This window comes from Cervus elaphus, chromosome 5 (genome assembly GCF_910594005.1).
Source record: "Cervus elaphus chromosome 5, mCerEla1.1, whole genome shotgun sequence".
In the NCBI taxonomy this organism is placed as follows: Eukaryota; Metazoa; Chordata; class Mammalia; order Artiodactyla; family Cervidae; genus Cervus; species Cervus elaphus.
This window is the reverse complement of record NC_057819.1, coordinates 121,712,473-122,278,514: the sequence shown is the minus strand read 5'-3', so window position 1 is coordinate 122,278,514 and position 566,042 is coordinate 121,712,473. Positions and strand designations below refer to the sequence as shown.

Below are 566,042 nucleotides of genomic sequence, written 5' to 3'. Positions count from 1 at the left end.
GAGACGGGTCAGGACACAGAATCTCGTGTAGCCCCTTAAACCTGACACCAACCTAAAACCACCTTGGATGCTCCCAGCCCCTCTTCCACTCTTGCATTTTGAGGCTTGGCATTTGGGGACACTTGGTCCACTCTCCAGATTTGCTTTTATCCACAAAAAGAGTCTTCCTGTGGAACTCGTGAGTTACAGTCCAGAAGCTAACTTTGACTTCCTCTGAAACAAATGCTCATCTCAGGCTTTGGCATCCAGTAAAACTGACATTTGGGCTTCCCAGATGTGCAGTGGTAAAGAACCTGCCTGCCAATGCAGGACACACAAGAGATGAGGGTTCAATCCCTGGGTCAGGAAGATCCTCTGGAGTAGGAAATAGCAACCAATTCCAAATAGTCTTTCCTGGGAAATTCCATGGACAGACTCAGACATGACTGAGCAACTAACACTTTCACTTGTCATAATGACATGTAGCTACCATTAGGTACTACACAGAGGATGAGATGGTTCGATAGTATCACCAACTCAGTGGATATGAATTTGAGCAAACTCAGGAGATAGTGGAGGACAGAAGAGCCTGGCGGGTTACAATCCATGCGGTTACAAAGAGTCAGATACGACTTAGCGACTGAACAACAAAAAGTAGCTTCACTGCTTGAAAAATCCTCTGTGTTCCATCTATTCATCCCTCCTTCCCCCCAACTCCTGACAACCACTGATCTTTTTACTGTGTCCAGAGTTTTGCCTTTTCCAGATCTATGGAGTTGGTACCCTTTGGTTTTGAATTCAGTGTCTCTGATTTTTTTCCCCCCCACTTCAGGGGTAATTGGGCAGAAGGGCCTGAAGCAAAGGGAACTGTGGATGTAATCGCTTCCAGGAGCTGGGGGCCACTGGTGACCAGCCCCAGTCCTGACTCCAGGATACTCTGGGTGAAACAAGGAGAATGAAATGGGGAGGGACAATCTCAGGACCCAGACCCCTGTGACTGGTGCTGCTGTCTGCTGCTTCCCTTAATTTTCTAGACTTGCTTCTATTCCTAATTTATCGTCAGAAGGACAGCCTTCTTTTCTCACATATGTACAACATCTGTAGTTGAAGAAGAAAGAAGTCACCTGAGAGACACGTGTTCTTGTGCACACACATGTATCTGCTTTTACATATGTGGAATCAGGTTAGATAACCCATTACTTGATTCACTCTTCTCTCCCTCTGTACTGTACGTACTAGGGTGAATGTTTTTGTTTTTTAGTCGCTAAGACATGTCTGACTCTTTGAAATCCCATGTACTGTAGCCCACCAGGCTCTTCTGTCCATGGGATTTCCCTTGCAAGAATATTGGAGTGGGTTGCCATTTCCTTCTCTAGGCGATCTTCCCGACTCAGGGATCGAACTCACATCTCCTGCATTGGCAGGCAGATTCTTTACCACTGAGCCAACAGGGAAGGCTGCAAGGTGGCCCCAAAACACATGTCCACCCAGAACCTATGAAGGTGAGCCTCACTTGGAAACAGAGCCTTTGCAGTCATAAATAAAGAGGAGGTCGTATTAGAGCAGCGTGGGCCCCAATCTAATGTGACTGGCTTTCTTATAAGAAGAGACAAATCTATAAGAAAGAGACACAGGAAGAGGCCAGGAGCTGACAGAGGCACAGGCTGGAGGGATGTGGCCACAAGCCAAGGGACACCAGAGCCACCAGAAGCTGGAAGAGACAAGGAAGGATGTTTCCCTGCAGCTGTGCTGACACCTTGATTTTGAATCCGGCCTCCAAACTGGAGGAGGGCAAACTTTGCTTCTTATGATCCCTTGTTTGTGGTCCTTGGTCACGGCTGCCCCAGGACACTCACACTGTCCCCTCCCTCTTTCCCCAGACCTCAGCTTTCCCCTCACTGGAATGATCAGGCACAAACCCCAGACACTGGAGGGAGTGTTCTGCGGTCATGTTCTGTCCATTTCTCTGCGACTGGTTCTCACTTTGTAGTGTGTTGCTGGTGAGGTCTGCCTCCCAGGATCCTGAAAGCTTGACTTCAGTGGCTGCAAGGATTCCCTTTGTCTTAGCTTGTGAGCAGCCCAGGCCCCTTGGCTCCCAGCTCTGCCTCTTCCTGGTGACACCTGGGGCTGTGGAGGGGCTGACCAGCTCATCCTGGTTCTGGCCCCTCGGGTTTCCACATTGTCACTGCCTTTGCAAACCCTTCGCTCATCCTCCTGGGACTGTCTGTCTTCTCCTTAAAAGGTTATAAGACTTTCACCCCTTAAAGAAACAAACTGCCTTCCAGGCTAAGTACGTTTCCATCACCATTTCTCCCTGGATAGTCTTTGGATAAAGACTCCAAGTATTTATGTTGTCCTGTCTGTCTTTTCCTGGAAGGCTTCAGGGTTTTGTTTTAAAGTAGTTTTTGTTGTTTGTTTAAAGTATCCTTTTTAAAAGGCTTCCCAGATGGTGGAATATCCATCATGGTCAAGTTTTGTCTGTTTTTATGCTCAAATCTTGAATATTCCTCAAGGTCTCTTTGCAAGCGGCATGTCACAGATCTAATTTTGTTTCCTTTCCAGGAGGACAAGTGGTGCCTGGGGCACTGAAGAGTGAAGCTCCCTGTCCCCCTGGCCAAGGCACCCCCACCATCTGGGGCTCTTCAGGCTCTGCCAGGCCACGTGGTACAGTTACTTTGCTGCCCATCGTGCGTTTTCACCCCTGGGAAGGCAGGTTCTCTCTGTGGATGTTTATCTTTCCTTTGACATTCGGTTTACAGAAGAACATTAACACAGTTTTAATCAATTTATTTCTTTTTTTTTTAAGAACAAAGAATTTGGTGATTGAGTGAAGAGAGACAGCTGCCCTGATCCTGCCACAACCTGCTCAGCATAATGCAAGAGAGGCTGAGATTTCACAGGTGGACACAATCTAGTAGCTGCCTTTCAGTAATTGCCAGGATGGGGCATAAATAGCTCATCACTATTACTTGCTGCTGAGAACCTCATGTGATGGAAGGTTCTAGAAAGAGGTGTTGCAACTTCCTGTGCTGGGGCTTTTCCTGGCACTTCAGGTAAAATCTGCTCAATTCTTTTTCTGAGTATTTTTTACAAAATAACTTCTTAAATTGGAAGTTTCTCATACACAGACTGGTGCCCAGTGACCCATAGGGCCCAAAGGCATCCTTGCTGGTGGTGGACAGCGACTCCTGGCCCCCTAGCCAGAGCCCTCGGGGCTGCCTGGAGGGAGACCCTTGCCCAGGGGTGTCCTACCCTGAGCCTGCCTGAGCAGGCAGGAGATTCATCTTGTGTGCTCTTCTCTGGCCACTGATCTGTCCTGGAGGAAGCCTTGGGCAGGAACCCGAGAGTTTCCAGTCTCCTCAAGATCTCCCCTTGGGCCCCAGCCACTCTGCTGCTTCCACTGACCTCGGAACAGCCTTTGGCTCCCCTGTTTCCCACCGAACATAGGCCTTGGTGTCCCATCGACGGAGAGGCAGGCCATGTCTCCCCAGGCTGAGGAATACCTTCCCAGGGAGGCCTGCCCACTGGCCCCCAAAGCTGGAGCAGGCAGGTGTCCTCAGGGTCACATGGAGGGTTCACCCCCCCAGGGAACCAAAGGAAGAGTGCCACCTAAGCCTGTGCCCTGAGAGCAGTGATCCCTCACTGTGTGAGAGGCAGAGCCTCCTGCTGGTGACCTGGCATCATCACTGAATGCTCAGTGCGACCAGGAGACTTAGTGGAAAGGGCAGGTGTGTTCTTTCTGGGAGGGAGCTAGCCAGGGGTCTATAGTATCCAGAAGGAACCTCACCCCCTCAAAACCTTTCCTCATCACATTTCCCGGGAGCTCAGCGCTACATCTCCATCAACCCAGCCCCTATTTGAGTGTGGTCCTACACCAGGACCCTCGGCCCCCACCCCTCCAGCTCTCACCTGCGACCAGGTAACCAGCTCCTCCTCCACGCCCGCAGCTGCAGCCTGTCTGTGCACTGGTCTGAGCGGCTGGACTAAACCTGAATGATGATCCCAGGGCGGAGCCAGGAAAGGAGGAGGCGGGGATGATTCAGAATCCAAGCACGTGGGGTCTGACACCCAGGTCCTATATTCAGGAAGGAAACTTCAAGTTATGGAAAGACACTCGAGTTTCCTATAAAACCAGAGACATTACGTTGCCAACAAAGGTCCACCTAGTCAAGGCTATGGTTTTTGCAGTAGTCATGTATGGATGTGAGAGTTGGACTATAAAGATAGCTGAGCGCAGAAGAATTGATGCTTTTGAACTGTGGTGTTGGAGAAGACTCTTGAGAGTCCCTTGGACTGCAAGGATCCAACCAGTCCATCCTAAAGGAGATCAGTCCTGGGTGTTCATTGGAGGGACTGATGGTGAAGTTGAAACTCCAATACTTTGGCCACCAGATGCAGAGAACTGACTCATTTGAAAAGACTCTGATGCTGGTAAAGATTGAGGGCAGGAGGAGAAGGGGACGACAGAGAATGAGATGGTTGGATGGCATCACTGACACAATGGAGATTGGTTTTGGTGGACTCAGGGAGTTTTTGATGGACAGGGAGGCCTGGCGACTGTGGTTCATGGGGTCGCAAAGAGTCAGACATGACTGAGCGACTGAACTGGACTGAACTGAACTGAACTGGAGTTTTAGGAACTGCCCTGAGTTCAGGGGAAAAGATCATTTTCTTGATAGTGAATTCCTTATTATATTTTTATTAGACGCAGGGGATTAGATGATCCTTCGAAAGAAGACAGTAGGTGGCAGTTTTCCAGGAGAGCCAGTTCCTGGAGTTCTCCACTTTCAAGCTTCCTCTGAACAGATCCTTATTTGGGGAGCTGGGTGTACTCACGCCCCTGCATGGATCTGGGGAGCTGCCAGACCCCTGCTGTGTGCATCACCCCCATACACAGACACTGGGCAGAGCCCTGCCCACTGAGAATCCTCAGAGCCTGATTGCAACTTGTCAGAAATGCAAGTTGGGGCCACCTGGATAGAAGTCATGCTGGGGGCACAGGCAGGGATAAGGAGAGAGAGTGAATAGGAGCAAGTGGTAAAGAGCTTAAAATTGTCCTTCATTAGCCCTTGAGCAGAAGGAGCCCCTCTTCCCGGCTCCCTCCCCACGGAGGGTCCTAGCAGGGTGGGTGTGGAGACTCTCTGTGGCCAAAACAGGTGACCCCGGGACAGACCTGAGTGGGGTCATTCCCAGAGGGTGGAGTCCAGTAGGCGCTGACCTCAGAGCAGCGCTGAGAGCTGGGAGTTTCCTTACGGGGTGTGCACGCTTCTCAGGTACAAATGGTTTGGTGCCTATAAAAATCACGAAGATAGAAGTTTCTCTTTGAGATGCTGAAAGTGGGGAATGAGGGAAATGTGTGAGAGTCACAAGGGTGGGGAAGGCCAGAGGTGTTTGAATCATTCTTTGTTCGACTTCAGGCTCCGTTTTTTCCAATTGCTGGAGGCAAGCGGCTGCTGTTGACTTGAATCCGGAGTCCTTGGTCCATGTCCAGCCTTGCTAGCCTCTGGGCTCTCGCCAGCCGGGCCCAGATTTCCTGCAGACCAGGAGGAGGGCTGCTGTTGTCACTCCCCGCTGGCCTACCTGCCTGCTCACACCCTCCAGGCTTCACCTTCTTGTGGCAGAGGGGCCGGTGTGCAGCCGCTGCTGCGGGCAGCCCGTGTCCCGTGAGCTCACACCTGGGGCGGTGGAGTCTTGAGTCAAGGGTGGCCAGAGACAAAGGGGCATGTGCAGGGCTGGGCCTGGCTCTGCCCACCCTCACCCCCAAGGAGAGAGGCTCGGAGAGAGAGACCCAGCAGGGATGCTGTGGCAGGGTTGTGGGGCAGGAGAAAGAGGATGTTTCTGTTCCATGTAGGACGTCCCTCATCAGACCTGCACTTCCAATAAAGGCCCCTGGAAGGCAGGAGTGGGGTGGGGGCAGTGAGTCTGAAGGTGCTTCCATGGGGGTGCAGAAGCCTGGAAGGTGTATGGAGAAGGGAGACCCCAGAGTTATTGGTGGTTTGGAGGTGGGGTAAGGAAGCCCAGAGTCCTCAGTGCCAACTGAGTGGCATGTGGACGGTCCCCTTCCACTAGAACCCAAAATGACCTGCTGGCAGGGTGTAGAGCAGAGTAAGGGGCAAAGAGGTGTCTCTGGGCCGCCAGGGGAGAGGCTGTGGACTCAGGCTGAGCAAGTGCTCATCAGGTGGGCAGAGAGAGTTGCTGGTATGGGGGGGATCTTTGTGCAGCAGCCATCACCCATCCTACTCTGACATGTGCAGACTTCTATTCTCTCATTCTGGTTGAGCAACTTCCCCAAGCATGTGGCCACGTTCATGATCACATGTGCTGGCATCTCAGACACTCGGCACCCCCACCTCACGGCAGGCCTCTAGTGCTGACCCTCCAAGGGCTCATGGGCCTCAGAGTGTGTTTAAACAGGGCTTTGTGTCCGTGAGCTTTGAGGCTGGGGTCACAGCCCCAGAATCCTGGCTTCTCGTTTCCTCGCTATTTCGAAAGCTCTGGTACAGTTCGCCTTGTATCCTGAGCAGCTGAGGCAGAATCCGACTGTTCTCACTCCTGTATACGGCAGCCTTTGGGGAGACGGAAGCTCCTCTTCTCTGGTGAGGAGCGCTGTGCTCTGCCCAGCTGCTAAGTCATGCTCCGTGTTCTGCGACCCTGTGGACTGTAGCTCACCGGGCTCTTCTGTCCATGGGATTCTCCTGGCAAGAATACTGGAGTAGCTTGCCATTTCCTTGTCCAGGGGATCTTCCTGACCCAGGCATTGAACCCGTGCCTCCTGCATCTCCTGCTTTGTCAGGCAGATTCTCTACCACTGAGCCCCCTGGAAGCCCTTGGTGAGGCGGGGGGAGTGTTTTCCTTACTTCCTCTGCCTAGTGCCTATATCCCCTTTCAAACCAAAATCCTTCACTTTGTTTTCTTGTTTTTTCTAAATGCCAAGAAATGCACATCCTTCCTCTTCATTTTCAGTGATCTCCCTAGGGCTCCTGCGGTCCGGATGTCAGCATTCACATCCCGGTCATTTCACTCTCACGGTCCAGAATGTTTTCAGCCAAGCTGGCCGAGTCACGTGACTTGTGGGATCTCAATTCCTTAGCTAGGGATTGGACCCAGGCCACGGCAGTGAAAGTGCAAAATCCTCATCACTAGAGACCATGGAACTTTCGTGTTTTAGACACATCTAAGTTTTAAAATGTAAGACTAAACTTCTTTTTTTTTTTTCCAGGTAATGTAAAACATTATTATTTATTTATTTATTTACAAATAATGTAAAACATTATTTGGACATCCTTTAGCCCAGTCAGGTTGACACATTGCAATGGCCTATGTAGAAAACCCAAGAAAGTGAGTTCACATCTTTTTATAGAGTTCAGCAATCTTGGTATAAAATCATCACAGAAAAATCAATATTATCTCTTTATCCTGACAATACTTATAAAATGTGATTTTTTAATTTTTTTTTTTCATTTATCTTTACCAGTTGGAGGCTAATTACTTTACAATACTGTAGTGGGTCTTGTCAAACATTGACTTGAATCAGCCATGGAGTTACATGTATTCCCCATCCCGATCCCCCCTCCCACCTCCCTCTCCACCCGATTCCTCTACGTCTTCCCAGTGCACCAGGCCCGAGCACTTGTCTCATGCATCCAACCTGGGCTGGTGATCTGTTTCACTATAGATAATATACATGTTTCTGTGCTGTTCTCTCGAAACATCCCACCCTTGCCTTCTCCCACAGAGTCCAAAAGTCTGTTCTGTACTTCTGTGTCTCTTTTTCTGTTTTGCATATAGGGTTATCATTACCATCTTTCTAAATTCCATATATATGTGTTAGTATGCTGTAATGTTCTTTGTATTTCTGGCTTACTTCACTCTGTATAATGGGCTCCAGTTTCATCCATCTCATTAGAACTGATTCAAATGAATTCTTTTTAAGGGCTGAGTAATATTCCATGGTGTATATGTACCACAGCTTCCTTATCCATTCGTCTGCTGATGGGCATCTAGGTTGCTTCCATGTCCTGGCTATTATAAAAGTGCTGCAATGAACTTTGGGGTGCACGTGTCTCTTTCGGATCTGGTTTCCTTGGTGTGTATGCCCAGAAGTGGTATTGCTGGGTCATATGGCAGTTCTATTTCCAGTTTTTTAAGAAATCTCCACACTGTTCTCCGTAGTGGCTGTACTAGTTTACATTCCCACCAACAGTGTAAGAGGGTTCCCTTTTCTCCACACCCTCTCCAGCATTTATTGCTTGTAGACTTTTGGATAGCAGCCATCCTGACTGGCGTGTAATGGTACCTCATTGTGGTTTTGATTTGCATTTCTCTGATAATGAGTGATGTTGAGCATCTTTTCATGTGTTTGTTAGCCATCTGTATGTCTTCTTTGGAGAAATGTCTGTTTAGTTCTTTGGCCCATTTTTTGATTGGGTCATTTATTTTCTCATACCCTCAAGATGAGAAAGGGGTGCTGAATGTGACCTTGGGACTAAACTTCTTAACCGATTAATATTTCTCTTTCTGATGGAGACACCCAGAAGCATGATGTTTGCTTTCTGAAATGGCTGCATTCCTCAAACATCTGGTTATTTTGTCCCAAGCTGCCCCAGCCTTCTGTGCTCTTGGGAATTATTAGTCTTTACACTGCATTTTTGAAAGAATCACATTTTCAGTATTAATCCTTCCTCAACTAAGACCCAGATATGCCTTTCCATTTATCTGAACCTTCTTTTAATTTCTTCAACATAGTATAACATTTTATTTATGGAAGTGCTTATTAGCTGGGGTGTTTTGTAGCTGCTTCAGGGAACATGAGGTAGGTCAGGCTTTGGCTCCGCCCCCGACGTGCACTGAGTAACTCGATCCTGAGGGTCTAACTCCTGCTCTGGCCCCCTCAGAGTCAGGGCAGAGTCGGGGATCCGCCAGTCTCGCTGAACTACATGGTCCCCACAGCTCCCTCCAGGGTTCCTGATGATCCAGGCTGCCCAGACCCTGGTGCGCAGGCCACCGCTGATTGGACACTCTCCTCTCCTCTCTGGGGAGGAGCCCTGTCAGTATACCTTGAAGTCACCTTGCTGATGGGGCAACAGAAACGGAGATTCAGTGGCCACAGTAGCCAGGGGGAGGCAGCTCTGCCTGGAAGGGGAAGGTTTCACTAGGTGATTCAAACATTAGATCACTGTTTCCCCCTTATCATGACAACGTGTTCATTGCACAGCATTTACAAAAGCTGTTCTTGTTGGGTTGCTAAGTTGTGTCTGACTCTGTGACCTCATGGGCAGCAGCATGCCAGGCTCCCCTGTCCTTCCCTATCTTCCAGAGTTTGCTCAGATTTGTGTCCCTTGAGTCAGTGATGCTGTCCAACTACCTCCTCTGCTGCCTCCTTCTCCTTTTGACTTCAGTCTTACCCAGGATCAGGGTCTTTGCCAGTGAGTCAGGTGGCCAATGTATTGAAGCTTCAGCTCAGCATTAGTCCTTCCAGTGAATATTCAGGATTGATTTCCTTTAGGATTGGCTGGTTTGATCTCCTTGCAGTCCAAGGGACTCTCAGGAGTCTTCTCCAGCACCACCACTCAGAAGCAACCATTCTTCGGCACTCATTTTTTATGGTCCAAGTCTCACATCTGTCCATGACTACTGAAGAAACCATAGCTTTGACTATATGGAGCTTTGTCAGCAAAGTGATGTTTCTGCTTTTTAACATGCTGTCTAGGTTTGTCATAGCTTTCCTTCCTTATGAAAGAAGCAAGTGTCTTTTTTTTTTTTTTTCCTTCCAAAAATAATTTATTTCACACATTTCCTGGTAGGTTCTTCCACCCACCATTCCTGCGTCACAGCTAGTCATTTTTGTGTCGTCCCTCCCAAACCCTCAGGGACTCCCCAACACGGAAAGAATTCGGTTCCCAAAGCTGCATGGACTCTTACCCACCCCCATCAGTCTCGGGACACGACAAAGGCTGATTTCTCTTTCTCCCACCCCTCACTGCACCCACACCATCTACACTGGCCAGCGCTGTCATCATTGGCCGATGGCCTCAGACACGCAAGTGTCTTTTAATTTCATGGCTGCAGTCACCATCCACAGTGATTTTGGAGCCCAAGAAAAGAAAATTTGTCACTGCTTCCATTTTTCCCCTTTGTTTGCCTTGAAGTGATGGGATCAGGTGCTAAGATCTTAGTTTTATGAATGTTGAGTTTTAAGGGAGCTTTTTCACTCTCCTCTTTCACCTTCATCAGGAGGCTCTTTAGTTCCTCTTCACTTTCTGCCATTTAGAGTGGTATCGTCTGCATCTATGAGGTTGTTGATATTTCTCTCAGCAGTTTGATTCCAGCTTGTGCTTCATCCAGCCCAGTATTTTGCATGACGTACTCTGCATAGAAGTTAAATAAGAGGTCAACATAAAGTAAATCTCCTGGGATAGTATCCCTAGAGGGAATCCTCTGGTGTGCTTACAAGCACTGTGGTTTATGTACACGATGCACAGTGCAATGAGGCGGTTGGTGGCCCCATCCCTCGGTGGGCCCTGAGTGAGGCTCCTCCTGCCCCCTTTCCTCAGGTAAACACCCATCCTGCTACTGTCCCCCTGCATCCACACGGGCTTACCAGCCTCCGCTTCCCCCTGGTCCCCAAACAGCAAGTGCCCCCTTGTCCTAGTGCCTCTGATTTCAGAGTGGGTGTCCTGCCCCCTGGGGGGCCCAGTCGGGTGTTTACCTTGGAAGGCAGGTCCTGTGCAAGCATGACGAGCTCCTTGGCATCACCCTGGGGCGTTGCAGACAAGTCTTGGGTGGGGCTGCAGGCACAGGAGCTGGGATAACAGACGAGAGTCCCTGAGCCGTCTCAGACCTTCCTGGGGGGCTGGCCTGGCTATTCTGGGCCCTGGGGGAGCACCTATGGAAGCTGCCAGGGTGCCAGATGACTTGGGGTGTTCAAACCTGCTCCCCACAGAATCCTCACCTGTAAGATGAGAGGCATCCCTGGCTCAGGAACTTTGGGGGGCAGGATAATTCCATCGTTGTGTTGATTTGTTTATTTTGTGTTGTGTTTTATTGATTTGCTTAAAGTACTCTGTTCTAACAATGTGAATTCTTTCCCAGATCAATTCTTGTTTATTCAACAAACATTTGTGGAGGGCTGAGTGGGAACCAGCGCCAGGAAGGGTGAAGCTTATGCCCCAATCCTGGGAAGTACCTGGACCAGCAGGCCCAGGAGGGACAAAATTGCAAAACATCCATAAAAGTTAGAGCCCTTCAGAAAGGCTCCCCTTCATCCCACTGAGCGTGAGAGTGGCCCGCACGTCCTGGCTTCCTGCTCTCTCTTGCCCCAGTCACCCTGCATGACCCCCAGAGAAGGTGGTGGAGGAACCTTCACACACACAGTCTGCTCTCTGCTTTCAGCTTTCTGCTTCCATTCCCAGAATTACCCGAGAATCAAGATGCTTCTCTGGGAAGACTCTAACCCCAGAGCAATGAGAGGGCATGCCAGGGCCCGGATGCAGCTTCTTCTGATCCCGGGAGATGCCCTCCCTCCGTGGGAGTTTCCAAGAGGCATCTCAGAAAGAGTGCTGCAGACAAAGCGAGACTCCTCAGCTGTTTCTGGGCGAGGAAGGAGCTGGGAAAGACCTTCTTCAGGGGCTACTTGAAATGGTCGTCATGCGGGGAGGGCCCATGGGGTCTGTTGTGTGGCAGAGAGGGGCCCAGCTACTGGAAGTGCCACTGACCTGGAGGAGCCAGTGCTCCTGGGACCACCCACGGGTCTGCGGGGAAGCAGAGGATCTGATTGGGGGTGCTCCTGTGACAGTAGCTGCATCAGTTACAGGTTCCATACACAGCTCCTGTGTGTGACGTGTCTGGGTGGACTGAGGGGCTGCGGTGAAGCCTGGCACATCTGACAGTACTGTCGGGGCATCAGCAGAACCAGGCAGCCTAAACCCCCAACTCTGCAGACAGCATCGTCCCAATTTCCCTTTGAACGCGTACGGGCATACATGCCAAGTCCTTTCAATCGTGTCTGATTCTTTGGGACCCACGGGAGTGCAGCCCACCAGGCTCCCTTCCATGGGATTTCCCAGGCAAGAATTCTGAAGTGGGTTGCCATGCGATCCTCCAGGAGATTTTCCCGATCAAGAGATCGAGCCTGCATGTGCTTTTATCTCCTGAATTGGCAGGCAGGGTCTTTAGCACGAGTACCACCTGGGAAGCCCCTTCCTTTTGAATCCATAGAAACATATACTTCCAGAGAAGCTAGAAGAACATAAAATGTCATCAGGAATGAAGTCTGAGTCTGGGAACAACAGGTTTTTACAATTTCTTCAGCCTTTTTCCTCCAGAATTTCTACAGTGATCCTGTGCTCAAGTAGTCAGAGAATACTGTGTTCTTTAAGAATAAACAACAATTTTTATTAGATTAAAGAGAGCGGGGTTGATGGGAGAAGAAGGGACAGTAGGATGACCCCCCACATAGCTATCTTGGGCCCTCCCCAAGGTCCCGGGTCAGTGGGTGGAAGGGGTGGGGCCAGGCTGAAATGCCCATGGGCTCTAAGTGCAAAACCATGGGTCCTTTGAAGGCCATCACCTCACACTTCTGACCCATCCCTGGTCTTTCCAGGGGAGGGGCTGTGGGACCCTGGCACCACCATGCTGCCTTTCCTGGGTGGAAGGTCACCCCAAGACCATCTGGAAGGAGTGGGAGCTCCCAGAAACCCCTGGACGGTCACCAAGGCTGAGGGGCCATTCCTGAGTGACTCTGCTGAGGGTTGCAGCCTGGTGGGCTTGACCCTGCACACAAAAGAGGAGCAAAGAGTGTCTTGCTCACTGTCCAGTTCTGCAACGATTGATCCTCTGCAGCCGCTGACCCACAGTGCACTTCTGTGCTCAGACAGGAATTAGAGACGTTACTGGACACTGTGTACTCTGGACAAGCAGCCCCTTAGGTGGTTAGATGCGAGCCTCAGGAAGAACTAAGGTGACCCAGCTGGTTGCATTTTCCCACACAAAGAAGAGCACCATCATCCTTAACTTGAGATACGTCTGTTCTGTGTGGCAAGCAGTAGAGTCACCTTTGCCCAGACATATCCTTGACCGTCTGTGCATGCCAAGTCGTTTCACTCATGTCCGAGTCTGTGACCCTATGGCCTGTAGCTGGCCAGGCTCCTCTGTCCATGGGATTCTCCAGGCAAGAAGACTGGGGTGGGTTGCCATGCCCTCCTCCAGGGGATCTTCCTAACCAGGGATTGAACCAGGTCTCACGTTTCCTGCTTTGGAAGGCAGGTTCTTTACAACTAGTCCCACCATGGAAGTCCACCTGTATTCCTGGCCAGAAGCCCCACACCAGCTGGCCTCTCCCAGCTCTTGGAATGGAGTCTCTCACTGCACTCATAGCTCCCTCACTGAGTGGTTTTCTTTCAGTCAACTGCATCCCCCCCAGAACATGCCCCCCAACCCCACCCTTTTCAGAGGCTCACTCAGCCATGAGTAGGTGTCAGGTATTTCAAGGGTCTTCCCACCTTTCTGCCCTGAGAAGATTGGCCCTCAGCTCCAGGACACTTCAGGAGCAAAGATGCCCCTCCTTTCCTCCCACTCCCACCCCAACCCCGAGGCAGTTCTTTCTTCCTCCACATCCTCATTTGAACTCTGACCTCCTCTCCTGGTAGAGGCTTCCGGGCCCAGGGCTGGAATATACAGGCCAGAGGCCACCAGGTCTGAGACTGACTGAGGGTCAAAGTTTACAAGTGGGTGTTTTCCCACAAGGGGCCCTGGGGATGGTCCGGGTGCCCGGCCCTCAGCTGGTCAGCACACATCTGAGGGTTCAGCTCCCACCTTCTGGAATGTGCCAGAGTCAGCCTGAGGGGGAGGTCCATAGGCTGAGAGCAGAGCCGAGCCAGCTGCTCAGGCTTCATGGGAGCCCCAGGGGCCGGTCCACACTGAGGCTGGGCCCCTGGGGTCGGGGTGAGGGGGGCAGAGAGAGTGCACGTTTCCTTCTTCGAGGGGTCAGTAAACAAGGGTGTTTTGTTCTGATGAGGTCCCTCTCTTCCAGCGGGGTGAAGGTCCTCCATTCTGAGCACAGCGGGTTCTCCGTGAATGGTGCTCAACAGCCATGGGTGTCCCTGGGACGGAGGAACAAGTGTTTTCAGAGCCGGCCCCGCAGGCCCTCCCCACTTTGGAGGTGGCTGCTGCTGTTTTATTCGCTGAGTTGCGTCCAACTCTTTTACCATCCCATTGACTGTAGACCATCAGGCTCCTCTGTCCCCAAGATTTCCCAGGCAAGAATCCTGGAGTGTGTTGCCATTCCCTTCTCCAGGGGATCTTCCCCACCCAGGGACCAAACTTGCCTCTCCTGCTAGGTAGACAGATTGTTTACCTCTGAGTCATCTGGGAAGATTTTGGAGGCAGACTGCTAAATAAAGGAGGTTAGTGTGGTTTTTGGAAAACTCTGAGTCCCACCTCAGAGTCCCATGTATTATGCCTCATAATACATGCATACTATTCACAAAACCCGGTTTGTTGTTTTTTGGCACAGAATCTCGGGACTTGACTGGTGGCATGTGAATGGAGGCCGCACACTCCTTCACTCCATCGTTTTTGCACATGGAGTATCTGCCACCGAGTTTCCATTTTACTGTTGCATTTTCACTGGCTCAGCTGATAAAGCGTTCAAAAAAGTATTCAGAGGTTAAAAGAATGTGGGGATTGTTTACTACTAAAGGATCAGATGGGATTCCCTGATGGCTCAGACGGTAAAGAATCTGCCTGCAATGTAGGAGACTCAGTTTCCATCCCTGGGTCTGGAAGAACCCCTGGAAGAGGGAATGGCAACCCACTCCAGTATTCTTGCCTGGAGAACTCCATGGGCAGAGAAGCCTGGCGGGCTACACAGTCCATGGTGTCACTAAGAGTTGGACATGACTGAGTGACTCACACACACACAAAGGAGCACATGGACCTGGAACCAATGAAGTGGCCTTGGGCCTGGAATTCCTCATCAGTCCTGCACACCTCTGGCTTGCACTCTGCTGGGGGGAGGGGAGATGGGTGGGGAAGGCACTTGTCTGGAGCGGGAGGTCATCCTGTCTCAGAAGCCAGACTAGGGACTAGACAGAGGCCTTGATGGAATGGCCAGCACATGGACAGCCCAGCCTCTTGCCTCTGTGTGCCCATGACGGCTATCCTGCCAGAAATCTCAGACATCTGGGAGGCAGGCGAGAAGATGTGTCAGGGTGGGGTGGTGGTGAGTTGAGTTCTTTCCTCACTTTTTACAATTGGTCCATGTTTCCTTGTAGAGCCGAGCCTCAGCAGCGTCTGCACAGAAGAGATGAGTCAGCCACACAGCCTCTGCCTGCCATCCCACGGGCTCAGCATGCTGCCCTGAACTGTGCCCGCTGTTCTGGGAACTGGTGCTTTTCTGACAGGCTGTCTGTGGCCTCTCCCTAAAATCAGAAGAAGCTGGAAATGTGGGCCCCTGCTCAAGGATGCAGAAGCTGGGTGTTCAAGCTGTGAGCCCAGACGGGGACCAGGCTCATGGAGGGAGGCCTCTACCACCCAGGCAGGCCTTCTCAGGATCAGTTCCATCACTCAGTCGTGTCTGACTCTGTGACCCCATGGACTGCGGCATGCCAGGCTTCCCTGTCCATCACCAAATCCCAGAGCTTGCTCAAGCTCATTTCCATTGAGTCGGTGATGCCATCCAACCATCTCATCCTCTATTGTCCCTTTCTCCTCCTGCCTTCAGTCTTTCCCAGCAAAGAACTGACTCTTCGCATCAAGGGGCCAAAGTTTTGGAGCTTCAACTGCAGCATCAGTCCTTCCAATGAATATTCAGGACTGATTTCCTTTAGGATGGACTGGATGGATCTCCTTGCAGTGCAAGGGACTCTCAAGAGTCTTCTCCAACATCACAGTTCAAAAGCATCAATTCTTCAGTGCTCAGCTTTCTTACGATCCAACTCTCACATCCATACATGACTACTAGAAAAAGCATTGCTTTGACTAGATGGACCTTTGTTGGCAAAGTAATGTCTCTGTTTTTTAATATGCTGTCTAGGCTGGTCATAGCTTTTCTTTCAAGGAGCCGCTGTCTTTTAATTACATGGCTGCAGTCACCATCTACAGTGATTTGAGAGACCAAGAAAATAAAGTCTGTCACTGTTTCCATTGTTTCCCCATCGTTTGCCATGAGTGATGGGACTAGTGACTGCAGCCTTGAAATTAAAAGATGTTTACTCCTTGAAAGAAAAGTTATGACCAACCTATACAGCATATTAAAAAGCAGAGATGTTATTTTGCCAACAAAGGTCTGTCTAGTCAAGGCTATGGTTTTTGCAGTAGTCATGTATGGATGTGAGAGTTGGACTATAAAGAAAGCTGAGGCTCAAAGAATTGATGCTTTTGAACTGTGATGTTGGAGAAGACTCTTGAGAGTCCCTTGGATTGCAAGGAGATCCAACCAGTCCATGCTAAAGGAGATCAGTCCTGGGTGTTCACTGGAAGGACTGATGTTGAAGCTGAAACTCCAATACTTTGGCCACCTGATGCGAAGAGCTGACTCATTTGAAAAGACCCTGATGCTGGGAAAGATTGAGAGCAGGAGGAGAAGGGGATGACAGAGGATGAGATGGTTGGATGGCATCACCAACTCAATGGACATGAGTTTGAGTAATCTCTGGGAGTTGGCGATGGACAGGGTGTCCTGGCATGCTGCAGTCCATGGGGTGACAAAGAGTCAGACACGACTGAGCCACTAAACTGAACTGAACTGATGGGACCGGGTGCCATGATCTTGGTTTTTTGTATGTCGTGTTTTAAGTCAGCTTTTTCACTCTCTTCTTTCACTTTCATCAAGAGGCTCTTTAGTTCCCGTTGGCTTTCTGCCATAAGGGTGGTGTCATCTGCATATCTGAGGTTATTGATATTTCTCCTGGAAATCTTGATTCCAGCTTGTGTTTCAACCAGCCCAGCATTTTGCATGATGTGCTCTGCATATAAGTTAAATAAGCAGGGTAACAATATACAGCCTTGACGTACTGCTTTCCCAATTTGGAACTGGCCCATTGTTTCATGTCTGGCTCTAACTGGACAAGCCTTCTAGGCAGCTGCTATCGGGGTTGGGGGAATACCATTCTGAACTGGGCCCCATATTGGCAGGTCTGAGTCAGCATGCCTGGGGGGCCTGGTCTGAGGGCCTGCTCACGGTGAGGGAGACTGGTGTGCGGGTGATCCCCTGTGAACATATGCACCTGACCTGGTCTCCCCTCGAATGCCCGAGCCCTCTGTTGGAAGAGGGACCTCCTGGTGCTGGTCTGCGGTGGGGGATCTGTGGAAGCAGGGGCCTCCACCCCTTCCCTGGGAGCCTGTGCAGGGGGCCTGTGCCACACGGTCATTCAGGGGTCCAGGCAGCTGGAGCCCCTCCACCTGTGACACTGTCGCCGTCAGAATCACACTTGGGCCTGCCCTGGCTGCGTGTCACTGTCACTGTTGCGGGGCAGTTCATGGAGGATTGGGAACGCCCTGGGTCACGTTTGCCCGTGTCTCCTTCCAACCCAGATCTACACCTTTTTCTCAAAACAGACTTCGACACAACTTGCATGTATATTTTTCTTTTTTGTCTTTTGTTTAATCCTTACTTAGACAGCTTTGAGACTCTGCAGAGCGACTTGACCTTGGAGCTCAGCGTGGCTAGAGCCCCTCATGCCACAGGAGGTTGCCCCAAAGCACCCTGTGTGATCCTGCCGGGCTCACCGTGCACTTCCGTTAGCCCAGCTGCCCCGTGACGGTGGCCACTGCCCTAGGGCTCGACTTGGCCCACAGCCGGTGCTCTCACAGGCACGGGCTCACGTATGTTCACGTGGGGGCATGCCATGGAGCCACGGGGCTGGGAGCAATCTCTGCTATCCTGGTGTCAGACAATGAATAAAGCTCCATGACAAGTTTAGGGTTAAAAATTGTCAGGAGAAATTTTAATTTTAGAATTAAGCACTGCTGAAGAGGAGAGGGCAGTACACTGCTCATAAACACACAGGAGACCACATCAGATCTCAGGACAGTGCCTGGTGTGAACGACCGTGCCTCCTGCCTGTGCGTATCTCGAGCACCGGATCACGTGGAAGCTTTGGTTCCGCAGGTCTGGACAGCTGCCATGCTGTGTGCTGCTCACCAGCTGCTGCTGATCCTGGACCCCACGGGGAGAGGGGTCCAGGAGCCACGCCACATGCTGGCCCACACCTCACAAACCTGGTGGCCACAGATTTGCTTCAGGTGGGTCCAACCCAGCTCCACAGGCAGGCACCGTGGCCAGCCCTCTCAGGGGCAAAACCTTCCCCTGTGGCTGGAGCCCAGAGGGAGAGGGGTCCCTAGCTTCACGGGCTGATCAGTGGCCAGAGCTCTCTCTATCACCCTGCAGGACACACAGTCAGGGCAGATCACAGCACAGCACTGGGCCAATGAATGCCAGAGACGCCAACGGACTCGCGTTTTTCTTTCATTAGAGCTAAAGCCTTCTGACTTTCTGATTCATGTTCCTTTGAGGGGCTTCATTTTAACCTGTCCTCATGGTGGAAAAGTGGGATTTGGGCTTCTGTTTCAGTTCTGAGTCCCAGTAGTTGGAGGGATGGAAGATACTAAAGCCTCAGGACACACAAAAGGGACCCAGGACTGGAGGGACGTGCCCCCACCTGTTGGGCAGAGGAAAGGGGTCATCAGGGCTGAGGCCCCTCCATAAGGTGTCCTGCGATTCCTCGGGCTGGCTGCTAAACCCTTCCTGCCCTGGCCATCACCTCACAACCTTTCTTCATCTCTCTCTTCTCCTCCAACTCACCCATCCCGACACCTGATGCACATTTCTAAAGGTATCTGCTCATTGTAGTTTAGCAAACCAACCCCTCTATATTTTAAAGTAAAAAATAAAACAAAACAAAAACCACTGGTCCGTTTGGAGCTACTGCACAAGTGAAATAAGTGTAAATTATATTTCTTGTGCTTATTCAGAAACCTGGCCCTGAGCTGGAATTGAAGAGTCACTAATATCACAGGCCGGCCCTCCAGCCAAAGCATTTTTGCTCCCCATAGTCCTCCAGGAGTCATTGACAGAGATGCAGAAGTGCACACAGGGACCTCAGCACAAAAGCTGATCTTCATGCTTGTGACACGGGCTGAATGCGGGTGTACCCCCAATCCATGTGTGAAATCCTGATCACCCCACCACCACTGTGACCACGTTAGGAGATGGGGCCTTTGGGAGGTGACCAGGTCAGGAGGCGGAGCCACACAAAAGGGAAAGGGATTCATGTCCGCAGAAAAGAGACCCAAGAGCTCCCTCTGGGCTTTCCAGGTGGCTCAGTGGTAGAGGATCCGCCTGCCAATGCAGGAGACACAGGTTCCATCTCTGTGTCGGAAAGATACCCTGGAGAAGGGCATGGCAACCCACTCCAGGATTCTTGCCCGAGAAATCCCATGGACAGAGGAGTCTGGTGGGTTACAGTCCATGGGGTCCCAGAAGAGTCGGGACACAACTTAGTGACTGAACAACAACAAACAGCAAGAGTTACCTCTCTGTGTCATTACGTGAGGACACAGTGAGAAAGAGCTGCTAGGAACCAGGAAGAGGGCCCTCACCAGATACCGAATCTGCTGGCACCCTGATCTTGGGTATCCAACCTCCAGACTGTGAGAAATAAATATCTGTTGGTTATAAGCTGCCCAGCCTGGGGTGCTCTATTGTAACAGCCCAAGCAGATTAAGACACACTATGTGAACAAACAAACAAAATCCAGTTTTAAAAAAACGCCAAACGTTCATTATGGAAATGTTGGCAGATTCAAAGCACTGTGCGTGACGATATAAAATCCTCAAAATCTCAACATGCAGAGGTAGAGTTTCCGTTCATTCATTAAGTCGCAAAACAGTCTTGAGCATAGTCATGCACGGAGCTTGATGGATGATTTGACGGTGTTCATTCTGGTCTTTCCATGCCAGGTTTTATTTTGAGAATTTCCTTTGACCAGTTTCCTTAGGGGAGCCTGGAAAGCACACCTGTCCCCCATGGGTGAGGGCATGATGAACCTGTAAGTTGCTGAGCCACCCCGCAGAGGGCGCCAACTGCACAGGTGTGGAAGGGCTTCCAGCGAAAGGGAGGCGTAGGATGAGGGTCTTCATTGGTATCACGGTGGGAAGTCAAGATCACAGGGAAGAAATGTGGAACTTGGCAGCCTATTGCAAAAGCAGCAAGTTCCTTCTTCTTCAAACACAAGTGACCAGAAAAAGGGCAGCAATGGCCCAGCCCCCTTTTTGCCATTTCTACCCCATCTCTCCTGTTTCCTCCAGCAGTGGCTTGGAAGCCAAGCCTGGGGAGGCAGCAATGGCTTTAATTAGTGAATGATTCTATTACCTCCTCCACCGCATTCCTGGCTCTCTCAGTTTTGGTTTCCTAACACTTGGGCAATGTGCTTCCTTTTCTCATTTGCCGGAGCTTAGATTGGAGACCACATATATGGTTTAAAAGCTTCTTTCTTAGAGGTTTTCCTAATTATAAGACTGTTGCAAAAGGGGAGACATCTGCTAAGACCCACAAATACTGTTTCCCCAAGCCATTGATATAAAAGACTTTTCAACTTCTTCTATTACTGAGAGAATGGCATTTAAATTGACAGAGAATTCCTGTGTCGTCTGAGTATATGAGTACATTTTAGCCCAAATGTCCTGAGAGTCCAACATCTAGAGTCTTGCTTTCCAAAAAGGAGCAGAATTTGCAGCTTTAACCAAGGGCCGGGCGTGGGGTGGCTGGGACAAGGCTCGTTTCCTCCTCCCCAGACAGGCCCCATCCCACCACAGGGACAGCATGTCACTCTGCCCGTTACTCGGCCTGTTCGAAAAGCTTGGATGTGAAGAGATTGTGTTAGGGTGTGACCTCCATCCACCAGGCCGATTACCCAGCCCACTCCCGAGTCACTGCTATAGTGACCTCCTTTCTACTGCGGCAAGGACAAGCCGGGGTACTGAAGACTGTGCTGCTAGAAGCCGGAGTGTTCCGAGGACTTGCTCCTACAGTTTCTCTTTCTGCAGAATCAGGAAAGAATGCAAAGGAATTGCCACCAAATCCCAAGAAGCGAAGTCCACCAAAAGAGCACTCACCAGCCACTGATTCTGCTAAGCTATTTGACAACCACCTAGAAGAATCTCCAGCATCATGATAATGGCACATACACCTTCTTAGCCCCTTAATGGATCACAGCCTTTTCGTGGTGATACTAATAGCTCCAGAAAGAATGAAGAGACTTAGCCAAAGTGGAAACGACGCTCAGTCGTGGGTGTTTCTGCTGGTGAACTTAAAGTTACAGCAGGGAGGGTCATTTTCAGGGCCAGATGCCCAGGGTGTGAACCAGTCAACGCCAGACCCTGAACAGGCTGCAGAGAAGTTTCTCCGCATGGGAGTGACCTTTGGCAGAGGATTCAGGACCCTGGGTTCTGACACGGCACCTTCTGTTTCTCCAGTTCTCAGGGGGCCTGACCCAGGCTAGAGTCCAGCTGAGGGGCCACACCCAGCTGTGGGGGCCCTGAGCCCCACCAGTCTGGCATGAACTTGGCTGTTTTGAAGTTTCTCGGCACTGGCCTCACACTGTCTTGGGGTTGGATGCCCTGTGTTAAGCACACACATGTCACATGCGGCCTGGCACAGGATGAACCCCAGACAAGCATGACTGTTCCTGGAGTCTTATTACAGAGATGAGCTCCAGGACCCAATTTGGAAACCACCCCTGCCGCAGTATCACTTGCTCCCAGCATCGCAGGGAGTGTTTGTGGGCACCTATACTGCCAGCACAGTCTGTTGAGATTGCAGAGAATCGCAATTGTCACCGAAAGAGGTAAAATGGTCCTCAAGGATGGTGCCACATCACATCTGGCTGGGTGACCTCAGATCCACACCATCCCCTCACCATTTTGCTGAAAGTTTTACTTTTGTTTTTGGTTCGAAGGATTCATTAACAAAAGAAACCACTTGTCACACAATAAACACTTTCAATATTTACTAGAAGATAATTTGGCTTAATTTCAATATACAGCCATTAAAAGAAGAGAAATAGAAACAATAGAGAAAAGTAACAGCACACACATCACCACATGGGGTCGACAAACATCCAGTCTTAAGCAGAGCTGGCAAGTCCCTCAGTAATAGCCATATGGAGTCCCAATTGGGAAAAGGGCCACATCACGCAGGTGAGACTTCAAATTGCAGTTTTGGAGGCTCCTGCTTATAATCCCAGGATGAAGCTGATATCATCATCAGTGGGTGTGCAAAAATGCAGCTCTGGTTTTTCTTTAACTTTTACAATGTTGTTTGTTTCACCTTGTGGGTCACAAGATTTTCCAGACCCCAGGGAGTTGGCCAGAACTCCAGGGGCTCAAGAAAATCCAAGCCCCAGTCCCTTTCTTATTCAAAGTGCCACTTGGCTTGCTGGTAACAATTTGTGTGTTTGCAAGCAGGCACATAGTCCAGGCAAGATCTGCTCTCCTGCTTCTGAAACCTGAACAAGACTTCCTCCATTTTAATTTCCCTAACACCGCCCCCTGCCCCTTTGGTGTCAAACCCAGCACATTACATAGGACCCACACACCCGCACCCCACTCACAGGCTTCTGCATGGCCTGGGTTTTCCATCTGCAGGGGAAAGCTGGATGGGTCGCCCCTTTGTCCTTCTTGATGCTTCTCTGTGTCTCTGCTTCACCCAGACTGTGGATATAGGCTACACACTAGGTGAGAATGTTACAGTTGTGTGTTTTCTTATTTCCACAGTAGTTCATGTTCATTTTAGAAGCCTTGGGAAACACAGATAAGCAGAAAATCCTTCCCAAAAGTGGCCTTGGCCAACATCTGGTTCTCAGTCCTCTAAGTTTGTGGTTCCTGCCTTCAGGGTCCAGCCCTTTGCATCTCAAGGTCCTATGGTTCTTAATTAAGTCTTCTATCGACTTTAATTCACTAGACCTGGCCTAGGCAGGGGGGATCTAGGAACCAAGGTACCTGCTCCAAGGGCCCCGGGAACACACCCAACAACAGGGGCACATGCATGCACACTTAGACACTGCACACCCGCACTCACAGACAAGCACACAAGTGCACACTCATAGCAGGTCTCGGGGCTGGTGTGGCAACAGGGCTGGACTGGGGGACGGCTTCCACATGCCCCCAACCCACCAGACAGGGCTCCACCGGGAGAGAACAACGGACCCTGAGGATGCCATATCAACATCCTGATTCCACAGATCAGACAATAGAGGCCAGAGCAGATCAGAGTCGGGAGATCTTCGACGTTTTAAAGGACAGGCTCTTAGTTTCAGTTCTGATGAGAGCCAGGCCAGCATTGGGCTGGGGCTCCTTTCATGAGGCTGCGGTTTGGGGTGGGGACACACCAGTCCATGCAGCCTGAAGTCATCACCAGGGATGCCATTGGCAAACAGTAAGTCAGGACCAGATTCCCAGGCCTGAGAGCCGAAGCTGCCACCCCAGGGCTGCTCCCCAGTGTCATTGGGATCCCCAGGAACTTGAGGCGCCTGCCACAGGCCAGTGGGGCAGGTCAAGGGTTCCTGGAAGCCCCCAGTTTCCATAATCTTTTTACCACCCAAAGATTTATGGGTATGATTCAGTCTTGTGTTTACGTGCTGGTGTTGTTTAGTCGTGGGTATTTAAACAAAAGTGCAACACACAGCAGGAACAGGGGCACCTGAGAAGGGTCTTTGTCACATCTATGTTCCTGCTGCCAGGCAAGATCCTCATTTGGCCAGGGGTGGGCATGTTCTTCCCACCTGGAGCTGGGAGCTGAGTCATTAGGTAAAGTAGAAGGCGTGGCTATGCCTCCGTGGGACAGTTTGTGTGCCTATCAATGTCCCCTCATGGCACACCCCCTGATATCCCCTCTGAGAGTCCTCTCAGTGTTCCCCTCAAGTTCCCCACATGGCTGTTCCCCTTGATATTCTCCTCATGGCATCTCCTCAGGATGTTCCCTCCTGGCTTCCCTGGATGATGTTTCTTTCCTCACGGTGTCTCCTCCTTATTATCCCCTCATGGAGTCCCCTGATCCTGTTCCTCTCATAGTGTACCCAATGGTTTCCCTCATGGCGTCTCCTCATGATGTTCCCTTCATGGCTGCCCTCATGGTATCCTCTCATGACATCCCCTGATGATGTTTCCCTCATGGTGTCTCCTTGTGGCATTCTCTCATGATTATCCCTTCATAGTGTCTCCTCTTTGGGTCCCCTCCTGATTCCCCTCAGGATGTCCCCTCGTGGCATCCCCCACCGTGTCCAGCAGTGGGGTCCGTGGCAGTGACGAGAGCTGCCCACGTATATCCTGTGGTTTCTCCAGTGCACGATAGTCTACAGCCTATGGGCAGGATCATCTTGGAGTGAAAGCTGAGTGAGTGTGACCTGTGCCTGTTTCAAATGTCTGAAACTCTCAGCTCATTCTCCATACTAGTTTGGTTTTTCTCTGACTTCAAAACAAATAAACTGAAATAAATCTTAGAAATTCTTTTTAACTGAAAAGTGTGTTATTCATTAAGTGCCTCAACCATCCACTCAGATGACAGACAGTGACGAGCCCGGTCTCCATGAGGGCAGGCCTCCAGTCACTGAGGCCGCATTGCTATGGTTTTCCCAGAATGTTTAATCTTCAGCATTTTCTGTTAACTTCCTAGAATGTGTGTTTTGAAGGAGATGATATTTTTACAGGGTGGTGAGAGGAAAAAAAATAAAGTCTACCAGAAGCTTCCCAGGTTTACATCTTTCGTGTTTGGTGTATTTAAGCGAGGTCTATGGCTGATGGGTTCCGTATCTGTGGGGCCACCTCTCCGTTTGTCAGGTGGGGCCAGAGTGGGAGGTTTCATCCAGATCAGCATCACTTAGGCCTTTAGGATCAGAGACTTTCCTTAATCCATGCAATCCAGAAGCATGAATCCTAAGTCCCCTCGGTGGCCTGGTAGGGAGGGGCGGGAGTAGCTGGGCCCAGGTCACGGAGCTCAGGCCCTGCTCTGGGCCTCAAGGGAACCAGGGGAACCCCAGCCTGGGTCACAGGGCAGCATCTGTTCCTGCAGGTGGTGGCAGGGCGGACATGCGGAGACCTGAATGCCAGGATAGAAGGTGTACCTCCCCCACCACCTGTGCACTGGGGAGGCAGCGAGGCAGGAGTCAGAGGGAATCTGAGCTGAGGTGTGGTGCTGCCTTCCCTCCTTGGGAACTTTCCAGCAGGGGAACCTGTGGCCCCAACTCCAAAGGTACTCCAACTTCCACATGTCTCTAGGCAGCTGGGCGGGGAGCACCGGCAGGGCCATGCCCAGGGGCACACTCGGCTGGTGGCAGAGGTAACGGCCTGACTCTTGCTGGAAGTGACAAGACTGAGCTTTCTTCCAGTGGTGGGAGAAGGGAGCCATCGAAGGCAAGCAACTCTCAGTGACAGTGGTGACAGCCACCCAGTCCCTTCTGCCCCCTCACTTGCCACCCCCCACCCAACCTGCAGTGACCTTGCCTGCCTCAGGCACCCATGAGACAAGGGGCATGAACCCACAGCCACTCTCTTCCTACGTGGGGAGATGGGCACGCTGACCATGAACTGGTAGGGCAAGTGGTCTGAAACCAGAACCCTTTGCAAGAATAGGTGGCTTTCAGCCATGATGGGGAGATGGACATTTTGAGATATCTGGTTTTAGCTGCTAGCTGCCCACATAAACTTTATGAAAGAAAAAAAAAATGATATTGCTATATTCCATGGAATTAAATACAGTAAGCCCAGCTTGTCTGTGTGGCCATGGGATGTGACTGGGAACCCCAAACACTGGAGGAGTGTCAGCCAGATGCAAAGGCATTTTCGAGGGACACTCTGTGGCTTCCCTGGTGGCTCATGGGGGCTATGGTAAAAAATCCACCCTCAATGCAGGAGAATCGGGTTTGATCCCTGGGTCGGGAAGTTCCCCTGGAAATTGGAAAAGGGAATGGATACCCTCTCCAGTATTCTTGCCTGGAGAATTCCACGGACAGAAGAACTTGGCAGGTTACAGTCCATAGGGTCGCAAAGAGTCGGACACGACTGAGCACACACACACCTTTGCTTCCATTTTTCCCACACAGGGTCACCCTCAGGTTTCCTAACCATCACTAATCTAGAAGCTATAGATTCTTAGCCATCCTGTACAACTGTGACTCATGAAGTAGGGGCTGCTAGGATTGATTTGTCCCTGAGAGGGAGAGGACAAAGAGAACCAACAAAGATTTTCTGGGGAAGAGCTCTGAACAACAGTTCGTTGCAATCTCTATGACTTTATTTAGTTTTAAAATGACACACAAAGAGACAGAAACTAAATAGTCAAGCCACATAAAATAGCCAATCTTTGAAACAAGGTCTCTCACACTGCCGAGTCCTCAGTGCTGATAACCGGGTCCTGTGGAGCCCAGAGCCCACTGACTAAAGACAAGCACATATCCCTGTGGTCCCGAATCCACCACCATGTTCCCGGGAGTGAGTTACACTTCAGACATTCCTCCCCAGGGAAGGGCTGTTACCCAGATCAATTCCCTATTCCCTTCTTCACATATCGCACAGCATCCATTCACCCACAACATCCTGAATAGCTCAGATTCCTAACACCATGACATCTGACAGAGAACTTCCCTCCCAGTTACAGGTATTTGTGTCCCTTGCCCCTGATGCTGCGGTGGGCCCCCATTTCTCAGTCTCTGGGCCACTCACCATTCTTCCTCTCCAGACCCAAGTCCTCATTCATTGTTAATGGCTACCGGGGCTGCTATGAAGAGGTCAGTCCTCCCCAGCCTCTGGTGTTGTAGGGAGGCCAGGACAATGGTGACCACGTGGGCCTCAGTCCGTCAGTTCTGGAACCCTTGGTTGAGGGGCTGGAAATGTGGCAGCTCTCCCAGGGCCGAGGCTCCCACAGCATCCAGGTTCTCCCCAGGTGTTCTGGGCCCACTGGTGCCGGCATCCCATTCTTGGGTGGAGGACTGTGGCCTAAAGGCTGAGTCCCCCTCCTCTGCCTCCCTCTTGGCCCAGGGTGAAAAAGAGAGGATGGTGAGTCCCCTCTTAAGCAGGACTGAGTCCACAGGCACCAGATCTACATTCTGCTCCAGAGAAGAGGATTCCAGAATGCTTAGTTTCCAGTGGTGCAGGTCTTGCATCTGGGGTACATCTTGGAGTCTTACCACCCACCACTCATCAGGCTCCAGCAGTAGTTTCCAACATTGGCCTGGGGTCCTCCAGGCCCTTCTTGGCTTCATCTTCTGGAGGTAGATGACATCACAGCAGCCTACCAGGGAGAGAACTTGCAGGTCCAGTAACCAGGTCTTAGTCTCAGCAGGGTCCACGTTCCGGGTGGTGCCCAGCTCCAGTACCATGGGTTCCCCCAGGGGCAGGTCCACTTTGAAAAACCCCCGCCATGGAGGAAGGGGGCTTGGCCAGTGGGAGCAGATAGGGAGCCCCTCAAGTCTCCAGGGAAGGCCCTGGGTCCAGTCAGCATCTTCAGCACCCAGGTCCAGGGGTACCGCATCCTGAGGCTGCAGTTCGGTGGGCACAATGTGATTGTGCAAGCCCTCATCTTCTGACTGCACAGGGCCTGATGCCAGGGTGCCTGACCCCCAGCCCACAGCCCCACCCTGTGCAGGCTGCCCTTGGCCCTGCCCCCAGCTTGGCCCCATCCCTGGGGATGACCCCTGCTCAGACCACGCCTCGGAATCGTCCATCAGCTCAGAGTCCCAATCTTCATCTTCCCAATCTTCTGACTCCAGCATCCGTTTAAAGTCCAGAAAGGCAACCTTGAAGCAAGCGAAGCAGAGCCTTAGCTGGCTGCCATGTTGAAGCTGATACATCCAGGACATGTAGAGGTAGGACAGGCCCTCTGCCACATACCGCTTGCTGACTGGAGGGCACATGGCCAAGCTGCCTGCCTCCTGAGAGAGAGACAGCAGGAGCAGGATTGGCTGTGATCTTAGGGGGTCTGGCCCACAGGTGGGGGCACAGTAAGGTGCAAGGGGCAGGGAGGAGGGGCAAGAGAACAGAGGAGAAAGATGAGGATCACCAGGAGAAGAATTTGGGGTCGGGGTGGATGAACTGGGTCAAAATAGAGGTTGGGAGGGAAGAAACTCTGGAATTAACTTCAGCTGATGCAAGTGTTCTGTCCTCTGGGAGCTGCAAAGAAAAGCAGTGAGGTTAGGCCCCCGCCAGCAGCCAGGTGGGCGCAGGTGCCCTGCAGGGAGGAGCAGGGCACAGGGGGGCCTTGGGCTCAGACCTGGCCCTTTTACTCTGTCTCTGCTCAGTTTAGCTGACCTGGGGCCTGTGGACCACACAGCCTCCTCTCACCCCTCCAACTCCCCACCCCACCCCCATCTCAGGGATCCTGACACCCCGTCAGCCTCACCTGGGGGAAACTAAGGGAACCTGACAGAATCTGACTTACCCTGAGAGAATCTGTCAGAAACTGAGGGAACTTATCAGAATCTTACCAAACGGTTAACCTGACTTAACCAGATGGAGCGTAACAGAACCACCAGCACCTGAGCTGGCCCGTCTGGCCTGAGGCCACACTGAAACCTCGGGCTTTTCAGCCTCCTAGCCCCACACTCTGCCAGCTTGTAGGCCCCAGACACACTTCTTACTCAGAAGGGCTCTCACCCTCCCTGGTGCCTCCCTCCTGTGGGTAACCCTGAGGGGAAAGGAGGGATCAGAGCCAGCCTGGGCATTTAAAGGGCCATTTCCCATGGTGCTCTGGGCTCATTTGCCTATTTCCCATGAGCCTCAGCCCACCAGGAAATGAAACTGCTGAGTCATCCTCCCTCCCCACCCCCATCCCAGAAGAGTCTGTCCTGCCCCCAGGGAGGGCAGTCTTATTCCCCTAACCCTGTCCCCAAGGTGATTGTGTCTGTGATATTCTCTCCTTGAGGGGTGAGAAGACTATCCACATCACTCTTTCTATCCACAGGTTTCTGAAATTGTGCGGGTGAGCGTCTCCCTTATGGTCATTGTCCCGTCCCGGGTCCTGGGTGACCTGCTTGGTCAAGCAAGGGCCCTGTCCTTCAGTGGTTGAAATGGATTCCTCGTTTGTATCTCTTGGTTAAATTTTTTTCTTTTTAATGAATATCAGAAATGGATTGCCAGTTATTTACGTTTTAAGCACTGAGAAATGGAATATTTTCTGGGATATCAATAAACAAGGATATCACTGTCATCAGTGGATTGCAGCCCTCCAATATGAGCCAGTGAACCCTGAGGGAACTCAGGGAGGAGAAGAATACCTGCCATCTGGACTGTAGCCAACTCCCTACCAGTGAGTCCTGAGGAAAGAAAGCTCAGGGTGTGAAAACAAAGGAAACTGGCCCCACAGAGTTGAGGTGCATATCAAAGGAATGATTTCCGGGAGTCCAGGAGGTTACATCTTCCCATATACAGAAACAGGCTAAATTCCTTAACTTGGGTTATCTAGTTTTCTTTAATTTACAAAAAAACTTTTGACATCCAGGCTACCTATACTTTGTTGCAAAAGTTCTACATAACCTGCTCCCCCACCTCTGCCTCCTTGGAACAAACAGTTCTCTCATGCTTGTTTCAGATGCTATCTCCTGGGCTTAAGGCCTAAAAATTTCTGCTGAATAAAACATAACTTTCAACCTTTAGGTTGCGTGTATTTATTCAATTGACAGCATATTTCTGTCTCTTTAGGTCTTCTCAGAGCTAAACACTTTTAAAATAAAGTGTTCTTTAAACAAAGACTTCTTTTGAAAATACATTTTAACCACATTTTACACTTTTGTGGTTCACTGTTTCATTTTGTTCAAAGTCTTTAGTTATGGTGAAATGTGTCCATCTGTTTTCAAGAAAATATTTTCTTGGTCTTTGTAAAGAACATCTTCAGTTCCCCAAGAACAAAATGTTGGTTTCTTGTAGCTTCATATTAATGCTTTCACATTTTTTATTTCCTTTGCTTCTTAATTTTTAACTTAATTTAAATGTAAGTAAGTTGCTTTTGTAAAAAAAGAAAATTATAATACAAGAGAATACATACAGGTATAGAATCCCATGGATGGAGGAGCCTGGTAGGCTACAGTCCACGGGGTCGCAAAGAGTCGGACACGACTGAGCGACTTCCCTTTCTATCCCCCGCTTTGCAAAAGTTCCCTTGATGCCACTTCTTTCTTATGAAAAGTGAAAGTGAAAATTGCTCAGTTGTGTTCGACTCTTTGCGACCCCATGGACTAGCCTTTCCCTTCTCCAGGGGATCTTCCCAACCCAAGGATTGAACCCAGGTCTCCCACATTACAGCCAGATTCTTTACCAGTTGAGCCACAAAGTCCTACGTTAATATCCATTTCTGAAATCCCAGGCTGTTTCAGCTTTTGAAAGGTTTCATAGGTAGTCTTTGCTTGAATAATGAGGGAAACCTGAGAATGGCTTTTAAAATAATTTGCTAAATTAATCACATCATCTAGCCCTTCCTTCCAAACTTCCAACCAGTACATCCAGCTGCATCTGCATCATCTCCCCAAGGATATCTGATGAGTGTCCGCAAGTGAACGAGTTTTCATCTAGGCTCCTGGTCAAAACACATGGGTCTGCCAGAAGACCCACCCACCTTTGGAATTAGATGACAATAAAATTCCTTGGATCAGTTGTTTCCCAATTTTGCTGCATGTTAAAATTGTCTTGGGACCTTGAGAAATCCCACATCATAGCATGTGGCAGACAATCTGAGGTGACCCCCTAGGTAGTCATGACCTCCTTCTGATTGGAGGGGAAAATGTGAGTTGCTTCTAACCAAGGAAGTGGCAAGGTAATGGATGCCATCTCCTTGATTACATTATTTTATAAATACATACATACTGCATATATTGTATATGACACATTATTTTCTATACATACGTATACTATCAGATATTTATATCTTTATGCATATACACATCACCTACATGTACATACACATGTGTACATGTGCACACTCTCGCTTTGTCTCCCATGTACTTAAGGAAGGAAAGCTCCATGCTGTGAACTGTGGCTGGAGGCTGGAGGTCTGGGGCCCCTGACTCTCATCTGCTGGGAAGGCACCACGAGGGATAGGTGGCTGCTTCAGGTGGTTTGGAAGAGCTGTGGACTTGGAGGCTAGGAACATTGTGTGACCTATAGGGACACCCCCTCCAAGCCTGGGACACTAATGAATAGCAACGGCCCTCAGGGTGAGTTTTCACTCGTTGAGCCCAGTGAGCCATCACCTCCCCAGCACTAGTCTGTCTTCTCTACACATCTTTATCTTATCCTCCTTGTCAGCCACCCAGTGGAGAAGGCAATGGCAACCTACTCCAGTGTTTTTGCCTGGAGAATCCCAGGGACGGGGGAGCCTGGTAGGCTGCCGTCTATGGGGTCACACAGAGTCGGACACAACTGAAGCGACTTAGCAACAGCAGCAGCAGCCACCCAGAGTAGATGACTTACTTTGACTCAGGTCTCTAACATAGAGAAGAAACTCAGAACACAAAACTCAATCATTGGGGGAATCATTCTCCCATCCCTTTCTCAATGCCCATGGTTGTCAGGCTTCAACTCCACCTGGGACATCTTTATGGCAGAGTCTGTGCCCCCAGCCACTTACCTGACCCCAGCTGCCCTTTCCAGCAGATGAACAGTGCTGAAGCCTGGGGGGCGATGCCCCCACAGCAAGGAGGCCAAGCGCGGGCATCTGAACCCTGGCCTGTTGGAACTTCCTCTCGAGCGCCCAGGCCCCTTCTGCCATCTGATGCTGGGGCTCACAATGGAGGGGTCTACCCTCAACCATGATTTCTCATGGACTCCAGCATTCAAGGTGACAGCCTTGGCTCCTGGACCCTGGGTCTGAGTAGGGATGGCCACCTACCTGGCTTCCTGGCTGTGTGTGTGTGTTGCATAGGGGAGAGCAAAGGCACTTAGACTCCCAGTGAGGGCAGCCCCCCCCCCCCATCTTCCCATTCCCCTTCCCCTCCTGGCAACTCTAGATCAGAATAGAGGATTAGAGGACCGTCGCCTCTCTTCCTATGAATCCGGTCATTGGTGTTTCATTGATCTATTTACATATCTGTTCAACAGGCACCAACAACCCCTGACCCAGGCTGAGCGCTCACCCCTGCAGGATGCCCAATTATCAGAAGAGGGGCCGGAACAAAGGGTCAGCATGGTGCCAGGACAACAGAAACAAGGCTCTGCAGCAGCTTCACACACTGGGGGCTGGCACGGCTTCTGGAGCAGTTCCCAAGCTGGGAGGGATGGCAACTCAGTGTCATGGAGTCCTGGGCACAGGCTTCCCAACATCCACGCACCCTTCAGAATGCTCAAGAGAGTCCATGGGAGGGATGATCTAGAACTTAGGACACCCTGGGGAGCCTCAAACCCATGGATTCTCCTCTCAGGTCTCTTCAGAAACCAAAGGCAGTGGCTGAGGGTGAAGACAGTTATGAACACGAGAGAGACAGAAGGAAATGATCCCGCACTACAAAAAGACTACAACTCATTTCCACAAGATGTCAGCAAAGACACTGATGTTTACAGGAATAAGTTTAAAACTGCAAAACTGGACATCCATTTTGTAACGATGTCAGGAGTGGAAATCGGGAAACAAGACCAGTGTCCACCGGTAGGAATGCTTGTGATACAGCCACACCATGGAACATGAACAGCTACAGACAACAAGCTTCAAGGAAGATATACTGTGAAGTGATCAGCATCTGTTCAGTGAAAAGAAAAGATCAGGTTTTAAGTTATGTACATAGTATTGCTTTGATTTTTTAAAAGAAAAAAATCTGTGGCCACCTGTGCAAGTGTCAGATGTGATGTGTGCAAGTGGATTCTTGTCTATCTGCACATGTAAGTGTCACAGGTCTGAGAGACTCTGTGCCGTGTACACACATGTTGGGTATCACATGTCTTTGAGGATGTTCAGTTCAGTTCAGTCACTCAGTCATGTCTGACTCTATGTGACCCCATGGACTGCAGCACGCCAGGCCTCCCAGTCCATCACCAACTCCTGGAGTTTACTCAAACTCATGTCCGTTGAGTCAGTGATGCCATCCAACCATCTCATCCTCTGTCGTACACTTTTCCTGCCTTCAATCTTTCCCAGCATCAGGGTCTTTTCAAATGAGTCAGCTCTTCCCATCAGGTGGCCAAAGTATTGGAGTTCAGCTTCAGCATCAGTCCTTCCAATGAATATTCAGAACTGATTTCCTTTAGGATGGACTGGTTGGATCTCCTTGCAGTCCAAGGGACTCTCAAGAGTCTTCTCCAACACCACAGTTCAAAAGCATCAATTCTTCAGCACTCAGCTTTCTTTATAGTCCAACTCTCACATCCATACATGACTATTGGAAAAACCATAGCTTTGACTAGATAAAGTAATGCCTCTGCTTTTTAATATGCTGTCTAGATTGGTCATAGCTTTTCTTCCAAGGAGCAAGCATCTTTTAACTTCATGGCTGCAGTCACCATCTGCAGTGATTTTGGAGCCCCCAAAAATAAAGTCTCTCACTGTTGCAACTGTTTCCCCATCTATTTGCCATGAAGTGCTGGGACCAGATCTCATGATCTTAGCTTTCTGAATGTTGAGCTTTAAGCCAACTTTTTCACTCTCCTCTTTCACTTTCATCAAGAGGCTCTTTAGTTCTTCTTCCCTTTCTGCCATAAGGGTGGTGTCATCTGCATATCTGAGGTTACTGATATTTCTCCTGGGAATCTTGATTCCAGCTTGTGCTTCATCCTGCCCAGTATTTCTCATGATATACTCTGCATATAAGTTAAATAAGCAGGGTGACAATATACTGCCTTGACATACTCCTTTCCCGATTTGGAATCAGTCTGCTGTTCCATGTCCAGTTCTAACTGTTGCTTCCTGATTTGCATACAGATTTCTCAAGAGGCAGGTCAGGTGGTCTGGTATTCCCATCTCTTTCAGAATTTTCCACAGCTTATTGTGGTCCACAAAGTCAAAGGATTTGGCATAGTCAATAAAGCAGAAGTAGATGTTTTCCTGGAATTCTCTTGCTTTTTCGATGATCCAACAGATGTTGGCAATTTGATCTCTGGCTCCTCTGCCTTTTCTAAGTTCAGCTTGAACATCTGGAAGTTCACAGTTTATGTTCTGTTGAAGGCTGGCTTGGAGAATCTTGAGCATTACTTTACTAGCATGTGAGATGAGTGCAATTGTGCAGTAGTTTGAGCATTCTCTGGCATTGCCTTTCTTTGGGATTGGAATGAAAACTGACCTTTTCCAGTTCTGTGGCCACTGCTGAGTTTTCCAAATTTGCTGGCATATTGAGTGCAGCACTTTCACAGGATCATCTTTCAGGATTTGAAATAGCTCAACTGGAATTCCATCACCTCCACTAGCTTTGTTTGTAGTGATACTTTCTAAGGCCCACTTGACTTCACATTCCAGGATGTCTGGCTCTAGGTGAGTGATCACACCATCGTGATTATCTGGGTCGTGAAGATATACCCATTCAAATGGGTATATCCTTTTCTCCTTTGCCTTTCAGTTCTCTTCTATTCACAGCTATTTGTAAGGCCTCCTCAGACAACCATTTTGCCTTTTTGCAATTCTTTTCCCTGGGAGTGGTCTTGATCCCTGCCTCCTGTACAATGTCACAGACCTCTGTCCATAGTTCTTCAGGCATCTGCCTATCAGATTTAATCCCTTGAGCATGTAAAGAATGGAAACACCAATTATCAGCGTGATTACCTCTGAGTGTGGTATTGTTAGGGGAAGCCCACTGAATGAAACTGCCCACCCTGGTCAGGTCCTTTAGTAACCATTCACATGAGTTGTTTTATGACAGGAGATCCTGGTAAGGACTACAGAACTAATAAGCCACCACCAACCAGAAGAATTCGGGAAAGGTCAAAAGGAGACACCACGTGTCTGTCCACTTCCCAGAATCCCTCGCGCTAGCATCCATCTTGGCTGAGCGATGCCTGCGCCACCAGGAAAGACTCTGAATTAGAATGATTCGCCAAAGACCACCCGGAAACTAATCCCATCACCATAAAACCCGAGACTGCCAGCCACGTGGCAGAGCAGTTCTCCTGGGTTCCCTCACCCTCCTGCTCTCCACCGGGTGCCCTTCCCAATAAAATCTCTTGCTTTGTCAGCACATGCGTCTCCTTGGACAATTCATTTCCAAGTGTTAGACAAGAGCCCAGTTTTGGGCCCTGGAAGGGGTCCCCCTTCCTGCAACAGTATTGTGAGTTATTGAATTTTCTTCATTGATTCCATATTTGCCTACTTTTCTAGAATAAGTATGTGCTATGATTGCACCTCTGGCAGCCACTGAAAGCCCTTGAAAGTGCTTCAAGGGCAGTGGTGAGTTCTACACCAGCCCCTTCTGGTTGGAGTCCTGAGCACGGCTCTTTCCACTGCCTGCCCCCCGCCAGGCACCCTCCAGGGCCTGCCTGTCAGGCTGTCAAGGACTGTGAACCCTCACACTCCCAAACTCCACTGAGGGACTGGCACTCAGTGAATGGACAAGACAGTAGGGTGAGCACTGTCTCCAAAGGGCCATGACAGGGCTGGGATCTCCAACCCAGGGGCCTTCCAGTGCCCAGAGCCCTTGGAGGGATGACTCTAGAGCCTCTGGAACCATCCTTAGGTTCTTTCATGTCAACCCTTATGTCTGAAGTTCCACAGCAGCCATAGCCACCACATCCATTCAGACTGTGCGGCTGCTCACACATCCATCAGCTAGGCCGTTGACATGGTTACCTCTAGGCATTGGAGGTTCCAGCAGTTGTGGTCACCATAAGAAGAGCGAGATTCAGGGTGAACATCCCCCCAGCAAGTGATCATCACGTCCTCCCCATGTTCCCACAAGCAGTGATCATCAGCCCAACCCAGCCCTGTTCATGCACTGCTGGGAGGCACGTATCCCCTTGACACTGTCCTTGACACAGCTGTCTCTACTTCAGGAAGAGATTCGAAAATGGGGCATCTCGATGTCCCCTATGCCAGAGCCCCCTCAGAACCATCCAGGGAGAAACACGTTCATCCTATGAGTTTGCAGTGGCTACCAAATCATCACCACTCAGCAGCTTGAAGCCACATAATTTCTTCTCTTGAGTCTGTAGGTCTGGCATCTGCAGTGGGCCCAGGGCTGGCTCTTTCTGGAGGCTCCCAGGGAGAACCCCTCCCTCCCTGTTCCAGCTTCCAGAGGAGCCACATCCCTTGGCTTGCAGCTCCTTCCTCTGTCTCCGGGTCAGCAGTATAACATCATCTCCTGTGATCTCTGCTTCCGTCCTCACACCTTCTCTCTCTGACTCTGCCCTCTGTCCCCACTCTTGTAAGGATGGTGATGATGCCATTGGTTCCAGGCTATCCACCCACACCATGGCAAGGTTCCTAATTTAATCACACCTGCAAAGCCTCCACTGTGTGTAGTGACATAGTCGTAGGTCCTGGGATTAGTGGACATCTTCGGGGACACTGTCCAGCTGTCTGCTGACCCATCCTATGCTCTCACTGATTCCTGTCCAGTTCTGAAATTCCGGAGAGATCTTATCTCTCAGGACTCATGGGAAGTGCCCTGACTTTCAGGAGCTGACTTCTTCCACAGGACCAAACTGGACACTCACATGTGTCATAAGTGGGGGCTCAAGGCCACCCTCTGCTCCAAGTTCTGGGACAACTTGTCACAAGCGTCTTCCCAAGGGGCTGAGAAAAGCTAGGATCTCGGAGCACACACCTCCTTTCCCTTCTGCTTTGGCCCTTCTCATGCCCCACGGCCGACAGAACTATCTTGTTGTTCAGTCACTAAGTCATGTCTGACTCTTTGATACCCCATGGACTGCATCACGCCAGGCTTCCCTGTCTCTCAGTATTTCTCGGAGTTTGCCCAGAAGATAGAAAAATCTGAAATGATGATAAAAAATCTCCTTTCAGTGTCAGATATGAAGAGGGTTCTACTGCCCAGAAGTCCCCAAAATGACATCTCTGCACAAACCATCCATGTTTCTAAAGGGCATCTGGACAACCCTTGAGAAGAGAAGGAATTCATCCAATTATAGTCAGTTGGGGCCACAAGACCCAAAAGGTGCATTTGCTGTGAGAAGCAGTAGTAGAAAAGAAAATGAAGAATTAAATGGATTCCCTGCCTCTGCCTGGCCAGAGGCTCAAGTTGAGTCTCAAGTCTCCAACGCTCATTCCCCTCCTGCACACATCCTCTTCCTAGTTGGGATCCTGGGATCGTAACGTCAACTCCCGTGGTGGCCCCACTGTGTCTGAGGTGCCCCTTTCCTAGAAACTCTGTATCCCAAGTTCCTGCTATAAGACATGGCCTATTAGCATCATACAACAAAATCATTTACCTCATTCTGGTAAACCCTGGTGGCTCAGATGGTAAAGAATCTCCCTGCAGTGCAGGAGACTCAGGTTCGATCCTTGGGTGGGGAAGATACCCTGGAAAAGGTGAACAGCTACCCACTCCAGAATTCTTGCCTAGAAAATTTCATGGACAGAACCTGGTGGGCTACAGTCCATGGGGTCACAAAAAGTTGGACATGACTAAAGGACCAACACTTGCACATTTTTTCAGCCCCATATCTGAGTCTGGCAGGTTTGTATGGAGGGCTGGGCATGTCTCGCCGCACATGAAGGTCCAGCTGCAGTGACATAGTGTGACTGAATTCTAGAGCCCATTGGGACCCCTCCCGTTGGGACTGACAACCCACCTGCCCAGCTGTGGGACAGTACATGCTGAGGGCCTGTCCTGGGTGGGGGAACTCAAGGGTTAAAAGAAAAGGACAGGTCGTATGGGTAGTTCCATGTTTAGTTTTTAAAGGAAACTCCATGAGATTCTCCATAGTAACTTATCAGTTTACATTTCCACCAACAGTGCAAGAGGGTTCCCTTTTCTCCACACCCTCTCCAGCATTTATTATTTGTAGATTTTTTGATGATGGCCATTCTGACCAGTGTGAGGTGATATCTCATTGCAATTTTGATTTGCTTCTGATGAACCCATTTCCAAAGCAGGAATAGAGAGACACACATTGAGGGTGGACCTGTGGACACAGGGAGGGGAGGGAAGGATGGGACGAACTGGGGGATTAGGGTTGACATATGCCCACTACCATGTATGAAATAGACAGCTAGGGGAACCTGCTATAAAGCACAGAGGCTCAGCTCAGTGCTCTGTGATGACCTAGAGCGGAGGGATGGGGAGAGGGGGAGGGGAGTCCAGAAGGGAGGGGAAGTACGTATGCATATAACTGATTCACTTCATCGTACAGCAGAAACTAACACAATATTATAAAGTAACTATATTCCAATTAAAAGAAATTTTTTTAATGAAAACAAACAAAAGGGCTATTTCTTGCTCTGCAGGTTCCATTTTAATGAGGTATGTGTGTATGCTAAGTTTCTTCATTCATGTCCAACTCTTTGTGACCCCATAGACTGCAGCCCTCCAGGCTTCTCTGTCCGTGGGATTCTCCAGGCAAGAATACTGGAGTGGGTTGCCATTTCCTCCTCCAGGTATCTTGCCAACCTAGGGATTGAACCTATATCTCTTATATCCCTGCATTGGCAGGTGTGCTCTTTACCACCAGTGCCACCTGTGAAGCCCTTTAGTGAGGGGGTCTAACAATCATCTCCTCAGCAGAGAAACACCTTAATTTCAGATGGTAAAAGTCCAGGTTGATGTTAAGGAGAGTGTGACCATGCATGGGGCATGTCCCTGCAGTGTGTAGCACGTGAAGAGGAATGCATAAGGAGGCACAATCTGCATTATATTATCCCCAGGAAGTCCCTGAAGCTTGTGCTGCCCAGAGACTGGAAAGGCACAAGGCCTGCTTGAGGGGAAGGTGTCCTTTGAGGTCAAACCTCTAATTGGAAGCAGCTAGAAGCAGAAAGGATGATGGGGCCATGCCTGGATGTAAAACTGGCCAACAAAGACCAGTCAGGGCAGAAGGGGAACAGACGCAGCTGAACTCTTTAATTGCATTAACTTCTAATTGTAAGAGGGAAACAAGTAAAAATGACTTATGCCTAGGTGCATACAATATGAAAATGAAAATCCAAGACTCTTGATATTTCTTCACATTTATCACAGCATTCAAAATTTAATGTCCCTATAGAAGCATGTGCCTCTAAGGGAAATTGGAGCATGATGCTGGAGGCCCCCACTAGTGTGTGACCCCCATTTTACTCCCAAGGGATGCAGAGACAGAAACCAGTGGCTCTGTACATTATTTTTCAGAAAGCTCATGAGCCTTATTCATTTTTATGGCTGACTTTGAGTCCTACTGGTATAAATCGGTCAGAGAATTCTTATGTGTCCTTATCTTTATGGCTTCCTGTTCCTTTTAGAAATACAACTCTAATTTTATCAGTAAAATCAGTTTAAAAAGAAAGAAAGAAAATCAACTGTCAGGCAAACTTTGCGGAGCACATATATTCTCCACAGCAATGATGGTGTCTCACATCCTCTGGGCCTCGCTGGGTGCCTGCTCCCTGTTGAAGCAGAGATTTTCCTTTTCATCAACAGGCAGTATTCCTCTGAAGAGCTCTCTGTAGTGAACTCATGCAAGAAAGTATTAAACCTCATGCAAGAAAGTATTAAACCGTTCATCTTCTTTATTGCCTGAGAGGAGGAATGAGAGGGGAAAGCCAATAAAAATCTAGTGAAATGCTTGGAGCAAATGATCCCTGGTTGGGCTTCCCTGGTGGCTCAGATGGCAAAGAATCTACAATTGTAAAGTAATTAGCCTCCAACTAATAAAAATAACGGGAAAAAAAAAAAAAAAGAATCTGCCTGCAATGCAGGAGGCCAAGGTTCCATCTCTGGGTCAGGAAGATTCCCTAGAGAAGCAAATGGCAACCCACTCCAGTATTCTTGCCTGGAGAATTCCATGGGCAGAGGAGTCTGACAGGCTACAGTTCATGGGGTCTCAAAGAGTCGGACACAACTGAGTGACTAACACTTGCTGTAAATATGGAGACCGGAAGTGAGAGCTGGACTCTGCTTTATAATACAAGAGCAACGATGTAAATGTTTAAGATTCAAGTACTTGGACTTCACTGGAATAGGCAGTGATCCCTTCCTCAGTTTGATTATTACAATACTTTTCAAGAAGGTTCTATTTGGTGAGTCATTTGATTGTCTAAACACACTTTTCTTTCTTGTCAGGGCTTGACTCCAGCTGGGTCACTTGCCCACAGATCCAAGCCCACAGGAGTTTGACGGCTTCGTGGGTTGGGTGGTTTCTCTGGGCATGACTGGCCGTCTTGAGATCAGATTCCCGGACACGCTGGCAGAGGCTATGTCTGGGAAAGGCACTGGCCCACACTGGCTCTGAACCAGTCTGGGGAGACAGGGGCCATGCCCGGGAATACAGCGGGTCAGGAACAGTGTGACAACTGGCTATCCTGAGGATGGAGGTCACCAAGCCAGAGAAGGAGCAGGAATGTGTCCACCCCACAAACATCTCTGGAATGTTCTGAGCCTCAGGAACTGTGGAAGGCTGAATGGGTGAAACCAGTAACTTCTGCTGCAGCACAAAGGTGCAGGTGATCCGGCAACACATGGTGGGGCTTCGGTCTTCTTCCTTAGGAGAGTCTTAGCCAGTGTTTGCGCTCAGCTCCCCCTGCCATGGGGCCCTGAGCTGGACCAGGGCAGTCATCCTGGTGCCTTTCTGGCCTGTCAGCCCTGCTGACCATCATCTTCTCTCTCACCCTTCTCCATTATGAAAACTCCTGTGTCCGGGGTTCATGGGGCTGGTCTTTGAGTCATGGGCAGGGTCTAGGTGTCCTGCAGGTTCTGGGCCCTGCTGGCTTCTGGACCATGACTCTGGCTGCATGAAGGCCACGTGAGTCAGAAACTCAAGAGAGGTCCAATTATTTAGTTTGTGGCAGGTCACAGTGGGTTATCTGAGTCACGAGGGGCCCATTGGTCATTGATGGGCCATGGCTATTGAGGGTCCTGTGAAGACTGGCTTGGGTATCGACTGAACTCAGACCAGGTTTACTAACAAGAGAGGAGGGATCAAAGGACCCAATATATGGGAAAAGTTCTAACATCACCCAGTGGTCTAAGTACTGGTTCTTTAACTGGACAGCACTTTGGAAGCACCTGCAGAGATTGAAAAGACATCAATGCCTGTGTCTCATGTAAGAATTCTGATGTCACTGGTAAGGGGTGAATGTAAATTATCTTTTGCTTTGTAGCATATTACCAAACTTAGTGGTTTACCAAATAGCACACATTTCTTTTTTAAGTTTCCATGGGTTAGGAGTTGGGACATGCTCTGGCTGGCCCCCTGCTCAAAGTCTCAACCAAGGTGTTGGCCGTGCTGTGTTCTCTGCTGGCAGAATTCACTTCCTTGTGGTTTTAGGGCCGATGGCTTTGGCTTTCCTGGCTGTCAGCTGGTCCCAGAGGCACCCCACAGTTCACAGACAGCACAGCTCTTCTCCCTCTTCAAGGCCTCCAGGAGAGAGCAAAAGCTGGGTAAGAGTCTTAATCTTAGAGTAATATCATTGCAGAAGGGACACTTTGTCCCATAATATAACCTCCTCATTGCAGGAGGGACATTTTTCCACATAATGTAACCTCATCAAGGCAGAGACACCCACCACCTTTACCACTGCTCTTGGTTGGAAGCAAGTCACAAGCTCCACCACTAATCACAGTGAGGGTGTAACTGACTGTAACTGAGGGTGTAACACACCTCAGGTGTGTCTGCCGCATGCTATGATATGGCCATTGGGACTCTTCAAAGCTCCCAAGAAAATTTTAACCTGGAGCAAAATCTGGAAACCACCGGGAGTTGAAGAACCTTTAAGTTGCCTGATTCTAGAGGTGGTCTTTTCTCCTTCCTGCAGGCACTGCCTAATCCAGGCCCAGAGGCCGACTACAGATTCCTTCATCCTGGGATGTGCCACAAACATCTCGGGGGAGACACTGCTGGTGTGCTTGAATATATCTGTTGAAATTTGGAAAGAAGGATTGATTTACACAATTAAATTGGCAAATCGTTGTAAAAGCTGTCTATCTACATTCTTAACAGTGTTAATAAAAGCAACTCCCATTTAAATTGCATTTTGTATACAAACGAAAGAGAAGTACTGTAGACTAAATAGGTCCCTCCAAAATTCATATGTTGAAGCCCTAATCCTCACTAGAACTACATTTGGAATAAGATCTTTAGCAGATAATTGGTGGTAGTGGTTCAGTCGCGAAATCGTGTCTGACTATTTGCAACCCCATGGACTATAGCCCGCCAGGCTCCTCTGTCCATGGGATTTTCCAGGCAAGAACACTGGAGTGGGTTGTCATTTCCTTTTCCAGGGGATCTTCCTGACCCAGGGTCAATCCCGGGTCTCCTGCATTGGCATGTGGATTCTTTACCACTAAGTCACCTTGGGAAGCAGGAGATAATTAGGGTTAAATAAAGCCATAAGAGTGGGGCCCTAATCAGATAGGATTGTGGCCTTATAAGGAAAGAGAGCTAGATCTCCCTCTCTCTATTATGTGATGACACAGCAAGAAGGTAGCGATCTGCATAGTCAGGAAGAGGGTTCTCACCAGAACCCAACCATCCTGCACCCTGATCTAGGATTTACAGACTCCAGAACTGTGAGAAAAGTTTTTGCTGTTTAAGCTCCTTAGTCTGGTATTTTCTTATGGCAGCTCTAGCTGACTAATACAAGAAGCAAACTAACAAAAGAATTCCAGAATAAGAATTAGATGAAGGAAAGTAACATCATGGCCTTGGAATTGTGGGATATAATTAAAAGCCAAAAAAATTTCCAAAGAAATGTTTAACATTTATCAGACTCTAAACAAGTCTTTGTTTTAATGTGTCTTTTACCTACATAAATATAGTCCACTCATCTTTGACAAAGAGGCAAAGGCAATACAGTAGAGAAAAGATAGTCTATTTAAAAAATGGTGCTGGAAATAGTGGACATCCACATACAAGTATATGAATCTATTCACAGATCTTGCACAAAAAACTAACACAAAGTAGATCATAGGCCTAAATATAAAGTACAAACTGTGAAACTCCTAGTAGATAATAGGATAAAATCTAAATGACTTTGAATATGGCAATGACTTTTTAGATGTAGCATCAAAGAGATAGAATCAGCTGGATTTAACTAAAAATAAAAACTTCTGCTCTGCAAAAGACACTCATGAGAATGAGAAGACAAACCACAGACTAGGAAAAAATATTTGCAAAAGACATGCATGCATGCTAAACCGTGCGTGTCGTGTCCAACTCTTTGTGACCCTAGGGACTGTAGCCTGCCATGCTCCTCTGTCCATGGGATTCTCCAGGAAAGAATAATGGAGTGGGTTGCCATGCCCTCCTCCAGGGGATCTTCCCCACCCAAGGATCGAACCCACATCTCTTACATCTCCTGCATTGGCAGGCAGGTTCTTTACCATCGTGCCACATGGGAAGCCCTTGCAAAACACACATCTGATAAAGAACTGTTGTCCAAAATATACAAAGAACTCTTAAAACTTACCAATAAGAAAATAAACAACCTGATTTAAAACTAGGCAAACAACCTAAACAGAAACCTACCGAAGAAGGTATACAGATGGCAGATAGCACATGAAAAGATGCTCCACATTATATGTCATTATGGAATTGCAAATTAAAACAATATAAGATACCATTACATACCTATCAGAATGGTCAAAATCCAGAATACAGACAACACCAAACGCTGGCCAGGATGTAGAGCAACAGGAACTCTCAGTCACTGCTGGTGGGAATGCAAAATAGTGCAGCCACTTTGGAAGACTGGGGATTTCTTAAGAAACTAAACATACCCTTATCAAGTGATCCAGAAATCCCACTCCTTGGTATTTGCCTAATGAGTTCAAAACTTTTGTCACACAAAAACTTGCATGTAATTTTTTTTTTTGCACATGATGTTTATAGCAGCTTCGTTATAATTGCCAAAACTTGGAAGCAGGCAAGAAGTCCCTCAGTAAGTGAGTAGATACATAAACTATGGTCCATCCAATCAATAGAATATTCAGTGCTGAAAAGAAGTGAGTTGTTAAGCCATAAAAGACATGGAGGAAACTTAACTGCATATTACAAAGTGAAGGAAGTCAATCTGAAAAGGCTACCTATTGTATGATTCCAACTATCCGGCATTCAGGAAAAGGCAAAACTATGGAGACAAAAAAATATCAGTGGTTGCCAGGGGTGGGGATAGGTAGAGTTAAATGGGGAGAACAGGGACAGTAAAACTACCACATATGTATGTCATTAAACTTTTGTCTAAATCCATAGTTTGAACAGCACTGAAAGTAAACCCTAATGCAAACTGTTCACATTGAGTGATAATAGTGTATCGCTATAGGTTCATTGATGGTTACAAATGTACCATGTGGTGTAGAGTTTGATAGTGAGGCTGTGTTGTGTGGGGCAGGGGTAGTTATAAGAATTCTCTCTAACTTCTCCTCAGTTTTGCCATGAAGACACAACTGTTCTAAAAGCAGTGCTTAATTTTTTAAGTGTTCATTTAAAGAGTCTTTATTTTATTTTAAAATTTGATTGAAGTATTAGTTGATTTACAATGTTGTGTTAATCTCTGCTGTACAGCAAAGTGATTCTGTTATATATATATATACAGGCTTCCCTGGTGGCTCAGATGGTAAAGAATTTGCTCACAATATGGGAGACCTGGGTTCAATCCCTGGGTTGGAAGATCCCCTGGAGGAGGGCATGGCAACCCATGCCAGTATTTTTGCCTGGAGAAACCCCATGGACAGAGGGGACTGATGGGCTACAGTCCATGGGGGTCACAAAGAGTCAGACACAACTGAGTGACTAAGCACACACACACACATATATATACACTCTTTTTCATATTCTTTTCCATTATGGCTTATCACTGGATATTGAATATAGTTCTCTGTGCTATCCAGTGGGTTTCCCTGGTGGTTCAGATGGCAAAGAATCCGCCTGCAATGCAGGAGACCACTATTTGATCCTTGCATCAGGAAGATCCCCTGGAGAAGGAAATGGCAACCCACTCCAGTATTCTTGCCAGGGAAATCCCATGGACAGAAGAGCCTGGCAGACTACAGTCATGGGCTTGCACCGCCGTACATGACTAGGAGTCTTTCACTTTCACTGCTATACAGTATGACATTGTTTACCCATTCTCTGTATAATAGTTTGCATCTGTTAATCCCGAACACTCAATCCTTCTCTCCTACATCCCCCATCTCTCTTGGCAACCACAAGTCTGTTTCCTATGTCTGTGAGAGTGTTTCTGTTTGTGTTGTATTTTAGAGTCCACATATAATACCATATGGTATTTGTCTTTCTCTTTCGGACTTCCCTTAGTATGATAACCTTTAGGTCCATCTATGTTGCTGTCAATGGCAATGTTTCATTCTTTTTTTATGACCAAATAATAATCCATCGTGTATATATATATGGATTATTATATATATATGCTAAGTTGCTTCAGTCATGTCTGACTCTTTGCGACCCCATGGACTATAGCCTGCAAGGCTCATCCATCCACAGGATTCTCCAGGCAAAGATCCTGGAGTGGGTTGCCATTTTCTACTCCAGAGGATCTTCCCTACCCAGGGATTGAAACTCTACCTCTTGTACCTCCTGCATTGGCAGGTGGATTCTTAACCACTAGGGCCACCTGGGATACATCTTCTTTATCCATTTGCCTGTCAATGGACATTTAGGTTGTTTCCATGCCTTAGCTATTGTGAATAGTGCTTCTATGAACATTGGGGTGCATGTTTCTTTTCAAATTACAGTCTTCTCTGGATACATGTCCAGGAGTGGGATTACTGGATCATATGACAACTCTATTTTTAGTTTTTTGAGAAAACTTCATCCTGTTCTCCATACTTGCAGTACCAATTTACATTCCCACCAAAAATGTTCTCTTTTTCTCCACACCCTCTCCAGCAATTATTTATTATTTATAGGTAAAAGAGCCTTTATTTTAAAAGTGAAAAGTCAGAGGGACAGAAATATGCCTAAATTGTAAATAACTGGCAATTGATCAGTTTCTGGAATTCATAAAGAAACTTTCATCAAGAGATACAAGAAAGAATCCATTTTAACCACAGAAAGACAAGCTCTGTGATCAGGCAGTCACCCAAGGGACCCACAAAGCAACAATAACCATAAGACAGAGGATCACCCACACAATTTCAGAAACCTGCAGAATGAAAAGAACAATGGGAACAGTTTTCTCAGCCCTCAGAGCAGCAACTATCACAGGAACAATCACCCTGGTGACAGGGTTAGAGGAACAAGACTGCCCTCTCTGGGGGCTACACAGACTCTCCTGGGATGGAGGGAAGTGAGGATGACTCAGCAGTTTCATTTCCTGGTGGGCTGAGGCTCATGGGAAATATGGAGCCCAGAGCACCATGGGAAATGGCTCTTTATATGCTCAGTCAGGATCCCTTCCCTCCTTTCCCCACGTGTACCCACAGGAGGGCGGTACCAAGCTGGGTGAGAACCCCCTGAAGTAAAAGAGTGAGGCCTACAGACTAACAGTGTGAGGCTTGGAGCCTGCAGTGCCAATGTGGTCCAGCGTGGCCTCAGGCCAAACACGCTAGCTCAGGTGGGGGTAGTTCAGTTAGGCTCTTTCAGATTTTATAAGGTTCAGGTTCTGACAGATATCTCATGTTCTGTCAGTTTCCATCAGTTTCTGACACATTCTGTCAGGTTCCCTCAGGTTCTGACAGCTCTATCAGATTCCAAGAGGTTCTAACAAGTTCTGTCAGGTTCTGTTAGATTTGGTCAGGTTCTGACCAGCTCCCTTGGGTTCTGATATTCTCTCAGGTTCCAATAGGTCCCTTCAGGTTTTTTCAGGCTCTATCAGGTTCTGTTAGTTTTCCTCAGGTCTTCTCATTCTCTGGCAGGTTCTATTGGATTTGGTGAGATCTGACAGGACCCTCATGTTCTGACTGATTCTCTGGTTCTGTCAGGTTCTGACAGGTTCCATCAGGTTCTGTCAGCTTTAGTCAGGTTCTGTCAGATTGGACAGATTTGGTCAGGTCTGACAGGATCCCTCAGGTTCTGACTGATTCTGTCAGATTCTGTCAGGTTCAGTCAGGTTCAGTCAGGTTTTGTCAGATTTGTTCAGGTTCTGGCAGATTCCCTCAAGTTCTCACAGATTCTCACAGGTTCTAACAGGTATTATCAGATTTGGTCAGGTTCTGACCAGCTCCCTCAGGTTCTGACATTCTCTCAGGTTCCAACACTTTCTTTCAGGTTTTGTCAGTCTCTGGCAGGTTCTATCAGATTTGGTGAGATCTGACAGGACCCTCAGGTTCTGACTGATTCTCTTGTTCTGTCAGGTTCCATCAGGTTCTGTCAGATTTGTTCAGGTTCTGTCAGACTGGACAGATTTGGTCAGGTCTGACAGGATCCCTTAGGTTCTGACTAATTCTCTCAGATTCTGTCAGGTTCAGTCAGGTTTTGTCAGATTTGTTCAGGTTCTGACAGATTCCCTCAGGTTCTCACAGATTCTAACAGGTATTATCAGATTTGGTCAGGTTCTGACCAGCTCCCTCAGGTTCTGACATTCTCTCAGGTTCCAACACTTTCCTTCAGGTTTTGTTAGTCTCTGGCAGGTTCTATCAGATTTGGTAAGATCTGCCAGGACCCTCACGTTCTGACCAGTTCTCTGGTTCTGTCAGGTTCTCTCAGGTTCTGTCAGATTCAGTCAGATTTGGTCAGGTCTGACAGGATCCCTCAGGTTCGGACTGATTCTCTCTGTCGGGTTTTGACAGATTTCCTTAGGTTCTGATAGATTCCCTCAGGTTCTGACCAATTCTCTCAGATTCTGTCAGGTTCAGGCAGGTTTTGTCAGATTTGGTCAGGATCTGACAGGCTCCCTCAGGTTTTCACACATTCTCACAGGTTCCAATAGGTTTTGTCAGACTTGGTCAGGTTCTGTCACATTTGGTCAGATTTGTTCAGGTGCTCACAGTTTCCCTCAGTTTCTGACAGATTTTGACAGATTCTCTCAGGGTCTGATCAATTCTATTTGTCAGGTCCTGACAGGTTTCCTTTGATTCTGACAGATTCTCTGAGGTTCTGACATGTTCTCTCAGGTTTTGTCAGATTTGGTGCGATTCTGACAGGACCCTAAGGTTTTGATTGATTGTCTCTGATTCTATTAGGTTCTGATAGGTTTCCTTAGGATCTAATAGACTCTCTCAGGTTCTGAAAGTTTCCCTCAGGTTTTATCAGATTCGGTCAGATTTTGTCAGGTTCTGACGGATTCCTTTAGGTTCTGACCGATTCTCTCGGGTTCTGTCAGATTTGGTCAGATTCTGACAGGACCCTCAGATTCTGAGTGATTCTTTCTGGTTCTGTCAGGTCCTGAGAGGTTCCCTCAGGTTTTGTCAGATGTGGTCCGATTCTCCTCCCTGTGTGACTTGCTCCCTCCTGCCTGCTGGGGGCGCCCTAACCTCACTACTTTTCTTTTGCAGCTCCCAGAGGACCGAGCCCTGGCATCAGCAGAAGTTATTTCCAGAGTTTCTTCGCTCCCAACCTCTACAGGCCCCTGTTGGATTGGGACCCAGCTCATCCACCCCCACCCCAAATTCTTCTCCTGGTGATCTTAACTTTCTCTTCTCTGTTCTCTTGCCCCTCCTCTTTGACCCTTGCTCTTCTGTGCCCCCTTCTGTGGGCCAGACCATCTAAGATCACAGCTAGTCCTGCTCCTGCTGTCTCTCTCTCAGGAGGCAGGCAGCTTGGCCATGTGCCCTCCAGTCAGCAAGCGGTATGGGGCAGAGGGCATGTCCTATCTCCATGCATCCTGGATGTATCAGCTTCAACATGGCAGCCAGCTAAGGATCTGCTTTGCTTGTTACAAGGCTGCCTTTCTGGACCTTAAGCAGCAGCTAGAGTCAGAAGACTGGGAAGATGGAGATTGGGACCCTGAGCTTATGGATAACTCAGAGACAGAGTCTGAGCAAGGGTCATCCCCAGGGATGGGGCCAAACTGGGCGCAGGGCCTATGGCAGCCTGCACAGGGCGAGTCTGTGGGCTGGGGATTGGACACCCTGGCATCAGGCCCTGTGGAGTCAGAAGACATGGACCTAGATGATCACTTTGTGCCCACTGAGCTGCAGCCTCAGGATGCGGCACCCCTGGGCCTGGATGCTGAAGATGCTGACTGGACCCAGGGCCTTCCCTGGAGATTTGGGGGAATCCCTACCTGTTCCCACTGGCCAAGCCCCTCTGTTCCATGGGAGGGGTTTTTCAAAGTGGACTTGCCTCCAGGAGAGCCCATGGTTTTGGAGCTGGGCACCACCCAGGACATGGACCCTGTTGAGGCTGAAGCCTATTTACTGGACCTGCAGATCCTCTCCCTAGTGGGCTGCTATGATGCTGTCTACCTCCAGAAGATGAAGCCAAAAAGGGTCCGAATGACCCCAGGCCAGTGTTGGAAACTGCTGCTGGAGCCTGAGGAGGTGTGGGTGGTGAGACTCCAAGATGCACCCCAGAAGCAGGAACTGCACCACTGGAAGCTGAGCATTCTGGAATCCTCTCTTCCAGGGCAGACTGAAGAGCTGGTGCCTGCAGATTCAGCCCTGCTTAAGAGGGGATTCACCATCCTTTCTTATTCACCCTGGGCCAAGAGGAAGTCTGAGGAGGGGGACTCAGCCTCTAGGCCACAGTCCTCCTCCCAAGGAGTGGATGCCAGCACCAGTGGGCCCAGAGAGCCTGGGGAGAACCTGGCTGCTGTGGGAGCCTCGGCCCTGGGAGAGCTGCCACGTTTCCAGCCCCTCAACCCAGGGTCCCAGAACTGAGGGACTGAGGCCCACATGGTCACCATGTCCTGGCTTCCCCAGAACATCAGAGGCTAGAAGGACTGACCACTCCACAGCAGCCTGGGTAGCCATTAGCAATGGATGGGGACTTGGGCCTGGGGAGGAAGAATGGTGAGTGGCCAGAGGTTAAGAAATGGGATCTACCACAGCCTAACAAGGAAACAACACAAATATCAGTATTGAGGAGAGAAGCCACCTATCATGGAGTTAGGATCATGAAGCTGACAAGGATGTGCTGGTGTGAACAACTGCTGTAGAATGTGGCATGAAGAGCAGGGTGCAGAGCCGTGCCCTTGACTTGTAGAGAAATGTCATGGGTGGGATACATACTCTCAGTCTTGGGTGACAGGGTCACCAGGTGGTCTCTGGGTCTCCACAGGACCCTGTCAGCAGCACTGGACATTCTGGTCTGTAGTGAGAGAAGGCCCGGTTTTAAATGTTGGCCTTTTAATGCAGTTTGACAATTTAGTTCTTGTTTTTTAAAATTTAATAAAGTATTAAGAGTTGTGCATCAAAGCCCTGTCTTGATTCATCCTCAGCTAGTCCTTACTGTCTAAGTGTCCCGGTCAAGTCACCTTTACAGATTTAAGTCCCCTGGAAGCAGGGGACAGAGAGGGGAGCAGCACAGGCCAGATGAGGATTCTGGTCAGTTTTTTGGCTCCTAGTGCTTACAGGTATTTATCACATTATTTATAAACAACAAATACATACACACATGCTTAAAATAACAAAGGGCCATACTTTGAACAATGAGACTGTGTCATCAAATGCAGATTTTAGTCAATCTAAATTTGTGCCCCTGATATTTAAAAACAAACAAACAAAAAAACTAGAGGTAGAACCATGCACAAAATTTGCTAATCATGTTCATGACACGGGGGATGGAAATGGGGGACCATGTGCATCAGCCTCTCCATTCTTTGCACAGACTTACAGGAGAAGGAAGCTTTGGAGGTCTTGTCCAAGTGCTAGGAAGAAGCTCTTAATTGGCGACTTCTTTTCCTTATAAACAACCAATCTAGAGGGTTCCACAATCCTCCGCTGGGAGTTTCTGGTTGGCAGAGCCTCCAGTGATCCAAAGATGAGCTGTGTCCCTTTCAGTGAAAGATGCCAGTCTAAGGGCCCACTCTAGGTGTGGGAGTTGGGGAATTGCTGCTATGTTAGGTATTGACATAGCAGTAAGATCCTTTCATTGACATTTGGAAACAGTCTTCTTCTCTCATATCTTTCAGATGTGAATCTCCAGGCAGGTCTTAAAGACATCTGATGCTAATTAGATGGAGGGAAGGCATTGATGCAGCAGTCACTCAAAACACTTCATTTCAACATGATCTCATAACTCTGTAGGCATTTATCGACTTGGAGTCTGTATTTGAACACACATCTGGCTCTTCTTCCAAATAAAGAGTGTGGTCTTGCCTTCACCCCCTCCTTTCTCTGTCCCTCCAGGTTAAACAGTCCATTTATTCATGGCTCCAGCAAACCCTTGTTTGAGGCAGGCTATCTTTTTTTTTAATGACCCAGCTGCTTTGCAGTACTGCGGTGATGCTGGGGTCAGGAGGAGGCAGCCCTGAAATAGCGCCCAAGCAAGAGTCCCAGCTCTTTGCCAAGAGGCTACAGCTAGTTCCTCAGCTCTTCTCATCTGAAAATGGGGAAAACATCAATTCACAAGGTAATGGCGAAGATGAAATAAGATCAGGTGTATCCTAAAAAAAATTAAACATATAATTTCCATATGACCCAGCAATTCTACTCCTAGGTATATACCCAAATAATTTAATAACATATACCCGCATGCTTATAACAGCATTATTCACAATAGCCAAAAGGTGGAAACAACCCAAAAGTTCATCGACTGACAAATGGAGAAACAAACTGTGATCTAGCCATACAGTGGGGTATTATTATTCAGCCATAAAAAGAATGAGGCTTCCCTGTTGGCTGAGTGGTAAAGAATCCACCTGCCAATGCAGGAGACACAGATTCGATCCCTGGGTTGGGGAGATCCCCTAGAGAAGGAAATGGCTACCCACTCCAGCATTCTTGCCTGGGAAATCCCATGGACAGAAGAACCTGGAGGGCTACAGTCCACAGGGTTGCAAAAGAGTAGGACAGGACTGAAGTGACTAAAGCAAAAACGAAAAGGAGTAACGTTCTGATGCTGCAACATGGATAAATCTTGAAAAGTGTGATAAGTGAATGGAGTTGCCACAAAAGAGTTTGCATTGTATAATTTCACTTATGTGAAATATTCAGAATAGGCAAATCCATGGAAACAATAGCAACGAATGGTTGCCAGAGACTGAGGGAAAGGGGGAGGAGGAAATAATTGCTTAGTGGGTATAGGGTCTCCTTCTGAGGTGATGAAAATATTCTGGAACTAGATGGAGGTAATAGCTGCACAATATTGTGAAAGTACTACAAGCCACTGAATAGTTAACTATGTTATGTGAATTTCACTGCAATTAAAAAAAAAATCAAAAGTAAAATATGTAGAACATTGGCCCAGAGTAGGAATAATTATCTGTTCTCTTTTTGGAGGACCTGTGAAGAACAGTGCCAACAATCCCCCCAGCCCCTTCATACAGCTCCAATGTGAATTAATCCACTCTTTCCATTAAAACAGCAACAGTCAACTTTGGCCTTTAGTGGAGACTCTGGCCTTCCCACTGTATACAATTACATGGTGATTTTCTCTCAAATCCAGAGCAGCAGCACAAATAATTATGCTTATTGCTTTCACAGCCTGGGTGTCTGTGGAGGGATATTCCTGTCAGGTGTCCCAAACAGCATTAAAAGTAATTTGTCATTGATCAGCAATTCAAATTTAACTGGATTCTGTACTTTATCAGTCGATGGTGCGCCGGCCCCAGAAGGTCAGACCTGGTGTGAGACTCCATGAGGAACTAGGCCAAGAGCACTGGAAAAAACACAGGACAGATAGGGTGGGGTCCAAAGGGAGGGGAGAGGGCACGGGCATGTGGCATCCCACCGTCTGTGGAGCAGGCCCCTTCCAGAAACATCTGCTGCAGGGCTGGCAGCATTCCCGGCCCTGGGAAGGGCCACAGAGAGGGTTGTACAATGTACGCCATGGTTTTTCCAAACCACCCTGAGAGCAGCTGCCCATCAAGTGAGGTGGGGGTGGGGACCTATGATCCCAGAGCTTCTGGTATTTCTGAGGGAAGCAGGAGGACAGGACTGGCCAGATCTCCTGCTATTCTGTTCAGGGAAGGAGCTTGATGGACACGATCAAGATGTGTGTCCATGTTGCTGACCACAACCAGGCCTGGGGCTCCTCCCACCTCTGAGGGACCTGCTCCAGTCCAAGCCAACCCCTGCCCCTGGGGCCTGGGGGCATCTTTGTGTTGCAGGAGCCTCTGTTTCTGTGGTGGTCCATGGTCTCCAGTGCCCAGACCCTGGGCCCTTGGTGGAAACACTGCAGGAAGGACGAAGCGTCTCCACAAATTGTCCTGCCACAGCAACGATTTCTGTGTTGGGGGCAACATGGGTGAAGCGCGTGCTTTCAGGAAAGGGGTCCCTGCCCCAACCTACAGACAGAAATCTGCTAACGTTTCTGGGGCTTCTTTAGAAGTATCTGTGTTAGGCAGGGAAGACAACTACGGACTGAGACTTCCCTACCCCAACCTCAGGCACCCCCTCACCAGCTGAGGGCTGGGCTACAGTCACTGTTAGTACCTGAGGAGGTGACATGGGGTCCAGATGTGGCCTGTTCCCGTGGGGGCCCTAGCATGGTATGAAGGAGGCATGCACCCCCTCACCTGCAGCCTGACCCTCTGAAGACCCAGGTCTTGGGGCCTCTGGGCCTTGTGCTATGGCTGCTGATGGGCCACACCCTGACCTGCACAGGCCACAGTAGCACAGGGCAGATGTCCAGGCACCCAGGACCTCACTGCACCAGGGGACGTTTGACCACTCCTTGGCTTGAGCTGAGACTGTGGCCTGTTCCAGCTTTAATCTCTGTCTTCTGGGGGCTTCAGCCTTGTGCCTGGCACGGACCCCTAAGATTTAGGAGAATCACTTCCCCCTGCCACGTCCTAGCAGTCCCACAGCACAGAGAGCCCCCTCCTCCAGGCCCCCTCCAGACCAGCCCCCCTCTGTGGTTAGAGGCGATATCTGTCTCTTCTCCTCACTAAGCCAGGAGCCAAACACAGCCCAGATGCAGCTGCCTTTCTGTCTTGGGAAGCCACATGAAAGGTGATCGTGGCTCCTCTCCTCACTAGACCGAACATTTCTTAAAGGCAGGGACCGTGGCGTCACCTTCATCTTCATCGCCATCCTTGTCTTGACCACCAGTGGTTACTGAGAGCCACCAGCACTAACAAGCATAAACTCCTTTAAATCTCTCAACACTCGGATGAGATAAGGTCTACTTTTAGTCACATTTTACAGATGAGGAAACTGAGACACAGAGAGATGGTAGTTCCCCTGAGGCCATGCAGCTGCCCAGGGAAGGCACCCAGATCCACACTGAGGCAGCTGGTGTCCAGATGTCCTTGGCCATTTCCGTATCTGGTCCAGGGCTCTCTGCCTGACTCTGGTCAACATCTAGCCCTAGGAAAGGCCAGATTAGTTGATGTGTGTGGCGTGGAGCACCACAGAGCCTTTCAGAGGGCGAGTGAGCTCATATCTGTCAGGTTAAGAGAAAAAATAAAAGTGCAAAAAGATAGGTACAGTATGTTCCATTTACAAAAATGTTAAAGCACATTATGAATTGCACATGGAAAAGACATGATCAAAAACAAAGTCTGGGAGTCACCACAAAGTCAGGACAGCGGTGCCTCTGGGGAGAGAGGAGAATGGGAACTTGGAGGGCTGGGGATGCATAATTTCCTTAAACAACCATTGGAAGCAAATATGGAAAAATACCATCACTTGAGCTAGACGGAGGCACCCAGGTGTGTGTTATGTACTGAGTGAAGGTAAAAATACTGCCACTGCTGATCGTGGTGCTGCTGCTGCTGCTGATGGTGATGGAGGTGGTGGTAAAGTTGATGGTGATGATGGTCCTGGAGACTTTTAAACCTAAAGTCTATCTGAATGTGCACTTAAATACTCCAGGAGAGACCTATAGGAACAGGGACCCCCTATCTTGGATTCTGGCTGCAGCAGAGGTACCTCCATTAGTTTAGAGGCCCAGGCACCCCACTCCACTGCTATTTTCAGGGGTGCGGCTAAAGGGCCTCAGAAGGTGGGTCCCTGACCTTCTGATTTCCCAAGGAAGCAGGAAGAAGTGTGATGGCAATGCTGAGGGGAGCGGTGCCTCTGTACTCTGCTACCTGGACAGAATCAGGAGTTAGAGCCCATGGAGAATGTGAGGACGTGGCCTTGGCTGTCCTGCTTTCAGGACAGAACTGGAGGCCCTGGGGTTTCTACCCCATCTCCTGCACCAACTCCCACTTTGCCATCCCCAGAAGGGCTCTTGGGGCCTCTTCCTCCAGCCTTTTCACTCAGAATACACAGTTTCATGGATTCTGAATTGGGGCCCTTTTCCACAGGCTACCCAGCCTGTATGGCCCGCTGGGACCTGGGAGGCAGCAGCGTTGGACCTGCAGCACCTCTCCTCTAGGCAAAAGGGCCACAGGGCTCCTCCAGGGGCCCCAATGTCAATAATGAGAGAGACAGTGTTGTGTGTACTTGACATTTCTCCTCCCTCTCCCAGCATCCAGCTTTCCTGAACCCGGATATTTACAGTTGGGACCTCTCTGAACTCTCATGCACTTCAGTCACATGGATTGCTCAGAAGCTGGAGGCTCTCTGCTAGTCTATAGGGGCCCGCCTCCAGCTGGAGACCTGGACAGGTTTTAATTGGTTTGATTGCAATACTCATTCCTCCAGCTGGGTCTCAGATCTTGAGTATATGAGACAAGGATTGGGGAAATTGTTTCTGAAATTGAAATCAAGTAACAACATTAGCAACAGCATCAAGGGAAAAATCTCCTAGAAAACACAGTTAGCTACTGACTGCAGAAGGGCCCTGGGCTGGGGGAGGGGTGGCCAAGCAGGTGTGTCCCTTCTGGGACCTCCTTCTGGGGCAGGGGCCCCCCGTTGGGCCTCAGAAAGTCTCTGTCAGTGACTGGTGAGGCTATGTGGGCCATGTCTGCCCAACTCTGGACTCCTTCCAGTCTTTGCTCTCCTGCAAGGAGCTGACTTAGACTCTTACAGGTGCATTGAGGCCTGTTTTCCCTCCACCCCCAGTCCTACTCCCTCCCCTTTCTCTTTCCAAGGCATTTTTCTTAGGGGCTGGGGGGACAGGACAGTGACAAGACGTGCCTCTGACAAGTCTGTGGTCAGGCTGGGTGGGCACCTGTGAAGAGACCCCATGAAGCCAGATTCAGCCTATGGCATCTCATTTTCCACCTAATTTAGTAATCCAGTTGGAAAAGAGTTCTTGCAGAAAAATGATCATTTCAAAATATAATGAACACATTATATGAAGAGCAAAGCTTTAAAGTCACATTTGGGGAAAGTGGGAGCTTTATGATTATGATTTATGATTTAATGGTCCATAAAAATGAATCAGAGACAGGCTCAGTCATGCAACTCTTTGTGACCCCATAGACTGTAACTCGCCAGGCTCCTCTGTCCAGGGAATTCACCAGGCAAGAATACTGGAGTGGGTAGCCATTCCCTTCTCCAGGACATCTTCCCTACCCAGGGATCAAACCTGGGTCTCCTGCATTGCAGGACAATTTCTTACCATTTGAGCCACCAGGGAAACCCCATTACATGCAGAGCAAAGCTTTAAAGTCACATTTGTGGAAAGTGGGAGCTTTATGATTATGATTTAATGGTCCATAAAGTGAATCAGAGACAGGCAGAGTTAAGTTTGCAAAGAGCACAGTAGATCTTAAGAGATGTAGTCCACTAACCTGAGGACAGCAGCACCAGCTCCCTGCAGGATCCTGGCCCTCTCTCCTCAAGCCCCAAGCCCCACCATTGCAGGCATTCAGGTCCTCTCAGGTCCAGGCTAAGGACACAGTGCAATAGAGGAAGAGTTTCAGATAATCTCCCCGATGACGTCCCTTGAGAGGACATATCAGCCACCATCACCTTCAGGTTTCACAATATTTCCCCCTCCTTCGATTGGCTCCTGTCATTCACACTCAGGAGAGCCCAGCCCCTCCCCTGCCGTCCATGGGGTCTGTCTGACATGCACGATGGATGGGTGTTTGTCCTTCCCTCGTGGTGCAAACAGAGAGGAGGCCATGGGCTGTGTGGCCTGTGTCTCTGCAGGACATCATGACCAGGAGATGAGACCAAGGCTGCTCTGAGATGGGCAGGGAGCTGACCAACACCTAAACAGATGCTGTCCTTGATCATCCATATTTCCCAGCCTGCAGCCCTGAGGGCCTATGTCAAGCCAGGCTGCTCAGTGACCCCAGCAGCTAACCCTGGCTGTGTTCCTGGAAGCTTCTCTCTGTGACCTGGGCTTGCCCTTGGTCACAGGGTGCTTGGACCAAAGGCAGCAGGTGAGCCTGAACACCATGAGGCCGACCAGCCTGAATCACCTGTCCACAGGGCAGGAGGATGAGAAGAAGACCTGCCTATGAGTCCACCTGTCCGAGAGTAGCAGTGGGGTGACTCAGGCACACCCCCATACCAGCAGCCTCCAGGCTGAGGGTCAATGAGGAGTGGACAGCAGTGCTCCCTGAAAACGGAGTCATCTGGAAAAGATCTGACAACTAAGGACGGTTAGGATTTTTCAAAGAAATAAAGAAAGGACCATGATGCATAAAAGGAACAGAAAATTATAAATCAAAATATTCATAGCAGCACTAGCCACCATCACCAAAAGAATCCATCAGGGATGAAGGGAAAAACAAAGTGGTTTATCTTCAATCAGAAGATACTCTTCAGTCTTCACAGAATACTCTTCAATCTTGAAAAGGATGGAAACTCTGACCCTTGCTACAACATGAAGGAAGCTTGAAGACATCGTGGCAAGTTAAAGAAGCCAGACGCTAAGGGACAAATGTATGGTCCCACTCACAGGGGGTCCTTAAAGTAGTGGAATCCATGGAGACCAAAGGAGAATGGTGGTTGTCAGGGTCTGGGGGAGTGGGATGTGGAGTTGTCAAATGGGGACTATAAAAGGTTTGCCTTGATAAAAGGTTTTGGAAATACTGACGAGTGCAGATTATGAATGTCTTTAATGACACTGGGTCCTGGCCTCGCATGGGTCTCTCAGAACCACCCTCCACCCAGTGCGTCCCCACCAGGTGCAGGGGAGGGTCCAGGGCTTGACTGACAATCTAAATCCGAGTCCCAGGCTCAGTGTCCGAGAAACTGAGGGGTGGTGGAGTGCTGAGGGCGAAGGGAAGCAGAGACGCTCCGTGGTGGGGCCAACCAGGCTGGACTGAACTTCACCCCACGTATGCGTCTGGGGTCCCAGCTGCGACCGTGATCTGCCCTCTCGCTTTGCCACCCCCCCGCTACCGCCCCTGCTGCCCTCCCTTCCCCGGGCCTCCGTGGCTCCCCCCACCGCAGCGCATCCTCGCCCCCTCTCCAGCCGCCCCCCTCCCCCGGGTTATTAATATCCGGGCCGGGCGCTGGGCCGCCGCGCATTCCCAGCTGGCAGTCGGGCAGGTGGCGGCGACGACAGGGGCCTGGGCGCGGAGCGCGGCTCTCCGGGCGAGACCGGCGGGCGGGCTCCCCTCCACCACGCGCCCCTGGAAGCCCCCACGTCCTCTGCGCGCCTCTACCGGGCAGAGCCCTCGGAAAGGTTTCCGTGCCGCGCTGAGCGTTTGGAGACGCTTGGCGACGAAGCGCCAGTCCAGAGCACGACCCCGGGGGGCTCGGCGACCACACCTGACTGCCCGGTGACGGAGGTGGGCGTAGGCACTGCGAGGGTGCGGGGCGGGAGCAGGGGCAGGGACCCGGGGCGCGGGGCGCCCTCCCCGCCGGCCCGCGCCGTCCCCGGCAGGATCTCTCGGCCACAAAGCCCTCCCAGCGCCCCCTGGGGAGATGCGCGGCGCTTCGGAGGGTGGCGAGCGAGCGTGGAGGTGTACGCGGTGGGCTCGGCGGCTGTTTCGCGTCCCTCCTGGGAGGTCCTCCGCCAGGTTCGCGGCAGCCCCTGCGGGAGGGCTCTGGAACCCCGACCACTGGGGACTGCGGCCGTGGACGGCGCCTCGAGCCGGTAGGAAGGACCCCAGCTCCCCTCGCCAGGCCCGACGCTGGGCCAGGTCCCACGGGCAGGGGGCCTAGGACAGCGTCTCTGCACCCAGGTTGCCCATCTGCACCGAAGGCTCAGACCACGCCACGCCGGTTGGACAACCCGAGTTTATCCATGTTAGTGCGAACGCTGTACCTGTAGAGGGAAAAAACCGGGAGCCAGTTTTATCCCGCCACATTATCCCTGGATGTGGGGAGATCGGGAGATAAAGGGGCCTCTCCTCTCATTCAAGTATTCAAGATTTAGCTTTTTTTTTTTTTTCTTATGAGGGTAATTTTCAACAGTAAGCACGGGTCATGGGTATGCAACTCCAGGAGTTTTTACATGTCTGTGCTTAGTCGCTCAGTCCTGTCTGACTCCTGGGGTCCCCATGGACTGCATAGCCCGCCAGACTCCCCTGTCCATGGGGAGAATACTGGAGTGGAGGAAAATGCCCTCCTCCAGAGGATCTTCCCAACCCACGGATCAAACTCAGGTCTCCCGCATTGCAGGCGGATTCTTTACTATCTGAGCCACAGGACACCTGTGTAACCAGCGCCACATGAGGACATAGCAAATGTCCATTCCCTGGAGTGCTCTCTGGTGCCCCCTACCAGTTGGCACCCTCTTCAACCACTGGTAGAGATGTTGCCTTTTCCCCAGCTTCAGGGAAAGGGAATTACAGTGTGTACTCTTCCTGTGTGCTTCGTTTCTTCCCCAACCCCCCAACTCAACTGAGCATATTTGAGTTTCATCAAGTTGTTGGCTGTTCAATAATCTCATTTTCTTCATCGCCTTGGAGCATTTTTATGGGGGGGGGGGGTGGTGTCACAGTTTCTTTATCCACACTACCATTCATGGATGTTTGGGTGGTTTCCAGATTCTGACTGCTATGAACGTTCTCACTCTTGCTTTTTGCAGCCATTTGCACTTATTTTTCTTGGCATAAACCTAAGAGTAGAACTGCTGGATGAGAGGACAGACGCGTGTCCAACTTTACCGAGGGTGCCAGTGTTTGCCACAGGCAGCTGCACTGCTCTCGTCCTCCACTAGCAGTTCAGGAGTTCATTTCCTTCATGTCCTCCCAGCAGTTTTATGAATTTCCTGTTCAAATTTTGTCTTTTTTTTTCTTTCAGTTGAGTCATTGGTCTTTATTGATTTGTAGTTCTTTCACGTATTTTGATTACTAGTTCTTTGTCTGATATGTGTCTTCGGATTATCTTTCCCAGTCCATGGTTTACATCTTTTACTCTCTCAGTGAAGTTCTTAATTTTCATGAAATCCAATTGGTGGGTCTTTTACTACAAGCACTTTATGCTCTTTTTTTTTTTTTTTTTTGAGAAATTTTTCTTTACCCACGGTAGTGCAGATATTCTCCTACATTTCTTCCAGAGCTTGATTAATTAATTGATTTAATCTATTACATACGGGTACACAGTCCACCTTGAATTGTTTTCTTGTGTGGTGGGAGATAGGAGTCAGGTTTATTTCCCCCATGTGAATAAAGGAAAATTATGAGGGCTTTCCCCTCTTTATCTAACATATTTTCCTATTTGAAATTTAAAGTTGGCAGATATTACTTTTGCAATCTGAACAAAATGTACTTTTTTAAAAACATGCAGGAGAACTAAATGGGGAGGAAGACACAGGGGTCAGCCCGGCTTCTCTGCCCTTCACGGATGAGGAAGTGAAGAGGCCTAGTGAGGACTCCTGGTTCATCCAGGAGTGAACCATCCTGGATTATGCCTGCTGTGCCCTGATTTTCAGGAAAGGCCAGCCAGCTGAGAGGCCTTTGAACTTGCATTGTGGTCAAGGGTGGGAGTGCTACTGGGGCATGCATGGGGGCAACTGGTCTGGGTGGTTCTCTGGTCTCCCTGGATAGCTGGGGAACTGAGGCAGAGTGTTAGAGTTCTGCACCGGAGAGTCCCCAAAGGGGCGTCACAGTTGGTGAGCCCTGTCCCTCTGCAGGCCTCCCCAGCCCGGTGGGAACTGTGGCCTCTTATGGCCTCTTGGGAGTGGGAAGGGGTGCCTGACCTGCATCTTTAATGAGCATCCTCTCCCGCAGGACAAGCTTGTTACCCACAGATGCCCCCTCTCTGCCTAAAGGAGCAGCCGGCCCCAGCCCCAAGCCCAGTGTGAGGTGGCAGAGATGGCACTGAGCCCAGAGCCATCGAGCAGGTTCCCGGTGCCGGCTACGATGGGCAGCGCCATGCCCGAGCTGCCTGGTGCCCCCAATGCGTCCTTCAACAGCTCGTTGGCCAGCCCAACGGAGCCCAACTCCCTGGAGGACCTGGTGGCCACGGGCACCATCGGGGTGGTGCTCTCGGCCATGGGCGTAGTGGGCATGGCAGGCAATGTGTACACGCTGACGGTCATGTGCCGCTTCCTGCACGCTTCGGCCTCCATGTACGTCTACGTCATCAACCTGGCGCTGGCGGACCTCCTCTACCTGCTCAGCATCCCCTTCATTGTAGCTACCTACGTCACCAAGAGGTGGAACTTCGGCGACGTGGGCTGCCGCATCCTCTTCAGCCTGGACTTCCTGACCATGCACGCCAGCATCTTCACCCTGACCCTCATGAGCAGGGAGCGCTACGCCGCCGTGGTGAGGCCGCTGGACATGGTGCAGCGTTCCAAGGGCTACCGCAAGGTCCTGGCGCTGGGCACGTGGCTGCTGGCACTGCTGCTGGCACTGCCCATGATGCTGGCCATCCGGCTGGTCCGCAGGGGCCACAAGAGCCTCTGCCTGCCAGCCTGGGGCCAGCGCACCCACCGCGCCTATCTGACGCTGCTCTTCGGGACCAGCATCGTGGGGCCCGGCGTGGTCATCGGGCTGCTCTATGTCCGCCTGGCCCGGGCCTACTGGCTGTCGCAGCGGGCCTCCTTCACGCAGACGCGGCGGCTGCCCAACCCCAGGGTGCTCTATCTCATCCTGGGCATCGTGCTGCTCTACTGGGCCTGCTTCCTGCCCTTCTGGCTGTGGCAGCTCCTTGCCCAGTACCGCGGGGCCCCACCGCTCGCTCCCCGCTCTGCCCGCATTGTCAACTACCTGACCACCTGCCTCACCTATGGCAACAGCTGTGTGAACCCCTTCCTCTACACGCTGCTCACCAAGAACTATCGTGACTACCGCCAACGCTCGCTCCACAGCAGGGGCACCGGTGGGCCTGTGGGCGTCCGCAGCCTCCCGCAGGGCCACACCCGCTGCCAGCGCGGCTCGGGTCGCTCCGTGTCCTCCAGCAGCCAGCAGGCCACTGAGACCATCGCGCTGTCCCAGGCGGCCCGTGGGAGTCTCTGCGTCTGAGCAGCCCCAGCCTCCCTGTGGGCCCTGGGGGTAGGCCGTGGGGAGTGGCCCCCCGGAGCCCAGTTCCTTCCTGGACCACCCTCCCCACTGTCTGCCGCCCTCCCCCAGTCCTCTTCCAGAAAGCTCCGGGCTCTCCCTCACCCCTCACTCACTTCAGCTCCATCAGCGCAGCCACTTTCCTCAGAACGCCCAGAAGTGCCCCCTGCCCTGTCCATCTGTGAGGGTCTGCAGGAGGCTCGGGCCCAGGGCCAGCTCCTGAAGACCGTGGTGAGTGGAGTCTTCAGCGGCCCCCTGCAGACCTGAGTGCGTACCTGACGTGGGACCGGCTACACTGTGGCAGGTGACACCATGTCCCCACACGAGCTGCCTGCCTGGGACGCCCCTCCTGGCACGAGCGCGGCCGCAGTGGCACCCGTTCCTCCCAACTGCCATGCGGTTCCATCCCTCACAGCTTCAGCACCTGGAACAATAAACGCCGAGCTCCCTGAGCCTTGTCTGCCGCAGCAGTGTGGGTGGGCTGTCAAGGGAGGCAGGACCCCCAGGACGACCTCCTGCACTTGGAGGAGCCCGTCTGCCTGACCGGGGAGGGGACACGTCTGGCCGTTCGGCCTTCCTGACGTGGTGGACGGGTGCCGTCTGGCCTGAGCCAGGCCCTGGCTGTGGGGCCTGAGACGCTGGGGCGACTGAGGCGGGGAGCCACCGGCCTCAACCTGCTTAGGGAGGACGGGCGGCTGGGACAGCACTCCAGGGCAGGAACTTGGAGCCCAAACTGAAACCACGAGCCAGAATTACTCTCCTATTTGCAGCTCACCTCCCTCTCCCTCCCCAGACCTTGGGGGGACGGTGGGGGGTGGATCATATACAAGGCACATAGGGGTTTAATCTCATGCCTCCTGTGTACAGCATCCCGGTTGGACCTCCTGTGGACACCAAGACCATCAGGCCCTGCCCACAGAGAGCCAAACCCACGGGGAAAGGTTTTGGACCTACCCCAACCCCTATCCCACTCTCTGGCAACCAGTTCACTCCACACATGCCCCTAATTCACATCCCACACCTGGGCCCCAGCCAAGGCTGCACGCACACCAGACTCAAGGCCTTGGCTGGACCCTAATGTGTGGGCAGGAGGAGATCTGGCCCCTAAGTATGGAGTGTGAGGGGCCCCACTTGGGACCCCCAATGTTTTGGGAAGAAAACAGCCCAAAGTTTTCACCTTGATCAAGACCCCAGGTCTCTGCTTCCTGAATCCTGACTCCAGGATTTACCCAGAAGGCCTCAAACTTGGAAAACAGAGACCCTTCCCCACCCAAGTGTCCCTGCAGTCCCCATTCATCTGCACATGTGAAGGTGTTCTTTGCACTATTTCTTGGCGTGATGCTGAAGAACTTACATTTTTGGCCCCAAATTTAAGACCTGAGTACCCTGATTAGCGCTCCTGGGTGGGCCGGCCAAGCTTCCACTGCCAGGCCTGGGACAGCTGCGGGAGCTGTCTTCCCACCTCCCACTTAGAAGTGCCCCCCACCATCCTGCCAGCCTCTGGGGAGCCTCATGATAACAGCCTGAGTGTTTCAGAGTGCTTAAAAATGTCCAGCAGGCTCTCATGCCTGTGTACTCACTCACACAGCCACGTGGAGACTCCTGGCCTACTACATCTTGGCCGACCTCTCTGGATCCACCGCCCACAGCCCCTCCCTCTCCCCTCACCACAGGCCCCCAGGACCCACCAGTCAGGGACCGGTGATTTATGGAGGCTTAGTCTGGCTCAAGACCCACAGTCATCCGCCCATCAGGCATGGTGCCTGGCCCTTGGCAAGCCGGACAGCAGAGAGCCCTGGGGTGAGGGGCCAACCAGGGCGAGCTTGTGTGTGGCTAGAATAGGGCTCTAGAATAGCAGGTCAGGGCTCCTGTTCAAATGCTACAGCTTTATTGGGGCAGTTTCACACCATAAAACTCACCCACTGAAAGTACAAGTAATGATTTTCAGTGAAAGGACAGAGTCATGTAACCAACATCACAATTCAGTCTCCAGGCATCTGTCAGGCCAGGTGTGCGGGCACAGTTGTGTCTGACTCTTTGTGACCCCATTGGACTGTAGAGCCCGCCAGGCTCCCCTGTCCTGTCAGGCAGGAAGCTCCAAAGAAATCAACCAATAAGACAGATGTATAAATATTAAAACGTTCTTTGAAGGAATAGGCATAGTGATTAAGGGACTGGCATGTCTGGGATCCATTGGCAGGTGGGGCAGCAGGCCTGCGGGCTGGAAACTCAGGCAGAAGACACTGCAGCCTTGGGGCAGAATTCCTTCTTTCCCAGAAATCTCAGTTTTTACTGGAAGACCTTTAAGTGCCTGGAGGAGCCCCACCCACCATGTTCCGGGAACAGACGCCCTTTTGTAGCGTGGGCAGAGCTGAATGTGCCCCCGTGGATGAACACGTGTTGGTTGTGGGCATTTGAGGTACTTCCACCTTTTCCCTAAGTGAACAGGGCCACTGTGACCACCCGTGTGGCCATGCGTCTGGTGCCCCTCCAGTCGCCCTGCGTGAGGGCTCCTGGCCTCTTGGTTTCATCCTGCCCACCCTGCCCTCGCTCTGGGCAGGCACCGTTTTATGACAAAAGAGCAGCTGTTCTGGGTAAACTCGGATTAGAAACAGGTGGCCCTGTGATGGTGACCGTCTCTCAGAGTCACGCATCTGCAGGGCTGGGGCCCTAGGCCTTGCTCGATGGGTGGTGGCAGGCTGGTGGGGGGAAGGGGCACCCTCCTTCCCATCCGTATCACCTTGGCTCCCAACAGGGGTGAGTCCAGGCTTCCTTACCTCCAGCTCTGTCCCAGGAACCTGGAGTGTCCCCACCTGGTAACACGTACCGAGGGAGGGGCAGGCAGCAGGACCCCTCAGGAGAAGGGGACATCATCATGGCCACCTTCACTGTGGATCGTCTTGGTTCTACGGGTCGTCTGAACCCTTATGACCAGTTTCCCATGTCCCCAGAAAGGCACTGGACAGGTCACTACCCCACATCCCCACAACCTGGGGAAGGCCATGACCAGGTCTCCTGTCCCCTGTCCCCAGGAAGACACTGACCAGGCACATCCACAGGCCTCACATCCTGCTGGGAGGCTGGGGCTTCTCCAAGGGCCGAGTATTTCCCAACAGTTCAAAGGCAGGGAGGAGGGCTTTGAACCCGGGGTTCGCTCTGCAAATTGACTTGTGTTTTCTGGAGCTTAAGACCACAGGGCTTTGCTGGAGATCTGGCAGTGTGGACACCATGGGAGGCAGTGTGGATGCCATGGGAGCAGGTCATAGGGAACAGAGCCAGGGAAGCCCCAAAGGGATGTTCACCCCTGGGCGCTGGGGCCCTCTGACCTTAACCCCCACACACCCCAACCACAGTTGGGGCCTGATAAACCCTGGGGCCTGTGGTGAGGGGCCTTGTCCTACAGAGCCCTCCCTGGGGTGGGCTGCTCCCCGCCTGCCTCCTGTCCCTTCCCTGCCTGCCCCAGAATCTCAGGCCCCCACAGGTGCCACTGGGCCTGGGCCTCTGCTCAGGCATCCTTCCCGCATTGTCAGGGTCCCCAGTGACCCAACAGTCTGTACTGGACGTCCTGGATGACAGCCTCTGCTCCTCCTGAGCAGGAGACCACCAGGCTTTACATGCAACTGGGGAGGGAGGGAGCGGGACATGGGCCACCACTCCAGAAAATGGTGACAGTGTCCCTGTCCACTCCACAAGCATCAGACCCAAACTGAGCTGCTGAAACCAGGTGGAGGTCTCACCTGGGGCCACCGCCTTGCTGGGCAGAGGGGCCAGTAGGGAGTGTGGAAAAGGGAGGAGGGAGGGAGGAGGAAAGGGAGGGATGGGGGAAGAGAGGAGGAGGACGGGATGGTAAGTGAGTAGGGAGGATGGGAGGTGCAGCGGGTGCTCCTCTGCAACAGCACAGGATGTCAGGGCCTAAGAGGACCTGCTGTCTGAGTCCAGCCCAGGCCTCCAGGGCCGTGGTGGTTAGCAGTGGGGATGAGCAGGCTGTCGACTATCTGATGGATGAGCATTCAGGCTGAAGGTCACCCAGGGTGATGGATGAGGTCTCGGCATTTAAATGCCAGCCACCCAACCTCCAGACTTGCAGATGAGGAGCCAAGACGCCAAGGCCAGGCTCAGTGCTGGCCACAATGCTCCTGACAGCTTACAAAGCACCACTGCACTGACTTGGGTCCCTGACCACTGCCCAGGGCCACTGCCAGCCCGCACCCTGCATTGGGGGAATGAATTTCTTTTCATAGATTGCCGGGATCCCTCTGTGAGACACTAACTGTGCTCCAATGGAATGTTTTGTGAATATGGATTTTGTTCCAGCAGGGCTGCCGTGAATCTGGGTTAATAGGGTACAGGCTGGATGGGGAGGTCTTTGCTAGGGTTGGTACGTGAAGCTCCTCTGGAAGACCTTGGGCACAGGGCCATGGGGACTAGGTGCCCAACTGCATCAGTGCCAGGCCTATGGGCATGTCTCCCCATCACATCCTCAGCTCCTGCACCCTCTTCCCTGAGTTTTCCCACCCCACTCCCCTTAGTTTCTATAGCGAAAACAAGGAGTGGGGACAGTGATCAGGCAGGCTGTGGGGTCTGTGACTAGGACAGTGGTGGCCGGCACCCACTGGGGAATGAATGAATGAATGTATGAGTGGACAAACTATGTCCCTCTACGAGGGACCTGCTGCCCTCTCATATTCTGTCGTCTGTCCTCCTGGAGATGGTGGAGGGGGGAAGGAACCAGGGGCGGATGAGTTCACAGCCGAGTTCACAGCCAAGCTCGCAGGAGGCAGGGGCATCCAGGAGCCTAGTGGTGGAGGCTCTGGTGATGGATTTACCAGGTGCAGGCACATTCCTGCCCCGCAGGCCGGACAGTTTCCAAGAGGCTCAACCTTGGCCAGGATTTGGTTGCTGACCCCGCGGGCTTTTTCAGACAGGAGAGTGGCCTGTCCCAGTCCACAAACTTGTGCTGGGAGTCCCTCCCTCCCATCTTCCTTGGGTCCCCAGGGGTGAGAGGCAAAGAGAGCCCAGCTCTCGCATCAGCACACACAGTGCTCAGAGTCACCGGGCTACACGCCCGAGACTGCCGCACTTGGTGTAAATTTCTCATCAACAAAGAAACACACACAGGCCAAGTTTCTGCTACCCCTAATTTTTTCAGGAACTCATTCTTTGGGAATTGGATTGCACCTACAACCAGTAGACACCGCTGTTTACCTGCCCAGGGAGTTCTCTCTGCTTTTGTAGACCATCCTTTTCAAATAGAGCTCGGGGGGTGGGCAGTACCAGCGACAGGGGCCCTCCCTGGTAGGGTGGCCCAGCCAGTTGGCAGAGACCTGAACTCTCACCTGATTCCACACCTGAACACGCCCACCTGAAGGGCCAGGCTTGGGGGCAGGATGCTGGGGTTCCTTTCCAGCCTGGAGAAAACCCTTAGCTCACAGGCACCTCCACTTACATACCCACCAGGCAAGAGAGAGGAGGGAGCTCAGCCAGCAGAAGGTGGGAGCCCCCACCCCACATAGGGGGTGGGGATGGCTAGAGTCTAGCCTGGGCTCTATACATCCACAGACCACCAAACTGGGAATATGAGAGCCCCGGGGCCACCTGCAGGAGCAGGTTTTTCCATTGGAATTCCAGACGGATGACGCTCTGAGCAGGAAGACCGAGAGGTTGCCAACGGCCAGCAGCCAAGAGCACCAGACTCCTGCCTTTCCCAGGCTGGCCGAGGGCCCAACCCTATGCAGGGGGTGGGGTGGGGGGTTCTCCTGGGGCCAAGCGAGGAGAGCCCCATCCCCTGAGCTGCACAGGGCGGGCCCCCAGGCTGGATGGCTCTGTCCTGCCACCGTTCCCCTCCCGGAGCTGTGGAGACGGAGGCCTGGCGGGCCTGAGTGCTGAGCGGGATCAGAGCCAGGAGGCAGCTGGGTGTTCGGTGGCCCAGGAACTCCAGTCCACCTCCTCTGCCCTTCCTCCATGTGCAAATTCCCTGGCCCCCCAGGAGGGCCCCTCAGCGAGCTCACCATTGGGTCATCTTTTTTTTTTTTTTTTTTTTTACAAAATTCTGTTTATTCTCACTTCACAGCTGACGAACCAGGCCACGCGGGACCCACAGGAGCCAGGAGCACCCATCCTCAGCTCAATGGGTCCACCCCCTTTGCCCTTCATGGCCTGGGGCACCCCGCAGTGTGATTGAAAGCCCAGAGCCTGGTCTCAACCCAAAACTGTGTGTCAGTGTGAAATACCGAGGCTGCCTGGGCATCAGAGTTGACTGCCCCATGCCAAGATTCTTCCCCAGGGCCACGACAAGTCGAGGCCAGGTCTGGGGCCTGATGGGGGATGGGGAACCTCCATTTCTGCCCTTGGTCTCCCAATGTTCCCCACTCCTCTCCTCATCCTGTGCCCTCCCCAAGCTGCAGCAGATGGGCAGCGCTACGATGGACCGTGTGTGCCCCATGATATGCCAGGCTGAGCCGTGGGCAGCTGAAGCCCAGGAGACGTGGCCAGGAGGTGGTCCTGGTGCATGAATGATTACAGGGAGGGGGGAGGAGCTGAAGGAGTAATGTAAGCCCACGTGCCCACCTGTAAGGGATGTGGGAGGGCTGCCTGAGCTGACAGTGAAGTTGGGGTGCCAGCTGGCGTCTCCTGGGCAGGTCCTGAACCCGGCTGAGGGGTCCGGATCCCCCTCTGAGGGGTCTGTGCCTGAAGCCCAGCTCCAGGAGGCAAGACCCACGCACCCTGGATGCAAGGCCTCAGCGAGGGTTCTGAGGAGCTGGTAGGCATGGAGGGCGGGGGTCCCCAGGAAATAGAGACCCCACCCCAACCCTGCACTGTCCTCATAGAGACACAGGCACAGGAGGACACCTGATAGGGCCCACACGGGGTCTCACTGATAAGATGGCTCGTTATGTCGACCTTGCAAACAAAGAATAAATCACAGTGATCCATGAGACTGGCCAAATTGCCCAAACGGCATCCTGTTATCTCACTGGCGCCTATCTTCTCAAAGCTGCGAGATCACCAGATTCCAGACCTCCAGGTACATGACCATCCCTTCAGAGAATTTTTCATTGGTGGGGTATAAGTAGGACTCCGTCAGAAATGGAGAACGCTGGTTCTCCTTAAGAGCCAGTCACCTTCTCTTTTCCCTCAATAAATTTCCTTTTCTTGCCTGACTACCCTGCTCACTCTCTTTTTCTCTGCACTCACCTTACAATACCCACTGCTCGGCCCCTACCTCCCTGCCACATCCCCCTCACCCCACAAACCTTGCTAGTGCCTCGGAGTCCCTCCAGGGCAGGGAGAGGGGGAGGTTTGGCTACGTGGGGTGGGCAGGGAGGGCGTTGAGGGGCCGGGGACTCTGGGAGCGGGCAGCAGGTATAAGCACATGGCCCGCTTTTACCTGGGAAGGAGGTCTTAGTCCAGGACCCACCCTGGGTGTGCAGAGACCCTGGACAGCGTCCACCCACCTCCCCTTCCTTTCTCCTCCCTCCTCCTCCTCCTCCCTGTTCACCAGAATTTTTCAGGAATAAGGTCCTTCCTGAGTGCCCCCCAGCTCTCTGTTCTTTATCAAGGGGAATGGGAGGAGATGCATAAGTGCCCCCATGTCTGGGAAACCTAGGAACAGTTGGCAGGGGCAAGGGGCTCAAGCTGGGCACCCGGCCAGGTGTGTGGCCACAGCAAGATTCCAAGCCCCCGCCTTCTGGGTTCACTGGGATGGAGGGTAGTAGCCACGACTCCCAAGCTGCAGGGGGGAGTGGTGTCCCTGATGGCCTCAGGAAGGGGCGCTGACCTGCACCCCCAGCCCCACTGGGATCTGCTTGGCCTCAAAGGTGCTGAGATGGAAGGAACATCAAGGTGGGGCCACAGATCTGCAGGAGACAGAGCACGGCCATCCACCCTGGTCCAGACCCTTCCCACTACTCTGCAGGGCATGGTGCGCTGGCCAGCAGGGGTGGTTCAGGCCCCCAGGGGTCAACAGTTACAGAGGGGTAACTGGGGGGCGGGGGGCGCTGGGATGCTAGAAGCCTGAAGGGTCTCTTCCGGGGAGGAATGGGGGCTCTACACTTCTCCTGAAACTCAAGATCAAGATAAGAAACTGGTATTTACATGTCAGTGCATCTGAGGAGACCCTGAGATGGGTTGGATGAGGACTGAGGATGTCTCCCTCTTCCCCGGGGCCACCAGGAGTCTCCAGCCTGAAGTCTGACTGATGTCTGGTTCACTGGTATTCTCCCCTGCTTGGCCTCAGCCTGCTATTCCATCTCATCTGCTTTACTGGTTTGTAATTTGTCGACATGTCTCAGATTGTACACATGCTAGGGGATAAAATCTTGCTGCCCCCACCTGCTGCCCATCCCCCTCCACCCCAGACCCTCCTTTCCAGGCTGAGCACTGCTAGGGCCCAGAGTTTGGTGTGACTGGCTTGGTTTCTGGAAAATGCTGCGTCACTGCAGACTCACGTCACTGGAGTCTTAGGTCCTTTGTCCCCTAGTCTCAGGGATGAGCAGAAGTGTCCCCACACTCCTCCTCCCTGTGAAAACCTCTGGAAGGTGTGGGAGGCCCTGAGATGCCAAAGGCAAATGAGTCAGTACCCAGCTGGCAGGGCAGAGATGCCACCAATTAGGGGGCTGGCAGTGAGGACCACTTCCCTAGACTGCATGAGAAAACCCTCAGTGCAAGCCAACAAGGTGCCTGGAAGTTGGTGCTGCCTGGGGGCTGAGGGCTGGTGGGGACTGGGGTGGCTTGGTCCCAATTCTCATGTGAAGACCGTGTTGGAGGGGAGAACACGGAAGCGAAGTGGATCCAGGATTAGAAGATCCACCTGAGAACCAGCATGGATCCCAAGACCCTTCAAGGCGCTACCAGTTGTAACTTGAAGGGGAACAAACAGACTGGTGTTTCGCTCTGAATCAGCCCTGAGATGGGGTGGACAGCTGTGGAGATTTCTGTAAATCCCGTATCCCTCCAGTAAAGCCCTGTGGCCCCTGCAACAACCCCCTGAAGCCACCGCCCCCTGCTCTGCGGCCCCTTCCCATGGGCCTCATGCAAATCATGGGGATGGCACAGCCACGTCCTTCCTGCCTGCTCGTGCTGACGCCTGGCCCTGCCATCTGTTGCTGCTGAGCACCTTCCAAGCCTCCCCAAACCCCAAGACCCTCCTCCTCCCAGGCTGCCCTGAGGCCCGGGCAGCACTGTGCTGGGCGAGGCATCAGCTGTACCTGCCCACCCGGTAAGAAGGCAGAGGCCTGGCAGAGCAGAGGCGCCAGGCTGTGACCGGCAAAGCCAGCCTCAAGGTGGACACAAGCAACGCCACCCTCCCTGCACTGGCCGAGCCCAACTCTCGCACAGTTGGTGGGGCCACACCTGCCCTGGACGCCCTCCCTGGCACACTGCGGCCACTTCTGCAATCTCTTGCCCTTTTCTCCTGTGCAGGGCAGGAAAGGTAACTTTCAGCATGAGGGAGGAAGCCAGCTCAGGTCCCATCCCACTGGGTCAGCTCCTGACCTGATGTTTTGGCTTCAGCTCTCATGGAGGCTCGGCCGTGTTCAGGCCTGGCCCTGGTGGCTGGCTCGCCAAGAGAGCCAGAGTGGCAAGGCCCACTTTCCAGCAGTGAGACCAATGCTCACATTCTTTGATCCAGATGCTAACACTTTTTAATAGGAAATAAGTCACTCAGCAGAGGGTATGTCGGGACCCCCACTTCTCCCTGGAACAGACCACATCCACCCTCGGTCAGGGCCTCCCCGCAGGACTGAGGAGCTCACGAGGCCCCAGGTGAGCACTGCTGGGGGCTGCCCAGCACATGCACATACATCTCCGGGGCTTACACATTTTTTCTTTAAATGAAGGACATTCTTGTTTTCACCCAAATCTTTATTTCTTTGTCCAAGAACCTCTGTGATAAGTATGAATAGGATAAGTAGCAAAGACTGTCAATTAAAACCAGTATCTTAGTTATTTCCAAAATACTTCAACCACAACTAAACCATCAGACCCACGGCCGCCCCGCCACCACCACCCCGAGATGTAGCAAGTCGCCATGTGGGCCATGGAACACCCAGGGATGTCTGCCCATCCTCAAATTGAGGGTACAGCGTCACTCAGATAACTCAAAAGTTACAGAACTAAGAGAGGCCCACACTGGGCTTTCCTATCAGAGTTCACAGCGTCCCATTCCAAGACCAGAGCAACCAACCTCTGAAAAGCCAAAACGGGAGAAGTCAGAGGACAACCCGGATGAGAGGAGATAGCTTTTCCTGCACAGACTGAGGCTGCTGGTCCAACCTAGAGACAGTGCGTCCAAGCATCATGACCCTAAGGTCACCCCGGTCTGCCACCCACAGCCTGAACTTCATCCTTCCCAGATCTGCCCAAAGTCCTTTCAAAACAGGAACCACAATCCAGGCTCCTGTGGGGGTGGAGGCCCCACCTCCCCACAACCTGCCGTCATGATCCAGAGGGGAGCACACCCCATGTCATCGTCTGCATGTGGAAGCTTGGCCCACTCACCGCCCGTGGGCAGGAGGGACCCCCAGAAGACCGAGGTGCAGACCCAGGGGTCCCAGCTTCCAGACACCCACTGAAGCCTTACAGGCCTTGCAAGGGTTCATCCCAGGGTCCAGAAACTCTGCCCCTCCCTGTAGGAGCCTGATGGCTGTAGAGCTTGGGGAAACTGTGGGGCTGTGGTGGCCAAGGGTGCAGCCTTCTCTAGCATAGGGGGCAAGTGTCCACACTGGGTGGGCGGAGGAGAAGGTGCTGTGGTTCCTCCCCGGTCAGGGTGGCCCGGAGATTCCTGCCCCCACAGCCATTTCTGGGGCTCTCTTTGTATTCAAGGCGGGTGGGGCAGGATGACTAACTCCCAGCAGGCACCCAAACCCCAGGCCAGATGCTTTGTGGGGTGGCCCTGGAACCTTGCCCAACCCTGGTAGAAGCCAACTGATGACCACAATCCTCCCCCTGGGCTGTGCTGCCCAGGCCTCCCCCATGGCTGGTCTATTTACCATGCCTGGCTCCCCCGACCATTACTTTTACATAATAGGCAAGGATGGCTCTGAGACGAGGAGGGGGTTGTAAAGACCTGAACTTGTGCAGACAGACCCTCAGCTGGACAGGGGGCCCCAGGTGAGCTGAGGATGGCCACAATGGGAACACACTCCAGGCTTGTGTCGGGGACCCTGGCTGGTGATGGAGCAGAGCCCAGCCTGGCATGAACACAGTGTCAGGGCCCCTGACTCTGAGGGGCCGGCAGCATTGGGGTGCTCTGCACAGAGCTACCAGAATATCAGATGCTCACCTCCACCCAGAATCCAGCGCCATCAGCCCTCCCAGGCCCCCTATTGCTGCCCCTGGAGCTGCCTTCCCTCCAGAACCTTCTCCAAGGTGTCATGATCACTGATTCTGCTTCCCCGAGTGGAGGCTGCTGGCCCTACTTGGCTTCGTCTGCACTTAAGTCGGTCTCCAGTGGCCAGGGAATGACCCTCTGTCTGCTGACAAATGGGGACTCCACCCTGGGCACAGGATTCCTTCCTGAGAAAGGAGGGCGTGGCTGCCCTGCCAGTTCCCCGGCCCCACGTCAGCACAGCACAGTCAACACTGATCCTTGTGAGGGGAAGCTGGTCCCCTCCATTTACTCAGAGTTGAAAAATGATCAAACATTAGCAAATCAAAATTCGGGATGATTCATAAGGCACGTTGTTCATGTGGAAATGGTAGAAATGAGCTGAGCGGGAGGGAAGGGGTGCATGTCCACCATGGCTGCTTCCGGGCAGGGCTGCTGGGCAGGCCGCCTGGGGCTACGTGAGTGTTGGGTCCGAGATGCCATGGTCGGGGTTGCAGGTGAAGGCAATGGTGATGGCGTAGCGGGTGCCCCAGTGGACCTTCTCTACCCGATGCAGGTTCTCAGACCCAGAGGTAAAGAAGGATACCCGACCTGGGAGAGGGGAGAACAAAGCATGACCTCGGAGTCACACACATAGCCGGGCCTCAGAGGACCTGCATTCAGGCTGACGCAGGGACACAAGGAACCTGGTGGGCTGGAGAAACCACTGATGCAGGAAGGTGGGGCTTGGAGTCAAACCTGCAGAATGAAGGATGCCCCAGGCCTGGGCACAGCCCCTCTGTGGGTCAGCCTAGAATTGCAGTGAGGCCCTACCACCCATCCCAGGGGCCCCTACAAGCCATGTGACCTCCCCAGACCCACCTGAGGATCTTATTTCTAATCACACGTGGAACAAAACCAAACCCTGGAGGATGATGACAATGTTTTAACAGAGAATTAGGAAAAACAGATCAAGGCACACACCCAGCACCTATAGCTCCCTCCCAGGGCAGCTAAAGACAGGACACAGGAGGGGGTTTCTGAAGGTCCTGGAGTGGGCGGGTCCTCCAGCCATCTGTGTTCAGAGGACCCAGTGTCTATGTGCGTCAATATTTAACTGGCCTCACATACACCACTGTAGATTTTTTTTTTTAGGACAAATGGAGTTGACCCTAATGGAGTCCTTAGGGAGGAGCCCTGGGATCCCACAGATGCTATGTTCCTACCACATGGCCCAGCACCAAATGTTCCATGACAGGGACTTCCCTGGTGATCCAGTGGTTAGAAATCCACCCTGCAATGCAGGGGACATGGGTTCAATCCCTGGTAAGGGAACTAAGGTCCCACCTGAAACTAAGCCTGCAGGCCGCAATGAAAGATCCCACATGCCACTACTAACACCAGATGCAGCCAAATAAACAAACAAATTAATTAATTTAAAAAAATTCCCATGACAACTTCATTTCCCTTCAAAGGTCACTGCCAGGAACTTGACTGCTAAATCTTTGAAAGAGGAGAAAAGTCTACCCCAGAGTCCACTGTTTTCTGGTTGTAAACAAAAGAACCAGTGCTCTGCCCAAAAACAGCAGAACAAAAGGAAACATGTAACACACAGAAACCTCTGCATGGGGGCCTGGGGACACTCAGAACTCAGACCCTCCTCTGGACCAGCCAGGCTGCTCCTGACCTGAAGGAAGCACTCTTTCCCAGAGCAATCTAGAGTCACACCACTTCCTGAGGCCCACGTTGTTAAAGGACATTTTGTCCTTTGTTTCTCTGGTTTCAATCACACCTGAGACATCAGACAAGCAGCCAGGCCAGTCTGCACAGTGGGCTCAATGGCCTCCTTGCCCATCCACGCCATCTGTGCACCCCCACCCCTGCAGACACGGTTATCAAATATCACTGACTTGTAGCAAGAGTGGGGGGTCTCTAGGGGCCCCCAGTGTTTCTGCACACTTCACAAACAGAGGCACCAAAGAACAGAGAAGAAAAGACTGAGGAAAAGTCAATCTCCTCATGGCCTGTGGGACATCAGGAAACCGTCCACCCCTCATGTTGGAGCTCTGGAGGGAAGAGAAGCTCATACTGGTGCAGAAAAAGGTGATTTGAAGAAATAATGACCAACACTTTCCCTACTGTGATGAAAACTTTGACTTTTAACCCAATAAGCTTGGTAGGATAAATACTTCAAGTGGGATAAAAAAAAATTCACACTGAGGCACATCATAGTCAAACTGATGAAACCAGAGACTAGAGAGCAGCTTGCAGGTGGAGAGCAAAGAGGCAGCTTCTACAGGGAAGTGACAGTGGTGATGGCAACAAGGGAGCCAGAGGAAAAGGAAAATGGCTTTTTTTTAAAAAAAGAAAAAAACCCACCAATCCAGAATTTCACCTCCAGTGAAAATATCCTTTAGAAAAAAGCTGAAAATAAGAATATTTTCAGAAAATCATCACCAGAAGACCAGCACACCATGAAATGCTGAGGCAGAAGAGGAATGTACCTGTTGGAACTTGGATGCACAGGAGGGTATGGAGGGGGCTGGAAAGTGAATAGGTGGGAAAACTGAAAACACTTGGCATATCTCCCTGTTAATTTTCATAGGAGATAATCAACTGTAAACTCAGCATCCCAGGAAAGGCCACAGTCAAGCACCCCAGAGTCCACCTGTGAGTCCTACCTGCTCTCGGCTCCACCGTCTTGTTGGCCCCCTCCTCCATGAACACAAACCGCCCCCCACCAAAGTCATCCAGGTAGTCGGAAAGGTACAGTAGCGATGTGTAGTCAAAGGAACCATAGGTCACCTGTGGGCAAAGCATGAGGGTATGTCACCATCTGCTTGTGGGAGGACTTGGTTCTCAGGAAAGGACAGAACCCAGGCCTCACACTGCCCTCCCAATTGCAGAAAACCCTCTGCTGAGCACCAGCCTGCCAAGGTGACCAAGACCCTGTCACCTTCTGGTGAATTCAGTACCACACTGTCTGTGGAGCTGGACTTTCTACATTGACCTGGGCTCCCGCCACATCCCCCACCAAGACCCCATTTGGGGGTCCCTTTTCTGGTATCAGGGCACCAAACAAATATCAGAGTGACTTAAACCTGAGAATAGCTCAGGGCAGCACCCTTGAGTTGCTTCAGCAGTGAACCTCACATCCACTAAGCTGCACAGAACCTAAAAGAGACCGGGATGGGGGGTGTCCAGTAGCCTCACCCTCTCCTACCCACCCAGCTCAGATACTGCAAAGGAACCACCCCAAACTCATGTGAGCACAGTGACCTGGCAGGTTCTGGCAGGTGGCGGGGATGGCAGAGGCTGGTGGGGTCTGAGCTGTCCTGAGTCAGAGGCTGAAGAGCTCCACAGCCAGGAGCAGATGCTTCACTCCTGGAGTCCCCTCATGGGAGGACATCTTTTTGCCACATCCATGCATGAGTGACCCCTTGGCTATGACAAGCACCCAGGTCCTGTACAACCTGTCACAAGACCTCCTAGCTCTAACACGTCTGAGGCCACCCTGCTCATCACTATTGACTTGCTTTCCCTGCCTGAAGAATATTTTCCTTATCTTTCTTCCTTCGAAGTTGGATCACAGAACCAGGCTACCTTCAGTGTTGTCTCTCTTAAACCCACCCTTCCCAGTATGTGGAAGGCTGCTCTTTCTTCACGCAGGGAAATTCTCCCAGACTCCGTCCCAACTCTAGGTTCCCTTCCCCATTTGCTGCATGAACCTGTCTGTCCTCTGCACTGCTGTCTTTGCCCTCAATCCCATAGAACCTTGTTTTCCCCTCTGCAATGTCTATGATGATCTTACACTGAAGGTCTCAGCCCTGGTTTCCTAATGAAATAATGCATCTAGACAATGGTTATTCAATGAGTCGGTGGCTGCTAAATCTGTGAGGTGACAGCAAACAGGAAGATTGATGGTGGCTGGATGAGTTTGAACCCAGTGATCAACTGTAAGCCCACAGGAGCACCCACGGAAGTTTGGGGTGATGCCCAAACTTCCAACCTGAGTCCCCTAGAACCCCCTGAGCTACACTGGCTCAGATGAGCCACTGGCCACATACAGCTGCTTCAGTTTAGCTTAATTAAATACTGGGTTCCTCAGTCTCACTAACCACATGGAAGTGCTCCTTCCTCCGTCAAGCTCAGACAGTCGAGATTAAATAAACACATGAATGTCTGACCGAATTTCAGGCAGAAGCCCAATCTGCGAGCTTCTGCCCAAACCCTCAGCTTATTTTTCACTTCACTTCCTTTGTTCCAGCATCAAGCAATGCAGAGATTATCTGGGTCACCTGAGCACACTCGCAGCTGGGGTGACCGCCAACAGCCCTCAGACGTTTCTGTGGCCAACTCTCCCCTGGCGCCACGCTGGGCATGCTGGCCGAGGAGGTCAGGGTGGGGCTGAGGGGCAGACGGGAGAGGGCTTCAATTGTGGCTGATGAAGACCATTGATAGATTAAGTGTCACCGTGTCTAGGGAACAACAGGAGGTCAAAGAAGAGGAATCCACAGAATCCAGAGTGGTCAAGAGATCTCCCCCTCAAAAAAAGGGGGAAAAGGGAGCCTCCTGGGCAGTGGGGGGACGCATGTCCAAGGGGAGACCACCCAACAGAAAGGCTGAATCAAGGCCGGGTCAAGTGACACTTGATGAAGCTCACGGCTCGGGCAGAGACAGCTCTGCATCTGGGAACAAGTAGCAAAGGATGGTCCCCACCAGGCCCTCCCTGTTCCATAACATGCGTTTCACCATCTTCTCTCATCTCACCACACGAGAAACAAGTCTTATTTCCTCGACAGCATCACCAGAGAGGAAACGTCTAAAACCCCAACTACGTGAACAGACAGCACTTCAGTGGACAGGCCCCAGGTGCACTCACCTTGTCCACGTGCGCGTGCCAATATTCGTCGTGAGCCGTCCGGGCCTCCGTGCTGTTGATGCGGGAAAAGAAGGTGGGCTTTGTCAGGTGCAGTGAAGACGCACTGATGCCAAACGCCTGGGCGATCGCCAGCTGGACCTTCTGCCGCACATCCCTGCCGAGAGGACACACGTGTCACTCGGAGCAGCTGGAAGAGGAGTCTCCACGGGTCCATGGGACCCATATCAAACTACACCACAAAAAGACGTGAACTGGAGAAGGAGGACAGGTGAGCAAATACACCCGTGGGTTCACACACATGTGACAGGGTATCATGTGCAAAACCAGAAACCTGAGTGCCAGTTCTCTGCAGGACTCACCCCAGCACTCCCAGGCCCCCACTACCTTCCCCACCTCTGACCCGGGTGTTCCTTCCCTCACCGGTACAACTGGAAGTCCTCTTCTGAGAAGATAGTTTGTATTTTATCCCCAAAGTATCTGTGAAAAGAATAAGCAGTATTAACAAATGAGACATTTTATTAATGTTTCCTTATTTCCTTTGGGTCTTCCCTGGTGGCTCAGATGGTAAAGAATCTGCCTGCCATGCAGGAGACTCAGGTTCAATCCCTGGGTTGGGAAGATCCCCTGGAGAAGAGAATGGCTACCCACTCCAGTATTCTTGGCCTGGAGAATTAAATGGACAGAGAAGCCTGGTTATGGTCCGTGGGGTTGCAAAGAGTCAGACATGACTGAGCGACTAACACATTTCCTTTAAATTCAGTCTTTCCTCCAGTTAACCAGCAAGTCCTTGAGAATCAGCTGGTCCTTCTTATCTTGCAGCTGCAATAACCATGTGAGAAAAGGGAGGGGGGTGGGAGGGTGGTACCTGGCAAGTGAAACTGTTACTTGCTCAGTTATGTCCAATGCTTACTGACCCCATGGACTGTAGTCCTTCAGGTTCCTCTGTCCATGAGATCTCCAGGCAAGAATACTGGAGTGAATAGCCATTCCTTTCTCCAGGGGATCTTCCCGACCCAGGGAAGATCCCAGGATCGAACCCAGGTCTCCTGCACTGCAGGCAGATTCTTTACTGTATGAGCCACCAGGCAGGGTGACATTTATTAAGGTTGGGAGATCTCTTGCTTCTCCTGGCCCTCAGGAGGCAGCTCTTAGGAGCCTGGCCTGCCACTCACCTCTCCCTCCGACCCCATCCCTAAGCCCCTTCCCTACCTAGACTGTTTCATAAAGCAAGGTGAGCGAGTACCCAGCCCCTCAGAAGAGCTTAATCTCCCAGTCCTATCTTGGCCTCAGTCTGATGGCAAATGTCGAGGTTTTCCCAAGACTTGAAGCCCTTCTGATTCATACACACAAGTCTCACTCAGGTGTCCCCGGATAAAAAACGGGCAGACCCTCCCACCCCAGGTTCTCACCTGTACAGATTTACAAAGTGCTTCCCAACAGACAAGGCCCCTGAGTGCAGGTCCAGGATGGACGCCTGGAAAAGACATTGGCAGAGTGGTGTGAGGGCTGCCTGGCAGGTGACTGAGCTCTGAAAGCCACCAACATTAAACATGAGTTCCTGAGACCTGTCCTTGCACACCCAGGTCAGGGCGACAATGCACACAGGCTGGGTTTCAAGACATTTGGACAAAGGTGTGTGAGGTGCTGGTTAGTTTCTAGAACAGGAGGCCCTGGAGTCATGCAGGTGCACTCGCTTTCAGCCTAGCTCCTCCCTGTGACTAACTCACCGGGAAACAGACATGTGGGCTGCTCCCAGTTCAGCTGCAAATAAGGCACTGATGGACAATGTTTTTATCATGGGAGATGCTCTCGTTCTCCTGGGTAAATGCCCAGGAGCGGAATAATTGGATCATCACTCTTTAATGAACCACCAGTGTTTCCAACCCCTGCCCATCCTGCCTCCAGGAGGCTTTCCTCATGTCTTAAGTGGAAAGTGGGCATGAGCACAGACCCACCTCTGCCTGAGTGTCTTTTCTCACTGATGCAACGACCATCCCAGAGGGTTTGTTTCAACACAATCTGGGCTTAAAAAATGTTAATTGCCCTTAAAGATATCAAACCTGGATGATTCCCTGCAAGACAACTTTTCACATAAATGCTGAGCAGAGAGTCAAAGATGAGTCCACACACAAGTAGGTTTTAATAAATATTCCCCTTGAACTGAATCAAAATAAAAGGAGAAGCTTAATTTTTAGAACTCAAAAAGAAAGAGTCTGCAGGATAAGAGTCATAGAGATAATGACTGAACTATCCAGAGGAGAGCAGATGTTCCCCCAGGACCTACACACTGGGCAAGGAGATCCCCATTGGGACCATGTGGGAACTCCAATGTAAGGTGCTCTCACATATGGACTCTCAAGGCTACCCAGGAAGCAGATGAGTTGCAGAGCTGCACTGGCCTGTCTGAGTTCCCTGTAGTTGCTGTAAATGGCAGGCTTAAAACAGCAAGAATTCACTGTCTCAAGGTCTGGAGGCCAGAAGGCTGAGATCCAGGTGTCAGCAGGGTCCCACTCCTTCTGAAGGCACCAGGGGAGAATCCTTCCTTGAATCTTTGGGCTTTTGGTGGTGCCGGGGGTTTGACACGATTTGTGGCATGTCACTCCACTCTGCTCCATCTTCACATGGCCCCTTCTTCAGTCTCAAACCTCCCTCTGCCTTCCTCTTACAAGGACTCTTTTAATTGGATCTAGGGCCGCCTTGGGAGAAGGCAATGGCAACCCACTCCAGTACTCTTGCCTGGAAAATCCTATGGATGGAGGAGCCTGGTAGGCTATAGTTCATGGGGTCGCTAGGAGTCGGACACGACTGAGCAACTTCACTTTCACTTTTTACTTTCATGCATTGGAGAAGGAAATGGCAACCCACTCCAGTGTTCTTGCCTGGAGAATCCCAGGCACAGCGGAGCCTGGTGGGCTGCTGTCTACGGGGTCGCACAGAGTCGGACACGACTGAAGTGACTTAGAAGCGGCAGCAGCAGGGCCACCTTGATAATCCAGGGTGATCTCATCTTGAGACCCTTAACTTAATGACATCTGCAAAATACCCTTTTCCCAGATAAGGTCCCATCACAGTTCTGGGTGGGTGCATTTTTCAGGGGTCACTGCTGGACCCCCTGCAGTCTCACTCAGTGGACAACAGTCCGTACACTGCATCTGTGGGGGCCTGAACATCCTGTACCCTCATTTCCCCTTGGAGGGAAAGCAGAGCCAAAAGGGTAAGAAGAAAACTGAAGCAGGAACGACACACAACTCACCCCTCCATCGGATCCTCCCAGGGACAACCCCTTCTCGGCTATGCTGTAGGAGAAGATCTTATGTCAGAATTCAGTTAACAGCATCATCTATGATACCTCTAGACACACGCCAATCACACAGCTAACACAAAGTTAACAGACCGTTTAATGTTTATGACAGAATCACATGCTTAGACCAAAGTACTCGACTTTCAAGTTAAGTAAATATTAATATTTTGTCACCATCTCCCTAACATCCTATGACCCAGTTTGGGGACAAGTGGGCTTACTTTCCATCTTTAGTTCAGAGACCTGGTGCTGAGTTGAATGGGTTCCTCTGGGCTGGAAAGTCTCTCTCCTGTCATCACAGGCTGGAAGGCAGACTTTGTAATTACCAGCTCAGGAGGCAGAGGCCATGTGGTACCCTGGGCAGGACCTCACAGGACCACCTGCATCAGTGAAGACGCAGGGGCTTCTGATGCCTCTGACAGATGCTTCATGGCCACCCTGGAAACTGATTAGGGGCTGGATTCAGCCCTCATACCAGTGACCCCCCCATACCCAACTGGCCCCTACAAGGTTATCTAGAAACAGGAGGAGTCTCCCCTTGGGACTCAGCTCAACACACAGACTAGACACTGCTCCACTAGGCACATGCTTGTGTCTGAATTCCATGTTGGAAAAATCAAAGCATCAAGATCTGCTTTTGAAAGACAAGGAAGAATCCAATGCCAACTACTTATAAGTAAGACTTCCTGCCTGGTCATGAGTTATGGAGAGCTGGTGGGAGGGCTGATCCCAATCAGTTTTGGACAGGAGACTGAAATATTGTCTAGGGACTGCCTGGGGCCGCTGGGTAAACCCGCTGTCTCTACACAAATGTCCACTGGGCCCCTCAATGGCTGATGGGAGAGCATCCCCCCCACCTCACCAATGGGCCAAAACAGAGCACTCTCCCCACCTCCCCTGCTGCCCCTGGAGAGGGCCTGGACCTCCAGAAGGTTCCATCAGCAACCACATCACTGAGGGCAACAGCCTTTCCTCCTGGAAATCAGAGAAGCCCATCTTGGCCTTGGAAGTATGCAGGGGAATTCTTAAGGAATTCTAAATGAATCTCTTGAAATCTTCCTTTTAGTAGTAATTCTCTGCTCCCCACCCCAGCCTCACTCTCCCACTCGTTCAGGACAGAAGCTCGGAGCTGTGTGTACCTGCGAATCCTCCGGGCTTCGTCCCTCGTGATGACGGCATCGCTGACGCCCCGGCCACACTTCCTCGGGGAGCAGCCTGGAAAGAGTCAAATCAGGATGTCACACAGCCTCCGCCAAACCCCGACAACAGAGTAGCATGCCATTGTCAAGCATTCACCTGCGGGCCCCCCTTCTCAGGGACAACAGAATTTTGTGGGATGGGGCCTTGCCTTTCACAGGATTAGGGGCCCAGGTTTGGAAATTACAGGCCATGTGGTCAGAGTGAATTTCAGATAAGCAACGGTGACTTTCCAGTTCATGCATATCCCCTACATCAAATTTCACTGTGAAATTTCCCCTACAAATTTCACGCCAGGCAGGCCACTCTGGAAGCACCAGGCACTCTGCCCAGAGGAGGCATCCACGACATTCTTGAACCATCACTGACCACAGATCCAGACCTTTGGCAAGTCCCTCCTGGATGACCAAAGCTGTGCCTGCAATTGTAGCTGCTATCCTTTTGCAGAGCTGTTCCAAGGTGCTCCCCACCCACTCCACCCTGCCTCCCTCTGTCCCTGCAGCCAAGACTGAGCTGCTTAGAGGGAGGAGGATGGGGGACCTTGGATGGGGATGGGGCCAGAGTTGGGGTGAAAGTAGTCAGGGTTGGGAGAATGGGCCATGGTTGGGGTGAAAAGGCAAAGTGGGATCAGGGTCAGGGTGGACAGGATCAGGGCCAGCAGGGGGACACAGCCAGGGTCAGCATGACAGGCCCAGGGGTAAAGTGGCCAGGGTCAGGGTGGACAGGGCCAGGGTCAGATGGATGGGCCCAAGATGAGGCAGAGCACCAGAGATGGATGAGCTCAGCAAGTGCCTTGTGTCTTGGTGCAAAGGACAGGCTGACTGTCTCGAGCTGGGTGGACCATAGGATATGTGGCCAATGGAACACTCTCAGGACACGCTGGGCTGGCTGACCTTTAGCTTTCATCCTCCTTCTCCTCTTCCTGCCTGGAACGTGCCTGGAGGTGTCCTGGGACCACATAAACCACACGCTGAGGGGGAGAGCTGGGGGCTCAGCGCAAAGGGCTCATAGGGAGCCAGGCTGACCTGGGGTGACTTTCTCTGGGTCTCATCATGTGGAAAAAATAAACTTCTACTAGGGGGTTATTAGAGAAGGGGTGCCTCAGTTCCATGGAGCTAAATACAACCCTACTAATACAAGATCTTGGGTTCTATTAAAACACAAAAATGCTTTTTATGAGAGTTACTCCCTAAAGGTTGACGATAAAGGCAAAAACAACAATAACCAAACAGCAGCTTGGGGAGTGATACCATACAAACAAATACACGTAAAGACAAAAGAATTATGAGAGGGGAAGAGACTGATAATAGGAACGATTCACCAGGAAGATGCAGGGGCAACAGAAGCACCAAATGACATCAGTTCAAACACGTGAGGTGGCCACCAGACCCACCACTGAGGTGGAGACCCCGCCTCGCAGTTTCCGATAACTGAACAAGACAAGACGTCCAAGAAGACAATTTGCCCACAGGAGTGTAGACTAGGAGACACTCAGAGCTTCACAACAACTGTTCAAAAACACACATTTTTTCAGGTATATGTGCAACATTAACAAAAACATATTAGCCCAACAGGAAAGTCGGTTCTCTCCCATACAGGTTATGGTCTCCAGCTACCAGGCAATTAGAGAGAATTCAAACTCTGTCAACCCTGAAATCTGAAAATCCAGCAGCAACACAACATGCTGACTATGAATGAGCGTTAAGAGTATCATTTGGACGAGAAAGTGAGTTGTGAGTGGCTGATGATGTCCGTGCATATACACAAGGGCACAGGACACAACCATGCAGATGTGCCTACCAGACACACAGGTCCAGGGCAGGCAGAGCCCCTGTCAGCTATGGGAGGCGAGAAGGGTGAGAGAGGGGGGAGTCCAGAGACTTTGATGCTGTGTTTTTCTGGTAAAAAAAAATATATATATAAAACCCCCAATTTACCATTTTAGCCAGCTCCGGGGCATTAACTACATTCACATTGTTGTGTGACCGTCACCACCACCATCTCCCGAACTTTCTCACCTTCCCAACTGAAATCCCATCTCCATCTATACCAACTCCTCCTCTGCCTCATTCCAACTGTTTTTAATGTTGAGAAATTATTAAAGGGGTACGAGAAATAATGGCTCGGCGGTAAAGAATCCGCCTGCAATGCAGGAGCCGCGGGAGACACAGGTTCAATTCCTGGGGTAGGAGAGATCCCCTGGAGGAGGGTATGGCAACCCACTCCAGTATTCTTGCCTGGAGAATCCCATGGACAGAGGAGCCTGCCGGGCTTACAGTCCACAGGGTCACAAAGAGTCGGACACAACTGAAGCGACTTAGCACAGGAAAAATATACTGTGTCAAAAGCTGGGACTTTACAGGGAAAAAGCTCACCAAGACAGAGACAGCATGCCCACAACAGAACCTGTCCACTCCTGACCCCAGAGGGGAAAGGGAACCCCAGTTCCTCGGCATGTCCATTTCTGCCAAGGGGCCCATACACCTCTGTTCACTTTAACCCAACTAGTGTGCATCACAACAGCGCCCCTTGGTGGAAGGACTCAGCAATCTTTTTCTTGGTTCAAGTCCAAAGCATTGCTCTGAATAGAAAAATAAACTAAATTCTGCCTCTAAGACCCACTCACTCTGGCTAGGCTTTTAAAACTGTTGCCCTCCACAGAGCAGGCAGGCGCCAGGATGGGACACACGCCACAGGGAACAGACTCTGGTATCACATTTCCTGTTGCAACATTTTCTAATGTAACAATCCCCTAAGACAGAAAATGCCTTTTCTCAGTTCAACTTGCTCACTGATATCTTCCCAATTCTGTTACATCCTTCCAGGCAAACCACCTCTTCCACCAGATGGAATCCACACTGAGGTGGGGGGCACCTCAGTAAAACACTGGCCATAGCCTGGGCAGTGAAGCCTGGCCTGCCCCTACACAGGTGGGGCCTGAAACACTCACACTTCCCAGAACAGGTGTGAGCTAACCAATGTTGGGGGGTGGGGGGGGGGGCGACGTCACCTGCCCCACCCCATACCACACTACTTTCAACCTGATTCCCACCAATTCATCGAAATAAAAAAAGACGCATTTTGAACACAGTGAATTCCATGTTAACATGCTGCTTTTTCCTGAATCACCTCAGCACCGCGCACCTTCAAACCTTCGGTGACTGTCATAGTCCTCAGAGCAGGGCACCTCGATGAACCTGCCTGGCAGGATCTCGCTGCGGTGAGCCAGGACCTCAGTGATGCCGTCATCACCCCCCAGGCTGCCCCAGAACAGGCAGGCGGCGAGCGCAGTGCAGGACCCCAGGACAGCGACTCTCAACCACTTCTTGCGCACATCCCGAGGCGCCCGGATACTCTTGGTGCTGAGAACAGAAAACAGCTGTGGTCACCCGAAGGCAACTGCGTGTGCTGAAAACGCAGACCACAATGACCAGAGGCCACACCCACACTTAGTTACAGCCTTAAACGGTTCCCACACTGGTCATCATCAGAGCTACTCTCCATCAATCCACAGGCACTTGCCAGCATAGGAGGACATGGTGGGAAATGTGCCCCTTGCTCCATGTGACCAGACAGGGCTCACTATGCCCCTGAGGACAAGATGAACTGCCAGTCGGGGTCCCTTCCAGCCTGGCCATGTCCATGGAGAAACATCTGGGAGATCCTGACAGAGCCTGTGGCATCAATCACATTGCCTGCATCTGAAAATGACTGACACAACCCCATGCATTGGCCCTAGAGTACACACTCACACACAATGCGAACTAAGGTAGTGAAAGTCACTCAGTCGCGTCCATCTCTTCCAACCCCATGGACTATACAGTCCATGGAATTCTCCAGGCCAAAATACTGGAGTGGGTAGCCTTTCCCTTCTCCAGGGGATTTTCCCAACCCAGGGATCAAACACAAGTCTCCCACATTGCAGGCGGATTCTTTACCAGCTGAGCTACCAGCGTGAACTAAGGTAAACATGAACCAAACTCATTTCACTGAAATCACCAGCCAGCCGGGAAGGGAATGCAAGTACAAGAGAAATGATTCAACACTAAGGCACTTTCTGCATCACCTGGGTTAACTGTTGGATTCACACCACCTATGCAGAAGTTGCAGGCGTGTGTGTGTGTGTGTGTGTGTGTGTGTGCATGCACACATGTATCTATGTGTGTTTGGATGGTGTCTGTGTTTTCTCATATGTGTAACTGAGCAGCCGTGTACTCTGTTAACTGAGAAAAATGTAAAAAAAAAAAAAAGAAAAAGAAAAATGTGTAGGGCTTGAAGGACTGGCAGAAATGAGAAAACCAATCCGGACATTCTTTCAGGAGGTGCACCTCGCATCTTCAAGTATATGATTAATTCCTGAAAAGCAGGGAGTCTGCCTTCTATTTTTATATGTCCCTCCACATTTCAAATTGCTTTATATATAAAACATATGCGGGCTTCCCTGCTGGCTCAGAGGGTAAAGAATCCGCCTGCAATGGAGGAGACCAGGGTTTGATCCCTGGGTTGGGAAGATCCCCTGTAGAAGGGATGGCTACCCACTCCAGTGTTCTTGCCTGGAGTATTCCACGGACAGAAAAGCCTGGAGGGTACAAAGAGTCGGACATAACTGAGCGACTAACACTTTCACACTTTTACTTTATAACACACAAATTCCGATTAAATAAGTCTCAATGTGGGCACAGCTGAGTGAGACCATATTGGGTGGATACATGGTCATTTTATTTTGCCTATTCACTAGTAAGACTTGATTTATTTTTTTCATTTATTTTTATCAGTTTGAGGCTAATTACTTTACAATATTGTAGTGGTTTTTGCCATACGTTGACATGAAAAAAATATGGAACGCTTCACGAATTTGCGTGTCATCCTTGCATAGGGGCCATGCTAATCTTCTCTGTATCGTTCCAATTTTAGTATATGTGCTGCCGAAGCAAGCACTACACGGTCATTTTAAACAGGGAGCATAAATAGCCAAGTCACAAAGACCCCCCCACCCTCACCCCTAGAACTGCTGTCTAGCCTCTAGCCCACCTTGTCTCCTCTAACTACACAAGGGTGGACCCCTAACTCCAGTGGGGCCAATATTTCTCCTCCCCAATAGGGCAGGGAGACTGCCAGCCCAACTCAGCAGCAGGGGCTGAAATCCTACTGTGGGCACAAAGCTGTTGACACCTTCGCCTGGGACACCCCGGGTGCTGAAACAGAAAGCGACGGAGAGAGAGGTAGAGACTAGAGGGAAAAAACAGCGTCCTGGGCCAGATTTGGAAGCAATACTTCCTTGAGGTGTCCTCAAAATAAGCACCCCTGTTCAGGGTAAGCTGGCCCAAATGCACACTGAGAATCTTGCCAAAACAGAAGTGGGTTTGGAGCAAGGTCCATGGCCCATGGGGCAAGCACGACGAGAAGGTAATTTATCCTGGAGTGAATACACTCCGGCTCTGAAAGCTTCAGGCAGAATCCCCTCAAAGGCTACCTTATGAGATCATTTATTCATTCGTCGGGACCCCCAACGGAGAACCATCACGTGCACAGCCCTGAGAAAAGCACACGGAGACCAGACGAAGCGGACCTCTGAGTCTCGGCAGAAAGCCCTCGGTACACACTGGGGAAGAGGTCAGGGAAGGTTTCCCGACCGCCAGCTCCGCCCAACCCCGCCCAACCCCTTCCTGCGCGGTCCGGGCTGGATTCTGCAAGCTACGCCCTCCGGACGACCACGCCCCTCTAGGCGCCCGATTACGGCCAGGCCACACCCACACTGCAGTGCCTTTCCTGGAAAGGCCCTGCCGGCACCAGATCCACCCTTTTCTGACCGGGCCACGCCCACAGCCACACCACACCACGCCCCTGTTAGGCCCCGCCCCTCGTCCAGGCCCCGCCTATACCACCGTACGCGCGCTCCCGGCGCTATCTGGTACCTTCTCTGGCGCCGGCGCTCCGCCGCCCCGCTGCCCTCGGGGGCCTTGGAAGCACCCCTCCGCTGAGGTGCCATTAGCCACGCCGCCGCGAAGCTAAGCCGAATGCGGGAGCTGCCACAAGCCCGCGACAAGTGCTGCGAGAGGTAGCGCGAGGCCGGCGCGGCCGGGCACACGAAGCGACACCCTCAGCCTTCAACCTCCGGGCTGGTGACCAGGCCTGAGCAATCGGAGGTCGAGCGCCGAGCGGGGCAGGGCGGGGACCCGAGCGCGGACCTGGCTTGCTCCCCGCGGCGCACCTGCCTTGGCCGTACCCCGCCTCCCCCGACCTCCACGGAACCTGACGAGCCTCCGAACCTTCTACTGAAGTGTGTCCTTGCCCCGCCGTGCGTGCTCTATCGGGGTTTCCAGTTCCTCCTAGAGTCTCGAAGCCTTCTCCCCGCGGTGTCCAAGCCCTCCTCCCAGGGTCTCCGCACCCTCTCCTGTGGGATTTCCAACGCTCCTCTCCCTGGGCCCATGCCACACCTGAGGGCACTGGGTCCTGTTGGTGCTCAGTATCTGTGAGGCCTGCTGTTTAGTTTACAACATTCAGTTTCCTGTCCAGTGGGCAAGAAGTAAGATCTTAACCAGTCCTGTCAAGATACCTAAGATTCTGAATGAGTGGGATTAGCAGTGAGGTTCATTCATAAGGATTAAGTCTAAAGAAGGTGAGTAATTTATTGATACAGAGGGGGGGAAAAAAAACCTGGACTCATTGAACAAGAAAAGAGATCTGCCCAACAGTCTCCAAACGGGAAATCAGATGCCATCGCCTGGCAACTTACCTAGAAGCCCAAGAGACTAGGACAATTGCAGACCTACCTACCAGGTTGTCTGATAACAATAGTGACAATTGATCCAAGTCTGAAATAATCATATTTCTATAGACCTTGTGCAGGAGGGAATCAAAGTAAAGAACTACACACTTGCAAGAGGGAATACTAACTTCTCTCTCTCCTTTCCCTTTAGATTTTGCAGCAATTTACTTTGGTAAACAACTCTGAATGTGTCTGAATCAGGTAAGATGTCGATGTTCATTCCTGCCGTAGGGCTATAGGAAAAGTAAGAAGATTTCTCTCTAAACACAAGGAAGCACACCCAGGACTAATACAGACTTCTTAGCTCAAAAATTTTTCTTTTAACTCTATTCTCTAGAAAATACATTTGGGTTATTGGGGGCAGGGGGGTTGTTAGAGTTTTCTTTTTTATTATTTATTTTTTCAAAACGTAAAGCAACTCAGCTTTGAGACATTTCAGTTTTTCAAAATGCTTTGTCTTAAACTCATCCACTTCTCAGATAGCAGTTTAGGTAATTGCCTTAAGAACTTTGTCATTGAGATTGTTTTGAATATAATTTATTTTTTTCAATCAAATTGGTTGATTTCTATGTGCATTATGTTATTGTCTCTGCTATATTATAAAGTCCCTAAGGTCAGGGATTTATGAATCTGCACAGAATGAGTAGTTTGAATTGTGGAGCTGAATATATGACCAATATACAGAGATTTTCTTTTCTTTTCTTGTCTAATTCTGTGTGTTTTATGCTTCATCCAGATACCTCCTCTAGTTTAACATAAACTAGTCAGCACTGATAAGCTTGTGACTTACCTGTTTTTAAATTATCAATGGCCTATTTTAAATCCTAGACAGTTTTCTCTGACCTAGGATAAATTTTTACAGTTTCTCCCTCCCTGCAACCAAGCTGACTCAAACTCTAAAAATGCAAATTATTTTTAATACTATTTAAAGTAGAATAAAATTGAGGATCAGTTTTCTACAGAAGCATCATATTGTGGGGCCTGAAAAATGTTTAAGAGATATTTGCCTGTTTTCACTGGCATAGTATATATAGGATAAGATAGTCTTTAAAACAGGAGATTATTTTGCAGTCATTTGTATTATTGTAGATTACAGCCATCTTATAAGGAAACCAGTGCTGTATGACAAGGGTTCTTGTATTTGAACATGAGTTTTCTCCTAGTTCATATCAGAATTGAAACAGACATTGGAAGGACATAACCCTGAATTTCTGCACTAGGAAGAAGTGCCCAGAAAAGAGATTTTTTAGTTATATGACTTCTCAAAAAATAGTGAGATGTCAGGTTCCTCACCATTTAAGATGCGACTAGTTCATCTGGACCTGAAAGGAGCCCCGCCAAAGGTCTGCTACCTCTCGGAGGTAAGAGCTCCCCTTCTTCTCTAGAGAATCACTTTGCCTTGGGTTTGGTTATGAAGTTGTGAACAGCGTTCTGTAGATACATTCTTGGAACACAACCATGGGTTCTGAGTTGAGGCGTGGTGGCAGCAGCATAGATCTTGTATTTCCCCCATATCCCCTCACAAAGCAGATAGCAACCAGGATAGCAAAAGGAAAAACAGAAAAGACAAAAACCCACAACCTCTGTTGTGAACCAAATCGTGTCTCCTAAAAAGATATGTTTAAATCCTAACCCCGCGGACCTATTAATGTGACCTGTGATTTAAAGATAGGGTCTTTGCAGATGTCTCTGACATTAGATGAGGTCATGTGGGAACAAGGTGAGCTCTAATCCAATAAGTGGTGTTTGTATAAGGAGAGGGGACAATAGACACAGAGGGAAGATGACATGAGAACATAGAAAAGGTACCACATGAGGACAGAGGCAGAGACTAGAATCGATGCATATGCAAGCCCAAGAGGGTTCAGGAAGCCAGAAACTCACAGAATCTGGAAGAGACAGGGAGGATGCCCCTTACAGCCTGGGAGGGAGCATGGCCCTGCTGACACCTAGATTTTGGGCTTCATCCTCCCAAGCTGTGAGAGAATACATTCTTACTATTTCAAGCCCCCCGGTTTGTGATGACTTGTTATGGCAGCCACAGGAAAAGCATGTACTCTAAAACAAATGTAAGTTATCAGGGTTTCCCTGTGAATGCCAAAATGCAAGGGGCGGGGCCAAACCACGGACAGCTCAACACTCCTGTGGGGTTAGCAGCTGGGCAAGGGATGGTAGAGAAAAGATAAAAAAGAATTTAGGATCTTCCCTGGTGGTTCAGTGGCTAAGACGCCAAGCTCCCAATGCTTGGGGGAGAGGGGGGCCCAAGTGCGATCCCCAGTCAGGAAACTAAATCCCACATGATGCAAATAAGAGTCTGCATGCCACAACGAAGATCAAAGATCCCACGTACCACAACTAAGACCCAGTGCAGCCAAATAAATAAAAATAAATATTAAAAAAAAAAAAATTCAGATGACTCCAAGACCAGGGAACCCACAAAATAGCCCAACAAGTAAAGTCAGAAACTGGATGAGATGTCACTGGCTCCAAATTGAGGATGAGTGCTCAAGACCTCAAGGCATTCCAAAATACTCTCCAGAAACTTCTTCCAGAAGGACAGAATCCCACACTCAAAATGCAATGTTGGGAAAAGACTCCATCTTGAACTGGGGAGTAACACTAAGGTAAAGGAGAGAGAAGTTTTCAAATGCTGGAGGAACAGGATCCAGAGGGAGTGAAGACTGAGTGCTATGAAAGTAGCTGCACAAAGTCTGTAACTGCTAATCCTTTATGTAACAGCTGCAGAGGGAGCCCAGCTCCATCCCAAACATTAGAACCTGCTCTCCAAAATAGAAGAAAACACATCTCATTGTAAAATGGGCAATTAGAAAGGAGTGTGGTTGTGCCATACAAAAATACTGCCAGAAAATAGAGGACAATGATTTGAGTAACCGTGAAGGCGCACCAGGACCACGTGACTACAAAGCAGATGACACAGTTCTTTAATATTTCAGAACAAGATCAGAGATACTAAGAAAGTGATAGAAGCTATGGAAGAACAGCGTAAGTTAGAATTAGAAAAGCCCAGTCCCACATGCTGCAACTAACGACCCCCCTTGCTGCAATGAGGATCGAAGATTCCCCCATACCGCTCTTAGAACCCACGGTAGCCAAATAAATATTTTAAAAAGTCCAGAAAGCAACAGCGAGACAAAAGTAGATTGTGAAAAGATTGCCTCCAGACTCAGGGATGAATTATAAGGGAAAAAAATCAGAAATAGAGACTAAACTAGAAAAAGGACAAAAGTGAATAGACACCATGGGAACCAGTATTGAGAAAGCAACGGCAGAAAAGAAAAAAAAGTCAAACATGAAAAGAGAAAAGCACGGTGACAAATGGATAGATGTGAAAGACAGGCAAAGAAGACCTACTTTATGTGTAGCTGGAGCCCCCTGCTGCTGCCAACGGACAGAGTCAGGTTCAGACAACAATTTCTTATTCCTCCTGTTTCCGACGATTTGCTGAGTGGCTCCCTCAGGCTAAGCTTAGCAGCCTGTCAGCCACCCAGAGCACCAAGGATCTCTACCAGCCCCAATAGAAATGCCAAAGAGGCCATCCAATGGTCAGATGGCCAAAGCCTGCAAGGGATACCAGGAGCAAAAACACTACAGAAAATATGGAAATGCTGTAACCATTATGTTCCATTTGTGCAAGTGACTGACCTGGGTTAGTCTGACTCCTTTCCACAATCAGCCTCTTATAATTTGCAGTCAGTTATTGATGACCCATTTTATAAATGATCCTAGTGAATTATTGGTCCCAAGCTGATTTCCTTCTTCTATCCAGCATGTTTAAGAATGTTCCCATACTCTTGGGGAAAGAAAACTTTGAAAGCAACATCAGAGAGTGCTACAAATTGTGTAAAACCTGTAGTGGCCCTTGTCTGGGGGTGGTTTTATATTCTAAATACGTGAAGGAGCCCCCACCCCTGCCTGTGATGCCAGGCTAGAAGAAAATCTCAGTGCTGTGTACAGTAGATACAGCCCTAAAAGTCTTGGAGGATAGGAGTCCATGTTCTCTAGATAAAGGTGGAGAAAGAAGTGGGAGAGAACCAGGGCAGGAACCCCGTGAGCACAGAGGGACAACCTCTTTCCTCCTTCGTCTCCCTTCTCTAGGTTTCTTCCAGGCGCTCACCACTAACCCTCCAGAGCCCTGTAGGCTCCCATCGCCCCAGCCTGCCCCTTCCCTGTGTTCTAGGAGGCCCCCACGCTGCAAGTCTTATCCAGATGAGGTGCCATCTAACCCTGCTTGCCCAGCCCTCCCTCCCCAGCTAAGCCACCAGGAAGCTGCTATTCTATAGCATGCAGAAACCCCGTCCCTTGTGTCAAGTGAACATGTCACTGCATTTGTGTTTAGTTGGCATAACACAGAGTACACATATCAGGTGGAAAGTTTCCAGGAGAATTATCAATCCAAAGATCAGCTATAATCCATGTCCATCAGCTGAAAGAATGAGTCTGTGACCTGCATGTGTGTCATTTTCCATTCAAATAGTCATTTTTTCGTGATGTTTCTGTCTCCTCCCCAGATTTTCCCCCTGTTCCGTGCCCTGGGTGCAAATGGCGTCCTCATTGAGTATGAAGACATGTTTCCCTATGAGGGCCACCTGAGGCTGCTGAGGGCCAAGCATGCGTACAGGTACCTGAGCTGCCAAGCAGGGCGATGCCTCTGTAGAGAAAATGGGATGTGCAGGGGAGCAACATGGAGGGGAGGGGAGGGGAGATAAGAATTGTTAAACACATGTTTTTAATCATAAAAATAAAGCATGTTCACTGAAGAGAATTTGGAAACATTTAAAAGAAAATAAGCATCCTTATAGTCAAAGCTGTGGATTTTCCAGTAGTCATGTACAGATGTGAGAGTTGGACCATAATGAAGGCTGAGTGCCAAAGAATTGATGCTTTTGAACTGTGGTGTTGGAGAAGACTCTTGAGAGTCCCTTGGACTGCAGAGAGATCAAACCAGTCAACTGTAAAGGAAATCAACTCTGAATATTCATTGGAAAGACTAAAGCTGAAGCTCCAATACTTTGGCCACCTGATGTGAAGAGCTGATACATTAGAAAAGGCCCTGATGCTGGGAAAGATTGAGGGCAGGAGGAGAAGTGGGCAACAGAGGATGAGGTGGTTGGAAGACATCACTGACTCAACCGACAAAGTTTGAGCAAGCTTTAGGAGATAGTGATGGTCAGGGAAGCCTAACATGCTGCAGTCCGTGGGGTCACAAAGAATCAGACATGACTTAGCGACTGAGCAACAACGACCACAAATGATCCCCCAGAAGGAAGCACTGTGATATGTTTCAGTCTTGTCTATGGATGTGAAATGCATGGGGGACACTTTGACAGGTGTCCATGCAGGAGAAGGAGGGAGGGTCTTTAAGGCCCCAGGTGGGATCTTCACCAGAAAAGTGAGGATTAACGGGGAAAGGATCAGAATCAGGAAGGTCAGATAGCATGGTCGTGGGCATACCGCACTTGGCTTTAAAATTATGGGTATCCATGTAAATCAATAACAAATAGCCCAAAGGAAAATTGGACAAAGAACATTTTGATCCCCCCCAAAAGAAAGAAGTATATGATAATAATAGAACAATGAAATGCCGTTTTGGCCACCAAATTGGAGAAGCTTTTAAAACAAAATGATAGTGCTCTGTGTCCACGAGGGTGAGCAAAAACTAGCCTCCCACTGGTGGGCTGTAGAGCAGCCTAACCATTCTGGAGGACGCCTGGCTCCATGTGACAGAACTGCCAACACACTTCCCATTCCTGTGAATGGGAAACAGGAAAGGCGTGATCCAGAGCATTAATGTGGTATGATGGCAGAGGTATTCGTGTTTCTTCGTACAACAAATGTGTTCTGTTCCTTTGTTTTTAAAAGTGAAAAAGGTACCAGGGTTCCAGTGAAGCTTGAAAAAGGTATATTTAAAGATAGAACCTTATATAATCAGTTCATTTATAAAACTGGTTAACTTTAGAGATGGTTCAAACATGGAAATTGAGATGAATTTATAAGTGACAACTCAAGAGTAGAGTGGTCAGGGGCCCTTCCGGGATGGCATCCTCAGTAGTCTCAGTGGCAGGATGTTGACCTGGACGAACACTCAGGCGTGCTGACAGTGACTTCCTTCCAAGGGTTTTATCCATTTATAGATGGATAAACAAATGCATGCGTGCTCAGTCATGTCTGACTCCTTGCAATCCCATGGACTATAATCTGCTAGGCTCCTCTGTCCATGGAAATTTTCCAGGCAAGAATACTGAAGTGGGTTGCAATTTCCTACTCCAGGTGATCTTCCCAACCTGGGGACTGAACCCACGTCTCTTGCATTTCCTGCATTGGCAGGCAGATTCTTTACCACTGAGCTACCTGGAAAGCCCCAGTAAATGGGGTTACTAACCGCCTCAGATGAGCCACTCCACCTAGTCTTGGAACTCTATTAAAGGGGTCACCAGTCTTTTCTGTAAAGGGCCAGACAGTAGATATTTCAGTCTGTGCAGCCCATCTCATCTCTGTTACAACTGTTTGTGGGGTAAAAGCAGCCACAGGTGATAATAATGATTAGGCATGGCAATAAAACCCTATTTGTGGACACTGAAGGATGAATTCCATACAATTTTTGTTCTTTTGTCACTCAGTGATGTCCGACTCTTTGCCACCCCATGGACTGTAGCCCGCCAGGCTCTCTAGTCCATGGGGTTTCCCAGGCAAGAATACTGGAGTGGGTTGCCATTTCCAGGAGATCTTCCCAACCCAGGGATCGAATCCGTGTCTCCTGCATTGGCAGGTGGATTCTTTACCGCTGAGCCATCAGGGAAGCCCTCCCATACAATTTTTACAGGTCACAAAATGTTTTTCTTCTCTTGATCATTCTCAACAATTTTTAAATGTTGAAACCATTCTTAGGTCACGGACTGTACAGAAACAAGCGGTGAATTTACCCTCAGGCCCTGTCTTCCCACCGTTGTTCTAGACTATGATTCCTTGTGTGGCCCAGTTTCTGGTAAAATGACTTTAGCTTCTTGTAGCGTTTGAGTCAGAATAGTTGGTAAGAAGTAAACTGTTACTTGATGACATAACAGAGCATCGTTTTCCTGAACTGTAGCATGGAAGTCTTCTCTGAAAACTTAAGAATACCTGTTGGGCTTTTCAGAGTTAGTGATCCTACTGGTTTCCTCAGTAAAGTCCCCCAGGAACCTGACAAGCGAGGATTGGGAGCCTAAATGGAGGCTGGCCTGCACCTCTTAGGGTGGTCTTTGTCTCTCTAGCCCTTCCGAAATCAAAGAGATCCTGCACCTGGCCACACTGAATGAGCTGGAGGTCATTCCCTTGGTGCAGACATTTGGGCACATGGAGGTAAGTGGGAAGAAGGGAAGTTACCTCGCACCCGGGTGTGGGGTTGAGGGGTGCACGGGCAGGGCCAGCCACCTGCAGGGAGCAGCTCAGTGCTGCATAGAGAGGCTCTGTGAACAGCTAAGGTGCTGTTGTCTGATAAATACAGCATCTAGGCCCTCTCAACGTCAGTTTCCATAGACTTGTTTTTCCTTTGAGTGTCCATCCCACTTTCCAGTTATTTGCATGTCTCAATTTTTGGTTGAGAACTATATATTTCAGATCATATGTTATAATGAATCTGACTTCTTCCCCCATGGGTAGTTGTAAATTGCCTGATTTAATCTGTCTCCCCAGCTGTGTGTGGCCGCAGATGCCTCTGTTGGGTTTTTATTCTTTTTATTTTTTGCTCTTAGGGGGTTACTCTTCTGTCTTGACAGCTGGTGATTCCATGCAGTTTGGGCAGTAGTTGTGCCCAAGCCCGTAAGGCTCCACGTTGTGCCCCAGGGGCTGGGGTGCCACACTTAAGAGCTCAGCCAGTGCTCAATCTGCCATGGCTCTGCTTTCCACCCAGCCCTCTCGGGCCCGTGTGTGTGTGTGTGTGTGTGTGTAGCTGCAGAGTCTCTGTTTTTACCCAAAGTTGTGGCAGTCTTTCATGAACAAACATTTCCCAATTTGTTGTTCACCTTTGGTTGGTTTCTGGAGGCCTGAAATTGTTGTTTTTGACAAATGGTTCCACTTTGTACGTGTGTGTGTGTGTGTGTGTTCGGCAGTGTGGTGGGGAGTGGGTAGTTTGCCAGCCTCTTCACTTGAGCAAGAAGTCCACCCAGATGTAATTCTGCTGTGAAGGGAGACTGTCTTGTCCACTTTCTTACTCAGCCCAGTTAGAGGTGGAAAGGAGAAGGGCTGTTGACCAAGCAGCCAGGTTGCTCAGAGCCCTGGCTCTCATGCCCAGGGCAGCCCCGCTGGCCCCTCTGGGAACTCTAATGGACACGAGGCTGGTAGGGTGCAGGGGCAGGAGCCCAACTGCGGGGAGCTCGGGCGCAAGCTTCTCCCCAGGGTTGCCAGCTTTCCTATTGTCTCCCCGCAGTTTGTGCTGAAGCATGAGGCTCTTGCTCACCTCCGGGAAGTGGCACGTTTCCCCAATACCCTGAACCCCCACAAAGAGGAGTCCCTGGCACTGGTCAGAACCATGATCGACCAGGTAATGGAGCTGCACCCGGGCGCCCGGTGGCTCCACGTCGGCTGTGACGAGGTGAGTGCCTCCCCTTGCCAGCAGGCAGCTCCCCCAAGTCTGCGGCAGCCCCTTCTCTTCGCCTCAAGGTCACCTGCTCCCACCTCGTGGGGTCTTCTCTTAAACAGAAAAGTAGCTCCAGGGATAAAGAAAGGCTGGTTGAGGAGATGTGCCCCAGTGAGGGCCTTGGTCCCAGCTGACAAATGATCTCCTGTGGGCAAACCTACTGAGCCAAGCAGGGTGCAGTGGGGTTCAGGCACCCACGGGACAGCAGAGCAGCCCCTAGTTTACCGCACATTCATGTCCTTGGGGCCAAGGTGGCCATGAGTTTGAGCCGGTTAGTTTTCTCTACCTGAAGCAGTGCAGTTTCAGACAGTGAGAGAAAGGAAATACCACTTTAGGGTCATGGAGTACTGGCTGGAAAGGCAGTTCCCAGGGGTGCCCCCTCTTGTCTTCAAGAAACACAGGGTCTTAGGAAGATTACGAGCCACCGAGCAGTGACCCAAAGACCTCTGCTTGTCTGAGCTCAGGCATCTGAGCTGGGACAGTGGTTTGTGGACATTTTATTCCAGAGTTTGATCCTCTTCTTCAAAAAAAACTTTTTTTTTTAAATAAAATACACGTAATATAGAATTTACCACTGAAAGCAATTGAAAGTGAACAATCCAGTAACTTTTTAGTCATTCTCAGTGTTGTGCAGCCCTCATCCCTGCCTAGTGCAGGGCCTCTCATCTCCCCACCCCCTCGCCCTCTGCCCCTGCAGCCATATCTCCTTTCCATCTCTGCATTATCCCCCCACCCCAGCACCCCATAAATGAAATGCTGCTCCATGCGTGCATTCACCTTCTCCAGCTTCATTCATCTACGTGGCAGCTGAGTGATATTCTAGAGTGTGGACAGGCCACACTCTGTTTGTCCATCTTGTATTGCTGGACATCTGGTCATTTTTACCTTCTAGCTCCTGTGGTGCTCCTGTGCCCAGGCTCAAGGGAGTCTTTGAGCTGAGTTGGGGTGTCAGTGCAGAAGTCAGGGCACCCTTCACTGCCCCCTCCCCATGGGCAGCTGCCCTGAGATTCTCCCAGGCCACAGCATGAACCCATGGGTGAGAATGTATGGTCCTGGGGCCAACCCACCTGTGTCTCCTCCTAGGTCTACTACCTTGGAGAGGGTGAGACCTCAAGACAGTGGTTGCAGCAGGAGCCCAACAGCAAAGCAGGGCTGTGTCTGTCCCACATGGAGGCGGTGGCCAGCCATGTGCGGGCCCGGTACCCCACCACAACACCCCTGATGTGGGACGACATGCTGCGGGACATCCCTGAGGACCAGCTCTCAGGTTGGTGGAGCGCGGCCCTGGCGGGCGGGGGGTGGTGGTGGTGCAGGTCACACTCAGCAGTGGGGCTTCCTGGTGCCACGAGGGGTGGATGCCGAGTGCTCCGAGCCCCCAGCTGCTCAGGAGAGACCTAGACCCTGTCATAGAGCTGCACTGAAGCTTCTAGTTCCAGACCACTCCGTTATTAGGACCACTTTCACGTGTTTCTCATATGACAGTGCTGTTTCCCTAAAAGGTCTTGCAGGAGGGTGGTTGTGAGAGACCTGACCTGGAGGGTAGCATGAGGCCCTGGGGGGGCATCGACCGTCAGGAGCAGGGGATGGGTTGCGGAGCAGCGGCCAGGGGATGAGTTGCGGAGCAGCGGCCCCCAGCAGACCATGAGAGCATCCAGTGCTTCTAGGGCCCTCAGCCCCACACGCCTGCATGGCCAGCCCTGTAGGGGCCTCCACTGAGGTTCACACTGGCTGGTGGAGGGACGCAGAGGCCCCCACCAAGCCCAGCAAGGCCCAGCCTGAGGCTCTGGGGTGAGACGGGGAGATTGCCACGAACGCTTCTGCAAGGTCCAGGTGTCCTGGCTGCAGCCATTACCACATGTGGCCACTTAGGTTTTAATTCACTATAAATAAGTCCGCTTAGCAGTGCATTCCTGCTGCACCTGGGCCTGCCCCGCGTGCAGACAGTGCAGCTCCCTCTCTTGAGGGAGCTCTGGGGCCGCTGGCCTGGGGCTCGGCCCTAGCAGCTCCAGCAGTGTCCAGTCACTTCCAGAGCTGACTGGCCTGGCGGCTGCAGTGTTTATAACCAAACGCTTAGCGTAGTACTGAGTCTGTACTTAAATCCATTTTAATGCAAGAAAGGAGGGCTGAAGGGACCCACCCTCATGGCCTCTCTCCACTCCCAGGGTCGAGGGTGCCGCAGCTGGTGGAGCCTGTGCTCTGGGACTATGGGGCTGACCTGGACATCCACGGCAAAGGTCAGTACCAGAACGGAGCCTGCCGGTCATGGGCTCCTCTTGGTTTTCCACCCAGACAAGCGAGTGTCTCAGGCTTCGCAGCTACACCTCCTCAGGGCCTGCCACTCACACTTCTTACTTGCTCACCCAGCGCTCCTTGTGGAGAAGTACCAGAAGAGTGGCTTCTCCTGGCTCTGGGCCGCAAGCGCCTTCAAGGGGGCCACAGGAGTGAACCAGAGCCTGACCCCCATCGAGCACCACCTCAGAAACCACCTGCAGTGGCTGCAGGTGGCGGGCAGCATGCCAGCGGACACACTGCGGGGCATCATCCTGACTGGCTGGCAGAGGTGAGGCCACGTGGGCCCCAGGGATGCCCTATAAGTGGCTCCCGTCACTCAGGACACATGGCCCTCCTCAGCCCATCCAGTCTGGGCCTCAGTTCTTCTCTCCTTCTGTCAAGGGGAAGCAGCCAGCACTCTGAGGAGGGTGTGGGAGGACCAGCCGCTCAAAACAAGCCCCTTGAAGTCAAGCCCCTCACACCACACTGCTGAGGGGATGCGGCTCAGGGTGTTAGCGCTCCGGGGCACTGGCCCTCCTGGTGCACGCTCTGTCTGCACCATGCGTGTCTCTGTGTGTTCACACCACCCCGGCCACTTTGGGAGAGGCGTGAAGACAGACCTCAGCTCATTCAGAATTTCACACCATCTGAAAAGTAGAGTTACAAGTTAACCCCTGGTCCCAGGCAAGTCCTGGCCTCAGGTCCCATGCTGAGGGGGAGGCCAGGTGACCCCAACACCAAGAGCAGGAGGCCCTGACCCCACGGGAGGCAGCTGGAGGCGGGGCTGACTGCTGACCCTCAGCCCGCCCTCACAGGGCTGAGTCAGAGATGAACTCCCAAGAATTTCAAGGTGGCAGCTACAGAGCATCAAGCCCAGGCAGGTCCCTCAGGGTGGGATCCGAGTGTGACTGCCCACACACCCACAAAACCAAGGAAGCTCAGGAAGCAGCAGAAGCTTCTCAATCCCTGTCCTGTCTCGTGGTGGCTCATGCCCGAGCATCCGCTGAGTCCCTCTCCCGCGGACTTAGGTATGACCACTTCTCCGTGCTGTGCGAGCTGCTGCCCGTGGGAATCCCGTCCCTGGCCGTCTGTCTGCAGGCGCTGCTGCACGGTATGGTCCCCTGCTCCTCCCAGGAAGCCAAGTCCCGGGGCCTCCGACTACCACCTCCATTGGCTGGACTGTGGTCTTCCAACCCTTGAGGGCGAGGGGAACACACCATGGCCCTGATTCACCTGCCCACCCACCCCAGTACAGCCTGGGTCTTCAAGCCTAAACCCAAGACAGAGGCCAGGAAGGTAGGGGGACGGGCCCCGCAGGCAGAGGGAGCCCACAAGAAAGCTTATCATAGACAGGGTGCAGGAAAGGGCCCGTCCTCACTGGGTAAATATCCTGAGTGCCCAGTCAGTGGGTGTGGCCCCCAGCGAGGGCAGCTCCCTCACTTCTGGTTCTCGTGGGAGCAGCCAGGTGCAGGCAGAGATGCTTAGAGATGGAAGAAACCAGCAGACATGCTTGATGGCGAAGCCCTGGTTATATAAACTCCCATTCGAGACGAGGTGGGAATTTAATTGATGATGTATGTGGTGTTGGAGCAGAAAGATGTTAAGGTGGTTGAAGAAAGTGTGGACTGAATAATGAACACACTTAGGATTGTGCTGAGCCACAAGGATGTGGAAGGACAGATACCAGGACTCTACCCTTTTCTAACCTTCCCGCCTTGGGCTCGTCCATCCCTGAGGTTGGCATGTATGTGGCTGGACGTGGCCAGCGGTCCTTCTCAACTACTTTGCCCACCACCCACGCCCAAAGGCCGGGAGGTCCAGCCAGCACAGGGTCCAGGCCACCTCCTCCAGAGGCCCTTCTGACCTCCATCTATGGCTGGTTTCAGGAGACTTTGCTGAACATGTCAAAGCAAGAGTGGAGAACTTTCTTGGGGTTTCAAGCCTGGAGGAAATGGATTTTAGGAGGTAACACCCTCACCCCCTGCCCTGCCTCTCCCCTCACATTTGGGCCCTTCCTTAGTACGTCGGCTCCCTGTGCAGTGAGGGCGCCAGCTCCTTCCCTGGCAGCGACATCCTGGCCCTCGTCATACAAGTCAGCCTCCATCTGTGCAGCTCCGTGGACGCGCTGCTGGAGAGGGACAGGTGAGCAGGCGGGGGCGTGACCCCCACCACCTCCTGGCAAGGCAAGGGCCAGCTAATACTGCAGGGAAGCTTCCTGGGTGGAAAACAACTTTTAAAAGTCTCTACCAGCTTTTCAAAGGTCTTATTTTACAACCACTGAGGCTGCCTTATGAGCCACAGTGCACCCACCTATGTGTGTCGATTTGCCCCCTGCCCCCTGGCCCCCACTCCACTGCAGGTACGTGACCGGCTGGTTCAGCGCCTACCATCGCAGGAGGAAGCTCATCCATCCCGTCATGATCGAGCACATCCAGCCCCAGGCACTCAGGTAGCCCACGGCCCGCCCTGCTGTGTCCACCCCCGGGGCTGCCCACCCTCCACTGCGCACTGGTAGCCTTCTGGACGAGGTGACTAGGTATCACAGCCACCGACTCCTGGGTGACCTGACTGAATCAGCTGTGCCCTTAGGTGTTAAGAGAAGCTGGGGCATTCCTGCCTGAGAGGGTTGAGGGTCACCAGACGCCCTGAGCCAGGTCCAGGGCTCCTGGTAGGACCAGACTGCCTAGGGCTGTGGCCGCATGTGTCACCATGGGGACAGGGTCCCAGCCGGCCCTCCCCACCGCTCCCCCAGCTGTGAGCAGAGGCCAACACAGACTGTCCCCACTGAGTATAAGATGCCTTCAACTGTCACGGCAGGTTCAGGCACCAAGAAAAACCCTGCCAGCCAGTTGTGAGGTGCCTGCTAGTTTCAGAGGTCAAACTGACAGTCACTCATTGATTCCCAACAACCTTATGAGGCTGGTGCAAAGGGCCCAGTTCCATGGATGAGTAAACTGAAGCCCAGGATGTCCTGACCTGTGGGGTTCTGGAGGCCATGAGGTACGCCCCAGGGCCCTCACTGGGCAGGCTCACTGTCTCACTGGTCCTCAGTCTCCTGGCCAGGTGGGACGCCCTCGCAGGGGAGCTGGAGGCTGCCCTGCAGCGTGTCTTCTACCCGGACACGGTGGAGGAGTGGCTGGAGGAGAACGTGCACCCCAGCCTGCGGCGGCTGCAGGCTCTGCTACAGGATCTGGGTGAGGCGGCCGGCCCCAGGCAGGACTCAGGTCAGGACCCCTGAGGGGAGAGGCCAAGAACAGGCTTTCAGCAGCCCAGCACCCTTGTCTGGCTGCACCCGGCCCCATGTGCCCCTCCTGAGTCCTGGACAGCCATGCCAGCGGGCAGCAGCCACAGAGTAAATATGGAAGGAAAAGGCCCCTGGGCCTATGCAGCGATGAGCATTAGAACTTTCTTTTGAAATAAAAAGGAGAGTGGAATCCAGAAATCATGCTACTAGGAATTCAAAAGGCTTCATTACTACTCTGGCCCGGGCTGCTTACAGTGGGGCCCTCACAATGCTCTGGAGACCCTTCTCGCCCAACCCAGCTCCCAAGGAGAAGAGTCAGCCAAATACTCTCCCTCTGGTCCTGGAGCCTCCTCCAGCCCTGGGATGAACATACCAGAAACCAGTGTACAGCTTGTCACACCTTTTAAGAGAAAAGCACTCCAGACTTAACCATTTGGAAACCTAACTTTGGCATGTTTAAGTGACTGTGTCCCCATAGGTCTGGCTGGCAGCCATTACTTAGAAAGGAGAGGCTCTCCTTTCTCTGGAGTTCCCTCAAGTTGCTCTCACCCAGGCAGCCTCAGAACCCTGGGTCTATGGGTCTACCAGGCCATTCCCAGTGCAAGCCTTGTGGATTCCCCCAGAGATGCTCTTGGCACGTGCTATACCTTGGAGGAACCTAGGTTCAGAGAAAGCAAAAAACCAACAGCGCAGGTGAGGGTCAGTGTGACTGGCACCCAGATTCCATGGGGGTGGCTGCAGCCAGCTGCCCAGGCCCTGCTGAAGGGCAGTCATGAGCCTGGCCCATTCTGGCCACATACAAACAGGCCCAACCACCAGGGTTTGAGAGAAGCTGGGAATATGGGTTCCAAAGGATGGGCGCAAGTCTTTAAATGACTCGATGGACATGAATTTGAGTAAACTCCAGGAGTTGGTGATGGGACAGGGAGGCCTGGCGTGCTGTGATTCATGGGGCCTCAAAGAGTCGGACACGACTGAGCAACTGAACTGAAGAGAAAACCTCTGCCTACACTTGGGGCAGGGGCAGGAGGTTATCCTCCCTGTGAGAGCCCAGCTGCAATCCTGATTGTGATCTGGGTGAGGCAGCAGTGAGCGGTGGTATGAAGTGAGATCTTAATTCCCTTAATACCCAGGAATTGAACCTGGGTATCCTGGATGAGAACCAGCAATCCTGGCCACCAGACCAGCAAGGGCTAAAAGGCTAGAAGCTGGTTTTCCCTTGATCTTTGCCCCTGGTGAAAAATGCATTTATCACGGAGGCAAAAACTGTTAATGCAGGTACAACGTTTATTGAGACGTAACAAGCGGAAGAGCACATAGAACTGGTTTGTTAGGAGAGAAGCAAGGCAGAGACGCACACCCAGAGAGAAAGTGTGCGGGCGTCCCCCTCAGGAGGAGGAACGCTGTAAAGAGGCGGTTAAGTCATGTATATAGGTCAGTTCTTCGGGTCTTTACCTTCAGCCAGTTATCTGGTTTCTTTTCCACACCTGGCCCACCCTGAGACACTCCCCTGGGTGTGCCTGCACCTCTCAGCCAAGATGGATCTCCAACTGAAGGCTTCTGGGAGGAGCAAGACTCATTATGGCCTGGCATTATCACCTGACTTTCGACCCCCAAGGAACCTTTCTGCATATGTGCAGTGTCTCCCTTGTCCCCAAAGGAAATGGAAGGAGTGGACATCCCTTAATCCTTTACTCAAAACAGGGTTTTGCCCCTCTTTGTCCTTGCATAACTATTACCTTAAGGTGTTTTAAGAGACAAACACTGGCTATTTACCCTGTTTCTGTTGTTATTGCCATTGTGGAGAGCAAACAGGAGGCTAGTTGTACCTATACATCCTGAAGCCCATTTCTTTCTGCCCCACAAAATGGCTCTGCACCTGGGAAAGTTAAATGCCTTACTTGGAGCCCACCTATCTCTTGTCTCAGGAAATACAAGTTCCTAGTTGTAGGTATACATCCTGAAGCCCATCTTCCTGCCCCATGAAATGCAAACAGGAGGCCAGTTGTGAATGTCTAACCTGGAGCCCACTATCTGATTCCTGCCTCAGTTGGACTCGAGATGAGCCATCTGGGGTTGTAGAGGCCTCACTATGGCAACAGCACACCAATCAAATGGGCTCCTTGGCATCCACCCTGATCACCAGGACCTCGCGGGTGAGCACCTCACTTCCGACCACTGAGGATGTCTAGCTGGTGGGAGGGATGAACATGGGGAGCAGGGCGGGAACTGGGATCCGCAGGACCGCAGGCCGCAGGAACAACAGGCAGAGAGCATCCTCAGGCTGACCCAGTCAGGAGCCACACCCGCCTGCCGAAACCTTGTTGCAACCTGCAGGACCGAGTCCTGGCCAAGACCCTGACCCAGAGAGCTCAGCCCGACACTTCGTGCCCTGGGATCCTGGGTGTCCGTCCCATTTCAGAGACCTTGAGCCCCACATGGCTAGCAGGTCTGGCCTATCCACATCAGGCTACTACGCCAGCGGGCTGTCTGATTCCAGGAAGAGGCCGATCAGCCTGCAGAGAAGGTCCCACTGTGGTTTCGCTTGGAGGACAGAAGCAAGCAGCAGGAATGGCTGAGGGTCCTGCCCTGGGGCCGCCAGGGACACAGCCAAGAGTCGAGGAGGAGGACTCGCAGGCGGCCCAACAGTCCTGCTGGGGCTCCGTCAGAACCCTGCTGAGGGGCACCATGGAGGTCAGCTCTGGTCTCCCGGACCGTCGGCCTCACTGTCACTGCTCTGAGACAGCTCCACAGGACTCTCCAGGCGGTGCAGCTCCAGGAAAGTAGTGATAAGCTTGGCAACGGCTTCCACATCGCTGGTCCAGGCCGGCACCAGGAGGGAGGACAGGTCACCGTGGCAGAGGTCCTGGCCTCCCAGCAGGAGCCAGAAGACCACGCCAGTCTCCTCACAGGCATCACCCTCTAGGGTTCCCCGCCAGGACTGCACACCTTACGTCCTGGTCCCCACCCTCACCTGACCTTAACCCCGGCCTCTATGCCACTGGGCACCCCTGATGTGCCCCTCCCCTCTCTATCCCTGTAGGGACCCCTGATACTCCCTAGTAGGTGGTACCATGCCTGTCTCCCCAAGCCCCACCTCCTCCATGTTCCTGAATCCTCTCTCTGTCCTGCCACAGTCCCTTATGAGGGCCACTATGCCTGGGGGCAAGGGCATAGTGGGCAGCCCTGGCCCATCGCCTCCTGTCTTTGGCTTACCTGCGGTGGCCCATGACAGCACTCTGGGTGAGGGGGTGGGAGAAGCCTGTGGCGAACCGAAGCACCACCACGTAGCCCTTCCCGAAGTACCGGACCTTCTCCTCCTCCACGTTCACGTCCCGGATGTCACTGAGCAGGACCACCACTGTGGGTGGGGCCAGGTCAGCGGCCATGTCCCCCGCCCACCCTGCCCCTCTCTCCTGGATGCTGGCACAGTGGCTTTGGGGACACAGTGCAGAGGATTAGAGCCTGTTTGTCATGAAGGAGCGCATGTCACTCCAGGTCGGAGGCCCAGAGGATGCTGGGACCCAGCCTTAGATGTCACAGGAAGTGACCCCGGCACAGGGTCGTGTGACTGCCAGTTAACATCCAGTCGGAGTGAGAGGGAACATCCGGCAGGCCTACTGCCTTGAAAAGCCCACCTGTTCTCTCAGTCTAACATGTCAGGGGGTGGCTAAGCATGGTACTGCCCAGCTTTCTGCCTCATTTTCCTTAACTGCTGGAAAATGCCCTCCTGGTCTCTAGTGGCCAGTCACTGAGCTGGGGACTGCCCAGCAATTTTCTTTGGTCCAGGGCACATCTGGGTATACACAGCATCCACGAGGCAGGACACAGCTCTGGTCACCGAGCAGCCAGCTTCCCCTTCCCAGGTCACACAGACTCTCACTGCCTTCCGTCCACCCCAGAGTAACCCATATCCTGTTCACTCCCCACACCTTACCTTGGTCATGGCCTGCTCTGCAGAGAGTCAGCAGCTTCCTATACAAGCTGAACGTCTTCAGCACTACCTTCCCGGTGCTCTTGTTGAAGACCGCTTCCTAGAACACCAGCCACAGGGGGGTCATCTGGCTGCTGGCCTGTGCGCCAGTCCAATACACGCAAACTCGCCAACTCTGTCCCCACCCTCCCCAGAGCAGACACTCAAGGAGGCAGCCCTCTTCCTTCCCATCCCAGTCAGAACCCCAGACCCCTGCAGCCAGACCCCTCCAGGATCTCGGGTGTAAAGAAAAGCAGGTACTTCTCCTCTCCACAGTTGAGAGAGGTGAGCACCGAGGTTAAGGTCATCAAATGAGGGAACAGGTCAGAGAGCAATACTGGGGCCAAGCAACCCAAAGGACACATGAGGAAGGACAGAAGGGAGGTGAGGGAGGTGGCCTCGCCCTTCTAGAACATCTAGGAGAGCAGCTTCAGAGGATTCTGTGGCCTACAAATGGTCACAAATAGGCAATGTCCAGGGACCAAGTCTAGCTGGCCAGAAACCACTGGGCTCACATTTCAGGATTGGGGTGGAGGGCATTAGGCCCCTAGAGTCTTTCTTCCTTTGACATGCCCTGCAGGGAAACCCAGGAGCCCCAAAGCCTGGGTACCCTTCCTGCATCAGCCTCACCTCCCAGTCCTCCAGGTTCTGCACGGCCACAAACAGACAGCCCGTGACATAGAAGAGCTTCCAGCCCAGACTATCTGGGGAGCAAACACAGGAGACGCGATGGGTAGGTGGCAGAGGGGCAAAAGTCAAAGTGCCTGCAGGGGGTGCCTCCTCCCAGAATAGGTGCTTCCCAGACACTGGGCAGGAGTGGCCCCTGGGGGCCCAGCTAACTGCCCATGCCTCCAAGGACACCCCACCCCTGTCAAGGCCACTACTGTGGGCCCTATCACTCAGGACAGGACATGGTCTACCAGCTCTGCCCTCAGCTCTCCACCTAGGTGACTCCTCGAGGTGACGATCATGGCACCGTGTGTGACAGCAGAAAGGGGGGCTACTTCCAGGGAGCTGCTGACAGCACAGACTACACCTGCCACAAGACCTGAAGCAGACATCAGAGTGCCTTTCTGAATATTTTATGACATGAAAATGCTGATGTAAATGAATGCAAGCTGTGGGGGAAACACCAGCACATGAAGGTGAGACCATGCCTGCAAACCATTTAGAGGCAGAAAGTGAATGTGTCAGTTGCTCAGTCATGTCCAGCTCCTTATGACCCCATGGACTATAGCCTGCCAGGTTCCTCTGTCCATGGGGTTTCCTAGGCAAGAGCGGGTAGCCATTCCCTTCTCCAGGGGATCTTCCCAACCCAGGGATAGAAACCAGGTCTCCCACAATGCAGGCAGATTCTTTACCATCTAAGCCACCAGGGAAGCCCCATTTAGAGGCAGGGGCAATCCCCAAAACCATGCCTGTCAGATTACAAATGACAGGGTTTCCTTTTTTTCTCTATTTTCCAATCAGCTAAGGAAGCTTCTAGGGGCAGGGCAGAGCAGATGACATTCCTCACCTCCACTGTAGTAGGCAGCAGCCAGGCCGATCGACAAGATTCCTGTGGGGAGAAAACAGGTACCTTCCCATTGGGCCACCACTAGCCCAGAGACCACCTCCTCCCAGGACCCGCAGACCCAGGTAAGCAGCCCCTTCCCGTTGCCAGGGATGGCTAAGAACAGGGAGTAAGGGGGCAAGAAAACCACCAGGCTCAGAAGTTGTGGAAACAACCAGGAAGTCTGTTTACATGAATGTTCTACATCAGTCACAGTATTCACTGGTCACATGTCTATGTTGAGGTTCCAGAGCTGACAGGGGAACCAGAAAGAGGAACCTGATGTGGGTTTCATCCACTGACAGCACATTGTGTGGAATGAAGACAAGACTGCAGGTAAAGTATCACGACCCTGCACGAGACAAAACAGGAGAAGTCCCGGGAAAGAAGGCCCAGAGCCAGGCTGCCAAAGGTGCAGCAGCACCTCCCCTCACACCCCAGTTCCAATCAACACGTGTAGCTGCCCAGGGAGTGCAGGGCAATGGGGATTGACAGGGATAGAGGACAAGGGGCCTCCCAACCCTTACTCCTCACTGTCTCCATCACACAGGCCCTGACTTAAATCATATACGGGAGACTGGGTGTATGAAAGCAAGCAAAAAATGAAATACAGGGACCTCACAGGAGCATGGAGACTATTAACCAAAGGATGTTAAATGGTGAAAAAACACAAGACTGACCATCCGTAAAAGCACTTGAAAAGGGTAAAAGCTGGAAAGACATAATAGTTGCTATTTCTTGGGGTAGCAGAACCAAGGAAAATTTTAATCTTCATCCTTTTTTAAAGTTGGATTTTTAACTTGAGAAATATGAACATCCTTACCAACCAGCAGGGACCAGGATCTGATGCCTGGAGCCCTCTTCAGATGGAGGCGGGAGCTGGTGCGCGACTCTACCTGCATATACATCCCTGGAATGTGCTGCCACCACCTTCAACAGGAGACCAGGACGCCTGGGGAAGGACACAAAGAGACAGCTGCAGCCCTAGGGCCACTGCTAACAGACAAGAACCGAGCTCCTCTCCAGGACAGGATGCCCAGCTGCCCACTAACAAGGCCCACACAGGTTCAGGAACCAGTCAGCCTGTGCTGACTGCAGTCTCTATGGTCAGGCAAGTCAACCCCCCAGGGACCCATGTCCTCTGTAAGGAAGGTTCTTTGCGCAGATGTAATGGTTGCACTGGGGCTATGTTCCCTGCTCTGGCTCACAAAGCATCAACACTTGATCATCACCTGTCCACTTCCTACCCGGAAACCTCAGTCTCTTGGAAACCGTTAGCCCCTAACAGCCTTCAAACTTCTGGCACCCTATCAGAACGTACCAGAACACCCTCATTTCCCTGTACAGGCCTATGAAAAAGAGAACTGAAAGTCTCATCATGGTTTGATGAGAGGCACTGACTGAAAAAGTCAGCTCCTGCAGCTGCGGAGACAACAGTCCTCACCCAGCGGAGGGTTTGGACGGTCTGACCACCAGCTTAATGAACGAGTCAGCAAAGGGGATTGATCTTCCACACGTGGAGAATTCTGCCCTGCACGATGCAATACGTTCAAAATGCTGGCTCCAGGGTCCCCGTTCTGGGTCGCTTTTCAGGTATTCTCTGTAAAGTTAAGTCAAATCTGACAACAAAGAGTGGATTCAGTTCACACAAACGAAGCCAAGATCCTGCGATATCCCTGGCTCCCTCCCCTTGACTGGCTTCGCCTGTCTCCACGCGCGACTCAGCCGCCCGCGGGGCGAGATCACTCCTGTCACCTGCACGGGCCACTTAGGACACTCTTCACTGACCCTTGCAGCCACACTGTGCACACCCCTCGCCTCGAGCGCTACCAGGCCCCCGGGGCATCGACCCGGGCCGGGTCCCAAGACCGCGCTCCAGGAAGGACCCCGGCTGCGGGAGCCGCCCCCCAGCACGCCCCGCACCCCCCACCCGCAAACGTGGCACAGCCCAGATGCTCACCGCCGACACAAACCTGCAGGCGCGGAGGCGGGACGGCGGGACCTCGGGACTTCAAAACCCGCCGGCCGCCAACTTCCGGAGCTGGGGGAGGGACCAGCTGACTTCCGGACCCGCGGGGGCGGATGGGACAGTAGGCTTCCGGACTCGGGGGCGGGGCGGGGCGCGCTGCTCCTGACTTCCGGGGCCTCGATTCAGCCCGCGAGAGGAGAGGACTGGCGAGGCTCTAGAAAGAGGTTGGCTACAAATAGTGGAGATTGCGGAGGCTGCCATGGGTTTTGCGGGCCCCGGCGCTCAACACAGAGCGCCTGGGGTTGCAAGCTTTAGAAGATTTGCAGAGGTAGGTGAAGTTGTAAGCAGGAGACAGCCATTTAAGATGGTAAGAAAACGTGAAGTATGTATTTAAGCTCACAACGGATACGTACAAACATTATGGTAGATTCTGTAAAAACTTTAATGGGAAACATTAAAATAGAACTAAAATAGTTGTTCATGGTTCGGAAAATTATTGTAAAAATGTGAATTCTCCCAACTTGCTCTGCAGATTTAATTGCGAACCCAGTAAGAGTATCAACAGGTTGAAAAATCTGCACAGCGCTGCAAGGCACTGTGGAGGAGGGTAGGGGAGATCTAGAGATCCTTGACCCCCAAAAAACTCAGTGTAGCTGGGAAGTTCACATTTTCGTGAGGGCAGTTTTTCTGCTCCTCCTAAACTTGCCCCAGTGTTGGGGAAGGAGGATTGTAGTAAGAGACAGTTTTTCAGGAAAACCTTGAAATGGCCGCTTAGGCGCCCTCCCTGCTCCACTCTCCACCAAAATGCTCATAATGTACCACCACGGCCCCTAGATGAGGCCCCAAGCAGGACTCTGATTTGCCTATTTCCCAACAGAGAAGGACCCTACCTGAAACAGGAGAGCCTCAACCACACAGCCACTGCCTCCAGACTGGGATGGTCAAGATGATCTATGGAGTGCTGGAAGAACATACTAGAGCTTGTATTCCTACTTTTTATGTCTATTCTCATGTGTCCTATAATTTACATAAGATAGATACACAGTGTATAAAGAAATATACACACATAGGTATGCATAACCCTAGATGTTTTACCAATATAGGCACGATGTCAAAACTTGGAGATGACTTTATTTCACCAGTCTCTATGTACTCTCCACCTGTGGTTCAGAATCACCTGGTGGGGCTCTTGAAACACAGACCATTGAACCTGTTCCAGCAATGAATGGGGCTTGAAATGTATGCATGCTGGTGCCCGCTGCTCTGGGAACCACACCCAGAGAACTTATGCTCTGAGCTGTAAGCTGTAACAAAAGTGGGTTCTGCCTGAATGTGGCAGGTTCCCTGACCTGATGCCTCATCTCACATTCCGTTTCCTTGAAATGCCATCTGTGGTAAGATCACATGCCATCTTTTTTTTTTTTTTTTAATATTTATTTGTTTATCTGGCTGTGCTGGATCTTAGTTGAGGCATGCAGACATGTGGGATCTTAGTTCCCCAACCAGGGATCGAACCTGTCTCCCCTGCACTGCAAAGCAGATTGTTAACCACTGGACCACTAGGGAAGTCCCATCACATGCCATCTTGAAGGTCCATTTGAATTGCTTAGCATCTCCTTTAAGTCCTCCTGCTTGTGATCTTAATTCCTTAGAATTTAGGGAGAACTGAATTGATATCCAGAAAATTCCACTTTGCATTACAGTCCTTGACATAACTTAACCTTTTGTACCAGAGTACAAGCCATTTAAAAATGAAGCCTACACTGGCTTTCTGTTAATGTTAAATGAGAGAACAAATGATGTCTGATTTGATTAAAATCCTGCTGAATATAGCTAAGAGCAAAAGACTGGAAATAAATACAAAATCCATAAATAGGGGACTGAGTGAATAAAATCTATACATTTTACCAGTTATCAATACATCTTTGTTTTAAATTCAAACTGCATTGCCTGTTCTATGAAAATGCATCTGAGCCCCCCCTTTTTTTTTCTGTGCTCTCTGGCATGATGTTAAGGTTTGTCAATGGAAGGTGCGGGAGACACTTCAAGAGGAAGAGTTTCTCTTCTCGGTCTGGTTCTGTTGTCCTGGATCCACAGTGCACAGGGTTTCTCCAGTGTTCAGCTCTTACAGTACACACTGGCCAGCTGCACCCAGTATCCCCCACCTTTCCCGGCAACCCATTAAGTGGTTTTGTAGTAAAGTGCCTCCAGTGATATTGAGGTCAGGTCTAAAGTAGAAATGTACAAGGAAATGTATTGAAAAGGAAAGAAACTATTAGTGTTGTCAGAAGAATTCAACAGAATAACCAAATAGTGAGTAAGATAAATTTCTCATTATGGAAGCAGTCCTGCTAAGAAATGAAGAAATGGTAGGATTAAAACATCAACTTAATGAAACCAGGCCATCTCATCAATGGTTGCAAATTAACATCACAAAAGGACAGGCACTAGAACTGCCTGAGGGATTTCACACCACCACCTAGGAAGTAGTCTTTCCCTGGGATTTCCCTGGCAGTCCAATGGTTGAGACTCTGCGCTCCCAATAAAGGTGATACAAGTTTGATCCTGGTCCAGGAACTAAGATCCTGCTATGCTTTACTGAAAATTCAGAACAAGAGTATGAAAAATAAATAAATAAATAAATAAAGAGTATGCTAAAGAACTCCACATGGATGCAGTCAGCAATTGCTGAAAACCCTGCAGTCAAACAATTTGAGAAGTGAAATTGCTCAATCGTGTAGACTTTGTGATCCCATGGACTGTAGCCTACCAGGCTCCTCCGTCCATGGAGCAACCTGATTTTTTAACAATGATATGCAAGGAGAGAGAGGGGTATGTGAATGGAACCTGAAGATTTAACAAACAAACCCCCAAAACTTTAGAACTGGGAACTCCCTATATAATATTTAACTAAGTGAGACTAATTTTATTTTTAGAAACAAAATTTTTGTAAGAGAAAGAAACACACAAACCAATTGAAATACAGACTAATGAAACAATGAACCTTATTCAGATCCAGATTGAAACTAAAATGAACAGACCTTTGGGGAAACCTGGACACTAACTACACACAGCCCACCAGGCTTCTCTGTTCATGGAACAGATAGCTCAGTTGGTAAAGAATCTGCGTGCAATGTAGGAGACCCCGGTTCGATTCCTGGGTCAGGAAGATCTGCTGGATAAGGGAAAGGCTACCCACTCCAGTATTTTGGCCTGGAGACTCCCATGGATTGTGTATAATCCATGGTGTCACAAAGAGTCGGACAAGACTGATTGACTTTCACTTTGTTCCCCTTCTCCAGGGGATCCTGCCAACCCAGTGATAGAACCCTGGGGTCTCCTGCATAGCAGGTGGATTCTTTACCATCTGAGCCACCTGGGAAACCCCTTGATGAAATTAAAGAATTGTAACTTGCCTTTTCCACACATAATGATTTTGCATTATACTTTTAGAACATTTACAAAATATAAGTGACAACCTGAATTCTTTTAAGTTGCTAATTGAAAATGTTTTCTTTTTTAAGTAATTAATTTGGCTGCCTTGGGTATTAGTTGTGGCATCCAGGATCTTTCCTTGAGTCACACAGACTTACCAGTTGTGGTGCATGGGCTTCAGTAGTTGGGGCACTTGGGCTTAGTTCCCTGACCAAGGATGGAGCCAGCACCCACTGCACTACAAGACAGATTCTTAACCACCCGAACCACCATGGAAGTCCCTTGAAAATGTTTTCCAAGAGGAGGTGCTGACATATTTGAATAATGTATTAATCTGGCAGCCAGCTAGGACCTCCTGAATTTAACTGACAGCAAGTTGTAAAAGAGTGGTATGCACCAAAAACTATAATTAAAAAAAAAAAAAAGTTTTAAAGGGAAGTATTTTAAGGTTTGGGGACTTGGAATACCCTCGAATGTTTTGCTGACCTGTGACCACCCCCCCACCCCCAGGTGAGGAGAAAGAAATGCCCATTCCTGAGATTCCCGTTAACTTCTTGGTTTTTGATGGACACACCCTAGTGCTTTATTTTCCAGGCGCAGTTCTCATTTCCGATGGTGCTGGGATGACCATGCACTAACTACATAAAATGTTGCCAGGGGACAAAGGTTAACGTCATCATTTGGTCCCGTATCCACCTTGATTTGCTAGCGGCAGCGGAAGGACGCAGGTTCGGCGACCTACGCTTCACACCTTCCTCGCGCTCCCGACGGCGCCACCCGCTCCCGACGGCGCCACGTGCTCCCGATCCGCCGCGCGTGCGCACTGCCTCCGCGCCGGACATACGTGACGCGCCTCGGGGCGGAAATGGCGGCGGACCAGGGCGGCGCCGTCTCTACCAGTCTAAACCTGGAAGGTGGCGCGGGTCTGGCGCTGAGCTGACGCACCAGAACGTCCTGGTAACGATCTCGGCCCGCCCCCTTAGGGTCCGTCAGCTAGGCCACTCAGAGCCACAGCCAGATTCACACGCCGCGGAAACCCAAGGGAGAATCGGCCACGGCCTCCGCAAGGTCCCGACGGGGCGGGCCAAGCTCCACCCCTGCGCGCTCCGACTGGCTCTAGGTCCCGATTTGCCCCTTTCCCTCGTTCTCATTGGCCTAGGCATAGCCCAGTAGCGTGGAGCCGCACCGCTCTCTCTGCGCTCCTATTGGTTCAGGGTTGTAGCGCATCCGCTCCCAGAGCTTTCATTGGTCGAGCCGAGCCACTAGGGGTAGGGCAGCACTGGAGCGACGACAACAAAGGGCGGCAGGCGGCGGTGACCGCGTCTCCCGGTGCTCTCCTCAGGCTGCGCACCCAGACCTGCCCGCCTGGCTCCAGATGAAGTGTGAGCACTGCACGCGGAAGGTGGGCTCCGCCCTTTTGGTCCGGGGCCGGGTTGGGGGCAGGGCCCGGGGAGCGGAGGAGCCTGAGCTCGCGGAGCCCGGAGCCTCGGGGGTGTCGGGAGCTTGGCAGCTCCGAGCGCCTCTGCCTCCCTGTCAGAACCTCTGGGCGCTGGCCCGCAGCTCGAGTTTTCCGGGGGTGGCGGCAGCTGAGGGTGGGCCACCAACGCGTCCGGTTCCTGTTCCCGTGTCCCGGAGGCGGCCGTGATGTCGGGGCGCAGATATACCCTTTCAAAGTACCTTAGAAGCCAAAAGCTGCCACAAAAGCCTAGCAACATCAGCTACCAGTCCGCAGTCGTTGCAGACACCGTCCTTGGTGTGAATGAGGGACACGGTGATCAAAAGTAATTTTAAGGGATTTTATGCCACCAAAAAACTTTCATGTTTGACAGTAACGAAAACGATACAGAAGTGCAAAAAGGAAACGGAGGCTGGACCTCCTGCCACCTGAGTAACCATAGTAACTGTGAAAGCCTTATCCACTTGTTTCTACGCTGTAATGCACAGGGACTTCTCTGTTTTTTTCAAAATTCGATCCTATCATAAATATTGTTCGATCACTTTCTCTTTCTTTCACTTAGTATTATACAAGAGATACATTTTTTGAGCAGTACACACAGTCCTAATTTGTTGTATTTTAAATATAGACGCGTCCAGGTGGTCGGGCACCAATTTACCTGTCATGAGAGACCACATTGCTTCTAGTTTCCATTTCCTGCAAACAGTGCAGATAGAGATGTGTATGGGTGTGTTTGTGTGTCCGCAATTATAAGTGCTTCTATTTCTGTAGAAAAGGTTTCTAGATATGAAATGAATTCATCAGCTAGTATATACAGTTTTCTTAATTAGATTAAAAGTTGTTCTTTTATATGTGCCTTTGCCTTTTCAAGGAATGTAGTAAAAAAACAAAAACCGATGACCAAGAGAATGCATCAGTCGATGTACCAAGTCCAGCCCAGGAGAATGGAGAGGCAAGTAGTTTTTCAGTTTTTGTGTCAACCTGGAGTAAACAGCTACTGCTGTTTTTCTCCTCTTTGGGGGCTCATGTTACCAGGTACATCATTGCTTCAAGAAAAAAAATAATCAAGAAATGAAGGGGCTAAAAAAACCATGCCAGAGGCCAAACATGCAGGTCAGTTGGAGGCACACAATCTTCAAGGTAAGAACATGTCTTCTCAGAATACACCAAGCCAAAGCATACCATGTTAGGAACAAGTCAAAATGTCATCCTTGGCTGTTTTTTTAGAAATAGTTTTGTAACATTTAAACTGCTGGGTTTTGGTTTTGGTTTTTGTTTTTTAGTGAAAAGATAGGGCTTTAGGTAGGAATTTATAAAATAATTTGGGTTTCATGATTCTGTAAGTTTTATTTTTCTAATGGTTTCTTCTCTCAGTTCTTGAGTTAAGTTTTTCTTAGCTAGTAGTGATGGTTTACATTTATTGGATACATATCCTGAGCTAGGCAGTCGAGAAAGTGCTTTATACATGTGATCTCATGCTGTGCCTAGAATGAGCATTTCAGGTAAGCCCTACAGTTGTCTTCATTTTATAGAGGAGGACGCAGTGCTGGGAGGTTAAGGTTCCTTCTTCCCTTAAAAAGTTCTGGTCCCAGTTTTAGAAAAGGAGAATTGGCAACATTGGAGAAGCAAGCAGCAGGTGTCTCCTTGAGTCTAGTAGTCCTAATGCAACATTGAGTCAGACAGGCGTTGGTCTGGTCCTCTCCTGTACCAGCTCTGCTCTGTGCTCTGGTGACTAGGGCTTGGTGAGCAGCAGGGGATAAGACAAGCACCCGGGACACTGAGGCAGAAGAGAGGCAGGAAGCACCGAGGGCTCTGCCGCCCCAGAGCAGCCGGCCCAGGGCCTCCCATGCCTGCCCTTTGTCCGCACTGCCTTGGACAGACATCTCACCCTGGGAGCCTCAATTTCCTTATCAGTGACATGGGGAGTTGGGTTACTTCTCTCCAAGAGCCATGGTGGCTGGGAGATAATGTGTGTTCATAGCTTAAGTGGGCACTCCTCCAGCACAGTGGGCGGATGCCCTGATAGGATGAACAGATCAGGAAGGTGGCTACTGGAGTGGGTCCTAAGGGGTGGTGAGACCTGAGGGGGGTGGGTGCAGGAATGGGGTGAAGGCTCACCAGGCACAGGGAAGGTGTGAAATGTAAGGAGACAAATAGGACTCATGTCTTAGGGCTGGTGGCTTAAGCTGGCTAGAGTAGGAGAAGAATAGGAAGGAAGCTACTTGGGGAGGCTGAGGGTGGTGGGCCTGGATGGACCAGCCAGAGTGGCAGAAGCAGGAAAGAGGTGCAGCACAGGGAGAAGAGTGCAGTTTGAGCTGCGTGGACATGAGCTTTGCAGGATATCAGACTGGATATTGAGAGGGAGAGAATTCCCTAGAGGCAGAGATTGGAGGGGTTGAGTGGGGGCCTGATAACTGCTCTGAGAAGTGTGGCTAACTGGAGAGATGGACAGGCTTCCGTAGAAAATGCCATGATTAGGATGGAACAAGAGAAAGAGGAAGGACTGTGACAGGTGGGAAGGAACCAGACCTGGCCCATGAGGGGCTCTAGGAGGATGAGCATGGCATGTGGCTAGTAGGCTGAGAGGAAGCCCTGCTTCCCCTGGCAGCTCAGAGTGTTGTCCTGGGCACCTCTACAGGGGCAGCGGAGGCAGAACTCTCAGTGCAGCTCAACCGCATCTATTAGACGCCGGCTGTGTGCCAGGCCACGTGCTTCAGACCCTTGGAGCAGCTGCTCTGGCCCCTCCTCAGGGCTTGTTAGAAGGGCAGACTCTTGCCTCCCATCCATACCTCATGAATTAGCATCTGCAGCATAACAAGGTCCCAGAATGAGCACTGCACAGTGACACAGGCACCTGGGGAGGAGGGAGGTGACAGCGTGCACTCCTGTTTGGCGCTGCTGTGGACAGGAGGGCCACCCTACCCCCCAAGTCCTCGCTTACCAAATCATGTTTGAAAGAGCAGTGTACAACCAACCGTCAGGAGACTTCATTAATTTGTTGCAAGGGCTCTAATAGGCTTCAGAATATTCGTATGTTCATCCACCACATATTTATTGACACCTTCTGTATACAGGGGATGTCAGAGAACAGAAGGGCATGAGACAAGGTTCTTTCCTCAGAGCTTGCGTTTCAGGGAAAAGAGCCACCTCATAGGTGCCAGGGGTTGCTCAGAGCTGTTCTGGCAGGTGTCCATGAGGGTCTGAGGAGCGAACCAGGCTCTCTAGGGAGTGTTTCCCTCAGGGAGACTCAGAGCAAGGAGGGCCGGGGTGACTGGAAGTTAGAGTGGGGAGAGTGATGGGGAAGGGGATCTCTAGCAGCAGAGGTGTGGCTTGTCTTCTAGTGGACCTCAGCCTGGGGAGTGGGCTGCAGGGAGTGAGTGGGCACAGGTGCAGCCAGGAGAAGACGACGCAGCCGAGGCTTGTCATCTTGGTGTCCAGGGGAACAGAGTCACTGAGATGTGAGTTTGAATGTCCCAGCTCAGACTTGGATGGCGTGACGACCCTGATGCCTACAGGTCAGCAGTGAGTTATGCCAGTTCTAAGCCTGTCAGGGAGGCTTCTGAGGAGAGTCCAAGGACTAGGCAAGCTCATCGGGGCGTACAGAGCAGACCCACGCAGGAGCCCCCAGAGGCAGCAGGGAAAGATATGGGGGCAGGAGAAGCTGCATTTGATGGTGCCAGTCCAATCCCCACACATTGCCATCTATGGGACCCTTGGAGAATTTGTGGCAGTTTTCTGTATTATGCTTGTGCTGTTACTTTTCCTAAAGAAGCAAGTATTAAAGAGTTTCTGTTGAAGAATCAAGCCATAACATCATCTTTTTTTTCACAGAAGGGAGAATTCCATAAATTGGCTGACGCCAAGATATTTCTGAGTGACTGCCTGGCCTGTGACAGCTGTGTGTCTGCAGAGGAAGGAATCCAGGTTTCCCAGCAGAACGCCAAGGACTTCTTCCAAGTTCTGAACCTTAACAAGGTATGGCCTCCCGGGCACTCACTGGCACCAGAGGTGGGTGGACGTCAAGGTGAGGCTTTAAGCCTCTCCTGGGACTTGGGGAGTGCATCTTGGCCCTGGCTTGTGTCCCCTGTGATAGCTGACCCTCTCCGCAGCCTCTCCCTGCCAATAAAACCCCACCCACAGTCACACTCCCTCACTGATGTGGGCAGCAGCTGTGGCTGGCACCACCAGCCAGGCTCCCCTAGCTTGGGGGAGGCCTCCGCATGCTTGGTCATGGGATGGCGTGGTGGCCGAGCTGCTGCTCCTCTGTCTCTGGGGCTTTCTCAGAGGTTAGGGCCACAGTCCATTAGCTCATTCCTGCAGACCCCTGTACAGATGGAACTACCCGAAGTCACTCAGGAAGACAGATGAAAGGGAAAGATGGAGAAACGGAGGCAGATGAGGCCGAAAAGCATGTCTTGGTTTGCCCTCAGTGTGACCTGGTGAGCAGCCCTCACAGCTGCTTTCCAGGAAGTGTTTGTACGGGCTCTGAACACAGTGCTGGGTGCTCTGGCCCACGTGGCAGTGCAGGTACCACATGAGGCCCGGGTTGCTTTCTGGGTGTACTGACTGCAAATCACAAATTTCTTTCTTTCCAATCTGTATACATTTTATTTTTTCTGGTGGTATGGTCTGGGACCTTTAAATCAACCTGAAATTACATTGGTGGTAGAAATACTACTAACATCTTGTTTCTGATTTCACTGGGAATGCTGGTGAAGTTTTATCATTAAGTAGATTTTTACAGTCTTTTACTATTAAAGAGATGTAGATGCTCACACCAATCAGCATATCAGCTATAGAAAATGGGTACCCAAGTTAAACTAGCCTAAAAAGGAAATTCTTAGTTATTTTATGAAACTGAAAGCTTAGGAATGGAAGAGGTTCTGGGTTTGGCTGAGTCAGTCACTCAGGGCTGCCACAGGAAAAAGCAGTTCCTATTTCTCTGCTGGTCCTGGGGCTCTGGGGTTCCTGAGCTCTGGGGCTCAGGCTGATTCCTGCTTGGTCACAGATCAGCTCCCTTAGAGGAGGTGAAATTTAAGTGAGAATGAAGTGAGGGGTGAGCCCTTGAAATTCCCTGGACAGGGTGTCATACAGAAGTACTTCAATTGCCAAGTCTGACTGCTGAAGCTGGGGACAGACCACCCTCTTCATTAGCATTTGAAACTTGTACTCTCTCGTTCCTGCTTCCAAATTTACGTTAGGATGCTCTTGGTCACAAACCACAGAAACCGCGCCTGGCTGACTTGGGCATCATAGGAGCTTGTCAGGGAGCCGGAGGTCAGTGTGTACCAGGTTGGTGCCCTGATGCCCTGTCAGGTGTGGGCTTCCCAGGAATCACGTGAAGGTGGGGTCCCATCCAGAGGGGACAGGCAGACTCAGCATTGTCTCACCTGAGCTGCTAGGCAGGGGCAGGGGGACAGGACCAGACTGTCCTGTCTGTGGCCAGTCCACAGGTAGACAGCAGTGGATGGTGGCCACTGAACACTGCTGTCCCAGTCTCCACTTCTCCTAATGTGCAGGTGGTGTCTGACCTGAACAGCCTCCGTCATGATAATCCTGTATCTTCTCTCTGACCCCAGGTCAGGGGATCCCACTGCTGACTTTCTAATGCCCGACATGCTCGCTCACACTGCTCCCCAAGGTTGCATCCTGCCTGTCTGTGATGAGTCAGAACGCCTCTGAACTCAGTTTGTTCATATTTTTCTAGGGATTTCTTGAACTGCCAGCATCTGGTTTTGGTTTCAGGGTGTTGATAGGCTGGTTTCACATTTGTTTGTTTGGTATTTATTAGAAGAGTTCATAGAAGATGAGAATTATCTAGGAATTAAAATTTTGCTAAAATTTACCACTAAGTGATCTGGGCTTGAGGCCTCTTGGGGACAGACCCTGGGGCCCCATTTTCATTTAACGTCATTGTTATGGATCGTTTCAGTTATTTATGTGTATGTAATTTTTATTTTTCCTTTTAAATGTGTCTATTTTATCAAGATATTTGCCTTTATATGTAATATTGATGTATATATTCAATATTTTTGATTTAATATTGTTCTTAAAAGTGAAAAAATCTCTTGGGATGTCTCATCTTTCATTCTGATTTTTTTTTCTCCTTTTATCCTTAATTATGCTTGCCAGTATCTTGTGTATTTTATTAGTCTTTCCACTGGGCATCTGTTACAGTCTGTCTGTTCTAGACTTTTCATAAAAGTGTCTTACTTTCGCTCCTTTTGTAATGACCACATACACAATGTTCTTCTCTGTTTCTCCTAGAAATGTGACACCTCAAAGCACAAGGTGCTGGCAGTGTCAGTGTGTCCTCAGTCTTTGCCTTATTTTGCTGCTAAATTCAGCCTCAGTGTGACTGATGCATCCAGAAGGCTCTGTGGTTTCCTCAAAAGTCTCGGTGAGCTGCCTTTTGAAATTATTTATAGCAAGTAGATTTGGTATAATTCAAATTTATAACTTGAGTTTTTATCTGCCCTTTTTATCTCTAGAGTTCAATTTTCAAGGGCACAGGATAGATAAGAACTTCTTTGAGAGTCTTGTGGAACGTAAGAGGACCATGCCTCTGACCCACACATGGTAGGCAGGTGTCACTTACCCCCTTGCCATGCAGATGGGGTATTGTCTTAGGGCTGGTGCTGGCCCCTCTGGGGACAGCAAATGACCATCTTAAGGCATGTAGCTGGGGACACGTGGGACCCACACTTGCCCAGCAGTGTCGAGTTGCTTGGCTCACAGGGGTTACAGTTACCAGATGGAGGATCACGTCTGCAATGATTGGCATCTGGTTTGCCAGGAAACTCTGAAGAGCAGAGCAGGAAGGGAATGGACTGTGTCCTTTGTGTGAAGAGAGAAAGCTAGTCATTTCAGTACCTGAGGACTCAAATGTGAACGAGTACTAGAGTAATACTGCCTCATAAAGGGCGGTAAGAATGCTTCTGGCTAGTCTGTCAGGTCACACTCTCACTTCCCCCTGACTTAAAGTGTCCTGAAGGTAGGCTCTGAAGAGGAAAACTTAAGCCGTTTGCCAAGTAAGAGTTTTTGTTGTTCCTCAATGGCTTTTTAAAGATGTAAACACATCGGGATTAGCAATAAAGTGACACATAGACTAAATGTCCTCGCACCAGCCTGCCTGCCTCGCTGCTGCATGTTGCTTTCCGTGCAGAGCTGTTTGTTGGTGCACAGCGTGCCACAACCAAAACTGAAGCTGCAGCTGCAGACGAGGACTCCTTAAGTCATCCTTCATGCTTTTACTCTTAAAAAGCCTAAGCTTAGCTGAATGTTACCAGAGATCAAAGTTTTAAAATGCTCTGTCTTCTCATAGTGAAAGGCCCTATTTTGGAGAGGGTGGGGGATTTTTTAAGACTAGTTGGATGTTATATGTTAATAAAATGTATCCAGAGTGAAACTGATTTTTTTTAAGGTAACTCTTTAACTTGATATAATATTTCTTTTTAAGAATGACTGCTATCAAGGTTTAGACTGGTTGCAGATATTAAAATTATTTGCTCTGTTTATTTTACTGTAATTATTTAAAGTATATTTTTTGTCTTAGGCTTATTTTCCAATATTTAGAACTTATTTGTAGCAACATAAATGGACTTGGTGGGTATGATACCAAATGAAATAAGTCGGACAGACAAAGACAAATACCGTATAATATCTGTTACATGTAGAATCTAAAGAAAAATACAACAAACTCGTGAATATAACAAAACAGAAAAAGACAGATGTAGAGTACAAAGTAGTGGTTACCAGTGGGCAGAGTGGAGGGATGTGATAGAGGTGGTAGATTAAGAGGTACAAGCTTTTAGGTATAAAATAAGCTACAGGGATATATTGTACAACACAGGGATTATAGCAAAAAAAAACAAATTTTTGGGGGGCCATGCCATGAGACCTGCAGAATCTTATTCCCTGACAAAGGATTAAACCTGGGCAACAGCAGTGAAAACGCCAAGCCCTAACCACTGGACCACCAGGGAATTCCCTACAGCAAATATTTTATAATAAACTATAACTGTAGCATAACTTTAAAAAATTGTGAACCGAGCAGCGACTCTGGCCTGGGCTCAGCAGCAGCGCGAGGAGGTTGTGGCGTCTGTTTCGTCCAGGCTATTTGAGCCAGGATGATCGAGGTTGTTTGCAACGACTGTTTGGGGAAGAAGGTGCGCGTTAAGTGCAATACGGATGACACCATCGGGGACCTTAAGAAGCTGATCACAGCCCAAACTGGCACCTGTTGGAACAAGATCATATTGAAGAAGTGGTACACGGTTTTTAAGGACCATGTGTCTCTGGGGGACTATGAAATCCACGATGGGATGAACCTGGAGCTCTATTACCAATAGAGCAGAATTCCCTCTTCCTGCCCTTCCCCCTTCTCCCACCCTCACTCCCCACACTAATATGGATGCTTGTTTTTGGAAACTCATGTTAATAAAAACTTAGAGGCTGAAAAAAAAAAATTGCGAACCACTACTTTGCCCATCTGTACCTTATACTGTATATCAACTGTAGTTTAAAAACCAAGAAGCATACATTTATTAAAAAGAAGACAAGTTAGGGATTTCCCTGGTGGTCCAGTGGTTAAGAATCCGCCTTGCAATGCAGGGGACTCAGGATCGATCCCTGGTCAGGGAATTAAGACCCCATGTGCCTCAGAGTAACTAAGCCCATGTGCTGCAACTGCTGAAGCCCATGTGCCCTGGAGCCCTCGATCAGCAACTACTCAGCTGGTGCAGCACAACTAGCAAGTCCATGCGCTGCCACAGAAAAATCCGGCATGACACTGAAGGCATGACACAGCCAAATCAATAAATATTAAAAAAAAAAAAAAAAAGAAAGACAAGTTAAAAATCAACATAGTAATTAATTAAGACCATTATAAAGCTATGCTCAGCCAGTTTACTCATTTTATTTAGAGCTATCAAAGACTGTTACAGACTGGAGTTTAATTTAGCCAGTGAATTGGAAGAATAATACCCTGTAAAATTACATTCATTTGTATATGGAATATGGCAAGGTGTTTATGTAAATATAGATGTAAAGGGAAAAGAAGCAGCAGGAAAATATATGCTTTATTGTGAAAAGTGATACGTGCTGTTGTTTGAGAGAGCAAAGGGCACAGTCCTGCACTTGGGCATCTAGCAGTGTCTGTGGAGTCTGCCCTTTCAGTTTGTCTTCGAGGCGAACTGAGGGTCCATCTCACATTCTGTGATGTGGAGCCCAACGCGCCTCTCTTCCCCACAGGGGTGCATTATGTCTTCGATACAACCATTGCTGCAGATTTCAGCATCCTGGAGAGTCAGAAAGAGTTTGTGCGTCGATTCCGCCAGCACAATGAGGAAGAGCCCGCGTTACCTATGCTGACTTCTGCCTGTCCCGGTGAGCACGGGGCTGCTGCCAGGCCTGCAAGGCCTGACGCGCCCTTTCACATCAGTCTGTGTCTGGGCGCAGGCCTAGGCAGTGGGCAAGGTCAGGGGCAGTGGGTCTCGAAGAGGAGTTTGGGCCTTGAGTAGTTTTATGTCGACCAACATATTTATTAATTCTGGGTGATTTAATGGGGAAACCTAACAGCTGAGTATTAATTGCTTATCTTCATTTGTCCATATTTCTGAAGTTTGAGACAGGCATATCCTGTTTAAGAATAAATCTCTTTTCAAAGTATGATGCATTTCAAACATCCAAACAGTTATAGGTAATATGATGAACACCCATAAGTAGAAATTACATGATAAAAAATATTACTTAAAAAAATTTATTTTACATTAATACTAGATTCCATCTTGGAGCACTTTTTAAACAAATCTTTAGTTATAATATAGAGCCTGATATCTGAAGTAGAGAAATTTTATCACAGGTTTTTTTAATTCTGAAAAAATAGAAGGTTTTGGAATAAGAAAATTCTAAAGATGATGCATAAGGGAAGGAAGGCAGTGCTATACTGGTGACATTAAGTGACATTTAGTGAAAAATTACTTCTAAATCAGGTCTATGAGAGTTGTGGTCTACTTAATCTTGGGTTTTTGTTCACAGTTCTCATCTCAGTTTATCCCTCCTGGTTCCAAATTTTTCTAGCATTTTATATGTCACTCATCAGTCACTGGGGTCATGAGTTAATAAGATGGAATGTTGATGTATGGTTGCTTAGAATTTGGAAATACTTTCCATTCACTTGTAAAACCATGGAGAGGAAACTTGCCATCTGTCTAAGAGGCACATGGATCGACTCATTAACTGAGCATGTTTTTCAGTGGCCCACAGGCTGGCAGGAGGTGCTCAGCATCAGGTGGGGCTTATCCTTCTGGAAAGATAACCCCCAGGGGGATGCTCCCAGTTCTCCAGGCATGTCAGGCAGTGACTGTATCCAGTCACATAAACTGACTAAATGCACACTTTGCTGGGCCATGGTGTTCACCTTTGTGTTTATGTCCTTGTAGATGTTTGCACAGCTGCTTAAGAGTAGGTTTGCACAGCTGAGGCCTCGGGAAACCACCCAGCTCCCTAGAGGCCTTGCAGTGGAACCCCTGCCTCTGGGGTTCCAGCACCGGCTTCTTGCAGGGCCCTCACTCAGTGGCACACTCAGCTGGCTCAGTCCCTCCCACCCAAGAAAGAGGCAGCATAAAATGACCCAAGCTCAGCCTGTGCCCCTGGAGCAGTGGTTCCAGAGTTCCCATCCACCTTCCAGTCAGCAGGATCACAGGGATTCCTATGCTGTCCTGACACCGTCCCAGCAGATAGTGATGGATCCCTTTTGTGGGGAGCCCTGTTGGATGGAGCCTAAACGGACGCCTCCACTCCTGGCAGGAACTAGCACCACTGATGTGGGTAGTAGGCAGGTGGTGGATTCTTGCAGAAAGCACGTGCCCTCTATCCAAGGAGTGAGGGCAGCGTGGTGGAGACGTGGGCCACCTGTTGCTGCTGCACACCAATTGTCCCTCCTCCACCAGCCTGGCATTTGCTTTCAGTGGCCTCCTTGAGCTCTTCAGGACTCTCAGATGATAAGGCTTTCTCTTCCAGGAGCTCTTCATAGCTAAGCCAGTCAAAGCTGTAACTGTTCAGGTTACAGCTGTTCAGGGGGCCCGAGGCCCCCTCTCAAATTCAGGGAGATGAGGTGAGATCTGCTTCGAAACTAACCCTTTTCTAGGATTTGGCGCTGACATTTTGCTTTCCTATGACAACTTAGAGAAATTAAAGCAGCATCAAGGTCAGATGATCTGACCTGGTGTGCAGAATCAGACTGTGGGTGGCCCTGGACTGACTCACCAGCTTCCGCACGCAGGGTCCCTGTGTCCCAGCAATGCTTCCTCAGACTGCTTGGAGGGCAGCGCATCCTGGCTGGAACAGGGACATCTGGGTGGGCCCTTGCTGCCCACAAGCCAATGGAGTGCCACCTCACCAGTGCACCTTTGCCTGGTGGGAGTGGGTGGGCAAGGGCATATTGAGCTGCTCAGCAGTGGACGTGCTCAAGGGCTTTGGGCTTTGTGAGAACCTGCCAGGAGCACTCATTGAACTGGAGTGTGGGAAGTAATCTCTCCAATCCAAGGAGAATAGAGTGGGCACCTTGCACTAGGTACTTCTTGGAGCAGGTTTCTTCTCTGCCTTCAGAGAGGGTCCCTGAGAAGAGGTGGGTGGTCTGACAGAGCAGGACATGGGTGCCCTGTCCACCCCACGCTGCCACAAAGCTGGGCAGCCAGCAGGGCTGACCAGGCCCCCGGCTGGTGCTGGTAGCAAGTTCTGATCAGGGGTACCATTGGGAAAGTGCTTGCCACTCCGGTCTCGTGCCAGGTGCTGTGGATCCTGTGACCTGGTTCTCCCTCCTCATCCCTGTTTGGTCGTCTTCTCTTGCAAGCCAGGAGGTCCCCCAGGGCCCTTGCCTCTACCAGCCTGTGTTCTGCCTGACCTTGTGCCAGGCCTTCGCGGCACACAACCTGCAGCTGGGGTCTGCCCGAGAGCCGCGTGTGCAGGCGCTGAGACCAGGGTACACAGGCCCTGACAAAGCCAGACCTGTGGTGGGAGGGGCCTCGGGCCCCCAAATGCTCCACGGCCTTTGATCGTTTTTCTTTTTCCTTTTATTTATTTATTTTGGCCATCCCACACAGTTCCCTGTCCAGGGATTGAACTGAGGGCCCTGGCAGTCAGAGCAGGGAGCTCTAACCACTGGACAGCTGGGGAATTCCCTAGTCTTCTGTTTTAACATGAACCATTCCATGCACACATGCAGAGGCTGGGAACAAGGGGAGCCATCCTGCAGCAGCATCTCTCTGTGGGGCTTCTGCTGGTGACCATGGACATGCCCTGCGTGTGCCCAGGCCGGCGAGCGGGTGATGGCTGTGGTTTCAGTTCAGATGAGGTTGTCTGGCTGGTGCCTGCTGCTCCTCCATACAGGAGTGGGCATGGGGAGGTGGACTGCCCTGGGCATCTTGTGGGCAACTTGTCTCTAGGTTTCCTCACCTTCCCCACCCCTCTCATGATGCTGTGGTATACATGCCACTCTGTCACCAGACACTCATTACCGTACCCAGAGGGAGAAGGGGGCAAGCTCTAGCCCCTGCAGGTTGAGCTGCTGGCTCTGGTCCACTGGCCTCTCCATCCTGCGTCCCCTCTGGGAACCGTGGCAGCAGTGGTGCACTCAGAGGGCATGGTGGGAGTCAGCGGCTCAGGGGAGATGCTCCGCACCACGCTGGGCATGCCGTGGGCACACTGCAGGTGATGCTGTTTATTGTGTTGCTTGAGGGGGTGTGGGTTTCTCGTATTTCATTGTCCTAAAAGTGGGCAGTTACTGGGCTGTTAAATAAGCTTGTGGGCCTGGTGGCTGTGGGCCCCTGTCTGAGCTGCAGCCACCCATCCCGGCTGTGAGAGCGGCTCAGCAGCTGGCAGGGGGTATCTGGAGCCAAGCTGCCCACGACAGTGCCTTGTAGCTGCTCCTCCAAGCTTGTTCTCAATTTTGGGGAGCCTGCTACCCCCACTCCTCCCTTTCTCCTGCTCTGTCCTCTCTGATCTGGGGCCGAGGGAGGCACCCATCCCCAGCACCCTCCAGTCTTGTGACACGTGCCCCTGGGGTTCCCATGGCCAAGCCTCTGAAGAGAGGTGGCTTGATGGAGGGAGCCTGGCATGCACGCCTGGGGCTGCCGGAAGATGAGGTGTCCTGGCTTTACTCCGGTGGGGCAGCTGTGAGGAGCTGACATGGGCCCCTTCCCTCCTCAGGCTGGGTCCGCTATGCTGAGCGGGTGCTGGGTCACCCCGTCACCCCCCACCTCTGCACTGCCAAGTCTCCCCAGCAGATCATGGGGTCCCTGGTGAAGGACTACTTTGCCAGACGGCAGGTAAGCTGGCCTTTTCCCCAGGGGCAGCGTTCAGTTCAGGTGACAAGCTTCCGTGTGAGGACCGGTGCTGATGGAGCTCAGGGAGCCAGGGAGGGTGGAGGAGGCTCCCCCAGGCATGTGCACGGGCGTCTCGGGCCCACGCCCTGATGAGAGAGGGGGTGCCCAGACACCTGGCTCCAAGACGGTCACTCAGCTGCCGGCTCCTAGTGGTGCCAGCGATTCTGGCTTAGCCGGGCACATGGAGAGGGGCAGCCTGGTTGCATGGGAAGCATCTGGAAAGTGTGGGGAGATGGCTGTGCATTCATTTACAGCCCAGCAGCAGCTTGTGGTCACCATGTTTGTTTGATCATCGTACCCTTGGTTCAGGGGACACAGGTGGCGAGCCTCTCCCTGTGAGTGTCTGGGCAGTGGTTCTGCAGCACGGTGACACTGTGGGTAGACTTCGGGGCATCACGGCTCAGGAATTTGGTCTGTGGGGGTGGAGCTTGGACCCAGGAAAGCACCAGGCCCGCTCCGTTCTGGCTGCCTTCTCCCTTCTGCACGGCCCCCATCATGGGTTTGCTCTTTCTACACAGAATCTGTCCCCAGACAAGATTTTCCATGTCATTGTGGCACCGTGCTACGACAAGAAGCTGGAGGCCCTTCAGGAAGACGTCCCCATGGCCTCTCGGGGTTCCCGGGGCACTGACTGCGTGCTGACCTCAGGTGAGGGCGGGCCTCGGGAAAGGCCGCTGGGAGGCAGGCCAGTGCACTGGCTGCTGTGTGTCCAGGATGAGGGCCTGACAGCCACACCCACCCTGGAGACACAGCGAAGCTTCCTCCTTCAGGGCAAAGCAGAAGGCGCACGTGTCCCCAGGGACATTGCTGGCGTCTTAATGTTCCTTCTTTGCTTGTAGGTGAAATAGCTCAGATGATGGAGCAGAGTGACGTCTCGGTGAGAGATGCTGCCCTGGACACTCTGTAAGTGCTTCTGCAGGGAGGGGCACTTTTGCCCCTTGGGGGCTTCCAGTATGACCTTGTGATCTGTACCAGGGTCTCATCCCAGGACCTTCCTCCTTTATAATGAGGCCACCTGCCCTGCTGAGGCATAGGTGTGGTATGGCCCCTGGCGTGGCGAGCTACCTTGTCGCCCCTCTACAGCCCCTTGGCTCTGAATAGGACATGGCCAGTACCATGCTGAGTGGATGCCATTCAGCCTGTGGTCTGGTGTGGACACCAACACCCTCCTTTCTGAACTTCACATGTTCCTGACATCACACCTGGACCTGCCGAGGGATAGAGGCAGAATCTCACGGGGGATGGAGGCGGCACCCCCACACAGTGGCTCCCTGAGGTCCATTTGCCCAAGAGCAACAGCCTGGGTTTCTGCCATCAGTGGTCGCCCCAACCACCAACCACACTCCTGCTGCATCCTGTGCCTCAGGGCAGGTCCTCCAAGCAGTGATGTCAGGACCACATGTGGCCCTGGTGTGGAAGTCAGACTGAAGTCCTTAGAACAAGCAGCTGGTGTCCTTACAGCCAGAGCCCATGCTTGGGCCTAAGCAGACCCAGAGGCCACCTCCTGGCTGGCCACAGATGGCGGCATGCTCTCTTGTGTGGCCCTCAGATGCCCAGTTCTCATGCCCCGAGTTGTGAGGTTCTCAGGGTCGAGCCTTGATGCCTGCGCACTCAGAGGAGTCACTTGGGCAGTGGTGGGCACACCTGCAGGCTTCACGTTGGCCAGTGAACTCCAGCACAGAGGAGGTTTTTGCCCTAAGTCTAAGTACTTACAAAGGGTTTTACGACCTTGGATCACAAAACTTGGAGAGTCGGATTTAACTTTTGCCCTCTTTTCCTGCCTGGTGAGGTTTGGTGACGTGAAGGAGGAGGAGCTGAGGCGCCATGATGGAGCCGGCTCTGACGGGTACCTGGCACACATCTTCAGACATGCGGCCAAGGAGCTGTTCAACGAGGACGTGGGGGAGGTCACCTACCGGGCCCTGAGGTGTGTGGGGCTGGGGCGGCCTCTGTCCGTCTGCCTGTGTGGTCAGCACTGCCTGTCAGGTGTAAACTCTATAATAGGACCCCCCGCCCGCTACAGCCAGCTACAGGTCTGAGAGGGGAGATCCTATTTATAGAGTTCACACCAGTCAAGATGGAAAGGTCTTTGATGTGTTACTCAGAGACTTAATTTTGCTAACATCCCTAACTTAGAAATAGTTCTCTGACCACAGAGGAAGGACCCTGTGGGTCATAGTTTGTATTGTTGATTTCATAGGAACAAAGACTTCCAGGAGGTCACCCTTGAGAAGAGCGGAGAGGTCCTCTTGCGCTTTGCTGCAGCTTATGGCTTTCGAAACATCCAGAACGTGGTCCTAAAGCTGAAGAAGGGCAAGTTCCCGTACCACTTTGTGGAAGTTCTCGCCTGTGCTGGTGGTAAGACTCAAGAGGCCAGGCTGAGCTGGGCCCCTCTGAGCCCTGTAGGAAATGAGGAGTGAGATGTGAGGGCCAGAGGGTAACCATTGGGTGCTGCCAAGGGGTAAGAGTAGGGAGGTTGGGAAATTTGCTGCAAGTTCTTTTAAATGAATTTTTATCTTAGAAATCACATCATCTACGTGTTTGAGGATAAGTAGCACAGGTGGCGCTAGTGGTAAAGAACCCACCTGCCAGTGCAGGAGACGTGAGAGACTCGGGTTCAATCCCTGGGTCAGGAAGATCCTCCTGGAGGAGGGCATGGCACCCCACTCCAGTGTTCTTGCCTAGAGAATCCCATGGACAGAGGAGCCTGGTGGGGTACAGACCATAGTGTGACAAAGAGTTGGACATGACTGAAGCGACTTAGCACACATGCACACACGTACAGCACTAGTGTGTAGAAGGCATGTTCTTCATTCAGTCCGAGGTGTTTGGGTTTGGGTTTGGACTCCTGTGTGGTTCATGGATCCCCAGCCCCCGTCTCTCCCTGATGCAGCCCACATGTGGACTCACACACTAAGGCTTTATGCAGACACCAGTGATTTAGCTGTTCATTAATACTTTCTGTGCTCTCCTGGTTTTGATGAATTCTAAGAGAAACTGGAAATCCAGATGGGCATGCATAGCCATCCAGTTCTAAAAGGTTGCCAAATAATTTCAACTTTAGGTAAAAACATTTCCTGGGTAGTATAAAGAGGAGAGAATAGGAAGCACCTGGGGTTGTGAGCCTGTGCCCAGGGTCTTGGGGCCCAAGCTTTGGCCACAAGACACTGCACACTGCCATCATCGCTCTGCTATTCCAGAACCTTCTCCCCTTTAAGATGAAAGCAGGGGAAGAGTAAGCACCCTGTGTTTTTCAGGATGCCTTAATGGCAGAGGCCAAGCCCAGACCGCAGATGGGCGCACAGACAAGGCCTTGTTGCAGAAGATGAAAGGCATCTACGCTGACATCCCCGTGCAGCTCCCAGAGGCCAGCACCCACGTGCAGGAGTTGTACCAGGAGTGGCTGGATGGCACCGACTCCCCCCGTGTCCAGGAAGCCCTGCACACTGCGTACCAGGGCCCAGGGCAGCCCACTGACAGCCGAGACATCAAGTGGTGAAGATCGAGGAGACTGGGAGGCGGGCCTATCAGCTGCCTGAGGACGGAGGAGCTACCCTGTGTGGGTATCAGAGACACTTGAAGAAAACAGCTCAGCTTTCCTTTTACCACTTTGGTTTTTCAGAATCCTCTGCTACCCCCATTTGTCAGCAGCCCCCTCCCTCAGTTCGATGTGGTGCTATCTTCGTAATATGTGTGTAATTGGAATATTTTAACAGGAGAGAAGGGTTGCCCCAATTTGAGTTTCCTTTAAGACTAAAATATTCCAAAGAACAAGAATGGAGACAGACTACTGTCTTTCAGGCTTAAAAAAAAAAAATCCAAAAAGTGTCCTATGAAGAGTTAAGACCCCAGAAGTTGTGATTCACATGCCCCAGAGAGATTTGATGTGGCAATGACAGGAAGCAGGCAGGCTGCGGGGGTTGTGGGCCATGGTCTGTGGTCTTCCCAGTTGGCTGTTGTTTTTACAAACCATGTTTTTTATTCCTGAGAATGGTTTTGCCAGAATGTGAATAAACTGCATCCTTTTGGAATTGGGGGGCTCATATGAATCTGGGTTTTCAGTTTCTCTAGAGAAAAAGTTCTAGCAACAGTGGGCCGTGTTTCTCGCTGCCGCAGTGGCCGGAGTGCAGTGGCAGCTGCCTCCTGGGACCAGCCCGTCTAACTGTGGGCCCGGCAGGCTCTGGCCGCTTATACCCCAAACTCATGCTTTCACATTCAGTCTTTAGGTGAACTCACCTCGAGGCAGAGGGAGGCCTGCGAAGGGTGACAGGTGTAACATACGGAAGGACGGGAGAGGCAGCTGACCTGCTCAGGCCAGACTCTGTGGTCAGGAGTCCGCCTGCTTCGTTCTTCTCTGGGTGGGATCAGACAGGTGACAGCCATTCTGTCCCCAACCTCAGATGAGGCAGCTTCTCGATGGTCTTGCCTCTCCCCACCCGCCCCCGCCATCATCCTCACATACTGTGGGCCTGGCTTATCCACATGGCTCCTGACGGGACCCCCCCAACCTGGCATGTAGTGCTCGTGTGAGCTCGCCTTAAAGATAAATGGAAGAGAACAGTTTTCCTATAAACAGAAAGGGCTAGCAAAGAATTGGAAATTACAGAATCACAAAACTCCATATCAGGGCTCATCCTGTGAAACGAAAGACATCTGTGGACAGGCCTCCAGTTGGTTCTTCAAAGCACTTGAATTCTGTTAACATGGATGGCAGCGACGTTCTTGGATTCCTCAGTGCTTATAAAGCCTGAACTGTTAGATTTCCTTCATTGACTCTATGTTGTATTGTACCTGTATGCCTATTGGGGTTGAAAAACTGGATATATTGTGTGAAATTGTATATTTTTTGCTTTCAACCTATGTACAATTGGGTTTCTCTCCTCTGCAGTAACTGATTATGGAATAAACACTTGAGGAGTGTCTGAGTGTGGAGAGTGTGTGAACCAGACACTTACTCCCCAGTCTGGGGCTGTGTGTGCCCTCCCTCACCAGCACCCCCCAGGCGACCTCCCTCATGCTTTCGGAGCCAGCACAGCCCCAGAGGGCCATCTTTGCCTGAAGCCTTCTGTGGGCGGGGGATGCCAGGAGTCGGAGTGGGCTCTTCTTGCCTCAAAAGCCACCTCTTCGGGCTAAAACGAAGGCACTCCTTGGCCAGGGGACCGGGTATTCTCACATGTGGTCTTAACCGCAGGACCACCTTTGGTTATGGCTGTGTGAGAGGAAAGTAGGACAAGGGTTTGTTTTCCTTCATTATAACTCAAATTATACGAGCAGTCAGAGGCAGCCCCACAGTCGGGCTAGGGTGGGGTGCAGGGGCTGTCTGCTAGTGAGCAATGCTGTGCTGGCATGAGGAGGGGGATAGACTAGGTCCAGATTTGCACCACACGCAGCAGCTGCCCTCCAGGAGTGCTGTTGCCTGAATTCTGGTGTCACAGGTAGCTGTGTGTGTGTGTGTTGGCCATCCTGGTAAGTAGCTGCTGTCTGGTGCTCTTGCCCTGGACCAACTTCTCAGAATCCAGATTTCTCAGTTCCATTTCTGCCTCGCCTCTGAGCTTGGGCCAGCTGTAACCTGGGTACATGCTGGGTCCTTCCTTCGCAGCTCTGCTGGAGTGAGGATTGGAGTTCATGCACTGCTCACACATCAGTTTGCTGCTGGCCTTGGGTGTGGAGCAAGGGCACTGCCTGTCTAGAGGCTCTTAAGCTCTGCCACTGACTTAAAGGTGTTCTGTGGCCTCACCTGCTGGCCCAAAGCTGAGCAACAAAAGCCTCTGGACACACCGCCTGCAGTGAGACCTCAGGTCTTCACTCACAGTCTAGTCAGATGCATTAGGCGAGGGGACTGCCGCTCAGGCAGGCAATGCACAGGCCACTTGGCCATCAAATGTGGGCTCCCACCTCGGGCCCAACCTTGGCACTTAACACGCCACCTCCTTCCACACAGGCACTGGCCTTGCTCCTGATCAGTAACAGCAAGCATAGAGTCCGTCTAAAGCAAGTGAACCCTCAACTCTGATGTTCAGGAAAGTAAAGGACCTGGCCTCAAATTTGGGCAGAGGCCCCTGGACTTTATGAATAAGGATAAATCATGTGTTTTGGGATTTTTTTTTTTTTTTGTCTTTGGTGTTTTTGAGTCATAGGTGTACTGTATTGGATAAAGAACCAGGCACTCATTGAAGGCTACTACTTAACGAAGCTATGAAAAGCCTGGCTTTTTAATTGAGAAAACAGTATCTTCTTTTCCATGTCCCTGTAAAAAGTGTTCCACATTAGTTTTATGTGATCGTTTCCAAAACCTTGATGAAAGAACTTTGTAAGCACAGTTCTAAGGGTGAAGGGTAGTTACTCTTAGTGAGTCATGCAAGTAGTGAATTGTATGAGACATACTAGTATTTCTAAAGCTACACTGAAGCTGCAAAAAACCTGGATTTATTCAAGGAAAAACTATCTTCCTGTCTCCTTGTAAAGACTTGCTTTTAAATCAGATCTATATAGACATTTCTTACATGCTTCATGAAAAGTTCTAGGCATGATGTTCTTCCCTATGACAGTAGCCACCCAGGTGCCAAGTGGGCAGTACCTGAAAGGACCCTTTTCTGTGTTTGTACGAAGAGTAAACAGCCTGCACTGAAAGCTCGCCAGTGGAGAAGGTTAAGTAATTGTCCTGACGTGGGATTCCAGAGGTTAAAGGGTGCATGATGAGCCATCTCAGGACAAGAGTATTAGCTCCTTTGGTCTCTTATTTTACTTTTTACTTTTTGGCCACATGGCACGACCTGTGGGATCCTAGTTCCCTAACCAGGGAATCAAACCTGGGCCCTTGGCAGTGAAAATGCAGAGTCCCAGCAGTTGGACTTCTGGGGAATTCCCCTGGTCCTTTAAAAAAAAAGAAAAAGTCAAATTGGGCAGGGAGGACATTAAAAAGAACAAAGACATCCCTAATGTGGCTTCTGGGAGAAGGGGAGCACTGGTGATCAGATAGACCAGGGTCTCAGAGTTGCTGCCTGTCCTGTGCCAAACATTGTCCCCGTGTCCCACTGCCTGGGACACAAGAGGGGAAGACAAAAATGGCCACAGGCAAAACAGGTTCTACCGAGATTTGAACTCGGATCGCTGGATTCAAAGTCCAGAGTGCTAACCATTACACCATAGAACCATATATCATCATGTCCCCTTGCAGGCCACTCTTGGCCTAAGTGCCCCTGGGATGGGACAAGAGAGTTACACAGGTTCCACTACGACTTTGACATATCTCTGGATTCAGAGTCCAGAGTGCTGATGGTGACGCCATAGAACTAGCTGTCACCCCTGGACACCAGGGTACACAGCCCAACCTTGTCCCACAGCTGGGGACCCAAAAGCCATATAGCAGGCAAAAACATGGGCTTATAGCAGAGGATGGTTTCGATCCATCGACCTCTGGGTTATGGGCCCAGCACGCTCCCGCTGCGCCACTCTGCTGTAATGTACTCCTTTCCTGAGTCTGCCTCTGACTACCCCAAGCTTCCCTGGGCGCAGGCCAGCAGACAAAACTGGACTCAGGGAAGGACCCTCCTGCCAGTGCCCATTTTCATAAAAAGGATTTTTGCTCTCCCTCCCTCAACTGCTTATCAAGAGAAATTTCTGCCCTTTTCTACTATTTAGTAAATGTCAAGCATCACAGTCTTTACCCAGAGTGTTCTTGGACGATGGTAGCAGGATTTGTATTGCAGTGATGCTGGCTGGATTTCAGAAAAGAGCAAAAGCAGCATTTCTCTCCATCATTTGAAAGATTCCTAATCTGTCCAATTGTCAGTAACTTTCCTTTTAATCCAGTTTCTTCTCTTGACCTACTTCTTCCCCCATAGCCAAGGAAGCTGTTTCTTTCATATGAAACTGCTTAAAGTGTTACAAAATCTTGCTGTTCAGCTTTCTAATTCAAAGCAAAACATTAAAAATAACTTTGCATTTCAAAGAGGTAAAAACTGTTCTCCCAAGAATATTCTGAATATAAATACTTTGTGGGGGGAATCTTTGAATTTGTGTTGAAACTTTTCATGTAAGAACTGTCCATGAAGCTTACTGTTGCAGATAGTAAGCTGTCTCCTTTCTTACACCAACAGAAGCAACAGGAAAAAGAAATACAGAGACTGAAACTACTGGAATTCTATGGCCAGACTCTCAGCACCACACCAATCAAAGGATTGGAACTACTTTTTTTAACTTCTTATTTTATGTTGGAGTATAGTGTATACCTCAAAGTGATTCTTTTATACATAGTCATGTATCTATCCTTTTCCAAATTCTTTTCTCATTTAGATTGTTACATAATATTGAGCAGAGTTCCTGAGCTATATATACAGTAGTAGGTTCTTGCTGGTTATCCCTTTTAAATATAGCAGTGTGTACATGTCAATCCCTAACTCCCTAAGAATCCCTCCCCCCCTTCTCCTCTGTTAACCATAAATTCATTCATTCATTCTACCTCTGTGAGTCTGTGTCTGTCTTGTAAATAAGTTCATTTGTATCATTTTTTAGCTTCCAAAGGGATATCACGCCCAAAGCAGCTAGGATATTGCTTGAGCCTGATAAATCTAACTACATAGGTACATCGGAGGGAAAAAGGTAGCCACTGGGAGAAGACAAGGGGAACGCCTCTGGGCCGCACATCTCATCAATGGCCGGGGCAGGGCTCAGACAAAACCAGACTGGAGGATTGGGGTCAAACAGCTTTCTGATGACATGTGCGGAGGGACTTCTCCGAATGGGTGCAGAATTTGAGAAGATTCATGTTCCACGCGAAACCTCTTCCAAAGGTCTCTACTGTGGGAAAGGCTGACCCAGGTTGCCTAGCTAGTCTGCAGATGTCTGTCAGACTCTTTTCAGCCATCCTGCTGATGTTTCACCGTTGGACTGAACTAGCTGTGGCGACAGGGAAGGAGACAACAGGGAGTTTCCCACCAAGCTTGCCTTGGCTGATCCCCACGTACAAGTTTTAGTGACCAAGCCTCCATTCCAATATTGGCTGCGGATAGAGCGGGCAGCCTAAGAGCTAGGCCACGTTGGAACAGACCCTAAGTCCGCACCTGGACTTAATCTGCTTTCCCTTCGGGACCCCCACTGTCTTCACCACACCCTACACAACACCGCTCCCGGCAAACCAGGGGGCTTTACAGTGACAGGATTCTGCTCTTGGGAAAGGATTTCCCTTTTCAGTACCTCACCGCCCAGAGGCAGTACCCTAGAAAGGCGTGACAGCGCTTGTGTATTTCCTCAGCACACCCGAGAAGTGAGAGCGCAGCAGCAAAGCGAAAGAGCTCGGGAGGAGGCCGCCTCGCTTTCGGCCTAAAGCCCTGTCGACCCGTGACCCTGGGCCCACGGCCAAGCCCGGCATCCGCTCCACTTGTCGGCGACTGAAGCAGCGGACTGCGTGCGCCCGCCCACGGAGTCAGCCGGGATCGCGCCGGGTCTCGACAGAACCAGGTTTCTCCCTCACGGCGGCGCCGGCGGTCATGTGGGCGCGGTCACGTGGTTGGGCAGTCACGTGTCCTGAGGACGTCTGCGTGCGTCGCCGCGCTCCCGCGCTCCCTCGCGGGACGTGCGCGTTTGGCAGCTTGCGGCGTGGGTAAAGGTATCCTGCGTGCCGCAAGTTAGACAGCTTGCCGTCCGGAGCTGCCCCTCCGGGGGACGCGCTGATGGACGCCCGGGCCGTGTAGACCCTGCGGGCTCCGGGTCGGGGTCCAGGTGTCCCGCTGGAGTGTCCAGCGTGTCGGGGTCCAGGTGTCCCGATGGGTGGAGTCTCCAGTTAGTGCGGTTTGGAGCTCCCTTTTTTAAGAAGAATGCGAAATTAGATACGAAGGTGAATGTTGATTAGAATAAGAAAAGTCAATTATACACAGCTGATTAATATCACAAACTTCAAACAAAGCACAAAGCTTTTCTCTAACTGCCTAACACGCCTCATTTTTTTTTTCTTCAATTTTTAAAATGCAGACCTTAATTACGCCGTCATATGAAAATGATTTGGTAATACTGTTTGTACAGGATAAACAGAAAGATAATTCACTTTTGAGCGGGGTTAATCAAATTTTGCTCTTAGTAGTAGTTTGGAAAAGATTGTTAGTCTTGCATTCCTTTGGTAATGTTACTATTCTTTTAGGGTTGCCCTCAGATTTGGCCAAACCTATCGGTGGCTCAGACGGTAAAGTGTCTGCCCGCAGTGCTGGAGACCCAGGTTCGATTCCTGGGTTGGGAAGATCCCCTGGAGAAGGAAATAGCAACCCACTCCAGTACTCTTGCCTGGAAAATTCCACGCACTGAGGAGCCTGGCAGGCTACAGTCCCTGGGGTGGCAAAGAGTCGGACACGACTGAGCGACTTCACTTTTACTTTCATCCTATGTCTAATCCGTGGTGGCCTCACAGTGGCTTGTTAGGAGCTTTGTGTCATGTATTTCATGATCTATATTTCATGTCAGATCAGGAAGAGATGGAAAATGCTTTCCATGTTTGCTTTACTCATCTAAACTAATTGGATCAGGTGTGTTTCTGCCCTCCTTGGAGAAGGAGCCTACTCTGTTCTTAATGTGATTGGTGTGTGGCCAAACATGGATTTCCAAGGTGGCTCAGTGATAAAGAATCTGCCTGCCAATCCAGGAGACAACAGGAGAGGAGGGTTTGATCCCTGGATGGGGAAGATCTCCTAGAGGAAGAAATGGCAACCCACTGCAGTACTCTTGCCTGAAAAATTCCATGGTCAGAGGAGCCTGACTAGCTGCAGTTCATGGGGTTGCAGAGTCAGACACAATATTCAAGTAAGCATGCTTATACGCTGTGTGCAGTCCGTGAGTTTTGACAGTTCTAAAGATATTCACTAAAATGAAAGTCTGATGTGATATCTGTCTTGTTGAAAACTGTAATGCAAAACAATACAGGCAATGTTTAGTCTTGGAATAGGCTAGCCAATATCATGTAACAGATTTCCTGTTAAAAAATAACTCTTTCAAAATGTTTCAAGAAGTATCTTTTTTTGTCCATTGTACCTTGATTCTTTGTAAATCGGATTACAAATTTTGAACAAACAGATTTTTCATTAAACAGAGTTGAGGGAATTATTGTTCATTCTAACAGGTTTAGTGAAGCATCACAATGATCAATGAAGTATATAATCAGTGGGTGGGGCCACCTGGTGTGTCCTGCTGACTGGAGGGTTGTGGTTTTCCTTTCTGTTACCATCATCTTCCTTCTGCTTTTTTTTTCCTTGTTTTTTTTTTTTTTTTTTTTTGCTTCCTGTTAAGAAGTGTTCTGACTCTCATAATACCTTTCATCTCTGTGTTGTCATTTTTATTACCCATATTTTCTTGGCTATCATGATTCTTCCATGATTTTTATCATTACAGTTTTTAGTTTCCATTGTGGTATACTTTTTGATATTTTGAAGTTTCTGCTAGACTTTTTCTTTTGGTTTTTCCCCCCTTTTTTCCTTCTTTCCAGTAAGATACTTTCTTCTGTTTGAATTTTGATATGATCAGTAATTCTTTAAAAGTATACTAAGTTAATCTGAACTTAAGGCAACTATAAGTGCAACTCAAATACATTTCTTATTGCCCCTACAAGTACTGAGCTTCATGACTATGTAATGAAATAATCATATACCACATCCAGTGATTTAGTGGTGAATGAGTAAGGAGTTCCACCACAGAAAAATGAATTTCTTCAGGCCCTTTTGCTGTGTCATATGAAGGTTGAAATGAGTTCTTATGATGTTTCCAGCTCTAGTCCGGAAACACGTGGTTTCCTCCAGCCCCTCCTTAACTTCTCTGTAGCTCACTATCCAACGTAAGAAATCTTCTTCGCCCACTTTTAACAATTGTGGTATTTGATTTGTTAGAGGCAGGGTTTGTGTCTCATCTTTTTATTTCCTAAATGAAGCATAGTGTCTCCTGTGGATGCAGCTCTGCATTGATGTTGAATTGACATGTTTAACTTTGATTTTTGCCATCTGAATTCTCTACAAAAGAGTTGCATCAGCTTCCACGCTCATGTTCTGACTGCCTGCTTCCTCTCAATTTCTCATCCCTAACCTAGGGCCAGCAGGATGAGGCAAGGTTTTCATCTTGGTCCTCTGTGTTTCAATCCAAAGGCTCAGAGAAGTTTTCTGCCTGGGCCAATGGACAGTAACTGACTGGAATATAATCATTCACTCATTATGTCACTTTCCAAAACTTACTCTGCATCAGGCCAGTGCTAATCAGGAGCTCCACCTCCAAGTTCAGAATCTGTTGGGATTCTGTACATAATGACTGTCCCAGACTGCAAGCTGAGAACCAGGTAGGTATGAAGCAGGTCCAAGGGAGGAGCAGTTCTCACTGTGTGGCAGGTGGCTGGGGTAGCTGATGGAGGCGCCATGGGAGCTGGGTCTTCCATTCGGGTAGCTTGGTTAGCAAGTGAGGGGAGGGGAACCGGGGGAGGGGGCTGACCATGTGTGAGGGAATTTGGGTTGCTGGTCCAGGTGAGGAGTGCTGAATCAAGGCTGCCTCCCTTTCCTGGACTGATGAAGGCAGGGCCTGTGTCCCCTTTGCTCCCTGTGGGCCAGGGCATCCAGCACTGGGCCCAGCATGAGGAATGTTTGATGAGTGAACAAGCTAGTGAATGAATGAATGAAAAAGTGAATGCATGAGTGGGCAATGAGTAGCCCATGAATCAAAGTTTGCCCAGAGGTTTAGAACTCAGGCAATGAGAGGACCAGGGATGCTTAGACAAACACTGAGAAGCTACAGCCCAGGTGGAGTGGGGCTGGAGCTGGGGCCCCTGAGTCAAGGCAATAGAAGCTCCTTTATTCAGAAACAGCCTTTAGCTATTGAATTTTCTGTCCTACTGTGTTTTGCACATTTCCATGTTTCTGTGTTTTGGGGGACACTAACGTCCTTGACTGGAGAAGGCAATGGCAACCCACTCCAGTACTCTTGCCTGGAAAATCCCATGGATGGAGGAGCCTGGTAGGCTGCAGTCCATGGGGTTGCGAAGAGTTGGACACAACTGAGCAGCTTCACTTTCACTTTTCACTTTCATGCATTGGAGAAGGAAATGGCAACCCACTCCAGTGTTCTTGCCTGAAGAATCCCAGGGACAGGGGAGCCTGGTGGGCTGCCGTCTATGGGGTCGCACAAAGCCGGACACGACTGAAGTGACTTAGCAGCAGCAGCAGCAGCAACGTCCTTGACTGGAGATGATGCTAAGGGCAACTGACCTGGCTGGCCCTGGGACACTGGTCACTACAAGGGGCATGAGCCTCATACCTTCATCTCCTGCTTCCAGGCCATCCTTTGTGTTTTTCTCAAACTTTGGTAAATATGGCTTAGAGGCATATTTACACAGAGGCACAGGGGACAGCCTGTGCAGGGCCACCTACCCCAGGGCACATTCTGAGGGCTGCCTTTCCAGAACCATTGCCTTAATCCAGGAGGTAAGTACTGTACACATAGCCAAATATGTAAGGTTTCTATGATATGTGTGAAGAATTACATAGGGACACACCCATAGACCTGCTTTCTGCCCTCAGGCGTACAGAGTGATCATACCTTCCCCAGTTTCCAAATCACCTAAGGGAGGTCTTTGGAGAAGAGATTTTGGTGGAGGAGGATTAGAAACACACTTTCAGGTCCAGTTAATACCAATAAATTTAAGGGTATTTTCAGAATTTTCTGTTTTAAATTGGTATTATAAGATTTATCTCTGAAGCTCTCATTTTGTTTTAAAGAATGCAATTCAACTAGGAATGTGCTTATTTTTCACCTATAAAATTCAATTTCCAAAAATCAGATGGGGTTTAAAACCTTTTACCAATTTTTAGGTGCTCTAATGAAAATGTAATTTTAAGTTGCAGTTACATTAGTGAGACATGTGAGACTTCTCTAGTGGTCCAGTGGTTAAGACTCTGAGCTTCCAATGCGGGGGTTGTGGGTTCAATCCCTGGTTGGTAAACTAAGATCCCACATGCCGTGCAATGTGGCAAAAAAAAGTTTAAAAAAGTGAGACATATTCTTTTTTATTAGGGAAAAGGGCAGAATCCTAATAAGCGGAAGTAGCTCATGTGAGCAGCTGAGTGAGGGTTGTTCTGGGCCTTTCCTGGTGAGCAGGTGGTAGATCAGCCCTGACTGTGGGGTACACACATCCCCATTACCACACCTGGGCAGAGTCACCCCTTCATTTCTTTAATGTGTGGGTGTCCTAGTATATTCAGCTGGCTGCCACTGATGTACATTACAGAACTGTGTCGATTTCCATTTTGAACCCTGCAGGAACCAACCAAGCACAACTGTGCTGGTAACTTGTAAATTCCTGCACCTGGAACGTCCGGGTCTGAAGATACCACGCTCCCAGCTTTGCCCTATTTGAATGACCTTTCTGTGGAAACTCAAAACACTTTCCACAAAGTGCTGGTACGAGGAAGCACAAAAGGGCTCAAGAGAGCCTGCACCACCTCCCTGGAATCCGGGAGGCACCCCTGTCCCGCTGTGCTCACCCCCTCCATTTGTTTCTTACTTGCCTGTTGAAGGCGCTTGTGTTGTTTCAGCCTTTGGTTGTTATGAATAGAGCTGTTATGGACATTCTTAAATAAGCAATTTTGCAGGCATCTGCTTTCTTCTCTCTTGGGTAAATACCTAGGGATGGAATGGCTAGAGCTACACTTATGTGGTAGGGGTCTGTGGTGTGTGTGTGTAGGACTTTATGTATTAATAAGGATTAATAATTAATACATAAAGTATTAATACATCCCCAACCAGTTTCCAGATCACCTAAGGGAGGTCTTTGGAGAAGAGTGTTTGGTGGTGAGGATTAGAAACATACTTTCTGTCCCAGTTAATATCAGTAAATTTAAGGGTATTTTCAGTATTTTCTTTTTTAAATTGGTATTATAAGATTTATCTCTGAAGCTTTTGATAATGAATGAAATTCAACTAGCAATGTATCATTCACCTATAAAACTCGTTCTTTCCAAAAATCAAATGGGAGTTTAAAACATTTTGCCAGTTTTCAAGTGATCTACTTATGTTTTCCAACCTTAATTGTATTTTAAAATTGCAATTATGAAAGTGAAACATGTGGGACTTCCCTAGTGGTCCAGTGGTTAAGACTCTGAGCTTCCAATGCAGGGGACACAGGCACTTTATCATTCTTTATCATTCATTCTCTTCCCTAGTGGCTCAGACGGTAAAGAATGTGCCTGCAATGCAGGAGACCTGGGTTCAATCCTGGGTGTGACAAAAAAAAAGTTAAAAAGGTGAGACATGTTTATTATTCTTTTTTATAATGGAAAAGGGCAGAATCCTAGTAAGTGGGAGTAACTCATGTGAGCAGCTGAGTGAGTGTTGTTCTGGGCCTTTCCTGTTGATCAGGAGGGAGGATCAGGTCAGGAATATCCCCTGGAGAAGGGAATGGCAACCCACTCTAGTATTCTTGCTTGGAGAAGAATTCCATGGACAGCCCACAGGATCATAAAGAGTCAGATACAACTGAGTGACTAACATTTTCCTCTTCACTTTATATTTCTTTATGGTTCATTCTCTAATTAATTAATCAATACTTTATGTAATAATAAGGAAAATGATCAGGGTTGATCTTCCACCTACTCACCAGGAAAGGCCCAGAACAATACTCCCTATGTTCACATGAGCTACTCCCACTTAGGATTCTGCCCTTTACCATAATAAAAAAGAGTAATAAGCATGTCTCATTTTTAAAAAACTTGTTTATAGGCCACTCCCTGTGGCATGTGGGATCTTAGTTTCTAACCAGGGATTGAATCCATGCTGCTTGCATTGGAAACTCAGAGTCTTAATGTAATAAGAAGCTGCCAGAGTATTTTGCAGTGATGATACCACCTTATATTATCACTGACAGTGTAGGAGAGTTTGCATTGCTTCACATCATTGCCTACACTTGGTAAGGTTGGTTTTATTAATTTTAGCCATTTTTCCAGTATTCTTGTGGTTTGAATTTGCATTTCCCTGATGACTAGTGATATCAAACATCTCTCCTTGAGTATATGGATCATTCACATATCTTCTCTTGTGAAGTAGCTGTTCAAGACTCTTGCCTATTTATTTTTTCATAACTTTTATCAATTTTTTTCCTTTTATGGTTTTCACTTTTGGGGTCCTGTGACCCAAAAGACACAAGGATAGTTTCCTGTTTCTTTTTCAGAAGCTGGATAGTTTCAGCTTTTACATACAGCTCTATGATCTATCCAAATTAATTTTTCTGTGTGGTGAAAGATCAGATCAGATTTCTCATTTGTGATTATGATGATTATTTAGATATCTAGTTGTTCCAGCAGTTTATTGAGTAGACTTCCTAAAGAAAAACTTTCTCTACACACAACACTTCTGACACCAGATGTGTGGATTTTCCATACCAAGCAATTTCCAGTTCTCTGTGGACGCCAGGTGCTGCTGCTGCTGCTGCTAAGTCACTTCAATCATGTCTGACTCTGTGCAACCCCACAGACGGCAGCCCACCAGGCTCCCCCATCCCTGGGATTCTCCAGGCAAGAAAACTGGAGTGGGTTGCCATTTCCTTCTCCAATGCATGAAAGTGAAAAGTGAAAGTGAAGTTGCTCAGTCGTGTCCGACCCTTAGCGACCCCATGGACTACAGCCTACCAGGCTCCTCCGTCCATGGGATTTTCCAGGCAAGAGTACTGGAGTGGGTTGCCATTGCCTTCTCCAGGATGCCAGGTGGGCCACCTACAGTTTAATTCAGTTCTCACAGGAACTACCTGGAGTTACTGCAGACCCCCATCCCACAAGACTGTCCCCACTTCAGACACCAATTGTTAAGTAGTAGGCCCACAGGGTACCCGTACTTAAACACTTCTATCCCACGTGGCTACAAACAGGCGTTCCCACGACCCTCTCAGGTTCAGTAATTTGATAAAATGGCTCACAAAACCCAGGGAAATAGTCATGTTAATGGACTTATTATTATAGGGACATTCTAAAGGATACAGCTTAACAGCCAGATGAGGAGATACAAGGGATATAGCCCAGAAGGGTCTTCAATGGAGCTTCTGCCTGTGTGGGATCAGAGTACCACTCTCCTGGCACATACATGTATTCACTGACCTGGGAGCTCTCTGAATCCCATAATTTAGAGACTTTTATGGAAGTTTCATCATATAGTCATCTTTGGTTAACAATCTTCAGTCCCTCTCCCGGAGGATAGTGGTGGGGCTAAAACTTCTGTGTCTAACACTGGCTTGGTCTTTCTGGTGACCGGCCCCCATCCATGAGCTCATCCAGAGTTGCTTCATTACAACAAAAGATGCTCCTATACCCAGGAAATTCCAAGGGATTTAAGAGCTCTGTGTCAGGAACCAGGGGCAGAGACCAAGTATATATTTATTATATCACATTGCCCTTTCCCTACAGAGTAACTTTGGCACCTCTGTTAAAATCAATTGATTTTATATGTGGAGGTCTATTTCTGGACTTTTTATTGTGTTCCACTGGTCTATCTACTCTTACACCAATGCCACACAATTTTGATTAGTATAGCTTTATGTTGATTTGAAAACTATAGCTACACTATATTAGCTTTTTGTTAAAAGCTGAATTAGAAAAGGCATGTCATATTCACTTTGTTACTATAGCTTTAATTTGTATTAGTATAGCCATAAGTCCTTCAAACTTAGTTCTTCTTTTTCAAGATCATCTTGATCCTTTGCACTTCTATATGAATATCAGAATCAGCTTGTCAGTTCCTACAAGCAAGCCAACTAGGGATTTGAGTGGGATAATATTGATTCTATAGACCAATTGGGTCTATAGACCAATAACAAACTTAGCAGATCAATATTAAAGAATACATTACTTTTGTTTAGTGATCTGTACCAATACAGTTAACTAAACCAATCAGGATGAACTTCAAGTTGGCAGGTTCTTCTCTGCATATAGGGGCTTCCCTGATAGCTCAGCTAGTAAAGAAACTGCCTGCAATGCAAGAGACCCCGGTTCGATCCCTGGGTCAGGAAGATCCCCTGAAGAAGGGATAGGCTACCCAATCTAGTATTCTTAGGTTTCCCTGGTGGCTCAGCTGGTAAAGAATTCATCTGCCATGGGGGAGACCTGAGTCCGATCTCTGGGTGGGGAAGATCCCCTGGAGAAGGGATAGGCTACCCATTCCAGTATTCTTAGGTTTCCCTGGTGGCTCAGTTGGTAAAGAATCCCTCTGCAATGCGGGAGACCTGGGTTCAATCCCTGGATTGGGAAGATCCCCATCCCATGGACTGTAGAGCCCATGGGGTCACAAAGAGTAACTGAGTGACTTTCACTTTCTTTTTCTTTTCTCTGCATATAGCATGGCAGTGAAAAAAACAGTATTCATAATCATGATGATAGGCACCATGAGATCATGAAATGCCTCCTGAATTGTCAAGAAAATACATGTAAGGTGTTAATGTCAGGTTGTTGTGATTGTGTCACAATTATTTGAAACTTCATAGTCATATGATACCTGTGTCTTATTTTACTGAAGTATAGTTGATTTACAACATTGTGTTAATTTCTGCTGTGCAGCTTAGTAATTCAGTTATATAGAGATATACATTCTTTTTCCTGTTCTTTTCCATTATGGTTTATTACAGGGTATTGAATATAGTTCCCCAGACTGTACAGTAGGACCTTGTTGTTTATCCATCCTATATATAATAGTTTGAAAAAAAAAATAGTTTGCATCTGCTAATCACAAACTCCTAGTCCTTCCCTCCCCACCCTCCCTCTTCCTTGGCAGCCACAAGTCTGTTTTCTGTGTCTGTGACTGCTTCACAGATAAGTTCATTTGTGTCATATATTAGATTCCACATATAAGTGATATCATCATATGATAAATTTCCATCTCTCAGCTCTATGGTTTGACAAATATATGGAATACCTACTACCTGCTTGCTACTGTGATGCTGAGATAGGAACATAAGAACAGTCATATTCCTGCCTCAGAGTCAAGGATGTTTGATCAAATGGAATATTTTAAAAACTTATTTATTTATTTGGCTGTGCTGGGTCTTAGTTGTGGCACATGGGATCTAGTTCCCTGACTGGGGATGGAACCCAGGCCCCCAGCATTGGGAGCACAGAGTCTTAACCACTGGACCACCAGGGAAGTCCCCAAATAGATTATTTCATTCATCTCAGAATCCTGGGTAGCAAAAAGTTTATGGTAATATGAAATTTACTCCATAGTATTTGTATTTTTTATAAAGAAGACAGTGAGAAATGTGAAAAATAACATTTATTCAAGGTAACACCTTTTGAATTTCCAGTGCTGATTATCAGCAGGGACATATTTTAATGAACATACCTTATATTTCCTCTAAAAGCTTGGCCAAAAGAAGAGTATTTGTCTCCTCTCTGTAGAGTACATTTTTTCCATGCAATTCAAAGTGCTGTTTCTATCTTGTCGAGATGGACAGGCTACCCCCAGTCAAGGACAGAGATGAAAGTGGCGCCTGGCAGCCCAGTCAGATGGATGGAGTGGCCTGATTTCCTGAGGCAGCTTCGTGCTGAGTGTCCATCACTGGGAGTGAGTCAGACATACAGCTCAAGGTCTGCAGTAACAGAGTCAGGGAGACAAGGCATATACCACAAACTCATGAGAAGTAACAGTACAGAAACGAAGTAACAATGCAAGGGAGGCAGTATGTTATTAAGTGTCACAGAACACACAAGTTAGGAAGTCTGGGGCCCTGGAGAGCCTAGCAGAGATGCCTCAGCACTGGAATACTTTGTGCAAGAAGCAGGAATTGGATAGGTTGGGGGATGGTGCTGGGTACAGGCAGCTGATGAACAAAGGCGGAATGCAGGGATCAACAGGCAAGTCGCGGTTAGGATAGAGCCGGGTGCAGGCAGTGCCAAGGGGCTGGTGGGCACAGGTCCTCCAGGCCACTTGGGAGTAGTGGGAAGAATTGGGAAAGTTGGGCAGGAGCTGGACAGGGAGGAAACAGACTGCTGGGTCTGGCTTCCCTCTGGTGTCTAACCGTGAGCTTCTGAAGGTTTTTTGGTAGGAAAAGTTATGAAATCCGGTGTTACATTCTCAAGATCACAGGACTTCTCATCACAAATTGTTCATATTATTCTGTTAAATGAAACCAGGTCCAGTGCTGGTGATTACTCTGAATTTTTGTTTCTTAAAGAGTATCAAAGTTCATGATGATTTTATTGTCAATACGCACCCTCTCTATTGTGAAGGGCACACAGGAAGCCTTGTTTTTATTTCTCTGGTGATGTAATGAAGGGCAGACTGGCTCTGCTGGCATGGGCAAGTTAGTCAACCTCTCTGTGCCTCCTAGGAGTAATATGTGGGCAGTCAGAGCTTCTGTCAGTCAGAGGTGTATCACGAGGATGGCCGGAGCCAGTATCGAGACAGTCCTTAGAGAAGTACCTGGCATGCAGAGAATGCTGCAGGGAGGGTTTATTAACCTAATCACAGACAATTCTGATAGCACTTTCCCCCGTCAGGGTAGCTCGGATATAAACACTTGGAAGTGTCAGGCCTTGTTTGAATCTTTTCTTCTAGAAAGAGGGTTTTCAAGAAGGGAAGCCCCCAGAGCCTCCTCAGAATGGAGGGTTTGAGCTGGAAGAGGCTTCTGAGAGCAGCCAGTTCGGGGCCCTTGTTGCAGGTAAGGAAACTGAGAATGTGACCTTGTGGAGCAGCAGCCTCTGAACGGCTCCCTGGCTGTCTCTCCCCTCATGCAGGGGCCTCCTCCCACCTCTGGGCTGCTGCCCTTGATCTTTGCCCAGAGGTCACTACAGCCCTGGCTCACATCCCTCAGGCCTCAGGGCAGAGGTGTCCACCTCCCCTGACCCTCCTGCCTGCCTCTTAGTCCGCTCACGCTGCTCTATGTGATGCTCCCTGGCTGTGCCTGTAAGTGCTCACACGTGCACTGTGGGTCCTCCATATGCCTCACCAAGCAGGGGTCCTGTGGTCGTGCTCTCTTCCCGCACTTGTGTCCGGCATGGACACAGCCCCTGGATGAAAGAACAAAGCTTTGTAAGCCCTGGGTCAGGTATGTCTCCTTCACATCTCTGCCTTCTGTGGCTCAATGTAAAGAGCGGCAATGCTGCCAAACCCTGAGAGCATCTCCTGGGTGCTGCTCCTCCATCTCAATGGGTGTTAGGTGCTGCTTCCTTTTGAGCCTTCTTTCACACAGGCTGGAACGTGGCAGCCGGGGCCTGCTTACTGTTCTCTGTCCAACCCTGTCCTATGCCTGGTACCCAGCAGGTGTTCACTGAGCATTCAGAATGGATGGAAGAGCTGGTGCAGGCCCGCTCTGATCTGGAGCCACTGTCAGTAATCGCTTTCCTTCTCAGAACTGTGTGGTAGTTACCATTTCCACTTGCCAGGCATTGTCCATCTTTTCATCAAGGAGCTTTATGTCTACATAGTAGGGACATCCTTGAGACACATCAATGCAATGGGACAAGCTCACCCTCTTCATACCTTCCGGCTTGGGTTCCCTGCACGTGGTGCATACTCTGTGTTGATGAAAAAAAAAATGTGAAAAGCAAGTGAACGTTTCTAGTGAGCGGCCTTACATAAGTTCAACAGCACACAGCACAGGCTCCAAACTCAGGTCAGTTACTTTATACTTGACGGGATGCTCTTTCTTTGGATTAACTGTGCTTTGTGAATGAAAGGTTTCCCCCCTTATTATTTCCATTCTTGTCTCATCACCACCTAAAATCTCTCCCACGTATGAGACTTCAACGAAAACTACATTTCTTCTGTCTAGGATACTTTGCCACACTTATGGCTCAAAGCAGTGTGAACTCCCAGAGGTTTGTACTATAACCACAAACACATCTAGGGCAAATGAGACAGGCGATGTCGCATTCAGAGGAATACGTTAATTTCCATTTCTTTAGAATGGGTTGTTACACAGAGAACCCCAAGCGCCCGGCTCTGTGAGAGGAGCCCGATCTGCGGCCCTCGAGGCTTCCCGCTCCCACCGCGCCCTTGGCATCCCGGATGCTGGCCTTGCACCCCTCCCCGTACCCCTCCCCGCGTCCCCGTGGACCCTCTCCGAGGATCCTCCCCCCGCCCCCGTGGACCCTCCCCACCCTCCTCCCTGCGGACCCTCACCCCTCCCCCTCCCCACCACTCCGCAGACACTCACGCTGGGGTCTCACAGCCACTGCAACCGTGGAAACGCCTGGATTTCAGCTGCCAGCACGCGGCAGGCTCCGACCAAGCCTGAGTGTGCACGCGTGACAGCAGCTGCAAAGCGCTGGGCCAGGTGAGGCGCGTGCGGGCCCCTGCCGCTTGCCCGCGCCGACCTTGACCCCAGCCCCGCTCCCGCCCTCGCCCCACGCGCGGCACTGCGCGCCGCGGTGCCGCGCGTCGGCTCCGCGGCCTCCCCGCTCCATCCCGGGTTTTCCAGGCCGCCCGGAGCCGCGCCTGCGTCGGGCGCCGCGGCCGACGTGCAAGCGCAAGGCCGGCGTGCCTCGCTATTGGTCGGCCGCCGGTAGCCCCACTGCCGTGCACCGCCCCTATAGGCGGGCGCGGCCGTCAGTCACCGGCCCGGCGCCGGCCCGCGGCGCGCCGCGCGTGTCCCGCCCCTCGCCGCCGCTCGTCGCTCGCCGGCCGGCGGCCTCGCTCGGCCCTCAGCTCCGTGGCGGCGGCGGAAGGCGGCCCGGGCCCTCGCAGGCCCATGGCGGCGGCCGCGGCGCTCCCGGGCGCGGGGGGGCCTCCCGCGGGCGGCGGGGCCGGGGGCGGCGGGGGCGCGGGCGGCGGGTCGCCGCCGGGCGGCTGGGCCGTGGCGCGCCTCGAGGGCCGCGAGTTCGAGTACCTGATGAAGAAGCGCTCGGTGACCATCGGGCGCAACTCGTCGCAGGGCTCGGTGGACGTGAGCATGGGCCACTCGAGCTTCATCTCGCGGCGCCACCTCGAGATCTTCACGCCCCCGGGCGGCGGCGGCCATGGCGGGGCGGCCCCGGAGCCGTCGGCGCAGCCCGGGCCCGACGCGGGCGGCGACTTCTACCTGCGCTGCCTCGGCAAGAACGGCGTGTTCGTGGACGGGGTGTTCCAAAGGCGCGGGGCGCCGCCGCTGCAGCTGCCGCGCGTGTGAGTGGGGCCAGGGCCAGGGCCTGGGGGCGCAGGCGGGGGTGCGGCCTGGCCAGCGGGACTCGGACCCCGACCACCGACTCTCAATCCACTCTGACCCACGATCCTCTACCCCGACCCACTACCAGGAGGGACCCAGCCCCCCCCCCCCCCCCCCCCCCCCCCGCCAACGAACCTCTCCTGGTCCTAGCCACGAGTAGGGCACAGTCAGAACCTAGAGACTCTAAACCTCATTCCGACCCAGAGCCCTTGTCCATCCTTTCCACAACCAGGACCTAGATCTCGGCATCTGGCCTCGTTCTTCCCTACGATCAGACCAAGACCCTGGCTCCATCATCCTGGCAGGATCCCAGTCCATGACCCCAATGTCCCGGCTTCATCCTTAGTACCCACGACCAAAGCGCAGACTACAATCCCAGCCCGGGACCCCCCACCCTCGCCTTCCCAAAGCTGGAGGCTCAGGCAGCTGTCCACGTGGGCTGAGGTTTTCTGGGGTTCTCTGTGCAGTTCTGAGAGTATGCACAATATTTTTCATAACTAGCATGTAGGTAGTGTGGATTAGAAACGTTGGTCTGGCTGGTGGAACTGCCCCAAACAAAATTCTGTATATTTTTGACTGATGATGGCTTATCTGTTATGTTCTTTTTGTTTTACCTGATTTCAGTAGTGTATTATTTCAAGCCTGTGTTTCTTAAGGTGCCAAGGACTTCTTTTTCTTACTGTGTTTTTTGTAGCCTAGAAAGTGAAAGCTCTTGAAGAAGCATGATGAATTTTAAAATCTGTGCTCTGAACCCTAAATTTTTGGGAAAACTAGGTACTTTCAGCATAACTTTTTTGAAAATCATTTAATTATTTAAAGATTATTATAAGGTCATATAGAGTGTAATTAAGTGAGCTTCGTGGGGAACTATCAGTCCCACTACAGAGCATTTCAGCTTGGTTCTCTGGTTTTGTGAGGTTAGCCTTTAGTCTACTTGAAAAACAAACTTGCTGTCTAGGAAATGGTAATTATTCTTCAGAGACCTCTAGACTGTTTCTAAGTAGAACCTTCTTCCACAAACTGAAATTTTTGACTGCTTTCGGTTGTTGGAGATGGGGTAAGATTTGTTGCTTTCTTTATTCTTTGACTTTTGTTCACGTGTGCTGTGTTATTGCTTAGCCTGGAAAGCTGTACCAGCTAATTCTTTAAACCTTGATGGGAGCATTTCAAAGAATGTTATTTTTCAAACCAGAATGCTGTTTGTGTGTATTTATACTATAGAACACCTGAAATCAATGATAGGGACGTGACAGCTGCTTCTTCATTAGGCAGTTTGTTATTTGCAAATAACTTGGTGTCATAACAAAGGGTATTATTATATTTTTACTCTGAGAAGTTTGAGATTTTTAAAGAAAATTGTATTTTTGCCATTCAGCCAGAACCATTTGTTTGTGTTGACATAACAAACATGGAAATAAATGGACTTTCTGTGAGGAGGCAGAATTCAGACTTTTGAGGGGTGGAGTGAGCCTTTAGAAGAGATGATTAAGAAAGGTAGTGGGGTAGAGGCCAGGCCTTTGGCCTTCATCTCCTGCTCTTGCACAGGGAAGAGTCCATGGGCCACCGAGGCTGCCACCCGCCCTGGACTTCTTATGGCCCTGGGAACCTCTGCCCATACTGACAGAGGGGAGTGGGTTTTTTCCTGAAAGGGGTTTTGGCATTTTTATAGTGTGAGATGAGTAGATAACTGTTAGGATTTAGCAGCACCTCTCTTTTTGTAAGGCATTATTTCTAAATTGTTGGTGTAAGGGATAACATGCAAGTTAATAGAAGAAACTGTAAAGATGATTGGTGCTAGCCAAATGCAGACAAATTTTAGAAAAAAAATTTTTTTTTAAATTAAACTCAGTTTTATGTTCTAAGTTCTTTTTAACACTGGAAAATCAAATTGTATTCATTTGAAAGCACCTGTAACTTAGAGTGACTAGGTATGCAGTGGTCTTAGTTTCCCCTGAGCAGGGGTCGAACCCGTGCCCCCTGCATTGGAAATGTGGAGTGTTAACCACTGAATCACTAGGGAAGTCCCCAGAGGTTGAAATATTCTTATTGCTTATTTCAGACTTGCTTACTGAATTGAAAAATCGCTGAGGAGTTTTAAAAATCTGGATGATCTCTTATTTGAATAATAATTTTATTCCATCTTTAAAATGAATTTGCACTTTATGGTATTTAAAGTTTATATACATAGAATTTGGAAGAGTACATAAGGAGTTTAGACTTGAAGTATGGTTCACTATTTTATTAAAATACTAAATATTAATTTGGGAGGAACAGAGGAAGATGAGGCCTGTGATCCTGTGTGTTGGCTGTCATTTTAAATGGTTTGGATAAGATTTAAGTACAAGCACCTTCTCCATGGTGCTTGTAAGTTCCATACATAGCGTGGACCGGTGTGTGAGTGGGTGTATTGGGGGTAGGGGGAGTAAGCTGAACACGTGAAGAGTTGCAAGCGTGTGGTTTTCCAGAAAACAAATAATTTCCAAAAATCCTTGATTTGCAACCAAGTATGCAGGGTTGGGTATTCAGAAATGCAATTTTTTCCTCCCCAGGAGCATCTGACTTGTTGGAAGTTCAGCTGTTATTGGAACTGGGAGAGGGAATTGTCTGTGGAGCTCTGGGCCAGGTTCCTGAAGTGGGCAGATGGAGTGGCCTTGCAGGTGTGACTGGGGCCAGCTGCCTGGTGCTGGAGAGGTAGAACTCAGGCTGGAAAGGATTTGGGGGACAGGTTTGTGGAATGTGAGGTTGCCTAGGCCTGGTGGGGGAGCATTTTCACACTGGTCAGCGAGAGAAGGAAGAATTTTTTTTTTTTTATTTTGGAGGAACAGGGTCCCTGTTTGTCTAAGGACCTGGTCTGGCACCTTAGTGAGCAATAAAGTGTTGTAGGAAGATCTGTTGGACAGGAAAGTCTGGGTTTGCTGTTGTTGCTCTTCTTGTGGTCATGGTAGCAAACTGAGTAGAACTGATAAATAAAAATAAGCAACTCTTTAACATTTGTGTGTACTTTGAAATGTCAAGTGAATTTGATGTATTTTTTCATCAGTAAGATCCTAAATATCTAATAGCCAGACTTATACATAGAGCAAGTTGAATTTACTATTGCCCAAAAATATTTAACATGCAGAATTGCCATTGTACCTATTTAGAAAAGTGACCCTGTTTCTATGCTGCGTTAACTGCCTATTAATTGGTGATATAACACCACCTCCTCTTTCTTATGTGGTATGTTTTAACTTGCAGATAAAGTTTGGTAATGTCACATTTGAAGATTTTCTCATTAAATCACAGAGAGCTTCCTCTTAGGTGAGGATGGGAGAGACCTGAATAAACAGTGGCTTCTGGAGCTTTGTAGTTGAAGACTCCCAAGAAAAGAACTGAAGGATCTCACAGCGACTCGGTCCTGCTTAGATGATAGGGATTGGGCAGAATGAAAGTTCCTAGAGAATAACAGTACCTGAAAGAGGGAAATAGGAAGGGAGTGCCGAGAGAGGAGAGATGTGGGAAAGGGACAGTGACTTGCAATGTCACCCTCCATGGGAAGCCATGGGCTTGGTGATTAGAGTGTTTGGTGGGTGAGGAAGGAGACAGGGTGTGGGACTCCTGGGGGAAAGAGAGGGAGAGAGTGGAGGTGTAAGAAATGGTTGTGGGGAGGAGATGGATATTATAAGAAGGACAGAGGTGAGATTAGGGTTAGAAGGAGGGTAAACTATATGGATCGCTAGGGTGAAGTGGGTGGGGGAAACTGCTGAGGGATGTAGCCAAGGTCCAAAGACTGGACAGATGACGTGTGGAGAATATAGAGTTCCCAGCAGGAGACGATAAAAGGAGGGTGTCTTCTTTGGAGATCTAAGCAGAGCCATTAGTGAGGTCTGGCATGATTTCTTGTCTCAGGGCTGCCAGATTGGCTGAAACACCTTCATTTTATCCCCTGAGCCTCTGATCAGCTTGTGGGTAGAGCTAAGAGCTGGGGCCCCGGATTGCTGGAGTCCCCAGAAGTGGGCAACATGTAATGGCAAATCCTTAGCAGACAGGCAGAGCTGCTTTGCACTTTAGAAAGTGCTCAGTGTACAAATTAGTTGCTTTTAAGAGCCACTATGTATTTTTTTTAAAGCTACAATGTTTATTCATTTGGCAAATTGAGATACATTTTTATTATCCCTGATTTGTAGACATTGGGAACATAGTGCAGCTTTTTTAGCATAAAACTTACTTTACTATGTTAAAAATAACCCAATAACCAGCTTACTTGTACTTTACTAGTGCTTAGTAATTCTTGTAGTGGTAGAACTCTCTTCATTTTAAATGTTTACTTAAGGAGTAGCTTTAGATTTTTAAATAGTTTTAATTTCTAGCACATTTTGAGAAACAGGGCTACCTGATGGGACCTGTCACCTGTAGTGGTTATTAGTGTGCAACTAATTGTATCAGGAGAAAGCAAGAATGGGCACTGGGGCTGGACAGACTGGAGTCAGATTCCAGCCCAGCTACTTAATCTGAGTTGAGTTTTAGTTCCCTCACTTTTAAGAGGGGTAATAACTGACCTTGTGTGGCATAATTAGCACCAGGCCTGTGCCCTTGCCCTTGCTAGACATCAGGGGCTGCTTGTATTTTATCACAGTGTTCTGGTGTGGAGGGGCCTGTGGAGAACTAATGTCACAGGAAATGTGACATGGTGAAAATGTCCTCAAGGGGCCAGCACTCTCCAGCTTGCTCGTGGCTCCACACATGTGCATGCAGTAGATTAATCAAAGGCCTCTGGGAGTAGTGAGCAAAGTCTGAAGTTTCTTTAGCCAAGAGAAGTTGTCTTTTCCCCACCAGGACCTGAGGATAAAGCCAGGCCATGGGATGTGATTGCTGCCATCAAGCAGGCCGAGTCAGGAGAGGTCTGTTTCAGGGTGCCCTCTCTCCTAGAGCCTCCGTTTTGGTTCTGCCCCACTCCAGTATGTCAACTTCACCACAACCTTCCCTGTTTCAGGGGGAAATAAAAAGTGCCTCTGCCTTGGGGCAAAGTCAGGAAAGGGAACTGGGTAAAAGTCATGTCCTGTTTGTGGTCTGATTTGAAGAATTCTTATTCCTTAATGCCATTGGCCAAACTGTTATTTTGTTAATGAAGAGTGGCTTCTCTGGCCAATCAAAGAACTTTGCAATTTACTGTTTTTCTTTTTAAAATTGCCTTTTTATTGAAGTGTAACAAACTATATATACTTTTGAAATTTGGGCCATGGCCTCTTTATTTCTTGTTTATTTATATTTTTGGCTGTGCTGGGTCTTCATTGCTGCCAGGGCTTTCTCTCGTTATGGTGAGTGGGGGCTACCCTTTAGTTGCCCTGTGCCGGCTTGTCATTGCGGTGGCTTCTCTTGTTACAGAGCACAGGCCCTCGGTGCTTGGGCTCAGTAGTTGCAGAACACAGGCTTAGTTGCTCTGCAGCATGTGAAAATTTCCCAGACCAGGGATCAAACCCATGTCCCTTGCATTGGAAGGCAGATTCTCAACCACTGGACCACCAGGAAAGTCCATGTTCTCTTTCTTAAAGGCAGAGAGGACCTGAAGCTGGGCTTCCCTGCAGGCCTCGAATGGCAGCTCTGTGCTTTTCAGACATTCAGAAGTGCTGTGGACCCACTAGAAGTGGTAGGTCAAGGAGCCCATTCTGGAGGGTAAGGTGAAATATTAATGTTAAATGTTAATGTTCCCTCCTCATCACCGTGTGCTACAACTTGTCTTCTTGCTTGCCTTTCTCCCTTGTTGCTCCTCCAGGGTAGGGACCAGGTCCTGCTTGTGTTTGTATCCTCTGGTAATGGCACATAACCATCATTACTTGGTACATATATATGTGTGCTTGTTGGCTACTGATTTAGGACATAACCGTTGTTTTAATACTCTCAGATGTTGATCATTTAGTGACAGGATTCTAGTTAGATGTGGTTCCCTCACTTATGGTCCCCTGTTCATCAACAGGTCTCATCTAGATCCACAGTTGCAGAAGCACAGTATAGCTTCATAATTGGTGGAAATATTCCAGAAGATGAGACTATAGAGTAACAGGAAATTTTTCCGTTGTGAAAATTCAGCAATTCTTGTTTTGCTAAGGAAAAACTTTTTTTTTTTTAATGGAAAAAAGTTTCTAAAATAAGGAAGCTTTTAAAAATATTTATTATTATTATTATTTTTTTTAATTTTGGGATGTTGAGTCTTCATTGCAGTACATGGGCTTAGTTTTTGCTCTGCAGCATGTGGGATCTTAGTTCCCCAATCAGGGATCAAACATGCATCCCTTGCATTGGAAGGTGGACTCTTAACCACCAGAAAGTCCCTAAAATAAGGAAGCTTTTAATCAAAGCTGTTAGCATGTTGGATGGTATTCTTATCTGTTTAACATTTTTGTGTAGCTCATGCTTTCTTTTATGTTTGGATTTTGGAGAAGTTTGTGCTCAGTCACTTGGTTGTGTCCGATTCTTTGCGACCCCATGGACTGTAGCCCCAGACTCCTTTGTTCCTTGGGTTATCCTGGCAAGAATACTGGGGTGGGTTGCTGTTTCCTCCTGCAGAGGAGCTTCCTGACTCAGGGATCGAATCTGCGGCTCCTGCATTGGCAGGTAGATTCTTTACCACTGAGCCACCTGGGAAGCCCTAGGAGCAGTTTACAATAGCTTAAATGATAATACAGTAAGTCATCTCCCACTTCTGGTCCCAGTTTTTAATGAGGATTGTTTGAATTTGCTAATGAAACACAATACAGCAGGACAGGTTGAAGGCACATATTGCCATTTCTGTGATTCGAAGCAGCTTGAGCACCATGACAAGGTGTTACTGCCGTCATCCCAGGAAGCGGCTGTGGGGAGATTAGAAGGCACCTCATAGGAAGCTGATTTTCCTAGCATGCCTCAGTTTCTGGAGTATATGCTTGGTGCTGTGCTGAGAATTCCATAGGGACATTAGACATTGTTTGGCCTTTGCTGCAGTTTGTTACCTGCAGAATGCTTCTGGATCTTACCCAGTGAGAGAGATCAGAATACAACAGTGACGCTCACTGGAGTACCCTTCCCTTCCCCAGGATATTTGGCAACATGTTAGGCTGGTGCAACTGGGCGGGGATGCAGCTGGCACCTAGTGGGCTGGGGCCAGGGATGCTGTAAAAATCCTGTGATTTTGAAGGATAGTCCCCCTTCCACAGAATAATACCACCCCAAGCATCAGTGATAGGATGGTGGAGACCCTGGACCACAGTGATTACAGCAGTCAGTAACAGTGGGATGTTACTCCTAGCCCCATAGACAGTGAGTTTTAATAACTTACAAATGGTACCTGTTTAAAACCTTTAAGGTACCATAGCATTTGTTTCTAATTCATTGACAGTGCCTTTCTGAAACGAAGCTTGAAGTGGAGAGGCCTGGCATAGAATTGCTCCCTTTGCAACTTTGGAAGGACACTCCGAGGAGGCAGTCCCAAATCTTACTTGGGTTGTAAGGAGATCAGTCTTAGTACTCGGGAGTAGACTGATGTTCTCACCGTGGAATGTGTATGCTCACGTGTATCCAGTTTCTTTAATTAGGTTGATCAAATTACTGAACAAACATTTATGGTTAATGCGAAAAACATTGAGCTGTTCTAGTGGAGTTGTTCCAGTTTTTTGTGGTCTTGGTTCTCCTGGAAAATGAACTGTTGGTGTGAGGGAATGTGAATTAGTGTCACTACAACCACACTGAAAGACTGCTGTCAGATGGATGCTGTTTTCTCATGGTATTTATTTAGTCTTCCACAATCAGCAGTATGAAACTTGTCTTTTGACTCTTAAACAGACAGGATACAGAAAACCCTAAAGAAGTAGATCGGAGACTGACTTTGTGTTTTTCTGGTCTTTTTCAGACTGTAATAGCATTTTGAGTGCAAAAGTGATATATTAAAAATGCTATGTTTTTGCTATTTCTAAACTTTTGGAGGATGTTAGGATTATGAGCATTAGTTTTACAGCTGTTTGAGCTGAGTGGAAGAAGATTGGTTTAAATGTGAGCTGTCCATTCTGGTTCCTCCTTGAGTCTTGTGTTCCCACTTTGCCTAGTCTCCCCCTGGACTTGCCCACATGTGTTTTAAACATTGCACATACCCTGTGCCTGGGCACTCCAATGCCCTGTGGGCTGGGCCCATTCACCCTTAGGTTGTACACTTACTGGAAATGTAGCCTGTGACCTTCAGTGACCTTGTGTAGTGCCAGGACAGTGATAGGCCTCAAGTGTCTGTTGGTGACTTTGTTTATAGGCTTTGAGGTTTGTATTTGGAGATACTGCACCAAAGGAAACAGTTTAGAACAGTTAAAATTAAATTCTTTCTTTGATTCTACAATTCACTACATTGTCTTCTTGTTTAAATTGACCATCCTAAGTGGCCTTTTTGTTTTTGCATTATGTGTTTATAAGTTGATTGATACATGGAGGGGGATTGATACGTAGAGGGGAAGCCTGGATACATGTGAACAGAAGTTCCTGTAGTTAAATAAAAATGTCCTTGATGATGTGCATTGATCATGTAATTGTTGTCATGCGGCATGGTAACCTATACATCTGTGCTAGGAGCAAGTCAGACCATGTAGTTTTTTGTTCTTCAGTGTTGCTCCACACTAGACTAGTTGGAACTGGTCGTACCTACGTCCCTGCAAATATGTCTTGACTTCTCCCACAGAGTAGGCACTCAGATGCTGACTCCTGTGGCCTCATGCCTTGGGCTGGAGGAGGGCCAGGCTGCTGGTGGTTCTTGCAGCTGAGGACTTTTGTAGAGGCCTGGAAGACCCTTCTGGGATTGCCTGATGCAGAGCACATCCTTTCCTGATGAAGTGGTCCAACCCCCACTCCTGCCCTACCTCTGAAAGTTGTATTTTATTTTCCACCGATCTTTTATTTTATTCTCTCTTAAAAGTTGTTTTTCAGAGTGTCCATGTTCTTGTTGATGCAAACTTATGTTAGTTACAGTTTTGAAAAATGTCTGTTTCTTTATAACACCTGTGAGTTCTAGTAACTAGGCGTTCAATGTTTAGGCTTTCTTTTCCTGCGTATCTCTAATGGGAAGAACTTTGTCTTTATAAGTAAATTTTTTAAATGATTTTAGTATTTTGGGAATGGCAATTTGACCACTTTTGTTAAAGGACTGGCTTCTATACTTAAAGCCATGGTTTGTTAAAGTAGTGCACCAAGCCTTGGTTATATTAATAGTTGTTGGAGGCCACCTCAGACCATTGGGATGGCATCCTGTGTAGGAGTCTGACCAAACCTCTGTGAGCCATTGCATTGTCTATAGGTGGGGGTGGAGCTCTACTCAGAAGGTTGGTTGAGTGTCCTCAGCTCCTGGTGTCCAGAAGGCACTGGCTCAGCCTGGGTCTTCTCTCTGTTCTGTGGAGGGCAGCTTCCCGGGGGCTTCACAGTAAGAATCACATCCCAGAGGCTGGTTGTTACTCCCCTCTGTGTTGTTCTCCATAGACCTCTCCTTGTAGGAAAGGTTTGGGGGGGCTGAGAAGGACCAATGCAGGGCACTGTATGCTCATCAGGCCACTGGAACAGTGTCATAGCACCACTTTGGATGAGGGAAGGCACGAGCCCTTACCCCGGTGTCTGAGCTGTCTAATCTCTTAACCTCACCGTCCTCTTCTATAAACATGGATTTTATTGAATCAACTTCATGGAGATGTATGGATTGCCCTTGGCTGATGCAGGAGAGTTGCTGAATGAATATTAATGTTTGTTCTCTGAAGAAAACATCTTAAGTTTCTTGTCTGAAGTATTTTGATTGGAGAGTTTAATCCATTTACATTTAAAGTAATTATTGATAGGGAAGGACTGCCATTTTGCTATTTGTTTTCTTTTCTCTGTCTTAGAGATTTTTTTGGTCCCTCATTTCCTCCCCAGTTGCCTTCTTTTATGTTGATTTTTTTGTAGTCAACTGTTTTGATTAGTTTCTCCTTTCCTTTTGTGTCTATTTTTTAAACTTGATTTATTTATTATTGACTTCACTGGGTCTAGCTTGCCACACTCAGGCTTTCTCTGGTTTTGGCTCTTGGGGGCTACTCTCTCGTTGTGGTGCTGAGCTTCTCATTGCGGTGGCTTCTCTTGTTGTGGAGCACAGGCTCTAGGCACACGGGCTTTAGTAGCTAAGTATAATAGTCATGACACAGAGATTTAGTTGCCCCATGGTATGTGGGATCTTCTGGAACTGGGGGTCAGGCTGTGTACCCTGCATTGGCAGGTGGATTCTTCACCGCTATACCCCCAGGGAAGTCCCATACCCTGTTAACTTTTGAAGGTCCTAACTTCCCAGAAGACCTCTCCCCACCTTTTGCCTTAGGCTGTGTATTGTGTATTTGGACCGTAATTTATTCGCCACAGGCTCTGACTCAAATTTCACTTTCAGTGTTTTCGAGCTTTTTCAACTAGAGTTCTGAGGTAGGAAAATACAGAGAGGTGCCTGCATCACCCTTCAGGTAGCCCCCAGATGGGTTGGAACAGAAATATGCAATAAATTGGGAATGAGATAGGTTCTGCTCCCTAGAACCAGAGACATGGGGAACTGAGATCCCACATGCTGTGGAGCAACTAAGCCAAAGCACTGCAAAACTGAGCCCACACTATTAGCCCACATGCTGCTGTCAGAGAGTCTGCACACTCCAGGGAGTCAGGACTGCTGGGAGAAATATCAGTAACCTCAGACATGCAGATGACACCACCCTTACAGCAGAAAGCGAAGAAGAACTTAAGAGCCTCTTGATGAAAGTGAATAAGGAGATTGAAAAAGTTGGCTTAAAGCTCAATATTCAGAAAACTAAGATCTTGGCATCTCGTCCCATCACTTCATGGCAAATAGATGGGGAAACAATGGAAACAGTGACAGACTTTATTTTTTTGGTCTCCCAAATCACTGCAGATGGTGACTGCAGCTGTGAAATTAAAAGACACTTACTCTGTGGAAGAAAGGTTATGACCAACCTAGAAAGCATATTAAAAAGCAGAGACATTACTTTGCCAACAAAGGTCCGTCTAGTCAAGGCTATGATTTTTCCAGTAGTCATGTGTGGATGTGAGAGTTGGACTATAAAGAAAGCTGAGCGCTGAAGAATTGATGCTTTTGAACTGTGGTGTCGGAGAAGACTCTCGAGAGTCCTGTGGACTGCAAGGAGATCCAACCTGTCCATCCTAAAGGAAATCGGTCCTGAATATTCATTGGAAGGACTGATGCAGAAGCTGACACTCCAGTACTTTGGCCACCTGATGGGAAGAGCTGACTCATTTGAAAAGACCCTGATGCTGGGAAAGATTGAAGGCGGGAGGAGAGGGGACAACAGAGGATGAGATGGTTGGATGGCATCACCGACTTGATGGACATGAGTTTGAGTAAACTCTGAGAGTTGATGATGGACAAGGAGTCCTGGCGTGCTGCAGTCCATGGGGTCACAAAGAGTCGAACACAACTGAGTGACTGAACTGAACACTCCAAGGAAAGATTCCCCATGATTAAGATAGATCCCATGTGCTGCAACGAAGACCCGACACAGCCAAATAATAGGTGAATATTACAGACTTGAGTCAGATGCTGGTAGGTCAGGCCTGAAGTCTGCAGTCCTGCTGTTTCTCTCTGCTCAAGTGTCCTCCTTTCCTCCTGTGAGCTGAAGTCCATCTAGGACCAGGGCGCACCCTCTCCACAGTCTGCTCTGGTTTGCTGAACTCGTACAATTATTTATCCGTCCCCTTCATTCCACTTGGACATTTCTCAGATCTGTCCCTCACCCTTCCTGTTGCATAGCTCTTGCCTTAGGTATTTTTCACCTGGCCTTCTGGAGCACTTTCTTAGTTGGTCTCTAGTCACCCTCAACAATTTGTTTATATTTTTGTTTTTAGTATAATCTACAATATAGATCCTAAGTATAAAGCTTAATGAGAACCCACAGTGTAACCTGCCCTGAGTTAAGAAACACTGCATTGTCAACACCCAGAATCCTGCCATGTGTTCTTCCCAGCCACAGAACCACTATCCTGAGTTCTAAATTGTAGTGTTTGTTTTCTTTTGACTTCATGTACATGGAGTTATACAGAATGGAGTTCAGAAGGTGGTGTTGGCTTTTCACTGAATAAAATATTTTTGAGATTAGCCCACATTTTTGTACTTAGCTGTGGATCATTCATCGTCATTGCTATGTTTAATAATGTGAATATACGCCAATTTGATATTCTGCCATGGGTGGACATTTAGGTAGCTTTATTTTAGACTGTTATAATGGATAATTGCTATGAGTCTTTTAAGTAGGAAGACTTTTTTGGTTGAACTCTTGATTGAGATTCTGGTAGCTGTGTTTTGACAAGCACGGGCACGTGTCTGTGGGCTGGGCTCCAGTGGCTCACCATCAATGTACGTGTGTTCAGCTTTCATAGGTACAACCACTTTGGGAAAGCGCTTTCTTTATTTACACCTCTTTGACACCGAGTGAGATAGAGTTCAGGTGTCTTCACAGCTTCATCAGCATTGGTATTTTCTCTTTTTCATTTTAGGTTTTCAGTGAGTATGTTGTGGTGTATTGTATTGTGGTTTTAATTTGCATTTCTCTGGTGATTAATGATTTGATCTTTTCATGTGCATATTGGCCATTCAGCAGAGTATTTTGAGAAGACTTTCCTACCGACTGAGTGAATGCATACCTCCTGTGTGCAGCTCACCTGATAAGACTAAGTGCACCTGCAGGTATTCACCATCGGCAGTATCAGAACTGTGGATTCAGAGCACACACCTTATGGATTATGCCTTTGTTTTTATACCCATAAAGTAAAAGTTATCATTTTATAAAGTGCCCTTAAGAATGGAATGCCTTACTCCAGTGTTGAACGTATGTAAAAACTCTCCATTTAATAAGGAACTTGATCCAGTCATGCCTCTTATTGCTGTGTAATTGGCAGCTTTATCAGTGATTTATAAAACATAGAATGGAGGAAGTGGGTTAAGGAGGATTGGGGTCAACATTACAAACTTCTAGCTGTAAGATAAATAGGTCCTGGGGGTATAATGTGCAACATGGTACCTCTGTAGGTAATAATGCTATTCGTAAATTTGAAAGTTGCTAAGACAGTAAATTTTTTTTTTAAGACAGTAAATTTTTTTTTTTTTGAAGTTTTGAAAACTTTTATTTTATATACAAAGAGCTAGTATTATTTCCGTCTAGGGGTGATGTGCTGGATGAGCCATCTAAGGAAGTTCAGTTAGTCCAACTTAATGAAGCCGATGTCCTTCGCATACTGGCAGAAACACTGGCGGCACATATTGAGGCCGTATTTCCGGATCAGACCGTGCCGGTTTGTGCAGACCCGGCAAGAGCGAGAACCCTGGCCAGATTTTCTCGGATGGCTCCAGTAGAGCTGCTGGTCACCCATGTTGCTTTCTCGGTTGCACCGAGGTAAAAGGCAAGATAGTAAATTTTAAAAGTTCTCAACACACACACAAACTGTAACTATAATGAGTTGATGGATACTAGCTAACCTTTCTATGCTAATCTTCCTGCACTGTATGCATTTATCGTTACATCATACACCTTAAACCTAAACCATGTTATATCTCAATATAGCAAAAAGAAAATCTCTCCATTCTAGACATTGTATTCCTTTTGTTTGGAACCTCACAGGTAAAACAAAAGCAATGTTTTCTTTAGTACATTAGTCTCTAGAATATGTGTGTGTGTGTACATACTCCAGAAGGAGATCAAGAAGATCTTTTAGAGTTTGGAAGAAGATATATTTCTGATTGTTTTTCTCATCCTGTTTTAGTTGCTATTTTTGTGTTTTTTAGTGTGTAATACAGTAATATAATTTATACATATGTGAATGTATTATTGCCATTTTAATTTTTTCTTTTAAAAAACATTTTTGAGATATACTTTGCATAGAGAAAAACAAAACTTTTTTTTTTTTTTTAAACAAAACTCTTTTAAGGGTACCTTTCAAAGAGTTTTGATGGGTGCATATTATCTGTGTAATGGAAACCCCAGTTCAAGGTAAGAGAAGGTTTCTGTCTCCCAGAATCTCTCCCCTGCCCTTTTGCCCTTCTTCTGAGACTGAAAGCCCTGCTTTTCATCACTGTAGACTAGTTTAATCTTTCCTAGGATTTCTTAAGAAATCATGCAGTGTATACTCCTCAGTTTGGCCTTTTTTTTTTTATTAACATGTTTTTGAGATTCATCCATGTTGCTTGTTTGGGCAGTTTTTTTTCCTTTGTGATTGTTGATTGATATTTGAGAAGTATTCTCTTGTATGGACTTAACATCATTGGTTGATTCATTCACCTGTTGCTGGACACCTGGGTCTTTTCTAGGTTGGACTGTTAGGCATGTTATGGCTGTGAACATTTGTGAAAGAGTCTGTGTGGACAGAGGGTCTCATTTCTCTTGGTCAAACACCTAAGGGTGAAGTGACTTTACTAAGAAGCTGACAGACTTTCCCAAAGCAGTCCCACCATTGTATATTCCCACCAGCAGTGTGGGAGAGTTGCTCTGTAACCTTGCCAGCCCTTGATGTTGTCAGTTTTTTAATACTGGCCATTCTGTGGATGTGCAGTGATATCATGCATCTCTTTGGCTTGCATTTCACTGATTACCAATGGTGTTGAACATCTCTTGATGTGCTTGTTACCCATTCCTGTATCTTCTTTAGTGAATTTCTCTTTGATCATTTTTAATGGGTTTGTGTTTTTATTTTAAGAATTCTTTATATATCCTAGATGCAAGTCAGCTGTAAATTGTGTGTATTAGGAATATTTCTCTGATTCTGTCCATTGCCTTTTCATTTCTTGATAATATATTATTCATATTTTGACTCTTGCTTAATTTTTCACTTAGAAGCGTACAGTCAAAAATATTTGGAGGCTGTTGCCCTTCTGCATTGGCAGAAGAAATTGCTGTGAACTGGGGAGAGGAAGGAGGGAGCCCAGGCCCTGCGCTTGGCTCTGCTTATGAGTTTTGTCTTAGTGAGGTGTCTGTTGGAGAGCCTGCTCTGGTTTCATGTGAATGTTATTTGGGCAAGTTTGGGGTAATCTCAGTAGTCCTATCTCAGAGGAGTAATCGCTTCTCTGAGTACCTGCCGTATGCTTGGGGTGCCAGTCTGCTGCTACTGTCAGTGACATGGCCGGAGGGCCTGCTTAGCCATCTGTACTCAGAGCGTGGGTGTGGTGATTTGTGATCCAGGTGAGAGCAGGCTCGTGGGATTATTTCTACACTAGTGAAAATCGTTGTTAGCCTAGAACATGTTTTGAATGACTGGAAATTAAAGTAGAATTTGTACTGTTTGTTTGTTTGTTTGTTTTTGTAAAACTGCTGGTAGCACAAAGCTTCACATTGGCTACACTGATATGTAATACCACCATCACCCTCAGCCTGGCATCAGGATTTTAAATGGATGTGCTCCTGAGTCAGCCTCCCCCAAACAGCAAATTGCCACACAGAATAGTAGATAAGGCAGTTCTTTCCAGTACCTTCATTAATGGAATCACAGTGCAACAAATGGCCAACAGACAAAATTTTTCTCCAAGCCAAAGAAAAACTCGGAAGCAATTGTGAAGCTGCTCGTCACATGTGTTGCTGGAAAACCCAACACCAGTCCTCTAAATTGGGTCAGGAATGCTTCTGGAATCAAGGCTTCCTGGTCTGTGGGTACAAAGGCAGATCTACCTGTGGAAAGGTACCATTTCCTAGTATACTAGTACCTTAGGATACAGGCCCAGCTTCATACTATGTGGGGTCCAGCGCAAAATGAAAATGTGGTTTAAGAATGCTGTAAAAATCTATAAGGATGTATTATACAGCAGAGGGAATATAACCAATATTTTATAATTGTAAATGGAACATATCTTTAAAAATTCAAGTGTGTCATTCACTTGAAACTTAAAATAATATTGTATATCAGCTATACCTCAATTTTTTTTAAAAAGCTGCAAAAGCTTTTGATTTCTTCTGTAGTTTCTCTCAACCTGCCGTGGTATTTTTGTTATTTGATACCAAGCTTTTTTAGGTGGAAGGGTACTCAGTGGGGCAAGTGCAGACTCTCCCAGGTGTCCAGGGTGCCCCTGTCCAGGACTTTTCCTGGACAGTGGGTGTTCGTGGAGGGGAAGGGATTGCAAGAGGCAAGATGTGTGTGAGCTGAGCTTCCAAGCCCAAGGCTGTGGTCCATTGACCTGTTGGGCCTCAGTTACATAAAACAGACTCAGGTAATGGTTTAGGAGATTACAAGGTGCTGGCTACAAAATTCAGCCTTAGCTGTGGGCCCTTCTGAGCACAGCTCCTGTTTGACTCACTAACTGCCCGCATGCCCACAGTGGCCCTATCTACTCAGGTGCTGTGTAGTTTCTAAGTCACCTCAAGGCTAAACATGGAGTGAAAGTTCTTTACTCAGAGGTGAAACTGACAGGCCAGGACCTGAGCTCAGGTTGCAGGTGTCTTACAGAATCAGGCTTTTGAGGCTCCGGTTAGAAACTCATGCTAAACCCAACAAAACCTACAACAGTGTGACTCCCTTTAATAAACACCATTGTGTTTCATGAATTTTCATAGAATGTTTTCATGTTTTCTTACACCTTCGGGTAAGAAGTCAAGCTGAGGTAATAGGTATTGCTTGAGGTTTACTGCTGAGGAGCAGCAAAGAAAAGCATGGACTGTTTAGGGTTTCAGGTTCTTCCCAGTATGGTCTTCATTATCCTAACCCATTTTTTTTTTTCCTAACCCATTTTAAACTGGATCAGATTCTTGACCTGTGACTTACTCTCTTTGATGGGTGGACACTAGCCTCCCAAAGCCACTTCCTCTGAGGTAAGCCCTCTCATGGGCTGGTGAGCTGCCACTCCATACACCCTCTTCTGAGATGAAGGGAGCGCCTGCGGGGCTCTGGGTGGTCCATTCAGACCCATGTGGCGGCAGCTTAGGGTGACCGGTGGGCAGGACTGACTGGTGGTGTGGACATGTTGCTCCTGGAGCCACAGAAAAGGCAGCCTGGGGTGGGGAGTGGTTTATCAGTCACTGACAAATATGACTGTTAAGGGCCACAGTCTATTAAAGGTTGTAGTAAAAGTTTCAATATTTCTGTTATAAATTAGAGGAAACTAGTAGAAGAGAATGATGAAAATGGATATCTAGGTCCATTTAAAGTGCCTCTTTGGCTAAGCCTCCTTAGGGTTTGGAAAGAAGAGAAATTTTTCTTCCATTTTTGCAAAAGATAAAGAGGCATGGCTTGTCGTTGTAGCTCAGTTAGGACTGGAGCACATCATTAAAACTCCTGTGATAGTGTTCCTCCTTCAAGGTGATGCTCGCTTGAGTCCTGAAGGCCATTCTCTAATACCAGACTTGCGGGCTGAATTTTTTAGGCTCCTTCTGTGATGTGGCGAATGTACCCTCTTAACCACTGAGGACACCAAGTGTGTCTCTGTCTAGGTTCAGGAAGGGCTGGTTGGATGCCCCCTCTGGGATTATGGGGAATGGGCACCTCAAAGGCCGTGTGTCCACGTAGGCATTGCACCCCGTGGCCTGTTCCTCATCCACCCCATCCATCTGCATCTCAGTAATTGACCAACATTCCCTCAGTCACAGAAGCCAGACGTGAAGCTAGTCATCCTGCGGTCTTCTCCCCTCTGTGCCCGCACATATGGGTGTGTCAGCAGGGCCATTTCTATTTCCATTTCCCAAACTAATCAGACCTCATCTCTCTCTGTCCTCACAGACCCTTGCAGTGTGAACACTGCACACCTTGGCTCCTTGGGAACCTCCTCACTCATTTCCTTATTTCCCCCCACCTCCCGATCCACTCTTGGATATAACTGATCCTGTTGCCCTCCTCCTTGGCAGTCACTGCTGCCCACCCCAAGTCATTGATGGCTCCAGAGCTCTGTCCACCCTGTGTGACACGTTATTTTTATTATCACAGTCTTTTCCTTTGCCAGTCCTGAGATTATAGGATCAGATTCTCTTCCTCTTCATAGTAGATTATCATTGTCAGCTGTCATAGGTTGAATGACAGAGTAACTGCTCTTACTTCTTCCCTTGGAGAGCAGCTCAGTAGCTGAGCTGCTGTCTCTGTGGCCTGTTGCATAGCTGAAAGGACTTGAAATGACCTTTTCCAGATGTCTCTTGGGATTGCTAACACTAAGGAGGTGATGTTGTGTGGGGAGGGCCCTCGCTGGGGGCCCTCCTGCCCATTGACTGCAGGCGTGGCCACAGGACTCATTTATTCTGTCTGGAAACCATCGGTGTCCTCAGTGGGGTCATTGCATCAGCCTGGACCCCAGAGTGAGGGAAAAGTGGTGCAGAGCAACCGTGTTTATGGGGTGGATGGATGGCAGAAGCTGGACCCAGCCCTTTGGTGTGAGCAACAGAGAGCTAGGGCCGTTTGCAGCACAGTTGGGCCTGTTCTGGATGTTAGGACATTCGGTGCTATGCTCTGGGAACATGGTTTGGACATAGTCTTCTGTGTGAATATTGATACATGTGTGATGGGACAGATACTCTTCCCAGGAGAGAAGAAATACAAATTATAGAATATGCTATTACCACAAACCACAGCTTCTTGGGTCACAGTCTGGAAGCCCAGTGACGGGATAGCATGTAGATTTAACAGACATCAACTGTGCTGGGTGACTGTGAGGGCACAGAAGTCAGGGTCAGTTGTGTAGATATGGCCATGACTCTGTTCTGTGTACTGCAGAACTGGGGTTGTACTCCCCTGCTTAGTTCAAGGCTGACTGTCAGGGACACACAGGCTCTGGGGGAGGGATGAGAACTGCAGTGAGGTGATGCTTCGTAACTGTCAGGTGTCCCACAAGATTATTCTTGGGATTTGATGGGATTCTGAACTGCATAGAAGAGAGCTAATGATGGGGGTACATCCCAGAACAGGGCTCACAGACAGACCGTGGAGAAGGTCCAGTCTGACAGTTAGAAGAATGGGTGGTTTCCAGACTCTTTATGTCTGTGCTCACCTCGTCACTGTGCTCACAGTTCCTAGCCTGGCACAGGCCCAGTGACACCTGGGGTGATCTGTCAAGCTTTGCATTAGATGCCGTGAACGTTTCCAAATTTTTTATTTTTCTTTGAAATTACTCAGATTTATAGAAAAGTTGCAAAATAGAACAAATATTCTCATTTTTCCAGATTCCCCAAATACTAACATTGACCACATTTGCTTCATCGCTGTATTTTTTCCCTGAAATTTTTGAGAATAAGCTGCATATATAATGCATTTTTACCTCTGAAATATTTCCATGTCTAATTGCTAAAAAATTCTCCATAACTGTAGCCCAGGTACTAACACTACTTAGCATTGATACAACACTTGATCTTAACTGGACTTAGCAGTTGTTTACCGACGCCCATTTTCTAGAGTCAGGTCACCTATGCTTTGAACTTTCCTCTCATTTGTGACTGTTCCTCAGCCTGTGTCTTCTGTGACATTTATGTTTTAGAAGAGGGCAGGCCAGTTGTTTTGTAGAATACTTGTCTGATGTTTCCTCTTGGTGAGGTCCAGATTTGTTATTTTGGCAGGAAATCCAGAGGTGAGGCTCTGTCTTCTCAGCACCCTATGGCAGGGGCACTCTTCCTGCTTTGTGCCATGACCATGGGGGTGGCATCTGTAGGCCTTCTCCCATTAAGCTTCCTAACACACTCTAAAAACTGAGGGACTCCAGAGTTATCCTCATAATGACTGTCTGAATTGCATTCAGACATTTTTTTTTTTTCGGAGTAGCTAGAAATGGAACCTTCTTGTAGGGAGATTTTTTTCCCAACTTAGAATGTGTGTGTATCTGAGTAGTTAATCTTTGCCACGACAAAGGATGACAGGAGGCTGGGGGACATGGTGGCTGTCTCCCCCAGGGCTTGCAGTCACTTAGTTAGCGTCAAGGTGGAAGCCTGCTCTGCTGTGATCCTTTCCAAGTGGCGCTCTGGGGCCGGATCACTGCTCCTGCCTGTCTTATCGTTTGTGGGGGTGAAGAGCATGGGAACCAACTTCTACCTGAGGCCAGCTCCACCTCTGAAATGGCCCAACTGGACTTGGTTGTAGGGAATAGTTTGCCTGATTGGTTAATTGTTTAAACTTGCTTTGCATAGAGATATCACTCAATTTGACTTTCCATTTGGTTGGAGATTTCAATATGGCTAATTTCTGCCTAGCTATATGATGTTAGTATTAAGTATTTGCAGCAAGGCCTGGCTTTGTGCATAAAGAACAGATTTTCAGAATCCTTAGAGCTTCTTTGTGAATCAGGAAATTCAGATCTCTGGACCCAAGCCATTGTCTTGTATGTCTCATTTGTAAGAGTTTCCACTCCAAGAAAGATGCCTGTCACCACATACAGGAGACTAAAAGAGAGATGGCGAGAAAGGTGTTTGCAGCTCTGAATCCCTATTAAAATTATTAATGTTTATTCAAGTAAAAGAAACTTAGTTCTTATCAGGGTCCTTGCCTAAGTTTGAAACCATCAGCTGTTGTGTTGCTTCAGTTTTGATTTGTGACTCGAGGTTTGTGACTTTTCAGTATCTGGTCAGATTTTGCTCATTGCCTGCTCAGTTTTTGCTTAGGGGGTTGTGGTTCTGCTTTCTGCTATCTGGCTTTTCTTATTGTTCATTTTAAAATCTTTCCCTGAGACTTCCCTGGTGGTCCTGCCTTCCAATGCAGGGAACCCAGGCTCCATCCCTGGTTTGGGGAACTGAGATGCCACATGCCCACAGGGCAGCTTTATTACAAATCTTTTAGGATCAATTACAGTGTTTTTAAAGAGCACACAGTGTTAGGTATTGTGATGGTACAAAGCAGCGTGAGACACGGACAGCATGCTCTTAATTTTCCAAATCAGTATAGTATCTTACAGGCTCTTAAACCCTTAGATGACCTGAAGTGCTTCATGGGAACAAGGACCAGCATGCCCAGACATAAATAACCTCTTGGTGGTGGTATGGGGCAGACAGCGTTCTGATACTCACCTTGTTTTGTCTGCTGTTTTAATGTTTTGCTGCTCTTTTTCCTTTTGTGACACAATTTAAAAATTATCCCATTGTTTTTTATTTCTGACTTAGAAAAGTCAAACAGTGGCTTTTCGCATCCCCTAAAGGGGACCAAGGATGTCTTCACTAACTGAACCCCAAAGAGAACTCAAAAAACATTTTGAAGTACTTGGCTTTGAATGTAACAAACAGAAAAATCAGTTATAACGTGGGTACGCATAGTAATCACAATCCTGGTAAAGAAATAGGCCATTGTTAACTCAAAATGGACTGTGAACCCCGACATTATCAACATTTTACCAGTCTCTGTATCCATCTACAGAAGGCTTTTTTTTTTTTAATTTTTAAAGAAAATCTCTTTATTGAAGTACACTGCATGTACAGAAAAGTGTATGCTTCATCCGTGTATAGTATAACTCAATGAATTTTCACTAATAGGAACTCACTCGTGTAATCAGAACCCAGATTAAAAAATAGAAAGTTACCAGACTACCTGGGTAGCTTTTAATTGTGATTCATGGCTTACACACATATGAGAAAGAGTTCATGTTTATATGTAAACAGAAATGCCATTTTCACCTGTCAGGTGGGGTTGGGGTTGATGGCGGCGTCCCCTGCTGGCTAGGATACTCTCACTTGCTGTTCGTCAGAGGTTGCCGGCAGGTGGCCTGATGGTGCTTTGTGTCACTTTAGATGCCCTGTGTGTCCTTGGAGCCTGAGGTTTACAGATGATGCCCATGCTGAGGAGACGATTGTTGTCTTTAACTGGGGACTTTGAGAATAGGATACAAAGGAAGGAAGTCCTCCGTGTGATGGTGCTTGCCCTGAAGGCAGCACTCAGTCCGTCTGTGCATCGGACCCTATGGGTGGTGACACTGAGGGAACACAAACGCCAAGGACCAGCATGGAGTGTGTGGTCCTATTTGTGGTCCTATTTGTGAAAAGCAGAAATAAACCCCTAGAGACATGCAGGTGCCCCTTGGGGAAGAAGGAGTCCCATTCTTACATTCCTGTGTTGGAATTATGCACAGGGCTGTGTTGCTTCCACTGCATGTGGAGGACAGGCGGGTGCATGTGCTGCTCCTCTGGTCCAGGCTGGGCCTCTGTGAGCTCCTGGGCGACAGTGAAACAAACAGCACAGTGGATGGTGAATGTCCAACTGTAGGAAAAGCAAGTATTGATATCTTACAGTGAGGCTGAAAGTAGTTTGGTTTTTTTGTTTTGATAAACATTCGAATGTGAGAAGTATCTGACTTAATCCTCATGGCACTCGCGGAGGGAGATGCTGTCATCTGTTCTGTGGCTGAGGGAACAAGCACAGCCAGGTAACTGCTCTGTAGGATCGGAAGCCCTCGTGCTGGTAAAAATGCTTGTTCTAACAGCCTGGCCTTCTTGGTGAACAGGGACCATCGCCTGAGGGTGGGGCTCAGGAGCTACATAGGGGAGGAAAGGGAGGAAACTTCCTTACTCTCATCATCATTATGTATGTTGTGTTAGAAGTTAAGGCCAGTGAGAGTCTTAATGCCCTTCTTTTCTAGGCCTGGAGTTGATTATTCTAATCTTATGTTAGCAACAAAGAGGCAATTGTGGGCTTACCATTTGTTCATTTATTCCTGTGGTTTGCTTATTTTAATTACATTTCTAATGTATAAAATGGGACACTTTTTCACTAATTCAACAAGTGTGTACCGAGGCCCATCTCTGCATTTATCAGGGTCTCTTCTGGTCTCTGGATTATAGCGCGGAACCCTGAAGGCAAGGACTTTGTTCCAGTGGAGCTTGTATCCTATTGGGTGACAACAAGCAGAAATGGGGTAACATAGAGTCATGTGGCCAGAGTGAAATGAACAAGGCAGCAAGGGGAGGGTGCAGGGCGATCAGGAAACCCTTGGATAGGTGACTGAGGGGTTGCAGGGGGCCCCTGGGTAGTGAACAAGGGGAAGAACAGATAAGAGGCTGTGATGTGGGGGCTGACCCAGAGTGGGGTGGGGTCCCTGGAGCACTGAAGTGGAGGAAGGGCAGCACCCATGGGACCTCATGTGAGGAGGACCTCAAGAGAGACAGGGCTGTGCCTGAGGGCAGGAGAGTCAGAGGCTGGCTTTTTTCTGTCTTTGAACACCACATGCAGATCATGCTGTTTTAGAAACATCCTGGCTCCTGGCTGCAGACAGACCAGGGTGGGAACCTAAGAGAAGGGCTGGGCAGGAGATGTCCTCGGAGGTCGGCAGCAGGTGAAAGGCGGACCTGGGGCTGCTCCTCCTCGTGATGAGGCCATCCATGCCCTGTGGGTTAGCAGCATTCCTGCCTGGCCTTCCCCACTCCAAGCCTGGGGCTTGTCTCCCAATCCTGAGTCTGTCTCAGACCCTGCCTGGTGCAGGTTAAGTGGTATTTGAGTCTTTTTTGAATCTGCTCTACCATTTTTTTCCCCTGTTGGGCTGATCTAAATGAGGTTTTTGCTTACTAGTGTTTTTAACTCATGAGACGACATCTCCTTTGTGGTATCACACGTTAAGCAACTTGTAACACTTGAGATGAGGTTGAAGTGGGCTTCTCGCTGACTCTTCAACACAAGTCAAGGCTCCAGTATGTCTGGGGACACGTGGGCTCTGTCCCCTGCTGTGGGTCCTGCCGCTCGGCAGTCAGGTGCTGACAGTTGGCTTTTCTTTTTTAGGTGCACGTTCAGGTTTCCGAGCACAAACATCAAGATCACGTTCACTGCCCTGTCCAGCGAGAAGAGGGAGAAACAGGAGGCACCCGAGTCCCCGGTGAAGCCTGTGCAGGCTCACATCTCGCCGCTGACCATCAACATTCCAGACACCATGGCCCACCTCATCAGCCCCCTCCCCTCCCCCACAGGAACCATCAGGTATACAGCAGCTCCCATAGGGCATGGGAGTCACCGTAGCGTCAGGGTGTACGTGTGGACACAACACTGTCCAAGTTTCAGTCCTTGCCTCTTTCTTTGGGACATTCAGAAGCCATTGTGCATCACAGTAGTGGGCAGCAGTGCATAGTGATGATGCCTTCCTTCCCAGGTACTGAGCTGCATGGAGAGAGAGATGTTGAGGACACTTAAAATGTTGTTCAGTTTCTGAACACTGTTTGCTCTCGCTTTCTTGCATGTGAAACACAGTTCCCAAATGTTCCTGGTTTTCACTTGTGGATTCTTTTATTTGAGTAAGTTTAGGCATAGATGATTTGTGGTATTGGTCTAAAGTGTGAGTCATGTTTTCAGTTGCATTTTGGTTTGATATCAAGAGTATCTTGGTTTGTTACAACTTAATGTGAATTCTGATCACTTACAGTTTGGATTTCTGAGTTTGACCTCAGTAAGGTGACAAACTTGTGTCTGTCCTGATGTCCCAAGAGTGTCAGGAAGTAGAGAATGGTGCCTTCAGGGCCTGCTCTTCACCACGGAATCCAGTGCAAGATGGTTACGGTTGTGCTGAGCTTTCAGGGGCAGCAGCTGAGGGTCAGGTCAGGAATCGCCCAGGACCTGCAGATGAGACCCTGAGGTAAGGCTCAGATGGTCAGTCCTCTTTTGTTCAGTCAGAAGAGTGGAGTATGTATGCAGACATCTTCTTTAGTGTGAGTAGTGTTAGACTTAGGTGCAGATGAACACACTTGCTTCTCTTGCAAGCCTAGCTCCTGCTGTCCACAGGGCCTGGCTGGGAGGCAGAGAAGACATTGTTTGCCTTGTCCACTGTGGCTGACCCCACATGTAGCTGAGTGAGGAGGGCACAGGGGGAATACTGCAGCTCTGGCTTATAGCTTTCAGTCAGACACTTCTGTTTCTTATCTTAAAAACCAGCATGGACAGAAAGGTATCCCTCTGGAAAGGCCTCTGGAGGGAGTGTCAGGTAGACTGGCTGGTCGGCTCCGTGTGAGTGCAGCTGCTATTGGTCGGGCCCCTTCTCTGCCCCCTGCCATGGCCACTCTGCCGAAGAAGCTGCCTCTGTCTCACCCACTTGGTTGAATTTGTCTCTGTGTGACTAGATGGATCAGGTAGTAAGTGTGGCAGTGAGTAGGCAAAAATCAGCAGCTGCATGGCCAGATTTTTCTTCAGCACTGCATGAAAAGTGTGCAGAATTCACAGAGGAAGAGGAGAACGCCCCTGTTTACCCACATGGGATAGCGCCCCCCAGTGGGAACAGTACTTGGGGGTCAAGCCACTGACGCATTGCCCGTGGGTGCTCAAGGAACCGGGTGCTCCTGACCCAACCTCTCCTCACCTCCTGGCATGTCTTCATCCTGTATTCCTTGCTCATCTTCACCCCACGGCCCTGCACCATTGTTGAGCAGCACAGTGTCTCTGCTGCTGAGATGACTCGTGGGGGAACCCACCACCACCCAGCCACCTGCCCCGCGTCGGGCCTTCTGAATCGTTAGCTGGTTTTAAAGTCAGAGCGAGAGCTCATGCCTGTGGTTCTGGGGTCTGTCTTGTCCCTCTCTCTCCCGTGCTTTGAGTTGTTCCTGGCACGCAGTAAACTCTTGTTTCGAGGGTGAGTGCATATACTGATGGTGCCTTTTCTTGGTAGAGAGTCCAGTGGTGCTTCAGAGGGTACCAGGTAATAGAGTGTTGCTCCACCTTCTGGCCCGTTCCTTTCTAGTTCAGTTTTCAGAGGTAACTACTGTTTCTTAAGTATTTTTTCCAGAAACTTTTTAAATGTTTTCAATACTTATTTTTTATCCAAAATACAAATGGGATCTAACCATATATACTGTTCTATAACTTACTGGATTTTTAAAGCAATCTTTTCTTGGCATCTTTCCATTTCAGTAGCTTTTGCTGTTCTGTAAAGTATAATACTGTACAGAAAGGGGAGCATAAATTAAATACGTAACTTGGTGAATTTACAAATAAAGTGTCTTCTAATCAGCAAAGATCAAAAATCAAAACATTCTCAGTGTCATGGACCAGCCCTACCTCATGGGAAAAAAAAGTGCATATTTAAAAGTGGGTTTCTGTTTCTGATTTCTGTGTGTTTCCTGTGAGCCCCTCACAGCCTACCTGCATGTGTATCTGTTTCTACCGCCTCCTTCCCTCTGTGTGTCCTGTCTTCAGCCTGGCTGCTGTTCCCTTCTCTCCAAATTTCCCTTGACCTTTCTGGTATAGCTTGGAAGCCATTGTCCTTCGTTGCTGCCTGTCCTCAACTCCTTGGTGGAGGGGGACGAGCAGAGTGGTGCTCTTTGCTCCTCTTCCAGGCTGAGCTCAAGAGCCGTCATGTATGGCTCTGTGTCCTTGGTAAGTTCCTAAGGCGATACGTGTGGAAGCAAATACCTGATTCCTTGGAGTGATCTTAAATTTCACAAAGATTAATGAGTCCATTTTTCCAGTGAATACGCTAAAGTTCTCTTACTTTTAAAATTTGTTTTCCTTGAAATAAGAGCAAATTACTGAAATACAGTATGAGGTATGTTCTATAATAGACTGATAGGAACAACCTTTTCTCGTCCACAGTGCTGCGAACTCCTGTCCTTCTAGCCCCCGGGGAGCAGGGTCTTCAGGGTACAAAATGGGCCGTGTGATACCATCTGACCTCAATTTAATGGCCGACAACTCACAGCCAGAAAACGAGAAGGAAGCTTCGGGTGGAGACAGCCCAAAGGTAAATAAATGTTTTATAGCTTTGAAACAGAACCCAGGGCCTGTTGGGTAGCAGCTATCTTCACCTGCATGTCAAGGAACACCCTCCCTCCTCCAGGGCCTTTTGAGAAGTGCCCGTCTATGTGGATGCGGGATGATTGCTGAGCATGTTCTCGGTGCTGGGCTCTCAGAGGTGGATTCTTTTGATCATTCAGCCCTGGGCGCTTCTCGGTGGCAGCTGTGGGCCCAGATGCTAAGAGCTTGAACCCTTGGTCCTCATGGGGTCAAGTGCCTGGTGTCCTAGGAGACTGTTCTTGGAGTTCAGTATTGCTGTCCCAAATGCTGAAGGTTGCACATGTGCATGTCTGAACATGTGCACACATATGTACATGTACACACATATGCACACAAACACACACCTTGGGGAGGGAGGACACATCAGTCCCTTTTGGATGATAATTATTGGATGACCTATAGTAGGACCCTGCCTGTTTCTATTCTTTGACCCAGTAATGCCCCTTCTAGGACTTCATTTAAGGGAAATGGACAAAAATCTCAAACTAAAGTTCAAACAAAACAGAAAATTGAAAACAATGTAAGTGCCCCTAAAAGAAGGAAGGTTAATTAAGTAAGGGGATCTTGCATGATACAGATACTGATATGAAAGTGCTCTTGATAGAACGCTAAGTGAAAAAAGAGAATAAAACCAGACATAGTGTTACTTTAAGTATGCATTTATATAAAATGTGGTATATTCATGTAGTAGGACACGTGACACCCTGGGAATGGACAGGTCGTGGCTGTGCACCATCTACGGCAGCCAGGAGCCTCTTGCCCAGGGTGCTGGGCAGGCGCAGACACAGGGGCACTCTCTGTAGGATTCCATTCTTGTCCATTTCCTGGTTTAAAATCAGGCAAAACTAAATTGTATTGTTTTCAGATGCATTCTTAGATGGTAAAACTTAAGTCACAGCTGGATTCTGATTCTGATTAGTACAGAATGTCAGGAAAAGTGGCCTTTCTGGGAGGTTGAAAGTGGGTGGGGGGGCAGGGCATGAGGAAGCTTCTGGGATGTAGGCTGTGTTCTCTCTTGACCTAGCATTGGTTGTACTGTTGGTCATTTTATAGAAATTTGTCTTTGGCTTATACGAATATATTGTGGGCTTTCCTGTCTATTACGGTTTTTTTTTTTTTTAAATGGAAATGTATAGAAGAAAGATAAAAAAAAGAAATCCACACAGCAGCATAAGCACAGTGAGGAAGGCTTTATGCTTTTCCCTGGTAGGACTCCAGCTTTGTTGCTCCACCATCCCTGTCCTATAACTCAGGGTGAGCTCATTCAGTGGTCACATAGGGCAGTGCCTAACCCAAGTGCTCAGGAAATGTCAGCTGTTTGAAAGTGAGGTGCTGGGTGATTCAGTCTCTCTGTGCAGAGAACATGCTCCAGCCAGCTATAAGGACTAAGCTTAGCTTGTGCCAGTGAAGCCTGTGTTCCCTTTGGCTTTTTACCTACCTTCTTTGCCCATGCCACAGTCCTCTGCCTGTGTCTGCCTTTATTGTGTTTATCTCTAAACAATATCTAAATTGTTCATTTCTTAACCTCATATAAGGAGTATCGTCTTGAATGTATTGTTTTGCAGTTTACTGTTAGCATTCAACGTTATGTTTTGTTGATAAGTGTAGTTCACAGCTGGAGAGAGGTGCACCCTCTTCCCAGTGGGCTTGTGCATGTGTATGCGGTTCGGAGTCATCTCAGTGGCAGAGCCCCGGTGTGTTTGGGTACGCTGGGACCAGGAGTGCCAGCATCCTGCACTATGCATGGCAGCCCTCCACACCTGAGCAGTGCCTGCCTGAATGCCTTGGACCCTGGTGTGGGAACCCCGAGTCTGGCTCCTGGTACTCTCGTTTGCTTGGGTTTTCTTACAAGAGGAGCTCCTTGTGGACTCTTGGAGGTTCTGAGTGGACATCACTCTCCTGCTTTGGTGTTCAGCGTTCTTGCCCCGTCTCCTTGTGTGCATGAGAACCCCCACCAGGGCCTGGGAGATATGCCAGCTCACCCCACCCCTTGCCACCACTGGTATGGATCAGCATGTGTGCTCTGCACTCTACTGAGGTCCAGAAATTCTACTGAGTTTTTCTCATTTTCTTGTTCTTTTTGTTTTTGCCCTTTGGACTTTTTCCTTATGTGGTTTTAATGTTCTTTTTTATACTGTTCTATATGTCTTCATTTGTTTCCTCCAAATTTTCCAAGTGCTTTCCCATCATATTATATCCACCCCCTCCCCCCAACCCCCCACACACAGCCAAACTCAGTCCCTGGGCAGTGACAATACAGAGTCCTAGCCACTGGACAGCCAGGGAATTCTCCCCATCATACATTACTTTTATAGGAAGGAAGACAAGTATTATGGTAGAAATGCTTAAAAATGTCAAGAATCCTGAACTTCGGTAAGTTTAGTAAAAATTTTGTTTACTTCAATACTCTTTTTTTTTTAACTTTAATACAGGATGACTCAAAGCCACCTTATTCCTATGCACAATTAATCGTACAAGCGATTACAATGGCTCCTGATAAACAACTCACCCTAAATGGAATTTATACGCACATCACAAAAAACTATCCCTACTACAGGACTGCAGACAAGGGCTGGCAGGTAAATCCTTTTCCGTTTGTTATTAAATGTTTCTATTACATGTCCTGAAGGTGCTGGTTGACAACTGAGAGGGGCATGGAGTGGCTGTGTATGTAGCTGGGGCATAGGTAACATGAGATGAATGAGGGTCTCTTGTGCTGAGGGAGGAGGAGTGTCAGAGGCCTGCTGCTGCCACGCTTTTTCTAACCTCCTTATTAGCTCATAGTAGAAGGAATAGTGGTTCTGGAAGAAACCTCAGCCCTGTTTCTTACTGTCATGGTCTTCATGGATGGGAGAGACATGGGTCGTTTGAGATGTTTCTCTTCGACCAGTGAAGGAGGGAGAGTTAAAAATCCTGCCCATCCTTTACTTTGGAGTTCTTCTGTCTTCCTCATTGACTTCTGATGACATACATAGCTTTTTGAAGTTTGCACAGAGATGGTTTTCAAACTGTTACTGAGGAACCCTTTCTTCAAAAGATGCCTCCTCTAGGTGTCCAGTATACAAAACATGAACACAGTGCTACTCAACTGGGGAGCCTACCTACTTGTTGACTTGTACTTACAGCCTATTTTTAGGCTGTCTGTGAATCTGGGTCTCCTCAGAGGACATTTGGAAATCGGTACATAGTATTTCCATTGTTTAGCTTTTTAATTTAGTTTTTCAACCTCTGCATTGTATATGTTTTTCCTCCTTGTGCGTGTGTGGGTGTGGGTGTGTGTAGACATTTACTAGGCAGTTAGTAGAACCTCACTAATTCAGACAGTATGAGAAAGGGTAAGTTTGAAGTGTGGAACGGTAAAAGCATATCAAAAGAGAGAAGAAATATACATTTACAAATTTTGAATTCATTAGGTAATCAGGAATGGCCATAGAATTCCTTTGAGTCTTAATGAGTACATGATTCTTTGACAAGTACATTTGTTGAACCATAACCACAATCAAGTAATACAGTCAGGGGGTGGGGGGGTAAGCCATTTTCTGTTTAATGGAGGGTGAAGACTTTTTTCTTCCATCTGCAGATGTATGAACATGTTATGATAAAAATCCTGACTACTTCCTTTGTAAAGGGTCTTTAGTCTGTAAAGGCTACAGGTACAAAATGAGACCCAGCCTACTCCTGGGCTGGAGCATCTGTGCCCTGCCCGCCTTCTTGTTCACAGCCGGGTGGCATTTCCTAGTTGGCCATGAAGGAAGTGCTGGCTTGGGAAAAACACTTCCGTATTCAGCTACCTGGCAGGTCCCTTAAGATGATGTACAGAATCTGTAACAGTGAGGTTGTGCTTCTAAGAAAATGTCAAACAAAGCAGAGGCAGACAACAGTCCGTGTCCATGGAACACAGCTTCCTGTGCACGGCAGGTGAGGTCTCTCATAGTGTCCTGTCCAGGAGCTCAGTAGAGTTCCTCGCAGCTCACTGTGTGTAGAATTTTGATAATTTGAAATGCCAGTGAGCTGGACTGTAATGGGAGTATTTCTGAAAAACCTGGCCAGACTTTCAACATTGTATTTCCCTTCTGGTTGTATTTCCTGTGCTTTGTAGCATCCATTTATGCGAGAACTGACACTGTGCATCACAAGGTTTTCTTGTTAAAGGCTGAAGGGCAACCTCTTCCTGGCCTTAGTCTCCTGGGGAGTGAGTCAGGTCAGGAGGGGCTGTGATCACAGAGAGGTGAGGCCCACTGAGGTGACCCCTAAGCACAGATTGCTGCTGGCTCCTAAATTGACTTCACTGCCTGCTTAGAACTGAGAGTTACAAACTGTCATTAACACTTTTTATTGAAACATCTTCTTTTCTGTCCAGATAAAGGTTTATAAGGATGACTGTGCCTCTTGCCTATGAAAGGCTGCTCCTGAGACATTGAGCACCTGCTCCAGTTATTTTAGCGGGAAATGACTTTTCCTGCTCCAGCCTTCTTTAGTTTATGGACGTGCACTCAGATTTCTGTCCTCAGCAGTCCTTGCTCTCCCCAGCAGGCCTGCTTCTTGTGTCCTTTTCTGTGTCGTTGGACTCTCTGAGCTGCCCATCCTGAGGGACTGCACTTGGAGTCTCTACATGGAAGGTTCATTCCTGTTCCCTCTCTCCTGGCTGAAAGCAAAAGGAGTTTTGCAACCTTGTTTCATAAAAGACCCAGATCCTTTTTCATTTAAGGAAAAAAACCACCCAACTGTCAACCAAAACAGCGCATTTTTCAAGTTGGGGTTTGCAGACTGCATCCTGCCGCGCCCCAGGGGTCCGAGGAGGCGGCCGTGCGGTGCTTCTTGGAGCTTCAATCCCTCCCTCCACCTCAGTTTCTAAGATGACGTGTGTGGACTCTTCCCACTATACCAATTCTGAGCACTTAGTGGAAGTCCATAGCTCCTTACTTTATGTATTTTGCAGTCTACCTATGGCAAAGTTTTTCAATTAATCTGGAGCAAATTTGACAGTAGAGCCCCTCAAAGGATCGGAGCTGGTTTCTGAGAGTAGAGGGAGTGACTTGTGCTCACCTGCATCCTACACATTGGACTCTCCTTTAGAAAGTTCTTCCCGTAAATTTCTTTACAAGTTCTTACTACGCAGAATGCACACTGGCAAGTGCTCAGTGCTGAGTGGGGCTAACAGACACAAACTGCATTCTGGGCAGGAAGGCTAGAAGCGCTCAGGGAGGGCAGTAAAGCAGGCACAAGTGACCAGCTCTCCGCCTTTCCCCTTCCTCAGCTGGGTTCTGGGAAGCAGTCTCTACTGGGGAGAATTTGGAGAAAAGAGAATGTGCAAAGTATTGCAGACCCTTTCCTTCACATTTAGTTTTAAATAATAACCCACCTTTTCTCTGAATACTTCATAATAATCTGAGTCACTGGAATCGAATTAGTGTGGTTTTAATGTGTGTAGCTTGGTTTGATCAAATTACGAAGGCCTTTAATTACCTTAGAAATACAATTTCTGTATATGCGTCAAATATTTCTTAATACCTCTTCATATTTTCTAGAGTCTTGTTGGCTGGAGAATCACAGGTGACCATTAATTGGGCTCATTTGTCTGTGTGATTGTTGTCAGAGTGGAGGAGAATATACGCCCTCTTTTGATGGTGCAGACTGGGTTCAGAACAGAAAATAACAACTCCTTGACCTAAGAACTGACCATACAGCTTGTGGTGGTGTGGGGGGTAACAGCCGCCGTGTTGCTGACCCTGGTCCTGACCTTTGTCAGTGAGTAGAAGCCCTAGCGCCCCAGTCCCCTGAAGTAGCATTTCCTGCCTTCAGATTCCCACTGTGCTAACCTCCCTTTCTCCTCCTAACAACATGAACGTGAACCTACTTCACCCCAGTCAGTGCAGTTCCAGCCTTCACGTGGAGATCAGCACCGCCCTTGTCATGTGTCGCCCAGCACTGCGGCTAGGCAGTCACTTCTGAGCTCCTGTCTGAGTGCCGGCTCCCTGTGGTGCAGTCCAGAACTCTGGACCCTCAAAGCCAGTTCACAGTGCGAGTGTCCTCCACTGTCATTTTCTGGGCTGGCTTTTCTCAGACTTTTTTCTTAGGATCTGCCTTCTACTCCATACTCGAAAGTGTCTGAGTGCAGATAGAGGATCGCCTTCTCTGTCTTGATGGGGACACCAATAATAAGATTCGATTTTCTGGAGGGATTGGTTGGTAGGTCTTGGCTGATTATCAGCCAGACCCTGTGATAAAATATCATAGCAAGTATCTTTGGTTATGGAAATATTCTAAATCTAATATAATACATCTCCTTATAAACAGTCTCACAAATCAAACACAGCCTAACCTGTCCCTTCATCTTGCCAATGAGATGACTGATGTCCATAGGCATTGGTGGTTTGCTGTGGCCTGTGACTGGTGTGGTTCTTGAATAGTCCCTTAGATTGGTTGCAAAGTAGTAATTGACTTATTTGGATTTCTGAACCACCTCTGGCAATTCAGAATTTCAGGTTATGGCTGGCAGTTCTATTAGAAAGTTAATTGGAGAACTTAGAAATAATTTTTTGATAACCCAGAATTTTAGTTTGAATTGAAATTATAATAATTTATTTTTAATTTAAACACTACTGTAAGTGCGCAAAATGATCTGAATGCATGACTTCCATCCAGCTTTTCCTGAGCTTTTGGAGGTCTCCAATTTGGGTGCAGCAGGGAGGTCTCCTCAAGTCATGCATAAACTGTGAGCTGAGTTTTTGTAATAGAAAGAAGAATGGACTTAGGAATTGAGAAAGTTTCTCCATGTGCTTCACAAGATTATTTTGAGGATCAAATATATGGAAGTTCTTTGACTGGAAGATGGTGTCAATAATATTTCTCAAACTTTGGCTTATTTTTTTTCTCCTTTGCTGGTTTGCCAAATATCTTATAGCGGATTAATTCATTTTAAAAGCTCTGATGGATTCTATAAATTAATTTTATACTGATAAAAAAATATTTTAAAGGGGTAGCTGTTCTCAACACTGTTCGTTTCCAAAAGGAGAGAGGTCACAGTGATAGCCCTTGATTTCCTACCTGGTAAAAAGGTAGAAGTTGATGCTTTTCCCATTGGAAGTAACCTCTTTTCGTGTGGTATAGATTTCTCACCCCTTCTCCATGCCCCAGTTCCCTTCCTTGCCTCCCGGTGCCCACCCTGCCGTGCCGTTCACAGTGCCCCATGTCCTTGTCCGTTCCTCTGTAGAAGCCACCTGGCAGCCTCTGAGTGGTCATGCCCCGCAGTTCCTCCTGCACTTTGGGGAGGGCCGGTTTCTTCCAGCACAGAGCTACAGGGCCTTTTCAGGGCACTAAAACTGGGGCACATTTTTATTTCTCAGCAAAGAAATATATGAATTCTACGTATTTTTTTATGTTTCATAGAATTCAATTCGCCACAATCTCTCTCTGAATCGTTATTTCATCAAAGTACCACGTTCCCAGGAAGAACCAGGCAAAGGCTCATTCTGGAGGATAGATCCTGCCTCTGAAAGCAAATTAATAGAGCAGGCTTTTAGGAAAAGACGGCCTAGGGGCGTGCCTTGCTTTAGAACCCCTCTGGGACCGCTCTCGTCTAGGTAAGGAAAAAAGACAAACAAAAAGACCTCACTTAATGGTCAGTGAATTTACCTTTGATGTATTGGTAAATTTTCCTTTTGAAAATGAAGGAATTACCAAATGCATTATGATTAAATGTTGGGCTGGGGATTTGGGAAAAAAAGAAGTGTTGGATACCTCTCATGTATTTTTGTTTCTAGTGCTAAAACAATTCAGATTATTAAGTTTTATTTAAATTGTATTCCTATGTAGCATTGTTGCTTCATTGAATGCATATTGTCAGTATGATGAGTCGGCAGTATGACGATGCCATGTTGATAGTTTCTTCCTTTTCCTTGGCATGTGAGAAGCTCTTGAAAGCTACATCTTTGCTGTTTCATTTTTAGCTTCATTAATAGTTACTCTGCGTTTTTAAATGAAAAAAGACATGACCATAATGTAAGTCTTGAGACCCAGCCAGCTCCACTTGCAGGCTGCCGGCTCCTGCTGCCTGGCTGTGGGAGGGAGCTGCTTAGGGAGGCAGCCAGTCCCGCCCCACACTGTGTGGCCCATGCTGGGTGTGGAGCAGCAGCGTCCTACACACGGTGGCTCTGTTCCAGCCGTGCCAGCCTTTTTGAGTGTCTGTCTCGGGTCACAGGCGTCACACAGAAAGTAAGACTTAAGAACTTTAGTCGGTTGGCAGAAGACAAATGACACCCCTTTTTGCAATATACGCTTACTAAAAACAACAGGGCAGCTTTATGAATGCTTTATCGTAAAAATCCACTGTTTTTTTTTTGGTCATACAGAAGTGCTCCAGCCTCTCCCAATCATGCTGGAGTGCTGTCTGCTCACTCCAGTGGTGCCCAGACCCCTGAGAGCCTGTCCCGGGAAGGTTCACCAGCCCCTCTGGAGCCTGAGCCTGGTGCCCCACAGCCCAAACTTGCTGTCATCCAGGAGGCGCGGTTTGCCCAGAGTGCACCAGGTAAGATGTGCAGAGGGCAGGTGTGGTGGGAGAGGGATGGGTCAGATGAACGTGTGAGCCAGAGGCCTTGGAGCCTTTGAACCTTGTGCCTGATAGGTTCTGAAAAGCTAACTGTACTGTGTTCTATTTTTTTTTCTAATCAGTTAACATTCTTTTATGACTCTTACGTGTAGGTGCCTGAAAAATTTTAGAATTAACCTGTCTCTCAATTGCGTCATCATTCATAAGTCTATGAAAAAGAATTCCCTCAAAAAGAACATAAATTAGACAAAGTAGACACTGTCAGGAAATAAATGTCTATTTAGTAGATAGGTGAATATTTCCTAGTGTACATACAAAGTCGTAATGTGGAATAAAAATGTGTGCCCTGGGAAATTTTTTTTTAAAAAGTAGTGTGAAAATGTGTCCAAAGTAATTCTGTTATGGTTCCTACTTGGTTGGCAAAATGTGCATTTTGATATTTTAGAGTTCCTGGCCATGCTGACAATAACCCTTGCCAGCCCCCATCTGTAGTTCCTGTTGCTGAAGCCCAAATGTCCAAACCAGAAAGAGCAGAGGCTGGCAGACAGCTCTGTCTCCATGCTTCCTGCTTCTCCACACCTGTCATAAGATGGAGACTTCAATACCAGGGAGCATGGCCCCCTCCTTCAGGCCTCATTGGGCAGCTCCTTCCCATATTCTGTGTTGATGTTTTCTCTATCATGAGGAGAGAACTGTGGGAAGAGGTGTTGTAAGAAATCTGAACAGGAACATCCGTGGCGGTCCAGGGGTTAAGATTCCACACTTCCACTGCAGGGAGCATGGGTTTGATCACTGATTGGAGAGCTTAAGATCCCTCATGCCATAAGGTGTGGCCAAAAAAAAAAATCTGAACAAAGCAGAGATTGCATTTTTAGCAGTTAGATATACATTAACTGTCCGCATTAAATATGTCATTTCTTTCATTGTGAACAACTTCATTATTACCAGATGAAAGGGGCCACCTCCTATTTTCTTAAATCAGCCTGTAGGTTGCAACTGAGGGGTCAGTTAGTTGGTTTGAGATACCTGAGCCTCACCTCTGCTCCCGTCCTCGGCAGGCTCACCTCTGTCTAGTCAACCCGTCTTAATCGCCGTGCAGCGACCACTGCCACCGACGATCAAGCCTGTCACCTACACTGTCACCGCCCCTGTGACCACCTCGACTTCTCAGCAGCCCGTGGTGCAGACGGTTCATGTCGTCCACCAGATCCCAGCGGTGTCCGTCACCAGCGTGGCTGGACTGGCCCCAGCAAACACATACACCGTCGCAGGGCAGGCCGTGGTCACTCAGGCAGCTGTGCTGGCCCCCCCGAAGGCGGAGCCACAAGAGAATGGAGACCACAGAGAAGTAAAAGGTAAGCAGCAGAAGCAGTCACTTTGGGCAGTTTTTCAAGCTTTTAAAAACCTTCCAGCCTTGTTCACCTGACCCTTTGCTAACATGTTATGTAACATTGTGCTGGAGCAGGGCTGTTTGCCACATGGTTTGTTTTACTTTAAATTAGTGAGAGTTCTGTAAGCTACCCAGTAATGTTAGTTGGTGTCATTTTTTTCTCTTCTTTGAATTTAGTGAAAGTAGAACCTATTCCTGCGATTAGCCATGCCACATTAGGTGCTGCTGGCCGGATCATTCAGACGTCACAGACCACCCCTGTCCAGACGGTCACCATAGTGCAGCAGGCACCTCTAGGTCAGCACCAGCTTCCAATAAAAACTGTAACACAAAATGGGACTCACGTGGTGCCAATCCCCGCCGCTGTCCACGGCCAGGTGAACAATGGTAAGCACTGTCTCCATGGGTAACTGGGTGCTGATAACATGAGTGAAGGTCCTCTACTTTCCTTTTATGAAGCATGGTGTTCAAGGTTTTTGTTCTATTACAATTCTCATTTTTATTTTTTCTGAAGAAATGTTTGCATTTCTAAACTATTGAAAACAGAATAGGAAGTAGCTGGGAAGTAGCTGTGGGAATTGGCTCCCATGTAATTCCCATTGGAGGAGCTATCTGAAGAGGAAAGCATTTCTAAGTACCTTGAGAGATGAAAATACTCCCACCTTTTGCAGACATCTAGGTGTGGCCTAGAAACAGCCTGGCAGCTGGATGGTGGAACCTGACTTCTGTAATGTCCCCTGGGGGCTGTCCCAGCTGATCTGTCCAGAGGCAGTGCCCTCCCCTGGGGCAGGGGGCTGCTTGAGAGTATCTGATGGTGGAAGATGGTCTGCTGTGCTCTTTGCTCTGAAGGCCCTCGGGAGCCTGTTGACATGGCTCCCCATGGATGTTCTGACATAGATGAGCCTAAGGGAGCTTGGCTTTTAAATCAGAAAACAGAGACCCTCCTTCCATCCATTTCCACGGAGCAGTGTGAAGAGTAGGAGTCCGGCAGGCTATTGAGTCAACTCAAGATTTTTGGGTCCTTGGAGCTTGTGTTCAGACTTCTTAGCTGTGGGTTTTCACTCAGGTATGTGAAATGCATGCTGTCCACAGTGTGGGCTGTTGTGATTCAGCTGCAGGACCTCAAGCAGTAGAATCAGAAGCTTTTGGCTCAAACTAGCTCTCTGTGCCCAGAGATAGTTTCTTTGAAAGAGGTTGGGGAACAGAAGGCTTGATTGTGTTGACTTCTGAATCCTTACTGAGCTATTAAGGGGTGGAGACCTGGGACACCTTGTGTGATTCCACTTTCCCCCACTCCTCCCCGAATTTAATAGAGGGACAAGATCTGTAATGTTTTCTAGGGAAGATTAACCAGAGAGTTTTTTGTTTTTAAATAATAGGTAACATGCCACCTGTGGATAAATTGGGAAATTTGCAACCAGTTGCCCATTTAAAATGCTTTTTTCCTCAAGCCATGTGTCTCCTAAGTAAGAATTAGTCAGGCCTCATTTCTTTTCTCTATGAGTGACTTCGTTGTCACAAGTGGTCCAGATGTGGCAAACCTGGTGATCCTTGGCGTGGCTGGAAGCAGATGGTGTTGAGCTGGATGGTCCATTTCTGGTCTGAGCTGTTCCTGTCTGTCTTAAGTCATGAAGACATGGTGTGGGCCAGTGATTCCCAGATATCATGTGAATCATGTGACTTAGAATCACTCAAGGGCTCTGTCCCAGAGTCCATAAATAATTGAGCAGGTCTGGCCTGGGGCTCAAGAATGTACACTTCTCACGTGTTCCAGACCTTCTAAGAAGCACTGTGCATGTCAGGAACCTTTTATGTCTACCTATCTAAGGAGTTTAAAAAACTGAGTGTCCCTTTCACATACTTAAATTGGTATCTAAAATTTTTCTTCATAAATTTAATAGGCAAGGAATTAAATTTTCCACTATTAAGAATATTGATGTTTAATTTTTATTACTACTATTTTTTGCTGCACATTGCAGCTTGCAGGAGCTTAGTTCCCTGATCAGAGATTGAACCCTCTCCCTTAGCAGTGAAAGCACAAAGTTGTAACCACTGGACAACCAGGGAATTCCCATTACTGATGTTTTAAAATAACACATCATTCTTTTAAATTTGCTCCTCTGAATACTGTCCTGATTTGATACCCACTTTCCCATGTGGCTCAGCTGGTAAAGAATCCACCTGCAATGTGGGAGACCTGAATTCAATCCCTGGGTTGAGAAGATCCCCTGGAGAAGGGAAAGGCTACCCACTCCAGTATTCTGGCCAGGAGAATTCCATGGACTGTATAGCCCATGGGGTCGCAAAGAATTGGACACGACTGAACGACTTTCACTTTTCACTTCACCCATATATCAGTACACAGATAGGCAGGCTCACCCATCCTCATGGCTAAGTCCCATGCCCTCCACAGATTTTGTGCTAATGCCATATACTTTATGATTGAATGTCATTTACTGAGTACGTCTTTTCTCTGCAACAGCAAAATGTAGAAATATTAAAGATTTAATTATCTGTGACTATAAGGATTCACTTATCAATTGTTGTAACTGAGGAATTGATCAAAACCAAAATTCAGTTCAGTTCAGTTGCTCAGTTGTGTTCAATTCTTGGTGACCCCATGGACTGCAGCATGCCAAGCCTCCATGTCCATCACCGACTCCCGGAGTTTACTCAGACTCATGTCCTTCTCCTCCCGCCTTCAATCTTTCCCAGCATCAGGGTCTTTTCAAATGTCAGTTCTTTGCATCAGGTTGCCAAAATACTGGAGTTTCAGCTTCAGCATCAGTCCTTCCAAAACCAAAATTTTAATTCTTTTAAAAATTATGTTTGGGAATTCCCTTGCAGTTTAGTGGCTAGGACTCCAAGCTTTCAGTGCTGAGGGAGCAGGCCCAGTCCCTGGTCAGGGAACTAAGATTCTGTAAGCCGCACAGCATGGTCAAATAAATCAATGTATTCATTCATTCACTTTTAGGAAAAAGATGCATTTCTCAATACATCTGGGCTTTAAAGAAAACCACACAATTATTATACTGATGGTCACTGCTGGCAACAGTAAGCAAAGTGCTGGGTCAGCCCTCAGAGTCCTTGTTCCTACTTAGAAGAAGGAAGGATAGAAGAAATGCTGAAACTCCTTCCAGTTTTAGTCATCTTTTAGCAAAAACTATTTTAAGTTATCTGTTAGTGGGAAATGTTATTGGTTCTCCTTCAGTTTAGTTTCAGTCTTTTACTTAGAAATCACTTGGTCCAGAAGAGGATTTGCTACCTAGTCAGTAGTAATTCAGGTTCCCAGTGCCAGCGTTGTCACTCTTCCTTTGTTTCAGGCTCCATCTTGACATTTTCATTCCCAGAACCAGCACAGTTGGATGGCTTTAGAGAGGGGCTGTTTAGAAAGGGGAGGAGGGTGGAGGTGGCAGATCAGCTTTAGGAAGATTGTGTGGGCAAGTGGAGATGGTGTTTTTCCTGAAAACTGGTGTTGGGTGGATGCTGTATGACCCAGCTGTGGCCTCTTTTACCCTTGAAAATCACTCTTGAGAAAGGGAAGTAGTGCCTGTTACTAATGAATTTTGAAGATCAGAAGATTTGATATTTCAGCTTTTTATTGTGGAAAATGACAGACTTTCTGGAAATCAGGTCATAGCCAACCTTGTTCACGTTCCCCACCTGCCCTGTCTGCTCCCACCCACGTATGTCATTCCCTGTTTGAGCATGCATCTCTAAAAGATAAGAACTCTTTTAATACGTAAGCACAATACCAGTATTATAGTTTTAAAAATAAACAAGTTCTTTTATACCCAGTGTCTCCTTAGGATTCAAATCATATATACTTTTTAAAAATTGTGATAAAATATACATGCAAAATTTACCATTTTAAAGTATGCAGTTCAGTGACATTAAGTACATTGACAGTATTTTGAAGACATCACCTCTAACTAGCTGAAAAGCATTTTCATCACCCCAAAAGGAAACTTCATACCTGTTAAGCAGTTACTCCTCATTCCCCACTCACCTTAGTCCCTGGTAACCACTAATCTACTTTGTGGATTTACCTGTGCTGGATATTTCCTATAAATGGGATCATATGAATTGTGGCTGCTGTTAACTGGCCTCCTTAATGTTTTGCGGTTCACCCACGTTACAGTGGGCATCAGCACATCACTTCTTAGCTGAGTGTGTTCCCTTTTCATTTGCTCATCAGTTCGTGGGCGTTTGGATTATTTCCACCTTCTGGCTGTTTGGAATAATGCTGTGACACTCGTGTAGCGTATTGGTTTGAATCCTTGTTCTCATTTCTTTTGGGTGTATACCTAGGAGTGAAATTGCTGAGTTGTATGGTAAATCTATGTTTAATTTATTGAGTAGCCATCAAAATGATTTCCGCAACAGGCACAGCAATGTAACATTCCATCCTCAATGATGTATAAGGGTTCTATTTTTCATCCTGACTTGATATTTTCTCCTTTTATTTTTGATCATGGTCATCTTAATTGTGGTTTTGATTTGCATTTCCCTTGTGACTAATGATGTTGAGCATCTTTTCATGTGCTTGTTGGTTATTTTATAGCATCTTTGAAGAAATGTCTAAATCCTTAACACTATTTTTTTCTAAAGTGGGTTATTTGTCTTTGTTGTTGAGTTATAGGAACTCTATATATTCTAGATACTAGGTCCTGATCAGATACAGGTATCCCCTGCTATTTAAAAGTAGAGAGTTCCCATGAAACCTGAGAACATGTCTAGCTGTTGGATGTACAAAATGAGTCAAGATAGAGCACAAATGCTCACAGACACAGTTCAAAGTTCTGCTGTCTTGATGCTGAGATGGAGTGTGGTTCCTGGGGAGGAGTTTGGCGGTGCCACTCACTGCTTGGGGTGCTGCTGCCTTTAAGGGCTTGCTGCAAAACGAGTGGTAAGCATTATTTTTGCTTTCCCCCTTTCTCCATAGAAGTGAAAATCCTCTTTAGATTTCTTTCCATTAGCGAAAATGGGTAGTGATGTAGTTATTTCATAAAAGCAAAGTGGCATAAAGGAAACTTTTACAAAAGGGCGTAGGGAGATACTTGTATATGATTTGCAAATATTTCCTTCCATTCAGTGAGTTTATCTTTTCACTTTCCTGATAGTATCTTTAATGCACAAAAGTTTTTAAGTTTGATTAAGTCCAGTTTATTTTCCCTTTTGTTACTTGTGCATTTGGTGAGAAGAATTCATTGCCAGACCTTAGGTCATGAAGACTTACACCTTCCCCTGTGTTTTCTTCTAAGGGTTTTATAGTTTAGCTCTTGCATTCAGATCTTTGATCTATCTTGAGTTAATTCTTGTATCTCATGCAAGCGCCTTTCTTCATATTTTGCATGTGGAGATCCAGTTTTCCCAGGACCACTTGTTGTAGAGACTGTTGTTTCCCCATTAAATGGTCTTGTCTCCGCTGCTGAAAATCAGTTGACCTCAGCTGTGTGAGTTTCTCTCGGTTCTGTTTCATTGATTCTCGTGTCTGTCCTTATGCCATAATCACACTGCTTTGACTAGTCTAGCTTGGTAGAAAGTTTTGGAGTCAGGAATTATGAATTTTAAGATCAGCTTTTCCAGTTCTGGGGGGAAATATTGGAATTTTGATAGGATTGCATTAAATCTGTAGATTGCTTTGGGTAGTATTGCCACCTTAACAGTATTAAGTTCCCTCATCCTTGAGCATGAAATATCTGTCCATTTATTTAGGTCTTTTTTAATTTCTTCAACAGTGTTTTATAGTTTTCACTATAGAAGTCCTACAGCATTTAAGTCTTGGTTAAAATTCTTCCTATTTCTTTTGAATGTTTTTCTAAATGGAATTGTCTTCATAATTTTATTTTGAGATTGTTCATTGCTACTGTATAGAAATACAACTGACTTTTTTGCATGTTGATCTTGTACCTTGCACATTTGCCTTATATGAGTTTTTTATTTGGGGGTTTCTTTATGTGGACTTGTTAGGGTTTTCTATATATAAAGATTACATCATCTGCCAGTAGAGGTAGTTTTACTTCCTTTCCCATTTGGATGCCTTTTATTTCCCTTTCCTGCCCAGCTGCCCATAGGACTTCCAGTAAAGTGTGGATTAGTGTTGGCAAACGAGCATCCTTGATTTTGAGAGAAGCATCCAGTCTCAGCATTGACACTGACTAACTGTGGGTTATCATATGTGTTATATTGTCCTTTAGTCTATCAAAACGGTGTATTCTGTTAGTTGATTTTATATGTTGAACCACCCTTTGATTTCTGGAGTAAATCTCACTTGGTGATGGTGTGTGATCATTTTAATATGCTGTTGAATTCAGTTTGCTAGTATTTAGTTTGAGGATATTTACATCAGTATTCATCAGGGATATTGGTTTGAGTTTTCTCATATGGTCTTTGGCTGGCTTTGGTATCTGGGTAGTGCTGGCCTCGTAGGTGAATTTGGAAGTCAGGCTCAGGCCATTGTGTATTGAAATCTCTTCTTGGCACTTTCTGGGGCTGCTCATACTGCTCCCCAAGAAACCCAACATGCTCTGGTCACTTCTCAGCCTCTTCTGCACTGGACCACAATTCTGGTCATAGATATTTAGTCCATCTTTGTGGAGATTCTGCTGCCCTTGACCTCCAACTTATGGGGTGTGGTTTTGGGAAGAAAGGAGTCTTTACCCTGCTGACAGTGTTCCCCTGTGACCAGCATTTCACTTGTCAACCTGAAGAGCCTCTGCTATGCTCACAGGTACTGTTCCCATCTCCCTGTCTCACAAAAACTGGCCCTGGCCGGCCTCCAGCCTGTGCTGCGCTGGGTCCAGGTCCTGGTGCTGAGGAGGCAAAAGGGTTTTATGGAAACCTGGGCTGTCTGCCCAGTGGTGTGCTCTTTTAACTCCCCCCGGCCTTCTCCGGGAACCACGTGTTAGGTTGTGGATGCAGCAGGCAGGGCGCCCACTGGACCAGCATGGCCTTCTGCTGGCGTGTGGGCAAGAACTGCTTGGACTTGGGGGCGCAGCCAGGTTAGCACTGAGGCAGCATTGCCTCCAGGGCAATATTCTGCCTCTGCACCTGCGGCACCCGCCCTGGGTGAAGCTGTTGCTTGGCGGGACTCCTGGGAGGCGGTTCCACACACACACTTGAGCCTCCGTACTTGGATGCCATATTTGCAGATTTCTTGCAGATCACTGAAATTTACTTATAACTCCCAAGTCAACACTGTGTGCTTTCACAGTCCTTTGCGGGCTTGTGCAGAGCAGCAAGGTGTTTTGAGTTCAGCATGCTGGCTCCCAGCAGAGCAGGATGTGGTAACACCCATCTCCTGTTTCAGCTCCCACTGTGAACATGTGTCTTTCTCACTGTTTCTTTCTTTTTTTTAATTATTTTATCTTTGGCTGTGTTGGGTCTTTGTTGCTGCATCGGCTTCTCTCTAGTTACTATGAATGGCGACCGCTCTCTAGTTATGGTGTGCTGGCTTCTCTCTGCTGTGGTGTCTTGTTGCAGAGCACGGGCTCCAGGGCCTGGGTTTCAGTAATAGTGGTGCACAGGCTTAGCTGCCTCACAGCATGTGGGATCTTCCCGAAGCAGGGATTGAACTGGTGTCCTCTGCATTGCCAGGCAGGTTCTTAACTAACTGGACCATCAGGGAAGCCTCCCACTGTTGCTGAGGGCCATGTGTTTCATGTTTTTTGCTTCTTTGTGATGGTTTTGCTATTTAAAGTGGGCTCTGAGCCTGGTTCTGAGAAGGCCTGGAGTGTTCTAGGCACGAAGGTTGTGATGTGCCTTATGGGGAAAATACAGGCATGAGTTCCATGTTAATGAATAAACAGTATAGGTTAAGTTGCCTTTAATCAAAAAACACATAAGACAGGGTATGTGTTGATCAGCTGGTAAGCCCTACCCTGTGTTCCCCTAAGACAGTGGCTCAGTAGCCGCCAGCCTGATGTCCCGTCTGGTCTGGCTCAGCTCGGGGCTCTGACTGAGTCACAGCTGTGTCAGGCACCTCTGAGGGGCAGTGGTGCTGTGCTGTAGCAGGAAGCATGTCCCTGAGTTACACTCAGACAGGAGTGGGGTCTCTGCCTGTGTGGGGAGGGCATCCCAGGACACTGACCGGGAGACCTGCAGGGCCAGGGCCTGCTGGTGCGGGAAGCAGGCAAGCTGGGGGGCCAGTGACGAAGATGGGTGTTTTGGGAGCATTCACAGCCACAACAAGGCTGCAGAGGATCGGTCTGGACGCTGTGCCACCACCCAGGTTGTAGCTGCTGGCCTCTGCCTGTATGTGGACTATGCTCATGGATGGGTGGGGAGTATGGGGGCTCAGGACGGTCCTGGCGTCCCCTTGAAAGGTGGCCCTGGAGTTGAGTCCCCATCCTGCTGAGGCACCACGTGACTGAGGGCCAGGCACCCCAACAGGAACACAGTGCTCCTCCTGCTTGGTGGGCGCCTGTGAGACCTCACAGGGGAGAGTCCCAGTGTAGCGTATCATCACAGCCACCCTTCCAACCCTTAGAAAAGGAAGCCTGTCTTTCCAGGCGGGTGCCTTGAGCTCTGGTTATTGCCATGGGCGCAGGGAGGGCACATTTTGATGCTCGGTGCTCATGGAGGGCTGGAGAGGTGGGATGAGCCTGCCTGTGAGGCAGGCTTTCCACCCAGACCTCAGCCCCAGGCCCACACCTGCCGTTTACTAGTGTGGTTATGGTTGTGCTATTTCTTCAGCGACTCACTTGGGTTGGATGTGGAGTCCTGGGGCAACACTGCGTATTTAGGTGACATCCCACCTGCTCACTGTGGCCTAAGTGCCCCTTTGCCGTCTTTCTTCTGAGACTTCTCTGCCCCTCTCAGGCTCCCTCACTGCCCAGGTCCTTTCCTTTCACCTTTCCTAAGGGTTTACAGATCAGTTAGTGGAAGACCCTGCTCAGCATGGCCTAGGAACCACACCATGCCTGCTTGAGAATCCGGGACCCAGGCCCCACCTACAGCCTTGCCTCCCATAGAGCAGGCCCTGCTGCCCTGCCCCACCACACCAGCCTGTTTTTCCAGCCACATGATTTTCCAGGCTTTGACCATTTGTCCTGATCTACCGTTAACTCCATTCTGCTCTGATTCATTGCTACATCCTCCTGAAATAGCATTTTTATTCAAGCCAGAATTTTGTGGGACGTCTTCCAAACTCGCCAGGGCTCTCTCTGTGTCTCCACCATGGACTACAGCAGTGAACTGTGTGTCCTGCTGGAAGAACCCAGACTTCATTGCAGTGCTGCCCCCGCATCACACAGGTCCTTATCCATGAAGGTGACACAGCAGTCATTCTCAAGAGATGACGGTGGAGATGGCAGAGGCCCCATGGTAACCAGGGTCCAGCTGCCAGTCCCCTTGTTCCCTAAAGACATGATCGTATGAATTTTCCTATACAAAAGCCTACTGGGAATTTAATTGGAATGGTGTTGAATCTGGAGATGAGGGTGGGGCAGTGTTGGAACTCCCCTTTCTTTGACCTCAGTGTGTGTTCTGTGGCTTCCCATCTGTTTCAGTTTGCAAACTGCCCGCTACCCCATCTCTTCACTTAGCTTCAAGTTCCATTTCTTGGAAGGAAATTCTGTAGTCCCCCTGTGCTAGCTAAAGTGATATATTAGAATATCTAGAGTTGTAAAGCTTGGTGTAAAGCCCTTATGCTTATAGCTCTTATGCAGCATGTAAAGCAAACTGTCATGAGCTACTGCAGCATTAACCTCAAGTTACTAACATCAGGGAAGCAAGACAGCACACACGTCACTGCCGGGACTCAGGCATGCTCGTGAGATGAGGTCGCTGTTCCAGGGTCTTTGGATGCACATCTTTCTCCATCTGGCCGCCTGCTGCCATGGTCCTGAACCTCCCTTGGGGCCCGAAGGGACTGGGTAGGGGGGCAGGGGTCTTCCTGGACAGGATGCTGCCTCTCCAGGTCGCTCCTCCAGCACACACCCTGCCCTACCCCCACCCCCGCTGTGGTAAATAGCCCAGGCCCAGTCTGCCTTTCCACTTGAAGGAAGAGCACTTCTAGGTGTGGGACGACCTTCTTCGGTTCATCTGTTGCAGTTTGCCTGGTTATGCAGAGCGTGAGGCAGGTGTGATCAGAGGTGATGGAGGCCCTTGTGCCAGTGGGAGTCCGGGAGGAGGAAGGGCCTCTCCATGATGAAGACCAGAGAGAGGACGGGCTTGGGTGGAGGGGTGTGGGGAAGCCAGCCTAGGGCTCGCTGGAGCTCCCTCCCCTGACAGGCTTGGAGCAGGTATGTGGCTCAGATGCAGGCTTAGCTTGCTACACCCCAGTCCCCTCCTGGGCTTGGGGGCCCTGCGTCGAGGAGAAGCCAGTAGCGGCCCCTTGGCCAAAACAGTAAAGCCATCTGCCCTGTGTCCTACCTCTGCCTCAGTCCTCTGCCCTCCACCCTCCCCCCTTCAGCAAGGCAACCCACCATTGGAAGCAATAAACAGATGCTGTGCATTCATAGACTCACTGTTCACACCGTTAACATGTGGTGGGGTTTCTGATCCCCAGGGGCCTCTGGCAGGGACAAGCGTCCACCCAGACGCACTGCTCTGACTCCCTGTCTCTCTGCAGCAGCAGCGAGTCCCCTGCACATGCTGGCGACACATGCCTCGGCCTCCGCCTCCCTGCCCACCAAGCGCCAGAACGGCGACCCCGCGGAGCAGCCGGAGCTGAAGCGAGTCAAGACGGAAGACGGCGAGGGTCTCGTCATCGCCCTGAGCGTGGACGCGCCGCCGGCTGCCATGCGGGAGAAGGGCGTCCAGAACTAGCGGCCGGGAGAGCATTTCTCACTTTAATGTCAACTCTGTGGTGCCAAAAGGAGACACTGCCTCTCACCGACGCTCGGAGCGTGTTCCCTCGGTGGGTAGAGGGCCCTGCGGTTGGACTTCACCTCAGCACTGGAAACACAAACCCAGGTGGCCTTAAAACTCCTTAAGTTAAAAGACTGAAGTCGCCCCTGAACACCAGAACCACAAACAGCAAAGCCGGGCTCCGGCAGTGTCTCCCCGCCCAGTGCTCAGCTCAGCTCCCAGTAGAGGCTCACGGTCCTTCCCAGGGAGGACACGCCCGGTGCGAGCAGACCTGCTGGGCCTGGGCTGGAGCCACCCCACCGCCCGCTGCCAGTAGACAAGACAGTATTTTGTTGTTCACATGTGGAATTAGAATATTTTGAGGTGTACTTTCTTTCTTTACAAAATAATGGGGTCTTTGACATTTCAGATCACTCCATTTCTACTCTGGAAATTTTGGAATCACACAGGACGTTTTGTGTGGATTTCATTTGGGGAGAAGAAACAATGTAGTTTTGTTTGTTTTTGTTGTTTGTTTTCAGCCTATGGAATGATTTACTTTTGTCTGTCCTGTTTAAGTCAGATGGAGCTACTTGACATCTGCAAATTTCCCGTGTTAGAGCAGTTACCTGATGAATTTAATCCTCCTCCATTTCCATGTGTAGGACGGACATACAGACGGACACCCGCGGGCCACTTGTAACCCTGACGGAAAGAGCTGCCAGGCTCCTGGAGCTGCACTTACCCATTTCTCTTTCTTGCTACTTTTTGTTGTTTGTTTCTTTGTGTTGACTTTGTCCCTGGCATAATTTTCCACTCTAAGTAAAACAAGTCTCCTACGTATTGTGTATGTTTAAAAACAACAGAACTGTTACTTCTTCATTTGGAAAAAAAAGATTCAATCTTTTATCACACACCTTTTTCAAACAAAGGTCACAGATTTCTCCGTGACACGTTCGCTATTTTAGGTGCCGTCACCAGCTCTCGGCATCGTCCAGCCAGCCAGCCGCCCCGTGATGTTGTGGTTTGCCCCCACACGGCAGGAGCGGCTGCTGGGGTGGGGCAGAAGCTGCCTGTTAACACGAGGGTCTTGGAAGCAGGCGCCCTCCATCCGGTAAGCGTTGGAAATACCTAGGTTACTTTCTGATTTGTAATAGGAAATTCCCCTCAACCTTTTAGAACTGAATCTAATACTAAGGCTGACTTCTCTCCTATAAAAAATAAAAGTGAGAGAAAAGGAAACAAAGGTGAGAGAATGAAAACTCGGAGGCCCACTCGGCCTCAGCCCGCGTTCCTCTGGAAGAAAGCCACTCACCTTTCCAGAGGTTTCTGGGGTCAGAGCTGAGCAGCATGCAAACAGAAAGAGGGCTCTGGCCTTATTGTGCATTTTTAAATGTCATCATCATAACGTTATTTATTTAAATGTAGTTATTTTGGTATTTAATTTTTTTTAAAGAGAGGGAAAAAAAAAAAAAAAACCCTGTATTTTCCTGGTGGAATGAAATGGCTCAGAATGGTATATTTAGGCAATTTTAAAACATTTAGTATTTACCTAAAGACCAAATATGATAAATCTGTTCTAAGTATTGTGTGTCAATCCACGGTATGGAGCTGTCACAATGTTATTACAGATAATGCATATTAAAATTATGAAATTACTGCACACTAGCTGGATTTATAACTCAGCCATTTAAAAAATAAAAACAAAACCATCATGTGAATGAGACCACGTGTGTGACAGTAGCAAAATCTAACTTGCAGACTGAAGCACGGACGGATCAGAGCACCTCAGGGCAGCAATCTACATCTCCCAGGCACTTTACAGATACCTTGGAATGTATATTTTTATTTGTCTTTTTACACAGAAGGTTTGCAATTTGAAAAGTAATTCAGATGTGCTGTGTCCTGTTTGTGGGGTTGGGTCACTCTGCTGAGTGCTCCAGACCTGTCAGTCATGGGCCACTGCAGCCCCCTGACCGTGAGCTCTGGGGAGGTGAGTGGACAAGACCACCTTGGTAGGGAGACGACTCAGGCGACGCGTATCCACCACCATCCCGAAAGACCCTGGTAGACTTTCCCTGTGTAGGCCCAGTCTATCAGTTGATTATTTCTGAGCCTAAGATGTAGACTTTTGGGGTTTGGAGGGATTTCTGCTGGGTTTATAGGCAAGAAAAGTACCCTGTTCTCAAATCTAAAGGGAGAAGGATAGTTTTGCTGCCGGGAGCTAGAGCATGTCTTTTTCAAAGGCGAGGCGTTCTCTTTCCTTTTTCCTGCTGTCTTGGCTCATTCATTGGCACATAGATATTTAAGAATATCAAGGAGAAGGCAGGGGGATAAAACATAGATTAACAAACTGCCACGTCCTGGGCAGTTTTTAAAATGTTTGAATTTAGCTGTGAATTCCGTTCAACACCTGGGAGTCACTGAGCTTGTGTCCTTGTGGCCCCACTTGATGCCTGGTGCTACATCAACAGTCACATTGCACTTAACTCCTGCCCAGCAGTCCACTGGTGGTTCCTAAATGTCATTTCAGAAAGTCTCTGCTTTGACCTTTGCCAAACTTCTGAGCTCCCTCAGGGACTAGAAACTTCATTTCAGCAGCTTCACCCTGAACCAGACAAAAATACAAAAGGGAAACTCACATGTGATCCAAGTGATGTGGCGTATCCCAAGGTGTCCGTGCATGATTTAGGGTTGATCTTCCTCTCGTGTCTAGTAGAGTCTCCACTCAGACAGTTGAGCTCCTTAAATGCATCACCCCTCACATCGTCCTCTCCTAGAACAACAGAGTAGGCGAGGCCACGGTCGGAAGTGGGTGGGGCGTGTCAGGACTTGGGATTTCTGTGCTATGCGACTACAAGGAGACAAGTGACAATCTTCAAGTCCTAACCTCCACTATTCTAGAAAGTATAGTGGTGATTTGTGTGCAAAGGTTTGAAATTTTAAAAGTACCAAGTTCCTGAAATTCAATAAAATATTTTTATTAATTTTAATTGAATACAGAGTATCATTGTCGTTTTGATAAGCTTAAGCAGGCACTGCTTTTTTATGTGCTCTTTTCCGAGCACGCCAAAGCCTAGGTAGCACTGGAGCGCGTGTCCAGGACACTGCTGTGACAGCATCAGTACAGGCTCCTTGACCCACCAGGAGAACGGGGGCACTGAGTGTCTGTGTGGGAAGAGGGAGTTGGGTCACAGGCCGTGATGACAAAGTCTTGCTGGCTGTTATCCATCCTGTTGGAGTTTTAAAACGAACTTTGAGGCTATGGTCGTAGCTGCCATTTCTTCTGATTTGTTCCTGAGCCTGAGATACATTCTCCCGTGAGATGAAAATTGTGTCTAAATGTAGAGGCACATAGGTACTCCAGTCCCCAAGTCACTGTTAACACTTAGATTGTCCAGCTACTGAAAAGTCTGTGGCACAGATTGCTGATGTCCTAAGGGGTAGTAGGAGAAAGGAGGAATACTGAAATGACGCCACAGAGGCCTCTTTGGGAGATAATTGAAGCTCAAGGACAGAGTTCACAGGGAGTTTTGTTCTTGACATTCATGTCCTAATGTAAAAACAGTTCATCTTAGCATAAAAGAACTGCTCCTCGTGTACTGAGACTGTCTTTCCTAACAGAAGCATCCCTAAATATTTTTTCAAATCTGTTGTCCATGCTGTATTAATAGATGCTTTAGGATGTGTTAGGTCTTACCTCCCCCTTCTCACTCAGGAAAAACTACGGTAGTTACTAGGATCACCTTGTTGAAGTTAAACTGAGTCAAATAAGAAGGGACAGGTATCTTAGAGAATAACCTACCTTTACCCAAGGAAAAGTTGTAAGGGACTTACCTGGTAGTCAACTGGCTAAGACTCCCAATGCAGGGGGCCTGGCTTCTATTTCTGGTTTGGTCCCACATGGCATAACTAAGTTCGCATGCCACAACTAAGACCCGGCGCAGCCAAATTAAATACTTTTTAAGAAAGATGTTGAAGGAAGCCTTTAGGTATAGGAAACAATTCAGTTAACTGATAAAGAGTTTCTTCATGTAGCAAAAGCCAAGCTATTGTGAGAAGGCCCACATTTAGGCCATATTTTGTGTGTAAGGAAGACATTTGGGGGGCATTCCCTGGCATCCAGTGTTTAGGGCTCCACGCTTCCACTGCCAGGGGCACAGGTTCAATCTCTGGTCACTGAACCGAGATCCCGCATGCAGTGTGGTACAGCCAAGGCAGGAGAAGAAAGGAAGGTATTGGGGCATGTCATGAATCTCTGTGTAGTCACCACATAGTAAGTTGAGGCCTAAACATGGGAGGTGAAGGAATCCGTAGTATGGAGCGGTGTGAATGGTGGCCTGCGGGCCAGCACTCACTGCAGGCCTTTGTGGAAAACTGTGCTGACTTGTCCCTTGTGACCTCTCCCTCCACGTTTACGTGCACAGCAGTACAAAATTAGATTTTAACATGGGTCTCAGGTGACCTCTGATGAGATGACTGAAGCTGCGGGCACAAAATTTCTGATTCTAGAAATGTCCTGAGGTCCCACACTCTGCCCTATGTCTCAACCATTGGCTGAATAAATAAAGCATCTATCACAGTTCTCTGAAAAAAGAAATAGGAGCAGGAGTATTAAAACTGTAAGAACAACCAGTGTGGTGACCATTTTCTTGAATTTTTCTTCCCTCTTGTGTCTCCTAGTGTAGACTCCAGGACAGCCTGAATGTAGGAGCTGCATCTTAGGAATGAACAGAATACCCAAGAGAAGCCCTCTCCCCATGAGGAAAGGGGGGACCCCTGTGGGACATGGGGAGGGGAGTCACAAACCTATACTTCTCAGCAGTAGTCCTGGAGACAGGACTCAAAAGAGGAACTAGGCAAGGGGACTTCTTTCTAGTCCAAAGAAGGTCAGGGAGCGCAGAGGGCAGAAATACTTTTCTTTGGCCCCAAGAAGTGTACAACATCACGCAGAGGCTAAAAGCCTGAACTTTTTAGCCAAAGGCCAGAAAAGGGGGTACCAGGGAGACAGGACATTAGAGAAAAACTCCCTAGGGCTAGGTATGGTATTCTGGGCTCACCCTCAGCCGCACATGCCTGGAATTGATCTTGAGGAAGGAAGGCAAAGGCTTTATTAATTGAACAAACTCCCATAAAGACTGGCCCCAGATAGCACTGCAGAGCTTGGCAAACAACAAACCCCAGACTACAGCCTACAGAGGGCAGGTCAGCATATTTAGTCTAAATCTAGCTAGGTTATTTGCCTGCTTAAAAAAAAAAAAGATTCTACATTCACTAGAGGATTTAAACAGGACTCAGGTTCATAAAATGAACAATGTCCAGAATGCACAAAATCTCTTCGTGCCAGGAAACTCTCTTAAGGGGAAAGAAAGTTAACATGTCAGTTGAAGTATGTTGGAATAATTGGAAAAGGACATTACCTTTCTATGACTTTCATTATTGTAACCAAACTCCATGAAGTAAAGGCAGATGCTCTTGAAATGAATCAAGAGCTATAGAACTTAAAAATAACAAAATAATAATAACGAATGAAAAAACAAGTGGATCAACAGATAATTGGAAACAAACCTTAGGCTCAGGGACCTGTGAGATAATATAAAAAGATCTAATATACACTGGCTTAGTGAGTAAGAGGAGGAAGACATCAGTGTTTAAAACAAATATTTTTTAAATTGATGCCTGAAAATGTCCCAGATTTAATTGTAAAGATTCACAGTTTCAAATAGGATAAACCCAAAGAAAAACCATGTCAAGGCATTACCACTGGCTATGAAACAAGACATTTTATCTGGAAAGCAGCCAAAGAAAAGTAACTCATTGCATACAGAGTAACGATAATCTGAATACAAATTTCTCATTAGAAACCATCCAGGCCATATGCCTAGAAAATTTTCAAAGGGCTGAAAGTAACTGTCAATCTAGAATATTATATCCATAGAACATATCAGGAGTGCAGATTAAAGGGTTCTTAGATGGAAAAAAATTGAGAGAATTCCTAACCAGTAGAGATGCTCAAAAAGAAATGCTAAAGGACATTCTTCAGGCAAAAAGTGAGTAATAGCAGAGAGAAACTTTGGAATGAAGGAAGAGATCAACAGAAATGGTAAATATTTGGGGAAATACAATAACTAGTTTTTCCTTTTAAATTCTTTAAAATATCCTAACTTTCCAATGTAAAAGTTTTAATATTGTCAGGGTTTTCAGTGTATATACATAATATGTATTGACAAAAGTACAGTATAAAGGAGGAAGGCAAAGGTCTGTAGGTCTCTACATTTCTATATTGAAATGGTAAAACATTCTGAAGTAGACCGAAAAGCTGGCTTTGTGCGGAACAAAGATAAAGGAAAAATCCAATAGGCAAATTAAAACGGAATGCTAAATTTTTCTTGAAATAACACAAAAGAAGGCAGAGAACAGGAAACCAAGGCAGAGGGGACAAGCAAAAAAAAACAATATGGTAGGATCTTATCAATAATTACATTGAATATAAACAGTCTAAGCATACCAATTAATAGAGTGTCAGTTGGATCAAAAAGACCCAACTTACTTTAAATAATATGGATGGGTTAAAAGGATATAAGAAATAAATCCTGGAAACATTCAAAAGAAAGTTGGACTATATTAATGTCAAAGTAGACCTTAGGAAAATTACCACACCTAAAGGACACTGCATAATGGTACAAGGTCACCTTGCCAAGATGTCCAACAGCCCTAAGGTTCCAGGCACCCTACAACTATCTCAAATGAAGCAGGGACTTTGGTTTCTGGATCCATGGAACTGGGAAGTCGTCACTCCATCCATCCTACCACGTAAATAGCACAACAGCCTGAGAATCAACAACTAATCTTGGATCTAATGGAGGTGAGGATGCAGGGCAAACCACTACCCCCAAGACTGGGAAGACAGAAGGGAAAATACAAGAGTGGGGACTGAGAGTCCGCGTGCTGCAACAAAAGAACCAGCATGACACGAGAGACCCAAAGTACCCAGATAAGTAAGTAAAATTTTTTAAAATTACAAGCATTAACTAAAAGGAAAACAATTCATACAGATGGAGCAAGCATCAGAACCAGCATGACACGAGAGACCCAAAGTACCCAGATAAGTAAGTAAAATTTTTTTAAATTACAAGCATTAACTAAAAGGAAAACAATTCATACAGATGGAGCAAGCATCAGAACCAGACATGACAGGGTGTGGTGTTAGCCGATGGGATTGAAAACAAGGATTAATATGCTGAGGACTAATGGGGAAAGTAGACAGCATGCAAGGACAGATAGGTGATGTAAGCACAAAGATGGAAATCCTTAAGAACTATGAAGAACACTGTAACAGAAATAAATGTCTTTGATGGGCTTGCTAGTAGACTGGACACGACTGAGGAGAGAATCTGCACTTCAAGAGGTATCAGTAGAAACGTTCACAACTAAAAAGGTAACAGAAGAAAAACTAGGGGGGGAAAAAAACCCTGAATATCCAGGGACCATGGGGCAGCTACATAAGGTATATAACCTATGTGTAACAGGAGTGCCAGAGAAAATGGAAAGGAACAGAAGAAGTATTTGAAACAAGAATGAGTAAGAATTTCCCCCAGTTCCAGGAAGCTCAGAGAATGCCAATCAAGATAAATGCAAAAACAAAAACAAAAAAAGCCACAACCAACTACCTTAGGCGTAACATTTTCAAAGAACAAGGACAACAGTGCAAGACAGTAATAGATGTAGTAGATACTAATCCAACTATATCAGTAATCACTTTGAACATCAATGGCCTAAATACACCAATAAAAAACACAGATTTTGTAAAAAAAAAAAAAAAACTGTCAGAGTGGATCAAAAAACACGACTGTATGTTGTCTACAAGAAACTAAATATGAAGACATTTCATATAGATTAAAAGTAAATAAACAGGAAAAGATAACCATGCTAACACTAATCAAAAGAAAGCAAGAGTAATTTTTCTGTTTTGGCTACACCACGTGGCTTATGAGGTCTTAGTTCCCCAAAGAGGGATTGAACTCTCAGCAAAGCACAGAGTCCTAACCACTGGACTGCCAGGGAATTCCCAGGAGTCGTTATTTTATTTTCAGACAGAGCAGACTTCAAACCAAGGAAAGTTATCACCAATAAAGAAGGGCACTGCATGCATCATGATAAAAGGAGCAATTCTTCAAAACAACGTTAACTAAATGAAGCAAAAGCTGACAGAACTAAAACAGATAAATCCACATTACATTTTGACGCTTCAACACTCAACTCTAGGTGACTGATAAAAAATAAGTAGAAAGCAAGTCTATAAGCCCTGAGCAACCCAAGTCAATGTAATTGTGATTTATGGAGCGTTCTGCTCAACAGAATACACATTCTTTTCACATGCACATGGAACATTTCACCAATATATACCAAATCTTGGGTAATAAATCTTTATAAGCCTTAAAGAAATAAAACTGTACATAGTATGTATGCTTTTTGACAATTAGGGAAATCAAAGTAGAAATCAATAATAAAGGTATTTTTAAAGTTCTCAAATGTTTGGATACTGGAAAAAACTTTTTTTATTTTTGATCTGCACGGCACACAGCATGTGGGATCTTAGGTCCCCAGACCAGGGATTAAACCCGTGTAGTCTTAACCACTGGACCACCAGGGAAGTCCCATAGACAACAGATTTTGAGATAATCCATGATTCAAAGAGGAATTAGAAATTACAAAAAGTTTTAGAAATTAGAAAACTGTCGCAGAATGAACATGAAAATATATCAACTTTGTGAAAACAGCTAAAAGAGTTCATAGGGAATTTTATAGCACGAAATCCTTATAGAAGAGAAAACCTAAAATTCAGTCATCTACAATTCTACCTTAAACTAGAAAAGAATGAACTAAACCCCCAGCAAACAGTCAATATAATTGAAAAAGGAGATAAGAAAAATATCAATGAAATAAAAACTGATTCTTTGAAAAGAAAAAAAATTAGATTAACTCCATCTGGAATGACCAAGGAAAAAGGACACAAATGACCACTGAGGAAGGAGAGAAGGGCCGTTGTGAAGAGCCCAGTGATAGCAGCATTACTGGTGATCGCCCAGATCTGGAAACACTGCAAACATCCTTCAGGAGGTGAAGGAATAAACAAGCTATGCTAAGTGGAGCCCCACTTGGAGATCAAGGAAGAAGCTACTGAAACAACAGGTATTTCCCATGGAATGAAGACTCCAGACTCAAGATGCAGACTGCATGCTGGGGGTTGAACTGTACCCTCTTCCCCACTAAATATGCTCAAGGCCTAACCCTGGTTGAGACAAATCAGTGGAGACAGGAAGGATGTTTGTGTTTGCCAGAGGCTGGAGGTTGGGAGAATGGGCAGTGACTGCCATTGGGAATGGGGCTTCAGTACTGGATGATGGAAGGTTCTGGAACTAGGGAGACTGCACAACACTGTGAACGTATGTCCTCAGTGCCATGAACTGTACTCTGTAAAATGATTTAAATGGTCTATTTTATGCATACTGTAGAAAGTGGGGGTGAAAAATATGATTTACATGATGAGCTTACAAATCTGACCCAACACAGAAGCCGAGCAAAACAAGGGGTTGAAGGGTTCAGGGGCTGGAGTGTAGAGTAGAGCTTAACCCCTGGTCTGCCCAGGATCCCTGGGGGATTTGCTAAGGGAAGAAGCAAATTCATCCGCTCAGCGCCGGCCCCGGAGGTGGCTGCTGCATCTGACCGAGTCAGGCACACCCACACCGTGAAATGACTGCAGAAACCGGGCTGCAGAGGCTGTGTGTGTCTGCCCTGCACCACATCACAGCTGAAAGCGCCTTGAAGCGGAATTTCACAGAAAAGGTCTCCAGCTGATCTTCTTTGGAGCCTCAATCAAAACAGACTAGACGCTGGCCATTGTGTACAGAGCAGATTCGGGAGACTGCCTGGCCTCTTACAGACGTCCTGCCCCTGCCCCTAGCCTTGATGCCGACTGGGCTGCGATGGAATTAATCTCCCTGAAGCTGTGAGGTTGCTTGGGGCGGACTCAGCCCTCAGGTGCCTGACAGCCGTTCCATCCTCCCTTGTGGACCATTTTCCGAAGGCTTTGAATGGTGTCTTTCAAGACACAGGCTGACCTTCAAAAGAGGAGATGTTACAATGATTTTAACATGAAGAACTCTTCAATGGAGCAACAGGAGACAACTCTTCTTGGAATTAGAAAAGCAATTTGATTGGTGGGTCTTATTCATGCTCATAGTGTTAAGATGGTCTGACTGTTCTGGGCTGGACTGGTAGCGGGTGTCCATCTGCAACCTCAAGGCCAGGTGCAGCAGGCACTGGGAAGGCAGGCACTGTCAGCAGAGACGCTGTCCCCTGGACATGAGAGTCCCAAGTCCAGCCCCTCTAGTATGTGTCAGAACAGCAGGAGTCACTGTGATTTCCCGGAGTCACACGTCTGCTCTGGAGATCAAGACGTCTTCTTCCATGGTATCTGCCCAGGAAAGTAACTGGTCCTTTGAGGTAACTAGCCCTCATCAGTTCACACACCCCAGAAGACAAACTCACTGTCATGCAGGTTGTACTTGATGACAGAGCTCTGACTGGTGGCCAGGATGAGGACTCTATACAGAGTCTATGATATTCCGCCAGCATCTGTGGGCAGCACAGTCAGAACAGATGCCTAGGTGAAAACAGCCTTTATGCATGGTGACATTTCTCATAGATAAAACTATATATATATACACATACATATATAAATTTCACTAGGTGTTGCTGCAGATCTTTTTTGTAAAAATCCACGGTATGTTTCTATTTTGGTGGCTGTGGTATAAATAATTTTTAAATGGATGCCAAAACTATAAAATTACTAACCCGAAATCCATGCCAAAATGTGGCAAGGACTTTATAAGAAAATTACAGATGAGTATTTCTAACACACATATACACACACAAATCCTTAAATATACAGCAAGTCAGATTTGGCAATAACTAATAATAACTGAATAAGAAGAGAAGGACAACACACCACGACCAAGTGGGGTTTATCTCAGGATTGCAGAGTTGGTTGAACACTCAGAAATCAATGTGATTCACCACAGGAACAGAGGAGGAAACCATCTTACAAAACCACGTACCCATTTGCAGTGGCATGAAGCTAAGTGCTCACACCTCCTCCACCTTGGTGCTCTCAGCAGCTCATCTGCCCGCCTCGTCTTGACCCACCCAACTGCACCCCAGGGCAGACTGTTCAGGTGGGTCCAGAGCCCTTCAATGCTTAAAGTGAAAAAACCCTGCATTCTGCAGAGAAACGTAACAGAATCCACAACATACATGCCATTTCCAACATCCAAGATACAACCCCACAGTACTAGGACACGCAGGTTAATATGACTCGTACACAGAATAAAAGAAAATCAATGAAGACTTGCTCTGAGAAGATCCAAATGTGAGAATGACCAAAGATTTTAACTCCTGTACTATACATATGCACAAGGATGTAAAGATTGTTCACGTACATGAACAAATGAAAAAACTTAGTTAAGAATTAGAAACTAATTTTAGAACTGACAGATTCATCTAAAGTTTATATTGTAAAGTCTTTAAAGAAGAGTGGGCAGTAGTAGGTCATTTAGTGGTATTCAATGACATGATCCTATTTTTTTAAACAGGAAAAAATACTTTAAAAACTGTTATGAACAGCCTTAATAATCAGTGAGTGAGATAATATAAGGTCTTATATATGTGTACTTGAATCCGAACAGGAAAGAGACAACAGCAGCAGATTTGAGGGAATGGCTAGGAAATTCCACAAATTTGATGAAAGACATATATCTAGATTCAAGAAGCTTAGCAAGCCCCATGCATGATAAACACAAAGAAAACCAAATGTAAACATATCATAGTTTCCAAGTTGTAATTCCATAAAATAATTCTTATCCTCTTGAAACAGAGGACATGGGAAGGACAAAAGGAAGACTCACAGCTTCTTTCCACACAAGTTGAATAGCTTTGCCATTAAAACAAGCAAACATGAATGACAGTGCACTTATGGTGTCCTCTGTGATATTAATTACTGATGGGGAGAAAATACTTATCACATCCTGATACATTCTGTCCCTCAGCTCTTCAGAAACAATCATTTCTGAGTTTTTGGAATTCCACTAAAATTTTATTTTTAGCTATTATTCCATTTGCTTTCATCTGGGAAAAAAAATGCTTAAGATCAGCAGAGCCCTGTAATCAGAACATAGTTCTTCCTGAAGCAGTACAGTAAGTCCCTGGGTAATAAATGAATCAGTTGATAGATGGAACTCTAGTAGGGCAACCGCGTAATTTTCATCCAAAGTAGAAAAGAAGGTTAAGGTGGATGAGACCCTACAACCTGGGGCAGGAGGCGGAATGGGATTGAGTCACAATTGGCTTGAGCACTGCCTGACCATCTGGTGCAGAAAGATGAGGCCCTGTCCTCATTCATTACATGCTGGGAAATCAGGCCCAGACCGAATGATGAAAATAAGACCCGTACGTCGAACCCAGTGAAAAGCGTTTTGTTTTAATCATGAGCCAATACTAGAAACCATAAAGGAAAAAGGCTGATCAATCAGACTAGGTAAAAATTCAAGATACACAGCAAAGTAAAACCCCTCAAACTGAAGCAAACACAAAGTGAAAAAAATGACATGGGGTGATTATTTTTAAAGTCCTTATAAACAAAATACACCAACAGAAAAATAAGCAAAGGCACGAGTAAGCAATATACAAAATAATTTCACATGGCCAGTAAATGTATTCCAAAATGCTCAACCTGGCTAAAAATTGGAAATCTTTTTTCTCCATCAAAGATTAAAAACCTTGTGCTCAGAACCTTCTGGTGAGGATGAGATGTCGGTTATTGAAGTTGACACAATCATGGCAGGCATGATAAATCTTACACATACAGATCCTCTGGCCTGGCAATTCCAGTTCTATTATCCAAAGAAATAGATGGACAAGTGTGTAAACATGTATGCACAAGGATTTCCATTTCCAAATGTTTATAAAGGCAAAAACTACAAGTAGGCATCTTTGGGCAATTATAGTATGTCCTGAAATGTTCTTGAATTGTGAAACATTAAAAGAATGGTCCCAATAATGCGATTGAAAATCACAGACTTCACCCCCAAAGGCATGGGGGTTCTAAAGGTCATTGTCTCTGGAGGCAACTCAGGGTGATGTTGATTCCCACTTCATATTCTTCTATATGTTCACCTTACAGTGAACATGTTGTATTGTGATTAGTATTTTATGATCCATTTTGAAGACCAAAATTTTAGCACAAGTTCCAAAAGTACTAAAATTGATGAAATACCTTTTACAGACAGAAAAGAGGCCAGGGACCAAGTTGTGTGAAATCACCTACAAGTTTGGTTTGGTTGCAGAAAGGAAATGCAAACATGAGAAGCTTTGGTCTCACAAGCTGCAAAGTAAGGAGGGGAGTGGGCCACACCCTCCCAGGCCATGGTGAGGACTGAAGACTAACGGGACAGACGGGGGCGTGGGCGGGGGCGAGGCTGCAGGGCACGGAGGGCTCTGTCCCCACCGGACACACTGGAGCCCTCCCTCCAGCCCCCACCGTCCGACCACAGCCTGGAGAGCAGGCAGGAGAGCCCAGTGCGTGGGGCCCCAAGAGATGGCTCCCAAATGTTCACACGGACACTTGGGGGACACACGAATCAGGCTGATCCAGCCCAGCCACTAAGTGGGGCTTGGGGGAGCCATGGACACGAGACTCTCACGCCAACCCCTCCGCACCCACGTTCAGGGGCTGGCAGGATTCAGCCAAGAGGGGAAGTAGAGGTGGCCCTGGCTGAGAACAACATGCTTTCCCTACATTAGGCAACAAATCAGTGGTTATCAGTTTGAGAAACCAAGTCTGCTGCTGTCCTTAAATGAACCGAGGAAGGTTCACACAACAGCCCACGGGCCAGGGACAGCTCTTCCCGCCACCTCGGCCTTCCAGACCTCAGCCTGCCCTCCAGGAGCCTCATCCAGGGCACTTCCCAGGTAAGACTCGGTGTTGTCACCACCCCGAGGGGAAACCCCCGAGGAGACAAACAGAGCCTCTCGATGGGGGTCACTCACACACCACCCAGGTGTCCCTGTCCTGTCACTTTACAAAGCATGCAAGGCTGTGCCTGGGGTGGCAAAGCCTGCACCTGCTCCCACACTGTGGAGTCTTAATGACGTGCCAGAACATCCTGGATATGGAATGTTCCTGGGCATGGCCTCTCCCAGGGCCAGTGAGCTGGTTCCTCACTCAGCCCAGCTTACCTCACCAGCTTGCAGCATCTCCACTCACCATGACACCAACCTTTGCAAAACTCTTTTCCTACTTGAATGTGTATTTGGATACACTAAAGGCATCGTACTGGGGAAAATATAAACTAGTGATCATACAGATGTGAAATACCCCCTCTCACTCCTGGGCCCAAAGTTAAGGCTGTTGTTAGAGACACCGATGGGCGGCCCAACACCACGCTTTCCCCCAGAGAGACCTCAGGCAGAGCCTCCTGACCAGAGACGACGGACACTGCTAGGGAACACCACTCTCCTCCTCTCTGCTCCCGGAGCTGGGCTGCCACAGGCCCCCGGCCCCCACACGGCCGCGGATGGTTCAGGCCATGAAGCACACCGGGCCGTTCCTGCAGCCTGCAGTCCACAGTCCAACAAAACGGGCTGTGGTTTTATAACATACAATTCTCTTCCCTTGATGGGTACAGAATACAACAAAATTAGCCACGTTTATTTAAAAGAAACGTTACAAATAAGTGTGCAAAATTAAATTTCATGATTAAATACACATAAAAGTAACATGCATACTTTACATTGAAATCCACAGACAAAGTTAGTTGATTACATGACAGTAAAAGAACTGGCAAACTGAGAGCTTGCAGCTGCAGATTTAATGTTTGCAACCTGAAATCAAAACAAAATTAAGTTTAAAGGGAATTTAAGAAAATTAAATATATACCTCAAGTAGTACTAACAATATAGAGCCCATAACCTATTTTAGTTATCAAATGTTAAAAAAAAGTATGTGCCTCTCATTCCCAGAATGTTAGTGTGCAGCTATTCTTAAAAACAGGGAGAGAAGACGGTGAGAGAGGGAAGTGGAAGCGGCCGGCCGAAGCCCACAGGACCGGGCGCTGCTTTGTTGAGACGCCGGTTTCCCTTCGTATCCTCCGAATTAAGCGATGCGTTCTTCTATGACTCAGTTTTAAAGTCTACGCGTTACTCTGTTCCCTACGAGTAAAGGGGAACTCCCTTTGACCCAGAGTGTTGCCAGGAGGCCACAGGTGTGGTTCACGGGGTAGGCCTGGCGCTGCCTCAACTCCAATGGCGCCAACAAGAGGGGGACATGTGACATGTGGCTCCTGAGGGAGACACCAAGCCTGTGAACTCTAAACTTTCTTCAGTTTAGACGGGAGAAGGGCTTCCTCCCTCCTCCTCCTAAGGCTGCCGGTGTGATAATCCCACTTATATCTGGTGAGAAAGAACCAAGATTGCACGTGTGTTCACCTCTCCATCACAAACTCAGCAAAAAGGATGGAATCTGGCGCCACAAATGAATTTCACGTTGTCCCTCCTTTTCTCAACGTGCCCCCAGTTTGTCCGGAGCCCTGGCTGCAGGTGGCGGATACGGCAGAACCACTGAAGCGAATGGTGAAGCCGGCGGTCAGGTGGGAGTGTCCCCGTGCCCCATTGATTCTTCCTTTAACATTGGACTCAGGAGGCCTGGCTTCGGAAAACAGCCATGAGTGGCTTCATGACAAGGTCCCGGGCCATCCCTCCGGCCCATCGTCACCAGCCCCAGGAGCTCGAGGGGCCGCTGGGCGCCCAGGGGCCGCGGTGCTCGTGCTCCCGGTGAAGGGTCAAAGCTTGTCGTCCGTCATCTCCAGGAACTGCGCATACACGTCCCGGACACACTCTCCCTTGGGGTTGAACAGGAACTTGTAGTAGCTGCCATCCGCACAGATCGCTGGGCAGAGGAGACCGTGTCACTCAGCGTGAAAAGCAAGCAGCCCGCACTGAGCGCACCGCCCAGCCTGAGCGGAGGCTGAGCCGCCCTCGGGATCTGCACGTGGTGGGGGCACGCTCGGCCGAGAACCCACCGTTCTGGGGGGAAGCGCTGCATCCACTCAGCTAGTGCAGCAACGGGAGAACCCTCTCAGGTCGTTGGTTCCAAGACCAAATGATCTGCCCTACCAACTTCCCAGGAACCCCCAGACGGCAGGGAGCTGCGTGAACCCCGAGAGGGATATACGGGACCCCCAGGAGAGAGGAAGGAACACCAGCGAGGCTGGCGTGGCACTGATCACACCCGGGGCCACTCTCCCCCCCAGAAGGACCACTTACCAATGACAGCGTTTGGCTCTGTTCCAAAGGCACAAATGCATGGAGAGCCTGAGGGGACCTGAAACTTGGAGAAACTCCACTTGGAACTGAAGTATTTTGGAAGGAAACTGGCCGATGCCAAACTGTGAGGACAAGGAAGCAAAGAAAGGAGGTTATGGTCACATGACAAAGTTAGAGACACAGCTCTCCTTACTGTCGGCTTAGCCTTAATGATTTAAATTCTATTTTTGCTTTTAATTATTATTTTTCACACAAAAATAAACTGTTACAAATGGCTCTATTAGAAACCCAGAAACCATCACCACCAGACAGGACACAGGGTTCTACTGCCACCAAATCGACAGTCTGAACGGCAAACACGAGGATGACTGTTGGAGCTCAGGACCAAGCTCTGCCTCCCTAGAAGGTGCCTGGAACCTCATGAGATTTCCTAAGGAGCTAATGGCAGGGCGAGTCGTGATGCCAGTCTTAGCATCAAGTAATCTGCACTGGTTTTTAGAAAATCAAATGAATGACCAACGAGAAGCATCCTGCCTGTGATTCAGACCCAGTGGGCCAGCACTCAGGCAACTGGGAAACCTACCTTGATTGTTTATTCCTTTTTGGATCTTCGGCTGCAAAAATGTGCACCGTGCCGTGGTCACTGGACACACAGATGAGGGAAGCGTCCTGATTGAAGTTAATGCTGCAGATAAAGCAGTTGAAGCTCAGGTCTCGGTCTTGTGTGGACACAGGAGCGAGTCCTGACCTCAGCTCCCCTGCTCCAACACCCCCATGGTCAGGACAGTCATTTTACCACAGTCAAAACCAGGGCACAGCCCCTCCTCAGGTGCCAACAGCAGACCACCTTGCTACCCCAGGGGCCCTGAGGCCACCCCAACAAGCTGCCCGGGAAAGAAAAACTCCCCTCCAATGATCTGGCCCCCGAGATGGGGGGCGTCACTTGGACTGGCTGGATGGGCCCCAGAGCAGACAGATGGGAGAGTCAGTTGCATGACAGGCCCCGCTGACGCTACATGCAGATACTGCCTACATTTTTATCACTTAAGCCCAAGTGCAGCTCCACACACTTGCTGAAGTGACTAGAGACAGGCTAACAAGGCCTCCAGTGTCTGCCTGAAGACACTACCAAAAAAATAAGCTGGAGGGACAGTGGAGAGATGAAATAAAACAGGCAAATTCTGACAAATGCAGGATGACAGGTCCATGGTTAACTGTAACATTCTACTTCTGTGTATATTCCCAAGATAAAGAGTTAAGTCAGCAATAATAAAGTGAACTAAAAACCCAGCCCCTTCCAGTACAGCAGCCCCCGCCTGCCTCATGTGGGTGGTCCTGCCTCTCCCACCAGATCACATAGGGCCCCTTCTCTAGGGTGAAACAACGTGCTTTCTTACCAATAAATATTAGCTGCTTGAGATCCTCTTCGTAGTTCCTGGATTAAATGCCCTGATGAAGTATCAAATATTCGTATAAGGGTCCCCTTTGAAAAACAGTGAAGTGTTTCATTATCAAAGATTCACAACTTTTTAATTTTTTTTGAAATGATTTTTATTCACAAACCCATGAACCCATCGGAGTCTTTCCCAAACTCGCCCACATAACCTAAAACTCAACTTTCCCCCTGTTGTCACTGAGAACAAACCAAAATCTCTTTGGTCTGACAGCAGCCAGCAGGTGCTGAGAGAGGGTCAGGGAGCCCAGGGCCCAAGCCCACACACGGCCCTCTCGGAGTCCCATGAACACGCTCCACTGGCAGACACCCTAGGCTGTCCGAGGCCCCGAGAGCTGTCAGTTCACTCACCACCCAGGGAAATGGCATCTTAATTCTAGCTCCCACAGCCAGTCAGAAAGAGAAACACTAATTCCACTGCCAAACAGATGGAGCACAACTGAACAAAATGACTTTTGGACCCTCTTTGTCAGCTATGACTTGCTTTCTGAGCAAAGGTGGCTAAGAATCTCAGGGAGCTGGGATCTCCAGGGAAGGGCTAGTTTGCCAGGAACCCACATCCTGTAGCAGGCGAGGTCACTCTAGAGGCACGACCTCCGGTGGGACAGGCACACCTACTTACTTTCTCAGAGGCGGTTGCAATTCTTGTTCCCTGCAGGTTGAGAGCAATGCAGCTCAGGACGCCCTCGTGGGCAGGAATGTCCACCGGTGGCTTCTCGGTGCTGGCCAGGTCCACGAGCTGCACGTGGCCCGTGTGCGTGCCCGGGAAGGCCAGGAGCGAGTTGTTACTGTTGGGGCACAGGACACAGAGACCTAAAGAGAGACAAGAAACTTGTCAAGGACTCAGGACCATCTCGATGTTTCTGCTTTTACACAACCACACCTACTCTCTGCCTTCCAGGTCTCACAGAAAAGTAAGATTTAGTCACAAAATCCTTTCCCAGTAAAGGAAAGCAGGGAACCAAGCAGAGTTTGCTCCCTCGAGATGGCTTCATAATTGGAAACATTTGCTGAAATTATTAAATATACTTTATCAAATGTCTGTCTTTTGGGAGAATGCAAAATTGTAAAATCTAAAAATGAATCCGTTAACAAACACATTAAAAAATCCCGAAACTCAACAATAAATTTAACGATAGATGGAAAACACTGTAACACACTGCAAAGGAAAACCAAAGACCTGGTGAGTGGAAAGCTGTCCTATGACCTCAGGCTGGAACCTACCTTCATCCATCTACTGAGTAAGTGCAATCACAGTAAAAATCTCTGCAGGCTTTTCTGAAGAAAGAGACAAGCTGTCACCAAGTTACAAGGAAAGTAAAAGGTCCTAGAATAGCTCCTTCAATTCTTATACCACAGGAACAAGATCAGAGGACTTATTCTACCCAATATCAAGAATTATCTTAAAGTTCCAGAAATCAAGGTGGCCTGATACTGGCATAAGAACAGAAACACAGACCACTGGAGCAGAATAGAGTCCAGAAAAATCTTACACTTACTTTAAAAAAAAAAAAAAAAAAGGTATCAAAGTAATCCAATGCAGAAAAAATAGCTTTTAAAAATGGTAAAGGCACTTCTCTAAGCAAAAAAGAAAAGGTCACAAGCAGAAACATGAGAACGGTTAAAGGATAAAGCTCACTGGTTAAGGCAAATATAGAGCAGTAGTACCCACGAAGCCGGTTAAAAGACAAAAGCAGTAAAATCATCTACATCCGCAAGGAGTAAAGGATGCACAGAAAGAGGTAAAACACAATGCCAAAACCAGAAATCGTGCAGAGAGGGAAGTAAAACGTAGGGCCATTAAAACACATTTGAAATTAAGAGGTCAGCCATTTAAAATAATCACACACATACACACTGACTGCTATATATAAACTTCATAGTAACCACAAACCAATAATCTACAATAGATACACAAAGAAGAGAAAGGAATCCAAACGGAACACTAAAGAAGAAAACAACAGAAGGAATGAAAAAGACCTACCAAAACAACCTCAAACAACGTGTGGCAATAAGTACACAGCTATCAATAATTACTTTAAATGTACGTGGACTAGATGCTCCAATCAAACACAAAGAGTGGATAGACACCTGATGGAATGCAACACAGCCATAAAAAAAGAATGAAATCCTGCCATCTGCAACAGCATGGATGACATGGAGGGTGTTTTGCTAAGTCAGAGAAAGACAGATACTGTATGTTAACACAATGTGGAATCTAAAGAATAATTATAATATGACCCAGCAATTGTACTCCTCAGTATATATGCAAGAGAAATGAAAAAAAAAAAATCCACATAAAGACCTGCATGTAAACATACATAGCAGCTTCTATCCCTAACAGCCAAAAAATCTGGTGTGGATCAACAGCTGTGGTCATCCATATGATAGTATGTTACTCAGCAATAAAAATGAACAAAATAATAACAAACACACACACAAAAATAAAGGAATCTAAAACATATTAAGCTAAGAGAAAGATAGCAAAGCTATCTGAAAAGGCAAAACCTGAGGGTCAGGTGGGAAACGTGCAGACTGGGAAGCCTCTGGGGTGATGGGCTGTTCTGCTCTTACTGTGGCAGTGGCTGAAGTTTACCACACGAGACACTTAAAACGAGTGAGTTTTATGTAAAGTATACCTCAATAAAGCTAGAAGAAAAAACCAAAAACTTTAAAAGCAAAGTAAAGATGACACAATGAATAAGAAAGCCACATGTGAAGACGAAAACAAGAAGGAAATCTCAGAACTTAATAAAACCAAGGATTCCAGGCTCACCACGGAGCTTCTGAATGGCTGACAGTCACTGTGAAAAGTCCCAAGAGAGACCCAGAAGCTTATGGTAAGAGACGGGGTCTCAGTTCCACAGTGAGGAGGCTGGGCTGTGACCCAGGGCAAGTTCACAGCGGGGTGGGGGGAGCTCACACCTCTCAGACCTTTCCCCAGCACCCCAGATGCTCCAGGACCCACCACGAGGGTGACGTCACTCCAAGACCACCTGCAGGAGAGGCGCCCAGCAAGGGTCTGCATTCCACCTGGTCTGGACTTATGAAGCCCATTTCCACCATCCATCCTCCTCTGGATTCTTACCTTTAGGGTTATAGCAGGTTTCAAAGACGTGTAACTGATGGGGATTATGTGTGAATGTAAACACTTTGATCATAGAGTCCAAAACCACCACAATTCTGGAAAGAAGAAAACACCATCAGAATGTTCTCTCCCCCAAAGTGAAACTCAAACATTTTGTGGCTCAAACATTTTATTATTTGGAAACAGAAACACTCCAACAACCACATACAAGAGGATCATTCCCATTCCTGACCCCAGGAGCGGGGCAGCAAGGTCTGCAGAGCAGGTTGGCAGGGAGCCGGAGGGCAGAGGCTGACCCTAGGCCTGAGCCCTTCCCACCCGGGAAGAGGCAGGTACAGCCCAAGGTGTGGTGGGGTGTGGGGTGTGGGGGGGGCGGCATTCTCATCAACCATTCTATCTATAGCATAAGAACCAAGTAGGACACAAAGTCAGAAATTCTATCTTAACACACTTTTAGACATGTCTTGACAATTCAGAAATGTGAGAAAGTAGATCCTTCATTTGGCTCCAGGATTTGCATTATTACAAGCCCGAAATGTTGACATTCCTGGAAGATACAAGTCTACCTACAAGTGCAGGATGACAGACTCCATTCACACCCCATGCCACAAAACAAACCCAAGCTTTGCCCCACTGCGATCAAAATATTAGGAAAAACTCCTGTGTTCTACTAAACACGAGGGGCAATGTCTGCGAGAGACTGGCTACCTTCAACAGGTGAGATTCAATAACACTCTCCGTGAGCAGTTCCTGAGTTCTCCTTTACCTTCAAACTGAAACATTTATGAGGCATGATGTGGACAAGCGTGGGCTAAAAGGGAGGCAATTCAGGGGTCAAAACTCACGTCCTCTGTCTGCACCTGGCGGGTAGGACGGTTGCCCTGGAGGACTGAGAGCTGGAGGGCGGGGCCAGCCCAGGGCAAGTGCACGGAGGCGCACCCACACCCACTGACTGCCCACTGTGAAAGGATCCCAGGAGGCAAACGAAACTCACTGCCTTCCCTATGTTCTTGAGTCAAAAACTAGAGCCTTATTTTTTATACATCATTTTCCCAAACACATCTCTTCCTTCAATATAAAATTATTTCAGCCAACTTCAGAGAAGGTGACTACTCTACCTTGAAAAATAAGACACCAAACCTACCTATCTCGCCGTAATTTGGCAGCCTTGACTTCGGTAGAAAATTCTATTTCAATCACAGTTTTCTTCTTCAGGTCATCCCAGATCATCACTGAAACAAGAAAGAATTTATGAACACGACAACGAACAGGCCAGAGGCTGGCTAGCTAGAGGCACTCCTGAGGGAGTCTTCACATCAGGAACATCTGATAGGGGTGAGGGGCAGTTATCCTCTTCATCTGTATATAAAGAAACTGAGGCCGAGAGAAGGTAACCTGCCCAAGGTCACACAGCAAGCTGACAAAGGGCAGAGGAGGACTGGGATCTAAACAGTGTGGGCCCAGAGTCTTTTACCACCAGCCACACGGTCTTTCTCTAAGAAATAAAAATTACAGACCATCTTACAAAATTAACTCCTAGATATAAAGCTCTCCCAGGTCCTGCTGCTCCCTCCCGCCCTCCCACTTCACTCTGCAGCATGCCTGCTCACACCTCAGGTACCCAACCTCTGCCTCTCAACACATACACACACTCGAACCTCCTCCCTAGTTTTCAGGCAAACTTCTCTCCACCTCTCTCTCCTTGGTTCCGTTAGACTGAGCCGAAAAGCAAGCCCAATCACAGGTACCAGGTGCTGGAGATAAACCTGGACCAAGAAAAGAAAGGTCTGTTTCTTTTTCTTTTTTTATTTTTGAAAGGGTTGTTTCATGAGGAAATCAGACACATAAAAACCCAGGTCAGGGTTCTTCGGCCCTGACTGTTCTCACTCTGCTTCAAGCTGGAGAATGCCTTCTGCTCACACCACAAGCTTCCATCAGGATGGATCAGCAGTTTACGTCCCAAGGGCTGAGACGACTTCAGACAACCCTGGAGGATCAGGAGTGTGTGTCCAGACCTCTTCTTTCCTCCACTTGAAAAGCTGGGTGTGAGGCACGTGTGGTGAGGGAAATAAGCTCCCTCCGCAGCCAGGTCACAGATGACTGAGCATGGAAAGGAAAGAATGTTTCCCTCAAGGTCTCAACACGTGACCAACAACAGTCCAGGGGGTGGGATTCAGGGTCAGTTTTGTTAGAATGGGTAAGTGTCATCTAAGTTTCAAATCAAGAAAGAACTGAATACCAGCCTACCAGAACTGCCAAAATTATTAACATAGAACATATTTACTATTGAAGAGGTTAGTTATAATTCATAACCACTCAAAAATGAAGCAGAGAATTATCCTCTTGCTCCTTGAAACACCATCTATGATATACTTCTCCCGTCAGCTTCTCCTTATAGGGCACCAACATGTCAGTGAGTAAACGGTTACCTTATTGAAAATAACATCATTCCAAAACCAAATGGCCACAACTTTTCTGGGCAAAGGACACTCTACTCATGAACACAAAAGGCGATTCAATGAACTTCCTCTGGCCCTGCAACCTAACACCAGAAAGTCTGTAATTCAACATGAACCGGCTCAAACCAGACAGAAGCCCAGACAGAAGGATGTCAAGGGTGTCATAAAAACAGGTGAACCCCATTTTCAGAAACGTTTGGAAACAGTATGATTAAACGCCAGATGCAGCAGCATGAATTTTCACTCACAAAACAAAAGTGACTGGACACGATGACTTGGGTAGTGAGAAAAATCCAAGGACTCCAGTTAATGCCAACTCCCTGTGGCCTCTGAAAGTTGTAAGCTGCTTTGCTGCAGGGAACTGGAAATTTAAAATGTACTGGGCGGGATTCTGTCTTTTAATAATATAGTTGTTAATATCAAAATCAGTATTTCAAAATTCTGGACTCCCTTCTAAAAAGGAAAGGGCCTCTCTGCTCCCGGAACAGCACCCTGTCTGGACCCAGCTGGTCACCATGACAACCAGTCTCCTCCAGTCCTGTTTTATTCTGTGCTCACAAACCAAAGAAGTATATTCTTTACACTGTAACACCACGTATCCTAACTGGCAATTATGAAAACATTTACAAGTAATTTTGCCATTACTGAAAACACCTACTTTTAACCTTACGTAAGTTTAATAAAGACCAAGTTCTTTTCTTAAAAATCACCTTTAGCACACTACAAAAAGCTTACATTTTACTCAAAATGTTCAGTTAGAAAATTGCTTTCTTCTAAATCTGTAAAATTCCTGAGACTCTCTTACTTCAGAATTTTTTTTTTTTACTGAGACTAAGATGCTACAGGTGAGAGATCCCAGATTATCCAACTCACTGCTTCCTTGGGGGTGGGGAGCAGTGACCCCCCCTCCCCCAACAGTGCCACAGGTGGGGCCAGGCTCCTGACTCCTCACCAGTGATCGATGAAATTCTTCATATGAAAAAGGCTGATTTAGCAGCAGGATCTGTGCCTATTCCCACGGAGCCCAGGTCAGGTAATTCCTGTTCTACTGCGAGACCTGACCTTGGCCCCAGCACAGCTGCAGGACTGCCACTTCTGGGGGGCCTCTTCCAGGACGCACAGCCACAGTCCTGCCCATCCACGCCACGCTGGCAATGACCTGGACAGCAGCCAGGCTTCCTGCCCTTCAGCCCATGTTATCAGGGCGAACCCTCACCTGAGAGTGGGTTCCCTTCCCCACATCACATCCACACAACCCGCCAGGCTGCACTGAGAAACTGCCAGTCAGGCCCAAACAGAACTCTGTGCATTTCCGTGCCCGCCCTTTCTTTACTTTATGGTCTCAGGCAGATCTTCAGCTCACCCCCAACCTTTATTCTCTGTAGGGAGACCTCCCTTGCTATACTCCTTTCCTTTCCCACCAAGCTTTGAAAGAGAGTGGTCTCGTGGCCCCTGACATGGTGGAGCTTGTCACCAGTGGGCTCCAACTCAACAGTCCCCTAGGGCGGCAGTGGTCACCCAGGCCTCCTGCCGCCTCTAGCATCTGCCTGATGCCCACACTCACTTTCCTCTCTTGCCTCTTCTGTGAACACAGCTCCCCTTTCTTTTCTGCCAACTGCCGCGTCTGCTGAGCTTATTCTTAACTGTGTCCTGAGACTGTTCCTGAGAACTGCGGGCGTTGCTTTCCCAACCACACCCTCACCTGGCACCTGAAGCCCCGGGGTCTGCCCCCACCTTCTCCCCGTCCACCTCTTCCCCTGCTCTACCCTCCTTCACTGGGTTTCTTCCTTGTGCCCCGAACGACACCTACCTTTACAGACACGTGACAGTCAGCTGAACTAGTAAAGTTTGTGTTTCTCCCTTACTTTCAAAGAGCCACACCCTTGACACTGCCGTCTCTTTGAACACAGGCTCACACATGCATACCAGGAACAACACTCTTCAACCCAGAGCCCAGCTGTTCTCGGTTCTATGCGTTTCCATGAGTCCATGGCTCTCTGCAGAAGTCGCCTCCCCACACCTGGCTTTCAACGAAACTCACAGCACAGAACACCCACCGCAGAAGAACAGCCAGGACAAAATGTGGGTGGAGGCCCCCATCCAGTCAACCCGAGTGAAAAGCAGGTGCTCTCTCTCCACGGAGAAAAGTGACTCTGGTCACATGTGTCTTCTGGGAACAGCAGAGGGCACAGCACTCTTTCTGCATGCTTCTGTCCCTTCAGGAGTCACAGGGCCACCAGGGGAGATCCAGTGTGGCCAGAGACACAAAGATACTCTATAAAGTTCAAGATGGGACTACACGTGAGACGCATTATCAAATGCAGGATTATTTTACCTACCTTTGTTCGGAGGGTATTTTGGCTTTTTCCCACCACCAACTAAAGCTAAATAGTTGCAGCGAAACAACATTTCAATATGGCCAACTCCTCCTTCTAGAAATTCTGAAATGATAAAAAGAAGTCAGTATGTATATTTTACATTTAAAAAAAAAAGGTAAAAACAGTCAGCATTTGATTTTTAATCAGCAATCTGTATCTATGATCAGAAATGAAAATAGTGACCAGCTAGGAAAATAATTAGCTTCAAACCTCTCAGCATCAACAACTGTATTTTCATGTATAAACACTGATCACCTAAGAAGCCAATATAGCAAAATGTATGAAATATCTGAATTCATAATTTAAAGTGCAGCAAAGTAAGTAAGATCTGAGAAAGCATCTCAAATGGTCTGATGCAAAAGCTGGAATTCCTTTTCACCACTTTTAAACACTTCTTCCTCTGGAAGTCCAAAATGTTCACCAATGTTCACAAATTATGTGAAGGGGAGTATGTCAGCAGATTTTCAGGTGTGCTCCATGACAGAAGGAAGCCCAGTACTCAGGGGAACAACAGAACCCCCACGAGGAGTGTGGGGAGTCAGAGGAGCACACTGCTCTCTGAATGGTCCATGTCACAGCTGGGCGCCCCCCCGGCCCCTCAGCCCCACTCTGGTCTGTCCCAGGCTCCCGGGACAGTGAGGGCACAGCAGAGGGCAAGCGAGGAGCCCAAACCTTAGAGAATCAGCAGTTAACCTAAGAACTGACTCCTACCTGTCTAGTGGGAGGCACACCAGATGGACCCAAAGTCCACAGGCTCACTTGAGAAGTTTCCAACTCAAGGCCTAGTAGAAACCCTAGAAAGGACTCTGTACTTGATACTATCCACAAGGAACACAGCTCTCCTTACAAACAATGTACTGTCCTGTGACACACAGCCACCTCAAGCAATTCTGGCTCTAACAGAATGTGGCCACAGCCCAAACTCAAAGGACGACGACGCTTCAGTCCTTAAACCGCTCCCTGCTGGTACGTGGCCTCAGACCCGTGACAGCCCAGGGATCCTCCACCCCCCAGGCCAGGACACGCCTCCACCACCAGGGGCCTCACCTGGTTCCCCGGCGCTCACCAGGTACGGGAAGATGTGCGGTGTGCTCAGCTGCTCAGTCATGTTTGACTCTTTGCAACCTTACGGAATTTTCTAGGCAAGAATACTGGAGTGGGTTGCCATTTCCCACTCCAGGGGATCTTCCTGACCCATGGATCGAACCCAGCTCTCCTACATCTCCTGCACTGGCAGGCAGATGACAAAGCGGGCAAGAAAATACAATGGAGAAAAGACAATCTCTTCAATAAACAGTGCTGGGAAAACTGGACCACTACATAAAGAGGGGCTTCCCTGGTGGCTCAGCAGTAAAGAATCCACCTGCCAATGCAGGAGACTCGGGTTCAATCCCTGGGTCAGGGAGATCTCCTGGAAAAGGAAATGGCAACTCACTCAGTATTTCTGCCTGGAAAATCACATGGATGAGGAGCCTGGTGGGCTACAGTCCATGGGGTTACAAAGAGTTGGATACGACTACATGACTGAACAACAACAACTAAAAGGAGGAAATCAGAACACTCTCTAAAACCATATACAAAAATAAAACTCAAAAAAAAAAAAAAAGAAAAAAGAAACCTCAAAATGGATTAAAAATCTCAATGTAGGACTTTCCTGGTGGCCCAGTGGTTAAGACGCCACACTTCCACTGCAGGGGGCACGGGCTCAATCCCTGGTTGAGGAACTAAGACCCCACTTGCTGTATGGCATGGCCAAAAAACCCAGTAAAAACCAAACCAAAAGAAGAAACAAACAAACACCCAAATGTAAGACGAGATACTATAAAACTCCTAGAAGAAAACATAGGCAGAACACTTTCTGACATAAATCACAACCATACTTTTTTGGATCCATCTCCTGAAGTAATGGAAATAAAAACAAAACTAAACAAATGGGACCTAATTAAATTTAAAAGCTTTTGTACAGCAAAGGAAACCATATAAACAAAACAAAAAGACAACTTACATTCTGGAAGAAAACATTTGCAAACAATGCTACCAAGAAGGGATTAATTTCCAAAATATACAAACAACTCATAAAACTCAATAATGACAAAAACAAACAACCCAAACAAAAGATGGGCAGAAGACCTAAAGAGATATTTCTCCAAAGAAGACATACTAATGGCCAACAAGCACATGAAAAGATGTTCAATACTGCTAGTTATTAGAGAAATGCAAATCAAAAACTACACTGAGGCACCACCTCACACCAGTCAGAATGGCCATCATCAAAGAGTCCACAAATGCTAAATGCTGGAGGGACTTCCCTGGTGGTCCAGTGGTTAAGAACCCACCTCCCAAGGCAGAGGATCCCTGATGGGGAACTAAAATCCCATATGCTGTGGAGCAACTAAGCTCCGCAACTTCAGAAGCCTGCATGCCGCAACAAACAGCCTGTGCCAATATGCAAGATCCTGGGTGCTGCAACTAAGACCAAATAAGGATTATTTTTTTACATGCTAGAGAGGGTGTGGAGAAAAGGGAACTCTCCTACACTGTGAGTGGGAATACCAACTGGTATAGCCACTATGGAGAACAGTATGAAGGTTCCTTTAAAAACTAAAGATAGAGTCACCACATTAACCTGCAATCCCACTCCTGGGCATATAACCAGAGAAAATTCTAATTTGAAAAGATACATGCACCCCAATGCTCACAGCAGCACTATTTACAATAGCTAAGACACGGAAGCAACCTAACTGTTCACCAACATACAGATGGATAAAGAAGACATGATAGACACACACAATGGAATATTACTCTGCCATTAAAAAGAACAAAATAATGTCATTTGTAGCAACATGGATGAACCCAGAGATTATCATACCAAGGGAAGGAAGTCAAAGACAAGTATCATACAATATCACTCGTATGTCACCACAATCATTAATTAGGCCACCATCAAAACAAAACAAAACAGAAAATAACAAATGTTGGCAAGGATGTGAAGAAACAGGAACTCTGACTCACTGCTGGTGCAGGTGCTACAGGAGACTGTATGGTTGTTCCTCAAAAAACTAAAAGCAGACTACCACACGCCCCAGCAATCCCTCTTGGTGGTATATATTCAAAAGAACGAAATCAAGGTTGCAAAGAAACATTTTCACATGCATGTTTACAGAAGCATTATTCACAACAGCCAAGAGGTAGAAGCAACCTCTATGTTTATGTAATATTATGTTACATGAAATAAGCCAGTCACAAAAGGACAAATACTGCATGAGTCTACTTATATGAGGTCCCTAGACTAGACAAATTCATGAAGATAGGAAGTAGGATGATGGTGGCTGGGGGTGGGCAGTCAGTATCTAATGGGGACAGAGTTCTGCAAGATGAAGAATTCTGGGGGTCTGTTAGGAATGCAATTATTTCCTCAGTGCAGTTTCTAAGTTCTAGAATCAAATATATCAGGAGAAACCTGTAAATGATGCCAAGGGGTAACTAATACATTTTTAAAATACTATCCAACCAAGGGAGAATGTTTTAAGACTAATATCAACAACACTACATGAGCACTGAGACTTCAAACTTATTAATGTTGGATTTGTCAGTCCTAAGTCTTCTCAAGCTCTAAAACCAGTGAGGCACTTTCAAGATCTGACCAAGCTAACGGGAGAATAAAGAAATGCCAGGAGGCACAACAGCCTCAGAAATGTGACCTGGGCACAGTGAACCAATCGGAAAAAAACAAAAACTGATGTACTTCACACGAAGAAATCACCAAAAATTTCTGTTAAAAGGAAATTACATTCTGTTTCAAAGGTGTTTTTTTTTTTTAATTTTAATTTAAATGATAGAGGTTGTGACTTTTCTCTAAGCCTCTTTCTAACAACAAAAACAGTGTTACATGAAATCAGAATTATTTTGTATTACCTGGATGCCTAATTTATGGCTTATATTTTGATTTTTTTTTTTAAATTAATGTCAAGGTTACAAAGATGTTAAGGGTTAAGGATTAAGACAGAGAAGCAGTTTTAACAACTGGAAACAGTCATGGTATCTGGGATTTAACTTTGGAAAGAGAGAAGAGCAGATTCTTCAGCATCAACCAGTGAGGTGGGGAAAGAGAAACGAGAGGCTTTCCTGGGAAGAGCAGAAGCAATCAAGGGCAAGACTCCTAACTCCAGGAGAATCAGAGGACTTTTAGCTCCCCCAAACCAAGGGCCACAGCCCACAAGTAGTTGGAGAGGAGGGGGCCCTCCTGAAAGGAAGCCCAAGGTTGCCACTAGAGCCCCCGAGCCCCAGGCCCCAAGGGCTGGTCCTGAAAGATCCACAGGGGTCACCAATTGGCGGAAAAAGCAGAGACGCACCCATGTCTCTAAAAGCAGCCAGGCCCAGTGGCTGGCTGTGCAGCAGACTAAAATTATGGAGAGATGGAGAACACAAGACAGGCTCCCAGGAAACTTTGACCAATGAAAGTTTCAGGCACAAATCAATACCTGACATGTCCCACTCTTCCAAGAGGATCTGCCTCAAAAAATGATAAACTGGAGGGATTCCCTGGTGGTTCAGTGGTTAGGACTCCGAGCTCTCAACTGCCAAGGCCTTGGGTTCAATCCCTGGCTGGGACCTAAGATCCCACAAGCAGCTTGGCCAAAATAAACACACACACACACACACACAGAAACTGAAAGAAAATGGGGGAGAGGGACATCCTGAGTGTTGGCTTAACCTCCACTCCACTGATGATGGGGCAGAACTCAGCCCTCCAGCATGACACTAGCCTCCAGCCTCTTCACACGGCATCTGCCCTGCAACCCTCACGTGCTTCTTTCCTATTTCCCAGGCGTTTTCTTTTAATAGAAATAGCTTAATTATTTCACATCCTACAAATCACATATTATCACTATAAAAATAAAACAACACAGAAAGGCATAAAGTAGGAACAGCTGTGAAGGAGATCATGTGTGTACTACTGAACTCAAACCAATGGCACCATCATACTATTTTCCAACTCATCCGCTCTTACAGTGCGTCACAGCTGTACCCTCACGTCACATGTACCACAGCATCTACTGTCTTTTTCCCAATTTTTTCCTTCAGATAAAATCCTTTAAGTGTGATTGTTGGATCAGAGTATGCGTGTATGTGCGCAAATATAAAAAATGAAACATCTTTATTCTACAAAAAGGTTCTACCAATTTAAACTTGTACCATCAAGGCTAGGAATGTGCCTTTCCACACCCTCCCCAGAGCCATCGCAAACTTGGACACAACCCCATTCCCCCTACACCCCCAATCAGCTCAGCCCCCTCCACCTCACATGCTTCCCCCTTCTTTCTCGTTCCGTCACTGACCACGTGCTGGACTGACTGACCACACAGGGCATGGAGCCCACACGACCTGCTCTGAAATTGGAGGATGACGGGCCATGGGTAAGACCCTGAAAGACTGGCAGGTCAGGCAGGTGCTGAACTGGGCAGCATCATGGACCGTGTGCAGACAGGTCACCTGTTATTTCCAGTCACTGGGTGGTCTCACCAAGGACCCTGCCCACATTACTCATCACTGCATCCTCCAGCCCAGCTTAGTGGGCTCAGAAACAAGTGGCCTCAGCTGCTGTCCCGTCTGTCACGAGTCATCCCATCCAGGCCTCCGTGTGCCCTCTGCTCCCCACACACGGCTGCCCACGTTACACGTGTGAGCGCTGGCGGTGTGTAAGAGGAGTCAGGCAGCGCCGAAGACAAGGGTCTTAAGGACCTTGCAAGTTCATTGAGCGTGGGTTACAGAAGTTCTAGTCACCTTTGGAATGTGGGAGGGTTGTGTTTCTAAATGTAGACTGGAGTTAACTTTTTCAGTACTCCTTTTATTTTTATAACCACTTAGATATAATTTTATCCAAATGTATTACTCCTGACACATCTTTATTCAAATTATGACTTGAACCTTCTTGCCAGGATATGCTTGGATGTGTGTGTGATGTACATGAATCAGAGTCCTACACTCTGGCCCTGCAGCACCCTAGTGAGAACGCCACACAGGCTGTGCTCCCAGGGCGCCCACTCCTCCTGAGGGAGCCACTCGGCTCTGTGCAGGGGACCCAGGATGCCCAAGACAGCTTCCTGGCACTGCCAGCTCCATCCAGCAGTGGGTGTGACTGCAAGATGCCGGCGGATCACAGCCTGTCGTGCAGTCCCCCTACGCAGAGCCATGGTCACAGCGCAGACAAACCTGAAAGCCCAGATCTGGGAATGACCCTCCAATGCAGGCACACTTCCTTTCTCATACAGGAAAGCAAATCTCGACGATAAAATAGGAACAAGGTCAAGTCTTCTGCCTGTTTTGAGTTCGCTGCCAGAAATAAAGCAGCGGACCAGCCTGCAGGCATATGTAGGTGGAGTCCTTAAAGACGCCATCAGTAAGCACCACATGGCCCTGCTGGATCCCTGGCAAGTGCAAAATTCACCACAAGCGAAGCTCAGAGACAGTATGACCCAGACACAGTGCAGCTGAGCAGGGACGGGGAACAGACACAGCACTGCGACATGACCATAGCAAGCCTTCCTGAGGGCTGAGATACTTCTTGTTTTAACTTACTGTTATAAGAAATCCTAGAGTCACTGTAAACATTTCATTACTTAGGAAGCAACTTTTAATATGCCGCTAATGATTCAACTTTGACACTGGAGTCTAGTTCCTAAGCTTCTAGGTCAATTTAGGTAAAAAGCATCTGGAAATTCGCAAGGCAAGCTGTTTCAAAATACTTTGGAACTATTTTTCTGTATAAAACAGAGCTGTCTTAATTTACGATGCAACCTAACCAAATTAAATAGAAGTCAGAAGCACAGAAGACCGAGAGGAAACTCCCACCATCGCCTATAACCCTCATTAATTCCAAAGACCCACTCTTTAAAGGTCACACTGCTGGACCAATGACGAGCAAATAAGCTTACAAAGCACTTTCAGTGTGTGTGCTGCCACTAGCCCGTGTGTCTCCCTCATCCTAATTCATCCATCTTTACAATAAACTTAGGAGGTAGGCAGTTAACATTTTCACTTTTACACAAAAAGAAACTGAGGCCAAGAGAAGGTGAGTAACCTGCCCAAGGGTACTCTTGCCCCATATCACGCAGCCACCTGATATGGAGAAGAGCAGGACTGGGATCTAAACAGTGTGGGTCCAGAGTCTGAGCCTTTTACCACCTGGCTACCCTGGTCTTTCTCTAATAAATAAAAATTACAGACTTCAGCATCAGACATTGAGTCTGAGTAAGCTCCGGGATTGGTAATGGACACAGAAGCCTGGCGTGCTGCAGTCGGGATGACTGAGGGACTGAACTGAACAGACTTCAGCTTACAAAATAAACTTCTAGAAATAAAGTATCACTTGCTGTTTTACATACCAGGGTTGTATAGAAGATTTTACTTGACAAAGAGGTTTCACTGCTGAAAAAAAAAAATTTCTGAAAATCCCTGATGTGACTATTAGTTGTCAAAACAGAAGGGGGCTGATAGGGGAGCATAAGAATGCAGTGACTTCCTCTTACAGGTGAGAAATGGTTCTTGCATCAGAAAATATAACTTGCACACTGAATAAATACCAAAACCATAACTGCAGGAAGAAAAAGGAGGTTTCTCGCTGTTTATGGTTTATCTGAGATTTGTTCATCTGTTGGCAGGTAAGGACCAGGAGTCACTTAAGGAAAAAAAAAAAAAAAGGACCAGGAGTCACTTAAGAAAAATATGTAGGAAAGAAGCAAATGGGAAAATTCTACCCGTTAAATTACACATTTTTCCTGACAAATGGGAAAAGGACCACCATTATTTTATTTTACCAAAAGAATTCCTGATTTCAGCTTGTGAAAACTTGTATTCCATGAAAACATAATTTAAGACACTGAAATTTAAAAAAAAAAAAAAAAAAGACACTGAAATAAGAAAACAAAAGCAAGTATAATTTATTGCCACAATAGTATTTTTGAAGAAAGAGTTATTTTAAGAGTCAAAGTCCTACCTGCTATATCTAAAGCCCTCACTTCAGCTCCCTACAGCTTCACGTTGGACAGGAAGCACGAAGAGGCCAGCACAACCACACCTGACTCTCTCAGCAGGGCCAGCAGGTGCTGGGTTCACCAGTCACCAGTACCCACTGAATCATACTGCGCCCAGTCCACAGAGCCCAGCACTCACAGAAGCTCAGCACGAGGAAGAGCAGAGCTGCATCCAGGCTGACAGGGCCATGAACAACCACCTCTCACAGCCCACTCCGCTCCAGTCTGAGAGACAGTACCTAGATCCTGAGGACTGGAGACGGGCAGAAACCAAGAAATGTGTCACTCTCACCTTGCTTCTCTTTCTCCTTCAGTGGATCGGTGTTATAGACTCGGAATCCATTTTCCATCCCACACGCAAAGCATCCTAAAGTGTGAGAGAGACAAATTAATCACCTCACTGGGGTCTCAGCTGAAGACCCCAGGCCTGGAGCAGCACATGCAAGGGGTCCAGAGACAGTGGCCTCTCTGAGGAACTCTCGTGGATGCTCAGGCCACACGGATGTGGTCTGCATGTGTCACGATGACTTGCCTCATGGACTGCTATCAGAGGGTTTGCACGTTACTCCACTTACCTCCGCAGGGCCCTTCTGGCATCCCATGGACCAGGCTCTCTGCTCCAACACTTAACTCCTGCAAGAGGGGCTCACCAGCTACCGAACCAGCCACTCTGCCACCCCACATGTCCCTCAACTCCAGCCTCTAATGCCCACCACTGGCCTCCCCGTTCCCAACACACCTCTCCAGGGCTGTATCAGGCCCTAAGCCCAAGAGAGTCCAAGAGGACAGCCACAAAGCAGGCCACCTCAGCAGGCAGGGACACATCCAGTTGGAGAAGGGGTGGAAGTGCTAGCATGGACAGTCTTTTAGTTAGAAGGCAGCTTGAGGTCTCCATGACCTCATTCCCACCTGGAACTAATCCTAACTCCCTAAATCCATCTCAGTCACCATCCCCAAGTCACACACCAGACTGTTAACGGTCCAGCTGAAAATGCTGTGAGGAAGTGAAGGAAGCACTCAAGTTTTAAGATGACCCTGTGATCTGGACTTCACTTGCCTAAGTGTAATCAAGACCACATTAATCTCTGTCAACACCACCAAGTTCGACTGCTGGCTCATATGAAACTTGTGACCAGAAAGAAACACCAAACTTTCCATTTCTTTTCCCAAGACAAGCTGCAGTGGCTGGACCCTCAGCTCAACACATCACTGACCTGAAAGCCAAAGCCATCCTCAGAGTCTCTTCTGGTTTTGATCCGTGTTCCAGCACTGGAATGACATTATTCTATTCTATCAACCACTCCATCCCCACAATGTGAAAAGCATGCTTCTATTTTTTGTCCAAGTGAGGCAGAAAACTACAAGGACCTTAACAGCTTTCCCAGAAGTTGGAATCTGTTCTGTAATTAACTCTCAGGCTCTGAAATGAACTTTATCTGGGCCTGGAGTCTGACACTCACTTGAAAGTGCAATGTTACTTATTATCTCTTATTCTGGGCTGTAACTCCCTCTTTGTGTTACTGGAATCATGTAATCTGGACAGAAGAATCAGAGCTTGGCTTTCTGGAAAATATGGAAATAATACCAAAGTCGAAAGTTTTCCTTTTGTTTCTCAACTATTACACCTTCCACAAGTTTTAAGCCTACACCAATCTTACTTGTCTTCGCCAGAACACACATATTTCTGACAAGACTTGTATAAAATACACAAACAATCCCTATAAATCCATTAAGAAAAAGGCAAACAACCCAACAGAAAAATGAGCAAAAGATCTGGACACTTCACAAAAGAGAATATCCAAATGCTTAATAAACCTGAAGAATCAGGGAAATGCAAATACAATCTCACACATACACCACAATGAAATCTACTAAACATCCACCAAAATGGCCAAAAAGGCCAAAATGAGTGTGCAGAGAGGCATGGGAAGGACGGCAAGCCAGGACAACCACTGCGGAAAACTGTCTGCATGACGGCCACTGTCGATTCTACTCCTAGGTGTACAAGCCTTGTAAAAATGACAACACACATTCACTAAGACAGGTAACAGAATGGTCCCAGCAGCATCCGCATGCTCGAAATGGCCCCAAACTGGGAACCTACCCAAATGCCTACCAAAGGTTGAACGGACAAACCAACTGGGATGTAGTCACACAAAGAAATAGTGCACCAATGAGGATGACCTACAATTATACTCAACAGTACAGGAAAAAAGCTCTTGCAAGCACGATACTGAATAAAAAAGCCAGGAACAAAATACAGTACAGACAGGCAAAACTAATCTATGTCGCTAGAAGTCAGACTGGGCGAGTGGCCGGAAGGAGCACAGGGTGCCAAGGTATTTGGTTTCTTAACCTGGGTGCTGTGGAAGGTGTGTTCAGTTTGGAAAATTCACCAAGCTGAATACTTAGGATACATGCACTTTTCTGTAAGAGGAATGCACATTAGTAAAAAGCTAGAAAAAAAGTCCTACAAACACAAGACTGGAAACCACTCTCTAAGAAGGCTAGGCATTATCCTTGCTATTTTGCAGGGTGGGAGAAATAAATTAGCTGATTTTAGTTGGTTATCACACAACAGTTGGCATGAACCTTCCCGTCCTTGCTATCTTAATGAAACTTTTCCCCACAGAGAAGTCCTCAAGCCAACAGCGAGTGATCAAGCACAGTGCAGAGAAAGCCGACTGGCAACAGGGCATCAGAATCACTGAAGGGCCTTCTTCTACACACAAACCACGTGCACGCCATACACAAGTGTTCTTCACCTACACTCCAGATCCACAGCCAAGTGAGCCAGCGAAGTCAGTCTGTGGCCTCAGACTAGGTCCCAGCAAGACAATCTAGTCTACAGAAGTGTATCCACTCAAACCTTCTGTTTCCCACAGGAAGAGAAAGAAAAACGGCAGCCAGATTATAGAAAACGCACACATATCAACACTTCAGAATCTCGAAACTGTAATACAATTTATCTTTGGGAGAAGATAAGTCAAAAGTTTGAACAATTTAAAGTTATGAGCAAAGGTTTCTAAAGCTAAAGTTTCAATGAGAGTACTAAAAATGCTGAGTAAAAATTAAAAGTCAATATAAAAACAAAATGTAATGAACTCCACAACCTGGCATACATTTACATTATAGGGAATTAAGCTAAGGGTAAGCAGAAGGTTAAGTATAAATGCATTTTTTTTCAGCAACACTGTAAGTTTTCCTTTTAACTATTACAACCAAATGAGGTGGTTTTACAAAAGTGAGAGTGTATTTTTCAGAAAACTGAAATATATCCACTTAAAAGCCAGAGCTGTATTTTCTAAATAATCTTTGATGAAACCTTTATAAAAACATTATAAACTTCACTGGTTTCTAAAATAATTAACTTTATTGTGAGCCTCAATTATTACACCAAAACCTACTACAAGGATTCCTCATCTGGCCCTAAGACGTACGTGTGCTTAGTCGCTCAGTCGTGTGGGTATAGATCTTGGATTTAAAGGCCACAGAGTCAGTAAGCTTTGTGTTTCCGTGTTTGTTTTTTAGGACTGCCTCTCCCTGCCCTTAATATTTAATCAGTCACTTCTTTCCATTGAAAGCACATTTCTTAAGAAGTTGCTAAACTCCTTAATGAGTTTTCAACTATCAGAACCTTTTAAGAAACCTACTACTGGCCCTCCTCTGGAAATACAAATCCAAAGCGTTCAGCCACACACTGCTTGATCCCCAACTTCTGGCCCCCAAAGCGGACCCCACAACCCCTGCGGTCCCCAGCTCAGCCGCCCGCATCCCACATTTTCCCCCTCGTCCAACTCCACCCCTCCAAGAACTCTTCCCGCCCTTAAGGGCTCCTCCCTGAAGGAAATCCCGGCCTACCCTCGGTTCCCAGAACACACTTTACTCTCCCGGGGCCCTACAGTCAGAACCTTGGAGCCACCACCCCACGCGCCCACGCGCTGACACAGCTGGGTGACCCCTGCCCGGCCTACGTAACTCTACCCCAAACTGGCTCCAGAGACACAGATCCTGCAGTTCCTGCTTCTGGATCCTCTTCAAACTGGCTTCCAAAGCGAACCCTCAGAACCGACGCGGGTCCCCCTCCCTGGGTTGGAGTGGGGCGCAGTCCCGCATCACGCAAGATTTCAGAAAGGCGAAAAAGGCCATCTCCCCAAAAGCCGGGCTGAAGAGTCCGGTTGCCACCCAACAAAAGAAAAAACGTGTGAGTCCGGCGGCATATTCTACGACAATCAGCAGAAACGGTGAGGACCTTCGCGGACGAGGTCCTGGGCCTGCAGGGGCATTCCCACCTCGATGCGACCCCATCCTGGCCGCTGGGGACCCTAAACCGGCAAGAAAGAACCGACGCCACCCCGGAAAATCCCATCACTGTCCGACCTGGATGGGGGTGGGGGGTCAGGGCGGCGGGGAAGCGGCCTGGGCCGGGGGAGAGGGGAGGCCTGGGGGAGGAGGGCGGCTTCAGGGGCAGGGGAGAGAACGCTGGGGGCAGGGGAAGAGGCCTGAACCCGGTGAGGACGCCACCGCAGGGCTGAGGGCGGGATCCCGCTCGGAGGGGAAACGGCGGCAGGGGGGGGCCGGGGCCACTGACGGGCTCTCCTCACCATGGTCCTGGTTGAAGCCGGCGTAGAGCAGCCCGTTGCCGTGCGGGTTGCAGGGCAGGAGGTTCATGGCGCCGCGGGATCCACCGCGCCTCAGCGCCGCATGCCGCTCCGGGAGGTCGACCGCTGGGATCCGTCCGGCCAGCGCCGACGCTGCCGCGGCCGGAAGCGAAAGGCCCACCGCCTGCGCGCGCAGCCAGGGAACCGCGGAGCGCCGAGCAATCCACCCGCGGCCTGCCGGGCGGGGAGGGAACGCCGAGAGCATCACGTCTACGGGGGGGCGGGGCCGCGTCCGAAGAGGGAGGGTCGACTCAGCTTGGGGGCGGGGCCTGACCTGAGAGGCGGGGTCGCATCTCTGGAGCGCGGGGCTGAGGGCGGGAACCACCTGACTGGGTACCCTAGCCTTTCCCCTCAAACCTCAGGAGCAGGCAGGACCCAGACTCTCACACTAACTCAAGCTAAGAGATTTTCTTATTTTTAATTGATAAAAGGATAAGTATCTCAGTATAAATAACAATGCTTTGTGGAGTTTTTAACAGGTATGCTAGTAAAATGTTCGCGAAAAGAGCAAAATGGGTGGAAGTGAGGAAATGGAAGCACAAATGACCCTTGAACAATGCGGGGCCACTTAACATGCAGATTTTTTTTTTTTTCAAGAGTATACGTCTCGGGCCTACCTACCTACACGACCCTGGTTGGTTAGATCCACAGCTGCAGAACCGTAGATATCATGGATAAGAGGGAAGACTATAAATTAGACGCAGATGTTTTTACTGTGTGAAAGGCGGCCGTCCCTAACCCCTGGTTGTTCAAGAGTCAAGTGTAAATGAATGTCTAGACTCTCTCACCCCACCCTCCACCTCCCCATTGAGAGACCCCCGCCACAGGGACACAGACTGCCCCCCAGCCCAGGACCCAGAGCTACCCACAGACACACAGCTGACACAGATGCCCCAAGGCACAGAGCCCCCTTCAGGACACGCAGAAGCTCCTGCAGGGACACAGGGCCCCCCAGGACACAAAGCCCCCCCAAGAGGCACTAATCTGTTCTGTATTAAAACCCAGCTTTCTATTTGTAAGAGGGAAAACACCCTCTAACATTTTACAGCGTAGGCCCCACTTCTCAGAATGCGTTTGGAATGCTGTCAGTGTCCCTGTGACCAAGTGTGTCTCCACTGGGGGCTGGGCATCCAGTGAGCTGTCTGTCTACTGTGGGGTTATTAAAGAGTTTCTTTTAAAAGATAAAAAGTACTGAGCAAGGGCAGGGAATTTAGCTACCCATGGAAAAGAGTTGCACTCCATCTCCATCTACCCTTCAATGGACAGATACGCAGCACCAGAGAGGCAAGAAGGGAACACTAGAGCCCCTTATGTCCACATGGATGAACATCAAATGAAGAGAGTCAATTCCTAGGCAGGTTGATAAGAAGTCTGAAGTCCCCGAGGAGGAGAAGGGTCTGGAGCCCTTGAGAAAGAGGAAGGGGTCTGGGGCTCTCAAGGAGGAGGAAAGGACCACCTTTTTTTTTTTTCCCTATATTGCTTTGTATCAGTCAATATAACAAAGTGTCTTGCTTGTGGGCATGTTTCTCCTTAACAAGAACCTTCTAACTAATCTTGTTATCTTAAGAAGTATGTTGTGGGAGTGGGTCTGGTAAGACCTTTCTATTGTTAATTCTAATCTTGTTAATTTAAGGTGTATGTTGTGGGAGTGGGTCTGGTTAAAGTATATAAGGCCTTGATAAGATGTGGGTGGGGGCCCCCTTCTGAAGTCTCTGTCAGAAGCTTTCTCTTTTTTTTTGGCACCAAAGGCACATCCTAGCTTTATTAAAGGGCCCACGCTGCAGTCAATATAAAAACACAAAAAGTCTCATCAGTTTAATAATAATAAAAAACCCCAAAAATGGAAAACTGAGGGCGCAGGGAAGAGGACCCTGGGCCAGGGCCATGGGGAGCCCTGCTCGTGGCACCAGGCCTGGCCGCGGGGACCCCTGGTATTGCTGTTGCTATGAAGTCCGGGGGCAGCGATTATCCTGTGGAGCCACCGTTCAGCTGGGTCGAGGACCCTTACTTCTTCTGGGGTGTGCTCAGCTTCTGCATGCCCCGGATCTTGTCCAGCAGGCCACAGATGAAGGCCTCAGTGGGTTTGTAACAGTCAACCAGTTGCTCCTTGATCCTGGCAGCCCGGGTATCATCGCCTTCTGTGTCCAGGAGTTCATCCACATCGATTTCCAGCTCCAGGATCTCCTCTCCTGGCAGTCGTAGAGGCGAGTGAGCTGCTCTAGGATCCACTCCTCCAGGTTGAGGCACTTCTGTAGCTCCTTGCGGTCGTACTTGACCGTGACCTTACCTTGGCACCTCACTGGGCCCTCGTCGCAGCCCTTGTCTGCAGCCCCAGGGGGGCTCTGAAAGTAGACACCCCGGGCCCTGGGCCGCCATTCCCCGGTCTGTTGGCCGGGGCCTCCAATGCTGCGCTCCCCATGGGGCCGCTGTCAGCCATGGCAGCCGCTGGGGCCAAGTCAGGCCCTTCCCTGACGCCCGCCCGCTAGCTCCGGGCCACTTAGCATGCGGAGCCCCTGGGCAGAAGCTTTCTGTCCATTTAATAAAAGGACACAAAAGCTCTTTTCTGCTACACAAAAGCTCTTGAGTGATCAAGCCTGGTCCCTGGTCCAGGGAGGCTAAATCTTCCGAGATCACAAATCCCACATCATTCACTGTAAGCTATCAACATGTTGAGCAAAGAAAGCAAGTTGCAAAGCAGACCCACGTGCAGTTCACTCTGCACAAAGCTCAAAGCAGGCAGACTCAGGAACCCGCTGTTCAGGGATGCATACTGAGGTGGATGCAGACAAGTAAAGAAAACAACACAGAATTGGCTATGCTGTTGTGCTTAGTCGCTCAGTCAGTCTGACTCTGTGACCCCATAGACTGTAGCCCACCAGGCTCCTCCATCCGGGGGGTTTCCCAGTCAAGAATACTGGAGAGGGTTGCCATGCACTCTTCCAGGGGATCTTCCCCACTCAGGGATCAAATCTGCATCTCCCATGTCTTCTGCATTGCAGGCGGATTCTTTACCTGCTGAACCATCAGAACTGGAGATGGTGGTTTCTCCTGGAGCAGGGTTGTCATCTGCAAGAGGGGAGGGGTCTGTGTGGTCAGCTGAAAAACTACCCACAAGCTTGTAAATGTGTCCCCTTGTATGGCTGAAGCAACTTTGCAGATGTGATTATTGACCTTGAGATGGGGAGGGGCGGGGGAGATTGGGCTCTAAATGCCATCCCTTGGTAAGAGGAAGACAGGGTGTCAATGTGACCCTGGAGGCAGAGATTAGAGTGGTGCGGCCATGAGCCAGGGAACAATGGCAGCTTCTAGAAGCTGGAAGAGGCCTGGAACTGATTTTCTTCTGGAGTCTCCAGAAGGAAGAACCAGCCCTGCCCCAGCCCTGCCCACACCTTGATCTCAAGACTACAGGCTTCTGACCTCTAGAGCCGTGAGAGAATAAATATATATTGTTGTAAATCACCACAGCCAATGATTCAGTACCTCATGTAGCAGCCTGAAGACTGGCCCTCAAAGATATCAGGTCCTCATCCCTGGAACCTGCAAATATTACCTTGTTTTGGAAAAAGAATCTTGGCAGCTGTGATTAAATTAAGGACCTGAGATGGGGAGATGACCCTGGGTTATCCAGATATGCCCTGAGTGCCATCACATGTGTCCTTAGAAGAGGAAAGCAGAGAGAGGTTTGATACACTTAGGAAGAAGGCCATGTGAACACGGACACAGAGGTCAGAATGATGCAGCCACAAGCCAAAGGACACCCGAGGTCACGGAAGCTGGAAGAGGCAGGAAAGATCCTTCTGGAGCCTTCAGAGAGGTCACAGCCCTGCCCACACCTTCACATCAGCCCAGTGGTACCCATTTTGGACTTGTGGCCTCTAGAACTGTGGAAGAATACATTTCTACTGTTGGTAAATTTGTTACAGCAGCCACAGAAAACTTAGAATATAAGAGCATATTACAATATGCAGAGGGCTTTGGAAATAAAGTTGTTTCATATGATACAGTGTTTCACTAGTAAAACAATCTAGAGAAACTTCAAAAAGCTACCATCGTTACCCCTGATTTCTGAAGTGGACCAAGGAGCAAAGATAAAATTGGGGTGGGGGCAAGGTATCAAGAAACCAGCAGACAATGCTGGCTGGCTTTCAGCTACACAAGCCACTGTCCTCCAGTAGAAGTAGGAAGTCAGCTTCTACCAGGGCAGACAGGCGTTTTCTAGACCTGAGTACCAAGTCCACTCCTGGCCGAGAGAGTCACCTTCCTGTCATCTCATCAGGCACAGAAAGAGCACCGGAGATTCTGATATACCCAGTCTGGCCATAGCGGGCTCTGTAGGATATGACAGCTGCCTGGACAAGGCCACTCTGGCTTATAGGCACAGCATAAAAGCAAGACCTTGCATGAACACAGTCCAGAATGGAGCAGTGTCTGAGCCAGCAAAGACCAGACCCCATCATGGAGTCGGAGCTGCTGCTGCTCTTGGCAGAGACAGCTTTAACCTGGCTCAGTCTTCACACCTTCTAGGTAAGAGTTACTAAAACAGTGATCCCAGAATCACCCCTGCTCCCTGAGAGTGTTGAACACAGCAAAGTGTTCTAGCACAAATTAGTCTGAATCCTTTCCAGCAGCCTCTGCAAATGCCCATGTTTCTCGACCTTGCGCAGTCTCTCTCACTGTGATGAGTCAGCTGAGTTCCTGATGACCTGTGATTGACAGCAGTGAGAGCACCTCTGGGCTGCCTTGCCTAGGACAGATAAAGGCTGGAGCAACAGCCTTTGGACCGAAGTGGACTTTGGAACTCTTCCTTGTCTCTGTCTTCCTCTCCGCAGTGACTCAGAGGCCTCTGTGCCTGGGCTGGCTCCACTGTTCTCGTGGGAAAGTAGAGTGAAAGAAGCAATATTCCACACTTGATTTTTAGACTGAGGCAGGAAAGGGATGGTAGGATTTAAAGCCAAAACTTGATGGGCAGGAACCAGCCTTTTTTGAGAACAATATGTGAGATTTCAGAGATCTGAAGAAGGAGGGTGCAGACCTAAATATTCCATCAAAGCTGGAACAGATGGAGCCAGACCCTGACTGTTGAGTTTAGGCTGGTTGAGGAGCAAAGGTTGGGGATCAATGGTCAGAGGTGAGGAGGGACAGGGCCAGCCTGACCCTCGCCAGGGCAGGGATCCCTATTGGGCACCCACTGCCTATGTGAGAGGTGGCTCCCATTGCTACCATCAACCCATCTGCCTGCTGCCAGCAGGAGCATCTGCAACAACAACCGCCCTGTTCTGAGGCTTTGTCAGCCTCAACCACTAGGTCAGCATATTGACAACACCCCTGGTGAAGGTTGGGGCCCCAAGGGAAGAGAGGTCTGAGAGCACATAGGGAGTAGGGAGTGAACACGGGGTTCCACCCTCCCAGTGTGTTAGGACACATCCCCTGCCCCCCATGACAGCTTGGCTACTTCCCTCCAGTTCCCTGATACATGCAGCTTCATGCTTGCTTTTCAAATTCACATTTACTTTGATGACACACTTCTCCGCAAAGGGAAACGTCTCTATCTTCCTCTCTTTGGCAAAACAAATATTATCAAGCCCGTAATTGACATTTTTTGCAGATTCAATATTTGCCTGGATCATTCCTCATCAAAGTTGTAAACTGTCTAGGAAATTATTCTGCATTGCAGTAATTTTCACAGGGCAATTGAAGACATAATTGTACATAATGCATTTTGAATCTAGACGCTTGAAAAGACAATTACAAACAGCTGGGACACAATTTGGTGTTCTTGTTTATACTGGGGGGTGGATTTTGCCAGCAGAGAAGCCACAGGAGAAAATGGTGAAGTTTGAGAACAGTTTCTCCAGGGTTCAATTTACATTTCAGTTATGATTTCTGGGTTCTCACCACCAGAACATGCATACTTGTACGTAATACATTTTATATCACATGAGCTGTCACTTCAATCATCTCCGACTCTTTGTGATCCTGTGGACTATACCCACCAGGCTCCTCTGTCTATTGGGATTCTCTAGGCAAGAATACTGGAGTGGGTTGCCATGCCCTCCTCCAGGCACTTTTCCTGGCCCAGGGATCATTGGTAGACAGGTTCTTTACCACTAACACCACTGTATTAGGGTTTATTTTTATTTCACAGGAGTGCTACTTTGATAGCACTTTCTACTATGAAGCATAACTTATTTTCTCATGTGAGCCCTGGGGCTGCTATAACAGATCGCCACAAACTAGGGGGCTTAAAACAATAGAAATCTGCCTCTCACAGTTCTGGAGACCAGAGTCTGAATCCAGGTGTGGGCAGAGCTCTCTTCTGCCTCTTCCTAGCTTCTGGTGGCCCCAGGGGTCCTTCAGTTAAACAATGAAAAGGGAAAGAAGGGGCCTGGTTTAGCCTTGCGACCAGGTATCTCTCCCCAGCCTCCTCCCCTCTACCTGGGGAACCTGCACCTTGTACTTCTTTGTACCCTTCAAGGGTGGGGAGAGGGGCTTGCGTTCAGGATGGACTCCTCCTCTTTTCTGCTGGTCGCGGTCAGGGAAGTGACACCCCACCTCAGCTGTCTGGCTTCGTGGTCAGCAGGTCAGCTCTTCACTCTCCTTTCTTCATCCACTGCCCAACAGAGAGAAGGATGCGACAGTCCGCCAGCAAGTCCTCCCAGGCCCGAAGCCCCTTGCAGAGAGACCGTCCCCTCCAGGCTTTACCTGCTATGTCCTCACCTGCTCCCCTGTGGACATTTGTCCCCTTCATGCCCAGGGGGCTGGGTGACCAGCAGCAGCTAAGCTCATTCCTCCTCTCCAGGCCACAGCTCCACCATCTCTGAAGGTGTCGCTTTCTTTAAATTTCTAAAAACCTATAAATCAGGGACTTCCCTGGTGGTCCAGTGGTTAAGACTCCACACTTCCACTGCCAGGGGTGTGGGTTCAATCCTTGGCTGGAGAATGAAGATCCCACATGCCAGGTGGTACAGCCCAAAGAGCAAACAAAAACTATAAATTACTAACAGAAACCAAGGACATCTGGGTGTTTTCTCTTCTCTGAAAGTTATTTTTTTAATCTATTGTTGCATCTTCCGTCTGCCACAGAGAGCCAAGTCACAGAACCAGGAAGGAGGCCCTGCCGGGAGTGTTGGCAGAGTCAGCTCCAATCTTGACGTCACTCGTGCTGGGCAGTGATGCCCCATGCATTGGGGCCAGAGTACCTCCCATTCGTCCTGTACAGACACAGGCCAGACAGCTGCCCCTTCAGGCCCCACTGTCTGCCTCTGCGTTCTTTTCAGGAAAAGGCATCCTTTCACTCCGTGGTTCAGGTCAGGGACACAGCCCTGTTGCCAATGCCAGGTACTAGCACTGACTCTGGTGACTAAAACAGGCAATAAAGCAAATGGGATCAAGGGCGATGGAAGTACACAAAACCAGAAAGAAGCAGCCAACGAGTCTACCAAGAAACAAGTATACTTTTTATTGTCAAGAAACATCGATTCTTAAACAACAGTGTTCGCTTCACTCTTAGCTGAAAACGGCTCTGAGTGACATTCTCTTGCCAGTCTGGACGTGGTGTAACCATGCTGCAGTGTATTCACTGTAACTAGAAATATCTTTGGCATTTTCTTCCCTTAGCGTCATAACTCGTAAAACATTTGTACAAAAAAATGTAGATTTACAGAAAATATGCATATAAATCACTTATCCTAAAACGTAGTAAATAACGTAGCAAAAACTTGATCAAATCCGTTTCATACACAAGCTGGACAGATTGGCTGTGCATAATCTCTAACTTATCTATGGTGTTTTATAAATTAGTGCTTTGACATTAAAAAGGAGGTTTATAAAAAGACCCCTCATAGTGTCGAAAATTCTTAATTTCTCTCTCCATTCCCACTTTTTGTAGTCCCTAGAATTTACACTCATCACAAACATATCACCATTCTTATAAAAAGTAGTTACTTTAAGAAAAAAGTTGCACTGCAATCATGATACGTTACATTCAAAATTCCATGTTATCCAGAGTTCTTCCCTTTATAAACACATGTCTGAAATAAGAGCCCATGCCCATCCATGCAGAAGTATCTGGTAAGCAGGGTACCAGCCTCAGTTTCATTGCTCGGGGCCACGTGGTCACCATGACACTGGCGGGCGTCTGGATCCAGAGCGGCCTCCCCCTCCCGTCTGTGCCCCTCCTCTGCCTTGTACCCTCCTCAAGAGACTTTGCAGTTGTTTCTGGAGCAGCGTCTGGGGGGGCTCTGGGGGAGGTGGGTGCCCTTTGCTTTTCGGAGGCTGGTCCTCTTGTGGCCAGAGCTGGTGGCAAGGGAGCAGGGGCGGCCATGCAGCATCCTGGCGTTCAGGCCGGTGGCCATCGAGAAGGACTTGAGGTGGCTCCTGAGGGCCGTGGGCAGCGGCAGCCTGTCCACCAAGTGCACAGGCGTGCAGGACACCACCGCCCTGCAGCACAGGTCCTGCAAACTCAGTACTTGGGAGAGAAAAGAAAACCTGGTCCATTTGTGTTGTCCTGGGCATGGGGGCAACACCGGGGCAGCAGGACGCCTGTCCACCCTTCTCTCTGGGGCTCTGGGGCAAGGTGTCAAGTCCCAGTCTCCCACCCTGTGCCTACATGTGGCGATTAGAAATGGGTGGTCCTGCTTCCGTCTCCTTAAACCCAGTTTGCCTCCAAACTTGAGACCACCACTGTCTCTCCCACTGGGTCTGAGAGATGAGTCCTGCCCGGTGATGGCCAATGAGGTCTCAGGATTAATGCAACCAGCTTTTGGGGCTTGAGGCCAAGGGCTTCAGGAAATGTGCTTCCCAACTGAGTAGCTGACCCAAAAAGTGTGTGTTATCAGCTTTATAAAGACATACTGGAGAATACACCAGAAAAGCAAATGCTGTCACTTATATTTCACCTACATCATTCGTTTTATAACGGAGTCAGAGTCCCTGCTCAGATAAAGCAGGGCTTCCAAGGGGCCTGCTGGGAACAGAGACTGTGTCTCACCCTTGGTGCGGTCAGGGCACTCCTCAACCCCTGGAGGATCAGACAGAAGAAACACAACCCAGGGCTTTGGCTCCTTTTAGAATCAAGGTCCTAATAATTTTCAGAACAGTGCTGCTCAACTAGGGGCGATTTTGACTCCCTAGGTCATTCAGCAAAGTCTAGAGACATTGACGGTTTTCACAAATGGGGGCAGGGAGACCAAGGATGCAGCTCACCCACAGCATAGGAGATGCCCCCACCAGAGGACACTCCATCCCAAGAGGCTCTAATGCCAAGGGGCAGAAGCTCCGATTTATGAGAATGGAGACAGCGACCTGGGGGCAGGTCCTGGGAGGCTGAGCGCTGGGGGGCTGCCGGGCAGCCTGGAGGAGCACCTACCCTTGCTCGGCCTCCAGAGCCGGTCCATCCCGTGCCGCAGCAGCACGATCCTGGCCAGCTCCATGAAGGACTCAGTGATGTTGAAATTGCACAGCGGGCTGACCTCGAAGAACGTCACACCCAGGCGCTCCGCGTAGGCCTGGGCCTGCTCTGTGGGGACCTGCCGCTTGAAGGCCAGGTGCAGGCGGTTCCCCACCAGGATCTTAGGGACCCCCGGGGCATGCTAAAGGGTGACAAAGAGGCAAGGAAAGTGGGTCAGGTGCAAGCTTTGTTGTTGGTATGACAGGTGTCCTGGGGTGATATCCACCTAGAACTTCAGAGTATGTCCTTTTTTGAAAGTAGGGGCTTTGCAGATGGAATTAGTTAAGATGAGGTCTTGGGGTGGACCCGATATCCCATTACTGTGTCCTTTTAAGAAGGGGAGAGGACACAGGACGCCAGAGCAGAGATGGATTGAGGCGTCCACAGGTCAAGGACCAGGGACAGTCAGTAACACCAGAAGCTGGAGGAGGCAGGAAGGATCCTCCTCTCAAACAAAGGGAGCCAACACCTTGATTTTGGACTTTGACCCCAGAACTCAGAGAATGAGTTTCCTTTGTGTTCAGCCGTACGGTCTGTGGTGAGCTGTTACAGCCACCCCAGGACACTCACAACAGTGGGTGGGACTGACCACTCGAAGTCCCCATTGGCAGCTGGGCTGCTCAGGGTGCCAGCAGGTAGCAGCCTAGTCACCACTGGTCAACCCACCTGACTGTGTGCAGGGCCTCATCCTGTGCTAGGAGGCGACATGTCCTCCCTGCTGTGGCTGGAGCCTCGTGCCCTGGCTCCCCTGCCCACCCCTCCGTGGGCCCACAGGGAGGGAGCCCTGCCCCTGTTGTACCTCATTGATCTCCTTAATCCACCGGTCGATGCCATCAAAGGACCAGCGGTTTGCGATGTCGTACACCAGGATCACACCCTAGGGAGGCAACAGGCCTCTCAGTGGCCAGCACGCAGGCCACTCAGGCACACACTCACAATGAGCTAAACAGTCATTCTACTTATTTTAACGCAAAACACATTTTTTAAAATATATGTGCCAAATGTAGCAGCTATATGATCATTTCCAATGATAATTTCATAAGCTCATGGAGAAACCCTCAAATGTGAAGGTGGGTTGGGTACTGGAGCTCAGTTCCCCACATTCATGAGCTGGTCCAGGGACATGGAATGTGGGGGAACTGCAGAGCCCACCCACCTGGACAGAGAGTTCCCACACACGTGCAGACACACACACATGTGAATGTGGTGCACACACAACCCACATGCCTGCATATTTATGTATGCACATGCATAAATGCACGTGAATACACACCACTCATGCACACGTATGTACAAATGCAACACATGCAACCACACCCCCCTGATGCTGAAGGCTTGGGAGTCACCAAACAGTCCACAGCACAACTTTAGATTCTGGCATCAACTTATATGTAAGCTAATTGCCTTGTCCTCCAAGTATCCATTAAAGAGCATTCTGAAAGTCATTATTAAAGTCAGTTTGACCTCCCAGTTCAAGGGATGTTACCTGTGCGCCACGAGAGTAAGAGCGGAATATGGTACAAAATCTTCCCTGACCCGATGTGTCCCTGGAAAAGATATTAGAGGCCTGTAAGAAGAAATCACTGCTTCTTGACAACAAGGTTTTTGAACTTGGGAGCCAGAGCAAGTACATTTTATAATTATCAGTCAGTGGCCATCCCAAAGGAAAGTCCAAGCTCCCAAGAGAACGCTGGACACATTTTCCCTGGAGAGATCCAGACCTTGAGATGTCCTTCTGGGCCCTTTCTCTTTTCTAATTATTTGAAAAGTCAACTAGAGAAAGTAGTAATGGGTTGAAATGTGATGTGTTAGCTGCTCAGTCGTGTCCGACTCTTTGCGACCCCATGGACTACAGCCCGCCAGACTCTGCTGTCCATGGGATTTCCCAGGCAAGAATACTGGAGTGGGTTGCCATTTCCCTTCTCCAGAGTAATGGGTTTCCACATAATAATTCTGACATTTCAATAAATCTAATTTAGGTTTTTTAAAAGTTGTTTAATTTGGAGATAAAGCTATGTAGTAAGGAATGTGAGTCTACACTGAGGGAAAAAGAGGCCAAAGGATTTGGTGGGGTCACTCCACTTCAGTTAACTCAAAAAACATCATGGGAATTCCCTGATATCCAGTGCTCAGCATTCCTTGCTTTCACTGCCAATGGCGTAGGTTCAATCCCTGGTCGGGGAACTAAGATCTGGCAAGAAAAGATCACAAGAAGCCAGCCCTGTGAATACACCCCTCTGTTCCTCAATAAGAGGAAATGATCCTGGGATGCATTCATCAGGATAAAGAAGAATAGCACTTTGGGACAGACTCCACCCTGTCTCAGGGCATTCACTGAGGTGGACTGACCACCCCAACCAGGCACATTGGCTCCATTTCAGATGCCAAAGAAACAGGAGCAGCTGTTACAAAAGACTTCTGAGTCCAGGAAAAGTTTGGATTGAGAGGGGAGCCCTCAGGAGGTCTCTGGGGAGGAAGGAAGGGAAAAGAGATTTGAGAGTCAGCAGGGACAGGGACATCGAGGGGACATCATGGAGAGAGGCTTCCCGGGTCAGCCTTAGAGGCTTACTGCTGCTGGTTAGGGGTGGGTGGGGGTGGGAGAAGGGGCTCTGGGCCCACTGGAGACACTTGTGGCCTTGAGAGAGATCTGGCATGGTCAGGTGGGAGAACGGAACCATGCAGGTGGCCCAAGAGAGGGGATGGCACAGGAGCTAGTGATGGTGGTCAGGAAAGCCACATGGCGTGGGGGCAACCCAGGGATTAGTCACAGCAGGAAAACCCTAGTCACCCACCCCTGGAGCTGGAGGGCCAGGGGTATCACACCAGAGCATCAGAACGAAGGCTGCCGGGAGTGGGGACCAAGAAAGAGACCCAATCCAGAGCTGGGCGACACCCTGGCCTCTTACACTCCCATCCCCGTCCACCCCCCGCCCTGTTGAGCTTGGTCACAGCATATGGCCCCTCTGGGCACCAGCGAGGCAGAAGAAGGCCACATGCTCTGGACTGACTCCGAGGCCCATGCAGATCTCAACTCCCTCGGGAGCCATTGGGTTAGGCTGGGGTCGAAGCAGTGGATCTTCCCTCAGATGGCATCAGAGTCCCCAAGGGGCAGGAGAGCTCCCCCCACCCCATGTTCAGGGGTCAGGAGGGACCTCTGACTCACCAGAGCTGCAGCTTCACCCGCCGGCCGTCCAGCAGGATGGTGGTGGTCTTGTAGTCGATGCCTGTGAAAGAGGGTCGAGGCAGCTTAAGTGCCAAGCACTTCCACAAAGTCTTGTTCTGGTAAAAGGTGCAGGTCAGAGAGACAATCTCACGCTGGGGGAGAAAGGACTTCCCACTGGTGGGATCCAGCGCTCACAGGGCAGCTGAACTGGGCCCCACTTGGACCCTGGCCCCCCAGCCTCACCTACCTTCTATCTGAAGCAGTCTCCAACCTCTACTCCTCCCTTACCTCCACCGCCTCCAGCTCAGTGCCCAGGCCCTTGCCACGACCTGAGAGGTGGGCAGCAGGAGCCCCCAGAACCATTCTGCCACTGGCTCTACACACGGCCTGCTGGCCCCAGGTTTGCTGAGAGACTGTGGGCAGCCCAGTCACACACCCTTGTCTCTGCTGGACTCAGGGCTAGAACATGGCGCTCCTCTCCTCCCAAGTTATCCCACTGAGAATGTAAGGTAAAAGTGTGTAGCAAATGAAATTAGTAATGAAGTATTATCTCACCTATGCAAAGATGAAACATGTACCTACGTGCACAAGGGTGATAAAGTAAAGTTCCTGTACTATAGCAAGACAAGAAAAATGACATAGATCATTTTTCCGCCCACATGGACTGCCTCCCTCCTCTGCCTTGTGTATCGGACATCTGCATTGACCACACCTCCCTAGGAGACAACGTGTGTGCCTGCTAAGTCGCTTCAGTTGTGTCCAACTCCTTGTGACCCTATGGACTGTAGCCCACCAGGCTCCTCTGTCCATGGGATTCTCCAGGCCAGAATACTGAAGTGGGTTGCCATGCCCCCCTCCAGGGGATCATCCCGACCGAGGGATCCAACCTGCATCTCCTGCATTGCAGGCAGGTTCTTTGTCACTGAGCCACCAGGGAAGCCCATAGGAGAGAACATTCCTTCTTAATTTTGTAAACCATCAGGATGGCCTGGTCAGCACTTGATAACTCCTCAGGAGATAACCTTCTTTCCTAATGTTGTGAGGGATCATGATGACCTGGATTTGCTTTGGATGAGCAGACCTAGATTATGTAAACCGTCAACATGCCTTTTGATGTATATCCCTTTGTCTCAAAAACGTTTATAACTCTGCTTTGACCTGTGACAGGCAGAGCAGTCCTCAGAGCTTTCCAAAAGACAGTCTCCCAGGTTATAATTCACAGGTTGGTACAAATAAAATTTTCCATTTCTTTCTTGAAAAATGTTAGTCTCTCAGTCATGTCCAACTCTTTGCAACCCCACGGACTAGGGCCCACCAGGCTTCTCTGTTCATGGAATTCTCCAGGCAAGAATAACGGAGTGGGTTGTCATCTCCTACCCTAGGGGATTTTCCAAACCCAGGGGTTGAAACTGGGCCTCCTGCATTGCAGGCAGATTCTTTACCATCTGAGCCACCAGGGAAACCCTTCATTTTCTTTCTTAGACTAATTGATTAATTTTTCATTGACACTCATGGTGTAGTTGACAGGATATCAGAGACACCGACCGGAGGACACCAGGGGTCTACCCTGAATGGGCGCTCAGTATCAGCCTTTTGAGCCCCTCCGGCTTCTCTGTACTCCTCAGGTGTTTTGGTGAGCTCTCCTGATATCCAGATCTCACTGTTTAAGTGATGATCCTACAACTTTTATTTAAGGTCTTCTGTACTTGACTTGGAGTCTTAAGGGGCACTGGTGAATTTCCTTGGTAGAGTCGTAGGGAAGTCTGGGCAGGACGCTCAAAGAAACATAGGCAGCTGGGGTTTTGTTAAATTTGGCTTCAATTAAGAAGAAAGAAAAAAAAAAAAAAACAAGTCGATACATGGTCTGACCAGTTTGCCAATGACACAAGCCAGCCTGCTCAGCCCCAAGAACAAGGGACATCAGCTCCTTCCCGCCACAAGGTGTCCCCAGGTGACTGAGAACCTAAGGGAGGTGTCCGGGGATCAATCCTGCAGATGAGCAGCAGTGCTAACAGCAGGTCCCACTGTTCTTCTGGGGACACACGAGATAAAAGCTGATCACCCAGTACTCCGAGCACCCATAGTGGTTTTAGACTGTCAGAGGGTGAAACTAAGATACGTAAAAAAGTCGAGCCAATCCTGGGGGTAACTCCCTGGAGAGCTAGACTCAGAAGCAGCACAAAGCTCATCAGCCACACTGTCCTCAGGAAGTTGTTCAGATCATATCTCACCTCTGAATTAGGCAACCAAATCGATAATGGGAAACTGTGCTTCAGAGGCCAAACAGCTCACGGATGGACAGCCACCTATGGGGACACAAGCTGGGTTTATATAGAACTGATGTTTGCAAGTGCTTACTTAATTGGGAATTAAAAGAAACCCTGCCTTGAAATGACCAAGTTGGGATTCTTTTTTTAGCATTCCAGAACTGATTTTTGTGTGAACACTCAGAGGAAGCCAGCAGAGGATAATTGCTTACTATGTCAGTCAGTCTCTGACTGACCCTGCTGGCAGGGTCTCCTGGAAACTAGAGTAATAAAAAGCTTTTCTTTTTTCTAAAGTTGGATTGTGTACATGCATACTAAGTCGCTTCAGTCGTGTCTAACTCTGCAATCCTATGGACCGAAGCCCGCCAGGCTCCTCCATCCATGGGATTCTCTAGGCAAGAATACTGAAGTGGGTTGCCATGCCCTCCTCTAGGGGATCTTCCCGACCCAGGGATCGAACCTGCATCTCTATGTCTCCTGCATTGGCAGGCAGGTTCTTTACCACTAGTGCTACCTGGGAAGCCTTAAAATTGGGTTAGCAGCAGAAAATATTTGTGGGGCTAGTTTCTTGGATCTTTTGAATTGGAAAGGCTCCTAATTGTTAAAATTTCAAAAAACTCATCTTAAACTATTTTACCTGTTTTAATCTGTATGCAAAAGCCCCAAGGCGGGGGACTTCCCTGGATGTCTAGTGGTTAAGAATGCAGATTGCAATAGAGGGGATGCGAGTTCTACTCCTGGTCAGGATAGATCCCACATGTTGCCGAGCAACTAAGCCCATGTGCAACTACTGAACCCACAACGAAAATCCCGCCTGCCTGCCTGCTGCAATGAAGACCCGACACAACCAAAAAAAGAAGTCTTCTTCATAAGTCTCCTGTCTTAAAGTAGGTTAAGGGCAATGCCACGTGTCTGGTGGGGATGGCAGAATATTCAGCCTCACGTTCTGAGGACACATCATCCAAGTGTTTAGGACACAGTATAGATGCCAGAGAGTGTTTAGGTCAGTAGTTTCAGATCTGGGTAATTGCATCTTTTAAAAATAATTTTTTATTTATTTAATTTTATTTATTTTTGGCTGTACTGACTCTTCACTGCTGCACTCAGGCTTTCTCTATTTGTGACAAGTGAGCTTACTGTGGTGGCTTCTCTTGTTGCAGAGCACAGGTTCTAGAGTTAGAAGGCTCAGTAGTTGCGGTGTGTAGGCTTAGTTGCTCAGCAGCAATGTGGAATCTTCCCAGACCAGGGATCAAACCTGTATTCCATGAATTGGCGGGAGAATTCTTAAACACTAGACTACCAGGGAAGTCCTGAAATTATATCTTATAGCAACTACCAAGGACCTCTTTACAGTCCTTTAAATCCCTTCGAATGCTTATATCCTTCCTTTAGCAATAGTCAGCACTGGGGCAAATGTAGCATGACACACCCACACACATACACAATAAATAAATAGAATATATACACATTTAATAAGTAGAGTGTATATATGCATAATAAATAGGTATGAATGCATATAATATATACACATAATAAATACAATGATAATTACATTATATATTTCATATAAACTGTACATAATTTAGAGATATCAAGGGAACATTTCATGCAAAGATGGGCACCATAAAGGACAGAAATGGTATGGACCTAACAGAAACAGAAGATATTGAGAAGAGGTGGCAAGAATACACAGAAGAACTGTACAAAAAAGATCTTCACAACCCAGATAATCACGTTGGTGTGATCACTCACCTAGAGCCAGACATCCTGGGGTGTGAAGTCAAGTAGGCCTTAGGAAGCATCACTAGGAACAAAGCTAGTGGAGGTGATGGAACTCCAGTTGAGCTATTTCAAATCCTAAAAGATGATACTGTGAAAGTGCTACACTCAATATGCCAGAAAATTTGGAAAACTCAGCAGTGGCCACAGAACTGGAAAAGGTCAGTTTTCATTCCAATCCCAAAGAAAGGCAATGTCAAAGAATGCTCAAACTACCACATAATTGCACTCATCTCACATGTTAGCAAAGTAATGCTCAAAATTCTCCAAGCCAGTCTTTAACAATAAGTGAACTGTGAAATTCCAGATGTTCAAGCTGGTTTTAGAAAAGGCAGAGGAACCAGAGATCAAATTGCCAACATCCACTGTATCATCAAAAAAGCAAGAGAGTTCCAGAAAAACATCTATTTCTGCTTTATTGACTATGCCAAAGCCTTTGACTGTGTGGATCACAATAAACTGTGGAAAATTCTGAAAGAGATGGGAATACCAGACCACCTGACCTGCCTCTTGAGAAATCTGTATGCAGGTCAGGAAGCAACAGATAGAACTGGACATGGAACAACAGACTGGTTCCAAATAGGAAAAGGAGTAAGTCAAGGCTGTATACTGTCACCCTGCTTATTTAACTTATATGCAGAGTACATCATGATAAACGCTGGGCTGGATGAAGCACAAGCTGGAATCAAGATTGCCAGGAGAAATATCAGTAACTTCAGATATGCAGATGACACCACCCTTATGGCAGAAAGTGAAGAAGAACTAAAGAGCCTCCTGATGAAAGTGAAAGAGGAGAGTGAAAAAGTTGACTTAAAGCACAACATTCAGGAAACTAAGATCATGGCATCCAGTCCCATCACTTCATGGCAAATAGATGGGGAAACAGTGGAAACAGTGACAGACTTTATTTTTTTGGGCTCCCAAATCACTGCAGATGGTGACTGCAGCCATGAAATTAAAAGACATTTACTCCTTGGAAGAAAAGTTGTGACCAACCTAGACAGCATATTAAAAAGCAGAGCCCTGCCCCAGCGCTCTGGCCCTGCACACACACCTTCTCTCACTACCATGGAGTTCGACCTGTCGGCAGCCGTGGAGTCCACCTCCAAGAAGCCCCAGGGGGCAGGCAAGGTGGGAGACCCCAAGCACAGCCCCCCCAAAGTTCAGGGCGGGTCTGCTGATAACCTAAAGCATCACCACGGCCATGGCCACGGCCAAGGGAGCGCCTCAGATTCCAGCAGCAGCTCCAGTGATTCGGAAAATGAGGTGAAGCCCGGCTCGGAGCCGCACAAGAGCGCCCCGGGCAAGGTCAAGAAGCCCAAGGTGAAAAAAGAGAAGAAAAAGAAGGAAGAAGGGAAGAAGAAGGCTTCCCATTGATGGGCCTGGGCGGGGCTCATTAAACCTTTGCACGGCCAAAAAAAAAAAAAAAAAGCAGAAACATTCATTACTTTGCCAACAAATGTCCGTCTAGTCAAGGCTATGTTTTTTCCAGTAGTGATGTATGAATGTGAGAGCTGGATCATAAAGAAAGCTGAGTGCTGAAGAATTGATGCCTTTGAACTGTGGTGTTGGAGAAGACTCTTGAAAGTCCCTTGGACTGCAAGGAGATCCAACCAGTCCATCCTAAAGGAGATCATTCCTGAGTGTTTATTGGAAGGACTGATGTTCAAGGTGAAAGTTCAATACTTTGGCCACCTGATGCAAAGAACTGACTCATTTGAAAAGACCCTGATGTTGGAAAAGATAGAAGGCAGGAGGAGAAGGGGACGACAGAGGATTCGATGATTGGATGGGGGCTCAATGAACATGAGTTTGAGTAAACTCCAGGAGTTGGTGATGGACAGGGAGGCCTGGCGTGCTGCAGTCTATGGGGTTGCAAAGAGTCGGACACAACTGAGCAACTGAACTGAACTGATACATATTTATATAGAGAGAATAGAGAAGTATATATTTATGGTTCAGTGGTAAAGACTCCACTTTCAATACAGGAGACATGGGTTTGATCCCTGATGGAGTAGATCCCCTGGAGCAGGAAATGGCAACCCACTCCAGTATTCTTGACTGGGGAATCCCATGGACAGAGTAGTCTGGTGGGCTACAGTCCATGGGGTCACAAGAGTGGGACATGACTTAGCAACTAAACCACCACCATCATACATAAAAGTTAACTTTGAAGTTGCTCAGACGGTAAAGCATCTGCCCACAATGCAAGAGACCTGGGTTCGATTCCTGGGTTGGGAAGATCCCATGGAGAAGAGAATGCCTACCCACTACAGTATTCTTGCCCAGAGAATTCCATGGACAGAGATTACAGTCCTTGGGGTCACAAAGAGTTGGACATGACTGAGGGACTAATGCTTTTTTTTTTGCATACACACACACACACACACACAGATACAAATATTTAGTTTTTCCCTTGGAATGCTTAAAGGTTTTTCACTGTCTGCCTGAAGCAATACATAAGTACACTTGGGTATCTATTTTTGCATCTGGAGATAACGTGGGCTTTGGCACATCTGTTTCCAGACAATGAGAGAAGACGCTTGCTATTCACAGGCTAGAGGGCTGTTTCACTTTTATCCTAAAGGAAGTTAATCTACCGCATGAGCTGGGCTGGCTCCTTTGATTTAGAAAGTCTCCTGCTGCTGCTGCTGCTGCTGCTAAGTCGCTTCAGTCGTGTCTGACTCTGTGCGACCCCATAGACGGCAGCCCACCAGGCTCCCCTGTCCCTGGGATTCTCCAGGCAAGAACACTGGAGTGGGTTGCCATTTCCTTCTCTGATGCATGAAAGTGAAAATTGGAAGTGAAATTGCTCAGTCATGTCTGACTCTTCCCGACCCCATGGGCTGCAGCCCACCAGGCTCCTCCGTCCGTGGGATTTTCCATGCAAGAGTACTGGAGTGGGGTGCCATTGCCTTCTCCGAGAAAGTCTCCTAGTGTACTTATATTTTAGGTCCACAATAAAAAAAGTTTCCGTAAATGTAAAAGAATTCATTCCTGACGGTCTTCTTAAGCATACTTTTAAAATGAGTTTTTAAAACTATATTTGGTTTTTGTTTTCATGAGTTGTGGACACACATGGTTTCAGGGGTCACATCATTGTCTAGGGCTTAGTGTGGAAAATGTACCACACCTGTGTTCCACTCTCCATTTTATTTATTTATTTAGATTCACTGCACAGCTCGTAGGATATTAGTTCCCTGACCAGGGATTGAACCATGGGCCCATGCCAGTGAAAGCATCAATCCTAACCAATTTTCCATTACAGAAGGTGAAAATATAGTTCTGTTTCACTGCCCTACCCCCCGCCTCTATCTCTAACACACATTCTCTCTCTCATTTATACATGCACACACTAACAGAGTCTAGTTATGTTGCTGTTTTAGCTAAATCAATATTCAATTTTACATCAATATGACCAAGTGAACACTGTCCAGAACTGACCCATGTGGTGTACTGTGTTTATCTGTTTTTCATGTACAATTTGTTTTTGTTTTGGGTACACTGTGTGACAGGTGGGATCTTAGTTCACCAACCAGGGATCCAACCTGTGTCCCCTACATTGCAAGACAGAGTCTTAGTTGGATTGCCAGGGAAGTCCCTGAGTTTTTTTGTTTGTTTCTTCCAGAGTTAAAGATTGCCTTTTGGTTTACTTGCTTAGTTTTCTCGAAATTATCACTAACTCCTCCCTATAATCTCCCTAGTCATCTAAATCTCTAGATGTGGGCCTATCTAAACTCAATGAAGAGTGACTGCCCTAGACACAACATAAATAAATGTCTAGGCTGCCCTTACTCCTCATTGAGTTTAGATAGGCCCACAGCTGAGGTAGGAAATAATTTTCCTTCAGAAATGCAATCTGACCTTTCCTCTGGCAAGGTATGAGGGGATTTTCTCCTTGACACTGGTGTTTTGCAGTTCCAAGCCTTATTATGGGGCATCTTTAATCTTCATTGTTTTGCTGACTGCTCAACGGGCTCTTTCAATCTGGAGATGCAAATCTTTCAATTTGGGGAAACTTTTTTTTTCATATTTAGCTATTTGGCTGCATCGTGTCTTAGTTGCGGCACCCGACCTCTCTAGCTGTGGTACATGGGCCAAGCTTCTCCGCAGTATATGAGATCTTAGTTCCCAGACTAGGGATCAAACATTCATCCCTTGCATTAGAAGGCAATTTCTTAACCACTGGACCACCAGGGAAGTCCCTGGGGAAACTTTCTTGAATGATGCTTTCTTCCTCTGGGGTGTTATTAATAAGATGTTGCCTTTCTTTGGAAATTTTATTTCTGCCATCACATTTGCAATTTCCAAGATCTTTGTTAATTTTTGATTTCTCCCTTCTGACATTCTGCCTCTGGTCACAGCCGCAAAGCTCCTACTGGACCAGCCCTCCTGCAGATAACAACTCTCAATGGTGGACATGATATAAAAACCAGTGAGCTGACAACCCTGGAGAGTGACTGACTAAGCAAGTGGGAGAGAGAGTGTCTTCATTGTTTTCTCCACATTGGCATCATAGCTTGCAACAATCGTATAGCTTGGAATTGTCTGGGGCCAGCTTCCTCCCCAGGTGGAAATTAACCTAACACAGAAGAAGCAGGGATGGGGCATGGGCAGGGAGCAGCTTTGAGGAGAAGGAATAGTGGAGAGTCCAGAATGGCTGAAGTCAGGCACACCCCTCAACCTGTCAGTTACAGGAGGCCACACACTTCTCTTTGCTTAAGCTTCTTTGAGTGGACACTGCACCAGAAAATGCTCTGTCTGACAGAAAACCCATGAAGCACAGTGACTGGAGAGAAAGACAGAGAAAACTTGACACACAAATCTTGGAAAAGCTACAGAAGTACCTTTTAACATCTTCCCAAAGCAGAGCACAATGCCCTCCACACCCCGGAGTTTCACTAACAGTAAAAATGTATTTGGGCTTCCCAGGCAGTGCTAGTGGTAAAGAACCCGCCTGCCAGTGCAGGAGACCCAAGAGACATGGGTTCGATCCCTGGATCAGGAAGATACTCTGGAATAGGAAATGGCAACCCACTCCAGCTTTCTTGCCTGGAAAATTCCATGGACAGAGGAGCCTGGAAGGCTACAGTTCGTGGGGTCACAAAGAGTCGGACATGACTTAGCAACTGACCACCAAACATGTATGTAAAAGAAAATCTAGGGACTTCACTGGTGGTCCAGTGGCTAAGACTCCACACTCCCAAAGCAGGGGGCCCAGCTTCGAATCCTAGTTGCAGAACTAGATCCCACATGTCACAACTAAGAGCTCACATGCCGCAACTAAGACGTGGTACAGCCCAATAAATAAATAAAAATAAATAAATTTTAAAAATCTAACTCAGCTATAATGATGTAACTATTAATGTTGGGACCCAAACTGAACCCTGACTCTGGTGGTAGTTCTCATCAGGGCCAACCCCTGCCGGCTCCCCCGTGCTCGGCACACCAACCGTGATGCCTGGGACCGTCGGGCACCTTCCCCGAGCCATGTGTGCTCTGGAGACCCAGGCCCACATGGTCTCCATCAGTATTAATGTCCTTTAGAGCTGAGACCCATCCTTCTTCCTGCACAGACCCATCTGTGCAGCTGAGTGACCCACTCCCATGGCAGGCACCTCCTTCATCCCCGTAGCTGAGAATTTGGGACAGGGAAGGTTGAGGGGGAGGGTTGGGGGGGATGGGAAATAAAGCTTGAGAAAACATTCCTCCCCTTTGATCTGTAGGGTGGAAAGTGGGAGCAAAGATGGGCTAGCCCACCGGGGACCCCACAGGTTTCCCATATAGGACTGTGAAGACCCTGCAAGGAGAAGCTCTGTGGCACCTGAGAAAATCCCGTTCCTGATGACCAGCAGTTCCCTCCCTTTTCTTTTCTTTTTTTAATTAACTTATTTTTTATTGAAGGATAGTTGCTTTACAGAATTTTGCTGTTTTCTGTCAAACCTCAACATGAATCAGCCATAGGTATACATATATTCCCCTCCCTTTTGAAATTCCCTCCCATCTCCCTCCCCATCCCACCCCTCTAGGTTGATACAGATCCCCTGTTTGAGTTTCCATACAGCAAATACCCATTGGCTATTTATTTTATATACGGTAATGTAAGTTTCCATGTTACTCTTTCCATACATCTCACCCTCTCCTCCCCTCTCCCCATGTCCATAAGTCTATTCTCTATGTCTGTTTCTCCATTGTTGCCCTGTAAATTAATTCTTCAGTACCATTTTTCTAGATTCTGTATATATGTGTTAGAATACGGTATTTATCTTTCTCTTTCTCCCTCCCTCTTCCTGTGCCTCAGTTTCCCAGATGGCTCATGTCTGAGACCTGCCACCAGCAGTGGCCTCAGATCAGCACAAGCTTCATTCTTCCCCAGGCCTCTGGGTCCCAGAAAATAAACCCTCCATCAAGGCTGTGCCCACCACGAAGAAGCCCCCAAGTCCCACCTAGTCATGCCAGGTTCAAAGCCTCATTGTGAGAAGGGTCTCTTTTTTCATCCACTTATTTATTGAATCGTTTTTTGTTTTTCTTTTTAATGTTCCTCCATTTATGTGTTTGCTATGTGCCTATTTATTGTACTTCCTCTTCTCTGACTGTTACTTTTTGGTTCCTAGTTTTGACAGCAGTAGTGTCCATGTTAGGCTCAGAAGGTGTAACACACATTCGGTGCACTCAGCCAATTCACCAAAATAGAATAAAAATACACCAAAGCTCCTAGAACAAAACCTGTCGGAATGTTCACTGAGTGAATCAGAACAACAGAGACAAGAAGAGAGATAATTTTAGCCTAAAAGAAAAAGCAAATGTCAACTGCTAAGCCACTCCTTACACTTTGAGGCCACCGGATGTGTAAATAATCTATTTCAGCTCCTCCTGCACCTGCTGAATTCTATCTCTATGACTGGGAGGATCCAGACATGTAAATACCGGCTAAGTATCATTGACGAACGTATTCATCATGAGAACCTGACTTTTCAGAACATGTCTTATGTTGAATTAAAATATCTGAAAGCAGAGTGCTGGCTGCCAGGGGTGAGGGAGGGTCCAGGTTTCCACTTGCAGGGATGAGGAAAATGTTCTAAAATTAGAAAGTTACAGGGTTGTGAATGTCTCAAATGCCACTGAATGAATTCACTTTAACACGGTTGCATATGTGCGTGCTAAGTCGCTTCAGTCATGTCCAACTCTTTGTGACCTTGTAGCCTATAGCCCACCAGGCTCCTCTGTCCATGGGATTCTCCAGGCAAGAATACTGGAGTGGGTTGTCATGCCCTCCTCCAGAGGAACTTCTTGACCTAGGGATGGAACCCGTGTCTCCTGCAGCTCCTGAACTGCAGGAGGATTCTTTTTCTTTTTTCTTCTTTTAAACAACTTTTTATTGGATATAGTTGATTTACAATGTTGAGTTAGTTTCAGGTGTGCCGTAAGATGAATCAGTTATACATATACATATATCCATTCTTTTTCAGATTCTTTTCCCGTATCAGCCATTACAGAGTATTGGGTAGAGTTTCCTGTGTGATACAGCAGGTTCTTATTACTTATCTATTTTATATATAGTAGTGAAAGTGTTAGTTGCTCAGTCATGTCCAACTCTTGAGACCCCGTGGACTGTACCCCGCCAGGCTCCTCTGTCCATGGGATTCTCCAGGCAAGAATACTGGAATGGGATGCCATTTCCTTCTCCAGGGCAAGCGGATTTTTTACTGCCGAGCCACCAGGAAAAGTCCTTTAACATGACTAGTTTTATATTATGTGAATTTCACCTTTAAAAAAATCTATACGTAAGTCCTATCCCAAGATGTACCCTGCCCGGCTTTTCAGATCAGAAGGGCACTTTGTTGGGAAATGTTGGGGCACCTCATAGGACTGAGGGGGCTCAGCATGGGAGAAGCATGAAGACCCCAGGGCTGAGGTACAGGCCCAAGCTTCACCCACGGCTCAGAGCCTGCCTCACGTTTCTAAGTGGTTCTAAAAGTGTCATGTTTTAAATGGGGATTTGAAGTGTGTTCATCATATGAGAATACCTCGCAGAGAGCAGCTACTGAAGTCCACACTAGTCCCGCTCTTTTTTTTTTTTTCCATTTATTTTTATTAGTTGGAGGCTAATTACTTTACAATATTGTAGTGGTTTTGCCATACATTGACATGAATCAGACATGGATTTACATGTATTCCCCATCCCGATCCCCCCTCCCACCTCCCTCCCCACCCCAAGTCCGGCTCTTTTTCAGAGTCTGTGCTTAGTCGCTCAGTCATGTCCAACTCTTTGTGACCCCATGGACTGTAGCCCACCAGGATCCTTTTGCCCATGGGGATTCTCCAGGCAAGAATACTGGAGTGGGTTGCCCTGCCCTCCTCCAGGGGATCTTCCCAACCCTGGGATTGAACCCAGGTCTCCCCCATTTCAGGCAGATTCTTTACTGTCTGAATCAGCAGAGAGGAAAGTGTATTCGCTGTACATTTCTCCTTCCTGGTTTTTCTCTTTGAGATAGCAAAGTGGGGACTTCCCTGGCACTCTAGTGGTTAAGAGTCCGAACTTCCAATGCAGGGGGCAAGGGTTCAATCCTTGGTCAGGGAACTAAGATGCTACACGTAGTATGGACAAAAAGAAAAAAAATATAGCAAAGTGGTTTGACCCTGGCTACCGCAGCTCATCTACACAGCTCCCAGCTCTTAGCTGCCCCAGCTGCTCACTCCCCATTTGGGGGCTAAACTCCCATGCCTTCCCTGGCAGGGACAGGACCACTGTCATGCCCGCCTTTTCCCCTAACAATCTATGTGCTAAGCTACTGTATTCAGGCCTTGTGAAATCCCACAGCAAGAACAAGCTCCACCAACCAGATACTGATGGGACCCAGTACATCACCCACCAAGAATGAAATTAGGGGTAACCCAGAGTTTCCCCTAACTATCACTTGATATGGCCCAACGACTACCCCTTCTTTCCAGAGCCCCGACACCTCAGAGGGTCCCAGCCCCTTCAAATTGCAAAGCTGCCCCTGCCAGGTCTCAAGGTCACCCCTTAATGTGGGCACTGCTTAGACTTGGACTCAGGCCACCAGCAGGGCTCAGTGATCAGGTCCAAGTTCCCTCTGCTTGCCACACAACAGGTCAATGAATCCAAGAGACAAGATGTTGGGGCAAGGAATACGATGAAAGCCGGTTGACTGAGAAGATGGCATAAATAAGTGGAGAGAAATAATGTGTTCATGGATTGGATTGATAGACCCAGTATAGTTAGGTTGGCAGTTCTCCCCAAATTGATTCATAGATTCAGTTTCAGTCAAAAATCCTGGTTGGATGTTTTGGGGGTGGGTAGATTGACAAAGCTAAATTTTATATGGAAAACGAAAGGAATTAGAATAGCTCTCACGCAGCAAGGAAGACCCAGTGCAGCCAAAACTAAACTTAAAAACAAAAAGAAGATCACCTAAAGAGAGAAGTCATCTGCGTTAGCAAACTGATGAAATGCTGGTAGCATCTTAAGCCAGCATGCTGCAGTTAGACCAGCTTTAGGAGCCCCTGGAGCCCCTGCAAATGGTTGGGTGGACCAGCACCCTTGCTCCTGGAGAGGAGGAGAGGGGAGGGTGACTCAAGCCAAGTGAGGAATTTGGTTGAGGCCTCCAAGGAGGCAAGCTCACTTCTGAAGAAGGTAAACCCTGAAGACGTCACTGAAGCTGCTGTCTTACATCACAGCCCCTTTTAAATTGTCTTCTTTGTGGATCTGACAAAATCTACATAACTGATATTTTTAGGTCCAAGCCCCTCGGGCATTGCAGCTCTTCTGTTTTTGTTTATACACAATTCACCCTTTGCCCCCAATTAAGCTAAAGAAGCCTGGAAAGTTTGAAACATAGGTTCAAAGCAATCTCTTAAGGTGAAGTGAGCCTACCACAGCCTGCAAGTGCTCAGCAATATGCCAGCCATTTCCACACACCTCGCTGCCTCTCTTCACCCCTAACAGTGGACATGTAGAATCTGAGCTCCTGGGCCAGTGACGAATAAGCAGGTGTGGCCGGCAGGACCTGGGCAGGCCCTGGAGGCTGTGATTACCTGGCTGAGCTCACCCTCCAGTCACCAGGCATCCCATGACAGTAGCAAAGGACACAAGGGGTGGTGGGTGGGCCTCTGGCTCTGGTAGCTGAGTCTCTGATTGGAAGGAACCTGGACTGGCTAGTTCTGAGCCCTTCCCTGTCCATCGCCTAAAGTCAGGTTCACCCTGGACTGGGGGTTTGCAGGACTTAGAGGTCAGACTAAAGGGGCTGTCACCACTGCAGGGAGAAGATCCCACAAAGACACAGGAGAGGTAGGACTTACTCAAGGACTTTTAACAAGAAAATCTGATACAAATGCACTTTTTTAAAAATAATTTTCAAATACATGGAAGTATTTATGACATAATTTAAAAAACCCAATGCATTAAGTTTACTGAGTGGTCACAAGTGGTACTGAGGGAGATGAAGGAGTTTGACCATGAAGAAGGAGGATAAAACATGACTCAACTCTCAGTTCAAACTGGAAAGTGATGACTTTATAAATCGTGCTTTGAATCTTAAAGTGGTTGCCCAGGGAGATGGGCAGAGTCCCTGTAAGCTGTCTGCAGCATCTAGAAGGTAGCAGGAGAGAGTGGGCATCTCCTGGCAGAAAGACTGTCAAAGGCAAAGAGAAAAGACAAATAACCTATTTCACACCATGGTTCTTCTATACTCTCAATAAGTGGGAACTGTTATTTTTAGCTCTTGGCAAACATGAAATGGAGAAAGAAAGATAGGAGCTTCCTGCTGGGCAAAGGAAGCTGGAGAAACAGTCAAAAGAAAGTAGTCAGAGAAACAGTGAGTCTCCTGTTGGGAAGGAAAAAAACTGGAAGGCGAGAGATTGTAGCTTTTAATGTCAGTGTGATCCACTCCCATCACTCATGAAATGAACAAAATGTAGAAACTCAGCAGTCAGGGAAGGAAAGGGTATGAACGTGGCATCAGGAACACTCCAGCCCGAGCCCAGCGGGGACCCAAGATGAGCCGCAGCCTTGATTCGCCTCCTTCTGGATCCTGGCTGTTGAGGCCTTCTTTCCACTTCTGCCTGGAGCAGGACTTCCAAGGGGTGAAGAGGCAGGACTGAGCACCAACCCACTGGACAGCAGTGAGGCTCCAGGGCCAGTAAAGGCCTGGCAGGACCGTGAGTGTACATGTCACTCATGGGATGGAAGGACAGCTCCTTGGGCAATGGGCCACCCAGTGAGAGGTCTCCACAGCTCACATGCACCCTCCTGCTCCTCCCAGAGCTTGGGTTGCAGGACAGGGTCAGGAACCCAAGACCCCGTCCTCCAACTGCAGGCTAGGAGGAAAACAGAAGGTCCTTGGTGGAGAAGCCAGGCCTCACCAGACTGTGTCAGAGCACAGACTACGTGCAGGTGGAGCTGCCCGGGTATGAGACAGACACAGGGATCCACAGCAGCTCCTCCTGAGAGCACGGAGCAGACCCACCTGCAGAGCAGAAAGCATGCAGGTGGGGGGTTGTCTGGTGCCCCGGCTGCGACAAGAATGACAAAGCAATGCCGGGGAAGGGGGTCTCTACTGGGTATCCAGCTGGAAAAGAATGTGTCTTGACCTCCACCCCCCACCATCCCTCAGTCCAGGGGGACAGCAGCCTCCAAAGTCAGAGATAAGACAGTGGAGCCTCAGAGGACATCCCCAGCCTGGAACAGGCAGAGACTTGTTCAGCACCCAGAGGCCCCACCATGAATACCCATCATTTGGATTATGTAAAAATGAAGGGTTTCTGTTCTTAGAAATACTATTAAAGGGATTAAAGGCAAAACATCAACACATGAGTAGGTACTCACGATACGTATTTCTGACAAAGAACTCACAGCCAGAATGTATTTTTTCAAACACCCGCACTGCCCAGTAAATTCAACCTAATGAAAAATGGACAAAGGTGTTCAATCTCATCAGTCATTAGAGAGATACAAATTCAAACTATACTATACTTTCCAGAAGGGCTAGAATGCAAAAGAACAAGAACCAAGTGTTGGTACGGATGTGAGCAAACAGAACTCCCAAACTTGGCAGCAAGAGTCTAAACTGAAAACATTTTCAGGATATCTTCTTAAATTAAACATATGTGTGCCACAATACTCAGCCATCCCAGGTATATTCTGACAGAAATAGGTCTTTGGTATTCCAAAGACGCACAGTGGAAACATTCACAGCAGGACTAATCACAACAGCCAGAAACTGGAAATCACAGAAATGCCAACCCCAGCAGGATGGGTAAATAAATAGATCAGGGTGCATTCACACCAGGGATATCATAAACCATCCACAGCCATATATGACCCAGGAGAGTCTTACACAATGAGAGCAAGAGAAGCAGTCACAGTACAGCTCTAATTTTTACACAGAATGAACGAAAAAATAATGACCCATGCTGTCAGAAGCCCGGCCAGTGGTCATGTTTTGGGGTGTGGTGGCTGGCGGAAGGATTGGGGGCCTAGGAACCTGTTGGTGTTGTGCTTCCGGGGTGCTGGTTGCATGGGTTTGTTAGCTTTGTGAAAATTCACTGAGCTATGCAGTTATAATAGGTACATTTTCCTATATGTATGATTCATACTTCAACAAAAGTTTAAAAAGGAATGGGAAACAGAATTCAACTTGTGAGGAAATGTGAGCCCAGGAGCAGATGGAAATTCATTCCAGTTACTTCATGCAATGAAACAATCTAATAAAAACATGAAGTTGGTAAAATAGTTCAAAGGAAAGTTTTTTAATGAACTTGTAAAGAAGTTTTTAAAAATTGAAAAAGAGGAGAATTTTAAAAGTAAGGAAAAATTAGAGAATTCTCTGGTGGTCCTGTGGTTAGGACTCTGTGCTTTCACTGTAGAGGGCATGGGTTTGATCCTTGGTTGGGAAACTAAGATACTCCAGTATTCTTGCCTGAAGAATTCCATGGACAGAGGAGCCTGGCAGGCTACAGTCCATGGGGTTGTAAAGAGATGGACACAACTGAGCTACTAACAGGCAGAATAATGGCCCATCAAAGAGATCCATGTCCTAATTCACAGAATTTGTGGATATGTTAGGTTACATGGCAAAGGGGAATTAAGTTTTGCTAGTGAGGTGATCTTACGATACAGAGATTATTCTGGATCATCTAGTGGCCCCAGTGTGATCACATCCGTGCGTGCTAAGTCTCTTTGGTCATGTCTGACTCTTTGTGACCCTATAGACTGTAGCCCTGCAGGCTCCTCTGTCCATGGGATTCTCTAGGCAAGAATACTAGGTTGGGTTGCCGTGCCCCCCTTCAGGGGATCTTCCCAACCCAGGGATCGAGCCCATATATCTTACATCTCCTGCATCGGCAGGTGGGTTCTTTACCACTAGCACCACCTGGGAAGCCCAGTGTGATCACAACCTTTCTTAAAAGTGAGGCAGGAGGCAGAGTCCAGCTCAGAATGATGAGATTCAAAGAAAGACCCCCCCCAACCCCCACTGCTGGCCCTGAAGGTGGGGAAGGACCTACAGGCCAAGAGACAAAGGCAGATTCTAGAATGTGGAAAAGGCAGGAAAACAGACTCACTACTAGAACCTCCAGAAAGGAATGCAGGCCTGCTGATCTTTATTTTAGCCTATGAGGTTGTGCTGACTACCACCCCTCAGAACTGTAAGAGACTTTGTATCATTTCAAGCCACTACATTTGTGGCAATTTGCCCAGCAGCCACAGGAAATACAACTGGTGTCGCTGAAGTAGAAACACCAATAAATGCACCAGAAGATGTTTTGAGGACATAAGATAAATTTCCCTAAAATTGAGAAAAAAATCTGCAAATTGAAAGAATACTCAGTGTGTCGGGAATTCAAAATGAAGCTTTCAGCTCTGAGACATGGTCTGGTTAAGCTCAAGAAATGAAGCAAAAGGAAGGAACCCTTCAGAAATTCGTGAAGAAAATGCAAATCACCTGTATGGGGAAAAAAAATCAGCTGACTTCAGGCTTCCCCACATCCAATGGCAGAGGAGGGAGCAGTACTTACAAAGGTTGAGGGAAAGAAAACAGCAGTTGAGACTATTACACCCAGCCAAGACAGTGTTCAAAGATAGAGGCAAAGGACAGTGTCAGACATGAAAATGCTTAGGAAACACTCATGAACCCGTCCTCAAAACATGATTGAAATGAAATTAGCTAATCAGAGGGATGGCAAAATAAAAGATTACAGGTGAGCACAGAGGACTCTGAAATATTGAATTAACACTGAGCAATTGTGGGCACTGTAGCTACTATGCAGAATTGGGTGTTTGGAACCTGGGCAACCTGAACATAATAAACAGCCTCTGAACTCAGGCATAGGGTGGAGGGAGATGGGTTGTGAGGCTGAAAGGCCCTCACCTTTTCTGTCAGAAGCACCCACGCTGTTTCAGAGTGAAATGTATCTTTAAAATAATAATTATGATGATTCCAATTTCTTACAATTTTTCATAATCTTTTTCAGTTGTGAATAGTTTTATTTATTTATTTTTGGCTGCCTGGGTCTTTGTTGTTATGCGGGCTTTCTCTAGTTGTGGCAAGTGGGGGCTACTCTCTAGTTTTGGTGGGCAGGCTTCTCACTGTGGTGGCTTCCCTCGCTGCACAGCATGGACTCTGGGGCACGCAGGTTTCAGAAGTTGCAGCCCCTGGGCCCAAGGGTTGCAGCTTCTGGGTTCTGCAGCACAGGCTCAATAGTTGTGGCACACAGGCTTAGTTGCTCCGCATCATGTGGGATCTTCCCGGATCAGGGATTGAACCCCTGTCTCCTGCATTGGCAGGCAGATTCTGTACCACTGAGCCACCAGGGAAGCCCCATAGTCTCTTTTCTTAATCCAAGAAAAATCTTTTAGTAAATCAAAGACCCACAGAGGGCGCATCTATCTGCAGCGTCTCAAGCCAAGCTGACAAGACCTTTTGTGGAACGTGTCTTTTTAGCCTAAATCCTCCCTCTGTGTCAAGGAAAAAACTTCAGGAGAAATCACTAACTAGTTGTTGGAAGTCTCGGTTCAGCACATAGAATGAAAGTAACAGAGCAGAAGCACCAAGCCTCCATTCACACCAGCCAGAAGGACCTTTGTGCAAACGCTGGTCCACGTTCCTTTTTGCCCCCACATTGTTCATCTACTACAGAACAGAAAACGTTCCACAGCCTATTCCCCCCAAACATACACAGCACTGTGTTTGCTGAAAGTTTTGTTACTTCACCTCTGGCCCATCCATTCACTGAGCCCCACACCAAGAGGACCCAGCTGAGGAGGAAACAGTCACAGCTCCCCAGCCTCTTAGAGCTTAAACCCAGCACTGCGCTGTCCAGCACTTCTGCTGCTTCGCAAGTGGCTGTCCAGCACTATAAATGTGGCTAATGCACACTTTTAGGGCTTCTCCAGTGGCTCAGCGGTAAAGAATCCACTTGTAATGCAGGAGACCTGGGTTCCATCCCTGGGTTGGGAAGATCCCCTGGAGCAGAGCATGGCAACCGACTCCAGTATTCTTGCCTGGAGAATCCCATGGATGGAGGCTATTGTCCATAGGGTTACAAAGAATTGGATGCGACAGAAGTGACTGAGCACGCACACTTTTAGTTGTATTTCCTTCTAACATGCTTTAAGCGTAAAAAACTACGTGTAGCTGATGACATCATCTTGGACAGTCTGTTCTAGAATCAGAATCTGCATTTTCATAGGACCAGGAGGTGACTGTTACATGCACTGCAGTGTGAGAATGGATCCAGGTTTTCACCGTCAGCTCATGCCCCCATCTCAAGCCTTCCCCAACTCACTGTGCTGCCCATTGTCTTCTCAGTCCTACCCTGGCTGACCAGGACAAGAAGCAGCCCCAGGCAGGCTTGAACATTAAGATTCCATTCCCTAGGCTACCTTCCTCAGCTACCCAGGAACCAGACAGCAAGCAGCAGCCTCTGTATTGGAAATGTGGCTCCTGCCCCTGAGATGTTAGCTCAAGGGTGAACATCCACAGGTCTCCTTCCACAGCCACTCAGTCTGCACCGGCCAAGCAGCCTGTAGTGGGTAAAGACCTGGGCACTGCGGGAACACCTGGTCCTCCCACCTCTTGGCCCAAGTTCCGCCCACTTTCCTCCCTGCTGCCCTTCTTTTCCTCCTAATGCCCACCCTCTTTCAGGGGCTGCTGCTCTCAAACCAGAAACTTCCCGGACCCCCTGTAGGCTGCCATCCGGTCCTCTGGTCTCCCGTCACCCTGGGACCCTCACTCTCTGTCGGTCCTTCCCTTCTTGCACCCCAGACCATGCTCCCTAGAGTTACTAGGGTACCTTGCCCTCTCAGGCCTATCCACCAGGAGGAGGAGCCCCTCCACACACAGGGAACCCTGGAGAAGCCTCGAGATGTGTCCGCTGTGCTTTCCCTCCCTCCCTTCCCATCCGACCCAAGCGCAGAGCCACCACCTGCGAGCCTGCCCCCGCTGTGCTCCGATCCCACGCTCCCAGCCCCTCGCCGGCGTCGCATCCCCACGCGTCCTTTCCAGACTCGTCGTGTGCCAAATGCGACCTCCCGGCAGGACACCCTGGAGCAGCCCAACCAACCTTCCTCCCCAAACCCGGACTGTGTGGTCGTCTGGCAGTCACCCCCAGGTCAGGAGTACCCCAGCGCCCCATTCAGCCGCTCGCTCCCGCCTCACGCTCGGAGTGCGCGCGTCCCAGCCGCACCCCCACTAGTCCCCTGGGCCCCCCATGTCCAGGGTTCGGGGTGTGCAGCCGGGGCTGCCCGCGTCGTGCGAGCGGGATTCCGGCAGAGACTCGACGGCCCTAAGCCCGGCGCTCCCCTTCCGGGTCCCGCGTCCCCTCTCTTTCACAGTCCCGGCGCGCTCCACCCCTCCTCTCCGCGCCTCGGCGGCCTCGCTTTCCCTCCCAGGCTCCGCGCCCCCTGCTCCCCTCCTTGATCTCCCTGCTCCCTCCGCCCGCGGAGCGCTCCCCTTCGGGACCCCGTACCTCCCCGGCCTCTTTTGCTCGGCTCTTTGGCGCCCCTCCCCGGGCCAGCTACCGCTCTTCGCAGCCCCCGCGCTCTCCACCCCGTCTCCTCTCCTCCCCTGCAACCCTCCCCCGCCTAGCTCTCGGGCCTGCGCCCCTCTCCTCCCCAGCCCCCGCGCGCTCCACCCCCACTCCTTCCCGGCCCGGCGCTCACCCGCGGGGTGGCCGTACGGGGACTCGGCCGCACCGTCCTGCAGGCTCGCCAGGATCTCGCCTTTGCCCACGTCGCTGTCGCCCACCAGCAGGAATTTGAGCAGAAAGTCGTAGGCGCGGACCGGGCTGCCCCCGGTGCTCATCGTGCCGCGCCAGCGCCCGCGCCCATGCCCAGCCCACGGGACAGCGCAGAGGCGGTGGCCTGGCAGTCCAGCGCCGCGCGGGTCCAGAGGTCCCTGGAGCACTGCTAGCCCCGCGGTCCCCGCAGCCTGACAGCGCGCACTCGGGCTCCGCCCAGCCATTGGCCGGCCGCAGTTGCTAGGGCGGCTATACGCTCTCATTGGCTGGCTGCCCATCCATCTCGCTTTCGTCTCCGCCTCCAGGCCGCTCCCCACCCGCCCCTCCCGGGAACCTACGGTCTCAGCCGCCTATGGTAGACGGGAGGCGGGGCGGGGCGGGGCCAAGGGTGGGGCGGGGCGGGGCGATCAGGGGGCGAGGCTGGGCGATCAGGGGGCGAGGCTGGGTGATCACGCTCCTGCCTGGGCCCATGGGCTGGGTGCCAGGGCTCGCCTCCCACCCACCCGGAGTCCTCACTGGGCCGGATGGGGTCGGCGCAAGGGCCGGTTCCGGTCGCAGACACGCGGGAGGTAGCCCGATGTCAAGGGCCGTGCCCCAGGCGAGCCCGGTCGCTCCCACGGGTCCTCCCACCGCACCACGCGGAGTGCTGGGTGCGCGCGCTTGTGAGTGCCTGTGCGCGTGTTTGTGTGCATCCGCGTGCCTCTGCGCGCGTGTGTGCACGCGTCTGCGCACCTGTGCCTGGGTATGTCTTCAGGTGCTTGTGTGTGAGTCCGTGCAAGTGTCTGTGCAGATGCTGGGAGAGAGGACCAGGTGAGGACCCTCCAGTTCCTGGGCTCCTTTCCGCATCTAGGGAGCAGTGGGCGCCGGGTGGAGGGCCTGTCTTCTGCGCTGGGCGTCCCGCTAGGTGTGCGTTCCTTTACGCGCGGAATCCAGACAGCGCTAAGCGGCGCGCGCCGGCGTGGTGGCGCTCAACCTCTGGAGACGCCACACTAGGGCTTCATCCTGAGGTTCGCTGAAGAACTCCAACGGCTGGGAGGCCCTAGGCCCCAACCTCTCCCGCTCCATCCTTCCAGCCAATGTTGGAAAAAGCCCTCTGCGCCTCTGCGCATGTGCAGGGAACTGCTGTAGCCCCGACTTGGGAAGAGGGGGCAGAGGAGAGAGAGAAGACGAATTTAAAAACCAATTGTTTAAGATTTTTATCGTTGTCATTTGGACCTAAAAACAGGTTTCCTTTGGAACACTACTTTACAACTTACTGCTTATTGATTGATTGGTTAGTTTATGTACTGGTGAAGCCACTGTTTAATTAAAAAGGAAATACAGTAAGATTGAAAGATGGAAAGTGGACATTGGAAAAATATGCAGGAGGTGGAATTCTATCCCCACTCCTATTCTTGCAAAAACCAAACCAAAAAACTCAGGGGTATTTCTTCCCATCTCCAACTCTCTGTTCCACGGTCCCTAATGGCTGAGAGCCACTTGACAATTATCTAGTTAAAGAGGATCCCTCCTTCTGCTGGACTTCCCAAATAAAAGTAACCACCTAAGGAAAGGCTTATATCCACATATGGATTTCCATATTTCTGCCCTAGGATAAAATAAGGCCCACTGAACAGTGCCAGGAATGTCTTCACCAGAGGTGTTTATTTCACAAAGGGAGAAGGGTTCCCACCACTAGAGCCCCCCAGCTTCCTGGGGGATGATTCCACAGCTAGACGCTGACTTCTGCCCACCCCCACCCCAGCAAATTTCAATCAAAGTCCTGGCAGAAAGTAGAGGAATCTCTATGCCACTTGCCCATCTGATAACTCAAAGCCAGGCTTCCAGTCCCATCTACCTTTGACCATTGGAAAATTCCTTCCTGTGGCCAAGCTGAAATTGGCTCCCTGAACATCTCCTGGAGCTGCTCCAGAGGTCAGGCTAAAGTAAAGCCCCCAACACCTCTTCCCGGCTCCTGCTAGCACAGACACTGACTGGGAACAATGCAAGTAAAACAGAAGGGCAGACAGGATTATTTACAGATGCTTCTCCATGGATAAGATGTAATTAGAAGATGAAGCGGTAAAGACATACTTAGGAAGATAGGGGGGAGGCCACTGTGCTGATGGTCAAGGAGGCTGGAGGGCCAACTGGTCCTTTACTGAATCCTTGACTGTCATTTATGATTTTCTACAACACACCACCCTGGTCAGGGCTCCGGAAATTCTGAAGAATTCATTGACATAAAACTACAGTTAGAGATTAAGCAACACTGTAGATCAACTATACTTCAATAAAAATGAAATAAAATTTAAAAAACACCACAAAACTCCTACAGCTGATTTTTGTTAAGATAGCATCAGGCCTCCAACTGTTCTTAAGAAAAACAGTTTTTAAAGGCCAGAGTCTTCCTTCTCCAAAAATCAGAAAAAGCCCCCTTCAAATACTTGATCTCTTTCAAGTGGAGATAGAACCAATACTGTAACCGCAAGGTGTCAAAGACCCACTGGTGGCATAGTGGGGCCAGGATGGCATCATGACATGCCATCCCAATTTTATGAACTGCTTCAAGCTTCTTTCTGTGTTTCTAAATAACATGCCTTGTTTATCAATGCTAAAAGCTATATTGCTCAGCCTTGACTGTAATACTGTAGTGGAAAACTGGAGACACGTGTTCACCGTATACTATATGATGAGGGTTATCCCCAAAAGATCTATTGAAGTCCTATCCCTAGTACCTGTGAATGTGACGTTATTTGGAAATAGAGTCTTTGCAGACATAATCAAGTTAAGATGAAGTCATCAAGGTGGGCCCTAATCCTACCTATATGACCATGAAAGAGCCCACTCAGATCACACTTGAAAACTGCTGATCTGAGCCTGTCTGTCTCCTGGCTCTAGCCAGTGGAGGTGTGGCCTAGCATGTGACTTTAGCGAAGGAACATGAGGGGTGTCTGCTGCGGGCTTCAAAAAAGGGACACCAGGGAGCCAACTTCCAGATGAAGCTAGTGACCACGAGGGCATCGTGAAACCTTTTCTGTGGTCCACCAGCTGCGGACTTCTTGTCATGTGACTGGAACAGTTCCATGGCCCTAGCCATCTCCAGATGGATGTTCCATTGCTGGAAGTTAAAATAAGCCTCAGTAACATGCCCAATATCTAGTTCTAGCATTTTTCTTTGGGGCAGAGCATCATTGTTCTTTATCTTCTTCCGGGGCAAGTGAGGGTCCACCCTGTCCATCCATGCACTCTTATCATATTTTGCTTAATTGCATCACCTGACCCTCATGAAATAATTGTCTGCCCCCGGCCCTTGCCTGATCCCTCCCTGACTTTCACCCAGTCCTGACCTGACCTTGATCTGGCCCTCACCTGATTCGGTTGGTGGTGCCACTCACACATCTGACATCTTCCCCCCCTGAAGAGCAGTGCTCCCTGGCCTGCCCTGGCCACAGTGCGCAGGGGGCTCTGTAGGCTCAGCTCTGTGTCCTGCTCATCTCCAATGCTTTGCTGGGGACACCAGTGTATTTCCGGAGCGCTTGATGCCACTTCAGCCCTTTGCTTCATGCCCACTTGCTCCTTCCCACTAGATCAGTGTCCACAGCGACACCTCCTCCCAGGAACCCTCCCTCCACCGTCCTGACCTGCGCTGGGCCTCATCCTGTGTCTAACTAAAACATCCGTTTGCATGTCCATCATCTCCACAAACAGCACCAACTATGCACAGCCCAGGGAAAAGGCCAAGCAATTTCCAGAGAACTGCTTAAGAGTCGCCGATTCTCCTGGGAATGAACTTTGACTCACTATCCACACTGACTTGGCACAACACAGAGAAGTGAGAGATGAACTTGCAGTCTTATTTTCCTGCCTGGCTGCTAAGTTTTCACCATTCTGTAGGGCATTCATCAGCTTTGTATCTAACTGAATGTTCCTGTTTGGGCATTCCTTCTCCCACCAACTGCGTAAGTTGGGGATTTGAAAACATGATTATAACTAGGGGAGTGGGCAGCTTCCTGCACAACGTGAGGCCCAAAGTGCTCAGTGAGTGAGTTGAAAACAGCATCTTTCCTGTCTCACCATCCATAGGAGTGGGGTCTTTCAGAAGCTGGCTGCTCCAAACCCAGGTCAGGGGATGCTCTCACCCTTTCCTGGGGTCCCATCTATGGCACCCGTCACTGTGTTGTGGACTATGTGTAGGGGCAGAGCCTTGTGTCCCCCTCCAAGGAGCCACTCCACATCTCACAAACACTAGGGGCTGCATGAGGACTTGGACTTAAGGCCATGGTGGGCTCTCCCAGGGCCCCCGTGCCCAGCTCTTGCTCACGTGCCATCATCTCAGTGAGAAGCTCCCTGAGCCAGGCCAGGATGCTGGGGACAGGAGTGTGTGCCTTGGCTACAGAAAGGCTGGAGTTGGTCTCACACCAATTAGACCCTGAAAGAAGTGGTCCCTACACTCTGACTGCTCTGGGTCATCAGGGTCATGAGATCCAGAGCAGAGATGGGAAAGTCAGACCTAGGACCCAAGGCAGTGAATGCACAAGCGACCTGCAGCCTGCACCGCCCCCCACCCCACCCACGCCCTCATCTCCCCTGTGTTACTCTGAGCACTAAATCCAAAGGAACTGGAGCTGGGAGTTAGCGTGCACCCTTGGCTGCAGTTAGAAGACCCAGCCTCCAGTTCCTGTTCTGGGCACCAGGGAGCGGGGTGTGGGGAAGGGGTAGGAGGGTAGGGGGTGAGGGTGGGGGGGCAGCATGGACATGCTGTAGCCCAGATCCTACAAGAGGCAGGCCAGCCCAGTGCTCTGCAGAAAGGCCCCCAAAGTGCTTTTCTCCAGGAAAAAGTATGCTGTTTATTGAAAGAGAACATTTTCATCCTGTGCCAAACCCACCACTTCTTCCCCTCTTGAGTTACAGAAAATATCCCTTCTCAACCCCAGAGCCTGAAGAACATTTCTTTTCAGAGAAAATCTATTTGATTCAGAATGCCAGAGGAAGAAAACAAGCAGCTTCTTTTGTGTGAAACTTCACCCTCAACCTTGTGCTTTTAAGTGAAAGCTCCCACACATTTGTGCTTCCTAAGGTTTCAACATGCCATGTCTAATTTTTGCATTAAAATCTCTGCACGTCACACAAAGGCATTTAGGAAAAATATATTTAGAGATGTCAGAGACAGAGAGATTGTTTCAAAAACTCAGCAGATGGCAGACCCTAAACTTCAGAAGTGTTTGGTAGGACATGTCTGGTTTTACAAGCAAACTTGCCTTTTTATGGTACTCAAGATGATGAAATAGTTGCAAGAAAAGTTAAACATTTTTAAAGATCTTGAAAATTCCCTGGGCTAGTGATTAGGACTCATTGTTCTCACTGCTGAGGTCATGGGCTTGATCCCTGGTCTAGGAATTAAGATCTTGCATGCCTTGGGGCCAAAAAACCAAAACTGTAAAACAAAAGCAATATTGTAACAAATTTGATAAAGAGTTAAAAAAAATCCAGAGTGTCCAGGCCTGTGGCTGCTAGACAGCAAAGGGGTCTTAGAGTGTCTGTGATTAGCCCACATTAATCTCACGGCAACCTTGAGAAGTGGGGGTGTCATTCCTGCTGACATCAGGGAAACAAGGGCTCAGAGAAGCCTTCAAGGCCCGAGGTCCTGCCTGGGTCTTCCATGGCTGAAGCTGATCAGTGTGGCAGCAGAGACCTGGTTTCGTCTCGTTTTCCTTTTTAAAGTGTGCTAAAATATACATAACATGCAATTTATTATACCATCTTACCCATTTTTCAGTGTTGTAATCCAGTGGCATTAAGCACATTGAAATTGTTATGCAAAAAAAAAAAAAAAAAGAAATTGTTATGCAACCATCACCACCATCCATCTCCAGAATTTTGTCATCTTGTAAAACAGAAGCTCTGTCATCATTAAGCAATATCTCCCCATTCTGTTCTCCCCAGCCCCAGGCACCCACCAATCTATTTTCTGCCTCTATGAATTTGACCACTCTAGGGATTGCATATGGAATCATACAGTATTTATCCTTTATCCTTTTGTGACTAAATTATTTCACTTAGGGTGTCTTCAATGTTCAATGTCTTCAATGTTCATACATGTTGTAGCAAGTGTTAGAATTTCCTTCCTCTTTAAAGCTGAATAATATTTCATTGTGCGGATAGACCACATTTTGTTCACCCATTCCTCAGCTGATGGATATTTGGGTTGCTTCCACCTTTTGGCTGTTGTAAATAATGCCTCTGTGAACAGTTCTGTACAAATTTCTGTGCAGATGTCTGTTTTTCTCCTTTACAAATATACTTTTATTCATGTAAAAATTCACAAAATATAAATTTAGCCATTTCAAAGTATACCATTCAGTGACTGTTTACTACATTGACAGTGTTATGCAACCACCACTTCTGCCTAGTTCCAAAACATTTTCATCATTCGAAAGAGAACTCCATATCCATTAATCGTTCAGTCTGTATTCCCCTTCCCCCTCAAGTCCTGGTAACTACCAATTTTCTTTGTGTCTCTGCGTTGTTGTTTTTGCTGTTTAGTTGTTCAGTCATCTCCGACTCTTACAGAACCCGTGGACTGTAGCCCACCAGGCTCCTCTGTCCATGGGACTTCTTGGCAAGAATACTGGAATGGGTTGCCATTTCCTTTTCCAGGAAAATGTGTTTTTATTTCTTTTAGGTGCATACATAGGAGTGGAATTGCTGGGCCATGTAGTAACTACTGTAGTGCTTGAGGAACTGCCAGACAAGGGTATCATTTCTGGAGCACTGAAATCATTATGAAGTTTGCACTGCATCTGTGTGGCATTGTGCAGTGGCCTCTGGCCTAGAAGCGGACAGCCGAGGAGAGAAGGCATGTCTGCTATTGTCAGGTGATAAAGCAAGGGATCTTTTTATGCCACCTTATGCCATTTGACTATGGAAAAGCATTTCTCAAGTTTCTTTCTCTGATGCTCAAATAAAAATAGACCGAGGAACTAAAAAAGGACTAACCATATTTTCCCCAAAGCCAGGCACTTGCACACACCAATTAACTCGTATTTCTTCCTCCTGCTGTCGAGAAGTAAATAGAAACTAACAGCTGAGCACAGATTCACACTGGGTGTATATTTGGTGATGACTCACCAAGAATTCGCAGCCAAGGTGCCAGTTGTTCTTACGCCATGGAAAGAAAACCTATTTTAGACAAAACTGTAACCTCACGGATGCTCCCAGAAAGCACCAGAGCTGTAGAGACAAAATCCACACAATGTAGGTTTCATGTCAGAGCGAGCTCCACCCACGCACGGCGTGTTCGAAGCCCCGCCCACTGCCATACCCCGCCCACTCGTTGAAATCCTATCCCGCCCACTCAGTGCTCCTCCCACACTCCAACCTCGCCCCTCCCCGGCGCGAGTAGCCTTTCCACCGCCTGCCAGACCTCCAGGGCCAGCTGTGGTCGGGGCCCCCCAAGGCTTGTGTCCCTTTCTGGCCGCCTCTGAGCCAGGCTTCTTCTGCACTGCCCCTCTCGTCTTCCACAAGACAGTAGCCCGTCGTCATTATTCTTAGGACTGTTAACGTCAGGCCTATCTGGTGGAGGCTTGGAGGGGACACCTGGCTCCCCTCTGCCCCCTTCCAGGCAGCCAGTCCTGGCTCTCTGGCCCAGAGCTGCCCCCAGCTCCTACACTCTAGCTTGGTGTTTGGAGGATGTGGAAACCTCTCCTCCGTTGTCAAGGAGAGAAGATTCAGATAAGAAATAAATTGGGGCACTTCCCTGGTGGTGCAGTGGATAAGAATCAGCCTTGCCAGTTCAGGGGACACAAATTTGGTCCCTGGTCCAGAAAGAGTCCACATGCTGCCGAGCGACTAAGCCTATGCCTGGCAGCTTCTGAGCCCTCTTGCCACAACTGCTGAAGCCCAAGTGTCCTAGGGCCCGTGAGCTGCAACTACTGAGTCTGTGTGCTGCAATTACTGATGTCCACATGCACTAGAGCTGCACACCTCAACTACTGAGCCCACGTGCTGTAACTACTGTGCCTAGAGCCTGTGCTCTGCAACAAGAGAAGTCACTGAAATGAGAAGTCTAAGCATCACACTGAAGAGGAATGCCTGCTCGCCACAACTAGAGAAAACTGGTATGCAGCAAGGAAGACCCACTGCAACCAAAAATAAAAATACATTATAAAAAAAAGAAAGAAAGAAATTTGGGGTCAGGGTAGAAGCTCTTAAAATATAAGCCAGGTTGTCCTTTACAGTAATTCTGAAGTTATGCCAGTTGGAGCAGTGCAGGTTCTTCTGTGGCAAGTAAGCCCTGCCTGGGGAGGAGGGGAAGCTCCTGGCATCCACCTTCCCTGGACAACAGCCCCCATCCCTGTCCTGCCCGCCCCTGCCCCCAGGTCCTCAGCTGAGCCCCAGAGTGAAGGTCTCTGTGGCTCTCTGGTGGAGGCTTCTGTGTGGAGGCTGACAAGGGCACGTGGGGGCTGCAGGAAAGGAGCTGGATACCAGGAAGGAGTGGGCTGTGGGTGTGAGAGCAGGGACTCGCTCATTCCCCGGCTGGGAAGGAGTCATCTGAGGGCGCTCTCCCTGACTCTGTTCTTTCAGTTAGGACTGTGCTGAGACAGACAAAGTGGGATGCCCTCAGAGGAGAGGACCCCCCAGTCTCTGCACCAAGGCCCTGTGGGCTGTGGAAGCCTTGAGGTGGATGGCAGGCCCCCACAGAGCAGGTGCACGCTGGAGGACAGGGAGGGCTCCTGCTAATGCAGACCCCTGAAGCCCCTCTGAGGACTGACCACCCTCTTTGAAAGTGGGTGGTGCAGAAGGATCAGGGGTGTCTGGTCCCCGTATTGTCTCCAATTCAGAGACCCTTCCGGGGAATGGGATTGTGGATTTTGAGGTCAGAAGGAGTCAAAGACTTGCCTGTGGTGAAATCCTGCCTCCATTTTCCCAGCTGTGTGAAGTTGGGTGAATGATCACTTTCGTGGGCTTCAATTTCCCTGCTGCTGCTTCTCTCTCTTTTTTTTTTTTTTTTGGCCTTGTCGGTTGGCTTGTGGGATCTTAGTTCCTCCACCAGGGATTGAACCCAGGCCCTCAGCAGTGAAAGTGCAGAGTTTTAACCACTGGACTGCCAGGGAATTCCCCTTCCCTGCTTGTGAGAAGTCTGCGATCCTCACACTTGGCAAGTGTTTGGGGCAAGTGACTGGTACACAGCAAGTGTCATCAGCTGACTCCCTGTGGAGTGTTGATGGAGCCTCCATTGGATACCCATCATGCTCCTGCCCACTCTGGTCCACTGTGGTTTTAACTTTTGATACTGCAGCAGCTCACCCAACTCATTCTGTGTCAGTGCATCACAGGCATCTCAGGGAGAGGTGAGGTAGAAATATGTTGCCACCAGTCACCCCCACCATGCCAGCCACCTCTGCCACACGAATGCCAGCTGCCCCTGGCTCCGCAACAGGTGCCTGGGATGGGAGGAGTGAGGTTGGGGCTTGCCATTGAGACGGGACAGTTGGACTGGGTACACACATGCCCATGTACACAAGCACAGAGGAGCAGACAGGGTCCCAGAGAGAGGGAGGTTGGAGCCCTCCTCTGGAGGACAACCTCAGGACACAGAGAAGAGAGTGCCATTTGCAGAGGAGTCTCACCAACTCTGCTTTTTCAGGTAGGACTGTGCTGAGATGAGAAGAGGGAGAAGCTGGAGGAAAGGAACACAGAGAAATTGCAAGGGCAGGATGTTTGACTCAAAGGCAAGAGTATCTGGAAATGTATGGAAGGGTTGGATTAGCAAGGCCATGGTCCCATCTTCCACCACAGAGCAATCATGGGACATTTTCTCATGGATGAATAAGCACATACAAATGATTAGTCTTGTATCTAATATGTAACGAATATTTCTGCTTCAAATAACAACACAAATTTTAAAAATAACATAGCCTTAAAAAGCACACAGTGAATTTACATCTTTATATTTGATTCAGGAAAATTAGACTCGGTAGGTACAATGGCCCTGGGAGAGCCTTTGTAACAGTAGATGCATAGTCAGCAAAATCTTATATGGACCAAAAAAAAATGGACTAAAGGGTTAAATTGATGTGAAGACAATAATCTCATTCAAATTAAAATTGAAAAATAAAACGGTTATAAAAATAAACCATTTCAATGAGGTCAGAAATTAAATGGACTCGTAAAACTCACTCATGAAAGTAATTTCTCAGCAAAATCTCAATTAGTGGTGGCATAATTCTGATGAAAACTTTCCTGTTCATGGCATGACGTTAAAGTGACTGAGACCACAGATAAAGACGGGTTGTAACAGGCCTTGACCCTGCACACTGCTGTGCTACCTTGGACAGATGTGACTCAGGTACTCCATGACCTTTACAAAATTTTTGAAATTCTCCTTACTATCCTCTGAAGTGTCAGTTCACCTTCTACCATTTGTAGATTTTCATCTGCTCACTTTTGCTTTTTAAAATTGTGAAATTCAGGACTTCCCTGGTGGTCCAGTGGCTAAGATCCTGAGCTCCCAGTGCTGGGGGCCTGGGTTCAATCCTTGGTCAGAGAACTGGATCCCACATGCTGCAACTAGAAGTCTGTATGCTGCAGCTAAGTGTTTGCATGCTGTAACTAAGACTCACTGCAGTCAAATATTAATGCATGTGGGTGTGCTAAGTCACTTCAGTTGTGTCTGACTCTTCAAAACCTTATGGGCTGTAGCCTACCAGACTCCTCTGTCCAAGGGATTCTCCAATCAAGAATACTGGAGTGGGTTGCATGCCCTCCTCCAGGGGATCTTCCTGAACCAGGGATCAAACCTATTCTGCCTCTTTATGTCTCCTGCGTGGGCAGTTGTGTTCTTTACCACTAGGAAGCCCCAAATGTTAACTAAATATAAATAAATATTTTTTCAATTGTGAAATACTATATATATATATGGAAAAGTGCAGGAAAACACACGTGTGTACTTATTAAATAATGATAAATACTTGAATTGTAAATCACCCCCACAGGTCAAGAAATACAGCATGGCTGGTGCACCAGAAATTGTGCACATACCTCCCCAATACAACACCCTCCCTCCTGCGTGACTGCAACCACTGTCTCAGAGGTGGGCTCCCTCAGGAATAGACAAGGTACAAGTACAAATAGCTTACATGAGGGTGACCCTGGGAAACCTTTGTGGGGGTGGGAAGTGAACCAGGAGGTCAGAAAAGAATGTTGACTGGAATGCATCCCTCTGGGGAAATTTAGCAGTGGGGCAGCCTCAGAGAGAGCTGCTCCTGGGGCCACTGGACTGGGCCAGCACCAGGGGTAGAGAAAACTCTTGCACAGTCCCAGGAGCCAGATCCTGGAATCCCTGGGCTGGTGAATATCAGTGAATGTCGAAGGTGCATGCATGGGGTACCAACAACATCTGTTCCAACCACTCTCCTGACTTTTGTGAAAGACTATGGTGTTATTGGGGACTTCCCTGATGGCTCAGATGGTAAAGAATCTGCCAAGAGTGTAGGAGACATAAACTTCACCAAATATGTACAGTCCAGATCTGCATGTACAGGCAAGCACTAGGTCTTGTGTATGTGACTATGCCTTCAACTTCTAATAGGACTCAAAGCTTTGTGAAAGACTGTGTCCCAGATTATAGTCCTCAGGTCAGCTTGATTAGAATTCTCTATTTCCTCTTTAAATTGACTATTGATTCATTTTTTGTTGCTGTTGACAAACCGAAAAGAGCTTTTAGAGATAAAAACATAATATTAAAAATTTAAAGCCTAATGAACAGGTTCAACAGATTAGATCCATGATCCCTTACAGAATTAAGAAAGGAAAAAATTAATCTTCCAAAGAGTTACATTACTGGTATCAGAAGTAGAAAAAAAAATGATATTTACAGTCAGGCCAGCATTCCCAGCTTTGAGGAGGTCTGGTTAACGTATGGACTTCCCAGGTGGCTCAGAGGTATAGTATCCACCTGCCAATGCAGGAGCTGCAGGAGATGTGGGTTTGACCCCTGGGTTGGGAAGATCCCCTGGAGGAGGGCATTGTAACCCACTCCAGCATTTTTGCCTGGGAAATCCCATGAACAGAGGAGCCTGGCAGGCTACAGTCCATGGGGTCGCAAAGAGTCGGAAACGACTGAGCATGCACAGTTAGTGTATTAATGTAATGCAGATGTACATTACAGAGGACCCATTATGGGCAGGAAGTATGTTATGCCTAAATTTTCTTGTTTTGCCTTAAAACATAAATTTTATTTCCTTGGGTTCTTTATAGAATCTGAGATTGGGCACTTAAGAGAAACGCATTTTAAAAAATTATTTATTTAAATTTTAAAAATTCATTTATTTTATTTTTGGTTGTGCCTGCTCTTCGTTGCTGCGAGTGGGCTTTCTCTAGTTGCAGTAAACAGGGACTACTCTTTGTTGCGGTGCACAGGCTTCTCGTTATGGAAGCTTCTCTTATTTCAGAGCACAGGCTCTAGGCACTCGGGCTTCAGTGGTTGCAGCATGCAAACTCAGTACTTCTGACTCGGGGCTCAGTAGCTGTGACTCACAGGCTGTGGAGTACAGGCTCAGAAGTTCAGGTACTCGGCTTTAGTTGCCTGCAGCACGTGAAATCTTCCCGGGCCAGGGATTGAACCCGTGTCCCCTGCATTGGCAGGTGGATTTTTAACCACTGTACCACCAGAGAAGTCCAGAAGTGTATTTTCGAATAGTTCTGGAGGCTGGATGTCAGGGTGCCAACAGCACTGGTTCCGGGTAGAACTCCCCGGTGTATGTATGAAGAGAGATTAGGGGCTATTGGTCCTTGCTATCTTGTCATCTCTCCAGTGCTTTGTATATGTATTGAAGCTGTCTGAATCAGCATTCTGGTTATTTTTAGCAGGAATGTTGGTCTGAACTATCTGCTTTTTCCTTAATTCTTCAAACTTCAGAACCTCAATTATTATTCATTCTTCCATTGTTTTAGCACATTCTCAGTAAATGCCCACAACATAACTGGCATTGTGCATCATGCTACGTAAGCACTGGGAAACAATGGGGAATGTGATGGTCAATTTTAGGTGTCAGTTCGGCTGGGGCACAGTGCTCAGATATTTGATGTCAAACATTATTCTGGATGCTTCTGTGAGGGTGTTTTTTGGATGAGATTAACATTTAAACCAGTGGACTTTGAGTGACGCCAGTTACCCACTCCAGGGTGGGTGGACCACATCCACTCTGCTGAAGGCCTGCTGAGAATACTGACCTCCCATGAAGGAGAAGGAAGTCTGCCAACAGGACTCTGTCCTGGGCCTCCAGCCTGTTTGTCTACTGTGCAGATTTTGACCTGTCTCTCCACAAGTAAGGACTTCCCTGTAGCTCAGACGGTAAAGAATCTGCCTGCAGTGCAGGAGATGCAGGTTTGATCCCTGGGTCAGGAAGACCCTCTGGAGGAAGGAATGGTTACCCACTCCAGTATTCTTGCCTGGAGAATCCCATGGAGGGAGGAGCCTGGAGCCTGTGGGGTCGCAGAGTTGGACACGACTAAGCAACTAGCACTAAACTACTACACTATAGCTACCTCCACAGTCGTGTGAGTCCTGTTAACCTAAGACAGAAAACATCTTGTTGGTATACGGGCAAAATGGGTTTATTCAGAACAGCAAAGCATTGCAATTCGGGAGAGGAAAAAGCTGCAGACAAAGCCAACAAAGGAGAGGAACGTTATTTTACAGACGGAAAGGAGGAAGCTGGAGGGGTTGTTTTGAACAAAAGTCAACCCACTCCAATATCCTTGCCTGGAAAATTCCATGGACGAAGGAGCCTGGCAGGCTACAGTCCATGGGGTCACAAAGAGTTGGACATGACTGAGCAACTTCACCACTGAAGAAAGTGAGAGTTGAGGGTAATCACTGGTTTTCATTGGCTGAGTAGACTGGGTAATTGATTTCTTGTAGGAGATGCAAAGAACACCTTTCCTGATGAGGCACATTTAATTGAGGATTCTTTCCTGTTGATGATTCTTCTTGTTGGGGTCTGTAATTGACAGTTTTTCCTGTTCTTGACCCTGAGTGGCCCCAAGGCAATGGCACTTGCTGACTCATCTTTACCTTCAGGCTGGGTCTGGGCGGACGGTGTGAGAGCTCTCCCTTTTGGCCTTCCCACTCCATTTTAAACAGGTTTCCCTTTATTAATCCTCACAGCCATTCCTTAACATAAACCTCCCTCTATATATACACACACACCCTGTTGATTCGATTTCTCTGGAGATTGCTGATTGACACATGGATCTGTAGACAAAGAATGCCACCTGCTGTACCAGTGAACAAAAGATGTTGAGGCCATCAAGCCCTTAGCTACTAAAGCCACGCACCTCCCCACGACTGTGTACTCTGAGGAGATTCACGATGGAGAACACAGAATACTGGCCCTAGATAGTTAGGGTGTATGTATCAAAGGAATGGTTTCACTAAGCTCAGACTGTTGCATCTTCCTATACATAGAACAGGACTTCCCTGATGGCTCAGCAGGTCAAGAATCTGCCTGCAACGCACAGGTTCAATCCCTGGGTCCAAAAGATCCCCCGGAGAAGGGAACGGCAACCAACTCCAGTATTCCTTGCCTGAAAAATCCCATGGACAGAGGAGTCTGACAGGCTGCAGTCCAAAGGGTCGAAAAGAGTCAGACACGACTGAGCCATTAAGCATACAAACATACACAGAATAGCACCAGCTTCATTTATTTGAGATGTCTGGTTTTCTTTAATTAGCAGAAGTCTTTTGATGTTTGACTACTTGTTTTTGTTGTTGTTGTTTTGGTGTGGGTTGTTTGTTTTGTTTTTTGCAAAAACGTCTATACATCCTTGCCCTTACCTTCCCTCTTCTGATTAGTCCCTCAGAACCACCTGAGAGGCTATCTTCCCAGCTTAAGTCCTCAGTAATGTCTCCAATCGGAGAAGGCAATGGCACTACACTCCAGTACTCTTGCCTGGAAAATCCCATGGACAGAGGAGCCTGATGGGCTGCAGTCCATGGGGTCACTAAGAGTCAGACACGACTGAGCGACTTCACTTTCACTTTTCACTTTCATGCACTGGAGAAGGAAATGGCAACCCACCCCAGTGTTCTTGCCTGGAGAACCCCAGGGACGGGGGAGCCTGGTGGGCTGCCTTCTATGGGGTCGCACAGAGTCAGACATGACTGAAGCAACTTAGTAGCAGTAGCAGCAGCAGTGTCTCCAATAAAACATAATTGTGAGGCAAGCAGAAGTAGTGCAGCTTAGATTAGGAGTAGGCCTTCCTACTTGGTAAGATTATCAGGCCACCTGGATACAACCAATTAGCCAATTAGGACCAATTAGCTTTCACTTAATACTGACTGCTGGTTGCCAATTAGGAAATTAGGAATGGGGCGGAAACCCCCAGGAAAGTCCCGCGCACGCGAAAGTATTGACCAATGAAATTGCTTTGCAAACGTGTAACCAATCCGCTTCTCACCCTATAAATTTGTGTAACAGCTTGGGCTTGGGGCTCTCTGACTCGCACCACTGCGTTGGTTGCGGGCGGAGAGTCCTGGCTCGAGTCAGTAATCAACTTTCCTTCCTGCGAGTTGCATTGTCTTGGAGGCCTTCTCTCTTCCTGCTTGGGGATTCGGACATCGGGCATAACATTTGGGGGCTCGTCCAGGATCCCTTTACCGGGGGAAGAGAACACTTCCAGGACAGAGGGGAAGGATAGATAATAGCACCGGTGCTCAGGAAAACTCAGGGGGCCCGAAAACCCAGCGCTGTGTTGTCAGCTGTCTGTGTGTTTGTCTTTGGCTCTCCGTGTTTGTGTGTGTGCCGGCATTGTCTCAGGCAGGACAGGAAGTCCAGAGTAATTCTGGGGCCCTGCTGTGAAGCAGGAAGGTATCTGGCACAGGAAATCCAGAGTAATTCTGGGGCCCTGCTGTAAAGCAGGAAACTATCTGGCACAGGAAGTCCAGAGTAATTCCGGGGCCCTGCTGTGAAGCAGGAAGGTATCTGGCACAGGAGAAAGCTTTCTCCAGCCGGCGTAAGGCCGAGGCCAGCGAGCGCGCTGGAAGGCAGCTGGCTCTGTGGGAAGGAGAGTTCCTCTCCTGATCCTGAGTCTGGTCAGGGGGCCCGAAAACCCAGCGCTGTGTTGTCGGCTGACGTTTGTCTGTCCGTGTGTTTGTCTTCTGCTCTCCGTGTTTGTCCGTGTTTGTGTGTGTGCCGGCATTGTCTCTGGTCTCGTTCCTACTCTTTTCAGGAGTTTCAGTGAACAGGCGAGCAGTTGTGGGGGCAATTGATGAGTCCCGGCCAGGGCTACACTCTGGCGGACTCTGAAGGCCCTACAATAAGTGAGCCTCAGTAACTAGAGCCCGACCGGGTGAAACTCACCTTTAAAATTCTTTGTGTGGGCACGGGTCAGGCGCTTAAAGGCCATTAGGGCGCCTGCCACTTGAAGACTCCCGTGAGAGGATAAGGGGGTTACAGAAGAAGCTAGAAACCCCTAGGGTGCCCGCCCCTAGCAAGATAAACAGTTACCATTTACCATGGGTCGGGGGAATCTACCCCACTTTCCCTCATGACTGACCATTTTTTGGATGTCAGGGCCAGGGCCCATGACTTGTCTTTTCTAGTCAAGAAAAGTAAATTAATAACCTTTTACTCTGCAGAGTGGCCCGCCTTCGAGGTTGGATGGCCTCCAGAAGGCACCTTTCAACCATCCATCATACAGGCTGTGAAGGAGAAGGTTATGGCTCCAGATCCCTGGGGCCATCTGGATCAGGTCCCCTATGTCATGGTTTGGCAGGATCTAGTGGAAGATCCACCTAGGTGGTTAAAACCTTTCGTTCAACCTCCTAGCTCTTCTAAGTCACAGGTCCTGGTGATGAAGACCCCCCCGGAGAAAACAAAAAAGAAAGAGGACCAAAAACTAGTCTTTCAGGAATCATCTTGTCCAAACCTGATAGACCTAGAAACAGAGATGAGGCCTCTGCCATATGCGCCCTCCTTGCAAATCCCTCTGAGGAGAGAAGCTCCTACGGGTGAACCGAGAGGATTAAGAGGGCCAACAGGAACCGACCGTGAGGGGGGACTGGCATTGGAGATCCGGGGGAGAACTAGGGGAGATAGGGGTGGGCAAGATCCTGGGGACCCAGAGTTACCTTCATCCACTGTTCAGGCGCTCCCCGTCCGAGTGGGACCAGCTAACCCGGACGGAGAGCGAACCTATCAGTACTGGCCCTTTTCCACGAGTGACCTGTACAATTGGAAGACCCAAAACCCTCCTTTCTCAGAGAAACCCCAAGGCCTCATTGACCTCTTAGATTCCATTTTGTTCACTCACAACCCCACCTGGGACGATTGTCAGCAGCTGTTGCAGGTGCTCTTCACCACAGAAGAATGGGAGCGAATTCTGGCAGAGGCACGGAAACGGGTCCCGGGAGTCGATGGGAGGCCAACCACCCAGCCTTATCTCGTGGACGAGGGGTTTCCTCTGTTGCGGCCTAACTGGGATTTTGAGCGAGTGGAAGGTAGGGAGGGTCTCCGAGTGTACCGCCAGACTCTGATGGCTGGCCTGCGGGCTGCAGCAAGAAAGCCGACAAATTTGGCAAAGGTAAATTTAGTAAGGCAAGAGCCCACTGAGAGCCCAGCAGCCTTCCTAGAGAGGCTGATGGAAGCTTTCAGGCAATATACACCTATGGACCCCCAGGCTGAGGAGTCACGCGCTGCAGTCCTGTTAGCGTTTGTAAATCAGGCAGCCCCAGATATTAGGAAGAAATTACAAAAGATAGAGGGATTGGGAGAACAGACGATACAGGATTTATTGAAAGTAGCTGAAAGGGTATTTAATAATAGGGAGACCCCAGAAGAAAGGGAAAAACGAATTTGACGGGAGGAAAGGGAATTAACTGAGAAGATCAGGAAGGAAGATAGAGAAAGTAGAACAAGGGGAAAGCGGAAGAACCAGAGGGAGCTAGCCCAGATTCTTTTTGTGGGAATAAAAGCCAGAACAGAATTGAGGGAACCTCGAGACACCTGGACGGGAGAAAAACAGAAACCAAAAAGGCAGGCCCTAAAGAGAACAGGGGCACTGGAAAAATGAGTGCCCTAAGAGGGACCTGAGGAGAGGTACGACCCAGAGAGAGAGAAAATCTCCCCTGGAACTCGAGTTCTATATGCGGGGGAAGACAGTGACTTGGGGAGTCAAGACTCGGCACCCCTCCCCAAGTCCTGGGTAATGAAAAGCAGAATTGCAGTCATGAGGAACTGGAAAATTCTGCTGAAGATTACTCACAGCTGTGGTACTTTACCTTGCTGATCAGTGGTGGGCTATTGATGATATTGTGAAAACATCTGTCCCTTCTAGAGAGGGGCTTAAGCAGGTGAGAACTCTTGGGGAGAGAGTGGTTAAAGCAGGAAATGGAGAGAAATGAGATCCCATTCCTGTGTCATAGCAGTACTGATTATGCTAAGATTCTGTGGAAGAAAGGAGAGGCCATTGGGTTTTATTCAGTTAAGCTTACAGAGTTGGGAGAATGACAGTCATGGATGGACTTGGACAGCCGATACATGTCTTATCCCTAGCCTTAAGAGATGAATAAATACCCGTTGGCCTGGGCTGAAACGGCAGGGATGGGACTGGCCAAACAGACATCCGGTCATCATCGAGCTAAAGGCCTAGGCAACTCCTGTGAGGGTGAGATAGTACCCCATGAGCCAGGAAGCTCGGTGGAAGATCACTCCCCACATTCAACATCTCATGGATGCCGGAATTCTCAAGCGGTGTCAATCCCCTTGGAACACCCCCTTACTGCCGGTGAAGAAGCCAGGGGGGACAGATTACCTGCGAGAAGTCAACAAACGGTGAGTGACATACACCCCACTGTCTCCAACCCGTATACCCTCCTGAGCAGTTTGCTGCCTGAGTACACTTGGTACACTGTGTCGGACTTGAAAGATGCCTTTTTCAGCCTACCCCTGGCGGCCCAGAGCCAGGAGATATTTGCCTTTGAGTGGACCGAGGGGGAAGGCCAACCAGTAATCCCACAGAGGTTCAAGAGGCTCTGAGTGAGGACCTCTACAAATATCGGACTTGCCACCCAGAGGTCCTTCTGCTCCCCAGCCCTTGCCCTGCCTAAAGATGGGCAAAGGAAAGCGGGAGCCGCCGCGGTAGAAGAGTACAGTTGTGAATATGGCTCCGCGAAGTTTTATGCACTGTGTGGCTTTGGTGAGGTCTTAAGGTGTGGTCTGACACACACTGCTGTTCCTCTGGATTTAGTGAAATGCCGTATGCAGGTGGACCCACAGAAGTAGAGGAGACTGCCTATCTGTGGCACACATCACTGTATTTGGCTGCCTCTGCCAGTGCTGAATTCTTTGCTGACCTGGCTCTGGCTCCTATGGAAGCTGCTAAGGTTCGAATTCAAACCCAACCAAGTTAACACTCTGAGGGATGCAGCTCCCAAAATGTTTAAGGAAGAAGGCTTAAAGGCGTTCTACAAGGGGGTTGCTCCTCTTTGGATGAGACAGATACCATACACCATGATGAAGTTTGGTTGCATAAAGAGAAGGGTAGCAGTGCCTCTCAGGTCCTCAAGAGACTTGGATTTAGAGGTGTATGGAAGGGACTCTGCCCGTATCATCATGATCGGCACTCTGACTGCACTACAGTGGTTTATCTATGATTTTGTGAAGGTCTACTTCAGGCTCCCTCGCCCTCCTCCCCCTGAGATGCCAGAGTCTCTGAAGAAGCTTGGGTACACTCAGTAGATAAATAAAAGCAAATATGGACTGAATCTGCGTGTTGATCAGTGTTTGAGGAAAATGCAACTGGACGAGAGATAATCCAGGCTTGCAAAGCATGCCAGCTGATGAGGACAGGGAAAAAGCAGCACACGGGAACGAGGTACCGAGGGGAAGAGCCAGGGCAACACTGGGAGATAGATTTCACTGAGGTAAGGCCAGGCAAGTACGGGTATCGCTATATGTTGGTTCTGGTAGATACCTTCTTGGGGTGAGTGGAAGCCTTCCCCGCTAAAGGAGATCTTAGAGGAGATAGTGCCTAGGTACGGGCTGCTGGTGACTATGGGCTCTGATAACGGACCTGCCTTTGTGAACCAGATTGTACAAGGGCTGGCCCGAGCTCTGGGGACGAATATAAAAAACTTTGACGAAGTTGGCAATATAGACTGGCGGGGACTGGGTGACCCTCCTTCCCTTTACACTCTTTCGGGCGCGTAACACCCCTTATAAGCTGAATCTTACCCCTTTTGAGATTCTGTATGGAAGACCCCCTCCCGTGTGTCCTATTTTTAAAGGAAAATGCCTGCCACCCCCTACTTTGGGACAATTCCAGCAAACTCTGATGGCATTAAGTAAAGTACATAACCATGTTTGGAAATTGATTCGAGAGATACACGAGGGTCAAAATAGGGGGGCCGTCCCCTCACATGAAAGTATTAGAACCTAGATGGAAAGGCCCTTATGTTGTTCTCCTTACCACTCCTACTGCTGTCAAAGTCGATGGGATTGGACCCTGGGTTCACTGCAATCACGTGCGGCAAGCCACACCGGAAGAACAGGAAAAAGCGCGAGAAGAATGGAAGGCCAGTCCTCACCCGTCAAATCCTTTGAAACTGAAACTCGTCCGCTGGGAGGTCTCCTAATTCTTCTGCTGATTATGGCAGGAGCTGAAGCTGTGTAACCTCTTGTGATGGGCCCCAGGAATGGGACGTAGGAAACAGAGATTTGGTAGCCCCAAGTATGGCGCAACCCGCAGGGCCAAGTACCTCAGATATGGGTGAACCAAGCTTTACTATCTCTGCAAGGCCAAGGGCTTTCCTCCCTACGAGCTGCTATAGATGAAGAGAATCACTCAGTCATTTACAGAAGTCTTTGACTTCCTTGTCTGAGGTGGTCTTGATTAGAAAGAGAGAACGGGAAGCCCAGTAGAGATGGTTTGTGCCTTGTTTTCAACACTCCCCCTGGCTGACTACCTTAATTTCCACCCTCCTGGGTCCACTTACAGTGTCAGTGGCCCAGGCTGGAAAAGAGGAAGATTCCTCTACTTGAACAACAGACGGGAGAATGTGAGGTGAGCAGAAGTAACGCAGCTTAGATTAGGAGTAGGCCTTCCTACTTGGTAAGATTATCAGGCCACCTGGATACAACCAATTAGCCAATTAGGACCAATTAGCTTTCACTTAATACTGACTGCTGGTTGCCAATTAGGAAATTAGGAACGGGGCGGAAACCCCCAGGAAAGTCCCGCGCATGCGAAAGTATTGACCAATGAAATTGCTTTGCAAACGTGTAACCAATCCGCTTCTCACCCTATAAATTTGTGTAACAGCTTGGGCTTGGGGTTCTCTGACTCGCACCACTGCGTTGGTTGCGGGCGGAGAGTCCTGGCTCGAGTCAGTAATCAACTTTCCTTCCTGCGAGTTGCATTGTCTTGGAGGCCTTCTCTCTTCCCGCTCGGGGATTCAGACATCGGGCATAACAATAATGAGTCTCAACTTTTAGGCTGTTTGTTTTTTTCAGTCGACGGAATAAAGACTTTATTCAACCCTCAAACCATTAAAATCTACTTGGGAGATTGAAGATAATTGGATGCGTGGGTGCTATGTCGCTTCAGTCACGTCAGACTCTTTGTGACCCCATGGACTGTAACCCGCCAGGCTCCTCTGTCCATGGGATTCTCCAGGCAAGAATACTGGATTGGGTTGCTATGCCCTTTTCCAGGGGATCTTCCCAACCTAGAGTCTCTGAGGTCTCCTGCATTGGCAGAGGGGTTCTTTACCACTAGCGCCACCTGGGAAGCCCAATTGGATAATCACCTGCAAACAAACAAACAGAAATGACAGCATCCCGTAGGGTGTTACAGGAGCGTCCAGGTCGAGAAAGTCCCTGGGAGGGGTGATGCTCAGACCTGGAGCCGGTGGAGGTGATGAGGGGAGGGAGCAGGACGCACTGTCACGGGCAGGTCAGAGGAAAGGCTTGGGCGAGCCCCCTGGCAGGGAGAGTCACCGGGGTCTCGGGACTGCGGGAGCACGACACGACCCCGCCCCGACCTCACGTCGCTCCGCCCCCTCATCCTCGCGCGCTCCGGCCCAGTCCCGCCCCTCAACCAATCCCCGCGCGCCGCCGTGGCGTCGCGGCGCCTGCGTGAGCCTTGAGGCGGGTCTGCGGCCCAGAGGTGGGCCCGAGGCTTGAGTAGGGTCCGCGGCCGTGGGGCGGGGAACATGGAGGAGCTACTGAAGCGGGAGCTGGGCTGCGACTCCGTCAAGGCCACGGGTCACTCGGGTGGCGGATGCATTAGCCAGGGCCAGAGCTACGACACGGACAAAGGGCGAGTGTTTGTGAAAGTGAACCCCAAGCCGGAGGTCAGGGTCGCCGCGGGTTTGGGTTGGGGGGCCGGGCCGGGCCGAGGGTCTGTGTTCCCAGGCCCTGGTCCGGGCTCGCGGGTGGGGGCCGGTCTGGAGTTGGGGTCCGTGGCCGGGCTCGGTGTCGGGAGCCGGTCCGAGCCTGGGCCGTTGGCTGAGGAGGCCCTGGGTGACCAGTGTCGTCGTCGGGCTGGCTTGGAGTTTTTCGGCCTCCGCGGCTCAACTCTGCGGCCCCTCGAACCCTCGGGAGGTCGGTGCGGGTCCGGGCCGGTCTGGCGCGGGCCTCTGTCGCCACTTGGACGCTGTGGATGGTTTTCCCGCGCGACCCAGGTGGCCGCTGCTTTGAAAGTCCATTGTTTGGCGAGTTTTGAAAGAGGACAGATAACAGAAACCCCTTGTCTTGCTATTTATTTGAACTTGGAGAGATCAAAACCCTTTCTGAGTATTGGCAGTAATGTAGCCCTGGCCTTCGTCCTGTAACACTACCACACTCTAGGCGATTTTAAACCCTAACCTGTGTTTTTCAGGGTCTGGTCTGGAGGCTGGACGTCCAAGAACGTGGTGAGGCCTCCTTTCCTGGTGTGAAGGCCACTTCTCCCCGTGCAGAAGGCCCGGGAGAGCTCTCTGGGATCTCTTAGAGGAGCTCTAATCTTCCCATGACGGCTCCACCCCTGTGGCCTGGTCACTTCCCGAGGCACCGCCTCCTAACACCATTATATTGGGGGTTAGGTTTCAACCTATGAATTTTCCGGGACCACATTCTGTCCGTAGGGCCATCCCTCCATTCTGTTGGTACCTGAACATTTTCTCAAGGGTTCCCGTATAAAATAGGTGGGCCTCCCTGCTGAAGTTGACTTACTCCGGGATGTCCCTTCTTTGCACACTTTGGGTGGGTCGTGCCCGTAGTGTTAGCTGGGAGGTCCCAGATGCCTCTAGTAGGCAGGGAGCAGGACTGGCAATGCCTTGTTTCAAATAGGACTGAAGGCCGTGACCCCAGTACTAGGTCCTGTGTGTCGCACACCCTCAGCGCTTCTATCCTTTCCTTGGAAATCACACTTGCTGAATCCCACCCTACATAGTGTGGGATGATCTCCTTTCTGGATTGATGCTGATATCTCAAGACCAGCCCTCAACTCTGTTGCACAGGGATTGGCTGCATGTCATTCTGTACATCCCTTCTATAGGAATTTGGCAAATAACGGCCCTTGAAGTTGCTCTTTCACATTGGTTTCCCCCAGGCAGTACTAATGTAGTGGAGGTGTCCTTCCTTACTTTCTATCACAGGCCTTCTCAGGGTTCTTTTTCTATTATGTGGTTCTGTCCTTTCATGTCTATATTTTCACTGTCATTAGCATTTGTAATCATTCAAAACTTGGTATGGATTACAGGGAAGCAAATGCTTTCCAGCTATTAAAATGGAACTGCTCAGCAGTGCTTTTTAAACGTTGTCCTTCTACCACTATTTCTTCCAGTTCTTGTTTTTTATTTTGTCATCAGGGTCTATTTTATTTTTGCTAGTCTTCACATAAATTCTTTCTAATCCTTTGGTAGATAGTTTCAAACAGGTCTTTTTCTAGTTTGCTTGGATAGATACTTGTGTGAGTTATGCAGATGTACCGGCTGTAGCAGAAACATTTGCTGATTGTATGGAAAATAGGACTGTCTTTATGCTTTGTTTTTTAGGAGGTGAAAATGTCTTCTGGACTTCTAAGAGAAGACTACATGGCTGCTCTTCTGTTTTCCTTCTCACTCTCTGCTCGAATGACCTGGTCTAAGTTTTTCCTCTTCGTTATGCTTATCTGTCCTTTGCATGCTTATATATTTGGTTTTCTCTCATGTTCCTCTCCTAAGTCCTGGATCTTTTGTAACTCTGCACCCCAACTGATGCTTACTTTGCCCTGGTCCCACTCTGAAGGAGTGGTCTTAGGGTTAGACACTTAGAACTGTGGTAGTAGACACTTCTGTGAGGGAGCCTTGCCTCTAGCTGGGTTCACAGACCCTTCTTCACCTCTCCCTGCATTTTTTTTTTTTTATTAAAAAATTTTTAAAATTCTATTCCTTGCTGTATGCTGCACAGCAGTGCTTTTTTACCAAGTACATCCTGGGCCCAGGTGTGTTCCTTCATCTTCAGAGAATGCTATGAAAATTCTCCGTAAGACACAGTTCTTATCTTACTTCTCAGCAACCTTAGCTCTCCAAGGTAGTATACTAATAATTTGTAAAGTGTTTAGAATGGACTGTGTTAACTGTTAGCTGCTAACTCAGTTAATTACAGCAGCAAACCTATGAAATTGGTATCGTTATTAACTCCATTTTACAGGTGAGGAAACCAAGGTCACAGAATTAGTAACTATGAGGGATAGAAGTAGAAGAATATCCTGGGTCACTGTTTTTAGTGGCCCCAAACTGGAAGCCCAGCGTTCTTCATTGGACAAACACATTTTAGAACCTTTGCTCTACAGAACAAGGACAATAAACTCTATTGATGCGCCAGCATTACAAATGCAGCGTGAAATGAAGAGGCCTGATCTTCTGCCTCTGTGTAGATGACAAAACAGACGGACAGATGCTCTGGTGGGGTGGGAGTGTCTGGGCAGAGAGGAGTGCCAGGCAGCCATCATGTGGATGTGCTGACTTTGGGAGAATTAGAGTTGGATGCTTTTGAGTTTGCATTTTTCTTCATATATGTCTATAGAAATTTTACTTTAAAAAAAAAAAAAGATACTTTAAAGAGGAGGAATTACCTAGCCAGGTAAGTTAGGGAAGATTTCTCTGAGAAATAAAAATTTTTATTAAGTTGAAATGTGAAGCATGACAAGGAAGGGGCTGACTTAGCGAAAGAATGGGGAGGGGTATTCCACGCAGAGGTGACATGGCATGTGGAGGTCTCCAGGCTGGAGGTGGCTGGGGATCTCTGAAGAACTGAGAGAGGCTGTAATCCAGGAGCAAAAGGGGTGTGTGCACCGCGTATACAGGAGCAAAAGGGGTGTGTGCACCGGCATATAAGTGTGGAGGTGGAGCCTGGGTAGGAGCCCAGATGAGGGTGCAGGGGAGTGGGCAGAGCCAGACCCTGTGGGGCTGTCACTCAGGAAGTGGGGTGACAGCTTGGGGTGTGTTCCAGGGTGAGATTTGCCTTCCAAAAGCAGGAGCAAGGACTTTTGAACTAGAAATGGGAAAGGCAATGGAGATGAAGTAGTGTCCCATGCTAGGAGATGCCATAGGATTTGGTGGTCCATTCAGGTGAGAAGTGTCACCAGCTTGGTGGCACATGCAGTTGAGGGCCACCTGTGCCTGAGGGCCCAGTGGGACAGGATTATGATTGAGGTGCTGTGTGAGGATGACCCATGTACACAGTCCAGTTGTGCACCAGGCATAGGTTCCTCCCTCTGGAGAGATTGGGATCAATGACAGCATATGTGCTCAGTTGTGTCCAACCCTTTTGCAACCATAGCCTGCTAGTCTCCTCTGTCCACGGAATTCTCCAGGCAAGAATGCTGGAATGGGTTGCCACACCTTTCTCCTGGAGATCTTCATGACCCAGGAATCAAATCTGTCTCCTGCATTGGCAGGTGGATTCTTTACTACTGTGCCACCTGGGAAGCCCAATGACAACATAAACATACACAAAACTGGCAAGCACAATCCCTTTCTTTAATTCCCACGAAGCTTCAGAAAGTATAATCTGCTCTACTAAAAAGTGGAAAAGCTGTCCGTTCTATTGAGTCTGCAGTCAGCCTTGGTTGTGGTGCTGGAGAAAACACGTTCACACAGAACCTTGCTATCCCTCCTGCTCCCCTCCCTTGTTGTTTCTCTGACAGGCCAGAAGGATGTTTGAAGGTGAGGTGGCAAGTTTAATTGCCATCCTAAGGACAGGCACAGTGAAGGTGCCCAAACCCATCAAGGTCCTTGACGCCCCAGGAGGCGGCAGCATGCTGGTGATGGAGCATTTGGATATGCGGCATCTGAGCAGGTGCGTCCTGGCAGCTTCACCTCTGGGGGGCTTTGTCCTTCCTCTGAGTGGGAAGCTTGCATTTGGGGGTACAATTCTGCAGGATGTGATAGAAGAAACCCGTGACCCCACAAATCCCTGGGTCCTGCAGAATGAGCAGCATGTATTCGGAGGGCCAAAGGCAAACAGGAGAGGAGTCTTGTGCTGAGATGCTGACAGAGGACCTGACTGCAGGCTCCAGTGAGGCCCTCCATTCCCCCTTGCTTCACCAGAACAGGCTCTTTTCTCACTGCCTCACCTGCTTCATGTCGCTTGAGATCTTTCAATTACAGGTGGGCCCCCATTTGTGCCACGTGTTTAGTGGTTCCCTTTTGGTTTCACAGTCATGCTGCAAAGCTTGGCACCCAGCTGGCAGATCTACACCTAGACAACAAGAGGCTTGGAGAGACTCTCCAGAAGGAGGCTGGTATAGTAGGTACGGCTGTGGGCCCAAGGGGACACCCCCCCACCAGGCAGAGGAAGACACCTGGCCAGTATGGGTGTGTGGGCAGAGTTGTGCTGCTGCTGTGTGTGGTCAGACCTGTGTTGCTGCCACAGGAAAGGAATGTAAACCCAAGGCTGCATATTTGGTGTGCAGTAAACAGTGAGTGCGACTAGTGTGTTGTTTCAAAAATGCATTTGAAAGACAGGAAGTATTTCTGGAACTCGAAACTCCATCATATTATAGTTCCTTTGATCTCGCACTCCCCAGAAGAAAGCCTATCGAAGTTTCTCTGTCTTACCATACCGTGCCTTTTCTTCTAGGAACAGTCACACACGAGGCTCAGAATGAGAGCCCTCACAACTGACCTTTTTAGGGCTGAGGGTGTCTTCCAGGATTTTCATCCTTTGACATTGGAGAATTCACCTGTAGCCCAGATGGTTTCTCCGCCTGGCAAAGTAGCAGATACAGCAGGAACAGACGACCAAGAACTTACTATCTTAGGGGAATTCCCTGGAGATCCAGCTGTTAAGACTCTTCCACTACAGGGGGCACAGATTCAATCCTTGGATGGAACTAAGATCCCTCACGGCATGTGGCCAAAAAATAAAAAATAAGTTAGAAAAGACAGCCTCGTCGCCTCCACCCACATGTAGTTCAGGCCTTCAGGATTTGCTTTGAGTTTGGGAAGCCGCAGAGGATGACCATTTACAAGCACAGCGGCTTATTTCCCATAAGTGACAGATGCTAAAGCGGTCACTGGAAGCCATTCTCTCCTTTTGGGTCATGGGGTGGATTCCCTCCTTGTTGGGACACAGGGTTGTTGTCGCTCCTCTGATGCCTCTCCTGGGAAGCAGTGGGTGTCCAGGATCATTGACTCTGACGGGGCAAGCTCTATTCTGGGCCTTGATAGTGTGTGGAGGCCAGGACCCTTGTCTGTTTCTGGAAGAGGCCCCAAGATGGAGAAGGGCACGCTGAGGTCAGGCCTCAGAGCTGCTCTGGGCTCCCAGAGCAGGCCCCAAGGGAGCAGGGGGATTGTCATCTCTCTGGTTTCCTTTTGCTTGCAAGGGAGAAGAGATGAGCAGGTGGCGCGGCCCTTCGTGGCCCAGTTCGGGTTTGACGTGGTGACGTGCTGCGGATACCTCCCCCAGGTGAGTGACACCAGCACTTTGCCTGCATTTCCCAGTTGTGTCAGCCATTTAGAAGCACCCTCTCTTTTGGTGAAATTTGGTAAAAGGTCTTTGCTCCTTTTTTTTTCTTTGCTAATGTAAAGAGGTCGGCATGGAGAGTGTCCACCTCATGCTAGGTCAGCTCAGAGGAGCCAGGAACGACTAGCAGGTTAGGTTAGGATGCTGGATACCAAGGGGGCTGAAAATTAGAAGGTTAAACAGTGTTTGATCTTAAATAGGAGACTTTCAAAGGTAGCATAATAGAAAGGGACTGTAACTTTGGGTTCTATGATTTTGAGGTTGGCCGCCCTGGGGGATTCAGCCCGGGGAGCCACACTCAGGCCGAGCGGGTAGGACGGCAGCCGCGCCCTCTGAGGAAAAGCAAGCGGCTTCCTGGGAGGGCAGCACTGAGTAAGCCACAGGGCACTGTCCACTCGGCTTAGATCTTGAGATGTTGTGGGAGGTTGTCCAGGAGCTTGCTGTCCCTCCACGTTCTCCAGACCCCAGGCTGCTGGGTCAGCTCCCCTGCTTCACACCTGCCCTTGTGGTGGCGCCTCTGGGGGTCAGCCCTCCCCAGCCTGCTGTCGCCCACACAGGTGAACGACTGGCAGCGGGACTGGGTCACTTTCTACGCCCGGCAGCGCATTCAGCCCCAGATGGATCTGGTAGAGCAGAGGTCTGGGGACAGGGAGGCCCGTGAGCTCTGGGCTGCTCTGCAGGTGAGTGTCCGTCTCCCCGCGCCCTCCCCCCGACCTGTGCCCATCATGTCCTGCAGGTGCTGTGGCTGACACAGCCACCTTGGTCTGGGTCAGGACGGGAGGCGGGTGTGTCTGTGCACCAACCAGGCACTGGGAGCCACACTCACAAAAGCCCATGTGTCCCTCCCGCACGCATCCATCACTTTGCTGAGGCTGCATTTATCCCGGCAGTTAAAGATCCCCGACCTGTTCCGTGATCTGGACATCGTCCCAGCCCTGCTCCACGGAGACCTTTGGGGAGGAAACGTAGCGGAGGATTCCTCTGGGCCCATCATCTTTGACCCCGCTTCCTTCTATGGCCACTCGGAGTATGAGCTGGCAATAGCCGGCATGTTCGGGGGCTTCAGTAGCGCCTTCTACTCTGCCTACCACAGCAAAATCCCCAAGGCCCCAGGCTTCGAGAAGCGCCTGAAACTGTATCAGCTCTTCCACTACTTGAACCACTGGAATCACTTTGGATCTGGGTACAGAGGATCCTCCCTCAGCATCATGAGGAATCTCATCACTTGAGCTCGGGAGAGAGGCCCGAAGCCTGGTCGCCAGATCCTAACTGGACCCCTGTGGCCAGCCCCTCCTACCCTGGAATAGCTTCAGACCAATTTTCCCAGCCTCATAAATAAAGTATGTGACATCTCAGAAGAAAGCTTTTATCACCCTAAAGTTAGACTTCATAGCTGGATGCAACTGCACTAGAAATTGGTGTGAACCAAGGGACCAATGGAGGGTGGGCTGCATTTAACCCACAGCTGCCCCAAAGGTAGAGAAGGGAGGTGGCCAGAGTGCCAGGCGCTACCACCAAGGGCATCTTCCCATCAGCTCCCTGTCTCTGCAGGAGCGACTGGTATCCAGGGTGATGCTTCTTGGTGGGTCAGACTTGATTGTGGACGTGAAGGCATTGTCCTGGGAGCACCTCCCGATGACCAGTTCCAAACCCAATACACTCCCTTTCCTCTGCTGCCGCTGGACCTGCTCATCTTTATAGCTTGTGAGCTGTCATTCATCGACTGTAGAAACCAGTACTACAGCAGTGGTTCCCCTCCTCTAGTCTTGCAGTGGTGAGAAATGCTCATGAATGCCATTGATGCCAACAAACCTTTTGCATAAAAATGTGAATAAACTTTGAGTGGCTTCAGTGATGCGTGAGACTGTATTTTCCTCGTTTAAATTCTCTTCTGTTTATTGGAGCCATTTGCCAGGAAACTCTCGTAATGTGACAATAAATAGGTACAACTGTTGTTTCTTAAAATAACTTTTTTTTTTCCCCTTGACTTTGCTCAGTAAGAGAAAAGCTCAGAACTTCCAGATAAGGGCAGGTGTGGCCTGAGGACTTGCTGCTACCAGTTTAACTGCTGTTGTCATCATCTTATGAGATTTGCTTAATGGTAACGGGAGGTTGAAAGTAACTCTCAAATTGCATTTCAAGGAAGAAGCCGATGGGTGGCCCCTACTAGTTCTGGCTTGGGCCTTGGAGGACACTGGTGTTAGAGGGGACAGTTTCTCATGACGAAGGTCCAAGAGAATACATCCATGTTTGCCCCTTGTCTGTTTTTTGTTTCTGGGTCAGGGCTCCTCAGTGGAATTCAGAAGTGGAACTAATGGCTTCAGAATTTGGTTTTTGGGAGAGGATTGTGACTTTTTTTTTTTTACTGCATTGAGTCTCAGTTGCGGCACTCAGGATCTTTTCATTGTGCGTGCTGGCTTGGTGGCCCCTTGGCAAGTGGGATCTTGGTTCCCCAACCAGGGGTCAAACCTGCCTCGCCTGCACTGGAAGGAGGATTCTTACCTATTGGACCACCAGGGAAGTCCCAGTGACCTTTTTTTAAAAATCACTTTAATTGTTACTCTTTTTAAAATTACTGTCATTTATTGATGTTTCTTCACTGTATTGGCAGCAGTGGCATGAGAAAATACAAAAATAAAATTTCTCCATGCACAAAAGGTGTCTGATTGACCGAAGATGACACAGGAAGAATGTGTTTTGGTCAGAGGAAATTCCTCACTGTGCTTGGGGGCTGAGGTTGGCCCAGCAGGGCACCTGCAGTGAAATTTCCAAGCAAAATCGAGTGCCCCAGATCAGGCCCAGCCTGGGCCAGGAGGCATGTTGGGGAGAAACCTGTCCCCTCCAACCCCTTAGCAGGCATCCCTGGCTCCCCTTCTCCTCCTGGGGCCCCGGCCCTGAGCTGAGAAATCTCACCAGGTAGATAGGGTGAGATGCCTAGGGGTCCAGCAGTGAGTTCCCACCACCTTGCAGTCCCCACGTGTCCCTCTCACTTGAGTGCTAGTTGTCTGGACTGTGACTTCTAAGAGCTTGTGGTTGTCAAAAGTTTCAAACCTAGTAATTCCTAGACTTGTTTGCCAGAATTTTAGCATCTTTACTGTGACCTTGGTGTGGCTTCCCTGGTGACTCAGATGGTATAGGATCTGCTTGCATTGCAGGAGACCCGGGTTCAGTCCTTGGGTTGGGAAGATCTGGAGAAGGGAATGGCTACCAGTATTCTTATTCTTGCCTGGAGAAGTCCATGGACAGAGGAGCCTGGTGGGCTACAGTCCATGAAGTTGCAAAGAGTTGGACACAACTTCCGCTCCAGTGGACTTGCCGGCAGGCCACACTCCACCCTACAGGTTCTAAAACGGGGAGGCAGTCTGGAGAAGGGACAGGACACTGGGGCTTCCCGACAAGGAGGACGGTGGACCCCTTCCAAGAGGGGTTGTGCCAGGTTCAGGGAGTGGCGCTTCTGCCCCACAGTGGCTCCCCCGCCATGTCAGCCCAACATGACCAGGGAGGAGAGCCAAGGCCAGAGCTTTCCTGGGTCACCGTGTCTTAGGGGGGCAGCCAGTCAGTGTGGTCAAGACACGGATGTTGGGGCATATCTCAGAGCTGTGGCAGGCACTCAGGTGACAATACTGTGGTGTTTCCCAGCTTTTGTGATGGTGCAGTATCTGTCAGGTGTTTTTTGGTTGCACTGTGCAGCATGCAGGATCTTGGTTCCCTGACCAGGGATCAGACCTGCTCCCCCCTGCAGTGGAAGCACAGAGTCTTAACCACAGGACTGCCAGGGAAGTCCCTTCTGTCAGCTTTTTAGACTGCACTTTGCTGCAGTAGTTTATTCTAAAATAACTACTTTGGCGTCTCATTTTGTATTCATAAGTATGTAAATATTCGTATATAAAGGGTTGCCAAAATTGTATAGACCTCAGGCCAAAGGCTACTGGACTCTCCAGAGTTACTGTTTGTGGAGTGTTGTTTCTTGAAGGCACCTCTGTGCATCTGAGGATAGGCTAGCACAAATGGATTGGGGTGGGGAGGTTTTGATAGGCACGATTTCAAGGGGCAGGTATGTGGCTGGTGTCCCTGCAGGGTGGCCTGCTGACCCCTTAAGTAAGGGGGAAATATGACTAGACCTTCAGGGGCTAGCTCTGGAGCTCCTGGACTCCTTGGTCACAGACGAGAGGAGAGACCTGTGCCCTTTGAGGTGGTCGAGCATCCTAGGAGGCCCAGGGAGGTGGGAGCTGCCCCAGGCGCCCATGCAGGAGCCTCAGGTCTCGGCTCTGGGACAGTGGCACTTATTTCTTACTGAAAATAAGAATATTATATCAAAACATCTGGTTATCTGCTGCTGCTGTCAGGGCATCAGTCTTCCAGAAGAAAGTCTTCAGATAACCGAAGTTTAGCTTTCCACCCAAAGCTGCTTACTTTGTATCCTTTTGATGAAAGTGGACCTGAAACATGGACTTTTCTACCTTAAACAGAGGATGCCCTTGACCTTTACTGCCTTTGTAATCAGTCTTCATTGTCCAAACCATCCCCCTGTGTGTCTAAAAGTGTTTTAGGTCATTTGTTTATGTTAAGGGGCCTTAGCCAGCTGTGTGCTCAGTTTATGCCCTTGACAGCATCTTGGGTGCAGGGGTGCTGAGAGACCCCCTCCCCAGTTTATGGCATATCATCAACGTCATTAAGGTTTCACATACAGCTTTTCCCTTTGTCTCATTTACCATTTCCCTTTGTCCCCATATCCTCTCACCTTCCCCTCCTTCAATTCTAACTTGCTGCTTCTGAAACATCAGAAAATCATGTAACTGGTGGCATCCAGAACAGACTCTAGGCAAGGCCTGAAGTCTCTTGGGAGTGAAGTGTGTGTTTTCAGGGCTTTGGTTTTGAGATTATTCTTGGGCTCCTTCTCAGTTTGTTGCTCAGAGCATGAGCTGAGATAACGGAAAGAGAATGCTTGTAGGAGGGAGTTTGACCCAGGTGGGATCCCTACTGTAAAAAGCTGGGATTCTGACAGGTCCTGTCTTGCTGTGCAAAGCCACAGCTTGGATAAGTTGGTGGCCATGGAGGGCCCCGTCTGTTGCTGTCTTGAGCCTCACGTCTGCAGGGTGTCAGAAAGACACTTGTAAATGGTTGGGATTCTGTTATAGGATGATGTTATGGGATGTATTGGGCTTCCCTTGTGGCTCAACTGGTAAAGAATGAGCCTGCAACGTGGGAGACTTGGGTTCAGTCCCTGGGTTGGGAAAATTCCCTGGAGAAGGGAAAGGCTACCCACCCCAGTATTCTGGCCTGGAGAACTTCATGGACTGTATAGTCCATGGGTTTACAAAGAGTCAGACATGACTGAGCAACTTTCACTTTCACGTGGGATGTATTCTGTCTGGGATTCAGAGGGAATCTGGGATATTACAGCCAAAATCAGGGAGGAAAATGCTCATTTGGAAAGAAGTTCAGTTTGTTCCAGAGAACAGTGCACCCAACTTCCAGAAGAAGGTGCCACTTTGCTTCAAACAAACGTGAATCTAGCAAACACTTAACCTGCATCACACAGGACTATATGTCTATGACATCCTATTGGAAGAGTTAGGAACCAACCTAGTGGACAGTCTTAGAAGCCTGGAGACCCTCCACTTCTGGTATAATGGAAACCAAGTGGCGCTTGGGGCCAGGAGACCAATTTGAGAGGGGACTCTTTAAGTTTTACCTGAACTTTGACTCCTTCATTTCTAAAATGGGTTCAGCAGAAGACCTAAGTAGACATATCTCCAAAGAAGATATACAGATGGCCAACAGGCACATGGAAAGATGCTCGCTATTGCTAATTATTAGAGAAATGCAAATCAAAACTACAGTGAGGTACCACCTCACACCAGACAGAATGGCCATTGTTAAATCTACAAATAACAAATGCTAAAGAGAATGTGGAGAAAAAGGAACCCTCCTATACTGTTGGTAGGGATGTAAATTGGTGCAGTCACTGTGGAGAACTGTATGGAGGTTCCTTAAAAACTAAAAATAGAATTACCATGGGATCTAGTAGTCCCATGCCTGGGCAAAAATCTGGAAAAGGTGAAAACTAATTTGAAAAGATACATGTACCCCAATGTTTATGGCAGCACTCTTTACAATAGCCAAGACCTGGAAACCTAAATGTCAAACAACAGATGAATGAATAAAGATGTACCTATATACAATGGAGTACTACTCAGCCATAAAAAAAGAATGAAATAATGACCTTGCAACAAGATGGATGGGCCTAGAGATTATCATACCTAAGTAAATCAGACAAAGACAAAATACTGTGTGATATCATTTGTATGTGAAATTGAAAATAGGACAAATTAACTTACTTGTGAAACAGACATTAAAAAAACAAATTTATGGTTACCAAAGAGGAAAAAGGATAGGAGGGGATAAATTAGGAGTTTGGGATTAGCAGATTCAAGCAACTATCTGTAAAACAGGTAAACAACAAGGTCCTATTGTATAGCACAGGAAACTATCTTAATATCCTATAATAAGCCATAATGGAAAAGAATATGAAAATATATATATAAATGCACAACTGAATCACTATGCTGTACAGCAGACATTAACTAACTATATTCCAATAGAATATAAAAGTGATATAAAGAAATTAAACAGCAAAGGGACTCCCTTGGTGGTCCAGTGGCTAAGACTCTGTTCCCAACACAGGGGACCCGGGTTCAAGCCCTGGCCAGGGAACTAGATCCCAAATGTTGCAGTGAAGGCCAAAGATACCCCGTGCTGCAACCAAGACCTGGTACAGTCAAATTAAATATATAAATAAACATTTTTTTTAAAAATAAGGTGGGCCCAGGTAGCAATACCTCCTTGGTGGGTACCTTGCCTGTAAGCACTGCTCAGCATGTCTAGAGTCTGTTTCCCAGGGTGGGGTGAGTGGGCAGTTTCCTCTGTCCTCCTCCTCATGGTCTCCTAGTGAATTTTTTTTTTTTTTTTTTGGCCATGCCATGCTGCTTGTGGGATTTTAGTTCCCTGAAGAGGGATCGAACCCTGCCCCCTGCAATGGAAGCACAGAGTCCTAACCACTGGGCTGCCAGGGAATTCCTGGTCTTCTAGTAAAATTGCTTCCAAGAGTCCCTTTTGTGAGAACTTGTCTCCTGGCTGGGGTTTCCTCTTAGGCAGAAGTATGTGGACACACTAAACAGTGATCGGGGATCAGAGTGGTGGGGAACTGTGGAGGGCATGGAACAGCCACCCCATCACAGCCATCTCTGAATTCTGAAGCGACATTAGGATTCCTCTCCCTTTCCCAGAGTCTGGGTGAGAGGCATGAACCCAGAACACTTCTGTTGGAGGCCAGGATGGTGGTCTGGCCTTGATACCTGGACGGCGTCCACCGGCCCTGCTGCAAGCCAGGCCTCAGAACCCCAACCCCTGTCCCAGCTGCCCGACTTCAGAATGGACTATTATAATGGCCCTTGGGCCGTGCTGTCAGCTGCCTCCTTGGTGCTGCCTTTCTAAATAGCATGACGCCCCCTCACCCTTCTGAGCCTTCCCCCACATGGAGTGACAGGACACATTTGGTTGTGGGCTCCGTTTTCCTTCTCAGTGCCACTGGACTTGGTGTTCATGGTAAGGGTCTGAATGAGCAGGACAGGCGCTCCTCTGCCTAGTGACCCCAGTACCTTGGCCCGGCCCACCACCCTGATCCACATCCCCAGATACCTTTCCTGAGAACTCTTGCAACAGCTCTCTAAGTTTGGGGTACACCTGGGGCTGAGAGGTGCCTTCTGCACCTTTGCAGCCATCATTCTGGTTTTCGGGGAACCAGTAGAACCAGGAGACTGGCCACAGTGGGTCAGGGGCTGCTTGGATGTGCCTAAGTCACATCTCCCAGTTGAGTTTCCGACCATAAACCAAAGGTGTGGGAGGAGGCTGGGCTGGTTTGCAGTGTCAGAGTGCTCTCCTGAACACCTGTCTTCATGCTGAGGAGTCTGCTTTCAGACCCAGGGCTGCTCAGATGGGAGCTGGGAGGCCTAGGGGGTAGCCCCAGTGTCTCGGTTGGGGACCAGTAAGATGGTGTGCCATGCCTGGCTCCCACCCGGCATGTTCAGACCCTGCTTGGGCAAACTGTGGCCACAGCCCAGAATGGGGCTCAGTAAAGTCCAGTGTCTCCCCCAAAAGGAGGCAGGAGGAGGTTGGAGGGCAGAGCTTACAGGCAATTGACCCCAGCAACTTTGGGACTGGGTTTAGACCAAAGATTTGGAATTCCAAAAGAACAGAGAAAACAATGGAAATCATAAAGAGAGCAGAAAAAGCTGAAGGCAACCTCGTAGGGGTGTAGGACCTGTTTCCATCCTGAACGGGCTTACCTGCCCTGCCCAAAGGAGACTCACCCCGGCCACCTCCCTGAGGAGTTGTCAGGTACTGGTGACAGAGGACCGAGGGACCTCCAGAGAGACAGAACAATCTCCACACAGAAAATAAGAATCCAAATGGCTTCCAGCTTCTCAACGGCACAAGAGCTGGAAAGTGAGGTTGCACAGCCATCTTGATGATGCAAGAACAGCCCGGAATTCCATACCCAGCAGGACTGCTCATCAAGAATAAAGACATCTGCAGAAGTGCCAGAGCTCAGCTCTACTGCCACAGATTCCTTCTCAATATGCAATAAGAGACTGGACTTAACCAGGATGAGAGGAAGAGCTGGGAGGAGGGAGACTGCCAAGGGGGAGGTCAGGCCCTTCCTGCAGATGCCACACAGTCTCCTGCCCACCTGCTCTTGGGCCTGTGTGTGCCAGGGCATGTGTATGCATTTATGCATGCCTGTGAGCACAGGGCACATGTGTGTTTTGAAGCTCCCTTCCCCGGGCAGCTGGTTTCTGTAATCAGGAGTCCCACTCAGGGTGGGGTCAGTTGCCTGTGGTTCTGGTGGGGTATCAGAACCACAAGGGCACACTCTATCTCTGATGGGCACCAGGTGCCCTGATGAGAAAGTTCAGTGCCAGCAACTGGTGTCACCAGGCATGCCTGGGGCCTGGCATGACATGGTGGAGACCCCCAGCCTTCTACAGAGGCTGTGAGACCGAGCTAGGCCTGTGACCTGCATCCCAGGGACCGCAATCTCCCCTGGACAGTCCTGGGTATGGCTGGGTGGGAGGAGCCTGGGCCAAAGCCCTGGCAAGATTCAGAGAACCTCAGTGCGGGGAGGTCAGGCCCTACAGAGCCTGGGCAAATCCCCAGCGGGTCCAGGCGCAGGAACTGTGGACACACGGGAGGGCACCGCCTCCAAGTCTGTCCCCTGCCAGAGAGCTCCGCCCTTCTCCCCCAGGGCTGGGACCACCCCGCTTGGCCCTCGGGTGCGAGACAAGGAACGCTTGCCCAGCCTGGTTGCACCCCGCCCTCACACCCCCTCCCGCCCCCGCCGGAGGCGGACCCGGAGGCAGGACATCTGGGTGCTGGGAGCCGCTGGGAGCCCGTAGGCCGCGCAGAGCGTGAGCCTCCCCCGCGGCGGACAGCTGCCTCGGCAGCGTCAGCGGTGAGCTTGAGCTCGGCCCGCTTTCTGCGCGGTCCCCGGCCCCCTGTGTCCCCTTGTCCTCCGTCCCCTATCCTGCCCCCGCCTCCATGGAGCAGCTGCTGCGCGCGGAGCTGCGCACCGCGACCCTGCGCGCCTTCGGGAGCCCCGGGGCCGGCTGCATCAGCGAGGGGCGCGCCTATGACACAGATGCCGGCCCGGTGTTTGTCAAGATCAACCACAGGACGCTGGTGCGTGCCCCTCACCCATCCCATCCCACCGCACTCTTCCCCAGCGGCCTGAGCCCGCCTCCGGAGCTAGAAGCAGAAGGGGCTGCGGGGAGGGGAGGGCTGGGGGAAGTGGGAGAGGGGAGGAGCGGGGCGAGGGGGCCCGGGGCTCAGGGGAAGGGGGCGCTGTGGTCTGGTCCGCTCCAACCCTGGCGTCTCAGCCGCGGGGTCAGCTTGCGGACTTGCTGGGCTGTCACCAGCCGGGGGAGGAGGGCTCAAGCGTTTTCTGCAGGATTCCAGGGTTCTATCTGCCGCGGGGTTAATTTACTCCCTTTTGCCTGGATGCCCAGGCTTTTTCGGTGTCTGTTTTAATTTCCCTACTCATCAAACATGGAGGAGGTGAGGCTTGGGGTCCTGAGCTGCTTCTGCAGCTCCCCTGGGGCCCAGCTCTAGGCTGCATTTCCCTTAGCGGCTGGGTCCTCCTGGGCAGATGGAAAAAGGCAGGAGGGACCCTTGCCCGACCTTGAGGGCCAGGTCCCTGCTCTTCTACTCACAGGCCTTGCTTGTGTTTGGACCTGATTTCCATTGTCAGCCTAAAATATTGCTGTTACATATACTTTCCATGTATATTTCCATAGATATATTCACAGGTTGAGAAAGTCAGTATGGCTGACTTTCTGTGTGTGCACCCACAGAAATTGCTGAGGATGCCAAGGATGGCATTTCTTTGACTCTGGTGGGGGACTCCAGGGAGGCCCTGAAAGCCAAACCCCTTTGAGATGCAGCAGTGGGTGGACCCCTCCAGTCTCCCTGCAGCACCACCCATGTCGAGGATGGACAGTAGGTTGGTGTTGGTCTGCTGTCCATGCTCCATTGGCACTGGGATCTGTTAGGGTCTGGTTTCAGAGTCCAAATAACTCAGTGCTACCTACCAGGAAGCGTTATTGGGTTCAAGGTTCACACTGGCTCCTGAAAGCTCTTCCAGGCTGGGATCCCACTATTTACCCTTGAAACCTTCAGTGCTGGCACACAGTAGGTGCTCAATCAATACACGGGAACAGGGGACAGGTGAAGCCCTCAGGACGTAGGCAACCTGAAGCCCAGGTGTTGGCTGCCCCTGTATGTTTAGGAGCTCATCCTGGAGCGTGACTGAGGGTCGCTGGACACCCCACACCATGATTCTAGGTGTGGGTTGGCAGTTAGGATGTCTTGCAGGTTCTCCCCTCAGGTGCTTGAATTAAAAGATGGAATTCTTTTCTTATGTGGACATAGATGTTTCGGTCTTGTTCACAAGGGTTAATTCTATAGCCAGAGATAGTCACAAATCATATTTATAACAAACACATTTTTAACCCAGGTGTAGTGTACCTGAAGTGAGAGTTCACCTAATTTAAAATTGGGATATTTGTGCAAAATGTTTTAGAAGTAGGAAGACCCCTGGTCCCGGTGGAGGCTGTTCTGCTGCCCTGGGGCATGACTGTCTTCTTCCTGGGTGGGGTGGATGGCTCCTTCCAAGCCCCTAGGCCCTGCTGGGTGCTTGCCTCTGGGGACTGGTCCTGGACCCAAGTCCAGGCCCAGCTGACCCCCCCAGCCCCTGGCTTCCCGTGCCCCAAGTGTGTGCCCCAGTCACGTTCCCATCCTGCCCCATGCTGCCCCTCATTTGCTGTAAGTGCCCCAGACATCGTGGGGGCAGGTAACCTGGAAGGGGACCCAGGCCCTACCCCGTGGCACCCTGTGGCACCCCAGCACCCCCATGGTCTACCACGACACCCCATGGCCTCCCAGCACCTCACAGTATTCCCATGATACTCCCAGTACCCCAACAGCCCCCACGGTATCTCCATGGTGCTCCCAGCCTACCAGGGTTCCCCCAGCACCCCCAGAACCTGCCCCCCCCCACCATGGCCTGTGCTTCCTCACCTCTCAGGGCAGGTGCTTGCTGCAGACATCAGCATCCTGTCCACCCCAAGCTCCCCGCACAACCTCGTCTTTGTAGCCCCTTCCTATCCGAAGGGGACCACCTGCATCCCGCTCTCTGCGGGGCGGATGCCTTGCTCTCCAGTCAGTTTTCAGCATCCGGAGGTCTTGGCACTTGTGATTCCTTGTGGTGGCTTCAGTCTGGCTGCAGAGCCGCTGCTGGCTTCGGAGCTCACGGCCGTGTTCTGGACGCAGGCCCGGCAGATGTTTGAGGGGGAGATGGCGAGCCTGGAGGCTCTTCGGAGCACTGGCCTGGTGAGGGTGCCTCGGCCCATCAAGGTGATTGACCTGCCTGGAGGTGGGGCTGCCTTTGTGATGGAGCATCTGAAGATGAGGGGCCTGAGCAGGTGAGAGACAGAGAGAGTGTGTGTGTGAGAGAGAAAGAGAGAAGGAGAGAGGAGGACAGGACAGGGAGAGGGAGACAAGAGAGAGGCGGAGGGAACAGCCTCTTGCTGAGCTGCCTACATCACTCAGTACCGGAGCAGAGGCAGGGCCAAGAGCCACACCTGCCTCCCTGATGGAGACAGGAGCTCTTGCTTTCCACGCAGTGCCAGTCTGAGGCTAGTTTGGCTTCACAAAGCTGCACCAAATGAGCACGTTTGAACCATCTGTTACTCTGTGTTTAGTGGACACCGGGGCCTGTTCAGTATGGGCAGTGAGGTCTGATCTAGTAATTATCTAAAATCTAATTATGAAAGTTATGCCATGCTAAGGCGCTTCAGTCATGTCTGACTCTGTGCGACCCTATGGACTATAGAGCCTGCCAAGCTCCTCTGTCCATGGGATTCTCCAGGCAAGAAGACTGGAGTGGGTTGCCATGCCCTCCTCCAGGGGATCTTCCGCACCCAGGGATGGAACCTGAGTCTCTTATGTCTCCTGCACTGACAGGCATGTTCTTTACCAGTAGTGCTGCCTGGGGAGCTCCAAAGTTATGTATGTTTATTGTTTAAAAAATGGTGTAAGAGGCAAACTCATGAAAAGACTAAAGGCACATGTCATCCCAGCGGCAGGGAGCAGTCACAGCTATGATGTGTGAATGTGTGATTGTTGTTTTCTTTTTTGTGATTTACATTTGTTTTTACAAAAAATTGTGAGCTTTTTTTTTTTCCCTTGACATTACTTTTTTGGTATTTGACCCTTAAATGCTAATATCTCTTTGGGCTTTACCAGAAACCTACCCTTCTTGGGTGATTTTACACTATTTTGATGTTTTGGAGAAGATCATTGCCTGCAGTTCATTTTTCACTTTTTAAAGAACAGAGAGTTGTTTTTTAAGGTATTTAAAACATTTCTCAAAATGGAACATGTTCCCTGGTTGTTGTTTCTTATTTTAATTGGCTTCATTTTCTTCTATTCTCAGTCAGGCATCAAAACTTGGAGACCAGATGGCAGATTTGCACCTTTATAACCAGAAGCTCGGGGAGAAGCTGAGGGAGGAGGAGAACAGAGTGGGTACGTTCAGAATGCTGTTGTGAACCCTTGACCTGGGTGCGTCTACCCTGGGTAGGTGCGTGGGGGGACATTTTAGTAATGGGTTGGGTTTCATGCCACCTGCTCATAGACTGCAGTGTGAAAAATGAGATTGTTAAAAAAGAGTTTTGATGATAAGCTAGTAGAATTGGCTCATGACCCCTTTATACCCAGCCCTATTGTCCAGTGTGCTAGGGAGAGGCATGTTCTGGCTGGTCTGTGTGTGGACCAATTGTTCCCACATCATCCCGTGATGACCTTGGCTGGTATTACATCCCTGGAAACTGGGCAGGCTTGGGTCCCAAGGCTGGGTTGTTTTGGGGCTCAGGGACCTGGGAGGATGTGGCAGGCAGTGTGCCCCCACAATGTTCTTGAGTACTTCCTCAGCCACCCATATCCTAACAGTGTGGTCCTGATGCTCTGCAGAGGTCTGACATTTAAGAGAATGACAAGCAGCTCTTTCTGTTAACAGGCCAGAGGGCCGAGGGTGCTGGGCCCCAGTATGTGACCAAGTTCGGCTTCCACACAGTGACCTGCTGTGGTTTCATCCCACAGGTGAGTGCCTGGGAGAGGGTGCACCTACTTAGTTTCTGCCACTCCAGGGCTGCTCATCCCACCCCTTGTGCCTAACAGAGTGCCAGTCACCTGGGCATAAGGAAGTCTGACTACCTGATTCCTGAAAGCAGAGTGTGAGCTGGGAGAGTTGATAGTCAGGTTCACTGAACTGAGCTTAGAGGAAGCAAGGAGCTGTGGGGCAGGTGGAAGAACATTCTAAGCAGGGGAAACAGCAGGTGCAAAGGCCATGTCACAGGAGGGCATGTGCTAAGTGTGAGGGACGGAAGCCCGGGGGGGCAGCATTTGAGGTCAGGGACTAAGCCCTGGTCACTCATCCCCTCTCCTGGGGCTTTTAAAAATTATTAATACTATTGAGGTGTAATTCAATGACATAAATGTCAGTATTTTAAACTGTACAGTTCAGTGATTTTTATTATATTCACAATATTATGCAACCATCACCACTACTTAACTCTGAAATGTTTTCATCACCCCAGAGAAACCATATACCTGTTAGTAGTCACTCCCTATTTCCCTGACTGCCTCAATCTCTTTCTCTAGGATTTGCCTATTTGGACATTTTGTATAAATAGAATCACACAGTAGATAGCCTTTTGTGTCTCCCCAGTGTGGGCAGAGGGCTGTTCTCCCAGGCAGAGTCACTAGGAGCAAAATCCTTATGAAGCTGGAGGCAGATTTAGGGATCTCAGTCAAGGGGCAGCCCTCAGATCTGGGGTACCTAGAACTGTACCCAGTGGTTTACCAGACTTATTAAGACCCTATGAATCTCTGCTGAAGCCAGCTCCCCTGGGGTTACATACCCATCTGGAGCTAGTGACCAGCACAATAGTGGTCCCAGGCCAGTGTGGCCAAATGTGGCTTGTTGTCCTGCTTCAGATGTTGAGTTTAAGAATGCAAGTCTATAAAGGCTCGGTTGACCTCATATATTGACTTTTCAAGAACTGAGGAATGAACTTGTACACAGAACCCCAATCTGTGAAGCTGGTGAGAATGGAACTGGCCTGTTAGGGACACAGGCAGCCACTGAGCACCCCCATAAGAGTCTAGGATCAATGAACCAACTTAGTTTAGCTGCGGAGAAGGCAATGGCACCCCACTCCAGTACTTTTGCCTGGAAAATCCCATGGACGGAGGAGCCTGGTATACCGGCTGCAGTCCATGGGGTCGCTAAGAGTCGGGAACGACTGAGCGACTTCACTTTCATTTTTTATTTTCATGCACTGGAGAAGGAAATGGCAACCCACTCCAGTATTCTTGCCTGGAGAATCCCAGGGACAGAGGAGCCTAATGGGCTGCCGTCTATGGGGTCGCACAGAGTCGGACACGACTGAAGTGACTTAGCAGCAGCAGCAGCAGTTTAGCTGCAGCCTGGCTAGGAAGGGGTGGGAGACCTGGGAGGACCCCTTGTCCACCTCCTTGTGCTGTGACAAGACGGTCCTGGACGTAGCATCTGATGGACACAGCCTGGATAGTCCAGCCTGAAGTTTCAGGAAGCTTCCTGCTCCTTGGGACTACTGAGTGGGCCCTAAGGGGCTTCAGCCATTGATGTGGCAACCCTGAATGATGGTACCCTGAGTTGAGCCCCCCTGGGACCACTGGCTTGGTGAGAATACTGACATGGTTTGTTCGCTGCCATGTCTGATTCAGCTCCCTAGTTTCCATAGCAACCTCAGGAAGCAGGTTTTCACTGACTCATTTTATAGATGGGGAAAATGATGTGTGCAGAGAAGCCAGGTGGTGTCTAGTCGTGCAGCTGGTAAGCAGAGGGGCCCCTCTGTCCAGGTGGAGGGCTAGCCATGCCGGTCTCCAGCTTCAAACACAGTCTGTGTCTTTTATGACCTGGTCATCTAGGAGGAAGACCAAGGCTGGGACACCATGGGCCTAGGCAGGAGATGGGGCAGGAGGGCATGCCATCCCATATGCCTTAGGCTGTTTGGGGAGGGGAATTCCCATTTTCTCTTGAGGTGCACCAAGGGGATGAACCCAGGGGTTCAGTGACCAAAATCCTCAGCACAGGATGCTGACTGGGAGTGCATGTTGTCTGGAAAGTTCTTCCCTTAAGGAATTTCATTAAGTAACCCTTTGTATAAAATAAGCTTTACATCTTAAAAAAAAACAACTCTATTAAGGTATATAGTTGACATGAAATAAACTGCGCGTATTTAAAGTGTACAGATTGGTAAGTTTTGACATGTGTACACACCTGTGAACCACTAACCACAGTTAGGTCAGTGTGTCGAAAAGTGTCACCCCAAAAGTGTCCTTCTGCCCTTTTGTAATGTCTTCCTCCTGCCCTTCCCTGCCCCGGCAGCCACTGATCTGTTTTCTGTCACCATAGACGGGTTTGCATTTTGCATAATTTAACGTAAATGAAATCATATGGTGTGCGCTCCTTTTCATCTGGCTTCTTTTACTCAGCACAATCATTTCAGTATTCATCCATGTTGTTACACATGCCAAAAGTCCATTCCATTGTACAATAAACCACAGTCTGTTTATCCATTCACTGGTTGATGGGTATCTGAGTTGTTTCCAAGTTTTCCTTTTACAAATAAAGCTGCTATGCACTTTTGTGTACAAGAATTTGTGTGAACAAATGCTTCCATTTATTTTGGGTTCATACCTAGGAGCCAATGACTGGGTCATATGTAGGTTCATTTTTAACTTTTTAGAAACATTTGTCTCTTATTTTGAGCTGTGCTGGGTCTTCATTGCTGTAGAGGCTACTCTAGTTGCAGTGTGCTGGCACATGGGCTTAGTTGCTCCACAGCATGTGGGATCTTTCTGGATCGGGGATCAAACCCATGTCTCCTGCACTGGCTGGCGGATTTTCTTTTTTTACCACTGAGCCACCTGAGAAGCACCATATTTTACTTTTTGAAGAAACTGGCAAAATATATTCCAAAGTGGTTATATCATTTTACAGTCACACCACTAGTGCAGAAAGTTCCAGGTCTTCTGTGCCCTCACGCACTTGGTATATTGCTTTTCCTAAAACTGTAGCCATCCTAGTGATTGTGAACTGGTATCTCAGTGAAGTTCTATTTTCTCTGATGACTAAGGATGTGGAGCATCTATTCAGGTGCTTATTTGCTATATATTAGGGACATAAATGTTTAGGATTATTATGTCTTCCTCATTAGTTGACTCTCTTTCCATTGGGAAATGACTTTATAGTCAGTGTCTTTGCTCTGAAATCTACTTTGATATTAATATAGCCACTCCAGCTTTCTTTTGACTCGTGTTAGCATGATTCATCTTTTCTATCCTTTTAACCTGTTTCTGCTTTTATGTATAAAGTGCATGTCTTATTCACAGCTTATAATTGGGTCTTGCTTTATTTTTTCAACCCGTTGATCTGTCATTTAACTGGGGTCTACAGACCATTCATGTTTAATGTACTTATTGATATGGTTAGGTTTGGATCTGTTGTCATGTCATTTCTTCTTTTTAATTTGTCTTATCTGTTCCCCCTTTATGCTCTTCTGAATTAACTAAGTATTTTTTAATGCCTTCATCTTGTCTCCCTTGTTGGCCAATGATAACATTTGCTGTGTTCTTTTAGTGTTTGCTGTAGGGTTTAGGCAGTTTCCATGCATAACTCTGTCCTGTGACCATCAGCTGCAGCACCAGCCCCTTCCTTTCCCTTGTCGCTCAGGTGAACGAGTGGCAGGATGACTGGCCAACCTTCTTCACCCGGCACCGGCTCCAATCACAGCTGGACCTCATTGAGAAGGATTATGCTGACCGAGAGGCACGAGAACTCTGGTCACAGCTACAGGTGGGCACAGCAGCTATCCTCTGGGAGAAGGATTGTCCTCTTACGCACCTTACCAACATTTGTGTGGGGCCCTCTGCTAGAGCAGAGCCAGAGAGGGGACCACTGAGCCTGGAGCAGGGCTGGTCAAATCATGGACACATAAGTGCCCTGACTTTTGGTTCAATGGGGAAACTGAGAAGGGGGTGGCCCCTGAGAGCATCTCTCACTTCCTGGATCACCAGATACTTAACCTCAAACTTTGCTCAGGAGAAATGTAGGTGTTTGACTTGTGAATGGTGGCATTTACTACTATTTTCTTGCCCACTCTTATGCTGTTCTTTCCACCAAGGTACAAATGTCTTACCTTTTAGAGCAGGTGTGAACAGCAGGTGCCCCAGAATGACTGCCTTCAAAACAGAACTCTCAAGATGTTAAAAACAGAACTTGCATATCAGTCCCTCACGAGCACGCATAAAAGAAATTTTATTGAACTTCTTACTGAAATAATCAGGCTTCAAAAGAGGTGCAGATATATATGCCCTATGAAATGAAAGAATAGCAGAGAAAGTTTGCTAAGTTACATACAAAAAACTTCACTCAGGTTCATATTCTACACAACGGTAAAACCATAACCTCCGAGGTTCTCTACTGTATGACAATCACTAATGTTGTAGAGCTTTTAGACCTAAATTAGCAGTAAATACCAAAACAAAATTACATTCCCCTGGAGTCAGAGGATCTTTATCTCTGGGCTTAGTAGGCAGTGGTGGTTGGACTCTGAGTAAACACAAGGTCCTCTTTACCTTATTTCCAAGTATTGGATGAGGAGACTGTGGCTCCCAGGCCTGTGATAATTCTATGTACCATAATTATTTTCTTAGGTGAAGATTCCAGATTTGTTTTGTGGCCTGGAGATTGTCCCTGCCCTTCTTCATGGGGATCTCTGGTCGGGCAATGTGGCAGAGGATGACAGCGGGCCCATTATTTATGACCCAGCCTCCTTCTACGGCCATTCTGAGTTTGAACTGGCAATTGCCTTGATGTTCGGGGGGTTTCCCAGGCCCTTCTTCACCGCCTACCACCAGAAGGTCCCCAAGGCTCCAGGGTTTGACAGGAGGTTGCTGCTCTATCAGCTCTTTAACTACTTGAACCACTGGAACCACTTCGGCAGGCAGTACAGGAGCCCATCGCTGGGCACCATGAGGAAGCTTCTCAAATAGAAGCCCGTCTGTGTCCCCTGCCCAGCTGCTTGCCAAGGGACCAGGGCGGCCGCACCAAGGCGGTTTCAGGGACAAATAAAGCCCATGGGGGTTTCAGGGATGGAACTGTGTGTGTCTTAGTTTCACCTGCGTCTCTGTCCTCCATGCAGCTGGGTTAGTTTACTGGGGGCCCAGATCACCTGAAAGTTCTCTGACAGGCTCATCACCTAGTCCAATCTAGGGGGAACATGGAGTTTGGATACTTTCATGACAATTGTACAGAAATTCACACAGATCTGGGGTTTGCTTAGGCAGAAGTTGGTGTCACAGTCCCCGCCGTGGACTCAGGGCTCCTGTTTCTGGCTTAGGTAGAGTTGGGGACCATGAAATGGGCCCAACTCTTGAGCAGTGGCTCTGGGGCTGTGTCCAAGTCCACCCTTACTTAGGTGGACGGGTGGGAGAAAGCCCCCTTACCCCTCAAGTGCTGGAGCCACTGTCCCTCTTCCGTGCTCCATTTTGCAGTTGGTAGTTTTGCTCCATAAGGGGCGGGGGGGGGGGCGGGGCGGGCGGGAGCCTTGGGTAGCGGGTGTGCCCTGGTGGGTGCGTGGGGTATCCAGGGTGAGCGGGGTGTCACCGTGGAAGGGCGGGGCTACCGGGCCCCGCGGCCACCCAAGTGAAGACGGAACCGCTCACATCACCAATTATTTCGGGGCGTTACGAGCGCCCAGCCAACCCTTCTCTGTTAAGTGCCTATCTCCCACTGCAGCTTGCGCACCTGTGGGCTGCTTTGTATTGTAGAAAGATTCCCGACACCTGTCAGCGGTCACGGGGAAGCTCAGCGCGCGTGCGCGGGGAAGGAGGCGCGGCTGGCCCGGAGTCTTGTGCTCCGCCCCCGCCCCGCCCCTGTCCCCTGGGCCCGGCACGGCCTCCGCGCGCACTCTTTTGGTGGCCGGCGCGTTCCGTAGCGGGGGCCGGCGTGCAAGGTCGGAGTTCGTGGGGGTGGGGCTGGCGTTATTGCCGCCTTCTCAGCCTCAGGCGTCTTGAGCGTCCCTTGCCCAGCGCCGCGTGCCCAGTGTCCCACGCCCCGAGTCCCACGGCCTGCACCCCGCGCGCGGGCGTAGTCCGGCTGCCGAAGATGGCCCTGAGCGAGGAGCCGGTCGCGGGCGCCTCTGAGGACCCTGCGGAGGACCCGGTGGAGGACCCGGTGGAGGATGCGGCGGAGGACGCGGCTCTGGCCTGCGGCGCCGCCCTCGAGTCGTTTGGCGAAAGCGCGGAGACGCGGGAGCTGCTCGGCCGTCTGCCGGCGGTGCTCGGTGACCGCTCGGCCCGGGAGGGCGCCCTGGAGCGATTTCGGGGTGCGCACGGGTCGGAGGAGGGGAACAGCGTGCAGGGTGTGCAAGTCTCCTTTCTTGCGGCCCCAGACACGGGCGTGCCTAAGTGGTGGAGGGCAGTGGGCCTCCACCGTCACGAGTAGGGATGGTGGAGCTCCCCTGGATGGGCAATTTCCCAGACCTTGTCCCCACCCTGTCCTGGGACCACCGCAAAGCGCAGTTCCTCCGAGACAGCTGTGTGAACGGGGCAGTGGGAGCAGGAGAGGCCCAACAAGCAGAAACGGGCGGGGGCCCCCACCCAGAGCCTTCCCCTCAGCGCCAGTGGCTCTGCCAAGACCGTGCGTGCAGCCCAGCTCAGTAGCGGGGCTACGGGCAGCGCAAGATGCTTAGTCAGACTAGGTTCTCCAGGTTTAGACAGACCCTTGCCGTTGTCTATAATGGATAACTTACAAACGATTCCTTAAGATCCCGTGGTTAGATAACTGTGTAGGGTTTTGTGATTCAGTAAAACCATCCTTGGGGACCTTTCTAGCTATAGGAATTTCCACATGATTTTGCCTTGGTGGATTCGTGATAACAATTTTTAACTTCAGGAAGGGCAGTGTGGCCGGCTGAGTAGGAGCATTCCCTTGAGCAACTCCTCCCTGGGTTCGAATCCCGCTCTGCTACTTGGGCTGGTTGCTTGATTGTGCCCGTTTCTCTGGCTGTCTGCTTGGGTTAGCACTGAAAATACTTTGGGCACAGAACTGTCCTGAGGGTGAGGTGAAAATCCAGGGAGCAGTGAAAGCCGCCTTTCCCATTCACGGGGAGTGGTCAGATGTGGAGGTGTGTGAGGCTCATGAGAACTGCCATAGGTCAGGTGGGCGTGGGATCTGATAGGAACGGTGCTAGCTGCTGGGAGGAGGGAGTAGAAACCAGGCTGCCTGGGATTAAGAAGGCCACAGTATGAGGGGTCTCGGAGGGCACGTGGCTTGATCTGTGTGACAGGGAGAATGGAAGGTGTGTGTCCTAATGGAGGGGAGAACTCAGCTTGGCTCTCAGCACGCAGTGAGGGAAGGAAGGAGTGAGGACCTGAGAGGAAGGTGCGTTGAGCACACAGCAGAGGCCGGGGTGGTGTGGCCCTGAGGAGGCGGTTGGAGGTGGGGGGCTCACTCCAGCTGGTCTGTGCTCTTGGGAGCTGCTTGGGAAAGCCCGTATGGGAAAACTTGAGGGTTTCCAGGGCTCATGTTAAGTCTCACGTTTTTCTTTTTAGTAATAATGGACAAATATCAGGAGCAGCCTCACCTGTTGGACCCACACCTAGGTAAGAACAGAAGCTGAGGCTTTGATCATTGACAGATACATTACAGAGGCCTTGGAACAGGTGTGTGTGCGTGGGCACGCACGTGGTTGCGCACCAGCTGAGACTATCAGGATAAACTGCCCAGGTTGTTCTTGTTAGTGCGGCCAGCAGTAGTAACACCTCCTCCTGGAAGTGAATTTGGGAAGGAGGAAGGTAGTGATAGTAACTTACATTGAGGGAAACATGGGGTGGTGGTTAGGGTCACCAGCCCTGGGGCTGGACCGCCTGGATTTATATCCCAGCTCTGCGGCTGAGCTGCTCTATGCCTGAGTCTCCTCACCTGTGATGTGCGGTCATCAGTGCTGCCTGCCTGCGGGGCTGTGGAGATCTCAGATCACCAGAGAGGCACCAACAGTTAGCCTCAGTGTGCACACAGGTGCCTTTGAAAAAGTGGGCTGGTGCTCTGTGTGTTGATTTTTCTTTTTTAAGTAACCAGCAGATTTTGTGGAAGGTAAGCATTCTGAACTCTCCGCTATCTTGGGCAGAATACATACATTTCATGCCTGTTTGGCTGGGTGGGGATGGAGGGCATGGGTCCATAGTCTCTCATCCAGTTATGCCAAGTCCTTGTCTGAGTTTCTTTCTCAGGAGCCTTTTTTGCCTTGGAAAGTTTTTAGAGCTTGATATTTTAGTAGGATATGACTCACTCTTGGCCTTTTTTTTTGTTTTCTTAAGTGTTTTTATTAAAATTTTTTTAAAATTGGAGGATAATTGCTTTGTAAAGTTGTGTTAGTTTCTGCTGTACACCAACATGAATTAGCCATAAGTATATGCATATATCCCTTTCCTCTTGAGCCTCCGTCTCAGCTTGCCTCCCCCCATCCCACCTCTCTAGGTCATCACAGAGCGCCAGGCTGGAGTCCCTGTATTACACAGCAGCATGCCACTAGCTGTCTGTTTTACGCGTGATAGTATATATATGTCAGTGCTCCTGTGTAAATTTGCCCCACCCTCCCCTTCCCCCTCTGTGTCTACAGTTCCATTCTCTTCTTGTGTTAGGCATTAGCTGGACAATTTTACGCTAAAGACTTGCATCTTTTGGTACAGGGGACTTTGCTTCTGGTGTGTTTTTGATCGCATCTCTGCTCTGCCTCCTCCTGGTGTGCCTGTGAACTGGGTATTGAATTTCCAGGAGTGATCCTGTGGGTCCCTAAGCCTTTTCCTTTATAGTTCTACTTTCAGATCTTTGTTTTTTCACAAAGAAGATGTTCTTGAAATTATTTTGACAGTCATTTTTACTTTCTAAGAGTGCTTGTCCTTGGTTGGGTGTATTTCACAGTTGTCTTACTGGTCAGGTTTTCCTCCCTGGGGAGCACATGCCCGGCTGCTGTGTCCCGTGGCCCCACGGGGAGGGTCCTGTAGTGGTCTTCCTAACCCAGAATTCCCTTTTGAGTCAGGCACCGAAGCTGGCTTCCAACTCTAAGCCCTTCAACCTACTGTCTTTGGGATACCTCCGTCCAGGAGAGCTTTGTGTGATGATGGAATGTTCTAGATCTGTGCTGTCTGTCTGGTAAGGTCGCCACTAGGTACATGTGGCTATTGAGCACTTGAAATATGGCTCATATGTCTGAGGAACTGAATTTTGTCTTATTTCATCTTATTTTTTTGTTTTCTTCTTTGAATTTTAAAATTTAAGTTTAATAAAAAACCCCAGATGTGGCCAGTGGCGATTGTATTTTCCACTCTTCAGCAAGCCTTTAGTCTTCTGCCTGGATTGGCACAGGGCTGTGGTCTGGAGACCTTGGACCACTCCTCCTGTTTTCAGCCCCACCTCCGTTCTCTCCTGGGCCGTCCCTGGCACCTCAGGCCGCTGGCCTCAAGCTGTGGCACAGGAGCTGCTGTTGTACTTTCTTGCCCTGGGTGGCTCAGTTACAGCGTGCTCTCTGAAGTCTCCTGGCTACTGTTTCTTCTCCTCTTCTCCTTTTCCTTGTGAATTTGTTTCTCTTTGTTGATTTACTGGAGTTTGGAGGGGGCGTTGCTCAGGGGACCACTGGAGTCATCGGCTTTCACCATCCTTTGTTCATGGTGAGGGCTGTGCTGTCTGAGTCTCTCTGAGCCAAGCCCTGGCTGCTCTCTAACTGGTCCCTAGGTTCTCCCTTTTCCTCTAGGGTCAGCTTTTCCTTGTAATTTGATCTTTTTGTCTTGCTGGTTTTGCCCGTGTTTCAGACCAAATGGATGCAGACAAGGGCTCCTCTGCTTCTGTTGTAAGTTGGAGCATTTTCGTCTGGGCTTTTCCTAAATGGGATTCTGATAGGCAGCTCCTTGTGGGGCAGTATGATGAGTTGGTGGACAGATTTTCTCTTAAAATCTGTCATCTGACTTTGAGTTGGTAGAGAATTCTCTATCACATTGAGGATGTTCCAGATGCCAGAATGAAGGCCTTTATCTAGGGCACTCCTGTCTCCTCTGGAGAGCCCTTCGTTTACCTAAGGGTTGGCTTGGAACTTGGTCCCAGTGGAGAGAGTCTGGGGCTGCAGTTATTGTAGACCCTTCCCCACCTTGGGCTGCACCGTGCCTCCTGAGTTTGGGCTCTCCTTGGTTCTGCATGTGGGCATCTATAAAGTGGGCTTCTCTGCCTGTTTAATTTGGAGCTGGCTTTTTCCCAGAAGTCTTTACATCTGCTCTGTCTCCATTCTTGCCATTGGTCAGGACTTTTGTGCAACTGTGCTTTTATTTTACTCGCTCTTAGGAGAAAGGGGAAGCAGATGTGTGTGGACTCCTGTTTTGTCCAGTTTTGTACTCTTCCAGGTAGCCTAAACATCCTTGACTCACCTCTGCACAATTTAGAGTTTCAGGAAGTGGAAGCGTTTTTGATTTGTTGTTGTTGTTCAGTCCTCTCCAACTCTTTGCGACCCCCATGGACTGAAGCATGGGGGCACACCAGGCTTCCCTGTCCTTCACTGTCTCCTGGAGTTTGCTCAGACTCATGTCCATCGAGTCGGTGATGCCATCCAGCCATCTCATCCCTTTTGCCCCCTGCTCCTCCTGCCCTCAGTCTTTCCCAGCATCAGGGTCTTTTCCGGTGAGTCAGCTCTTCGCACCAAGTGGCCAAAGTATTGGAGCTTCAGCATCAGTCCTTCTAATGAATATCCAGGGTTGATTTCCTTTAGCATTAACTGATTTGATCAGTCAGTTTGGGCTTTTGATACTTAACTTCAAATTCACCTTACATTTTCAACAGTATGTGTCATTGCCAAGATGAGATTTGAATATTTGAAATCTTTACCAACATCAAGTTATAAAGGCGATAAAGGCATCATGTGCTTTTATTTTGCATTTTGTTTCCTAGTGAGGATGAATTTTTTTTAACATTTATTATTACATTTGCACAATACTTTTCCCCTTTGTGAACTGTCCGTTCATACTCATTTAATGTATTTACCTTGTTCTAAATGATTTTTAATGATTCAGCGTAATCATCACAATAACTTCATAATACCTACGGAAGGTCACTATTTTTAAAACTTTGGGGGTATAGCCAGTTAACAACTTGTGATAGTTCCAGGTGCACTGCAGAGCAAGGCAGCCATGTATATAAAATGTATAATTCTCCCCCAAACTCCCCTCCCATCCAGGCTGTCACATAACGCTGAACAGCATTCCCTGTGTTCCTACAGTAGCTTCTTTTTGGTTATCCATCTTCGTTTTAGACCCTTAGGTTTTAGCCTGCATCCCCTGTATTGCAAGGCAGATTCTTAACCACTGGGCCACCAGGAAAGTCCTGGTTGTTCATCTTAAGTATGGCAATGTGTACATGTGGATATCTCAAGCTCCCTAACTATCCCTTCCCCCTACCCTTCCCTCCCTGTTAACAGTAAATTCCTTCTCTAAGTCTGGGAGTCTGTTTCTGTTTTGTAAATAATTTCATTTGTATCATTTCTTTTTAGCTTCTGCATATAAGGGATATCATATGTTTCTGTTTCTCTGACTTCACTCAGTATGATAATCTCTAGGTCCATCCATATTTCAGCAGATGGCATTATTTTGTCCTTTTTTATGATATGTCTAGTAACTTTTGAGTGGCTGATTGACATTGTGATTTTTATGTTGGTTGGTTTTAAGGTTTTTGTCTTTAAAGAGTGAAGTTTGGCCAACAGTTTAGTTAATTGCATATCATGTATATCCTTTCAATCCTTTTTAAGTTTTGTTAGGGCAGATATAGCTTTTTCTCTAGTTTTTTTCTAATTTAGTCTTACTACTAAGGAAAGAATTTTCTGGAATGTCTGCTGGTTTCTCTGGGTGTTCAGCAAGGACTCTGCACTCTGGCCTGATGGAGTCTGAATGTCAGCCCTGTTTGGGCTATGGGCACTCTGCCTTAGAGCTTCCTGGCACTTCTTACCTAGCCTCGTGGACTCTAACCACTGTGCATGTGAAGATTCAGCCAGAGGTTTGAGGGGACCTTTCAGACTTCCAGAGCTCGTTTTTCTGCTTAGCTTCTTCTAGCATGTTGCCCTGCAAATTTCAGCTAAAGCAGCCTCTGCTGTGCTTGAGTCCCCCTTCTCTGCAGTGGGTTCTAAAAATTATTTTCTAGTGGACGGGCTGGGCAGCTGTAGAGTCCAGTTGGTTGGTTACAAGGTGTTGTCATCCTACTGCCTGAAAATACTGAGTTGGCCAAAAAGTGCATTTGGTTTTTTCCATAAGTGGGCTCTAGTAGTGCTCAGTTGTCTTTAACTTCATTTGAAACAATTTTGTTAGATTATATTGTGACAGCTGTCATATCAGCATGCATTTTAAAAAAATTTTATCAAAATTGGTGTTTTTATGTAGCCATTTTAATAATGAAGATGGAAGAAGAAAAGCAACATTTTTGGCATGTTATGCTTTATTATTTCAAGAAAGGTACATGGTGGAAATAAAAACAAAGGTTTGGGTAGTGTATGGAGAAGGGACTGTGACTGATCTGTCAGAAATGGTTTGTGAAGTCTCATGCTGGAGATTTCTTACTGGACGGTGCTCTTGGTCAGGTAGACCGGTTGAAGTTGAGAGCAATCAAACTGAGACATTGAGAACAATCAGCGTTATACCATGTGGGAGATAGCTGACATACTCAAAATATCCAAATCAAGTGTTGAAAATCATTTGCATTTATTTTCTTATATCATTAAATAATCTACAATGTTGAAAAAAAATCATTTGCACCAGCTTGGTTATGTAATTGCTTTGTTTGGGTTCCACATAAGTTGCGGAAAAACTTTCTTGACCATATTTCTGCATGTGATACTCTACTGAAACATAATGAAATTGTTCTATTTTAAAAAACAAATTGTGACAGGCAGTGAAGTGGATGCTGTACAGTAATGTGGAACAAAAGAGATTATGGGGTGAGTGAACTTGAGTGAACCACACCAAAGGCCAGTCTTCATCCAAAGGAGGTGATGCTTTGTTTATGGTGGAATTGGAAGGAAGTCCTCTCTTAACGAGCTTCTTCTGGAAAACCAAACAATTAATTCTAACAAGTACTGCTCCCAGTTAGACCTACTGAAAGCAGCATTGGATGAAAAGCATCTGGAATTAGTCACAGAAAACGTAATCTTCCATCGGGATAACGCAAGGTTGCATGTTTCTTTGATGATCTGGCAAAAACTGTTATAGCTTCGCTGGGATGTTCTGATGCAGCCGCCATATTCAAGAGACACTGCACCTTTTTCTTGAAAAAAAAAATTATTTTTGACTTGTGCTGGGTCTTTGTTGCTGTGCAGGCTTTTCTCTAGTTGTGGTGTGTGGGCTTCTCATTGCAGTGGCTTCTGTTGTTGTGGAGCATGGGCTCTAGGGCGCATGGGCTTCAGTAGTTGTGGATCTTGGCTTGAGATCACAGGCTCAGTAGTTGTGGCATACAGGCTTAGTTGCTTTGTGGATTGTGGGATCTTCCTGGATCAGAGATCAAACCTGTGTCTCCTGCATTGGCAGTCAGATTCTTTACTGCTGAGCCTCCAGGGAAGCCTCAACATTGCACCTTTGGATTTCTCTTTATTTCAAAGGTCTTTACAAAATTCTCCTGATGGAAAAGATTTTAATTCCCTGGAAGGCTGTAAAAGGCACCTGGAGCAGTTCTTTGCTCCAGAAGATACAGAGTTTTGGGAAGATGGAATTATGAAGTTGCCTGAAACATGGCAAAATGTAGTGGAACAAAATGGTGAATGTGTTACTCAATAAAATCCTTGGTGACAGTGAAAAATATGTCTTTTATTTTTACTTGAAAACCAAAGGAACTTTTTGGCCAACCCAGTACAATTGTTGGGTTGTCTAATTGGTGGTGGTGGTAAGGTAGTTCCATATCAATTATTCTTTATAACTGGAAGTGGAAATCCTTTTAATCCTTTTTCTTCTGTCTTATTATGTTGTTTAGAACCGAATTGTTCTAAACATAGTAGTTGTAGAGGTGTCTTCTGTAAAGCATGGTATTGGATATTGATTTGAGACAGAGTAATAATAAAAAATATTTTCCCTGCATTTAAAAAGCAGGAATGAATGTTATATTAACTCTATTCCCCTTTTAGAAACTGAAGGTGAAACTTTTTCTTTTGCTCTGTTGACACTTGGATTATAGAGGTTTACTAATATTAAACTTTTCTGATATTTCTAAGTAGCTCTTTTTCCTTTGGGCATTTTATTTTAGCGTCATGTTAATATTTAATTTAATAGCAAATATTTTACATTTGTTTTTCCCTAGAATGGATGCTGAACTTGTTGTTGGAATTTGTGCAAGACAAGACATCTCCGGCAGACCTTGTACATCTGGCTTTTAAATTTCTTTACATCATCTCCAAGGTAATATTTAGATAGCACATTGTAGCTGACAAAACACTTTCTTGATACACTTGGTCCAGAGGTACCTTCCAAAATGTTATCAGGAAAGATGGTTCTCACACAAAAGCTGTGGGTTTCATCGTTTCTCTTTTTACCATGTGCTGGGGATCAGATGTTAGTGACCCAGGGGATCCTTTGGCTGCAACAGCACTTTTCAGCATTGTTGTCAGCGTCTTGTGCTTGAATGGATCAGGCATCAGCTAGCCAGAAAGGGAGGGAGAGGATGTATGTATACGTACATACATGTATATATATGTGAGTAACTGAGAAAAGTTTCCTATGAGGAGAAAGCAAACAAAGTTGGAAGCAGAAATGCTTCTCAGCGGTGAATGTGCAGATGGCTTTCCGGGGATCTCGTAGGATGCAGATTCCGAGTTAAGTGGGTCTGGGATGAAGCCTGATACTCTGCATTCTTGCAGGCTCCCAGGAGATGTGTGTGCTGGCCTGTAGACCTATCATGGGAGAGACTCGGCCCTCTCGGCTGGGGTTTTGCCTCTGTGGGGCCTGCCGTGTGGTAGAGAGAGGCCTGCGTGCATACTCCTTGCCCTCGGTTGGTTGAATGCAGGGTCTCCTGAAGGTGTAGTGCCGAGTTTCACAGAAGCCTTAATGAGTTTGGGACCTTTTGGGTTCTCGAGGACTTATTCCTCATAATCAAGGTAGAAGCAAAACTTGTTAGTATGTAACATACCTGTATGTCTGATGAGCCAAGATTGGTTGGTCAAATTGGGACAGAACATGTTTCTGAAATGATTTATTTATTTTTTATTTTTATTTTTTTTTCTGAAGTGATTTAAATGATTTAAGAAGTAAAGGTGGCTTTCTTATTGTTTAGTCTGACTGAGTTGTATCACTGTAATATGTAATTTTCTTTGGTCATTGGGTGGCATAGGTGATGGTTTTTGATAATAGAGAAGTAATCTTGCTACTTTCTGTATTTGCTAATTATATAATTCAGTATCTTTTTATTTGACAGGTTCGAGGATATAAAACATTTCTTCGTTTATTTCCACATGAAGTGGCTGATGTGCACCCTGTTTTAGACATGTTTACAAATCAGAATCCTAAAGACCATGAAGTAAGTGTCCCTTCCCCCCCCCCCCCCCCCCAGCTGATTCCTTGGTTTGCCTGCTTCTATACTGGTAGGTTCCTTTCCTGTTGCCTTCAATTTTATCTTGTGTTATTTTGTGTCATTCCCTCTTTTTTCATTTGTTCCTTTGATTTTCTCTTTTTATGTATGTTGCTTTAAATTATTTTCTTTTCAAAATGCCCTTTATAAAGAAAATTGTACCTGAATATGGTGTGATGATAACTGTTATTATCCACAATTTTTTTAACTTAAAATAGAACTATGTTGGGGGTCCCCAAGATCACCCCAAGTTTAGTGATTCCCTAGGACCACTACAAGAATTGGCATCTAGTTATCCTCATGGCTATGACTCACTCCAACAAAATCAGCAGAGGGAGAAGGCATATGGGGTCAAGTCCAGAGGAAACCAGGCATGAGCTTCCAGAGTCTTCTCTCCATTGGGTCACCCAAGGCACTTGTGATTTCCCACAGCACCAAGCTGTGAGAACACATGAGGTGTCCAACAGGAAGGTCACAGGGCCAGCACCCACGATTTCTATGAGGCTGGTCATGTGGGTACTCTGCCAGGCACATACTAAACCACAGAAGGCGAGCAGGTGTTCGGCATGAGCCACATGGTGTGTGCCAACGGTCTGAGCACAGTGGCCCTCATCAGTTAGGACGCAGTGGGAGCGTTCCCACCGTTCAGGCTCCCAGGTGGCTGCCGATGGCCAGCCTTGCAGCTGTGTGCGCAGCAGAGTTCTTGGGCGCAGGACTCACTCAGAAGGGCACATGCGTTGTAACTTCAGACTCAGGAAGTCCTCTTGCTGTGTATGTGGCCTGCTCGCCTCTGTTTCTCTTGCCTCTGATAGGGAGTCTGGAGCCAAAGCGGAATCTTGTTGACTTCTCTGTGACAAGAAGTTGAGAATTTTTTTCTTTACTCTTAAAGTCTTCTGTTTTTTTATCTTTTACTCTGTTTTCCATTTTTCTTGAAATGCTGATTGCATGCTGAAGGGTGCCAGGGATAAGAAGCCGTTACACTGACATGTTAATGATTTTTGTTTGTTCATTGTGCTGTTTTTCTTGCCTACCAAGGTAGCAGCCAGGCTGCATGCCAGAGGTCATGTGGTAAAGCGTTGTGTGTGTGGAGTCCTGGGTGGGCGCTGAGCAGGAGGGGCGGTGGGACCATGTGGATGCCCTCCACACAGGAATCCTGTCGCTTTGTCTCGGCCCCATAGACCTGGGAGACCCGCTACATGCTGCTGCTCTGGCTCTCTGTGACCTGCCTGATCCCGTTCGATTTTTCCCGCCTCGATGGAAACCTCCTCTCTCAGCCCGGGCAAGAGCGAGCGTCCACCATGGACCGTATCCTCCAGGTAGCAGAGGTGAGTGTGGCCCTGCGGTAATGAGCCGCTGACTAGTGTCTTTCTCGTGCCATCCTGCCACTGGGACTTAACTAGGTACACTTGTGATGCTTGGATATTTCTAAAGCTGTTGTCACTCTTTTTCAGTGAGGTGGAATTCCATTTCATGACTTAACATGAAACTGATAATTCTCATAGGGATCAGGATGAATTATTTCAGCAAATCTCATTTCTCTGTAGATAATACAGATACTCTGATGATAGCAAAAAAGGGGTTTTGGGGGCAGTGATAAGAGAAATTAAAGGTCCATTTAAAATTTAATTTTTAGCACTGTGTAAGTAATACATGATCATCATAGGAAAATCAGAAAGTAAAGCAGGAAAAATATTAAAGTGAAATCTCTCAACTACTAGTGTTGAGAGATAACACGTGTATTATTTTTTTTTCTTCAAGGTTCTCCTGATGCATGCATTATGTGTGTAGATATAGGTTTTTGTATATTCTGCTGTGGAAAATATTACCCTAAACTTAAATGACTTAACACAGCCCACGTTCTTCATCTCACAGTTTCTGTGAATCAGGAAATCTGGCCGTGGCCTTGCTGGGCCCTCTCTCAAGGTCTCCCCAGGCTGCGGGCTGAGCCCACCTGGGACAGGTCTGCTTCCAAGCTCTCATGGTTGTTGGCAGGAGTCAGATCTTGAGGGTGTTGGTTGAGGGCTTCAGTGCTTTGCTGGCTGTTTGCCATGCAGCCCCAGCCCCCCCGCCCCAAACAATGGCGACTTACTCTGTGAAAACCAGCACGGGGCAGGGTCTGTAGCAAAGCAGAGGTCACATGTTAGTGTGACCTCATCGTGGAAGTGACATCCTACCTCCTGCCAAATTCTCTCGGTTAGAAGCAAGTCATCGTGTCCAACCCACATGGGAGGGATTACACAGGGCGTGGGCACTGGTGGGCAGGACCAAGGTCCATCTTAGAACTTGCCCACCACACTTAAACTAAGCTGGTCTGGGTGCCTGCTCTGCACCAGACATTCTTCAAAGAGGCTTTTCATCCTGCTTAATGAGACAGTTCACTGTTTTTATCCTCATTTTACTGAGGAGGCAACATGTGTGAGAAATAAGTGACTTGGCCAGCTCTCTTTCTCACACATGGTGGATCCAAATCTGAATACAGGGGTTTGGCTCCCAGCCTTCTTTATGCTGCTCCGTGTGGCCCACGCGTACAGGGGCCCCTGATGTCCTGCTGCCTGAGACCTGCTTTTCCCTGGAGCCGTTTGGTCTGAATGTCTCACGTCAGTAAGTAGGCATCTCCCTCAGAGTCGTTAGGGGAAAAGGTGCACCACTGTATCCTTATTTCTGAAATGTGAATAGTCTTTTCTAGATGGGTGGTTTGTTTCTAGCTGAGTTTGGTTACCCTCTGGGTGCTTGTCTCCTAAGTGGGATTGCCCGAGGAGAGGCCCAGTTTCTAAAGATTTCTCCTTCAGAAAAAAAGGTCGTTTAAATATATCATTTGGTAAGCAGTTGAGAATTGGAAACCTCAGGAACGTCTGAGTCCCTGCGTTAAAGTGCAGCCTTCCTGTGTTTGAGCAGGGCTTCCCAGCTCTTCTGAATGCCGTGGTGCTGGCGGGCCCCAGGCCTGTCCATGCGCACTCTGGGTAGCAACACACATGCTTCATTTTTCAGCCACATTTGCAAATGTACGTTTCAAGGAGTGTGGCCACATGCTGTGTGCAGATTGGGCCCTCCCCTGAGGGTGAGCGTATGTGTGGCAGCTGCAGGCCTGAGCCCACATTCATGAGTGGTCCGTGCAGCTTCAGAGTCTGGCCTCTGCCCCTGAGCCTGCACTTACGCGGATCCGCTGGGTGTGGGAGCAGGTGGCTGAGTGGGTCCCTGATGTTTGCATCGTGTGGTAACGACGCCTGTCCTTTTACCCTTCCCTGTAGTCCTACCTGGTCGTCAGTGACAAGGCCCGAGATGCAGCTGCTGTCCTTGTGTCCAAGTAAGTGCTTTCTGAGACTCTTTGCAGTCTGTGACCTGTGTCTCTGTTGTCATCAGAGAGGACACTCGGTTGAGAGGCCTGGGGAATCTTTGCGGTCCTGAGGACTTGGCTGCTTTCCCTGAGGGAACCCAGCACTGGGAAAGGGAACCTGAACCTGATGTGACCACCGTCAGTGCTGGTTAGGGTCTCAGGGTTATCCGATGCCAGGTTAGTGGCTCGTGGGCCCATCAAGGGAGTGCAGATTTTGAACAGGTGTAGCACTTTCTTGGGGCCAGACCTCTCCTCTAGGGGGGTGTCAGTTAAAAGAGCCTTTGGAAGTCACTTAGCAGTCCACACTGTGGTTTGTGGAGATCATGGGCTGTGATTGCATCATTATGGCTGGGGATAAAAATCCCCAAACATTGCATGTTAACTAAAAACAGTCTGCCTGAAGCAGGCTAAGATGGATTTTTCTGATGAGCTGAGTAAGACGACCCAGGCAGCAGGGCCTGAAGTCTCAAAAAAAAAAAAAAGGTGCCAAAGATGGGTATGAAAACTGCGTAGACTTGTTTCATGGAATATGAGAATGGAAGAAAGCAGTTTTTATAAATCTTTTGTATGGTGTGATTTAAAGTATGTGTAGAGTGTAAATGAGTTAAAAAATTTGACTTTTATCCCCCCTCCATGTTTATGAAAGTTGAAAACTGGCTGTAAGAGCTTTTGGGTGTCTTGATTGTGGCAACACTTCAGGGTCACCCTGTCTTATGTATGTAGCCATGATCTTGTGCAAGGTGGGAAGAGACATGCTTGATTTATGGGGCATTTAGGGGCATTGAAGGAAGTATTTGTGTAAGTACTTTAAGTAAGTATTTGTGTAAGTAAACCATTGGGCAGAGCCTGAATTCAAGAGGCTGATTTTAGGAATGAAGAAGGAAGCACCTGAACATGTCTGATATACCTTTCCTGGGTGAGGAGAAAGTCACCGCCAGAGCTTTCTCATGGTTTTAACAAGGAATGAAAAAGCATGCGTTTCTTTCTAACTGTGAAAGTAATCGTGTGTTTTGGAAGATAAAAGTGCAAAATAAGACTCGCATGTACTGTCATCCCCAGAGACGTAACTGCTGGGGCCTTTGTTCTCCCCTGCTGGTGGGCGTGTCGATCCCTGGCACGTGGGTGCACTTGCAGGTTTGATCCTGGTGCCGGCAGGCCGGCCTGGAGCTTTGGTCAGTCTTCCAGACGCGATGAAGGTGTGATGTATTCTTTCTCCAGTCCCGCTGCATGAGTAGACCTTTTGATAGTAAAATTAGCACCGCCTCAGACACTCAACATGAAACTTCATACTCTTTTGATTGGCTCTATTTTTTCCTTCCAGGTTTGTTGAGATATACATAATTGACATATGGCACTGTACAAGTTTAAGGCTTACGGCATGGAGACTTGACTTACATAAATCATAAGATGATTATTGCAGTAGGCTTAGTGAACAGGTATCATCTCACATAGATACAAAATTAAAGATACAGAAAAAATTTTTTTTTTTCCTGTGATGACTCTTTCCTTGTGATGACTTTGGATTTACTTTTTTTTTTTAAATTGAATGAAAGACTCGTCATATTCTGTAGTGCTTTCCAGTTTTCAGAAGTTTGACGCACGTAATTTCATGTAATCTCATAACTCCTTTTTTCCCTACCGCCCCCCCCCCCCCCCCAGGATTTACTCTGAACAACTTTCATTATGTGACACTTATCAGTGTTAATTACATTTATCATGTTGCCTGTCACGTCTGCAGTACTTATTCATCTTATAGCTGGAAATTTTTGACTGCCGTTCTCCAGCTCCCCTCCCTGACCCCTTTCTCTGGTAACCATAAGTCTGACCTCTTTTTCTGTGAGATTGTTTGATTTCTGATTGATTCTGGGGGATGAATTCCTAGAAGAGGAATGAACATTCTAGGGGTTTTAAATGCAGCTACTGGAAAGGTTGATCAAGTTGAAAGTCTCCTTTTTCCCAGTATTTATCAACATAGCATGTGATCTTACAAATGTTTGCTAAATTTGTTAAATGAGACGTCATGTCTTTATTATCAGCAGTACTGATTTGGTAGCGTTCTCTGTTAAATGAGACATCATGTCTTTTCATCAGCAGTACTGATTTGGCAGCGTTCTTTGTTAGATGACACGTCATGTCTTTTTATCAGCAGTGCTGATTTGGTAGCGTTCTTTGTTAAATGAGACGTCATGTCTTTATTATCAGCAGTACTGATTTGGTAGCGCTCTTTGTTAAATGAGACGTCATGTCTTTTCATCAGCAGTGCTGATTTGGTAGCGTTGTGCTGAGCTTGACCTGGTGGGGTACTGCACCTGTGGGGTGAAACCCTAAACCCTCCTTCTCTCCGTCGCGGGTGTCCTCCAGAAGGGTGATAGCCAGAGACCCCTGGTGGCTTGTGCGGTGCTGGCTGGCTGCTCCTGCGCCATCTAGTGGTTGGACAAGCTGGCGTTTGTGAGGTTGCGGCCAGGTTGTTAGCTCATTAAAAGAGCTCCAGCTGATTTTGCTAGGTTGTAGGTGCACCCAGTTTCCTTTAGCCTTAGAGAGGGCAGATGACCTCAGGTCTAGAGCTGCTCTAGGTGGGTTCTGACTCGCCTGTTTCTCAGTCTTTTTTTGGTGAGCTGTTACAGTGAGACCCTGGGTATGAAGAGTAGTCACATGTGGCCTTTGTCCCCGCTGGCGTCTGTTTTCTGGTGTCTCATGAGGGAGCTGCCTGTCATACCCTATCAGCTTTGAATGCTTCCTCTTACCATGTGTAGTTTATTTGCAGCTGCATCCGTTTGCTTTTATTAACCAGAACCTTTAAATATGGGCTGCACGTTCTGTAACTTTGTTAAATATGCCAAGACATTTGAATATGAATGTTACTTTACAGAAACTTGTGGATGGAAAAATATGTCTTTATTCTTCCTGATTGTACAGAAACTCATCAATGAAAAAATATGCCTTTATTCTTCCTGATTATATTAGTTTTAAAAAGCAGATGTTTTTATCTTGCTATGAAATCAATGTATGTTCCATGTGGAAAAGTTGGAACATAGAAAATTAGGAAAACCCTACCCATTTATAATTATAATACACAACACATGTGTTGTATTTTTTTGTTTTGTCTTTCTGTGCTGTCACTGTATGGAATTTGCGTAGCACAGTCTCATGAATTAACATTTGTTCTTTCACTTAATTTCACATTATGACTGATTAAATGGCCCCTTTATATTCCACTGTTTTTACTCTAACCAGCTTCCTCACATCTTCCTCTTATCAGTAGTGATGTAATGACTAGCTTTGGTTGTAAACCTATTTTGATATTTGGGATTATTTTCTTAGGATAGTGCCCTAGAGGTGGCCACAGGACACAAGGACGTTGTTGAATCTGTGCACCAGTGACTCTTGGGAGCAAGTTTTCAAAACCCCTCCACCACAGGCAGCCTTACGCACAACCCTGCTCCCCCAGCTGGATTGTGCATTGTTTTATTTATTACTCACGTTTAGATTTATTTCACTGATCGCTGGTGAGTTTCAACACATTAATCTTATTTCAGACATTTTATGTCCTGTGTTGTAATCTGATTTCTAATATCTGTGGGTTTCTTGGTGCTTTTTTTCTGCTAGTGTGCGCTTTCTCTGTGAAGGATGTTAGCTCAAGGAGGGTGTGATATTTTCTCCAGGTGGTTGGTAACCTTTTTTTTTTTAAAATTTATTTATTTAAGATTGTGCTGGGTCTGTGTTGCTGCGGGGACTACTCTCTAGTTGCCCTGTGTCGGCTTCTCTTGTTGTGGAGCACAGGCGCTCGGGCTCGGGCTCAGCAGCTGCGGCTCCCGGGCTCTGGAGCACAGGCTTAGTCGCTCCATGGCGTGTGGGGTCTTGCTGCGCCAGGGATTGAACCCACTCCTGCATTGGCAGGCGGATTCTTTACCACTGAGCCCCCTGGGAAGCCCAGATGGTAGCCTTTTACTTCTTCTTTGGACTGAAGTTTTTAATTCTAAAGTCAACATGGTAACTGTTTTCCTTTATTTATTTTTTACTTTTATGCTTAAAGGCTTACTCTCATAAGAGATTTTGCAAAGAATCATATTTTTCTTATTTCCCCTTGCTATTCTTTGGAACTCTGCATTCCAAGGTGAAAGGCAGAGGAGAAAAGGAAGATGTTCCCACCTGAATGCAGAGTTCCAAAGAATAGCAAGGGGAGATTAGAAAGCCTTCCTCAGCGATCAATGCAAAGAAATAGAGAAAAACAATAGAATGGGAAAGACTAGAGAGCTTTTCAAGAAAATTAGAGGTACCAAAGACGCATTTCATGCAGAGATGGGCACAATAAAGGACAGAAGTGGTATGGACCTAACAGAAGCAAAAAGATATAAGAGGTGGCAAGAATACACAGAAGAACGATACAAAAAAGATCTTCATGACCCACATAACCACAGTGGTGTGATCACTCACCTAGAGCCAGACATCCTGGAATGCGAAGTCAAGTGGGCCTTAGGAAGCATTACTATGAACAAAGGTGATGGAATCCCAGCTGAGCTATTTCAAATCCTAAAAGATGATGCTGTGAAAGTGCTGCACTCAGTATGCCAGCAAATTTGGAAAACTCAGCCGTGGCCACAGGACTGGAAAAGGGCAGTTTTCATTCCGGTGCCAAAGAATGCTCAAATTACTGCACAATTGCACTCATCTCACATGCTAGCAAAGTAATGCTCAAAATTCTCCAAGCTAGGCTTCAACAGTATGTGAACCAAGAACTTCCAGATGTTCAAGCTGGACTTAGAAAAGGCAGGGGAACTGAAGATCAAATTGCCAACATCCATTAGATCATAGAAAAAGCAAGAGTATTCCAGAAAAACATCTACTTCTGTTTCATTGACTATGCTAAAGCCTGGCTGTGTGGATCACAACAAACTGTGGAAAATTCTTAAAAGAGACGGGAATACCAGATCCTCATACCTGCCTCCTGAGAAACCTGTCTGTGGGTCAAGAAGCAACAGTTAGAACCGGACATGGAGCAACAGACTGGTTCCAGATTGAGAAAGGAGTGTCAAGGCTGTATATTGTCACGCTCCTTCTTTAACTTATATGCAGAGTACATCATGCGAAATGCCAGGCTGGATGAAGCTCAAGCTGAAATCAAGATTGCCAGGAGAAATATCAATAACCTGCAATAATCAATATGCAGATGACACCACCCTTATGGCAGAAAGCGAAGAGGAACTGAAGAGCCTCTTGATAAAAGTGAAAGAGGAGAGTGAAAAAGCTGGCTTAAAACTCAGCATTCAGAGAACTAACATCATGGCATCTGATGGGGAAATAGTGGAAACAGTGAGAGACTTTATTTTCTTGGGCTCCAAAATCACTGCAGATGGTGACTGCAGCCATGAAATTAAAAGACGCTTTCTCCTTGGAAGAAAAGCTATGACAAACCTAGACAGCAGGTTAAAAAATAGAGACATTACTGACAAAGGTCCGTCTAGCCAAAGCTACGGTTTTTCCTTCCAGTAGTCATGTGTGGATGTGAGAATTGGACCATAAAGGAAGCTGAGTGCAAAAGAATTGATGTTTTTGAACTGTGGTGTTGGAGAAGACTCTTGAGTCCCTTGGACTGCAAGGAGATCCGATCCAACTAGTCCATCCTAAAGGAAATCAGTCCTGAATGTTCATTGGAAGGACTGATGGTGAAGTTCCAATATTTTGGCCACCTGATGCGAAGAACTGACTCATTTGTGAAGACCCTTATGCTGGGAAAGGTTGAAGGCAGGAGAAGGCGACGACAGGATGCGATGGTTGGATGGCATCACTGACTCGATGGAGATGAGTTTGAGCAAGCTCTGGGAGTTGGTGATGGACAGGGAAGCCTGGCGTGCTGCAGTCCATGGGGTCACAAAGAGTAGGACATGACTGAGTGACTGAACTGACTGATATTTTTCTAGCTTTTTATTGTTTCATATAGAATTATTAATCCATTTGGAATTTCTTTTGTCATAGGGTATATAATAGATTTTTTTCCCTCTTGTAACTAAATTCACCATTTTATGAACAATTCACTTTTCCTTTGTTTATTTAAAAATACACAGTAAGTTCTTACACAGAATAGGGTTTGTCACTTCACCTGTGCTGTTTCACTCTCGGGCCAGGTGCCGTGTGGTAACAGTGCCGATGAGTGGTGTGTCCGTCCCACCAGTGTTCTGCACTTCGTCCCCCTGGTAGGTCTGGTCCTGTTGTTAGAAGGTTTTGCTGCTCACTCTGTGGAGCTTACCTTCCTGAGAGAAGGACAAGGGGGATCCCTGAAAACACTCACGTGTGTTTTCTGGGCTCCACATTGACAGTGGACCTAATTTGTGATGTAAGTTTTCCTAAAAAGTAAGGAAGCCTAGGATTCAGAGATATTTCAGTGTGTGCAGAAAGGTCTTTTTCTGGGCATTACATCTGTGGTGTAGTTTTCCATTTTTGCTTATCTGTACTTTAGGACCTCTGCTGCCAACGTTACATTTTTAGTAAGAAAAAAAAAAAATCTACTTGTTTAAACCTTTTAAAGGAGCCCTGGGTGTTTTACTGTGAGTTGGCAACTCCCCTTGTGTGATTTGCCTAGGAATGGAAGTCAGCCACTGCAGGGTGCACACAGAACTTTGGGCTCCTGCTGACTCCGCAGGTGAGCGGGTGGAGGAAGCAGGGCGTGTGACCCCCAGTGGCCGGCGCCGTGACTTGTGTCTCTGAGTGGGGCTTTGGGTCCCGGCCCTGTGGGCCACTCTGTGCCTGCACCCTTGCCTGTCCCGAGGGCTGCCCCGCTGCGGATGCTGTGCCTGCCCACGTGGTGTGATGCGTGCCAGCTGGAGTTGTGTGGTGCTTGCCGGCTGGCTGTTGTCTTCAGCCTGTGGGCTGATCAGACGTCAGGCTGAGGATCAAATCGCTGTGGGTGTGGCCTTCATCCTATCTGCACCCTCCCCCCATCAAAGGGCTTTAAACAAGGCCAAGGACATTGAGATGGGTATATATCATCAGTTATCCATTTTAGGTGATCCCCCTGAAGTGCAGATTTTGTGAACTTTTTGGCCCCTTTTCCCAGACCCACCAAAACAAGATGTCTTGAGGGTATGGCATGTTAGTTTTCCTTGGTAACCAGCATCCTAAAGTTTGGTAAATCCTTGGTGACCGTGTCTCTGGGTGTGCGCCCTGTTAGGGGTGGCGGAAGACAGTAATGGCAGCTTTGTTTTTTTTGACCCAGAGACCTTCCATGTGGCTGCAGCATAATTCTAGCGCTGGGTGGTGGTGGCTGAGTGAAGAGGGGCCTGTGGGGGGCGGTGGGGGGCTTCTGGTCAGGATGAGAGGCTCCTGCAGGGTGCAGAGGACGGTGCTGGGCTTGCCAAATGCTGCTCCCGGGGCGAGTGGGACCTGGCGTGTTTCCGTGGTATTGGGCCCAGGGACTCACGCCCTGTGAGTGCCTGCCCCTGGCAGAGCGAGCAGTCCTCACAGGTCACCTCCCTGATGCTGCCCCTGGGCCTCCCATCCTCCCCTCAGCTCTTTCCTTCTTGTTTGCCTGCTTCCTGTGTTTCTGCCCCCAGGCTGCAGGCTCCCATGGAGGATGGGGCTCAGCCTCAGCCCGAGAGCCGGGGGACGGGCGTGTGCGCTGGCTGGAGAGGAGTGAAGGGGGCCCAGGCTTCAGTGTGGGAGCCCAAGGGTGGCTGCCGGCCCAGACCGCGTGCAAGAGGGTGGGCGAGCGCCAGCACGTGGGGAGCACGCGCCTGCGATGGGGACAGTGGGGCTGTGGACACGGCCGGCGCTCCGCGTGGGGCTGTGCAGCAGGCGGAGAGGATGGGGAAGGAGTCCTGAGGCAGGTGCGGAGCGGGAGATCGCAGGTGGCAGCGCGGAGTCCCACGGGAAAGGGATGCCAAGTCGGGCCAAGGAGTGGGCGTTGCTGGGCTTGGGTGTGAAGGTGGGCCTATGGTTCATGGGGCCTCGGGATGAGCGGGGGCTCGGGAGGTGGGAGCTGGGAGGGATTGTCTGTGTGAGACCCCAGAGAGGTGGTGGTGGTGGTGGGAATCGCCACCCGAGGGCCAGGGTCTTCATTGGAGAGTGGTGGTGGGTCAGGAAAGGGTGGGCTATTGTCAGCCAGGGCCAGGTTTGAGCTGTCACTACCTGTCTGTTCCCTTCCGGCAGGTTTGTCACGCGGCCTGATGTCAAGCAGAAGAAGATGGCGAGTTTCCTGGACTGGAGCCTGTACACTTTGGCCCGCTCCTCCTTCCAGACCATTGAGGGGGTCATCGCCATGGACGGGACGCTGCAGGCCCTGGTAAAATGGAAACTGCCCCTGTGGGGCTTCAGCAGTCAGTCCTTGGGGTTGTGGGAACGGCAGGGACAAGCCCTATTTAATACCTTGGTTTCATTGTGAAGTGGCTGGAACACAGGAGATGTTGAATCCCGACAACATCTTTCTTTCCTCTGCTGCTTTCACTGGGCCCTGTGACCCAGGGCTGGCCCTGTGCTGTTAGCGATGGGCTTTCTGCCCAGGTGAAGGGGATGGACTGGTGATGCTGTGCGTTGCCGCCAGGGGGCACTGGTGCCCGCAGAGCTGAGCCAGAGCCAGAACCAGTGGGCGGGCAGGGGAGTGTCCTCCTCGGGCTTCCTGCTGCTTAGGCTTGTTACAGAGGAAAATGGTTAGAACCAGCGTGAAGGAAATAAGGCAGGTTTTGGAATTTGTTCTTGTTCAGATGCCCTGGGTGTTTGTAGTCACTGCACCAAGTGCAGACTGGACCTCTACCCTTTCCTGGCTGCCTGCTTTGCTTGTCTGGTGGTACTTTTTCTAGTATAGACGGGGAGGAAAGGTTAGTTTAAATTCTTTGGGGCGGGGGAGGCTGCCACACCTGAAGCTCTGGGGTCACGGCTCCCCTCCCTGGGCCCTGTGGTCCTTGCAGTGGGCGACTCTGTCCTTGTCTCTGAGGCTGGAGGGCCCAGGGCCCGCTTGGAGGAGAGCAGCGTGTTTGGGGCTGTGTTTAAAGGGGGGCGTTTGTGCGATGACTCAGTGTGATGTCATCTTCTTGGGTGTCGTCCCATCTTCTCTCTTTGGCGGTGGCAGGTTCTGACGGGGTGTAGGAGGCGAGAGGGCCTGGGGAAAGTGGGGCTGATGGCGTGATGGCCCGGGGCGGAGGGACAGGAGGTGGGAGAAGCAGAAGACAGCACTTTGCCCTGCCTCCTCCGCTCCTAGAATGTTCTCTCATCTGTGTCTTTTCATTCACAATATCTTGAGGAAGGACTGTCATTTAATGATGAGACTATCTCAAGACATTAAAAAAAACAACAACCAGAAACCTTGTAAAATAAAACCTGTCCTGAATTCCTGTAGTCTGTTGAGGTGATGTCTGTTTTTTCATGTGTCCTTTCACTTTGTAAATAAATTGATATGTTGTTACAATGGTTTTTGAAAAGTTGAGATATAATTTGCATAATACACCCTTTAAAGTGTGTGAGTTCAATGATTATTTTCTTACATGCGCAAGGTACAACTGTCACCATTGTCTGATTCCAGAATACTCTGGTCACCCCAGAAGGAAACCCCCACACATGAGCAGTGCCTCCTCACCACCCCCCCAGCACCCCCAGTTCCTGGCAACTAGTGACCTACTTTCCGTCTCTCTGGATTTGCTTATCGAGGACATTTCCTACAAGTGGAATCGTGTACAGTGTGACCTTTTGAATCTGGCTTCTTTAGCGTCATGTTTCCACAGGACTTCCATGTTGTAGCCTGTCAGTGCCTCCTTCCCTCTTAATACTCCATTGTAGTTACTCAGAATTCTGAGATACTCTGAATAAGGCTGATCTGAAAGCTTGTGTGTAAGATTTTGTTTGAGCATATATTTTCAACTTCCTTGCTACAATAGATTTTTTTTTTAAAGTGTAACAATTTAAATATATTTCCTGTGTTTCTGAGGTCTTCTAGAAATTTTTTATGGCATACCCACCTGTCATATTGATGAAACATGGCTATCAGTCTGTGGCTGCAGGCAACTCTCGTTCCAGCTGCATGTGTGGGGAGGTGCTTCAGGAGGACTTTATTGCTTTGTTGGGGGTCAGTGCTGGGGGAGGCTGGCCGATTACGGTGCTGAGTGTGGAGTAGAGGGGAGGGAGTGGTCTAGTCACCGCGCTCTTGCTGTAGGCTTCCTGGGTGGGCGTGTGTAGGGCATCGAGCCCTGGTGAAGAATGGGTGAATAGGGCTGAGATGATTTATTTGAAGGTTTGAGTGTAAGTGGATTCTTAGTTTTTTTGCGTGAGTCACATTGAGAAGTCTTAGGTCATAGAGAAACAAGGGTCTGACGAACGCTGCTGAGCCTGTCAGTCCACTTGGGCCTGCAGGGTAGACCCGTCCAGACATGGGTGCCGCTTCCTGACTCACTTTTGTCCTGCTTTAGACCTCTTCTGCCCAGTCTGGAATCTGCATCCTTGACAGGCTCCTGGGGTCTCCTGGCAGCACCTCCAGGGGTCTCCTGGCAGCGCCTCCTGGCCTAGAAGCCACCCCTCCTGAGGCCGTTGCCGCATTCAGGTCAGGGCACCTGGGCTGTGGGTGCCTCCACTGTGGGACTGGAGCCAGCGGTGACCACCCCTGGGGCCTGCAGCTGGTGGGGCCTCTGTGTCCGTTGCCCAAAACTGGTGGCGGTGGGCTTTTGTGCTCAGGCCACCAGCGAGCGGTCCTGTGGCTTTCTCCAACTCAAGTCCTCGGGGTGCTGGGGCCTCTTGGCTTGAGAAGGTCGTGGGGTCACATTCTGCCCAGTTTCTGCTATGGCTGGGCCCAGAGGTCCTCTTTTTTTAAAAAAAAAAAAAAACATTTTTGATCCTCTCACTGCTTGTTTCTAGGTTGTTCCCAAGTTCTGCTCCTTCTCCACACGTGGGGCACAGGTGTTGGCCCTCCTGCCGGCCCTTTCACCGGCCACGAGTGGGGAAGGGCTTTATACCGGGTGGCCTCCCCATTTTACACTCAGGAGGAGTGAAGGCCTGTTTTGTCTTCCTCCTGAGGAATAAAGTGATTTTCTCAAAGCCTTAGCAAAGTTGAACCCCATGTCCCTGCCCCAGTGTTGGCCCAGAGGAGGAAGCCCTGTGGGCTGAGGTGCTTTGGCAGCCACACCCCAGTGCTTTCTGGGGAGATGTGCCCTCGGCGAGGGTATTACCTGCTTCGAGAGTCCTGCCAGGGGAGGTGGCCCTCCTGTGCTCCCGGGGGCAGGCCCATCTCTTTTGGAGCCTTAGAAGCCCGGTGGTTCCTCTGGAGACAGAAGAAAAAGAAATACCCTAGGGTGTCTCTGGAGTCATGTCCCTCTCTCCTTTCCCTCCTTTTGAAGGAGAAATTTGGTCTAATTGCCGCCGCCGCCGCCGCCCGCCCAGGCAGGAGGAAGCAGTGTTGGAGCTGAGCTCTGCCGGGCAGGAGCGGTTTCGCCATGAGCTCGTCAGACCTGAACGGGGAGGCTTGGCGCTCGCTGTGCATGATGAAACCTGCAGGCGTGCTGCGCCCCAGGATTCCGTCTGCCTCTCTTTGATGCACTTGGCTTCACTCTGTCCACCTGCTCATTAGTGTGGGTTAGGCGAAACAGGTGGACTCGTAACAAGTACTGTCGAAACTGGGGCTTGATTTTTATTTCCCTTGAAGCATATTCCTCTTGCAGCAGTGATTTTTTTTTTTTTTAACTTTTGTGGGAGGGAAGCAAGTGTCCGGCAGCTTCATGTCATTGGAAGGCCCCTTAATTCTAGCTCTTTGAAACACCCTTTGGTTTAGGCCCTCTTTAAGCATTAGGGTTAGTGGAAATCTAGGAAATTCCAGGGAAGGAAGCACAGTATTAACAACGGGGGCTGCTGGCCATCTGGACGTGCTACGCTCTGCTCCCGCCGGCGCGTGTGGCGTGCTCGCCCTGGCCCTGCAGGTTGGAGGTTCACGGACGGACGGACGGGGGGTGCTCTGTGCGCCCCGCCCTGCCACTCCGTGACGGCCGCCCTGGCAGTGGACAGTCTGCCAGCCTCTGGGGTGTGTCCCCCCTTCACAGTGAGGCTGCTTCTATCCGTTCTATCACTGTCACAGGTACACCTTGTTAAAGGGTGAAGTGGTGACAGACAACATGAAAAACCGGGGAAGTGAAGGGGCAGGATGTGAAGAGAAGGCACTGGCTCACGCAGGACCTCTCTCCTGGGGATGTGACGCCAGTCCTCTCGGTTCTTTGGAAACAGCACCCTGTGGTTTCCTTTAAGGTGTTTGGCCAGAGGACAGACGAACCTGCTTGGGTTTTTTAGTCACAGCACTTGCCTGGAGCAAGGTTCTGGGTGGAGGAACATGGGGTAGGAGTCCTTTGAATGTGGCCATTTTCAGGGTGTGCACGTTTATGTAAAGTTCATGCGCTGTTGTCGGATTCAGCAGAAATAAGGTACCTTCGGTTTCCTCGTGTGTCTGCGATGTGGAGCAGCCAACGCCGAGGCCGCTCTCGTCTCACGTGACTCATTGTTTTCTGCGCAGCGGGCGGCCCAGTGCACGGGTCTTGTTGGAACACGCACTGTGTGAGGCTGGCCTCCGTTCCCTGGCGGCCTGGTTTGTACACCTGCTGTGTGATGGGGTGACGTGTCCTGCAGGACAGGTGCGCCCTCGCCGGCGGCCCAGCCTGGGCCCACGCTTGCAGGGGAAGGGACTCGGCCATCGCAGCGCCCCCGACCCTTGGATGAGAGACAGACAGAGCGCGCTGTGCCCTGTGGGAGACAGACGCAGGCTGTCTGCCCGTGTCCCTCCGCCCAGGTAGCGGTGGCCCGCCTCAAAGCCACCACCCACCCGGCTACCCGCCTCGAAGCCCCCACCCACCCGGCTGCCTGGCTACCCTCCCCTGCCCTCCAGCGCGCTCTGTGTGTGCCTGAGTCTCCCCTGACCTCCGTCCCTGGTTTCTGTCCTCGCTCCCAGGGCCCTGACTCTGCTCACCTCTGGTGCTTCAGGCTCCACAGCTCAAGGCAGTGTCTGTCGTGCTGAGGCTTTGCCCTCCTCCTGCCCGAGTTCTGAGTGCGGCCCCGCAGCAGAGGAGGGTGCCGGCCGGTGCTGTCTGTGCCCTCCCAGGCCAAGTCCAGTGCTGAGCCCCACGGCGGGGACGAGGCGCGAGGTGTCTCCCCGGCCCGGCCCTCCTTTACTGGTCCAGTGCTCACCGGGCCACGCTGGCCACCCCCGCGTGCCCCCCCCCCATCCTCCACCCAGGTCCTCGCCTCGAGCGCAGGTGTCTGCCCGCTGCTGCCCTCCCTCCATTCAGCGGCTGGCCCCATCTTGAGGGTCCCTCCGGGCAGGGGTGCTGCCTCTGGGTGTTCTGCGTCCTGTGCTCATTTCTGCTGCCCACTGGCCTGCCCCGTCAAAGCCCTTCGGTGCAGTAGGCTCAGCCCTGCTGGTCTGGTCCCAGGCGAGGCTCTTCTTCCCCTTTCTCCTTGTGTCTCCTCTTGTCTCACTTCTGCACATAATCCTGTCTTCTTGCTGGGCTCGGCTCCTGAACTCGGCACCTGCCCCTTCCTGCGTCCTAGCCAGCTCTGCTTGGGACTGTTCTCTGGGGATCACAGCTGCCTCCTCTGACCTCTGCTCTGGGAGCTGGGCAAGCTCGATGTTGATCGTTTCTCAGTTTCTGGGATAGGAATTGTGCATTTTGTATCCTTTGTTTGTCATGTGTTAGGCAAGTAGGACGTGCAGTCAGTATTCTTGGTACTCATCAGTCAATTGAGAGTCTATTTTCGTCTGAAGAATCTTCAGCAGTAAAGTCATTGGTCCTAGTGAGGCCCGTTTGGGAGGGATCAGAAGTCCGCTGGTCTGGCTCTGCCTCCAAGACTGTTCCTCCTGGTCTTTCCCATCTTCGGGGTTTATCTTCCCAGTGTGGAGGTCGAGGTGCAGCAGCATCTTTACTGCTCTTCAGATTGATTGGGATCCTTTTAAGAGAAGAGCTTTGAGCCTTTTTAGCTTCATGGTGTTTGAAATTGGTGTATTGGGGTGGTGGAAAGCCTGCCGGTGCCCGTACCTTTGTGTGGCTGCTCATGGTTTGTGGTGTCTGACCAGGCTTCGTCAGGGTGGCCGGGTCAGGTGAGAGCCACCCGAACGGCTTCCCAGTCATCTGCCCCCTGCCCAGAAAAGCTGGGCCCCTCCGCGTAGTGAGACCAGAGGTTGCCCACGTGCTCGGGTCTGGGGAGCGGTTGTTTCAGTGGGAACACCTGAATGCACCTTGCTGTTAGGGTCCTGCCCTGTCCATGTTCTGTTCAGAACGGTTGAGAAAGCTCGGCGGCTAATAAGGTGGTAGAACGCATCGTCACAAGCAGACTGACATCTGAAGACAGGAGGGCATGTGGTCAGGTGTCCTCTGAGCTCTTGTGCCGCCTCCTCTTCCAGACGGGACTCTGGAAGCTGCGGTCAGGGGCTGGGGCGGGGCTCCATCTGCATGCCTGTGAAGGTGTGTGTTTACTGCTGGGCTTTCACTGTTAGGGAAAGATTGAACACACAGTGGGAAGATAAAACTGGATGTGATTGTTTTGATTGTTTAAACATTTCTTTATAACTGTCAACTGTTATTTACGTATTTATGTACTTAAAATCCTTTTAAATTTACTTGATGTATTAATAAATGTGTTTTATCAGAATTGTAGTTTTTCATTCTGAGTCCTAGCTGATAATAATCAGCTGTTTATCCCAACCATTGAAAACTCAACTTCAGCAATTAGAATTTTTCTATAGTTGAGAAAGTTTTTTTCTTTTCCCTTTAATGTATGTCGCCCCGAAGACATATAGCAGGCACCACTCTCAAGAAAACAGATGTCCTGCTGCTGCTTGAGGCTGGAGGTGCCTCTGGGCGGGCTGGCTTGCCCCCTCCCCTCCCTCAGACCTGTTCTCAGCATAACGTGTTGGGCATGGCCTTCAGGTCAGTTCTGTGTTTCTTAGTGCTCCCTCATCCAGTTTCAGCTTACTTTGATTTCTTAGGGAGATGACGGCACCTTTCATGTTCCCCCCCTTTTATTTTTTGCAAGCCTCCAGTCGTGTGTGTGTGTGTGTGTCGGGGGGGGGCGAGTAGGGGGTGGTGGAATAGGGGGTGTGGTGGGGTTTTTTCTCTGACCTGCTGGGAGGGGGCCTGGAGTATGAGTTAAGAGAATCCCTCTGTACAGTGCCTTTGGGTTTACTCGAAGGGGGCTGAGCAGTTAGCCTTTGTTGCCTTCCATGGAAGGTGTGGCCCTGCTTGGGCTCTGGCTCGCACGAGGACCGTCAGGCAAGCTCGGAGTGGCGTCCAGCCGGGAACTGAAGTGTTGGTGCGTTGTCCTCTTTGTGTGTGCACGTCAGGAACAGGGGTACTGGGGCCCGGTGCCCTCCTGGGCACAGAACAGGGGAGGCTGCCCTTCCTGGCCCCGTCCCGTCTGCTGGCGATGTCACGGCGTCCTGAGGGACGGGGAAGGGGGCCGTCGTGCAGCCAGGAGTCCCGCGGTGCCAGTGCTCGTCACCTCGCAGGACGGTTCTTGGGTACTCGTGGCACCCCTGAGCTGCGTGGCGTGGGCCCCTTTCTCCTGGAGCCTGGGGTGGAGCTGCTTTTCTTGGCCTTGACTTGGTGGTGCCTTCAGGGGCCTCAGACCAGCATCTCCTGTTCGGGCAGCCGGGCAGACTTGCTTCCAGCAGCTGACAGCCTGTGATTTACGGCTGGAGAACATGTCCCGGGGAGGGAAGCTGGTTGCACAGCGGGCAGAAGAGCCGGCTTGGGTGGGTGGTGACTGGAAGGTGTGGTGGTTGAGAGTGATTACTGAGAAATGCATCTCTTTGCGCCTTGTGCTGGGCTGGTTTCTTTAAGAGCAGGAACAGTCATCTCGCCTCAGATGTGCGTGCTGTATGGTCTTGTCTCTATGTGGGGTGACAGCCTCAGTGGTCTTCAGTTGGCTCGTGTCTTATGCATCCGTGAAAAGTGGGGTGCCCTCCCCGTTTAGTGGCTTGGCTGATGGCTTCTCCTGACCATCTGAAGACCAGAGTGTTTCTGTGGGCCACTTCCTCTCTTTGCTGAGGGTCACCATCCTCTGCGCACGCTGGGTTGGACCGTGTGCCTTCAGGAGGGAAGGCCAGTGAAGACGGCCCCGTTTCCTGTGGAAAAGCCAACCAACCAACAAAACCAAAGCCCCGGACTTCTGTGATTCTTGTTCCTGTGCACCCCCTTTGCCCTTCTGAGTCCACTCACGGGAGAATCCATAACTCCTGTGACCCTTCCCTTCCCGTGTACAGAGTCCCGGTGGAGGCCGTGGAGCTGGTCTGGGGCCAGGAGTAAGCAGAGGGCAGGCTGCACCGCCCAGCACTTTGCTGTCCCTCACCTGCCTCTCCTCCCTCCATCTCTCCCACGGCCTCCCCTGGAAACCAGGCCAGGCCCTCACATGGGACCCAGACAGCTCATACCCCAACAGTAAAGCTTACGGGACAGACACACCGCCCCTAAACTGCTGATCTTGTCACCAAGGACGAATAAAAATGAGTTTTCGAAGGGGGTTTCTCATACTCTGCCCACTAATGTGCTGAGGATTCTCCACGCATGTTGCACAAGACACGTTTGCTAGAATTTGTTATAAAGCCACGTGGGCCTGGGGTTTTCTTTCTGGAAAGATTCTGCAGTACTAATTCTTTTTTTTTTTACATGATCCAGGTCCATTCAGATTTTCTGTTTCTTAAGTCATTTTTGCTAATTTGGAATCTCATAGTTTGTCACTTTCCTTTGAGTTGTTTTACTTGTTGTCATAAAGTTGTTTATAAAATTCCTTTGTTATCCTTTTGGTTTCTGTGAACTCTTGTGAAGTCCTTGAATTCCTGACTTTATGTATGCATGTTGTATGTGTTGGTGTGCACGTGTTTGTGTATATTAAAATACACAACCACATACACTTGTGTTGTTGAACTGTTTTAAGTCACTCCTCTGCCTCTAAATACTTCAGTGGGTGTTTCACATAATCAGCATGCTGATTTTGAGGACTAATTTTTAAAACAAAAGTTTTTTCTCCCCGCATGGTAATAATTCTTTTCTCTAACTTATTTTTTAACTGGAGGAAAATTCCTTTTCAATATTGTGTTGTTTTCTGCTGAAAGTAAAAGTTGCTCAGTCATGTCCAGCTCTTCGCAACCCCATGAACTATACAGTCCATGGAATTCTCCAGGCCAGAATACTGGAGTGGGTAGCCTTTCCCGTCTCCAGGGGTTCTTCCCAACTCAGGGATTGAACCCAAGTCTCTCAGAATGCAGGAGGATTCTTTACCAGCTGAGCCATAAGTAAAGTCCAAGAATATTGGAGTGGGTAGCCTATCCCTTCTCCAGCGGATTTTCCTGACCTAAGAATTGAACTGGGGTCTCCTGCATTGCAGGCAGATTCTTTGCCAGCTGAGCTATCAGGGAAGCTTCTGCCACACATCAATGCAAATTAGCCATAATTAATACATATATCACCTCCCTGCCCTCTCTCCACCCGACCTGTCTAGGTCATCACAGAGTGCCAGACTGGGGTCACTGTGTTCTCACCAACTATCTGTTTTATATGTATCAATATATATGCGGATATATATGTGTGTGTGTGTACATATCCACATGTATATGTAGCATGCATGCCTACTAAATTGCTTCAGTCACATCCAACTCTTTGTGACCCTATAGACTGTAGCCCACCAGGCTCAGAGCTCTGTCCATGGGATTCTCCAGGCAAGAATACTGGAGTGGGTTGCCATTTCCTTCTCATGTATGTAGATATATCTGTTGATGCTACTTTCTCCATTTTTATCCCACACTTGCCTTCTCCCACTGTGTCCACTAGTCTGTTCTCTATATATTTGTCTTCATTCCTTCCCTGCAAATAGATTCTTTAGTATCATTTTTCTAGATTCCACATAAATGCATTAATATAGGATATTTTTCTAAATTCCTTCACTTTAACAGGCTCTGGGTTCATCTACCTCAATAGAACTGGCTCAGATTCGTCCTTTTTTATGCCCACATGGTAGCAATTCTGATGGTAGTAGCTACTGGAAGAGAACACAGAGTGTGTGGCGGGGTCTCCCCTCTTGCCCCCCGGGCTCGGCGTGGAGCCTGGGGTGGGCAGGGCTCAGAGCTGTCAGCGGTTCTGGTGCTTCAGAAGCTGAGATAGTCTGTCTTCCCAGTGGTATTTTCTACTTCACTTCCTAGAGCTATTGGCGCACTAGAGTGTGCTTCATGGTTTTAGAAAATTTTGGCAAAATTTGTGTTCGCAATTATTCTTATACCAAGACATTTATTTGTGTTTTTAAGTGTATAATTGCTCTCACTTTGAAAGTCGATTGAGACCCGAGTGGCTTTCATAACTCGCGTGCTTGTCGTGTTGTCGGCTGTCTCCTCGCGGCTCTGGTTGTTTCTCTGTGCAGCAGCACTGGCCGTGTGGATGGCCTTGTGCTCCGAGGACAGAGGGGAGGTGGTGTGTGACCATAGGGTGCGCTGGCGCCAGGACCTGGGCTGGGCCAGCCTTGAGCACCCCACACCCCTTCCCCCCAGCCCTGCTCCGCTTGGAGGAGAAACTGGACCCTCGGTGAGGCCCCATCCTTGGCCGGGTTCTCTGTCCTGGTTTGTATGTGAGGCACTTTGGAGCTGAGACCGCCGTGACCAGGTTATTGTCATGAACCCTACATTTAGTTTTTTAAAGTTAGAGGTATCTAACCACACTGGTGTGTCCCATAAGCTTTATTGCCGGGTCCCGTGTACAGGCCCGGCCTGGCTCTCTGGGGAGGCCAGGATAGAGCTGGAGGGATGCGAGGCAGGTGAGGGACAGCAGTGGGCTGCGAGGTGCGGCCTGCCTTCCCCTTCCTCCTGGTCCCAGGCCCGCTCCAGGGCCACCAGCCTGGGCCTCTGTCCTTCTGAGCCCGTCCACTGGGCCTGTCCTGGCAGTCTGGCCAGGAGGCTGATGGCCAGCGTTGAGAGGGTTGCTCTTGTGGCCACTGCCGCTGGAGCAGGCTGTGGAGTGCTCTGCCCCGGGCTGTGGGTGGCTCACCCGGGGGCTTCCACGTCTCGTTGAGACTCATCCGGCTGCTGGATGGTTTCCTTCCCGCAGAGCCACCTCCCTGACTGCTTCCAAAGTTCACCAGGAAGAAGCGCGGGGATCTGGGTGACTTTCCTCCTTGTCATAAATCCAGAGTGTAAAGGCAAAGATTTCAGGTGTTCAGGGAGTGGTTTACCAGTCCTGAAATGGGTATATTTCAGACCTGACCTGTGGATGTCCGGGGGTCGCTTCTCCATTTATAGTGTGTGTCACGGGGGAGCGAAATGCCCTGAACTTCCCAATCCGATGGCTGGCTCATGGTTTTGGGGTTAAGTTGGTGGGGGAGAAGGGCAGAGAGCACAGAGGAGAGCGTGACTTCTGCCAAGGGGCTTTGCAGCAGAGGTGCAGAGCAGGGCTGGTGCGGTGAGGACATTGTCCCGTGTGCTGGGAGATGGTGGTGGAGCTGTGGGCTGCTGGCTGGGAGGTTCCTTCGTGCTTTGAGTACTGGGATGTCTTGGACCTGTGGGTCTGAGCCCCGGTGGCCTGTTCTGTGTGCCTGCCTTGGTGCGTCCAGGGCTCCTGGGACTCCACGTGCAACTCCACATGAAACACCATGTGAAACACCACTGACTAAGTGTCTGGGATGGTGTTAACCCTCTTCATTTCAACTCAATGTAGCTCGTTGGCCGGCAGGACCTGGTGTTCGGGGACAGGGTCCAGGGCAGTCAGGCCCACGTACCTTCAGATGGTCTAAGAAGCGGTCTCCTGTGCCAGTTAAATGCTATTCCTGAAGGAGGAGGAGGATTTCCTTAGCTGTTTTCTTACAGGTGCTCAGCTTTAGAGCTCTTCATTTAAGGGCTTGGGTACCTGTGTGAATTACCACAAGTTTTGCAGACTTGCTTCCCTGGTGGCTGAGATGGTAAAGAATCCATCTGCAATGCAGAAGATCTGGGTTCAATCCCTGGATAGGGAAGATCCCTTGGAGAACGAAATGGCAACCCTCCAATGTTCTTGCCTGGAGAATTCCATGGACAGAGGAGCCTGGCGGGCTACAGTCCATGGGGCTGTAGAGAGTCAGACACGACTGAGCGACTTAACACTTTCACTTTGCAGACTTGAAAGCAGAGGACTTTCAAAAATTTCAGGTTGAGGACTCCGGGTTTTTGATGATTTGATGGCATGCTGGCCCCACGTGTGTGCAGTGCAGGAGGAGCCCTTTCTCCTTTGTTGACTCAGATTGAGGATGAGTTCGTGGGAGCCTTACCTTTGTGTGGGATAATTCAACCTGTGCTTCTTATCCTGTGGTACCTTCCGTTACTTGCTGGTCCTGGAAACCTGGTGCGATTCTTTCCTTTCTGTACAGGCCAGCGCCCTTATTTCAACACTGGTGTGTGTCCGTGAGCCCCGCCTCAGGCTGTGTTCGTGGTTTATGCTGCCCACTTGGAAGATTTTCTTTTCAGTCTTGTAATTTCTTTCTTTGTCATGTATAGCAAATCTTGTTACTTCATGGCGAGTGTTTAGGATAAAAATTTTGAAAGATTGCAATGACTTGATAATTTATGTTTTAAATTTGTAAAGGTTTTTGTAATATTTTAATAGTCTTCTTTTTTTTTTAGGCACAAATTTTTAAGCATGGAAAACGTGAAGACTGTTTACCCTACGGTAAGGTTTATTTGTAAGTGAGGATGTGTTTGTGACATGAGTTTGCCCAAATACTGATCAAATGTGTCTCAGTAACAGTTTATTCATAGGCACAAAAATTTGTGACTTGTTGTATTTGAATGTTGTCACAGGTTTTTTTTTGGTCTTCTGTGTATACAAGTGTGTGTGTGCGTGTGTAAGAGAGTGTGTGTATGTGTGAATAATCTAAATCTTTGGCCTCAGGCCTTGTCCGAGAGGAGGTCTGGGTTCCTGACTGACAGGTGTCGATTCTGGGGACTTGGAATGTAGACCTAGCCCTGAGGTCTTCAGCTCGCTTCTTAGGATCCCAGCTGCATTCTTGCTGGCACCAAGGCTACCTCATTTGCCCTTTTTGTCTCATTCTCTTAATTTTAGATTAAACTTCAACTTATGAAAACCTATATAGTCATTCTTGCTGCAGGAAGGCTTACTACCTGGAACAAGAGAAATTTCTTAGTCTGTGCGTTAGAAGATGTGTGGATCAGATTTGGGTAGTAGAGTCTGTTTATTTCTTGACATTTTCATCATGGGACATTTCACATACACAAGGGAAGAGACACTGGTATAGTGGATTCTCATGTTTCTGTCACAAGTTTCAGGTTTTTGATGCATGGGCATCCTGTTTCATCCATGCTCCCCCTCACACCTGCCCCAGACACCCTGTCATCCCACTGGCATCTGTTGACTCTTTTAAGAGACATAATCTTGATGTCATGGTCACACCTGAGAACGTGAGCATCGTCACATGTTTGTCCTCAACAGACTTGTACATGCAGACCCCGAGTCTGTCTCGAGTTACCATCAGTTGTACCCAGGCTGGTCACTGTATGATGTTTGGGTCTTTTGGGGAGTTACCCAGATGCCATCACAACTTGGCTTGAAAACCGCCCTGCTCTTGTCTCAACACGAAACATGGTCTCGTGTGCTCTCCTCGCCTCTGCCTTCCCTGACGCTCTCCTTATTGCCCCAAACAGCCTTAGTGGCAGGGGGACCCGATCACACCGCTTCCCTGATTGTGGAGATCCCTCCCTGTTCTTACAGCCTCACACCCAAGTCTGTCTGCATGGTCCTCGTGGCCCTTAGCGTGTGCTCCACCCGCCATGCACACACCCGCTCTCTCTGCTCAAGTTGCCGCTCCCTCTGTGGGCTCCTCTGCATTCCATCTCTGGATGCCTGCTTCACGGTGAGAAGGTGCAGCAGGTCCGACTCCAGCTGCACTTAGTGAATGACATGAGGTGAAGGGGTATTTATGAAGCAGAGCTCAAGGGGTGCAGCGTGGATGCAGGCCTTTGCACTGACTTGGAGGAGGGGGCCGTGAAGTGTCTGGTTTTGATGTTGTGCGTGTCCGGTGGGGTTGGTGGGTTCGGGAGATCACACAAACCGTTCCCAGCAAACTGAGCAGGATGTTCTGTGTTCGCAGCTGCCACCGTTCTCCAGTGCCTGGACAGCTGCAGGCTCCCCGACAGCAACCAGACCTTGCTCCGGAAGCTCGGGGTGAAGCTCGTGCAGCGGCTGGGCCTGACCTTCCTGAAGCCGCAGGTGGCCAAATGGAGGTTGGTAGACTGAGCGGTGACCATGCAGCCAGGGCATGTCTGGAGGCTGGTGTGGGGCCCGAGGTTTCAGGCAGCCGGGCACAATGGGCTAATTGATGTGTCCTCCTGCTTTCATTTTTTTCCCCCAGTCTCAAGAGGGTTTCTGATTTTGAAAGGATCAGCTTTTCTTTGGATAATTTTCTGACCTCACATCTCCCAGGTAGAAGTGGGGCTTCTTTTGAAGTGGGGCTGATGAGATGGAAAGCTTGTCTCGTTCTGAAAGTGCCCATCCTGGTGTAGGGCAGCATCACTGGCGGGTCACACTGCAGGGGAAGCTCTATTCTGGTCATTTCAGTCTGGGTTTCAGGCTCACTCCTTAGGGTTTACTCAGACAGAGCTGTCTCTGCCTGTGGATGGAAAAGATGTCTTAATGGTCCTACTGGCTCCCATGGAAACAGCCTGTTCTATTGTGCTGGGGTACTACACTTTTAACAGTCTTCAGTTTTTTTTCAAGTATTAATATGTGTGTTTTGGGAGGAATTATTTGATCATGATTATGAGGAATTATTGATTATGTTTCCAGTTATAGGAAATTCTAGAGAAGTGTGTTATACATTAGTGATGTTTTACTGAAATACCTTTTGAGTATTTTGCATACTGTTAGTATGTTCTGTAAATTGTTTATGAGACTAATGTTAGTGTCTACTTTCCAGATGCTGTAAAAGATTAACGTTCTGGACTGTGTTAACGTTTCCCTGAGAAACAGAACCAGTTGGGGGAGTTGGGGGTGTGGGTGTGTGTGTGTGTAAAGAGACACAAGGAATCGGCTCGTGGTTGTGAGTCTCCAGATCTGGTAGGCTTAGACTCAGGAGGAGCTGATGTTTCAGTCTGAGTCTGAAGGCAGGAAGAATCCCTCACTGAGGGGAGAGCGATCCCGTCTGTGGTCCCCGGGCCTTCACTGGACTGGGCAAGGCCCACCACACTGGGGAGAGCAAGCTGCTTTACTCAGCCCACAAGGTAAATGTTCATCTCACCTACAGTCACCCACAGAGACACACCCAGAATAACGTTTGAACAAATATCTGGGTCCCGTGACCCGGCCAACTTGACACCTTCAAATGAAGCATCACAAGTACTCCAAGTGTTTACTCGGGAAGCAGAGTAATTCAGCATCACAGCTACGTTGTTCAGGCTGTGGGCACTGGGTGTGATCATTACCGTGGGGGCTTCAGTCTTCCGTCTTGTTGTTTGCTTTCTCTCTCCTATCTTTTTTTTCATTTTATCCCCTCTGATGTACTTTCATGTTCTCTTGTAGATTCATTCCCTTTTTGGTCATCGTCCCCTTAGGAGGAGTGAGTCTGGCTGGCAGGCGGGTAACTGGCTGCAGTGCCCGTCTTGCTGTCTTGCTGTCTGCCTGGGCCTGGTCAGTTCCTCCCACTGGAATGTGGCCCTTGCTCCTGTAGCAGCTGCTTGTCTTACGTGTGGCCTTTCAGTCCCTCCTGCTGGACCCACACTGCATTGACTGCCCGGTGTTACATGGGTACCTATGGGCTCTGGCTCCTGGCCTCCCACCTGCTCTCTGATGGCGCGTCTGGATCTTAACACGCCTCACAGTTGCCTGAGGATCCAGGGAGACTTATGCAGAATTCGGGGTGCTTTCTCAGGCCCCCTTCCTCTAGTGTCTGTCCCCACTTGGTAGCCATCTCACTAGTCACAGTTTTTTTTTCTGCCCATCAGGACAGTGGCTCTCTGCTTGGTTTAGAAAGTTCCTCTGGGAGGAAGCAGAGGGGACAGTGGGTGCGCCTGAGGGCTTGCCTGCTGTGAGGGCTTGGAGCCTTGCCGTGGGTGTCTTGTGCCTGCCAGCGGTTGGTTTGTACACTTTGTCTAGATCTGTGGTTAAGGCGGGAGGGAGAGTCCAGTGGCAGCCTGTGTGGTCTCTGGTTGCTGGACAGTGATGAGGACTTTTCCTGTGAGGTGATGAGCATGTGTCCTCACTGGAGGAGAGCAGCGACAGTCAGCAGGTGTTGCCACATGCCTGCTGCCTGTTGGGCGCTTTGTGACCACAGTCCTGTGGTGCCTGTTGACCTGCTCCCTGATTCAGTTACCTGTTGCTGCTCTGGTTCTTGGGCGTTTTTTTCCCAGACCAGGCAGTTGTCGGACACCCTCTGGGTGACCTGCAGTGTGGACTCAGTTCTGAATCTGCCTCAGTGGAGACAGCACCAGATCCCACAGATTAAGGGCTCAGTCCACGAGACAGTCTCCTCCCCCCTCAGCCCCTCCCCTCACTGGTTGCAAGTCCCAGTTGTCACCTGTGCTTCTGACAGTTGGGCTACAGGTTGGCAGTTCCCACTACCCCCTTGTTGGGTTTGATAATTTGCCAGGGTTGCTCATAGAACTCAGAAATATTTTATTCACAAGATTATTGGTTTGTTGCAAAAGGCTTAGGAATAGTCAGGGCTTCCATGCCCTCTGAGTGCACCACCCTGTTCATCAGCCTGGAGCCTCTCTTGACCCACTCCTTTTAGGTTTTAATGGAAGCTTCGTTGCATAGTCAGGGTTGGTTCCGTCACTGGCCATTGGTGGTTGATTGACCTTCCATCTTGGAAACTGCCCCACGGAATCTGAGGCCTCAAGGCCACAGCTAACAATGTCCAGGTTGCCTCTATCTCCAAAGCCCCAGTTATCTCTTACCGGACTTGGCCTTAGGCGGCGGCCCCTAGTCATGCTGTAACTCAGCCTGTCACCGTTTATGCCCCAGGCCCTGTCCTGAGATGGAGCTGCCCCAGAGTCAGGCCCAAGCGTGCCTGCCTGGCTTCCAGGAAGGGAGGCGGGGTTTGTGGGCCTCGCTCTGCACAGGTGTTTGGTCTGAGTGCTCCGTGCGCATCCTCCCACCCGGCCTCATTTTACAGACAGGGAAACTGAGGCAACCAGACGTTCAGGGACTGTGCAGTCAGACAGCTGAGCTGGCCTGTGCTGTGGGACCCTTCACGGCGCCGTGGGAGATAATGCTGGTGACCTCAGTCGGTGGAGGAGGGGGGTGTGGTAGGCAGGAAGTAGTGAGAGCCGTTCAGGAGGTGGGCTCTGTGGGAGCTGGAGGGACCAGCTGTGGCCCCTGGGGTGCGGAAGGCAGTGTCTGGCCCAGGGGCGGGGGTGGGACTACAGTCAGGTGGGACCTGGAGGCGGAGCCTATGGAAATAGGGCCCAGGCCAGTGGGTTCGAACTTGCCTTTTCTGCCATCTCTGTTGCTCATATTCTTATTGTCACACTTTATCATCTGCTTTTCTGCTAAGAAAGCTTTCTAACACGTGAGGGTTTCTGAGTCCTCTAGAGGGTGAATCTGTGTTCTGAAGCTCAGATGAGGTGGTCGTCTTTCCGTGACAGTCCATGCTGGCGACCGTTATTACTCACTTTCCTTCCTGTCCGTCCCGTCCCTGGAAAGCACATGGAATTTTCACAGTGATGCTGCCCATAACTTGCTGGTTCAGTCAGGATTTTCTAGCTCCACGGTGTCCCAGTGGGTCTTGAGGTTCGTTTGCTCCTTGCAGGTACCAGCGGGGCTGCCGCTCCTTGGCCGAGAGCTTACAGCATTCCATCCAGAATCCCAGAGAGCCCATGACACAGGCTGAGACCCCCGACAGCGACGGAGAGGATGACATCCCCGAGGAGGTGGAGAGTGTGATCGGTGAGTGCGGGCCGCCTCATCTCCCCTTGCAGGGCACCCAGTTCGACCTCTGGTCTCTGCAGGGCAGGAGGAGAGGCTGGGATTCCTGCGCCTGCCGTCCCCCTCGCCCTCTTATGCGGCCCTGGAGCGCTGTGGTCAGAGCGCACCTGTGTGCACCTCCACGGGCTCTGTCCTGCCTGTGCTGTCTCTGCTCCTCAGCAGGGCCTCCGCTGAGCGGCTTGCAAGGCCCATCATGCTCAGGAGGCCCTTGGGCAGCCTCTTCTAGTGGCTGACCGTTGCCAAGACCCGGTCCCCAGGAGAACTGCTCTCTGCAGCCTCCAGTAGACACTTTTTTCTCTGGGCAGCCTCCCTCTCTGGTGCTCTCTGCCCAGTGCCTGTTAGGATGGGCGGATATACTTTTTAGGAGCTATGGCAGAAGTTGGTCTTAAATGATGACTTGAAAACACACAGGAGGAAATGTCCTTTTCTTATGATTAGAATTAAGGTTCTTCCTGTGATTCCCTTTATGGTACTGTTTTGAGTGACGTGCAGGGTGGGTGCCTTAAAGCTGGGAACTGAGAGCTCAGCTCAAATTCCGGGTGCTTCCATGTGGCTCACAGACTGGCCTTCTGTGTTCTTTCAGAGCAGCTGCTGGTTGGGCTGAAGGACAAGGACACGATCGTGCGGTGGTCTGCAGCCAAAGGGTAGGTGCCCGATTTGGGCCGGGGTCTGGCAGCTTACTCACGGGTCTGCTGGGTCTTCTTAATCATGAGGAACTTCTTGTGGAATTTGAGAGCTGTGAACAGCTCTGAGAGTTTCAAAAGGTAGACTTTCCCCCCGCTAATTTATATTTATTGCTTTATGTCTTAATTTTCAAGAACATTGCTGAGGTTGGTCAGCGGCTCCTTCATTTTCTTGCCTTTTTGGCTGCAGTGAGCCACATTTGCCTTTTTTTAACCTTCAGGTGTTCCTTTTCTTACTCGTCCACGTCCTCATCACCGTGACCCCCACTTCCTGCCCCCATGGCCAGGGGTCCACCCCTCATGTGGGAAGGGATGCTGTACAGCCCAGTTTAATCCCAGAGTCCCTGGGAGGGATTGGCATCTCCCCTCTGCTGCGCCTGAGGGAACAGCCAGCAGACGTGCCCAGGCCCACCCAGGGGGTCCAGAGGGGCATGGGGGACAGAGTACAAAGGAAATGTTACGGAGAAAAGTAGAATGGATGGAAGTGCTGGTGGGCCCTCCCCCCAGAGTTCTGGGTTTCTGTGCCAACTAATTCATGTAGCAGGTGCCAGGGAAAGGGGCTCACATGGAGGCTTTTGGGTGACTTTGAAGCCCAGAGTCCTGTCTGCTTGGAGTGTGATGGGCTGGGAGGGTGAGTCTTCCTGGGATGCTGCTGGCCGGGACAAACCCAGGCAGGTGACCTTACGGGAGCCAGCCCAGTCGGCATCCAGCATGGGGGTGGGACAGCCTGCTGGTCAGACCTTGGTGGCCTGAGCTGGGAGCCTTGACTGAGACAAATGCGTGCCCTTTGCCTGGGTCCCCCAGATACCTGTCCTGTGTTCATGTCAGTGTGATGGGCCCCCTGATGGGGCAGGTGGCTTTTGTGGAGCAGACTCAGCCACTTTGCCCTCTCTGGAGGGAAGGACAGTCTCTCGGGATGCTCCTAGTATAGCATGGGCCCTCGATGGGTTGGTGATGCTGACAGATGCTGACATTGCTTTTCCTTTTCAGAATCGGTAGGATGGCCGGAAGACTGCCCAAAGAGCTGGCAGATGACGTGACTGGGTCGGTGTTGGACTGTTTCAGGTGTGTGGGGAGATCACAGAGGCAGGCGTGTTTCTGGGGCATGTGATGCTGACCCAGGACTTTGACTCTCTCTCCGGAGATCTGAACATGGCTGTCGTCTCCAGTTGGTTTGGAGTACTTTATCTCGTTAGCTGACTGATACTTTACAAACTTACTAAGAGTTTTAGTGATGCTTTCACCCCAGCGGGTGGACGTGTGCTCTGGGTCCTGGGGGGACAAGCTGGCATGGTTCTGGGGTCTCATGCTCTCTTATCTTTTCAGTTTCCAGGAGACGGACAGTGCCTGGCATGGCGGGTGTCTGGCGCTGGCGGAACTGGGCAGACGCGGCCTGCTGCTCCCTTCCCGGCTCTCAGACGGTGAGTGTGAAGCCCAGTTTGTGTGTGCACCTTGTGGTGCTTCATCCAGCCCCCTCCTGTTGCGGCCCCCTCCTGGCTTGGCCCACTCCCTGGCGTGATGCGCGCATCGTGAGTGTTGCAGGAGAGAGCCTTCTAGACCTGTGTCCTCAGCCTTCTTTCTCACGTAGGCCTTTTTGAGTCCCAGTGTCTCTTCTCCCTTCTGTGCAGTTTCAGTATCCTGTCGGTCCCAATTTGGAGGGTTGTGCGTGAGCTCTTGTGATGTCTGGGATTGTCTTGTCCCCCAGAACCAGTTTCACCCTCGTGGGGGTGCTGTCGCCCATTAAGAATGTGTGCATGGCCGTGGTTCTCCTCCTGCAGTGACATCATGGTTCCTGGGAGCAAGTTCACGCCAGTGAGGGGATGGGGAGGGAGCTTGCAGTGGGCCTGAGCAGGGGGGCAGCGCGGCAGGTGCAGACAGACCACTGATTTTGAGGCTCACATGTCCTGTCTCTTGGACCCAGCCGCATGGAGGTGCAGCCTGGGACCAAGGCCACAAGAGGCTTGTCTGTGGTGGGTGAGGATGTCCCTGGGAACAGCAGTGCCTCTGTGGATGGAAGGGACGGATTCCTGGGAGGGATGAAGAGGGCCCTTTGCTGGAGTGTGCCTCCACAGATGCCATGCGCCCTGGGGATGGCTTCTGTCCAGAGCAGGGACGTCTGTGCAGAGAAGGTGCTGCTCAGCAGCAGCCAAGCAGTGGGGTTGTCGCAGGTGCTGGCTGTGTGCTCGGCGTTGTGAGGCACATGCAGAGTGTCTAGACCGTTGATTTCTTTGGGCTCTTTCAGCTTATTTTTGTAGCAGCTTTACTGAGATATAGTTTATATTAATATAAAGTTCACCCATTTAAAGAGTTCAATTCAGTAGTTTTTAGTATATTTACAGAGTTGTGCAACCACCAGCATCTGAGTCTAATCTCATTGTTCCTCAAAGAAACCCTATACTCAGGAGAAGTCATTCCCCATTTTCCCTTAACACCCCCAGTCCCAGGCAGCCTCTGATCTCTTTCTGTCTCCGTAACTACCTTTTCTGGCCACTTCATATAAACGGGATCTGCAGTAGTGGTCTTTGGCCTTGACCTCTTTCACTTAGTGTAATGTTTTTAATGTTCACCCCTGTTGTACCGTGTAGCAGTAGTACTTCATTCCTTTTTGTGGCTGAATAATATTCCATAGTATGGCTACATGTTTATTAATCCTGTCATAGTTGATGGACATTTGGATTTTCACCTTGGGCTACTGTGGATAATGCTACCCTGAACACTTCTGTACAAGTTTTCTGATTTGAGTTCTCTTACTCAGATCACTAGGCGTAGACCTAGGAGTAGAGTTGCTGGATCAACGCTAAACCTGTCTTCAACTTTTTGAGGAACTACAAACTTTTCCAAAATGGTTGTACCATGCACCACCACTTTACATTCCTACCAGCTGCGTATGAGGGTTCCAGTTTCACCACATCCCCTCCAACTCTTGTTTCTGTTTTTTTTTTTTTTTTTAAATAGCCATCCTAGTGGGTGTAAAGTGGTATCTTACTGTGGTTTTGATTTGCATCTCAGCTAACTCTGTTGAGCATCTTTTCATGTGCTTATTGACCATTTGGATATGTTCACTGGATATGTCCAAGTATTTGTTAATCTAAAAAAATTGGGCTGTTTGTCTTTCTATTGTTTTGAATTCTTATGGATATAAGCCTTTTATCAGATACATGATTTGTGGATATTCTGTCTCCTCTGTGGTTGTCTTGTCACTTTGCTGATGGGGTTTGATGCACTGAAGTTGTAAGTTTTGATTAACTTACCAGTTTTCTCTTTTGTTGCCTGTGCTGCTGGTTTCATATCTAAGAAGTCATTGCCTACCCCAAGGCCACGGAGATGTACTGCTGTACTTTTATTTACTCTTGTTCTGTCTTCAGTGACTTACACATTTATTTGTGAAAATAGACATGTGAGTGTGTGTGTGCGAGGGTGTCATGGTCAAGAGGAAGTCTCTGCCTCTGTGGTGCTCATTCCATTTTAACTTGAAGGAGACCAGAACCCTCACTGCTTCTTATTCCTGAGACCGGCTGGCACAGTGTATGTCTGTCATATGTCATGATGTCAGCAGCCTCCACCAGCCGCAAGCAGCCAGAGTGAGAACGTATAGTGGTGGATGAAATGTATTGTTGTAGACGAATGTATTGTAGATGAAAAGTGTCAAGATGGGGCCAGAAAACTGTGAGACGTCACCTGTGATGAGTTGGCCTGTGATCTTAGGTGCTGGCCGCCTCCTGGCGAGCCAGGCCTCTCCGCAGACGTTTCGTGTGGCTGGTGGCTTGTGGAGCTGCGCTGTCTCCTGCCTCCGAGGGGTTGTGCAGGCAACTACAGTCTTGTCCTGGAGCAGGCTCCAGAGGTGACGGGTCTAACACCCTTCACTTCTCTTTAATCCTTTCTCCTGCTCCTCAGACTGGGCAGTTTGAATTGCCCTGTCTTCAAGTTCTCTGGTCCTTCCTTCTATCTGCTCAAACCTGTAGTTGTTCTCCTAACTCAGCTGAATTTTTCATGTCATTTGCTGTATTTTCAGTTCTAGAATTTCTTTGTGGCCTCTTTTACAGCCTGTCTCTTTATTGAGACTCCATGTTTGTACGGACATTGTTCTTGTGTTTCCTTTAGCTCTTGGAGCATATTTGAGATAATTGATTCAGAGTCTATGTCTTGTAAAACGCCGTCTGGCCTTCCTCAGAGGTGGTTTCTGTCAATTTCTGTTTTTTTTCCACTGTGCATGTACCATAGTTTTTTGTTTCTCTGTGTGCCTTGTTACTTTTTTGTTGAAAACTGGGCATTCTGACATATGATGTGGTAACTCTAGAAATCGCGTTCTCCCTGGTCAGAGGTTTGCTGCTCTTGCTGTTGAAGATGGTTTAGTCATCTCTTTATTTAGTGACTTTTTCCCAGACTCTTTTTTTTTTTTTGCAGTGACTGTATTCCTTGTTGTTTGGTCACTGAGGTCTCTTTTCTGTTGTTTTAGTCTATAACCAGTGACCTAACAGAGGTTTCTTAGATGCTGAAATTTAGTAGCCTCTTTGTTCACTAAGCACCCTGTTGGTTGATGGAGGTTTTTTTTATTAGATTCCAGAGTGCTGAAAAGCTAGATTCTGTTTTTACCAGCTTACTGGTTTCCTTGGTGGAGGGACCAATTCATGGAGCTCCCTACGGCCATATTCTGTGACATCATCCAAAAACCAGCATCTGAATAGCATTCCAGTGTTACTCTGGGTCCTCTGAGAACATGTGGACACCAAGACAGGATTAAGTGTGCAAGTTACTTCATTAGGAAATGTTGGGAAGGCTGGCAGAGCCACCTTCCGACCCCAAGACCTGCGGGGCTGGGGTGTGGGTGGCGGCGTCCTGGAGGGCCTTGTGGTCTCAGGAAGGGCTTCTGGGGGAGTGGGGATCCTCAAGCCAAAGTCAGCCTCAGACACATTCTCGATTCCCTGGGATGGGCTGCACGGCGTGGCTGCTGCTCTACTTCCTTGTTGGAGTGGCCGTGGGGCCTGGGGTCAGCCTGCGCCTGTGGGCGAGTCCTGCCTTGGCCACAGCCCTCGTGCAGAGTGCCGACCTCTCTCGTCTCCTGCTGCTCCCTCTCCATGGGCCTGTGTGCCTGGCTTTCCTTCTCCTCTGCGCCTGACCTCTCCTAGAACTTTCCCATTCTCCTGATTTTTAACCTTTGTACAATCTTGAACTCTTGGACATTCCAGCCTGTAAGAAAAGTGCTGGCCATACCGAGACATCTCTGGCTTAGTGTGTGGAGTAGGGGTTGTGTTTTTCTGTATCAAAATGTTTTTCTCCTTGAGTGCAAGTCTGTGCGTACTTTATTTCATACTCCTCTCCCTGTCTTGGGAGTGGGGGCACTTTGGTCGAAGATTAAACCAGGGGTAGAAGTAGATGGCTATGGACTGCTGGTAAGACTGTTACAAAGCAGGTTGTCAGTACTTTTGTTTCTTCACTGTGAATACAAGGACCCTTTTTAGAAGTTATTTTCAGCTTTACCAGCATGTGTAGTTCACGTAACATACAGTTTACCTATTATAAGTGTCTGATTCAGTGGCTTTGGTTTGTTACATTACCGACTTTCAAAAACATTTTAGAATATATATGGCATCAGTTCAGTTCAGTCGCTCAGGCGCGTCCGACTTTTTGCGACCCCATGGACTGCAGCACGCCAGGCCTCCCTGTCCGTCACCAACTCCCGGAGTTTACCCAGACTCATCTCCATTGAGTCGGTGACAACTATATATGACATAGAACTTGCCATATTAACTATTTTTAAGTGTAAAATTCAGTGGCATTAACTACATTTACAGTGTTGTATAACCATTATCATCACCAACTATTTCCAAATTTTTTTATGTTCCCAAACAGAAACCATGTCCCCTTAAACACTAACTCCCCCTACCTTCCCCTCCCCTCAGCCTCTGATACCCACAAATCTATCTGCCTCTGTGAGTTTACTGCTCTGGGGACCTCATATAAGTGGAATTGTGCAAGATTGTCCTTTGTGTCATACTTACTTCACTTAGGATTTCAAGGTTAAATTCATTTTGTAGCTCATGCCAAAGTCTCATTCCTTTTTATGGCTAAGTAATAGTCCTCTGTGTATGGACTACCTGTTATTTATGTGTTCATCTGTCAGTAGATATTTGGGTTATTTCTGTCTTTTTACTGTTTTGAATACTGCTTCCATGAACATTGGGTGCCTATATCTGTTTGAATCCTGGTTTTCATTTCTTTTAGGTATATGTCTTAAGAGTGAAATTGCTGGGTCACATGGTAATTCTGTATTAAAGTTTTTGAGGATTTACCGCTTTTTATACATGAAGGTTAGAGACAGCTCTGGAGTTGGGTTATATGTGAATGAAGAAAGGTACTGTCATTGATAAATCAGCAAGACAATTTTTTTTGCTGTTGTTGCTGAGATCTAAGACCCCACTGTGCTTGTAGAGGTAATTGCAGAGAGCCGGCACGGTTTCTGTGGCTGTATGTGTGCAGGTGACCTTTTGGAGGAATTCCCTCAGGCGGGTGAGTTTCATGGGTCTGCAGGCACGTGTGGCTCCACCGTGAACATCTGCAGGCAGCGCTGGGGCTCCCCGGCTTGTGTGGTTGCAGGACTCGGCACCTTCGTCAACTGTCTCCGTTTTTTCTTGTTGTCGTTAAAGATGGTGGTGGACATTCTTGGGTGAGCTTAGAATCTTTGGGCCCCCAAACAGAAGTTTTATGTTCTTGCCTGTAAGGCGCGAGGTGAGAGCTTATCTCTAGGGCCTGAGGCTTTGGGTCCCAAGCCTGGAACAGCTTCTGACGCTCCGCTTTGCTGCTTGCAGGGTGTGGACTTGCTGGAAGGCAGGGGTACCCTGTTTTTGGTCTCTGTCAAAGCATACTGGTATATAGAAACACGAGAGCCCAGGCTTGCCAGTGAGGGCTGTGCATGTGTGCGTTGGTTTCTGGTCATGACAACACATGTTTTGGATTGGTGGTGTGGGGCAGGGACTCAAAGGCCATCCTTGATGATTTATAACAATTTGTAACAGCGGCAATATGTAACAGTGGCTTCCTATTTACCTCAAAGGAATCCAAGTCCAGACCAGCTCTACATCCCTGTTGTGGGTTGGTGGTGTTCAGTCGCTAAGCTGTGTCTGACTCTTTGAGACCCCATGGACTGTAGCACGCCAGGCTTTCCTGTCCTTCACTATCTCCCGGAGCTTGCTCAGACTCATGTCCATTGAGTCAGTGATGCCATCCAACCATCTCATCCTCTGTCATCCCCTTCTCCTCCTGCCCTCAATCTTTCCCACCGTCAGGGTCTTTCCCAATGAGTTGGCTTTTCGTATCAGGTAGCTGAAGTATTGGAGTATATGAGTTGGTATCAGTGGTTTTATATAAATTTAACTTGCTGGAAGGCAGGTTGTTTGCCATACTGAATAGCGTCACTTTTTTTTTAATAAGCAGGATTTTAAAAATTATTTTTATTTATTTATTTATTGCAGCACTGGGCCTTCATTGCTGCCCGTGAACTTTCTCTAGTTGTGGCAGGCGGGGGCTTCTCTGTCATTGCGACACATGGACTTCTCATTGCGGTGGCTTCTCTTATCACGGAGCACGGGCTGTAGGGCTCATGGGCTTCAGTAGTTGCAGTGTGTGGGCTCTAGAAAGCAGGCTTAGTAGTTGTGACAGGTTTAGTTGCCCCGCAGCACATGGGCTGTTCCCAGACCAGGGATCAAACCCGTGTGTTCTTCATGGGCAGGTGGAGTCTTAACCCCTGGACCCTTAGGGAAGTCCTTGTCATTAAAAAAAAAATACCTTGTAAAAACTATTTGTTTGGCTGTACCAGGTTTTAGTTCCAGCATGTGGGATCTAGTTCCCTGATCCAGAGATTGAACCCAGGACTCCTGCATCGGGAGCAGAGTCTTAACTACTGGACCACCAGGGAAGTCCCCTGAATACTGTCATTTTAACACAAAGCTACTGCATGACTGCCTGGGATGTGTCTGGTGGGATCCAGGCATCATGATGCCTTGGAATACACCATATTCCATCTGAAATGCAGGGACTTTATCCTTCATCTCCTTGAACTTGTATTTTCATTTACTTTTCCCAGAGGATTTTTTCCTAGTGTAACATGTTTCTGTGCTTGAGAATCTTCTGTTGATCTCTCTGTCAGGTGTCTTCAGCACGAGGATGTCTGTGAAGGCAGACATCAGCTCTTCACATATTGTTTTGCCAAAAGATACTAATTGTTAAGAAGTTTTCTAGATTGAGTTTTTACAGAATTAGTTATTAGTATAATCTTGATCAAAACAACTGAAAATAATATCTTATTGAAATGCAACTATTAACCAGATGGATTTTTAGTTCAGGCTGTCTTTCTGTGGTATGAATCCTCCTGCCAGTACAGGAGATGCGGATTTGATCGCTGGGTTGGATAGATCTCCTGGAGAAGTAAATGGCAACCCACTCCTGTATTCTTGCCTGGGAAATCCCTGGACAGAGGAGCCTGGCGGGCTACAGTCCATGAGTTCGCAAGAGTCGGGCACGACTTAGTGACTAAACAATCTTCCGGTGAATAGTGCTTATATCTAGAACAAGGCAACTTTTTATTTAAAGCTTTTAAATTTTTGGCTGTAAGCGCTGAGAAGCCTTGTTATACGTGCATGTCACTGGGAACAGCAGGTGTTAGCTTTAGCAGTGCTTGTTCTCATTGGGTGGCTGTGTTGGGACTGCTCCTGTTTTGGTCAAAGTTGAGTTGAAACGTCTTGTCTTGTGGAGAGAGAGCTCACTCAGTCCAGTCAGCTCGGCTCCATGCCGCCGTTTCCAGGCCCTTGACCCCCTGTGCCCACACATTGTGTTTTTGAGAGGCACCTTCTGAACAGTGGGGAATGGCCCTTGTGAAGGGTGGGGGGCCCTATGGCTTTTTAGGCAGCAGCTTAGGAAACTGAGGCCCTGGATGTTTGGTCTTCAAAGGTACCCCAGGCACATGCACTCACCCAGGCTTGATGACCGCTGGTGGATAGCAGACGCACGCATGCACCCTCACACACACACTGAGGTATCCTCACCCTCAGTTTTAATTGCTGCTGCCTCAGTTCTTTTTCAATGAGTTTATTTATTGTGGTAAAATATAACACAGCATTTATGCTTACCTTCTTTTTACGTAACCTCGAATTTTACTTATGAGTTTATTGGAGAATTAGCAACATATACATCATTTTAGGAAGTGGAAAACCAGGCCGAATGAGTCAGAGGATTCACTGTAATGTAGTGAAGACAGAGCACGTTGAGAGTAGCTTCCCCAGCAATGCATTCTTCCCAGTGGAAATAAATTACTTGTATAAATAGCCTCTTGCTGTCTGTAATTCAGTCATAACAAACAGCGTTTTTACACATAGCACTTTAATGCTAGTACCGGAAATGTCTTTTCCTGGCATTTTTTCCCCCTAGTAATTGTTCTTTACTTTGAAACACGTAGTAGACATAATAGAAAAACAATTAAAAATAAGTATTTTTAAAGAGAGTTCCTCTAAGATGCTAACACCTAAAAGTTACCTTTCAGTCCTATGCATTTCATTTGACATTTTGCATCAGGTCCTAAAGTGTGAGTCATTCAAATATTTTACAGCCAGAAGTAGAAGCACCTTTTAACGTTTATGCTTAATATTTACAAAACTTGGTTGAGTTGCAGCTTTATCTTAAATTTTTTTTTTTCCCTATTTTGTGAAGAAGACAACTGAGTTGTAAAAATTGACCAGATGAGAAAAGTGTGGGCCAGGTGGGGGTTTGCTGCTATCTCGCCTACATTGCAAGTCGTGCTTGTGGCTGCAGCTCCGGCTGCCCAGGAGCGGCTCTAAGACACCCGAGTTCTCTTCCGGAGTGTGAACACTCTGGCTGTATCACTGGGCTTTGCCTTCTTGGATCCCTGCTGGCCCTTCCCCGCCTCCCTGGGGCTCGTCCTCTTTTGCCCTTTGGGTCTGAGGTCGCACTGAACCTCCTGGCTCCCTGGAGCCCTGGGGCTGGGTGCGTCTGGCCGGCAGGTGGGCTCCTGGGCCGCGGGCTCGACATTCACCGGGCTGCAGGCTGCCAGTTGGCAGAGGGCCACGGCCGCCGTCTGCTTCTGCTCATCGCTGTCAGCTGCACGTATTTCCTGGGCCTTCCCAGGGGGGCTGGGCACTGGGGCCTCCACAGAGCTGGGGTCAGGCCTGTCCCCAGAGCTTGCAGGTTCCCTCTGCTGAGTTGGAGAGGGGGTGGGGGCAGCCGCGGGCTCGGCCCCTCGTGGGGGGCTGCACACAGAGGGCCTTGAGGTCAGGGCGTTGCAGGGGTCCTTCACTGAGAGGTTGAGCGGCGCATCCTGCGGCTCGGCAAATTCTCCGTAGGCAGGGCTGTGCGTGGCGGCCGGCTCAGCCTCTGGCTTTGTGGAGAGGTTCAGCGGGGCCACCCTGGAGCTGTCCTCCGGGCTGGAGGGGGAGGCCTCCAGGCTCCCCAGCTGAGTTGGAGCGTCTGTGTTCGAGGCCTCGAGGCTGGAAGAGACACAGAGAGGGCGTCACAGGGACCTTGCTAAGGGACCCTGCCCATGGGGAGTTTGGGCAAGTGCCGTCCCCTCTGACTGAGCACAACCAGAAACATTACTTCAGAGGTTTGGAAAATGGACTCGCTTACCTTTTCGGGGACGCCGCTCTGTTTTCTGGGGCCTGGGAATGTGGGTGGTCTGTGTTCTTGATGGGCTTGAAGGCTGCGAGGCCCTGTTCTGGTGGTTGGATCCTTCCTGGGGCACCGGGGGCGGGCGCATCTGAGAGGCTGCACACCCCAGCGCATGGCTGGCTTGTCTGTGTGAAGTTGGTGGGACTTGGCCTTCCCGGGGAGCCTGTGGCCGCGCTGCCTGCGCGTGGGCTCATTTTGGTCCCTTCCGTGTCCCTCTGCCCATCTTTGGAAGGTTCTTTAGCCTCGGGAGTTGGACTCTCCTTCTCCAACTCTGTGTGTTTTTTGTGGGAGTTGGAAGAGTTTAACTTGGAGGGACTCAAGGCCTGGTAACCCAGGGCAGCTTCTTCCAGTAGATGTGAGCTTTGGTCCCGTGAAATGCCAGCCACGGGTGGGAGTCTGAGGCCATAGGAGGAGAACGCAGACTCGGGTCTGTAAAATCCGTAAGGAATTGGCAGGCTGGAGTGATACTGCTGGAAGAATCTGTAATGGTCGTATGTGGATGGAGCCGGGTTCAGGTGCTTAGGGATGGGCCCTGGGTGAGGCAGGAAGTGTCTTTGGTCTTGGGCCCCGTAGACAGACAGCAGGGGGCTGTCACACTCGGGTGAGTTCCCTGCTAGTAGGTAAGGTGAGTAGATGGTGGCCAGTCCGTGCTCCGTGTAAAAATGAGGCGGGTACTCCGTGATGCTGGGGTGCACATACGGGGAAGCAGCGCCAAAGCCCTTTGTGGATGGGATTTTATGTGGAAACTCAGGTGTGAGGAAAGGTGAGCCAGCTCTCCAGGGGTAGCCGGGGGCGTGGAAGGCAGACTTGGTGTGGAAGGAGGCGGCTTTGGCAGGGGGGTGGGTCAGGGCCAGTGCTTCTGGAGCCTCTGTGAGCTCCTGCCCTTTGAGTCTGTGCTCCCCCACCGGAACGAATGCTGAAGGCCGGACAGCTCCTTCCAGAACAGGCTGGGTACCCACGGCAGCTTCTGGGGCTGGGCTTGGGGGCGCTGCTTCCTTGTTGGGAGCGGGCTTCTGTCCGAGGCACCTGTGGGGCCCGCGTGTGTGCAGGTCCAGGTTTTCCTTGATGTCGTCCTTGGCGAGGCCGTGTTGGAGCTTGGCATCCAGGTGTGAGAGCCCGCTTGGGACGGGCTTGGAAGAGGTGGGCTTCACCACAGGGTCGGGCTGATTGGTTTGCTTAGGGTCCGAAGAGTTTGGTTTGGAGCACTTGGGAACGCGATCTTGCTCGGACACTAAAGTGATGGAGTTTTTACAAAGACCGTATTTCATGTGGTTGAAAAGATGTGACTTTTCATTGCAAGTAAAGGGACACTGGAAACACTTGTACTTGAATGGCTTTCCTGGGGGCCTGGGGATGTAATGTGGCTTTTTTGGTTTTCGCTCTTTGAGAAGGCTCATTTTCCTTTTGTGATTTGGCGTCTGAGCCCCGCTGGCTCCTGCGTAGTTCAGCCTTGGTGGTTTTTAAGGAAGCAGGTCACCACTTCTCCTTTGCTTTCCTTTCTAAGCGCTTCTACTTGAAGCCGGCTTCACGGGCTGTGGGTGTGACCAGGGAAGTCTCGCTCATTTGGGGACCAGGAGCTGAAATGGAGGAGCAGAGCCTTAGTGTCAGGATGCTGGCTAACAGGCTAACGAAGAACCAGCCTGAGCTCCCTGGCTCATGGAGGAGGATAAGCAAAGGCCCCTGCAGGTGATGTAACTGCTGAACTAGGGGCGGGTATGAGACGGGCATCAGCCGCCCCTCCGCAATGCCCCAGGTGCCACCCCTGCAGTGTTCTCTGTTACCGTAGGGGGAGTGTGGTTGCCGGAGGGTTTAGTGGAGTTTCAGAGAATACCTGTAACTCTTTGGGTTTTGGGAACCTTTAACCTGTGATCTGAGGCCTCATTTGTCAGGAAGGTTGTGCACCAGCTGACCGAGTGACTGTTGAGATCCCGCCCCCGTCTGTGTGCCTGAGGTTTCTGGACTGAGTCCCGTCACCTGGACCGAGTGCCGAGCTCTAATGTGACCTGAGAAGGCCTGGGCTCACGCGTGCCTGTGACATTCACACTTGTGCGTGAGGACAAGGTGAGTGTGATTGTAACATTCAGCCCATCTGCCCTATTTAATCACAGTGTTCTGTTCTACGAAGGAATATTTAAAAGTGAAGAACAAGTAAAAATGCGGCATACCCTCCCGTGCAACCCCCCGCCTGCTTCTACATTCACAAATGAAAAGTCAGCTTTCTGAGTAGTGTTTGTGTTGGCCTGCATACAAACGTTCTGTGTTTATGTTGATTTGAATGATATTATTATTATATGTGCTGCCGAGGCGAGCACGATTTGAATGATATTAAGATGCGATGAGCCTGTGAGTAAGCAGTTGTCCTCATGTGCTTTCACCTTCCACTGCCCACCTCGGACAGTAGCCCGTCCCTGCCTGTTCTGGCCTTACCAGAAGGCAGAAAAGCTTAACAGCCCTCCTGGCAAGAGGAAACCAGAGTGAGTGGTGCCTAATTTTAGAAATGATTGGATTCTGGGTGGAACTCAGCCCAGCCTTTAACCTGTAGAAGGGGCCTCCAGATTTCTTCCCCAGAGTCCTCCTGTCCCTGCCCACCCCTCAAGCTTAATTTCCTGAATTTCCTTCAGAGGCTGCTCTGCACACCCCTGGGCTCTCACTCTGCCTCATAAACTGAAGCTGAGAACAAAAGACGTGAGGTCTGGGAGGATCTCGGCAGGGCGGGCGCGGCTGCGTGTCCAGGATCAGCCCATGGGGTGACTGTGTCTTAGAGAAAGCCTGTGGGTGGGGAGGGCTGGGGGCGGTGGTGGTGAGGAATCGAGGCCGGCACTTTAATTTGCATAAAAGAATGTCGAAAGGACTTAGCTTCTCAATATTTTTAAACACTTTAAAAAATAAACTTATAAAGGAAATAACTTGCAACTGCAGTTTTGTTTTAAGGAATGAGTAAATATGGTTAGTTCTGAGCCTTGTGAAATTGCTTGTATAAAGCATCACCTTCTAGACATTGGGTTGGTTAAAACACTGAGTTGGAAAGCAGCCCTTTAAAAATAGAGAAATATGCATGGGAAATCTAAGAGACTTGTTTTCACAGAATAAAACGTAGCTACCGTCTCACACATTGGAGATGAGGTAATGGGTAGTTTGCGAGAGGAGGGCTTAAGTGGGGAGGGAGTGGGATTTTAATTTCACTTGGATATCTTCTTTAAAAAAAAAAAAAACAAACAACTCTGATCTTACTCTCAGCAGACTGGTTCCTCTGCTCATTATGTTCATATTTCTCAAAAACACAAAGAACCACTCTCCTCCCAACAAGCTGCCTCTGTTAACCTGTTTTTTTGCCCCATCCCCTCGAAGACATGTTTCTGAGAAGTGGTTTGGGTGGCCTGCTGTCTTCTGTCGTGGGGAGAGTTTCTGCAGAGCAGGGTTGCTCGGGTGCATAGTTTGGACGAGAAGTGAGATTTTTGGCTGCCCCCGAATTGGAGAGGCGGGGTCTGCAGGCCCTCTTTGGGGGTGTTCATTGGTAGGGTACCAGGTGGGCAGCGGCCAGCCCAGCGGCACCTGGTGCCTGACTCTCGCCCGCCTTCCTCCTCTCCCACTGGGAACGATTGCGGGAACTACGCACAGTGTGAAAGCCCAGCTCGGGTTAAACATGTGGTCACAGCTTTGCGTCTTCCTAATTTCCCTTTTATTAAGGGAAAATGTGAAATAGTTTACGAGTTCAGTCCATACCTTGTGGGGCAGGTGTGCCCTGGGCTATAAAAGCATGATTTCCTGCCTCCCGTCAGGAAGCGATTCCAGCCAGCTCGGGGCCAGCCTGATAAGTCAGGGCAACCTGTGCTGGCACGTCCCATTATGCTCCCTGATTCTGAAGGCGTGAGAACCTCTGCAAGTCAGGTTCCCATGATTGTATAGGATATGTTATGGCAGAGATCTGAAAACTGATGATTTCATCACTAGCTGGAAGCACGGTGATCAAAATGATGACAGTTGCAAAACGTTTTATCAGGTGTGAGCCCCGAGAGTCCTGGTGGTACCAGGAGTGAACACAGACACACACCTGCTGCACCACCCCGGACCCGCGAGCCCAAACCAGCCGAAAATCCCTCGGTTTTAAGATGACGATGGTGTCAGCTTTAAAAGCAGTATTGTTTGATATTGCTCATACTTTGAGGCCAAAATATAAAATAAGCTCACTTTGGTTAAGTTTCCTCAAAGGTTTATAGGAGATCGGTTGTATGTAAGTTTTCACAGCATTACTCAATAGTTTGGGAATTAATTGCTCTTATGTTAATATGTACTTCTTTTCAGTCAGATGATACTGTGCCCGCAGTTTCGGTCTGAACCTTTTGTTCTTGGTCAGCTAGCTTACGAGGACAGTGAACAGGTTCTCAGGGGATGCTTTCCTTTGTGCCAGTATTCTGGGAGGTGAGAGTATTCCGGGGCGCAACTGTTGGAAGGCGAGCCTGGATGGAGTCACAGGGGCAGCAGTTTTAGTAGCTTTGAGTAAACTGACCTCTCCAGGGTTGCACAATTCACTAATTAAAACAAGGGAGTGCAGCTGCTGCAGACGCCGATGGAGACGAGCTAGTTCACTGGGTTATAAAAATGCAATCATGTCAGAGAAGTAAATGGGGTAAGATTGAGGCTTCTGTAAGCTTCCAAAGGGGACAGCCTCTAGGAAGATGATGTCAGTCCGTGGGTTTTCTCCTGTCCAGGTGAGGTTTACAGGGTGAGAAGCTAAAGCTGAGTGCCCAGGACCTCGTCAGTCTGGCCAGCCACAGAAACAGGGTTTGCCCATCTCTGGTCAGTTTATATCTGCCAGACCTGGTGCAGGCTGGCAGCGGGGTGGGGATGGGGAAAGAAAGGGTGTTGTTGCCAAAACAATATAATCCAGAATTTAAGTTTGTAAATAGGAAGTTTAGATTAACATCAGAGGTGAGGTTTTTTCTGAAGGTGATAAGATTGGTGTTTCATGGTCCTTGTCCTGGGAAAGCTGGTACAGTCTGGGGGCTGGGGGGGGGGGCACACAGGGAGAGGTTAACAAAGCAGGGCCCTCGGTTTGGCTTTCCTGGGAGAACTGCAGCGTTAGCATGTTAGTTGAAAACGCAGATGTTAGCCTAGTCCTAGAAGGTTATTTGTGGGACAGCGTCTTTTACCCTTCTCACACCTATCACTGGGTCAGCAGGAGGCGTGGGGAGCCCTGCATGTCAGGTCAGGGTGCTGTCCTTGAATGCGGGAGGGGGTCCCCACCTGCCTTCCTGTCTGCGAGCAGCTGTTGGTGCGAGGTCTGCCCTCAGCTATGCCCTCAGCCGAGTCGGGTCCCACCCTGAGGGGCGTGGGTAGGGAGGGCCGCAGGGATGCCGTGGCCCGAGCCCACTCTGTTTCAGAACACCCTCCCGTGACCCTTCCCGTGCCGCCACCCCTGCCTGTGTCCCTCCTGAGGACCGGGGAGCCGGCTGCGGCGTCCCCTCCCACAGGCCCGGGCAGCTGGGTGGTGCTGTCCATAGGGCGATCTGAGCCGCCTGTGGTTTCGTGTCCATGGGGCTTTGTCTGCCTGTTTCGGAAGCACTGAGGTGCCAGTGCGTGTCTCTCAGCAGCCTCCTAAGTGTGGACAAGTGTCTCCATAGTTGCCGGTCGTTAGGGTGATAGTGAGTGGCCGGTATGTTTAACAATTTTCTAGAGAGTCTGAACTCCGAAAAACAGGCAAGAGAAAGATGTTTTTTGAACTTTGATAGGACACAATAGAGGTAATTACAGCTTAACTTTATGGGGCATTGCTGTGACGTGCCGGGTAGCTATGCATGTCATGCGTACTAACCTCTGCACTGGAAGAATCTTCCACCCTCCCCGGTGGTGTCCAGCTGCCTGGCAGGGAGCCTCGCCAGGTAGCGCGTTCTGAAGGGCATGCTATAATTACGATATTGTGATGTGGCATTATTGCATAACTCAAGGACACGCCATTGTCGCCTACCCACTGGGGTGTCGCAAGAACGAGATTTGTGAGTTTTACTCCCAATTGAGCTTTTCCAGTGATTAACCACCACTCCCTTCCAGACTTTCAGTTCTTTAAAATGAAGGATAAACATCAGGGCAACCATGACCTAGGGTAAAAGATAGTTTTCTGGAATATAGTTTGGAGAAATGGATCCAGGAAGACAACCAGGGGCTCTTTTCTGGTTTCAGCCAAAGACTCTGGATTACAGACAGTGTTCAGCAGTGAACGCGCAACTTTAACGTTCGGGCCATCTCCCTAGAGCCAGAGCCCCAAACTGCCCGCCTCCTCACCTTAAAGCACCAGGTTAAAGCATTGGAAGGATTTGGCTAATACAAAATAAAAATCAGGATAACAAATAGACAGGTTTTCATTACATTAAGTCTGATGTTGGCCAGTCTGACCAATAATTTGGTCAGTAATTGTTTTCATGCAAATTTATGAGAAACTTTTTTAAGAGTTAAGAAAATTCCCTTTTTGTATGTACAGAGATCCTCTTTAGTTAGATGTTTTTTGTTTTCTTGGTAAGCTTATGTCAAAACTGCGCTTACTTTAAACTCCAGAAGGTTTGAATTTTTTTTCCTCTTTAATTTTTAATTTAAAATTTTTGGGGAGAGAATACATTCACAGAGTTTGGAATTCAAAAAGCAGTAAAAATAAAATCTCACTCCCACCTCTGCTCCCCAGGTCCCTTCCCCAGTGACTCCCAGTGTTAATCATTTTTTTAATCTAAAAGGTTGTAAAATTAAATTATAAATTAAGATCTGCAACTATCTATATATGTGGTCCTTTTAATTGTTAATTTTTTAAGGTGAAGAACAGATAAGCATAACATCAAATTGAGTTTGGGTTTAAAGTTGTTGAATTTTATGGTAGAAACGAGAACTTCACATCCAAATAAACTCATTTATACTCTTAGAATAAAGTGTAAGCCTTATTAAAAGTTTTGTAATAATGGTCTCCTTTCCAGCAGTGCACCTGCTGGGTCCTGAGTAATCCGTAGAGAAAAGAGCAGGGCAGAGAGACTCTGGGCAGGTGATTCACTGAGCAGATAGTTTTAAAATATATCTGAGAGGAGTTTTCAAAGAAAACTCGCGTTTGAGAAGAAATAGTAGGTACAAATAGTAGGTACTTACCAGAGGTGGAGAGGTAGAAGCTGTGGCTGCCGGGCCAGAGCAGGACCTGTTCTCACGCTTGCTCTCGCTGAAACTGGAGCCGGCTGTTCCAGTGGGAGGGATTTAATGTAGGAGTCGAGCCCTCGGGGCGTAGAGATGCACCTGATATTCCTCCCGCCCGCAGCTACGATTCAAGTGTTTGCACCCACCAAGCTGGCCAGCCAGCGCCACCTCCATGCCTCACGGCAGCTCCCTGCCCAGGTTTCCTGAGTGCCATGGTAGTGCCGCCTGGCTCTTTGTGAACTTGGGGGTTGCACACATTCGAGGTGAGGGTAGAGGCCTCCCAGGGGAGCTGTGGTGTGTGCAGGCGGCGGCAGCCAATGCTGACATTTAGCCTGAAATGCATCTCTTCTAACGGATGCCGACAGCCCCGGTGTCCTCCCCGTGAGGGTTTGACGGAACCTTTGTCACCCTCCACCCCGGGGACTGGGAGACCTGCCCGGGTCCTCCTGGAGAGCCGGAGGGGGGCCGCCTGGGCTGCCGCGGCAACCTGCCGGTGCACGCCCAGGACCAGCCCTGAGTAAGGCTGCCCTGCTGCATGGCTGTGTGCTGCTGCTGGGAATGGCCTCCATGCCTTTCCTTGGTCCCCCTTTTTTTCTCTTCAGATGATTAAGACGCTTAGTTTGTGATCCAGGGCACCCCCCACACCCCTTCAACTGCTTGCTATCAAGTCTCTGGCTGCCTCCCTTCTCTCGGGGAGGCTGCATGTGGTGCAGGTGTGGGGATGGGGAGATGGGTGTGCATGGCGTGAGTGTGGGTGCCAGGGTGGGCCTACCAGCCCAGATGCTGTTTTAGTTTTTTCTTTTTAGGCTTAAGATTTTACTTGGCTTTATTACCTTCATGTTGAATTGAAAAAAAGGTCTTTTAGTTACTTTCATCCAATTAGACATCCACATAATTTAGAGAGTAAGAAAAATAGTTCTGTCTTACCACAGAATAACAGTGGTTCCTGCTGCTCCCCTCAGCTCTTGCTGATGACAAGCCACCCAAAACAGGTGTCTTAAAAAACTTCCATTTTTATGATCTCAAGATTTTTCGGGTCAAGAGTCTAGCTTGCTCCAGGCCAGCCTTGTGTGCTGTGGCATTAGTGGGCACTCAGCTGCCTCATGTCCTGGGGGAGCAGCTGATCCCTCCTCCTCGCTTTGTTTTTGTCCAGAGGCCTCTCCAGGATGGCCGGTCAGTCTTATTCCGTGTGGGACTCAGAGTAGAAAGCACCACAGGATCACACTTGGCTCTCTTGGGTTTGAAGGAGGGGAGGGGCCCCAGCCTCTCAGTGGGAGCGTGTCACTGGCTGCTCCCCTCCCATCCCCCCTGCCAGGAGCCCCACTTGGACCTTTTCTTAGCTGATGATTTTGGAAATTTACCTCCTTGATTACAAATAACATTATTCTGTTGCTTGTTTTGTTCCCCCCACCCCCCTTCACTGTTCCCAGTTTTGGGTGTGGTCTGTTGTCTTATAGGGAGTGAGAATGTAGCTCTTTAACGCCTCTACCTCCACGCCTGCCTTCCCTGTCATCTGAGATTCCCTCTGCCTCTTTCCTGAGTTGGAAGCCAGGCTTCCTGGATCTCACATTGTCTTCTCTCTTGGGTTGATCCTTCGTTTGAGTATAAGTGAAGCACAGCCCTTTAGTAGGCTCCTTAGAAAGAATGCAAGAGAGGCAAATCTTTGAGACCCTGAATGATTGGAAGTGTCTTTTTTTCTGCCCTTCTATCTAGTTGATAGTTTGGCTAGGTATAGAATCCTAGGCCAGAAAGTATTTACTGTCAGTGTTTTGAAAGTGTTTTCCATTGATCTGGCTTTCAGTGCTGCTTCTGAAAAGTTTGATGTGATTCTCATCCCTGACTCTTTCCCTGCAAGATTTTAGTATGAAAAATTTCAGACATACAGATGAGTCACATAATTCACATAAGTGAATGCTCAGACTCTCAGCACTGGTTCTGCAGTGAGCGTTTTCTCTGCCCTACCACTCAGGGTATTCTGCATTCCCTCCTCTTTTCCACATGTCGATCCATCTCAAGCATTTGTTGCATTTCAAAGACAGATGTGTTCAGCAGGCGTGTTGTTAACTATTAATACTTCTTTTGAAGGTAGAATTCACATGTGATGAGCGCACAGGTCCCATTCACATGTGATGAGTACCCTTCCCTGAGTCTTGGGCATGCCTTCAGTTGGGAAGTAGAGCACTATGATCACTACTCGGAAGCAGTTGCTGGCTGGATTTTCTTCCATTATAGATTAGTTTTACCTGTTGTAAAATTTTGTGTAAATGGTGATTCCTGATTCTTCACATGCCATTGCTTCTCTCCTGTAGGCTCTTTTCTCTCTTCTCAGCGTTCTCACTTTCTTTAGCTTTCTTTTCTGACCCTTCTATCCTGATATTAGGATTTTTGCTTTCCATGAGTTCATGCATGTTCTCTGAGTGTTCCTTTCTTAGTATCTTATTCTTAGGTAGTAATTGCAGTAGGCTTCTCTTATTTCTCTGGGAATTTTAATGATGGCTTTTGACAGGTGGTGCTATTCCTTCTGCAGTCTCCCTTTCTTCCACAAAGCTTTTCTTTTTTCATTGTGATCCCTCCTTCACCTGCTTATCATCACCAGAGTTTACTCTCTTGGTGGAGCAGGTTGAGTGTTTATTAGATGTAAGGCCCTGTGCTGAGTAAACATTCTGTCTCTATTAATCCATTTAATAACTGCAGTAACTCTTTGAAATGGGAACTTCAGGAGCCTGATTTGCAGTCAGGCAGCACAGAGAGGGTAAGTAACTTGGCCAAGGTCACCCAGCCTCAAGGACAGCAGAGCAGAGTCCTCTAGGCAGTGAAAAGGTTGCCCCGGGGGAGGGATGCCATGTCTGTGAGTTGAATCAGGGACTTGTACTCTGTGGCTGCTACCAAGACATTTGAGTCTTGACTCCATTCTTTCATCCTCCTATGGCTTAGAGTAGTTGTCTGACCTGGGCCTCAGCTTTCCTATGTGTAGAAGGTGCCCTGGAGGCCTCTACTCCTGGATTTTTTTGGAACCTGATGGGTTAATTACAGTATCCCACCAAATTGTGTTTGTACGATGGGAATGGTATGTGTCACAGAACAAAACATTTTTGATGAAGGAAGCAGATCATTTATACTTTCGACCTTACAAGTAAATACCAGTTAGTTTTACTTTCAGTTGTTAGTGCTCCTTTGGGATATGGCATCCAGAGGAAAGGAAAAGGAAATGAAAACTCTACAGAAAACCCTAAGCATAATTTCATTTTCTCAAATTTTGGTTGTTGTAAAGGACAGTAAACATTAATTCGTTCATTAAGTTCCTAGAGAAGAGCATGTGTTCTTTTTTACTCACTGGCTGTGCTAGGCTTTCGTTGTTGGCACGTGCCGCTTTCTTTAGTTTGGCAAGTGGGGGCGGACCTTGGTGCACTGTTGTTGCGGAGCACAGACTCTAGGTGCACAGGCATCAGTAGTTGCAGCTTGTGGGCCTTGGAGCCCCGGCCTAAGGCCTTTCATGGTGTCTTATGTTCATGCACATGTGCTCACTAGGCCTTTGTTCATTGGTTGGAGAACCAGTCCAGGGGATCAGAACAGACACATTCTCAGACTCCTGCAGGAGGCCCAGGACTGATCCACCTCGCTTGAGCTGAGTGTTGTGTGTGCAGGGGCTGGACTTGCGCCCACCAGGGCTTCAGGGTCCTCCCCTGTCAACATGTGAGAGCTGGGCCTATGAGACCAAGTGTGGGGAGCATGGGGCACATGCTGGCAGAGGTGGGCGCTGGAACTGTGATTGTCTTTGTCCGGTGAGGTACTTGGTGTCTCATTTAAAAAAAAAAAAATCCTGAGGGTATCAGTTGATCTTTTGCTTATCAAATAGTTGAAAAATAGAAATGAAAGTAGAGTTTATTTGGCTGTCCAGTGAGGCAGGCCAGGGGATGTGGGAGTGTCCAGGGAAAGTTTCATTGTTGGACGTTTACCTTCCTTTGATGAGTAAGTGGAGGGCTTCGTTTGTAACTTGAAGTCTGAGATGTGTAATGCATTACTTGACTTTTAATTTGCTTGTGATCCCAGTAAAGGCCACTGTTGGGACGTCTGTGGGACTGGAGCTGCTCTGTGTTTTGGAGGGGCGCGCGCCGGCCGCTTCCCAGCCCGGCCGTGCTGTGTCCTGTGCTCCCGGACGGTGGCCGTAGGGCTTCCGGTTTCGGTGTCTGTGGCCTGTGGGCAGCTTTTGTGCCGGCAGCTCCCGGGACTCCTCCCTGCTGACGCCTTCCCCCAGGGAGGTGTGGAGCCCAGCCGAGCTGAGCTGGACCCAGGGCTCCTCCTCACCTGGCCAGCCCCCGTGGGGGCCCGGGCTGGGAGGAGGGGTTCTGCTTTGGGCAGGGTCTCCGAGCCCAGTGTGATCCGGGCTGTGGCTTCTGTGTCTCAAGTGAAACTTGAAACCATGAGCTCCGGCTTGTTTTGTCTTTGGCTGGGAGACTGATTCAGGTTTGTGAACTTGGGCCAAGATTCGAGGGTTCCCACAGCTTTCCTCTCTTCTTCCCCTCTGTCTGCCCAACAGTATCTGCCGATGTTTCAGGGTCCTCGCTGGTCCCTCATCAGGCTCGTTATGTTTTTCCCGGGGCAAGTGATGTGGTGCTTGCTTCCTTTTATTGAATTTGTGTGTGTGTATGTGTTTGTTTATTCATTAAACACATTTTTTTTTCGGCTGTGCCATGTGGCTTGTGGGATTTTAGTTCCCCAAGCAGAGACTGACCACGTGCCCCCTGCTGTGGAAGCAGAGTCCTGACCACTGATCCGCCAGGAAATTCCCTGAATTTGTGTTTTAAAAGGGCTTTTTACCTGATGTCTCTGGATATGTTCACAACTGCATGTAGAAGTCACTTAGTTAAAGCAAACAAGGCCAAGGAAAAAATTAGCACACTGATTTGTTTTTGTCTCTTGCTACAATTAACATCAGTGAAAACGTAGCAATAAAAGAGCTGTGAACAGACTAAAGACAGTGGGGAACAGGCCCCTGTAGTCAGTCGTTCCCTTTTTCTGCTTGAGCCCGGCTGCCAGCCCTCTTGTGTGTGGTGTCGCATTGCACCGCCGGCCTGGCTAACTTCCTGAGCTTGGCCTCCAAGGCCACCGTAGAGCTCCACCCATGCCTTGAATCTTTTCTCCTTTAATTTCCAGACATTGTTTTGATTCTTTTTAAAATCTTCCTTGATTCCTTCACTGTGGTTTTCATTCCTCTTCTTATATGTTTAGTACTCTAGGCCTCCGTTTGCAATGTTATTTTTTTTTTTTTTTTTAAGATTTATGTATTTATTTTTGGCTGCGCTGTGCCTTTGTTGCTGCACATAGGTTTTCTCTAGTTGCTTCTCTAGTAGTAGGACTACTCTTCATTGTGATGATGGGCTCTATAGCACCGGCTCAGTAGTTGGGGTGTATGGGCTTAGTTGCCTTGCGGCATATAGAATCTTCCCACAGGGACTGTCCGCTGCATTGGCGGGCAGATTCTTAACCAACTAGACCACCAGGGGAAGCCCCTCCAGTGTTCTCTTTTAGGTTCTCTTTTTATATGGAGTGTTGGGTTTCTGTCCTTTGGTGGCATCTGAAGACTCTCCGTCACGTGTTTGCTTTTCTTGTGTGATTTTACCATGACTGCCTTTCACTCCACCTGTTTCGAGGCAGCCGGTTATGATGTTTGTCTAGAACCCGGGGGACAGCCTGGAGCCGGCTTCCTGTGTGTCCTTCAGCATGGGCTCATCCCCCTCTAGGTGGTTCACGCGGCCCAGATGGGGCTTTGACCCTTCGTGGAACTCCCCCTCTTCCCGGGTCGTGGAGGGCGCGGGGCACTGCCGGCAGCTGTGCTTGTCCTTGTTCCCACCAGGAGTTCGGGCTGGGTGGCCTGGAGGCCTTGCAGGGTCTCAGCAGGCCCAAGGCCACGTGTCCCAAGTTGGCCTGGGTGTCAGACCCCAGCCCTTGGCTGTAGGGCAAGTGGTGCTCCCAGGCATGCTTGCCAGAAATAATAATCAAAACAGCAATTTGAGAATCTTCATTGAGTACCTCCTGGGCACCAGACATTGTTCTGAGTCTTCCTGGTCACCCTGGGGACCGAAGCATTCAGGTGAGAAGGGGAGGGCTCGTCCAGAACCCAGGTAACGATTGCTCCCTCTTCCTCCAGCCCTGTCTTGGAATGTTCCTTTCCACAGGCCACCACCACACTGCTGCAGTGCCTGAGCTGGGTCCCTCTGCCAAGATCCCGTCCCCTTCTGGCTCTGAGGGAAGGGTATACGTGAGGCGGAGGTCAGGCAGTGGCCACGCACTCCTGGGGCAGATCCTGCGGCAGTGCTCTCATTGATGGTGTGTGTGGACGCTTGTCTGCTGACACCGTGATATAGCTGCTCCCCTCACCCCGTCCTGTCACGGCTCCTCCCCCTTCTCCAGGACCCCTCCCCAGCTCATCCAGACTCAGAGGCAGTTCCGTGGTGAGGTGTGCCAGCTCTTCAACAGCGTGACTGCATCCTCCACGTTGACGGCTGGGAGGCCAGAGGGTGGATGTGAGCATTGCAGCACGTGCTCAGAGGTCCCCCTTGTCCTTGCTGTCCCCTCCCCATGCCCAGATCCCGCCGACACCAGTAGCAGAGGCAGAGGGAACAGATGTGGGTAGCCTGGTCATTTGGCATCATCCGTGACTGACACAAGTTGCTGTTATACTCGAGGACGTGAGAAGCAGAAATCATAGGGCTCCAGGGATAAATGGACAAATCTGGTGTCGTCCTGAGAACTCAGAACACGTCTCTCTCCATTGCTGACAGTTCATTTATGAAAGAGAATAGTGGGATGAACTGGAATAGCAGGGAGCCTTGTATCTAAGACTTAGACAGCAGGAGACAGGCCTGATTGTGTGGGTTCACGTAGGGCTGTGCAGCTGTGGTCGAGGGGATGCTTTCTTGGACACGGGAGCGTTTACAAATGCTGCACGTTTACTAGTAAGGCTGTAAAACAAGTCTCAAGAAATTTCAAAGAACCACTGGTGTACAGACTACATTCTTTGACCAACAAAACAATGAAATTGAAAGTTGGATACAGAAAGATAAAGGCATGACATGAGTGTTTAGTTTGAAAATATATGGATTTCTTTTTTTTTTTTTTTGAGTTTTCATAACACTTTCTGTCATTATGGATTTCTAAATAACACAGGAGTTAAAGAAGAAATCCCAATAGAAATTTTGCAATAAAATTTTAAAGGTAGAAATGAACAGTAATACAGTTGTATATCAGACCTCTCCAGATGCAGCTAGCAGCTTACTTACAGGGCAACCTAAAACCTTAAGCAGGAATTGTGAAACCATGGCCTGCAGGCCCAAGCTGGCCTTGGCCTGTTTTTGTATGGCCTTGGAGCCAAGAGTGGTTATTCCTTTCTTTCTCCCAACATTGTTTTCTTCTTCTTTTTTTTTTTTTTAAAGAAAAGGGAAGCAGCCAGTGGTCTGCAAAATCTCACTGTTTGGGCTCTGGCCCTTTGTAGAAACTGCTGCTAACCCCTACCTTATCCTTCTTCTAACGTCGTAAGGAGGAGAAGAAAGGCTCAAACTGCCAAGGAAAGAGCGCGGGTGGTAGCAGGGGAGACAGTGAAAGGGAGCACAGGAAATGAGTGAGGGAGAAGACACAGGTCTGCAAGGATCAATGGCCAAAAAGGCCTCCCAAAGAGAGACTTCTGGCTCATCAACAGAGCAGGAGGAGAAGCGAATAAACCATAGTAGACACCCGGATGGGGGCTATAAGACAGGTCCTGCAGAGAATAAAGCCACATGTTCAGACTGTCTTTTGCTGGTAACTTTGATAGCTCAGACAAAAAGAGACATTCTTAGAAAAATATGATTTATCAAAACTGACCCCAGTAGAAGTAGAAAGGTAACTTATCTGCTTGAAGTATCCTTATTGATTACTTGATTGATTACTTATTGATTGCTTATCTATGAGATTTTAAAAATAGGTTCATTGAGATATAATTTAATTCTGTACAGTTCACCCATTTAAAGTGTACAGATCAGTGGCTTTTAGTTTATTCACAGAGTTATGCACCACAGTCAGTTCTAGAACATTTCATTACCCCCAAAAGGAACCCCATGACCCTTAGCTGTCATCCAAAACCCCTATCCTCCTCAGCAATGCACAGTCACTAATCTACCTCCTATTGCTGTGGACTTGGCTAATCTGGTTGTTTCTGATAAATAGAATAATAAAACATGTGGTCCTTCGTGACAGGATTCTCTCACTTGGCATGATTCAAGGCTCATCCACGTTGTAGCATGTGTATTTCATTTTTTTGCTGAAGATTACTGCATAGTATGGTGTATTAGTTGGTTCAGGCTGCTATAACAAAATACCCAGACTGAGTGGCTGAAACAACAGTTTTGGAGGTTAGGTGTCCTGAGATTAGGGTACTGGCAGGATTGTTTCTCTCAAGGCCTTTCTCCTTGGCTTGCAGATGGCCACCTACTTGCTGTGTCTTCACGTGCTTGCCCTTTGATCAGTGTCTGTGTCCTGGATGGACAACAGCCCTATTGGATTTGGGCCCATCCGTATGGTCTCATTTTACCTTAATTACCTCTTTAAAGGCCCTGTCTCCAAATGCAGTCCCATTATGAGTTATTGGGGGGATATAATTCAGCTCATAGCAGAAGGACAGACCACATTTTGTCTATCCTTGTGTCAACAGATGTAGATTTGGCTGCTGCTTTATGTTCCTGCCAGCAGGGCATGGGTTCCAGTTTCCCCCATATCCTCACCAGCCCCTATCATTTTACATTAAAAAAAAAAAAAATTGTAACCAATCTAGTGGATATCTCATTATGGCTTTCATTTGCATTTCTCTGGTGACTAATAACATTGAGCATCTATTCAAGTCCTTTGCCCATTTTTAAATTGGGTTGTCTTGTTGTTGTTGAACTATACAAACTCTTTGTGTTTTCTGGATTCTAGACTTTTAGATCAGGTAGACAATTTGCAAATATTTTCTCCAGTTCTGTGGTTGTCTATTTTCTTGCTCTTGTACTGTGTCATTTTTGATGTAGAAATTTCACCCCCTCCCTTTTTTTTGGCCGTGCTGTGTGGCTTGCAGGATCTTAGTTCCCCAGGGCTTAAACCTTCACCCTCGTCAGTCCCAGCCACACAGAGTCCCAACCATGGGACTGTCAGGGAATTCCCTCACCGTTTCTTTAATTCTCTCATTTGAGTTCTTTTTCTCTTTATGTGTGCAATTTTGGGGGATGGGAACGTGTATATACATGTATATGTATGGTTTTTTAAAGAGTTATCTTTTTTTGTTTTTAAAATTTGGTAACTTTTTAAAATTAGTATTGAGATTATGAAATAATTCATAGTTTGAAGGAAGTATTAAGCATGCCTAAGTGGTGTGTGTTTAGAATTTATAGTAGACACAAGTATGGAAGTCATGCAAATTACAAAACATCTTGTATCATATTACTTGATGTTATTTTTAAGAGTTGAAATTCATAGTTTGGTTCAAAATCAAGATTGTGACATTTATGATTATGAAGTGATTTAGTTGTGTGTCAGTTATATACAGTGTGCTCAGAAAGTCATGTCTGTCCACACAGTTTATTATTTTAGACACTTTGATAACATTTATGCTATTTTAGTGGAAAATCTTGTTCTGAATCTTTTAATGAGAAATTTTTCTACCTGGAAAAACCCTTCGTCCACTAATTTATTTCTACCTCTCCTCATGTCACCCGTTTCTGCTCGCAGCAAGCCTGTTTGGTGTTTGAAGTCCATGCAGGTCGGCTGATTGGATTGGGGAGCTAGTTGTTAGCCAGGAAGACAGCTGGTGGGTTCACTCCACTTGCGTTTCAGGTTTGCTCATGGAAGGAGCCTGTTAGCAGGTAAGGGAAGGCACCGTGGCCCCAGGATGAGGACGTGGTGAGGTTGGTGTGATGTGCTTGGGGTGAGGTTACCGTGCTCGCTGCCCCCGTGGGCGAGGCTGCCTGGCACACAGCAGTTCTCGCTCCCATAGGAGCCTCTTCGGGGCTGGACGGCTGCAGGTGCTTCCCTGCCTGGCTCCCGCTGTGAAAGCCACGGGGCTGCCGCTCTGTTCTTCATGCTGGTGTGGCCTGGCCCTGGCCCCAGACTGGTCCCGGGCTTTGGGAGGGCAGCCCGCAGGAGTGCCCTGGGGAGCAGCCCAGTGGTCACACCAGGGGAAGATGCACAGGCCTAATTTCTCACCCGGCAGGCCTGGTGCTGCTGCAGGGTTCTCCGCTTGCTCTGTGCTTGGGTGCCGTGAGAGTTGAAGCATAGCTCGGGGGGGGTGGGGGTTCCAGATCTTCAGGGGCTACAGTGGGCAGCAGAGGAGTGCTAGGGGGCCCAGGAAGTGAGGGCGGAGCTCTGCCTGGGCTGTGTCCTGGGGACGGGCCCGTGGTGGGGGTACCTGGCGTTATCTGGGCCAAGCTCTGCCCCTCCCTGGTGGGACAGCCCCTTGCTGGGCGGGCACCACCATGCCTGAGGGTCTGCCTTCACCCTTGGAGGTCAACATGCGAGGTCGCTGGGGCAGGCCAGGCAGTGTGCTGTGTGAGATGCTTGGCCTATGGTTGAAAGTCTGCCATGCACACTCCCCTGTCCCAGCTCTCCAAGCCGGTGGCCCAGGTGGTTAGATGAGAGAAGAAAACTCTTCAGAGAACTTACCCTCAGCCAGGTGCAGGCGTGTCATCAAACACGAGTGACCCGTCGTCTGACATCAACCCTCCTTCCTTCTTCTGGCCACCTGACCATGGGCCAGGCCTCCAGTCCATTGACCCTCAGCTCGGTGAAGGGGGATCTCTGGCAGCATAGTCCTCCAGTCTTGCCAGTCCTGAAATTTGTGCCCTGGACACTCTTGGGGCCAGTGGCGGCCTGGGCACTGTGGCCAGGAATCCAGGGATGTGAGTCAGTGGCAGAACTGGTCCCTGACTTCCTGGTTAAGCCTTTAATTCTCTTGAACGCTTGTTTTTGCTTCTTTCAAGTTGTTGTACTTGGGCCACTGTGTCGTCAGCCGTGGGCGTTTCCTGCGCCAGCGGCACAGCCGCGCTGCCCTCCTCCGTCCCGCCCCCTCTCGTGCGTGGCCTTTGGCGAAGGGACTGGACGGGCAGGCACCAGGCCCCGCGTGCTGTGTCCTAGGCAGAGGGCAGAGGGACGGAAAGAGCCTGTGTTATCTTTCCCCGAGGAGGGTTATTCAGAGATCACGAGAGTTTAATTTGACAAGAACCATTACTTAGGTGGCCTGAAAAGAAAGTTCTGTAGACTGAGGCCGGGCAGGGGAGCCAGCACCCCCTGTGACAACTGAGAACCAGGAGACGCTCTGGCTGTGCTGCGACTGCGAAAGCAGGGGGACGGTTCTGTCTGCCGAAGATGGGACCCCTCTGGGGGTTCACATCTCACCTCGCTTCTGGGGTGTTGGGAGAGTGTGTTCCTTGTCCCCAAGTCCTGGCCCCTGGCATGCACGGTGGGCAGCTGGGCCAGGTGTGGGCAGCACCGCTGAAATGGTTTTGTGCCTGTGTTTTCCCGGCAACAGCTTCCCCTGGGTACCCTTTGGCGTCCTCTAGCTCGAATTTAATAAACCACGGCTGGGTGAGGAGAGAGCCCCTGTTCAGCGGCATTGCTCCAGGCACTGTGGTGGTGCTTGTCTTCGCTGCTGACAGAGTGACAGCTGCTCACGCACAGCCCTGACTCAGCGGGAAGTGTGTGCTGGCCGCAGGCTCTGCAGGCGGGTGGCCCCGCGCTGGGTTCAGCGGGGATGAGGTGTGGGGGCCGCCTGCTCCCTCCTCCTGGGATGCTCTTCCTACTCGCAGATCCGGGAGGGGGGCTGTCGGGGACTTAGAGAAGGTAGGGTGTTTTGATCTCAGAGAGACTGAAAATTTAGGCTTTCAGTGTTGGAAAAAGGGAATCAGTCTGTCAGTAGAAGAGTATTTTCTCTCTGAGGGTTATTTCTAAGTGAGCAGTTGTATTTGAATTTTAGCATAGTCCAGTGATGATTCAGTTTAGAAACTTTGTTTCCCAGCTAAGAGTTAAAGCAGTCAGTTCCCACGGTGGCCATGGAATCAGTCACCAGCGGAGATTTCTAAATGTCCAGGCGGCCACCCTAGATTGGAGACCCTCCTCAGCAGGCAGTTTTGCCATGTGCTGTGGGGCATATGGGTTGTGACCAGCTGCGGAAGGCTCTTCTCCTTCATGGTGTGACTGGGATGTGGGGGCTGGTCACCTGGGTGGAAAGTAGCTCCTTGCTTTTTCATGCTCCTTCTTTGGGGAGTCTCGTTAATGTGTTTGGAGATGCAAGGATTCTACCTTAATCATCTCTTTCTGTGACTTTCTAGTAGTCCAGGGGCCTGTGCTGAGAGAACCAATCCGCAGTTCTGCCTGTCCCTTTAGTTGTATTGTCCACAAAGTGTCCAGGCACTAGACTTATTCACAGATCAAACTCATGTCACAGTTACTTTAGGCTAGGCGACAGGTCACGGGGTAGGAAAGAGGTTTTCCTCCAAAGCTTTAGACTGTCGTTAATATACATAAACTTTGGAGAAGCTGAAAGATTGCGGATGATAAGTGTATTTCAAGAGGGTAGAGAGGTGTCTGTTATCCTTCAGTTATAAAGAAGATTATGTTTGTGGGAAACATCAGGGAAATGTCTCCCGGAGCAATAGCTTAAGCAGTTTAAAAAATTTCAAGGGATGTGTGTGTTGTTTTGGAAAAGGAATGAGAGAGAAACACTTAGATTCACTCAGTTTTGTACCTACTGTGTGCGGTGCATCTTCTAGATGGTGTGGGTGGGGAGGCTGCTCTGGGGGCTGGGCTCCACATGCTGGCCCCCCATGATGCGTGCCTGGACCACCTTGAGGGGAGTAGGGGCTTAAGTGGGGGACCTGCATTCACTGGGAGGTGTGGTCCTCAATTCTTTCAAATGCTGATTCACCTTCAGGGGCCGCTCAGTGGACTAACACAGAACGTAGTACCATCGGGTTTAAACGGAGAGATGTCTCTGTCATGTACACATCACAGTTCTCGATGCTGGAAGCTCTCCGTGAGTCGGTTCTCAGGAGCGTCTTAAATGAAGTAAATGCTACACGGCCTCCTTCCTCTTCCTGTGGGGCCTTCTTCGTAGGCTCATTTCTTGGAGAAAGTGAGTAGAAGATGAGAAACCTTCCACATGCCTTTTAACTTCATTTGCTCTTCTGGGCCTCTGTGAAAGGATCCAGCATCTTGATTTCATGGAAAGTGCAGTTTGTGCTCAGAATTTATAAAACCTGCTGTGTCCTGTGCTCATGTCTTACTGGGACGTTGCCCTCGCAGCTATTGTCCCGCTGTCTTTGCTCACCTTCTGCGGTGGGCACACTTCCTGCCCTTCTTCAGTAATTCTTTAAGCCCCCGAGTGTGCTCATGTGACACTCGGCCCTGTGGGTGCTTCCTGACAGAGGTCCAGCTGTTGGTTCCTGTTCCGGCCTGCTCAGAAACAGCTGGCCCCAAGAGAGTGGCTTCAGGGAAGCCTTGTCAGTTTGCCTTGATGTTTGTTTATCATTTATGTGGATGGTGGCAGCAAAAAGGGTGCAAGTCGTCCTGTTTTCTGGGCCTGGTGGTAGGGGATTTGGGAACCCCACGACTTCTGTTTCTTCCTTGGAGGCCCTTCATCGCCCCCGCCCCGCCGAAGGCTCTCACACTCTCTCACACTCTCTCACACTCTCTCACACTGTCTCATACTCGCCTCGTGTTCAGTGTCATCTTCATAGCCTGTGGAAGTCGTGTTTCATTCGACAGGACCAGCAGCTCGTTTCCCCTGCACCAGAGAGCTGGTAACCGTGGAGATAATCTGTTTACTCAAAGCCGGCCCCACCACGGTCAGAGGGGCCAGCCAGCACTGAGTTGTCTTATTGTGTGCAGACCTGTCATGCCACCCCTGGAGATGGCCACACGTTAGACGTCCAGGGGATGAGGTGTGGTGGGGACGTGGGCACAGACCTGGGAGGTCAGCTGCGGGGCCACACAGGTCAGCCCCTGTCCTCAGTCATGGCGAGTTAAAGATCTTAACAACCCAAAGTTCATCCTGGGGCAGGGCCTCTGCGGCAGCACCCTGAGGGGATCAGATTCTAGAAGCAGCCACCACTGTCCCCTCGGATGCTTACTGCAGTGAAGAGAGGAGGTGCTTTTGTTTACATTCTATTGATACCTTAGTACATCAGTGTATTTTAATTGATTTTTAAAAAAAGACATGCAATTGTCTTTTAAAATAGGAAAGATACTCATCTAGGTTATTTTACAGTGTAGTCCAAAAAGTGACATTTAAAAAAATTAAATTTTTAAAGAAAAGCACTCTTGATTGAAATCTTTATTAAGTTTTGAACACCTGGGGTCATGTGAAGTCTGTGTTTTTGGAGTCGTGTTCCATCGTGGAAGGTCACGGAAACCGGCTGAGCACACTTGAGTCCAAGGTTACTCGAAGGGTTACTTGGAGCCATCTGGTTTAGAACAGTTTGTTTCTGTGCCAGGTGGATACCAGATGTTTAGTATAAACAGCCTAACCAGGAGTTCCCGTGGAAAGCGTACCTGCTCGTCCAGCCTCATGGAAACTTACCATGGTGGTCACAGGGGCATTTCCTGTGCTGGGCACTTGCTTTCCCAGTCGGCACCTTCCTTAAACCTCTTGGGAGCCCAGGGAGCTGGAGGGGAGGAAAGGGGTACCCGATGTTACCTGGGTGGATGCTCTGATAGCACAGGTGATGAGGAAGCCATGGCTCAAAGGTTGTCAGTTACTCGGCTTCATTGGTACTCTGCCATGGCCACCCCAGGGGTGAGGTAGGGGTACCACTCTGGGCTGGGGCTACCGCTTGGGGTAGGGGGACTGCTCTGGGCTGGAGGAGGACCCCTGTGTGTGTGGTGGGTTAAAGAAGAGCACTTCTGATTGAAATCTTGATTAAGTTTTGAATACCTGGGATCATGTGAAATCTGTGTTTTTGTCTTCCTGTGGCCTTGGCTGATGTCAGATCTTTTTTTGTTTTTGGTGGTTCTTATTTATTTTTATTGAAGTATAGCTGATTTACGATGTTGTGTTGATTGTTTGCAACATTCTTTTCCATTATGGTTTCTCCCAGGATGTTGACTGTGTAGCTCTCTGTGCTGTCCATCGGGATCTTGCTGTTGATGGTCCTGTCTCTAATCGCTCACATCTGCGAACGCCAGCCTCCCACCCCCTTCTTCCCGCAGCCCCGCTCCCTTGGCATCCACAGGTTTGTCTCTCTGTGTCTGTGGGACTGTTCCTGTTTTGTCAGTAGGTTCACTTGTGTTGCATTTTAGGTTGTGTCGTGTTTAGATTTAGATGTAAGTGCTCTCTGTATCGTCCCAGCTTTAGTATATGCGCTGCTGAAGCAAGCAGTCAGATCGTTTTAAGTGTTTTCTCTGATTTGTCCTCTTCTCTGATGCACGTTCCACACAGGAATGGTTCCTGTTAGTAATGGGGCATATGTGTCTGATGTTGAGAAGGACCCCGCCGTGATCCTGTTTGAAGTGTCAGTCTCCTGGGACCCATGCTAGCTGGTGGACCCCAAGGAGAAGTCATCCTGATCCCAGAGTCCTTCACCTGCTCTTGGCCTAGTGGCTAAGCGGTGTCCTCTGAATACTGGAAGGGGTGAAACCACATTTTAAAGTGTGGTATTGCCTTTGTTAGTGATTATGAAGATTGTGAGTGATCATTACGGACATTTGGGACAGTGACATGAAGAAGCAGCTAAGGAAACCTGGAATCTCACTGCCTGGAGGTCGGCACCATTGAGGTTGTAGCAGGTGGGGGCCGTGAGCACCTGGGGCTCTCGGCGTGATGCTTGGGCTGGCTTCGCAGTCCAGGGGCTGGTCTTTCTCTCTCTACCTCAGTTCCCCTACCTCCAGGGTCAGTCGGACAAAGGCCTGGCCCATAGTGAGTGCTGACTGTCACCAGTATCAGCACGTGAGCCACTGACAGCATACAGCCTGCTTGAGGGTTCTGAGTATCCTCCCGCCGTTAAGTATTCTTTGGGTAGCAGCATGAGTTGCACTGAGCGGCTCTGTTGTGTTTAAACAGCACCCCGTCCCATCATGGCAGGTTCATTTCTGCACTGAGAAGCATGGTGGCAGCAGTGCAGCCTCTGCGCCAAGCCGGGGACGCACCCCAGGAGGCCCCGGCGCACAGGACCAGCGCCGTCTGCCTGCACTGCCCTCTTCACCTTGTTACCCATTCCTCCTGGGTCCATGGTGTGGCTTGAACGCAGAGCAGTTCCAGCAGTCTCCCCTCCGGACAGGTGCCCTGTGGATGGGTCATGGCCACACGGCCTACTGCATCAGCACGCAGGTCTGGAGGTTTTGTTGAAAGTCAGGTTCTGCTCATGTGATCTTCAGAAATGGCTCTCTTGTCCTTATTTTTTAACATTTTTCCCATGTTTCCCCATCTGCTGTTTCTCCCCTTTTTAGCTTAGAATATTCACATGATATGTGTATGTGAGCTTTTTACATGTAATTGCCATCACATCTTTATCCATCATACCACACTCACCTTGTTTGTTACTCGCTTTAAAACTTTCTTGAGTGTATTGATCCACCGAGGGTTGAGATGCTTTATGTAGGAATGTTCGCTGATCTCTTCCTCTGGGCAGGTGACGTGGCAGGAGCTGCCCTGCACGCTGAGGGACAGGGTGCCGTCAGATGGAAGAGCAGGTGCTTCTTGTTTGCCTCAGTTTTGCTTTGCGATTGTATTATGCATTTCACAGGCTCCTGCCCCAAGACTATGGGCTCCTGCCCTAAAACAGTAATTCCTGCTGTCTTGCCATTGTGTTTCTCTTTTGAGGAGAGCCTTTATCTGTGGCTAAATATGCATCCCACGAAATCCTGGACTGCATGCTTCACACTGGGACCTCTCATGTTTTTATGGCATCTGGTGAGGGGAATGTCCGTTTCTGGCCTCTGGACAGCTGAGGCTTGCTCTCAACCATAGCACCATGGGCAGTGGTGGTGGTGGGGGTCTTGTTCACAGGGAGGACATGTGGGAGGGCCCTTGGACCAGCGTGGCCGCGTGACTTTGCTGCGAAAAGGGAGGCAGAGGGCTTTATGGGTGCTCCCGCGTGGCAGGGTGAGTATGCTGGGAGCACCTGGGGGAGAGTGGAAAGCAGCTGGTGCGTGGGCCAGGTGCCCACCCCAGCAACACAGGATGCTCCAAGATCCCGCTCCGTCATACCTGTGGAGATGAGCCCTGGCTGAGGTCTCCCAGGGTCTGTGGGGCGGGCATCCCTCACCCCCAGGGAGTGCCAGTACCCAGGTCTGCACTTCCCCCGAGTGCAGAGTGGCTGGTGCTGTGGCTCGCAGTGCTGCCCACAGGTCAGCCTTTGGGATAGTTTTTTCAGATGTCCTGTGGGAACTAAAAGCTAAATGTCTGTGGAACCAGATTTTCTGTCCGTCATTTCCTTTCCTCCAGCAAATTCAGCATGTTTTTTTCCCGAGCAAGTTGGACTGCATTCTTTAGGAAGGTATGATGGCTGTTTGTACTGGTGGCTGAAATAGAAGTTCAGTGGTGCTGGCCACACCTGCTCCCGGGAAACTGGTGCTTTCCTGGGCTCAGCCCGGGCAGGCGGGCTCATGGCTGCACAGGCAGTCCCATCATGTGGCATCTCGGGAGGCTCAGCCAAGTGTGCTGGGAGATGTCCTTCCAGTCCTGCTTGGGAGATTTGGCGCAGTGCATCCTGATAGGTACTGAAGTGCATCTCAGGGGACACGGCTCAGTGATTCTGGGAGACTTGGCCTCGTGCAGTGATATTCCTTATGTGATGAGTTTGATTTTTGAAGTAGTATGTTGTTCAGTTGCTCAGTTGTGTCCAACTCTTTGTGACCTCATGGACTGCTTGAATTAGTATAATTCATTACTTACCAAAACACATAACTTCTGAGCTGGCTGTATGGTGATTTTTTTATTTTTTTAAGGATGCTGCAGATAACGTCTGAGTTCCTTCTGACCCCTGGATGTGCATCTGTAAAGCCCTGCAGTGGGGACTTGGTGCTGTGAGGGTTAACTCATTTCTCTCACCTGGAGGCTGCTTTGTCCTTAGGCAGTTGGCGTTAGACAAATGACATGCTGTCTAGAGAGAAGGGTATTTAAATTACATTGCTGGACTCTGGGTTGCCAAAAGGAAGCCCTCTGGGGAACCTTATATATTTGACATGTATTTGCAGTGTGTAATTGGAACCGTGAGAAAGGTTTTTTGTTCAGTGTGATTGAACAGTTTCCTTATTTTAAACCTGTTGAATCTGGAAAGAGCTGTTAGTTTTTGAATTTTTTCCTCTGATAATGGCTTCTTATATAAGTTTAGGGCAAAGACTGTGTCTCCTTCATATACCATCCCAAAGCTCAGTAATTGCTACGTACCCTGCGTGGACCGGGGCTGATCTGTCTCTTGTCTTCCCGTCCCTGAATATCTGAACTGGAAGCCCAGCTCATCCTTCTGCAAAGAAGAGCCTGGTGATGAAGGGCTGAGAGGTCGGGGCAGCCATGGGCCCTGCCCAGGAGCAGCAGAAGCAGGCCAAACCCATCCTTCTATCCCCCGGGGCATGGTACTTCCTACCACCTTTGGGTGAATTGAAGCAGAGAGCCTCATTTTTCAATTTTCTTGTTGAAGAAATCTGTCATCTCGCTTTCTCCTCCTGAGCTGTTTTACTTTAGGAAAATCAAATCCCCTTTCAGTGACCGTGAGGCAAGTGTCCCACCATTGCTGTCAGTGGCCGTGTAGTCCCCTCTCTCAGATCCCAGTCCAGCAGCGAGGCCTGTGTTTATTGCTGGCAGCACTTCTTCCAGTCAATCCTAAAAGAAATCGGTCCTGAATATTCATTGGAAGGACTGATGAAGTTCCAATACTTTGGCCACCTGATGTGAAGAACTGACTTAGTGGAAAAGACCCTGATGCAGGGAAGGACTGAAGGCAGGAGAAGGAGGAGACGACAGAGGATGAGATGGTTGGATGGCATCACCAAACTCGATGGACATGAGTTTGAGCAAGCTCCGGGAGTTGGTGATGGACAGGGAAGCCTGGCATGCTGCAGTTCGTGGGGTCTCAAAGTGTCTGACATGACTGAGCGACTGAGCTGAACTGAACTGAGCGCTTCTTCACCTGTACTTGGGCCTCAGCCACTGGTGTTTAGAGGCAGGTGTAATAGAGGGGTCACCGGAGCTTTCGAGAGAAAGAATTTGAAACTGCCTGTGCTGAGAACTGGGGTGGGACCTGCCAGGGGAGCTGCAGCAGCCTGGCCACATGGGTGGGCAGGGCTGGCAGTCGAGGCCCTGAGGCCCAGGCAGGCTCAGGTCTCTGCTTCTCTGACCTAGCTGGGCAGATGCAGAGCAGTCCAGAGCCTTCGTGTCTTGAGTGCCAGTAGCTACCCGAGCACATCACATGGGCATGTGTGGGTGCCAGGGACCAAAGTTGGGGTTTGTGGGGGCCACCTTGCTACACAGAACTCAGAGCCCATGTTTTGTACTGTTTTTCTTCTCTCTCAAATAGGGCTGAGCCTGAGTGCAGCATATGGCTCCTTCTGCCCTCTCACAGCTGGCCTCCATCCATTCCTCCAGGCAGAGGAGTGGGCCAGAGAGCCCTGTGGTCGGACCTCCAAGCATAACGATTTTCCCTTTAACAAATGCCAGTCAGCTGTGAGAGGTCTCTCATTGTGCTGAGGCAGACCTCCGTTGGTGGGCACGGGTCACACTGTGTGTCCTTTTCTTTGTGACTGGTTGACCTTAGGACCCATCTCACTCTGATCTCGGCGTCAGGCGCCCCCGCCCGCTCAGGGGCCTTGGGGGCCAGCCCTCAAGGGTGAGGCTGTGTCCTTGTGGAGGTGGGCTTCTCCCGGGGGTCCCTGAGCATTTCTGAGGGTAGTAGTTGGATGTGACGTCCACCTGAAGTACATGTGGACAGTACTGACCGCTGTCATTCATAGTTGTCTGTTTGGAAATTGATTTTGTCCAGTGGACCGATAAATTGGGACTCAGCAGTTAGCATCCAGATTTCCTTCAGGCTATACAGTTGCTGAACGGTCTTCCCCAGAAGTGTCTGGGCAGCTGGGTAAAGTGGTGATTTTAGAGAATGTGGTGAGGCAGTGACACTGAGTTTATACGATGCGTCCCCTCAAGGTGCCATAGCCTGTTAGTTTTGACGTGCGTTGGGCCATGAATAGGCTCCCCTCTTAGCACAGAGAGTATGAACAATGCTAGAAAACCAGGAGTAATTCCAGGTAAAGTAGAACTTTCCCAGGTAAGACAAATGAAGGCCAGTTTTAAGCATTACAGACTTAGTTAAAGTTGAGATAATAATTTTTAAAATGGCTAATTAGATTTAACTACTTTATCTGAAATAGCTGTGATAGTGTGCTCTGGTTTGGTTTGGCATTTATACCTGCTTCGTATTTTATTTTTTATTTTATTGAAGTATGATTGATTTACAATATCATGTTAGTTTCAGGTGTATAGCAGTGGTTTGGTTTTACACACACACACACACACACACACACGTTTTTCAGATTCTTTTCGCCTAAAGGATATTCTAACATACTGAGTATAGTTCCATGTTGGTTATCTATTTTATTTTTATCCTAAAAGTTATTTACTTTTGGCTTCTCTGGGTCTCTGTAGCTGTGCTTGGGCTTTCTCAAGTTGCAGTGAGCGAGGGCTGCTCTGTGGTTGTGGGGTGTGGGCTTCTCATTGCGCTGGCTTCTCTTGTTGTTGAGCAGGGCCTCTAGGCGCACGGTCTTCAGTAGTTGCAGCATGTGGGCTCTATAGCGTGAGCTTAGCAGTTGTGGCACACGAGCTTAGTTCTTACACTTTTAAATCCCGTTTGTTGTTCAGTTGCTGAGTCCAACTCTTTGTGACCCCATGGACGGCAGCATGCCAGCATAAAACTCTATGCATGAGTGTTATATATTTTATTTTCTTTTAAAGTAATTTACATGTCTCTAATAGACAAACCCTTCCCATATACGTGAAATACATGAATATGATAAACTTAATAGGCAAATACTGTACAACTTCAGCTCCCTTAACCAGTACAGTGTTCTTCCAATGGGTCTTAAATTCACTCATATCTTTATATAAAAAACTACATATACAATATTAGAAACTCAGTGAGACATTTTAAAATGGAACTAGAAAGATAATCTGTGTGTACTTCCAATTATTTTAAATATCACAGATGATTTACATAATTAAACATACCTGGATTATTCCTGAAGTTAGCACAGAGTGACCCTGGCTTGCTTTACTTTGTCATTCCTAGTTCTCAGCCCTGAAGCTCAGCGAGGTCACAGATGCCCTCTGAGCAGAGTTAGCGCACCCGTGTAACGGTGTCCATGCTCACTCCCCAGCTGGTAACTGCTATTGGCCAGAATTAGAAACCCATGTATTGCTTGTGGTCCCCTTGACAACAAGACTCGGGGCAGGTGGCCTCTGGGTCAGGTACTCTTTCCTCACTGGACGGTGTCCTGGGTGACCTTGCCCACCCTCCTCTTACTCCCCTGATGTGCCAGCCCCTTCCCTCGCTCCTGGCAGCCCGTGTCCCTTTGCGTCTCCTAGGGCCTGGCAGCATCCTTTGGGTGTGGCCGACAGGCATGTCTGTGCCATCCTCTAGGAGTTTGGGGGCAACTTTTCAGAAACATTTTCACCTGAGTTGAGCTGGTGGACTTGTGAATGACTTCCTGAGCACGTCGTGAGTTTCCGAGTGACTTGGGGCAGGACCGTGGCGTGTGTTGCTCGCACCAGGCTCTGCGGGGCCAAGGTGCAGGCGGGGTGGTGGTACAGCGGCCGCAGTGTCTGTGGCGTCAGGGGCACGGCTTCAGGGCCGCCTCACAGTCTCTCTCCCCTGTGTGCAGTTGTCACCGTGATCCTGAAGGCTCTGACGTACGAGGAGAAGCGGGGCGCCTGCAGCGTGGGCTCCAACGTCCGGGATGCCGCCTGCTACGTGTGCTGGGCCTTCGCACGTGCCTACGAGCCTCAGGAGTTGAAGCCTTTCGTCGCGGCAATCTCAAGGTAAAGCCTGTTAAATGATTCTCCAATCGCTTTGGACTAGTGACAGCATTAGCTTGCCTGCTTCACTGTCTGCTCCTGTGCAGTGAAAACCAGCACAGCCTCATGAGGTTGGAAAAATACCTTTTCCGTGGCTTCCTGGGCAGAGCATTGAGGGCAGCAGGCTGTGCCAGCCACATGGGCGTGGGCCCCACTTTTAGGATCCGATGTCTGTGCCTGGGAAAATTCGAAAGAGATGTGTCCCCAGTATAGTGATGTTAATTTTCTCCCTGTCTCCTGTTAGACTGAAGTGAGTCCTTTGACATGAAAAGGGAGTTCAGCTGTCCACTTCCGGTGGTTGGTTCCATGTCACGCTGGAAGAGGAGTTGAGTGCTGGGTTGGTCATGGTTGTAACACTGACCCGACCACTTTGACTCAGAGATGGATTTTAACATGATCTCCAGTCCTGGAAGCTGCCTCCCACCAAGGAGGTGCCCTGACAAGAGTGGGAGACCCCCAGGTCTCAAAACGTCTCCACAGGACGACACTATCTCCTCCTCTGCCCAGTGCATCGGGCTCCCCATGGTCTGAGCACCAGCGGCGCCTGAGGGAAAGCCGCAGGGGGCGGGGGCCACTCGAGGGTCAGGAGAGGGTTCTCAGGCTCGCTTACTACTCAGGTCGCGTGGCCAGGCTGTATCTCTCACTCTTGACCCTCACGTGAAGGGAAGGCCTGCAGAGCAGCCTGGGGATTCTGATCCCTGCTCAGGGAGATACACTGCTTCCTAGGAAGTCGTAAAAGTGTCTGACTTCTCCTGGCCATGTCCACCCCGGGAGGGGCAGGAGGGCAGTAGGCTCCTGGAGAGGCTGTGGTGGGTGTCTGCGGCCTGAAGCCTGGCTGCGGAGACCAGGCTGCCCGTGCCTTTGTCCCCTGCTCCTGCCCTCGCGTGTATTCCTCACGCTCTTGTTGCTCTGCAAAGGGGAGATTGCTGTTTACTTAATACAGCTTCGGGGAGGGTTCTGCCTACTGCCTTCTTGCTCTGCTCCTCAGCTTTTTGGAAGCTGCTTCTGTAACTAGAATGAAAGCACAGGTGTATTTTGCTCGCTGTTTCCATCGGTAGTCACAGCATGATGAGCCTCTGGATGAGAGCTGCCTCATTCACAGTCGTGGCTTCCCACTCGGCTGAGGTCTTGTGCCCAGGGTCCAGGCAGGTCCAGCCCTGCACCTGTCTCACTGCCTCTGTGGGAAGCTGACATGCCCCGACTTCGGGGGACCTGGCTTCAAAGGGTCATTCCCATTTCAGAGTGAAATCATCTCAGCAGTCTTCTTTTTTCAGTTTAACCTTTGTGGCTGAGAGCGCTGAAGGTTGCAGGAACCTGGGCCCCTCCTTTCTCTGGGGACTGTCTTTGGCTCAGCCCAGCCAAAGAGAGAATCAGGACTGAGGGCTGAAGGGTCAGCAGAGGCTCTGGGCACAGAAGTGGGTGGCCACCACTCATAACGTCCTCTTCTTGGGGCAGAAGCTTCTCGCCACCCCATAGGTGAGAGCATCAGAGTCACAAGACTTCATTGCCAACTTGGAGAGACATAGTGTGAAGGGTCTTGAGCCCTATGGGCACAGATGAGCCAGAGAGCAGGATTCTGTGTGGGCCCTTGACTTGGGAATGGAGGCTCTTTCAGCTGCAAGCAGACACCATTGCAGTGTTCGTCTCAGCAGAGGTTTTAGTGCAGAGTAGGCTCTTTCAGCTGCAAGCAGACACCATTACAGTGTTCGTCTCAGCAGAGGTTTTAATGCAGAGTACCAGCCAGTGAGGGTGTGCAGGAGTGCTGGTGAACGTTAAGCCTGGCCCTCGTGTAACGTGTGACACTTGAAACATGGTGTCCCAGTGTGGGCGATCCTCACAGACTCCAATCCAATTCTCCAGGAGGCTGAAGGGGCACCGCCCACCTTACTCCAGTGTGACCCTGTTACTTGGAAAAGGAAAGACCCTGTCTGGTGAAGGGGTCACGTCCTGGAGCTTGCGCCTGTCTGGAGAGACCAGTGACCCCACTGGGTAGAGGCCTCTGCGGCCAACCTTCAGGGCGAGGGTGATGCAGGGCAGGCCCTACCAGGGGATCCCCAAGGGCTCTGGAATGTGGGGGGACGGAGTGGAGGTGGGTGGTCAGGATGCCAGGCTTTCTGAGCTGGGATTTATTTTAAGAAATGGTGCTTGGGTTGAAGGACAGATCACAGCTGCAGGGACTGGTGGCCACGTCTGTCTACAGAAACTCGTGTGGTTCACTCGGGGCCTTTGATCTCGAGGAAGGCTGAAATTTCCCTGACGTCTTGGGCACGCCCAAGCGATCGCTGATGAGTTTACACTCACCGAAAGCACAAGCTGGCAGGGGAGCCCAGAGGCTCCTGCTTCACAGCCCTCCTAATTTCTCCTAATTGACCCTGGAGTTGGTGCCTTGTGGAGTTTCTGCTCAGAGAGGGCCCCTCTCATCCCCTTCCCCTGCACCCATCCCAGGACTGGATTGGCAAGTGCCCACTGGGGCTGTGCCTGGCAGCTGTCTCAGTCCAGTTTGGCAGGTTCCTAGGGAGCCTGTGCTCCAACCCTTCCCGGTCCATCTCGATGGCAGGCCTGGGGGGTGGAGCGGGCAGGCTGCAGGGTGAGTCACGGTGCCATGTGAGCCTTCAGGACGCTGCTGGTGCTCGCCTCCCTGCTCAAGGAGTATCGGTTGGGGTGTGTCCTTCGAGATCTGCCTCCCTTGGTTTGTAATAAGTGACCACATTTTAATTGTCAGCTTTTAAGCCCATTCATCCTGGCACATGATAAAATCTTGAGATCTTCAACTATACTTTCACAAACTCTTCAGTTTGGATCCTGCAAAAGTAGACAGTTGAGATCAAACTGTAATTCTGTAAATGAACTAGACACATCTGATGAAGAGAGTCAGGCGGTGGTAATAATGAGGCAGGACTGGGCTCAGCCCACACAGAGGGAGAGGTCAGAGTGTGGCTGGCCCCCAGCTCAGACGGTCGGGCAGGGAAGAACTCAGGGGTCAGCCACTCACCTTCCTAGAGGAACGTGAGGAACTGTCCTTTCACTTCACCAGTGGATACATGCTCACTGTCTCTGTTTTATAAATACCCCAAAGAAAGTTTTTAGGTCAGTTTGCAACAGAGTTTGAATTAGTGTTGGTTGATTTTGAAAACCTGTTTTTCCTAAGTGTTACACACAAATTAAGAGATGGAATAATTATTTTGTGGATAAGTAAATCAGGCTTCCTGAGAAGCCAAGCGTAATTTAGGGACAGAGAGAAACAAAGTTACAATGGTAGAGGATGGTCCTGTATTATTTTGAAACACCTTCTCACCAGTAATCAAAAACTAATTTGCAAGAAGAAAAGGAAAAAAAAAAAAGCCCTGTTGCCAGCATATGCGTTGGTTGTCACCTTCTAGCGATTTCCTCACCTGAAACTCTTTTGTAAGCCAAGCTCCTGTTGACATCAACCCTGCAGCGCCCCTCCCGTGCTAGGGGCAGTGCCCAGCTCAGCCTTGCGGAGCAAGCTGGGCGAGCAGGGCAGCGTGGGCAGCGCCTGGGGATTGGCTCCCAGATCTCTTCCTCGAGGGCAAGATTGTCCTGAAAAATCAGGAAATGGCAAGCATTGCTCAAAGCTACGTCTTGTTCCCACTCAGCGTTTCTTGATGGCAGACTTCCAGGGGGAAGATAACCTTTTTGGTTTCTTGAGAAAAATTAAGTGGCAGTTCCTGACCAGGGTGTTCCCACCCGTCCACCTGTTAGGTCTCCCCTCGGTCTCCATTTTAGCTCTGCTGTGATTGACAGCACTTTGCAGGTGTCTTGTGTTTTACCGTCACGTCAGCTGGCTCCTGAGCTTTGATTCTTCTGATTTAGGGAAAAATTTAGCCACAGGCAGGTCTTGGAGTTTATTCCCCAGATAGTGTGACTTGTAGCTTTTAAGCATGGATGGGTAAGAAATCACCTGTCTTGATATTTTAAAAAGGTTTTGACTTTGAAATGACAAGATTACTGTTACTCAAGGTGAAAAGGATTTTTTTTTTTTTAATTGCCACAAAAATATTAGACAAACTAACAAAAATTGAGTTTGGGGTAAGATCTGCTCTTTGCTGTACCTGCTAAAAGCCAGGTGCCTGGAACTCAGAGCAGGTCTGGGCATGCAGCTCCCCTGACTCGGACAAGAAAGAAAATCCCTTTCTGTTTGACATAGACCATCCTTCTGTGTTGGGAAATCCTGGTGAAGTATCACCTGAACTCTCCCAGTGAAAGCAAACAGGTGAAGATACCGAGAGCGTTCCAGGCCTAGTGGCTGCCAGGTGCTCAGAGTGGTCCTTGCTGGCTGCAGCCTGGCCCCTGCACCCCTCTCGGAAGGGTGAAATGAGAGCAGAGGCACGCTCCGCCCCGTTCTGCTGAGGAAAACTGCACAGCCCACAGGACGTGGGGGCCCTAGAGAATCTCTCCTGTTTACATGTAACCATTGTTGTCACACGTACTGTTATTTGAAACATGCTAGTATTTCCAGATGAGCCAGTTTTGTTCTGAAAGTGTGGAATCAGAATAATTTTCAAAATTTAGTCCACATCAGAACAGTATTGAAAACCTGTTACATTCACAGAAGTATACACAGTGGACTTGTTGAATTAACTTGAGTCTATACTTAAAAGCTGTGAAGGCTGGTTAAATGTGGATAAAGCAGTAAATGTTTTAAGCCCTTTACCTGTGAATGCAGAAGCAACCTGATGGAGGTTTGTGGGCCCATCTGTGGTGCCCCAGGGTCAGGGTCTCAGGCTGTGGCCAGTGCCAGCCCTTTGGTAAACCAGTCTTTGGACAAGCCTCACCCTGCCTGTCTGAGTTGGTGTCCTGGCCCTGGGGCCCTCGTGAACTGTGGGGGTCTGCCCCTGTGACCACAAGGCCCAGGGTATGCTCACCGTGAAGGAGCAGGGGCCTTGCACCGAGAGGCAGACCGCTGCTTGCTGTTCAGGGGGCTTTCTGCTGGGGTTCCCACGACACACAGTCTCTCCAGGAAGGACTGCTGTGTGGCCAGTGAGGCCTTACTGCGGGGGACGGGGGGCGCCCACAGACCCACCTGAGGGCGAACAGAGAGGTGTCCGCAGGGGAGTGTGAATGGAATCCCCTGCAGAGAGTGCCTGAGCTCGACCTGGACGACCCCTGCTGCGCCCCTCATAGCTACCAGGTAACCATGGGGAGCGTGTGCAGAGAGTGAAGTAGATAGAGTCGTTTGCCCGTGGCTGGAAGGAGGTAATCCACACATGATGAAGCTGGGAAGGGCCCTTCAACTCAGGAGTTCATTACTGTCTTGGCTTGATTACAACGTAAACATACAGTCTTAAAGCCCAACTGTCTCCGTTTGGCACCACAGGGCAGGCCCCCCAGGCTGACCTGCATGGCGCGGCAGGTGGTACAGAGAGGAACTTGGACTTGGCTCAGTGGTCTTGGCTGCACCAAGGTTGAAATTGGACTCAGCTTGTCCTGGGCTGGGCCAGTGTGTCCACAGCCGGGGAGCGTCTGGGGGTCGGAGGGGTTTGGTGTATAACTTAGCAGTGACCTTGCAGTGGTTATGGTGGCCTGTAGGATGGCAGGTAATTCTAAGTTTCTTTTCTATTTTTTTCCCATTTTCTCTGTATTAATAAGTGTTCAATAATTTAAAAATTGTATTTTAGGACAAACAGATTGACAGGAAATTTCAAGAATTCAGTGTGTAATGTGAACTTCTGGTAGTGTTGGCTGGACCCAGAGTCAGTAGAAACATGCCCACATATTTCTTGTGTCAGACATTGAAGGAAAGCGGGAAGTCTTGGTTAGTATATTTTCCTAGCATACATATGATCTTATGGAGGTGGCGCTAGTAGTAAAGAACCCAGCTGTCAGTGCAGGAGATGCTGGAGACACGAGTTTGATCCCTGGGTTGGGAAGATTCCCTGGAGGAAGAAATGGCAACCCACTCCGGTTTCTTTACCTGGAAAATCCCATGGACAGAGGAACCTGGCGGGCTACTGTCCGTGGGGTCACAAAGAGTCGCCACAACTGAAGTGACTTAGCATTAGCACTTATTCATATGTAAATATAATACTTAAAATTCCATTGATGATGAGAGTATATTTAGAGTAAAATATCAAATATGTTTTCACTAAGAATAGTCACATGTATATGTTAATCTCAAACTCCTAATTTATCCCTCGCCACCTTTCCCCTTTGGTAACTGTAAGTTCTATAAGTTTTATATGTCCGTGGGTCCATGTCTGTTTTGTATAAAAGTTTATTAGTACCATTAAAAAAAATTTTACTTATTTTTTAATTGAAGGATAATTGCTTTACAGAATTTTGTTGTTTTCTGTCAAATTTCAACATGAATCAGCCATAGGTATATACATATATATATATCTCCTCCTTTTTGAATCTCCTTCCCTTCTCCCTCCCCATCCCACCCCTTCTAGGTTGATGCAGAGCCCCTGTTTGAGTTTCTTGAGCCACACAGCAAATTTTCATTGGCTGTCTATTTTATATATGGTCATGTGAGTTTCCGTGTCACTCTTGCCGTACGTCTCACCTTTAGAACCTCTTTTATTCTCTGTGTAAGTGATGCCGTATGATCGTTGCCTTTGCCTCACTTGGTTGGTAATCTCTAGGTCCATCCATGTGGCTGCAGTTGGCATTACACACTGCTGTATGTAAACCAGGAAACAGCAGAGCTCCTGTGTAGCACAAGGAGTTATACTCAGTATGTTGCAGTAACCTGTGAGAGAGAAGAATCTGAAAAAGGATAGACACACACCTGTGTGTAACTGAGTCACTTCACTGGACACCTGAAACTAACAACGTTGTAAGTCAACTATGTTTTTAAAAAAAGCCCAGTAGTTTTATAGTTTTTGGTTATTGAAAGATCACAGAATTACATGTCTTGGTCAGTTTAATGATTTCTGAGATTTTGTTAACAAAAGCATTTAGATGTTGAAGTGGAATCAATTAATCTTTAAATGGTCCCGCTAAAGTCAACGAATTTCCTTTAGTGTTAAGCCTAGTATTTTTTTTAAAAAAAATCTCATCTTGGCTATAGTTTATAATATAGTAAAGAGTTGAGAGAGGAAAAGGGAAGAACCTTCTGTTTAATAGGAGTTTTGCTGAAATTTATTTCAGCTTCAACTAGTGAAAGGACCCCAAATACTAATACTGGATCTTTAAAAATCTTTAGATATTTATTTGCTTTTCAGAAAAAACTTTTAAGCTTGAACTAACTTTAGACCTAAAGAAGAATAGCAGAAATAATAGCAGTTCCCATAAGAGCCCTTCATCAGCTTCCCTGAATGTTGACTTCTCACAAAGGAGACCAAAGATGAGCATTGTGTGGGGCCAGTGGTTAAACCGCAGCTGCTGTTTGGCGATGTGCCATCTTGCTGTTGAATTTGGGGTGTGTCCCAAGCTCACTGCCCCCGTTGAAGTCTATAAGATTAATGTTTAAAAAGCGATAGGCATTTTGGGGGGTGCTTTGAGACTAATAACTGTCCAGCTTTCACACTCTGCCCATCAGCTGCTGTGCTAGGCCAGCAGCGATGGCGGTGGTTTCATAGGCAAACGGGTCCCGTCCACTTCCTGCTCGTTTGTTTCCTTACGTCAGTGTGGACCACGGCTCGTCTTCTAACACCGTTGGTTATTTTGTTGTCAGACTGCAGTGCGTTTAGTTATTTCTAGCACAACAAGATGCCCCAGGCTTTTCTTTTTCCCTTGCCCCAGCCTTGGAGTCCACCACCTCCAGTAGTCCTTCTTCCTCTTAGTGGAGAATGGTGTTTAGAATCTAAGACCGGGGTTCCACGCCCACACCCACCCCTACACTACCCTTTGTACCTCCAGCCTGGCCCGCTGCGGGGACACCTGCGATTCCAGCCTAGGCTGGCCGGGTCCCCTGACCTCCTTCCCGTGCGCGGTACTTCTTCATCCCGGCTCCCTGCCCTGCGTCTGTGTGCAGTGCTAACTCTCCCCTGTGAGAAACACAGCCGCTCCAGGGGAGAGTGCTCCTCTGCGTCCTCCCCGTCCATCGAGTCGGGTGTCCCTGGCTAACACAGGCACATTTCCACTGTCCCAGGGGCTCCGCTTCCTGTACTTTTTAATTTGCACTTGGGAAAATTCACTCTCACGAACAGCTTTTGACAGATTTGTAGAGTTGGGTCCCCCAGTTTCAGTACCAAACAGAATGGCTGTCAGACAGGAGGGCAGCATCCTTTTCCAGAGACCTCTGTGTGTCTGAAATAACCCCTTTTCAAACCTTTCCTCTGGGGGCTGATAGGAGACGCCAAGTCACATCTAGCAGCAGAGCTCTGTCCGCACTTTGTTTTCTGTTGTTGCCGAAGCCGGGTGGGCACTTGAGCTCCTTCTGGTGTGTCCCTGATGGTTGAGGGTGATGATGTAGTGAAGGAGAGTTTCAGTGACGCTGATGGACAGTCTGAGCCTGTGGGGGCTTCCTTCTTGCCGACCATGGTCAGAGTTTGACGAGGGCAATAGGCCCCTCAGAGCAGCTCTCCGCTTCGCTGCCATTTCTGGGGAGGTGCAGGGCTTGTCGCTGCTCTTGCTGGCCTCCTGGGCCCTCTTGTTTCTCTGTTTGTACTTGTGGACCTGCCACCAAGACTGCTGTCCTCGTCCTGCCCTACACGGCCCGTTCACGAGGCCACCCTCCCTGTGACCCCGCTGGCTCTGGTGGAGTTGGGGTTGGCCACCCTCGCTGCCCTTTGAGCATATCTTCCACCGAGGCTGTGAGCCATGGACGGGCTCATGGGCACGTGGAGGAGGGAGACTGTGGGGTCAGTGTCCCAGGGTCTGTGGAGAGTCCCTTTCATGAACCACCTCCTCTCTTCCTCACAGCGCGCTGGTGATTGCCACTGTTTTCGACCGAGATGTAAACTGCAGGAGAGCAGCCTCTGTAAGTTGTCCTGTTTGGGCCTTTTCTTGAGGGTGTGGGTGGCTCTCACCCGTGACCACCTCCCCCGAGAGGCTGTTGTCACCGGCTGTGAAGCAGGAGGGAGGCCCAGGGGCTGGGGGGAGTGTGGCTCCCACTCCCTCTGGGTCCCAGCTGGGGAGTGGGCTGTAGCCTGTGGCGGGTGGGTCACGATGGGTTGCCGGCCTCCAGGCGGAAATGCAGGGGGTCCCAGAGGGGCGAGTGTGAGTGGGTGCTGCCATCTGAGTGTGGGGCCTGGGATCAGTGTGGCAGCCATGCCCTCTACTTGTGGGTGATGTGGAATCTCGACCTCTGTCCTCAGATGTAGGGGCTCCGTCAGGTCACAGAGCTCCCCATGGCCTGCCTGCTCTCTGTTCTCTGAAGTATGTGGGGTCCTTGAAACTTTGTGTTTCAAGCAAAAGTTTCCCAGGAAAGCCCAGAACCTTATCTGTGTCCTGCAGTTTCTCTTCTTTTGTCTTGAGCATCAGTAGGAAACCTAGTGATTCCTTGAGAAATCTTCACGTTTGTGCCTTGATATTTCCCCCAGGCAGTAATTGTAAGACTCCTTGAAATACAGTAAAACGCTTGTTAAATCTTTAAGAGTTGCCTTTTGGGGAATTCCCTGGTGGTCCAGTGGTTGGAACTCTGGGGTTCCACTGCAGGGAGCCTGGGTTCGATCCACACTATCTTCACAAGCTGCGCTGTGAGGCCTTAAAGAAATTGCCTTTTATATTTTCTTTCTGTTTATTGGAACCTCAGAACTAACTTTGGGAAGCGGTAATAAAAGCATTGTTGCTTTTATGATATCCTAGAGAAGAGGTGGAATAGAAGAACAGAAATTTTTTTTTTCTTTTTCAAGCTATAATTAAAATCCTTTAAAATTAGTGGAAGTTCTTTGCATTAAACACCACCTAAGTAACCCCTCCTTACCACACATGTCTAATGCAGTGAAAGGTGCTTCTGTTTGAAGCTCATTTGAAAAGGTAGGGATCGAGTACCTAATTATTGTGGATGAAATTTCTCTTATCACAAAGCTGCTTCCTTGTGATGATGTGTTTGGTCGTTTTGGACTCCTGTTTGTGCTCTGGTTTTTTGCGTGCCATGGGACACCACACCCAGTGACCTAGGGCCTTCTCCTCTGGCACCAAGGTGTAGGGGGTGCTGTGAGCGTGGTGAGCTGCCATCTTTGTGGTTTGGATGCTTTTTGGATAATTCAGTGGATGTCGGCAATTTGATCTCTGGTTCCTCTGCCTTTTCTAAAGGCAGCTTGAACATCTGGAAGTTCATGGTTCATTGACTGTTGAAGCCTGGCTTGGAGAATTTTGAGCATTATTTTCCTAGCGTGTGAGATGAGTGCAATTGTGTGGTAGTTTCAGCATTCTTTGGCATTGCCTTTCTTTGGGATTGGAATGAAAACTGCCCTTTTCCGGTCCTGTGGCCACTGCTGAGTTTTCCAAATTTGCTGGCATATTGAGTGCAGCACTTTCACAGCATCATCTTACAGGATTTGAAATAGCTCAGCTGAAATTCCATCACCTCTACTAGTACTGATGCTTCCTAAGGCCCACTTGACTTCACATTCCAGGATGTCTGGTTCTAGGTGAGTGATCACACCACCGGGGTTATCTGGGTCATTGAAAAAGCAAGAGAATTCCAGAAAAACATATACTTCTGCTTTATCGACTGTACCAAAGCCTTTGACTGTGTGGATCACAACAAACTATGGAAAATTCTTCAAGAGATGGGAATACCAGACCACTTGACCTGCCTCCTGAGAAATCTGTGTGGAGGTCAAGAAGCAACAGTTAGAACTGGACATGGAACATCAGACTGGTTCCAAATAGGATAAGGAGTATGTCAAGGCTATATTTTGTCACCCTGCTTATTTAACTTATATGCAGAGTACATCATGAGAAATGTTGGACTGGATGAAGCACAAGCTGGAATCAAGATTGTCAGGAGAAATATCAATAACCTCAGACATACAGATGACACCACCCTTATGGCAGAAAGCGAAGAACTAAAGAGCCTCTTGTTGAAAGTGAAAGAGGAGACTGAAAAAGTTGGCTTAAAACTCAACATTCAGAAAACAAAGATCATGGCATCTGGTCCCATCAGTTCATGGCAAATAGATGGGGAAACAATGGAAACAGTGACAGACTTTATTTTTGGGGGCTCCAAAATCACTGCAGATGGTGACTGCCACCATAAAATTAAAAGATGCTTGCTCATTGGAAGAAAAGTTATGACCAACCTAGGCAACATATTAAAAAGCAAAGACATTACTTTGCCAACAAAGGTCTGTCTGGTCAAAGCTGTGGCTTTTCCAGTAGTCATGTATGGGTGTGAGAGTTGGACTATAGAGAAAGCCGAGCGCCGAAGAATTGATGCTTTTGAACTGTGGTGTTGAAGACTCTTGAGAGTCCCTTGGACAGCAAGGAGATCCACCCAGTTCATCCTAAGGAAATCAGTTCTGAATATTCATTGGAAGGACTGAAACTGAAACTCCAATACTTTGGCCACCTGATGCGAAGAACCAACTCATTGGAAAAGAGCCTGATGCTGGGAAAGATTGAAGATGGGAAGAGAAGGGGACGACAGAGGATGAAATGGTTGGATGACATCACTGACTCAGTGGACATGAGGTTGAGTAAGCTCTGGGAGTTGGTGAAGGACAGGGAAGCCTGGCATGCTGCAGTCCATGGGGTTGCAAAGAGTCAGACATGACTGAGCGACTGAACAAGAACATACAGTGTGACCTTTAGGACTACCTTTCCTGCAGCACGATTCCCAGAGTCCAGCCAGGCCTTGGTAGTACTGGCAGCCCCCGCTTCCGGCCCGTCCCTGTCTGAGTCACGTCCCCTGTCCAGCTATGCACAGCTGCCTGAATTGTGCATCTGCTGTTGGGCCTCTGGGTTGTTTCTGCTTTGGAACTATTAAGAATTAAGCTGCTGTGACCATTCATGTACAGGTTTTCATGTGAATACAGTTTCTGTTTCTCTGGGATAAATGCCAAGAGTAGAATTTGGCGGACATATGGTGGTTGCACGTTTAGATCTGTATGGAAGGGCCTTGCTGTTTTCCAGAGGGGCTGCATCACTGTAAACCTGCCCTCCATCATCTGTCAGTGATTGGTTTTTCTACGGCCTCACCAGTGTTTGGTGGTGTCATTATTTTTGTGTTCGTTACTTTGCTTAGATGTGTGGTGATAGCTCACCATGGCTTTAATTTGCATTTCTCTCATGGTGATGCTAGTGATGTTGAGTATCTTTTCATGTGGTATTTACCACCTGTATCCTCTTCGGTGAAATGTTGGTTTGTGATATTTAACCACCAATGCTCCTTGTGTGCATCTGGTGGATCTAGTAATTAAAATGACAAAAGACAGATTAACAGGGGAAAAAAGTTAATTCATACACACGGTGGTCTCATAAAATGGGCCCCCTAAAGTGACCAAAGCAGGCTGTTTATATATCATTTTTGGATAAAGAACGGTTATTTGTGAAGATTAAACAGAAGGGGCTGGTGAAGGAGTGACAAGATTGATTTCCATAACTGGTGATGAGGATGCTTTCTTGCCTCCTGAAATGGGGAATGTACCGTCACATGAGACATTTATTCTTGTTTTCAGAGTTGGGGTGTTTAAAATACCATTTCTGCCCCTCCACCACCCGCCCCCCGCCCCCCGGCCATTTGTCATTTGTCAAGTAACTTTAACTCGGAATAACAATATGTGGCTTGGGTGGCCTGCCTTCAGCTCCAACGAAGTCTTTGCCTCCCTTTTTTACTGGGTTGGTTGTTTTTATTGTTAAATTTGGGAGTCTCTCTATTCCAGATACGAGTCCTTTCTTGGGCAAGTGGTTTGCATGTTCTTCTTACCAGTTTGTGGGTTTCTGTTCATCCTCTTGAGAAGTCTTTCATAACAACAAGTCTTTTAATTTCAATGAGATCCAACTCACTACTGTTTTCTTTTATGGATCCTGTTTCTGGTGTCAAGTCTGAGAATCTGAGAATTCATTGCCCAGCTCTCAGTCCTAAAGGTTTCCCTGCTCCGTCCTATTGATCTGTGTCTGTGTTCCTGTTTGGGTTTCCATGGCTCCGTAGTAACCCTAACACTGGGTAGGGTGAGTCCTCGCATTTCCTTTTTCCCCCCCCAAATTGTGTCACCATTTTAGGTCTTGTGCTTTCTCCTATAAATCTTTTTTTTTTTTTTTTGAACCTTTTAAATGATGTCACCAGAATAGTAAATGTGTTCCTAAATATTGCATGTTACATAAATTGACATTGTATTTTTTTTTCATTGCCTTTTGGTTGGTTTCATTTTTGTTTTTTTGTTTTCTTTAATGAATTTATTGCAAAAGCTGAAACATGGTACACAGCAGAAGTCCAGTCTCCCCGCTCCTGGTGTAAAAGCTGCCCGAGGGCCCTCAGGGAAGGGCGGTTCTAGTTGTACCTCCCTGAGGCCACCGAGTGCTTGGTCTTGGAGACAGCCAAGTTTTTTGCTTTCCTCTGTCACCTGCGGGAGGTGTTAGGCGCCCATTTAAACATTATGTGGGGGTCTTTGTGTTCTCTTGTCTTGATTCCTTGTGCATGACTAGGTGTGCTCCTCCCAGCACTCCCAGCGGATGGTGATGGTGTGGGTGAGATGAAAGTCCTGGAGGTTATGACCTCATTCCCAGGACGCTCCCGCTTCAGGCATTCAGCCTGTGTCTGTAAGCAGGTTTGTGCCTCCCAGGAGCTCCCTGAAGCCACTGGCCACCTGACCTCTGCCCTTTGACCTGTCTCTGGTGGATGGCACGTGGCGATGAAGTTGCATTGTGTGCTTTTGATAGCTGGTGGTGAGAAGGTTCCTGAAGGACAGGGAGGCCTTTTGTGCTACACTCATGGGGTCACAGAGTCAGACATGACTGAGTGACTAAACAACAAACAAGAAGGTCCATCTGAGGACACCTCATTTTAAGTGAAGCTCTGGACCTTCTGGACAGCCCTGCTCTGGGCCTGTGAGCGGGACGTGGAGCGTGTCCACTGCAGTTCCTGGGCAAGGTGGCACGGGGAGACCAGGCACTCGGTGTCACCATCCTGTGAGTTGTCATCACAGATCCCCAGTAAGATGACTTGGGGTTTGGGCCTTTAGTTAACCAGGTAGATTTGGCTTTATTCCTGTTTCTATATCTAGGGCCTTGAATTAGGCTTTGGTATGAAAGTCAGCATCGGCCACTTAGCAGATTTTATAAACTTGAATTCTTAACCTGTGGTTTGAGAGCACAGCAGGATGTAAAAAGAGAAAGATAAAACCACCCCTAAGGCTCTGAGTGCCCAACAATGAGACCTTTATTTAAAAAAATAAAGCCGTGGCTCATTTGTTCTGCACCGGCTTTGCTGTGCGTCCATCACCAGTGGCCAGCGAGTGCACACCTAACTCACCACTCTGTTTGTGTTTCTCTTCCTTAGGCTGCTTTCCAGGAGAATGTGGGACGACAGGTATGGTTACTTTTAAATATCTTCATTCCTAAAACTTCCTGTAGATGTAGAAGTAAAAATAGTGGAGCCACTGACATGGGTAAAGAATTGACCTAAAATAAGCTAGTACTTCACAGGGTGACTTCTGGTCACAGATTCACTCATAACTCGGGTGAGTGTTGACACAAGTTTTAAACAATTAGTAGCTGTTTTACAGGAAACTTGAATGTGTAGTTTTCACAAACGTCAGAAATCCATGCCTCAAGCATTGCTGAGACCCTTCTGATGTCAGCAGTTGCCCCTGGGCACTGGAGGGGTTTGGGCAGAGGAGCCTGGCTGGGCAGGGGCAGAGACATGACCCCTGCCTATCCCCTTTGTGGGAGGAGCCAGCTTCCTCCTGCCAGCGCCCCACGGCCCCTCCTGACGCAGCGTCCTGCTGCAGGCCATGAATCTCTTACCACTGGTCAGCCTGGGCTGGGAGTGTGGCGTTTATCCCCAAGTCACTCATACTGTATGTGATGATGACCACCCTGGGAGTGTGGCCAATCTGGTGGCAAATGGGGGAGAGGTCTTCTTAGAGGAGATACCAAGCTGAGCTCTGTTGAGAAGGGTGCCAGGAGAGGGGTCTGGGCTGGAGGTGAGTGAGTTTCAGGTGTGGGAATACTGGGGACAAGCAGTGATGGGCCTTGAGGCCTTGAGGGGCACAGTTCAGACTGCAGGACTGAGGGGAGCCCACGCAGAGTGGCTGCTTGGCGGGCGGGAGAGGCGGTAGTTGGGAGAGGTGGTTGTCCTCAAGAGGGAAGGCTTGGACAACACGGGATTCCAAGACTCCTGCCTGGACATCTGGGAGAAACTGAGTGTGCAGAACTGTTGCCTTGGGTGACCCCGAGTCCGTCAGGGTTCTCACAGCAGGGCTGGCCTTGCCGTTGAACCAGAGCCTGTGTCCCCAGCACTGGGCCCACGGCCTCTGGATTGACTCGCCTTTGCTGGGCTGACAGGGAGGGACCAGGGTGAGAGGGCTAACGCTGCAGCTTCCACAGGGATGACGTTTGGTGCACGGTGGGAGGGTCTCCTGGAAGCGTGGGGTACTGGGCATGGGTAGGGGTGCTTCCACCCATGTGGCCCGGGTGTTGGAGCGGTCCCCCAGCCCTCAGAGTAGAGCTGAGAAAGGAATCAGCGGGCCTTCAGGCTGGACCAGGTCTGTGAAGGCAGCCGACCTGCTCACCTTCCATCGAAGGCCATAGAACCGCCGAGGGGCAGTGAGGAGGGTGGATTAACTGGGAGTTCTGTAGCCTGTATTGTGAACTGTGACCCCACACGTGGAGAGGTTAGGGCCTTGAGGTGCGGTGTCCAGTTATGAATGCAGTGTTAAGGCTAAGCTGATGCCAAGGTGGATTCAAACGAAGATTTGAATTCCATAGTCATTGCCAAAGGTAGAGGGAACCAAATCACGCAACTTGAACTCGAATTTGTGGTACATTGAGATTGTTGAGGTGCCACCTCATCCTTCAGGGGTGCTTTTCCGAGCACCTAGTAAGGGCTCAGCCTTTCTTCCATTGCTGTGAGGTGACAGACCCAGTGTGCTTGAGTGTGACTTAGTCCTGTCTTCCTGGAACCCCGAAAACTTAGAAGAAAGAAAGCTGGTCACTCAGCAGCTGCCAGCCTCTGGAGGGTGGCTGGACCGAGGAGACCCTGGGGCGTCGGGAGGCGTCTCAATGTTGGCCAAGGGGCGGCAGGCTTGCGCAGTGGAGCAGAGGGTCCCTCCTTCTGCAGCCACAGTGGCCTCTGTCTAGCTCGGCCTCAGGCTGGTGTGGGTGGCCTGGGGTCCAGCAGGAGTCAGCCCGGTGTGTGGTTGCCCCTGGGGTGTTGGGGGACCCTCCCCTGCACTGAGCTGTGTCGGGAGATGGATTGGCTTTTAGGTTCACTTGAGAACCAAACCTCCGATCCTGAGGTTGTGTCCGTGACAAACTTGCCAGGGTCCATTGACAATTTGGAGTCAGATTTCAAGTTCAGTTCTTCATGTGTGGGGCTCCCTCAAAAAGATAGTGTGGAAGGTTAGCGGTTTATGGATGCCTCTGCCTAAGGCTTGCTCAGTGAGGAAGGGTGCCAGGGACCAGGCCTCCCCAAACCCTCTCATGGTTAGTGACAGCACCGCATTCGCTCCTTGGTTGCAGGTTTGTCACTTATGTCCTTTTAGAAAACGTATTGTCTTGTTTTCAGATTTTCAAGTATTGTAACCAGAGAGTCGTGTCAATAATAACTTGCAGACTTTGGGGTGGGGCCTGAGCCTAGGCTGGGAACGCGTCCCTGGGTATGGCCAGTGTCCCTGACTCCCCCAACCGCTTGTTTCAGAGTCTGGTCCTGGGTGTCAGCTGTCAGGCCCCCACACATGACCTCCCAGTTTTTGTCTTGTTCATTCTCCCACCAACTGTGGGGGTGGGCTCCTGTCCAGGATTCACAACCCAGGCAGGTGCCGCCCCCCCTCAGGGGTTCTGGGGTCCTTCTGGCTGGAGGGACACTGGTTGAATGAAATCTAAACTTTAGTTCTGCTGAAATCTGATGTCTTTCTGTGGTGTGTGGTTTAAAGAAAGGGCTCTTACAGTATTTTAAAGTTGAAATGCTGTAATTGTTAGGAAAAAAAATTTTTAAGTGGTTCAAATAATTTTAGCACAGTATCCAGCCTCGGAGAGGCAGTCAGTAGTCCTTGACTTGAAAGTCCTTGGGTGAGCTTAGTTAAGGCATGTAGTTTTAGCTGTCAGTTTAGTAACCAAGTCTACATACCCCAGCACTTCCCAATTTGTTTAAACCTAACTCATGTGCATATGGTTATCAAACTTTGAAATTGCCTTTTTTACTCATTGAAATAACTTTCGTCTCTTTTTTTTTTTCCCACCATTTTTTCATTAGGGCACTTTCCCTCATGGGATTGATATTTTGACCACAGCTGACTACTTTGCTGTTGGTAACAGGTCTAACTGTTTCCTGGTTATAAGGTAAGTTTTAATAGTCATCATAAAATACAATGTTTTCTTTGAACCACAGATCTCACAGATCAGTTTCCACCTTTTGATCTCTTGAGCCTGGAAGATCCATTGAAAGTAAATTTGTGTGTAACAAGATTGAAAAAGGAATTGAAAACTGTTTTGAAAGGTTTCTTTCTCATTGATGGGACAGAGTGCCTAGGGTGTGAGTCTGTTTACATAATACTTCACAAAAAATCCAAAGGAGGACAGTGGCGCATCATGGGTGGCCTGGAGAAGGGGGTGCTCGCTTTTTAAAGAGGTGTTAACGGTTTGAAGAACACTGCTGCGGTGGTCATTTTTCTCTTAAACCAGCCCATTTCATTAGGTATTTAGTCTAGAGCATGGTCTTTTGCAGGGAATAGCTGCGAGCCAAAACTGTGTGTTGCTTTCTGTGTGGCCACTGCTCCACTGGGGAGCTTCTCAGAATGAACCCTCACATTGAAAGGGCCTGTTCTTTTATTGTTTCAGTGAAGCAGTGTTTCCCAAGTGAAAGTTATCTCTAGCTTCTTTATGAGTAAAAAAAGAGGTATTTGAGAAATCAGGTCAAGGAATAAATATTTAACATCTCTAACTGCAGTTTTACAGAAATCGCATCAAAGCTTACATAATTTAAGTATGTAAGTCGTGGGGCAGTGAGCCCAGTGTCTCAGTTAATTAACCCATTTGCAGCAGTAGTACAGGATGGGCATGATTTCATGAAGTGACTTATTTGCCTTAAATTTTGCTTTGAATTGGGAGAGGAAGCACACCAATGCCTTTTTAAATTGTTAACCATTATGTGTCTGAAGGATAGATTCCCCAACACTCCTGCTGTGCAAACCGTGCAGAAACTACATTTCTCCATAACCAGCACGGATAGATATTTTTTTTTTTAAAAGATGTAGCATTTGGCCTCTTTCCCAGAAACAATCTTTGCCCAAACAGACTCTGTATTTTTAGCATCCTTTCCACCTTTCCTCAGCATTTAATGGCCTTCTTTGCCTTATCAGTTCTTTCCTGTTTTAATTCTGTTTTCTTTGATTGTTAATCTTTGAACATGTATTATACATGGAGAATCTTCCACCTTTGCCCAAGTTTTCTGGTTAAAAACTCGCAGCGTTCAGCCTTGGCATGCTTTTCTTGTGGCTGAGGTCTCATAGTTGGTCTGCTTTTCATAGACGGGCTGGCTTGGGGTCTGTGTTTTTTACAGAGGGTTCTGCACACTTGCCTGGACAAGAGGCAGTTTGTGCAGATGGGTCCAGCAGTCATGGACCAGGGGCTGTGGCTTCACTCCATTACCACAGGGCGCTTTGGGCAAGCTCTCCCCTTGCCCCAAGGCAGGGCTGACACCCAGGGTCCTATGCCAAAGGAGCCTGGTGGGGCTGAGGGGACAGCCCTGCAGGAAAGAGTCCAGAGAGCAGGGCCCAGCCTGGTGGGGTGGGGCTTCTGAGCCACAGTGGTCCTTGGGTTGTCCTGAGGTCAGGGAACCAGGTTTGATGGTCAGATCTGCATTTTGAGCATATCACTGTAGTTACATTTTGGTAACTGGAAGCAAGGAGACAGGGCCCCTCACAAGGTGGGGCACGGTTAGGGGAAGGTCAGGGCCCCCTCCTGAGGTGGGGGGACACGGTCAGGGGATGGCTAGGGTGCAGAAGTTGGGACACCAGGAGAGTTGGGGTGTTGGGTGCACCAGTGAGGGAGAAAATGCCTTGGGTTTTGGGGAAGGTCTGGAGCTCAGCTTCGACAAACATGAGGGTCTCGTGGCACATCTTGAGTGGATGTATGGGCTGATGTGTGGATGGGTCTCCTGGAGATGGGAGTGTCTGATGCAGAATTGAAACTTGTGGACGAGGACCATCAGGTGGGGAGACTGACATCATCTTACCTCTACTTTTGACTCAGAGCTTTGTCACAGTACTGGTGACAAACGGAAAACTGCTCGTGTTTAATGTGTAGATGCCGATCGGTGTTGACGGGCACCGATCTCTGTCACCAGAACACAGTGAGAGACCCGGCTCCACAGGATCTCCAGGTGCCCCTCCTCCAGTGGTAGAGAATCTGCCTGCTACTGCAGGAGACATGAGATGCTGGTTCAGTCCCTGGGTCTGAAAGATCCCTGGAGTAGGATATGGCGACACACTCCAGTATTTTTGCCTGAAATATCCCACAGGCAAGAGAAGCCTGGCAGTCTAGAATTCAGTGGGGTCGAAAAGAGTCAGACAGTACTGAGCACGCAGGTAGGCACTCCTCCAGGCACCGGTCTGTTCCTGTCACTCTGGGTCATTCGGTGACTGGAATCGTGTGGTGTGGACTCTGGGTGCTGTTCTGGCCACCTGCGCTCTGCCTGCTTCCTCGGATGTGTCCTTCCTGTGTGGGTGCCCATGCGTTCCTTGTTCCTTCATGTGATGAAGCATGTCTGTCCATCTGTGAAGTGGATCTCAGAGTTTCCAGGTGGGGGCTTCGATCACCTTTGTGTGCGCATATGTCTGTGGGGAGGTGCTTTCCTTTATCTGGTTAAACACTGGGAGTGGAGTGGCTGGACACTGACTTTAAGAAACTGCCAGATGGTTTTCCACAGTGACTACCTCCTTTTACCTTGTCCTGGCTGGTCCCTGGTGTGGTCAGTTTTTTGTTTTTTTTTTTAAATCTCAGCCATTCTAGTGAATGTGCAGGAGGAGCTCATTAATTTGTTTTTTTTCCCCAATGACCAATGACATTGAGCATCTTATCATGGGCTTACTTGACCAATCGTTCGCCTGTTTATTTCCTGGGCTAGTTGTTTTCGTGTTACTTAGACTTTGAGAGTTCTCTCTCAGAGGATGCAGATCCTCTCTCAGGCCCATGATCTGCTCATGCTTTCTTCTTGTCTGTGGCCTGTCTTTTCAGTGTCCTGTGTATTCCTAAAGACAAAACCCTTGGTTAAAAATCAGCTTAAGTTTTGTTCTCCTTAAGTTTTATTACATTTGATTTGCATACAGTAAAATTCACCCGTTTAAAATGTGGGTTTTGGCAGGTACATAATCACCTCTGTAGTCAACACGGGGAATGTTTCTGTCACTCCAGAAAGTGCCCTCAAACCCGGGCCCTGACCGCCTCGGAGTTGCCTTCTGTCACTGGAGTTGACCTTTTCTAGAATGTGTAGGACAGTCACGTGGTGTGTGGGCTCCTGTCTCTGTATGTCATCGTCCGTCGATGCTGCTCAGTTACTAGTCCACCGCACAGGCTGCGGCTTGTGCCCTCCTCACCAGCTGGTGGCCGTTCGAGCCGCTTGACTTCGGATGCGTGCGTCCAGGTGGTGCTTCTCTTTGCCCAGCTGTCTTCTGCTGTGGTGTAACAAGCAGTTGTGAGCACTGTTTGTTGGTTTGTCTTCTTGCAGTTGTAAATTTCCTTAACAGATCGCTGGCACCACAGCACTGTGCATCCTTCTGAAGATGGATTTTGTCATATTTTGTTTTCTAGTGGTGTGCTTTCCAGTTATTTTGCACATTCCTGTCCTGTAAGTGCTTCAAACTAAGGAAGCCCCAGAGTGAACTTTCCCTCTTACTTCCTAACTCAGTGAACATCATGCTGCCCACACCGGCAGCTCAGTGTTGCTTCTCCTTCTCTCATTCCTCGTGTCCAGCTGGTGACCTAGTTCTGTCACTCCTTCTCCGTAACAACCCTCAAACATTCACTCTGCGTGCCTGCTCAGTTGTCACCGTAGCCCAGCTCTCACTGCCCTGTACAGTTGCAGAGCCTCCATGACCACCCTGTCACTTGTCTGAGTGCAGGACGGAATGCTTCTCTTTGTCACACGCCCCCTGCCTCCTGGTCCCCAGTGGTCCCGCACCCTCCTTGGCCCTCCTGCCTGTAGTCCTCGCCCCGTGGTGGATGCCCCTCTTAGGTTGCAATTGGCCTCCGTGCCTGAGTCCCTGTAAGTGCTGAGTGCTGCCTGGGCTGGTGGTTCTGGCCATGCATCTTCTCCAAGGTCAGCCGCTAGTTAGTGCCAAAGCTCAGACTAGAATTCAGGTGGCCAGCCCCTGTCTGGTTCTTCCTGTGAGGCTGCTGGTTTGTCTCCCCACTTCTCTGGGAGCTCAGGTTGCTGGCCTGGGTTGGGTCTGTTTGTTGGGTGGGGCCAAGGCCCCATAGGTTATGTGGGACCAGCTTTGACTGTCCTGACTGTTCTGTTTTCTTCTTCTGACTCCCGCTTAAGTGATTCCTTCGTTTTTAGAGGGGCTCTCAATCCAGCTCACTGCTGGAGAAGCCTCTGCTTTTCTTCCTCTCATGCCCGGAGCACAGATTTTCCCTGACTTGACTCTCCCAGAGCTCATGCCTTGTAGCACATGCATGCCCACCTGGCACCCGTGTTCACCCTGTGTACATGTAATGTGCCCGCACAGGGTTTGGGTAAAATCCTGTTCCCCCTTCTTGGCCTTCTGTGCCATCCACTGTATTTTTCAGCCTCTGTGTAACACGCGGGTGATGGACAAGTCCATTGTGGGGCTATGTAGATGGTGTGGCAAGTTCAGACAATAAATGTAAGCAGTTGGTGTTTTAGAGGCATTAAGTATAAAAGTGTATTTTTTGCAGTAAGTAATATATCTGCTTGGTATAAAATTCAGAAGTTGCAGGAGTTGTTTGGGGAAAACCAGGGCGTCTCCCCTTTCCTCTCAGGCACCTGGCTCTACCCTGGGGGTCCTTGCTGACCCCCAGTTCCCGTGTCTTCTAGAGAGATTTGGTTTGCATCGTGTCTGTGGTTGTATTGACTTCCTTCTGTCCATGCTGAGCAGGGGCACACGGTGCGCAAGCTTGGAACCACCGAAGTGCTCATCCACAGAGGGTTGGTCGGATACAGGCACACCCTGGGGATACTGTGGGTTCCGGGCCAGACTGCTGACACAAAGCGAATATTGCACTAAAGTGAGTCGCATAAATTTTTTGGTTTCCCACTGCATATGAGAGTTATCTTAACACAAATCTGTAGTCTGTTAGGGGGTAATAGTTAGGTGTCTGTAAAAACAATGTACATGTTCTAATTTAAAAATGCTTTATTGCCAAACAGTGCTAACCATCATCTGAGCTTTCAGCGAGTCATAGTAACATGAGCCATCACTGTTCACAGATCACCATAACACATATAATAATGTTGGAAAAAGTTTGAACTGTTGCAAAAATTACCAAGATGTGACACACAAAGTGAGCAAATGGGGCTGATGGTTCAGCACGGGGTTGCCCTGTGTCTTCAGTTTGTAAAATACGCAGTGTCTGTGGAGTACAGTGAAGCGAGGGCAGCCTGTAGTAATCAAGTCGGGCTGTCAGCAGTAAGGAGGCAGCTCTCCGCGTGTGCCGTCACAGCAGAGCGTGTACGCCGTTTGCTGCCCGTGACGTCCTGCGTGTCTTGGAGAGCCTTCCTTATCTTTATGTGGAGTGTGACCTGTAGATCTCCCCCTCCTGGCCGTTGGCGTCTGTCTTTTGCTGTTATGGACGATGTGAAGTGAATAGTCTTGTGTATCTTCTCACCTGTGTACTTATATCTGAGTGAATTAACAGAAGTGGAACTGCTGAACCAACGGGTACTCGTTTTCAATTTCCTGGGCAATGCCACTTGCTGTCTCTAGAGGCTGTGCCAAGATGCTGTCCCCAGCAGTGTTTCTGGGTGCTTCTAGATCCTTCCAGCGGAAGCTGTAAAACCCTGATTTTGGCAGTTTGCCAAAAACTGTGGACAAAACTTTTCTTTCTGTTTCCCATTGAATGATGCTGAATGTTTGAGCTGTATCTTTTCTATAAACTTTGGTGATTTTTCTCCTAGGTGATGATATTATTGATTTGGAAATACTCCATGTTACAGAAGTCTCTTGTTTGTGATAGCAGTTGCAGATATTTTTTTGTTTTATGGTGTGTTTTTCCTGGCAGCATTTTTCTCCTCTGGTTGTGTTTTTTGAATGTACCAATTTCTTCTTTTTTGGCTTCTGGGTTTTGAGTCATAATTAAAAAGGCGTGTCCCACTTGGAAATTATTTTTAGAAGTTCTCTTATGGTATTTTCAGATGTAACTTTTATTTTTAAGGCGTAATTAACACTTCATCAGCTGTCCTCACATGAAGCGTACAGTTCAGTGCGTGCTGGCAGCCTGCACACCCGGGTGACCAGCACTGCCACTGAGATGTGGAGAGCGCGGCTCTTTGGCCCCAGGCGCTGCTCTGCCCATCACCGTAGCTCACTGATGCCTTTTGTAGAATGTCACACGAGACCTGGCTTCTTTCTCTCAGCATGGTGGTTTCAGAGAGTCACACTTACTGTGCGTGTGTTGGTAGCTTGTTCCTCTTTATTGCTGAGCTGTCTGAGTCTGCCACTGTTCTGCAGTTTATCTGTTAGTCCTCCTGTTATATATAGACATTTAGGTGGTCTTCTCTTTTGGGCTCTGATGAATGAAGCTGCTTGAAGTCTTTATTTATTTAGAAGTCTTTTTGTGGATTTATATTTTCATTTCTTTTAGATAAATACTTAAAAGGGGATTTCTGTGTATTTATAGGAAACTGCCAAACAGTTTTTGGAAGTAGTTATATCGCTTTATTTTCTCAGAAGCAATGTGTGAGTTCTTGTTCCTGCACATTCTCACCATCTCTGAATATTGTTTTTTCCAGCATGTTTATTGCCGGCTTTCCTGAGTACACACAACCAATGATAGAACACCTGGTTACCATGAAGATCAACCATTGGGATGGGTAGGTGTTGTGTTTTTGTGTTTGCCTAATTAATTTATCTGTCAAATAAAAATTCTTACTATTTCCCAAGGGAGAGATTAAATTGAGCTCGTAAGCCTTGAGTACGTTTTTTTGGTTATAGATTTCATATTTTTGAAGTAACTCTTGAGAAGTAATGTAAGTTCCACTCTTCACACCTGATGTGTTGGCTAATGGTCTACCTCCAGCTTTACTTCTGGAGACTTCAGTGACATCTGCTGGGTGTGTAAACATTCCCATGTCATGAGGGCTGTGGGATCCACTCACCGTGCTATGGCCACGGCCTCCCACCTCGCGTCTGCTCCGTTTGGCCGCTTCGCCGTCTCCTCCGTCCTTCCTGGAGCTAGGCAGGCATTTCCTTTTTCCTGATTACGGGGCAGTTTCAAGGTGTCTTCGCATTTCCCAGCAGTTAAATGTGTCTGTCCAATGGGGAGGGCCTCAGTGTGACCCAGAGCGGGTTATCAGTGCTGCTGGCAGCACCTCTGGGAGAACGGCGTATTTTCTCTTGGAAAGCTCTGTGTAGCTGCCGGCGCTCTGGCCGAGGTGTGTGTGTCAGTAGCTTCTTCAGGCTCTACATCTGGAATCCCAGCTTATAGTGGGTGTTGCTTGTAGTCAATAGGACATTTAAAACCAAAATTGTAACTATGTCAACCATGGTGAGAGACTAAACTTTTTAGCTATTGAAATCTCCAGCTGTTGTTGAAATGTTTATTTCTTCTTTCAACTCTGTCTTTTTTCCTTCATGTATTTTGGGTGAGACTCTCTGGTTAGGTGCATATAGATTTCTAATTTTTTTTGTATCTTCCAAATGTATTGACCTTTTATTGTTACGAAATGTCTCTTTTTGTTTCATGTTAGATTTCTTAAAGTGTAATTTGATATTATTATAGCTTAAGGGTCGGCAAGCTTTTTCTTGTAAGGGCCAGAGAGTAATATTTTAGGTCATCGTCCCATGTATTTTGTTGTTTTTTTTTCCTTTATAAAATCCTTTAAAAATGTGAAAACCATTCTAAGCTTGGGGCCTAACAAAAGGAGGCCTGTCAGTCACCTTGCACCCCTGTCTGTCTGTCTGTCTGCAGGGGGATGGCAGATGGTCCCTCCTTTACATCCAGCCTGGCGACCAATGCGTTTTATTTGAGGGCTTTAGTCTTTTCACACCTGATGTGGTTATCCACGTTGTTTAATTTACACTTGTCATTTTACTATGTGGTTTGTTTTTTTCCTCATTTTTTAAAGTGTTAATTTATTTAAAACATTCTTTGTGAAAGTATTCTCTTTAGTATAAGCTCTAAAAACCTGAAATTTCCAGGATTCATGAATGGAGGGGAAATTGCAGTCAGATTTGAAGGTCCTCATGATAATACCTGCTCAGATTTTTTTTTAGTGTTATAGTTCATGGAACAAAATTATGCCTAATTTTTAAATGATTCCTCAGAGGCGGAGATACTTCTGCCTTTCTCTGTTTTTGGCCTGGATTATATCCATAAAGAGATATGAGCTATAAACTGATAAACGGAGTCTCTTCAATTTCCTGTGAACACATGGCTTGTGGAAAATGGGGAGCTTTACAGAAGTCTTTAGTGGTGTAAATATACCTTCACTAGTGTAGGTATTCTGTCATACTTCTAATAGTATATACTTTTGAAAGGTATTATCCAATGTTTTGGGTTTCTTGATAAACAGCAATGTCTTACTATGTAGCACAGGAAACTATATTTAATATCCTGATGAACCATGATGGAAAAGAATATGAAAAAGAATATATGTGTATAACCGAGTCACTTTGCTATACAGCAGAAATCAACACAACATTGTAAATCAACTGTGCTTCAATAAAAAAAATAAACATTTTCTGATACTTGGACATACTCACCCCAAATAATTTATGTATCAAACATAATTAAAAATTTTTGACTTTGGTAAGATGCACATAATATTTATGTTAATGTCTTAATCATTTTTAGTGTTCAGTTCAGTAACAACCAATCTCTAGAACCTTTTCATCTTCCAGAACTGAAACTCCATGCCCATTAATCACTGACTCCCCATCCCCTGGCAACCCTGTTTGTCTCTATGGATCTGAATCTTCTAGGAATCTCCTGTGGAATCCTGCAGGATTTGTCCTTTGGTGACTAGCAGATTTCACTCAACATAATGTCCTCCAGGGTTCATCCATGCTGTAGTGTGTGTCAGAATCTCCTTCCTTTATAAGACCAAGTAGTCCATTCTATATACTTGCCACATTTTCTTTACCCATCATCCTTGGGTTGCTTGCACATCTCAGCTATTGTAAGTAACGCTGCTATGAATATGGATGTGTAAGTATCTCTTCCAGACCCTGCTCTCTGTTTTGGGAGTATATACCCAGAAGTGGGATCCATAGTTTTTCATAATGGTTGTACCATTTAACATTCCCAATACGAATGCACAAGGATTTCAGTTTGTGCAAATCCTCACCAGTACTTGTTACCTTCTGCTTTTTTCTAAAGTGTTGATCTTTATGGGTTACATCGTTTTCTTTGTTGTTGTTGGGTTTAAGAGTTCTTTATATATTCTGGATGTTAGTCCTTTATCAGGTACATGATTTGCAAATATTTTCTCCCATTCTGTAAGTTGCCTTTTCTCTCTGTTGATTTTTTGATACTCGCAAGTTTTAGATTTTAACACAGTCCAGTTTAACTATAATCAGTTTATCTGTTATCAGTGTATATAGTTTGTCCTTTGCCTGTGCTTTTGGTGTTGAAAAACATTTTAGAAAAAGATCTAAAAAAGTTTAGATTTGGCAAGGAAAACATTGCCAAATATAATGTCATGAAGCTTTCCCCTTATGTTTTTTCCTAAGAGTTTTATAAATGAGGTCTGACATTTAGATGATAAATAATATTATTTTTAAATACAGAAAGCTTATCTTCAGAGTGCACTAATTGGGAAGATCACTGCTGGGATGGGTCTGGGGGGGTGGCGTGCATGGATGCAGGCATCCACCTCACAAGTGACCCTCTGGGTTTGATCAGAACCCGTCTGGCCCCTGGCAGGCTTGGTTTTATTAACCAGTCTTGGGGTCATCCTTCTGTTCTGTGTGTTGAGAACGTATCACCTGTGCCTTGATTGGAGATATTTGCACTGATGTGATGTGCACCTCCTGTTTCTTAGCTTGAGCCACTGGAACTTCCCTCATTCAGCCTACGATTTTCCCAGTGGTGTTTCCCAGGCTCCTGGTACTCCTGTCCTCTGCACCCCTCGGGGCGCAGGAGGTTAGACCCACTTGGCCATCCAGCACCGTGCAGGTGGCAGCTTTGTCCTGACACAGGCTTGCATGTAGTGCCGCCTCTTGGTGAAGGATCTCTCCCTCATTTACGAACAGAGGGTCTTACTTGCTAGTCTATTTGTATTTGTTCTCATAGTGTTTGACTAAGTGGCCAGGCGACAACTCCCACACACTGTCCCCTCCGAGTAAAAGCCAGACTCCTCAGCCTGCAGGACTAACAGTGTTCTCTGCCCCGCCCCCAGGGCCATCAGGGAGCTGTCTGCCAAGGCGCTGCGGAACCTGGCACAGCGAGCGCCCCAGCACACCGCCCACGACGGTAGGTGCTCCCTCCACGCCCTCACGTGTGCACATGCGTGTGCACCACAGACACACGCACACACACTGGAGGCCCCCTCGCTAATGTTAAGACCTGAGGGTTTCTCTCTTGCTGGGAAGGGTGCGAAGAACTGGTCTGTGCTTCGTCGGGGACAGAACACAAACCAGGTGCCCCAGCCTCTGGGAGCGCAGGTGCTGTGAGCACTGAGGTGTGCGTGTTCCCGGGAGCCCCAGGGTTCATTCCTCTGCCGTCCCAGCCAGAATGGATGGATCTGCTGTGCACCGCGTGTGTTTCAGGGTGAGCCTTAAAACAACAAATGAAGCAGCTTATAATGTAACATGCAAAACAGTGAGCTGCCTACCTAGGGCTTTGGGGGACTTGCTGACTTCCTGGGCTGGGCCTGAGTGCGCTCTACTCAATAACAAGACAGCCAGTCTGAGTTAATGACATGCCCTTATCGTTAAGAAAAGACCCTGTATTTGTTCCATCATGTCTTTTCTATTTGGAATCAATAGGCATCTGATTTCAGTTCAGGAAACAATACATAGGTTTCTCTGACTTGTACTTATTCCCACTGACATTAATTAGAGAAGTAACTGTTGTTGGATTACAGTTGTTCAGTTGGAGTTACTGATTTTACTCAGACACTCTAGGATTTTACATGAAGACTTGGGGCCTGTGAAGGTCCTCAGGGTCTTTTCAGCTTCGCCGTCTCTGAATTAAACTTCATGTCAGGAATCTCACCTGGTGTTTACTTTCCTTTGATGATGGTCCTGCTGCCTAAATGAAGGGGACACTTTCTTCCCAGCTCAGGAGTGCTGACTGCTCCAGGATTCTTAAACACTGACCACTCCCAGCTGCCACACCTGAGCGCCCGTGAGGGCCCCCTCCCAGCAAGGATGCTGTTGGCTTCCATGGCCTCTGCATGGCTGTGACCGTGGTTTCCCTGGCTGGAGGGACAGAGCCTCTGTGGTTGTGACTTCTTGCCTGTACTCCCGGCCAGGCTGCAGGGACCCTGATCCTGCTTTCTGTCCCCAGAGCACAGGCTCCGAGGCTTTCTCTGCTCTGAGCGGCATGGAGGGAGCTCCTGCCTGAACCAACGTGTGTTGGCTGTAGGGTCCTACAGCCCGGCCTCTGTCCTCCTGCCCCCCAGGGGTCCCTGAACAATAAGAAAGACCTGGAAAACAGTCTGTTCTCCTTCTTCCCTGATGTCTGTCCTCACCCTGAGTCCCCACCCTGTGTCTGGGGCCCCGGAGATGTGTGCTGTTTGGAACAAGTATCCTCTTAAGTCACATTCGCCCTCCCTGTTCACATGTCTGCCCATGGAGTTCAGCGTGTTAGAGGCCTCAGTTTCGCCCTGGCTGTGGGATGATGATAGAACTGAGCGGGTGCGTTCCTCCCCTGGATCCTGAACCCGCGTCTGACAGTCACCCCGTGCCTCTCCCACTGTGTGCTTGGCAGTGTTCCCACGTCTGCTGTCGATGACACAGAGTCCAGACCTGCACACTCGGCACGGGGCCGTGCTCGCCTGCGCGGAGGTCGCCCGCAGCCTGCACACGCTGGCCACGCAGCAGGGCAGGTAGGAACCCTCGTTTGTACCTGTGGTGTGCTCCGTCCTCCTGACAGCATCTGTCCGTGGTCCCCTGTCCTCTCTAGGGGATCCCACCTCTCTGGGCTTCTCTTGTCACCTCTTTCTTTCTGAGATTTAAATAGATTGTAAAGCAAAGACACGTTTTCCAGAGTTGGTGTGGAGTAGCCTGTGTATGCAGTATCCTTTGCTCGTTATCCCTTACAATAATCTAAAATACCGGAGGATATAAAAGTTTCAACCCGGGGCCTCTTCTGTTGGTGCAGTTGGTATAAATAACAACAGACGCAGTGTGGGGTGACTGAGATCGCCTGAATGTCGAGAATGTTTTGTGAAGCAGCTGCTCCATCTTCTTACTTTCTGACTGACTTTTCCTCACAGACACAGCTCACCACACACTGTGATGTCTGTCCCGTGGTTCCTGGATTCCGCCTTGAGAATACTGTATTTTATAAAGTCGATTGCTGTCCCTTGAGGGTTCCCTGGGGGCACGATGATAGAGGATCTGAGTTGACCTTCCTTCTCTCCCCAGGGGTCCTGGGAATTTCAAGCCCCCTGCCCCAGACTCAAAACCATGGTCCTCAAATGTCATATTTGAATTCCTGCAGGCCCGTCTCGGACTTCCTGGATGAGAAGGCCATGCATGGTCTGAAGCAGATCCACCAGCAGGTCAGTGTGCAGCCGTCGGGGCCGCCCCTTCGGTGCCTGGGGGCCTCCTTGCCCCCACGCCCTTCCCGCTCCTCAGCTCCAGGTGCAGCCTGGAGTCAGTCCTGGGGCATTGGGCACGAACCCTGGGGCTGAGCTCAGGCTCTCCCGTGTGGCCAAGTGTCCCCCGCTGGACCGGCAGAGAATGCCCGCCTCTCGTCTGGTCCTGGCCGCCCTCCTCGCTCAGGGCGTCCTTGCGGGATGGTGGGCGGGTGGTGGCTCACAGAGGGCCTTGCACCCCCAGCTTTACCTCCACAGGGGGAGCTCCACGTCTGCAGTCACACCCAGGGTTTGTGCATGCACTTCTCTGGGGAGGTGTGTGTGTTTTTCTGGGTTTTGAGATTCACAAAGGCTTTTGTGACTCAAAATTGGTGAAGTACGAGCTGTGGGTCTTAATGTTACAGGATAACATGAAAGTCACTCTTGAGTGTTAAATGGCTTTACCATTTGTTGTTCTGGGTAGAGTTCTAAGGTTTTTCTTTGTGTGATAATTGACCATTTTGACGTCCTTCCCTCATCCTGTTGGTGCTGTTAGCTTTCATTTCCATTCTAGCAAAGTCTTTTCATCTGCTTAGGTGCATTTCTCACCTTTATAGGTTAATTCATGTATGTTTTTTGGCCGTGGTGGGTCGTCGTTGCTGCATGCGGGCTTTCTCATTCCGGTGAGCAGGGACTACTCTTCATGGCGGTGCTTGAGCTTCTCGTTGTGGTGGCTTCCCTTGTTGCGGAGTGTGGGCTCCAGGGCGCTCGGGCTCCAGTATTCGTGGCTCACAGGCTCTAGAGCTTGGTCGCGGTAGTTGTGGCGCATGGGCTGAGTTACTCTGCCGCATGGGTGATCCCCGACCAGGGGTTTAACTCGTGTCCCTTGCATTGCAAGGCGGATTCTTAACCCCTGGACCCCCAGGGAAGCCCTCGTTTCTCACCTGTGGAGGGGAGTCTGGTGCTCACTTGACACTGTGGAGCCAGGCTGACGCCATGTGGTGCTGTAGAAGCCTCAGAGTGGGGACCACCCCGTCCTCGCCTTCCTTGTTCTGTAGAGCCTGGGTAACAGCGAACCTACCTGAGTTTCTGTGAAACCTGAAGAATGTGTTTGGAGAGTTGGGTGGAGTTTTTGGCACAGCATGAGCTTTCAGTGAGTGGGGGCAGGGACGGTAGTTAGTGGTGATGCTGTGAGGTGCTTCTCTGAGTTCCTTGCCAGGAAGAGGGCCGTCAGGGTTAATTTTCTGCCTGAGGGGCTGTCAGGGGGCAGGTCCGGTATCTAGGCATCCCCTCGCTGTCACTGGCTGGTGATCCTCTTCCTCCCTGCTCTGACCCTTGGTTTCCCTACCAGGCAAGGGAAGGAGGAATCTGGGCTGTCTTGAGGATCAAACGCAATTGTGCACGGAGGGTCTTAGCGAGGGAGGGGCTGTTAGCGAGTTGCTCCTGGAGAGTGGCGTGGAGTCCATCAGCCCCTCCTGGGAAACGCCCACCTGTGCTTGTGTCTCTGTTCTCCTTCTGATACTCGTTGATGTTATATACCTGCCATGTTATATTTTTAAATCCTAGTAATTCAGATGACTAATTTTCAATTCTTTATTTTTAGCTTTACGATCGTCAGTTATACAGGTAAGATTTACATACCTGAAGTTTTATGTTTTGTGAAGAAAATATCGGGCCCCTAGTCACGGGCATCTCCTGAGTGGTCCTTGCTGAGTCATCTGTGTGTCATATTTGAGTGAGTAAAGAGCCGTGAAAGGCCTGGTTGGGTTCTGAGCTTCACAGGCAACATGACGGGAAGCTCCCTCGTTTGACTGTGGAGTCTGACAGGCTTGTGGCTGTGGACAGACCACCCGCAGCAGCGACACCGCCTGGATCTGCCTTCTGCCCTTTGCAGCAGGTCCCCTCTGCCCTGGTGGCTGTGGTCTGCCCTCTGAATGTCACGTGGATAGAACTGTACTGTGCAGTCTTGGGGTCTGGCCTTTCTCACCGAGAGCGCTGTTCCTGAGATTCACTGTGTGGTTGGCATACAGCGGTGTGTTCTCTTGTGGAGCTGTTGGTGGTCAGCGACCTGTGCGCTTGGTATCTTCTTGCCAGGCGGTGGGCATCTTCCAGCTTTTGAGGATAAAACTTGTGTGAATATTGACATCCCAGTCTTGGTGTGGACGTGTGTTTCTGTTTTTCTTGGGTAAATACCTGTGTCAGGACCCTCTATGGTCAGTGTGGAGATGGGACGAGGTTCCTGGGCTCTTTGGTGGTATCTGTTTCCTATTTATTGGTCCTTCCCTTAGAGGCATCCTGCAGGTGATAAACTCTGCTGAGCGATTCTCCTGCTGGGTGGGTGGAGCCTGCTATGGACCTGGACCCGTGGGTGTGGCTCTGCTACTTCTTGGGTGGAGGCCTGGAGGGAGTTCCCTTGGGCGCTCTTGGCTGTTCCACCAATGCTGCCTGCCTGCTTTTCATCTGTTTTAAGAGAAAGAAAGGAATGACTCATTTCCTCATACATGTTCACCTGTTCATACGTGTTCACTTGTTCCTGATGAAGTGGCCTGAACTCCGCTGGACTAACCGTGGATGAGCAGGGAGTGAGCTGTGTGCTGAGTGAACTGAGGAGTGAACCGCTGGCCAGCCTGGGGCCATTGTGCTTTTGTCGTGTGTGGCTTTCTTTGGAGCTGAAGGCTCCTGATGATATCGTTAGCATCTTACAAATTCCAAATGCACGTCTGCTCATTACCTTTAAGTGTTCTTTTCTAGTGATAAATCCCAAAAGTAAATAGAAAATAAACCCCTTCCTTGAGGCCAGTGTAGGGAGATGATGGACGTGGCGTCTGGTGTAGCAAGGGCTCTGAGTGGGACGGGCCTGGTGCCTCAGCAGTGTTTGTGCCCCAGGTATGACTCCCACACAGACCACAGAAGGGAGGGCACGTGCCCCACGGGACCAAACTGGGGGGGCTTGAATCCGAGTGTCCAGTCCTGACCTGTGAGATCTAGCTTAGCCCCCCTATTTCTTTTGACTATTTCCTTATTGTGAGTTTGGGAGTCCCTGAGACCACTCGCAGGCTCAGGGACTGCCTGGCAGAAGGACTCAGCACTCAGCATAGCTCTTGATGCTGTGAAAAAAATGAAAGTGAAAGTTACTCGGTCGTGTCTGACTCTTTGCAACCCCATGGACTATACAGTCCATGGAATTCTCCAGGCCAGAATACTGGAGTGGGTAACTTTTCCCTTCTTCAGGGGATCTTCCCAACCCAGGAATTGAACCCAGGTCTCCAGCATTGCACACGGATTCTTTACCAGCTAAGCTCTTGATGCTGTGGTTGTGGCTTATTGCTGCACAAGTGTTCATTCAAATCAGCAGCATCAAAGGCCCAGAGGACAGAGTCCACAGTAGACCAGGCGCAGCTTCCTGGCTGGGTCCTGTCCCCGTGGAGTCACACCGAATCCTCCTCCTGGCTACTCATGACACACACACAGCTATTGCCACCCAGGGAGACCACGCCCCAGCCTTGGCATCCAGGGTTTCCACTGGGTTGAGCTGATTCTCTGTGATGAGGCCCCACCACAGATGGCATTACCAGTGTTGACCTCCCACAGGGCCCCTGGCCCAGGTAAATGGAAGATCGTGCCTGGCAGAGGCTTCTTGGGGCTTGGAGGTGACCTCCATAGCTGGGACAAAGCTCCAGACCCTTCCTTCTTGGCCCTGACCTCCAGGAAGCAGCCTCGCCTGTGGAAGTAAATCCTCTCTCCTGGAAGGGACCCCTTAGGTCAGTCTGGTGCTAGAGCCTTGGGTCCCACGTGACCTGCAGATCCCTCTTACACTGGCAAAGGACACAGGGCTGGAGCATCTCCCAGGTTCTGACAAGCTGACAGGGCAGCCCCGTGACACCTAGGGGTGGTCAGTGCTGGCTGGCTGTGGGGGGCGTGTGCCGGGAGGACCGCCGTGTGCAGTGGGAGCTCTGAGCGCTCGCTGTGTCCGGCAGGTTGGAAGGAGAATCCCTGTTGGGGAGGGGCAGGAGGGTGAGGACTGGCCAGGCTGCGTGGTGCTCCTGACTGCGTGCCCAGGCTCTGAAACCTGGCAGGCGCTTCCCGTCGGCAGGCCCAGAGCTCTCTGGGGAGCCCGTGTTGAATTTCCTCTGACACTTGAGTGCGTGGGGGCCTCATTGCTTGTGATGGCTGTGTCCCAGTCCCTCCTTCAGGAGTGGTGACAGGCCATCCCTTGCAGGACGAAAGTCTTAAAGAAATGTGAACTGTGGGGAAATGGAAACGGCAGGTCATGTGGTTGAGGGAGCTGGATCTTGATCTTGGAGGGAAATGCGAGTTGCACGTGGGGTTTGCACCAGCCCTCTCTTCTGGTCCCTTGGGGGGTGTGCTCCTGCCCTTCTGTGAGTGAAGAAGTCGGCCCTTGGGAGGCCGCCTGCTGTCCTGGGAGCCTCGGCCTTGAGGCCTCGGCAGTGCTGCGTCCCCCTGGTCTCTTTAGGGCCCCCCGTGCTTTCTCAGCGATCAGAGTGACACTGGGAACTCCGTTCTCTTGGGCGGACTGTGCTCAGAAATCTTCCTGGGGGAGGACGTAGCAAGGGCTGATTTTCCTTAGCCCCGAACATTTTATCTTGAATTTGGGGTCTAGATAAAATTAAGGGAATCTTGCAGTGAATAGCTGTTCACCCTTCCCCCACCTCAGTCAGTTATTCATAACATCTTGACCGATTGTTTTCTTTCTCTTTGTATACATGTGTTGTTTGTTTTCTTTAGTAAGTTGTGGGCCTGTTGCTTCCTCTTTAAAACTTGAGAAAGCATCAGGGAAGAGCAGGGACTTTCTCTTGTGTGGCCACATACAACCAGCGTCTCCACCGCACCCAGGAGGCTCCATGTGACCTCTGTGACCTGTCAGCGGAGTTCCTCCAGGTTGTCTTCAAATGCTCTCCGTAGCCTTCTTTCCCCCTTGAACTGGGACCTACTCAAGTTTTTGTGCTGTGTTTGGTGTTATTCAGTTAGCTCCCTTTTTGTTTTTCACGATACAACCTCTTTTTAGGCCAGGTGTGTTGTGTAACATTACACGTTCCGGGTTTCTGGGTTGTTCCCTGCAGGACTGGATCTGGCTTGCCCATGGCGTGGCTGGTGCGGACCCTTGTGTTGCCTGTGAAGTCGGTGTGTTTGCCCCCTGGTGGAGACACTGAGTTGACCCCTGGGTTTAGGGACGACCTCCAGAAGGTCAGACGTGCCGGTGAGAGGGATGCACCCCCTTGCAGCTAGTGACTGGCCTGAGGGGTGGTTTCAAGACCCACGGATCCTGGTTTCCAGCGCCTGCCTTGCCTGAGTCAGCCATCACCCTGCGGCCTGCCAGTGGATGCATGGCTGATTCCCTCATTCTTTCCATGTGCATTTTCTGGGACTTGTATGGAAAGAACAGCGTCCCTCCCTACTCCCACCTGCTGTTTGTCTTTTTGATGTATCACTATAGACTGCACCGACCGCCCCCCCCACACACACCATGTTGTAATTCAGTAACATCCTTGTTATTCCTTCTGTGACTTAAATTGCTCTGTACTTGGCCCACCAGAGGCTGTTTAAATGGACCCCTTTGTCATTTTTACCTGATTCGCTTGTCTTTGAGCAAGGTCTCTTTAAACCTCTTTGCTTTTATTACTTTGGTTTCTGTTCCCATCATCATTGATTGCATTTGGTCCTGTTTGTGTCTTGCTGTGACTCAGTCTCTCTCCTCCCCTCCTGGGACACATGCATGAGCTGAGAGCTGTTCGGCTGACCCTGCGTGTGTATCCCGTCCTCTTGGGGGGCTGCTGGGTCTTTGCGGGTTGTTTTCTTGGAGTCGTGGGGGGTGTTCTGAATTCTCGGTGGGGTGCTGGGCTCTATGGTATTTTTGTCGCTGGGTGCCGGCTGCGCTGGCCAGTGGTGTTCGGTTGGTGGGCTCAGTTGGATCCTTTCACAGCCAGCTCTGGAGGCTCGGTAGGGCCGAAACAAGTGGGCTGGCCCCTCAGGTGGTCCTTGCGAGGGGTCTCCGGGTGTCGTGTTCCTGAGGAGGCCAGTGCTCTGGCTGAGGGGGCTCCTCCCTGCCTGTGTGGACCCCACAAGTGCCCTGCCGTCTTCTTAGGAGTGCTTCTCTTCCTTCAGGCTCAGGTGGTCTCTTTTCTCGAACCTGCAGCTCAGGGTCAGCTCTGGGTGTGTGCTGCTCTGCAGCCCCTCAAGTTCCGGCCGCCTTGGCCTCCCCACCTTCCATCTTTGGGGGCTTCCCTGCTGGGCCTTGGGCCTGGCTGCTTCTTCCCTCCTCCCACGACCTCTGGGTTTTTGTCCAATTTTCCACTTGTTTGAGGCAGGAGGTCAAACTCGAATCCTGCTCCTCTGCCTGGGCCAGAAGCCACTGTCTCACAGCTTTCCTGCCTTCTCCCAGAGTGTTTCTCGAACTCACGTCCCCCAGTTCCCCATTATCAGCATCCCACGTCAGTCGGGGTCCAGGCGGGCAGCACCTTTCCCTGGTCCTGTCAGGTGATGATATCTTCCTGGTGCTTTAAGTTCCTATAGTTCTTACAAAGTAAGAGTTGAACAGTGTTTGGAATTTGTTACATGTGATTCTGTGATATAATTCACACCAGGGATTAGTTTCCAGTGAAAACTGAAAATCATCTCATAAGCGATCACAGGACATATTTTCATTTCTTTTCATAAAAAGTAGTTCACATGGCCAACAATGAATGCAACTATTTAATGTTGGGATACTTTTTGGAGCCTAAAGTTACACCTGTTACTTAGTGAAGATATTTATGTTGTTTTGTATAATGAGAGTTTTTTTTTTTTTTTTTTTTTTTTTATAATGAGAGTTTTAACTTTGAATGTTTTCTTTAATTTTCAGGGGTCTGGGAGGAGAGCTCATGAGACAAGCAGGTAGGTCTGAGCGACAGAGGCTGCAGGTTATGGGTCAGGGTCCTTTCTTCCCACCACTGAGGGAAAACAAAAGTCCCAAGGGTATTTATTGTTTTCAACCCTGTAAAGTTCCCTGATGGGTTCTTTTGCAGTGACAAACGGCTGGGCCGTTTTCTGGTCAGAATTACCATGGCAGTGCACCTGGCCTGCATGTCGTAACTCCAGGGCTGCCCACTCAGCCCACCGCTTCTCCTGTGTGTGTTCACTCCAGGCTCTTAATTTTCAGCTTCTGTGGGTTTTGATACGTTTTAGTAGCCACGGGGCTGGCAGCGGCTGAGGTGGGATGGATAAGTAGAGGTAAGATGCGTCTACCATGAAGGGGTGATAAAGTTAGGAATGTGAACGTTGCCATCTTTCCCTCTTCAGTATGATCTTTAAATGTAAATGTAGAGCAAGAAACATTTTTTAAAGGTTATGTTTAAATGTTTGCAGGGAACTCAAAAGTTGCCAACACATAAATATTTGGATTTCCTGAAGCTTTTCCAGCTAAACCTACCGGAAAACCCAGGACTCAGTGTTTATCAGGCGCCAGATCGGTCCTGGCTCCGTGCTGCGCTCGGGCACAGGGGAGGGGAGGGGAGGGGAGGGCTCGTGGCGGGGGTTGGAGGAGTGTCAGTTCCTCCAGTCCTTAGAACTGCTCTGTTCAAAGCAGAAGGGCGTTTCTTAGGAGCAGCTGAATAGATTGGTAAAACAGAAAAGAGAATAGGAAGTTTCAAACGTACGTGGGATTTCACGTGTGACAAAGCAGGTGTGTGTTTCCAACCTCGCTGAAGAGGGCAGTTGATAGAGTGGTTGATGATGTCCCAGGGAGCCACATGGAAGAAAACAAAATTGTGTCCCCACTGCACACATACACAAAACTAAATTTCTAATTAACAGATACTTAACTGGTTAATTTCTGATTAAACTTAAGTATAGAGGATACATTTTTTTAAAACTTCAAAGAAATTTTAGGAGAAATCAGAGGATCATGTTGGTCCCTAAAAAACTTCCTACCCAGGAAGTTTTCAGCCTCGCCTGGTCGCTGGGGAGATGCTGGTTAGCTCCACGAGGAGGACACGTCTCCTCGATTGTATTGGCTACGTCAGAGCTGGGTGGCCCTCTGCCGATGGAGTGCCTGCTCTGGCGTGTATGTTGTTACAGCATTTTCAGGTTGCCAAGGGCAGTGTCTCTTAGGATTAAAAATGTGCAGTCTTCTGCCCTTCAGGGCCACTCCTAGGACTTTGCACCCCCAAAACGTGTAGGAGTGACAGGCATCCTGCTGGACAGACGGGCAGTCTGTGTGCTGACAGGATGTATGTGGCCACCTTGTCTGACATGACAGAAGCTGGAAGGAAAGCTGAGCCCGGCAGGAAATATTGGATTAACAGTTTCATAACCATACTGTGGGATGTTGCCCATCTGCTAAAGAGCATGGGCTCCCCCACGGTCAGTTATGTTGTTGGAGAAGAAAAGCAGTTTGGCGGCTGGAGCCGTGGGGGGCCTGTGCGCGTCCTGACTCTGCTGGGACGTCCCTCCTCCAGCCCCCAGACCCCCTCCTGCTGGCCGGCCACGTTTGTGCTGAGGACGGTGGGAGTCAGGAGTGTGAGGAGGCGGGATGGTGTCACCGTCGGGAGCCTTCTGCGCTCACAGAGACTGCGGAGCTGGCTTCCTCGCTGGCCTGGCTGCATTTCAGAGGACAGCCGCCGCCTGTCACTGGTCCCTGGGGGGCAGTGATGGGCACCCCTGCTGAGGCATGGCGGACGTACAGCGTGCACAGGGAGCCTTTGTTGCTGTGGACGCTGAAGTTGGGGTTTGTTGCTGCCAGCCCAGCCTAGCCTGGCCATAATGGGTGCCTGTGGTCTGTGACCCTCTGAGCGTGGGGGGAGGTGTGGGAGCCATGGTCCAGTTCAGCTTAGTTTCGGGGTCAGGGCAGGAGCAAGGTGGCAGAGACGGGGTCAGGGCACAGAACTGGCAGGAGGCGTGCCTGTGCTCTCAGCCTTGAAGGTCAGTGAAGGTCAGCCCAACTTACATGGCCGCCAAAATGTCAGTGGTGGTTTTCTATCTTACTTTTCTGTAGTGCTAGATTTTTCTTCCAGCAAATGCAAACTACTCATTCAGTAGGAGGAAACCCTTAGGCTGTTCCATCGTAGGGACAGAGGTAGGGGTGCAGAGGCCGCCCTCTTGCTGTGTGAATGGGCAGCGTGAGGAGTCGTGCGGGATGGGCTGAGGCATGTGGCCTGTGGGCAGGCGCCGGGCAGGTCAGGTCCCTGCAGTGGTCCCCACAGCAGAGCCTCCTTGGTGCCGAGACAGTCATGTGAGGCCACCACACAGAAGCTCAGGTGGTGGCCAGTGAGTAGCTATACTGGCTTATGTTTCCACACACAGAAGTGGTAGTTTATTAAAATGGACACTACATTATTTACCGAGGTCGGGAATTTACCAGAGCTTTGAGCACTGTGGCTCATCTGGGGGACTGTCCCATGGGGGTGATAAGTGTTACCTCCTCTGACCCTGGTGCTGACCTGAGGTGGGGGAGGCCCCCCGCCCAGGGGAACTTGCTTCTCCGTGGTCCTCATTGGGCGGGTGTCTGCTGGTCAGCCACCGCTCCTGGTCACTTGTGGGTGTCAGTGGTTTGACAGCTGAGTTGTCTGTCCCTGGGGATTCATATGGGGGTCAAACCTGCAGCCTCCACGTGTTGCTCCCTTGTCTCGGCAGGGTTCCCCGAGGGCACCGGCTTGATGCTGCTGCTCTTGGGTCCTGGCACTGCCCCCGAGCCTGGGCCAGGTCTGATGCAGAGGACATGCTGGGGGCTTGCCTCCGGACACCAGCACTGAGGGGGCAGGGGCAGGAAGGCTGGTGTTGGCAGCACTGGGCTCAGGTGCGTCAAGGTGGGTGCTGAGATGGGCACTTTTGGGGAAATGACATTGCGTTCATCCTTTTTCTTCCCAGTATGCATTTTAATAGAAAACTCGGCACTTTCCAAAATGCCCTTCAGAGGTGACGCCGTGATCGGTAAGTGCATCTCTCCTCCAGTGACTCACAGCATGGCATTTTCTTCCAGAACTTCAAAAGTGAAGACCGACCTGTTAAGGTGGATGGTAAACTCCATCCTGTTAGAATCTGTTTTGAAGTTGCTGTTATTAAGAGCCCGCTGTAACCAGGGAGCGTCCCCACAGTCTCCCCACAGAAGCAGAGACTCTCCCTTCTCTTCCAGGGGCTTGCTCCTTCCTCAGGGCTCCCGACTGGGGCTCTGCCTGTCACGGCCGTGCCCAGCACCAGGCACTCTCGGCCATTCCTCTCCCATTTGGGCGGTGCCAGCCCGAGGGGCAGGCTCTCGCAGGACGAGGGGAGAGCCAGAAGCTGCCTTGGCTCTTCCAGGGGTGGCAGTCAGGCCCCGGCGCTGGTCTGGAGCCTCTCCAGGTTCTGACATTCTGTGGCCGCTGGTCACAGAGAGGCAGTAGGAAAAGCCTTGGGGTCACTGCCTCTACTGGGCTGTGCTGGCTTTTTGCTCCACAGCCTCAGAAATTCTGTAACTTGAGCAAAAAGAAAAAAATGATTTAGTGTTTGTTTCCAAGTATGAGATCTAGTTGAATTTTGTGTTTGGTTTTTATTGGTGGGGGGATTGTTCAGGGAAGAAGTACAGTCAAAGACCACTTGAAGCTTACAGGTGTAGTAGGAGAACAAAAACTTGCCCATCATGACAGTTTGCACATTTCAACAGCAGAAAGAAGACTTTCCCCTATAGGTGGAGAGGGCAAAGGCCTTTAGAATTTCATTCGACCTGGAGAACGTGTACCTCAGATTTCCTGCAGGTTCCTCTCAAAGGTCACGGTCTACTTTGACTTGAGAGGTAGAAGATCTGTGTGGTGGTGGTTTTAATTTGATACAAATGTTCTTTACTAGCTGAATGAATTTGTTTCTTTGACAGATGGTTGGCAGTGGCTGATAAACGACACCTTGAGAAATCTCCACCTCATTTCAAGTCACTCTCGACAACGTATAAAGGTGTGGGAAGCGAGGGCTCTCTGGCTTTTGCACTGTGTAGAAATATTTAAGTGTTTCAAAGGTCTCTGGGCATTATGAGTCCCTTTTGTAGACCAACATGATTGATAAAGGCCAGTAGTTATATTTGGAATTCTGAATGATATTGTTTATGTAATTTATGATCAGGACAACTAAAGCAGCCATCATTGACCAGAATATTTAAACTTTTTATTATTGTTTCTAGTTTTATTAATTATATTTGCCTTCCAAACGTGTTCCCTATTGAGTTGTAGAATGTGAGGTTGGAGGCTCCTTTTGTGATGCTCACGTGTGGATGAGCGAACTGCTAGAATCATGACAGGATGTCAGTGTTAATCATGTCAAGTGAGCAAGAGTGTGCGGTGTGTGTCCCAGTCCCAGTGGCCACTACTGTCCTGCCTCAGGACAGGTGAACTTTGGACTAGCAGCATTGCAATCTCTACCCCTGTGCAGAGATAATAACCTGGGTATTGATAACAACTAGGCTTTGATGTGGAGGATGAAGGAGTGGAAGTACATATTGGTCTTTCTTATAGCTTTCCAGCCTCCTGTGTCTCAGCTTTTCTGTTGGGTGAATAGAACATATCTTCAGTCCTCATCCCTTTTTTCATAAGTAACTTTATCGTTCTGTAGAACCCAGGTAGTTTTACTAGTTGAAGTTGAGTTCTTCATGATCAGTGTCAGAATTCCTTTTAAAAACACATCCACAGTTGATTCACACCAGTCGTGATCATGGTTTGGCCTGCTCCTCGATCTGTATGAGGACACCCCTCCCCCAGCACCCCTGTTGGAGCTCCCTGATCTGAAGGAGCCCTGGGAAGAATCGGGCTTCCCTGATAGCTCAGTTGGTAAAGAATCCGCCTGTAATGCAGGAGACCCTGGTTCAATCCCTGGGTTGGGAAGATCCCCTGGAGAAGGGAACTACCCATTCCAGTGTTCTGACCTGGAGAATTCTGTGGACCATCGGGTCACAAAGAGTCAGACATGACCGAGCGACTTTTACTTGGGATGAACACACGAACCCAGCGTTTGCCCCACTTGGTCTTTACGATGGAGAAAGGCTTAGGTGAGTCACTGTGGAGGCTACAGGAGGGGCCAAGGACGTCTGTGTGGTGTGAGCCCCCTTCCTGCGCTTTGCCCCTGAGGTGCCCCAGCCTTGGGTCAGCCCTTCCTCTGTCCAGCCACTCCTGTTCCCAGCACTCCTGGGACCCCAACTCCACTCCATACTAGGCCTCTTCGTGGCTCACCTGGGGGGCCTTGCCACACTGCTTCTGGTGTTTAACACACTTTTCCATCATTATTTCAGCTGGGAAAGAATAAAATGCCACATTTCATCATTGCCTTTCCCATGGAAAGACCTGAAATTTGCACTGTATGGAGGAAGTAACTTTTATATCCAGTGTATTAGTTGCAGAGAACATTAAACTTATGACCACATCTGACTGACGATGATGACAATGACCAGCAGACATACCAGAAAGGATGATGTCATTCAGCCTCTGGGTCTTCCAAACCAAGTCACTGGCCTGACCGCAGGGCCACCTGGCTGCTCCTTGACCAGGAGCCTGCAGCTCACTCACGTCTCCTCCGTTTCAGGAGGCGGCTGTGTCGGCCCTGGCCGCCCTCTGCAGTGAGTACCACGCCCGGGAGCCTGGGGAGGCAGAGGCTGCCGCGCAGGGTGAGTGGGTGTCTGCACTCAGCCCTGCATCCAGTGGGGCTGGGGGCTGGGTGGTTGTGGGGTGCCTGCCGCTCCTGCCGCAGTGTGGACAGGCCTGGAGGGTAGAGAGTGGGCGTCAGGCCGTGAGGACGCCGCCCCCTCCTCAGCCCATGCCATTCTTACCTGGAGCCAGATTTCTCTGAGGCCACGTGGGGTCCACTTTCCCGGATGTTACCACTTTACTGTAGAATCAACTCTTATTTCAGTAGTGTTTTCTTAAATTATGTTTTTAAGTCCACTTTCCCCTGATTTGGACTTCGGAGGCTCCCAGTACTGCGGTTGGGCTCCATGTCTCTGTGGGGACCTCTCTTCTGTCCTGTCCCTGGTCTTCCTCGGGGTCCAGCCTTCATTATCAGGGACTGTTGTCCACACTCATTCCCCAGGCTCTGTCAGCTCAGCGTTGTCCACTTCTGCTGCCTCCCCACATCCTCCTGATTTTATGCTTTTTCCTTGGAGTCTGTTCATTCAGTGATTACTTCATTGACTTTTCTATTTCATGGTTAAGTGCATTTAGAATTTTTGTAACTCACGACAATGCTTTTCTGGCACGTGTCCTTCATGTGTTAATAGCTTATGTGTTAATGTCTCCTCCCCCCATGAACAGTGTCGGTATAACTGTCTTGTGGCATGTCCTTGTGTCAGTTGGGTTTTCCAGAACCACCCTCTAAGCTGAAGTTCATCTGACACGTTACATGGTCCTATTTGTAGTGTCTAGTTCAGGAGTATTAGTTTCATATTAAAAAGCTTTGTATTTACATGTTATATGGCACTGTAGCTTTCCTTTGTATCATATTACAGAATATTTATTATAGTTACTTCAAAAATACATGAAACACTTTAAAAATTATTTTAAGTATGGAAGAATCATGGGTTATTTTTCAGTCGCTAAGTCTTGTCTCTTTGTGACCCCATAGACAGCAGCATGCCAGGCTTCCCTGTCCTTTACTATCTCTCAAGAGTTTATTCAAACTCATGTCCACTGATTTAGTGATGCCATCCAACCATCTCATTTTCGGTCACCCCATTCCCCTACTGCCTTCAGTCTTTCTCAGGATCAGAGTCTCTTCCAATGAGTTGACTCTTCACATCAGGTGGCCAGAGTATTGGAATTTCAGCTTTAGCATCGGTTCTTCCAGTGAATATTAGGGGTTGATTGCCTAAATAACTGATTTGATTTCCTTGCTCTCCAAGGGACTCTCGAGTCTTCTATAGCACTGCAGTTCAAAAGCATCAGTTCTTGGGTGCTCAGCTTTCTTTATGGTCCAACTCTCACATCCATAGATTACTACTGGAAAAACCATAGCTTTGACTATACAGCCCTTTGTTAGCAAAGTGATGTTTCTGTTTTTTAATATACCATCTAGGTTTATCATCACTTTTCTTCCAAGGAGCAAGTGTCTTTTAATTTCATGGCTGTAGTTACTCTCCAAAGTGATTTTTGGAGTCCAAGAAAATAAAGTCTGTCACTGTTTCCATTTTTTCCCCCATCTGTTTGCCATGACATGATGGACCCAGATGCCATGATCTTAGTTTTTTGAATGTTGAGTTTTAAGCCAGCTTTTTCACTCTCGTCTTTCACCTTCATCAAGAGGGTCTTTAGTTCCTCTTCACTTTCTGCCATTTGCATATCTGAGGTTGTTTATATTTCTCCCTGCTGTCTTGATTCCAGCTTGTAATTCATTCAGCCCAGCATTTCACATGATATACTCTGCATATAAATTAAATAAGCAGGGTGACTGTATATAACCTTGTCATACTCCTCTCCCAACTTTGTACCAGTCTGTTCCATGTCCAGTTCTAACTGTGGCTTCTTGACCTGCATACAGGTTTCTCAGGAAGCAGGTAAGGTGATCTGGTTTTCCCATCTCTTTAAGAATTTTCTGCAGTTTGTTGTGATCCATGTAGTAAAAGGCTTTAGCATAGTTAATGAAACAGATACAGATGTTTTTCTGGAATTCCCTTGCTTTTTCTATGATCCAGTGGATGTTGGCAATTTGATCTCTGGTTCCTCTGCCTTTTTAAAATCCAACTTGTACATCTGGAATCATGTATGCAGTAGTCTAAATCTACTTTTTGTGAATTTTTTCAAAAGTTAGAAAATACTTTGTCATTTGCTCTTCTGATAGACTTTCCAAATTAGTGATGTTATACTGTGTCCTTGTACCATATGCAGTTTTGCATAAAGAGATAGCACAGTTGGTCCTCTGTATCTGCAGGTTCCACATCTAGAAAGAGGATTTTCATGTTTCAGCTAAAGTGTGTTATTTTAAGTTCCACCAAAGATGTCATTTTAGTGTCCGTGCAAGTGGAATTCCAGTTTTTTTTTTCCTACCCTAATATATGAGGATCTAAGGTTTTCACATACACATTATAGAAGTCTTGCTGTGTTGAAATGTAAGCAGTGATGACAGGAACCTCTTTGGTTGTGGTAGGTAAAGAGTAAGGGTGTCTGGCCTTCCTTGACCTTCTGAGTTGCCTTTTCAGAGAATAGATGTGGTTTTTCCACTTTACTTCCTTGAATTCTTGAATCGCTTCAGGGCCCCCTTTCCTGTGAAAGTGAAAGTCACTCAATCCGTGTCCGACTCTTTGTGACCCCATGGACTATACAGTCCATGGAATTCTCCAGGCCAGAATACTGGAGTGGGCAGCCTTTTCCTTCTCCAGGGGATCTTCCCAACCCAGGGATGGAACCCGGGTGTCCCACATGGCGGGAGGATTGTTTACCAGCCAAGCCACAAGGGAAGCCCCCTTTTCCTGCGTCTCCCTGTCAAACCTCTGTTTCAGTTGCTCTCTAGTTCCCGCGACTGGCCTTTCCCGTGTGGGAAGGTCTGCTTTCCTAGCCCTGTGTTCTCTCTCAGCCTGACTGACTGCACTGCCCGTTTCTGCCCGACCAGCGGTGGGCGTCTTGTGCGGAGCAGCCCCTGCACCCCTGCTGCCCCTGAGCACCTAGCCCTGGGGCTCCCTCTTGGGACCACATTTGCTCTTGGTCTTTGAGGAAGTATCCTCATCTTCTGAGGAAGGCATTTGTGTCCTTAGTGAATAAAAAACAGAAGTTTGACTGTGTTGACTATTGGTAAAACTGTTGGCTTTATTTTCCCAGGAGTGAAATTGTGTATTAAAATTGCTTATGAAAATCTTACAAGCACCTACTGAAAACCTCTCTTCTTCAATCTGTTTGATTCATGCTGCTTTGACAGCACGTCTGCTCTGGGCGTCTGAGTGGCCCCTCCCTCCTTCAGCACTGTTTGCTCGTCTTCTGGCCTGTACTTGAGGAGTATGTCTTGTGGATACTGGACAGCAGTGGTCACGCTCTGGTCCCTTCTTTTCAGAGGAGCTGGTGAAGCTGTATCTCTCCGAACTCCAGAGCCCTGAGGAGATGACTCGCTGTGGCTGTGCCCTGGCCTTGGGCGCCCTGCCGGCCTTCTTCCTGAAGGGCCGACTCAGGCAGGTGAGGCTGGCCTAGCAGGGCGGGGGTCGTGTGGGGCCAGACACATGAGTGGGGTATGTAGGCTGAAGGGATTCCTGCAGGCCAGCGTGTGCATCCATAAGAAAGGGGAGGGGAACACCCAGGGCAGCGAGTGGTCTTTGAGAGCCTGGTGAACATTCTAGCCTGAGGAGACTCGGGGGAGCTGACTCCTTGGCTGAGGAGGGAGCCTCAGCCTCCTGGAAATACACCTGGCCTTTACTTAGCTGTGGTGTGCCATCCAACCTTTTCTGCATTAGGAGCAAATGTTTCCAGCCTTGTCTGGGAAGGCTGCCCCCCCGTGGCCACGTGAAGGGTGCTGGGCCTCCCACCCCAGAGCTCCTCTGTGGGGAGGTGCCCTTTCTCCCCAGCGCGGGGTCCTGTGCTCCGGCGTGGCCGGGGGCGGGGTTCTGCTTGCCCTTGAGCTCCACTGCCCTTGGCCTGTCTCAGGGGTGACCCGTCAGCTCCCCTCATACCCTGACCTAGGAGACCCTGCCGGCCTCAGCCCACCCAGCCCTCCCCCTCACGCTCCCTTTCCCTCGGCTCACACGTCAGTCACGGTCCTGCCGGCCCACCTCCCAGCCGTCGCTGTGGCCAGGTGCCTGCACACACGTGCCCCTCACCTGTGCTGCCTTCCCCTGCCCCCAACGCCTTGGGATCCAAGGCACCAGACCAGCTTAGGTGTCAAGACGGGGAACAGGCCATCCAAACCCTGCCCAGGGCTTTTCTGTTTGAAACACCTTGCATTTAGAACAGAACTGTCACTCCAGAAGTAACTGGTGAAGATGTGAGAAGCTGGGCGCTTTTGTGTGCCGAGGGCTCCAGCTCCAGGCAGGGGGCGGGAGGGAATGGCTGGCCGTGGGTGCGGGTCTTGCCCTGGAGGGAGGAGGCAGACTGGCAGAGATTGCCTGAGTGCCGGTGATGGGGGTGTGGGTAGGAGGGTAGTTAGGAGCCAGCCGTGGGAAGGGCTGGAGGCACCCCTACCCCACTCGGGGCTCTGTGTGTTCTCCAGGGCATGTGGTCCACCCGGACAAGCCACCGGCCATGCTGTGCTGTGTTCTGGGTGCAGGGTGCCAGCCCAGGTCTCCACTTGCATGCACGGTGCATGCATCTTCAGGCTAGCAGGTCTGTCTTTGCTTTTCAGGTTCTAGCAGGCCTGAGGGCCGTTACCCACATCTCTCCCAAGGACGTGAGCTTTGCTGAGGCCAGGCGGGATGCCTTGAAGGCCATCTCTAGGTGAGCCCCAACGGTTTTTCTCCCCAAAGTCTCTGTTCTCTCAAAAGCCAGCAACCGAGCATGAAGGGATGTTCACAGCAGTTTGTGTAAGAAGCCCCGTGTGTCAGGGGCTGAATCTGTTTTGAGGCAAACATTTTTATTTTCTAGTTTCTTTTCTTTTCAGAGGACTGTCCGAGAACATGTCAACTCATAGACAAAACTCATAGTTTTGTCATAATTATAATGAGTACTTAAACCCGTAGTGCACTTACCTCTGGGTTTTGGGGACAGTGGGCCTGCTCAGGGACTGGGGCTAAGTGTTCTGCTCATGACCATGGCCCCAGGTTGCCTGTGTGGAGGGAATGCTGACGTATGTCACACACATGCATGTCAGCAGGGGCTGCCCTTTCTCTGACGAGCCCCATGCTGTGCCTTCTGTGGGTGGCGGGGTCGAAGGGACCAGCCACAGACGGCCCCCTGTGTGCCCTGAAACTGTAGACGCTAGAGGTGTGGCTTGGAGAAGAGTGTCGCTCGGCATCACGTTAGTGCGGGAGCATTACCGAGTCTGCTTCTGAGGTTACAGGTCTGTTCTGAGGGCATCCTATCAGGAAAGACACATCCAGCCAAAATGATGAGAACGGCAGGAGAGCTTGCTTGGGATTCTCAGACGTTAGCTGGGCTTCACACGTTTTTAATTTTAGGATTTGCCAGACTGTTGGTGTGCGGGCAGAGGGGCCTCCGGACGAAGCCGTGTGCAGAGAGAACGTCTCCCAGATTTACTGCACGCTGCTGGACTGTCTGAAGGACTACACGACCGACAGCCGTGGGGACGTGGGGGCATGGTGAGGTGGTCGTGCCGTCCTCGTCCGCGGCTCTTCTCGAGTGTCCCACCAAGGCCAGAGGTGGGGCGTCCATGGCGCTGCTCTGACCCAGGCTGGGCCCTTGATTCCCAGGGCAGTGTGGGCGACGGTGCTCTGACTGCGGCTGGGGTTCACATGTCTGCCTGGGACACGGGGCCCCTCTTCCTGCTTTTGTGTGCCGTGTGGCTCTGCCGTGGTTCTCCTTCGTCCTTCCAGAGGGCGCTGATGGCCCTGCAGCAGGCAGCGGGCCTGTCTTGAGTGCAGAGCCATGGTCTCCATCTCGCCTGGTGTGGGCGGCTGCTCAGGGTCTGTTCTGACTGCGTGATGGTGTGTGCTGCCTCCTGGGTGGTGCTCACTCCTTGGCGGGAGGGTGGGTGCCCGGGCGTGTAGGACCTGCCGGCCCTGGTGATGTGGGGCAGTGTTTGTGGTCCCCATTGCCCAGCTGCGCTGAGTGTTCTTTGTCCCAAGTTTGAAATGGTGCTCTCACTCTGGAGTTAGACCAGCAAACAGGAGCTGTTCTACATACGTTTATCTCTTGAAAAGCCAAAAAGCCTTTAAAAGGTTTTTTGCCAGGGGAAAAAAACAAACCAGCTTTGCAGAGTGGGCATGTTCTGTGCATCAGGGTCACGGGGAGACCGGCGCTGCTTCTGTGCCCTTGTGAGAGTTTTCTGGGCCCTGGCCGTTGGTGTTCGGGTGTCAGACAGGTGTTTCTGAGGTAGTGTGTGAGAGAAGCTTCTCGGAGAAAGGCTGCCAGCAGCCTTTGTCGAGCCTCCTACGTGTTTCTTGCCCCGGGTTGAGGGCGCCTAAGCCTGGCCCTACCGAGTGACTGGTGGTCACGTAGCACCTGGGGCAGTAGGCCGGCTCCTCAACCCCTCCTTGTCTCTGCAGGGTCCGCGAGGCCGCCATGACCAGCCTGATGGACCTGACTCTCCTGCTGGGTCGGAACCAGCCAGAGCTGATCGAGGCCCCCCTGTGAGTCTATTCTCCCTGTGTGGGGAGAGGGGCGGCCCGGGCCCTCCCTCCCTCCCGACACCAGGGCCCCTGCCCCTGGCTCGGCCTCTCCTGGGGTTCAGGCCTGTTGGAGGACAGCCAGCTCCTGACCTCAGGGCCCCTGTGCCTGGGCCTGCTGCCGCTGGGAACTGGCCATCCTGTCCTCCGTCGGTTCCCCGGACACTGGGCTACCTCTGGGCACCTTGTTGGCCTGGGGTCACCGTGCCCCCTCCATTGCTCTTGTTGTCGAGGCCCCTGAGGAGACCCGGGCTGGCTTCCTCGGCAGCCCCCCGGTCCAGTTCCTCTGGCTGCAGATGCCTCTTCCTCCATTTCTTCCCTTTCTTTGAGCCCATAGTCCTGTCAGGCTCACTGCTTGACCTCCTGCGTGGGCTTCCGAGCTGTCAGGTCCCGTCCCACCCGCCGCCGGGGTGGCCCAGGTGCCCGCTCTCGGGCTCCAGGCGAGCTGACCCTGGGCTCTGGTCTGCAGCTGCCAGCGGCTCATGTGCTGCTTAGCCCAGCAGGCGAGCGAGAAGATCGACAGGTTCCGTGCGCACGCGGCCCGCGTGTTCCTGGCCCTGCTCCACGCGGACAGCCCCGCCATCCCCCATGTGCCCGCCCGGCCAGAGCTGGAGAGGCTCTTCCCCAGGTACGGGGCCCAGCTCCGGGGCCGGGGGGACCGCCCTGTTCCCCGTGGGGCAGCCCCTCCAGCTCGCACTCCTGTCTTGCAGGGCCGCCGTGGCCTCCGTGAACTGGGGCGCGCCCTCCCAGGCCTTCCCGCGCATGGCCCGCCTCCTGGGGCTGCCTGCCTACCGCTACCACGTGCTGCTGGGGCTGGCCGTGTCCGTGGGCGGCCTGACCGAGTCCACGGTGAGCAGGCGCCTGGGTGGGCGTCCCCGTGAGGGAGCGCTGCCTCCTTCCTTCAGGACCCTCTGCTGGGGGTGGGGGGTGGTGTTCCCCTGACCTGACAGCACATGAGGCAGGAGCTTGGCAGCCCGGCTCCCTGGCTTTTGTTCGGGTCTGGATTCACTCCCCCGCACCGTGAGGGCCCCGTAGTTCCCCAGTCGGTCTCTCCAGGTTCCTGTTCCCTGCTTGTGTGTGGTGTTGGTGGTTCGTTCTGTTCTGTTGACCCCCCCGCCTCCCCGCCTCTCATCCATCCCTTGGCCCCGATTGAGTGGATTCGTGGTTTCTGTCACTTCTGGAAGGTTGTCTGCCCTCCTCCCTGCTCGCTGCCTGTCCTTGCCACCTGCCTGCTTCTCTGAAGTTGCTCCGCTTTCTGCAGCTTTGTGTAGCCTGCTTGTTCCCTCCCACGGGTGAATATTTTGTCACTGTTTTTCTGTCCTCAGTTGTGTCTCTTTGCGACCCCCAAGGGCTGCAGCACGCCAGGCTCCCCTGTCCTTCACTGTCTGCTGGAGCTTGCTCAAACACATGAATATTTGGTGTTTCAGTAATTGTATATTACCAAACATTGTTTGATCTGCAATGTTTCTCGTGCTTTTTCCTTGCACATTCATCTCATGATTGCATTTTCCTTTAATAATCATTGCCCACTGTCCTCCCACACTCTGTTTCATGAGCCGGTGTCTGCTGTCGGAGGGAGGCCTGCATCTGCTTTCTTGCTCTGCTGACTCCTCCCTGAGGACTCACCTGTTGGGTGTTGGTTGTATGATGGCGTTTGGTGTTATCCTGAGGGGAGGTGCCTTCGCTTTTGCTCCCTAGCAGCAGTGGTCGCCCAGATGCCAGGCATCTTAAGTAGTGGTGCTTACAAATTTAGTGACAGTGTGTGAGGGCTTGGGTTGCCTCCAGAACCATTTCCCTGATAGGGGTGTCTGCATGCCCATAATGGGCTCCTCACGCCTGGCCTGGACAGCCTCTGCCGGATCCCCATGCTGTGTAGCAGATGTTTCCAGTCTGTCACACAGGCAGCCCGGGGGAGGGGGAACTGGGAGCAGCGTGGTCTTGTGCCTGTTATGAGAACACTTCTCTGTGTTTCAGGTTAGGTACTCAACACAGGGCCTCTTTGAGTACATGAAGGAGATTCAGAATGACCCGGCAGCCCTGGAGGACTTCGGCGGGACCCTTCTGCAGGTCTTTGAGGATAACCTTCTGAACGACAGGTGAGCACTGGTGCTCTCACAGTGATTTCTCAGACCCCCAGGGTCTCACTGCCCAGCAGGATTTTGTGGGGAGGTAAGGTGGGCACAGCCCAGCAAGGGCATGACCCAAGCATGCGTCCCCGGGTCTGGCCGTCACCTCCCAGCCCCTCACAGCCTGCCCTCTGAGCCGGCTGTGTATGTTGGAAGTAAAATGCCAGAGGCTGTGAGCCCAGGAGAGTTTGTCTGGCTCTGGCCTGTGGTGCTTCCTGGTTGTACCTGCCTCCACATCATTGCCGCTGTTCCGACATGTGGCTCACACACAACCGTGACCACCAGAATTGGAAAGCGACCGGTCTTCTCATCGTTTTTGCTGTAGCATTTTGTTAACTGCTTTCCCAAGAAGATGGAATGTAGACCCCAAAGCCCTGGCTGCAGACTTGGGGATGTTTCGTGCACCTTCTGAGAGGGCTGTTCCTGGACTCGGTGCTTGGCTGGCCCAGGGCGGCCGGGCAGCGGTCACTGTGGCTGGACTGCACACCCCTCACGCAGGCCCTGTTCCTGGGGAGTCAGACAGTCTCGGCAAACAGGAACTCGACCCGGGGCGCTCTGCTCTTTCCGGGAGCAGCTCCCTGGAGGCGTAGATGATACCTAACGAGAGGCACATAAAGAGTGCAGTCTGAGAAGTTGTGACTCATGTCAACAACCATGAAACAACCAAGCACATCTGTCACCCACAGTTTGCCTCCTGAGCCCCCACCCCCACCCCTTGTGGCCCCCCAGCCCCAAGGCAGCCACTCATCTGCTTTCCGTCACTTAGAAATCTGGGTGCCCACATCCTCACCACAGCTGGCCTGGTCGGTCCTTTCACTTCAGCTGATCTGACGGGGTGCGGTGTCTTGCTGTGGCTGTGATCTGCCTTCCCTGCTGACTGAGGGTGCTGGGCCTCTTTTTGGGCACTCGTTGGCTGTCTGCAGAGCATCTTTGGTTAGGTGTCTTATTGGATCTTCTGACCTTTCTTTTTTTTTTTTTTTAACTGGGTACTTGTTTTTAACCTGCTGCTGGAGTTTGAGGTTTTCTTACACACATTGGACGAGTCCTCTGTGAGATGTGATTTGCACGTTTCCTCCCAGTCTCTAGCTTGTCTTCCACACTCCTAACAGTCTCTCTGTTAAGACTCCTAAAAGTCTCAAATATTTTACAGTTTGATCAACTTGTTTGTATCCTTGTTCCTTTATGAATTGTGTTTTTTGTGTCATCATATCTAAGAAACTTCTCCTGACTCAAGGCTACACGACTGTCTCTTAGGTTTTCTCCTAGACGTTTCATAGTTTGAGTGTTCCGTTCAGACCTCAGGTCTGTGTGGGGTTGGAGTCTATGTCCCAGTTTTGCCTGTGGATGCCCTGGTGCTCCACGTGTGGGAAAGACCTTCCCACTGCGTTGCTTTTGCATCATTCTCAGAAATGGTGGGTGTGCGGCCCAGCTTGGGACTCTTCTGTTCCTGGACGTATTTGCTGGTCTTCACACTAGGATCACATGAGCTCTGCCACGATTATGTAAATGAAGCGGTGCTAGCTCTCCAAGTCTGTGCATTCTTCCTATAGCTGTGTGGGCTTGCCTTCATCCTTGGTGTTTGCACATTAGCCTTAGAACTGGCTTGTCGTTTCTGCACGTCCTGCCAGGATATTGGTTGGGGTTGAGCTGCTGGCCGTGCAGGGAGGGCCCGCGTGTCAGCAGCACTGAGTTTCCCAAGTGCGCGGGTCTGCCCCTCCACTGTTCTGACACCTGGTGTTTCACACTTGCCTTCCCCACAGGGTGTCTGTGCCGCTGCTCAAGACACTGGACCAGATGCTGGCCAACGGGTGCTTCGACATCTTCACCACCCAGGAGAAGTGAGTGTTCCCTGTGTTCTGTGTTCAGTGCTGCCTCAGTGGCTCAGCCTCAGGCTCACCTTTCAGAGAACTGTGATCAGATCCAGAGATCAGGCTTCTGGGAGATAGTTTCCTGGTATGTTCAGGGTCAGCTTTTATATACATTCTAAGAGCCACCAAGAAGCATCAGCTGCTCCCATGGGGGTTGGGAGCTCCTGCTGTCCGGACAGGAAACAGCAGGTGGAGCGTTGACCCTGACGGGGGCCTGCAGTCAGCACAGCGGTGGACGGTGGACTGGATGGTGAACGGGGGTCACAGAGGGCCTGTGATGGTCATGGTGCTGGGACCTGGTCCAGGTGAAGAGCCCACCTCAAACAGAGTGGGGCCACTGGGAGGCCGGTGGGGCGGGCGCAGGGAGCGGATCCGTGAGGCCACATCCCTCTCCACTGGGCTCAGGGCTGCTTAGCTGCCGAGCACAGGGCATTGCCGCTGCGGTGCTGGCCTCCCCATCTGCAGCTCTGGCATCTGGGGCTCATTTTCTCCCACTCCTGAGGTCTCTGCTCTCGGTCACTTGATCTCAGAGCTCCCCCTAGGCTGATAGTGACCCCTAGGCTGAGGGTCATATTTCTGGGGGTTCTTCCACAGCCAGGGCAGCATCCTCATGCTGAGCAGGGCTCGGGAGAATCCTTTGGGCCCTCTGGCCTGCAATTTGAAAAAGGGTGGCAGCGGGTTCTGCCCAGGCCCCCTCTGTGTGCCCGCCGCATCCCCTCCGCAGGCAGGGAGCTGGGCGGTTGCAGGCTCACGTCTTTTGCCGCTCAGGCCTCAGTGGTCCTGTCCTCTGCAGTCTGCCGTCTTGTGAGTTTTGTTCACTGTCAGTTCTTCCAGGTGGGAGTGGATCTGGTTGGTCCCTCTTGCTCCGTCTTCGCTGAGACTCTCAAGTGCTCTTTTAACATCAAAGGGTTTCTCCTTTAATTTGTTGGTGGCGCATCCCAGCGTGTTTCTTAACACCTCCTGTCAGAGCAGTAGCCTGTGCGTGCACGGGCTGTGCCCACTGGTTGTGGGATGTGATCCTTGTGTATATTGCACGACTGTACTTGCTAAGTGTTCTGTTTCAGTCTTAATTTATTTTCCTGCTTTGAAAACTTTCAGAATGAAATGGTAGGAGAAAGGAGCACTCCAAGTCGTCAGGCTCGCCTCCAGCTGGGGGCTTCCTGGCTGCTGGTGCTGGAGGGGAGCAGCTGGCCAGCAGGTCACTGTGGGGGTGGGGGCACGAGGCCGCCGAGGAGGCCTGTGAGCGCCCAGGCTGGCCCCTGGGAGGGCGCGGTGTTCTCAGGCAGGAAGGCTGGCTGGAGCCGCCGTGGACCTGAGAGGCCTGGAGGTTGAGCTGGAAGGCTCTCCTAGCAGGTCAGGATGCTGTAGCAAGTATCACAGCCCGGGTGGTTGAACACCAGAAACTCATTCCTCCCAGTGCCGAAGGTTGCATGTCTAAGTTCAGCAGAGGGACGTGGTCTTCCTGTGTCTTCAAGTGGCAGAGAGACCACCTAGAGACCACGTCTTCTCTTAGCCCACTGATCCCCTATGGGCTCCATGTCAGCCTCCCAAGGCCCCACCTCCTAATATCCCCACATTCCAAATTAGAATTTCAACATAGTAGACATGAACATTTGGTTCATAGCAGAAATGTTTGGTTTAAGGTGCTTATAGAGCTCGTCCAGAAGAGATGGATCGTCAAGGCTGGAACTCAGTAGAAAGTCCTCAGTAAACGGGTAGTATGTGATCTCATGAGGTCACGGAGTGGGGCGGGGGGGGGGGGGCAGGTGTAGACAAGTGGCCGGGGTAGGACCGTGGATGAGCAGGGCCTTGGCAGAGCCTTAGCGGTGCCCCACTGTTAGGGACAGGGGAGCAGAGGGGGAGCAGATACACCAGGAAGAATGTGAGTTGGGGAGCAGCCATGTAGGCTGAGGACGGGAGGGACCTCAGTGTCCAGAACCAGCCTGGGGTTGCGGCTCTGCTGGAGGGGAGCACGTTCCTCTCATGGGCACCCACGCTGGTCCATGGCCACATGTTCTCCTCGGTCAGGCAGAACTGGGGGTGGGGGGATGCCTCTGGTCCCTCCTTGACCCTCCAGGAACCTGGACCCAGGAGTCCGTGGGACCCGGTCATGGTGCAGTCGTCCTCCTCTGATCCTGGGTTGAGCCTGGTGCTGCCATGGCCCACGTTGGCTGGGCTCGCAGTGGGGTTGGGGTTCTGGGTGTTCCTGTTACTTGGAGGCCCCACCAGGGCTTGGTCTGCCCTCCTGTTGTGGGGCCGTGAGGACAGGGCGGGGCCGTGGGGAAGGTGGCTTGTCGCGCGCACAGGACAGTGGGTCTCTGTCCTCTGCTGTGCTTGCGAAGGGGCTGGCTGTGTGCCCTGGTGGGCACCCCCGGGGTGAGTTGTCTTTGGGGGCCACCATCGGCAGATGCTCCCCAGAAGCCCGCCTCCAGGTCCTCTGCTCTCCTTTCAGTCACCCCTTCTGTGTGAAGCTGCTTGCGCTTTGTAAGGAAGAGATCAAGAAGTCCAAAGACGTCCAGAAACTGCGGTCGAGCATCGCAGTGTGAGTTCCAAGTAACTTATTAAGGCAGGAAGGGGAGAGGCCGGCCCAGCAGCTGAGAGCACAGGGTTGGGGGTGTGTGTTCTGATGTTCCCGTGTTCCTGGCAGAGCAGGGGGGCCCTGCCACACCCTGCCCACCCTCGGACCAGCCTCCTGGACAGGTCATTGGGCACTGGGTCAGGGAGCCTTGTCATAGAAAAATTCTCGATTCCCTGACACTGGAGGTCTGGACGCCCCACCGACAGAAAGTGATGCTGAACCTGGGCTGCCTCCCTGCAGGGAGACGGCCCTGAGGCCTGGGGGTCCTCACAGGCAGAACCTGGGTCCCCTCCCGCCCCGGGAAGTGAAGGTTTGGGGCGTCCTGGGTCACTCACTGGAGTGTGGGGTCCCTGCAGGTTCTGTGGGCTGGTGCAGTTCCCCGGAGACGTGAGGAGGAAGGTCCTCCTGCAGCTCTTCCTCCTGCTCTGCCACCCCTTCCCTGTGGTGAGTGTCTGAGCCCCGGGTCCCGTCTGTGGACACCGGGGCCCACTGTCCCAGCCCCCGCATCGGTGCTGGGGGCTGACGCTTCCCGGTGTTAGCGCGAGTGGACCTTAGTGGAGGGCGGGCCTCGTCGCGGTGGGCGGGGCGTCCTGGGCCTGGTGGACGAGGCAGCTGCCGTGTGATGGTTGAGCTTGGCCCCTGGGGCAGGTCCTAATGTTCCCCCGGAGCCCCAGGCAATGGGCCTGGGTGCCAGGGAAACGCCCACACTCGGGGGGCCCCCTGCCCCCTGGGATCCTGGCTGCAGGTGCGCCTGGGTGCCCCACTGAGAGTGGGTGTGGAAGGCCCAAGCTGAGTGGCTTTACCCCCACCTGGGGCAACACCTGCCCCACAGCCCCCACCGCAGAGTCAGGTTCTTGGGAAGTCTTCTCTTCCTTTGGCAGATGAGATACCCAAATGTGACATCTTCCTAGTGGGGGTCACTGGATGCCCCTTTCCCCATGATCAGAAATGCAGGTTCTCAGGCCCTGACCTGCTGGCCAGGCCCCCTGGGGTGGGCCTGGGGGTTCTGAGAGCTCCTGTTCCGTGGAGTAAGTCCCCACCAGGCACAGTAGACAAGAAAACGAGTGAGAGGACTGCCCTGACACGGGGCAGGCTTTAACGCAGCATTTCAGCGAGGACATGTTGGAAGCTGTGTGGCCTCCTCTTGACAAGCGCCGCCGGGGGGCGTGGCAGAGCGGGGCGGCCGTGGTGGTTGTGGCCACGGATCCTGAGTGGGGTCCAAGGTCAGCTCCTCTTAGCTGTCTGCCCAGCCAGCCTTTCCTGGTTTCCTGGGACTCTGGGCCCTCAGGAGCTGCCTGCTCCCAGGCAGGGTCGCGTCAGCTCTGCTCTCGTTCCCACCAGATTCGGAAGAACACGGCCAGCCAGGTGTACGAGATGGTGCTGACCTACGACGTGATGCCTGCCGCCGTCCTGGATGAGGTCATGGCTGTGCTCAGCAGCACAGCCTGGTGAGTGCGGCCTGGCCTTCTGGGAGCACGGCGGGTGCAGCGCCTCAGCGAGTGGGACCCCCGGAGCGTGTCGGGGTCTCTCCCAAAAGCCTCCGGAGGTTAGAAGGAGGAGGGGCTCCAGCCCTCGGCTCAGCTCTGGGTTACGAGGAGGCAGTGGTGTCTGGCTGACCCCTCCTCACCCACGTGTCTGTGTTTCTGTCGCGCAGGCTCACTTCCTCACACCCAAGAGGATCAGGGAAGAAAGGGAGCCTCCTGGGGTGTTTAGCTTGGAAGATTTTTGAAGTGAAATTATTTTTTCCCAAATACCATTTTTTTTTCCCAAATACCATTTTTTTAAAGTGAAAAGTTGGGTTGTTCTGAGCACAGATCGGTTAGAGGCTAACTTCTTATTTCTCTGTGGCCACTTTTCCATTGATCATGTCATGGCTCTGGGCACCCTTTCTGCAGTTTATTGGGGTTGAAATCACTTCAGAACGGCAGCTCCTGCCCCCTGAACTGTGGCGTCAGATGTGCAGGGAGGTGTGGTGTGGCAGACAGTGTCTCCCTCCGTGGGGACGCACCACGTGTGTCAGCCGTGGCCCCGAGGAGAGAAGGAGCCTCCAGGCCTCAACTCTTTTCAGACGAGGGCCATCTCCTGGCCTTTGGTCACTTTTATTGGAAAGGGCACATGTGGGCATGTTCAGAAATCAGACTGAGGGAGCCAGGAAGAATATCTCCCTCCCACCCCAGATACTCACCTCCCTCCTAGGCACCCAGGGTCGCCTCTTGTTCCAAGTCAGGGCTGCAGGTTTGTTTTAAGCAGTTTCCTGCCATCTCTGTTGGCTCCTTGACTCTTGATGGGTTTGGATGACAGGTTTGAAAGAGGAGTGTTGAGTGGAGCAAGGAGGCGCTGATGGAGAAGCAGGGAAGGGGTGGCCCGTGAGCATGGGTCCAGCAGGCAGCACCGAAGGATGACACGCAGGTGACGCTTGTCCCGTTCCAGGCACCGCGCACATGTACATGCTCACACGTATGCGTGCACCCTCAGGCACTTGCACATGCTCCTTCAAGGTGACCACTCTCCGCATCCCCATTTTGGGCACAGAACCAAAGGTCAGAGGTTACTCAGGCAGCAGCAGTGAGGGGCCCCCAGCACTGGGTTCCATCCAGGTCAGTTCACTCTGCTTATGAGGGAGGGACATGCATAACGTCCTCACATGGACCTCCCTCGAAACAGTGACGTTCCTGCAGGGCCGAGCCCTGTACACAGACCAAGCATCAATGCGGCTCCCGCCCCGCCTGACGGCCCAGCTGCCCTGAAGGACGGCAGGGCCTCTGGTTTTAGGGCCTCGTTGAGGTTTCCTCGGGAGACACTTGTCTTCAGGAGGAGGGCATTCCGGTGAACATGCTGCAGGCCCCGCGATGAAAATTCCAGAGCAGAAAGCATGGCCCCAGGAGACGGGACGCCTCTGCTCTGCGAGCGCTGGAGAGGACACGTCTGTGATGTTGTCAGTGATAACAGCACAGAGGCATGCCCTCCATGCTTGACAAGGACAGTGAAGGGAGGGCGGCGTGAAGCCAGCAGCGCCCGGCGGGCCCCAGGGTTCCCTGAGCTCCCCACACCTGCCTTCCTCCTCTCACAGTTCAGGGCAGAGGGGTACCTGTCTCGTAACTGAATTCCTTTGTTAAAAAATTCCAGAGGATTTAAGGATAACCTTATTACAAAAGAAAAACATGGCCAGTTTTATGGTGTTGCTAAATTTTTATTTTTAATGAAAGTTGTAAGTAAACAGCTTTCAAAGTGAAATAAAACCCATCTGTGCCCTGGCCCCCATCTCCCTGCTGTCTTGGTGTTTCCTGGCTCTGGCCCCTGGGTGGGGCTCTTGGGGGGCCGAGGGCCCCTCGTGGGGCTCGCTGTTTGGGGGAGCTTATCCTCTGGGGTTCCCTGAGAAAGCATGAAGGAGCAGGGCCTTGTGCAAGTGCAGGTGAGGCATCCTTTTTCCTGATTTCTACCTCCTCTCGGGCGTTGGGGTTTCTGCACACCCCAGGAAGATCTTGGCAGGTTTACCCTGTGCACCGTCCCCATGACTGACACTGCTCCCCGCCTTCTCCTCCCAGGGACGCCGAGCTCCCGGTCGTGAGAGCCCAGCGGAACCGCCTCTGTGACCTCCTGGGCGTGCCGAGGCCGCAGCTGGTCCCCAAGGTATCCCCTGCCCCTCAGGCCACCTGGGGGCCCCGGGGTCCCTTCCTTGTGAGACCTCCAGACATGGCTCCGTGAGCTCCTGGTCTGAGCTCCAGGGTCTAGAACATTCCAGGCTGAGCCGCACGTTCCATGTCGATCCCTTTCAGGACCCCAGGAGGTAGCACCGCAGGCCTGTGGGATGGGGGCAGAGCTGAGGCCCACCCTCTCCTCTCCCACCTGCCCCCCACCCCACCGGATGAACCCACCCCCTGCCTGTCCTAGCCTCTCGACCCTGAGCCCTGGGCCGTCCTGAGCGATGGGCGGTGTTCCTGCCGCTGCCCCCCGCCAAGCATGTCTCGTGTGTCCTGTGGCGCGTCAGCACCCAGGACTGCCCCGCTGAGCACCCCAGTCTCTCGCCCTTGGAGCAGCACAGCAGCCTTCCGCTGTGTCCGTTGCCCTCTGGACACCCATCCAACTCCGGGACTCTGTCCCACCCAGGGCCGGCTGCCGTCCACCTGCCGAGGTCGCCGTCCTCCATGGCGTGTGTGCCTAGTAGCTGCGGTTTCCTGACATTGAGGGCTCCGACCTGCTCTTGCAGCTAGTGTGTCTTTGGGAGACTTGAGAGTATTCTGTGTGTTCCTGGCAGAGAATCAGGGCTCTTATTTCTTCTCAGTCTGTGGGTCCTGCAGGAGCTGAGACCCTGGGGAGGGGCGTGCCCTCCTCCTGTCCCCATCAGCTGTGTCCCTCTGACTTTGGGCATGAACCCTGGCTCTGGAGAGGTGGTTGAGGAAGGACGTGTGTGCAGGAGAGCGTGGCGTCGAAGCTCTAGGTCTCCACGCGCCCCAGTGTTTGCCCTGACCACCCCAGGTGTGCGCCTCAGGCTGCTGGGGCACCAGTTCCCATTTCCGGTGGACACGCCAGGCAGAGGACTCAGGTGGGCAGCGCTGACAGCAGACTCCAGAGTGACCGGTGCTTCCCCGCACGCGCTCAGGGCTGTGTGGCTGTCCGCGATGGGCATTCCCTGGTTTCCCTGGTGACGGGAACGCGACCTCGTCTGAGATCTGAGGTGTCTGGACATTGTCTTTCCTTGCATGTCAGACCTCTTGTGTTCTCTCCAGGTTGCCCATCTTTCTCTGCTTTTGTCTTCAGGGGCCTTTTTCTAGACATGTGTCCTGCAAGTGTCTTCTCCTCCAGGGACGACCTTCTCATCCGACTTAACGTGATCCTGCTTGGGTATCTCGACCTCCTCCAGGGTTGACAGTCTTTTTCCTAAGAGCTTTGATGTATTATTTTCTACGTTTGGACCTATGATCTGCCTAATCAGCCCACTCCTGGCTGCGTGGTGGCATCAGGCCATACGCGTGGCTCTGTTCCCAGATTGTCCATCCATGAGCCAGCCAGCCTTCAGCCACAGAGGCAGCTTTCGGTCCTCAAGATGCAGGAGGGGTCTGGGATCTCACAATGGGTCCTGGTGCCCAATTATCTCAGTCTCACGATTCTTTTTTCTTCATGGTCGTCTTCTCTTCCCAGCCTTCGGGTTCCCACCACACCTGTAGGATAGACTTACTAGGAGTTTGGCCGAGGTTGCCTGCAGCCTGAAGGTCCGTTAGGTGAGAAGTGACGTTTTCTGCTCTGAGTTTCTTGACCGTGAACATGGTGTCTCCATCCACGGACCCCTCAGTGTTTTATGGTTTTTGGAGCAGAGATGTTGCATGTCTTTTTGTAATTCTCCCACAGTTCTTGGATTTTTTTCCCCCATTTTTGTTTCTCTTTGCCTTTCAGTTTGGGAAGTTTCTGTTGACCTGTCTTCAAGTTCACTGATTATGTCTTTGGCCATGTCTGGCCTTAGGATGAGCCCATTGGAGGCATCTGTTTCATTCACAGACTTGGTGGCTTCTGGCCCTTCTGTCTGTCCTTGCGTAGCTTCCACTGTGTCCACCAGAGTCCTTGGTGTAGTAATCCTAGTTGTTTGAAGTTCCTGGTCTGATAGTTGCAGTATCTCTGCCATTTCTGAGTCTGAGTCTGGTTCTCACATCTGCACTGTCTCTTCAGACTGCTTTCTCTTGCCTTTTTGTATTTTGTACGTTTTTGTTGAAGGCCAGCCTTTCAGGGGAACAGGAGCGAGGTAAGCGGAGTGTGAGGCATTTGCTGCAGCAGAGCTGGTCCTGGTCCTTGGGAACCACACGGGAGAGCGAGCTCCGTGGAGAGGGCGCCAGGGCTTCTCGCCCTTGTGTCCCGTCATGCTCAGCCGCCAGCTGCTTGTCAGTCACCATTTAAGTTCGTCTTCTAATCTTTCCGTTTCCCAACTTTGGGGTGGGGGCTGAGAAAGGTGACTGATTTTCAGTCTGTGTATGTTTTTCTTAAATGCACTGCACAGGGCTCCCCAGATGCCTGACTGTACTTTGGTGGCATTTTGTTGATTGAGAAAAATCTCAATTTCTTTTTTTAGTTTTCTCAACTTCTGTGATGCATTTGAAGATGTGTTCCCTGTAGCTTAGCTGGTAAGGAATCCACCTACAATGCAGGAGACCCTGGTTCGATTCCTGGGTTGTTAAGATCCCTTGGAGAAGGGATAGTCTACCCACTCCAGTATTCTTGCCTGGAGAATCCCATGGAGAGAGAAGCCTCGTGGGCTACAGTCAGCAGGGTTGCAGAGTCAGACACGACTGAGCCACTTTCACTCGCTACAGGTGCCTGCATGTTTTAAGTCTGTGACGTCTTCCTGGCAGACTGACCGTCGGTGTAAATATTCTCGTTTATCTGTGATGATGCTTCATGCCTTGAGGTCTCCTTGGTGTGATGTTGAGAGCCACAGCGGAGTTTTTGCTTAGTGTTCATGTAGTTTATCTCTTCATTATTTCACTTCCAGTTTGTGTACGTTCTTATATTTGAGTTTCTTATAAACAGTAGCTAGGTCTTACCTCTTTTTAATCCAGTTTAAAATGGTAACTTGAGTGTTTTATCCACTTGGATTTAATATGTGATTTTGGCTTTACTGGGTTAGTTTGCCGATTTCTTTTCAATCCTGTTTCTTTCCTTTCTTGTCTTCATTTGCAGTGGTTAATGACATTTTTACCATTTCACTTCCCCTTCTGTTAACGTCCTGCAGTTTTCCTGCTGTTCTGTTAGGGACTGCCCATCAGGACGGCGTTCCTTCCCGATGTACCACACTCGGAACGGCGGCACCGTGCAGGGGGCTCAGGCTGTGCTGCGCTCGCTTCCCAGGGCCCAGGCGGTCATGGCGTGCCTTTACTCAGCCACCGCTCCCGTCACTGTCCTTCAGTTCACTGTGCTCTTTTAACTCTCCATTTCTTCTCTTTGTGGCGGAGTTATTCCTGAGGTGAAGTCTCCCCCACCCCCGCCTGTGGTACAAGGGTACGGCCCTTGCCTGGCCTTCTCTGGGGGCCCCACAGGACCCCCTCAGATGTGGGGCGGGGGCAGCACTGGTCAGTCCCCAGGCGGTGCAGCTGATGACGGCCGGCTGAGGGTTGATTCTGCCTCCTTGTGTGATGGCCAGGCACACCACCGGCTTCCTGAGGAAACGTGCTTTCGACATTATTAGGAAAATGTTGCAAAGATGGTGAAGTTGTGGGGATAGCACAGTCCCGCTCCGCACCCACTCACTGCCCACGGGCTCCTGGCACGTTCGGGGGAGCGGGGCGCAGGGACGGCTGGGGAGACAGCACTGACCGGCTGACTCTGTCCCGTGTCCTCCGCAGCCTGCCGTCCGCTGAGGCTGGTCCTGGAAGCTGAGCTCGTGCCTGCTGCCTGGCCAGGAGAAGCCCGGGCACAGTTGACAGGGAAGATGCGGACGGATGGCGGCCTGGCTGGTGCGTACGAGGGACCCAGAGTCTGTTACCTGGAGGTGGCGTCTCCTCACATGCGTCCTGCGCCCGGGTGCCCTGGCCTGTCGGTGCTTTTGTCCTCATCCCCAACCCGCGTTTAATAAAATTACCTGCTGAGCAGCTCCCTGTCTTGTGTCTGCTGTTGGTGTCGGCGGGGATGTCTGGTCGGAGAGCTGGAACCAGAGGGGCGTGTAGGGTCCCTCCCCACCCACCCCTGCCCCATGCTGAGACTCACTGGGAGGGGTGCTCCGGGAGCACAGGCCTGGGACGACCGGTTGCAGCCTCCCATGGCTGTCCTGTTACCACGTCCGCTGTGGCCTTGCTGGGCTCGGTCTAACCCACTGACAAACTCTAGGAGACTCACATTTAATGTCAGATCACAGCGCAGAGAAAGTGCCATGCCTCGGGCTGAGAGTGGCTGCCTTCTCCTGGTCCTTTTGCAGAGGGCTGTTGAGGGGTCGTGTGGGGAGCGTCTTCCCCCCTCACCCTGTTCTAGCATCCAGTGCACACAGGCATCGCAAGTCACCTACCTTTGTGTGGTTTTGTTCAGAGCTGACACTTTTTTGAATGCTGCAGGGACCAGTTTCATCCACACAGGGGACTTGTGACAGTAGCTCAAACCTGGACTGAAACAGGGTGTGGTCGGCAGCGTCACCACCGTGCCAGCGTGTAACCTCCAGGACGTGGAGGAACCACATGGTCTGTACCCTTTTTCCATTTGTTCAGAGTCGGGTACACACTCAGGGTTTGTGAAGCAAAGACAGGCGGCTTCTTTCCACACAGGCTGGCGCCCACGCGGGCCTGTCCAGAGGCCAGTGCGTGTAAAGGTTCCCCACCTGGGCACTTGTGTGGCCGGTCTCAGAGCTGGGAGGGTCGGGCCCTCCCGTCTGCTGCTTCACAGGGTGAGGTCTGGGCGCAGAAGAGATGTGGACGGACGGGTGAGAACATGTGAGGCACAGCTGTCGGGCCAGGACGGTGCCGCTGCACCTGGGCCACAGGACGGACTGCCTCTCGTGGGCCGCGTGGAGGCCGCGGTGGACTCAGCCCGCCTCGGCTGGACCGCTCCTGGTAAGCGCAGACTAGGTCCCTGTGGTACAGCAGTCCTCCTCGGCGCACAGCTGGTTTCCAGTCTTCACGCTGTCGAGTCGAGTCGAGTCACTGCTGTGGGAACTGTCCTGTGTGTTGCAGAATATTTAGCAACAACCTAGAAGCCGGTGGGTACCCCTCCCAGTTGTGATGACAAAAACATCTTCAGGCAGATTCCTGAAAACTGTGACCATGTAACAAAAAGAATAACAGCTACTGTGTGGATTTTCAAAAGCACATAGAATTTTGACAACAGTAGCAGCAGTATGAAAACACACAATTTTAGAAGGTGTTAGAGCCTTGTGGCTAGAACACCAGTTCTCCTTTCTATTTTGTGAAGGGTCTCCCAAGACCCTCTGCACACAGAGACCCCAGTGCTTTAATCACCGAGGCTGGGAATTCTGACCCAGACGTGGCTTCACAACGAAGCCACTCCTGATTGTTCAAGCCCCCTTGACCCTCCTCGGAGCCGGGAGTTACTGCCTCGTTCAGGTGAACTGTTGGGGCAGGGCCCTCATCCCTGGGAGTCATCACTCACTCCGGCATCGATGACACTAATGACTCAACACATCGATGATTTCTTCTTGGATCAAGGAGAAGCCCAGTGGCACCAGCATCACCTTCAGGGAAGAGCCACTGGGCTCCTGAGACGAAGAGACCAAATGGGCAGTGCCAGGCCATTTCTCAACACAGGACTGCTGTGGCCACTGGCCCCCAGTGGCCCAGACGTGGTCAGAACTGCCACCTTCCCCAGCTCTGGTCACACCTCCAACTTAGGACCGACCAGAGAAAGAGGAGCTCCCATGCCCACTCACACCCGCGGCCCCTGCCAGGCACCGCGGGCCTCTCCCTCCCCTGCCCAGGTCTCCGCCTCACTCAGAGGGGCCGACTCCCCACCAGAGGAGTGTCAGCGCACAGCCTCTCCCCAGGGGGCCTCGTCCAGCCCCACGTCTCTAACGCAGGCTGACCCCACACAGACAGAGCCACACGTGGCCCAGACTCCACAGAGTCCAGAGCTGGGAACGAGGCGGGCACTGGGGTTCATGGCCGTGGGGAGCCAGGAGTGACGAGTACAAGCTGCTGGTGCCAATGACGCGAGGGAGGCTGAGGAGCGCGTGATGGGCAGCCAAGCCCTTGCCCCGAGCAGAGGAGCTGCTCCGGGCCTTGGTCTGTGTGTACACACGTGTGGACACGTGTCAAATACATGGTGGGGTGTAGGCCACACGTAAAACATGCCTGGTAAAAACACTGAGCACTCTCTTGGTGAGTGGAGTTTGTGGGGCGTCTGGGCACCACCCCCCCACATGCATGTTCCCCGTGTGGGGGCCCCAGGGCCCTCCTTCCCTGCTGGCCTCAGCCCTGGGCTGCAGCTGCTGGGGGCCTCGTACATACCTGGGAGCAGCTGCCACGGGTTTGTCAGCTGAAGTGAAGGAAGTCCCGGCCCTCCTGCAGGTTCAGCGACCTCAGGTTGTCCTCAAACACGCCCCCTGTGAGGTCCTGTGGGAGGGGCGACAGGTCGGCTCTCTCCAGCCTGCACTGGGGACCCCAAGCTTCTGTTCCACAGCTGAGAGGAGGGAGGGGCCCGAAAGGAATCCGCTGGCCACTGTCTCACTGGTCACCAGGGAGATGGGGGCAGGGGGTCCTCTGAGGGGCCTCCACCCACCCTGGCCCCCCACTGCAGGAAGGAGGTGGCTGACCCACCCCGGGGACTTGGGTGAGGTTCACATGGGCAGTCCTGTTCACGTATGCCTGGGTTCAGGGCAGGCTCAGCTTCCCGGTCCTGACTTGATCCTGGGGTCTCTCTGATGTCCCCCTGCCCCACGCCCTCTGCAGGGGCCACAGGTGGGAGGCATCCCTGGGGACAGAGCCTGTGACTCCACAACCAGCTGCAGGCAGAGCCCCTCCTACCCCCCACTCCAGGCCTGTCCCCATGGCTGTGACAAGCTGTGGCCCTGCAGGAGGCAGGCCCCGCCCACGTCCACCCTGGGACCTTGCTGGTGCCCTGGGACCTTTCTGGCGCGGGACTCGGTGGTCTGAAACCCTGCGGCTGAGCCTGTGCACCGGGGCTGCCTCATGGCCACCCCATGGATCCCCAGCCCGCCCTCCCGCTGTTTGGGGAAACACCTGCAGGCTCCTGTCCTTCGTCCCAGCGCCACCTGCCAGGTCCCCTCCTGCCTCCATAACCAGCAGAGCCGGGCATCTCCAGCAGGACCTGGGAGGGCCGAGCTGACCACCACGTTCCTCCCGTTGGGTGTCATCTCTCCTGGGACCCCACACGGAGGCTCCCCCTTGTCCTTGGCTGTTTCTGCAACTACTGCTCTTACCTAAGTTTTGCGAGAAGTATTTGAATGGAAACCATTCTACCTGGAAAACAACTGGAATTTCCACATTCTGTCCTCTACCTGCTGTCCTCAGCCCCCCTTTTCTCCTCCCATTATCTCTGAATTTTCAAAGGAAACACATGTGGGTTCAGGGCCAGCCCAGTCACAGACCTGGGTTTATAGAGGAGCCACGGGGCAGACAGGCCCATCCCTGACCTGGGGAGGGGACTGACTTCACAAAACTGTTCAAGTTAGATGTTTCCATGAGTGGACAGACCTCCTTAAGACAACAGAAAGGTCAGACATAAAACCAACAAGGAACAAGAACCCAGAGGGCACAGGGGACTTCTACAAGTCAGGAGACACACAATCCCGTAGACAAGCTGATCAGAAACGTCAGGGGAGGAAATCCACACACCTGATGTGGGAAAGGTCTCAGCCCTGCCAATGATCAGACGGAAACGAACCCCACCGTCTAGTTGTGGGGCCTCGGAACCCCCTGGCCTGGCCACTCCCTAGGCGTTGTCTAGCGAAGCAGAAGACGTGGCCACCCCACAAGCCGAGGACAGCAGGCAGGACCCTCCACATGAAGCTCTGGTGTGGCGCCCAGGGCTGGATCCCGAAACACCAACGGGAAGAGAACAGCTGGCCTCTAGCATGAAGTGGAGGAGGCCGGACCCCAGGGAACACAGCCGACTCCATCACACAAGCCGGGACCAAGCGCTCCAACTGAAGGACAAGCTGAGAAAGTACAGAACCACAGAACCGGGCGGTGCTCGGGGATGGCTTGTCATCTGTTAAACTGCGGCAGGTTCTGGAACAGATACCGCAGTTTCCTAAAGGGCAGGTAGTTCGTATTTACGCCTTTGTTGCCTCTGTTCTGGTAAAACTATATTTACAGACGCAGCTGATAGGCCACACTTGGGCCATTTCCTAAAGGTGTGAGGAATTCACAATAAAGTTTATCAAAGAAAAATGTGAGAGGGACTTCCCTGATGGTCCGGTGGCTAAGACTCCACACTCCCAATACAGGTGTCCTGGGTTTGATCCTTGGTCAGGCAACTAGATCCCACGTGCCGCAACTGATACCCGGCACAGCCTCAGAGTAAACAGAAGAAATGTGAGAAAAGTTCTAAAAAGAATAATGAAGGAAGACTAGCTTCACTCAGTGGTGAACATCATAAAGCTACAGTCAGTAATGATGCAAAGCAGACAGATCAGTAGAAAAAGGCCAGGACTCCAGAAGTAGCTCCAAATACACATTCATACCTAACACACAAAGATGGCACTTCCTGACAGGCAAAGACATGGACATCTCACCAAACCATGTTGGGACAACTGAGGATCCTAATGGAAAGAAAAAGTCTTTATAACAAAATAAATTCCAGTTGTATCGAAGATATAAGGAAAAAACCAGAGTCTGAGGACCAGACTTAGCTAATGTTTTTATAAAATTTCATAATGAGGAATGATTGTCTTAGAATGAATAAAACATCTAAAAGCCTTAAAAGGAAAAATTATTTTGACTATACCTGAATAAAAAATTTCCAACTGGCAAAAGATACAAATTTAGTCAAATGGCACAGAAAAATTTGCAACATTTCACAGACGGTAGTTTGTTTTTGTTACTATATAAAGAAAAATACTGAGACCAATAGAGAAATGGGCCAATGAAAAGGATAATTTACCAAAGGGAAATAAAGATGATTACAAATATGTGAAGAGACGCCCTCCTTACCTACAACATGACATTGCCAGTTGGAACCATAACCTTACTCTTTTTCACCAGCAGCTTGAAAAGGTGGTACATCTGGTCCCACTGGAGAAGGGTCACTGGTGGAGGTGTAAACTGGCTCAGCCTCCAGGGACGGAATGGCTGGTCTCATGGCTGATGGCGGGCATGCTCTTTGACCAGCACCTCTCAAACATTTCTCCCAAGCGTGTAGCTACTTGAGCAAAATTATGCATATATAAAGATACACAGCATTATTTCTAACAGCAAAGAGTAAAAATGGCCTGAAGCTACATCAGTAAGTATTGGGTTGGCCAGAAAGGTCATTGGGGTTTTTCTGCAAGATGTTACATTCTGTACATTTTCTGTAAGATAATAATAGATAATATCTGGATAATAAATGTATGAAACATCCATTTAATTGCTGCTGCTGCTGCTAAATCACTTCAGTCATGTCCGACTCTGTGTGATCCCATAGACGGCAGCCCACCAGACTCCCCCGTCCCGGATTCTCCAGGCAAGAACACTGGAGTAGGTTGCCATTTCCTTCTCCAGTGCATGAAAGTGAAAAGTGAAAGTGAAGGCGCTCAGTTGTGTCCGACTCTTAGTGACCCCATGGACTGCAGCCTACTAGGCTTCTTCGTCCATGGGATTTTCCAGGCAAGAGTACTGGAGTGGCCGTATAATTGAGTGGGATGCAAATATTTTTAGGACGAGGGATGTGATTCCCTCAGAAGCTCCTCCAGCCAGCGGTGAAGGAGGCGTTCCTGCCAGCATAAGGAACCCTGGACCTGAGCCCCTAGAAACATGTTACACCACAAGCCGGTTTCGTCAACAAACAGGTCGCAAGACAGCGAGGGAGACGGAGGTTACCTCAGGTCTGCATTCCAGCACACAAGCGTGAAAAGATAAAACACACCTACGAGGCAGATTTCAACACTGATGGGATATCTGGAAATTTGGGGTGAGATAGTGTTGTTTGGGTAGTTTTTTTAAGCTTTTAATCTTTTAAGGAAACAATGATGAAGAAACAAGGCTAGAATCTGCCTTGATCACAGGTTGGGGGAGTTGGGGCTCAGAGGACAGCAGCGGGGGCTCACTGCTTTGGCCAAAATGTGCCAGAAAGCTCCCTTCACGATGAAGGTAAGAACAACAGAGTTAGGTGGCGCCAGTGGATTTATATGGAATTAACTCCAAGATATACCATTAGGTGAAAAAGCAAAATATAGAATAAGTATGTATGACGTGCTGATGTTGGTTTAAAACACACACACACACTTCCCTGGCGGTCCAGTGATTAACAGCCCGCGTTTCCCATGCAGGGGGCAAGGGTTTGATCCCTGGTTGAGGAAGACCCTGCATACCATGTGGTGTGGTGTGACAAAAAAAAAAAAAAAGTCACACGTTTGTGTTTGCATTTCTACCTCTGGACCCTCCGAAGGCACGGAGCAGGTGACGGAACGGGAAAGGTACCCCCTCCCCGCACAACGTCTGCTCCCCAGGCAAGGTCTGCATGGGTGGGAGTGTCTGCTTCATGACTCTTTTAGGTCCCTGAGAAGCAGACCCTTAAGAGAGCCCATCTTCTTTGAAAAGCTAGGTATCGTCTGTGTATAGTTTAAATTTTCACGTTACAACTGCTCCTTGCAACCCCATCATCATTCATCCAATGTCCCTGGCAACTTAGAACATCGCTTATCTCGGCCTCTCAGGAAACTGCTTCCAAACCAAGAAATGCAAGACCAGGTGGGCGAGGGCCACAGGAGCAGTGAGTCTGCCCTTGTGGCAGACAGACCCCAGAAAGCCATGACCCTGACTCAGTGCCTGCACCCCGTGGAACCCCTGCTTCTAGGATGTCAGCCGGGCCCCAGATGGCCATGACCCCGCCTCACAGCGCCCGCATCCCGTGGAACCCCTGCTTCTAGGATGTCACCCCCATGGTTAGGTCATGCATTACTGTGACAGGCGTCTTGCTACAGCCCCAGCCCCTTGTTGGCTTTCACAGAATAAGCTGCCATCATGGGGGTGAGTGGGGGCGGGTGGCAAACAGCCAGCAAAGCACTGAGGCCCTTGGCCAACATCCTTGAGCTCTGACTGCTGCCAGTGACCACGAGAGTCTGGAAGCAAACCGGCCGCACAAGCCTCCCGATGAAGACAGCGTCCCCGGCAGACTCCACCACTCTCAGCTGAAGCTGAAACCCACCTGTGGTGCCTGGACCTCTGACCCGCAGAAACGTGAGGTAGTGATAAATGTGTGTTGTTTGAAGCTAAGTTTGTAGTTTGCTATATAGCGACAGTTAACGCAGGTTCCACCTGGCAAACAGTCTAACAAGAAAACCTCAGGGTGACAGGTTTGGACTGGAGCCATCTGGCCACCTGGCCCTGGGCCTGTCACGGCACAGCCACCTGCAAAAGCATGAAACTGGCCCCTACCGACCCCACATGCAAACATCAACTCAAAATGGGTCCAAGACCTAAATGAAGAAACAGAAAGCATAAAACTCTTAGAAGAAAGCACACGGGTAAATCTTCATGACCCCTGACTGGGTGCTATTTTCTTAGCAGTGACACCAAAACAGGAGCAGTCAAATTTAAAATAGATAAAATGGGGACATCCCGGGCAGTCCAGTGGTTGAGAAACTGCCTTCCAACGCAGGGGACCTGAGTTCAGTGCCTAGTCGGGGAACTAAGGTCGTGGGGCGACGAAGCCTGCCTGCTGCAGCTGCTGAGCCCAGGCACCACTGCAAGAGATCCCTCAGGCTACAAGCAAGACCACACCCAGCCAGAAATAAATAGTATTCTTTAAAAACTGATAAAATGGACTTTGTCAAAGTTAAGCATTTCTGTGCACCAACGGACACCATTAAAAGAGTGAAAAAGACAGCTCACGGGATAGGAAAAAACTTTTGCCGAAGCATCTGACTGGGGACTTGAATCTAGAAATATTGAGAATTCTCAGCACTTGATTAAAAGGCAACTTGCTCAGAAAATGGGCAAAGGACTTGAACAGACAGTTCTTCAGAGGAGACAGAGAAATGTCTAACAAGCCCACGAAAAGATGCTCCGAGTCCTCAGTTGTCAGATGCAAATCGAAACCACCACGAGAGCCATGTCACCCACCAGGACGCCCGTGATGAACAGACACACATCACGAGGTGGGTGAGGACGTGAGGAACTGGGACCTCTGGGTGATGGGTGGAGCGTGAGATGCCCTAAGACCAGCGATTCCGCCGCAGGTCTGTGTCTGAGAGAAGTGAAAACACATCCACGTGGAAATCAGTTCACGTGGCCTTGTTCAGACTGACAAAGCCTGTTGTGCCCCTGCAGTTCTGTTCTGGTCCACGTGTTCAGCTCAGCCGTGGTGCAAAGCCACCGACTGAGCAGTGGGAAGCACACCTCTACGGCCTCGCGGCTTCTGTGGGGCTGGAGCCCAGGGCTGTGCCTGGCCACGCGGGACCGGCTGGCGCTCTGAGGCCACTCCCTGCGCCAGGCTCCTGGGCTCAGCCTGTCCTCACGCCCGCTCTCCCACAGTGGTGCCTTGAGTGACGGGAAGAAGAGGGATGCCCAGCCTGTGCTCCGGCCCCGCACGCGACCCCCCACCTGACCAACACGCTGCGACGCCCCCCATACCGCGTCAGCTTGAGCCCTGAAGGAGCACAGCCTCAAGGAAGCCCCATCCCCCGTCCACATGGGCTGCCTGGCTGGTCTGGGGGACCCCTGGACTACACAGGAGACTGCACTCAGAAGCTGTGAGTGACGCTAGTGCAGAAGGAGGTGCAGGAGGGGGCCTGGGATCTTCAAACCAGTCGCCAGCGAAGGGCTCTCCTATCTCCGATGCCCTCCACGGGCTTGTCCACTGTGTACACGCAGAGCGGGCCACCTTTGCTGTGAAAGTGTGCGCAGGGCCCACGGGCTCCCTGAGCCCAAGACTCAGCTAGTGTCTGCACTTGAGGTGGGAGTGAGAGGCGGGTCCTGCTCGCTTTCCTGCTGCTGTTGCCTAACTGTTGAATGAACACTGCCTCCCTTCTGCAAAAGCCACTGCCTCCAGGAAGGCCTCTGGCCTGGCATGCTGGTTACTGAAGTTCCAACCTTAGAGGCTGGAAGCTGCTGGAAGCAGCCATCTGTGTGCACATCTGTCACCATCCCCCGTCCCCAGGGCACAGCACGGGGCCCTGCTCACTCACCCACCACCGGCCCCTCCCAGGGACACTTTGGGGCAGCCCCGCCCTAAGCGAGCCCACAGGACTGGCCCCACAGTCCAGGTGGGTTAAGGACACTTTACACTTGGATTTGTGACTATCTTTCTGACTACAAGGAGGAATTCCCAAAATGGGAGGACACTAGAAGTGTTCATCATGAGAGAAAAGCTGATAAATGTACTGTGTTAAAAGTAAGGGAAGAACCTGTGAAAAGACAAGTCACAACTTGTCTTGTTGTTCAGAGAAAACGTGCTCAACACTAGTTGACCAAGGGCCAGCACCTGTCGATGCCAGGCTCCCGGAAACCAAGGAGAAGAGATGGGCAGGCCAGCTGGCCGAGGGCTCCAAGGCCAAGAGAAGGTTGCCATCGCCAGAGCCCACCAGTGGGCTTCATGATGGAAACTTGCACGCTGGGAACAAGACCCCCACAAGGAGAGGGTAATTCAAGGACCCAGCTCATAGCCTCCCTGCGGGACCCCAATGTCCAGTCTGGAGCCAAGAAGCAAGCACCTGTCCCGTGCGGCCACAAATAGAAGGAAAAGGCGAGGGTGTGATGGAGAAAACCGCCAGGACACTGGTCACCCAGTGGGCACAGGCGTGCAGGGCCACACAGGTGCAGCTGGGCGGCCTCGTCCCCTGCAGCTGTTATGGGAAATGCAGCCTGCTTTATGGGGCACCACCGCCTCCCTGACACCCCGGGCCTGGCTGGAGGTGGCCCTGTTGTTCCCGCCCCCGCCCCCATGCAGGCCACTCTCCTACCCCCCACCCCCAGAGCGGTGGTCGCCACCTGCCATCCTAGCCCATGCCCTCCTGGTGGATACGACGTACTGCCTGACCCTGGGGCTGTCCTAGCCACACGTGGGAAGAGAGCTGATACTTACCAGCTTCACGCAGATGACAAAGGGTGGCCGTGCGGCTCGGAAGTGCAGGACTGGGATCCGGGGCTTGGGCCTTTCCTGAGAGGAGGGAAGGGTCGTGGGCTGCCCCATGTTGCTCCCTGCTCCCCCACGTCCGCCCTGCTCACAGTTTGATGCCCTCAGATGGGCACCAGGGCCACAGCCAGACCCAGGACTGGACCTGCTCTCCAACACCCCGGCCCGGCCATCAACAGCTACCCCAGGACTCCCGAGGCAGGCAGTGGACAGACCCAGGCCTGTGAACAGCATCTTCAGTGGGGCTGGGGGCAGTGGCGGGGGGGGGGGGGGGGCAGGCACAGGGGCCCTCTGGGGTCCTAGAGACTCCGGGAGCCTGGGGGCTGCCTCTGCCAAGCCTGGCAGCTATCTGGGCTCAGATGGCCTTCCCCCAGGAGGAAGGTTCTGGGTAGTGTCTACTCAAAAGGCCTGGGATAGCACCCAGAGGTGGGCCAGGTGTGCCAGCGGCTCCCGGGTGGGGGCCCGCACCTGAGAGTCCTCGTAGCAGTAGAAGCCTTTTCTGATCTTGTTCTCGTCCACGTCGCAGAAGGCAGCCACCTGGGAAGGACATAGGACACAGCCTCAGGGGCAGCGGGGACAGTGCGGCCGGCTGGGCAGGGATGGGGGCGGGGTGGGGATGAGGGATGGGGGCGGGGCGGGGATGGGGGGCGGGGCGGGGTGGGGGTGGGCTGGGGCTGGGGCGGGGCTGGTGCAGGGGCCGGCCCCCACCTTGCGCCGGGAGCCCGCCGTCAGGCTGCGGTACAGCCGGCGGCCCTGCCGGCCCGCGTTCCAGATGGTGAAGGTTGCCCAGTGGGGCAGGGCCCGCTCTTCCAGGAAGCGGACGCGGTGGGCCCAGATGGTGGTCCTGCGGGGGTGAGGGGTGGGTGAGGGGCGAGAGCCAGGAGGGCAGGGCCTCTGATGCCCCAGGCCTTCCTCCCCTGACCCGGAGCCTGCCCCACAAGTCCCCCTGGTCTGGGGCCCGGGTGGGCGGGGGCAGGGGAGCTGCAGCGCTCCAGCTGTTGGCTGAGCGACTGAACCCAGAAGCCCAGACGACAAGGCCACACTCCTTGCCCCACCTGGACCCTCGGACATGCCCAGCTCATGTCCACGTGCTCAGGAAGTCTGGGGGACACCAGGCACAGAACTGGGGGAGCCCAAGGGAGACTCGGCCGCCCTGGTGTCCAGCAACTGCCACTTGCCACTTTCAGAAAGAATGGGCAGAATGTACCACCAACATCACGTTTTTAAAGAGGGAAAGTATACTGTTTAGAGGACATCACACGTGGTCAGAGTATAAAGAAATGGATCCTATGGCAAATAGACTTCCCACTTGGGACACCAGGAAATGGAACCTGGGAGATGCAGGAGATTTGGGGAAATGGGTAACTTCATCTTAAAGACGATTCCTCCAGGCCTTCTGGCTGTTGGAAGTATTTCATAGTGAAACTGTTAAATGATATAAATGTTGATCATTCTCAATTTAAAATGTAAAGGACAAGATTCAGGGAGCCTTTCACAGGGCTTTTGGGGAAAGACTTTGAAGGAATTCAATTATCGACAAGCCCGAAGGTGTAATTAGCACTCGCTGCTCTGTGAGGTTTTGCCGCTCAAAGACTTTAATCCGACACAGAAACTAACATGAGATCACCTTTTACACTGTGGGTGGCAAAGCCTCACACTGCAAAAAGAGAAGAGTCCCAGCATAAAAGACTTACCGCATGAAAACAGGATGAGGGTGTGTGTGGCACCAGCCATCTGGCCGGATACCTGGCCCCTCCAGATACATGAGCACCCGCCACACCATTGGCGAGGAGCGGTAGGTCACCACCAGGGTCGTCACAGACCCACATCACCTTGCTTCACAGGAGCTCAATGTGAGCACACACGTACGTGAAACCTCAGGAGATAATGGAAGAGATGCTAGAGGTCCAGGCATTTCTTAGCCCTGCAGAGCATCTTAGGTGTCCAAGCACTTCTCAGCTCTGCAGAAGACTTGTGTCCAGAAAAACTGTCTTTGCATTTTATTCACCCAGAGTTTCCAACTCCATTTTATGGATGGTGGGAAAGTAGTTACTTCCCTGAAGATATACTTGCCAGACAGTTGGCTAATTTTTAATGAAATTCACATAGAATAAGAGCAAGGAGCTTAGGTGTACATACAAGTCAGGTGGTTATGACAAACACATGTATCCAGGTAACCCCCACCCCTATCAAGAGGTGGGGCACTTTCATCACCCCAGAAAGTTTCTGGTACCTTCTTCCCCTGAGAAAAGCAGTCTCGTTTCTGTCACTGTGGACCAGTTCTGCCTGTGAAACTAGTGGAAGCCACAGTATGTGTGCTTTTGTATCTGGTTTCTCTTACTAATCATATATACACACACACACACACACACACATATATATATATATATATATATAAACATTAGCTCTGTTCTTGCAGGTATCAGCTGTTTGTTCTCATGCTGAGCATGCTCCATTACAGCAGTGTTTATCAATCACCTGCTGACGGGCATCTGGGTTGCACCCGCTCTTGGCTGCTAATAGAGACATGCTGAGCAACACATTCATATCTCGTGGATAAACACCTAGACACGGAATTGCTGGGTCACGGGGCAGGTATCAGTTTAATTAATAAAATAAGGTCCAACAACTTTCGAGAGAGGACGCACCATGTTTACACTCCCAAGAACAATGAATGTGTGTCTGGTGGGTCCACATCCTCCCCGTGATTTAAAACTGCAGACATTACTTTTATCCCTTTCAGTGGGTGTGCAGAGGTTACTTTGCATTTCTCTGATAATAATGATGAAACCTTTTTCATGGACTAATTGACCATTTATATATTATTTGTGAAGTGTTATGTCCATTCAAGAATTTTGCTTATTTTTATTAGATTTTATTTTTGGGTGGTAGAGCTTCTTAATATATTCTCTATACTTATCCTCTGTGACATACATAAATTGTGAATATTTTCTTCCAGTCTGTGGTTAGTCTACTCATTTTCCTAATGGTATCTTTTTAGGAGCAAAAAGTTTTTAATTTTGAAGTTCGATTTGTCAAGTTTTAAATGGCTACAGAGTCTGGTGTCCTCTCTAATAAATGTTTGCCTATCCCAAAGTTGTGAAGCTATTCCCTGATGTTTTCTTCTAGAAGCTTTATCATTTATCTGCTTCTACTTTTACATTTAAGCCGTCTAGAATTAATTCTTCAATAAGGGGGTGAGTTTTTTTTCCATATGCATATCCATTTGTTCAAAATATATTTTTTTTCCCATTGAATGCCTTTGGAGACTTGGTTGAAAATCAGTTGTGAGTCTATTTCTGGACTGTCTGCTTTGCTTCACTGATATGTATTTCTGCATTTATGCAACAAATACATTTTCCTGATTGGTGTACCTTCAGAGTAAGTCTTAAAATCAGGCACAATGGATCCTCAAATTTTGTTCTTTTTAAGATTATTTAGGCCACTCTGGGTCCTCTGATTTTTTTGTGAATTTTAAAATCAGATTATCAGTTTCTGCAAAGAAGCCAGCTGGGACTTTAACAGGGATTACACTGAATCTACAGATCAATTTGGGCTGAACTGATGTTAACAATACTGAGTCTTGGGATTTCCCTGGTGGTTCAGTGGTTAAGAATCCAACGCAGGGACACAGGTTCGATCCCTGGTCTGGGAAGATTCCATAGGCCGCGGGGCAACTAAGCCTGTGCACCACAACTACTGGGCTGAGCTCTAGATGGTGTAGACGGCAACTACTGAGTCCATGCCCTCAACTACTGAATCCTGTGTGTCCCAGAGCCCATGCTCTGCAACGAGAAGCGACTGCAATAAGAAACCTGTGCACGGCAACCAGAGAGCAGCCCCCGCCTGCCACAACTAGATAAAGCCTGCAGGCAGCAACCAAGACCCAGCACGGCCAAAAATAAATTAACTAAAAAATATATATAATGAATCTTCCAATCCATGAATGTGGTATCGCTCTCCATGGATCTATTTTATAGGTTTTAATTTCCCTTAGCATTTTCTGGAATGGATTTTAGCAGTTAGAGATATACTTTGTTACACTTACTTAAAAATATTTTATTATTGATGCCATTGTACATTTTTTAAACTGCGTTTTTTTTTTTTTTTCCAATTGTTTTATTGCAAGTCTATAAACTTGTATCCTGGAAAACTCACTATATTACTGGTTTTGATTTCCTATGAAACACAATCATGCCATCTATTGATACAAATGATGCTAGTTTTCCTTCTACTTTCTAACGCTTTTATCTTTTCTTCTCCTGATCTTATTGCACTGACTTCCCTTACTAGGTTGAGCAGAAGTAGTGAGAGGAACAATCAGGAGATCGCTTCCTCCTGATCTTAGAAGGGAATACTTTCAGTCTTTAATTATTAAATATGAGGTTAGTTATAGGTTTGTGTAGATACTATCAGACTGAGAAAGTTTCCTTCTACTTCTAGTTTACAGAGATTGTTTTAAAAACCATAAATGGATATTAAATTTTGTTAAATGCTTTTTCTGAATCTATTGGGCTGTGTGATTTTTATCCTTTATTCTGTTACTGCAGTAAATCATGCTGATTGATTTTGGAGAGTTAAACCAGACTTATATTCATGATGTATTATCCTTTCATATATATTTCTGAATTTGACTTGGCAATATTTTGTGAATGATTTTTCACACCTATTCTCATAAGGGATATTGGTCTGTAATTTTATTTTCCTGTAATATTCTTGTAGCATTTTAAACTTCAGAGTCATACTGGTCTTAGGGAGTAAGTGTGAAGCTCCTCCTTCCTGACATCCAATAGATCTTTCTCTTCTTTATTTCCTGAAGGAATTAGTATTAGTCTTCCTTACATTTTTGATAGAATATATCAGTAAAGCCATCTGGCTTGGCTTTTCTTTATGAAAAGTTTTAAAATTACTAATCTAAATTTAATTATTATTTATACTTTCCAACTATAACTATGGATTTGTCTACTTCTCCCTTTATTTCTACCAGTTTTTGCCTTGTATGTTTTGAAATTCTGTGATTAGGGATATACACATTTAGGATTCTTATGCCCCCCCTAGACCTTTACCTCATCTATGCATGTTGCACTTACATTGAGTCAAGTTCATGACAACAAACTCCCTATGATGCTTCACTAAAGCTACTGTATCAAAATTCAGATTTATCAAAAGACAAGAGAAATCAAGCTCTTTTGCTTAAAGCTGGAAAACAAAGAAGCTAAGCTTCAGTAAGGAATAGCGCATGTGCAAAAGTTCAAGGATCTCCCAAATGAATACGGATACTGCAATCTGCGATCCCCCCACGACACATGCTCCAATCAGCATCACACCCGCTGTGACAGTGGACAGGAGACCTCTCTGGACAGCAACTGAGAGGCCACGCCTTCCAACGAGTCTCACACCCTCTGGGGAAGAACAGAGTCTCTTCTGTGTCCAAAAACTCAAATGCATGTCTTTGCATCACGCTCTTTCCACTCAGAAGATGGCCTGATGACAGATCTGTTTCAGGGCTCCAGTCCTCTCCATCCTCAAGTGAGCAGCACTGAGGATGTGTGGTAGCACTGAGGGTCTACACATTTGTGGTTGTTTGAAATAAAATACCCACACACATGTGCACAAACATACATGTGCACATGCACAGAGTTCAAAATAAAGAAAGGAAACACACAGCTCCCTTGTCTTCACCCGGCATGCACTTTGGGCACCTCCCCTGCCCTGCCCCTGGCAGTCGACCTCCAGCTTTGGAACCTGGGAGACCATGGGCCATGAGAAGGAGGGGGCCAGCCTTTGCGATGCCCCGTGTAGGGGACGACCCAACCTCTGCCCCAGCCACCCTCCCCTTGGTGGGCAGAGAAGGAAGAGGATGCCCCCAGCCCACCTGTAATCACATCAGTGGTGGCTGGGCTCATTCTGAGTCCTTTCAGCTCAAATCAAGTGAGAACAAGACCCCCAGACAACATCGACATGTGAATTCTGTGTGTGCTTAGGTGCTCAGTTGTGTCCGACCCTTTGGACTGTAGCCCGCCAGGCTCCTTTGTCCATGGGTATCAGAAGATTTTGATACCCAGGGAATCAAACCCACATCTCCTGTGTCTCCTGCATTGCAGGCAGATTCTTTACCCACTGAGCCATGGTCCAGCGGTTAAGAATCTGCCTGCCAATGCAGGGGACACGGGTTCAATCCCCAGTCCAGGAACTGAGATCCCACGTGCCACAGAGCAACTAAGCCCCATGTCACAACTACTGAGCTCATGCTCTAGAGACCTTGAGCCGCAACTACTGAAGTCCAAGCACCTAGAGCCTGCGCTCCGCAACGAGAGAAGCCACCACAATGAGGAGCAACTAGAGAGCAGGCTCTGCTCGCCGCAACTACAGATAGCCTGTGCAGCAGCAAAGACCCAGAGCAACGGAAATAAATAATAAAAGTGAGGACAGACACTTAGCCCTGATCCTGAGGAACACGCTGGTCCACAGACTGAGGACGACCTCCCTCCTGGGAGGCCGTGGGCCGTGTGCCCTGGTGTCAGCCACGCCCCCAGGCCCCCACCCTGGGGCAGAGACCTGACTGGGTTCCCCCCGCCCCATCCGGTCTGGACCCCAGGACCTGCGTACTCGAGGACCGAGTGTGTGGCCGCGCTGGGGTGGTAGCGGTAGAGGAGGAGGCTCTGGTCCACACGGACGACCCCGCCGCCCTTCCTCAGGTGCTCGTAGAAGAACAGCAGGTCCTCAGGGACACCCTGCAGGATGAAGAAACATGTGTCCACTCAGAACAGAGCCTTGGTTCAGGCAATGGGAGATGGGGGTCGGCCCGGGGTCCCTGCACTCAAGCCCAGCCTGACCGGTGAGGCCTCAGCTGGAAAAAAACACGACCAACTGCAGCCCCCAGCTCACGGCCAGAGGTCGGCAAACGTGACCATAAGAGCCGGCTCCAGGACAAGAAGGTGCCTGAGGAGTAGACCCAAGCCCCGTCATCACTCTCACTCATGGCCTCCAACTGGATCCTGGACCCCACTGCCCCATCCCTGTTGACAGGCACGCCGCTCCGAGGGTCCGCAGTGTCCCACAGGGTCCTCCTGTCCCGTCAGAACCCAGGCCTCCCACCCTTGTCCGGAGAAGGGCTCAGATCAGGGCCAGCCGGCGGGGCCGCAGCTGCCCTGCTGGCCAGTCCGGGGCTGGGGGACCTCAGTCCTGATGCTGATAACAATCGCAGCTCCTTCACTTCCTTGAGTTAAAGGTGAAAAGCGAGAGAGCAGAGGGTCTGGACAGGAGGTCAACACAGGGCGTGTCTGGCGAGCAGAGCCCGGCGATAGCCAGGCACGCTGCCAGGACCCCTGCTCTGGGCAGAGGCTGGTTTCCCCACAGCCCAGAGGCTGCTGTGCGCCGGCCCCAGCCTGTTCTGCCCCTTTAGCCGGCTCTGCAGCCCGAGGTCAGGCCAAGGCAGCGCCAGTGCCACGGCAGGGCCGACTGCTCCCAGCAGAGCCACAGTTGCTCGCCCAGCTCATCCATCCCAAGGAGAAGGCAGCACGGCTGGCCTCTGAGGTCTTGATGCCCTGGTAGAGCCCCGTGGCCGCCACCCTTGTGGGGAGAGGGGACTCCTGGCTCCTTTTGGCCAGCCCAAGTGTATCTCCTGACTGGGCCCTAAGCACCCAGCCTCTGGGGTCTGTGATCACCCGGCCATGAATTCTGCCACCTCCTGGCTCAGGCCTGAGAGCCACCCCGGGGGCAGCCCGCTGGGCTCTCAACTCCTGAGCTGCCACGCGGAGCACCGCGTCGGTCTCCACGCAAAGCCACCCCTGCCCAGGGACTCGCCGCCAGGGGGTCTCAGGGCAGCAGACCACAAGGAAACTGACGCGGGAACCACAGCAACGGCCTCACTCCCAGCGTCAGCTGGTTGAGTCATTCTGTGACTTGATGGACCACTGTGGTGCCTGAAGTGTTTTCACAAAGACCACAGGTCATGAAAGGATTTATACCAATATGTTAAAAGTCAGCTTTCACAATTGTGTTTGCATGTGCACTGCAACTAGAGAGGAACACCCACCAGCCGCAAATGGAGAAAGCCGGCGAGCAGCAATGAAGACCCAGTGTAGCCCAAATTTAAAAAAACAAACAAAAAAAAATGTTTGCAGCTCAGCTAAAAGCTGTCCACAGTAAAAGAAAGACAAAAGGACCCCACACAAAAGTTCAGAGCAGACGTGTGGTGATGGGCTCACAGGTGAGTTGTATGTTTTTCCTTTTTCTAATTTTCTGCATTTTCAAAGGCACCTTTCGAGAGCACGTTGTAACCCTGCGCTTTATAGATTTAGGAAGGAGAGATGATGTCCTCTCCGCTCATGACCAGTAGGAACCCAACCCCAGAGTTTCCTTATTTCTGGCAAAGAGACAACTGAGAATTTAACCAGAGGAGGTAGAAGACGAGGTGCTGAGCCCCAGGCCTCCACAGAAACAGGGGCCTGAGAAGACTTGGGGGAGTCACCACCTACCTTGGGGGCCCTTGGGGCATGAGAATGTGGTTGGAAGGGCGTGTGCCCTCGGAGGTGTGGAGAAAGGGGATGAGGATCCTGTGGGACGAAAGGAAACAGGAGGGGGAACACACTCTCCTCCCCATCCTGCCCTCAATGCTGGGGTCACAGAGGGGTCACAGAGGCGGCGACCTTGGGGTAGGAATCCTGTGAACAGAGGCCATACAAAGCCAGCTTGAGAAGACACAGAAAACAAACACTTCTGTGAACAGACATTCGCCCCAAATAAAAAATACCACCACCAAAAATCATGAAGGAGAAAAAATTATCTTGTCAGCTGTTTCCTCATTTTGCCATGCTGTGTAAAAATAAAAAGAAGAATTAACAAGTTAAAAAAAAAAAGAAAAAATTCTGTGAACAACTCTCCAAGTGAAATCACACATCCTCCACAGGGCTTGAGAACGGAGGAGGCCATCATGAACCAGAAATTCCATAACTAACAGAGCTGGACCCGTGCAGAAAGGAGGACAGACAGGAGACTGGGAGGAGGAGGATCAGCCTGGGCTGGGGAGGCCCGGGGCGGGGGGCGTGACCGCAGGTGGGCTTCTCTGGGAGGTGAAGCTCTTCCGTAACGTCAGATGGTGGTGATGGTTGTGCTAAAAGGCACTGAGCTGCACATTTTAACAGGTGAATTATATGAATTATACCCCAATAAACCTTTTAAATAAGAGAGGGTTGACTGAATTCAGAAAAGAAATAGAAGAAAAAGACAAAATTATGTGAGAAATGAAGATTAAATTAGAAAGTTCTCCAGGGAAAGCAGATCTGAATACACATAAGGGGCACTGAAGAAACATAGGAAAAGAGACAAGAAAGTGAAGATTAAGAAAATTAAATAATAAAACAGGGTTAAGAGAAAGTTGTTGAAATGGAAGATAAAGATAAAGAATATTGAAATAGAAAACCACAGCAGTGGCGGACAGCTAAAATTTAAAACTACAAGCCAAAAAAAGATAAGAGGAGACCTGGTTCCCACACACCGGAACTAGATCAGCATAAAGACAAACCCCAATGAAACCAAGAGTCTTTAACAACAAGGGAGGAATTCCCCTGCTGCCTCCAGGTGAGTCCCAGCAGTGTCAGGCAAAGCGAGGCGGTGGGGAGCTGTCCTCAGGACGGGAGGGAAGGTGTGGCCCAGGGTTTTCTGTTCAGTCCATCCCTCCTTCGTGTGTCCAAAACCACAATCTGAATGTGCAGGAACAAGGAATGCCACGGCCCTTCAGACGTGGGGAAGCCTGACGTGTGAGGCTGAGTCCAGGGACTCGGACAGGCACCTGGGGACTCAGCATGTGGGCCTGCCTTCTGATGTGAGCAGAAATCACACGACAAAATCAGCAGAAGACAGAGAGGGAATAGGCTGACCTACTGACTGCCGTTCAAGCAACAGGTGGGAGTCAGAATACCTTCAAAAACAAATATAAAAAGCTGACCAGGAAAGGTTTAAGAAGAGCATATGGGATTAAGGGCATTCAATACAGAGATGACAAAATACAAACCTTCTTTGATATCAAGAGAGGTTTTTAAGGCACGAGAGAAGATGCCGGCTTCTGGCTTTGGGTGTCTGAGAGGCCAACCTCTGTAGCACCTGTGAGGCCCAGGCTCAGAGCAGGCGGCGCCGGGGCGGGGAAGTGAAACCCACAAAACAGAGGAGGATGCCCCAGCCCTGCTGCCCTGATGTCCTCGGGACAGACCCTGGGCAAGCACAGGTGGGAGGGAGGGAAGATCCCAGAGACCAAGGACGGGAGGAGATACCCGCGAGCACATATCTAACCCAGAGCACCAACACCTCAACAAGAAGACACCACACGATTTCTCCGGCGGTCCAGGCCTCCTGCATTGGGAGCATCAAATCCAAATGACTAAGACTCTGGGCTTCCAATGCAGGGGGCCTGGGTTCGATCCCTGGTCAGGGAACTAGATCCCACAGAGTCTGAGTGCTGCAACTAAAGATCCCACGTGCTTCAACAAAGATGGAAGATCCCATGTGCTGCAACTGAGACCTCCTTGGCCAAATGAATAAGACGCTCCACTCAAAACCGGGCAAAGAAATCTGGATGCTTCATAAAACAACATAGGAGCAGCCAATCTGCACATGAAAAATTGCTCAACGTCATAAGCCATCTAGAAAATGTCGATTAAAATACAACAGAAACCACAGAACTCCAGTCAGAATGGCTAAAATGCAAAGGAGCCTGGGCCCCCCCCACTCCAGAGAGGGGGTGACAGCTCATACGCTGTCCACACAGCGACTCCAAGCCTGAGGATCTTTCCAACGGGTGCAGAGGCACTTCTGAAAAGTGTCTGCCGTGCCGGGCAGCAGCTCTTCCGAGCAACCACGACCCCCTCCGGGCCATCCCTGCCCTCAGAAGAGCCCTGTTCTGAACCAACAAACACCATTTTGGTCACTTTCCTTCTGGTTTAAGAGCCTGAAACAGTTGCCTCCTGGGGACATCCAGACCCCTCAAGCTGGGTGCCGTCCCACGCCCTCCTCCAACTCTCCCACTCCCCTACCACCTCACTCTGGGAATGCACCTTGCGGGCCCCGGCTCACGCCCGCTGTGTCCTCGTTTATCCCCGTCTTGCCACCATCTTGCTTGAGGTGACCTTCAGCACCTCAACTGTCCCGGCGGCTCCAGTTCCCTGCTCTTCCCTCCTGGGTGAGAACTGCAGCCTCCCGGACCCGGACAATCAGCTGAGGACCAGCCCCCAAACCTAAATCCATCCCCAGTACATGATGCTCCCTCAAATGCATTCCACAAGTAACTCTTCAACTCAACCTGTTTTCTTGGGGGAGGACCTGAAGGAACCAGGAAACACCTCATGTCCTCATCCTGGCAGCGGGCTTCACGGCCATCTGTGACCCCCTCCTCATGCCCACATCCCTCACTTGCTGCAGCCACGGCCCCATCCCAGCCCAGGTCCTTGGTCCCTGATTCCTGTACAAAGAGAGGGATGGACTTTCTTTTCCTTCCGCAGCTCCCTCTCCAGGAAGAATTAACTCCTGCTAAGAAGACTGTGAAGAAAGCTGAGCGCCGAAGAATTGATGCTTTTGAACTGTGGTGTTGGAGAAGACCCTTGAGAGTCCCTTGGACTGCAAGGAGATCCAACCAGTCCATCCTAAAGGAGATCAGTCCTGAATATTCATTGGAAGGACTGATGCTGAAACTGAAACTCCAATACTTTGGCCACCTCATGTGAAGAATTGACTCATTGGAAAAGACCCTGATGCTGGGAGGGATTGGGGGCAGGAGGAGAAGGGGACAACAGAGGATGAGATGGCTGGATGGCATCACCGACTCAATGGACATGAGTTTGGGTAAACTGCGGGAGTTGGTGATGGACAGGGAGGCCTGGCGTGCTGCAATTCATGGGGTCGCAAAGAGTCGGACACGACTGAGTGACTGAACTGAACTGAAGAGGCCTGACACACTTCCCGTCCTGAAGCTGCTCATGGCTGTGATTTAAGGAATGTCTCCTGATGACCATCTTGGGGCTACGTGCGACAGAAGAATGAGAACAGCAGGTGCTTGGACTCAGCACCAGCGACAGCAGCTTTAGCAGCACGTGCTTAGTGGTGGGGAGACTCATGGGTGACCCTTCACTCCCCCCATGCCTTGATTTCAAGGAGAATCTGTTGGCAGAGAGGACATCCCACCACCTCTCTGGCCTCGGCCCCCTGCAGCCCCCGGTGGGAGTCCCTGGGCAGAAAGCGGCTATGTGCTCACAAGACCCTCCAGGACAGGGAGGGCCAGTGGAGCTGAGGCACAGACATTTCCCACTCGGGCCAGTCCTGAGGACAGGCAGCCGAGGCCCTGGGTTTGTACACGTGAGACCAGCACGGCTTCTGGAGGGCAAGTCTGGGTAGCCATGAGAGGGACTGTCTGACCAGGGTCCAGAGCAGGGGGCAGCAGAGGAGCTGGCCTCTCCCTGGGGGTGGTCAGAGAAATGCTGGGTGGGGTAGGGGGGGCCCCAAGCCAAGGATCCACTGGGCCCCTGGCAGTGAGTGACGGTCCCCTCCAAAGTGGAGAGGAGACTCCGAGCAGGCCGGACGGGGGGCCAAGGTCCTGGGGCAGATGGTGAGCCTGGGCCTGCGTCACCCCCACCTTCCGGCCTGATGGGCCTTAACACGTCTGACCCATGGGCTCCATCATGAGACCAGAACATATGTCTCAAAGCCAATTTAAGGAGGGTTAAAGGAAAGCAAACTAATCAACCTTAAGATTTACCTTCTGACCGAGTGTTATGTCAGCGTGTTCCCTCTAAGGCCGTCGAGGAGGGAGGGGGAGCAGGTCGGGGTCCCCATTTCTAAGCCAGAGGCCAGCATGGGCCCTGCTCTGCAGGGGAGGCCCCAACCAGCTCGGACCCCAGTGCTCCGGGGCCGCCGCCTGCAGGGGAGCGAGGGGCGCTCCTTTCCCTCTGCCATCCGGGGGGGCAGGGCAGCACTGCCAGCGTCTTGCGCTTTCCCACAAACAGCCCTTAAACCAGGATGAGGTGGCTGTGCAGGTAGGAGCCCAGAGCAGGCGCCCACGGTCTTCACAAAGAAACCCGCTGCTCCCGGGGAGGCCCAGCCACCGGCACGCAGGCCCAGGGAGCGCCGGGAAGGCCCTCACAGCCCCTCCCCGCATGCCCGGGGGGTGGGGGGAAATCCAAGGACCATACTTACCCGCCCGCCCTCATCAAACGGGCCCACGTGGGCGAACCAGGCTCGGGAGCAGAACCAGGTGGGCATGATCACGGTGGGGCCGTTGGAGGTAAACACCTGGAAGCAATTAGCATCGACACAATGAACAGAGAAGAACAGCTCATCACACAACCCCCGGGTTACTTCCCAGAAAGTCACTCAGAAAGTGATAAACTTCTGTGCGTGTCCCTTGCCTGGTCAGTACAAAGGTTCAAGTGGCTTTAGAGGCAGATCAATGGTGTCCGGCTCTCCAGGCAGACACAGGGTGGAAGCCCACCCCCAGGTCCTCGGGGGCTATGCTCTAATCACTTCCTGATCGAGCCTCACCTACACCCTAATGAAAAGGAAAGCCTAAAATGAAGAGTGACGACAAAGAGGCACTGCGTGTCTGCTATGTGGGGCTTTGTCCACCTGACTGTTGGGCAGCTGGGCTTGGGGCCTCCCAACTTTTACTTTATTTCTAGTAGGTTATAAAGTCTGCACTTGTGCCATGGACTCTCTGAGAACCTGCCTGACATCTGGTCCGACCTGCTCCCGAATCATGGACAGTGTGAGGCTGTGAGCACATCTTGGGGACAGGGAGTCATGCCCAGAAGCTGAACTGGAACCGAATGGGACAGACAGACCCCCACCCCCTGTGCCTGGGACAAGTGTCTTCTGTATTTGGACACGGTTTGTGAATATCCAGCAGCCGACAGTCACTTGGGACAGCCCAGCCCTTCCATGCAGCCCTCACCTGCCAAGCTCACTCAGCCCCGAGCAAGTCACTCTTCTGCACTTTTGCTTCGAGACATTTCCACCAGCCACTACTCCGCGCCTAGCCCCCTCTCAAGCTCTCTGCTCGCTCAGGAGCCTCACTGACCACAGGTGACTGGGGAAACCTGTTTGTGGAACTTTCCCTTTGGTGACACAGGGAAGAGGCGAGGCTGCTGTGGTGACTAGGGCTTGGTGATTGACATGGGGTCCCCCCTGCACCCCACCCCACCGTGGGCTTAAGAAGTGGAGCAGCTGCTGACATGTGGGTTCTGAGTTTTAAATGTGGTTTCCAGCAAGACAGAACTCGTGAGGGTCTTAACAATCCTCTTAGAAATTTGCCAGTCATCAGTTCTAGTCACTGTTTGAATTGTGTGCAGGTGAAGGAATGCCGAGTTTTAACCTGCTGTGTGAGGTGTAGCGTGTGAGCCCCTCAGCCACCCTCCGTATACAGGCGCCCCCGTCTGTCCCCTGAGGCTGCCAGTGGGTCCCCCTTCCTTGTCCTGCAGCAGAGCCGGGGGCCGAGGTCCTGTCCAGACCGGCCCCCCACCAGCTGAACAGGGGAGCCATGGAGCCCTCAGGAGAAGGTGGTGTAGGCTTAATGAGCGTATCCCACTTCTAAAAGCCCAGGGACTCATTACAAGAAACCTTGAGCAAAACTGTCTTAGAAGAAAAACAGCCCTTTCTTCCATGAATGGCCTGTTGCGGCCACTTCCTGCACTCAGGTCACGTGTTTCTGGATGTGAAACATTGTCAGGCCCCAGTGTGGGTCGAGCAGGTCAGCAGCACTGGGGCCAGCTCCCTGGCATGGTCACAATTCTGCCTCCACTGCCCCCATGGGTTCAGGCTGGTCCTGCCAGCCCACTAGGAGTAGAGAGGGGCTCCTGGCTTCCCTGGGATTCACCCTGACCGCAGCCACAGCGCCTGGCCTGGGCTATGGAGGTTCTGCCAACAACTAGAGATTAGAACACAGGGCTCTTTCCCTTGACACCCTGGGGCATGAAGGATGTGGGGAGGATACAGAGGGGACTGGGCCCCCCTCCCTCGGCTACACTGCCTGCACTGAGTCTAAGGCAGGGAGGGAGAAGGAGGCAGCACTCAGGAGCGGAAGGGGTCCCCAGGGAGACCCGAACATCTGCCTCTCTCTGCCCTGGACTCTGGGCACAGAGCTTTCAACTTGGACAAGCCCCTTGCACACACACACGCCTACACACAGACAACACGCATCCCACTGCCTTGGGCAGGCGGGCCCTGAGGGCAAGCCCATCACCTGCGAGGGGGATTTGCAGGAATTGAAGACCCCTGTACTGAAGTCAGCTCACTTCCACCTTAATCGGGGGCACAAGGCAGGTACCAGCACCACCCTTCTCAGCCCAGAACACGAGCTCCCCCGCCCAGCAGTGCAGTGGCCTCAGTGGGTGAGGGTGTCTCAGGCAAGGCCCTGGGAGGAGGGCTAGCGTCCCCATGCTGGGCCTGGTTACAGCTATGCCTACCCACACCTCCGAGCACGGGCGCTGTGTCCAGCCACGGCACTGGCTTAGAGTGACCAGCATGTACTCCTGATTCTAACACCGATTAGGGTCCACTGATTCTAACAACTAACACACACTTGGCTCTGAGACCACCAAGCTGAACGTTTGGATAGTACACACAGGCTCTGCTCCCCTGCACCACCTCATTTGGCTGGAGATGCTGAGATGCACACGGTGGATGGCGGTGACTCACACCACAGCTCAGGGGCCAGCCTGGTGTCCTTCCTGGCCTGCAGGTGGCCTTCTCCATGTGTCCCCACATGGCAAGAGCTCTGGCGTCTGAGCCTATCACGGGGCTCCACCCTCACAGCCTCAGCTGACCCTAGTCACTCCCAAAGGCCTCGTCTCCCAGTCCCATCACATTGGGGGGTCAGGACTTCAAGACAAGGGTGGAGGACACGGGCATTCAGTCCGGGACAGGTGCACCCCATTCTGAGACCTCCAGCTCTGCCCTGTCCCCCTGTGGCAAGTGCTCCTGAGCCCTGCTCCACAGGCACTTGCACCCAGGAGCCCATCAGCAATGACCACTCATCTCTAATTGACCCCAAGCTCCAGACTACAAACCTGGCTGCCCACTAACGTCTTCCCTTAGTTGCATGAAGGATGACCCAAATGACTTACAATTTTGTTGAGTATGATCAACATGCAACACATGGTACATATTTAAAGTTTGATGAATGTGACCAAAGTATACACACCTAACCACCCCATCCCCAGCTTTCTCATGCCCGTGTCCGTCCCCCGGGGTGAGCATCCCACCTCCCTCCCCCAGTCAATTGCTAACTTGCTTTTTTTGGGGGGCGGGCACACACTGCTTTCAGGATCTGAGTTCCACAAAAAGGGATCAAACCCTGGCCCTTGGCAATGAAAGTGTGGAATTGTAACCACTGGACCAGTAGGGGATCCTCTGATTGGCCTTCTGTCACAAGTGAATTACTTGCATTTACCAGGATTTCACACGGAGTCACGCAGTGCGTGCTCTTTTCTGGGTTCTTGCACTCAGTACCACCTGTTCGCTCTAAACTACAGCTGTTTTCCCTTTTGCCTGTTGGACGTGGGCTGCTCCTAGTTTATGTGGCGAGCATCTGTGTGTCAGTCTCTGGGTGGAGAGGCTTCCATTTCCCTCAGGTAAACACCCAGGAGGGGATGACTGGATGAAAAGGCAGTTGAATGGACAGCTTCTAAAAAATCTGCTAAACTGTCTTCCAAAGTGGTTGGATCATTTGAGTTTCCACCAGCAGTGTGAGTTCCTATTGCTCCACATTCTTGCAAACATGTGGGATGGCCAGCCCTTTTATTCTAGAACTGCTAACAGGTATGCACTGGTATCTCATTGAGGACTTAACATTTTTCTAGTGGCGAATGATGCTGAACTAAATTTGCCATCCATATACCTTATTTGATGAGGCATCTATTCAAATCATTAGCCCATTTTTTATTGGGATGTTTGTTTTCTTATCATTGAGGCTTGAGAGCCCTACAGAGCTCTGGGCACAAGCCCTTTATCAGAAATTATCTCCAAATATTTTCTCCCATTCCCCTGAACTTGTCTTTTCATTCTCTTAACAATGCCTTTCAAAGAAGTTTTCAATGTTCTTGAATTCCATTTACCCATTTTTTCCCCCTTATGAATTGTGATTTTGGTATCTGAGAACTTTTTTGCCTAACCCAACGATGTAAAGACTTTTCCCCTAAGTTTTCTTCTAGAATTTTTACAGTTTTAAGTTCTACAGTTCATTCTAGGATCCATTTTGAGTTAATTTTCACATATAGTGTGAAGTTTTAAAGTTCAATTTTATTGTATACAGATATCCATGTGTTCCATCTGTTCGAAGATAATGCTCTTTTCCCACTGAACTGCATTTGCATTTTTTTTTTTTTGAATTTGCACTTTGATAAAAGATCAGTTGTCTGTGTACACACAGGTCAATTCTGGACCCTACTCTGTTCCTTTGATCTATCTGTCTATCTTTATGCCAACATACATTGTCTGGATTAGCCTTGAAGTTGGGTAGTGCTTGTTCTCTAAACTTGTTCTTCTTTTTCGGATGAATTTTGACTGTTCTAAAACCTTTGCATTTCCAACAAAGTGTAGAATGAGTTTGTCAATTTCCATTAAAAAAAAAACCAAAAACCAACAACAAACAACCCTGCTGTGATATCAACTGGGATCATGATGAACATACAGCTCAGTCTGGGGAAGACAGACATCTCAACAACACTGAGTCCTCCAACCCATGTGAGCACCGTGTATCTCCCCATTCACTTAAGGCTTATTTCTTGCAGTAACTATACTAGTTTCCTGTGGTTGCTGCCACAAATTACCACAAACTTAGTGACTTAAAACAACAGTGGTTTATTTTCTTAATGTCCTGGAGGCCAGAAGATCTAAGTGAATCTCGCGGTGTGAAATCGGGGTGTCAGCAGGGCGTCGCTCCATTCAGAGGCAGGGGGACCATCTTCCAGCTTCCGAAGGCCTCCAGCACCGCTCGCCCTCCCTGGCTCAGGGCCCCTCTCCTGTATTCACAGCTAGCAGCTTGGTGTCTCATCTGTCTGGGTCAAATCTCCTCTGACTCCTCTTACAAGGACACTTAACGATGGCAGGGCAATCTCAAAGTCCTTCATCACATTTGCAAAGATGCTTTTTCCATTTAAAGTAACATTTCCAGTGCAACCCCCACCCTCCCATCCCCAGGGGACATTTGTCGATGTTTGCAGACCTTTTCAGTGGTTACACCCGGGGTTTGGGGGGGATGAGAAGATGGGGAGGGGCACTCCTGCTATCTAAGTGGGACAGGGGAACGAAGTTTTAGCTGTGAGGAAACACACTACACCCTCAAGCTGCTGCAATTAAAAAGACTGACAACACCAAGTGAAAATCGCACAGGTTTCAGGAAGGACAGTGAGACAGAACCACTTTGCAAAGCATCTGAGCAGGTGCTCAGACCTTCTGCACAACCAGTTGCTCCACTCCTGGGCACATACCACACAAAACCTGTCCACGAATGTTCCAAGCAGCTTTCTTCACAGCAGATAAAACACGTTAGAACCCAAACATTTTGCAGCAGTGTATGGCAGGACACCATAGTGCAGATGCAACGCATGCGCCCCCAGCAATAGAGCAACTGATACACATGCAACACAGGTGAACGTCAGCGAAGTGCGGCCATCACAGTTTATTTGTGTAGAATCTTAAAAATGGGAGTTTCAACAACTAGTGACAGAGATAAGGTCAGCGGTGCCTGCAGTTGAGGTACAAAGACACAAACTTAAAAAGTCTTTAACAAAATCTTTGCTGCCACGCAGCAAGCTGCTGGCATGAGCATCCTGAAGCCGTCAGTATAGACCTAAGCCCCATGACTTTCAGCATCTGGGTGTTTGGGGGGGTATGCTTGGGGGTGGGAGGGGGTCTGAAAGGTCTGGGAAGCCAGGCCTACAGCCCACAAACGCCACAGAAGGGCCCCTGAGGCCCTCTGAACTCAGCATTATATAGCAAATACAAAAACATCAGTGCCAACAAACATGCTCCATAATTTCCCCGACAGTCAGAAAAAAGCTGATTTCACACTATTATTTGGAAACCATTACAAAGCAAAACTGAGCTTCCTGTTTTCAACGCTGACTTGCCAAAACTCCAGACGCGTTTTCTGGTGAGTGACTCCACAGCCGCACACCTGATGTTCCAGCTGTTTCCCCCGGTTGTGGGACTGACCAGAGAAAACAGACCCAGTCCCCAGACACACAGGCGCATGAAATGAGGCTTTGAGTGTAAAATGCACATCAGATTTTGAAGACTTGGTATGAAAAAAAGCATGTAAAATATCTCACTGATATTTTCATATTTATCACATGTTGAAAGGATAATATTGTGTATACATTAAAGAAGATATTATTATAATCAATCTGTTTTTAAACCTTTTTAATGTAACTACTACATTTTTAAAAATCGTATTTTGGCTTCCATTTGTGACTCATCTTATTTCTTTTTTAATTTGAAGTATAGTTGATCCACAATGTTGTGTCGGCTTCCACTACATCACATCATATTTCTAAGTATCTGTCCCCAAACAGTTCAACACGTTCTACTTCTTTTTAAAAATAGTTTATTTTCAGAGGTGTTTTTTCTTTTTTTTCATTATTTATTTGGCTGTGCTGGGTCTTAGCTGCAGCATGTGGGATCTTCAATCTTTGATGCGGCACACGGGATCTTTTTAAGTTGAGGCAGGAGAACTCTTAGGGGGACCCTGACCAGGGATGGAACCTGGGCCCCCTGCACGGAGCATGGAGTCTTAGCCACTGGACTACCAAGGAAGTCCGTCAATCCATTCTTTAAGTGGCATAGGCCCATGAAGTAGGAGAAAATGCACAGAAACAGCAAAGGGTAGTCCAGACAATGGGCAGCATCAGTGAGAGGGAAGGAGTTCCTTCATAGCTGCCACTGGGACCCCGTACACATGTCCCCAGTAAGGACACTGGGCCAGAGGTGCCTGGGGTCCCACAAACCCCACATCCAGGATGAGGGCTCGGAATGCAGATTCATGGAGCAGAAGATTTGGACCTATTTCCTCCAGTTTCATGGCTGAGTCGTCACAGCAGCAGGACCCAGTGAGCCCTCCACGGGTCAGGCATGTTGTTTGACTGCATGAGCAGGCCTCCCCGGTCCTGCCAGCCCCAGCGCCCGCACGTGCACCGGGCACTGCCGTGTTCTCCACGGTGTCTCACTCCATGAAGTGGGGCCTGTCCACCTTGGCATCTGACCTCCGGACTGAACCCATGGAAACCTCCATGTCCTGCAAACGTTTTCCACTCACAGCTCCAGCACTGGGCTGGAGGAATGATGGGAGGAATCCTTTGAAGTTCCAGAGAGATTTGCCAGCAGCTCTTTAAGAAAAGGCATCAAGGTTTCCAGCATGTGAATATTCAACAGTTGATGAGGACGCTGCTGGGAAATGTTCTCACGTGTGGCTGGGTCAAGGAGTCCAAGGGTCAGGCCTACGCAGCTGATCTGCAATGGTTGTCCATCCCGTAGGCCCTGAGGGGCCTGAATCAGTCTGAATCACTGAACTTTCTGGAAGTATTGCAGAACAGATGGCCACAGGCTTGGGCACCCCTTCACTCACAAACCATCACATGAGAACTGACTACATATGGCCCAGGGAAGCCATCGGATTCATCAACACTTCTCGCCTATGCTCAACCATCACCATTTTATTTCGCTGAGTTGTTCCAGCACCAGGAATGAGGAACGAGGCCTACCTGCTAAATCTGAACCTAGGGCGGAACCAGATGGAGGGTGGAATTAATAGATTTCAGACAGGCCTTAAAATCTCAAATCCTAATCAGAGAGAACAGGGGGAGAAGGCCCACATCCATTCACGGATATGTGATCAGTGTGTTCCCCTGGGACTAAAACACTAAAAAGTCACTTATTACATGGGATTAAGCAAGAAAACCCTACAGCCTACCATGGGTAGACTACAGTATCCGGGCACACTTTTTAAAGTATTTTGAGTAGAAAATTGATACTCATTTGATATAAAACTGACTTGACAAGAGAATGAAATGCAGAATGCTTGGGTTCCCCCTGAAATGAGAGGGAAACAAAGGGTTTACAGCAGGTTTAGAAGCAGCTCTGTGTCTGAGAATTGGACTTGGGGCCGTGTTGACCATGACACCCCACATGTCCTCACACGTCTCTGTGCTCTGTGGCCTTGTGGCCTCACGACGTCCCCCTCGGGGTGGGGTGGGGGGCTCTGTCAACATGCCTCCAACACAGACTTCACAGCACATGCATGCCGTCCACAGGGGTGATGCTGATCAAGACGCCATAGCAAGAGCTCTCAAGGGCAGTTCTGCCCACAGGATGCCCAAGCAGGGCCAGCGGCTTGGTTCACACACATCCACACTCATCCCATGTGGATGGGGCCCTGCTGCAGAATCCCTCATCTTGCTCCCAACTTGGGGGTGGAGCTGGGATGGGCAGCACCCACGTGGCTCCCTCGACTGCTGAGGGGCCAGTGTTGGTCCCGAGAACCACTGCTCGGATCTCCCGGGGCCTAGTGCTGCCGTCTGGGCCCAGCCGTCCAGCCCACATCTGGCCAGGAGTCACCTCTGACTCAGACCCCACCCCTTCTTTGTGTCTGAGGTGCCAGTCACCCCACAAGGCAGTCAACAAGCCTGGCGCCACCCTGACTCCTAACTGTTCGCGCTCCCATGATAGGGCCCGGGGTGTCCATCCTGCTCTCCCCTTGTACCACGGTGTCCAGCAGTGTCCTGCTCACCATGGGGCCCAGCAATTGTCCAGTGGGTGAGCTCGAGGGGCAGGACCGACCCGAGGGAGTCAGGCTTGTGCCTGTGCTCTGCTCACGCGCATGCAGGTACACACGGTTGCGAGCGTCCACTGTGACGGGAAAGCAGTGGGTGGACACTGTGTGGGGCTGAGGGCGCCAAGCGAGCCCCGAGTGCATGGGCACAGGTGGACACAGTGTTCTGGGCAGGACACACACACGTGTTCCAACTGGAGTCCCCAGAGAAGAGCAGCCCAGTGCCTGCTGGGTATGCCTCACTGTCCACCCTTGGCTCTGCAGGCCCTCGGCCAGCAGAGAGCACACGATGAGGCCACGAGGGCTTGGAGGTCCCATAAATCCCTCCAGGTCAGACTCAGCTGCAGGATGCTAGAGGTCAGGGCCTCACATGCTTGACCCGTAGGGGCGGGAGGCCTGGGAGAGTCTCCGGGCCAGTGAGAGGGGCGGGCTCCACAGGGGAACATGGCCTGCACCAAGGCTGTGAAAAGGCCCTAAACTTGGGGATAAGGAGCAGCAGATGAGTAACAGGGCAGCAGCCAGGAGCCCCAGATGCCAGCTTCCCACAGGGGTGGGAGGAAGGAAAGTCCCGGCAAGGGGCCAGCAGTACCGCCACACGTCCGGCCGCTCCCAGCTCTGCCTGTGGGGACCTTACTTGTGCCGGCTGGGCCCTTGGGCGTGGGGACACGGGGGGACATGGGGCTGCAGCAGGCCTCGGCTTCCCCCAGACCGGGGGCTGTCGTCACCCTACACCGACCGGCACCACCGGGAAGTTACGTGCCGTCCTGAGGGCCACCTCTCCTTAGCCTTACGGCTCAGCTGCCAACCACACCCTCGGCGGGCCTTGACACGTGCACAGCCCAGCACTTGAAACGGCTCCTTCGCACAGCGGATACCAGGGATCCTGCGTCAGCGGAGGGAGCGCTGACCAGGTGGACCCCCACCCCCGGTCTCCCTGGAACGGGGGCCAAGGGCACTGCACAGCCTGAGGCTGGCTCTGCCCTGAGCTCCCGTGTGGCCCTGCTGGCTGCCGGCCATCCAGCACTGGGTTGGTGATAATGATAAAAAGGACAATGTCAGGAAAAGCCCATCTGTCATTATTTGAGGAAATTGTTAAACTAACTCCTTTTGTTGAAAATGGGCAACGACAGGGAAGAATTATCCTTTTCATGACATTAAGCTCAAGCTTGCCCCTTGGGGGAATGGCCCTCCAGGGGAACACGAACTTGTCCTCCAGAAATGCCAAAGGTACTCCATGTCCCTGGGGGTGGCAAAGCTGGGGGACCTCCGATGTGGGGGGCACAGAAGCGCCATCCTTCCAGCTGGGTGTGGGTTCATGGTCCAGCACCCCCATGGGCCCGGCAGGGGCGGGCCTCGGGCCAGCTTCTCCCCTGACACGTCTGTACAGTCTCAAGCTCTGCTTTGTGGAACCCAACCCGTCATTCACGCCTGTGTGTCCTAGGCAGGCGAGGACAGTGGGTGCCCAGGAGGTGAGCAAGATCAGGAGTGGTGGAGGGAGGGTGGAGAGACACGTTTGTTCCAGGGGTGCTGCTGGCAGAGATGGGGGCACCCAAGAGCCTCTTGATGAAAGTGAAAGAGGAGAGTAAAAAAGGAGAGGGGGAAGGAAAGGGCAACAGACTGCGTCTGGACTCCCCCTCTAGGACCCTTCCTCTAGGATTCATCATCGCAAGAGGATCTTCTCGGCTCTGTGCCTTGATCTCCAAATTCACATTTCAACCTCCCCTTGGGGGAGGGAAGGAGGGAAGTTTTTTCTGAATGTGCAAGAAAGCCTCCATCCCGAGCGGGCTTTGCAGGGCAGTCCCCACCCCCCGCCCCAACCCAACACAGAGAATTCCTTAACACCCAATTTACATGGAATCATTTCAGATTATACTTAATCACCGAGAGCAGAACACCTATAATTTTGGGGGGGTTGCTCCTTCCCAGACATTTCTTAAAGCCTCATACTTTCTCCGTCTTATCGACCCCCGCCTGCCCCAATCCTATTTGAACAAGACAGAACAGTTTCCAAAGCATTTCGTAATGTTTCTCTCGATCTACCAAGAACAAAGTGGGAGGCCTCCGTCCCCAGCTGCCACTCCCAGGGCGCCTCTCGACCGTCAGGCCTCTCACTGAGCGCTGTTGGGGCTGCGAACCCCGAGGGGCTGGCTGTTTCAAGGGCTGCACTTGCTGCTCCTCACTCTCACCTCTTTCCTCTTTCTTTCTCACCTTTTCACCTCTTTTTCATGAACTGGCATCTCCTCCAGGAAACATCTCACCCTGAATGACCCTGAACCACACCCGGGGGTATTTTGGCTCCAATCATAGCTCCAACAGCAAGGGCTGCAGACCTCCTCACTGTAGCCTGGCTGTGCCCGTCATCCTGCTGAAGGTCATCTGACTCTGAGTCCCAGCACCCCGTGTGGAGATGGTCACTGTGCTGGGGACTCAGACCCACTGGTGCTCCAGCAGGGCCAGCAGGCGGCCTCCTAGCTCTTGGCTTCCTCTCTTCCTTCTCCAACCAAGACCCATGGAAATCAAGTGCAATTCTTAAGCAATTTTATGATGAATTCCCTGGGATTTTTTTTAAAAAATTAAAGGTAGAATTAAAAACAAAGAAGAGAAGCCAGATTGAGAAAAACCTTCCTTAAAATGAATGTCCAGAGAACACCTGACTTTTTACCCTAAATCATTAAACATTTCTTCTTTTAAAGAGACACATATTTGATTCAAGCAAATGACCCCCCAAGAGTCAGTTATTGGAAAAAAAGAAATATGTGGGGTTTTGCACAACAGGGCTAGGAGAAGGGATGCCAACACTCTGGACCCTGCACACTTGGGACTTGAGCACATGTTCTCCCAAAGAAGATACACAAATGGCCAATAAACACACAAAAAAGATGCTCAACATCACTGATCATTAAGGAACTACCAATCAGAACCACGAGATACCACCTTACACCTGTGACAATGGCTACTATAAAAAAAAATTAACAAAAACAAAAAAATGAAACCAGAAAACAGTAAATAATGACGAGGATGTAGAGAAATTGGAACTCTCTTATATTGCTGGTGGGAATATAAAACGCTGCGGCTGCCATTCTTCAAAATGTTAAACATGTAATGATCCTACAATTCTACTCCTGGGTATACACCCCAGAGAATCAGAAACAGGGAGTGAAGCACACACGTAGGGCAATGCTCACAGTAGCATTAGCCACGATAGCCAAAAGGTGGCAATAACCCAGTGGCCCTCAAAACATGAATGGACAAAGAAAATATGGTGTAAGCAGTACATACATATTATTTAGTAACAAAAAGGCATGAAATTGTGACAGACACAGGCATTGCCACCATCCTACATTGCCTGAAAGCAGAATGGGAACAAGACAATAAAAACAGGACCAAAAAAAAAAGAGCGAAGAAAGTACAAGTTCGGTGGCCACTTCTTTGGGTCCCATCAGAACAAGGCAATTATTTTAAAAATTCAAAGAGAAGTTGGCTCATCATGATGGTTTCTTTCAAGCTTTCTTTTGTTCCTGCTTCAAACAGCCACCCATGATTTAAGACGCCAGCAGCCTCCTGCCACCCACAGCTGAGGGGTTGCGTCCTACCTGTGCCTTAATACTCACATGAAGCCTCGGACACACCTGAGAATATGCTGGCTTTCCACTGGATCTGAGCCCCCCAGGGAGCTACAGAAAAGGAACTATGAGGACAACCTCCCCGTTTGCTTCAAGGGTCCCTGCCTGCCGTCATTCTTCAGACCAGCCTACATCTGACCCCAGTGAGCAGTTTATCTTCATTCTTTACCTCCAATAAGTTGCACATGGAAACGGTCACTCAACACAGAGCTGACCCCCAAGATGGCTTCCTTCTTAATGAGGAGACCAGGATAAGAATAAATCACATATTCGTGGGACCAGGAGTTTCACCAGCACATTCTAGCCGGTACCAGGGTGGGCTTGGCTCGGTACATCACCTTCCTGCTCCCGGGTGGAGGCTGGCTTGCTCCAGATCACCCCTTTAGTCAATTAAATGACTCACACACACACATACACACGCACACAGACGAGCTGTGGTGGTTTCTCTTTTCCCCTGGGACTGTCCTATCCATATTCTGTAGTGACAGAAATGCAATTGTTATCAGATGACTGTGCAGTGTGGGTGCAAGAGCCCCAGCAGAGGGCGCTCGGGCCGCGAGGAGGGAGCTGACCCGCGGGCAGCAGCTGCAGACCTCGTGGCTGACCACACAGCAGCTAGGAACACAAACACACCTTGCCAGCAAACTGCTCTGGGAGACGCCCGTGGGGCGCCCGGAGAGGCTGCACACCTGGTGGGGTGTGGAGCTGCGTCTTGGCTGCTTCTCACAGGTTGAAGGGGAGCGGCCTCCTCCCACCCCCTCCTGCCCCATCCCTCCATCCCCCCAAGGAAGAGGCGCAGCTGGCTCCGCCCCCGGTCCTCCCACGCCCTGGGCCAGGTGGCCGGACCCCTGCCCTCCTCACCCACAAGGAGGGCCCTGGCCCACCCACTGCCCCATGTCCAGGCGTCCCAGCGAGTGGCATATATCTCCAGCAAGTGGGAAGTCGTTTAGTTGGTTTTCAGTGATATCTTTACAAGTACAGTCTTCACCTCACCCCTGCTTTGTATTTCTACGGTGACTGCATTCCTCCCACTGGACCATAAAGTTTGTCTTCAGGGAAGAGCTCTCTTTACTTGAGGAGGGGTGAGTATGTGAAAGAAGAGTGTTTCCTCAGATGACCAGGAGCTGTTATGTGAACAGATGAGGCCAGCACCCTCTGCGGGATGAGACCTGTTTGAGACAACAGGTCCTGTCTGCAACCTCAGGACACATCACAGTGATTTTCTTGGACCTTCGAGGATGACAGACACCAGAAGCCCCTGAACTCAAGTGGCGCCTGAAGTGAAGGTGGCAGCTGGACCTCAGGGCCGGAGAGCACCCCTGCTCTGATACACAAGTGTGAGCCAGTCTGTTCCCAAACACGGCAGATTCACAACCAACCTGAGGATCAGACCTCTCCACAGCGGAGCCAGGCAGCATCCCTGTCACACAAAGGCAGCAGCGGTTTCCCAGAGACCCAGTGCGCTCCTCTGGCTCGTGTCTGGGCCAGAAAAGGCAAGTTTTGAAGGGGCAGAAGGACCCTGGTGGGGGGACAAGGGACACGATGCTTCCGGTCATGAGGCCACTGCAGGTGTCCTGCTGTGAACACAGGTCATGTGTGCAGGTGGGGACGGTCCCAGCTGAAGAGACACAGAACGGCCTGTTAGTTCATTAGGACAACGAAGGAACACACACAGGTGAGGGGAGGTGAGCACCTAGGTGAGGGGAGGTGAGCACACAGGTGAGGGGACGTGAGCACACAGGTGAGCAGGAGGTGAGCACACAGGTGAGCAGGAGGTGAGCACACAGGTGAGGGGAGGTGAGCACCTAGGTGAGCAGGAGGTGAGCACACAGGTGGGGGGAGGTGAGCACACAGGTGAGCAGGAGGTGAGCACACAGGTGAGGGGGAGGTGAGCACACAGGTGAGAGTGCAGATGGTGACTCCCCAGGGTCATCAAGTTTACAGCAGATTCCATTTCATCCATTTTCATCTCTTACTGTCACTACGTCTTCCGGTTCTGATGTGTCACCAAGTGTACTCTATAATCTAGTAATCTAGTTTCTGATTTAGATAATCTAGCTTCTTGGAACTTTGTTAAGCAGAAGGCTCAGGGTCACACTGTTCTTCTGGGTCCTGGCAGTTGGCTTTTGCACTCTCCTCTCGTTTTGCCACCAACCGAAAGTACATTTTGCAAAAAGACATTCTACGCAGCTCATACAAGTTAAAAATTGATTCCAGTGTGCCTTGGGGAGTATACAGCACAAACTGAAACATTTCGTAAGCTCCTGGCCATACTTTGTCCTGAATGAGTCCACCCTTGGTTCTCAAGAAAAGCACATGAAAAGGTACAGGTTCGTATGGATACTTCTTAATGCTTTTGGTGCTTAAAACATACAAAAGCAAAGCAAAGCAGACAGACTTACAATGAGCTCAGTTTATTTAGAAAGGAGAAACTCTTGAGTTAAAGAAAATGAAGTATTTAATGAAATTTATAGACCTCATTAGCTATATCTTACCAGGAAGTGATACGAATTCTTAGAGAAAAAGAGCAAAGTTTATATGACTCATTTCCAGATTCCTGTGGTTTATTATCCTTATTTCTAAATTCTAATTTGTTGGAAGACTATCTTTAGACAGATAACAAATTTTCCAGTATTCTGACATTTTAACACCCACATAGCAACAAGAATAAACTTTGATGTGAAATCCAAAACCTATGGCTTCTGGATTTAATAAAGACACAGACGTTAATACAAAGTTTCCTTTCTCAATAGTATGTTTTAGAGAAAGTGCGTAAGTAACCACTTTTCTAACAGCGGTAAAATTGCTAGTGGACTGCGGTTCTACTGCATGTAACATAGATGCCACATTCTGATACTCCTTTTAAAGAAGAAAATGAATATATATGGCACAGCTTACTCTGTTCTGAAATGCATACTTTTAAAATTTCATGAACATTAGCTGATTAGAATGAGGTGAACACCACTGAGCTGTGAAGGACAAAACTAAGCAAAAGACTCTGAGCTGAGTGAATATGTGACCCGGCTGGGCTCCAACAGCCTGGTTGCAGAGACTCTGCTTGGATGGCAGGAAAGGTCTTTCAAAGCAGCTATGACAGAGCAGACATGAGAGTAGGCTCATGGGAAGCCTGGCCCCGTGGGCAGGAAAGCATCCCTGTGACCCCAAGTCCACTGCACACCCTGTCTTCTCAACTAGCTGAAGTTACCTTCATTTAGTCCTGCTAAATATCTTCTAACCTGTGGGTCACTCAGATGGTTGGCCCTGGAGTACGGGAGTTGCTGTTAAACCCTCACATTTTCCCGATAATAATGAAACTGAGCGCTGGCTGGAGGGGTGACAGAGGCTGGGGCCTCTGGGGCAGCGACCCGTTGGGGGAACCCATTCCAGCAAGGACTCAGGGAGCAGGACACCAACGCTTTCTTACCAGGGCTGCTGACCTGCAGTGTGGCCTGAGCCCTGGACCTCACGGGAGCCTTCTGGCCAGCCCGCCCCTGCTCCCCTGCAGCGCTGACCCCACAGGGTGAGTCTCTGCCCTACCCCCGGGGTGGGGACACCCGCCTCCCTGCCTCCCCACCCTGACTCTCAGCCACTCAACAGCATCCTATCAAACTCTCCTACTCTTCCTGGGTCAAGAGAGAAGGATCACATGGCTTCCCACGCACATCACCGAGGTTCCCACTTTGGTCAGCCCTGTCTGGGTGAGGGAGGTGGAAGTCAGGTCAGGAAGCTGGGAGGTGGTGCTGCTGACTGAGACAGATGTCCCGGAGTGGGGCTGCTGGTTGCGGAGCTGACCGCCTCGGGGTGTAAACTGAGGAACACGATGCCGATAGTGAACGTTTGGCACTGGAGACACTGCAGCTGCCTGGGCCCTCGGGTCTCCTATGGGTGAGGAACAGCACGCAGCCTTGGGACCCAGCACTCACATTGGGACCTTGATGGGTCTGAGCAGCAGAATCTGAAGAGGGGGGCCCAGGCACACTGTCCAGGGAAAGACGAGGGGCTGGCTTGTGCATGAGACGCAGAAGCAAGGGCGTCACCCAAGGGCATTCACTGCAGCAAGAGGGTAGGATGGAGATGGATTCTCTGCACTTTTGTAGACCTGTTATATTTTAATTTTTAAAAAAGTTTTCCTTTTTCTATTGTTTTTTTTAAAGAAAATGTACATGCAATGGCAAGTAAGAGGAGATGGTTGGGGGCTGCTCTTGTTAGGGGAGGGGGGACCAGAGTAAAGGGTGGCCTGGGCCCCTCTGTGAACAACCGGAGCATCACACATACAAGTGGCCTGCCACGCCAGGTACCAGGCTGGACGTGACCCACTGGGGACCCAGGGTGAGCCAGCAGCCATGGGGGATGGAGACAAGGGCACAGAGCGTGCAGTCAGGATGTCGCAGGTACGGGATTAGAATAAAAAAGGTACTTCCCGCTGCTGCTTTTCTCCTCTTTCTCAATTCGAGAGGTAATCTGCCTCAACTGAAACTGTGTTTCTATTTCTCTGTTCTTCTTGGTGCCTTTCTGCCCCTTTGCTGTTGCGCCTTCTTTCAAGCATTTATTGTTGTTTAGTTGCTTAGTCATGTCCGACCCTTTTGCGGCCCCACGAACTGTAGCCCCCCAGGCTCCTCTGTTCATGGGATTTCCCAGGACAGAATGCTGGAGTGGGTTGCCATTTCCTTCTCAGGGGATCTTCCCAACCTGGGATCAAACTCGTGTCTCCTGCACTGGCAGGAGGGTTCCTAACCACTGAGACCAGGGAAGCCCCATTCAAGCACTGGGAACTGCTTAAGTGTGGTCACCCCCTGTCACATCTCCCGGCACACACACACCCCTTTGCCTCTCCCTTATTTTCCTTTCTCCCTGAGTGTTTCCATACACATGCTCCTTGAGTGTGAAGCACTTGTTCTGTCTCCCCACTCCTGCCTGGGCTTCTTCTGGCCCATGTTAGAGACCTGCTTCCTAGATCTTCTATCTTCCTCCTCTTCAATTTGCTTCTTAATTTTATGGAGCGTCTTCCAGTACATTTCTGAGAAGGACACAAATATTTTTCAGGAGCAAAGATTTTGAATCCTTACGTGAAAAAGTCCTAGTTGTATTTTCACATGACTGACAGTTTAGTTAGACTTTGAATTCAACATTCAAAACCATTTCTATCAGAATTTTGAAATCTGTGTCCCGGTGTTTTATAGATTCCACTGCAGTTGTTGAGAAATCCACGACTACATTTGTTCCTGCCATTCTTCTCTCCCTGGGCAAGGTCTCCTCATCTCCTGGGCAAGATACTCAAGGGCCCTTTTAATCTGACTGCCCATATCTTTGGTTCTAGCAAATATATTCTTAGCTAATTTACTCTCCCCCACTTAAAAACAAATCTTACTACACTGGATTGTGCCGTGTCAAGTCAGCAAGAGCTGGGCACGAGATTTCTCAGTGGGAATCCAGGTTAGAGCCAGACCAGAGCAGAACCTGCCTGTGGTTGGGATAGAAGGAAGGAAGACCATCATCTCTGAGTCCTGGTGGTTAAGCAGGGGTGATGGGGTGACACATGAAAGGTTCCCCACCCTCCGAGGCCCCCATCCACGCAATGTGGGTGGATATTCATGTTCCTCAGGAACAGAGCTCCTATACTCAGGACCCTTCTGGACCCCCCTCCACACACCTGTTCTCCTGTGTTTTTCATTGTACCCATGATAGTAAACTGTAGCCATAAATGAACGTTCCTCTGAGTTCTGTGAGTGGCTGGAGCAAATTAACTGACAGAGGAGGGGGTCGGTGGGAACCCTGACTTACAGCCAGTCAGGTGACAGCCCGGGCTTGGGACTGGGCTGAAGTGAGGCAGTCTCGGGGGGCAGAGCCCTTAATCTGTGGCGTCTGATGCTGTCTCCAGGCAGATGGAGTCAGAATTGAGTGAAACTGTAGGACACCGACTGTCTGCTCAGAACGGAAGAACTGCTCAGTGTTTGAAAAAACACATAGAGGAAAAGGCAAAGAACTAGAATAACAAAAATTCTGAAAAAGAAGAATGACGTTGGAAGACCCACACTAACTGATCTCAAACTTCCTCTATAGCTAGGACAGTGTAGCCATGGAGTGACACACAGATCAACACAACAGAATGGCCTAGAAACACACCCACGCAAGCACAGCCAACCAGTCTTTGACAAAGTCCAAAAGCAGCTCTACAAAGGAAGCTAGTATTCTCAACAAAAATGGTGTGGAAGCCCTTGAACATTTGTAAGCTAAAAAGAAAGAAAGAAAAGACAGCCTTGATCCAAAGCTCACTTCTTTTGCAAAAAACAACTTAAAATGAATCATAGCTCTAAATGTAAAACATAAAATTATAAAACTTTAGGAGAAAATCTTCATGACCTATGGTTACATAAAGCATCCTGAGACATCGGTACCCAAAGCACAATCTATTTAAAAAGTAGAGGAGTTGAACTTCACCAGAATTAAAAACTTGGACTCTGTGAAGGGCTCCGTCAAGTAGATGAATGAAAAGCCACAGATGAGGAGAAAGTACTTGCAAAACTGACACCCAACAAAGGACTTTTGTCCACAAGGAAACTCAAACCCAACAGTAAGAAAACAAATAGTCCAATAAGAACATGGGCAAAAGATCACAGAAAGCCACCATTAGGGAAACACAGGCAGTGCAGTGATGAGACACTTGGGAACGGCCTGCAGGAAAAATCTGACAACACCAAGTGCTGGGACGGGGAATGGTGCAGCTGCTCGGGTAGCCTCGGACGGACTTCAGTTTGAACACAGCCGCATAATCCAACCCTGGTGCTCATCTCAGGAAGTGAAACCTGTCCATGAGGGTCATGGCAGCCCTTCTAGCAACAGCCCCACAACGACTGGCACGTTCCAGCAACAAGAGGAATGAACTGTTATCTCAAAGGCATCACGTGGAATGACAAAGCCACAGTTTCATTAATACAACTGTCTCATATGACAAGATTCCAGTGAAGCGGACAGATAGGTTGTTGTCAGGGTCAGTTTCTCTGGGGTGAAGGATAGTTCCATATCCTGACTGTGGCAGGGGTTGTGCTGATGCAGACGTGTGATGAAATGCCATACACTCCACACCCCCCAAGAATGCGTGAACTCCCTGCGAGCAGGGTTGTACCAACGTGCATCTTCTGGTTTGAACATCACACTATGTGTGTAAGACATTACAGGTGGGGATCTGGGTAAAGGGCACACAGGACTCTATTTCTGCAACTTTTACGTGAGTCTGATATTATTTCAAAATACAGAGTTTAAATTGGGCAGACTTTGTAAAATGACTCTATGATCTATAGGGAAGCAGTTTTTCTAAGCAGGAATAATATTCTCAAAGAGTTTTATCAAAAACATTCAGGCGTGTGTTATAAATGCACATTTCCAGGGCCACTAAATCAGAAACTATGGAAGTAGATGAGGAATCTGCATTGTTTTCAAGTTCTTGAGCTATTTTGTGATCAAACAAGTTTGGGGAGCACTGGTTTAGGTAAAGAGACTGTACTTACAGAGGTAGAGGTAAACTTTAATCATCTAGAAATTTTGCTTGTCTAGAGTCCTTGGATACTAGATAAAGTGAGAGTTTGTACATTAGCACTGACAGGTGGGCTTTACATTTTTCTCATTTATGGTCAGGCTGCTCAGATACTGCAGGGAAATGGTAGCTGGGTGACACCCTCTCTGTGGAACACATGGGGCCACGAATGAGAGGAGAGGCTGTATGGGAGGGGGCCATTCCCTTTGGTGCAGCCCTGGTCCACATGCCACTGTGTCCTGTGGGCCCAGGACAAGGGGACTACAAGGGGCTGTGGAAGAGACAGGGAGGGTGTCCAAATGCTATGGACTGAACTGTGTCCCCCAAAGTCCACCGCAGCCCTAACCCCCCACCCTGAAACTGTATTCAGAGATGAGGCTTTTGAAGAGGGAATTAAGGTTAAATGAGGTCATAAGGGCGGGGCCCTGATCCAAGAGTCATGGGGAGTGAGTAAGCGCATAGACGGAGGGCCATGTGAGGACTCGAGGAGATGACCATCAGCACACCAAGGAGAGAGGCCTCAGGAGGCACCTGCCAGTACCTTGACCTCGAATGTCCAGCCTCCAGACTGTGAGGAACAGATGTCTGTTGTATGTGTGGTGGCAGTGTGAGCAGGCTAAGACACCAAGGAAGCATGGATCCCTGAGAGAGGTGCAAGGGGAGCTGGGAGCAGGCATGGAGGATGAGGACCAGGTGGGGCTGGGATGAGGGAGACACCTCACACCCACACCTGCTGTCTTCCTTCCGCTGTGAACCTGAGCACCTACTCCAGGCAGCCAGAGCTGGTCACAGCTACCCATGCAAGCTGCCCTGACTCCCAACCTCTCCTTGGAGCTGCCAGGACCCTCCAGGGGCAGCCTCTGAGGCAAGGATGCAGTCTGGCCTTGCCTCCCCTTCCCCCCCACCACACCCACATCCAGGAGGTGCAGGTCTGTTGGGAACGGCCTCTCACTGAAGGTGTAAAGTGGGCACTGCCTGAAACAGGTGGCACAGGCTGACACAGGTCCCAGGCCATTGGTCCAGGCTACGTGCCATCTTTTAGTCTATTTGGAATTAGCAGAACATTAATTTTATGGTACTCTGATTTACTGGAACTCATTGGAAAAGACCCTGATGCTGGGCAAGATGGAAGGCAGGAGGAGAAGGGGACAACAGAGGATGAGATGGTTGGATGGCATCACTGACTCGATGGGACATGAGTTTGAGCAAGCTCCGGAGTTGGTGATGGACTGGCGTGCTGCAGTCCTCGGGGTTGCAAAGATCGGACATGACTGAGCAACTGAATTGAACTCTGATTTAACATTGTACTTGGTATCTAATCAGACATTCAAGTAGACACACAAATATCAAACCAATAAGTATGACTGAGCCCCTTTGCTGTTTACCTGGAACTATCACAATGCTGTGAATTGGCTATACTTCAATACAGAATAAAAAGTTAAAAAAAAAATCAAACCAAAGTATTTTGCTCCCCACCTCACAAACGTGACTCAGTTTAGACTGTGAACAATGACCCTACAGAGTGCTGGTGATTCCTGCGACTGTAACAGTTGAGAAATGGCTTAAATAGAGATATCTTCTTTCGTGAGAGACCTTAGACTTTAATTTCCCCTAACTTCCTAAAGAGAAACACTGCTAAGGAAGATCCTCCCTTAATTATTTCTATGACGCTTAACAGTTAACTCTGCCCTGGGCTCAGAACTCGTAATTCTGGCTGAGAGTGTGCTGCATGTAAATTATACCCTCAGTATTCAGTCACATAGTTTCCGTGTGACTCACGTTCTCCCAGAGAATCCAGCACACGGCAGAAGCCGACTCAGCAGTTTCTCTCATGAGGCCACCTCCCCACCGACTCGCCGACCCTCGAACACTCAGGGCTGAAATGAGCGTGTCCAGAGACCCCTTGCGGGTGCAGAGTTCCACATCTGAGGGCGCTAAAGCAGAAGCCCCTGGGGCTGACCACCGGCCAGCACTTTCACACGCAATGGGACATTCTAATTTCCCAGTTAGGATATGAAAGCTCTTACTAGCTCTCCGCTGAAGTGGCTGCAATTCTTTGTTCTGAAACCGGCAGTGCGTGTGCTGAGAAAGCATCTGTAAAAGGGTGGGCACATCCCAGAACCATGACCCGAGGGCTGGACGTGCTCTACAGACGGAAGGACTGGGACAGTGACAGGAGTCCCAGACCTGATGCTTATTCTCCACGCGCCAATGATGGTTTGCAAACTCCTATCCAAATGCCAGCTGAGATGCAAGGTGATGCGAGTATGCACCCAGAGCCCTTGGCTTCCTGACTCTGGATGCTCAGGTCACAACCTGGAGGACAGAAGACTCTGTCCTGCTCAGAGACCTGAAGCTGCCTTGGACTCAGAGCTCCACCAACTCACACACCCCTCAGAGGGGAAGGACAGCCTCACAACAGCTCTGCAACAACCAGGCGCTCAGTGTGGCTGTGGGTGAACCAGGGCCGCCCGGTGCGGACAGGACAGAGCTGGCCCTGTCCCGCGTGACTGTCAACATCCACCTGCGTGCTCCCACCACTACCAGAGACCCTGCCGGCTCCTGGGAGACACACGCTGGCTCTCCTCCTGCCCTCAAGGCTGGAGGAGCAGCAGGAAACTCACCGAGCCTCCCAGTGCCCTCACCACCCTCCCCTGTTACTAGTGCATCTATTATCACCACCTGTTCTGAGTGTACCACCTGTGGCCATTGGGCCATTCCTGGAATAGTCATCTCAAAAAAGTTCATTTGGAAAAGTAAATCCAAATGCAAAAGAACTTTTTTGTGTGTGGACCAGCACGAACGGCACAGAACCTAAAAGCTGGTGAAGCAGTTTTGGTAACAGAAGCAACAGGCAAACCCAAAACTAAAGAGGAAAGGGTAAAGAACTCGGATCATCCAGAGAACTATGTGAAATAGCCCACAAGAGGGACGTGGTGGTCCCAGGCACCATTCAACTCTCAGGGTTTCTTCAGCATCACTTTGAGTTCAGTGAACAGAACGCTTGATGCCAGAATCATAAGCGGCTCTAATTTCAGAAGCTGATTATCATTATAAATCATTCCATTATACTGAGATTTCAGTTTTCAAAACTCAGAGTTTAGAAAAAAGCACTTCATTATATGGCAGGATCTCAAGGAATCACAATGTGGGACAGACCCCAGCACCTCACTGGGGGGAGAACATTTCCATGCCTCCTAGAGCTTCTTCCTGGTTGGGCTTTGAGGGGCTGCTCTCCACTCCTCCCTCTCTGATGTGCCCCCCGCCCCACCCCAAGGAGCACATTTCTTCCGCCCTGGGGGGTTAGGTCCTGGGAGGGGCTTGTCCAGCAAGATGGAGTCTGAAGTGTCTTCTGTTGGTGGGGCAACCAGGGCCGGACCAGGAGGCAAACAGAACAGGCCTGGGCCCATCCCCAAGAGCCCAGGGCTACTCTAGGTCTCTGTTTTGGGGTGACATGCTACAGAGCTTAAAGTGGGTGCTGACACGCTAAGGCAGTGGCTTATTTTCAAAGCTGGACGAAGAGAGAATGTTTGGTTCTCATCCTCACTTAACACCTTTCAACATGCGGTCAGTTCGCAGGATCCCCTCGACATCCCACGGACTTTGGGACCCCCCCAGGCTGAGACCTTGAGGCCCTTCTTGATCTCTTCCTCCAGCCCCCTGCCCTGCTGTGGTTTCTAGTCTGACTTGAGCCCACACCCACTTCCAGCTCCGTGGACTTCTGTTACCTGCTGACCAGGTCCACCTCCGGCACAGCGCATCTCAGCTGGTTCCCCAGACCCGGGCCCCCTCCAGCTGCCCTGCTCAGGGGTGGCCCTGCCCCACTAGAAACTCAGGCCTTTTCTGGATGCCCCCACCCCTGCAGCTGCTCAGCACTGCCCAGGCCCCCACCTCCTGCCCTCTGCCTCCATCCACCTCAGCCCGTGTGACCGGCCTGCATGGGTCCTGCTCCCCAGTCTTGAGCCAGGCCCTCCGCACTTGCCTCCTGGCTCTGGCTCCTTCCCAGGCCAGGCTTCTGTGAAACGCTGTTCCTCCTCCTCCAGGCAGCGCCTACTGGGACTGTGCCTGGCACCCAGGAGTCAGCAGGAACAGAGGCTGAGAGCACGGAAACTCCCTCCCGCCCCCAGACGGCAGACGCACCTGGGTGAGCAGCTGGTCAGGTGCCAGCTGGTTGATCCACCGCGTGTACCGCTCGGTGGAGTTGGGGGGCTCCCGCGTCACTTGACAACCGATAATCTGTGAAACAATAACAAACAGGGCTTAAAAGCATGCAGCCTTGGGGGCAGCCCCGTGTTTCCATAACTTTCTCCATTCAGCTTCTAAATAAACAAGAGGTGCAGCCCTAAGAGCTCATTGCCCCCGGCCACCCCCCTCTGTCTAGGCTGCCAGAGCAGCCCCCACAGTGATGCCATCAGACAGGCACTCCCCGCCCCAGGAAGAATCCATGCTAGCTGCCGTCTAAATCCTCTCCTGTACCCTGCCGGACTACTCCTCACTCCTCCTGCTCTTGGTTCTGGAACCCAGCCCTCCCTCCTCCTGGCCATAGACACCATCCCCTCTCCGCAGCTTCGCAGGCTGACTCCCAGCACCCAACACCTAGGGAAGCCCCCCTGCACGCTCTGCTCGGGTATCTGCTTGCAGTGCGTTTAAACATCCCTAAGACTGCTCAGAGGTAAAGGGTCCAGCCCTCCCATTAGTGAGGCAGGCTTGGAGAGAGGCCGGCCCCTCTCGCAGATATCAGGGGTCCTGATGCTCAGACACCAGCAGCCCCAAGGCTCAGATGCAGAGAATGGGCCAGTTTCTGAGGGAGGGGCCCCTCGCAGCAGCAGGAGGAGGCCTTTCTCCCCTTTTCTGGCCAGGGGAGGGCAACTGGAGTGTCCGAGGGTGGCAGACAGCCTGCCCCTCGGTGAGGGTCCTGTGAGGCTCTCACAGGCTGGCTGGCCTCGGGAGATGACACTAACCTCCGATCCCCAGGCTTTGTCTTCCCCACCTTCCTGACCATCGGATAACACAGTCAGGAAGGTCAAGAGTGGCTGGCTGACTTAAATCACTGCCTAAGTTTCCTTATTGAGAAATGAGCAAAAGTCACCTCATGATATCTGAGTTTCTTAAAACTTGCTCTAATATACACAACACTTACACATGGTGATTAATTTATATTAATGCAGTTATGCTACTGAAGAGTTTTGAGAAGGTTTTTGCCTACTTTGCTTGAATTTTGTTGTTGTGTTTGTGTTTCATGATCCTGTTATACATATACACATATCCATTCTTTTTCAGATTCTTTTCCCATACAGGTTATTACAGAACGCTGAGTAGAGTTCCCTGTGCTATACAGTAGGTCCTTGTTTGTTGTGGTTTTTCAATCTGTTCTTGAGAGAGAGAGAGAAATGGTAGATTCGCGTGTGGTAGTAAGAAATAACACACAGAGATCCCATGTGTGTTATTACTTGGTTTCCTCTAATGGTAACATCTTGAAAAACCAACACTTGGCCTCCACTGGGCTCAGGGACACTAGGCGTTTCCACGGCCACAGGGGCCCCTCACGGTGCCTGTATGGCTGCTTCCCCCCTCCCCGACCCCCCACACCCACCCCACCCGCCCTGCCCCTTCCCCCCACTGCTAGCTCGCAGCCACGAACCTGCTACTTCAATGCCATAATTCTTTCAAGAACATTGCAAAAATGCAATCACATTGTGTGTAGCCTTTAGCAATTGGGTGATTCCCTGGAGATTTGTCCACCCCCCTTTTTTTTTTGGCTGAAAAATACTCCACAGCTTAACCCTCTACAGGACACCTGGGCCGTTTCCAGTTTGAAGCTGTTACTATTATTCTGTTGCAAACACTCATGTAGGGGCTTTTGTATGAACAGAAGTCTTTGTTTCTCTGGGATGAACACCCAGGAGTGTGACTGCGGGTCATACAGTCATGTCATGTTTTAAGAAACTGTTTTCCTGAGTGGCTGAACCACTTCCATCCCCACAACAGCATGTGAGACCAGTTTCCCCGTGTCCTCGTCATGTGTTTTGGTCTAGCTTTTCCGACAGGTGTGTGCAGTTACTCGCGGTTGTAACATGCATCCCCAATGGCTCATGAGGCTGAACCTCCTTCCGGGGGCTTATTTCTCATCTGCCTGACCCTCCAGAGAAATGTCTTTCATCCATTTCCTGATTAGGATAAAACACACTTGGCCATAGGCGTGTATTCTTTTTACATATTACTGAATTCTGTGAACCCTTTATGTATTTCTCCTACAAGCACATACTAAACACAGTTACACATCAGAACAGCTCTTGAATGAGCAGCTTGCCCAGTGCGAGGCAGCAGGACTGATGTGACCAAGGCATATATTTTTAACTGTCTATTCCATCTGTTTTCTGGTATCGTTGACACTGGCTTGCATTTGATGGCTGAACAGAAAAGGTTTTGAAGAAAAAAGGAAAGATGTGGATCAAAGCTGTGAGCTAGAAACCCTCTGTTTCAGAAGTATTCCCAAACATGAAGATGAAGAGGCTTAACTTCTGTATAAACACCCGGGCCCCGGCCCCACACTGCTGTGTCATGAACAGCTGCTGGGGGTGGTGGGCCAGCCGAGCACAGCCCAGCCCACGCTGAGAGACACACTTCTAGTCAGACCGTGAGGGGAGGCGGACATGGCCTCTCTGGGACATGGGCTGACTTATGCTATTTCCGCAGTGAACACCTGAGCCCCCTTCCCAAACCTCACCTTCCACTCTCTGCCTCTGAGGAAGGCTGAACTACACTGGGTGGGGTCTCACATGGAGAAGGGCTAGGAGGACATGAAATGAAGCTGGAACTTCAGGGGCTGGCTGTTCTTTGAGGCTTTAATTAATGTGAGTGTTGGTCTACAAAGAATGAAAGGCTATTTTGTTTGCCTTGTGAAAGTGAAAAGTGAAAGTCGGACACTCAGTCGTGTCTGACTCTTTGTGACCCCCATGGACTGTAGCCCGCCAGGCTCCTCTGTCCATGGGGTTTCCCAGGCAAGAATATTGTAATGGGTTGCCACTTCCTTCTCCAGGGGATCTCCCCGACCCAGGGATTGAACCCAGGTCTCCTACATTGGCAGGCAGATTCTTTACCATCTGAGCTACCAGGGAAGTCCTTTGTGTGCATTAACACTTTTTAAAAGAATGCTGGCCTGGGCCACAGGGCAGACAAAGGCAAACCATAAAAGAGGCACCTGCAGCAGGACGCCAAGCTCCTCTCCTGTACCGCCTGCCCTGCCCTCACGCCAGACCGCTGTGGACGCCACGCCAGGACAGGGCCCATACACAGTGCTCAACAGGCACAGGCTGAAAGAACACAAAGAGTGGGAGACTGAGAAAATGCTTCAAGAAATAATGGTCAAAAATTTTTACCGATTTGATGCAGGCTATAGCCACAGATCCCAGAACTTCAACCAAGCCTCATTAGAGTCAACCTCTTTAAAAAAAAAAGAAAAAACTTATGTTTGTACATCATAACCAAAGTGCTGAAAACTAATATTAAAGAAAAAAATCTTAAAAGCAGTCAGAGAAAAACACCCATTACACAGAGAGACATAAGGAAGGCAGCAGACTCCTTGGCAGAAGCTATGGAAACCAGACAAGGGAGAGGGATCTTTTTTAAAAAATATTTTTATTTGTATTTATTTGGCTGAGCCTGGTCTTAGATGTGGCATGCATAATCTTCAATCTTCGTTGCATCATGCAGGATCTTTTTTTAAAGTTGCAACATGTGAACTCTTAGCTGTGGCACGCAGGATCTAGTTCCCTGACCAGGGATCAAAACCAGGCCCCCTGCATTGGGAGCACAGAGTCTTAGCCACTGGACCATCAGGGAAGCGCCAGGGAGAGGCATCTTTAAAGGAAGAAAGGACTTCAACCTAGAATTCATTAGCCAGCTAATGAAAGTAGCTTTCAAAAATTAAAGGAAAAGAGACTTTTTCAGAAAAACCAAAAGTCAAAATAACTCATCACAAGAAGAGTTAAATTACCAAAAAAGATGAAGCAAGCTCTTTGGGGGAAAAAAGACGATCTGACCGATAACACGGAATGGTAAGTGGCAGTGATGTTAAACATGTGTAAAAGCAGAAGACATTTTGCCATGTGTGACCTCTTTATAAGATAATTGATTTTGGTAAAAATAAAAACAAATATCGTGGGGTTTATAGCATGAACTGTGTGACAGGATGTGATTTTGTAATCTTATGCTCCATGTGAGATGCTGCCATCTATTTAAGGTAGAGTATAAAGGTAAGGTACACACTGCACATGGCCCTAAGCCAACCACTGGACAATAGTGAAACAAAGAGGTATAGCTGATAAATCAACAGTAGAGGTAAAGTGGGATCATAAAACAAAACACGGAATAGAGGACCAGGAGGAAAGAGGCTCAGGGCAAAACACAAACCAGAAGATGAAAACCAATTACATAAAATACAGAAGGAACACAGTAATAAAAAAGCAAAAGTCAGTAAAATAGAAAAAAAAAGAGAGAAAAAGAAAAAGGGGGGAGGGACTGGCATGTAGCCGAGTTAGGAGGGGTGCCATTGCAAGGTGGCTTGGCGTGGCTGTTGCTGGGATCAGTACCCATCTACAAGCTCTTACTGAGGAACTGAATTTTTACATTTATTTTAACAAATTAATTATTTTTATTTATTTGACTGAGCTGGGTCTTAGTTGTGGCTGATGGGATCTTTAGCTGCAGCATGTGGGATCTAACTCCCCAACCGGGGGTCAAACCTGGGCTCCCTGCATTGGGAGCATTGCGTTTTCACCACTGGACCATCAGGGAAGTCCCAGAAACTGAATTTTTTAAACTTCACTAACCTCAGTTCTTAATGGAAATGAGAACTGATACTGCAAACCCACATAACAAACCAGACAACAAGCTTGAGTAGGAAGTTGTAAAATAAGCCCAGGACCTGCACCTTGAATTCGGAGAGGAAGGCAGCCCACCCTCCCCACCCACTGTCCTCACGGTGTTGCTGGAAGGTCCCTGCTGCAAGGCCTCTCAGAACCACGGCCTGAAGATGAAAAATAAGGGGTGGGGGTGGGGGGAAATGTAAGCATAAAACTGTATTAACTACATTTATGAAAGTAGCTCCTAATTTATGTTCATGAATAGTTTAAAGATTACTAAAAGGTAAACAAAAATTAGATTTCATTAAGGACTAATTGCCTTATGGATCCAATCCTCAAAATACTTAAAGTGGGTACATTTAGGAATGGAGGCAGTGTTTTAATATTTTAAGTTAGATTAACTATTTTATTTCATACTCCCAAATGCTTCTTGTCATCAAAAATCTTTTCTAAATCATGACTTACAGATCAATGTGTAATCACCTGGGCAACAATCACCACTAGGAAACAGGGCTATTCAAACACCCTCCTAGCTCCCAAGAGGTTCACCTGTGTTTACTCATCAAGAGTGGTATGTATCAGGTGTGACTGGGGTGGGGGGCAGCCACACGAAACCTAAATACACAGACATGTGTTGTCCACGTGTGGTGGTCACATCAACGTTGGGCAGATGTGGAAGAACATCGCTCAGTCACTGTGATTTTTAACCTGAGAAACCTCTCCAGACTGTAGGAGGGGAGGTGCCCTCATCGCCTCTGCCTCTCAAATCTCCCGGGCACTGGACCAGGTCCACTTTCAGCAGGGCTCTTGTAGCCTCCCCACAGCCCCCCAGTCACCCTCTCCCCCTCCCGACTCACCCCACCTCTCAAATACCAAGTATTCCCAGAGATGGATGCCTGGCCTGCAACACGCCCCCTCCCCAGGCTCCATCAGGGCCAGCTGTGGACACAGAGGCCCCCACAGCCCACCTGCAAACCTATCCCCAGGCACTGCAGGCCGGGGGGCTCCTCAGCCAGTCTCTCTTGCTGTGAAGCAGAGCTGGACCACAGGGCCCGGCCACCAGACTCCGTTCTGTGTGACTAAGTGAAGCCCCCATCTGCACCTCCTTCCTCCAGCCTCTGCTGGGTACACAGACGGTGCCCACTGTGTGCGAGGAGTGGTGAGGACCAAGCCAGAAGTGAGGCGGCGCCGGCTTTAGATGCTGACAGCAGACCCACCACCTCCCAGCCTCACGCAGCGTGGGCTCCTTGCCCGCCCCTTCAGACAGCCGTGCCCTCTCTGCAGTGCCTGCGCCATTCCCGGGCACGCGCTCAGCCTGACCAGGTCAGTGCCTCTCGGTGGACAGAGGTCACAGGAGCCACCCCCACAGCGCGGGATGAGGCTGCGCTGAGCAGAGGGGAGATGACTGCCCTGGGGTCACCTGACGATGGAGACGGGTCCGCGGTGCCTGCCTCCTGCCTCATGTACCCACCAGGCAGGGTGGGCGAAGGCCAGGTCACCGAGGACTCCTCCCGAGCCCCCTGGAGACTCACATCCGGATGTAGGGAAGTCCAGCCATCGCCCTGTCCCAAGACCACAGGGAAGCACCCGCCCACATGTGCTGGAAAAATTCTGGGCTGCCCTGAACCTCTGCAGGATGATCCCTGCCTCCTTCCCACCTTCATCCTCAGTGCCTCCAGAGTCCTGAGAATACAGAGCTTCCCACCTCTGCCCATCACAGGCGACCCCTCAGGGAGGGGCCTGGACCAAACACAGCGGCTTCCCTGACCCCACCCAACTCCTGTCCCAGAGCGGAACCCCGCTCCAAAATGCTCAGCAGGGGGTTGGAGAAACGCCTGACGTACCATCTTAGAAAGTTCTGCAGGGAATATGCAGCTGCACGATTTATGGGAGCTGCCACCCTCATAATTAAATGGCTTTCTTGTAAATGGCCTTAAAGAAGTAATGACCAAGGACAAACATATACTTAGCATTCATTTCATTCTTTCCAAACAAACTATATGATATAATCAACAAAACCACCAACTGGCCAACTGCAAATCAAGATTTTTGTAGGTCATGACTTTTATAAAACCCAGCCCCACAGTAACAGCCCTTCTCAAGCTGGTTTATCTAGTGCAGCAGGGCTGCCCTGAATCCCTGGTCTCGCTGCAGACCTGTGATGCGGGGCGGGAGGAGGCACAGCGGCTCCACTGCTGGGAGAAAAGCTTCTCCTTTGTTGGAACAGAGTATCCAGTGCACTTAACACAAGCTTAGCGAGAAAAGCCCTAACCTAGAACCTTATAAAAGCATAAGACAATGTGTTTTAATTAAGATTAAGACAAACTGGAAGATTAAGATAAGCTTTACTGTGTTGCAGACGGTAAAGACTTCACCTGCAATGCGGGAGACCTGGGTTTGATCCCTGGGTTGGGAAGATCTCCTGAAGAACGGAAAGGCTACCCACTCCAGTATTCTGACCTGGAGAATTCCATGGACTGTATAGTCCATGAGGTCGCAAAGAGTAGGACACGACTGAGTGACTTTCACTTCACAAGATAAACTGACACAGTCTATATTTTTCCCAAATTCCTTATATATCCCTAGATTTCAAGGTCTTTGAACTTACACGTTGTTGTTCAGTTGCTCAGTCATGTCCAACTCTTTGCGACCCCATGGTCTGCAGCATGCTAGGATTCCCTTTCCTTCACCATTTCCTGGACCTTGCTCAAATTCATGTACATTGAGTCAGTGATGCCATTCAACCATCTCATCCTCTGTTGCCCCCTTCTCCTCCTGCCTTCAATCCTTCCCAGCATCAGGGTCTTTTCCAATGAGCCAGTTCTTTGCATCAGGTGGCCAAAGTATTGGAGCTTCAGCTTTAGCATCAGTCCTTCCAATGAATATTCAGTGTTGATTTCCTTTATGATGGACTGGTTTGATCTCCTTGCAATCCAAGGGACTCTTAAGAATCTTTTCCAACACCACAATTTGAAAGCATAAATTCTTTGATGCTTAGCCTTCTTTGTGGTCCAACTTTCACATCTATACATGACTACTGGAAAGACCATAGCTTTGACTATGCAGACCTTTGTTGGTAAAGTGATGTCTCGCTTTTTAATATGCTGTCTAGGTTTGTCATAGCTTTTCTTCCAAGGAATAAGCATCTTTTTAACTTCGTGTTTGCAGTCACTGCAGTGATTTTGGAGCCCGGTAAAATAAAATCTGTCACTGTTTCTACTTCTTCTCTCTATTTGCCATGAAGTGATGGGACCGGATTCCATGATCTTAGTTTTATGAATGTTGAGTTTTAAGCCAGATTTTTCACTCTCTTCTTTCACCCTCATCAAGAGGATCTTTAGTTCCTCTTTTCTTTCTGTCATTAGAGTGGTATCACTGCCTATCTGAGGTTGTTGATATTTTTCCCGGCAATCTTGATTCTGGCTTGTGATTCATTCAGCCTGGCATTACACATGATGTACTCTGCATATAAGTTAAATAAGCAGGGTGACAATATACAGCCTTGATGTACTCCTTTCCCAATTTTGAACCAGTCCATTGTTCCATGTCTGGTTCTAACTGTTGCTTCTTGACCTGCATACAGATTTCTCAGGAGGCAGGTAAGGTGGTCTGGTATTCTCATCTCTAAGAATTTTCCAGTTTGTTGTGATCCACACAGTCAAAGGCTTTAGCATAGTCAATGATGCAGAAGTAGATGTTTTCTGGAATTTCCTTGCTTTTTCTATTGTCCAACAGATGTTAGCAATTTGATCTTTGGTTCCTCTGTCTTTTCTAAACCCAGCTTGTACCTCTGGAAGTTCTCAGTTCACATACTGTTGAAGCCCAGTTTGAAGGATTTTGAGCATTACCTTGCTCGCATGAAATGAGCGCAAATATACAGTAGTTTGAACATTTTTTGGCATTGCCTTTGGGAATGGAATGAAAACTGACCTTTTCCAGTGGAGAACCGCCAAAAGTAACTTCACATGTGAACCAAACACAAAAAAGTGGGGGTAACAATAGATCTAAAAGTATCTCACTCTCTACAATGTCAATGCTGGTTACAAAATTCTTCACACAGAATTCTTTCAATGTAAAATATGTTCTCAATGCTTGGAAACTGTGTGCCATTTCCAGTTATGTGAAAAGCACCTCTGATGTTTCTAGACCTGGACCAGTTCTTGGACTTAGGCCCACCAGCTGAGGGAGAGGCCCCACCCATGAGGATGGACTGTGATGCCAAGGGTGACGCACTCAAGATGCATGATGTAAGGCTAGGAGGGGACACTGATCGTATGAGGCAGCTGGACACAGGACACAGGTGACACCAGACCCATCATGCCCACGGGAGTAAGGGTCCATGGGTCAGGTAATAACCTGGGCTCGTGGGCACACAGGTCCTACCAGTGACCACTTCCGGGTTCCTGAAGGTGTAACCAGGGAGCACAGGCTCAGGGCCTGGCCGAGCCCCCACAGGGTTCCCTGGAATGTGATTAGGGACGCGTGTAAGAGAAAGGCCAGGCGAGCATAAATCGAACACCATATCACATTCTGAGGAAAAGGCTGAGATTGGGCCATCTCGGAGGCTTGAAGGATGGGGGTGCTGGTCCTGACACACCCCTGCAGAAGCACTCGTCTCGCTCACATGCTGCATCAGCAAGTCAGCAGTAGGGACCCTCTCTGCTGTCTTCACATCGTTCAGTGGTCTGCACCCTGGACATTCCCGCACTGGCCACTCTGTGAGGACACCTGTGGCACCTGGTGAGCAAGACTTTTGGGTCCAGAGGTCTGGGCACCACGTCTCCCTCTCTGAGGTGAGGTCCATGGAGAGAGAGGCACAGGACTGGGCAGTCTCCCTGGCCCTCTTGGGGTCCTGTTTACCCCTGACCCTTGTTGAGAGTGGGGTCTGGAGAAGCACAGGCCTGCTGTCTGGCCCTCAGGCTGCAGAGCCCTGGAGGAAGTTGGTGGTGGTCAACAACATGGAGACCGGCAGACCCAACGGGGCTGTCATAGCACAAACCCCAGAACCCTGTGACACAGAGCTGTGGGCCATTCAACGTGATGTGGCCGGGGCACACGGTCACACTGCCCACCAGCAGCTGGGCACTCTCAGACCACCGAAGCATGAGGTTGAGTGGCCCTTAAGCCATGCAGACGAGGGTGGAGGTCCCAGGTCACCCACCTGTGGCTCCGAACTCTCCCTCAGCTGCACCCACAGCCTCATGGGGGTCCCCTAGGACCCACAGATAGAGCAGGTCTGCAGGCAGGCTAGTGTCATAGGTTGGCACAACCCAAAAAGGGACTGATACTGCAGCCTGGTCCCATTCGGACAGTTCCAAAGCCCTGGAAGCCTGGAATGTCCACCTGTGGGAAGCTGGGAGGTGGCTAGGGCAAGGACACATACAAACCCACAGGCCCTGGTCAGCATGCAGGGGAGTTTGCTGGGAAGAGCAGACCTCTGAGACATTGCAGATGGACCTGGGAGCACTAGGAGCAGCTTCTGGTAGGCAGTGCTGGCTGCTGGACCAGAGTAGAGGATATGGGTTCCTTTCCAAAGGCTGGTCTAGTTACGACCACCCCTGACCTCCTGGTCACAGACAGACCGGGCCATGGGGGCCCGGCCCAAGGATTCCAGCAGCCCTGGTGAGTTGGCGATACTAGCCCCCAGCTCACGCAGTGGTTCCCTTGATGCTACCTTGGCCGAAGGGCCACTTGTCAATAAAGGAGCAGCTGGGCACTTTCGAGCCTCCCTCAAGTCCAGCCTTCTGGAAATGTCCAGCCTGAGGAACAGTGGAGTAGACTCTCAAGACATAGCTGACAGCTGTTTTTATCTTCTTACAGGCATGGTTCAAGGCCTTGTTTATATTAACGATGTTTAAATGTAAGCAATATAGGTGCAATTACAATTTAGGGAATAAGAATCCTCAACATCAAACTTAAGATTGTGAACATCACCTATTCCATGAAAAGACAACAAAAGCTCTCAGGAGGAGTGCACAGGTGTGTTCACAGGACAGCCAAGCCCTAGAGTCCTAGTCACGTGTGTGGGGCTGGGCCGTCGGAGACAGAGCATGAGGGGTACATTTCTTTGTTGTTCAGGTACTCAGTTGTGTCTGACTCTTTGCGAACCCATGGACTGTAGCATGCCAGACTTCCCTGTCCTTCACCATCTCCTGGACCTTGCTCAAACTCATGTACATTGAGTCAGTGATAGCATCCAACCATCTTGTCCTCTGTCGTCCCCTTCTCCTCCTGCCTTCAGTCCTTCCCAGCATCAGGTTTTTTCCAATGAGTCACCTCTTTGCATCAGGTGGCCAAAGTATTGGAGCGTCAGCTTCAGCATCAGTCCTTCCAATGAACATTCAGGACTGATCTCCTTTAGGATTGACTGGTTTGATCTCCTTGCAGTCCAAGGGACTCTCAAGAGTCTTCTCCAACACCACAGTGCAAAAGCATCAATTCTTTGGTGCTCAGCCTTCTTTATGGCCCAACTCTCACATCTATATATGACTACTGGAAAAACCATAGCTTTGACTATACAGATCTTTGTTTCTTAAAAGGAGAAAATCAGCAGATTAAATTCAGAGCTCCAAAATTAGGGGCTACTGGAAGAGAAAGAATTCATCTTGGATGAAAAATCATCCTTCAAACTCCTTGAGAAACTATCTGAAGGAAGTGTGTTTTTGAACCTTTTTCTTAGTACATGTTTCATGGGGTGCATGCTCTGAGCCCTGAACCCTGTCCCAGGAACCGGCTCTCTCCTTCATGAAGGCCAAGTGGCAATAGTCAGACCTCAAATACAGTACCTGGAGCCCGTGAGAAATGCAAAGTCTCAGGCCTCACAGACAACCAGGATCAGATCTCAGGGGCTTGTGCACTCATGGCCTGCAGACACTTTGGTGTGCGGACACAGCAAAGGGACAGAAGTGAGCAAAACCCAGGGGCCGTTCCTCAGCAGACACCATGCGTCTTAAGACAGCTCTGGAACTTTCTCTTTCCCACTTTCAAGACCAGTGGTTCAAAGATGTTTTTACTAAAACTTCAGCATAGATATCTGAGCAGTGAGTCCTATGGTCAAACACCATGTCTGAGGATCAGCCTCCTGGGCCACCCTGGACCCTGAGCCTCAAAGGGGCGAGTGACTCATGGGCCTGAGATGTCCTTCCAAGTTTAAGTGGGTAGAGATGCTCCCCTACATGGGGCTCCTGCGGGGGGATGTGAGCCTCCCTGCCTGGAGGACGGGTCCTGGGGAGCCTCACTCATGGGGGCCAATGTGGAAGCCGTTCTAAAGATGGGAGTGTAGTCTGAGGTTATGCAGATAATAAGATTTTTTTAAACTGATACACCCTACAGCTCTGAATCTATTTTCATGTCCAAGGTACACAGCTTCTAAAAATGCTGATAAAACTAAACCAAACCAAAAAATAAATTAAAAAATCCTTTGGACCCATTTGAAAGTAACAAGTGCTACTCAAAACAAGAAGCACATTTTTCTTGAAAGAAAAACACCCGTGAGTGTGGAGACACACCAGGCACACACCTTTCTCCGAGAGGGCAGTCTGGCTGCAAACTGACTCTTTCAATCCTAAGGAAGAATGTTAATCTAAAAAACTATAATGGCATTTCTACCAAAAGTTGTAGAGACATGCATAAACATCCATACTTACACTTTTTGGGTGTCGCAAAGCGGCTTCGTGTTGCAGCCTCACTCTCTGAGGCATCATCACGTCGTCCTGCAGGGGAGAACACACTTGAAACTCCAGGAAGCAACTCTGACAAACAAGCAAGAAGACAGACAGCCTGACGGCGAAGCAGGCAGGAGACCAGAACAGGCAGTGCAGACACTGCCCAGTGACCCATGACCCCATCAGTCACCCGGGAAACTCAACTGCCCAGGAGGCAGTGTAGCATGAGTGAGAAGTTGGACAATTCCAGTAAGAACTACACAGCTGGGAGGAACGAGGATCTGAGGAAGACAGTGGGGCATGTCCAGCAAGGTGGAGACTCTGATTCCCGAGAGCCAGTAACTTTATTTACCCCATGGCCAGAAAAAGGCTTACACATACGCACCAGAGAGATGTAGAGAAATGTTCACCACAGTGTTGTTCAAAATGGGGAACAGCTTGATGTTCACAGAAACCAGCCAAGGTAAGTAAATTGTGTGCCTCGCTATAGTCAAATACCATTGAGGTATGAGAGTGAACGACAGCTACACACGCATAAGTGAATTTCACAGATATAACGCTGAGTGAAAGAGGCAGGACAACAGAATAGATATAGTATTACTCCTTTTATTTAAAATTCAAAGTCAAGCAAAATTAACCTGCTTATTTAAGATACACACACATATAATATGAACTACCATAAAGAAAGCAAGAAAATTATAATCCCAAAGTCAGAATAGTGGTGACTTTGTAGGGAGGGGGTCAGGGTGTACCTCTTAAGTATTAGCAATGCAGTTACTTGCTGAGAGGTAAATACATGTGTATTGACTTCCTAATTAATCTTTAAAGTGTACATGCATGTTCTGTGTATTTTTCTATAGGTATGTTTCATCTCACAATTTTAAAACTGCTTTAAATTGATAAAAAAAAAAAAAGCAAATATGGGTACCAATATGCCCAACAGAAGAGCTAAAAATAATATCATTGGGAGGGTATTTATCTTTAAACTGAGCAATGAGATAAACTAAAAGACCTGTATTTGTATCTCTCATTTCTTCAACATGGCCTCATGAGCGAATGTGCTAATCAAATGAACTGCAGATGAAGTAAGCTGAGAGGAAGCTTGTGGCTAATGTGAGGAGGAGGGGGAAGGAGGTGATGAAAGAGGAGGAGGGAGGGTAGGGGGAGGGAAGGAGGAGGGAGAGGACAGGGAGAAGAAGGGGATGGACAGGGCAGGGGTCCCTCCAGGCACAGCGGCGCCCTCAGCAGGCAGGAACAGAAACGCAGGGAGGAAGCTGTCAGAACGGGAATGGAGGAGTTGCCTATTCCAGGCCCGAATCCTTCCCTGGCTCCCATCAGGACCATGCGTGCGGGCATGTGCGTGGTCAACCACAGCTGGGGACCTTAAAAAGGAAAACCAGGGGGGCTTCCCTGGCTGCTCGGACAGTAAAAAGGAAAACAAGGAAAATTGAAGTGGTGGTGGGGTAGGGGGTGGGGGATGGGGGGTGGGGTGAGCAATGTGAGGAGAATAAAAAGAAGCTATGCTAGAGCTCGGCCTATTTCTCTCCCACAAAGGGTACAGCAAGGCGGCAGGGCAGAGACAAAAGAGGGAAATTTCCCTGAAAGGGGAGGTCTATTGATCAAATTCCTGAAAAGTGACTCCGTGTCTGGGGGCCTCATGCCGAATCCTAGAAGTTCTGAGGGTTTCCTAAACCAGTCCCCACTCCTGGTTGCAAGTGGGAAGGTGCACAGGTCAGCACAGGACTAGGCAAGCGTTTCAAAGTGAAAGTGGGGAGGGCTGAGGAAGCCACAGGCAGGGTCAGGGTCAGGGCTGGCCTCTGCCCACAGCATGACCTCCCCTGGGACCCTGTGCAGTGGCAGCACCACACACGCAAGCCCCACTTCCTCCAAACTCAGGTGAGAACCCCGGGAACACCACCACAAGCCTCTGGCCTCTAGTTCCCATACACACTCAATGACACCAAGACATCTACTGCAATGGGTATCGTGTGTGAACCAGCTCAGCTGTTGTATTTGGCTGGACCTCAAAAATATTTGCTGAGTAAATGAAGTGTCTGTTCAGGGCGGAATTATATTTTCAATTCACCTCACCATTTACACAATACTCCTTTTTTTTTTTTTTTGCTATTTATCACCATTTTCTACAGTTGGAGGCAGAGCAGCTAGTATTATCCCCATTTTGTAGCCAAGGAAACCAAGGTTTGGAATCTCTACAGAATCCATTCAAGATCTCATAGCAATTACACGTCAGGATTAAAATTTGAACACAGGTCCAGTTTTACAGCTCAAGGATTTACACAAAAAGCAAAATTGCCCAAAAAGTCTTAGCTCTCAAGAACATTCTAATACAGTCTTCTATCACCTCTGCTGCTAGGTGTCTGAATAAAGTGAACATCTGCAAGTACAAGGAGAATACAGGAGACATTTAACACACCCCTGACCCTAAGCTGAGAAGGTCAAGGAGGAACACAATGAGTAAACATTCAAGTCAAAAAGTGATAGCGTAACAGGGTAACAGACTGTCTCAGCTGCACAGTGACTGCAGATTATAGATAAGTTCCTTGCTCTCTCAAGACCATTTTGAAAGAGGAAAAACTTGCTGAAAGATGGGAGCATGAAAAGATCTTTATTATACATGAAAAGTGATGTGTATTTTAATAACAAGCCCAGATGTGTTTCTGCTGTGATCCCACTGCCTTTCATCGATGTCCATCCCAGGGAGGGGCCCGCTCTGGTTAAGGTCACTGTGCTCACAGCTGGTACCCAATACCAGGAGCTGGTTTTAATAAAAGTCAGCTGGTATCTGCAATGCAAACAGGAGGGGGCCTACAGGATGCATATAAAAGGTCATCAGCATGAACTACAAAAACCCAGAGTCTGCATGTCCTGATCCCAAGGTGTATCTGGAGACAGACTTTCCCTACCACAGGAGGGAGGGTTCAAAACCTCCATATTTATTTGCCGACAAAGTGTGCAAGATTCCACAATGATAACCAGGTAAGAAATGTCCTTGGCAGCCAAGGGGAAAGAATTTCAATGTATTATAAAAATAACACTAATTCAAGATGAAACACTGTTCCCTTTCTGACCAGAAGAATGTTGGGTAGAGAAAAACTAATCTGGTCAAAGAATCTGAATTAAAAGAAACCTGCACCACTGAAATGTTGTGAAGTAATTAGCCTCCAATTAATTAAAAAAAAAAAAAAAAAAGAAACCTGCATCTTTGAGTTCAGTAGCTTCTGAATAGAGGGTGGTCCTGAGGGAGTGAGGCTGTGGACCCCCAGGGATGACCAACTCCCAGGATGAGTGAGGGGCAGGAGGAACCACTTGTACATGAAGGAAATAACAGTCTACAGTCAAGAAGATCTGTGAAGAAAGCAAGGTCAATGTTGTGGTTTCTGTTAAGTCTCCTTATGCGTGACTTATGGACAAGATTTGAAGACACAGGTAGAAATTCCCTGGTCACACCTCAACCTCAGGATGCACACTTCACGCAGAGGACCCTGAAGGACAGGGAAGAGAACAGAGGAAACCCCACCTGCACGCTGAGAGCCAATTTCCAAAGCACAGTGTTAGGGACTCACGTACATGACCCACCTACATTTTCCCGAAGCCAGAGACACAGGGGAAGCGGGTCTGCTTGAGAGAAGCTGTCTTCTGTGATTTGCAACTTAGCCTGAGTAACTAAGTCATGGCAGGGCAGGACCCACACCCAGGTCAAAATGCCTCCACATCCACTTGCAGAAATGACAGGCTAATGGCACACAGTTACCAAAGATACTGGAAGAGTCTTAAACAGAGTTAACAAGGTGGTGGGGACTACTGAGTCCAAATCTCTGAGACGCATCAGCTGAGCGAGGAAACAAGCCAATTCTCCCCTCAAGTCCTCACTGATCTACAAGAAATAGCTAAACTCTGACCCATGGTTCTGGTAACCCTCCCAGGCTGCAGGGAATGGAGATCAGAGCCAAGGGTCTGCTCAAGACTGGGAGAGGGGGTGGGGCCTGCTATTCAACCCACAACAGTTCTGAGCTCAGGTCATGGCAGGTTACCTCCTCAAGAGGTGAATGAGATATGTAGCCTAACAGGGCCCAGAAGCCTCAAACAGGATAACAAGGGTCCCAGGATGGTGGTTCTCCCGGGCACCTAGCAGAAGAAGAGGAAAATCTCTGAGGCAAAGAACTTTCATCCATGGCCTCAAATTAAGTCCACAGAGAAGTATTCAAATACAATGACCAATGCACAAAGACAAGGGGACCTGTAAGTAAAAACACACAAAAGAACAGACAATAAAAGACTTCCCAGGGCAACCATTAAGAAAATAATTTTAAAAGAGTTAAAAATCACTAATTTATTATAAATAGTACACTAGAAAATATCTATTTAATTTTCCTTAAAAGGGAAGCAGTAAATAGAAAACAGAGGAACAAAAATCATGAGTCATAGAAAACAGAAAAGAAAATAAATAGCAAAATGGCAGACATAAATCCAATCGTAAAAAACTTAAATATGTGAATAAATTCAAAACTCTAATCAAAGGTAAAAGTTGTCAAACTGCAATTAAAAAAAAAACACAAAAACAAAAACAAGTTCTACCTATAAGCTATTTACAAGAGACAAAAATTCAGGTTCAGAGACACAAATACATTAAAGTAAATGAATGGAAATTAAAGTAAATTAAAGTAAATGATACACCAAGCCAACTATAACCATAAGAGAGATGCAGTTTTATTAACATGAATCAAAACAGACTTTAAAACAAAGAACATTAAAAGAAACTAAGAGAGACATTAAACATTGACAGAATGGTTAATCCATCAGAAAGATATAACAACTATAAATATGCATGTATCTAACAACAGTGGGACAAAAAGAAACAAAAATGAATGGCACTGAAGAGAAAAATCAACAATTCAACAATAAGAGCTGGAGACTTCAATAACCCACCATCAAGAATGGACAGAATAGACTCAAATGAGTTCCACCATATGTAAAATAGATAGCCAACGGGAATTTGCTGTGAGGCTCAGGAAACTCAAACAGGGGCTCTGTATCGACCGACCAACGGAGAGGGTGGGATGGGGAGGGAGCTGGGAGGGAGGTTCAAAAGGGAGGGGATATATGTATACTATGGCTGATTCATGTTGACGTTTGACAGAAAACAACAAAATTCTGTAAAGCAATTATCCCTCAATAAAAAAAATAAATATATAAAAAAAAGAATGGACAGAATAACTTGACAAAATAGTGCAGCTACAGATGATATTAGCACCACCAACCAACAACATCAACCAGCTGACTTCGCTCTATGGACACCCACCCAACAACATCAACTTGCTGTCGTCTACCTATGGAACTCCCACCCAATAACAACAGACTGTATACTACACCACAAAACAGGGATTGTAAAATTTTAAAGATCAGATCCCCCAGAGAAGGGATAGGATACCCACTCCAGTATTCTTGGGCTTCCCTGGTGGCTCAGTCAGTAAAGAACCCGCCTGCAATAAGGGAGACCTGGGTTTGATCCCTGGGTTGGGAAGATCCCCTGGAGGACGGCATGGCAACCTACTCCAGTATTCTTGCCTGGAGAATCCCCTTGGACAGAGGAGCCTGGTGGGCTGCAGTCACAGTGTTTAGAAGAGTCAGACACGACAGAGCGACTAAGCACAGCACACAGAAGCATATAAAGTGTGTTCCACTACCACACAAAATTGTTAGAATTCAAAAATAGGATTTGGGGACATCTACCACCAATATATGGATATAAACAATGTACTTCTAAATAGGCAATGGGTTAAAGAAGAAATCACAAAGGAAATTAGAAACTACTCTGAGGTATTTGAATGAAAATGCAAACAGGACACAATACAAACCAGCTATAGCAATTCTTGGAGAAAATTTTATAGCTGTTAATGCCTAAAGTGACAAAGAAAGATCTTAGGAACCAACCACACACACACACACACACACACACACAGCAAAGTCAACCAAAAGTAAGCAGAAGGAAGATAAAGATTACAGCAGGAACCAATGAAGCAGGAAAAAAAAAAAGAAAAACAGAAAATCAATTAAAACAATGGTTGGTCTTTTGAAAACATCAAGAAATTTATCAAACCTTTAGCTAGACTGGAGATGAACAAGCTTTTTCTGTAAAGGGTCAGATAGTAAAAATTTTAGCTTTTCTGCCACATATGGGTTCTGTCAATATTCTTTTTGTTTTGTTTTGTTTTTACAACACTTTAAAAATATGAAGACCATTTTTAGCTCAGAGGGCATACAAAAACAGGCTGCCAGTGGGTTTGGCCTGTGAGCTGCAGTCTGTGGACTCCTGAGCTAGACAGACCAAGAAAAAGAGAAGACACAAATAACTGATTCAGAAGTGAAAAAATAAGACAGTAGCTCTAACATCACAAAAGTTAAAAGGACTATGAGAGAGTACTATAAGTAACTACATGCCAAAAATTTAGATGAAACGAACAAATTTCTAGAAAGACATGAATTACTAAAACTGACTGAAGAAATACAAAATCTGAATAGATCTATAAAAAGTTAAAAAAAAAAAACAAACTAGTAATTTGAAATCTCCACACAAAAAAGTCCAAACTCAGATGGTGAATTCTATAAACATTCAAAGAATAAAGAACATCCCACCTTTACAAAGTCTCCCAGAAAAATGAAGAGGAAGCATTACTTCCCAGCTCATTCTTTGAGGCTCATATTACCTGATACCGAAAAAAATAACATCACAAGAAAAGTACAGACAATATCTCACATGGATATAGATGAAAAAGTCCTTGACAAAATATCAACAAGATATAAAAAGAATTATACACTATAACCAGGTGGGATTTATCCCAGAAATGCAAGGTTGCTTTACTATCTGAGAGCCAATTAATGCCACAGATCATATTGAAAGAAAAAAAGAATCACTACATGGTGATCTCAGGAAGTGCATAGAGGCATTTCATAAAATCTAATGGTTATTCATGGACTTCCCTGATAGCTCAGCTGGTAAAGAATCTGCAAGTCAGGAGACCTCGGTTCGATTCCTGGGTCAGGAAGATCTGCTGGAGAAGCGATAGGCTACCCACTCCAATATTCTTGAGCTTCCCTGGCAGCTCAGCTGGTAAAGAATCTGCCTGTAATTCGGGAGACCTGGGTTTGATCCCTGGGTTGGGAAGATCCCCTGGAGAAGGGAACTACCCACTCCAGTATTCTGACCTGGAGAATTCCCTGGGGTCCCAAAGAGTCGGACATTACTGAGTGATTTTCACTTTCACTTTTCATTCATGATAAAAATTATTGACAAAGTAGGAAGAAAGGAACTTTCTCAACCCAATAAAACTCACCTACAAAACCCCTGCAGCCACATCTTAATGGTGAGTGATGGAATGCTTTCCCCAAGGCTGGAAACAGGGAAGATATCTGCACCTGTGACTTCTGTATTGATGTCTGGTCAGTGCAATCAGGCAAGAAAGAGAAATAAAAGGCATCCAGATTGGAAAGGGAAAAATTGCCTCCATTTGCAGACAACAAGATTTTGTATTTAGAAAACCATAAGAGATCCACCAAAAAAACTACTAGAATTAACAAACAAGTTCAGCAAGGTCACATAATATACAAAGATACCAAATATCAATAGTATTTCTATATATTGGCATTGAACAATCCGAAATAAAATTAAGAAAATAATACATTCACAATAGCATCAAAAGGACAAAATACTGAAGTATAAATTTAACAAAGGAAGTATAAGACTCGTATGGTAAAAATTATAAAACACTGCTGAAAGAAATTAAAGACCTAAATAAACAGATCAGACATCCCATGTTCATGGATTGGAAAACTCAATTCCTCAGCAAAGCAATTCTCCCCAAATTGACCTACTGACTCAATATAATTGAAATCTAAATCTCAATTTGCTTCTTTTGTAGAAATGACAAGATGACCCTAAAATTCATTTGGAAATATAAAAGATCCAGAATGGAGACAATGTTGAAAAAGGAAGAAATATTGGAGGACTTATACTTTCTGACTTTTTTTTAAATTGGAATATAATTGCTTTACAACAATTGTGTTAGCTTCTGCACATTTTCTGACTTTGAAACTCACTACTGGAAAGCTACAGTGGAGACCTAAAGGTAAACAGAGATCAGTAAAGCATAATTGAGAACAGAGAAATACCTTTGCAATTATGGTTGATTCAAGGCAGTTCAACAAGAATAAAATAGTCTTTTCAACAAACTGCTAGACAAGTGGATCACCACAGGGAAAAGGTAAATAAGACCCTACACACAAAAAAAAATTAACTCAAAATAGATCACAGACTTGAATGTAAGAGCTAAAACTAAAAAAATCTTGAGAAAAAACTTAGGAGCAAATATTAGTTATTTTGAATTAAGCAAAGAATTCTTAGATATGACAACAAAAGCACAAATAATGAAAAAGAACTGACAAACTGGGCTTCTTCAAAAGTTAAAAATTTTGTGTTTTAATTTAGGTATAAATTTATCAAGAAAGTAAAAAGACTATCATAGACTGGGAGAAAACATTTGCAAATTCTATATCCAGCACTAACCAGTACCACCCTAAAGACACAACATCCTTCCTGACATTTAAGATCTTTTAGTCTACTGCAGAGGTGAGTGTTACTGCATTTAGCTGAAGGAGAGACCCTGAAAGGAAGTCCTGTGAGTGATGACCACAGAGGGACGATGACCACTGCAGGATGGAGCTCACAGTTCGGGGAGAGCAGTTAAAATGGAGGGAAACAGAAATGACACTTTTCTGAAGCATTTCCACCCAAACCCAGTACCCTTTTTCTGTCTCAGGGTATCCTATATTTCTTTGGCTTTTGGAAGAGAATTTATTAAGGCTATATATGAAAAAAAAAAACTATGGTAAACAACATATTATACTTAACAGTGAAAGATTTCAGCTCTCTCTTTCAGATTGTGAAGGGAGACAAGAATGCCTATTATCATGATTTCTATTTAACAATTCACTGGAGACTTGAGTAGAAAAAAAGAAATAAAAGATACAAGGCTTGGGATTTCCCTGGTGGTCCAGTGACTAAGACTCTGAGCTTCCAATGCAGGAGGCCCACATGCCACAACTAAGAGTTTTCGTGGTACAATTAAAGATCCTGCGTGCCGCAACGAAGACCCAGCACAGCCAAATAAATAAGTATTAAAAATAAAAGCTACAAGGCTTAGTAGAAAGAGGAAAAATGATTGCTTACATAAACAACCCAAAATAATCAACAGAGAAATATTAGAATTAAAAATGAATTTAATAAGGTTTCTGGATACAAGATCAAGAAATAATTTCTTTATATGTACAATGATGCCTCTTAGAGTAGTATCAAGAAAGGTCAAATAACTCTCATATATTGTTGGTGAGAATGTAAAGTGGTATAGTCACTTTGGAAAACATTATGGTAGTTCCTCAAAATGTTAAACATGGAGTTACCACATGACCCAACAATTCCACTCTAGGAAGAACTGAAAACACCTAGCCACACAAAAACTTGTACAGGAATGTTTATAGCAGCATTATTTATAACAGTCAAAAAGTGGAAACAACCCAAATGTTCATCAACTAGTAAACAGATAAAGTGTATATTCATACAAAGGACTGCTACGCAACAATAAAGAGAAATGTAGTACTGACACAAGCTATAACATGACGAACCCTGAAAACATCACGCTAAGTGAAAGGAGCCATTCATAGAGACCACGTTATGTAGATTCCATTTATATGAAATGTCCAGAACAGGCAAATCCAGAGAGACAGAAAGGAGGCTGGTGGCTGCCCACAGATAGGAGCTGGGGGGATGAGGGGTGATTACTAATAAGTACGGGGTTTAATTTTGTGGTGATGGAAAAAGTCTAAAATTAGATTGTGGTGACAGTTGCACAACATTGTGAATATACCGAAAACCGTTGGATTGTACACTTTAAATGGGTGGGTTTTATGTGAACTGCATCTCAAGAGAACTGATAAAAATGTTTTTTTTTTTAAATCAAATATCAAGGAATTAATTTAACAAAGGACTGTAAGCCCTCTGTATGAAAACTCTCATGGCTATTGAGATAAATTAAAGAAGATCTAATAAATTAACAAACATATAGTCATTGTTAGGAAGACTAAATATTGTAAAGAAATTTTTCTCACCTAATTGATCTATTGTTTCAATATAATCCAATCAAAATCCTCAAAGCGGATTTTGTGAAAATAAAATTACTCTAACATCTACCTAAAAATGCAAAAAGATTTTTTAAAAATAGCGCCAACTACTATATAGATGAACAAGAGAACATATAGCATGAAATTGACATTCTATAAGGCTACCCTGTGGTATCAGCAGACAAAAGGACAGATTGACAAACCAACTAGAGAGAACACAGAGGCCAGAAACAGGCCACACTCACATTCACGCTGGACTAAAGTCAGCTCACAGAGCTGCAAGGAAGGATACAAATCAGCCAGGATGCCTGTTCATTAGAGGGAGTGCAAACTGACCAGCCAACACGGGAGCCTGGCAGCATCCACCGAAACCGAACATAGGCACCTGAGGACATTCCAGTTCCGTCCCTACATGTGCATTCGCATGTGTGACAAGAGATAAGCACAAGGATTTCTTGGCAGCATGACTCAAACACCCCAATGCCCAAACAGCAGAATGGATAAACTGGGTATATTCATATCATGGAATATTACATAGCAATGAAAAGGAGTGACTGCCATTCCACAAAATAATGTGAACTAGTCTCCAAAACGTAATGTTGTGTGAGATAAGGCAGGCACAGAACACATGATGAATCACATAAAGGTCAAAATGACTAACTTCGGGTGTTAGTATCCCAGCTGTCTTGTGGAGAAGAGGAGGGGAATTACTGACAAGGAACAGGAGGGCATGTGTGACACTGGCCATGTTCCATTCCCGGGCTGAGCCATTGGCTGCATTGGAGTGTTCACTTCCTCAAAACTCAACAGACTGTGCACTTATGATCTGTGCTGTGTTTATATGTTAAACAGAAATAAGCAAAATCAATTTCAAGTGGGGTTTACATCAAAATAGAAAAGGTTAAAAAAAAAAAGCATTTGGAACATCAAAGAATAACTTCAGGGCCTTCAAGTAAGAGAATATAACTCATGAAGAAGACAAAAAACATTGACCAGAAAGGAAAAGATTACTAAATTAGAACTCCTTAAAGAATTCTATTCATCAATAGACAGCTTTCAGAGAGTGAAAAAACAAGCCACAGAGTGGGAGAAGCCAGACATGGAAGATTATACATGGTTCCATTTATAAAATCTTCCAAAACAGGCAGAGCAATATTTAGCTTTGGGGAGGACGAAGAAGGTAACTGTGAAAGGGCAAGAAAGGTGCTTCTGAGGTGGTTATTTTCTATCCTAGTTCAGAAATATTTGCCTTATGATAATTTACTGAGCTGTACATTTGTGTTTTATGTTCCTCTCTATGTGTGTTTTTTTCCCATGATGTAAATGATGAAACAAATTAAAATCTGAACATGACAAGGACTGTCACCAGAACCATTCCTATTTGACATTGCATGGGGGCGTCCCAGCCAGGACACTGGGCCAAGAACAAAGAAGAAAAGCATGTGGGCCAGAGAGAAAGAGGCAGTCTCTATTCACAGATACCATGGTCACTAAACAGTGAGTTCTTAAGTGAAAAAACAAAAGACAAAACAAAACCAACTAAAACAAATAAGGTAATTTATTAATAGTATCTTTATAGCAATAAAACTGGGAGATGAACCATTTTTGTTAGCATCAAAACTCATAAAATACTTGGGAAGTATTTTGTTAAATTTATGTAAGACCTGTATATCGAAAACTATAAAATATTTCTGAGAGTAGCTTAAGAAGGCCCAAATAAACTGACAGATATACCATGTTTATAGATTAGAAGATTCAATATTAAGATTCCCAAACAGAACTATAAATTCAATGCAATTCAATAAAAAAATCCAAGCAGACTTGACAAGCTGATTCTAAAATTTTGCAGAAATCCCAAAAAAGCTAAAGAGATTTGAAACAATTTTGAAAAGGAAGAGCAAAGTTGGAGGATTTACAATACCTGATTTTTTTTTCAATGAAATGATTCTGTAGCTTTATCACTAAACCTGCTACAGGGTTAAAAGAGATGCATGTACCCCAATGTTCATTGCAGCACTTTTTACAATTGCTAGGACATGGAAGCAACCTAGACTCCTCTGTCCAAGGGATTCTCCAGCATGATCACTAAGCACCCAAATAAATGTTCAACATATTTAGACATCAGGGAAATGCAAGCTAAAACAATGAGATAGAAACACATGTATACTACAAGGGCTCAAATTTAAAATACAGACAATTCCAAGTGTTGGAAGAACATGAAACTACTGTTTCTGGTAGGAAAACAACTCCCACAAGTTGCTGGTGGGAGTATAAAATGATTTCAGTCTCTTTGCAAGATAGTTTTGAAACTTCACCCAAAGTTAAATGTACATGTATTATATCATCCAGCAATCTATCTCTAGATATTTACCCATGAGAAATGAGCACATATGTCCATGATAAGACCTGTATACAAATTTTCATAGCATCTTTACTCATAATAGCCAAATATAGGAAGCAACCTAAATGTCCATCAATGGATGACTATATATATATATAAACAATTTGTGGTTTATTCATGCATTAGGATACACTAGTCAGCAATAAAAAGACTCAATTACTGGTATAAGAAACAATATTGATAAATCTCAAAAACTTACGCTGAGCCAACAAAGGCCAACCACAAGAGTACATATTGTATGATTCCATTTACATGAAGTTCTAGAATGGGGATAAAAATCTAATGTACTGAAAGAACAAATAATATAATTAGATCACTAACCTAAAGAAATCGCATTTGTGGTTGCTTCAAGGCATGGGAGAATGACTGCAAAGAGGCATGAGGAAACTTTTTATGGCAATGGAAACATTCTAAACTTGACTAAGTTGGTTTTTATATGTGTGTATACATTTGTCAAACTTATGGAATGTACACTTAAATGAGTGTACTTTGTTATATGTAAGTATTATTCCAGTAATACTGATTCTTAAGGTAAGTGAGTGAAAGTCACTCAGCCATGTCCAACTCTTTGCAACCCTATTGACTATACAGTCCATGGAATTCTCTAAGCCAGAATATTGGAGTGGGTAGTCTTTCCTTTCTCCAGGGGATCTTCCCAACCCAGAGATCTGAACCCAGGTCCCCCGCATTGCAGGCCGATTCTTTACCAGCTGAGCCACAAAGGAAGCCCTTTTAAAGTATAATGTCTCTAACAAAGTACACTCAGTGTTGGGCTTCCGGTTCAAGATGGTGGAGTAGAAGGACGTGCACTCATCTCCTGTGACAGCACCAAAATTGCAACTGTCTAATGAACAACCACCAACAGGAGGCTGCTGGAACCCACCAAAAAGTACACTCAGTGTTTAGAAAAAAATTAATCTGAGTTCATTCCATGACACTTTTTGAAAATATTATAATTCTGGGTTTATTGCATAAGCTCCACAGCAGTAATACCAGAAATGCTCAGTATTATATATTACACATTATCATCATCCTCTGAACATACTATTTTCACCATTCTAAGTTCCCTTCTAGTCTCTATCTATATGCATATATAATATTTCAACAGCTATAATTATGGCATAAGAAAAACACAAAAATAACTTAGAATCAAACATGCAATTTTACTATATACAAAAAAATTCAAGTTGTGCATTTCTCTCTGCTGACAGCGCTCCCAACAGAACCCAAAACCTACGTGCTGCCAATGCCCCTGCCCCTGCTTCTTGCTCTGTCCTGGGTGGGTGGAGGAAGGAATTCCCTTTGGGAAAGAAGACAAGAATCCCCTCCCACCAACAGGAGATTGGCAGGAAGGCGGGCAGAGGGAGTCTGGAGGGGGGAGGACACGCCTGGCACTGTCCGTGGTCCTGGTCCTCCCAGAGCACACGCATGCAGAGCAGATGGTGCCCTCTCTGGGGTGGAATCCACGCCATCTTTCCTTACAACTCTGCCACCTCTCTGCAAGTCCACCCTGGTGGTAGGCTCTGCAGGGCAGAAGCTTGGAATTTAGTGCCCACCAGGCCCAGGACGCTACTGCAGGAGGCAGAGGCTTCTGCTTTCACAGTGCCCACAGTTTGGTAAGATAGAGAGGGACAGTGAAACTGGCAGTAAGGGCCAGACACGGCAGTGGACAAGATGACCACTCAGACCTCAGGAGCCCAGTGGATGGAGTGCCTGGGACAACACGGTCCAGCACCAACCTACTTGGGAATAAAAACATGGATGCCACCAGGGCTGGATACAGAAGAACCACTGTGGAGCTCCTTAAAGCCAAGTCTGCTGAGGAGACCTGGAGTCTGAGCCCCTGCAGCAATGGGCCCCAAATCTGCATTTCTAGCAGGCTCTCTCCCTGGCCAGCAGGTTTTGGAACCAGCGCTGGGGAGGAGCAGCCCAATAAATACCCGGAGGTCACTTCCCTTCCCCAAGCCTTAAAATGAAAACACTCTACACACATAAAAAATATCTCAAAAGCTCACTAGTGTCTAAAGCATCTTCTCTTTTAAAACATCAAGTCCGGTGGCACTTGGCAAGAACTACAGCTTTCCAGGCACAACAGGTGATGGTGCTGACAAAACAAGAATATGTAGGGAGCTGAGTGACTGACGTTGAGGAAGTGTGAGTAGCAAGGGTGCCAAGATTTCTCAGGTCTTTCTTCAACTCTTCTCTGTCTTCCCTCTGTTCGAGAAAAACCCTTCTGAACAGGAGTGTTAAGAATGACTATCTCGTCTTTCAAAGAACAGGAGTAGAAGAGTCTATACACATGGATCTTTACCAATTTGCAGCTGCCATCAAATAAGGGGTCACCCCTCCCTCTCCCCCTCAATAAACCAAGAGCCTAATCTACTTCCCAGGGGTGTTGCTTGAGCTTTCTGGGAAACAGCCATCACTAAAGCACATGGCCCTGCTCCTGAGCTAACTGATACCCTTCAGGTCTTGGGTCCACACAAGTCCATAATTTTTATCTAAGGAAAGAAGAGACAAGGGGGAGCAGAAAGGAAAGTGAGTGGTGTGTTTAGATGTTTATAATTGAGCTGAACTTCAGTGGTTTTCAAATCAAAGTATAACTTTAAAACATGGCAGAAGTATCTTTGATGTGAAAACCACTGAAGTTCAGCTCAATAATAAACATATTCATATGAAAACACACAACCTCCTCTGCACCAGCAGCTAGAAGACAGGGGAGAGGACTCAGGGACAGTGAGGTGGCAAGAGACGGGAGCTGGAGGGTCCCCAGCGCCTCATGCTCTGGCTCTTCCCGGCCTGGTTGCCCCTCTCCTGGGGCTTCCAAGCAATGTGTCTCCTGCTTGGGGTTGAGGGGCAGCAACGCTTACCCGTGGAGCTGAAATTCAGCAGCCTCCAACTGTTCCAGACCTGAACACACAACATTTCTCAACTGCTTTCTAAAGTTGTAGCAGATTCTCTTTAGCTGGTAACAATATTCTTTTCTGAATGATCCCATACTAAAATTGTCAAGTCAAACAGAAAAATCAGGTGGTCACAGGGAACTATATTAAATAGTCTATGATAAACCATAATGGAAAAGAATATGAAAAAGAATATATATATACATATACAGTTACTTTACTGTATAGTAGAAATTAATACAACATTGTAAATCAACTACACTTCAGTAAATTTTTTAAAGAAGTAAGGTGGCATGTGTTGTAGAGACAGGAGAAACAAAGTTCCTCACTCGGTTGGCAACATCTGCATTTAATAAGTTACTGGCAAGTGTGCCATTCCAAATATAGTGAAAATAACATTATTCAGTAGCCTTGTGGGAACCACCATGCCCTGTGGTCAAAAGCTTTGCTCTCAAGAAACCTCAAAGTAAAGTGCGTGGTCTCGTGTTCCACTCCCAGGAGGTACGTGGCAGGAGGCACTCACTCCTCTCCCTTCTATGTCCACATTCCTCCCCCTCCCCACAAGCGCAGTGAAGAGTTGGAGGGGAAATAGAAGTACAAACCACTAATATCTACACCAGCCAATATTTCCACTTACCAGAAGTTTGGAAAAAATGTTTAATGGCAAAAGAGGCTGAAATCACTTTTCCAGTCACCTGTAAATCGGTTAGTTAGAAGACCTCCCTTCCCCCGATCCTGTAACCCAGTTCCTTCTCTGATCCTGTAAATTAAAAAAGCCAGACTGAGGTGGGCATGGCACAGGGAGGACTCAGCTGGACAGGGCCCCCCTGTCCCACATCTCCTTTCAGACCCAGAGGTGACGAGGTGGGGGCAGGGTGGCACAGAGCCAAGAACATGAGGGTCCAGAACAGTCTCTCCTGGAACACAATGGCCAGCCCAGAGAGCAACGAAAGGCCACAACTGCACAGGAACTCTCGGGGAGAATAGCCAGCAGCCCCAGGACCGACCACAGGCTCCAGGAGCCTGCAGAGCCGCAGATGCCCTGGGGAGGGCCGTCGTGCCCATGCACACCAGGAATGTCTGCAGAGCTGCTCGAGGACTAGGGAAAAGCGATGCCAAAGGATTAAGCTTCTCTTCACCCCTGAGGCTGGGAGAGAGCTGGGTTTTGAACTGGCCAGAAACATAGGACACCTGGAAACAGGTCTCTCCCAGACCCAGCAGAGACGACCTACCTGTGGACAGAAGGGCTCAATCCCAGGAGTGGAGGCCCCACACCTCCTGGCTCACCTGCTGCCATGGGCCCTGGACCATGTGGTCTGGCCTCCAAGGGAGCAGAGAGCCATAACAACCATCAATGAACCTGAGAGGACCCAGGGCACAAAACAAAGCGGCAGCCCTCCAGAGTTGCTGGAGAAAAACACAAAAAAGAGGAGCTCTCAAAGGCGCCCGCGGACGTGGAGGAATGGAAAGTATACATCTGACTTCTAACAGCAAAGGTGAAGACAGAATGGGTGGTCACAGCTCACAACTGAGTAAATGAACTGGAGGGTCAAACTATAAAATGCAAAGTTACAGAGAAACAGAAATCAAGAGGGAAGTGAGCAAATGATAAGACCCAGCATTCAAACACCGGAAGCCAAAGAAAGAAACAAGGCACAAGGAAGGAATTAACAGCCAACACAGAAAATTTCATTTCATTTGAAAAAAACCTTGAGTCTGCATTTTAAAAGAGCTCACCATATTCCAGAAATGATTCCTGACACACAGGGAAAAATTCCCAAATTCCAAGAAGATGGAAAAAAATCTTATAAATCTTCGGTAACAACCATATTTTAAAAACCAACAAGTTTCAACTGATACAGAAGCATGCGACAAAATCCAACACCTTCCACAGGATAAAAATTCTGAGCACGTTACGAATAGAAGACAACACACAACGTGAAAGGTTGGTGCTTCCTCCCAGGTCAGGAGAGGGTAAGGATGTCTGCTCCACACACACAGAAGTTCCAGCCAGAGCAATAAGGCAAGAAGGCAAAGAAAAGGGCATCGAGATCAGAGGGGAAGAAATAAAACTGCCCCGTGTTTGCAGAGGATGTGACTGTCCATCTAGAAAACCCTCAGGAATCTACTCTAAAAACCTAGAGCCAGTGAGTTCTGCAAAATCAACAGATAAAATAATCACACTTCTAGATGCTAACAATGAACACAGAAATTAGAGATGCTATGTTCATGAACAGGTGCTCCAAAGGAAATGAAATATTTTTGTGCAAATTTAACAAAATATGTACATGATCTGTATTGTGAAAAACCACAAGATGTTGATGAAAGAAATCAAAGGTGATGTAAGCAAACGCAAAACACATGTTTAGGAAAGTCAAAGACACCCCCTTCTAAGTAGGAATTTCTTTCCTGACGGCAGTGCCCAGGTCACAGAGTGGGTTCTGTCTGAAGGCTGTAGACGGAGCCCTCGAGCCCCCGTGGGAGGTGCCAGGCCTGCTGCCCGGGTTCCCTCTGGGGCGAGTCCCTGTGTCCCCGAGCTTTGTGCTTTGCCTCTCAGGTTTGGCGGGACTGTCCCTGAGGACTTCACCTTCCCACGAGGGGATGGGCATCAAACTCCTGCTCACCCGAAACACCCTCTGAGACCACTGGGATCTTTGTGTGACTCACTTTCTCTCCAAGATGAATATCCCTGGACACATCGGGGACTGGGAGTGACACCGAGGTTGCCCCGGGTGGCCCTTCCAACCCACTCGAAAGGCACTGCTGGCCCCCAGGCAGCAGCCTATAGGACAGCTACTAACAGCACGCTCTCTGAAGGACTGCACTACAGCGATGGGCGCTGAAAGTCCATCTGTAAACAGACTCAGAAGATCGCTCTCCGTGGAAATGACAGCCAACAGGATGGCTGGGTTCCAAGATAAGTGTACAGAAGTAACTAACTCAATCTAACATAACCATTTACATTGAACACATAAACCCAAACCCCACTCAATCATTTCACAACCATCTATTAGTATCTACTATTTGCCAAGTTCCAGGTGCTTCAGAAACATCAGGGAAAAAAACAAGCCCTCCTCCCTCCGGTGTGGAGCTGGTATTCTACGAGGGAAGGCAAACAAAGACGATAATAAAGGACACAGCACTGAAGGTGATAAACACTGCGTGCAGAAGTGAAGTGCAGGGGCAGGGACATTCCAGACGCAGGCAGGTCCCACCACCATGCAGTGGGTGAGAGTATCACTGAGAAGCCAGAGGGGACGGTAGGCCAGGCAAGTACTTGAGAGGCAGAGAAATGGCAGGGCCTGGGGTCGGGGGGTGTGTGGGCGCGGGAGGCACAGCAGCTGCTGTCAGGGGAGGCTGGGGAGGCAGCGCCTTCAGGACCTGAAGTCGCCTGAGCTTTGGCCTTCGCTGTCTCCATCTGACCGCTGCTGTATGCCCTGCACCCGCTAAGGCACCTGGCACATCCAGGTAGCGATCTGCTGAATGAATGAGCCCTGGTCCAGGAGCAGCATGGGAGCTGACCTCCAGCTATGCTACTGCTCCTAACGAAATACGTTCTGAATCCAGACACAGTCACCAGACTGCATCCCAGGAAGCTAACAAGTCAAAATACAACCTCAGTGCCCCAGCAAAGGGGCCTCATGAACCCAACCCTTACGCAGAAACGGTCCATTTTGACACAGGCTGTGGGCGTGCTGCGCTGGCATCACTCCCGCACGGAGACAGAACACACTGGGCAGGCTCAAGCCGGGTGTTCGCTGGAGACCACAACCGCCTTCTCCCGGCAAGCACATGCTCAGGGCGCCGAGGCCCACTTCCCACACCCCCTGCCCAAGGGAGGCCAGGCCAAAGGAGAGGTCTCTACAGGAGGCCCTGTGGGCCATCCCACATAGGAGACGCCTTCTTCATCAAGTGACCAGAGGGCTTCCTCAGGGTTGGGGCACAATTCACAGGTACCCAAGGAGACAGCGAGAAGAAGGCAGTGCCCCTTCTGAGATTTCTGGACAGACACTTGGCCCAACACCATCACTCAGTTTAAAGGGCATTCTACAAAAGTGCCTGGGAATCTATGAAATCATCAAGATGAAGAAAGTCAGGGAGGGCCTGCAGAATGTTCCAGATGAGGAGATGAGAGACTCACAGGTAAAGGCAACATGGACTCTGGGGCCTTAGGTGACTGTGACGGAGGCGGGCACTAGGACCAGCCACCTGTTGGCAGGACGTCCTTGCTCTGGGTCAGAGGAGATGTCCTTGTTTGCAGGAAATAGACACGGAAGGGCTCAGGGATGATGGGGACTGGGTCAGCAGTGCTGCCCTTGAAAACAGAGCTTTCTGTACTATCCCTACAACCTTCCTCGCAGTTGGAAAGGGAAGTGGGCAAAAAGATGCAAACACATGTCATGAAAAAAGGAAACCCACATGGCCAGTCAACGTGGGGCGATGCCGACCATGGCTCGAGATCAGGGCGCACGCATCAAAGCAGAGTGAGGCTCCACTCTGCTCCCGCCTGCTGGGCGAGAGCTGAGAGCTGAGGGCACCCGGTGCTGGGGAGGCTCGGGGCCCACAGTGACCTGCCAGGAGGGACACGTCTCCAGCCACATGGCAGCACACAGCTCCTCTCCTGTAGATAAACTGCTCGTCCCCTGAGGCCTGGGCACTCACTTCTGGGTGTGAACCCCAGAGGAACTCTCGTATGTGTACAACAGGGGGTGTGTGCAAGAACATCCCCAGCAGCTATGCACAAGGGCAAGAGTGTGGAAACGGCCTGGGTGCCCGTCAGTGGGAGCACGGGTGAATACGCGCAGTGTGTTTGCCCAGTGGAATGTTGTACAGCAGACGAATGAATGAGCTGCAGACAATAGAGAAACAGAACGGAACAGAAAGTCTGGAAATAAACCTACACTGACACGGCCAATTGATTCTCAACAAAGCACCAGGGCAATACAACCGCGAAAAGAAAGTCTCTTCAACACTGGTGCAGCTTAATATCCATATGAAAAAATTAACCCCTGCTTCCTACCACAGGAGACACAGAAATGAACACAAAGTGGATAATGGGTCTAAACATAAAAATAAGAAAACAAGAGAATAACTTCTTTGCGGCAAGCAGAGATGTCTCAGAAAAAAAAAATTAACTATAAGAAGAGAAAAATCAGTGATTTTAACTTCATCAAGATTTAAAACTTTGGCTTATCAAAAAGACACCATTAAAATATGAAAAGGCAAGTCACATGGGGAGAAAACACTCAGGAAGCAGGTATCTGACAAAGGACTTGTATCCAGAACACATACCAAACATTGACAACAAATAAGACAATCCAGTTTTTTTTTTAAATGGGCAAAGATTTCAATATCTCACAAAAGAGGATTTATGAATGGCCCGTAAACCGATGAGAAGGTGCTCAACATCACTAGCCATCAGGGAATGTAACTGAAAACAAATGAGATGCACTTCGACTCTGCTAGAGGGGTTGAAGCCAAGGCCGACTCATCAGTGCTGGGAGAATGTGGAGCAGACAGGAAGGGCCACGCTGCAGACAGATGTGCCACGTTACCTGTGGTTCCTCAACCCCGCGCCTTTTATCTTCCCAAGAGAAACAGAACACACACCCACAGGAACACTGACATCGGGATGTTTATGGCCCTTTTATTAAAATAACCCAAACTAGTAACTGCTTGAATGTTGACCAGTAGTAGCATGACCAGCATGGTACCTTAATACCACTGATTAAAACAGAGAACAGCCCGCCAGCACTCACAGTCACAGGTGACCACGACGTGGTGTGGATGCTAAATGCAGGGGCTCACACCTCGTGGCCTCTGTATGGGAGCAGCTCTGGTTGATGCAATCATCATCTGCTCCAATTTGGCTGTGAGTGACAGGGGTGTGTACAGGTGTCAGAACCCTCACATTGCTCATTTTGTACACCATTTTCACATTTTGATGCAAAATGAAAATCTTGCATTTCACTGTATAAGAATTCTCTCTCAATTAGAAAAAACAAAACAAAACAGAAGGAACTATAATGATGTGCAACAATATGGATGGACCTTAACAATATAAGCTTTAAAAGTTCCAAAATATTTTATACAGCCTGGTACCCTTTTTATAAAGTTAAATACAACTACAAATTTTTAATTGGTTCTTTTTCAGATTTGCTTAGACACCAAAAAGTTCAGCAGGGGGTGGCGACAGGGCATTGTATGGTGGTCGCCAGGAATGGAAGGCAGTGTAAATAAGGTTGGAGCAGGAGTTAGCACTAGTCTTGGACAGCAAGATTACGGGTGCTGAGTGTTAGCAAAAGAAACATGGGCACAGAAACAAATAAGGAGATGGATGTACGGACCAGCAACCAGGATGTGTCCTGAACCCAGGGTCAGGGTTCATCCAGTTCTGTGCCCCTGAGACCCGGGGACCTACGTTCACAAAGAGGGAAAGGAATTACCATGGAAACTGGAAAATGGACTAGGATTTCTGCTCAGAGCCTATGGGATACCACACAGCTGTCACGAGGAGAAAACGACTGCCTTACATTGCACTTCAGAGAAGGGGAAGGGCTGCAAGTATGGAGCCCAGGGTCCAATTTCAGGTGTTCGAGGTAGAGCACCAGGATGAATCCAGATGCAAAACCACAAAGGTCAAAAATCAGAGAAACAAAACAGACAGACAGAGGAAAAGGAGCCCCAAGGGCAGAGGTCAGACAAAAGGAGTGCAGCCCCACCCTGCGCCCCCAGGCCTGGAGGGGCCCAAGGGAAGGCTGCCTACAGATAAATGTTCTCAGAGTGTCACTAAAAAGAAAATCTACACATGAGTATACACAACAGATACAATTATGGGTTCTTTTTTCACTCACAATCATCATTTGTCATGTTATTAAAAATTCTTTATGAACATTACAGTAATTTTCTCATACAGATTGACCACAATTCACTTTACCATTATTCTACTGTCCAGTATTAACTTGTTTCCATTAACTAATTTTCCATCACAATTAATAACACTAAAGCTTCTTTGTACATATTATCTTTTTCAGAATTTCAAGGATACCTAGAGTGAAATTCAGGGTCCAGAGCATAAGCCTTTTTAAAGTTCTTAGTACAAAATGCAAAATTATGCTGTCAACGTTACCAGTTCACACAGCATTTCCAAACACTGAGTATCTATATGTTTAGAGAACTTGGTTAATTTGATTTTTAAAAGTAGTACCATATGACCCAGCAATTCCACTGCTGGGCATACACACTGAGGAAACCAGAAATGAAAGAGACACATGTACCCCAATGTTCATCGCAGCACTGTTTATAATAGCCAGGACATGGAAGCAACCTAGATGTCCATCAGCAGATGAATGGATAGGAAAGCTGTGGTACATATACACAATGGAATATTACTCAGCCATTAAAAAGAATACATTTGAATCAGTTCTAATAGGGTGGATGAAACTGGAGCCTATTATACAGAGTGAAGTAAGTCAGAAAGAAAAACACCAATACAGTATACTAACACATATATATGGAAGTTAGAAAGATGGTAACGATAACCCTGTATGCGAGACAGCAAGAGAGACACAGATGTATTGAACAGTCTTTTGGACTCTGTGGGAGAGGGTGAGGGTGGGATGATATGGGAGAATGGTATTGAAACATGTAAATTATCATATGTGAAACGAATCGCCAGTCCAGGTTCGATGCATGATACAGGATGCTTGGGGCTGGCGCACTGGGATGACCCAGAGGGATGGGATGAGGAGGGAGGTGGGCAGGGGGTTCAAGATGGGGAACATATGTACACCCATGGTGGATTCAAGTCAATGTATGGCAAAACCAATACAATGTTGTAAAGTAAAATAAATTAATTAGCTATAAAAAAAGAGTAGTACCAAACTAATTCATGTTTGATCGCAAATGATGTAACATTTTTAAAACCATTGTTTGCATATCTACCTTTGAAAGTCTCCACTCCTGTCCTTTTCTGTTTATCTACTACTCATTATTCTTTATGTTTTCTCACCAACTTGCATGAATTATTTCTATTAAAGGCGATTAATCTTTTAAGCATTGGGTTGGTCAACAACCTTCTTAGTTTATCTTCACTTTGTCTATATGTTTCTCTGTTGTGCAATTTTCTGTTTTTATGTAACCCCATTTATCAAAAATCAATCCACTCAATAGGCGCTACAGCAATTACACAGAAACAACTTAGCAACCTGAGAGACTGATTGTAACATATTAGAACAATGATTTTAAAGAACTACACTAAAATGTAATATCTCTTAATTACTGAACCAACATACAGTCAGACATTTAAATAAAACAAAGTTACTTACTGCATCCAAGAAGCAAAGGTAAGACCCTGAGCTCTGTGCTATTGCTTGATTTTTAGAATATCCGACTGTTTAAAAGAGAAAAGGAAAAGCTCTATTAGAGTTCAGTTTTAGTGGATTCTCTTGCATAAAACTTACTGTGATACACACGGTAGGAAAGCTAGGAACACTCCACACTGCCAAGTAAAAAATCAGACCAGTTTAAATAAAACTGATGCAGTAAATATAATGATAACAGACAACAGTCCACCCAGTACCAGTGTTAAGACAGAATGTGCTCACAGAAGGAAAATAAAGCCGGCAAACATCTATCCAGCACAGCACTAAGGTAACCCTGGGGAGTATTTTTAAAACACAAAATTACAATGTCTCTGAATAGAACTGGCAGAAGCACTTCCTCTAGAAATCTCTGCTGATAAAAGTCACTTTACAGTTACCTGACAGATGGGGCCACAAACACGTGAGAGATCGGCTGGTAGAAGAAGCTCATTGAACTGGACGCTTCACGGGCACAGATTTCACTGAGCACGTGTTCCAGGGATGAGTTATAGGCCCTGTCAGTGTCCACTCTTCCTACATGTCCTGGGAGCCCCCCAGCTCCCCCAGGAGGTGCAGACCCAACTTCACCAAGACGTGACTGGCACAAGAACCCCCCACGGAATGGAAAATAGACCACATGTATGAAAATCCTGGCCGCACACAGAGTTGGCGCCCCTTGCACTGCTGAGCACTGGGACGGCACATGGAGCACAAAGGCTGCAGATTCACCTGCGCCTGGGAATCAGGGAAGCGGTGCCCCGGGGATGGGGGCGCTTCCAGGGCCGGTGAGGTCAGGTCTGCCTCAGGGCGCTGGCTGCAGGGTGTTCAGTTTGTGGAAAAATAATTGAGCTGTACTTTGATGATAGGTGTACTTTCCTACATGGATATTACATTCTAATAAATGGCTTAAAATCCTCATCTTCAAAGAGATTACATCAGAGTTGGAAAGAGAGGTAACCGAAAACCTATGTGAGGTGCCAAACAAATGGTGGGAGGCACTAGGGAGGCTTATGGAGAGGAGATGAGACCACGGCAGAGGGGGTCAGAGAGACAACATGAGTTTAAATTGAGAGAATGAGGTTCCCAGTGATGGACTGGGCAGTGAGCAGCATGTGGACCACAGACAGCACTCGCAGGGAGGGCGGCTAGGAAAGGCTTCAGAACAGAACAGAGTGCAGAAATCAACACACAGCAGGCCTGGTCTGTATGCCAAGGTCAGGGCGGGTTAGAGGAGGCACTGGGTCCCAAAGAAGGAGCCAAGGGACCTTTGAGGGGCACAATTCCCACCTCCCTAGAAAAGAGGCTCCGGTACCCTAATCGCATTACAGAGACGCTTAGATTTGGGGCCACCCAGGAAAGTCACACAAAGCACAGCAGATGTGTGCAGAATTAAAACAATAAATCCCTCTGACTCAAAGCTGAGACGACCTGAAGACTGTGGTCCGTCCCAGGGGACACCAGCAAAGGTCTGCCCCAGGCCTCACCCCAGGTGTTCCCCAACTTTCTGCAGTAAGGGGAGCAGGAGGAGAAAGCAGGTCCCTCCTGTTACTCGGCCGTGCTCTGGAGCAAATCGCACTGTGACCACAAGGATGGACCGCGGCCCTCGCGCAGAGCTTCAAAGGGTATGACCCAGAGGAGTGTCTTTGGCTGTTATCACGTGAGGTAGCACCTTAATTTCCAGCATTAATCCTAGAGCTGGGCCAACCCAAACCAGTTAGTGGGACTGTCACAGATTTCAAAGAACCTGTTCAAAGAACAGGTATAACAAGCAAGCAAAGGAAAAGCACAGAAGGGGAGGCAGGGGCCGGCCTCCTGACCCCTGGGGATGGATTAGCAGCTAGAGCTGAATCTCCATCATCACCGCAAAGCAAGGTAGGCCCAGAGAAAGAGCTCATGGAATCAAAACGGAATAAACAGGAAGAGACTTTTCATAATCACTTTGAAACCAGCAAGAGAGTGGTTTTATTGGTGTTGGGTTTTAGAAGGGGAAAAACTGACCCCAAGAATTTGGGTAATGAAGGAAAACGCAGCTACCAAGGAAGCTGAAAGTTTCTCACGATGAGTCTTGTGTTTGGCAAAGATAAGGAATTTGCTTTAATATTATTGCCTTGAAAAGTCAAATGTTTGTGCCAGGGCCTGATGTTTGGGGAGGCCTGTCCCTTTGTGAGGGGAGTCGGTTGTCATGGTCACAGCAGGAAAAACTCCCGCCTCGGTGAGATATTAACATTCCTTACTCTTGGAGAGAAGAGGGTGGGATTGTGTTTTACTTCAATTTTAGCAAGTGACCACATTATTAAGAAATGTTTTGCTCTATTATGATATGAAATAATAGTAAATGAATCTTAACCCAATTTAAATACCCAACACTTCTGAAAATAGATACTTTGGATTTACAGTATCCAATAGTCGATATAACATTGCCTATTTAAGAAAATATTATTATAGGAAAATGCGTCCTTTCTGACATAATCAAATTAACTTCATTTTGCTAATGTGTAACACAGGATTCCCATGAATTCACCTTATCCAACCTCAAAGAGACAGCAGAATCATTTCTTCACAATACTACAATTTACTCTTTTGTTATTGATAGAATACATACAAAGGTGATGTGGCTCAAGTTATGTCTACTCTATAAAAAGCACTTTATGAAAGACAAAACTTGCTTTAAAAAAAAAACAAAACAACTTGCTTTTAAAGTGGAGATTATACAACCAATCACAGCAGTCATCAAAATGCCTTTCATTTACTCTCATTCAGCTACGGAAGATATGAAACATTTTAATTAAAAAAAATCTTCAAAGGTTGTTCATAGTTGTTGTTCAGTTGCTCAGTCGTGTCTGACTCTGCCATCCCATGGACTGCAGCACGCCAGGCTTCCTTGTCCTTTACCATCTCCCAGAGCTTGCTCAAACTCATGTCCGTTGAATCAGTGATGCCATCCAACCATCTTGTCCTCTGTCATCCCCTTCTCCTCCTGCCTTCTATCCTTCCCAGCATCAGGGTCTTTTCCAGTGAGTCAGCTCTTCACATCAGGTGGCCAAAGTACTGGAGCTTCAGCTTCAGCATCAGTCCTTCCAATGAATATGCAGGACTGATTTCCTTTAGGATTGATTGGCTGGATCTCCTTGCAGTCCAAGAGACTCTCAGGATTCTTCTCCAACATCACAGTTCAAAAGTATCAATTCTTCAGCATGTTTCAGAAGGAACTTGAAATAGACATTCCACAACAACTGGTTTATAAATAATTTCTAACAGACTAAAGATAATGAAAATAAGAAATATTTAGGGGGATATATTAAAAATGTGCACCAGATGATGAAGAAGAGGAGGAGGAAGAAGACAATAACAGAACAGCTGCTAGACTTCTCGAGGGCCCACTGCATGCGGCCTCTTCTGGAACCCTGCTCCCATCAGCTTGTCCTACGCCCTCCCAATACCCACGTGAGCACTACTGATACTTGTTCACAAAGAAGGAAATCAAGGCTGGGTTGGGTACAGTGGACCCAACCCTGGAGCCCTCACCCACCAACAGGCACCTCTGCATGAGGTCACTGTTCGACATCAAAGAACACAGTCTTTCCATAGGAACCTTCTAAAAGCAGAAAAAAAGAGCTTTCTTCTTTTAAAGGACCAAGATTTTAAAATTATTTCTGATTTTTAATTTTTTTCTAAAATATTTTCTATAGTTTTCTGCTTTCCTAGGTGGAGGGCATTGGCTGCTATTTGTGAGGAACACAAGGCTGGGCAGGGAAGCACATTTTGGGAGAGAAGTTTGTTTCATTAGCAAAAGCCCAACTATTTCTTTTTTTTTTTTTGCCCAACTGTTTCTTAACTCACCTTCACCAACATTCACCCTTTACTTGTCCCCCTCCCCTAAGAAACAAAAACAAAAATACTGGCTGGAAGCTTTACAAAAGGCTTTACAAAAAGCAAAGGGCACTCATCCTGGTTGCCCTCGGCGGGAGGATAAGCCCCTTCACTGAACAGTGCACCATATTCCTTAAGGGCTAGTGTTCAGAGATGTTTAAACCCGTTAGAGGGCAGGCCCCAGAGAGCTCAACTTGGGGGTGGGGGATGAACTCCAGGTAAATCAGCAAGTGCCCCAGGGATAGCAGCACAGTCCTCCCAGGACTCAGGCGAGAACCATGTGAACTTGCAAGGGGCACAAGCAAGAATCATCAAGTGAAAGCTACCGAGTCCCCTGACCGCCCAGTGCAGGAAGAAAGGACCAGGGAGAATGCAGGAAGATGAGAAGGGGGCTTACAGGACGAGAGGTGGAGGGAAAGTAGGACTGTCTCTCCCACTCACACCTTTCCCCTGAGAGCTACCCTGAATGCTCCAGTCCTATCCCACAACCCTACTGACCCCCTCACCGGGAAAAGATCTGAGCAGCGGCGACCCTGTGTGTTGGCAAGTCACCTGCTGGGTCCAAACAGGATCTCAAAGCGAACACCCCCTTGGATCTCATCTGAGGGGTATTCCAGGAGGACCCCAAACCTTCAGCTGTGTCAGGAGCTAACAAGACTCCCTCAGGACCAAGCCCACCATAGAGTGGAGGTGAAGCTGCACATTCCTGAGGGTTTTAAAGGAGTGGATGTACCTCAGTATCTCTTGGGAAGATTCTTTTACAATCCCCCTGCTGTGTTTATACCCCAGACAAATTATACAAGAAAATCTTAGGATAGGACTTGGGCATCAGGTTTCCTAAAGCCCCCTAGATTATTCTAACATGCAGCCAAAATTGAAGACTACTTTTTAAAGAAAGACATGACTCCTAAAACTTATAGGAACCTGTCCACTAGCCAATCTTATCATCTGTCCTGCCTCCACCTTCAGTTCTAGCAGTCTGTGCAGGCATATAAACTTATTCTCAAGTTTTACATGAAAATTGTAAAGTCAAACTACTGGAAGCACAATAGATTACAATTAAAGCTAAGAATGCAAAGCTAATCACTCTATATAGAAACGAGGGTAAATGAAGAAACCACCACATCTTGACCCAGCTGCATGACATTTCAAAACTCAAAACATAAAGAGAAAAATCTTAGACACTTTCAGAAAAGATATCTTTAAAATAATAAGAATCAGACTGACACAAGATTTCTTACTAGAATCAGCAGACACCAGAAAATAATGAGGCAATTACTCCAAAATTCTAAGGGAAAATATTTTGCACCTAGAATTCTATACACAGCTAAACTGTCAAATAAACATAGTACAAAATAGAGACATTTTCAAACATGTAAATACCCTGAATATTTTACCATCCACATACCAGATATGGAAAAACTACTTGAAGAAGTATTCCAGAGAAATGAAAAAGAAACACATTAAAAAGAAAATTAAATAAAATAAAAAGCGAAGGGAAAAAAAAAAAAAACCAAACAATGGCACATGCATATAAAGTAGAAGAGAATAAAGCAGAAGATTTTTAAAGGCTCCATAGATCTTGACACCTGGGAATCCCCTCAGTGTGTAGCATGGGGTTAGCAGCAGATTCATTTCACTTCCTCTTCCAAGTCTAATCCACTAGGTGGTCTGCAGTGAAGAACAGTTACTTATTTAAAAAACCACTAGTGTTGTTTTTACAAGGTTTAAACTGTTGGAATCAACTTATTAATCAAGTATATAAAACAACAAGAGCTATAGAGCAGAATGTGAAGATTATAAATGCTGACAATATAAATATAACAAACTAAAACTCTGAGGGAGGAAAAAAGAGAAAGGGAAGTGTGAAGTCCCTTCAGTGGGTTAAATGTTTCCTCTTTCATAGCAAGTATCAATTGATTCTGTGAGTTAAATAAATCTAGTAGGAACTAAAAAACACTGGTTGCTCCTAGGGTGTGGGGCTTTTACATTTCATTGCAGACCTTCCTATATGCCTAAATTTTTTTTTAAAACCACATTTTCTTTATTTTAAAAAAAATCTGCAATTAGTCAAAGCAGACATTTATTCATGAAAGTAAGTAAATGGTCTTCCTGCCATCTAAATGCAGGCTGGAAGCTAGTTTGCTGGGGAGTTTGAAACAAAAGGGGGCTGAATTGTTCTATGCGGTCATTGCTCTTACGAAGCTACATTATCAAGCCCTAGGCTGAGCCAGCAGACATGTAACTCACACAAGAAAACTATAAACCAATGTTCTCTATGTACACAGATGTAAAAATCCTTAAGAAAGCTGATCAATTTCATTGCATAAAAACACTATACTGTCACTGTTGATTAATTTTGGCACTGTAAGAGTGATTCATTATTAAGAAAAATACTAATGTAATTTACTACAATAAAAATGTTAGGAGGAAAAAAAAACAATCACCTTAACAGATATTTAAAAGACATTTAATTAAATTCTATACTCACACCTCATTTTCTGAAGGCTTACTAAATTAGAGATATCAAGGTACCTGATAAAAGTATCTATCAGAAAGCAATTGTAAATATCATGCTTGTAACACAGAAACACTACAAACATTTCCACTAAGCCAGCACAATAAAAGGATTAGTTAATGTGATCCCACATTGTTCTTCTAGACTTCCTACCCCAATACTACTTATGAAAATAAAGAATAAATTAGAAATAAAGAAACAAAATTAAAATATTTATTCAGGATTAGACTAACTAGAAAATCCAAGATAATGTGATAAACTGTTGGCATTGGATATGACAGGGAACCACAGAAACTGGGAGTCTTCCCTCTCTACCCAAGTCGACACTAGAGGCAAAAGATCATAAGGCTCTGAACATCCAATTGAAAAACCGTAGGAACCTCAAGAGGAGACAGAAAGAGGTCGTACCCTGGTATGGAAGGAAACCCAACACCACAGTCCAGGGGCTTGCTTGGCAAGAACTTCTGGACTATGTTCTTTCCTCCACCTACTGCTGTTTGGTGAGCCGACTGCCCCCCCCCCCCCCCCCGCCCCGTCCCTCCATCACTGTGAAGCAAAAAGCCGCAGAAGGAGGCAGCACAGGATGGGAGAAGCTGCTCCCACAAATACACAAGACCAGCCACCTAAGGCCTCCTCCTTCTCTTCTCCCCGTCCACTCTGAAAAGGAACAGAGGAAGATGGAAGGACGAACGGAAGGGAAGCAAAAGGGAGGAAGGCAAAAGCATACAGGCAGCTTACCCAAGAGACAAGCTCACCTGAATGGGGAAGGGCTGTGGAGGCAGAAGCAGTGACTAAAGGAAGGATAATAAAGCTTGTGATGAAATTTCTTCATCACAGGATTCACCAGCCAACACTCAAATGCACCAGATAAAGGCATACAAGAGGTGTAAGAATTCACTGCCAACAGACCATCACTGCAAGAAATGTTTTAAAAAGTCCTTCAGGCAGAAGGAAAAGCAGATGGGCATCTGGCTCTATTCAAAGAAATGAAGAGCACTGAAAACCACAATTATATGAGTAAATGAGTAATTTTCTTTCTTATTTCAATCTCTTAAAAAGATGATTGACTGTTTAAGTTAATACCAACATTTGTGGGGTCTACAGCACATGTAAAAGTAGAATGCATGACAACAGCCTCAAAAAAGGTAGGAAGGGAGAAATGGACATGCACTGTTCAGTTCTCACACTATACATGAAGTTCTACACACATTTGAGGGATTGAACTTGATAAGTTGTACATACTATAAACTCAAATCAACCATTAAAACAGCAAAAAAGAGAACTGTAACTAATAAGTCAACAAAGAAGATGAAGTAGAACCAGAAGGAATTTTGATTGGAGCTGGTATGATAGCATGCAGAGCTCCACAGCCGCTTGCCAGCAAAACTGGTGAAACTTATTTTTAAAAACCCAACCATTTACAGTCTCTGGAAATGACCCTAAGGGCACCAAGCAAATGAAAAAAAAATTTTTATTCAAGAAAATCTACTAAAACTCAGTAATAGTAATATCAAAAACCTCAGATATGCAGATGACACTACCCTTATGGCAGAAAGGGAAGAGGAACTAGAGAGCCTGTTGATAAAGGTAAAAGAGGAGAGCGAAACAGCTGGCTTAAAACTCAACATTCAAAGTACTAAGATCATGGCATCCAGTCCCACCACTTCACGGCAAATAGACGGGGAAACAGTGACAGCCTTTATTTTCTTGGGCTCCAAAATCTCTGTGGACGGTGACTTCAACCATGAAATTAAAAGACGCTTGCTCCTTGGAAGAAAAGCTATGACAAACCTAGACAGCATATTAAAAAGCAGAGACATCACTTTGCCAACAAAAGTCCATCTAGTCAAAGCTATGGTTTTTCCAGTAGTCATGCATGAATGTGAGAGTTGGACCATAAAGAAGGCTGAGCGCCAAAGACTTGATGCTTTTGAACTGTGGCACTAGAGAAGACTCTTGAGAGTCTCTTGAACTGCAAGGAGATCAAAACAGTCAATCCTAAAGGAAATCAACCCTGAATATTCACTGGAAGGACTGATGCTGAAGCTGAAGTTCCAATACTTTGGCCACATGATGCAAAGAGCCGACTTACTGGAAAGGACCCTGAATCCTGGGAAAGATTGAAGGCAGGAAAAGAGGACGTTAGGGGATGAGATGATTGGATGGCATCACTGACGACAATGGACATGGGTCTGAACAAACTCCAGGAGATGGTGAAAGACAGAGAAGTCTGGCTGCAGTCCACGCTATAGTCCATGGGGTCGCAAAGAGTTGGATACAACTGAGTGACTGAACAACAACAAGATATTTGAGCTAAGATCTGCTCCTTCCCTTCCCCTAAGGAGGAAACCCACCCTAGACAGGTATAGCCAAAAATACAAGCTTCCCTTTCTGCTTGGCCTCTCAAAAGCTGTTTTCCTGGAAGAGACAGGGCATCGACATTTCTCATCCTGACTCCAGGTACCTGTTGCTGAGGTTGAGGCCCAGGCAAGTGCAGTTTAAAAGTGGGGCTCCCTTTTCCCACCAGCCCCCATGCTGCATTGGATGCTCTGTCTCCCTTGGGTGCAGTATCACCAAGAAAACTGGGGACCCAAATGCCCTTGCCCTGGCTTGTGGGGTAGGCGGTTCATATGAAGAGAGATAAGGGGTTGCTGCCCTTCCCCTACTTCACTTGCAATAGGGTGTGAAGTTTAAGTCCTGGGGTACACTCAAATCAGAAGTAAAGGCCGCCGGAAGAGGCAATTGATAGATTCATCAACCATACAGGTTAAGCTGTGGGACGACCAGTTTGTCAAACATAAACGGGTAAGAGACAGCTGGGAAGAGCCCTCCCGGGGTCAGAACAAACTAAACACTGACCTCAAGAACTATTCCTTTGAAGGAGCTTGAATTCACTTGAATTATTTTTACGCCCCTAGGTATAGCTGAAAACAGCAAAGCAGTCGGCAGTAAGCGGAGCTTGACAGCTGGGTGCGGTCAGGGAAAGACAGGCCAGCCCACACCACTGCCCCCTCAGGATGACTGTGGGCTCACCCGGCGCTGCGCTCCTGAGACAGAGCACGAGAGGTTTCACGCTGCGGGCACAGGGGAGCGGACTTTACTGAAGCGATCCGAGCAGTCACTTTACAAGCAAACAAGTCAGTAAGGGTAACAACCCTTAGACAGAGGGGAAACCAGTACCTGGGACATGTTATCTAATGTGTCCAGTGTCTAACAAAATTAGGAGACATGTGAAGAAACAAGAACGCACGACCCAGACACCAAATAAGAAGAGGCACAGAAACTTCCAGCGAGAGCATCAGGTGTTTGATCTAACAAAGACCTCAAAGTAACCACTATAAATATGTTCAAAGACCTAATGTGCTGCACTTAGCTGTTTCAGTCGTTTCCGACTCTCTGTGACCCTATGGACTGCAGGCCACCAGGCTCCTCTGTCCATGAGGATTCTCCAGGCAAGAATACTGGAGTGGCTTGCCATGCCCTCCTCCAGGGGATCTTCCCAACCCAGGGATCGAACCCAGGTCTCCCGCATCGCAGGTGGACTCTTTACTGTCTGAGCCACCACGGAAGCCCAAGAATACCGGAATGGGTAGTCTATCCCTTTTCCAAGAGATCTTCTCAACCCAGAAATCAAACCAAGGTCTCCTGCACTGCAGGTGGATTCTTTACCAGCTGAGCTGCCAGGGAAGCCCCAAAATAAAAACACAGCATACCAAAACATATAGGAGGCTGCAAAATCAGTGCTCAGAGGAAAATTTAAAGCTATAAATGTCTACATAAAAGAGATCTCAAATCAACAACCTAATTTTATACCTTAAGGAACTAGAAAAAGAAGAACAAACTAAACAAACAGCTAGCAGAAGGAAAGAAATAATAAAAGGATCAGAGCAGAGACAAATGAAATAGAGAGTGAAAAAAAAAAAGTGAGACTCAATGAAACCAAAAGTTGGTTCTTTGAAAAGATCAACAACATTGACAAACCTTTAGGTACACTAAGAACAAAGATGCTTCAAATTACTAAAATTAAAAATGAAAGTGGGGGGACTTCCCTGGCGGTCCAGTGGTTGACTCTGCACTTCCACTGCAGGGGGTGTGGGTTTGATCCCACAAGCTGTGAAGCATGGCCCAAAAAAAGTGTGCACATTACTACTGAACTTAACAAAAGCCTAAAAAGATAATAATTGAATATTATGAACAATTATATGCCAACAAATTAGAAATTTAGATGAAAAATACAAATTTCTATAAACACACTACCAAAACTAACTCAAGAAGAAATAAAATATCTGAACAAACCTATAACAAAAACAGAGGCTGAATCAGTAATCAAAATCCCCCAACAAAAAGGCTAGGATCAGATGGTTTCACTAATGAATTCTACAAAACATTTAGAGAATTAACAACAATCCTTCTCAAACTCATCCAAAAATAAAAAAGAAGAAAAGAAAACACTTCTTAACTCATTCTATGAAGCCAGCGTTACTCTGATACTATAGCCAGACAGATACATCCAAAGAAAACTACATACCAATATCCCTTATGAATATCTTTATAGAACTCTTCAACAAAATACTAGCAAACTAAAGCTAGCAGCATATTAGAAAGATTATACACCATGACCCAGTGGGATTTATTCCAGTAATGCAAGGGTAGTTCATCATATGAAATCAATCAATGTTAACATATTACTGTAATAGAATTGAAGGGAAAAAACCAATATGATCATCTCAACTGATACAGAAAAAAGGATGGACAAAATCTTCTTTCATGATTAAGAAAAACACAGTCAATAAACTATCAATTGAAGGGAACTTCCTCAGCATGATTATAAATCAGTATTTATAAAATCCACAGCTAACACTACACTCAAAAGTGAAATACCACAAGCTTTCCCCCTAAGATCAGGGTCAAGACAAAGATGTCTCCTCTCCCCACTCTTACTAAACACTGGAAGTTCTAGCTGGAGCAATTAGACAGAAAAAGAAATAAACCAACCAATTAAAAGGAAGAAGTAAAACTAATCAGTTGCAGATGACATGATCTTAAATATAGAAAATCCTAAAAATTCACACACAAAATAACTGCTAGAGCTAATAAACAAGTACAGCAAAGTTTCAGGATACAAGATCAACATGCAAGAAAATCAGTTTCCCTTTACACTAATAATGAACAATCTGAGAAGGAAATTAAAAAGACAATTCCATTCACAGTATCAATGAAAAAACAAATGCTGAAGAATTAATTTAACCAAAGAGGTGAAATACTTGTACCTTGAAAATTACAAAGCATTGATAAAAGAAACCAAAGAAGACCTAAGGACAGACACTCTGTGTTCACAAACTGGAAGTCTTAACTACTGTTAAAGTGATAATACAAACCAAATAGATCTACAGATTCAGTGCCATCCCCCATCAAAATTCTAATGGTCCTTCTTAAAAACATGGAAAAACTGACCCTAAGGTTCACGGATGTGTGCATGCTTAGTCGCTTCAGTTGTGTGCAGTTCTTTGTGACCCTATGGACTGTAGCCCACCAGGCTCCTCTGTCCATGGGATTCTCCAGGCAAGAATACTGGAGTGGGTTGTCATGCCCTCCTCTGGGGAATCTTCCTGACCCAGGGATTGAACTCGTGTCTCCTGCATTGGCAGGTGAATTCTTCACCACTAGGGCCACCTGAGAAGCCCACCCAAAGTTCATATGAAATTATAAAACAATTTTGAGAAAGGAAAACAAAGTTGAAAGACTCATACTTCCCAATATCAAAACCTACCACAAAGCTATAGTAATCAAAACAGTGTGGCACTTACTGGCTTTAGAGTCCAGAAATGGCATTCATTTCCAGCAACTAATTTTCAAAGAACTAAAGAGCCTCTTTAGTTGATGAAAGTGAAAGACGAGAGTAAAAAATTGGCTTAAAACTCAACATTCAGAAAACTAAGATCATAGCATCTGGTCCCATCACTTCACGGCAAATACACGGGGAAACAATGTAAACAGTGACAAACTTTATTTCTGGGGGCTTCAAAATCACTGCAGATGGTGACTGCAGCCATGAAATTAAAAGACGCTTGCTCCTGGGAAGAAACGTTATGACCAACCTAGACAGCCTATTAAAAAGCAGAGACATTACTTTGCCAACAAAGGTCCATCTAGTTAAAGCTACGGTTTTTCCAATAGTCATGCATGGATGTGAGAGTTGGACACTAAAGAAAGCTGAGTGCTGAAGAATTGATGCTTTTGAACTGTGTGTTGGAGAAGACTCTTGAGAGTCACTTGGACTACAAGGAGATCCAACCAGTCAACCCTAAAGGAAATCAGTCCTGAATTAGAAGGACTCATGTTGAAGCTGAAACTCCAATACTTTGACCACCTGATGCAAAGAACTGACTCATTTGAAAAGACCCTGATGCTGGGAAAGATTGAAGACAGGAGGAGAAGGGAATGACAGAGGATGAGATGGTTGGATGGCATCACCGACTCAATGGATATGAGTTTAAGTAAGCTCCAGGAGTTGGTGAAGGACAGGAAAGCCTGGCATGCTGCAGTCCATGGGGTCACAAAGAGTAGGACATGACTGAGCAACTGAACTGAACTGATTTTCAAAAGGGTACCAAGACTTTCAATGAAGAAAGAATAGTCTGCAACAAATACTGTCAGAACAGCTCAACATCTACATGCAAAGGAATGAAGTTATACTTACTTTACACTATATAAAAAATGAACTCAAAATGGAACAAACACCCATATAGAAAAGCTCAAATTATAAAATTCTTTGAAAAAAACAAAGGAGTAAATCTTCATGACTTTGATTTGGCAATGATTTTTTTAGATATGACACCAAAAGTACATGTAATGACAACAAGAATAAATTGGATTTCATCAAAATTATAACTTTTGTGCATCAAAGGATATTCTCAGGAGAGTGCGAAGACAACCCAAAGACAGCCCAACCCAAAGAAAATATCTGCAAATCATATATCTGATAAGAGTCTAGTATCTAGAATATGTAAATAACTTGCAGCTCAACAACAAAAAAGACAATCAAATTTTAAAATGCACAAATTTGAAAATGACTTGAATAAACATTTCTCCTAAGACGATATACAAATGGCCAACACAAACACAAAAAGAGGTTCCATATCATTAGTCAGAAGGAAAGAGCAAATCAAAACCACAATGAGATGAGAAACCATTTCATACCCACTAGAATGGCCATAACAAAAATAAACCCAGAAAATAAGAAGTGTTGGTGAGGATGTGGAGAAACTGGAACCTTCATACATGGCTGGTGGCACTGTAAAATGGTGCAGCCAATGTGGAAAATAGTCCGGCAGTTCCTCAATATGTTAAAACAAAGAATTACAATATGACCCAGCAATACAACGACAAGGTGTATACCCAAAGAAACTGAAAACCTGTGTTCAAACAAAAATTTATACACAAATGTTTACACTAGCATGCTTCACAACAGCCTAAAAGTAGACCAACCCAAATGTGCCTCAACTGGTGAATGGATAAACAAAATGTGGTACACCTATACCATTAAACATTATTCTCTTGTAAAAAGGAATGAAGTACTAATATATGCCTCAACATGAACCTTAGAAACACTGAAAAATGAAAGAAACCAGTCACAAAAATAACACATATTATATTATTCAGTTTATCTGAAATGTCCAAAATAGGCAACTCTATAGACAGAAAGCAAATCAGTGGTTGCATATAACTGGGAGGAACAGGCATGGAGAGTGATAACTAGAGGATGCAGGATTCCTTTTTGAGGTGATGAAAATGCTCTAAAATTGACTGTGGTGGTGGTTGCACACATCTGTGAACCTACTTAAAAACAACTTGATTATACATTTTGATGGATGACTTATGTGGTATATAAATTATATTTCAAAAACACTGTTATAAAAGATATTTGATTAACCCAAACAAAGGCAGAAAAAGAGGAAAATGGAGTGAAGAACAGATATGACTAACAAAATAATAGCAAGAAGAGAGATTCAGATCTAACCATATCAATAATCACATTACATGTATCTAATGTAAACATCCCAGTTGAAAGGCAGAGATTGTCAGATTCAATTTAAAAAGCATGATCATATGTTGTCTACGTGTGCGTGCATGCTAAGTCGCTTCAGTCACGCCCGACTCTTTGTGACCCTATGGACTGTAGCCCGCCAGGCTCCTCTGGCCATGGGATTCTCCAGGCAAGAATACTGGGGTGCATTACCATGCCCTCCACTAGGGGATCTTCCTGACCCAGGGATTGAACTCATGGCTCTTAAATCTCCTGCATTGGCAGGCAGGTTCTTTACCACTAGCGCCAACTGGGAAGCCCCTACAAGAATCTATAATGGCACCCTTTAAATATAAAGACAGGAATGGGTTAAGAGAAAAAATGATGGAAAAGATACACTATGCTAACACTAGTCAAAATAAAGCCAGAGCAGTTAAATTAATATCAAAAAAAGTACATTTCAGAGCAAAGAACATTACCAGAGATTAGGAGAGTTATTCATAATGATGAAGGGGTCAATTCTTCACAGCAGTCTCAAATTTTAACAGAGTAAAATTTAAAATACATAAGCCAAAAATGACAGAACAGCAAGAAAGAATAATAAATCTACAATTAGAGTTGGAGATTTCAAAACCCCCTCTCAGTAACTGATAAAACAAGCAGACCTTGCATCAGCAAGGATACAGAAGATTTAAACAAGACTGTGTTCAACTGGATTTGCCTTTACAGAAAACTCCACCCAACACCAGCAGATACACAACCTTGTCAAGTGCACACAGAACATTTGCCGAGATAGGCCTTATCCTGGACTGTAAAGTAAATCTTACTAAACTTAAAAGATTCACATCAAAAAAGTATGTTCTCTTACGTCAGAGGAGTTAAAATAAGAAATAAATAATATAAAGATATCTGGAAAATCCCTCAAATATTTGGAAACTAAATACTCTACTTCAAATAATCCATAAATCAAATAAAAAATCAAAGGGGGATATTAGAAGGTATTTTGCAGCTGAATGAAAATTAGAACACAACATATCAGAATTTGTGAGATGTTAATGCGATACTTAGGGGACAGTTTATATCACTAGATGCCTGTTTGGGAAAATGAGAAAGGTCTCAAACCAGTGACCTCAGCTTTCACCTTAAGAATTATAAAAAGAATAACTTAAACCCAAAGTAAGCAGAAAAGAAGAAAATAGTGCAATTCAGAGTGGAAATAGAAAACAGACAAAAATAGGAAAAAGAAAAACAATATAAACAATCAATAAAACCAAAAGCTGATTCTTTAAGAAGACTGTTTTTTAAATGGACAAAAACAAATCTAATGTCACAAGAAAAGAATTTTAAGAATTAGAGGGGCCTTCCCTGGTGGTCCAGGGCTTGCTGGTGGCTCAGATGGTAAAGAATCCACCTGCAATGTGGGAGACCTGGGTTCAATCCCTGGGTTGGAAAGATCCCCTGGAGAAGGGAATGGCTACCCACTCTAGTATTCTTGCCTGGAGAACTCCATGAACAGAGGAACCTGGTGGGCTTGAGGTCGAAAAGAGTTGGAGGCAACTGAGCAACTTTCACTTTTTTTCCCCTGATGGTTCAGTGGTTAAGAATCTGCCTAGAAATGCAGGGGACACTGGTTTGATCCCTGGTCTGGGAAGACCCCACATGCCGAGGGGCACCTAAGTCCATGGGCCACAACTACTGAGCCCATGCTCTAGGGCCCACAGACCACAGTTACTAAAGCCAGTGTGCTCGGAGCCTATACTCCACAAGTGAAGCCTCCACAGTGAGAAGCCAGGGCACCGCAAAGAGCAGCCCCTGCTGGTCACAACTAGAGAAAGTCCACACATGGCAATGAAGACCCCGTACAGCCAAAAATAAAATAAAATTTAAAAAAAGAATTAGAAATGATCAATAATGACCAATCGCACCAGGAATAAAAACACTTAAGGGCTTTCTGTTAGGCTAAATAAGTAAAGAATGAGCAGGGGTTCAATGTGATGTGGCAGAGTGGATGGGAAGGGAGTATGGGGGAGAAGGGATACATGTATGTGTATGGCTGAGTCCCTTCACTGTTCACCTGAAAGTACCTCAACATTGTTAATTGACTATACCCCAATACAAAATAAAAAGTGAAAAAAAAAGAATGAGCAGAGGTTGTACACAAATCCTTACTGAGGCAGAAGAAAGCCAGGCCTACCAGGTCCTTAATAAGTGGTACACTCTAATATTACTTAGCATACTTCTCACCAAGATTTGAACAACAGGAAACTATTTAAGTACATAAGTTGATAAGAATAATAAACTAAACACGGTTACTGACCTCCTCGGGGAGAAGGAGAATCATGCCCTCCAATAACCACGAGGATGCCGGAACCTTCCAGCTTCTTTTTCCATTTTTCGATGATAGTCATGGATTTGTCCTGAAAGTATGAGGAGGTTGGCAGGTCAGGAAACTTTCCTCCAAACGGTCAGAGGTGACTTACACTAAGGCCAAATGACCAACAGGAAGTCTGTAAATACCTTACTGGCATCATTAAAAATGGAGAGCTCCACGGAGCCTTCAAAGTCTTGCTGCAAAACCGACCCCAAGCATTCGTCCAACCACGGTTCAGCGTCATGGACCGGGAGGATAACAGACTGGAATTCAAAACAAATGAATTGAGAAACAAGTGTGGAAACTTAATTCTCTTTCCAAGACTCTAATTTACTTCCCCATTACCATCTGCACAATGCTCATTTTCAAAGCTCAAGGCATGACTTACAGAACAACCCAGAATAAGGATTCCAGGGAGAGGATGACCTGACAAACAAAAGGTGCCTACGCCTCCTCTCAAGATTTGTTGTCTTAGATTTCCCTGAATTGGTCTTTTTTGATTGCTTTTAAAAAGGAAACAAAATCTGAAAGGCATCAAAAATGTTCCCAATTCAATGGCAAATTCATGTGGTTCCCAATCAGTGGTCAGAAACATCATCATTTTGGTTGAAACAAGCATCTGTGTATCTTTGAACCCACTCATGAAATAAGCATTTTCAGTAAACCATGATGTTAGAGGAACTGCAACAAAGAAACCCTTTTAAGTATCCCCTACACTTCAGTATTCTTGCCTGGAGAATTCCATGGACAGAGGAGCCTGAAGGGCTACAGTCCCGGGGTCCCAAAGAGTCAGACAGGACTAATACACACATACTTTCTTTAACAAAGTATGGGGACAGGGTTGGGGAAAAGGGAGGTAACCTCCCTCCAGCTCTCTCTTCCTTTGTTCTATCAGTTTAGGACACTTTGGCACTGTCCTCTTCTCACAGGGCCCACATAAAACAAACATTTCTGAAGTGTTATAAAGTAAAAACAGTGAAACCTGAGTGCCAACAAAACAACTGATTGCAGGATTTGTCTTCTGTATACTGCCACATTAAGCAATACAGACTTTGGGTACGAAAATAGAAGTTACAGTCAGTCCTCACTCTTTTGAGTTTTTACCTTAAAGAAGAGTGGACATATTCTTAAACAAGACAACAGAAACAGGTCATCCAAGTGAGTGTGTACAGATGCATGTATGCGCACACATGTGCAAATACATCTATACAAAACATAGAGAGGATTTTCAAATACTAAATCTGAATATGGTTATGAAAAGCTCATATATATAAGTACCGAAAATACAGTTCCGTCAAGGCAAGTTCTTTACTCTGAAGATCTAATTCAACAGTGTTATCCCTTCCTAGATTTATGTTATCCACAAAAGTATCTCCCTAACTTACTTACATACTTACTTTGGAATTATTTTTTAAAAGAAAAAAGGAGAGAATATTTTTACTGTTCTCAAGATCTACAATACAAAACATAATGTGAATTTCTGCCAGAGATGAGCCTAGATTACTCTGTCCACACTCTTGCTAGTGCTTAAACGTTTATTTGGGCGGAGATCCTCACAGGCTGCCCAAGAGAAGAGGTGGTGGTAGTGTGTGAAACCCGGGACGACGGAGGGGAGAAGGATGGAGGGATGGAGCAGGGCGGAGAAGAGGAGGATGGAGGGAAGAGGGATGGAGGTGAAAAGAGAGGAGAAGGGGCGGAGAATAGAGGGATGGAGGTGAGGGGGACCGAGGGGTGAAGTGAGGAGCGGATGAGAGGAAGCGAGTCTGACAGACTGGGACCTGAACTGGAGCAGAGGGGCGGGGAGGGCCGGGGAGGGGCGGGGCACCCCCACAGAAACACCGCCAGCCGGGCACCTACCACTTGGGCGGAGGCGCTAGTCGGGCCGATCTCCCCGGCGGCTGGGTACCCCCTGGCCTGCATGGCGCGCGCTCCTCGGGCTGCCCCGCCCACCTCGGGCTACAGCGCCTGCGCGGGCGGCTCGCCGGGAGGCGGGACCGAGGCTGAGCGCCTCCGATTGGCTCAGAGGGACGTCGATCAAGCGGGAACCCGCAGGCAGTGGACAGGCGCGGCCTAGAGGGGCGGGAGGGCTCCCGAGAGAGCTGGTCAGCTCGTCCGTCCTCAGGGACGCTTGTGTTTCTGGAGTGCCTGGGTCGTGCAGGAGGTGGAGTCGGTGGGAAGACTCTGCGCCGTCTGACATGGAAAGGCTCTCTGTGAAAAGCAGGTGACTGCTCCCCTGTTCGGGGGACGGGGCGTCTGAGCGGCGCCGAGTGCACCGGCTGTCACGCGGGCGTCCCGACCCATCGGGTCAGTGAGCACAACTTCATAGCCTTCACCACCTAAACTAACGTTGAATGCAAATCATTCGACAAACCAGCAATTATGACAAAGCCGAACTGCTGTTTCATGTCTTGCAAGCATTACTTCAAATGTCATTGTTCCTTAAATTGCATCAGTGTTTTCAAAGCCTGTTGTAAAAATTGGAACGCTTAGGCCAAATGAGTGAAAAATCCACCCTTATCTATAATGGGACAAAAGCAATCTGAGGATTTGTTTCCAAGGACCTGGTGTGCTCCAAGGGTTGGTATGTTAGGAATAGTTCCATTTTAAGGGACCCGGTAAAAAGTCACATTGTAACTTCCAGATCGTGCTGTGGGCTTTGGAGCTCGACTGCCTCAGTAATCAGTGGGAGGAAGAGATAAGGGGTCCCCACGGCGTCTGGCACCTCCACTCCACAGCACATGCTATCAGAATTGGGCTTGGCTGCTCCTGTCTTGCTTCCTGTACATCTCCTGCTGCCAG

The 566,042-nt window shown here is 49.0% G+C and overlaps 20 protein-coding genes, 3 non-coding genes and 1 pseudogene across 38 annotated transcripts in view; 10 read left to right on the top strand and 14 right to left on the bottom strand.

The window, feature by feature from the left end:
- The window catches only part of LOC122695354 (secreted and transmembrane protein 1-like), a 6,907-nt gene extending 2,955 nt beyond the window's left edge, over positions 1 to 3,952 (bottom strand). Inside the window, exon 1 of the mRNA XM_043905128.1 lies at positions 3,889 to 3,952. The gene's annotated coding sequence lies outside the window, so the exon portion shown is untranslated. The remainder of the gene's footprint in view (positions 1 to 3,888) is intronic.
- Positions 3,953 to 26,254: 22,302 nt separating this feature from the next.
- Positions 26,255 to 28,632, bottom strand: LOC122693477 (testis-expressed protein 19.2-like). Of its 2 annotated transcripts, none has more exons than XM_043900971.1 (2): positions 28,409 to 28,632; positions 26,255 to 28,140 (listed from the first exon to the last, which is right to left on the bottom strand). In XM_043900971.1, exon 2 carries the CDS (start codon positions 27,882 to 27,884, stop codon positions 26,829 to 26,831), a length of 1,056 nt encoding a protein of 351 aa, XP_043756906.1. In that variant the 5' UTR covers positions 27,885 to 28,140; positions 28,409 to 28,632; the 3' UTR covers positions 26,255 to 26,828. The 2 variants fall into 2 exon arrangements, with proteins under 2 accessions (XP_043756906.1, XP_043756905.1); XM_043900970.1 differs by having other exon boundaries at positions 28,455 to 28,632.
- A 20,105-nt stretch (positions 28,633 to 48,737) lies between these two features.
- On the top strand, positions 48,738 to 49,793 carry LOC122693256 (testis-expressed protein 19.2-like). Its single transcript, XM_043900799.1, has one exon. The coding sequence runs from the start codon at positions 48,738 to 48,740 to the stop codon at positions 49,791 to 49,793; it is 1,056 nt and encodes a 351-aa protein (XP_043756734.1).
- An 8,605-nt stretch (positions 49,794 to 58,398) lies between these two features.
- Positions 58,399 to 62,608, top strand: UTS2R (urotensin 2 receptor). Its single transcript, XM_043905124.1, has 2 exons — positions 58,399 to 58,663; positions 61,052 to 62,608. Exon 2 carries the CDS (start codon positions 61,136 to 61,138, stop codon positions 62,288 to 62,290), a length of 1,155 nt encoding a protein of 384 aa, XP_043761059.1. The 5' UTR covers positions 58,399 to 58,663; positions 61,052 to 61,135; the 3' UTR covers positions 62,291 to 62,608.
- Positions 62,609 to 73,907: 11,299 nt separating this feature from the next.
- On the bottom strand, positions 73,908 to 89,062 carry OGFOD3 (2-oxoglutarate and iron dependent oxygenase domain containing 3). The gene is made up of 9 exons (XM_043905117.1): positions 88,927 to 89,062; positions 86,156 to 86,373; positions 82,954 to 83,029; positions 81,767 to 81,809; positions 79,923 to 79,987; positions 78,934 to 78,990; positions 78,514 to 78,667; positions 76,313 to 76,436; positions 73,908 to 74,243 (listed from the first exon to the last, which is right to left on the bottom strand). The coding sequence occupies exons 1-9, from the start codon at positions 88,998 to 89,000 to the stop codon at positions 74,107 to 74,109; spliced, it is 948 nt and encodes a 315-aa protein (XP_043761052.1). The 5' UTR covers positions 89,001 to 89,062; the 3' UTR covers positions 73,908 to 74,106.
- On the bottom strand, positions 87,843 to 87,949 carry LOC122695770. Its single transcript, XR_006341524.1, has one exon. It is a non-coding gene; the product is annotated as a U6 spliceosomal RNA (small nuclear RNA).
- Positions 89,063 to 89,114: 52 nt separating the features above from the next.
- HEXD (hexosaminidase D) lies at positions 89,115 to 104,125 on the top strand. 2 transcript variants are annotated; one of them, XM_043905113.1, is made up of 14 exons: positions 89,115 to 89,630; positions 89,932 to 89,981; positions 91,001 to 91,141; positions 94,310 to 94,419; positions 97,049 to 97,136; positions 98,203 to 98,367; positions 99,496 to 99,679; positions 100,575 to 100,646; positions 100,777 to 100,972; positions 101,712 to 101,794; positions 102,570 to 102,648; positions 102,724 to 102,825; positions 103,043 to 103,132; positions 103,735 to 104,125. In XM_043905113.1, the coding sequence occupies exons 3-14, from the start codon at positions 91,058 to 91,060 to the stop codon at positions 103,919 to 103,921; spliced, it is 1,440 nt and encodes a 479-aa protein (XP_043761048.1). In that variant the 5' UTR covers positions 89,115 to 89,630; positions 89,932 to 89,981; positions 91,001 to 91,057; the 3' UTR covers positions 103,922 to 104,125. The 2 variants fall into 2 exon arrangements, with proteins under 2 accessions (XP_043761048.1, XP_043761049.1); XM_043905114.1 differs by having other exon boundaries at positions 103,593 to 104,125.
- A 1,069-nt stretch (positions 104,126 to 105,194) lies between these two features.
- LOC122695348 (cytochrome b-245 chaperone 1) lies at positions 105,195 to 111,529 on the bottom strand. 5 transcript variants are annotated; one of them, XM_043905120.1, is made up of 8 exons: positions 111,426 to 111,491; positions 110,897 to 111,071; positions 110,276 to 110,404; positions 109,417 to 109,458; positions 108,531 to 108,604; positions 107,865 to 107,961; positions 107,144 to 107,288; positions 105,195 to 106,743 (listed from the first exon to the last, which is right to left on the bottom strand). In XM_043905120.1, exons 3-8 carry the CDS (start codon positions 110,358 to 110,360, stop codon positions 106,623 to 106,625), a joined length of 564 nt encoding a protein of 187 aa, XP_043761055.1. In that variant the 5' UTR covers positions 110,361 to 110,404; positions 110,897 to 111,071; positions 111,426 to 111,491; the 3' UTR covers positions 105,195 to 106,622. The 5 variants fall into 5 exon arrangements, with proteins under 5 accessions (XP_043761055.1, XP_043761056.1, XP_043761054.1 ...); XM_043905121.1 differs by having other exon boundaries at positions 111,413 to 111,473; XM_043905119.1 differs by lacking the exon at positions 110,897 to 111,071 and having other exon boundaries at positions 111,426 to 111,529.
- A 4,573-nt stretch (positions 111,530 to 116,102) lies between these two features.
- NARF (nuclear prelamin A recognition factor) lies at positions 116,103 to 134,617 on the top strand. 2 transcript variants are annotated; one of them, XM_043905115.1, is made up of 11 exons: positions 116,105 to 116,258; positions 117,184 to 117,264; positions 120,144 to 120,287; positions 122,580 to 122,712; positions 125,565 to 125,699; positions 129,522 to 129,640; positions 130,216 to 130,345; positions 130,537 to 130,600; positions 131,487 to 131,624; positions 131,898 to 132,055; positions 132,955 to 134,617. In XM_043905115.1, exons 1-11 carry the CDS (start codon positions 116,232 to 116,234, stop codon positions 133,194 to 133,196), a joined length of 1,371 nt encoding a protein of 456 aa, XP_043761050.1. In that variant the 5' UTR covers positions 116,105 to 116,231; the 3' UTR covers positions 133,197 to 134,617. The 2 variants fall into 2 exon arrangements, with proteins under 2 accessions (XP_043761051.1, XP_043761050.1); XM_043905116.1 differs by lacking the exon at positions 117,184 to 117,264 and having other exon boundaries at positions 116,103 to 116,258.
- On the top strand, positions 124,069 to 124,766 carry LOC122695349 (ubiquitin-like protein 5). Its single transcript, XM_043905123.1, has one exon. The coding sequence runs from the start codon at positions 124,442 to 124,444 to the stop codon at positions 124,661 to 124,663; it is 222 nt and encodes a 73-aa protein (XP_043761058.1). The 5' UTR covers positions 124,069 to 124,441; the 3' UTR covers positions 124,664 to 124,766.
- A 2,161-nt stretch (positions 134,618 to 136,778) lies between the features above and the next one.
- On the bottom strand, positions 136,779 to 136,850 carry TRNAQ-UUG. The gene has a single exon. It is a non-coding gene; the product is annotated as a tRNA-Gln (tRNA).
- Positions 136,851 to 137,083: 233 nt separating this feature from the next.
- TRNAM-CAU lies at positions 137,084 to 137,155 on the bottom strand. The gene has a single exon. It is a non-coding gene; the product is annotated as a tRNA-Met (tRNA).
- Positions 137,156 to 148,945: 11,790 nt separating this feature from the next.
- Positions 148,946 to 152,380, bottom strand: LOC122693255. The gene is made up of 6 exons (XM_043900798.1): positions 152,245 to 152,380; positions 151,845 to 152,175; positions 151,056 to 151,203; positions 150,636 to 150,696; positions 149,901 to 150,013; positions 148,946 to 149,276 (listed from the first exon to the last, which is right to left on the bottom strand). Exons 1-6 carry the CDS (start codon positions 152,378 to 152,380, stop codon positions 149,190 to 149,192), a joined length of 876 nt encoding a protein of 291 aa, XP_043756733.1. The 3' UTR covers positions 148,946 to 149,189.
- On the top strand, positions 152,364 to 203,213 carry FOXK2 (forkhead box K2). Its single transcript, XM_043905111.1, has 9 exons — positions 152,364 to 152,791; positions 176,493 to 176,687; positions 179,283 to 179,430; positions 181,916 to 182,062; positions 186,873 to 187,066; positions 187,835 to 188,010; positions 189,090 to 189,386; positions 189,599 to 189,808; positions 199,998 to 203,213. The coding sequence occupies exons 1-9, from the start codon at positions 152,379 to 152,381 to the stop codon at positions 200,192 to 200,194; spliced, it is 1,977 nt and encodes a 658-aa protein (XP_043761046.1). The 5' UTR covers positions 152,364 to 152,378; the 3' UTR covers positions 200,195 to 203,213.
- Positions 165,948 to 166,223, bottom strand: LOC122695343 (40S ribosomal protein S29-like). The gene has a single exon (XM_043905112.1). The coding sequence runs from the start codon at positions 166,221 to 166,223 to the stop codon at positions 166,053 to 166,055; it is 171 nt and encodes a 56-aa protein (XP_043761047.1). The 3' UTR covers positions 165,948 to 166,052.
- A 9,519-nt stretch (positions 203,214 to 212,732) lies between the features above and the next one.
- Positions 212,733 to 238,842, bottom strand: WDR45B (WD repeat domain 45B). The gene is made up of 10 exons (XM_043905110.1): positions 238,611 to 238,842; positions 234,299 to 234,373; positions 225,935 to 226,036; positions 222,281 to 222,368; positions 221,137 to 221,231; positions 218,671 to 218,861; positions 217,993 to 218,078; positions 217,179 to 217,280; positions 216,596 to 216,717; positions 212,733 to 216,218 (listed from the first exon to the last, which is right to left on the bottom strand). The coding sequence occupies exons 1-10, from the start codon at positions 238,675 to 238,677 to the stop codon at positions 216,112 to 216,114; spliced, it is 1,035 nt and encodes a 344-aa protein (XP_043761045.1). The 5' UTR covers positions 238,678 to 238,842; the 3' UTR covers positions 212,733 to 216,111.
- Positions 238,843 to 240,623: 1,781 nt separating this feature from the next.
- LOC122693476 lies at positions 240,624 to 241,408 on the bottom strand (annotated as a pseudogene).
- Positions 241,409 to 246,103: 4,695 nt separating this feature from the next.
- Positions 246,104 to 272,796, bottom strand: RAB40B (RAB40B, member RAS oncogene family). Its single transcript, XM_043905107.1, has 6 exons — positions 272,504 to 272,796; positions 251,279 to 251,339; positions 249,602 to 249,662; positions 248,915 to 248,992; positions 248,035 to 248,257; positions 246,104 to 247,134 (listed from the first exon to the last, which is right to left on the bottom strand). The coding sequence occupies exons 1-6, from the start codon at positions 272,643 to 272,645 to the stop codon at positions 246,863 to 246,865; spliced, it is 837 nt and encodes a 278-aa protein (XP_043761042.1). The 5' UTR covers positions 272,646 to 272,796; the 3' UTR covers positions 246,104 to 246,862.
- LOC122695340 (immortalization up-regulated protein-like) lies at positions 256,349 to 256,755 on the top strand. The gene has a single exon (XM_043905108.1). It carries the CDS (start codon positions 256,393 to 256,395, stop codon positions 256,699 to 256,701), a length of 309 nt encoding a protein of 102 aa, XP_043761043.1. The 5' UTR covers positions 256,349 to 256,392; the 3' UTR covers positions 256,702 to 256,755.
- Positions 272,797 to 294,727: 21,931 nt separating the features above from the next.
- Positions 294,728 to 302,408, top strand: LOC122695337 (fructosamine 3 kinase related protein). Of its 3 annotated transcripts, XM_043905105.1 has the most exons (7): positions 294,782 to 294,919; positions 296,603 to 296,688; positions 298,738 to 298,889; positions 299,252 to 299,343; positions 300,418 to 300,500; positions 301,115 to 301,237; positions 301,448 to 302,408. In XM_043905105.1, the coding sequence occupies exons 3-7, from the start codon at positions 298,747 to 298,749 to the stop codon at positions 301,784 to 301,786; spliced, it is 780 nt and encodes a 259-aa protein (XP_043761040.1). In that variant the 5' UTR covers positions 294,782 to 294,919; positions 296,603 to 296,688; positions 298,738 to 298,746; the 3' UTR covers positions 301,787 to 302,408. The 3 variants fall into 3 exon arrangements, with proteins under 3 accessions (XP_043761039.1, XP_043761041.1, XP_043761040.1); XM_043905104.1 differs by lacking the exon at positions 296,603 to 296,688 and having other exon boundaries at positions 294,728 to 294,919; XM_043905106.1 differs by lacking the exon at positions 296,603 to 296,688 and having other exon boundaries at positions 294,754 to 294,885.
- Positions 302,409 to 309,852: 7,444 nt separating this feature from the next.
- On the top strand, positions 309,853 to 319,377 carry FN3K (fructosamine 3 kinase). The gene is made up of 6 exons (XM_043905103.1): positions 309,853 to 310,298; positions 312,447 to 312,598; positions 313,612 to 313,703; positions 314,194 to 314,276; positions 317,956 to 318,078; positions 318,939 to 319,377. The coding sequence occupies exons 1-6, from the start codon at positions 310,158 to 310,160 to the stop codon at positions 319,275 to 319,277; spliced, it is 930 nt and encodes a 309-aa protein (XP_043761038.1). The 5' UTR covers positions 309,853 to 310,157; the 3' UTR covers positions 319,278 to 319,377.
- An 834-nt stretch (positions 319,378 to 320,211) lies between these two features.
- On the top strand, positions 320,212 to 462,963 carry TBCD (tubulin folding cofactor D). The gene is made up of 39 exons (XM_043905093.1): positions 320,212 to 320,611; positions 321,840 to 321,890; positions 328,600 to 328,697; positions 329,710 to 329,811; positions 331,041 to 331,187; positions 333,111 to 333,166; positions 341,339 to 341,471; positions 353,778 to 353,823; positions 355,262 to 355,394; positions 358,919 to 359,055; positions 359,678 to 359,738; positions 360,768 to 360,842; positions 361,104 to 361,198; positions 399,486 to 399,642; positions 408,508 to 408,565; positions 414,032 to 414,061; positions 416,948 to 417,033; positions 423,665 to 423,745; positions 427,274 to 427,347; positions 428,809 to 428,926; positions 429,544 to 429,604; positions 431,223 to 431,245; positions 436,479 to 436,510; positions 439,481 to 439,543; positions 440,460 to 440,536; positions 442,151 to 442,232; positions 445,601 to 445,719; positions 446,879 to 446,970; positions 447,651 to 447,791; positions 448,698 to 448,781; positions 449,287 to 449,445; positions 449,528 to 449,666; positions 450,792 to 450,913; positions 452,704 to 452,781; positions 455,264 to 455,353; positions 455,746 to 455,833; positions 456,731 to 456,837; positions 458,935 to 459,019; positions 462,718 to 462,963. Exons 1-39 carry the CDS (start codon positions 320,392 to 320,394, stop codon positions 462,730 to 462,732), a joined length of 3,615 nt encoding a protein of 1,204 aa, XP_043761028.1. The 5' UTR covers positions 320,212 to 320,391; the 3' UTR covers positions 462,733 to 462,963.
- Positions 368,846 to 371,886, bottom strand: ZNF750 (zinc finger protein 750). The gene is made up of 2 exons (XM_043905094.1): positions 370,410 to 371,886; positions 368,846 to 370,270 (listed from the first exon to the last, which is right to left on the bottom strand). Exons 1-2 carry the CDS (start codon positions 371,846 to 371,848, stop codon positions 369,601 to 369,603), a joined length of 2,109 nt encoding a protein of 702 aa, XP_043761029.1. The 5' UTR covers positions 371,849 to 371,886; the 3' UTR covers positions 368,846 to 369,600.
- Positions 458,212 to 565,206, bottom strand: B3GNTL1 (UDP-GlcNAc:betaGal beta-1,3-N-acetylglucosaminyltransferase like 1). Of its 7 annotated transcripts, XR_006341345.1 has the most exons (14): positions 565,101 to 565,199; positions 563,390 to 563,506; positions 563,190 to 563,289; positions 546,423 to 546,487; positions 522,583 to 522,648; positions 510,213 to 510,308; positions 486,293 to 486,388; positions 479,720 to 479,844; positions 473,819 to 473,954; positions 473,579 to 473,647; positions 473,060 to 473,134; positions 465,322 to 465,426; positions 463,374 to 464,018; positions 458,212 to 459,190 (listed from the first exon to the last, which is right to left on the bottom strand). XR_006341345.1 is itself a non-coding variant. In XM_043905095.1 (13 exons), exons 1-12 carry the CDS (start codon positions 565,161 to 565,163, stop codon positions 465,346 to 465,348), a joined length of 1,089 nt encoding a protein of 362 aa, XP_043761030.1. In that variant the 5' UTR covers positions 565,164 to 565,206; the 3' UTR covers positions 461,084 to 464,018; positions 465,322 to 465,345. The 7 variants fall into 7 exon arrangements, 6 of the variants coding, with proteins under 6 accessions (XP_043761030.1, XP_043761032.1, XP_043761031.1 ...); XM_043905095.1 differs by lacking the exon at positions 458,212 to 459,190 and having other exon boundaries at positions 461,084 to 464,018; positions 565,101 to 565,206; XM_043905097.1 differs by lacking the exon at positions 458,212 to 459,190 and having other exon boundaries at positions 461,084 to 464,018; positions 563,395 to 563,506; positions 565,101 to 565,200.
- Positions 565,207 to 566,042: the final 836 nt, after the last annotated feature.

Coding starts and splice junctions, on each gene's coding strand:
- LOC122693477 (XM_043900971.1), bottom strand. CDS start 27,884: ATGTGCCCTCCAGTCAGCAAGCGGTATGTGGCAGAGGGCCTGTCCTAC.
- LOC122693256 (XM_043900799.1), top strand. CDS start 48,738: ATGTGCCCTCCAGTCAGCAAGCGGTATGGGGCAGAGGGCATGTCCTAT.
- UTS2R (XM_043905124.1), top strand. CDS start 61,136: ATGGCACTGAGCCCAGAGCCATCGAGCAGGTTCCCGGTGCCGGCTACG.
- OGFOD3 (XM_043905117.1), bottom strand. CDS start 89,000: ATGGCACCTCAGCGGAGGGGTGCTTCCAAGGCCCCCGAGGGCAGCGGG. Junction 78,991..79,922: donor CACTTTGTAAATCTGTACAG/GTGAGAACCTGG, acceptor TTCTTTTCACAG/ATACTTTGGGGATAAAATAC. Junction 76,437..78,513: donor GGCACGCGCACGTGGACAAG/GTGAGTGCACCT, acceptor CTTTGCCCACAG/GTGACCTATGGTTCCTTTGA.
- HEXD (XM_043905113.1), top strand. CDS start 91,058: ATGTCAGGTTCCTCACCATTTAAGATGCGACTAGTTCATCTGGACCTG. Junction 97,137..98,202: donor AGACATTTGGGCACATGGAG/GTAAGTGGGAAG, acceptor GTCTCCCCGCAG/TTTGTGCTGAAGCATGAGGC. Junction 98,368..99,495: donor TCCACGTCGGCTGTGACGAG/GTGAGTGCCTCC, acceptor GTCTCCTCCTAG/GTCTACTACCTTGGAGAGGG.
- LOC122695348 (XM_043905119.1), bottom strand. CDS start 110,360: ATGTATATGCAGGTAGAGTCGCGCACCAGCTCCCGCCTCCATCTGAAG. Junction 108,605..109,416: donor TGCTGCCTACTACAGTGGAG/GTGAGGAATGTC, acceptor TTTGCTCCCCAG/ATAGTCTGGGCTGGAAGCTC. Junction 107,962..108,530: donor AGAACCTGGAGGACTGGGAG/GTGAGGCTGATG, acceptor CTGGTGTTCTAG/GAAGCGGTCTTCAACAAGAG.
- NARF (XM_043905115.1), top strand. CDS start 116,232: ATGAAGTGTGAGCACTGCACGCGGAAG. Junction 117,265..120,143: donor CAGCCCAGGAGAATGGAGAG/GCAAGTAGTTTT, acceptor TTTTTTTCACAG/AAGGGAGAATTCCATAAATT. Junction 129,641..130,215: donor ACTACTTTGCCAGACGGCAG/GTAAGCTGGCCT, acceptor CTTTCTACACAG/AATCTGTCCCCAGACAAGAT.
- LOC122695349 (XM_043905123.1), top strand. CDS start 124,442: ATGATCGAGGTTGTTTGCAACGACTGTTTGGGGAAGAAGGTGCGCGTT.
- FOXK2 (XM_043905111.1), top strand. CDS start 152,379: ATGGCGGCGGCCGCGGCGCTCCCGGGCGCGGGGGGGCCTCCCGCGGGC. Junction 182,063..186,872: donor CTGCAGACAAGGGCTGGCAG/GTAAATCCTTTT, acceptor TATGTTTCATAG/AATTCAATTCGCCACAATCT. Junction 188,011..189,089: donor GTTTGCCCAGAGTGCACCAG/GTAAGATGTGCA, acceptor CGTCCTCGGCAG/GCTCACCTCTGTCTAGTCAA.
- LOC122693255 (XM_043900798.1), bottom strand. CDS start 152,380: ATGGGCCTGCGAGGGCCCGGGCCGCCTTCCGCCGCCGCCACGGAGCTG. Junction 152,176..152,244: donor CGCGGGCCGGCGCCGGGCCG/GTGACTGACGGC, acceptor GCCGACCAATAG/CGAGGCACGCCGGCCTTGCG. Junction 150,697..151,055: donor ATGCCTGGCAAGTGGAAATG/GTAACTACCACA, acceptor TCTTTCATCCAG/GGGCTGTGTCCATGCCGGAC.
- LOC122695343 (XM_043905112.1), bottom strand. CDS start 166,223: ATGGGTGACCAGCAGCTCTACTGGAGCCATCCGAGAAAATCTGGCCAG.
- WDR45B (XM_043905110.1), bottom strand. CDS start 238,677: ATGAACCTCCTGCCCTGCAACCCGCACGGCAACGGGCTGCTCTACGCC. Junction 222,369..225,934: donor AAAATACCCTCCGAACAAAG/GTAGGTAAAATA, acceptor TTCTTGTTTCAG/TGATGATCTGGGATGACCTG. Junction 218,862..221,136: donor AACCTGCTATAACCCTAAAG/GTAAGAATCCAG, acceptor GTCTCTCTTTAG/GTCTCTGTGTCCTGTGCCCC.
- LOC122695340 (XM_043905108.1), top strand. CDS start 256,393: ATGGAGTTCGACCTGTCGGCAGCCGTGGAGTCCACCTCCAAGAAGCCC.
- RAB40B (XM_043905107.1), bottom strand. CDS start 272,645: ATGAGCACCGGGGGCAGCCCGGTCCGCGCCTACGACTTTCTGCTCAAA. Junction 249,663..251,278: donor CGGGTGAAGCTGCAGCTCTG/GTGAGTCAGAGG, acceptor TATCTTTTCCAG/GGACACATCGGGTCAGGGAA. Junction 248,993..249,601: donor CTTACTCTCGTGGCGCACAG/GTAACATCCCTT, acceptor TTGCCTCCCTAG/GGTGTGATCCTGGTGTACGA.
- LOC122695337 (XM_043905104.1), top strand. CDS start 294,779: ATGGAGGAGCTACTGAAGCGGGAGCTGGGCTGCGACTCCGTCAAGGCC. Junction 294,920..298,737: donor AAGTGAACCCCAAGCCGGAG/GTCAGGGTCGCC, acceptor TTTCTCTGACAG/GCCAGAAGGATGTTTGAAGG. Junction 299,344..300,417: donor GAAGGAGGCTGGTATAGTAG/GTACGGCTGTGG, acceptor TTTGCTTGCAAG/GGAGAAGAGATGAGCAGGTG.
- FN3K (XM_043905103.1), top strand. CDS start 310,158: ATGGAGCAGCTGCTGCGCGCGGAGCTGCGCACCGCGACCCTGCGCGCC. Junction 310,299..312,446: donor AGATCAACCACAGGACGCTG/GTGCGTGCCCCT, acceptor TTCTGGACGCAG/GCCCGGCAGATGTTTGAGGG. Junction 318,079..318,938: donor AACTCTGGTCACAGCTACAG/GTGGGCACAGCA, acceptor TTATTTTCTTAG/GTGAAGATTCCAGATTTGTT.
- TBCD (XM_043905093.1), top strand. CDS start 320,392: ATGGCCCTGAGCGAGGAGCCGGTCGCGGGCGCCTCTGAGGACCCTGCG. Junction 328,698..329,709: donor TTCTTTACATCATCTCCAAG/GTAATATTTAGA, acceptor TTTATTTGACAG/GTTCGAGGATATAAAACATT. Junction 455,354..455,745: donor CTGCGGTCGAGCATCGCAGT/GTGAGTTCCAAG, acceptor GGGTCCCTGCAG/GTTCTGTGGGCTGGTGCAGT.
- ZNF750 (XM_043905094.1), bottom strand. CDS start 371,848: ATGAGCCTTCTCAAAGAGCGAAAACCAAAAAAGCCACATTACATCCCC. Junction 370,271..370,409: donor AGAGCGGCGTCCCCGAAAAG/GTAAGCGAGTCC, acceptor TGTCTCTTCCAG/CCTCGAGGCCTCGAACACAG.
- B3GNTL1 (XM_043905095.1), bottom strand. CDS start 565,163: ATGCAGGCCAGGGGGTACCCAGCCGCCGGGGAGATCGGCCCGACTAGC. Junction 546,488..563,189: donor TTCTCCTTCTCCCCGAGGAG/GTCAGTAACCGT, acceptor TCTTTTAAACAG/TCGGATATTCTAAAAATCAA. Junction 465,427..473,059: donor TTGTCATCTGCGTGAAGCTG/GTAAGTATCAGC, acceptor CCCCTCCCACAG/GACCTCACAGGGGGCGTGTT.